Here is a 429,662-nt window from a genome sequence, read left to right on the forward strand (position 1 = left end):
GGTGGGATCATGGGGAGGATTGTGGGGAGGTGATTTGTTCAGAGGTGTGCAACTATCACAGTTGGACTTATGGCCATGAAAGAGAGGCCTGAGGGAGACTACCGACCTCTCCTCCCTACCCCCATGTAACGATGCTGTGAAATGGCACCATCTGTGAAATAGAAAGGAAGTCCTCATGAAAAAGACCCCATTGGTTGTTGTCTTCATTTGAAACTTCTTAGCCTGATAATAAGGAAAAATGAGAAATAAATATTCCATGTATTGGGGACCTGAATGGAGGAGTTAGAGAAAGGACTGAAGGAGCTGAAGAGGTTTGCAACCACATAGGAAGAACAATATCAAACAACCAGACCATCCCCCCAGAGCTCACAGGGACTAAACCACCAACCAGTGAGTACACATGGAGGGACCCATGGCTCCAACCCCATAGGTAGCAGAGGACGGCATTGTCCAGTATCAATAGGAAGAAAAGCTCTTGCTCCTGTGAAGGTGAATGTCAGGGTGTTGAGGTGGGAGTGGGTGGGTGGAAGCAGGAGCATTTTCATAGAAGCAGGGGGAGGGAAGGGGCCATGGGAGAAGGGGGAAAGGGGATAACATTTGAAATGTAAATACATAAAATATCCAATAAAACATAAAAATACAATAAAAAATAAATTTGTATTCGCAATGTTTTCTATTTTATAATAATGGTAGATAAGTAACTTACTAGTACATACTTGTGTACTTTCTCCTCAAAATATGTATTCCATTTATAAACCTCCCATTTATGGTACCTTTTTGGTTAGTTGAACAGGATGAGATAATTTATGTCCATCCCAGCCCTAAAATTAAAAACCTCAAAGACTACTTGTTCTGGATTAGTGCGTCATATGGATCTCCTACACCTGTAAAAATAGGATCTCTGCAAATTATGCTCTTGCAGTGTATTGGTATTTACTATACGACATTAAGAATTAACTAATGGAAATATGCCATGTTAAATAGCCAGGATGATACTTTCTCATTGTTTTGATTCACTTGTGATTTACAGACTGGTTGAATTAATTATGAGTTAATTAACAGGAAAAAGTACCAGTGGTACCAGTGGTTTTGCATGACTTATGGAAGAACTAAAATAACAACTAAAAAAAACCTTCTCTTCTATAAATTACAAACAAAACAATCATCCCTTCTAACTATTCCCTAGTCCCATCTTTGGGAGCTCTGATCTAAGATAATATCCACTGTCTCTTTTCTGAAGCAGTTACATATCATGATCATAAACTAATTAAACACAAACTTGTACATATAAAGAATTGAGCTATGATAGAGGCCCGTCAAGTAAGTGAAGTGAAAAGAGCTGACTAAATATAGCCACAGTGTCCAAACGAAGGAAAACTAACCCAAGACACACAGGAACATTTACATTCCACACAGTCACGTTCTGAAAAAGTTAAAAGAAACAGATAATATTCATTGAATCTAACATATATATATATATATACTTTTTTAAAAAAGATTTTATTTATTTTATTTATATGAGTATACTATAGGTATCTTCACACACATGAGAAGAGGGCATCAGATTCATTACAGATGGTTGTGAGCCACCATGTGGTTGCTGGGATTTGAACTCAGGACCTCTGGAAGAGCAGTCAGTGCTCTTAACCACTGAGCCATCTCTCCAGCCCATATATATACTTTTATATATTTATATTGTTTATAATATACATTTATAATGAGGTAAAATTTAATGTGGGGATCACGGGCATGGAGAAAATGATAGTATATACAGGAGAAGCAAACAGAACTAATGGTATTTGAAAAGGGCATAAAGAAAGTTGTTAGGCTGGACCCCCAGTGTATGGGATTGTTTGGGGGGCGGTAATGGGGGGTGGATGGGGAGGGGCACACCCATATAGAAGGGGAGGGGGAGGGACTAGGGGTCTGATGGCCTGGAAACTGGCAAAGGGAATAACATTTGAAATGTAAATAAGAAATACACAATTTAATAAAAATGGAAGAAAAAAACAGCAAGGATGAAAGGCCAGCGATTTGGGCTTGCAGGGTAAACATAAATCTTTGGAACAAAAAATAAAAATAAAAAGAAGGAAAGAAAGAAAGAAAGAAAGAAAGAAAGAAAGAAAGACAGAAAGAAAGAAAGAAAGTTATTCATAGGTGAGCTAATAGAAAGCAGGTACCCAGTAAGGATGGATCAAGCCAGTCCCAGAAGTCATAAGTTTTTTTAAACGAAAATCACTGTGTCAGGATTTTTATCTTACTAATCTTTGTTGGACAGGAAGGACTTTGAGGCTTCAAGTACAATACTGATTGCCAACTCTCTTGTGTTGGTATGGCCTTGTTGCTGAAGATATCTTATGTCTTAGTCATAGGATATAAAGAACGAAAGACAAAACTGGGCTAGAGGCCTACAGTCAAAAACTCTGACCCAGAATCATTCCTGTCTAAAAGAACTGCAGGAACAAAAATGGAGAAGAGATTGAGGGAAAGGAAGTTCATTGACCGGCCAGAATTGGGATCCAGCTCAAGAGGAGACTTCAAGGCCTGACACTATTACTGATGCTATGGTGTTCTTACACAGAAGAGCTTAGCATGGCTGCCTTCCAAGAGGCCTAACAAGCAGCTGAAAATCAGATACAGATACTTACACCCAACCAATGGACAGAAGCTGGGACCCCTCTGTGGTTGAATTAGAAAAAAAAAACTGGAAGAAGCTGAGGACGGTGACCCCATAGGAAGACCAGCAATCTCAACTAACCTGGACCCCTGAGATCTCTCAGACACTAGGTCACCAACCAGGCAGCATACACCTGCTGATATGAGTCCCCAAAACATATACAGCACGGGACTGCCTGGTCTGGCCTCAGTGAGAGAAGATGCACCTAACCCTTGAGAGACTTGAGGCCCCAGGGAGTGGGGAGGTCTGGTGGGGTGGGGGTGAGGCTCTGGGGACATCCTCTTTGAGACTGGGCAGGAGGAATGGGATGTGGAACAGAGGGCAGACCAGGAAGAAATAACGACTGGACTGTAAAAAAAAAAGATTAAAGAATAAGAATAATAAGTAAAAAGAAAAATAAGAAAAGAGAGCAGGATCCACAAGCTAGTTATGGAATTTGGCCATAACAGAACCAAGGATATTTCAAGTTCTGATATCCCTAAACTGTTCAACCAGTTTCTGTCTTCTGGCTTCCTCAGTGCAGTAGTGGCAAATCTAACATTGGTGCAAATACATACTTTCTGTTTGGATTTCATCTCTGACCCACAGGAGAAAAATGTCTGGTACTACAAATCCTCTCAAAGTCCTATAGCTAGGGAGGATGTAGAGCCTAGAAGAGGCTGCTGTTCTTCTTGACTAAATGTCTATTATGCGCCTATCGAGTTGTTTTATAAATAATTATAGGTCTGGAGAAGAATGCTATTATCAGTTTGGTTCAGAGAAGCTTCTTTTCATTGTGTTAAGTTGTCAATATATGCAGAATAAATGACTGTTGAGCGCACAACCAAGAAAGTGACAAAGCTCAGTGAGTATTATGGTAAAGGGAGCAGAAAGAACTTAAGAGTTACAAGAAGGGAAGAAGGGAAGAGGGAGCTGTGTGATCAGTTGCATCAAGTTCCTAACATAAAGTACTGTAGTATGAAATTGTGAGTTGAATAAACCCCTTTCCTGTATATTGCTTTTGTTGTGGGATTTTGTCACAGCAATAGAAAAGGAAACTAAAACTCAGCAAATTCCAAGCATACAGTACAATGTTCTTAACCAGACTTATCACACTTTAGCTCTCAATATGAAAAGTGCATGCAGCCCATGTATGAGAGCCCAAAGTCCAGATCATCAGAACAAAAGAAAAGCCAGACATTGCAGCATCCTTCTGCTTCTCCAGGATCCATATGGCTATGTGGTAGATAGATACTGGAGAATCCCCAAAGGAGAATGTCCAGGCAAGCTAGCCAGCTGCTTGCAATGGTAGACAAGAGAAACTGTCTCAAAGTAGAAACTGAAAACAAATACGTTGTGGATTAATTCTAATACTTTTTGGGTTGACTCAGCTTCCAGAAACAGGAGAATTCAAACATCGGCATGTGAAATGCTGATAGTCCCTGCCCCGATCTGGTTCTAATTGGTAAATAAAGTTGCTGGCAACTAATGACTAGGCAGGGAAACGGAGGCAAGGAAGTACAGGTAGGAGAAGGTTTTAGAATCACCATGCCAGAAAAGGAACAGGATGAAGGCATGAAACTGCAGAAGACAGAGAATCAGCCATGTAAGAATCAGGGAAGTGTGGTCCCATGGGCCACTCCCCTGACTGGGTCTGGGGTTATAGATGACCTATAAACTTTAGTAAGAGATAATTCAGGAATATTGGCAGGGAGGTTTAGAAATGCCCAGTTATTGAGCTGTTTAGGGCATATTAAAAATAAGGCTCTGCGTGTGTGTTTAATTCTTAAATCCAAAACACTTGGGTGGGTGTAGAGAAAGCACGCACACCTGCCCCAGAGTTGAAAACAGATTTACAATTTACTACTACACAACTATGCAAAGGTGTTATCTGACTTTCACACAGACACCATTGCAGAAACATGCATGCACACACAAATTTAAAAATGAAATTGAATTAAGAGAATAGGAATCCATGTAAAAGACAGCAGGGTCTTCAGTGAGAATTCAGTGGTCTATAAATGTGTCTTCTTGTTCAAGCAAAACCCACAGAAGGCGCAGATTTTTTTGTTACTCCATTTTAACACATACTACACATTCAAAGCAAAAAACCTGAATATACAATTAACAAGTTTTGGATTAACTAATTTATTTCAATGAGAAGGAAAATAAAAAGCATTGTTCACTTAACCAGGCAACTGGCTCTGAAGGCTGCTTGAGCTGAAGGCAGTTTATGCTGTTCCTGAAACAAATTGAATGAAAATATCCTAGAACTGTGTTGTGTTGGTTTCGATTATGACTGCAACATGCACTTTTATCCTGAAGTTCGAGAGGTCTGACCTGAATCTGATGAAGCTCCAATAAAGACGACTGTAAGACTATCTTTCTTTCTGGGAACTCCAAAAGGTTTATTCAGATTGTAAAATTTAAGTTTGGCATGATTGACACCATGAGGCCCCTCGCCTCTTACTAGCTTTAAGCTGATGTCCTTTGCCAAATCGTAGAAGCTATTTAACTCTCACTTTGCTTCTAATGACTCATGTATTGATGTTAGTTTCAAATATTAGTCTAGTGGTTTTCCCCTATAAAAGGTTATGTAACCCAAGGTTACATAACAGATAAAGGAAAGATATTTATTTTTCTCACAGTTTTGAGATGCTGCCCACGTGTTGGACACCCCATAAAGGGCAACTGTAGTTGTGTCATATTTTGAGGAATTATATCATGGCAGCAGCACACTGAAGACGAAGAAATCATACCAGCTTATGCCTTAAGCATGACAACTAGTCCCATGCTCTCCAGAAAGAATGAACAACTTTACATTTCAGAACCTAATCAAATAAGGGGGAGATATTAAAGAAAAAGCCAAAAAAGGAGTAACTACAGTAATTAAAGCTGATAAACTTAAATGCGGTGACCCCAAGTTCAGACAGGCTGCCAGGAAGGAAGTCGGGGATTCAATAATTGTCTTTGACTAGGCCCTGCTCATTGTCAATATTACTATGGTAGAGATCACACTTCTTACATTGGAAGTTGGTAGGAATTCATTATATCCAATGATAATAGAGTAGACTGCCCCTATAGTCTAGTATGTTTCCAATTTCAAAATCCTTAACCCTAAATGCATCTTCCAGTTCCTTTTCTTAGCTTTGAGCAAGATTGCCCTGTAGGTAAAAGTGCTTGAGGCTACTCCTGATAACCTGTATACAATCCCCAGGACTTAATGTAAAGAGAGAAACGATTCCACCTGTCTTAGGGTTTTCCTGCTGTGAACAGACACCATGACCAAGGCAAGTCTTATAAAAGTCAACATTTAATTGGGGCTGGCTTACAGGTTCAGAGGTTCAGTCCATTGTCATCAAGGCTGGAGCATGGCAGCATCCAGGCAGGCATGGTGCAGAGCTGAGAGTTCTACATCTTCATCTGAATACTGACTTCCAGGCAGCTAGAGTGAGGGTCTTAAGCCCACGCCTATGGTGACACACCTATTCAACAAGGTCACACCTCCTAGTAGAGCCACTCCTTGGGCCAACCACATACAAACCATCATACCACCCAAAGTCTTCTAATTTTTGCACTGTGGTATAAGTGCTCAGCGCATACCACAGTGAGTTACAAAATGCTATTATTTGCAGAGCTCTAACAAAAAAATTAATATATCACAAATAAGTACAACTCAATGGGGAACGCCCTCCAACGGAAGCATACAAAAATGTTATGAGTGTCATTACACTCCTGGGTAATGTGAAGGGCTGTAACGCGGTGCCATTTGACCTTGGACATGAATGGTAAGTAGGTATTTTCAGGATCAAAAGTATCTGAAGAGTTCAATTGCACAATGGAAGATGGCTACCTAGCCTTGAGCCTCTGTAAAAACACCACCAAACTTGTAGTGCATTAATGCATTGCTCCTCCAGAAGAAAGAAAAGCAGGGGAAGAGGCAGCAGCAATAACAGATTTGTCAAATTTGTATTAGAACATCGATGACTGCCCTAGAACTCAGGAATGAATCCTATAATTCATTGAGGCAGGCTGTGAGGGTTAATATTTATTTTCATCCTGACAGAATATATAATCACCATGAAAACATGTATTTGGAGTATCTAGAAGGGTATTCCTGAAGAGGTTTCCTGAATGATAGTGACATCATTCCCAAGCTGGGCTCATGATCTGAATAAAAAGGACAAAGTGAGTTGATCTCCAGCATTCACCTTTCTTTCCGCTTCTTCACTATGGATAAAATATGATCATATGACACACTCAGACTACCATATCCTTCCTGAGCCAAAATATCCTGTTCTTCGTTATGTTACTTTTATCATGTTTTTGTCAAAATTCATTGGGAGAAGTAACATTTTATACCCATGAAGACACAAAGTGGTCACTCTCCAGTAGGTTGAGAGCCAACAGCAGCAGATCATATAAAAAGACTAAGGCAAAAACTCTTGACAAAGTTGGCGATACAGAAATTTGATCTCCTTTTTGAATGACATGTAGGGGAATTCTCTGATGCTCTGGAAGAAGTCTAAAGGATTATTCTCTTCAAAATGTATACTAGAGGTTATGTGAGACTAGCTACAGTTGAGAGTGTGGAGGGGAATCTGAGACCACTGGTCCCCATGCCTTGTCTCCTTCTCTGACAACACCCAGGCCAGTTGCCCCCACATAAGAATCCCAGCAACCTTCATGTGAAAACTGATAAAAAAATAGTCAGGAACTAATGCCTTCCTATGCTTTCTGGGGTCCCAACCACTTTTGCTTTTCTTCATTGGTAACAAACCAGTAAGTGTGTGTTGTTCCTTGTTTGTCTCTGGCTGTGGTCCTGGGCCAGGAACATGCATCCATCACTCGCTGCCTCTCGTTTGTTAATGTAACATGTTGTAATCAGCTGGCTCAATTCTCTGCCACTTTAGCATTCAACAATAGCAGACTGTGTCCTTTAGACATGAAACAAAACAAACTCTTCCTTAAGTTTTCGGTGAGGATATTTTATCACAGCAAGATCAAAAGAAACCATGACAGTGTGCATCTCCAAGAGTCCCTGTTGGTATTTCCAAGAGTATTTTTGGAAGAAATGCTCTAAAATGTAGATTTTAGTTTATGGGATTTAGGTATGACAAACCAAGTTTAACTAAGACAAACAATAAATAACTTCAATATCCTTCTGTAATTCTTGAATAGTACATGGATATTTTGAAAACTCGATAAGAGAAGAATATTACCATCTTGACTAATGCTAGTCCTATTTTGAGAGAGAAAATAGAGTTGAAGAGTAGTGTTTATGCTCTGTGGATACATTAAAGGAAGTGAGACTGTGGTCTACTGTGGTGTGTGAGTGTGTGTATGAGTGCGTGTGTGCCTGTGTGTGTGCGTGCGTGTGTGTGTGTGTGTGTGTGTGTGGTGTAGATGTACAAAGATACTTCAATATTTATAATACCTATGCATCTACATATCTTTCTACCAATCTCCATCTGCCTATGCATCTATAAAATACTCTGTGTAAACATAATTAAATATATAGCCTAATATATATTTATTAGCCTAATATATATAATCATTACCAAAAGTGCGATATGATGTGGCTAAAGAAATATACAAAGGAAGTGTTGAAAATATTTCTCTTTACTTTAAGAAGGAAAAGGGTTTATTTCAGCTCATGTCTCTAGGTCAATGCTGAAGGAACTCAAGGCAGGAACCTGGAGGCAGAAACTGAAGCAGAGACCATGGAGGAGCACTGCTTACAGGCTTACTCTCCATCACTTGCTCAGCCTGCTTTCTTTCTTTTTTCCTTTTCTGTTCTTTTATTGGATATTTTCTCTATTTACATTTCAAATATTATCCCCTTTCCTGGTTTCCCCTCTGGAACCTTCCTATCCCATCCCCATCCTCCCGCTTCTATGAGGGTGCTCCTCCACCTACCCATTCTCTCCTCCCTGCCCTGGCATTCTCCTACACTGGGGCATCGAGCCTTCACAGGACCAAGGGCTTTTCCTCCTATTGTTGCCTGACAAGGCTATCCTCTGCCACATATGGGGCTAAAGCCATGGCTCGCTCCATGTGTACTCTTGTTGGTGGTTTAGTTCCTGAGAGCTCTGGGGTGAGTGGTTGGTTGATCTTGTTGTTCTTCCTGTGGGGCTGCAAACCCCTTCAGCTCCTTCAGTCCTTTCTCTAACTCCTCCATTGGGGATGCCGTGCTCAGATGGATGGTTAGCTGCAAGCATCCTTGTCAGTATCAGTAATGCTCTGGCAGAGCTCTCAGGAGACATCGATATCAGGTTCCAGTCAGCAAGCACTTCTTGGCACCAGCAAGAGTGATAGGTTAGATGGCTGCATCTGGGATGGATCTCCAGGTGGGGCACTCTCTGGATGACGTTTTCTTCAGTCTCTGATTCACTCTTTGTCCCTGTATTTTCTCCTGTGATTATTTTGTACCCCCTTCTAAGAAAGACTGAAGCATCCACACTTCGGTCTTCCTTCTTGAGCGTCATATGTATGCTCTGTGAATTGTTTTTGCATGTTCTGAGCGTTTGTGCTAATATCCACTTATCAGTGAGTGCATACCAAGTGTGTTTTTCTGTGACTAAGTTACCTCACTCAGGATGACATTTTCTAGTTCCATCTATATGCTTATGAATTTCTTGAAGTCGTTGTTTTTGATAGCTGATTTTGATCTCCATTGTGTAGATGCACCACATTTTCTGTATCCATTCCTCTGTTGAAGGGCATCTGGGTTCTTTCCAGTTTCTGGCTATTATCAATAAAGCTGCTATGAACATAGTGCAGCATGTGTCCTTGTTACACGTTGGAGCATCTATTGGGTATATGCCCAGGAGTGGTATAGCTGGGTCCTCAGGTAGGACTATGTCCAATTTTCTGAGGAACCACCAGACTGATTTCCACAGTGGTTGTACCAGCTTGCAATTCCACCAACAGTGGAATGGCACTTTCTCCACACCCTCTCCAGCATCTACTGTCACCTGAGTTTTTTATCTTAGCCATTGAAAATATTTCTAACTTGAGGAAGTCTATGTTATGAGTACACTAGAGTACATCATATGCAAAGAAATAGAATAAGTACTTGGAATCTTCTCAATTTAATTAAATGGGTTTTCGAAGATAGCTATTCTGGGAAAAATTAGTGAAACATATGACTCAAATTGCTTTATAGATACTAACCAATTATGTTAAAATAATACTTATCTTGGGAACTTTAACCTTTAGAGTTTGAAAATATTCTCCATATAATAAACCCATTACTTTAAGGCAGAGAAAAATGTGTCCCAGAAATTACTAAAGAACTTATTCATGATGAACAATGGAATTGATGTTAAAGATCAAAACAGCAAATCGGTGTGTGAGGGGAACTGTAATTAGAAAGAGGTATGTAATACCCAGAAGGTTTTGCTGAGAGGTACATGAATAAAACATCATGGAAACCAGTGGCATATGAAGTGCAGTATTGTCAACGACGGGTGCAGAGTACCTGGAAGAGAATGGGGGACAAGAGACACGAAGAAGGACACCAAGACAAGAGTCTGATCAAGGCGACAATTTTATTTTTTCCCGACTGAATTTATATCATAACATGGGTAACAGAGGGAGGGGGAAGTGTGAAACATTTACACAGGCCAAGGACACAGTATTCGTGTGGTCAGGGAATCGGCTGATGTTGACAGGATGTCAGAAAGGTCACAGGTTTGTCATATCTATTAGTCAGCAGGATGTTGGTTTTTCAGAAAGGTTACAGGTCATCACATTGGGTATCTTGACATATCATATCATTATTCATTTTGACCACCAGATTTGTACTAGTCTTCTGCAGGTGGCTGGGGATTTCCCATGAACCCAGTCATACTTAACTAACCATAATAATAATATCAACAATGGAGGGCTTCGAGAGCATCGCTCCCAACACAGTATAAACTGTATGATCTAAATAGTAGCAAAAAGACCGTGATATACTATTCATATATAAATATGAATAGCAGCCTGACAAAAAGTAACTAGTGGCATAACATGACAAAGACTGTTGGTCTCCAGAATTCTGTGACTCAGGATTTGGGTTGGGCTTAGTGGTGCTATTCTTGCCCACAGGACATCAGCTGAATGTTTTCACTTGGCTGCATTAAGTTCAAAGCTGCTTGCCTGGATCCTATTCCGTGTGTCACATCGCATGCAGGGCTTGGGACTCCTCACAGCATGGTGTTCTTGGGAAACTTAATCTTCTGACATGGTGACTGGCTTCCAAGAAAATAATTTCACAAAGGATATCCATCAATGTCTAACATCTCTTCACAAGCCCCTTGTTGTTTTTTTTTTCCTGTAATGGACAAAGTGAGTCATATCACAAGTTCAGAATCACAAATGTAAGACTATTAGATCATTGTCATTTGATGTAAGACATGGAACTATGAATCTTTATTTATGAAACAGAAGTTGTAAACTGTGAGTGTGTATGTGGTTTATGTTGACTACTAAGCAGCCAGGTATACTTACTTTCACTCGAGGAACAGGGAGAATCTGGTCTGAAGGTCACATCTGTCTATCTATAGCCCACAAACTAATTATAGTCCTGACCTATGTAGATGCTTCATAGGATATCGAGTTGAAAAATGTATGCAAAATTGCAAATTCAGATTTCAGTGCTCATTAAATTCTTCAAAACGTGATAATGCTGAACATATTATGCACATTTAAATACTGAGTAATAAAATTAATGTAGAAACCAATGTGGTCAAGTTTACATTTTGTGTAGCCCCCTCTGTTGGAAGTAATGTTCAATTGCCTAGACTACAAACCCCAATTCCAATTACTCAAATACTAACTCATGTTTCTATGAAGGTGTTTTGTTTGTTCGCTTTATAAATAAAAAAGAGTTTCTAAGAACACAGAGAAAAGATTTACTCTACTCCAATTTTTTACAATTATTGTAATTAGTATACTTTCAGATTTTCCTCAGAAATTATATTAGACTGTGGTCAGTCAGTTGTAAAGCCCTGGAAAATAAAAATTTCTCTCAAGAAGTTTTATCTCAAAACTGTAGTATCAAGTCTTGCCTCAGTTTCCAGCTACTCAGACTATACAGATTCCAGCCCCCTCAAACTACAATAATTGCAACCAGTTCCATGAAATCTCTCCTTTCCTTGGCCATTCCTTTCCTTCTTTCTTTTTTCAATCCCATGTCTCTGTCTCTCATCTCTGTCTCTATCTCTGTTTCTCTATCTCCGTCTCTCTGTCTGTCTGTCTCTGTCTCCTCTCTCTTTCTCTCTGTCTGTCCCTGTCTCCTCTCCCTCCCCCCCCCCCATTGAAGGCTTGTACAGATTTTTTTCAGTGACAAGAGTGGTAGAAATGATCTAGAAAAGAATTCTAAGGAAGACAGTTTTGGACTGATGGTTTGAATTGAGTCAAATCTAATTAAAGTCATTAATATTTGTCTTTTAGGTAAGAAAACCCTAGTGGGCTGATGTGGCAATAGAAATGTATACACTGCCTTAGTTGGTTGATCATAGTTAACACAGTTAGCTCACTATTCACAGATGTGTGCAAACACTGAATTGATCATTGTGAAACATGGGCTAATAGAGAAGATACACCTATTCCCACACAATATATATGTATCTTCATACAGATTGCACCTCACCTGACAAATCATTACTATGACTATGACTAGTACTGTGACTATTACAAATACTATTAAATTTTATAAATGAGCGTTAGTAGCTAGTCTCACTAATATCACAGGATATTTGATCACACTGTGAACCTGGAGATTGTGTGGAAAAACCTGTATCCATTTGTGGTGTGGTTCTGCCCTAGTACATACCTTTAATCCAAGGGCTTTCTGTTTATTGTACGCAGTATTAAATAAAGTCAACTGTAGGTCAAAAGTCAAAACAACCAACCAGTTAACAGAGTGAACATAGGAAAAAAAACATAGAAAGTAAGAGGGAAGTTGGACAGAGGGACACATTGGAAGTAGAAAGGAGAAACATTCAGTTCAAGAGTTTTCTAAGATTGTGTGGGAAAGAACTGCCTTTTGGGGCATTGCTGTGAAGGAGGTTCAGCTGGATACTTTCTCTACCTCTCTGAGCTAGCAAGTTTTCATCCCAGCATCCGGTTCCCCAGTCTTCATTGATAAAATTGAAAGATCGACATTTTGTTAAAAACAATACTACAGACTAGAATTGGGATTCAAATCCTACCCGATTGGCCCCAGAGATAACCTGTTTTGTTCTAAGCTGTGGTCTTCCTTCCCAGTGCTGTGGTCTGGTCCTGTCTCTGTGACACCCAAAACCAGGTGGCAGAATGTCACCTTGTTCGATCCAGCTGGGAATGGCTATGTCAAACAATTCAGAATTTCTGCTGGTCTATGCAAGTCAGTGAATGACTACAAAAGTGCTGTCACTGTTGCTTTTGAAAAGACAATTGAGTAAATAGATGAATCAGCAAGCACGGAATCTGTGAATAATGAATATTGACTTTATTATAAAAGGCAAAGTTCTGTGAACATGTACTTGATACCTTTAAATGCTGCAGTCAAGCTAATGAATCTAAGGAGATCAGCCAGTTGCTCCTGACTGCCCTAGAGAAAGTGAGAAAATAAGGAGTCAGCTCAATATTGAATTTACCAACTCAAGTTCCAACTAAATAACCTGCAATTGTCTGCCTTTTAAAAAAGATGTCCTTATTTTGCTTATCTTCAGAGATGGTATTTATAAAAACCCAAACAAATTCCAAAGAAAATTAAAATGCCAATCTCACAGGGTATCTGCCACTACCATGGCAGCACTGACTGAACAAATGGGAGCTGGTAATGATGGTAATGAATGCATCCCATTGCTAGGTAGGCTAACACAGAATAAACAACGGAGAGTTCAAAGCCAACCTGGGATACATGATGAGACTCCATCTTAAAACAAGACTGGCATCTTGATAAGTGGACAGAACTCATCCTTATAAAGCTTCAGATATCAAAACCCTAATATCTGTCAACTGAAACAGAATGTTCACTCCTACCTGAGAAGATGGACCATAATTTAGCTTAGTAAACATCTCTGAAAATGCTGCCTTTTAATTTAACACTGCTTAAAACTTACACTTCTCTGTTTCTAAGCCAAAGACTAGATGGAAATTCCAACTGGTATCCACAGATAAATATAAAATATGACCCAGAAGGAGCTATGTCACTCACCAAAGACATGCATGAGCTTTCAAATTTGCAGTCAGATGTATAGGTAATATGTTTGGGAACGAACAAATAGGGTGCAGAATATGGGATGAACATAATGTTGGATCATGCTAAATTCATTAGTGTGAATATTCTAGATGAATATCTGGACTTGTAGTATGAAGAGTTAGAAAAGTCCTCAGCTGGGTTTTTTAAGGTTGGTTAAAAGATGGGGCAGTGAGTACAGTAAATGAAGTTGAAATACCACATCTGCTTTGGTATGCTCTAAATGAAGTAGCCACATACGGATATATCAGAATTCTGTGACTAGCTTATTCTACATTATTTATAGTATAGCAGATTTATTTACCCCACAAGATCTGAGCACTCACCCTAGGTAAAGACACATTTCACAACCACAGCTTGGATAAATAGACTTGAAGCCAGAATCTCAGGGTCCTTGAAGACCTTTGTAGTCAATTGTTTTTGTAAGTGAGAAATGACAGTGAAGACTCCTATCACTGATTTTGAATTCATAGATACAATGAAAATAAATGAATCCCAGAATTCCAGGCCTAAGAGATAGGGCTTAATCACCAATGACAAGTTTCAAAGCTAGCAATGGATGGCTGAACTTGAACAGGGATGAGAGGAACAATATGATTCATTGATACCTATGACATTGGTTAGCTGTTCATGGTTCCACTAGTTAAGAAATAGATGGGAAATCAATTAATTTCTGTATGTATTAACAGAAAAGCTTATATTCCAAGTGAACAGAAAAGCCAATGTGAATCGCCCCAAATCAGGACAGTACCAGACTGTCCAATCAAGTTGTAAAGTCTGAACCAGTTCACAAAACCAGAGCTCCTTAAAGAGAAAGACTGAATCTCTCAGAGGATGGACCTTGATAGTTGGGTGGTATTTTTGTGTGTGTGTGTGTGTGTGTGTGTGTGTGTGTGTGTGTGTGTGTGTGTGAATCTCTCTTTCAACTCCGAGAGACAAATAGCCTTTTGAGGAGGTGATTACACCCTGGGAATAAGGAAATAATGACACTTTTCATAGGTTACTGGACACTGGATTTGTATAGAATGGGAATCTAATGAAGGTCACATGATCCATAGAGCCTCAGATCAGATCTGTCCCTCCGTGGCTCTACTGAATCTTAAATCCATGCCAGGGTTGTTGCCCCACTTCTTAGATGAGAGCTTGAAATAAACATCCTTAGGCTTTGGCAAAATTTTCTGCATTCCTTCCCTCAGCTGCAGAATAAAGGTTATTACAGTGGAAAGGTCTTAGCAGAAGCCACCAAAACAAGCTTTACCTAGGAGAGTGGTGATTCAAATTCAATTCTGCATCCCAGGAAAGATGTCAGAGATAAGTGTAAAAGAAGAACTTAAGTATTTGTCAATTTTTATTTAAGTTGCAGGTGCATGAGTCAGGAAAGGGCGGTAAATCCCATGACTTGACTCACCTGTTTAATGGAGAAAATAATCTTGGAGAATAATTGCAGATGTCATAAACATAATGAAGCAGTCACCCCAATAGCCACAGTCACCCCATGGTAGCCTCGGCCCCAGATCAGATTTGCTCCATGGCTTGAGAAAATTAACATCACTTCTACTCCCACATGTTATATGTGACTATTGGTTTGGAAAACTCTGTCCTCCTCCATCTTTGCTAACCAAGAGTACCAGTTTGCAGAGACACAATCTTTCCTTTGCACCATCCTACTGCACTGATGATATGCAGACTGGACCTAGTGATCAAGCAGTAGCAATGATTCTGGACCTAATGAGAAGACATCTTCACATCGGGATGTAGGGAATAGACTAGCCAAAATTTAAAATCTTGATCTTGGCAAAATATTGACAAACACAATGGTTCCCAGTATGTTAAAACGCCTATTTCGAGATAAAAATTAAGTCGTTGCAGTTTGCCTCACCTATTACTGAAAGCTGGTCATGCCTCCACTTGGGGATTTTTTTTTCAATTCGCATAGCAACATATTTGTGCTGGCTAGCTTTTTTGGTCAGCTCCATAGAAACTATAGTCCTCAGAAAGGAGGGAACCTTAACTGAGAAAATGCTTTCATAAGATTTTACTGTAGGCAAACCTTGTAGGGATTTTCTTAATAATTTCTTAATTAAGTGATTGGTGTTGGAAAGCCCTGTCCATTGTGGATGCCATCAGCTCTAGGCTGGCGGGCCTGGATACTCTAAGAAAGGGGGCTGAGTAAACCAATAAGAAGCACTTCTTCATGGTTCCTGCATCAGCTCTTGCTTCAAGGTCCCTAGCTTAAGTTCTGTGATGTAGAAGTACAAGCAAAAAAAACGCTTTCTGCCCCCCACATGGCTGTGGTCGTGATGCTTTATTACAGCCTTGGAAAACCTATGGCAATGCCGGTTTGATAGTTGGGATATGTGATTCTAGCTCCCTTGCCTAAGCACTGTTAACCTGCTTGGTTTTGCTGAGCCCCAGGGCATAAGCAGGCTCTGCTGTGTTGAGCTATATTGCTTCAACTGTACAATGCAGCCAATCCAAGGATGACTAACAGCTGTACATAAACGGACTTGTAGAACCCTGAAGAGGGCCATGATTTTATACAAGTGCATGGTGAGCAAGTTTCCAAACCTTTCTCTTTTTCCAAATCCTTCATATTTAACTCTGTGCACTTTTTGATGTGATGAACTCTTTAGCTCAATGCTACTGAACTTATTGAAACCAAATATTTAGTCAAACATTATTCTAGATGTTTCTATGAGGATGATTCAATGGAGTTTCCATGTGAATCAATAGGTTCAGGAAAGAAATGTGGCCTACTTACTGTTGGTGGACCTTAAGCTAGCAGGGCTTAAAGGAAGAGAGAAATGACTTTCCATAGAACAAAAGGAACGTCTGAGGCTGAATGCAGAAACACACTCTCTGTCTCTCTCTGCCTGTCTCTGCCTGTCTCTCTCTGTCTCTGTCTCTCTCTGCTTCTGTATCTGTCTCTTTGTCTCTCTCTGTCTCTGTCCCTCCCCTCTCCTCTCTCTCCTTCAACTCTCCCTCCCTATATCCATCCCTTTCCTTCTTCCCCTTTTATTATTTTCTGAAACAAAAGACTTAATTACATGCTTAGGTTAACCTCGATGACCTGGAATCAAGAGATCCTTATGCTTCAACTTTCCAAGCAGATGAGACACAAGTGTGAACCACACACATACACATGGTGGGGCTGTGGCAGGCAGAACCAATGTCCTATGAAACAGTTCTGTGATTCTATACTCCACTTTAATTAAAAAAATATGTTGTGTGCATTGGTAATTTGCCTGCATATGTGAGGGTGTAACTTTCCCTAAAACTATTAGAGTTGCAGGCAGTTGTGAGCTGCCACGTGTGTGCTTCGAATTGAACGTGGGTCCTCTGGAAGAGCAGCCAGTGCTCTTAACCATTGAACCATTTCCTGAGACCATACTCTATCTTATAATGCTAGAGAATATTATTCCTACTTGAGGCAGGAACAGGCCTTCTTTCTTTTTCTTCTCTTCTCTTCTCTTCTCTTCTCTTCTCTTCTCTTCTCTTCTCTTCTCTCTCTCTCTCTCTCTCTGTCTGTCTGTCTGTCTGTCTGTCTGTCTTTTTTAATAGACTTTAATCTTTGGCCCTTCCAAGAATATAAAGAGGACTGTGCTGGGAATAAGTAAAGCCATTTAAAGAAGACAGAATGAAAGTAAGTGATGAAGTTTACCCTATCCGTATTTATTTGTGATACCTACAATGAATAAAGTTAAATACAACCTTATCGTCTTCACTAAGTTGATAGCCCAGCGCTTGTCAATTCTTGCCTTTATCACTTTGTTCTATGTGGATAATTTCACTTGACATTATCGAAAGATGACTGATTAGTACACTAGAAATAAATTTAATTATAATTGATTTACTTACATATTATTATTTTCTTTGAGGTTTTCCAAGAATTAAGGCTTCAGTAATGGATAGTAAAAACACACAGAGACTTATATTTCCCCCATTGGTCAAACAGAAAAGGGATGATTCCTTGGTCAAATTTTCCAATTGCCACTAGGTGGCACTAAATAACTAGTTCTCACACTTCTGCCCTGCCTTAACTGGTTTCCATTGTCAGCTGGCAAATTGCAGAAAAGAAAAATATAAAAGCTATTTGCTGGAGATTTTGAACAAGATAAAGGTTTCATTAGCGGAGAACAGAACACATTTTGTAATTCAATTGCTAGCAAAATGATCGTCTTTATTGTTATATATTTGTACAGTTAAAAGCAGGAAATAGGATCTGCACAGAAACACATAGGAAAATGTGGTAAAGCTAAATGCAGTAGGAACTAGCTGGGAATGTTTATCTTGACCAAAGAACGAGGATAGGCAAATGAGTAGGAGATAAAATGTCTGCTGAGATGCTTTTAAAGATACTTTTAACCTCATATACTAGGCTGCTTGTTCTTATATCATGCCTGAGTTCAAGAATACCAGTAGGGCTTAGATTTCAGGAAAAGTGCTTTCTTCTTTAGATTTCTTTTTTTTAAAACTGAATCTAAAGAGAGTATTTTTTCACTAAGCACATTTGCTTGAAGGACCAGAACTTGAATTCGATTACTGGTAGGCACTGTGGGCTACATTAAATATTAGACTCATCTTGAAAACTCAGTTAATGGTTACCATAGTCTTTCAGTGATGGTCGACTTGCAAGCTAGAGCAACATGGGCAATCACTTGATCTGTGAATAGCAGCATGCTATTGTTTTAAAAGTTTAGAGGCAGAATTCTGACATCAAAATACATTAGGTAGAATCGTGGGTCAGTGAAAACGAATATAAAGTTGTCCAAAAAAAAAAAAAAAAAACAACAGTGTAGATCTTGTCTTCTAAAGCCCTACACAGAGAAGTGTTATAGCCTGCAAACATTGACCAAGGTATTCTTAAGGCATTGAAAACTTATTCAAATAAAATAGGTATTTATTAGTGTTTAATCAAGTGTTTCTCTAAAGAGAAAAGAGCTAAATAGTTATTCAAATTCAAGAGCATCAAAAAATAAAATGTATCTATGCTTTTGTAGATTAGTTACAAAAATTAACAGTCAAGGTGAGCATAATGACCCTGGACCAGTCAGCCCCTATTCGGTCACTTCATGCCTCCCTGAGCCCTGATAATCCAGGAGTTATTATCCTGATTATCCCTGATAATTCAGGCTTTAGGAGAAGTCAATGTTTCAAAGCATTTTGAGCAACAGAATTCTCAGTTCACAACTCTCTCCTATCCAGGGGATTAAACCCAGAGCCCCAAAGAGCTCAGCACAGGCTTCAGGAGCTACCCTGTTCTTTTTTAAGTAAATACTTCCCAGTCTTTTTTCCCTTTGGAATGATGGCCCGCTATCCCCCCTAGAGGTAACTCTAGAAGGAAATAAGTGTGAGTTTGATAGCTGCTGCTCTTCAGAACCACTCTCCCTCCAGGTAATAACAGGAAGGAGTTTTTATAGGAGGTTGAAAGGGTTAATTTCTCTCTTTGGACAAATCTTCTCAGAGCCACTTCTAGGAGGAAACCTGCTTAATTCCGATTGTGAAAAGATGAAGTTGGGGACTGTTGCCAGGAGGTGAGGGCAAAGGTGCATGGTTAAAAGCAGAAAAAAACAAGATTCCAAAGCCCTCAATAAATCAAAGATACAACCTTTTTAAAATGGTGATATGTGGCAGATGGCACATAGAAGAATCAATATTCTGAGTCCTTTAGGGAGAGAACTTAATTCATTCGATGCTCATGTAGCATCTGATACAGAGATTTGCACATAGTTAGCATCTCTATAATATTTGTTGAGCTGTAGTGAGTTGGACACCACACACATATTATATTCAATCAGTTGTTCATGCTCCCATTTAGTCAGACAACAGCTATCCTTAACTGCCAAGCCAGTTTTGTTCATTTCCCACCTCAAGGGTATAAACTTGAGTTTGGATTGAAGAAAGCAATAATGGTACTTGTTGATAAATATTTTTGACGGTGTAAGGAAAACAACAGGCTACTTCTGCCTCAAAGGGCCTTCCTGTATGGTGAACAATTCTCGCCAAGCAATCATTCTCAGAGCAACCTGACCAAGGGAGTCCCTGAAGTTGGGAGAAGTCGTGATGGGCAGCAGCTTTTATGTGCTTGTTTTAATACTCAGTTTCTCAGTTTGAAGTGTTCCTTCCCCTAAGTGCTTTGTGACATCTGTCCCCATGATGGTGTTTTTCATTGGTCCCCATACATCACTGGACCCGAAGCTCCATGAGAAAGACGTTTGTGCTGGCTTCCTCTCCAGATCTTCATCTCTTGAAGCACTCCATCACATCCTCATGAGTGAAAGGGTTAGTGGCTGCTTAAAATGAGCAAGTTCCTTAAGTAACTTTGAGTACTGGTATGATTTCTCTTCTCAACTAACCAAAGCCAGCCCTTTCCCTGAAACTCCTTATCCTCCATAGACTAGACTTAGCTTTGTTAGTTTATGTTAGTGGATCTTAACGCTCCTCTCCCCAAAGGAATTTGGCATTTCCTGAACCTGTGTGGGTATTGTATCTGAAAGTTACTTCTTGTGTTCACAGAACAAAGGACAGGGAAACTGCTAAGCACCCAGCAACTTGTGGAGTCTTCCCACTTGTCCGGTAAAGAATTTTGTGTTCTAACATCTTGTTGCTGTCACTCTTGAGACATCCTAGTTTAGATACTAACCTATTTAGAAACAAGCTATTCCCTGAGTAGTATATTAAAGTAGCATTTGGTCCGGTTATTTATGTCTTTATGTATACAAAGCCAAGTCTTCACAATGGCAAAAGAGACACCTTTGTTTGATCACAGCCAAAGACTCAGATGTTTCGTTAACCAAAACAAACAAAAAAAATTCTTCAGACACTATCTGGATGACTAGCTAACAATTTTACTCCATGGCTGGATGTTTGAGAGAGTTATTATTGAAGGAGCCTATGATTAAAAGTGGTGTGATGACTAGGTATCCTAGGGGGCAACCCGGGTGGTGGGAGGGTGGGCAATGGGCTGCACCCAAAGCTACAGAGGAAATGTTTCAAAGAACAGTGTCTTCTTTTTTATTGATCCAAATCCCATAATAATAGTTATAAGACCCAGCTGTTCTCCCTCCCGAATAACCCAGAGAATAGTCATTAACTGGAGATACAGAGTTTTAAAATGACATAAATCACTCGGCTATTTGAATTTTGAAGATCCTTTTGGATGAACCAGGTGGTTTCCTCCTGGACTTTAATTATCAAAATCCATTTCCTTAAAAAAATTTTTTTCAGCCACTTGGGTAATTGCTATTCTGATGAACTCCAACCCCTAGCTTCCTTTTCTACTCCCACACTTCCTTGAGCAAGTTCACTCTATCATCTTCACTACCAAAATATCCACAAGGTATATTTTTCTTCCCATTGTATGGCAGTAATCCCATCTAACATATCAAATAGAATACAAAGCGCCATGTGTGTGACTGTTATAAATTTTTCCGGCACAATTCCCAGAATCATTACTTAGTGTCATCCTCCTTCCAAAGGCTACTTAGTAACTTTTTAGTAAACCCATTTGAACCTTGGTTCTTATTCATCATCGTTTAAATTATAACTCCTCTAATTAAATACTTAAAGACGGTCATTAAAAGGACATTCAGTTGGTGTCACATACTTGCTGATGAAACTGCAGTTGTTTAGAGCCATTAAGTGTAGCATGTCCCAGAGGGTTCCTACGAAATTGGCTAGATAAAACAGAGACGTCAAGTGAAATATAAATATCACAGAAAAATAAGCACTTCTTTTTCCTCAGTGTAGATATTCTTCTGCAATATGTGAAACATACTTGTAGGTCGAGAACTTGCCGTTTCTCTAAAACACGTTTAACCAGGTATCCTGCATTTGGATTTGCAAAATTCCACAGTCCGACAAGCTTATTTATCAAGGTTCGTGACTTTATTAACTCCCTTAGTAATGAGGTCTTTCAAAAAGATTCTTCTCTTTTAATGAAGCAATGCTTGAGGAATAATTGAAACCCATTGGGATGGTGGCCTCAGTGAAAATAACAGACATTGAATTCTGGTTGGGAAATGTGAACCCCTGACATCCCGGAAGCTGGCTCTTCTGGTGAACCGTTTGCCAGATGCAGTTACTCTTTCGTTTACATTCCTACTGTGGCTACATCTCGGCTCTGGTCTTCTCACTCACAGTCCCCTCAGGAAGCCCACCCGTTCCCCGTGCTGAAGAAGTGTCTTCTTAGACATGTCATGGATGCTCACTGAAGCAGAATGGGGCTCAGTTGATCTAATTACCTGACTTTTCTCTTGATTAATTCTGAATGACGGAAAGAAATCAATCACAGGGGCAGCAAAAGAATCAGCAAGTCTATCGATGCAGCTACACAAACTTGACCTTTTCCTTCTCTCTCAAGATTTTTGCTAGGAGATTTTGATAGGGGAGAAACAAACATTGTGACCGTAAGTTCATCTGCAGAGTCTGCTTCCTGAAAGCAAGCTTTTAACCCATTGTACTCATTGCAATGCACTAACCTTAGGAATACTTTATTTTCTGTTCACTCCCTACCCACTCCCCACCCCTACCCTGTCTTACTTAGTCAAATAGGAATCAGATTTTTAAAAAAGGAACTTAACCAAATAAAATATCTACTTTGCACTGAAAATCAGTCACTAAACACTCCACTTATGGTATTTATAGCTAAAAATCTAGAAAACAGTCTAACAGATACTCCTGATTTGTTTAGTGAGCAATGTATTATTGAAAATAAAAGTAAATACTTTGCTTTTTTGTCCTCTGTCATAGAAGTTTCTCTACACCTGGGTAAAAATTATATGAGCTTGCACCAATGTAAACATCTTTCGGAAATCTTAAAGGATTCTTAATTAGACCTAATTTATTAGATCATGGCAGAGTGAGTGGAAACTGCAGTGTAATGGCTATTATTACTGGATGGGATCTGGTTGCAAAGACTAAAATGGAGAGCAATACAAGAATGAAGGGAAGATGGGGGAAGCAATAATAATATTGATAGAAATATTATGGGTGTTAAAGGAGGGAAAAAAATGAATGAATTTATTTTTTATCATTTTGTCTAAAAGATCTTCTGGGATTGCCATTGTAAGTTTGTCACCTGAGTCAACACAGGAAGGGCATTCTTACTACAGAAAACCACCAAGGAAAAGCATTGTAGGCGTGGAATGAAGCCAGGGTAGCTTCTTAAAGGCCAGGCATTGAAGAGAGGCTTGAACATCATTCGTGAAGCAGAGAAGAATGAGGACAGAGACTGAGGAAGACAGTGGTGCTTCACACTGGAGCACTGATAAATCATTTAAAATCACAGAGGAGCAGACCCTGAGCTCTCTGTGTGTACTGCTCAAGTAAGGCTCTGCTTTTTGCAAATGGAGAGAGAGTAAAACTAAGGTCTTTCAGGGGGATCCATGACAGTAAAAGAGAAAAGAGGTTGATTTGGGATGTGGAACACAAATCATTCACTCAAACATGTGTTATGTTTGGTGGTGGGTCCCCTGAAGGTGCCTTTTATTCCTTTCCAATTCCACCTTATAGAGGGGTACCTGCTTCCCTTGGCTTCTACATCTGTGTCAGATTCAAAGCTATAGGTGACAAGGTACATCAACCTCAGGCTACACGTAGTACAATATATTTGCAGATAGCAGGAATCATAGCATAGACATCTCTGAAGGGGCAAATAGTTCTGGGAGGTTATTTCTGTTATTGTTTGTGTTGTGTTGTGGTTTTGTTTGTCTCTTTTACCATGTCTGGAATGACTAATATCTTAAAAAGAAGAAGTGGACACAGGACCTCATCCCTAACCAATAAGCAATCTTCTCTTACCATCCTCTTGCAAAGAAAAAATAATTTTCTCCAATAGGGTCTCACTGAGAATATTACCCACATTTAAGGGCAGGCCCCATACCCAGCTGTAGATGGACAGCAGAAAATGCACTCAAAATATGGTATTTTTATAGACATTTTGTCTCCTATGACTTTCTTTGGGCATTTTGGCTTACTGGTCTTTTGCTCATATGTTAGGTTTTCCAATTTCATGTTTTTATGGGTGTGTGTATGTGTGTATGTGTGTGTGTGTGTGTGTGGTATGTATGTGTGGTGTGTATGTGTGTGTGTGTGTTTGTGTGTGTGGTGTGTGTGGTGTGTATGTGTGGTGTGTGTGTGTGTGGTGTGTATGTGTGGTGTGTGTGTGTGTTTGTGTGTGTGGTGTGTGTGGTGTGTGTGTGTGGTGTGTATGTGTGGTGTGTGTGTGTTTGTGTGTGTGGTGTGTGTGGTGTGTGTGTGTGGTGTGTGTGTGTTTGTGTGTGTGGTGTGTGTGGTGTGTATGTGTGGTGTGTGTGTGTTTGTGTGTGTGGTGTGTGTTTGTGTGTGTGGTGTGTGTTTGTGTGTGTGGTGTGTGTGGTGTGTGTGTGTGTGTGTGTGTGTGTGTGTCTTTCCTTTGCTTTATCTTTGTGGCATGTGAGCTTGTGGTTTTGTTGTTGTTGTTTTGTTTTCTAAAGAGAAATAAAGAAAGGGCCAGATTTGGGTGAGTGGGAAAGTACAAAGGGTCTGGAAGGAGTGTGGGGAAGGGAAACCATGAACATTATACCCTGTAGAAACACTATTTACAATTAAAAATATATATTGAAGTCACACACCAGTTCTGGTACTTAGCACCCGAATAGGACACATTGCCCTGAAAACCCACAGGACCTTTACAATACAAGGCTTAAGGAGACGTAGCTATGTATTCTCTCAACGGTCTGTACACAAGAATGAATTTGAAGCATGTGCCTTCAGACAGAAAAGACTTAAATCTGAGGACCTTTATTAACGGATTTATTAAAACAGAGACGCAGATCTTCTGCTGTACGTTTCTTATGCCTATTGGACAGAGAACAGTCTGGTGAAACTACATGAGGAAAGTCATTGTGAAAAGTCAGAATGAAGACAGAGTTAAAAAGTTAAAAGAAAGTTAAAAGTTCTTTTCCGTGTGGAATAAGCACTTAACTCTCAATGGACCATGTTTCCTGTTGCTAGGTTCAGTTGTCGTGCCGGAAGGTTCTTTATCTTTAAGAAAACTTATCTATATCTTTTTCCTTGACAGCTACAATATAATCTGTCTGGGAGTTGTTTATCATTTAAGAAAGGGTGAAAAAAAGTCCTCTCCCATAAAGTGTTCAAATCCGTGAGCAGAAATGATGATAACATCACGAGAGGCATCATAATTTATCTGGAGCATGTAAATCACCAAAGGCCCCCTCCGAGGATGCTTGCTAAAATGATGAATAGCTCTGCAGGTTGGAAGAGCAACCCTGAGGAATTCACCAGCCAGACTTTGACAGCAGAGCTGCCTCCCAGTCTCTCCAAGCTGGGAAGAAGTAATGACTTAACAGATTTGAAAATCCAGTTTTGAAGCCATGTGTTAAAACATTCCTCTCAAGACTCCCTCCGCATGCTATGATAAAGGTTGAAACAGATCAAACCAGACCAAAAGAACTACAGGTCTGAGGTAGCCTGGCTCACCAAGCTGTGCTTTTACCTGATTTTTTTCTTTTGATATTTTCTAACTTCCTCACTTTTCCAGTATAACTGCGCTTACAATCCTGTCTTTTCCACGACAAAATATTTCTAATGCATCCCTTGCTGGCTCTTGAGTGTGTACAGTAAAAGTGAAAATGCTGGAAAATAGGAAGGCTTGTATTATTTTTTTTTCATTTCAGAAAACCTAGTATTTAGAGTAAAATATAGATAGGTACCAGTTTACTAAGGTTTCCATGTATTTTTCTGTACAGGTTTTGATCAGAAAATTCTATGTAGTAGTTAAAGAAACTGTTGTGAACTAGATATTTGTGTCCTCTAAAATATGTATGCTGAGGACTTAGTCCCACACTATATAATGGGACAAGATGGAAATACCTTTTGGGGTAGTTAGGTACAGATTACGTCATGAGGGTAAGGGTTTGAGGGTGGGATTAGTGTGTATAGGGGAACACAACACATGCATAGTCTTTCCTGAGCACCCATCTTGAAGTGCTAGGCAGACCCCAGGGAGAACACGGCCATGTACACCCCCAAAACAGGGATCCTACCAGTAACTGTGCATACCAGTGCCATGGCATTGGACTTCCTCAGCTCTTCTCTAATGATTAAATGTCTGTAGTTTAGACTACCCAGTATATAGTATTTGGCTATAAACAATATGTAAAAACAATGGTTAATAGGAAATATTATATTGTTTTCAAAGTCTAGTACTTTAAATTTTAAGAGAAATTGGCATATCATAATTAAAATGAGTAATAGCAGTGACTGTAAGAATCATGTGTTGTATGCTTAGCTGTGTTACATGTTGTGCTAACCAAAAACCTTGTGTATTTTGTATTACTTAATTCTCACAGAAGTTGTTTATACTAGTAAACCTCATCACTTATCCACCTTTTGTAAAAGAACTAAAATTCTGTTTGTTTTTCTGGAACAGGTTCTCATTCTGTAACCAAGGATGGTCTGGAACCACTACACAGCCAGAATAACTTCCAACTCATGGTAATCATCCCGACTCCTGACCTGAGTGCTGGGTCAGGTTACAGGTATGGGCCACGTCAGCCAGATGGAAGGAGTGTTTTTTGGAAGTACATTGACCTGACATCTGTGATGTGACCCAGCTGTGTCTCCAGGAAGATAGTCTTGTTCTTCGCCAGCCTGTTTGTGTCTTAGGGCATACCTATCAAAGTTACCAAACTAAATGTCTTGAAATAAGATAAATTTCTTCTGTCACATTTCTAACAGCTAAAATCTTGGGTATGGGGTGAGAAACATGAACCTTCTGAGCATTCTTTGGGGAGGAATATTCGTCAGTATTGACCGTTTCTGGTGGCACCAAGCAATCATTGTGTCGAGTTGTGGACCATTGTTCCAATCTCTGTACCATCTTCATATGCCCTTCTTCCCTGCATCTGGTCTTCTTTCATGGGGACCCCTCCTTCTGCTTTGATCCCTAGTTGAGGCCCATATGAACGTAACTAACTGAGTGTGTAAGGATACCAGCTTCAAATAAGACCCCAGTCTTGGGAACACAGCTTTGCGTTTGGAGGAGACACAAACTCACTACACTAACCTTCTCACCTTCTGTCACTCCTGTTAGAACCAGAAGAGTTATTTTCACAGATTGATATGTTAAGGGAGAAGAGATTAGGAAGTACAGATTTTAGGATTTATTTATGTCATTGAGGGAAAAATACTCTCAAACTGGAAGTAATAAGAAAGAACTTATTTATTCTACCATGGAAGGACACAAGTTGAAATCTATGATCAGGAAAGTGGGATTCCACATTGAACTAGAATCTTGGACTTCATAACACCTCGAACCACTATATATATTTCATTTTTGAACCTCTATGTTTTTCAAATTTTGCTAAAGTCACTCGAACACCCTAGAACCACTGTACATATCAAGGTTTTCTTCTATTATGAAGTTTGTCCATATTTTTTAACAATGATGCAGATCTCTCTTTTTACTCCTCACATTCCCTATTATCTCTGCTCCCCATTCTTGTTTGCTCATCATTAACAGCTGCAAGAAACCTAACTCTGTTATGGAATACTTTGTTACTTGTCCATGTCCATGTTACTTGGTACAAAGCCATAAGAAGTGTTTATGAATTTATGCTTGTGTTCGCGCCTTACTATTTACACTTTCAAGTCCCCATAGACTTGTTTGCTATATGGAATCTGACTTTGTAAATATAACCTTTTATGTCTACCCTGTTTGTGTTAGTTAGGGTTTCTATTGCTGTGACAAAACACCATGACAAAAAGCAAGTCAGGAAGGAAAGGGTTTAGTTAGCTTCCATTTCTACAGCGCTGTTCATCCTTGAAGGAAGTCAGGACTGGAACTCAAACAGGGCAGGAACCTGGAGGCAGGAACTGATGCAGAAGCCACAAAGGGCTGCTGCTTACTGCTTTTCTTTCTATAACCTGCTCAGCCTGATTTCTTATAGAACTCAGGACCATGAGCCCAGGGAAAGGCACAACCCACAATGAATGAGGCTCTTGCCTATCAATCACTAAATAAGAAAAAGCTTTACAGCTGGATCTTACCAGGGCATTTTCTCAATTGAGTCCTCCCCCCCCACCTTCAGATAACTCTAATTTGCCTGTCAAGATTACACACAAATTTTGTTTTAGAACAAAACAAGTAAACACTAGCACACTAAAAGAGTGTCAAGAGACCCAGTAGAGAATATATGCAATGTTATGAGCTAGAAAGTGGGGACATTAGAAATGATCTCCTAGCCAATGGTGTCTCATCTTCACTATTATGAGATAAGATCCATGAAACCATGCATAGAATGTGTTATACACCCGCTAATGTCTAGCAACTAGCAGCTACGTGTAAAGGGGACCTCTTACACACTCATTCCTCTTTACTGTCCATTAAAGGGAGTGTAAGAAGCTTCCTTGCACTGCCGATCGTCTCTCTCCATTGTTTCTTCCTTCTTTGCTAGGTTTTGGGCAAGCTGGAACGTTTTTTAAAAATGTTTGCCTGGAAAATTTTTGTTTCCCTTATCAGATTTGTTCGAGAGGATGAGTTTCCCAGGCTCCCTTTTGTCTTAGATCCAAAGACTGGCCCTGAACTTTGTGAACCTTACTTACTGGAAAAAACAAAGACAGAGAAATCTGTGGTCTTTGCCTTCCAGTAACATAATGCAGCCTGTTCCCTTGGGGTTTGGCAGAAAGAAGCGCTGGTGGCAGCATGACATGGTCATGCCTGCCTGCTCATGCTTGCTGTTCCACTTGATGCTCCTCCTAAACACAGACAGAGGCCAGGGGGAGCCCACAATACAACCTGTCACCAGGCATCCCTGGGAAACACAAATCTTGTTTTAGAATAAAACAAACAAACACCAGTCTTTGAATGCTCTCACGCCCAAGGTCACTTGTGTCACCCACGTGGCCTGGGAGAGTCCAGAGAAACATAAAACCAGTGAGAGGCCCTTTGATCTTGCACCTTCTTTGGAACGTTTTAATCAATTAACCATGAAGTCCCTCCACTTCGCTTATGCAGGCCTATATATAAAATGACTTTGGTCTGGCTGACACTTCACTGCATCCAAGATCAAAGATTGAAACAAATGCCAAGTGCAGTCAGGATGCATCATGCATCTGAGGTTTCCCCCTGCACTTCCCAGCCTGCCCCCACCAGCTTTTAGAACCACTTCCTTCACAAGGCCAAAAAGGAGAGCACTTACATGTTGATGGAAATGGCACACACACACACACACACACACACACACACACACACACGAATGCATACACACACAAACATAAACACACACATATGAATATAATATACCAATATATAAACACACAGAGACACAAATACACACACATATACACATGCACACATAGATACAGGCACAACAATGAACACACCTACACCACTACACAGAGACAGAGACACACCCATAGAGACACACACAGACACAGACATGCACACACAGACACAGACATGCACACACATACACAGACATGCACATACACAGACATGCACACACACAGACATGCACACACACAGACATGCACATACACAGACATGCACACACACAGACATGCACACACACAGACATGCACACACAGACACAGACACAGACACAGACACACACACACACACACACACACACACACTTTTGAGTAGTTAAAGAGTTCTTTAGTTAGGCCAGGCAGAGATTAGTCGAGAAGGTCAGAGTGCTCACTGTGAACAAAGTCTGCTTTAAAAGTTAATAGTGTGTTTTGAAGAAAAATAAAACAATACATTTCCTTTCTGGAGTAATTGTAAGAACGGCCTTCCATTTGAGAAATCAGAGACATGCCATTAACAAGGCACGGAAGCAGGCATTGGATGCTCTTGATTCTGGATTGCAGTCTAACCTAAACATCACAATTGAGTTACACCATCCCCTTTAATAAGACTCCTTCCATGGCTGTGTGACCTCATTGCAGTGAGTAGAGTTAGGAAGACTGAAACTTTCCATCATTTTTCCATAAAAAGAGAATCACGATATTCATTTGTGCAGACCCTACAGAACACAGACTTTATCATCCCCATTTCCTAGATGCAGAGCCAGATCTTGGCACAGTTCAAAGGTTTATTCCAAGTGTGACAGTGTCTTCTAAACCACTACTCTCTAATGGTGTCCACTTGCCCTGGCTCCATTGTGTCACCTTTCCCCTATGAGCTTCATTGTGTGAAAGATTTGCTTTAGTGCAAATGTTGACTTAATTTCTTGATTTTTTTTTAAAGCACAGACAGCTATAATGGCTGCTCACAGCTCTTGGTCGTCAGCATGAGCTAACTGATGTCAGGACAGTAACTCATAAATCTCTAGTCAAAGGGAAGGGCAATGCAGACTCATAGCTGGAAAACGCACCCCTGTCTTACGGAAAGATGAAAAGGATCATAGTTCATTAGTTCCCGAACTGTATATGCCAGACATGGCTCTGGTCACCTTGCATATATCAATATTAATCTTTCATACAGTCTTGCAGTATAAATGCTATTTTGTTTTCAGACCTGTCTTTGTAGTTCACATTAGGTTTGGATTTTAAACCACCCTGTCTTAACCTTCCAAAGGCCAACACTTAAGAAGTGTATCATCAAACTCACCAGGATTTTTATCCAGCTTGTAAACCTGGAACTGAGGATGGGTAAAGAGGTGAGGAAGTCTCCAGGGTTGAGGAACACTCAGACAGCAGCTGGGGTTTGGTTTTATGTGCCTTTCATGCAGTATTTTGTTACGGTAACTAATCTTCTTGTTATAACAGTAGAGTTTAAGGATCTAGACTAGTGGGGCTTTGGTGTTTCTGCTCCTCCTACTACTGTAATGAAGAAATTGTGACCTCAAAAGATTCTTCTAGTGTCTCTGACAGTTTGGAAGTTTTCAGAATTCACTTTGTTCCAGCCCTTGCCCTTCCTGGGAATGTGCAGTGTGTCCAAAATGCAGTTGATGCGTCCTTGGAATTATTTCTTACTTCATATTGAAATGGTTTCCTGAATAAGGAACTCTTCAGAAGATTTTAAAAATAGCCAGCTTTAAATGCTGTCAAGGAAAACATTTTTTTAAGGAAGAAATTAATTGAATATGTTCAGTTCAATTCTAGGAAGAGGTGAGAACCTGGAAATCGATCCAAAGTTCAGATAGACGGAGCTGACCTAAAGTCACCCTCAGGCCCTACTGGGGAACTGGAGAGGGAGGTTTAGAAGGGAAGACATAGTGGCTCTGTGGCTTCGAGTTGTGGTTCAGAGATCTTGACATGAAGATGACCTCTGCGTCATGCCATTCTTATGATATAAGTGGTTGGGACTAGAATTAGAGGCACTGAGGAGACTAAGAGAAGCAGATGTTTCTGTGGTCACAGAGCAACCTAGTTGACCAGGAAGTCTGGAGTATAGGGTGGTTTAGGCTAATGACTCAGTAGAAAACTAGCAGAGGGAGATGTTTCCAATAAAAGAATTGTGTCTCCTCAAGGACAGCCAGTTGTTCTTGCATGCTCCTCTTGGGTTTCGGATTTTCTCTCAGCAGAAGCAGCAGCCTCAAGGAAACTTTTTTTTTTCAGCTTAAACAGGAAAATGGGAAGGTCCTTGGTAATATTATTTATTCAATACCTACCTGTGGTTCAACACTCATTTATTGTAAATGCTAAACACCATTTGATTGCTAAGAAAGTGGAGCACTGATGGGTAAATTGACCTAACCAGGATCACACAGTGAACGACGCGGAACATGCAGTTTCACAGTTTGACATTTATAAAGAAAGGTGTCTCACCACACTGCCTGATTGCCGTGGCTCCCGTGGCATGGGAAGAGGAACATTCAGAGAGTTTCCATTTTACACACAGTTCTTCCAGGAGCTTAGAGTTTATCACACCATGCGATGACAGGTATTAGCTATCCCAGGATCATAATACTTATGTTTTCCCTGGGAGAAACTCCTTTATCTAAAATATACATATTAAGGAACTGAGCACAGTTTCAATAGGGTGATGATTGCTTGCCTAGAAGTAAACCACCTTAATAAAATTTTAGAAAGCCAAAACTCTTTGGGGAAAAGCATCTTTTTCTTCCCAAAGGAATCAACTGAAATCTAGTATAAAATAAAATAAAATAAAATAATAAAATAAAAGGACAGTAAACTCATAAGGTGATGTCAGCATGCCAAACAGCTGCTATCTGGGAAAAAGCAGACGGACGATATCACCTTTTTATGGAACAGGAAGCTTCTCTCTATCATTGATGATATTAACCATGAGTTAATTTGAGTTTTGCTCTAATATGGGTGACTGGTACATCCTATTTCTTTCAAAAGACAAGAGAAAAAAAAAGAAAGAAAATTTAAGAAAAACAAAAAGGAAACGAAAATTTGAGGATTAGGTTTGGTGTTGTACATACATAACCCCGACCTCGCTCCTCTCTGTGAAGCAGAAACATCAAAGGGACTGACAAGACCAAGTGTGCTACCCAATGAGTTGCTGTTACTGAGCAACAAGAAATAGGAAAGAAAATCTTGCAAGCTTTTTGGCAGAGCACGTTGTCTACAGAGTGTGCCTCTTTGTGGTCCTACCAGAACTTCAATCTTGAAAACAGGTAAACTCAATGTTTATGGATCTCTTTGCATATAGGCTTACCGAAAGTAATATTTGTTTTAATAGTAGTAAGCTATATATAAATTTACCATTGTAACTATCTTTTACTATATAGTTCAGAAGTGTTCCGTGCATTCGTAGTGCAAGGTGACCATCAGTTTTATCTATTTTCAGGACCTAAATCATGTCCTCACAGAAACTAGGTTTAAGAGCCATTAAACGATTTCCTAATACCACCCTTCTCCTAGATCCTGGCAATATCAACTATTTGTTTGTTTGTTTTACTATATGAGTTTGATTATTCTAGATACCTCATGTATGTCCTGGTCTTCTGTCTGACTTATTTACTTTCCATTTTTGCTTCAACCCCATGGAAGTATGATTTAAAATTCAATTTTTCCATCTTTATTAACTTGGGTATTTCTTATTTACATTTCAATTGTTATTCCCTTTCCCGGTTTCCAGGCCAACATCCCCCTAACCCTTTCCCCTCCCCTTCTATATGGGTGCTCCCCTCCCAATCCTCCCCCCATTACCGCCCTCCCCACAAGAATCCCATTCACTGGGGGTCCAGCCTTGGCAGGACCAAGGGCTTCCCCTTCCACTGGTGCTCTTACTAGGCTATTCATTGCTACCTATGGGGTCAGAGTCCAGGGTCAGTCCATGTATAGTCTTTAGGTAGTGGCTTAGTCCCTGGAAGCTCTGGTTGCTTGGCATTGTTGTTCAGATGGGGTCTCAAGCCCCTTCAAACTCTTCCAGTCCTTTCTCTGATTCCTTCATCGGGGGTCCCATTCTCAGTTCAGTGGTTTGCTGCTGGCATTTGCCTATGTATTTGCTGTATTCTGGCTGTGTCTCTCAGGAGAGATCTACATCTGGTTCCTGGCAGCCTGTACTTTTTTGCTTCATCCATCTTATCTAGTTTGGTGGCTGAATATGTATGGGCCACATGTGGGGCAGGCTCTGAATGGGTGTTCCTTCAGTCTCTGTTTTAATCTTTGCCTCCCTATTCCCTCCCAAGAGTATTCTTGTTCCCCTTTTAAAGAAGGAGTGAAGCATTCCCATTTTGATCATCCGTCTTGAGTTTCATTTGTTCTAGGCATCTAGGGTAATTCGAGCATTTGGGCTAATAGCCACTTATCAATGAGTGCATACCATGTGTGTTTTTCTGTGATTGGGTTAGCTCACTCAGGATGATATTTTCCAGTTCCAACCATTTGCCTACGAATTTCATAAAGTCGTTGTTTTTGATAGCTGAGTAATATTCCATTCTTTTTGAAGCAGAATGATGTTCCATTATTCATAGAGACAAAGTGTTGTCCATTTAATTGTTATGGATCTTAAAATTGTACCTTACTTTGCCATCTTTTGCTCTATTGCTGTGACAAAACACTATGATCCAGAGCAACATGAGGACAGGGTTTATCTCATTTTACAGTTTATATGAAGGCAAGTCAGGGCAGGAACTCAAGGTAGGAAGCTAGTGACAGAACTAAAGCAGAAGTCATGGGTGGATGATGCTTACTGGCTTGTTCCTCTCATCTTGCTCTGTTTGCTTTCTTATCCACTCCAAGACCAGCCAGGGATGACCTTGCCTAAAGTGGGATAGGGCTCTCCACATCAATTACCAAACACAAAATGCCCTACAGACTAGCTTGTAGGCAATCTGGTGGGGAAATTTTCTTAGTTGAGATTCCATCCTACCTGGTTCTAGCTTTTGTCAGACAACAACAGCAATGAGGACGCTGACAACCACAACAACATTAACTGGGAAAACTGACCCTTTGTCAAGTTGACAAACCAATAATATTAACCTTGAACTATAACCTTCCCACTTTTGTTATCTCAAGTTAGTGTTGTAATATAAAACATAAATAACTTTAAACGTTCCAAAGATTAAAAATTCAAGCTCTTTAAAAATTTGGACTTTTAAAAATACCCATCTATTTAAGTATCCAAAACCTCTTTAAAAGTTCAAAGTCTTTGTAAAATATTCAAGGTCTGTGGGTTCTTGTAAAATCAGAAAAAGAAGTTAAAAACCTTCTTATTTCAAGGACAAAGAACCACGGGATAGTCACAACCAAATCAAAGCAAAACCCAAACTCAACGATGTAAAAATTCAGTGCTAGATGTCTGGAGCCCGCTTTTGCATCTCTGGGCTCCCAATGGCCCATGCAGCTCCACTCCTCTGACCCCACTGTCTGCAGCTCACAGAGCTTGACCTGTAGGCTCAAGATGGCTCCACTCCGCAGCCGCGAGTGTCTTTACTGCATATCCCACAATCCTGGCATCTCCGCAATGCTTATTTCACCTTTACAGTAGCCCCTCCCCCAGCCTTTCTTTGGGGACTCCAACCCTTTCACATTGTGCCAAGCTTTTCATAACCCTTTTACTTCTGGGGTTTCCATTTTAACTGAGGCTGCGTCCTCACCAATGCCATCTCACAGTGCCAAGCCTCAGCTGCTCTCAGCAGTATCTTTCCAGTTCCCACAATAGCTAATTAAAGTTCTGAATGCTCAATGGCTTTTCTGTCCCAAAATTGTAAGCTCCTTTCATAATCTCTCTAAAAATGAAATAGACAGGTCTGTCACCGCGATATCCCGATAAACCTGGTACTGTTGAATTTGTCTTAGTTTCCCTTCTATACCTGTAACAGAACACTGCGATTTTATGCACCCAGTAGAAGAAAAGGCTTATCTTCCCTTTCAGATTGCAGTCTATTTTGGGGAAGTCAAGACTGGAATTTGGAAGCATGAACAGAAACACACTGGCTTGGTCCTCCTTACTCGCTCAGTTTTCATTCGTATACACCTAAAGCCACCTGCCATTTAATTTGATGGAGGCGGTTTTCAATAGAGAACCTCTTCCTTGATAACTTCTACTCGTATCAAGTTGACAAAAAAGTTAAACAGGTTGACAAAAAAGTGGATAACAAAGCTAAACATCCTTTGGCTATTGTTATAAGGTATATTGACCTTATACTTCAAGTAAAACTTCACAGCATCTTGAACAATATCAATATATGTTCATATTTTTAGATACCCGCGCTGAGTGAAATGTATAGCGTGAGTTGTCAGAACTTAGTAGAATTACCTAGGAGATAGTATGCATATGGAGGATTTACTTCCTACTATGGGTAGCACCCTTCTCTTCCAGAGTTCCTGCACTGTTTAAAAGGAGAAAGGGAGTTGACTAGGAATATGCATTCATGTGGATTAGCTCTTTTAAGCTCTTGATTTATTAAAAACTTTCTTATCATTGTAGGCTGCACCCTTGAGCCCAGAACCAGAATACAGCTTCTTTCCCTTAGGATGCCTTGGTAAACATATTTTACAAGAGCAAAAGAGCACAGGAAAGAAACTTCAACACTGACTTGGAGCTTAAAGCCTGCTCAGTGCTAAGTCTACATGCCTAGACTACTGTTACAGTTTCTGCATCAGTTTCTAGCTTCAGGTTCCTGCCATGATTTCCTGCCCTAACTTCTTTCAATGACCAAAGAGCAGTAAGCTAAAGTAAACCCTTTCTTCCTCAAGTTGTTTTGTGGACATGGTGTTTCATTATAGCAATAGAAACACTGAGACAGACAACGTGCTTGGCTTTTATTTTTTAACTGAGAGATCCATGCATAAAAATAAGTAGGTTGTAAAATAAATGTAAATATAAACGTATGAGACAAGATTAAACATGGTTGAGAGTTGAATTTCTTTTTCCTTCATTCCTATGGATATTTGAATGTGGTCCCTGGGTCAAGTTAAAAGTCACAAAGCTGCTTGCTTTTACTTTGTTTTATTGACTTTTCCCCTTGGGTTTGGTTTTGGTAGTAGGCCTTTGTGGGACGTTTTGACAAGAGATGGTGGTAGAAAATGTGTTAATCATTTGAGGGTTGGTTTTGTATGTGACTTACTTCTTAAACCACCTTTCCCTTCCAAAACTTCCCTCAAGCATCAATGACTGTAAATTCTGGTTTCTCTGCACAACTGATCCACTTCCTTCTTTATTGTTACTGGATAGGCTCTATGATCAGTTTTTCCACTAGTCTTGTCATTAGACTGTTTAAAATGTAGTATTATTATGGGCCATTTTTAAGATTTTCAGACACTGAGTTATCAAGTATTCTGACTTTAGCTTTTGATTAGAACTCTCTTTCACTTTATCTTGTTAAGAAAATCATATCAAATAGCAACATTTTATTGAGGTTACAGCATGGATCTGCCATATTTCTGAGAGCTTTACACATCTTGCTTGTTTCTAGCAACTGCACAAGAAATTAGAGTAATGCCTTTCCACATACAGTAACCTGATATCCTCCACCTGACAGACTATGCTGGGTATCCTGGCTTATCATTACATCCCATATTGGAGCAGTCATTGTTCACTCTAAGGATCCTGTGGCTTACTGTGATCTGGTAGCAGGATTTCTATTTATTATTCTTAAAGAGTGCCACATTTTTATCATAGTCATAGAAAATGAAAGAAATTCAATCTTGGCTATATATTGAACCATAGTCAAGGGTCATTCATACTATTTCTACCTGTGTTTGACACTAAAATTATCATTATCATTCTGTTTTTTATTATTATAGAATATCATTTTAAAACTTACTTCCATCCCATAATCATTTAAAAAATAAATATTTAAATATGTTTAAAAAGTATTTTTAATAAATGTTGTGTGTTGTGTGTGTGTGTGTGTGTGTGTGTGTGTGTATTCACATGCAGGAATGCACATGCACTCCTATGTGCTTACTCATATATGTACATGAATGTTTGTATCTGTGGAGCCATAAACATAAAATACCTGTAGGACTGTAATCATAGGCGGCTGTGGGACCTAACTCGAGTTCTCTACAAGAGCAGTACATGCTCTAAACCCCTGAGACATCTCTCTAGCTCTTATAGATTATATGACTCCACAGAAAGATAAATCTAGCAATTCCAAAATTCTAAACCATATTTGCTCAAGCAGTTCACAGTAAACTATAGAAATAAGCACATCATTTTAAAGTCTCTTTTCTGACGTCCCTATATCAACCATCAGGATATTTGTCTGACAACTCGTTTTCCCACCTAATTTCCTCGTTACTCCATAAAATAGCCACTCTTCCTTTTGAAGGTTCCCTTTATAGATATTACGTTTGTTTGGCTGATCCTAGACAGTACATGACCTGTCAAAACTTGCCTGGACCATGCTTTTTCTTTTCCTCCTGCTTCTTGCACTACAGAGGTACAGTTCACTACCACAATCTCATTGAGGAGGACAAGTCCCAAGGTGAGAGAAACCTACTTTTCAATGCCCTGGTAAAGAAGTGTAATAGAAAGTGCCCCTTTATTTTTTTTAAAAAACAATTTAGAAAATGCTTAGTGTGCCACATTGTTATTAAGAAGGTTAAATGAACCAACACAAAGAAATGGATATGAATATTTAATCTGCATTAATATCATCAATATAATATACATAAGTCAATATAGGTAGCCCTGGAGATTTGACGCTCATCCCAATGATAGCATCCTCTTAGTCTGCCCTGAATATGCACCAGTGATAATGATAATCCTTCCAGTGTTGGAGGCAGATGACTGCTATTCATATATAAAGGAGAGGAGTATAGAGGGCCGCAAGTGAGTGAAGACCATATATGAATTTGGGATTAGACACTGTTTGGATCAATGAGCACCATTCTTTCTGATAAAATACATATGTAAGTCATATGCAAACTTGTCTCTATGTCATTTGTTTTATAGAAGACAACATGAGGCTGGCTATGTACTTCAGTATTGGGAAGTACAGAATGGCTGACCTTCCTGAGAAGTTACTCATTGTTCTTATAGTTCCCTTACAGGAATTTGAATTCTGGGAAGGCCTTCTAGGCTAAGAATGGAAGACAGATGCCAAGCCTGTCTGTGTCAGTTTCTGGGGTCTCTGGGTTTCTGTGCAACAGGCAAGTACTAGCCTCTTAATATAATCATAATAAATAGAGCATACTTAAGAGTATTTTCTCAGTTGCCAGGAGTCAGTGTAAGCACTTAAGGTGTCTGAATCAATAATCTTGCAGTGGCTTTGGAGTTGACTGACATATTTATTTTCAGTCTGTAAATGTGAAAGTGGCCTGTAGAAACTTTCTCCATTTCATCATCTTAAAAAGAAAAGACTTGGATCCAAACCTTGGCTGATCCATCATCCCATCTCTGTCAGAAGAACTGATGTTCTGATAGTCTATTTTATCATCAAATATATGGATTTTTAAAGAAAAAGTATTTAGGGGCAAGTTTACCAACCCTTTGGAATAGGTATATCAGTCACATTAACTGGGTCTTGCACTGAGGAAGAGAGCTTGAATGCATCATGGCAAAGTGGAAACTCATAGGAAGGACATCAAGATGTGGGTGATGGATGGAAATTGAATATGTGGAAACATACAGAGAAGGAGGAACCAGGCAAATTAACCTAAAAGAATCTTTGCTGAAGACAAGATGTGGAGTTCGGCATTGGTTAAACAAAGAAACCAGATACAGATGCCGATCAAATATGGAGGGCCCAGTATTCTTAGGAGGAATCTATACTATAACTGAATTTCATGAGAAAATATATAAAAGTACCAGGAGTGTCAAATGTCTGACCTATCTTCAACCAAGCAAAGACCACATTGACAAATACAAACGCTGTGAGCATCTACACTGTGGCAGGCATTAAACACATCAATTGAGAAGATGATACTTGACCCTCACACAGCTTGTGTTACAGGTCACAAAAAGAAAAAAATCAACATTCAGTTATAAATCAACTAATATTTTTTTAAAGATTTATTTATTTATTTTGTATATGAGTACACTGTAGCTGTCTTCAGACACACCAGAAGAGGGCATCGGATTCCATTACAGATGGTTGTGAGCCACCATGTGGTTGCTGGGATTTGAACTCAGGACCTTTGGAAGAGCAGTCAGTGCTCTAAACCACTGAGCCATCTCTCCAGCCCAATATAATATAATATAGCAGGTACTTAAAACAAATGAGTAAAAGAACAAGAAATTATTACTTTCACTGCTCTAGTAATTTGCATGAAGAATTCACATGCAATATTTCTTTTATTGATCACTAATAAAGTGGCAGTAAGGCAGAGTTGAATACATTAATGTCCATGTATGAGATGCAAAACTCTTTAGTTGGAAGAATGAATCTTTGAAAAGAAAGAAGACTACTTAGAAAATGAGAAACAGAACAGACCCAGATACAGAGGAAACCACTAGTCACCAGATGGAGGACAAATGGCTTTTTCTTCAGGGGAAGTTACAAAAGAGGGACAAAAGTGAACAGGTTGAAAGAAGAGAGAGAATGGAAGATTTTCTTCGAAGAAATGCAGAGACATCATTTAAAGTCAACTTCATAATGTAACCAGATTCTTTAGACACTAGTATTTGTACAAAATGCCCTCAAACATGTCTAAGTAGAGTTATCAGTTGATATTTCATTCATTTTTTATTTTTAATTATGTATAAGTGTACATACTTTAATGGTCAATGAACAAAATACAGGAAATGCAGGCATGATATTTACAAAGCCTCATTAGCCAAAAAGTTAGTGCTTATTATTTATTATTTTCCATCTTATCTTTTATTTGCATATTATTGTTGATACTTATGGTGACACTATTTATGCTAGCCTGTTATCTGATTTTTCACTCTGTATGCTGTGAGAAATTGACAAGATGTCTGAATATCACCTGAGTAGTCTTCTATAGTAGAAGCATAATTCATCTTTATAGATTTTTTTCCCTTCACGATGTTAACTTTGGGACAATCTGTATTGGCAGGGCAACTTACTTGTCAAACAGATAATGAAATCTAAGTTGATCTGAAGTAAGCAACCTGTCTAAAGAAAAATTCAACAAAAGAGAATAAACCAGCTCCAGTTATCTCTTTAAGCTTTCCAAAAACCTAGATATGAGAGTGTTCATCCAAGACTCACAATTGCATCATCTATATAAAACAATCCCCTAGAGTAGCGAAAACCACAAAAATATTTCCAACCCTATTGCTAGGACTGGAAAAGAGAACTTATGCAATTAGGACATTTCAAGAGCAGTAAGAAAGACTTCATTTAAGAATTACAATAACAGCCAAGACGTTTGCAATTAAGGAAAGAACTTGGACTCTAGATACAACAAGGGAAAAACAGAAATTTATAGCCATCAGGCACAGTTGGGAAGTTGTATGGAATTAATTAAGGAACTAAGAGAATCTTTGATCAGAGGTAAGAAGAAAAAGAGGTTGACAGTGTATGGAAGGTGGAATTATACGTGTAGGAGAATTCTGTATGAATATGGCCACACCAGAAGTATAACCCACTATAGTTGAAAAGATAGTTCAAAGCATGTGAACTAAAATTCAGTCAATTAAAGAAGGAATTGTTGTCATGGTCACTGGGGGGCGGGGAGAGGAGGTTGGTCTTGACTGGGCCCTGTGTGTTGTCAGGACAATCCTTTGCATTCTCCAAATGAGACCATAACTTCTGTAAAGACCATTGCTTTTGGTTACCATTCTATTTAGGGCTCAGTCAGAGAAAAGGGAGAAGAGTATTGGAGGACAGATTGAGGGATGGTGTGATTGATGGTGGTAAGGGCAGAGGGAAGGTAGCCTACCCATGGGGCCTAAATTATTGTTTTTCTCTGAGAAAATGCAAGATATTCCAGCATGTCAGGGAATTTATTCCTCAGAAATGAAAGCTGGCTTTCTACATTCTGAGTAAGTATTTAACAAAACACAGTGTGTAAAGTGATCTTGTTGGAGCTTTCTTTGAATAAAGTATTTATCCGGTTTGCATGCATACTTACAGAAAGCCGTTGCCCTAGAGAGAAACCTACTACTGTCCAGCAGACTAGAGATGTTGGCTGTGTGGGCAATGGTAAAATGTGTATCTTGGTCTCACACGGGGATCATTAGAACAGCTTTAACATTCAAGATATATCATGCTCCCGGAAAAGGCAGTCTAAGCACACACGCAAGGTCTTTGGGTGATTAATGATCAGAATCCCCTCAGAGTGAGCTGTGGAGGAGCCAGACAGAGTGGAATTAATATGTTTCATGTTACTTACCACTTCCTCAGATGACTCCCTGCACCTTTGTCATCCACTGTGTCCTGTGAAAAGTTGTCTACATCTCCAAGTATCTGGGAGTTTAATGAGAAACATGAAGGGGATTTCTTGGCTTTCATTCCTTCTAAATGATGATTGCCTTTAAGATTAATGCATCGACTTTACATAAATCTCCTTTAAAATAAAACACAGATTTCAATATTAATGCCATAATAATGCTGCAAGAATGAATAAAATAATGTAACTGCTTCTCCCAGTACAGGGGCTACTACAAAGTATGACCTAAGCCAAGGTCAACACTACTGTTACATTGCATGGTCACTTTGTCTTTTGTCTATTCAGGATAATGTTCTTGTAATTTTTATAGAGATAAGTCTAATTGTACTTGGGATTCTGTTCAGATCATATGGAGAAAATCAGATTTAATGGAGCCTGAATAACAACATGGGGAATTAATATGAAATTTTTATCAGATACTAAACATTGTTGTAAGTACTTTATATAAGTACACACTCTCACTATCTATAGTATATTTATGGAATATACTGAGTGTAAAAGGAAAGTAAAAACCATGTAAAATATCATGTCTTACTACCAAAACTTGCACATCTCTCCTGTGACAGCCTTGTTGCTAGAATATAGGCTGGCCATGTCAGCTCTACCTCACATAGACAATAGAAGAGAGATCCAGCTTGTGCCATGTTTGTTCTCCGCTCATCCTGATATAGTGGTTGTGTCATATTTGTGCATTAAACACCTATAATGATCTTTGTGACAGAGTGTCATAAAGAAATGAATTGCATCTTAATTCTTGAAGCCCACGACACGCCCAGTGTATCCCATTGGTAAGAACATACTAGTACATCCAACTCCAAGAAAGTTTGAAAATGTAGCAGTGAAACAGGACACTAGGTCTGGTTTATGAGTAAGAAAAGAATATCATTAGGTATTTAGGAGATGTAAGAGCAGGGGGTAATAAGTGATAGAAGTAAGTAATTATTCACTGAAGTTTGTAGGATGTGAAAATAGACTTAAAGAATTTATATTACCATAAGATGTATGCTAAGGTTCTACCTACAGACTTAACTTACTTGGCAGTTTCTCGGTCCACCTGTTTCTCAGTGTTTCTCTCTAAGTAGTTTCAGTCAGGAAGAATGGCATTAATGTCACCAGAGCTTATGTTATTAGTGACACCAGAGTTAGGTCACTGACTATTTTAGGTCAGGAAATGAATTAATATTCCTTAACTCACCTTGATACAGTTCTGAGAAGAGTTCCACAATATCAGATGGACCCAAAGGGGAAATGAACCTTGGTTTCCCACAGGAAGAGACTTATTATTGATAGATTTTTGTTCTGGTTAGTTTTTCTCTACTTGACTCAAACTAGCATTACCTGCAAAGAGGCTATCTCAACATGACCTCTATCAGAATGCCTTGTGTGAGTTCCTATGGGATATTTTCTTAATTTGCAGATAGTGTAGAAGGGCCTAGCTCACTGTGAGTGATGCTATCCCTGTGCAGTTGAGCCTGAGCTGTATAAGACATGTAGTTAAGCAAGCCATAGGAAGCAAACCATTAGGCAGGATCCTTCTATGGTTTCTGCTTCGGTTACTGATTGTAGGTTTCTACTTGAGTAGACTTGCCTTGACTTTCTTTGATGCTGGACTGTAAGAGTTAAGCTAAATAAACCCTTTGTTTGCCCAACTTGTTTTTGGTCAGTGTTTATGCCAACAAAAGAGAACCAAACTAATACAGTCCTTCCTTATGTTTTTTTCCATTCCCCCCTTTCTTTTTCCTCATCTCTCACATGCCTTTGAGGATCAGCCCCTAAATAACCCAAATATATCTGAATCGTTGTCACAAGCTTAGCATCTGGACTTGTTTCCTAGCAAAGCTATGCAGTCAGCAAATGGAACATTCAGTCTGAAGTTGGCTGGTACATCCTGAACAGTGTGCTTCACCACCCAGAAACTGTTTTCTTTAGTCACCAAAAGTGTGTGTAAGACCACTTGTCGGATGTGCTGATGAACAGGGGAAGCGAAGCAGGGGCAGGCCATAAGCCCTACATGTAGGCTTTCTATGGAGCAGACATGGGATATGAGCTAATTATACATGCCTTCCTTTGATCCTTCATCAACCTAGAGGCTAGTCATAGAGTTCCATTTATCCCATTTTAGGGTCTCCAGGATGCATCACAATAACTAGCAGAGCTCATGCTCAGCAAATAAGCATCGCATGTAATTAGTTAAAGGTGTTATGAGAGCCTCTGAAGCAAGAACTACTACTATTTAATTATTTTTTTCAGGTAGAGGAATTTAACTTTAGAGTAGAGTAACCAATAACATTTGATAATAGCAGATCATGTGGAGATATTAAATGTGTTGACGATTAAAGAAAGATATTAATTTTAACTTCATTATGTTTTCTACTGATATATACAATAGTAACTAATAATAACAGACATTAAAGAGTACTAATACTTGTTAAGTATTTGTCACATATAAGCCACTCTAGGCTTGTACTAAACTTCCCACATAGATATTATAATTATACCTGTATGTACTCTACTAAGATTATGTTTTGCATTATTAGCAAAAGTTTGTGAGAGTATATCAACAACTTATATGGGAAAGTGTTACTTCAGGCTCATTCTTCAAGGATGTCAGCTCATGGTTGCTTGGCTCCTATTATGGTTTGGATATAATCACATGACCTCCAAGGGCTCATGTATTTGAGCATTTGCTCCCCTGTTGGTGATACTGTTAGAAAGGTTAGATCTACCTGAAGGAAGTAGGCTACTGGGGGCAGGTCCTTGGGTGTATATAATTCTTGGGGCCCTGCTGTCATCTTCTCTTTGCTTCCTACACTGTGTAGATCGGAACAGATAGCTTACTGCTCTGGCCACCATGCACCCTTGAGCTTTTCCTTGTCTTCTAACGTGATGGATTTGTCCCATTAGTCAAAATAAACCATTGGTCAAGACAAACCATTTCTCTGCTAAGTTGTTGCTTATCAGGATTTTATCACAGGAATGAGAAAAGGGACAGACACAGATGGTTGGTAACAGAAGTGGAGCTGTTCTTACATAAACCTGGCTGTGTTGTTCCTGGGCTTTGGAACTGGCTTGTGGGAGAAATACGTAAACGTTTGCAGCTGGGAGATAGAGAAGCCCCCAATCTACTAACCAAAGCTTAAGAAGCCACTCTGGTGAGAGTTCAGAGAATGCTAGTTGAAATGCAGATGAGGAAGACTACACTCAAGAGGTTTGAGTTGTGGAATGAGACATGGGCTGGAGGCCATCTAGTTTACATTCTGCAAAGCATCTGGCTACATTTTGCTCATATCCTGGAAATGGGAGTGCGACTGAATTAAAGAGTAATGGGCTTGGTTGTCTGCTGGAGGAAGTCCTAGGCTGCATCTCATTCAGGCTGTCATGAGGAAACTGCTCATGACTTTAGTCAAGCTTGTAGTGAGCGGAAAGAGCATGAAGCAGAACAATATGAAAACTACAAAGTTTAGTGAGGAAAGTAAAGGGAATCCAACAGCTAAGGTGCAAACAGAGGAGACACGATTATCTTGTAAAGAAAAGCGATTATGAAATAATTACATAATTTCTTCCTTCCCTTTCCTCATTCCAAACTCTCACATACGCCCTTCTATGTACTTCAAATTACTGGCCTTATGTTAGTTGTTTGTTTGCTATAATAATTGTTATAATTATTATCTAATTGTTATTATATCCATGAATATGTGTACATACATGTGTGTGTGTTTATGTGTGTGTAGATACTGGTCTGGTGATTGTTTTTGCACGCATGTATATATGTGTATATCCATCTATCTATCTATCTATGAATCTATCTAGTTATATTCCTCAATATAACCTGCTCAGTCCATATAATGTTACTTATATGTGTGTTTGCCACTGGATAATCAATTGATGTGCTCTTCCCATGGTAAGATCACGTCTCCTGGGGCTGGAGAGATGGCTCAGTGGTTAAGAGCACCCAACTGCTCTTCCAGAGGTCATGAGTTCAATTCCCAACAACCACATGGTGGCTCACAACCATCTGTAAAGAGATCTGATGCCCTCTTCTGGTGTATCTGAAGACAGCTACGGTGTACTTAGATATATAATAAATAAAAATAAATCTTAAAAAAAAAAAAAAAACCTAAAAAAAAGATCACGTCTCCTGTTCTCAGGTTTCCTCAGTGGCCTATAATTCTTCGTGCATAATGTCTGAGGCATTGTGGGTTTTCCCCTGTCTAGTTTGTCATTTCCGCTGATGTCATTCTTGTTCACCTTACATTTGGCTGTTTTATCAGTCATGGTCATGAGACTTTACGGGTGCTGCTTCTGACGTTTCCAGAACGTACAGTCTTACAGAAAAGTGCTGCACCCAGAGCTGAGGCTGTCCCACAGCCCTCCAGACCCAAAACCCGGAGAGAGCTGATCTCCCAGGAGTACTCTTACTCCTAAGCCCTCAGATGAGACCCCACTCACTCCACTCCACTAACTGTTCAAAGAGGAACCTGCCAGGAACACACAGAGCACAGGAACCGAGGAGCAGCCTGGGATAGGATCCTTCCTATCTCCATCTGTGCCCCGAGCTAAAGTTGTGCCACAGCACTCCGGACCCAAATAGGGCCCGGAGAGAGCTGGTCTCCCAGGAGTGCTCTCACTCCTAAGATCACAAGCTCACCGGCCCACATGAGAAACAAGTTCCAGTCAGAGACAGCCAGACCAATTAACATCAGAGATAACCAGATGATGGGAGGCAAGCACAAGAACCTAAGCAACAGAAACTGAGACAACTTGGCATCATCAGAGCCCAGTTCTCCCTCCATGGCAAGTTCTGGATACCACAATGTCTCCCTCTCTTCTGCTATGTTCCCTGAACCTTAGGTTCAGGACTGTTTGGTAAATGTCCAATGAGACTGTTTCTACAACTCTGCTTTCTCATTGGTTGTGCTTTCTGGTGTGGTCGCACTGAGACAGGAGGAAAGGTTCCTTGAAGGCAAGGCATTACCCATCGACGACTTCTAGCTGTTAAAACAGAAAAAAGAAATCATTGGAAAACCTTGTATCTGAATGGAAGGGGTCTATCTTCACAGACAAGAGCCTATTACAGCAAGTAGCCCAGAACATCCATTTGTTTTTACTTAGTCCTTAATAAGGATCCTTGAGAAATTGATTTGTTAATACTAACTTAATTAACATTAATTCTTTTAGTTATTCTTTGTTGGGTACCAGTCTATACAGAGGCCTTGCTGTCCCGGTATAATGCAAGGTAGTGACTGAATGTGTAAGGCCACTCATTTAGTCAGAGTTCTTTTTCTGATCTCCCTGGCTCCTTGACAGTATTGCCATTGTAAGACTTTCCCATCATTGGATCCTATTTGTAGGTCTCTAACATGATTGTTAGTTCATTCAGAACAGAGGAACACAGTTGTTTTATTTTCTATATAATTGCTTCATCCACGAGTTCTTAGAGAATGTTCATCCAGGAGGTTAGAGAAGTGTTGGCTTTTCTGTAATAGATGAGCTTAAAAATGTTTTTTTTTTTACATTTTTAAATATTTGAGAAAAAAACCCCAAAGATTTCATGATACGATGAAGAGAAAATGACTTGAAATATAAATGTCAGTGTCTATAAATAACAGTTTGTTGAACTGTAACCCCTCACTCACTAATGTGTTATCTCTGTTTATTGGGAAATAATTGAGTGTCTCCAAAGGAAACCATATGGTCATAAGGCTGAACGTATTTCTTATCTCATCATTCAAAAATCTCCAGACTCCTGATCTAGCACATTAACCTTTCGAATGAATTATGTGGGGAGTGACTCCAGAATCGGATAAAGTGAGAAGAAAGAAGAGAGGCTTTCATTTTCGGAACATATAAACCATGTACGTGAGTCTCTACAGAGGACCAGGGTCACAGCATCCCCAGGTCTTCCTCTTTCCTTCTAAATATAAAGAGCAGCTTCATTCTGTCATCATCTTGAAATCATTGCAGAAGTAAAATCACAATGTGCAGTGTGATCACAGACTACAATAATTACTGCTCATAGCCTGAGGTGGAAGTCCTGTGGCTTGAGAGGGTAAAAAACCTGTGGGATGACTAATAAGAAGGGGAAAAATAAGAAAATGGTAAGAACTGGCCAGGAGAAGGGGTGGATGCCTAGTAAACCTGCTTTAGAATATGAACATCAGTAAAACAGAGTACGCTTTTAGTTAATAGTCTGGCTGTCTTTTAAAAAGAACTCAATAAATTCTTAGATTTTTGAATACAAATTCTTTCTCTGATTGAATCTTTATGATGTGACTCCTGCTTCCCTCCGTTATCCCAACTGTGTCGCAGCTTTACTACAGCCTTTATGTTACTCACACAGACTCTTTGCAACACAGGGCTCTTCAGGGTGAATCTTATTTCTGGAATGTTCTTTCTCCTTGATTGACCTAACTGTCATCTCAGCTCATCTCAGATCTTAACTCTGCAGTGAACCCCTTTCTCTAAACAGTTTCCTTACTGGTATTCTTCTATTTCCTAGCACAGTAGCTCTCAAAGAACTTATCACAGTTTACCTAATTATTTCTGGATTTAATTGACTGTTTGTTCAAATTTCCTGTCCTGTGGAAAGTTTCACAAGAACTGAGATCAGCACATTTTCTTGGTCAGTGTTTTATGTTCTGAACTGAAATTATTAATATATCAAGATTTACTAGGCTACTATACATTTTTCTAACAGTTTTTGTAACTTCGACAACGAAAACATTGGATATTATGTGGTACATAGTCTGTTGTGAAAGAAAATATTTGAATAGTATAGAATACAATGACTCAGGATAAATAGCTTGGAGCTTTGGCATACCAGGCACAAGTTAGCTTAGTGTTTGGTTCAGGGTTAGGCCTCTTCTATCCTTGTCGTTTTCTTTTTCTTTTCTTTTTCTTTTTTTTCGGGGCTGGGGACCGAACCCAGGACCTTGCGCTTCCTAGGTAAGAGCTCTACCACTGAGCCAAATCCCCAACCCCCTCCTTGTTGTTTTCTATGCAAACACTTGCTTTAAGCATTGTTTATTGGGCTCAGGTCTCTAGTTGGCTCCACCTTTGGCATCCATGCACTTGTGTAGTCTCCTCAGAAGTTGAATCAGAAGTGATTCTGAAACTTATGGGATATTTCAGGTATGGTGGCATATGGCTTTCAAGGCTACACATAATGTCCTTCATTGCTTGATTTTGAGAAAGCCAGGCTCTATGTACTTGGGACACCAAAGTAGCTTTGAAAGAGCTCCACATGAAGAAGCAGTGAAGCTTCAAGCCCTTACTTAGCCCTTGGATGACCACAGAAATAAGACTTCACTAAAATTCCCACCAAAGGAAACTGAAATATCACAAAGACCCTTGATCGTTAAGTGGTTTTGTCCAGGGGTACCCTGTTCTAGAGTGAGTCACCAGTACACCCATGTTTCCCATGGCCATCTGGTTGGTCATTGTACTAATCAGAGGGTATGACTGTCTCCTTATTTCTTGCTTTTCTCTGGGGCTAACACAAGCTATTGTAACCGTACCAGAGAGAACTTGACTTCATTCTTGGTTCTGATGGGAGATGTTAACTTATGGAACGAATGTTTATGCCTTCCTCGAATTCACATGATGAAACCCCAACCTTGCTATGAAGAAACAGAGAGAGTGGTAATGGGTACAGTCAAGCTTTTAAGATATTATTAGAATTGTATTAGATTATCACTATGGACCCTCATGTGAGGGACAAGTAGTCAGGCAGGAAAGGCAAAAAATATTGTATTATTCTCTAAGTGCAAGTACTGAGTTGATGATTCAGTTTGATTTACAATAACGAAGTATCATAACCAGAAGTTCATCTGTCAGTTTTTAGGATAGAAAAATCCAATATCACAGAGAACCATATTGGTCAGGTTCTGATGAAGGCTTCCTTCGGGATAGTTGACTCATGTTTTTGGAAACAATGAATCAAGAGAGCCCACTGGGCTTTTCTATATGATGGAAATAATCACATCCCAATAGTCTCACCCCCCGGCACTGTCATATTGTCATATTGGAGCCTGAGATTTCAACGTGAGAATAGAGGAGACTTGCAAACCTTTAGCTCACACTATATAATGATTTAGGAAGACAGTAGCTGTGACAGTTGTGACAGGAGGATCTCTGTGTTTAAGATCATCCTGGTCTACAGAGTGAGTATCAAGATACCCAGGTCTACACAGAAAAACCCTGTCTTGAAAATCAATCAGTCAATCAATCAATCAAACAAACAAACAAGCAAACAAACAAAAAACTATGACCAACCAACCAAACAACAACAAAAGTCAATTTTAGGAGGATCTAGAATGACAAAGGAGACAAATATCCAGTTCTATTTGTTTGAATTGGTAGACTGAGTTGATAGACGTTGAAAGAGTAACTCTGCACATGACCATTACCAATTTATAAACCAAAGTCTTAGCCTAAATAAAAAGAAAACTAAACTGAACATCAAAATTTGATTTTTCGCTTCTTCCTGACTCAGGTAATGATGTGACCAATGTCTTCCAGCTCTCTCAACCATTCCCATCCACCTCTGCTCCATATCCTCAAACTGTGAGTCAAAACCGTTCCTTTGTTAAGTGGCTTCTGTCAAACATGTTTTTTCATAGCATCAACTAATATGGTGACTTTCTGTAAGACAGGAGGACTCCCCTTATGAATCCCTTGTTCATGGATTTTACAGCATAAAAAACAGTGAGTAATATATTTCTATAACATTAAGTGAGGCATCCAACCTCTGAATTTTGTTCTTGTACTCTGGGATAAATCAGGCAAATCTTTTGTTATTATTAGAAGAATGAAAAAAAGTGAGTTACAAGAAACTATTGCTACTGTGGTAGCTGGGCTTCTTTATGTTGAAATAAACTTCAGGTCTCAGTGAGAAGCTGATCCTAATATTTCATAATGTTTGGGCATATGTGAGGACCCTCATCTCAGGTACAGTAAGGATGGCAATGTGGGAGGAAGCAAAGCATTATAATTATGCTCCCTGCTCTCCTAGAGGTTCTACATCTGTTCCCAGTCGCCTCATCAGGTGGCTCATAACCTACTATAGGTTTAGCTCTCAGGGGATTTGATGCCCTTGTCTGCCCTCTGAAGGCAGTTGCACATTTGTGGTATATATGAACACAAATGCTCAAATAAAAGTAAAATTACCTGTGTTTGGGGATGTTTATGAGGTATATGTCTAGGTTTCCTCCATAAATAAAAAGGACTTTCTGGAAATTTCTTGACAACAAGCCATATGGAGCATGGTTGTAATGAAGCCAGCAGCCACTTTGTATCATTTTTGATAGAAACACACATTCCCATGGTGGTTCCATTCCTCTGCCACTGCTTATCATAGAAAGAAGACACAGGGAAGTTCAATATCATGTTTCTCCTGTCCTCCTCACACTCCTGTTCCACACCTATGGGTGGAAGGGGCAGAAGAGGAAAAGTGGTATTCTGATGTTGTCTTTGAAATGCTGCAATTGATCTTGAAACAGAAACTGATAATGATGTTTCATGACCCTCACAGTTTGTGACATGCTGGTATATTCTGAGATTCGGAGGACTGGGCTGCACACACCCCCATTATATTCTAATGTGGAAGTGAGATACTGGAAAAGTTAACCTCTGGTGTTCGTAGATCCATGAGGTATTGCTATATGTGATACACCTTTATCATGGACCCAGTGGTTGGCTTCCACACTTAATTTCATACTAGTCAACTGAAATATGGAAATGGGATTAGCGAACACTCAGATTCTGCTTTGCAAAGGAATGAAATCCAACCAAACATGCCTGTTGCACACAAATGTTCAATTAGTAATGGAGTTATTATTTTTACCAAATTCTGTGGGTAATTTGTTTATACATTTCTGTCTGTCCATCTGTTTGACTCTCTCTGTCTCTGTTTCTGGTGTGTATGTGGGGGGAGCATACAGAAGTAGAAGGGCACCTCCAGGTCTAATCTATTGGTTCTAACTGAGTGAACCTCTTGCTTTGTTGGTACAATGTGCTTCTATTGTCCTAGTTGGTGAGGGGAATCATTGTTCTAAAAACTCTTGTTCTCGGTCTTTTCCATGATAGAGTCATGTGTTTATAGTCTAAACTATGAACCCATTTAAAATAAGGAGGAGAAAGGAGAACAAGACCAAGTGAAGAAAAACACAGAAGGATTTGCACTTCATTATCTGAGTATTTAAATCATCATGCTTTCTCTTTGCCAAATGATAAGAGACTTATTTCCTAACTAGACAGCATCGTGCATGCCATCCAGAAATGTTTTCCTGTTCGTTTCATGCTTCCCAAAGGAGTTGACAAGCAGAAAGGAAGAATTGTAGCTAATCTCAGAATAAAAAAAGATCAATGTGGTGATGTAATCAAAATTGGAGGGGAGTCAGGGGTAGAACTATGAGCCTACCACAACCAGGATCGAATAACTGCAAAGCTGGACACTCACTGTGTGCATCTGTCTCTTTCCTGTGATTAAACAAGCCTTGGACATTAGTGAGAAGACTCCGTGCTCATCCAAACAGAGCTTTGTCCATGTCTTTTGTTTCATATTGTTTTTCTTTACAAAGAAGAGCTTGTGGCCATGACTGAGCGCCGGGATCCTTTGGCCATCTTAAGCAGTAGCAGATTTCATCTGCCCCTAGGTAGCACATCTACCTAGGGTCACTTATCAAAGCTACTGACAGTCAGATAAAATAAAATCCTCTTGCTTTAGTTTCTCATATTGGAAGGAAATCTCATTTAAAAAAAACTGTTTTTTTTTTTCTTTTCAAATAAGCAATGATAAGAGTGTTTTAATGTATCATTACTGGGAAGGTGTTACTTCTTGGCATTATAAAAATGTCTTTTAAGAAATATTTTGTTATCTCCCAACACTTCACTTGACAATTCAGTCTGTCTATCAATTCTGCAAAATCAATATTTTATTATGGCCAGAGAATTAGGAGACCTGGACTGTGTGACCTTGGGCAAGTCACTTAATCTCTTAGTCACCGTCTATGTAGACAAAAAAGAAAATACTAGATATGTCTCTGAGGGAGAGTAAGATTAATGACAGCAAGTCTTATAGATAATTGTCTCTGTGGCTCTTTTGCTAGTACCTATTTTTGTGTGTGCTTTTCAATTTTTATTTTCACCCATTTCTGTAAAGACAAAGCTTATTTGGAATGTGAATGGGCATTGTTCTATCCTTGATTTCATATTTCTGAACAATGGTAGAACTTGTAAGTGCTCTCTTTTCTCTCTTGTGGTAGGAAGAGGAAGCCAACAGAGAAGGTCTTGCTTCACCGTCCCAGATTTCTCCTGTCTTGTTCACTACTCGGCACTTTAATGGTTAATCTAGAGAGTTTAATGGTTAATCAAGTTCTACCCTGTCCTTCTATTGTTGTCATCAAAATTCTTTTCAGAGTGTATGCACTTTCCTGGGCTGTGACTAAGGTGACCCAAAGTCAATACATACTGACCCCCCAAATGGCAAAGCTATGATCCCATCATATTTTCCGGTTGCTCCTCTCGCCATCTTTTATTGTTCCTAACAAATAGTTAACCGGCCATGCCTGCTTGTTAGAATTGCCCCATTTCTCTCTCCATTCTGCTGTGAAATTTTCCCTCTGGAAATGTAAGCATTATTTGAACTCAGATGCTACTCTTCTGGTCAAGTGCTTCCTGATATGTTTCTGAATTAGTGCACCCATTTTCTTGTCTTCAACTACGACCCGAATCGGGAAGACTTCTGCCTCTTCCTCTGTCTACATTCCACAGTCCACAATTTGCTTTGAAATATGATTTGTTGTCATTTGTCAACATAGGAATAGCTCTAGAGGGTTGACTATCTACTAGTACTTCTTTGTGAGGAATCTGGCATAGCAGTATAATACAGTTGGGTCTCATTCTCCATATAGGGGAAATTAAAGATACTGTCCCATGATCTAGATGAATATATAGATTTATTCAATAGACTGAACAGTAGAGCCTGAGGTTTCCCAAGTCATCATCTTTGATCTTTCAAGGTGTTTTCAGCTCAATGGAATCACCACTATTTAAGTAAAGTCTAGATTTTCATTAACATTTTTAATGTATTAATTTTTCTTCTAGGTTTCTATTTGACTTATTTCTTAAGCCTCTGACCTTGATACAAGGAGAAATGAGGAATGTGTTTCAGCTCAGATTTGTCAACAGTTGTTTCATCACTGGCCTTTCAGTTTATGAAATTGGGAGAATAATAATATTCTTAGATTTTGATGTTATTATCAGATACTATTTTCAGAGAAATTTCTTTTGGTATTGCAAGGAGATGCATTTCCATAGGTAATTAGCCATTATTTTAAATGTTAAATATCTTTCATTTGTCATTTGGAAAACTCACTTCTAATAGGCACTTAATAGCAGAAAGCATGTTGAACATTAAAACAAGGCCACTGTTACACTGTATACATGTAGGACCCACCGGATTCCTTAGCTTCCTTGACAACCCAAAGTTTCTTCCCCTATAGATTTATGGCCAGGATGCTTTCCTTCGATTACCTTCTTCAATCTATACGTAACTTTCATCAACTCTATTCTCCATTCTGCTTTATCCTCTGTGACAGTATAAAGCCATTTTCTCAGAGAATCATTCCACTTCTTGGTATACACTTATGTGACTGAAAACTCCTGTTGTATTTCTTTAATATAGTCAAAGATGACCTTGAATTTCCAGTGATCCTGCCTATAGCGATGGAGAGCTGTAATAACAAGTTTGTACCACCAAAAGTGTTTTTCATCACATGATGAAAATGCTCCTTTGTTTTTTGTCAATTTGACACGGGTCATCTGGCAAGAGAGAACTTCAGTTCAACAATACTTCCAGAAGATTGGCCTGTAGGAAATTCTGTAGGTCACTATTAATAGTCGATGTATGAAGGCCCATCCTACTGTGGGAAGTACTCCCACTGGGCAGGTGGCCCTACCTTGTACAAAAATAAGGGACCCATACAGAGCAAGCCAGTAACAGTGTTCTCCTTTGGTTCTGCTTCAGTTCCTGCCTTAGGGTTCTTGTTTACATTCCTGCTTGGCTTCCTCTGTGATGGACTAGCAGCTCTAAGATGAAGTAAACCTTTTCTTTATATCCCCTTTGTTTCCTTCATATAATTGGGAGCAGGGATCAAGCCCACTGGTTTTGTGCAAACTAAGTAAGTACTGTATCAAACATGCAACGCCCAGAGCTGAGCTGTATTTCTAGTTGCCATTGTTTCCTTAAAGGTGAGGTACGGTTTGATATTATATGTCAGTTTGATCATTTGTGTAGCATCTGTTGCTCTCTCGGTTAGCTTTCTATTGTTGTAATAAAAACACCATGACCAATAATAGCTGGAGTAGAAAGCATTTGCTTAGCTCCTTCTTCCATATCTTTCACAGACCAGGAAAGGAAGATAGTGGAGGAGTTTGCAGGCAGAGACTGAAGCAGAAGCTCTGGAGGATTTACTCTTACTAGCTCACTCCCTATAGTGGCTATTCCTAGTTGTCAACTTGACTATATCTAGAATGAACTACAACCCAGGATTGGAAGGTTCACCTTTCATCCTGATCTTGAGGCTGGGAGATACAAGTTTCTGACCTGGATCTTGGTATGGAGATCTTCAGGTAAAGTGGCTGTGAATCCCAGGAGCTTAAGGCAAGGAGAGCTCTGAGTTCAAGGTCACCTGGGACAAAGCAAGTCCCACTTCTAGGTGTGGTGGTACACACCTTTAATCTGGGACACACCTTCTGCTGGAGACTTACATAAGGACGCTGAAAGAAGGAAGAGTCTCTCTCTTTTTCATCTGCCTCCCTTGTGTGACTGAGCCACCACTAGATCGTTGGCCTTCCATTCACAGCTGCTGCTGAGTTGGACTACAGACTGTCACTCATCGACAAATTCTCTTACTCTATAGAGACTACCTATAAGTTCTGTGACTCTAGCGAACCTTGATTAAGACACTGCCCCTGGATTTCTCAGCCTGCTTTGTTATAGCACCCAGGACTACCAACCCAGAGGTACTACTGACCAGTGATCTGGGTCTTCCCATAGCAACCAAAAACTCAAGAAAATACACCATAGGCTTGCCTACAGGGCAATATCATGCAGGCATTTTCTCAACCACAAGTCTTTAGTTTTCTAAGTGACTTCAGCTTGTGTCAAGTTGACATAAGACTTGCCAGAGCAGTTACCCAGTCTAGCTTCAGTCCCATGTCCATGAAGCATAGGCTATAACATGGGAGAAATGGTCTGCTTTATCTGTACTCCATGCAATAGCTGCTCTCTTTGCTTGTAATTGATAGAAGACACAAACCAGAAATCATCTGTTAAATGACTTGTGAGTACACAAAGAGGATGAAGGAGGAAAATAGCTTCCATGTTTTTATAGCTTTCTCTACTTTATGTAATACCTTCCATAAAGCTTCATGTACTTTTTATAGCTTATATACTTTTACAGACATCCCTTTAGAAATAATGGTCAGTAGAGGAGGCAGATGGCACCGTGAAGTTCAAGATCTTTATGTCCTGAATTGATTTCAAGTCTTTTAATCATTTCTCCTGAAGGAAGGGTTGCTGACAAGGGTTATCATCCATAAAAGAAAAGGCTCTGGGTAGTTCCAAAGCTTGGTTACCACAGAGAAGCAATTTCAGTGGGCAGAGGAACTCTCAAGGATCGAGGTGGTTATTTAGTGATCACGTTCTCCGACCGATCGCATGCCCAGTCTCCCGAGGACGTTTCACTTCTGTGGGAATTAAAAGTAATCGGCCATGGATGCCTAAGCACTTCATCTTTCAGGTTTCAAACGTGCATTATTGTATGCAATGCCTTAATTGTGTAATTTAAAAAAATCAAAAACTGTCATAAAAGCTCTAGAATGTTATTTATTTATTTAAATGAGTGCCTTGTCAAGGGCATATAAGTGAGAAGCAGTTTTTAACAGGAATAATTGCCTTTAATTTATGTGACTTGCTAACAATTATCTGGCTGTGGGATTTTCTCCACTAAAAGCTCATGCCTGGAAGACAAATCAAGTGTGGCCCCTGCAAAAATTAACTCTGTTCAAATACCAGAGAAATAGAACTTTATTTTGTGACTTTATTTCAGGGAGAATAAAAATATGTCATGTAAAAACCATTGTGATGTCTTTTTTTTCCTTTAAAAGAGAAGCAAAAAGTCCAATCTGTAGTAAGGTTACCTAAACATTCACTATCGATAGCCCTGAAAATAAGGTTTCAAGGCTTAGTCATCGCCACGTAGAGTCAGTTTGTGACTATACGGCTGTCTATATCATCAGCAAACACAGTGCTATAAACTGCTTAGTACTAAGTCCAGCTCTTTTGATATCCAGCCTTGTATGCCTGACTAAACTAGGAGACACAGGAAGTCCAACCATTATAGAGCTTGGAGAGTTCATCTATAAAACTTCTAGCCTGCTCTTGCTGGGCAAAAAACAATGCACAGACACTAGCCATTAACATTAGTGTTTATCAGGGATATCAAGGAGAAATCTTGGTATATTTGCAGGTGAGTCTTTGCTTAAGGAAGGATTCACTACCTCTATTTAAGAAGCAACCCATAGGAACACAAAGACGTTTTATCAAGGTTATTTAATATTCATATCACACAACTGAAGCAATTTTAAACAAGAATGAATAAATGATTGGACGTTCCTACCTGGTAGGTAGTGTGTATATCGGTGTATGAGTATGTGTGTATGCACAATTGTCTTATTAAGAAAAGAACAATCACTCATATAGTGGAAGCCAAGTATTAATACTCTGTCCGATGGCACTTCCTTGATCTGAATGTTGCCAGTTCTGGATTGCAAGCAAGTTCCAGCTAAGGCAGTGAGACTCAAAGAAGATTCTCTGTGTTAGCTCTATTTCATCTTCTTCTTTTTTAGTGGGATAATTTTATGTAATATGGATTTATCCTAGCAAAGAATACGTTATTCTATCTATCTCTTTTGTGAGTCCTCTAGATGTGACAATATATTAATTTCAGTGCAGTTTCTGGTAACATAAAGGCATAAGTTGCCTTTGCTGCTCATTTCATATCAGTTTCAAGTTCATAAAGGGACACCTGCAGTTGCTAAGAAGGCGGCCATACTGTTAATGAAGTAGACATCGTTTAATTTACAAACAGCAGTGTAACTGATATTCGTCTGGAGAAAGACAAAGCAGACCGAATTATACACGTACATCTAATTTTCATTGTTAAAGGTGTTTTTCCTTTTTAAAGAAACATCTGCTTCTTCACAGGGGACCCTGGGATTTTAATGAAAGAAGAGCACAGTCCACTATGTCATTACCAACTCTACATTGGAATTTAGCAGCAAACAGGTTAACGTGGGAGCAGTAAGGTAATAAAGGAGTTTTATTGTTTGGAGAGAAATTACAATTTTTGACATAACAGTCTTTCTTCTCCCACCCTCCCCCAAGGCATGACAGGGAAATGTTGTATTAATTAATTTGTCAAACATCTACTTCTTACTGGGCACTGCTACAGATAAGTTCATTCTTCCTGTGAGGACGTGTGGCAGATGGATACACTTGCTGTTTCTACTCTGAGACTTTGCAAGCGTTCTGCAAGTGTCCTGAAGGAGGCCACAGTTCCGTGACATCGGTGGTCAGATGTCAAGGTCAGCCAACAGAACAACATATAGTTATCCCGAGATAACAAAATAGCATCCTATGTTAGTACTATTGCCAAAAAAAAAATCCTGATTTTTTTTAAAGTTTGAAAATGTACAAAAATATCAGGATAATTATAAATTAATATATATTAAAGCATCGAGAAATAGTCCAAAATGATGATCTAAACCGTTAAGTAAAATGCACTTTAATACAATAAATATTCCTCATTGAAAATGAATACTGTATAGGGCTATTTAGAACTCATAGAAACAAAAATTCATATTATTACTAATTTTTTATTTATCAATAATCTATTGGTTCTTTATCATCTCCTTTGTCATTTATATTACAAAAATTTAATACTGGAAACTGGTAGCTAAACACCTTGGTGTGCTGTTTCTGCTTATGTGCTGTCCTTGCCAAAGACAATAAAATACATCGCAGCACTCCACACCCATTTCTCTCGGAATGAAACCCAGATGTCAGGACTCTTTAGATCTTACACAAAATATATCTCATCCCTTGGATCTATCTACAGATTCTGGATTTCCATTCATCTACCTCACAGTCTCATTCACACACTTGTGCTCGATGTGTCCTTGTGAACTGATATGAAGGGGGTCATGGGTTTTACACTCTTGGCAATCGCATATGAGCATATAGTCCCATGCCAGGCTCTTGTATATGTGCTTCTGATAGTATTAGCATGTTTCAAAGATGGCTCCATGTTGCAATGGTCCCCACAGCTGCACTAATGCCTCCAAGTGTGGCTTTTCTTCACACATCTCCAGTGTAGGGGAAGCTTTAGTACAAGCGTGTCTTTTATTTTATTTTTTTTCCAAATGCAGACAAGTCTTTATTATCATAATAAAAATAAGTCTGTTCTGTATTTTACAATATATTTCAAATATTTCCATTATGAAGCATGAATTAGTCCAACATGGTCAAGAAGTGTACAACCTTCGCCAAAGACAGAAGCTTCTCGAGCTGCACTTAGGAGGCACATCTCGTGCAGCCGCACTTCACCACCTTCTCGACCTCGTCCACAAATGAAGATCCATCTGTGCATTCGAAAGAGTATTTCCGCCTCTTGCTTCTCAGAGGTCCACAGCACTGCCCCCCAGCACACCCGCCTCTGCACTCCAAGCGAGATACTTTCTTAGTCGTTTGACAGGCAGCGTAACCCTGCTGCTTTTGGTAATAATCCCTTATCCGTTCCCCTCGACAAGAAATTTCTAAAAAAAAGAACAAGGACATAAGAGCAGTTTTAAGGATAGACACTGCAAGTTGGGTAGAGTAACTGAAAGTCAAGAGCTCTATTTGGTGGTCGCTGTCCTTCCAGTTTGTAACTTGCTATTTTTCTTGTTATGCTTGTGGTCCATATTATGGGCCGATGGCATGACCCACTCTTCCTTGAAAAATGTATCTTTTAGGTCCCTATTTCCACCAGAGTGAGTGCTATATATGTAGACAATAAATACAACATGTTTGTTCTGACAAGAAAATTGGATTCCTAAATCTTCCCCTTTATTACAAAAAAGGAGGAATAATACACATCTTCTGGTTTTTACAGGACTAACAGCTGGTTTTGTTTACCATGGGGAGCAGTTTCAGAGAGAATGCAATTTAATTTATTAGACCTAGAATTTAATATTATCCAATATGTTACTTAATACAAGTAACATTCCACTAACTTCATAAATTATGCTAGCATGAAGTAGTTCAAAAAAGGAGACATCTGTTAAAAGCTTCCGCAGCCACGTTCATCTTATTTGTCTGATGCTCCAAAGTCAGTGCCAGCTGGAGGCCAGGCAAGTTCTCATCTTGGAAACAAAGCAAGGAGAGGTGGTCTGAAAACTCAGCCTGTTTCCATCCCTCTCACCTGCATCGTTTACTGTGATAAATCAGTCCATTCTAAGACCAAAGATGATTTTGTACTCAACCACGAGCAGATTTACCACCTCCATAGTCTCTCTATGCCCAACGTTAGATTAATAATACATGCGGGTCAAGGGACCAGATGGAGGCTTAAGGTGAGCTGGGTAGCTGTTCTCTGAAAAAAGGAAAAGGAGACGTTCCCACAGCAAATCAAGTTGTGATGAGATGTCTGATGGCCACGAAAAACCTTACCATGGGCCTTTAATGCCTTGCACCTCAGTTTTTGCACAAGACTGGAAAATCATCAGTAGTAGCTACAAGCCACACAAAGTCAAGTGTTTCATGGCTCTGCACTCTCTTTTTCACTAGGGATAAGCTGGCCCTCTCCTCTGTGCCTAGCTTACCTCTGTCACAGCTGTCCCCGGTGAATCCACTGCTGCATTCACAATAGGGCTGCCCGAGCCCAGAGAGCCTGCACTTCCCGTGCTTGCACTTGATCACCTGGCAGGGGTTAAACAGATCTTCTTCTTCATCACAGAGGACCCCGCCGTGGCCCTCCAGGCACTTGCAGCTGTAGGAGAAGGCGTTGATGGGCAAGCAGGTCCCATGTACACATCTTCAGGGAAGGAGAAACAGAGGAATGTAAACATCGTTGATAGAAGATGTCAGACAGTATGGAGGTTAGGCAAACGCACGTCTGCATACAGAGAACAATATGTAGTTTTGTTGATTTCTCCTCCACCTCCCATCCCGCCAAACGCCTGCCTGCCTTCTTCTCTGAGATGATACTTTGAGAATTTAGCATATGTACCCAGTACGGCGCAACTGGAACTCACTTGTTTCCGAGACAGGGATCATTGGTTCTCTGGTCACAGAGGGGCCCCATCCACCCTTCCTCACATTCACAGGTGAAGCCTGATTGGCTGCTGGGCTGGCATGTGCCATGGGCACACACTTTCTTGTGGCATGGTTCACAGCCAGGCAGAATTCCGGTTTGCATAGGCACTTTCCGGAAGTCCTGCAGTTCACTGTTAATGTAAAGGTTCCGGATACAGCCATGGAAGCTGGTGCCGTTCTGCCCAGGGGCCTGGCGCAGCGAAGCCACGTTATTTTTCCCAGGCATACCTAAGAAGAAACAGCATGTCAGTTCAGAGACTCTGTGTACTCCTCAGTCACTTGCTGCTGACAAATACTGAGATTCGTCAGCCCATCTCTCTTAAATTGGGCTGTATGTGCTCAGATGAGGTAGAGAAGACTTAGGCATCTTGTTTTGATGCAGTAGGTTATTGTAACTTTTAACTGGAAAAAAACCCTTGTTTATTGGTGGTCAGTTTTTAATGTATAAACTTGTTTCAAAGAAAACATTAATATATGTAATATATATGAATATATAATCTTCCAGAAGGTTTACTCAAAGTAAAAACTAGAGGTCAACATTATTGTTTCTTTCCCTATGGGTCTGTACCAGATACCATGAACACTGGGAAGCCACATTTTTCAATTAACATTGTTAAATTGAAGGACAGATCCTAAAGAACTTGAGTTATAGGTCCCATGTCACCCAAGTCAGCATTTTCCTGACTGTGTAACCTGCTTAGTGCTGGAGCCCAGGATCAGTCCAAAACTCTGAGAGTGAGAACGGAAGCTCAAGTAACCCACTGCCTCCTTGCCAAATTCTAACTTAGCAATCACCTTAAGTTCATTTTTTGTTTCTTATCAGGATAGCACTTCATTCCTACCATGGTTTTTTCTTGCTACTTATATTGAAGCTTTCATGTTAGAAAATTAGAAAAATACAGAATACATTTCATCACAAACAGTATTTGCAATCTTGGGGCATATGTATTCAGAAGTGACTATTATTATCTGGTAACTGCTATTTTGGCAAAGCTGAGGAATCTTTCCATGGCCTGATCCAGACCCTGAAATAGTTCCCTGACAGCACTTTACACAGAAGACCTTATAGGACATTGGGTGAGGAGAAGGCAAGGCGTTAGAAGCCTTTGAAACAACAACTTACACCCCCGCCAACCACCCAGTGCTCATGTTTCAATTATGTTAACTCTCAGAGCTTGGGCTTACAGGCTGGGCACTCTTCACTGGTTATAGGCTGGGCTTCATTTTCTAGAAGAACACTGCCTTCTATGGCCCTTGCTTAGTGCCACTATTTCCTTCCTAGGCAAAGAGCCCCAGTTGAGTCTTAACAGGCTCCACATCAGGCATGTAGGCATACAAGGTCACCAGTCTAGAGGTCAAGTCTCTAACACTAGTAGAGTGTTTCATGGTTAAACTTCCTTATCAAGTTGCAATGTTTTAGAATTACTGTGGATCTGATTTTCTTTTCCTGACACTGTTGTAAAATACCTTGACAAAAGGAAGTCAAGGGAGAAAGGGTTATTTCAGCCTCCGGTTCAAGAGTATTCATCACGGCACCAAAGTTAAGAGCACAGCAAGTTGAAGCAGTTGGTTACTTTACACACACAATCAGAAAGCTGAGAGGGAGAAAAGCTAGTGCTCTGCCCACCCACTTTATCCATGGTAGAGTCCTGGATCCCCATCCAGGGAATAGTGCCACTTTTACTACAATGGGTCTTCCCATGTCAATTGACTTAGTCAACATAATTCCACACACTCATGCCCAGAGGCTAAATAATCCTTCACAGGTGAACACACCTCAGTGTACATTCCAAATGGTTTAATACAACAAGAAACACATCATGAATGGAATGTGGGTGTTCTAGTACCCTGGGCTTGGATCTTAGGCTAAATGCATCCCTCTGCTTACTCACAGCTACAATATGAGCAGCTGACTAAGGCCTTTACCACTTCCCTGCTAAGACAGACTGTGCTCTCAAACCGTAAGATAGAACAGACCCTTTCTCCCTCAGGGCTGTTTATTTGTCTGTTTATTATTACTACAATGAGAAAAGTTACTAACAGAGTATATCCTGGCCAGTCATGTTCCTGCTCTGGGTCTTACTTGCCTTATCTCTTCCGAGAAAATAAGACCAGGTTAGTTGCTTATCAACTTCTCATACATAAGTCCTATCAAAAATGGACGATAAAAGAACAGTTTCCTGTCTCTCTCCCCATCCTGAAAACCTGATCCTATGTGGAAGTAGACAAGTGTAGAATTCTAAACACCAACATGTAACACAGGTGATTCTGATGCAGGAGACCCCTTGGTCACTCTAAGACATATCAGATTGTTTGCCTTTAATTTGAAAGTTTTATCAGCAAAGGCATTTCACTTGGCATATGTCTGGCCTCGGAGAACATGTTACTACACCAAGATCAAGGCACACAATTGACCATTTCCAGTGGACTACCAGAGACAGGAAAGAATTTCCTGTGGAGTAAGTCTAAGTCTCTCTAAATCATGTTCATTCATCATAAACATGTGGAATTTAAAGACCTTCATTTTGGGTCATCTCTTAAAACAGTTAAAAAGAACTTCTTCCAAAGCTATTTTAATAGCTCATTTTGGTGGAGGTACAATGTTTATATGAGCACACATTGAAACTAAATTGAGACTGGCAAAGTCCCTCAGCAGTGAGAAGCAAGGAGTAGATTTAATGTCATTGAGACCCAAAGCTTACAACTACAGAGGATGCAGTTTTGATGGTAAAAACCTGTATAAAATATCAGAGCTACATACCATGCACAGACTCAACTTTCAAGAGCACGTAAAATTAAGGCCTTTTCTTGATTAATTTTTGGACCTAGGGATTGATACAAACACTTCCTTACACATGTTCTAGCCTGAATTATCCCAATAACCAAGAACTATTCTGGGTCAGACCTTTATATATTTGGTTCAAGTGCTACTTCTTAGCTGATAAGCAGAAGCAGATCTGTATTTTTTTAAGACACTAATTTACTGCACACACAAGGATGTCCTGGAATCATAAATACCATTGCTTCAGTCTCCTGAGTGCTTAGAGTACAAATGAATATTGCCTTGCCATATATGGTAATCTATGCTTTCGTTTTTTATGATTTTCCTGGACTTTAGTTGGAAGTAAATTAATCTACCCCTCTCTCAGTAAAGAACTTAGTAAGTGATTTTTTTCTTTTAAAAAGCCTTTACTGTCTATGTTTTGAAATGAGTGTAATGGGTAGAGTATCACTAGAATTTTTGCTGAAAGGTGGCACATTTTGTAAAATGTGCCTAGACATCTATATCTGTGTCTTACTTCCCTCTGATGGTTAAGCCATAAGTGTTTTGGTTGAATTGTTATATGGAAAACCATGTCATTTTTTTTCTGGTTTATGTTACATAAAAACAATTTGATGACTAGTCAATAATCCAAGAGCACATGTAGCTGCACCACCAGTTTGTATTTTTCCAGACAATGTTTCTGTCATGAGCCAAGGTCCAGGATGTCTAGCTCAGCTCTCCTTGGAACAGCTCTGGTTTTAACTAGGCTTAACCTTGCTTCGCTTTTGTTGACTCAGTTCCCATTGTCTTTGCATGTGACAGTCAGGCTGTGGTCTTCCCGGCTCCTTGTATTTTAAAAAAATCTCAACCACCCCAGAGACCACAATCTGGGAAGGAAGGCAACTGGGTTCAGTGTATTAGGCTGGAGTTATGGCTGAGATGGGGATGGTTTCCTATAGGGTTGAATATTCAGAGATGCTTCTGGATTCTTCCAAAACCTCTAGCCTCAGAAGGATTAGTACTTTTGATCTGGGAGTTTAAATGTTTTTCCCTTTTAAACATAATGCTCCATCTTAAATGATTTCATCTGGCTATTTAAACTGAGTATCCTATTATAAAAGGGTCTTAAAAGATCGATTGAAATATTTTCAAATAAAAGCACCATAATGCAAGTCAAGGACAAATCCAGAAGTAAAGTAATGGCGCATTGCTTAAGCCATTTTGCTTTCTGATATTTGTTAAAAAGTGAAATGGCAATGTAGGTAGCTTTGGAGGGGAAAACTCTGGACTTAGACAACATACCTTCCATAATTTAGGTTTCCGTACTTGGAAAAGCTTTATAAACTTCTTGAGATTGTCCGTTTGGGACTTTGAAATAGAGAAAATAATGTTTACCTTCCTGTTTTACTTCAATTTTCTCTGAAGATAAAAGGTTAAGCTGCTAAAAGCAGTGCCTATATATATATATATATATATATATATATATATATATATATAAACATTATTGGAAAAAAGGAAGCACCATGTTAGCTATATAAAATGCTTAACCAATACAACTCATCCCTGTACACCACTGACACTCAGGACTGGCACTACAAGGCAACTCTGTTAACTGGAGAATAGATGAAAATAGAAGCTTAAACCAGAGCCAACCCCAGAGTGGAGAGGGAAGGTGGTACAAAGCCTCACCCAAAGCCTAGGCACTCTTGACAATTAGCAACTGGGAGAGGGAAGTTGAGCAGCTCTGGTAGAAGGCCACACATGAAGGCCACACATTTGTGTTGTAGGCAGCACAGCGGGTCTTGTTTTTGTTGCTGCTTTGGTTGTTTTCCTTTGTTTTTGTTTGTAAAGACACAGAAGGAAAAGAAAAGCAAGCAACAAAACAAAAAGGACCCAAGGGTGGGTAGGTGGGCATCTGGGAGGACTGGGAAGTGGGGGTGCAGGGAGTTCACGATGTGAACTTTGCCAATAAACGAAAAACATATTGAAAACAAAAGGACACAGATTTAGTTTGGAAATCCACACAGGTAGCTAGGAAAGGGTGAATTTGGGAGAGGCAGAAGGAGAGATGGATGAATACTCAGAACACACAGTGTAGAAGTTTTCAAAGATCTAATTACAAGAGTCTCATAATATTTATACTTGTGATTCCAGTGAAGCCACAAGGTGAACCTTTCTGCTGAGATAGTCAATCTGCAATAATTTAATTGTAAGGACACATCAGTGATTTAGATATGAGCCTGCATTCTTCATGTCTCTGGGGCCAGCAGGGACATTTATTTTTCAGCTTTGTGACATTACTCATCTTTGAAGTTGGTTCTCAGGCTATAGTAGATCATAAACATTGGTATATTTGAATCAGAAATACCAGTATGGCAACACTGGGCTGAGCTGATATGGTTTGCCTCCTTAAGAGAACTGGATTGCAGACTCCTCCCTACTTTGCACCATACTTGATTAATCATTGTGTATGTGTGTGCATGTATTCAGGTACATGAACACACATGTGCATGTGTGTGCATAGAGGCTAGAAAACAACTTCTGGTGCCCTTTTTGAGAATACCTGCAAGTTTTCTTTTGAAACAGGTTTTCTTATTTTCCTAGATATCACAGAGTAGGCTAGGTAGACAAACAGATCCCCAAGGGTCACTGGCTCTAGGGATGTGTTTGTGAATGTCCTCAGCGCTGAGACTGCAAGTGTACCACAGTGCCTGCCATTTACATGGGTTATGGGTATTTATCTCAGATTCTTAAGCATTTATACACGGAGGTGTTTCCTCAGTCTTATTTTATTATCTTCCAACCTGATCACTAACCAATTTTCTGGCTTCAGTAGGCAGACAGATATACAATTAATGACAGTATATAAAAATTACCTAGCTAGCATTTCATAGATCAAGAACTAATGTCCTTCATTGACCCAATGATACATTGAATTGGACCCAGAACCGGCTGATCAAATAGGCCCTTAACAGACAATTCATCTCTTTCTGTTTTATGCTTGTTGGCCAATTACAGTGACAGATCAGTGTTAACGAACATGGCATGAAACACAAGTAACTTTAGATCTGATCTATAATGAGAAGCACAGAGTTGGAAGGCAAGTTCACCTCCTACGTAAAGTGGAGAGTCGAAATTCAGAGTAGATTGTTTTGACAAATTGGTGATGATTTTAGGGCTTCCTCCATCCACAGAGAGGGAAAGACTCGAATCCAGGGTCAGTAGCTCTACAATGTGGAAGTTTCCATCATTGATTGTCTCCACACTGCATTGGAAGGGGAAGGAAAAAGAAACATCTTTACTTGAAACATCGTTAAAATACAAACTTCAATAAACCCAGCTTCAGAAAATATATTCATAGTTGAGATTAAGGAAATTGACTTTTAAAGGATATTCTGAAGGAAATACAATTAATTTTAATTTCTCAGTATCTAGATAAAAAATAAAACTGTTTTCCCATAGAAAACAAAGAGAACTGGAACTGAGCACACTCATTACCCAGCCACATTGGCTCCGTTTATTGAAATTACAAATGTTAACTTATGTGTTTTATTTTTATAGGACATAAAAGTTCTATTTACTAAGAGACAGTCTATAACTCCAGATGCTATTAAAAAGAAACCTTCACCCCCTCCAGAGACTCTACAGGATTGCTGGCTTCTGCAGTGTGATACAGTCGGTTAGTACCAAGCATGTGGACAAAACAACTTGATAGGATCTCTGTACTTTTTCAAATTTGATAAATTGAAAATATACTTTCACTTCTTGTATGTTTTCTGAGGGATGCCTCTTGAGTCAAATTATTGTGAAGAAATCTTTGTTCAATTGAGAGAGCTGGTGTTAATAGTTAAATAAAATGTTAATAAATAAATGAAATAAATAAAAATAAACAAAACATTGAAACATGACAGTGTTTTTCTCATTCTTTTAAAAATAATTTTTGTGGGGTTGGGGATTTAGCTCAGTGGTAGAGCGCTTGCCTAGCAAGCGCAAGGCCCTGGGTTCGGTCCCCAACTCCGAAAAAAAGAAAAAGAAAAAAAATAATTTTTGAGATTGTAATATAATTACAGCCATATCTTTCTTCCATTTCTACACTCCAATTTCTCATGTACACTGCTTTGCTCTTTGAGATTTGTGACTTTTTGTCCTTGTTAACACACACACACACACACACACACACACACACACACACACACAAGTTATCATGTTTTCCTTCTAAAGAAAGGAATGGATGTTAATAGGCAATGAAAATTGAGACATAAGATGACATTTGGTGCAATTTGTCAATAGTTTTTCATTGTGTTTACACTATACTTAGCTTGGGTGTTATCCTGGGCTAAAACGTTAGCAGGACACATGCTCACTGGTATGGTAGGAACACTCTCACATCTCAGTACGTAGACAAGAGATGTCATAATAGAAAGTGTGTTTTAAAAAAATGAACAGCGACCGTTAAAGACCCAACATACTGGAAACTCTCTAAAATGGTTGAGAAAAGGTTGAGACATGGACATATGTGGGAGTGCATAGAGACATCATTTGTCAACATGAATGGATAACAATGGCTAAAAAATGATTGTTCAATTTTCTGGTACTATTATTTAAATTTTGCAAGGAAGTCAAGCCTGGAAACTAACAGAAAATGCACTAGAATTTCTGCATGTTTTCACCACTGAATCTAATCATATTCTACTGTGGATAAAAAAAATTCCTCTTGATTTGAGGACAGCTTAAATGTTCTGCAGAAATATGAAAATGTTTTAAATTCTTGGTATAGTGGCTAAAAGTTCCCATGTCTGTGGCTGTGGGGACTGCTCCATGGGCCAAGTGCCTGTTGTTTGCCAGTGCAATGACATGAATTCAAATCCCCAGCACTTACATAAGAACGACATGCCCCTGTAACCTCAGTGCTGAAAGAATGATCACAGTGGGACCTTTAGGGTATGCTGGCTAAATGGCCTAGGTGAATCAGTGAGCTATGGACGGTTCACTGAGAGGTTCAAAGAGCAGTGCTGAAAGATAGTTGGCTTTAATCTTTAGCTTACATAAGCACAGAAGCACACACATGAGTACACAGTTGCAAAACCCACACATATCACACATAGATACAGACACACACACACACACACACACACACACACACACACACACCACATAAGATAGAATTCTCATATGCAAAGATCTTTGATAGTTTGTTTCATATATCATTTAAGAAATAAATATATGGGTTGAAAGATAAATAAATGGGTGAAAATACTTTTTCCCAAGCCTTATGACCTGAATTTGATCCCAAGAAGCTGAGAGCTAACTTATGAAAGTTTCTCTCTGACCTCCTGCTATGTGCACACAGAAACACGTTCACAGGAAATAAAATAAATATAAGTTAGACATGCCAAATAATATTGTCTTCTACACCTTTAATCATTTCAACATTTAGCAATATTAAAATCAGCAAAGGTAATGATCTACTGCCTAAATCAAGTCTCACAATATAATGTGCTTTAATGTGAACTTCCACCATGCCTTTTGGACACAGGACTCAGAGGTCCTAAGGCCTATGAATTGCTGCAACAGCTAGCATGCCACTGTTACCCTAAGGGTACAATAGGGAGTGATGCATTTTAGTGGTAACCAACAGTTCTGTAATTGTACTTCAGATCCTTTTAACAAGAGGGAAATAATACTTACTAGGAAACATATCAAAGTACCCAGGACTAATGACAGGTCTAAGAGGAGAATTTACGACTACTTTCCTACACTAGTATGATCCCTAAGTACATTCTAAATACTTATCCTTATACACTCAGGTGTATCATAAAAAAATTCTCTTTGCACAAGGTAGGCCGTTACAGAAAGCTACAACTCATTGGTAAAGGGACATACTCTTGTGCCTAGCAACAACTGATCCACCTATAACACTGTACCTCAGACCCAGAGAACACTGAAGAGGAGCGGGCAGAGAGATTACAAGCCAGGGAAACAGTTTGTATTTGTGTTTCCTAGATATAATAGAGAAGTTACACTCATGAAATCTAAACAACATGGTGCCTCTAAAGACCACGATCTAAACAAGGACTATACTAATAGCTATGCTAATATGAATGGAGGCAATTTTACAGGATCATAACTGTAGGCAACTGAAGAATGAGCAAGAGATAAAAACCTTCCTCAGGGAATAACTTCACAATTAGCTATACAGTACCAACAGTCAGCTGAAATCACACACACACACACACACACACACACACACACACACACACCACACACACACACCACACACACACCACACACACCACACACAGCCCCCCACACACTCAAGAAATATTTTCCACTCTGATTTTGATGTACTTCTATATTTATGAATGAAAAATATATCAGCAATTAAAGAAATAGTGGACATGAATTTGAAAGACAGCAAAGAACTACTCCTACATCGGAGGGATTGGAGTGAGGAAAGGGAAGGGAGGTAATGATGTAATATATTCTATTGAAGCTTTTTAGACATTTATGTACATGATTGCTTTTCCTACGTGTAAGTCTGTGCATGAATATTTGAGTTATGAATTCTAAAGGAGCTGAGGGGGATGGCAACCCCATAGTAAGAACAGCAGCTTCAACCAACCTGGACCACTCAGAGCTCCCAGAGGCTACGCCACCAACCAAAGAGCATACAGGCTGCTCCACTGTTCCTGCTACAGATGCAGCAGAGGGCTGCCCTGTCTGGCCTCAGTGGGAAAGGATGCCCTTTGAGACTGGATGCCCAGGGAAGGGGGATGCTAGCAGGGTGAGGCAGAAGTGGATGGGTGGGTGGGGAAACACCCTCTCAGAGGCGAACGGGAGAGAGGATGGGGTGAAGAACTTGTGGTGGTGGGGACCATGTAGGGGAGTCAACATTTGGAATCTAAATTAAATAAAATAATTAATAAAATGTTATTTTATTAAAGATTTTATAAGTTATTTTATGAAAGCACATTGTTTCTCTCTGGTGAATGCTATAAATATTCTCCCCTTCTCAGATAAAGGAATAATTTTACAAGCATGCACAGCACCTTTGAGTTAAGTGTCAGATATCAGTCTCATCGTCATACTCAACAAAAGCACCATCCAAGCAAACTAGCCTCAAATCCTAAGGAAAAAATAATTTAGCTCATTTTATAATGTTGATTGTAAGTTAATGCTAAAAGATCAACAAAAATGTAGCTTCTTTGAGATGTACCTTATTTAGGCTACCAAAGGTTAAAAATTGAAGTATGAAAGTGTAGACAAACACAACAAAATTAATAGATATACTTAACCAAGGTCAAAATCAACTGATGCTAACCCCGAGATCATATGCAACTTGAGGTGGTTTTTATGAATGTTCTATAAATATTGGCTTTAATTAGATAATAAATATTAATAGAGAAGCAGTTTTTTTTTCTCTTTAAAATTTCAAAGAAAAGGCCCATGCTGAGGATTGGGCACTTGGTCACATATTGATTTAAGACAATCAATTCAGGCATGTCATTACTAAAGATAGTGTTTGGTGCCATAAAATCGAGTGGCTTGAAACCTTTAACTTTTTATGCTGCTAGACGCAGTATGCCAGCTGGCAAGCCAGAGGTGGTTCGTTTCATCAGCAACTCAATTTGCTTACTTTCCAAACATTCTCTTTTGTCCCCTGTCTTATTTGTTTCTGAGTCTTACATTGTTAATGCAATCTAAATTGTAAGCTCCTTTTAAAAGCAGGGGTCATATATTATTTATTTCTGTATACTTTCAAAGATCCACATGAATATCTGATTGTGGATCTTCAATAAGCAGAAATTATATATCCATAAATGAGACATCTTTAAGGTAACCGGGACTGCTGTTAGTTAAAGCACTAGGTGATCGTTAGAGCTCACGGGTTTCTGGCATATTTAGAGACCATTTCTTCACTTGATCTTAGCCAAACGGCGGAGAAGCTATAGAGACAGTTTCTTAAAGATACATGTTATTTAGAAACCTGGAACATTCAGGGGCAGCATTCAGGAGAATGCTGAAAAGTCTATGTTGCTTAGCTTGTCCAACTTCGAATGAAGTGTGTAGCCTAGAAGGGTGTAGGTGTCATAATTTCTTCAGTAGAGAAATATAAATAATAAGGACAACAATTATCAGTGATACTATCAATGGAGTACCATTTACAAACATCACACACATTATAATAGTTCTCTTAAGACTCATAAGAGCTGAACACCTCATTTCCAAAGGTGACACAAGTAGCTGGTGGCTAAGCAGACCTGAAAACAGATGCTTGCCTTGAGTGTCTATGCTTCTGATTATCAAGCAACACTTTTTAAATGAAAATTACCTACAATATGCTTGTAATTAAGCATCCACGTTAACCTGCTATCCTCAGCTCTCCAAAGTGAATCAAGGACACTCACATTTTAAGTGACTTTATATGAAGATTTGACAACTTGATACATCTAATAAAGATTACTGAATTGCAAAAAAGAATGTAATTTGACAACGAAAGCCTGGAGGTTATACAAATGCATTTTAAGCATGTCTTTTGCAAATTGGATCTGGATCCTATTTTCAAATTACAAGTATGATTCATATTAAGATTTTTCTCTCACTAAATGATATAAATGTCTAATCTGACAAAAGCCCGATAAAAATTATCACCGAGGCAAATTCTATTTATATAATTTTACAGCAAAGAGAGAATAGATATGAACCGTTTAAAGGGTTTATACAATTAATGATCTCACTGTCTTTGTTTCTCAAGAGGGTATTGTATCTCAGGACCAAAAGAGACTGTGTCTGGATAGAAAATGGGCACCATTCACGTTGGTACGCCATGCTGTCTTTTGCAGTATGAGCTGCAGTGAGGCTGTTTAAGAATGTTGTAGCTATGTATTCTTTTAACATCAAAGCACGATGGATGCCCAACACTTCCACTGTCAGATGGGCCGAGCTGTGATCGATTTTGCAATCCATCACAGTCACCTCCCTCCAGGCCCAGGTGCAATGACCCTCGGGGTCATGATGAGTATTGATAAACCTCCTTCCACCACTCCCCAGGGCAAGTTATAATGGAGGACTCACAAAACTAGCCACTGGACCCCCAACTTTGCCCCGTTCAAGGGGGAACATAAATTTGATTTATTACCCTTAATCTGTACTTTAGGTTCACTCCCTTCATCAAATAATACTTAAGTATTATTTGAGTTTCTGCACTTAAAATGGTTATAAGAAAATCATGCAATTTTCCAATTGCGAGGTTTGCTATATAAAAGCAGTTCTAAACGTTGGAGCTTATAAGAAAACTGGAACACCTTTTCTTTCTTCCATTTTTTTTGTACTCTGCAGAACATATTCACAATGCCATTTTTATATTGCACAATCTACCAATTTGAATATATTCCAACAGCTTAATAAGGATGAAAATTCTTTTTCTGTTTCCTTTTTTTCTTTCCCACCCTTTCCCTCCCTCTCTTTTGGTGACAATTGAATTTATTGCTTTTCCTTAAGAAATTTAAATATTGGGTGACAAAATCCATGCCATGGCACAGCAATGTAGGAGCCAATAAGAAGAGCTTATCACCTCAGATTGAGACTGTCAGGCTGGGCACGACTCATCCATAGAGATGATGATAATAACATCTACTCTTAAAGAGTACCTCTGCCTGTTCTTTTTAAATAAAAGGGGTAGGAAGCCAAGGGAGATTAAAAGGTATTTGTGTCTACTCCATGTATTAGGGGTTTTAAGAATACATTTTTCTAGACTAGTTTTCTAAATAACATATTTTGATCAATGGTTTGAAGCAGATTTGTTTGAATAAAATACATTGAACTAGACATTAGGAAACTGTACTCAGTGAAGCAGGGGCTTTTCGGTAGCCTCTTATCCACTGCCTTCCAGAGATGAGGTCAATTCATAATCCACCAGCAGCACCAGGTACTGGGCCCTACCCTCTGTCCTGTCCAGCACTGTGGCATTTGCACATGTTCTTCTAAAGCTTCAAGACTGCATGGGAAATCAATAATGCTTCTAATCCGTGATGAAGATGAGAGATGAAATGGAGAAATGCAGAGAGATGTCACAATTTGTCCAACGTAATAGTGCCCATGCAAATTCCTTCCCAGATAACACGTGAGAATGGCTGAATGTTTATCTTAAAAAGGATGTAAATATTCTGTCTGCCCCCAAGGGAGACCATCTTTTCTGTTCCACTGTACTGAAGCTCTTCTTTCCCTCCATCTCTATTTCAGTTTATCCACCTTTCTCCCTCTTCCCGTTCCCCTTCTATCTCTTCTACTTCTTCTCCTCCTTCTTATGCAATTGGATAATGTAAACAGTCTAAAGCCAAGGAAACCTAGCAGCTTGCAGTAGAAAATGCCATGGAATCATAACAGTCTCCTATATGCATAGTTTTGTACACCACTATGGTACAGCATTCTGATTGACAAATCTTTCACAGTGCTTCTGGAGAAGCTATATAATTTTGTGTATGATATTAATATTTATTGAAAGAGTGGAGGATATGCTTTTCATTTAAAAATTTATAAAAAACTATAAATTTATGTTAATATCAGTTAAAAGAAAGTTGCTTTGATAAGCAGTAAATTAGTATTGTGTTTGAGAATTATAATGTACTTTTAGCCTCTGAATAGTGTTGAATATAGTATTATGGTTATGCATTCATTCATTCTCCCAACCCTTCATGACATTATTATTGGGTCATTTTATGTACCATTCTCTAAATTAAAAAGCCAAACATGTTTCCAGAACGTGCATTTGATCATTGGTTACACAGCTCACTTCATTTGTTGTTACAGATTGGAACCTATAGGCTAGGGATGTTAGCAAATGTTTAACAAGTCATTAGGGAGAATAAACCTATATTTGTAGCATTTGAAGATTGTGGTGATAGAAATATTGTGGACATGGTTGATAATAAAACAGCAACAAGCCTAATATGTGTCTTAGGCATGTTATGAGTTCACAAAACAGCTTAAATGATTCCACTAGCACAAGTTGTTCTTCAAGTCTACTCCATAGAACAGAGCAGTGACTGGGTTTGTAAGAACATGCAAAATTTCAGACCCTGGATTCCCCCAATCATAAAGGAGTGGAGGGCCCCAGCATAGCCTCTCCCACTACTGACTATATTTCAGATGCTGGGAGTCTATAAATATCTGTCTTAGTCAGGGTTTCTATTCCTGCACAAACATGACCATGAAGCAAGTTGGGGAGGAAAGGGTTTATTCAGCTTCCACTTCCGCATTGCTGTTCATCACCAAAGGAAGTCAGGACTGGAACTCAAGCAGGTCAGGAAGCGGGAGCTGATGCAGAGGCTATGAAGGGATGTGACTTACTGGCTTGCTTCCCCTGTCTTGCTCAGCTTGCTTTCTTTTCTTTTCTTTTCTTTTCTTTTTTTTTTTTTATTAACTTGAGTATTTCTTATATACATTTCGAGTGTTATTCCCTTTCCCGGTTTCCGGGCAAACATCCCCCTCCCCCCTCCCCTTCCTTATGGGTGTTCCCCTCCCAACCCTCCCCCCATTGCCGCCCTCCCCCCATAGACTAGTTCACTGGGGGTTCAGTCTTAGCAGGACCCAGGGCTTCCCCTTCCACTGGTGCTCTTACTAGGATATTCATTGCTACCTATGGGGTCAGAGTCCAGGGTCAGTCCATGTATAGTATTTAGGTAGTGGCTTAGTCCCTGGAAGCTCTGGTTGCTTGGCATTGTTGTACTTTTGGGGTCTCGAGCCCCTTCAAGCTCTTCCAGTTCTTTCTCTGATTCCTTCAATAGGGGACCTATTCTCAGTTCAGTGGTTTGCTGCTGGCATTCGCCTCTGTATTTGCTGTATTCTGGCTGTGTCTCTCAGGAGCGATCTACATCCGGCTCCTGTCGGTCTGCACTTCTTTGCTTCATCCATCTTGTCTAATTGGGTGGCTGTATATGTATGGGCCACATGTGGGGCAGGCTCTGAATGGGTGTTCCTTCAGTCTCTGTTTTAATCTTTGCCTCTCCCTTCCCTGCCAAGGGTATTCAGCTTGCTTTCTTAAAGAACCGAAGACCACCAGCCCAGGGACGGCACCACCTACAATGGGCTGGGTCCTCCCACCTTGACCACTACTTGAGAAAATGCCTTACAGCTGGGTCTCATGAAGGCATTTCCACAACTGAGGCTCCTTTTCTGTGATAACTCCAGGTTGTGTCAAGTTGACACACAAAACTAGACAGTACAATATCTTAAAGAAAAGTTACAGTCCTCTGTGATGATGTAAGAAATAAGTGGATAAAATGCGCTACTTTGTACTGAAAAAAAAAAACTCTATCTTTTTTCATCAATATTCATAAAGGTATATTAACTGTCCTATGTTTTTAAAGCTTTAGTTCTTATTTTTATATTTTATGCCTCTGTGCCTCTGTGTGCATATGTGGTCATGTATTAGATGGCTGTAGAGGCCACAGGCACTAAAGACCTGGAGCTGGGTGTACAATGGTTCTAAGTTTTCTTAGTGTGGATGCAGGCAAACTTCTAGAGGAACATCCGGGGTTCCTACTCACTGAGCTACATCTCGCCCTCATAATTTCTAATAGTAGTTGACGAAGTTTACAGAGCTGTTATTTTCCTAGCAAAATCACCTTTGTTTCATCTAAGAAAAATAGCATTTTTTCATTTAAAACAATATTCTATTTAGATTGGAAAACAAACTTCGAAGTAAAACTTGTCAATCAAGGTCTGACCTGTGATATCCTTCCGCTTCTGCTAATCCATTTGTCACAATAACTCATATATGATTTTTAAGTGAATTTTAAATGAATTTAAGTGAATAAGTGAATTTTTTAAACTAAAAAAAATAATCCTACAGGAACAAAACACACATATGTGATTGTTTTTATCCTAATATTAAAAAACATCCATTTTAATCCAAGTTGAGAAGAAATCAATCAAATGATAAAGTATACTTGAAGTAAAAAAATTAATTTCCAAATGCAATTTTCCCATAGAGCATTAAGCAATATATAATGTAGAAAATGTTACTCAGAAAATTAAAATTTATATATCATAAATTATAGCAAGGAAACCAAACCAAACAAAAACAGTTATCTAAAATAAGAATATTTAATTATGTCCTTTAAAGCAACAGTGTGTACTTTTCATAATGTTATATAAAGTTGAATGGAAATATTATTTGAAAATTCAATTTAATTGGATATTTTGTAAGTGCCTCCCAGGAGCCAATTGCAATGGTGCTACTGATAGATTATTTTACTAAAGTAATAGAGAAATAGCACCTTTCACTCATAACTTTTAGAAAGGGAGGAACAGCCACGAAGGCTATGCCATTTTCTGTCCTTTGAAGATAAGCTATAAAACTAGAGTAGTGTTAAACTGCAAAGGGAACTTGGAAGGAAACGGAGGATTAGAAATAAACCCGCCCTATGCTGGATGCCAAGAAACCAGCCCGTGGATGGAGAACAGAAGGAAAACATCTTTGTACTGAAGTAACCTTTTCCTTCTAAAATTCATTTTGGGAAATGATGAATCTATGATGCCAGTAGCTATTATTATTTACTGATTTATATTAATTGTCCAAATATTTTGTTTATTTGTTACTTCTCAGTGTAACCTCACAAGACAGCACTATATTTATTGTCTGCATGATTGGACCAGACAGGTGATGAAATGTGCCTAAAGGGACAATTTTAGGAGCACATTTTTCTACTACTTCAGCATTCTATGAGTGCTGATCACATCCAAATGGTTCAGAACTCAAAACAATGTGCTGTGGAATTGGGGCAGGAACCCTCTTCCACCCAACCTCTCTTTTCAGGTCCACCTATACTTTATGTAGATTCTTAGAACACAAATACCTATTTCTTAACTCTTTTCTGACATCATTCATGCATTTATTTATTTATTTATTTATTTATTTATTTATTTATTTATTTATTTATTCATTTATGTATTCTGCGACAGGGTCTCTCTGTTGTGCAGCACTGTCTGTCCTGGAATTCTCTATGTAGAGCAGGCTGGACTATTGAATGCCCATAGATCCGCCTGCCTCTGTTCCCCAAATGCTAGAATTAAAGATGTATGCCACCACACCTGGCCTCCACTCTTTTTAATGAGTATTATAACTTCATAATCCCTCAATTTCTTGCTAAGGTTTTCTCACTTTTTCGTCCCTGCCTTTCTACCTTTAGGTTTTTAGAATATTAATGATGTTCTTAATATTCAAGTACACTTTAATATAATATAATACCCGACCACTAGCTTAATTGTTGCCTGCCTTTTTAAACTATGAAATAATGTAATAACTTGTCCAAATTGCATGTTTTAATTTGAAATACAAGGATTAAATAGAACCTGTTGTCAAGACCAAGGAACATGTCTCTATTACATAATTTTCTAATAGAAACATGAGCTTTTGGCTTTAAGTGGAGAATGCGCAACATAATATTATTTTTATAACTGTCATAGGACATACGCTATTTTGCATTGGGTAAAAATGAGAATAAACATAGAATGAAACAAAAAAGGCCTTTCCAGTGAGTCTTCATTTGGGAAAATCACTTGAGTTCTTCCAACTTATCCAGAAATAATTTGGTATATTTTATGTGAATGTTAGCTTTAATATACCAACTCAAGGATCTTGATTATGGTTTGGAATGGTTCTGTAGTGCACCACTGTCATCAAAAAGCAAAAAAATAAAGTAAAACAAAATGGACTGCAAATTTATGAACTGAAACACTATATAGTTTAAAGGTTAATGATACAAAATGTTGGCTATAATTCATCAACATTTAGAGGTGAAATAACCATTGTATTCCACTTTAAAAAACCAATAGTTGTGGATCTGTTTTCCTGCTCTAAATAGTCCCACATGGCCTAGCTCACCACCGGAAGGACTGAGCAAATTCTACTCATGGCTGCAATTGGCATCTACATTCTCAGAACTGTTTGAAGGAGCCAATGAGCTAAGAAGGCTTCTGAAACACATTTCCATATTTATAGACAACACCCACAAGATTGAGATCACTTTCTATACTTTATGTCATAATCAACATCTAGTCATGTGTGGCCAAGTGTAGTTAGCCTACAGATGTGTTTTGTTCATAAACACAGTATTTTAAATGTGAATCAAGTTGGGCATGGTGGCCTCAGCACGCAGGAGGTAGAGGCTGGTGGATCCAGCCTGGTCTACAGAATGAGCTCCAGGATAGGCAGGACTAAACAGAGAAACCCTGTCTCGAACCAGTAACAACATCAATGTAAATATGAATCAGTATTTAAAGAAGAAAAAAATCACACTGAGTAAACAAAAGAAAAATAAACTCTGAATCATATTTTTACTTGGCAGCATCCAAGGAGAACTGAGTAGAAAGAGACTTGATTTTACTTCCCTGTACTGCAACATTTGTATCGCATTGCCTATCCCAAAGCTATTTGTCATGGAGGAAAATACACTTACAATGTGGGGCTTCTTAAAGAATAAGAGTGAGAACTTAGTCTTTCCCTACACTTTACTCACTTAATTCATTTAAGTTAACCTGCCTGGGAAAACTATGCATGTAAATGATGTCTGCTGCATGATCAGGGATTATTGGTACTAAGCGTAATATGACGCTGACTGCCATAGCTTGAGTATGCCATTAAATTCATTCATAAAATATATAACCTCCAATGCAGCAATGTTCAAGTGTAGGGTATAGGGAAGCTACAAGATAATCAGGCCATGAGGACTCCGTCCTCATCTGGGAATTGTCTGACTCTTCAGGGAGAGGGTTACTTAGCATGAGTGGGTCCCCAAGGGAGGGCGAGTAGCCCCCTTTCCTCCCATTTTCTCTAGCACATTCTCCTCCCCCCTTTCCTTCATCTATAGAATATGGCTGAAAGGAACTTCTTTGCAAGATGAGATCCTAGATCTCAGGTATCCTGCTTCAGCAGTTGATAAAAAACTAGGCCATCTGCTATCACCAATTATCCCCATCCCTTCCCATTATACAACTGTAGAAGAGAAGCAGTTCTTCATTGAATACGTTTTTTCACCTTTACCAGTAATTGAGAGATCTTCACCTGTAAATGGCAGAAGCCGGGTGAGAGCCGGTGTCATAGCTGGCTCGAACTCGCCCTCGATAGAGTTCCACAGCAATGTGGTCCTTGTCACCCTTGTACAAGAGGATGCCGCTGTCTTCATCTGTGGCAATCTAGTAGGAGGTAGCCCTGATGTTAGGATGCACAGTCAACCAAATGTGTTCATGCAAAGAAACAGGTTGATAAGTGAATGGGGAATTTTCATTATGGCTTGTCTTGTGGGTATGAAGAAAAAAATGTTTGTTGAAATTGCTGCTTAAAGACAATTTGGTAATTGTTCTGTTGTAAATAAATCTATAAATAATTAAGAAAACCAGTAATACATATCTAAGTAAATCTGTTAGAGGTAATGTCAGAATTGTCTTTTCTAGAAAATTTTGTGTATCTGTATTTTTTCTCCTACTCTAAGCTTTATTCTTGGCATATATATATATGCATGCAGGGAGAAATAGGAAATATCTGATTTAATATTACTTTCTTCTTTGGGGGGCTATTAAAGGACTTACGTGAAAGTTAGATTTTAAAAGTCCTAATACCAATGTACTTTACATAATTTTTCAATGTGGCAAGCATGAGAAGGTGTATGTTATAGAGAGAGATTCTTAAAGGGTATCTGGCTCCCTCCCAGGATCCTCCCTCCGTAATTTCAGAAGCCATGCCTGTATTGTCAGTGCCAGGGTAAAAAAAAAATACAAGGAGGAAAGGCTGGAAGAAGTGGGTCAAAAATATAAATTTTAAAATATATATTTTAAATTAAAACTATATTAAAGAATTTTGCTTACCAGATAAAACAAGTATGTAACCCCAATTTGTCCAAATACTCTACATTTATTATCCCTAGTCTGGTATAACTCACGCCTCAGGGGCATGAATGACTTCCTTAGTGGTAACTGTCTATGGCTCTTTCTCAAGGCTTTGGGTGAAGAGTTGCAGATGATAGAGAGCCAAGTTAAGGGGTGGTGTCTCAGCCGTGTGCATCTCAGCTGCAGGTTTTAAAGAAAAGCCTTTCCGGTGTGCAGAGGAAGGAATGGCACGGCCATAAAAATTAAAGGCAAAACACCTTCACTCAAACTGTCAAATGAGTGGCAACTTCGGTGCCCAGTCTCCACCCCCACCCCTTTAATGAATTAACATACAAATATTGAAAGGAAAACATCTGATGCTTTTCACTCAGGAAGCTTTTCTTTATTTCCTATCTCAAGCAGCTAAATGTATCTCCCAATCAGTCCAGCTCGGGGGTGGGGGGTTGGGGGAGGGTGGAGATCTCTCACCTGAAGTGTGATGTTTGTCTGAGGTCGAACCTTGGCTGAAGGAATCTGAAGATAGGACTCTTTGTTTACAAAATTCACACTGACCAATTTCTCACACTTCTCTCCCAAGTAGCCAGGCAAACACTGGCATATTGGTTCATTCACCCTGATGATACACTGGGCTCCATTCTGACAATCAAAATTATCACAGGGGCTGGTGCGAGGGAGGACCATGGGTGGAGAAAACTCACAGAACAAGCCACTAGCAAATACAAAGAAACATTAGGTTAGACTAGATGTGCTAGAGCCCTAGAGATGTCTCACCACACACACACGTCCTCATGTTCTCACCTGTAGCCTTCAGGACAGACACATGTGTATCCGTTCACTGCATCTGTGCAATGAGCACCGTTTTTGCACTTGTTATCTTGGCAGTCATCAAAGTCGATGTCACAGTGCTCACCAATGTATCCCGGAGTGCAGTCACACCTGATTCAACAAGGAGATAACGTTTCAAACTTGACTGAGCCAAAAGATCATGAAGAGCCATGGCATTTCATCTGGACAAAATAGCAACATCTCGATATGGAAACTTATTTACAACAGTCTAGTCCTTCCAATTGATGGATGTTTGTGCAATAGGATAGGCTGCACTGGGAGGCATGGCTGTCTTACTTGAAGTCAGAGGAAAGATTAACTCCTTAATGATCGGGAGCATCCTACACCCAGATACAAAGAACTCACTGTACCAAGGTTTCTTCCGCACTTCTTTACACTCTGCCTTTTCTTCTCTTTCACTCCTTATGTTGTCTACAGCGTCCTCATTTTCTGTTCTTTTTAATTCCATTGTCTAATTGGATGATGACAGTCTTATGTGTAAACTTAAACATGCTGCAGTCATTCTACCTGTCCTTCCCGAGTGCTAGGACTGCAGTCATATGCTACCATGGCTGGCAAATTTACAAAGACCATTAAGTATATTTTAAAAGTAGTAAGAGTTTTATTTTGTCATGGACTATATAACACTAGAAAAGAATATAATGTAAGGAAATAAAATTAACTACATCAGACACTGTGAGTTTTAATTAATGATTATGGAAGAGTTCCATTGATTTGATGGACTGTGACATTAGATCCAGTACAAAATTTCTGAGATTAATTCTATGGGCACTACTTTTTTTTTTTAGCTTCTTCACTCCAGTATCCATTCTATTGCTGATGGCAGACTGAGGAAATGGAGAGTATACTCTTTGAACATCTTTGCCATCCTTCTATGCCTTTTAAGAATGTGGATTCAGTAAACACATAGTACCATTCCACAGAGCTGTGATACAGTGATAACATTGTCCCCTTGCACAGGTATCAATATTGTAGGAGAGAAAGCTCAAGCCTTTATCCCATAACATACCCTTTTAAGTGCCTTCTGTGGGAAGTAGATCTTAGGAATCTGACTAGACCCTTGACCCCGAGCTGGTATACCACACTGTTGGATAACCAGTTGCTCAAGGTTCCCTTTAAAAAAAAAACTGGGCTCTGGTGCTGAGCAGTGCAAATCTAGTGGTTATTAAGGAAACCAGGACTTTCTGGTCCTCCAGGAAAATGTCTTACAGCACATGTAATGGTTTACAGAGCATTGTAGTATTCAATTAATCATGGTAACAGCTACTCATGATGTAAAATTTTCACAAAATTTCAGATACACAAAGCAGTAGCCTTCTCAGTGACATTAGATCCTGTTTATTCTGTCCAGCCCTGAATACTTATCATCCACTTATCCATGCTGGATATCCACACCTCTCCAACAGGAACTGAGCAAGGTGTTAATAATCATCCACTTTTACAGCACTGCCATAAACGTGTTTAGGAAACCCTTAGGTAGCAGCCATACTCAATATGACCAGGCCTATTGCCCACATCTTGTAGGCACAGCATCATCTCACATATCATACGAAAGCACAGAGTACAGTTGAGTCCTTAGAGACCAAGGGAATGCCTCTACGGAATTTTTATTATGGTGAAAACTTGTTAAAAGTTTTGTTTTTAACTACTGTTCATCTCTTATTGAAGTCCTTTGCTAGCTTCATTCTATAATATTTAATAAGTACAGGAGGAAAAGAGGGTATATGGGGATTAGCAGCATCCAGTGTTTTAGGCGTTTCATGGATGAGGGATATACTCTCATATGTGTTGTGAAGCTATGGGGACATTGGAAGTTGCACAGGTATGGCCACAGATGGGATAACACTTGTGATAGACCTCTTCATACTCTTGTCCCTCAGAGCACTCTTTTGTTGTGACTTCTTCGGTTTAAATAATAAGGCATCCATGAGTATGTTACCTTTGAGTCTAAAGAAGGGTTTGCTTCTATTTTATGTGTATGTATACACATATGTATATATACATGACAGAAAACCATGTTTTTATCTACTGAGTTTTGACTTTGCAGTTAAATAGAATTCATATTCCAGTCTGGCTTCATTGTTAAGCCTGCTTTTTTTTTTTTTTAATTAACTTGAGTATTTCTTATATACATTTCAAGTGTTATTCCCTTTCCCGGTTTCCGGGCAAACATCCCCCTAACCCCTCCCCTTCCTTATGGGTGTTCCCCTCCCAACCCTCCCCCCATTGCCGCCCTCCGCCCATAGTCTAGTTCACTGGGGGTTCAGTCTTAGCAGGACCCAGGGCTTCCCCTTCCACTGGTGCTCTTACTAGGATATTCATTGCTACCTATGGGGTCAGAGTCCAGGGTCAGTCCATGTATAGTATTTAGGTAGTGGCTTAGTCCCTGGAAGCTCTGGTTGCTTGGCATTGTTGTACTTTTGGGGTCTCGAGCCCCTTCAAGCTCTTCCAGTTCTTTCTCTGATTCCTTCAACGGGGGACCTATTCTCAGTTCAGTGGTTTGCTGCTGGCATTCGCCTCTGTATTTGCTGTATTCTGGCTGTGTCTCTCAGGAGCGATCTACATCCGGCACCTGTCGGTCTGCACTTCTTTGCTTCATCCATCTTGTCTAATTGGGTGGCTGTATATGTATGGGCCACATGTGGGGCAGGCTCTGAATGGGTGTTCCTTCAGTCTCTGTTTTAATCTTTGCCTCTCCCTTCCCTGCCAAGGGTATTCTTTTTCCTCATTTAAAGAAGGAGTGAAGCATTCACATTTTGATCATCCGTCTTGAGTTTCGTTTGTTCTAGGGATCTAGGGTAATTCAAGCATTTGGGCTAATAGCCACTTATCAATGAGTGCATACCATGTATGTCTTTCTGTGATTGGGTTAGCTCACTCAGGATGATATTTTCCAGTTCCAACCATTTGCCTACGAATTTCATAAACTCGTTGTTTTTGATAGCTGAGTAATATTCCATTGTGTAGATGTACCACATTTTCTGTATCCATTCCTCTGTTGAAGGGCATCTGGGTTCTTTCCATTTTCTGGCTATTATAAATAAGGCTGCGATGAACATAGTGGAGCACGTGTCTCTTTTATATGTTGAGGCATCTTTTGGGTATATGCCCAAGAGAGGTATAGCTGGATCCTCAGGCAGTTCAATGTCCAATTTTCTGAGGAACTCCAGACTGATTTCCAGAATGGTTTTACCAGTCTGCAATCCCACCAACAATGGAGGAGTGTTCCTCTTTCTCCACATCCTCGCCAGCATCTGCTGTCACCTGAGTTTTTGATCTTAGCCATTCTCACTGGTGTGAGGTGAAATCTCAGGGTTGTTTTGATTTGCATTTCCCTTATGACTAAAGATGTTGAACATTTCTTTAGGTGTTTCTCAGCCATTCGGCATTCCTCAGCTGTGAATTCTTTGTTTAGCTCTGAACCCCATTTTTTAATAGGGTTATTTGTTTCCCTGCGGTCTAACTTCTTGAGTTCTTTGTATATTTTGGATATAAGGCCTCTATCTGTTGTAGGATTGGTAAAGATCTTTTCCCAATCTGTTGGTTGCCGTTTTGTCCTAACCACAGTGTCCTTTGCCTTACAGAAGCTTTGCAGTTTTATGAGATCCCATTTGTCGATTCTTGATCTTAGAGCGTAAGCCATTGGTGTTTTGTTCAGGAAATTTTTTCCAGTGCCCATGTGTTCCAGATGCTTCCCTAGTTTTTCTTCTATTAGTTTGAGTGTGTCTGGTTTGATGTGGAGGTCCTTGATCCACTTGGACTTAAGCTTTGTACAGGGTGATAAGGATGGATCGATCTGCATTCTTCTACATGTTGCCCTCCAGTTGAACCAGCACCATTTGCTGAAAATGCTATCTTTTTTCCATTGGATGGTTTTGGCTCCTTTGTCAAAAATCAAGTGACCATAGGTGTGTGGGTTCATTTCTGGGTCTTCAATTCTATTCCATTGGTCTATCTGTCTGTCTCTGTACCAATACCATGCAGTTTTTATCACTATTGCTCTGTAATACTGCTTGAGTTCAGGGATAGTGATTCCCCCTGAAGTCCTTTTATTGTTGAGGATAGCTTTAGCTATCCTGGGTTTTTTGTTATTCCAGATGAATTTGCAAATTGTTCTGTCTAACTCTTTGAAGAATTGGATTGGTATTTTGATGGGGATTGCATTGAATCTGTAGATTGCTTTTGGTAAAATGGCCATTTTTACTATATTAATCCTGCCAATCCATGAGCATGGGAGATCTTTCCATCTTCTGAGGTCTTCTTCAATTTCTTTCCTCAGTGTCTTGAAGTTCTTATTGTACAGATCTTTTACTTGCTTGGTTAAAGTCACACCGAGGTACTTTATATTATTTGGGTCTATTATGAAGGGTGTCGTTTCCCTAATTTCTTTCTCGGCTTGTTTCTCTTTTGTATAGAGGAAGGTAACTGATTTATTTGAGTTAATTTTATACCCAGCCACTTTGCTGAAGTTGTTTATCAGCTTTAGTAGTTCTCTGGTGGAACTTTTGGGATCACTTAAATATACTATCATGTCATTTGCAAATAGTGATATTTTGACCTCTTCTTTTCCGATCTGTATCCCCTTGATCTCCTTTTGTTGTCTGATTGCTCTGGCTAGAACTTCAAGAACTATATTGAATAAGTAGGGAGAGAGTGGGCAGCCTTGTCTAGTCCCTGATTTTAGTGGGATTGCTTCAAGTTTCTCTCCATTTAGTTTAATGTTAGCAACTGGTTTGCTGTATATGGCTTTTACTATGTTTAGGTATGGGCCTTGAATTCCTATTCTTTCCAGGACTTTTATCATGAAGGGGTGTTGAATTTTGTCAAATGCTTTCTCAGCATCTAATGAAATGATCATGTGGTTCTGTTCTTTCAGTTTGTTTATATAATGGATCACGTTGATGGTTTTCCGTATATTAAACCATCCCTGCATGCCTGGGATGAAGCCTACTTGATCATGGTGGATGATTGTTTTGATGTGCTCTTGAATTTGGTTTGCCAGAATTTTATTGAGTATTTTTGCGTCGATATTCATAAGGGAAATTGGTCTGAAGTTCTCTTTCTTTGTTGTGTCTTTGTGTGGTTTAGGTATAAGAGTAATTGTGGCTTCGTAGAAGGAATTCGGTAGGGCTCCATCTGTTTCAATTTTGTGGAATAGTTTGGATAATATTGGTATGAGGTCTTCTATGAAGGTTTGATAGAATTCTGCACTAAACCCGTCTGGACCTGGGCTCTTTTTGGTTGGGAGACCTTTAATGACTGCTTCTATTTCCTTAGGAGTTATGGGGTTGTTTAACTGGTTTATCTGTTCCTGATTTAACTTCGATACCTGGTATCTGTCTAGGAAATTGTCCATTTCCTGAAGATTTTCAAGTTTTGTTGAATATAGGTTTTTATAGTAAGATCTGATGATTTTTTGAATTTCCTCTGAATCTGTAGTTATGTCTCCCTTTTCATTTCTGATTTTGTTAATTTGGACGCACTCTCTGTGTCCTCTCGTTAGTCTGGCTAAGGGTTTATCTATCTTGTTGATTTTCTCAAAGAACCAACTTTTGGTTCTGTTGATTCTTTGTATGGTCCTTTTTGTTTCTACTTGGTTGATTTCAGCTCTGAGTTTGATTATTTCCTGCCTTCTACTCCTCCTGGGTGTATTTGCTTCTTTTTGTTCTAGAGCTTTTAGGTGTGCTGTCAAGCTGCTGACATATGCTCTTTCCTGTTTCTTTCTGCAGGCACTCAGCGCTATGAGTTTTCCTCTTAGCACAGCTTTCATTGTGTCCCATAAGTTTGGGTATGTTGTACCTTCATTTTCATTAAATTCTAGAAAGTTTTTAATTTCTTTCTTTATTTCTTCCTTGACCAGGTTATCATTGAGGAGAGCATTGTTCAATTTCCACGTATATGTGGGCATTCTTCCCTTATTGTTATTGAAGACCAGTTTTAGGCCGTGGTGGTCCGATAGCATGCATGGGATTATTTCTATCTTTCTGTACCTGTTGAGGCCCGTTTTTTGACCAATTATATGGTCAATTTTGGAGAAGGAACCATGAGGAGCTGAGAAGAAGGTATATCCTTTTGCTTTAGGATAGAATGTTCTATAAATATCCGTTAAGTCCATTTGGCTCATGACTTCTCTTAGTTTGTCGAAATCACTGTTTAATTTCTGTTTCCATGATCTGTCCATTGATGAGAGTGGGGTGTTGAAATCTCCCACTATTATTGTGTGAGGTGCAATGTGTGTTTTGAGCTTTAGTAAGGTTTCTTTTACGTATGTAGGTGCCCTTGTATTTGGGCCATAGATATTTAGGATTGAGAGTTCATCTTGGTGGATTTTTTCCTTTGATGAATATGAAGTGTCCTTCCTTATCTTTCTTGATGACTTTTAGTTGGAAATTGATTTTATTTGATATTAGAATGGCTACTCCAGCTTGCTTCTTCTGACCATTTGCTTGGAAAGTTGTTTTCCAGCCTTTCACTCTGAGGTAGTGTCTGTCTTTCTCTCTGAGGTGTTTCCTGTAGGCAGCAGAATGCAGGGTCCTTGTTGCGTATCCAGTTTGTTAATCTATGTCTTTTTATTGGGGAGTTGAGGCCATTGATATTGAGAGATATTAAGGAATAGTGATTATTGCTTCCCGTTATATTCATATTTGGATGTGAGGTTATGTTTGTGTGCTTTCATTCTCTTTGTTTTGTTGCCAAGACGATTAGTTTCTTGCTTCTTCTAGGGTATAGCTTGCCTCCTTATGTTGGGCTTTACCATTTATTATCCTTTGTAGTGCTGGATTTGTAGAAAGATATTGTGTAAATTTGGTTTTGTCATGAAATATCTTGGTTTCTCCATCAATGTTAATTGAGAGTTTTGCTGGATATAGTAACCTGGGCTGGCATTTGTGTTCTCTTAGGGTCTGTATGACATCAGTCCAGGATCTTCTGGCCTTCATAGTTTCTGGCGAGAAGTCTGGTGTGATTCTGATAGGTCTGCCTTTATATGTTACTTGACCTTTTTCCCTTACTGCTTTTAATATTCTTTCTTTATTTTGTGAGTTTGGTGTTTTGACAATTATGTGATGGGAGGTGTTTCTTTTCTGGTCCAATCTATTTGGAGTTCTGTAGGCTTCTTGTATGTCTATGGGTATCTCTTTTTTTAGGTTAGGGAAGTTTTCTTCTATGATTTTGTTGAAGATATTTACTGGTCCTTTGAGCTGGGAGTCTTCACTCTCTTCTGTACCTATTATCCTTAGGTTTGATCTTCTCATTGAGTCCTGGATTTCCTGTATGTTTTGGACCAGTAGCTTTTTCTGCTTTACATTATCTTTGACAGTTGAGTCAATGATTTCTATGGAATCTTCTGCTCCTGAGATTCTCTCTTCCATCTCTTGTATTCTGTTGGTGAAGCTTGTATCTACAGCTCCTTGTCTCTTCTTTTGGTTTTCTATATCCAGGGTTGTTTCCATGTGTTCTTTCTTGATTGCTTCTATTTCCATTTTTAATTCCTTCAACTGTTTGATTGTGTTTTCCTGGAATTCTTTCAGGGATTTTTGTGTCTCCTCTCTATGGGCTTCTACTTGTTTATTTATGTTTTCCTGGAATTCTTTCAGGGATTTTTGTGTCTCCTCTCTATGGGCTTCTACTTGTTTATTTATGTTTTCCTGGAATTCTTTCAGGCATTTTTGCGATTCCTCTCTGTAGGCTTCTACTAATTCTCTAAGGGAGTTCTTCACGTCTTTCTTGAAGTCCTCCAGCATCATGATCAAAAATGATTTTGAAACTAGATCTTGCTTTTCTGGTGTGTTTGGATATTCCATGTTTGTTTTGGTGGGAGAATTGGGCTCCGATGATGCCATGTAGTCTTGGTTTCTGTTGCTTGGGTTCCTGCGCTTGCCTCTCACCATCAGATTATCTCTAGTGTTACTTTGTTCTGCTATTTCTGACAGTGGCTAGACTGTCCTATAAGCCTGTGCGTCAGGAGTGCTGTAGACCTGTTTTCCTCTCTTTCAGTCAGTTATGGGGACAGAGTGTTCTGCTTTCGGGCGTGTAGTTTTTCCTCTCTACAGGTCTTCAGCTGTTCCTGTGGGCCTGTGTCTTGAGTTCACCAGGCAGCTTTCTTGTAGCAGAAAATTTGGTCTTACCTGTGGTCCTGAGGCTCAAGTTCGCTCGTGGGGTGCTGCCCACGGGCTCTCTGCAGCGGCAGCAACCAGGAAGACATGTGCCGCCCCTTCCGGGAGCTTCAGTGCACCAGGGTTCCAGATGGTCTTTGGCTTTTTCCTCTGGCGTCCGAGATGTGTGTGCAGAGAGCAGTCTCTTCTGGTTTCCCAGGCTTGTCTGCCTCTCTGAAGGTTCAGCTCTCCCTCCCACGGGATTTGGGTGCAGAGAACTCTTTATCCGGTCTGTTTCCTTCAGGTTCTGGCGGTGTCTCAGGCAGGGGTCCTGCCGCTCCTGGGCCCTCCCCCACGGGAGCCCAGAGGCCTTATACAGTTTCCTCTTGGGCCAGGGATGTGGGCAGGGGTGAGCAGTGTTGGTGGTCTCTTCCGCTCTGCAGCCTCAGGAGTGCCCACCTGACCAGGCGGTTGGGTCTCTCTCTCACAGGGTCTGGGGGCAGAGAGCTGCTGCGGGCCGGGATCCGCGGGTGTGGGACTTCCAGTAAACACAGAACGTGCCCGGTCCTAGAGGAATTCTGCTTCCGTGTGTCCCAAGCTCACCAGGCAGCTTTCTCGCAGCAGAAAAGTTGGTCTTACCTGTGGTCCCGAGGTTCAAGTTCGCTCGTGGGGTGCTGCCCACGGGCTCTCTGCAGCTTAATGAAACTAAATATTTCAACACTCACCACATGATGTTTAATATATGTACATACTGTGTAATAATAGCCACAATACAATTAATTAAATATTCATCACTTCTCTGTGATGGCTAGTATTGTCTACTTGACATGGGTCACTTGGGAGATGGGCTTCTGGGCATGCATATGAGGGATCATCTGGACTGCATGGGTTAAGATAGGAAGGTCTCCTGCTAGTGGGTGGTGCCATTCCTTGCCTGGTATCCCCGACTGTATATATGAGGAGAGGAAAGTGAATGAAAGTGTGTCTTCACCTTGCTCTCTGCTTTCTGGTAGTTGATGTAATGTTGCTTCATGCCCCTGTCACCCTAACCACCTGGTCATGCATGCACCGTGTGCCAGAGTAAATGCTTGTGCCTCCATATTGTTTTGGTCAAGTGGTATTGTCACAGTATGAAGAAAAGAAACTAGTATCCCTTGTATAGTTAACACACACACACACACACACACACATTTACTTTTATAGTAAGAACAATTATGACCTCATCTCTTAGCAAATATATGGTGCTGTTAACAATAGGTCACAGAACACATGTCCCTATAAATTCTTAAGATTGGGGACTAATGTCCCTCCACTTCCATTACCCCTAAATCATGGCATTACCCTCTGCTCTGTTTCTATGAGCTCAACTTTTAAAATTCCAAATGCAATTAGCATCCCACATCATCTGTCTTCCTATGTTTGGATTATTTCACATGCTGTAAAACAACATTTCAATTAAGACACTTAACATCCAAGTGTCCCTCTCCAATCTACAACATGGTATAATGTCAGCTCTACAAGGTATGTTAAATATTAAGTAAAATGCTATGTGTAAAGTCCCTAACATTTATTTAGGTATCAGAATGATCAAAAAGTGGCTTCAAATTTCATAACTATGAGTCTTGAATTTCCAAGAAAGGTTTTTATATGTATTTTCTACTAATTATGTAGTATTCTATAAAAATATATTTAAATGAATAAAGATAGTTAAAACAAACACCTGATTGAATGTGGCATTGCTGATTGCCACGGGTGTTGTCTGAAGATGCAAAATAAGGTTATTTACTGGAGCGCTCATATATTAATACAAATGGGGGTACTGTTCTTCTGACAGAGCCGTGCATGTTGCATATATGGCTTAGAAAGTAAATGAGCGCATTCAGAGGCCTGCTTGCACTGAGGTTGCTTGGTTTTAACACTAAATCACAATAAAGAGAAGTACACAGCAAGCCTGAAGCTAAATGGACCCTAAGTGGCCGTACACATTCTCGAATAGATGGACGGGGCCCTGGAAGGGAGCTTCCATCAATGTTAATGTAGGCTGCGCCACTGAAGTGCTGAACATTAAAAAGAAGACGGGCTTTGAAACGCTCTGAATTATTTATCTGAGAAAAGAAATCAAAGTAAAAGATAAGAGAACCATACACTTAGCACAGTAGCTGTCTAGGAGATACTTTATGCCCTCTTTCCCCCAACTACTACTTTTTAAGTCCCTTAGAACTAGCAGCTATATCATGACCGATTACGCTGTCTTTCCCTTGGTTTAAGACAGGGAGGAACATTTAAATAAGAATTTCCCACCTCGTCTGTGACCAACAAAGCCTATTACATCTCCTCAATTCTACTGTCTCATGAGGAATGAGGGAAGAAATATAAAATGTATACATGTAATGTAAAATATGTACATATATACATATATATATACATGTTGTTTAGGACTCTAAATGCTAACTAAGATGTATTCTTGAAAATACTGCTTATGGCATATCACACTCTAAAAATATCTCACAGCAACTCAGGAGATTTATGAAGTGTAGATGAAGCATGAAAAGTCAGAGCAGCTCTGTCAACTTACTAATACGAAAAGGAAATTGAAGTAACATTATAACTTGTCCAAACAACATTTCTCAGTAAAGCTTTTCCCCACAAGCTCCCTCTTGTTTGGTTTTTAAGAGCATTTTCTTTCTGCAGCTATGCCTCCCACAGTGTGCAATTATTCATAAGATGGGAGCGATAGCACACTCTCTGACTTAACCTGTTTTCAGCTCAACTACACACAGCTATAACACAAGCTTGTGAGTTATCGGCCGGTGAAGACAGAGGGCCTTCAAATCAGCCTACCTAGCTTGTAGCAAGGCATACTCTCGAGAGTATGCAGCTTAATTGCTAGTAATAGAAAATACTTAATTAAGAATCAGTCCTTTGTTTAAAATGAGCTCTCCTCGTTTAACATTGTTTCCATTGAGTCTTACTAATAATGTGTCTTGGAATTATGCAAAGGCCCATGTAACCTGTTTATCAGATAGAGTGTCCCAGGAAACCGTTCTTGTAATTTCTCTGCAAAGTGGTAATGGTTGCTCCACATAAGTGATGTCGTTTTGAGGTGCCACCTTTGACTTTGGGCAGATCAAAGCCATTGGGAGGTAAAGCAGTTGTTGTACAGAGTTGGGTGGAATAAAATGCAGTGCAGCACTGTGTATAAAATAAAATAATTTATAAGACTTCTAGTCTTTTGGTAGAATTGGAAATTAAATATAACTAAAGATGGACTCAGAACTACAGACTTTTTTTTTTTTTTTTTTGGTTTCCCAGTATGGTAGTATAGTCAGGATGTGCTACAACTATATCCATGTATTCTGAAGACTTAAGTTTTAAAACAAATTGACTAGTAGTATTGTGAAAAGAAAATTCTGTAACTATTTACATCACTGTTACCACTGGAAGACAGTGGTCTCTGTTGGCACTGACCTCACTTTGCCACTCCACTCTGAATATGTGATAATCTATTTTGTAATGATCTAAATCCTTACAGGGCCTATGTTTGCTACCTATTACTTTAGCTACCCAGGAGGCTAAGTGAATAAATCACAGGTTTGAGGGTAGCCTAAGCAACTTGGTAAGAGCCTCTCAGCATGTAATTGAAAGTAAAAAGACTGAAGACACAGATGAGGGTGGGGGCCTTTGTCTAGCAAAGGCAAGGCTGAGTTGAATTCTTAGCAATAAAAAAAAATCAAAGTCTTTGATATACACTTCAAATTTCATTTGCTCATAAGATGTTTCCCAGACATGAGTGAATTTAACTTCTGAGTTAACTTGTATTTATAACAATTACAAGGCTCCATTTATTTCACTGAGGAAATTAAGTATGGAGAGTTACGTAGTGGTGAAGAACTACAGAAATGAAGCATAATATCATCTTATCACCCCATACTTGGGTGACTATAGATGCTGCTTATATAAACACTGGCTGATAGAGTCTTTGTTATTGTCTTATGTAACCATGGCTTCTCTCCTGAATATAACTGTGTCATCCCCTAGAATCCAATCTGAAGTTGATTCCAAGCCAACCATGGTAATAATAAGCTAGAAAGGTTGTTAATACGAATGTGGTTTCCATGAGCCACATAATTGCAAATGTTACATCTAAATTCAGTTCTACCAGTAAATTAATGGGGATCATTAGCACAGGTACCTGACCTTTCTTGACTAAAACTCCCTTGTGTTTTAAATGAAGAATTTAGGCGAGATGACGGTTAAGTTACTGCCAGCTCTAAAACTACTGAAAGCTCATTACTATTTTTCAAGGTTGAAACAAAGGTATCATCTGATTTAGTATCTAGCATATTTCAGAAATATTGTGAGTGGGAAAAGAAATTATTTTGATTTGTCTTTTAGCTCACTTGAGGGAGCTCTCTATGCAGTGTGAATGGGTAGTATTAGATCTCAAGAACAAGGTTAATAATGGTGCTTATCGATAATTACAGAAAGACAACACACACAAGCCAGGGTTGAGCAGAGTAGCCCGGTCACAGTATCACAGTGTTTTGCTCAGCCTCCATGGTCGACTGGCTGTTCTAGACCATAGAGTTTTCAGTTACATCAAAACCAGTTTCTATGTTTACCTGGTGGATGTTAGAGAATTAATTGAATTGACCTTTAAACACATGTAAGGAAGCTAATTCAAAGGCTGTTTTGTAGCATAAAGGGCTTCCTAGATATTGTGATGAACAAAAGCTTTCCTGCTTTATTTATTTATTCATTTTTACTGTGCTAATAAAGGTCCGTAGTTCACACTACTATTTGCAAAACTGTCACAAACACTAGGGTGGATGCGACCCATGCTATAATCTTTGGCAAAATTGTGAAACTCAGGATGGTGAAGGAGACACATTCCTCAGAGAAATCCCCCAACCCAATTCCCAACTCCACTGTGAGCGCCAACTGGCCTTGGACTTACTTGAATCCCTTTGGCGTCAGGATGCACTTGGAGTCATGCTGGCAGGGATTCAGGTCTTGTGCACAGAAGTCCAGTTTTTCCTCACACAGTTCGCCTGCAATAGGACAGGTAGTGTTAGTTCTTCAGTGAGGGTAGGCAGGCATAAACCAGGAGGCTGCATCACAGCTCATGCTTGAAAACAACGCAAAATAGAGCCCACCCCACAAGGTATGGGGGCAGAAGATCACATGCCCAAGTTCAATCCTGGCTCCGCTGCTAAACGGGCTCAAGGCTTTGGGTAAGGCCGATAAAGTGGTATGAGGTTAATGTGAGACCCTTTAGAATTTACTGGATTAGGAAAAGAACTTTGAATGTTTTTCATTCTTCCTTCCTTAAGTTTTACATTTACTCACATTATTTTAAAACTGAAGTATAACATAGCCACATAAAATGAAGAAAGACCACCCCCCCACACACAAAACTTTTCAAAAATAACTGATTCAGAGTGACCAGGATCTATCTATACCCTGAAACATGTTTATTCCTATCCTTGTAGCCTCCCTCACTACACTTCTATGTGCCCACTACTAACTTGACAATATAATGGGATTTGGGCCTATTTTGACCTTAACATAAACAAGGTAATTTGAAATGGAATATTTTTGTATTTTCTTTTTTTAATTAGGCTTATTTTTCTATAATCTTGTGTCTTATAAACATTGTTTCTATGTGTCACAAAAACGAACAAAGAATAACTACTAATCATCCCATTGTGATATGTATGTGTATATATATATATGTATATATATATATATAGAGAGAGAGAGAGACAGAGACAGAGACAGAGAGACAGAGAGACAGAGAGACAGAGAGACAGAGAGACAGAGAGAAAGAGAGAGAACAGTTCCTTAGGACTATCAGGTTAGGAATTGTAAATTTTACTAATGAATGAGAAATGAGACTATAACCATGTGGATTCTAAGCACTGTCTAATGAATTATAATTTTATCAATGAATGAACTACTAACATAACCAGACAGCTGGTAGATACTCTATACAGGACTGCATTTCTGAAAATTCATGAGGAAACGTCTAATGATTCATGTTATGACTATTTCAAATACATGCAGCCAGGTACTGTTCATTTTCTTTCCATGAGAATTTCTATGTCTGTAAACCTGTGGTAGAAAACTTTAACCCTGTATGTCCATGGTAAGGTAGCTTTAAAATTCTTTACTTGATGTTTATTATTTCAAGGACTCCTACCCTAAGCGACTTTGATGGTTATAGATTGATTTCATTGTGGAAATCATCTGGTGGGGTACAGGCTATATATAATAGTTACAACAAAGTCTGAATTGTGACCAATGAGAGCAGGCATTTGAGAGAAATAAAAGCATTAATTCTACAGACTTTTTAGCTTGTCCACAAATATGAATTCGCTTTATAAATATGGAGGAAGGGCAAGGGTTCCTCCTTTGTTCATTTTAATCCTGGCCAAACCAATGAATCCAGGGAAACCATAATTCATAAACACTGTGGGGCTGTTAGAGATGCTGGGGTTACTATGATAAAGTGAGCAGATCTGTCTTTACATGTTTTCCAGTGCACAAGCAGAGAAGAATGCTGAGCTTGGAAAAGAACACCCAGACTGGGTCTCATCTCCGAGTGAAAACACCCATAATGGAGGACTGACCTTTCCTTCTTACTGAGGACTTTCTCCCTAGATTCCATTCATTCCATAGAATGAAACAAGAGAAGTGTCTGAGGAAATGCTGTCGATCAGATAGCTAAATCTTTCATGAATGGTTTTAGAGTGAGCACCCAACTGACATGGGAAAAGTTACCTAATGTCATGTATGGATTTCTTATTGTTACACAAAGAGCATACAAATGTTAGTCATTGCAGAAGTTGTCCATAAAAATATTTTTATATGTGGCCACTGCATGGCTAACCACATGACTCTGATACATGATTGGCCAATTACTTCAAAGATAAAGAAGCTCTTTTAGTCGCTAAGAAACACCACCAAAGCACCGGGTGCATGTGATTACTGTTTAACTCACCATTCAAGATCCATCTACCTAGACTCTTGTCACTATAGTCCATTCATCAATGTATAAATTAACTCCATGCTTAAGCTAATGTTTCTTTTCTCTTATGCTTTAATAAGCTCCTTTTATATTCAAGTTGTCAATTTCCTATTCATGCCTGTAGCATGACTATATGGTAAGGCAGTGGCTGCACTGTTGTAGATATATTCTTCTTCTTCACCATCACCATACCCACCACCACCACCACCACCACCACCACCACCACCACCACCACCACCACCATCATCATCATCATCATCATCATCATCATCATCATCATCGCTATTTCACTCATTCCTTCACTACATGAGCACTCTGGGCACAAATCCTGGTGTGTTTGAGCTCACCTCATCCTGGGCTGTGATTTATAAGGTTCCAACTCAAATGCCATCTACTGAGCAAGCAATAGTCAAGGCAAGAGTTCCAGCTTGTCTCCTATTCACGTTGGGTTAGTTTTTAATCCTTCCATACTTCTTAATTTTGCAAGTTAATAACTAAATCATCTCTACTAATGTAGCTAGGCTTTTAAATTTGTACTTTAAAATTTCCCAGATGGAACATTAAAATAAATGCTCTCCTGGGCTCTTTCTTTAATTTCCTAATTGTGTTTAATTCTGCCACATTTGGGAGCAGAGAAACTTTGAAAGTGCAAATGGCATCCTGCAGTGAGTCTTGGGAGCTGAGTTTGCCGTGGGAAATAAGCGATGTTCCGGAGACAGGCACTGCACTAACGATGCACATAAAATCTGGAAACTGCAGGAGTAACAGCGCTGTGCTTCCAGGAAGAAGAGGAGCAGATATAACAGAGACCCCTGACTTATTATTGAAATAGTATGCAGCCCTTATGAAGTGAGAAGGGCATCTTACTTAGTTTTTAAGTGTATGTATCCAAATTATTCTCAGAAGGAAAACAACAGAAAATTTAAAAAAAATGTTGACTTTTGTTTTTCATTGCTCAGAAGATTGAGGTAACTTCGGTGACTGCCCCCATTTTGAGATGATCGTTTTCAAGATGACAGGAAAAACAAGGTGGGCATATTCTTAATTTTATCCTATATAGTTAGGTTAAAATCGACTGACCAATTAGCAGACCTTTATGTAATTAACTTGGCATGAGAAAATGTGTCAGTTCATTTGATTGGCTTAGAGAAATATGGTAGAGTGATGGGCCAGTGGCTGTGCCCATCTAACTCTCAACACACATGAATGCAGACAAACTTTGCCTCTGTGAAACTCAGGAAATCATAATTACTTTTTACTTTGATCCCTTAAAAGTCTCAATGATAACACAATACATGGGACATAGTGGTTTCATGGTATTTGTAACACCACTTTTGATTAGATGAGCAAATTCATTCTCCCAATGTATCAGCTTTTAACAGTTTTTGAAGGAAGGGGCTCCCAGATTGTATTACTTTCAGACACTGAAGAGGAATGAGTGAACCATGATGGCTGTTGCTTAGGGGAACAAAGAGTAATCAGTAATCCATTGTATGTAGACCTAAAATGGCTCAAGAACATTTGTCCATGCCAGACATTATATCACATATTACATGTTTTAAATGGATGTCTTATTATTTTTTTATTATGAAATCAGGCCTAGTTCTTTGATCATATCCTTGCTGTATATCTGGTTGGGAAAAAAATGGGTTAGAAATAAACAAATCCTCTATCATTGTGTATGAGGAAACACTGGATCAATGATACAAGAGAGTATGATGCTACAAAGTCCCACCCTTGAGAAATAACTACAAACTATTGGCTACTAAACCTCTGTGAAAATATTTTTCTGCATTTTTTGATGCAGTGGTCATATGACCACTCGTCTTCCTTGCCAAGGACAGTCCTAATTTATATCTGCTCTTTCAAGGTAATTACTGAGTAAACTCCAGTGTACTCTCATGGATACCCTAGTTTTGATGAAAAATGTGATGGTCACTTCCTAGGCAGAATGATAAAATTTGGATCATCAGAGTTTATAAGGTGTGATTTGGAGTGAAGAATGACCCCAACATGAAGAGATTCTGCGAGGAATCTATTCTCATTGGTGAAAATAATGTGTGTGTGTGTGTGTGTGTGTGTGTGTGTGTGTGTGTGTGTGTGTGTTTGGTGTGTTTCTCCTTGAAGAGTCTTTTGCAACTATATAGGATATCAAAGAATTGTCTGTTTGAAATGAACTAGTTTTATTGCTCTGGGCCTCTGTTCTTCATTTATAAAGGGGGTTTTTGAACTAAAGTTATAAAGTTTAACTGTGTCTCTAAAATAGCCTTTTTGTAAAAGAAAAATTCCTCTGAAGAGATGGATGGCATAGATAGGAAGGTAACAGAGCGCTACACTGAGTGACACAATACAACATTATGACATTCAGTGGGAAAAAGAAATGTCAGCATGAGCACAGAGCCCTCGGAGTACCAATAAACAGGGAAGACACAGAAGCCTCAATACACACTGAGGGCTCTTCTGGGAAACAGTACCTTGAGTGAGCCTTGACTTCATGTCAGATATATGTGTTTAACTGATATTACTATTGCGTCTTAAAACACAATGGGGGGAATTCTGGAAATTCTGTTTATTGTCCTTCTCTTGTGTCTTATCTTTGTACTCAAATTTCTGACTGCAGTCTACTAGTCTTTAATATTTATATCATGTTTTTCTAGCTGCTTTTCTGTAATAATGCTTAACTTTTAACTGTCACCTCATTTTTATTAAAGTCTTTTACTTAAATTAATATTTATCTTAATGACTTTGCTTTTCATAGAAATTCTAACTTTGCATCCAGACCAACAAGGATTTTCTATCAGTTTTGTTCTTTGCACAGAAACACTCTCTGCCTTTAGATTTCTCCAAGGACACATAGGTGTCAAAATGGAGGTGCTAAGACATTTAACTTGAACAACTTCCTCTCTCTCCTATTTTTGAAGGTTATGGTTTTTTCTCTTTTTGAGATTACAATACAATCAAATCATTTTTCTCTTCCCCCTTTTCCTTCCAAACTATCCCATTTACTTCTCTCTCCTCTTCTGCATTCATGGTCTCTTTCCCCATTGATTGTTTTTATAAGCATAAATTTATAAGCATGTAAATATATATTTCTAACTATATGTTCAGTCTGTATAATGTTATTTGTATGTTTTTTTTTAAGGCTAACCACCTGGTATTGGATAAGTGGTGTTCTCTTCCTTGGGGAAGACTATTTCTCAGGATCTCAGTTCTCATGTTTAGGTAGTCAAGTTGGTGGGACTTAATGAGATGAGCCTCTGAAATTAGTAGGATCACAGTCTCATCTCTGACTCCCTGGTCCTCTGCTCTTAGAAGCTTTCTGCCCCTCTTCTACAACATTCCCCGACTGTTAGGTATGGTTATGTTCTGTCAATGTATTAATTAAGACAGGGCTCCACAACTCTGCATTTAGATTGGTTGTGATTTTCTGTAATTATTTCCATCTGTTCCAAAGAGACCTTTTCTTGATGAGGGATGAGGACTGCACTTATCTGGGTCACACTGTAGTTTTAGTGTCAACTATGTATGGGGACTCATGACCATGGTTGGGGAATAATGATGATCATCTGAAAAGTTGCCCCATTCCTATGGAATTTGTCCACGAGGGAAAGAATTAAGGAAAACATATTAATGAATTATATCACAACCTCATTTAAAATGCCTCTTTGAATCTAAGCAAGAAAGGTTCCTGGTGCTCTCAAAGGATGATGCCGTGGGCAACAACAGACTGGGATTCTGAATGAGAGAGACTTAGAGATGTGAAGGTAGAAAAGATGTTGGGGGATCCTAGGTAGAAGGCTAGAGAGCGAAGCTGTGAGAGATCAAGAGTGAGACAAGGATACCAGGGCTCCACACGAGGCCATAAAGTCAGCAATGGGCACATTTGATTTAGTTATATTAGCAGAAGCAAAAGAAAGAAACATTTTTAAAAGCTATAACAAAGACAATAGACTATCTTCTATCCAGGAGATAAAATAATTTGGTCATTTTGTATCATGATCAGTATTTCTGGAAATTTCTAACCCAAATTCACCATTTAAACTATTAATTTATTTTACACAACATGGATCCATACACAAGGATACTATTAGTAATTGAATGAGAGACTACCCAGATTTTCAAATAGCTCAAACTTTGAATTCCAGTTAGGAATGTCTAGCACAAAGAGAAGGAAAGGCTATTACATGGTGTTGGTGGACACTCAACTGTTATGTCTTACCATAGCTAACATCTGCTAGTTCACCTCGATTCAGTTCTACTTTTGTTTACAGATATGTGATCTGGAAATACATTCTGAAAATTGTGAATGCGTGAATGCATGGGGAAGGATGAGGGGCTGACAATGCAGGCTATTCTTAAATACAATCAAAGTAGTTATTTTGATATCATTAATATTAATATGAGGGAGATGGAATACAGAGCAGCGATCTAAATAACTGAATTGGGATTCTAGTGTTAAACTTAATCAGTTATGACATTTGTGAGTACAGTTGTAACAAGGGAGGAAGTCTGGTTAAAATCCTGAGTGAATCCCCAGGATACATTCTTGTAAAGTAAAACACATCATTCTTTGAAAGTTTGTGCTTTTAATTTTGTGTAAGAAAAGCCTGGATAGATTGTGCTAATTTTATTAGATATGCATTAGATCAGCAAAAGAAAGTGTTGAAATATGCAACTGACCTGATAAACTGCACGGAATTTTATTTTTGAAATATAGCATGCAAGGGCAAGGGGTTCCTTCATGTACATTTTTGGAAATCTCCATTCCCATCAATCATGTACTCAGTGGTAAAAACAATGTGAAAGGTTAGCCCTGGCTCATCTGTTGCTTGTGGGACAATATATTTTAAATGTTAATTAAGGTATAGAAAGTACAGGTGACCTAAAGGAGCAAGAGAATAACAGCTGGGGATTGTGTTCTGAGTCCAACATGTCTTGAACATTATCCGAGGTCACTCATCTTTACGATTGATTTTGGGAAAATGATTAAGACTGTAGAAATCCAGATAAGTCCAGTAACAAAGGGACTGTGTACATTACCCCACAAATGGTATGTCTGAGAACACTTAAGATGAATGGATCTGGTTGTTTCTCTTTGCCAAATTTTAAAACTAAAAGTAGAACATCAGCTACGTTGTGGGGGTCCCATCTGTTCTCACTAGAGGAAAGCACAGTCAACCTTAGGACCCCCGAGTCATCGTTCTAGCGGCTACTGTTTATTCTCAGTATGTAAAATGCTTGCTTATAACCTAGGCATATTTCCTTGCAAACTGTAAAGTTTTGTTTTATTATTTTTTTTGGGGGGGGAAGAGAGAGAGAGAGAGAGAGAGAGAGAGAGAGAGAGAGAGAGAGAGAGAGAGAGAGAGGTTTGTGGATGTGTGTACAGCGCTCAGGAGTCCAGAAGAGAGCACTGAATTTCTTGGAGCTTGAGGTCAGGTGATTGTGAGTCAGATGATATGGGTGATGCCCCAGGTCCTGAGCAAGTGCAGTTGGGGCTTTTAATGACTGAAGCATGTATCCAGTTCCTTGTTGCATACACTTGAGACCAGCTCTTAATTATGCAATCTCCTTTACATTGTGTAAAAGCAAATGGTGGGTATGCTGTAGAGGAGATGAACAGAAAAAAGTGCATATGCATATTTAATCCAGAGATAAACTTCCTTATACATTCCCATCCATGGTTGATTGAGTGTTCCGATGAGCAGTCTGCTGATATGAAGGGCAGATTGTACTCATGTTTTCTCCTTATTTGTTGATCTCGGACAGGCCTGTGTTGATACTGCACTAAAAACTAGTTTTAGGTATCAGAGCTTATTAGCAAAGTCAAATAAATGTCGAGTCTCCCACGTAAATACTTAGCATGCTTCCTAGTGATAAGAGCAGTGAATAGTCTAACTTCTGTCAGTAAGTGAGGGGTGATTTATGAACAGCAAGTCCCTGAGGATTCCCTTTAACAATCTTCTGCTCTTTTGGACCAGCCATTCTGAAGCTTGTATTCTAAATTAGAAATAACTAATTGACTTTCAAGATAAGACTATGAACTATCCAGATGGCCCTCATTCTCTTAAGTTTTTGTTAATATCGGAGTATTGGGGACTGGTGGAAGGGCTGTGACATCTTGAAGAAACATGCGTTATTGACAGCTGTCCTCCCGGTGAAATGTGTGTCAAATGTGGTTTGTACATAATGTGGGTTGTGCTGTAGGCAAACCCTGTGAAATAAAGGAAATCACAGTTCAGCATAGAAAGGTTTCCGAAAATGTGTGAGGGGGCAGGTTCTTAGGTACTTTATAAGATTAAAACCAAAACAAAAATATCGTTACTGAACTTTTGTTTTCTAAATGAAAGTATCGAGAGCTGCTCAATCATACTTGATACCCACACAGTGTGATCAGTGTTCACAGTAACAAAATCTATCCCCCAAAACATCTCTGTGTTTATTTGGAAACGCTCTAGAGACATGTGCCGTGATGGCTTCGCACCAGCCATGTCTATGACCTGATCTGAACCTGCAGTTGAGGACACAGCTAGGCTGGGTGAACAAGGAAGTGCTTGGTGGGTTTTGTATCGCTTTCAATATTGAGCAGTGTCCCAACTTAGATATTTTCTGAGCAAACATCTTATGCACTTTTAGGTGGAAAAACTCACCTCTCCAAATAAACGAATCTAGAGAGGAGGTACTTCCTTCCAAGGTTTCTATGGCTAAAGAATTTAGTCAATTTTAATAGCTACTGCAAGTCCAAAAAGAAATTACTCTCCTTTCAAAGTAAACACATCCAAATGAGACGGAATAAGACGGGTTACGCCAAACTGCTGATTGGGACTCAGTGGTCACTGCGAACGAATGAGAGCAAATAGTTCCTCTAAAATGTTTTCTGGGATTCAAGTACATTGAAGAAAGCCCTGAAAGGTTGGAAGATGAATAGAAACCACATGGCCTTGCAAGATTGCCAAGGTACTTTCTTTCTCCAGTTAAAGTGGTTAAAGGGAATGGCAACATTAGCGTTTCTTACTGGAAGGCCTCAGCCATGTCCACAGCAGTACTGACTTCGAAACGCAGTACTTGTTCGTTTCAATACAAAAGTAACAGCAGGTCTCCATGTTGTTATGATGTGATCACAAATATTGAAAATGATGTAGGAATCCTAAACTCACTGGCGAGAGTTCCTCAGTTTTCAATATGTCCTTGTCCAACACATTTAATATGTCACTGTTCAGGTGTCATTATGCAAGCTAAGAGAAATGACCACTTATCCCTACATGCAGTCTCACTATTTACAATGAGCATAAAAAGTAAAAACTTAAAAATAAAATGAACTTAGTGAAAACACAGAAAGATCTATTTCACAGGCACATTTCTCGGGTAGACCTAGCTACCAATATCCCATTCTTCTGCCTGAAGAAACGGCATCAGATGACACGGATGATGTCAAACATGTCTCTACAGGCTGCTGCCTAGCATTCCAGATGTATGAAAATTTACTACCCCAATGTTTTCCTATAGACCCTTTTCATTGGTGTTAGTCTCAAACATCTACATAGAGGAGGATAGAAGTCATTATTCCCGTGTCAAAGAAGACTAAGTCACAGAGGCCCTATACTCTATACATGCTGGTTTCAGGACACAAAGACTATAGAGACTATGCATTTACAATCGCCCTGTACCAATATCAAGCATTCTAGGACAAAGTGTAATGTCATTCTAAGAATTATTAATTATTTAGGCACTGATTAGTTCCTTTCTATAATTTGCAACTAATACAATAAATTATCTTTATGCATTTGAGTTTTGGGGTCATAACTGTTTCAAAGGTCCACAAGAATGATTGTTTCTATCAATCAGATATCTCATTTTGCATAAATAATTAGGAATACTATGTGATATGAAAAGTAGCCAAGACTGGAGGTAGCTTTAAGTGGGACTGGTTCTAGCAAAAGGTATGTAGGCTACAGTGGAAGCTGCAGGTTCAGGTAGACACTATACTTACAACGTGTATATTCTTGAGTCAGCATTGAATCATAGATTATCATTGATTTATAATTCTATACTCCAGCAGCTACTGTCTGTATTCATAGACTTATAATATTACTGCCATTTCAACCAACCACAAAGTTTTGCTTGAAAAGAAAATCAGGTCAATAGCTAATTCTTTTTAGTAACAAATCTTTTGTAAATATAAGTGAAAAATATAGACAGCTTATAAAACCACATGACGATTTAAAGCACGAAGCTTGTTTCTAAGACTGTGAACACATCACTAAGTAAGTACACATTACTTAATGACAGAATAATTCCTGCTGTGATCTGGACATACAGATCTGGCCTTAGGCAGGTCACCAATTGCTGTTTTACTTATAAAATGGAAAGAGGGTAGTAAAGCAAGGAAGTCTTAGATACATTAATAGACAGCACAGGAAGCCATATTTTCAGTCTAAAAGATCAAAGCATTTTTCAACTTTTTCCAAATTCACTCTTCACACAATATGACTAGGTGAGCAAACACAATAAGACCTGAACACAGAAACAGAAAAGAAACTGCTCAATAACAGATAAGAAGGAGATACTCTATATGTCCCTCCATTATTCTTATAACACTGCAAGTGTTTCCTGAATACCAGGGCCCATTAAGACTAGCATACTTTTTTGGTTCCTGTACTCAGAACTTAAAGTCTTCTAAGAAACCCAAATGACTCAGGGTTAACTCTGAGACTTTAACAGACATGTTCATGAAGAAGCACACATTGAATCGTAGATTATCATTGATTTATAATGCTTTCAGCATGCCTACTGATCTAACAACTGTATGTCCCCTTCTTGGCTCTGGGTGTGTTTGGGAGTCCAGTGGATGATAGTGATGTTAGTGACTATGCACCAAACTTTCTAACGCCTTAAGAGAACAGCTCAGAACTCACTAGATTCAGTAATGTTGATTTGACAATTTTACTGTATATATAAATCTCTTGGACTTTTTAATATCTGTGCAGTAAGATATTTCACATATAATAAACTGTTCATGTATATACAAGTCAAAGAAAGGCATTAGCAGCACATTGTTTACATGTATATTAATATATATAATTTATTTTTATTCTATACTATTTTTGCAGTGCTGGAGTTGAAAAAAGGGTCTTATACATGCTAGGTAAGTCACTTATCATTGAGATGCAACCCCATTCATGTGGTATAAAATGTTTCAATTACTATAAACATTTTCAGATACTTTTTACAGGACAGAGTAGTAAAGCTATGGACTTAAACTTATGAAAAACTGTTCACTACTTTCAATGCTTTTACTAAACATAGTATATATGCTATATTGAGGGGCCCATATTTTTCATTATATAAATAATATATTCCATGATAGCTTCAAAAACGTCAAAGCATATGGACAAGTAGGAAAAAGAAAATATAAGTTTTTAATGTTAAACGTATATTCTTCCTCAGAGCTCTACCACAGCCTTCTGTACATTGATCAGGTGAATTTCAATAAACCATTCTCTAGTGTTTCATGCGGCTACACATATATCAGAAGATCTATAGGAATTATTTGACACGGCATTTGCTGAATTCATTCCTTGTCAACCCCTTTACCCAGTACACCTGGTAAAATCTAGTAGCTTTAAAAGACCGAGGAGAACTAAAGTGAAAACCATAATAGACTTAAAAAGAGCAACTAACCTTTTTCCACCTCATTCAGATTAGCAGCTGGCAGCGACAAAGACAGAAGAGACAAAAGACGTTTTACATTGCAGTGTAAGAGTAGCACACAGGAAGCCAAGGCGCAGCATTAACAACAGAAAAGCCAGTGTGAGAGAGCAAACTGAAGGCTTAGACTTCTTACCTACAGCTGGCTAAACACGCAAACACATAGAAGAATAGGGCAAAAGTAAAAGCCATCCCAGCGAGCTAAACCTGATGACTGACATTTGCTGCTTTCCTGTAATAGGTGAATGTTTGTGTAGGGGCCCAGAGACAAAATGGGAAAGTTAGAGTTCCCATATTTTTCATAAGATAGACACTGAAATTATACAAACCCAGTTACTATGGACTGCCATTGTGCTGAATAACTATTTTAATAGGAAAGCTTAAAAGCATTCATACTTCTGTGTGGCCCTGAGAGGGTATAGTTATTGAAGACACACATACCCCAACCCAATAATTACCATTGCAAAACTATTTCTCCCACATCAGCTCCAAATCGAACACTAAGAAAATATTTACATGGTTTCAATAGCACAGGCATATCATATTCTCAATTTTCAGTTTATACAGTTTCAAGGAATCCCTTGACAATTTTTAAGAACTGTTCTGTTTTTATGAAAATTATACATTAATAATTAAGGAAAAATCAAAACAAATCAAATCTCTGAAACTAACTTAAAAATATAGAATTTAAAAGAATTAATATCACTACATTTTTATTTCCCCATATTTCAAATACTGATTTTAGTGTACAGTCACAGGAAACTAAATTTTAAAACTTTAACCTTTCCTGAATAATATTAGCAAAGAAGTATCTTCCAGCTGGGAGAAAGGTAGACCTAATATGAAGAGAGTAATGTGTGTGACTATGTGTGTGTGTGTGTGGGTCCAGTCAAGTTTAGAGAACAGAAAAACACTGCGGTGCCCTACGGTTTATGTTATCAGTCCTTTTCTGACAGAGGGAGGGAACACATCATTCCATCATGCACCACGTGTGGTGATGTTTGGTTGCTCAGGGTTTCACTATGCCTCTATACCCTTCTGAATGCATTTCAAGCACTCATCCCATTTCAAGTATTTTGAGCTCAGATTTGTAGGCTGCTTGTTTTGTGTTCCTTTCCTTGTGAGATTCTCTTCCGGTCTCTGAATTTTCTCCAGTGACAACTGTACGTTCTGGTATAGATGTTAAAGGCGAGTATTGTGACCACGATGATTTACAGCTTTCCTAGTGAAGCTTTATTTGCTGCTATCAAATAGAATTCATGTTCTCATTGTACGCATTTGAGGTACAGGCTAAAAAAAAAAATCAAAGGAAATAAAGCAACTGACAGCTTTGCTGGTTTTAAAATAATGGCACCATAATTATATTCTGTGATTGGCTGAGTTTCTGTTCTCTGAACTCATGCTGATCAATCAGATTCTATGCTAAATTTGAAGCAACAACGTCACATTACAAGGAAATTCCTCTGTAACTACAGACATGGATTAAACAGGACATAGAATTCTAGATTCGGACTTATGCATCCCCGGTCACCTATATGCCTCCGATCTCAGAACCTGCAGACTGTTGTTTGACATTTTGTAACTGCACTCACTTCAGATGTGCGCAAAACTCTACGGTTAAGAGATGCTTTGTAAATTCATCCAATTTAGGTATCTTCTCCATTGCCGGTTGTCAAATCCTTTTTGACCCAGGGGGCGCAGTCTAACATAATAAAGGTAGCATCTCTCTCACAATGCCTTACACAGTCTCCAGTCCAAGATCTTTCTTAATCCTTTGCCCAAATTAAGGCAAAGCAATATTTGTAATAGTTACAAGTAAAAATAGAGTAGTGGTGTTTAGCTTCATTTTTAGAACCATATGGTTTATGACAGAGACATGGTAGGGTCCTTCAAGACAACTTTCATGAATGCCACATTATGGCCAAGAATACGTTTGGTTAACTTTTGGACTTCTATAATACAATGAAAAGAATGAAAGCTGACATAGTTGGAAAAGAGGGATTGTATCCTACTCTCAGAGGAGGGAGCGTGGATCTACACTCTGTGGGAGGGCACACAAGAGCTTGACTCTGTGGGAGGGCACACAAGAGCTTGACTCTGTGGGAGGGCACACAAGAGCTTGGGAACTGACGTGGAGCACGTAAGAGAAACGGTTAAATATTGTTATGACTCATCAGAATAAAAGGTAGAAAATTGAAAGCCAGTGCAGGACATGTTCCAAACTGAGTTGGATGCGTTGCAACCTTATGCAAATTATTATTAAAAGACATATAAGGACTTTAACACACATATGATCTCTTGCCTTGGTTATAACTGGAAAAGAGTACATAAACTCCTGGTTTCTGTACCCAGAACAACGTAGAACGCTTTAATAGTCTTACAATGCTTGGGATCCCAACTTCTCTGGTAGAATCAAATAAAGTGAGTTTACTAAAGTCTCAAAAATAAGTGGGTTCTTAAACTGTTTTTTATCTCCTGAACAATGATGGAGCTAGAAAGCATCTCTATCTTAGGGACGACTAAAAAACATTCCTATTTAAACACTAAGCTTCTTAAGGGCACATAAATGTTCGGTTCAATAGAGCTTAAATTCTCAGACTTTTTACAAAGAATTGAAATTTATGGCCAAAAGCTAGTGGAAGAAACCTGACTTGTGACAGAGATGACAGAGGTGGGTAGGCAAACCTGTGTAACAACAAAAATTTGGCAGGCAAAGATGTGTTCAAATACACTTGTTATACTTTGTTAATGCAAAACCAGTAAAAATCAAATTTTGACTCTTAGCATGATAGCTATGTATGTGTGAATCTGCACATCTAGTTTGCCATCTCTATGTGTCTATTAGTCTACCAACGATCTTTCTATGTAGCGATCATCTACACATTTATCTACTTACCCTCCTATTCATCAATGTGTTTATATCTTGGTCTTTACTCGAAAGACTCCATGGAAAAGGCAACTCTAGAAACAACTAACCATGTTTAGATTGTCAAAACAGAACCTCATCACTCTATGTTTTCCTTCTGCCATAGTAAAATATATTTTCCTATAAAGACAGACATTTAGTGTAATGCAAAGTTTTATATCTTACACAACAATCTTCAAAGATTATTCCTTCAGGACGCTTGGAAAGTAGATTCTATAGATAAGATTGCATTCTATGCTTAAAATATTAATCTTTGTTAGCTATGTAATTATTTCAGTGTCCTAAATTATTAAGTATGTTCTATTATTTGAAAATAAATATAAGAAATGAAAATGTCAAGTAAAATGCAAACCGAAGCTTCAGAAAGAATGACATAACCGAGTTGTGCGTTAACCTTTAGATGTACCCTAGTGCTATTCCCCTATTCCTGTCTCCTTCACATGCTTTGTTAAAGTGAACGCTGCCAATGGCATTTCTTATGCATAGCCACACAAACCAACAGAACAGCTATTCTTTCAAAACAGACAAGGCAGAAACTTGATGCTGACTTTACAGAAAATTGATTCTAAACTAAGAAAAAGGTTAGCATTTTGGGTAATCTGATCAGGCTTCTCAACCAGAGACAATACTTTGGTAAAAATGTAATAGTCTCATAAGATTTTCCACAAAGCTCTTCTTCCTGACAGAGCACTAACTGAAGGACAGAGCTTCCTTTAGGCAAACATTCACTATTAAAAAGAAAGGTATAGACATTACAAATCTCAGATGCTGAATTGTGTTTTGGTTATGTAAAGAAACACACAAATATACATGGACAAAATAGTCTGTAGAGGGAAAGTAGTTTGAATAAAAATGTAATTGAATAATGGGTTCAAAAGTTTCAGCATGCCAGCATCCTGTTTTATTCTTCTACAGATCATGACCTATAAGAAAGGTGTGCAACCAAGTGTGCTGCTACATGTTTTTATTTGCTGGGCTGAACCAATCTCTCTGTATTTCTGTTATTACAATCAAATCTCCCAATTATTAAGAAAGAATGGCTTGGTGAGTTAACATAGTAGTACGGTGATGCTTTCAAATGGATACACCGATTGATGACACATTTCTTCTCCTGCATACCTGTGTATTCCGGTGGGCAAAGACACGTGTAGTTGTTAATTCCATCAACGCATGTAGAATTATTTTCACAATCATTATCTTCGCAATCATCAATATTGATGTCACAGCTTTCTCCTTCAAACCCATCAGCACAAGTACACCTGAATGTCAAGGAAATAAAGGCAAGAAACTGTTCTGGGTGTATTTTAAAACGTTGTGGTCTAAATATTTTTGAAGAGAATAAATATACGCAGTAATTACAAAACGTTTAATATTACATGCAATTGATGTTTTCGATGCTTTGAAATTATGTACTGTAAGCAACAAACAAACCAGGGGATCTTAAGAAGAAAATTTTATGAGTGCTACAGGATGGTGAAAGGCTCCAGGGTCTTAAAAGTCAATTAATCCTAATAAATTTGAAGTTCAAAAGACAAGCGAAATTTCCCTACTTCCCCTAGATATGATATTCTTAAGTTGGGTATAATTCATATTTCCTTTTTAACAAATGAAGAAGGGATTCTGATTTTTTAATTGCTTATTGTCTGATAATTTCACACGTGGCTATAGCATGCTTTGACTGAACCCGTCCACTCTACGTTCCATTATCACCCATCACTTTTTCCTAATAGCTTCATGTCGTGACTCACTGCATGCACTGGTGTCGTTTACACGTGCATGGCAGAGGGATACCTACTGTACCTCTCAAGGGCTACAACCTGGAGGAAATTGACTCTTGCTCTACCAGCAGCCACTAATTGCCAATAGCACTTCAGCTACAGGTGGGCTTCATGAGCCTCTCTCCAACTCATGCTGGGATTGTATTTGATCCATTTGCTAACAGATCTTGTGCTCAGTGGTTCAGAGCACATACTGCTCTTCCAGATGACCCAGATTTTATTCCCAGTGCCCACATCAGGCAGTTCAGAAGTACCTATAACTCCAACTATGAGAAAATCTAACACTTATGCCCATGTGGGGCAGCTGCCCTCAGATGCACGTGCGTGCGCGCGCGCACACACACACACACACACACACACACACACACACACACTCACACAAACACACACAAATATAAAAGCGTGAATCTGACTTTTAAAATTGTATCATCTACAATTCTATGTGTGATGTACATGATGGTTTGCCACAATAAATAAATGTCAAATTTACTCTTTCCAGCTACACAATACAAACATTTTCTGTATCAGAAAGACAAGGATCTGGGTGAGGGATTTGTTGGGAGGAGTTGGGGTTGATAAGGAAGGGATAAAAACATGAGAAGTTGGTCTCAGAGAGCATTCTGGTGCTTTTTTGATTGTCTAAGGATAAGCTTTAAATAATAAAAGTGAACATTTTATTTGTCTCAATAAATACAATTTTACTGGAAATGCATTGTACATTTCATTTTAGATTCAATATCAAAATAATATTTAAGTGAAGCATACACAAATTAGAGACAATTTTATAAAGGAGAGAGTATATTTTTTTCAAATGTATATTTTCTAACAAGGTTCATTAGTAGATTGGTGTTCTTATGTAAAGTTATTTGTGTGATTAATAATTTGTTTTGAGAATATAATCTACAGAATCAACTGACGGTCTCATGGGAACTTGCAGAGGTAAGGGGGCCTGTAGGAGTCTGAACATGTCTTCTAAATATATATTATGGCCGAGTAGCTTGGTGTTCTTGTGGGAATCCTAATAGTGAGAGCAGGGGCTGGTCCTGACCCTTTGGCCTACTTGTGGGAACCTTTGCCTCCTATTGGGCTGTGCTGTCCAGTCTGGATGTGATGGTACGTGCTCACTCTTATTTTGGTTTGATACACCATGTTTGGTTGATGTCCCTGGGAGGACTCTCCTTTCTGAGCATAGGTCAGTGTTGGTGGGGGTGGATCTGGTGGAGGTTGGAAGGAGGGGAAACTGTGGTTGGGATTTAATATAGGAGAATAATAATAATAAAGAACTGACAAAATAGCTTATTTCATAATTCATGAACTATATCTGCAAACACTATACCATATAATTCAATAATTATAGCTTAAAAATACATAGCAAATTTATCTATTTATATCATGTCCTGGAAATAAATCATTAATTTTTTTCAGTGGGAACTGCATCTTTTTTAACACACACTTTCCATTTGGAAAGCAAATGCAAATCCAAAAATAAATGTATGATTTGTATAAATAGACTAGCTGGCTACTAATACACCTAATGAGTCAATATCTTGTGCTGCCGTAATCTGACTTGTTTTATTATAATATGTATCCTTCCAAGTTTTTAAAGCTTGGTACTTCTATGAACTGAGATCCCTGTTGTGTTTGATAATTTTTCATATTGTGCTGTCTCTTTCGTGGACCAATCAATACATGTAGTCTGTACATTAAAATTCTTGAAACAATAGCTTCTTCTTTGAAGAAAAGATTGTGCCCATTTGTTTAGTTAATCTTGTTATAGTACTTCAGACAAAGGACATCTCAACCAGGACACTTACCAGAATCCATCATTCTCTCCTTCTTTTAAGTGGCAAGTTCCTCCATGTTTACATGGATTACTGATACAGGCATGAATGGGGACATCACAGTCCTGGCCCTGGAGAGGAAATGTCCATGTTAATGTTAGTACAAATAAAACAAGCTATCTCTCAACCCACAGGGAAGGAATATATACCAGAAGAGGAAGAAATACCATAGGAAGTTATGTCTGCCCACTGTGGTACTACTTACCTTGAAACCATATGGGCAGGTGCATCGATAAAAATCCACCGGGTCATTGTTACAGGTGCCATCATTTTTACATGGATTTGACAAGCAGGGGTTACACTTGGCTTGAATAGTAACATCCACAGGACCTACAAATTAATAGTAAAATATAAGAAAATGGTACTTTCTCTTTGCACTTCACCTAATTCATTTATGTTCCCTAATGGAATAGTAAGATTTGTGGAAAATTATTTGTCATTCATCTTTACGTGATTCTCTTCTGATGGGAACAGTAGTCAGTATCATCCAATCATGCCCAGGAAAGCCAAAGAAAGGCTTCTAACTGGGAAGACTCTGAGACTTCTGAGTGACAGTAAGACTCTGAGTTGGTAGCTTAGGTAGCAAGAAGCTGAAATTAATAACACCAGTCTCACGATGTGAAACCCTTTACAAACTGACTAGCATTGCTGGATATTATCCATGACCATAACCCACACCCAGCCTCAGCTAGCTCAAGGGAAATGCATAATATAAAATTCCAGTGCTGTTTAATGAATGTGACAAAATCCAGAAAAATGTGGCCACTGTTCCTCTTTGTGCCATGTCCAGTCATTTACTTCATTAGAACAGGAAGTGCCAGGCAACCTTTCCAGCCTGTCATCTCTAGCAATAAGATGCCACTTCAGTGAGCCGGTCAGTTTCCTGTTTTGCAACAGCCTTTATAGAAACCTCATGACCAGTAAAATGCCAGATTAACATATGTCATCCTCAGAAATTTTTTACTATTCTCACTTACTACCTCAACTATGGCCCAAAATGTAGAAATCAAACTGTTCTCTGTAGTCATCATGTTCCATTGATGCTAACTTCTGTATGGTATTTGAAAGCCCCTCAGCTTCTCTGTTTGCAATTGCAATGGACTAGACCAATGGCAAATTGACATATAGAAAGTACAAACACATTGAAATATAAACATTTATCCATAGTAATCTCTGCATGGGTCTTTATACTCAAAGGAACATGAAGTGGCAACTTCATCCCACGTTTCATTGCAAACAATTCCTAGCATAATAAGTAGGGATTTGCCATTGGGATATTTGTGGAACACCCCCACACCACTATTAACCTATTAACCTGGAAAGCTTTCTTGGATAACTCCTATCAACATATTCCCCATCTTTTCCTATTTTGTGCTCCCTCTCTAGAAGAGTCTCTCACAGCAAATTTACTAGTCCCCCTGGTTCTCATAATGTCTTTACCCGTTCTTCTTCAATGTTCCTTGAGACTTAATGGGGAGGTTGTGTTGAAATGTATTGATTGGAAGTAGACAGCTGATCACTGTATTTTGCCTACTTGTGACTTTTTCTAATGCTCTTCAGCTGTCATAAAGAGAAGCTTCTGTGATGAGGGGTGAGAACTACACTTATATGTAGATATAAGAATAAATTCTTAGCATACAATTAGAGATTATACTGATTTTGGAAAGCAGCAATAATTTATTCTCTTCTAGGTTTCATGACTTCACCAACCATAGGAAGTTGGCTAAATTTACAGCATCAGGCATGAATTTCTCCCTGTAGCATGGGATTTAAGTTCAGTAGGATATCTATTGGTTACCTCCAGAATACAGGTATCACTATTTCACCTTTTGGAATATCTTGTTTTGCTGGGCATTGTCCGGTTCCTTAGCATTGCACTTAGAAAGGACTATTGATGGTTTTTCTCCATTAGCAACTTTCAAAGCTCCTTTACAGCCACCCAATCTCACAAACGTTGCTTCTGTCTACATTCCAATACTGCAGAACTACTTCTCTGGCACCTTAGTCATTTCTATTAATTTTCCTACCTACATTTAAGTATTTTAAGTCATATCATCTTTCTTTTATTTCACTCCAATTTAGAATTCATATTCTGGCCAGTGTCCTCCCTAAGTACCTTCTCCAGATATCCTCTAAATCACAGGGAATTATGGCTTGATCCTGTCTCAGGGTACCTACTATTACAGTCACCATGAAGAATAGAGGTGTAGATAAAAGGTTAATTACTCTTTAAATTAATAACAGTGAGCTAATGAGTTCATGTTTTTTAAAAAACACAAGTGTGCTTTGTGAATCTGCTGTAGATCATGAATAATAGAAACAATGGATCAATGGCAAGAAGCAGTGAGATTTGTTTTCTCTCTGTCTCTGTCAGTCTCTCTGTCTCTGTCTCTCTCTCTCCATCCTTGAAAGGCAACTATATCCTTCAATTTCTTGTATTTGAAGCTAACAGGTTTCAAACAAATTAGTCCCCATGAGATGTATACCACAAAGAAAGAAAGACCTTTTATCTCATGGAGACAGATATGAAATGAAGGAGTTCAGTGTATGCTACTGGGTTGATTTAAAATTAAAGTTGACTAAGAAAGCACTTATGCATTAGCTAAATGAGCAGAGATGTGTTTGTCTTATAATTCAAACTAAAAATGAGGAGAAACTCTTCTTAGCCCTGTATGTGTTACTGGTTTTAATAGACTGACTGCTGGATGGGGAATACTGTGAAGTCTAAAGGCTGACCTGCTTACTTGACTCCAACCACTAGCGCTGTGCTTAACCCTGAAGATTCCGCCTCACTGTGATTTATTGCCAAAAGCTGAAGACCCCCCCCCCCCAAAGTTCTAACTATATCCCAGAATCTGCCTTTATTCGCTAATCCTTTGGAAACATGAGCTCAATAACAAACTTGTGTCCAAAGCACACAAAAAACAACTCCAGAAGCTCATGTGTGATTTGTGATACCAGGCAACTGGACTGAAAAGAGATCTTGCTTAAAACCAAGCATTTGTGTTATACATGTTATTACAGAATTCCTTAAGCCATACTATCAAAGGCATATTTATCAATATCCCACATTCATCAAATATTTATTATCTACTTTGTGTGAGATGTGATGCTTCAGATCATTCAATCTAAATGAAATGCCTGAGCTTCTTAAATAGCTGTGCGTGTGTTAATTAGAGAAGAACACGCGGCCAATGAAAAGGTGGTATAAGCTGTTATGGGAGGGGATTTATAAAGCAAGTTGAAATAGGATCCTGAATTCCATGAGAAAATTCATGGCAAGTTATTTATGGTCATTGATGAAAATCTATTGAGAATTTAATAAGACTAAGAAATGAAGTGGGTGGACAGATAAAAAAGAAAGCAGTGCTAGAAAAAGATATGAAGAAAGAGAAAGAAAATGTCAAAGTAACAATGGCCACCTCTGATGTAGATGAGAACTAATAAGGATATATCAAGTCATTTTGCTGGATTTAGCAGGACAGAAGTCATTAGTCTTATATTTTTGACTCAGGAATGAAAATGGCAGCTAATGATAAATGATAAAAAATACCGTCATGTAAATTAAAAGAAAGCACATATATATATATATATATATATATATACATACATACATATAAATTCACATTTTTCTTTCAGTGGTGAAAAAATTAAAGCTTCTGTACACTAAGGTTATTTCAAAGCTAAAGCTATAAGTTAGTAATATGAGATCTGAAAATATAAAATGTTTGGATTGAGTTTGACTAATGCTTCAAAACTGATCTAACCAGAAAATTTTTCATTACTTCTTGTTTAGACTAAATTATTTAATCACCGTTACCTTTGTTCATGGATAAAGCTGATATTAAATAACAATTGTGCAGCACAAAGCCAGAGCCCTCACTCAAGCAGCCCAGCAGTCTCCCCAAATGAAAATGTGGGTCCCCTGAAAAAAACCACTACTATTTCAAAGTCACTGTGAAAACATGTTAGAGTCTCCCTAACAATTCTAGAATGGACAGGATTATTAATATATCAAATTAGGGGAAGGGATGTAACACACTAGGTTATCGTACAGTGTAGATATTTTAGGATTTAAAAAGTTCCTAGAATTACTTGGTGTTTGAGCTTTTAAAGTGGAGACATAAAGAAGTAACAAAGATAATTCCCCTTTTTCTCGTCTTCCTTGTCTCCCTCTTCCTCCTAGTCCTCCTCTTCCCCTTCTTCCTCTTCCTCCCTCCTCTTCCTCATATCCCTGATGGGTAGGGACTGAAACTAGGGCTCTGCACATCCAAGGCGTTTTTACATTTTTTTCTTTTGGACAAAGGGTATCACTTTTTGTGTAAATAGCTCCAGCATGGTTGAGATCTCCTTGCCTCAGCATCCTGAGTAATTGGGATTATTAGTCTGTACCGCTGGGTCCTGATAAAGTAATTGTGTTGTGTGCTGGTTTCCCTGTTTTTCTTGAACTTCTGGCTGTGAAAGAGCTTGTCCTTTTTTTTTTGTCATATCTGAGGTCCCATGGCCACCTGGAAACAAGTCCTGAGAGCCTTCTGGTATCATTGCAATCTCATCATTGATTGACCCAGTTAGATATTATTTATGTATTTCTATCTTATACATATCACTGTCATTAATATTCTGTATTACTAACTATGTAAGAACATAATACTCATGAAAGTAGGCGTTTGGTTATCATTTACTAGATCTTTAACATGCTCAAACTCTACTTTATCATTTCTATGAACTCCAAGTCCAATAATGTTTGTTAAATGGAGAAGATATATATTTCCAACTGAATGCTCACTGACTGGTAATCTGAGTGGCTATTGAATGTCTGTCAAATGAAAGAAATGGGATATTTGGATGTGTACATAACTACATTTTTTCTCTCTGTAAACCACGGGCTTTGCAGACGATGTTTAAAGGCAAAAATGTATGTTTATGATTAAAGAATGCTTGATTATGTCAGTGTTAGAGAGAAGAGGAGAAGCATGTGATTACAAGGACAGCTTATGATCCTGAATCACATTTTTCTTACTCAAGAATGCTCTCACGTGTTTTCTAGCTAAATGTTATGAGCATCTATTCCATCACCTTACAATGGAAAAAGAAAGTTCATATTTTAAGTAAAATCAGTTACACATAATAAAACAGAAATATTACAGTTACATATACAAATGCATGTGTCTTTAACAAAGACGATTTGTTTTCCTGTTGTAATTTGATTACATATTGATAAGTCTTAAAATGAGAAGTTGTCCTTAGCAGACTTTCATGAGTAAAATGAAGATATTTTACACTGGCATACAAAGCAGGGAAGTTAAGTTAAAATATGAAAATATCAAATTATAAAATATTTAAGGCCCCATCATTTTACTGCTTTCAAGCTCATATAGCATGAAGGCTCACAGGACAGGACTCAGGAGATTTCCCTGAGTGGATTGTTCCAATAATAGATTAGAACACATTGCCTTCAGCCAAACAAACAGCATTGGAGGGGTCTCTCAACTTTGATTCCCTCACGATACTTCTGTCAGAAGGCTTTATGCTTAATGTTACCAATGGTTCATGTAAATTTTTTCTATTGAGTCTTCTAAGTGAAACAGTAGTGAGTTCTGATGTTGGAGATTCATGGGTCAATGTTTGGCTCCTTTATTCCGAATCAGTCACTAAACTACAATATTTTAGTATCTCAAGTGGGAAGTGTACAGTTCTTATATAGGAATCCTGGGAAGATAACGTGCTCAGGATAGAGCAAATGTCCCCCAAACAATTAAAAGCCATTGTTATTGTACTATTAAAGAACAATGCACTGCACTAAGTAGAGTCTTGCTTTTGTTTTTGTTAAAATTAGCTTGTCTCTCTACATTTATTTATTTTAATATTACTCCAGCCTGGGGTGTTGTCTGATTGCATTTTGGAGGTGCCTTGGAATGTTAGAGTAACACAGCTAACTACATAGCTATAGTTTGTTTTCTGTGTAAGGCAATGTGACTTGTATATTCCCAGTCATTTCATCTTTGTAAAGTGTGTGTGTGTGTGTTGTGTGTGTGTGCGCGCGTGCTTGTGTGCAAGATTAAGAAGTGGAGACAAATGTTGTGTAGGAATGCAAGTGTGTGAAGGTAAGAATACAACTATAGCTGTCATCCCTCAGCCTTCCTTCTGTTTGTGTGTGTGTGTGTGTGTGTGTGTGTGTGTGTGTGTGTGTGATTGTGTATGTGATATATGGATGTGGTTAAGGTAATGTGTGTACATGTGCTTTTGGAGGCCAGTGTCCAATATTGGTTGTCCTTAATCCCTCTGTGTGTATCTTTTGAGAGCGGGTCTCTCACTGAACCCAAAGTTCTCTCATCTAGACTAGCTGACTGGTAAGTTCCAGGGATCTGTCTACTTCCAGAGAGAGAGAGAGAGAGAGAGAGAGAGAGAGAGAGAGAGAGAGAGAGAGAGAGAGAGTGCTGGAGGAATGCATATGTGCCACCACATATAGCTTTTAATCCAACACTAATCATCCAAACTGTGGCTCTCATGTTTACTGAAGCAAGCATTAATCATGGATGCAGTGACTAAATGTTCTCCAGTTCTCCACCTCTTTTCCTTTGAAAGGGTCCATCACTAGTCTGGAATTTGACAAGTATACTAGTTAGACAACCAGTGAGCTTTGGGAATCGAGTTACCAGATCTAGGGACTATCATCAAGTGCTACCACGCCCTGCTTTGTTTGTTATATGTGCTCTGGAGGTTAAACCTGAGTCTTTGTTCTTTCAAGCTGAACACTTGACCAACTATCTCCTCAGCCCTGTCAACCTGTTTAACCTTTAAAGTCTTTTATGGTAGTTCTCTCATGGTGATTTACTCATGAGAAAACTGAGGCAAAGTTGGTAAAGCCATGAAATTAGCTTTTCCTAAGAACCAGAAAATTATACTGTGAATTTAACCAGCCAAACAGGTTATGAAATAAGCAATCACATAGTATTGTTTAGTTAAACATGTTTTTTTCTGAATAAATGGTCAAATTTTAGAAGAGTTTGTTTTTTGGCAGTGTTTGCAAATGTAGGAGGGACTGGCCACACCACAAACTGCTCTGTACCTCATAATATCTTGGGTTTATATTTTCTGATTTTACATTTAAAAGTATCAATAAATTTTCTTCTCTAGTAATTCTGAGTTGGTGGTTTTATAAAAATATCTACAAGTTAAGAAAAATGACAAAAATTACCAACTATATCCACATACTTGTTTTCCCTGAACGAAATGATACACAAGCCGATAGGGAGGGTGTCTATGTATTGTGACTAATGGTTCATTTTATTTCTTATTGCAAAAATAAATTATGACTGTTTGGATTTCCCCAATTAGATTTTTCCTACTTATACTATGAATGTTTGCATCAACTATTCTTAGAATGAGAGAATAAAATTATATTTATTATGAAGATACTATTTAGAATCGACAAGCCCATCAACAAAGGGTCAAGTTAGGGAAGAAACGGGAGTAGAAGCAAGCAGGAGGGAGCATCCACACAGGAAATCTCAGCACAGGGGGTGATTGGGAATTTCTGGCCGGAACACTGGGAGGCTTGGTTTGGTTCTCCTTACCTGGGATTAGGAAGCCACAGGGCCCTGGGAGCCCTAAGAGCCAGGGCCATGTTTAGATAAAGCAAGAGTAAAACATTTTATTGGTTAGAGACTAAGAAAGTATTTTCAGTTTGTACACATCTACCTACATTTTCAAGAATGCCTATTCATTCCAACGGATCTAAGATGGATTTGAAAAGGCCAGTTGTTTAATTGGGAAACACAGAAAATAGCCTACCTTGTTCAAGCAGATTGACTGAGACTATAAACTCTTTCCCAACTAGACCTTTGAAGTGTAATCACAAGATACTGCCACTTCTGTGGTGATTAGTGAAGGGAGTTTTTCTGAAAGTAGTGCCAATAATTAAAAGCCATACCTTGACATGTAAATTTTTTGGAGGGAGTTGTGAGTAACAATTTATCTGCCATTTCTCCGGGACCGGCACAGCGGGCAATTCCAGGTTCCTTATATTCCGACTTCACCCAGTCGGATAACCACTGCATGTTACAATCACAGTAAAGAGGGTTGGCTCCAATTGCTCTGGAAAAAGAACACCACAAAAGCACACATACACACACACACAAGTATGGAAGCATTGTTATTTCCTAACGGAACAGATTCACAGTGATGCTCAGTAGAAAATCCCTATGAATTGGTCGATGCCAACAGTTTAGAAGGAAATGGAGAAACTGTAGATTCCCACCTTCCTTCTTTTTGTGAGGCTGGGATAAATAATGTTAACAGTTTCTTGGGCTTTACAGGGTTGCTTCACACTCAGACACTCTTATCTTAGATGTAAGTACATCCTAAGGACGGGTCAACACTGTTTTCCCCAGGTTGTTCACTGAGAACTTGGTAACTGTGCGACAGTCTCCGGACTCCACTATGAACAGGGAATCACTCTTAACTGCCCTCCCCTCAGTGAACTCCCATGTCTAAGCAGACTGGCATATGGACAAACACAAGCGATCCTCTGGAGAATTCACATAGCAGAAGCATTTACAAGATGTCTGTGAGTGAGCAGGCTGACTTCTCTGGAGCTTCTAGTGGGTATGTAACTCTACACTACTTGGGATAATTAAATAGGTGGGAAATATAAGGAATGTTGCTTCAGGAAAAAGACCACTGCAAAGACAAATGAAGCCCAGTGCTGATCTGCACTTTAGTGATCTGTCCTTTTCTGGTCTTTAGAAATCTGTGTTTAGTTACTTAAGCAACAATCATTATGGATGAGTCCTAAGAGAAGCAGCCAACATCATTTCATCATCTCAATCTGCTAGACCTGTGCTAACCTATTTCCATAAGATATCAATGTGTGAGACTAATATTAATAGTACATTATTATTATTAATTAATAGGTTCATAAACTTGTCATGCTTGGACAAAAGAGGTAGGTATGTGAGACAGGTTTTCAAAGGTAAATTACCTTCTGATTAGCAACAAGATGTACAACTGAATCATAATCTAGGGAGCCCTCTAAAATATACTTGCAAAATTACAACACTTTATCTTGTGCAAATCAATGTCCAAATTTGATCAAGCATCACAAGGCAGTGTTTCCTTTGTGTACATGCCAGTCTAAAACAGTTCAAATCAAAGCATGGAACCGAATGGTATTTTTGATTCCTTTGCTCTCGATTGGCATTTCCCAAGGCCCTTCTGGATCAGAGGAGAGAGAAGAAGTGAACAAGAAGAGCTACAGAGTGGAAAAAAAAATGTAGAACGGGGAGGCAAGACTGAGTCTTGACAACACAGAGAACCTTTGAAGTGGATCACTGTTGTGGGGAGAGCCACATAATGAACTGGTCCCTCAGGTCTGGCAGGACTCATACTGTGGGGCCTTCTCTGACCCATCACCCTAAATCCACCTCCTCCTTTCCGAAGCCTTCTCTCAGACAGCAGCAGCCACACCCCTGAAATTAACAGGCTTTTCTTTTTCTTACTGTATTTCATGAACATGAGTTTGCCAAGAGAGGTCTTGATATGGACCTTTTGTGAGGTAGATGCTGGGGCTCAAAAATTAAATGGTAGAAGTCTTTCCTCCTGTAGCCTCTGGCCTAATGGCATAAATGTGAATGGGAGGTATCCATGTGTTAAATGGATATATTCCAGAGTTCCCATAAAGCAAATTCAGATGAAACATGACTAACTAGATGACATTATTCTTCCACTGTCTTTCTTTCTGAATTTTTTAAATTTCTTCTTCTTTTTTTTCTTTTTTCTTTCAATCTTATGAATCTTCCTGAGGTCCTACTGGCTTTGACATCCAGGCAGAACCAGATAATTGCTATCGGGTAGCCCCAATTTATCATCCCATAAGGAGACTTTCTAACCTTAGACAGATGTCTTTTCTTCCTTCTAGCTTTGAGATATCTTGATATTTCATCTAGTAGTAGAGTAATGATAAGGTTCAACAGTGCTAACATATATATATATATTATTGTTATGTATTACTTTAAATTATATAGACATACATACAAATATATATATATATATATGTGCATAGAATCCATTTCTACCTCCATTTTTATTGCAGCTATAATTATGGAGATAGAAGTGAGAGTACATACAAAAGAACTTGTCACAAAGCACTGTCAGATTGTATAGTATTCAGTGGTGTCAATGTCAGTGTTTCACAGCACCATGGCCAATGCTAGGCAGTATCTGTGGTATAAATGAATCAAGTGTAAGCAACACGGTGTATAATTCAGAGAAGAAATGGTACATGGGACACAGCTTTCAGAAGGAGAATTGGGTAAGAATCAGAGAGCAGTCAGCAAAACGTGCAGAGTGGCTGTGGATCTGATTTGTATAAATGACACTTTCAGCTGAGTCAACACCACCCACCTGATGAATGCCAGCTCAAAGAATAAATTAAAATTTACTCGTAGGTGGCAAGGTATCCAATTTTAAACTCTGTACATTTTCTTTTAAGAATAAATCAAGCTTAGTTCATAGTTACAGAAAAAGAGGGGTAGGAGACTATTGAAAATATAATCAGAGAGCATCTGACCCCAACACTGCAACCTTGAGCCAGGTACTCACAAGTGTGACAAGGCTGAAAGGTCACCAAAGGCACCTTCAGGCACGACAGAAATGTCATTTCCATGTAGAGACCTAAAAGAGAGAAAGTTCAGAGGAATATTTCTACAAGAAGAAAGGTTTCATTTTTATTAACACTTAAGCCAGTAAAAGAAGGCGATCTCTTCTATAAGATATGTGTGAACAACAGATATCTATTTAGAAAAACAGAAGCCAGCCCATACCTCACATTGTCTGCACAAGGTAAACTGTATATAGAAAATGAAATTATCAATTACATAAAAATATGCTGTTCATATAATCGTAGGACGAGGAAAAGTGTATACAGTATAATATAAATCTCAGCAACCAGAAAGAAAAGAGCATAAAATACCCTACAAGGTAAAATTTACAAAATAAGGAATTGCTGAGGGCCTGTGGCCAACAAAGTGGATGGTAAAGATAATAACCACAAAGGATAAAACATTTAAATCCTTAATTAAAAGACTTAAAATCAATAGTAATTGTACAGATGTTTGTGCCATAATGAAAATAGTATCTAGTAGATCATGGCTAATGAAGCAATCAGGCTTCACTGCAAGAACACACTGCAAATGTTCAATAAATATATGAGGACTCAAATGCTACAGTCATTTGAAATACAGTTAAAACAGACAAAAATCACAATTTTCAGTCTGTCATAGCAAAGTGGAAAGATTAATAATACCCTAATGTGAAAAGGTTACAAAAGTGCTTTGAAAGGAAAGTTTTTTGGGGTTGATGATTTAGCTCAGTGGTAGAGCACCTGCCTAGCAAGCACAAGGCCCTGGGTTTGGTCCTCAGCTTTGGAAAAAAACAAAAAGAAAGATAATAAGCTTTCTTATTTTAAAATTAATTAATTGGAGTTATGTGACATGTGTGTGTTAGTATTATAGTATATATCAATATATACTATACTATATAATATAATATATTATAGTATTATAATATATAATATAGTATTTATTGATTTCAATATATTGATATATACTACAATATATATAGCAATAAATGACTACCACAGGAACATGTACTACAAAAGAGGAGGTTTTATTGTACTAATCAAAGTGGTTACAATGATAACATCTGAAACAATTGCCCCAATTTCTAATTTACAGTAAACTGTAATACATACATCATGAAATAGCCAAGAATCATAAAGTTATCACATCACCTCCAAAAATATAGCCCAAAACTCAGATCCCTAAGAAACACGATTGTTGAATACAGAATACTTACAGTAAACGAAGAGATTTCAATCCATCAAAGGTCCGTGGAGGGATACATCTCAGACGGTTGTAACTGAGAATTCTGTAAATAGACACACATCAGCTTTTCTAACTTGGGAGTCTAGTAATATACAAATGCCGTTTTAAAGCAAATCCGTTAAGAAAACAGTTATTTGAGCAATTTATGAATTGACTGTATTTATCTATCATTTATATTGCTCAACTATGTGCTTTAATTCTATTATGATACATTACATAAATATAACTTAAATTTTTTCCTACCATGTACACATTCCTCACTCATTCTCTGTCTGAGATATCATGCCCTGAGTGGTGGTTTAAATGTGAATGGCCCCCATAGGCGACTAGATTTGAGTACATGGTCACCAGCGGGTGGCACTATTTGAAATGAATGGACCGTGGCCTTGTTGGAGGAGGTATGTGACTGACTTTGAGGTTTTAATAAACCCATTCTAAGCACAAACTCTCTTACAACTGTCTGCAGATCCAGATGTAGAACTCCGCTTCTCCATCACCATTGTCTGCCTGTGAGCCTCCATGCTGTCCGCCATGATAAAAATGGACTAAACTCCCAAAACTTTAAGCAAGCACCGATGAAATGCTTCCTTTTGTAAATGTTTGCTGTTATCATGGTATCTCTTCACAGCAATATAACTGACCAACACACCCCGGAAAGCATAGTTTAAGGATTTCTAACAACTGTGTCATGATCTTTGAAAAATAGCGTGTGTGTGTGTGTATGTGTGTGTGTGTGTGAAGCTAAATCTAACATTTTGGGTAACTTTGTCTCTGTTGTTTCAATTTCTCTGGATGGTATTAACACTGCATAAGATGACAGTCTCTCTCTGTTCATCTGGAACCATCTAATAAACCCTTCTTGCCCCAGGAATACGTGAATATTCAGTACCACACTTACAAGGTGAGAAGTTGGGTCATGTTGCTGAAGCTTTGGTTGGAAAGGGTGCTTATTCTGTTGTTACTTAAGTCTCTGAAAGGGAAAAGTGAAGACATTGAGCATACTATTAACTAGAATAATAGAACATTCAGTATTAGAGTTTGGAATAAACCACCAGTCCTTATGGTTCCATTAGCTCTCCATTCTGTATCCACTTTGACATTTATGTCCACTAATACACAATTCAAATTTGCTAATTGCAACAATCCTTGAATTAATTACATTCACATTGTCATCATAAGAACACCTGTGATTTGGTCTGTGGCTCTACGTCAATGACACTCAGAAAGTCCTCAATATTTATTTAACGAATAAGTAAAGATGTTGAATGTTGCTAACATTTTACAATGTTATTTTGTATTTCTAACAATAAAATATGTGAATTTCAGCATTTTCTCATTATACGTAAAATCACATGTATTTATTCATAAATATATACTTTTATACTTAACATATATATATATATGTATATATGTAAACATTATAACTAGCCATTGTTTTTTCTGGAGCAAGATCTAAAACATGAATAAAGGAAGATAAGTAAAAAAATAAAGGTCAACTATTCTTGAATTTAAATTCCAAAATATGAGTAATATAGGCACTGATAATTATGAAAGTGTTAGGAACATTATAGGAGTCTGATGATCTATATTTTAGATGTTGAATTATCGGCATGTTTTTAAAGAGTTGTACATATTTATTAAAATATAATTATATAGTGGGTCAGTAGTAATAAACATTTCTAGATCTACAGATCTCATATTTAATTTGTTACAAGTAATTATGTAACAAATACTTTCATAAATGCCCAAAAGATGTTAAAAAGTCCCAAATAATATAAAATATATTGGTGTGACTTTAACCAAGAAAGTGAAAGATCTGTATGATAAGAACTTCAAGCCTCTGAAGAAAGAAATTGAAGAAGATCTCAGAAGATGGAAAGATCTCCCATGCTCATGGATTGGCAGGATTAATATTGTAAAAAACTGGCCATTTTACCAAAAGTGATCTACAGATTCAATGCAATCCCCATTAAAATTCCAATCCAATTCTTCATAGAGTTAGACAGAACAATTTGCAAATTCATCTGGAATAACAAAAAACCCAGGATAGCTAAAACTATCGTCAACAATAAAAGGACTTCAGGGGGAATCACGATCCCTGAACTCAAGCAGTATTACAGAGCAATAGTGATAAAACCTGTATGGTATTGGTACAGAGACAGGCAGATACCCAGTGGAATAGAATTGAAGACTCAGAAATGAACCCACACACCTATGGTCACTTTATTTTTGACACAGGAGCCAAAACCATCCAATGGAAAAAAGATAGCATTTTCAGCAAATGATGCTGGTTCAACTGGAGGTCAACATGTAGAAGAATGCAGATCGATCCATTCTTATCACTCTGTACAAAGCGTAAGTCCAAGTGGATCAAGGACCTCCACATCAAACCAGATACACTTAAACTAACAGAAGGAAAAGTGCAGAAGAATCTCGAACACATGGGCACTGGAGAAAATTTCCTAAACAAAACACCAATGACTTACAAGAATCAACAAATGGGATCTCATAAAGCTACAAAGCTTCTGTAAGGTAAAGGACATTGTTGTCAGGACAAAACGGCAACCAACAGATTGGGAAAAGATCTTTACCAATCCTACAACTGTTAGAGGGCTTTTATCCAAAATATACAAAGAACTCATGATGTTAGACTGCAGGGAGACAAATAACCCTATTAAAAATGGGGTTCAGAGCTAAACAAAATTCACAGCTGCAGAATGCCAAATGGCTGAGAAGCACCTAAAGAAATATTCAACATCTTTAGTCATAAGGGAAATGCAAATCAAAACAACCCTGAGATTCCACCTCACACTAGTCAGAATGGCTAAGATCAAAAACTCAGGGGACAACAGATGCTGGCGAGGATGTGGAGAAAGAGGAACACTCCTCCATTGTTGGTGGGATTGCAGACTGGTAAAACTATTCTGGAAATCAGTCTGGAGGTGCCTCAGAAAATTGGACATTGCACTACCTGAGGACCCAGCTATTCCTCTCTTGGGCATATACCCAAAAGATGCTCCAACATATAACAAAGACACATGCTCCACTATGTTCATAGCAGCCTTATTTATAATAGCCAGAACCTGGAAAGAACCCAGATGCCCTTCAACCGAGGAATGGATACAGAAAATGTGGTACATCTACACAATGGAATACTATTCAGCTATCAAAAACAATGACTTTATGAAATTCATAAGCAAATGGCTGGAACTGGAAAATATCATCCTGAGTAGGGTAACCCAATCTCAGAAAAATGCACATGGTATGCCCTCATTGATCAGTGTCTATTAGCCCAAATGCTCAAATTACCCTAGATGCACAGAACACATGAAACTGAAGAAGGATGACCAAAATGCGAATGCTTCACTCCTTCTTTAAAAGGGGAACAAGAATACCCTTGGGAAGGGGAAAGGGAGGCAAAGTTCAGAACAGAGGCTGAAGAGCCTGCCCCACATGTGGCCCATACATATTCAGCCACCAAACTAGATAAGATGGATGAAGCACAGAAGTGCAGGCTGACAGGAACCGGATGTAGATCTCTCCTGAGAGACACAGCCAGAATACCACAAATACATAGGTGAATGCCAGTGCTGAGCAAACCACTGAACTGAGAACGGGACCCCCGTTGAAGGAATCTTAGAAAAAACTGAAAGAGCTGAAGAGGCTTGAGACCCCATATGAACAACAATGCCAACCAAACAGAGCTTCCAGGGACTAAGCCACTACCTAAAGACTATACATGGACTGACCCTGGACTCTGACCTCATAGGTAGCAATGAATATCCTAGTAAGAGCACCAGTGGAAGGGGAAGCCCTTGGTCCTGCCAAGGCTGGACCCCCAGTGAGCGGGATTCTTGTCAGGAGGGCAGTAATGGGGGGAGAATTGGGAGGGGAACACCCATATAGAATGGGAGGGGGAGGGGCTAGGGGGATGTAGGCATGGAAACTGTGAAAGGGATAACATTTGAAATGTAAATAATACCCAATTTAATAAAGATGGGGGAAAAAAGTACCTTCTGAAAATCACAGCTAGTTCATAGCTCATTTAAAGAGATCTGTTCTCACTATCAATAGAACAAGATAAGCTCAAAGTAGTTTTTTCATTAGGTAAGCCTCCTCACTTACAAGGCCCTAAGACAGTTTCTATTTGTATTTCCCATATTTCATGGAAAATGGAGACAGTATCTTCACTTGCCTCAGTGCACCTAGATACAATATACATAGATTATGTAATAATTCCTTCTTTTGAACTTCTTGCAACTCCCTAATTACAACTAAAACCTGTTCTAGGAAACTTAACAATCTGGAAAATGAATAAATTAAAACTAGTGATACTGTATAGCCATTAAAAATCTCTTATATTTTCAGAATTTCTCTATGGGCTCTGAAGTGTTGTCAGTCCCCAGTAAGGTCATTGGGACATGGGAAATTATATGTAAATGGATTAGGTGTTTTAAAAGTAATGTCTGAAACTAGATCAGTTAGTTTATAGATTTATATGTCTCCTTGGTTTTATGTCTTACATTCAAATTGTCATCATAAAGTCATTTCATTCACTGAAAAGGAAACGAGTTATTTTCTTGAAGAAAGAAACAAAGAATTAGTATTTTGAACTATATACTCAGAATGTCGCGATTGTTGTCTAGCTTAATTAGAGAGGGTACAAATCCAGATGCTTACATAAAATGAACTTTAGTATTTATAGCCTCTGAATTACTTTAAAATTTTTTACATAAGAAAGTCAAGCACAAAATATATGTTTAGCAAAGTTTTGAACACACTCTGTTTGCCAGGTAAAATATTTCTACACTATCTTTAAGATTTCTAACAAGTAGCCTGTTTTTGTATCCATGAAGCCTCCTGTTTTGCTGTTTGAATGCCTTTTACGACTTAAGAGATTATTGTATCTTTGCTTCTTTGGCTAGAGGAGCCTTTCCTAAGACTCGGCATCACCTGATTGATATTCAGTACGGATGTGGCTAGTGAACCCAAACCACAGTGGTCTAGCAGAGAAGCAGGTCACTGTAAGTGACTTATGTTATGTGAAAGGCTCTCTACATCTTCTGCGTCTTGCCATTCCCAGTTTAATGAAATAAAATAACACAACGATGTGAAAATATTCTACTCACATAAGTGTTAAATGTTTGTAGTTGGAGAGTTCCTTCGGGACCAGTGTAAACTGGTTCCCATCCAGATACCTTAAAAACAAGGACAGAACAAGGTCATCTTAAAAAGTAACACTGGGAAAACACAAAACAAATGACCAATATTTACTTGGGGCAATGATGAAGAACAACTTGGCAGTTTTCTCCTTGAGATCATGTTCCAAGCTGCGATCATTATTCAAGAAAAGTAAAGGGCAAATTGCAAAGTAGCTCAATTTAGTAGAACTCTTTGTGGCACACTTAGGCTAATGCATAAAGCTAAGTACAGAGTTACAGAATGGTGAGTTCAGTTTTTTGTTGTTTACCCAAAAGCATGCCAAGCATCTAGCCATTTTTCTATCAGCAAGGTCTAACCAATGACTTACATATTTAAATGGCCACCAGTTTACTTGTATTTATATAGAGACAACACCATGAAATTGAAGAATTATTAACCAACCCTCATTATTAAGTTTAAGTATTATTTTCATTGAGAGAGAGAGAGAGAGAGAGAGAGAGAGAGAGAGAGAGAGAGAGAGATTTGCTAAACAACACAATGGACAGTTTTAAGGAGATTTTTGAGTACAACTAGCCATAACTTGAAGGTGGTATATTTAGTGTCATAGGGGCCTCAAGAGCTTTCATAAAATAACAGAATTTTTCAAGTATACAAAAATTAGCACGTGAATGCAAAAGAATTTTTCAAATAAAATTACATTTTTGACTATCATATTTGGGTCAGAATATAGGCAAATTATAAAAAAAGTAGTAACTCATGGGATATAAAAATAAATAAATGCTGGGAGTTTGATACATGATGCCACAAAAAGTAAAAAACCCCTCTCTTCAAAACTTTCCTTCCTAGCCAATACATAATCTAAGACACTCTGGCACTTGGGTCATTTGCCCAGAGATGCAGCTGAGACCAACTAAGAAACATTCAGGATGTGAGGCTTGTTTGTTTGTTTGTTTTACTTGTTTTTTTTTCTGTTCTAGTGAAGTAGTCACTCTTGAAACTTCAGATTGAAACCAGAATTTTAATATTTATAGGAAAAGTAAGGGGGCTGCCTGAAATAAAAATCTGTAATATTTCAAAATGTACACAACTCTGAAAAATACATGGACTATAAATATACATGATTGACAGGAGATTATATATTCATATTGCAATATGACTTCTGATGAGTCCTCAAATTTTCTGACAAGATTTACTTTTGCCCACTTCCTTTTTCTTGTAGCTAAGTTTTACTTGGTACCACTAGAGGGAAGCAGTGTACCATGAATGTCAACACTTTCCTTTTAGGCCAGAAATGTTGCAGAACAAGAAGATTCAGAACAGCACTTCAGCAAAGTGACTGGATATAAAATTAACTCAAATAAATCAATAGCGTTCCTTTATAGAAATGATAAAAACGCCAGGAAATAAATTAGGGAAACAACTCCCTTCATAATAGCCACAAATAATATAAAATATCTTGGGGTAACTCTAACCAAACATGTGAAAGATAGTATGACAATAACTTTAAGTCTCCCAAGAAAGAAATCAAAGAAGATCTTAGAAAATGGAGAGATCTACCATGCTCATGGATTGGCAGAATTAACATAGTAAAAATGGCCATCCTAAGGCAAGCTACAGATTCAATGCAATCCTCATCAAAATCCCAACACAATTCTTCAAAGACATGGAAAGAGAAATGATCCAATTCATTGGGAAAGGCAAAAAACCCAGAATAGTGCAAAACTATTCTTAACAATTAAAGAATGGCTGGGGAATCACCATCCCTGACCTCAAGCTCTACTTATAGAGCAATAGTCATAAAAACTGCATGCTATTGATATAGAGACAGACAGGTGGATCAATGGACTAGAATTGAACACCCAGAAATAAAACCACACACTTATGCACACTTGATCTTGAGAAAGCCAAAAATATATAATGGAAAAATTAAAGCATCTTCAATAAATGGTGCTGGTCTAACTGACTGACTGTATGTAGAAAAATGAAAATAGACCCATACTTGTCACCTTGCACAAAGCTCAAGTCTAAGTAGATCAAGGACCTCAACATAAAACCAGATACAATAAATCTAATAGAAGAGAAAGTGGGAGAGAACCGAGAACTCATTGGCACAGGCGGAAATTTCCTAAACAGAACTCCGATGGCTCATGGTTTTGGAGTTGATAAATGGGAGTTGATAGCTGGGAAGCTTCTGTAAGGCAAAGGACATAGACATTAAGACAAATTGGCAACCTCCAGTTTGGAAAAAATCTTTACTAACCCCATATGTAATAAAGGGCTAATATCCAAAATATATAAAGAACTCAAGAAGCTAACCACTAAAAAACCAAACAACCAAATAAAAAAATAAGGCATAGAACTAAACAGAGAATTCACAATAGAGGAATCTCAAAAGGCTGGGTAGCACCTAAAGAAAAGTTCAAAGTCCTTAGTAATCAGAGAAAGGCAAATCAAAATGACCTTCAAATTCCACCTTGCACAAATCAGAATAGCTTCAGGTGACAACACATGTTGGCAAGGATGTGGAGAAGGAAGAACACTCCTCCATTGCTGGTGGGATTGCAAACTGGTACAAGCACTCTGGAAATCAATTTGGAGGTTCCTCAGAAAATTTGGAAATAGATCTACTTGAAGATCCAGTAATACCACTCTTGGGAATATACCCAAAAGATGCCCCACCATGCCACAAGGGCATGTGTTTCACTATGTTCATAGCAGCCTTGTTTGTGATAGCCAGACGCTGGAAACAACCCAGATGTCCCATGACAGAAGAATGGACACAGAAATTGTGGTTCATTTACACAATGGAATACTATTCACCTATTAAGAACGAGGACATGCTGAGTTTTGCAGGCAAATGGATAGAACTAGAAAATACTATCCTGAGTGAGGTAATTCAGACCCAAAAGGACATGAATGGTATGTTCTCACTAGTAAGTGGACATTAGCCAAAAAGAGAAGTACAGAATAACCAAGATACAGTCCACAGAACTCAAAAAGTTCAACAAGCTGAAGGGCCCAAGTGAGGACACCTCAGTTCCACTTGGGAGGGAGAAGAAAGCATTCTCGAGGTGGGGAATGGAGAGAACTAGGAGGGAAGAGGGGAACATAATCTGGTACTGGGTGTGGGAAAAGGACTGAATCCCTGAAGGCCAGCAGAAAGAATGGAAACAGGCAACCTCAGGAACTAGGAGGTTGGGGGACCCTCCAGAACGTAATACAGACCTGGGAGGTAAGAAACTCTCAGGACTCCAAGGGAGGGACCTTAGATGAAATGCCCTACAGTGGAGAACCCACCTCCAGCAGAAAGACAGGGCAACATGTTAGGGATGGGGTTGCCATCGTATAGTCAAAACTCTGACCCATAATTGTCCCTGTTTGAAAGAGCTGCAGGGATGGAAATGGAGAGCCTGAGGAAAAGAAAGTCCAGAGAATGGCCCAAAGTGGAATCCAGCTCAAGGGGAGGCCCCAATGCCTGACACTATTACTGAGGCTATGGAACCCTCACAAAAAGAGACCTATCATGACTGCCCTCTGAAAGACCCAACAAGTAGCTATATTTTCACCGAACCAATGGTCAGAAGCTGCTGACTCCTGTGGCTGAATTAGGGAAAAACTGGAAGAAGCTGAGAAAGAGGGCAACCCTGAAGGGAGGATCAGTGGTCTCAATTAACCTGGACCCTGGAGATCTCTCAGACACTGGACCACCAACCAGCAGCATGCACCCACTGATGTGAGGCCCCCAACTCAAATAGAGCAAAGGATTGTCAGGGCTGGGTTTGGTCAGAGAAGATACACCTAACTCTCAAGAGACTGGAGGCCCCAGGGAGTATCGAGGTCTGGTGGGGTGGGGTGGGGGTTGGGAGTGGGGACATCCTCGTGGAGACAGGGGCCTGGGAGGAGGTATGGGTTGTGGAACAGTCTGAGGGTAGACCAGGAAGGGAATAAAAACTGTAAAAACTAAATGCTTAAATAAAAGGAAGGAATTAAAAAAAAAAACCCAAAAACCAAAAAACAACCATGAAACAAACCAACAACAAAAAAGAATACTCTGCATGTCTACTTGGAAAGCAGTGTGAGAGGGGAGGTATATGGAACTGATTAAAACTAATGGACACCATTTGTTCAACTTGTCCACCAATACATGGTTATATTGCCAAATTCTTTAATAATTTAATGTAATACATACATGCACATTTTCTAATATGAGTATATACGACTGCAGAGGAGGCTCTTGCTGACTTGGTAAGATTCTAAGAATAATCTCTGTGGGAGGTGAAACTTAAATTACAAAGATGAGTTAGTTTTCTCCTGATCTATATAGAACAAAATATTCTTCATAGAAAAGAAATTAAAATTATTTGAAAATGAGCTTTGATGTGATGTCAACTGAAGACTCAAGGGACGAAATGCATCTATGGCAGATATAGGGTGAGTCAAGAACTGAAGCTTAACACAGAAATTAAAGAATGTTTAACTTTTGTGGATGAGTAAACACAAAAGTCCAGTGAAAATTGAAAAGAAAACTATTTAGCATCGAAGACAATGTGGATGCTCTGGTCCTCATTGGGCTATTTATAAAATCTCACTGTGCATACAGAATACAAGTTATAATAGAGTGTGGGGAAGGGTTATAAACTCATACAATCAACTGAAGAACTATTAAAACAACAGTATATTAACAAAACAGACAAAACACAGTGCTTACAGACAATTATCTCTTGCTTGTTAGAAGAGGGAAAAAAACCTGACCAGTTAAAAGCATTTTGATTCTAAGGAACACATTCTTGTTTGCTAAGTTTGTATACTCTCTGACTGGTTTATCCAACCCCAAAATAGGATCCATGAACTGAACATTACTTGAAAAACGAGATCCTTGAAAACTTTAGAGACATGTTCTTCGCTTGATCTTAGCCAAAAGCCTAAGGGAAATAAGTAACATATTCTTCAAACTCATTGCTTATGCTGCGTACAGCCCAGATGGTGAAAGTGGATCATTTGGACTCCTTGCATGCATTTCCATGAATTATAGCCATGTACCTGTAGAGGCCACATGCAGATTTAAAGCATTATTGATCCCTGATTCCATATAAACAAAAATTAAATAAAGACTAAATGACTCACTCTGACTCTGATAAAATATTTTCCCATCAAATCCCAGTTTAGACTTAAAGGAATGGAATGAAAATGGTGTCTATGCATCCTGATGTTTGCATTTGATTTTCTTTCCATTCTGCAAACGTGGCAGGGATGCAGCCATAGGACTTTGAACTGAAGGTCCGACTTCTGAAGGTCTATTTACATGGATATTGGTCATAGAATTTGTATTTAAATATCAGTTATTCAAGTATCAAAACATAACTGTCCACATGCCCTTTTGGATCTAAAGGGTATGGAATCAAAAAAAAGACAATGTCCTCTTTGAAAGACAAGATTTCTGCCAGTTTCTTCTAAATCCAAGACAATTATTATCCTATATGGTTAACTATTGTCCCAGTAGTGATAGAAAAAGAGATTTAAGTATGTAGTGTTCACTAGACATTGAAAATAAATTAACTATGCAACATTTCCCAAGCTGTATCTGATGGAACATTAGTCTTGTAAAATGCTCCATGAAACAATAGGGCGTAAGAGAAGCAGTGAGTCCAGGATCTGTATAATGTTTGAATATCCTTATTAGAGCATATTAGGCAGAGCAAATACAACAAAGACACTGAGGAATCTTATTTTTATTAAAGGAAAATCATCCAACCAGCAATTCTCCAAGTTCTCTGAAGTGGCTTTTGCATTATTGTTTTATAAATTTACTTTATATCCATAAAGCAGGTATGGAAATGTGACCGGTAAAAAGGATCCTTAAAGTTTTTATTAGATCTTTATTCCCTTGCTGTATAAAACATTGGTTGTTTGAGAAAAAGGCAAAACAAATTAAGGCAGTTAGTTTTAAAATTCAAGTTGGCACAGTTTAGAATCACCTAGCATAGAATTTTAATGTAAGACTGTCTGGACCAGGCTTATCTCAATTACATGAACTGTTTTGGGAAAACAAAGCCTACTATGGGTGGTATCATCCCCTAGATTTGGTTCCCAGACCTTATGAAATATAGAGAGAGCACTGGGCACAAATGAACCTACATAAATTCATTCTCTCTCTACTGTTGACTCTTGATGTGACTAGCTGCTTCTAGTTACTGTCTTGATTTTCTTGTAATGATGGACTTGTAGGAAAAATAAATCTTTTCTCCCACAATGTTGATTTTTGTCACTGCTTTTAATAAGAGGTACAGAAAGGAAACAAGGAGAACAAACTGTACTTACAGTTCTGTGACATCTCTTGGAATGCCTTTAGGTAAGACCTTCAAGCCCTTGTTGCTACATCGTACTACTGTATCCAAGCAAGTACATTCCGAAGGACAACGGGAGAGTGGAGAGCAGCTATTATCATCGTTTCCTAGATCACCGCAGAAAGTACAGAAAACACAGGCAGATTCACAGTTTAGAGGGACTAGAATGGAGTTGAAATGTTTAGATAAGTTAAAAAAAAAACCAAGGGTCTTGGGCCATGTAAATAAAAATATCTCACTTATGTATAAAGCACTAAGTACTTGCAGATTGACACTGTGCATTAATTTCGGGCTCCCTAAGGCAGAGTTTCAGAAAAATAGCTCACAATTTTGTACTACTAACATAATTTTAATTTTAATAGGTGATTATTTGTTCAGATATTTATACAGTTACCAGTAGGGATATCAAAATATAAACCAGATTAAGAAGAAATTACAAAGAGAAAGGGGCAGATTACCTTCAAATATTTAATCACATCAATGCCTCATGTTTAAAATGTGGAATTCCAGTTAGCTTCCTGCTCACTGGCAAGAATAACAGATCTTGCTCTACCCACCTCACAGGACTACAGTTAGAATGAAAGCAATGGCCGAGACTAGTAGAGAGGGGAGACTGATTTTTGTTGATTTGAATAGAACTTCTAGGTTATAATGGATTTTGTGTGTGTGTGTTCTCATTTGGAAACAGTAGCTTCTAAAAGACACACTAAGAAAAATAAGGTTAAAGTTAAGCTCTATAAGTATCATTCACAAGTTGGGAGCTTGGAAGTCTTCTAGAACATTTACAAGTAGGCATGTGACAGGCTTGAATGTGAAGTGGCAACCTGAGAATGACAAGTGCCCTGCTTATCAGAACAAAGAACTGTGCTACAAAGATCACCGAACAGTCCTTAGATGTGAACTGGACCGTGACATGAGAGCTGTTTTGAAAAATATATCTGCCAGACCATAAGCCCTGTTTGCTACCTTGTCTTACTGGACTAAAGGAAGCATGCTCCCTGGATAACAGAGCATCTGATTGGTCCTGTGAATGAAGATGAAAGACCCATGATTTGTTGTGCATTTCTTACCGTCATCACAGGTGAAGTCCTGAATGGCTACATCCTGGATTGGTATTTCCTTCAAGAAGTAGGGTTTTTGGCATCGAGGATTTCCTGTTACAATTCTTTTCCTTCTGAGCCATTCTCCAAGCCATGCCAGGTGACAGTTACAGTTGAAAGGATTGGCCAAGAGGTTTCTAAGCACGATATGCAAGCAATGCCCAGTTCAGTTTAGGGTTAATCTTATTATTCTATAAGCTAGGTGATCATTTCTCCACACTATTTTGGTTACAATGATTTTCCCCCTAGTCTCTGTATGCCCATTTCCCTATATGCACACAATCATATACAAAATATACCATAAATATATTTCCCAAAATGTATATGCCTGGAACTAAAAGACAGTATATTTTAATAAGAGAATTCTTCAAATAATTTCATACAAAAAATATGAAGGCAGCAATTTGGCATTTAGGCAAGGGGCTCTGATAGATACCTCACTTAAAAATAATCTAAATATGTCAGAGATCTAACTTACTGTCAAACTCTCCTGTGCTGGTAAAGCAGTAATTTAATATAAAGATGACGGCTGATTACCTTATATTATTGAGTTTAACCTGACAACAGCCATTCCCTTCATTTGTCATCTCAAGATTTCCATCTCTTGTTTGCTCCAGAGAATAGCTTTCCTATCTAAACTGACAGATGATTTGATTAAATGCCAGTTATAAAAGTGAATTTACTTCTACAAATCTCAAGACTTTTGGCATCTCATACTTAAGCACAAACCTACCGACAGTCCTATTATTTATAAATATGCCATCTTTAATATGCACAAATTAGTCTCTCCATGTAAAATGTCACACTTCGTGGGGAACAGGAATTAAGTACTTTACTGATAGACAGATGCTTGCTTCTTTTTCTTTGTTTCAGAGACTTGAGCAGTCTCAGACCAGCTTATGGAGCAGTTTTAACTATTGTTTATCCCCCTTCTGTTGTAAGTTAGGGTTAGTCTTTAGAAACTGCTGTGACAGGGAAATTATCAGTTATTAGAGCTTTAATAGCAAACAGCTTGTTGAGAAACTGACATACAGAAGGCCTGAAATGCCTTGTTCAAAGTTTATTTTGAAGTGTTTTTAGAGTTCCGTTCGTAGAGAAAGAAGTATTCTCAAGGTTCAAGTTGTCTACATAAAATATTCTCTGAGATAGGCTCAACTCATTCCTTCCAAGTTTTGCAAAGTCATAGTAAATGGCTTCTGGCAAATAGCTTTTACTGTCAATCTGTTCATCTTTATATCTTTTGTCACCAAAAATGCTTTCTTTAGAGTGTAGTTGGTTGGTTGGTAATAACTCTATCAATTCTGTTTTTATGTTACTTATGTTAAAATGTTTATTGCTTAGGATATGAGAGAAAATCTGTGACATTTACTTGTTCAAGCTAGAATAATTTACAACTCTAAACAAACATCATTGGTCCCACTATTATACAAATAACTAGCTGAAAAATGCCACGTATATCAAATTTTATGTAATAAAGATGGTATTAATTTTTGAATAAATAAAGCAAGGCTAAGATAACTTTGTCCTTTCATAAGTGCCTAAATACAAGATCAAGTTTTTATAGAAAGTTTAGCAGTTAATTAAAAGTTACTAATAAAGGTAAGAGATATAATAAACCATTGCAAGACATAGATAAAAGCAGTAGTTCTCAACCTGTGGTTCATGGCCCCTTTGAGGGGTTCAAGGACCCTTTCACAAGGGTCACCTAAGACCATAAGACAACATGGAAATTTACATTGTGATTTACAACAGTAGCGAAGTTACATTATGAATTAGCATCGAAAGTAATTTTATAAAAAAGAAATATGACCCCTAATTATGGCACTGTGCCGATGCCATTCCAGCCTTTATGGATTCTCCCTCTGGAACAATAAGCCAAAATAAACGCTCTTTTTTATAAAAAAAAAAAAAAAAAAAAAAAAAGAAAGTAATTTTATGGTTGGGGGTCACTACAACACGAAGAAGAGCATAACCACGTCAGAGCAGTAGGAAGACTGAGAACCACCGCATGAAGGAAATGCTTTTCTACTTACAGTGTAGATAATGAATGGAGAGTACCAAATGCTCCTGGTGCAACTGTGGTAATTTGATTGTCATATAAAGAGAGCAGACGCACAGAACCGAGTCCTGTGAAACTGTCGTTTCCCACACAGCTTATTCGATTACTTCTCAGCATCCTGGGGGAAGGAAAAAGACAGTACTTCAGAGATAAAACATCAGGCACTCAATTTTGCCTCTTTTAAAATCAAAATCATCCCTTTATCCAATATGCAGCATTTGTTACTATTTTGAATGTTTTTTTCCCCTGGGGATGGCTATATTCTGGAAGCCATCCTAGAAGAATAGAACGCATAGAATCATCGGTGCCTAAATTAAGTCACAGAAAGCATGGTGAGCCCATGTGGATTTGCAGTCCCATGATGAGGGAAACATGTTTTCTTTTGATGATATAATTATGTTTGCCTGATCACATCATGTCCGAAGTCACCTACTCTGAGTCCTTGGAGCCCAGCGGTTTGTGTATTCAGAAGAGTATGACATTTGAAATGGAAGAGTAGGAGGGAGGGAAGAATCAATAGGCACTGTAGATCAGACGGAGAGCTGAGGGCATCTCAGGGACTTAGTGACTCACTGTCTGACTAGAACAGAGGGAGTCAAGCATGACTGAGCATCCCCCAAGCCTGCATCCCATTGTTTTATTTATGAAAAATCTGTTCATAGTTTCAAGTTCAGAACTCCCCAAAGGAATCGATGTAATATACAACATAGGTTAAATCGGTTGGCCTTGAATAAACTTTACTTTTGACATTGTCATTAACAGGATTAACAGCGTTGCCATTTCCTCTCTGCGGCTAAAGTACTGGCTTCATTCCCAATTCCTTCCTCTCTGAACTGTTTATTTAGAGGTTTTCTTTTCTTTTCTTTTTTTTTTTTTCGGAGCTGGGAACTGAACCCAGGGCCTTGCACTTGCTAGGCAAGTGCTCTACCACACTGAGCTAAATACCCAACCCCTATTTAGAGGTTTTCAAGAAGGAAGGCAACCTCATTTACACATTGGTAGTTGTATTACATATTATTCAGAACTCATGAAAAATTAATTTATTGATCTTTCTACACTCAGAGTGATCACTCCACCAGAAGAAGGCGATACATATAAAAAGAGAAACAATGTGCTGACTAGTTTTATGTCAACTTGACACAAGCAACAGCTATTAGGAAAAAGAAAACCTCAATTGAGAATATGTCCCTACAATATTGGTCTGTGAATAAGCAAACCTATGATATGTTTTGTGTTGATTGGTGACTGAAATGGGACGGCCATGACCACTGTGGGCATGTGTCACCCATGGGTTGGTAGACTGAACAATTCATTAAAAGCAACCCAAGCATCGGGATTCATTTAGGGCCTTTGCCTCAGTTCCTGACTCCAGACACCTGCCTTGAGTTCGTGCTGACACTTCTCTTTGATGAGGAACCATAATCTCAAAGTGTATGATGAGGTAACTCTTTTCCTTTCTGAGTTTTCGGTTTTTGGTCATGGAATGTCATCACGGCAAACAAATTCTAACTAAGACAGATGATAAAAACATTGTTGCTTTAAAAGTATATGTTCAGTAATAAACAAAAAATAAAAATGATTCTATTTCTGCTAAGTCACAGATAAGGAGAAAGATGATGCCCTCCTATCCAGATATCACTGGATAGTAAGAAACAAATGCACATATCCTTATCAGCAATTTCTTTTGTCACGAATAACAGAGATACATGGGTTCTTTCTTACTGAAGTTACGGAACCCTGGAGAGAGCTGAAGAGAACTCTCTCTTGCTTAAAAAAAAAATTGCACCAGCACATGCATAATGCAAGCTTTGCCTGATGTCTCAGGATATCTCATAACTTGCTGAAATATACACATGTATTACTAACTATCCTACTAGGGCTGAGGAATTCAAATGTTCAGAATACCAAACCTCCGAGGCCTTATAGAAGAATAGATCCAGAAACATCTACTCTAATAGTTGGACAACACAAATTTGACTGTCAACTGCCCCGTTCTTCTTGGAACAACTGCACGGATGAGACAGCATGAGGGTGGTTATTGTTTTGTTTTGTTTTGTTTTCAGGTGTTACAGCATAAATAGGAGAGATGCATCAGTAGAAAGAAAGTGGAGAAAGCTGATTTCAGAGCACTTTTCGGCAGTACGCTTTGTATCTACTCAAAATCAGTACTTTGATATGTTGTCTAGGGTGGTACTTTGGACTGAATTGTGTCTCCCCTAACTCACACCTTGAAGCTCTTATCTCCTCTTGGAGCACATCTTTATAGTTTTATAAACATATATAAAGAGTAAGACACCCTGGAGATCTCATACATCTCAGTTCCTCTGCTTTTATTTACATAAGAATGCAGAATGAAGGTTGAGTGCATTTACAGCAGTAAACTGGTCAAGAAAGAATTCTGTAGCTTAGAAGGCAGGCTAAAAAACAAATTGAATTTCATGGTGAATATCTATATCCGGAAGCATGACTGATGTGTGTGTAGTATTCAGTCTGTGGTGTTGTGCTGTGGCAGTGTCCTTACCTTCCCCATAGTACTTCTATCACCAATGAGTAATCCCTCAAGAACTATGGAAGAAGGGACGTGCTGTCCTTTGTTGAGTAATCTGAGATAGCCAAAGGAAGTGAAGACGCAGCCCCTGTAGTGTATTTTCTTAGTTATCCTTCAATACACTTTCATTATATCCCTCTTAGACACGCTCAGCAACTGTTTGTATAACAGGTTTCGAGTGATTTTAAAACCAGTTCCTGAGAGAGGTCTGTGATTAGCATGTGGCCTTGCTGGATTGTTAGGTCCCAGGCTGGCTGGGCAATATTAGAGCACACATCTATTCTAATGTACAGAGGATTTCTTTTTTTTTGTCAGACCTAACTCAATTAAGGGTGGTATTAACAAAACAAGCTAGCTAGAGAAAAACCTTTCTCTCTTCCTCTCCTACAGATCAGGGACTTCCCACATCTCCATTATACACAGATCTCATGGTTAGCTGAGCTCTGCTTACCACCATGTCAAGGGCTGCATCTTGGCTGCTAATAGATTCTTTCACAATTGCTTTAGAATTTGGTTTTGCTCTCATCCGGTCTCTGAGTCACTACTCTTGGCAAACATTATAGAGATTCACTGAGACAATTTAAATGATACAAAGTATTGCATTTACTATTTGATCCAAGTCTTGTCTTCTCTGCATAAACAACATTTGGAAGTCAGAGAGAAGTTATTCCTTCCAAACCCTCCTTACCACTAACCAAACAGACAAAGCCCTTAGCATGTATTTTAGTAGTAGATAATAAAGGGTTGATTGCCATCATGGCTTTTCTACTGAGAAATCATAGGGACAGTTAAATGTAGCCTCTGGATGAACATAGTCATTCTGTCCACACTGTTATGTCTGAACCATTGAGCCACAGAGCTAGGAGGGCAGTTGAAATCACCTGTCTCCCCAGATGATAATGAAGAGAGGAGCTAACCCACCTTAATGTGAGTCAGAAAGACTTACAATGTTTTGAGGCTCTCCAATCCTTTGAACATCTTATGCTGAACATTTTCCAAACGGTTACTGGTAAGCAGAATCTCATTCACACCAGACGCACCTTCGAATGCCCCCTCCTCGATATCAGTGATCTTATTGTTGCTAAGGTTGCTAGACAGAGAGTGTTGAAGCACAGGTCATAAACAGGCCACATAAGGCACTCCAAAAATGGAGCTGGTCATTTTTAATCTAATGAATGAATAGACAAGTCCTCCACAAATCCGGATTTTTCATTGCTAGTGTTGCTAGACTTGAACAAGACATTTCCCTAACCCATGAAGTCAGAAGGATAGTAACACTACGAGAGAAGAGGCACAAAAGAGAAATACCAGCCAAATTCTGGTCAAAATGAACTGCAATGATCGCCAGGAGTTTAACATTGTTGAGGTTGGTTATTTGGTTACATAAAGCTTTTATGTGGCCCTGTGGCATGCTCTCTCTGGCTTAGCCAGAGGCCCCAGTCATTAACTGTTTAGTATCTTCCCCAGCTGTTGGCTATCTGGGTACCATATTTGAATTTTCTTCTGTGAAAATCATGTCTTTCTGCTTATGACACAGACATTTTACCAATGGGGCAATCTCATTATTCTTTTTTGTGGTTAATTTTTATGCTTATAAAGCTCACAGAAAATGCTCAGTAAACATCCATTCCTTTGACCACCCTATCACTCAAGAGGCGTGTCATTAGTGGCATTTAGGATGACAAGAAATTAGAAGATGTTTTCAAGGTTGCCTAAGGAAGAGGTGAGGGACCCAGCCAATATGTTAGTGTCAGTGTTCTGTAGAGACTTGATGCCCCAGGGAAGTGGGATTCTGGGAAAGAGGGAGCATCCTCTCAGAGGTGAAGGGGGTGGGGGATGCAGTGAAAAACCTGGGGGGGGGCAGGAATTGGGTAGCATTTGGGCTATAAATAAATGAAATAATTAATCAAACATTAATAAATGAGTTTTCTACTTGAAAACACAGTGTCAGTGGCTATGAGAGGGCAACAGGTGCCGTGGGAAAATGTTCCTGCTTCCTCCTTATGTGAGCAGGGTGATATGGATCCTTGCACAGTTGACTTTTGTCCTGCCGCTCCCTCTACTCTCCTCAAGGACATGGAATGTTGTTGAAAATGCTGAGCTCATGGACTTACTCTGAAATATGAGCTGTGGACATGAAGTAACACAGATGAGCAGACCAGCCAGTTTACTAATCATTAATTTTGACTATCTCATAATGAAAGCTTAATGAAGCAAAAGTCAAGCAGTTGACATGAATGTGCTGAAAGAGAAATAGCACCACGGTTTGGGGAATAGTAAAGGAAGTTACAAAACATCAGTGAAGCCATTGTAATGTGTTTAGATTGCTGGATTCCTGCTGTGGACGCATTAGAGACCAGCTGTCTACTTTAGAGAAAGATGCTAAGGGCTGGCTTGGCATTGTATAAACACATGGAAAAGTACCTCTTAAACAGTACCCTGGATCCAGGCCCCATGGAGTCTTCACATGGAAATTTCCCTAGATTGATTATATACATATATTCCTATTTCAAAAGAAACTTGGATAAAATGGAAAGAAATATAAAATTCACAAGAAAGACACCGCAGAAAGTTAGCCTATAGCCAACAAATGACTTACATTTTACGCAATTGAGGAAGTTTCTTAAATATTCCCGTGGCTTCTAACACTGTGAATTCATTATTATTGAGACGCCTGGGGAAAAACAACAAGAAAGAAAGCAAGTTTCCTTACAGGTAGGAAGGAGTCAGCTTGTATTCATTACCTTGACTTACAACATTGTTTGATGAGAACTTAAAATACAGCTCAAAAAGAAGAGAATTCATTAACATGCTTCTGCTTTATCATTTCATGATGTTTTAAGAATCAGAAAATATTAAATATATTTAAATGTTAAGAAATGCAAAGACTATTCAAAGCCAGCTTATACAGAGGAATCTCTAGAACAAGGTTTCTAAGCCTTTTTCACTATTGTCAACCTAGCATGCATTCATTCATGCCTTAAATTCCTGATTCATACCTTCATCATTCACAGATCAATTTATACATAATTCAAATACTATAAAGTGCCCAATGTATAGAATTTCAGTATATTTGTAAATTCGAAAGGCAAGCAAAATGATTCATGCATGCAACTTCAGTATTCAGGAGGCAAAGGAGGAAGACCACAGCAAGTCTGAGGCCAGCGTGGTCTACCTGGTGCCAAGTTTTGAACGCAATATAAAAACCTCCATCTCAAACAAAGACATAAACAAATGTCTCAAACAAGACCCAGCACACCCATTCTTACTAAGTCAATATATTTTCAACACCCCCCAAAGTACTCCAAAATCAATACCAATCATTGGCAACAGCCTTGTTTGATCGTCACAGCCAACTCCTTCTCACCATCCCTCATTCATACCACACTGTCTTGGTGTTCTTATTTTGGATATTTCTCTTAAATGGAATTGTACACAATGTCTTTTGCTTCATGATGTATGATGTTCTGAAGATTTTACTTTAGTTTCAATTATGTCTAGGCATGTGCTTCTATTCGTTGGTCTACACACATAAGTGTAGTTGTCCACAGGGCCAGAAGAGAGGTATTAGATCCCCCGAGGCTGAGTTATTTGGAATTTTCACATAGGTTATAGTGTTATTGGTCGTTGGTTGCTTTTGATTGCTGAGGGACAGAATGGGCACCCCACATTCACTTAGCCAGGTATCGTTTAGTGGGATTATAAAGTGGGAAGCACAGAGAGAAACCAACACAGTAGCCACAAAGTAACTGATGTAGACTTTTGTACTGAGAGGCTGTACTATGAAGAATCTAGCAGTGTTTTTATTTTGTTTTCTTTTAGAGAGAGAAAGAGAGAGAGATTCATAGGATTTTGGAATTTTGGAGTAGAAAAATAGTTAACCGTGTTAAGCAGAACTTAACCATTCTAAGAAGAATCTGGAAGAGTGTATTCCTGGTGTTAGGATACATATACTATAAGTCCAAATCATTAGTTTTCAGAGGGTAACAAAACTCTATCAGTAACTGAGCTAGAGAACATTCATTTGGAAAATATTTTGGCAGAGAATCTGGCTTCATTCTCTATATGTCCTTAGAGCTTGCCCAAGGCTAAATCAAAAAGCAATTTATTTGCATTTTAAAAATTAATTTCTTTGATAGAATGATTTCGAGGCCACCTGACATTGAGTGTCTGGAGTAGTTATTCCTGACCTCTGTTCTGCAGATCTACTGTCATGTAGAGCAAGCGGTGCACACATAAATATAAACTGTGCAGCCTGGAGAAGAAAACAACACTAGAAGTCTTAAGAATGTCCCCAGAACTAGGGCTGCAAAGTAAGATGTAATTGTTAAGGAGCTTAATGTCATTAAAGAAAAGCTTCTTATTCTCCACTGGAGGAGGTGAGTTGTTCTGAGGGCAAGACCCCATCCAGCTAAATCTTCAACATGTGAAGTGAAAGAACTTAAGGAATCCTTAGGAATGCCCCTAGAAAAACAGCAGATAAAAGCTGCTGATCCCAAAGGTATGCAAATCCATACCAAGCTGTCAAGGAAGTTTAACGTTGTTATCAACAGGGTCGTGATTTTGGAGACATGAAAGATATAAGATGAGGGAATTGCGAGTGCTTCCTGTGGAATCCAGGAAGTGATTAGGCCTGTGATATCAAACAGGTGGTGAGGTCTGGCGTGTGTAACAAGAGTTGGCATCTTAGTCAGGAGGCCTGTGCAGTTACTGAATAAAGCGGATGTTTCACTTGAGACTCCCAAGGCGGCGGATGCCAGAACCTTGAGACTTCTGTTAAGAAGAGCTGTAGGCAGGAAGTAGAATGAGCTCCAAGAGAGGAAAGTATAACACATGCAGCAAATCTGCCATGTAAGGGAGGTGCCACCTCGGTACATTCAATCTGAAGCCCTAGATGCGAGAAATGGAAGTACAGCCTTTGGTGTCCACCCTGTTGGGTTTGAGTCTTGCTTTGGTCCAATCTTTCCTCAGTATTTCCCCATTCTTCCTTTTTGAATGGTAATATATAATATGTGCCATTGTTTGCTAGATGCAATTTCTCCTCCCTCCCTCCTTCCTTCCTTCCTTCCTTCCTTCCTTCCTTCCTTCCTTCCTTCTTTCCTTCCTAATTTTCTGGGGACAAGTATTACTTTGTGTCTCAGGAGAGACTTAGAACTTTTCAACACTGTTGAGGCTGTTAAAGACCACACATGCTTTTGAAATTGGATTATACATATTTTGAATCATGAAATGGCAAAGAGCCTATGGGGACCAGTGAGAGCAATGTGGTTGTTTGAATGACAAAGATTCTCTATAGGTTCATGCATGTGTTAGAACACTTACACCCCAGTGGTTGCCACTATCTTGGAAAGCTATCGAATTTCTAGGTGTCATGGCTTTGCTAGAGAAAGGGTGTCATGAGCTGTGAGAGTCTAAAGCCTTTCACTTTGCTTATATCTTTGCTTCCTGTTTGCTTATGAAATATGATCAGACAGTTCTCTTCTCTCCCTGATTTGTGGACTCCCCTTCTGTAACCACACACCAAAATATACCCTTCCTTCTAAAGTTTGCTTCTGGTCCTGATATTTTAGTCAAGGCAGCAGAAAAATAATAGTTTAGCATTTTCTAATGACTAATTAAACAGATAATATTTACATATGCTTAGTGACCAATCATATGCCTTCATTGAAAAAGTGTTCATATGGATATTTTGACAAGTTTGTTAGGCAATATAACCTTTAGATTGTTGAATATTATGACAGGTCATATATCTGACTGTAAGTCCACAGTTAGTACATGTCTAGTAAAAATTCTGAATCCAAATTGCTTACTGAATGCATGGTTTGCAAACATAATTTCTCTTAAGTGTTTTGTGCCTATTTTATGTGCATAATATAAAAATTTTGTCAAAAATATAAAACAGAATTTCTGCTGAATCTTACATTTGAAACTAAGTTCTAGTAAAATTCTTGAGACTTACTTAACTCATTTAAACTTTAAGCTTATTTTCCTCATTTTTCATGCTCAATATAAAATCGCTTGTGTGGAGCACTATCAGAAATAAATACAAGTACACATATAGACACACAACGTATAGTTTAGGGATCTTGCCATATGTTCCTGGAATTTTTAAATTCTTGATCTAGTACATATACCATGATCTAGTGGGTGTTAAAAAAAAAGTCTCCTGAATGGCAAAGAAATTGGTTTCTTCAACCCTGTGAAAGACATTATTTCTAATTATTCAAATTGCTTTAACTTCATTAAGTAACGGGCATGTGTAAAGACACAGTGGGACAGAACTGATAATACACAGTGCCTGCCACAGAGAGGCTGTAATCTCGTTGAAGACAGAAGGATTATGCATACACACAGAGACAAGCGACTTTGCAAAGCAATAAATGACAAATAGCAGATGGTACCATAAATAAACATCACTAAGATATTCATGAAGTGATTAGATTCCACTTGTGTTTTCATGGATCTTAAAAAACTAACATTATACATCTTCCTTTTATAGCCAGCAAAGGTGAACTGCGTGTGAGCACAGAATCTACAAATAATCCCAAAAGCACACCTTTTTTTTTTCATACTGTGGATCCTATTCTAAATCTTTAAGTATAAATTTGATCAGATCCAAATTTTCAGCTTTCTCTAATCTCTAACCTCTGTTTATAAACGCATAACCAGGCAAACAACTATTGTTTGTCCTTCCACAACTGGCAGTCATAGAGTCTTTTCACTTGAACTGGAGAAATAGTCAAATAACCACCAAATAGATTTGGGGACTCTTAAATTGTTTTGTTTGGCTATTTGAAGGATTATATGCCATCCTAAAATAATGAAATGATTATAAATCATTTTCCCATAATGAATATCCAATATTAATCAGATATGTCTGTTATTATTAACATTGCAATGTGATGACTGATCTTTGAAAGATAAGTTGATTGTTTAATTGATGCTTTAAAAGAAGGGCTCACCTTAAATACTTTGTTCACACACACAAAAAAGCAAACTGAGACAGCATTGGACATATTCTTTGCCAAAGAAGAGGTGGTCTCAATCCAATGTGTATCAGTTAGTTAATTCAATTATTTAGAAGTAAAATGCCATGACAAAAATTCCAATGCTTTCATGCTGTGTCTCTAGTCCCTTGGCCCCTCCCAGCCAGGATTTTGTGGTCAGATTAACTTACAGCTCTGCTGTGTACTGGGGAATATGGTCTGGGATTTTGTTGAGTTTTTGATTGGAGCAGTCTACTGTGGTCCCTTCACAGCGACATTTTTCAGGACAAGCCAAGTCTGCAAAGCAGTCTCCACTTAATTTTGATCGATAATCTTCTGTACCTATTGAGGATTCAAGCCAAACATAAGATTCTGAGTCTGCATGTTAGAAAAGTCATTAATAGAACGGGAAGAAAAGTAGTAGGGTAGCTTTATATTATGCAGCAGGAAGACTATTTAGGGAGCTTTGGTCAATGGATATCAGGTGAGGGTTAAAAGAAAGGCTTGGAATTTTCTGGAAAAGAAGAGTGACCAGATGCACACGACAGGAAAACATTCATAGAGGTGAGCTTTCACAGCTGTACTTTCTGCTGATCCGATTCTGAGCCCTGCTAGTCATCTATTTCACAGATAATCACACGATGGGTATGAATTGTTAAAAAAAAAGGTTTATTTTTCTCTGAGTCAAAAATTGAAAACATATCTGGTAATAAACATACTCCTGCATATTATTGTAAAGTGGGGCTTTCAAGGTTTTAAATTTTTTTCTACAGACTTTTGTTATTCTTCCCCTCTCACATATTCTTCAGAAACGCCCCCAAAGCCCTCTTTAATTTTTTTTTCATTTTGAGTCTATAAAAAAAAAAAAAAAGACAAGTAAGTCCTGCCTTGAGCCTCAGCAGCTTGTCATGCTGTAGAAAGCTGCGTGACGTTCCATGGTGCTTGACGGAACCATGTTTTACTCATACCTCGCAAGCACATGGTTAGATCAAGCACAACAGAAAATCTCGCTACGTTATCACTACACCAACCACTAGGCCAGAGGGAAGACCGAGAGGAAAGACAAAGGGAGGAGAAAAGCTACGGACGGTCCGGAAGCATAGTACGGTTACGTGACATGCATTCTTCCCGCAGATTGTGTATGATCATAGCGGAAGCATAACTACCAAAGGTGCCTGGAAACACAAAGAAGGGGCTATGTGGAAAAGGCGCCTCCCATGTTCCTCAGAACTGCAGCGTGGGCAACCACAGCTTTCGGGAAACATCCAGGAAGAAGTTGAAGGTGAGCTACAAGGACAACAGAGAAGCTCAAGAGATCTGTGGTTTCTTCATGGGAAATAGGTGCAAAACATCAAAACTAGAAGAAGGTACATCGGGGATTGAAAGAGGGTAGGTTACATTTCAGATGAGACACTTTTACTTACAGGCCAAATGGTGAATTCCTGCAAAAAATAAAGATCACCAAGGAGGAAAGAAAGACAGAATCATTCCAGTTAAGGTTTATAGACATATACAAACACAGACACACAGACACATGCACGCACACACGCACACACACATCCATCAAACAATGTTCTCTTCCTTGTTTCTTTACCATGACAGACATGAGATAGCATTATGTGATGCGTTTGTCATGCTTTTCAGTATTATGGCACTTTTGAAGTATAATGGCTTATAGGCAATGCAACGGCCTAAAAGATGTGCAATACAAATAGAATGTTTATGGCTTCCTTTAATGGATGAACTGTGTGTGAGACAGGTATTCTATTGTGCCATACAGAATAGCAATAGATGAGCACACATATAAAATGAACGAAAAGCCAATAATGGAAAGTTACAAGGACAGTAGATGGATAATAGTGAGGAGGTAGGTCATAAACTTCTAAATGACCCGCAAGTTTTAAAGCATATCACTTGGTGGGAGCATAATTAGAATTTCAACACAAACTGAATGACAAGTATAAAAGGGTCACATTGCAATACAACACTGAGAGTCACCCTACTAATTGAAGAATGTGTTTCCTTTCAGTCTTCAGAGAGTTAGCCACAAGAAAGCTAACATTATTCTGATAACAGTATCAATACTAGGTTCACTGAATGCATGTAAAAAGGTGTAATTACTATCACAGCAGACAGCAGAGCTTATTTTAACACCGTGGGTTACCTGGACACAAATTGTAATTAGCATTCGATGTGGAAAAAAGAGCAAGGTGAGCAACAAGCAGTCAATGTGCCATGGAGTCTACAAGTAAACTTGAAATGGGAATTTAACTATCAACGACTAAAATGTAAGATATTATCTTTGGTAGAGAAGTATTTTTTAAGCCTATCTGGACTTCTTTCTTCCAGCAAGAGCAGAAAACTTAACAACGAGCACGGCATTTGTATTGTGTTGAGTTTTACTGGGATCATTGCATTTAAATTATTAAGAAACTGAATTGAATAATTTGGCAGTGATTAGATGAATTGCCACAATTTAGGAGTTTAAATCATATTTGTATGCTAGTCTATGCACAGGCTGGTTTTCAGAGGGTTTCTTTTTCAGCTAATCCATATTTAGTAGGTAACTGCACATAATTGGCTAAAAATAACAAAAGCTATAAATGATCATGAAGACCAATTAATTGCTCTTTTCAACACATTATTGCTTATACCGTACAAACACGTAGACTATTATTTGAGCATTAAAATTCAAAATAAGCAATATACTATTATATATAATTAATTAAATGATAAGATAAATAATAAATACATCTTTAAATTGAGACCAATCAATACCATATGTATATATGTATAAATCAGGATGAATCCATACCATACATAGATATGGTGTGGATTGGTCCTGATTTATACAGTGAATTAAAGCAAACAAGTCAAGAGGCATTTACACAAGAACAAAGTAAGGGACACATTTTAAAGAGCTGGTTCCAGACTCATCAGTTTGAAGGTATTGGATGGAAGCAAAGGGGGAAACATTACAATTGCATCTTTAGAAACACGGACTCCTTCTGCTTAGATTACTCAAGGCATTTGTGCCCATTAACCGCTAATGACTTCAAGATACATGTGAATATCCTGTCTGCAACATAATAAGCAGACTCCAGACAGGCGAAAACGTACAATTAGGAATAAATTAACAAGAAACCCCACAAGTGCAGCTAAATCAGTATGAAGCAGCTGCCTTTTGTTAAAAAAATAAATTAAAAATAAGCAAAAAAGTATTCTTTTTAAGTCAGGTGTAAAATTTTTGTTGTTGTTAAAAATGCAGCTTTGCAAGCTTATACCTGATTTTATATAGAACTAGCTCTTTGACAATAGAGGGGCTGCTGTCTTTAAAATTAGCTTGGTAAGCTATATTTTAAAAACAGACTGAAGGATTAGATACTCAATGTAGAGAGAAAAAATATGATTTAAATAGAAAGCCATAGTTCAAATATTTTCGTTACCGTGAGAAATTTCAGATTATATGCAAAGGAGAGAGGGAGAAGAGAGAAGGTGTTTCTGGGTTTTATGTTTTAAAACAGAGAGGTTCGGCATCAGAAGCTGCATGCAGAGGTGGGCTTTCAGGATACAGCGATAAGTGATCTATGCGTGAGGCACTATCTATGAGGTGTTCACTGTACTCCCCCAAACATGCACATCAATGTTTAGAAGCTATGTAAGTCGAGGAAAAGGTGTCTGCAGTTAGTCCTACCACCGAGCAAAAACCTACCTGGAATGAAATACTGCTCTTTAGCTAAATAAAAAAAGAGAGAGAGAAAAATAGAAGATGTACCTGAATGTCAGCCAGCAGAGATATAAGTTATCTTAGATTAAGAATGGATTAAAGTTACTATGGGTAACCGAGTGACAATGTATATCCATCGAAATAACCAACATAAAGTGAGTGATAAGCTCATTATAAACATGGACAATAACATAGAGAGTTTTTATATTACATGTTTAGCATGTATCCACTGCACAGTGAGAAATGTGCCCAGAAGAGTTAGGTAGCACACTCCCCAAATGATAATTAATGTTTCCTCCCGTCAGAACACATATGACACTAGACCAATATGAAGGGTGGAGTAAGCTTCCCCGTTAACAGCCATACGATGCTTCTGTTGGATAAATGCATTATTCACCAAACGGAAACAGATAGTCTCAGAAATGTGTCCTCGTGCAAGGTTTCAGAAAGCAATGAGGCATCTTTGGCCTCTTACTCTGTACTTCTCAGGTTCAAAAAAATACATGTAATCAATCTTATTTCAGTTTGTGCATAAGTAAAAGCAAGTCCAACTATTTGCTGTTGGTCAATAGAGAACAGCATAGCACACAGAAGGAGTAACACCACTTGAAGGGTCTTATGTTGTCTAATCCTAGGAACACAGTACAAGGATCCAAGGTTCCCTTTCATTTGACTGATATTAATTTTAGTACACACACTATTTGCGTTGTGTGTCTATTTCTTCTGCTTTCCCCCTTCCCAGACAGAAGGAAAAAAAATAAGACTGTACAATAATGCTTGGTAATCAGACAAAGGCAGTGGCTGTTGCTAATTTTCATGTAACTGTAGCTTTCAGTCCTAAGGGAAATGTCTCATGAAGTGAGAAATTACCTGAACAACGGAATTTCTTGCTTTTGATCTGTCCAATTCTTTTGTTAGCCAGGCGGCGGGGACTGGTGCAACGGGCACCGCTGGTCTCAATTGGGTTGGTGTGGAGATAATCCGCTAGCCACTTGAGATGGCAGTCACAAATGAAAGGATTCTGGGCCAAATGCCTTTCAGAAACACAGCAGAAGAGTTTTATACACTACTTGCATGGGACTCGGCTCGCACATTCACAGTGAGAGTAACCGGCATTGTACTCTGTCCAAATTTTGCATACATACATAGTTTGGATGGCTCTGAGAGCTGAGAAGGTGCCCTTGGCAACAGTCTGAAGCTTATTGTCGTATAAGGAGAGAAGGTTCAAGTTGTGCAGGTCCTGAAAAGCATCTACCCGAAGGCAGTTTATCTTGTTGGCATTCAATAATCTGTTTGATCAAATAGTCATAAAATTAAAGTGTGGCATCTCATTAAGTCGCCTGTAGTATAGCCCTTCTGGAGGAAACCTGAGAAATGCATTTAATCCCAATATCAACTTTATAAATCTAATAATCATGTAGGCACTACAGGTTGGAGCTTGAGGGGCTACATGAAAAAGCAAGTCAGATGGTCAAATGGACAGAAATCTAGTTCTACCATAAATGGATTCAATAAATCAGATCAGAAGGCTACAAATAATGACAAAAACATAAAGCCATAGACAAAGAGAGAAGACACTCAGCTTCTGTTGTCAAAATCAGACTAATAACAATTAACATGATTAGTATCTCCAGCCACTTTGGAGAAGTTGAGTGTCTTTCTAAAACAGCTGCCAGGGTGGTTATTATAATACATATGGGATCACGATCTACCTCCCAAGACCATGTAATAGCTCTGGTCAGAGTAAAAGACTAGATAGCCAACATCCTTCCAAACGCCCAAAGGGGCCTGTAGCTTAATCTTGGAATTCTGCACTCTCACCCTGTGGCTGTCCCAGTTTACAACTTGCTATTTTTATTAGGTCTAGATTATCTTATCCTCTCTTTAGAATTTTCTCCAAGGTGTGTGGCTTGCTAGTCACATTGCTTCTCAGAATTCTACTAACCATAAACACGCTCCTTTCCCACCCTATACTGCTTTATATATTTTCAGGGTCATTCGGCCTTCTAATCCCCAGTTCTTTCAAGTGACTATATGTAGTCTATTTTTTAATATATATATATATGTATATATATATATGTATTATATATGTGTATATATATATGTGTGTGTATGCATATATATAGTTTAAATATTTTGTTATTAATGTTATCAAAGGCTGCCATTTGTACCCAGGATGTCATGGGTTTTTGTGTATTTTGTTCCCTACTATTTTATACACGTCTAGGACATACTATATGCTCAAATGTATCTGCTGACACATGACTACCTCACAACCCTCCCGGATAGGAAAGTTACAGTACTACATTCAAGGTTCCAGTTGCAGTACAAATACCCATCTAAGACGTTATCATACCATCTCACTGCATCAATGCATTGTGGCAGTGTGCTTTAAAGATCATATACTGTCAGGTATTATTCATGGAGGTTAAATATAGTTACAGATGTCTGTGTCTTACCACTGGTGCAATACATCTTTTCCAGAATACAATTTCTACCTAAGCAGACTCTCCTGCCTCTGTGACTTCCTAAGCACAGTGTGTGCTGCTACAGATTCCATTACCTGGTTCAAGCTGAGAGCACATACCTCTAAACCCAGCTTCGCCATTTTTGCAGTACCTTTTTAATATTCTTTGTCTCTACGTTGTTATTTTATTTGGGGCATTAAAACATCTAATAGCTTGAAATTATCTGCCATGCGGTTTGGGTAATTCTCATGTAATGTAATGAGTATGTGTTCTCAATTGACAATGACAACAAAAATATTTACAGCAAACACAGTTTTGAATTTCACTTGCTTGATATTTACATTCTTTATGAATATGTCAGGCTGTGGTGTTATGATCCTGTTTTCTGTGCTCTGTGCTCTCTCATGAGGAGCTGAAGTCTGGGGCTTCTTTACAGTGCACCAAAAAGTTGCCTAAAGGCCCTGGAGCAATGTTTTGGATCTGGGGTGGGAGGTTTGAATTGGGAGAAAGGTTCAAGACGTACACTTCCCCATCTTTGCAACAATACAAGCAATGCTGATAATGTTCTTTAATTCATAAATTGATGGAATAAAGGAGTTGGGAAATAAAAAAAATAAAGATGAGGAAATGGATGAAGACGTTGAAGACAGTTGTTTCTGTGTACTCATTTTAGAACAACAGGATTGAAGAGTACAGACACAACAGCAGTCAGTTCCTTAGGTTTTTAGTATTCATTAACTCCCGTCTGTTTTAACAAAGCTAAAAATTTTCACTTCATAATGTTCCTGGCTATGGGCAAAAAAATTAGGGTAGCTTTTTTCTTTCTTTCTTTTTTTTTTTTTTAAATTCTGGAAGACTGAAAAATGGGTAGTTCTTGAGAGTTGGGAGATGGGCTATTAAAAACAGTGGCTTTATCAAGAAGGTTCTCTTCAGATCTTTATGCTTTCCTCACACATTTGTCACTGTCCCTGTAGATAAGTGCGTTTTGAGTGTTGATGGGAAAGAGAGCAACGGTGGGGACAATAGTTGAGGATCCTGGGCATTGAGAGTATTGTTGGAAAATAAGGATGTGGTAACTACTTAGCAATATTTGAAGATCGCACCAGGCTCTATCTACAGTGTGGAAGCATGTATAGACTAAGTGGAATGGTTTTTCTAGAATGGAGGGGGTCACAGACAACTCAATAAAGAGCAATCAGGAGACTGCCCCCACCCCATGCTTCACTGTGCCTGTGCCTGTGTTTGAAGAACTAGCCCTGGAGTGTGTGCTCTTCAATCTTCTGTGGTAACGGACTGATGAATTCATCCCGTCTCTCTAGCTCTACCTCAGCTACTACTAACATCAGAACAGAGAGCCTTTATGGCGTGCATATAGCTACAGAACCTCTCCACAATGGGGCAGCCAAAACACAGTCATTATTTTATTAGGGAGAGAAATGTCTTAGATACCTCTCAATAGTTGTGCCTTCATAGAAATAGCTATTGTCAAGGTTACCAGTGCTACATTTGTCATTTTTATGTCATTACACTGTTTCATTTTGGATCGAAGACTCAAGACAATTAAGAGATTTAAAAAAGACATTAATATTAGGTTCCATAGATCCACAGTAATCAAATACTTACAGTAGCTGTAAGGAAAACAGTCCTTCAAATAAACTTTTTGGGAGTTCTGTGATTTTATTTCCATACAGGACACTAAAATAATTATATAAAAATGAGAATTAAACAAGCCTAATTAGTTCATGTAATATATATACACATATTTATTTATTTACTATAAATACATACATACATACATACTCACATACATGACACACATATGCTTAAGGAATTTATTAAGCACTTAATATATCATCGAAGCGAAAATGAATAAGCTAAAAAATGCCTGAGTATAGATAATATATAGGTTTACTTACATAATTTTGGATACATAGAAAATAGATTAATAGAACTATATAATTCACAATTTATTCAACCTTTTGTGAAAATAGTACTTGTCAATTTGAAATATTTTCTGCATACAACCCCCCACACACATATGCAGGCAGTCAGAGTACGGTATATGCAGTAAAGATCAGTTAGCATAGAACCTATTGCTCATAAAATGAGTGATTTCAGGCTCCTAACACTGATCGATAAATAGGAAACCAAATAAGGCCAGGAACTTAAAAAGGAAATGATATAATTTTATGTATGAGAAATATAAGATCTGGAAAAATAATCATTATAAATATGACTTGAAAACTTTTCCAGTGTGTACTTCTCCTCCGTCAAGTGTGAAGTGGAATGCACCAGCAGGACACTGACTTCTGAGTGCACATCAAGTGAGGATATTATGGGAAAGGACCTTGACTTAGTCAAGTCAGCGCATCTGCTGCCTAGCACAGGTGTTAGGTGTTCTGGTATTGGACTGACGCGTGAAATGATGATAAATTAGCTGAGAATAATGAAGGAACGTATTTTGAAGCTGGGGTGAAACAGTGGTGGAAAGAACAAAACGGATCTGAATGAAAATAAGGGAAAGACCTTTAAGTGTTAACGATGGGTTCCCAACAATGTTTATGATAGCATCTAAATTAGAGTATAAGAAAAATGTGTAGAAATTAAAAGATATTCTTAGGGGACATTTGACTATATATATATAAAAAAATCATAGGTGTATTCATTCAAGTTTCAAGCATATGGCTCAAGACACTCTTTCAATATCTGGTTAAGTAAATAACCCCGATAACATACATATGTATAAAATTGTAACCCTGCATAATTTGAAAGACAAGAAAATTATATTCAAATATCTATCCCAAATACCAGAATGATAATTTGTGAAATATACAGTTTATATGGCTAAAAATTAAAGATCGAAAGATATTTAGTAACATTGAAGCACTTACAATACAAGGCTAGGTATTTGAAATGTAGGCCATTTTATTAACAATACTATATAAATTTTCTTTGGAAGTATGTGCACATAAATTTACAACTGAAGCAGAAAGTGGGAAGTAGAGGTTATTTGAATGGAATATATGTATGTATATAAATGTGTGTATATATATGTATATATATATATTTGTACATTTCCTACAATAAATTTCCGGCAAAATTATGAGTAGAAACACATTATTTGGAAAAAGAATAGATGAGAGTATTGATACATAAATGAAAAGCTGAAAATTTGAGTTTAAATACATAATTTACTCTACATAGGACAAACATACAGTGGGAGAGATTACTAGAGTGAAGGAAAAACTGTTCCCCTTTTAAGATGTCAGAGGGAGTTGGGATGTATTACAAAGTAGGAAGAAAACACTTAAAGGAATAAAGCACGGTGCTACATAGCATAGGGGCGCAGCCCATTTATTCAAATTCCAGTGTTACAGCTTTAAAGCACACATGAAAGGTCGCTTATATAGACTATAGATATAGTTTCCTTTAGAGAAGCAAATCAATTAGAAAAGAAACGATTTTTTTTAAAAAAAAATCAAAGAACAAAAGAAAAAATGCTATACTGTTAGAGTTTGAAGAGGAGATTAAGAAAGGAAAAAGGGTAAATGTATGCTTCAAGGTCAAGAATAAAAGAAAGCAGTAGGGGACACAAGTAGGCAGATTAGGATGACATCAGCTCACCCTATTTAATTAAATTAAACCATCTAACAATAGCCACTGTGCCACTGCGTGTGCCAGCAACTTTGCTAGACTGTAAGCATGGTACCCACTTTAATTAAATTCAAGCGGTATGCTACAAATGTCTGTGGTCTGCCAACATACAGCTGATAGGGCCAGGTTTAGTGGGTTTTATAGCCAAAGAACAATCCAAGGTGTAATTTTGAAAACTGCATTTTATATTTTTAAATTCTCTGATGTTTAAAAATCAACAAATATATTCACCAATTGTGAGAGTTTCACTTTAAGAAGAAATCAAAAGGTGAGTCATTTATGAATGTGTTCAGTTGGGGCTTTTGCTTAAAGAAGGCAGAGATGTAACTAAGGTGCTCTGGTTAGAAGTAATGTCATGTTTGTATCATAGAACCATTCTCTTTCTCAAAAAAAAAAACATTTTGACTTTTAAAGGATCATGTTACAAAATCCGTAAATTAATATTGTTAGTAGCAGATAGAATAGGAGGAACTCAGCAATGACACAGGAAACATACCAGTGAGATGTTCCTGGTATATGGTTTATCAACTGTAAATGCTACTAGTTATCAAATATTAAATAACCTATGAATGAGATTTCTAGATTTCTCTACAAAAATGTATTATCATTCCAGGGCAAGGTCCAGTGGGGTCTCTCTCTCCCTCTCTCTCTGTGTGTGTGCGTGTGTGTGTGTGTGTGTGCGTGTGTGTGTGTGTGTGTGCGCGTGTGTGTGTGTGTGTGTGTGTGTGTGTGTGTGTGTGTGTGTGCGCGCTCAGCACAGAGTCCAACATCAAGTATCGTTGGATGCTTGGTAACTCCCACCTATGAGTGTTTAGAGACATGGTGACTCACACTACCAGGATGTCTCTCATAGAGCTGCGTGGCTGTTCTGCCAGCACCAGGGATCCTCCTGCCCCTACCTATAGAAAGTTGGGGTTACAGATAAAGTCACTTCTTGGACATAGCAACTGTGAAGATAGGAGCAGCCGAGACATCAGACAAAATTATCAAAAGCCAAGTCAAGAAAATCACACACACACAAAAAAATAGATAAAAACGATGGAAAGACAAGTCATAAAATATAAAGTGCAAGAAGGCCATTTAGAATTCTTTCCTATGCTTTACTTTTGCAATATTTTTGATTTGAGAATTTTGTACAGTATATTTTGATCACATTTGCTCCCTCCCCCAACTCCTCTCAAACCCACTTTTCTTTCCCAAACATTGGGTCTTCTTCTCTTTTTATTTCTTTTTTTTTTAAATTTTGTTTTGTTTTCTTAACTTTAAACCCCTCAAGTATACCTTTGGATGTGTGGACTCCATGGGGCCCGGGAAAACTACCGGGGACTGCACATTTAAAGTAAATGGATGGAGTGGCAAGGATGCTTTTTAAAAGGAAAAGAACTAAAAAGAGAAACTGGAAGAAAACACATAGAAACAGACAGACAGACAGACAGACAGACACACACACACACACACACACACACACACTGATACACACCATGAATGTGTGTGGATTTCCTCCCACAAGATTAAAGGGAGAAACAAACTACAGAGAGCAGTAGTATTCCATCTAGTACGCTTGCCCTCAAAGTAACTTTTATACATTATAGAAATTTTAGTGTTACAGTAAGAGAAACAAAATTTTATGTGATAGTGAGATGACTCAGTAAGTCAGAGTGCTGATGTCAGTTATCCCTGGGGGCCACAGGTGAAAGGAAAGAATGAACATCTACAATTTGTCCTCTCCTCTCCACTCAGGCACAAAAGCACACATACAAACATCAATAAATAAATGCAAAATGTAGTAGTTTTTTGTTCCCAAGGAAAAGAAATCATTCAATTAGTGTATGATTTTAAAAGATACTGTGCCAATAATACATTTCCTATTGTATTAATATGTAGGAGTGTAGTATATACTAAGTATTAATGTTAATAATAGTAAATACTATTGTACATATTAAGGGGCCTTAAAATAAATCTTTGCACAAATCAAGCCTAATTGTCTCTAAGACATGCAATATTTTGGTAATTAAATATCAAATTTAAGTTGTTTTTGTTTTAATGGAAGTTCTATAGAGGTGCCAACATATTGTTTAAACCATTTTTACATCTTCAGTAGATATACTAGTCAAATTAACATATCTATCTATCTACAAATAAAATTGCAGAAAGATATTAAAAGATGAGGTATAAAAAACTTGTATAAACATATTTTTCTTTACTTATTGAAAGTTTCTACAGGAAAGAAGGAGGAAGGGTCTGGCTTCTGAAACCTGAGAAGCTGGCAACAATTTATTATCAGTGGAACAAGTAAGAAAATTAGTAAGCTAGACTCTACAGTCATTTTATAAAAAAACCAAAAGGTTATTTTACTTGATACACTCTGAAAACTTTTCATAAGTAGAAATAATGGTAACCTTTAATAACTTATTTTAGCCCGTTTCTAATATGCATAGTTCTCTTCCTGAAACTCTTCTTGACCTTCACAGCTAATGCTTATTATGAGACTCCATCGGAGGGGAAATCCTCCTGTAATGAAAGAGGATGAAAGGCTGGCTCCCAGGCCTCACTTACTCTCAGCAAACTCGGACTTCAGCATTCTAAATGGGCCAATGTTGTGCTGAGATACATGAAGCTATAGACTGAGACATAAATCTAGAGTTGTCTGGAGGACTTCAAAATGCCTGTCCTGACACTCCAGCTGGATTAGAAGTAATCCCCCAAAGGAACTGCTCTCCTTCCTTTAAAAACAAGAGTTAAAACACATACACACGCACACACACACACACACACACACACACACACACACACACACACAATTTCTACCCTAAAAATTGGCTAGTGTTCACGATAGACAGTGGGTCTCTGAGATGATGAAATTCATCCTTGGTTATTTAGAAAATTTTGGATCCCCTCTGTAAAACCGTGTCTACTTACAGGGAATTCAGAGAACGCAGTCCTTGGAAGGCATCTGGAGCAAGTTCCGAGATCTGGTTATTACTCAGGTCTCTACAATCAGAAATAAGGCTGGGTTAAATGAAATAGGATGCCATAGCGATTGGCTAGACAAGAGCATTTACTTTCCATGTTGTCTATGACGACACAAAGACACACATACAACTTTCAAACTGAAACATCAGAGAATCGGGAAATTTAAGGATGGATCATACTCAGTGAGTCAACTACTGTCCATTTGCTTAAGTTATTAGTAAGGACGGCATCTTTAGACGATAGTATACCAACGATGTCATGACCATTTCTTGTGGGAATCAATAAACTAAATTACAGTGAACATTAAAAATTACAAGGTTTCACTAGTAAGATTAAAGTGCTGTCATACAGCGGGCAATCGGACTGTCATTAAGCTGCCAATCTCTTCAATGGCTGTGCTTAATCATTCCTGCAGTCTTGACCTACATAATTTAAAAAATGACATATCATTGCACGGCCCTGTTAACTCACAGTCGTCGAAGCTTTTTGTATGGTGAGAATGCTCCTGGAGGGATGACCCTTATGGAGTTCTGTTCCAAACGTCTGCGATGAAAAAAGAAACACACATTGTTTAGAAGGAAAAGTAAAATTCTAAGACACATTATACTCAAACATGAGATTCATATCAGGAAGGGAAGTTAGTATTTTTTATGAGGGATCTTTTCTTCTTTTCCTCTAAAAATCAGTGCTAAAATTAAACGTGCTGCCCTTAAATGCGAAACAAGATTGGAACAAAAATGGAGGTAGTAATTATAAAAGTACTGCCCAGCCACTAACCAGTCACGGGTGGGTCAGAGGATTCCTTACAGGGGGAAGCATGTGTAGAAAATAGGGCATGTATTTTAATAAACCATAAGTAAAGGGGATATACAAAGGCATTGGATTTAGATATAAAATATATTTTCACAATAACTATTGGTTCAAAAATGAAGTTAATGCCCTATATTGAATTTATAAACCTCTACCCTCTAAAGAAAGCACACACCACGAGTTGAAAAGCCTACAATGCTCACACAATGAACTGTGGAGCTATTTATGAGGCACAATCCTAAATTCTAACTCGATACATGATAGAGATCTCTTCAGTAAACAACGCATATCTGCTAATTTGATATGGGACTACTACAAGAAAAATCTTTCCAGAAATTGCAGCCAAACACAGGTGGAATGTTTTTACAATGTGATAAAAATCAAAGTAAATTTACCTCTCGGGCACTGTCTGCTCTAAGCTTCTGCTTTGTGAGAAATATGAGAAATGCATACCCAGCCACTAAACCCACAAAAGAGGAGGCCTAACCCAGTCACTTAGTAAATGCTTTTGTTCATCAAAATTATTTCTCATCTTTGTTCTCTCCATATCAGAACTTAAGAGCCTTACTTTGTAGTTACGTTCTGGATTCTTGAGAATGGACGCCAGTCCCAGTTGGGATAGGAGTAGTCACTGAGAGGAGCTGGTCAAAGACTGAAGCATCCAGAGGAAAATCCAAAGTGTATTTGTTCTCTGTTTTAGGGAATAGCCCCAGAAGCCACCTCCCTGGAACCCTACTTTCAGCTCCTGCCAGAGGTAGTACTTCCTTATTTTTAAATTATTTTAATTTCTTTAGCCTCTGCAGAATTGTAGCTAAGTAGAAATTTTACTCTGTGTTACTTTCCTACACATTTCAGGAAGTTCTTGCATGTTAAATTCTTATATTAAATGCCTGGAATACATATTTTCCTATCTCAGTTTAAAAATAAATACACATATATATTTACTCGCCGAAGATATATATGTGTCATATGTTCATATGCATATACACATGTGCAAACATGTTTTCTCATATGTAACTATGTATAGAGATATATGGAAGTATGCATATACATGCATATATATTTTTATATTTGCATATACATATTTTATTCTTGTATTCTAAGGAACAGATTTATCTCAGAAGACAGGAAACCATTCGTATTAATAAATATAGTTTAGGACCAGGAGAGAAGGCTCAGTGTGAAGTTTTCTACTCTACACACATGAAGACCTGACCTCTGGTCCCTAGCAGATGTGTATGCAGTGGCCTGTGGTGTCTTAGGTCTGCAACCCCAGTGCTGGAGAGATGGGAGAGAGGAGCATATACCCAGGTTCATGTTGGCCGGCCATTTTAGTTGAGTCTTGAATTTGAGACTGGTCCTGCTAAGACTGAACCCCCAGTGAACTAGATTGTTGGGGGGAGGGTGGCAATGGGGGGAGGATGGGGAGGGGAACATCGATAAGAAAGGGGAGGGGGGAGGGGGATGTTTGCCCGGAAACCGGGAAAGGGAATAACACTCGAAATGTATATAAGAAATACTCAAGTTAATAAAAAAATAAATAAAAAAAAAGTTATGTCTCAAAAGAGAAGAAGCTGGCCAGGGACTAGGGAGATGTCTCAGTGATGAACATTTCATACTTATCTGTCAGAAGACCTGTGTTGAGTTGCGTGCACACATGTGAGGTGACTCACAACTGTTTCTCACTCTAGCCCCAGGGCATCTAATGTCTTCATCTGGACTCTGTGCATGCATGCATTAATACCCATACATACCTCCTTCACATACACACAAATAAAATTAGGGTAAATATTAAACAAATAAGTGGGAGTTAACTCAGGACAGTATATGATGTCAACTTTCTGCTAACACACATACACACACACACATTTAGTATTTGAATTATTTGTCTAGGTATTAAAAAAAATACTTCTCGGGGTTGGGGATTTAGCTCAGTGGTAGAGCGCTTGCCTAGGAAGCGCAAGGCCCTGGGTTCGGTCCCCAGCTCCGAAAAAAAGAACCAAAAAAAAAAATACTTCTCAAAGGATCTAAATACAGCAAAGACTAAGTTATTTTACTGTAATAATGACCAGTGCATTTTTTAATGGTTGTTTAAAGGTCATTTTTGTTTCTGCTTTGATCTATTCTTAGAGTTAAATTACAAGAAATTTCAAATAGATAGTCAATTGCAAAAAACCTTTACAAATCCGTTAATCATAATAACATGACAATAATGAAAAAATTTGTTTATACAACTTTTCATAATACCTTGTGAAATTATTGAAACAAATGAAAATGGATCAATAACAGCACTCAGTGATTCATTTTCATAGGTAGATAGAAATCATGCTGCTTTCAAGTTGTATGGTGAGGGAAAGTATCCTGAACTTGTACATTTATCCCAACCTCTTCTATTCTTTAGTAGTATTTAAATTATCCCATGGGAAGTTTAATGCTCATTTATGATTTTTAAAGTCTAAGTACCTAGAATACTTCTAATAATTTCTAATTGCTCCAGTGGCAATTTAGCATGCTTTTTACATTTGATCTCAAAGATGATTTCATTGAAAAGTATGTATTTGTCTGCATAAATATATGCACATGGCTGTGTGCAGATGTAGATCCTTGTGCACATGGGGTGGAAGACAGTTCTGGATTCATTTGAGTTGGAGTTATGGGCAACACCCCACTTGCCACATGGCTTCTATATTTTGATATCAAGTATCCATGACTGTACTGCATGCAATCTTAACTGCTGAGCCATCTCTCTAGACCATAGGTATGTGTAGTTATGAAAAACTATCTCAATCTGTATTAAATCTCAACAAAATATTTATATTTAATCAATCACAAACAGAATAAATGATAACATAAGTTTTACAAGCCGAATATCCAATGTTATAAAAGTATAAAACAAAGAGAATACATGATGAAATTATAATAGATTTTATAAGGAAACGCAATTATACTGATGTACCAAGATGTAAATTTCCTATTGATTACAGTTTCACTTGAAACGCATGTAAGAGAACACTGAGCAGTGAATGCCAGAGACAGTGGTCTGGCTGGATTTTCCTTTCTGCTTGCTTCCTACATGGCTAAAAGGGTATTTGAGAAAGCGTGTTCTGCTCTTTACTCTCAGAAGCTAATTTTTTTTTATCACACTGTCTCAGCAGTCCATTAAGGATAAACTCCTTCTCTAAAAGGGGAACAAGAATACCCTTGGCAGGGAATAGAGAGGCAAAGATTAAAACAGAGACTGAAGGAGACCTTCAGAGCCTGCCCCACATGTGGCCCATACATATACAGCCACCCAATTAGACAAGATGGATGAAGCAAAGAAGTGCAGACCGACAGATCGCTCCTGAGAGACACAGCCAGAATACAGCAAATACAGAGGCGAATGCCAGCAGCAAACCACTGAACTGACAATAGGACCCCCGTTGAAGGAATCAGAGAAAGAACTGGAAGAGCTTGAAGGGGCTCGAGACCCCATATGTACAACAATGCCAAGCAACCAGAGCTTCCAGGGACTAAGCCACTACCTAAAGACTATACATGGACTGACCCTGGACTCTGACCTCATAGGTAGCAATGAATATCCTAGTAAGAGCACCAATGGAAGGGGAAGCCCTGGGTCCTGCTAAGACTGAACCTCCAGTGAACTAGACTGTTGGGGGGAGGGCGGCAATGGGGGGAGGGTTGGGAGGGGAACAACCATAAGGAAGGGGAGGGGGGAGGGGGATGTTTGCCCGGAAACCAAAGAATTATTATTAAGTATTAAATAAAAAAAAAGGATAAACATGATTGCATTCCTCGATCAAGAAGAGTAATTCTTAAACGAGATGACACACTGTCACTGTCACGGAGGCACAGACTCCACTAGAAAACATTTCATTTTTGTTTCATTCTTATATAATGGACAAACCACGAACTATTATGCCCTTACATATCAAACTCTCAGAGTCGTTAGACTTTGTAAAGTCAAGTGCGTTCTTTTTTACTTTATATAAAATGTAGAATACATTCACAAACCAAGCAATGTTTATATAATAGTGTGCCCCTAATAAGAAAGTGGAGAAAGCCTTTGGTCAAACCATAAATATAAGAAAGAAAAACACCAGCATTTCCAGGTTTAAAAAAATGGCAACTATATTTACATCTCTTAGTTCCGTTAGCTTCTGCTCTCTGCTTATTATATTAGAGTAGAATCTGCTGAGTTTCAAAGAGTGCACATTTGAGCCCATTGTTCCATGAAGAATCTAATTAAAACCATTTCAAGATTATGGAAACAGATAGTGTAATGGATAAGACGTATTTGCATGATTAGGATGAAGCACACCATAATTAAGAGTCTTCCAAATGTCAATCCTTGAGAAAATATGCTACATCTTCTTTTCAGGAAATAAAAACAGATTTAACGAAGTGAATAGGGGAAAATACTATGCCCTAATAATGCAAGGATGTGTCCTTTCATGTAAACTATGACTGGACCAATTTCATCCAGAGGATTTTTGTGACCAAATCCATAAAATTTTATAGTTATATACAAATATCCATATCATTTTTTATTTTATAGATTTATACATTATACTGTATTATTCCTCTTAATATATGTAATTGACGATATTGCTATTATCACTTCCTTAAAATCAGAAGGATAGTTTAGTTGTTTGCTCAGTGAGATGTGATAAGAGATTTAATTGTATTGAACAGAGAGGAGCCCCAAATCCTCACAAGGGGATTTAACCAATAAATACCTTTCTCTCCTCACTTGACCTAGCCCTGCATTTTTCACTCTTGCTGTTTTATGCTATAAATCTCAGCCCATCTGTGCTCCTTAACACCAACTGCTCATAGGAACTTCAGGCTATTAGAGATCTAAAAAGAACAAGAAGACTGCACTGCAAAGCACAGAGAAGTACCCTGTGTCACGTGATGATCTGTTGCTATGTGACATAAAACACTACACTGATTATGATGGGATAGATGTTACACATAAACTTTACAAAACACACTAGGATTGACTGTTTGAGAGATTGCTAAACTAGCTACACACACAATTATGAGATACTGAACATATTACTCTACTTCAACATTTACTTCTGATCCATTTCAATGTTTTCTCTAAGTCAATTTATCTAAAAAAAACACACACAAACTAACATTCACATGGAAATATTAAGAAGCCCTCTGTAACAGGCCCTTATATGGTTCGATGTACATAAGTACAAGGCTCTTAAAATATTCGACTTTTGTTGACTAAAAGCATGAATCGTGCACTTACACAGACTGGATTAAATCTGAATGCACCACTGTTAGGTTAGGGGCCTTACAGAAGCCAGCTTCCTTTTGCGGTTTAGCTTCAAGGTTTGAAAAGTAGTGAGAGAGAGCTTACCTCAGTGCCTTGGTAAGAACTATGGTATAAACAAAGAAACTATATTGTGTTTCCTTGTACAGACGTAGAAGAATAAAAATATGACATATACATAAATATCTGCAGGTATCCTGGTCATCGACATGCATTGTTTAGACAACAAATATGTCACCTGGTAGAATCCCTCATGTGAAATTAATATATGGGGTAAATAATGTTTCAAAATCAATGAGCAAAACAGCTATTCAAATAATTCTGTGACGATAATAAAAACAAGTATACAATTCACATCAAGATCCAAAAGCCAGCTCGTCGCACTATCTATAGTCACACTGAGTAATGTTTAGCTTTTGCTTCATTTTGGAAACTACAAAAAGTTTTGATGATACTCAGTAAGATATCAATTTGGATTGACTGTGCCTGTAATATACAGCCCAGACGCTGATTATACAAGCCGATAAAACTGACAGGTCTTCACATTTTCTCCATCTGCTTTTAACGTAAATGTCAAAAACAGCTGCCAGAGAATGGACCGTGGACTTAATGGGGAAGGGAGGGAAGGCGCAATGACTCTCTGTCTTCAGGAAGTTAAATTGCTCGGTGCAGACAAGGAGGTCTCCACACAGTAAACACTAGCATCTGAGGGCAGAGCGTAGGTTCTCTTTACACTGGGGAGTTTCTTGTCCATTACAAGGTAATTTTACAGTCAGTGCATAATATTTCTAGAATATTTAAATTTTAGCCCTGGGTTTACATTATTGACTTTCTCTATGTATACCTCCTAAAATTAACCAAGCATATTAAGACGAGAATATTATTTCTTCTCATAAGCTTTGTTGCTGGAATTTTACCAGTTTAATAAATGTTGTCTCTGCTGTTAATATAGGCCTCCTGGAGTTTGTATTTTGCATACAACTAACTCTTTTACCTTAGAACTGTGGTCATACTAATTGATTATCAGCCATTTCTGTCTTGAGATGGGTTGTTCCTGAGAATTATCTATTTTCTTAATCTCATTTTTTTCTGATAGCATTTTAATATACCTCTGCAACATAAACTCAATTGTTTCATAGTAGTGAAATTATCCTTATATTTGGTCTACTGACCTAAACCAGACAACAATATGCGTGAATGTGAACATGGACACCTGTGGCTATATGAGTATATCCCCCGAATGGATGTTAAATGTTGCTTGTTTGTATTCGCGTAGAGACATACCCCAATGCAAAATTACATTCAATGTGCAGTCAAGTAGCATAGAAATGTGAGGAAGATGGACTCTGTCACAATGTTAGCAAAATAAGGTTGTATTCAGACGGACAAATTGAGATTCATAATATCAAGTTTTCATTTATATCTCTATCAATCATCTAACATCTATCTATCATCTCTCTCTCTCTCTCCCTCTCTCTCTCTATCATCTATTTATCCATCAAACAGTTATCTCACCGCCTTCCTACCATCCATCCATTTATCAACCTGTCTACAATATTATCAATACAAAAAAGGAAAAAGTCTGTTTTGTTTTGAAATAACTGGAGTCTTGGGGATAATTGTCATAAGTCAAGACATGGATTATAACTCAGATTGACTAATATTTACATTTGTAAATAACAGTTTAAATGATTTCCCTCACGAGTTACTCCAGTGTTACTTAAAGAGCAGGCTGTGCCTTCTGCTATCCTCTACCCATGCAGTGAGATCTTGCTTCAAGTACTATTTGGCTTTTAGGAAGTTCAGTTATACTGTGATCACTATTAGCATTTTGACTGTCTAGGTTCTAAACATTTACCTCTGTGGTTGATGAACTACAAACCCATGATGTAATTGTTTTTTAAAGCAGCAGCTTTGCTCTATCGGGTCTCAGATATTCTCAATTTTTATGTCAGTTTCTATTACATATTTTACATTTTTGAGTTCTGTTTCATTTGTTGTTGTCATTGTTGTCTTTAGTTTTGTTTTTGTGACATTACCCAGTTAAGGGAATCAGTCACTTTAGTGCTAGAATGACCCATTGGGATAATTCCCATTGGTACCTGCATCCAGGCGTGTCTTTATCATCCTTTAGGGTCAGTAACAAAAGTGCCTTCAGCTCCTTTCTTTATCCGTTGAGCAGTTAAGATGATTTTTATAACAAGCAAATCTATTCTGTTACTCATGTACCCAAACAATTCTCCAGTCTGATACTATCATGATTCAGCTATTCTTTAAGATTTATCCTCTGTTGGATTTTTTGGCAACTGAAATCTTTTCGTTTCACTTTCCTGGTGTTTTTTTTTGTTTTTGTTTTTGTTTGGTTGGGTTTTTTTTTCACATGATTTTGTCTTTGTATAAAAGAATCCCAATTTTCTCTACAGAAAAGCAAAATTTCACACCTGAAAGGGACGTGATTCTCCCTGGCAGAATGAGGTGCTCCGCTCCAGTATTCTGAGGATGGACATCTGACTCTCATGGGATTTCCTGTTACTCTGCATAAGCTTCACTTACCTGCACTGTAAGCTCGCTGAAGGCAGTTAGCCTGTCCCTTCAACAAAAGGGCTATGCAGAGTGGTTATCTCCTATGCACACCACGTACACCATACATAGAAAGATACTAGTTCATGCACATCTTTCCTTTTTTATGGTTCTTCTCAGAGACTTTTGGGGCTTTTTAAAGCGAATCTGCTAAATTCCTGTTCTGTGTTATCACACCCATCTCTGTGCTTACTTATCTAAGGATTCTTCTGATTGTCTTACCATTTTAATATAATGCTTTTCACTTATAAAGAAACCTTCCTGCTTACAGAATTATGCCCCAGATTCTTTTGAAATTACTGTTATTGTTGTGTTAACTGTTATACAAAGTGGTTTTTTTTAAGTGTTGTGTTATATATATATATATATATATATATATATATATATATATATATATACATATACATATCATAGACATTAGTGCTGATTCTTTATTGGATCACCCAAAGAACATAAAAGGATAATATAAAATTCAGAGCCAAAACATGATATAGGCTACTTGTGTATAGATATAAAATAATAAATGTACTCAAAAGCCTACCAAGTCTCTAGCTGCTGAGGAGTGGTTCGTTAATATTATGAACTAAAGTAAAGTAACCTTAATCTTAGTAACTTTATAATATTTTCTTCAGCACAGGAGAATAACACCATAGTGAAAATAATTTCTCATTCAAATTATCAACTTATTTAAGATTGAGAGAAAGTGGCTTTGGGGATTGCTTGTCAGGCAAGTGTAGTTTCTCTTGCAGGGGACCAGAGCTTGGTTCCTGATACCCACTTCAGGCAGTTCACAACCACCTTAACTACGTAAGGTCTTGGCTACACTCCATGGTGGCCTATGCTCATGTAGTATACACTCAGAAAAATACAGAAAGAGACAAAAATAAACGTGAATTTTAAAAAAGTTAATAGCAAGTGAAATTGTATGCTATTCATTCACTTTATGACAAATGACATTAACTGCTGCATCATTTGTCTTCTAGTTATTTTCTCAATATTGTGAAGTATAAATATAAATTATTCTACATACTCTAAGAAATTTAACATTGCATATTTTATTCCTAAAATATATTTTAAATGTCATAATTAGAATAAAATAAATATAATGGTGATAAATAAGCAACTGAGATATTATTAAGTACATTTAATAAGCTTTATCCTGGATTTTTTTGAATATTTTTATTTGTTTTTTTACTTATTTATTTATTTTCAGAGAGTTTTATTCTAGCTAAATCTGTAGTTTAACTTACTATAGTTCGAGCTGAACTCAAATTCATGGGACTACCAAGTGCTAAGATTGTAGGCATAAGCTACAACACTCACACAATTTTTAAAAATCATTTAATGCAAAATTAACTACACGCAAGTTAAACAAATCTAAATCTTGCAATGCTTCATGTAAAATATTTAAAAGATTGTTAAATAACTTGACTCAACATTGAATGAGTACTATTAAATGTAGTTAAAGTAAGCAAAATATTAGACGATGCTAATATAGACAGCATGCAAAAGGACAAACCACCTGAGAGTAAGAGAAGTGTCTGAACAGATCGGAGAAGCAAGAAATTTCAAATGGTCAGCATGTAAATACAGACTATAGACACCTGGCTTCACATTCCACATTATGTCTCCTTTCATTTTTGTCCTGTGTACAAATAACCCAGGAGAAGTACAATGAACTGACATAATCTTCCAGCACAAGAGTTCTCTGGACTAAGGAGAGCAGCATACTGACTACAATGTGCAATCCCTTTAAATACCTATCTCAGAAGTATGTCCAGAAATGTATTTTAATCCCAGCTGCAGTTCATTATTGGAAACCTTGAAGCCACACTCAGAAGACCTGTCCCAGGCTGAAAGATCTAATTCATTACAAGACTCCTCACAAAGCGTCTTCTAAATTGTCTAGAGCATCTGTAGAATGGCTGGAAAACACTAGACAGGACACCAAAATATGTAACACAACTGAAGAGAGGGAACTTTTATCACACGGTAGCCTTTCACACTGCACTGAAAAGTAGAATACCTAAAAAGATATCTAAGAAGTTACTTCTTAGCTGGAATATACCAAGAATAAATTTGATATTAATAATTCTTCAAGGAACAGAATCCTGCATCAACTAGCCTGAGACTTTGACCATCTTTGAAAATTAAGTTTGCAACAGGATTGCCCAAAGCAGCTGAGTGTTGAGAAGACTCCACACCAGCGTCGGGCTTTCTTTTACAGTGGATTTCACCTTACTTCTCAAATAAGTTTTTATGCACTATATTGGCATGCCTTTTGCTATAAAAATTCTATCTAGGAAGCTTTTCACAATATGTGCTCAAACCCTGATTCCCCAGATAGGGTTGGAAGCTCCAATATGGTGCGTTTTCCCATTATTACTAGGCTAAATATTGAGACAGTTTTGTCAGGACAGAGAGAGGTGACTCTTACTGTCAGGCTTGCAGCCTAAAGGGATAACTTGCCATCAATTATAATATACTAAACAATTTAGTGCTAGTCCACACAAAGTTCAGGTGATAGAATATGTAACCGGGGAGACAAAGACAGAGACAATGGTTTGTGCCTATTGGAATGATAATAACACATTGCCGGTGAAGATGTGGAACAAAGGGTAAACTCCTCCATTGTTACTGGGAGTGGAAACTTGTACAGCCACTGTGAAAATCAATATGACGGTTCCTCAGAAATCTGCAAATTGACCCAGCTATACTAATCCTGGCACTCCATCCTGCAAGATCAATTGCTCAGCTATGTTCACTGACCTTTATTAATAATAGCCAGAAACTGGACACAATCTAGATGCCTCTCACCTGAAGAATGGATAAAGAAAATGTGATACATTTACACACTGGAGTTATTACTCAGTTAAAAAAAGGATGTCATGAAATTTGCAGATAAATGGATAGAACTAGAGAAAATCATCTTGAGTGAGATAACCCAAACCCCAAAATATACACATGGTATGTATTCACTTATAAGTGGACATTAGCTATTAAATAGATGAAAACCAAGGTACAGTTTGTAAGCCCAGAAAGATTAGTAAACATGTATGTTTGTGGGTGGGGGTGGCTCTCCCTGGGAAAGTAGAAATAAAATACATTCTTTGGGTGGACTGCAGCAGGAGAGGAACAAGTAAAATCAGGCAGAGATTGGGAGAATGGAGGGAGGGAGGGAGGGAGGGAGGGAGGGAGAGAGAGAGAGAGAGAGAGAGAGAGAGAGAGAGAGAGAGAGAGGAGATACTGCTAGAATTAAGAGGCATTTAGGGCTACCTTTGGGAGTGATATGGAAACCTGGTTCAGTAGAAACTTTCTGGCATCTGTGAACATGATCCCAGTGAAGATTCCTAGTAATGGAGATCAGAGAGCCTGAAGTGACTATCTTTTGTAGCCAGACACGGCTTCCAGAAGTGGGAATGGCATTATATTTGCCTGAGTTGTTGGCTGATGAACTCCCCTGGAGATCCCTAAACAAACCCTACTGATGCTAAGAGACAAAGTCACTCTTTGAAAATTGATGGCGGGGCCATATTGCTGAGGACAGAGTCTACTCAGCCCTTGAACACAGAAAAGTAGAACTGGTACCAGGCAGGAGCCTTTACCCTACCTTCTGGTCTTTTGGCATGAAGAGATGCTCTGAAGTCTATGGAAAGAGAAACTGAGATACTAACCCAGCCACAAAACTTCGACGATCTCTCCTGCCTGCACGATGTGCTGGTTAATGGTGGCATAGAACTGGTGGATATGGCCAACTCTTTAACTTGAGGCCCACTTAACAACAGTGAGCCCATCGCAGACACTGTTTAGATAACCAGAAACCAGAGATCTGGATACCCTAGAGACTTAGAGTAGAACCAAATATGACTGTCAAAACAGACTGACAAACATCAATGAAATGACTCCTAATGCTATTCTTCTATAACCATAGATTGCTGCTTTGTCCAGTTTTCATCAGGGAGCCTTCATCCAGCAGCAGATGCAAAGACCCACCTATAGACATTATATGGAGAGAGTCTAAGTTGAAGGTCTCTACTGGGTTCCTCCAGAGATCGGGAACCCCACCCAGAAGACAGGGATGAAAGACTGCAAGAATCAGGGGATGAAGGACAAAAGGAAACCATGGCCCACTGAACCAACTAAGCAGGAGTCACATAGGCTCATAGAGAATGAAGTGCCAAGCAGAGGGCCTGCATGTGTCCTCTGTGTATATGCTATGGTTGTTAGCTATTTTTGTGGGCCTACTAACAGTGGTAGTAGGTGGATCTCTGATTCTTTTGCCTGATCTTGAGACTTTTCCTCCTATTGGGTTGCCTTGTTCACTCTCAATAGGAGGGCTTTTGCCTCGCCTTATTCTATCTTGTTTTGTGCTGTTTGTCCTTCCTCTTTTGGAGGCTTCCTTTTTGTCTGAAAAGAAAATGGATGGCTACTGGGTCTGGGGCAGTGGCGAGCTTCTGGGGAATTACAAGAAGTGGAAGGAGAGGAAACTATGGTTCAGATGTATTGTATGAGACAAGAATTTATTTTAAATATATTTTAAAATTATAAAATAATATATATATATTACATAATAAAATAACATTTGCTTTAATAAATATATTAAATCCCAGTTACTCAGAAAGCTGAGGCAAGAGGAGTAAATGTTTGAGGACATCCTGAACGAGAGAGTGAGAATTCTCTAAAACAAGATATGGTACAAAGCAAACAAAATTGAACAGAAAAGATGACATTAGCAGAGGTTATGGACCCAAACCAACATGAAAGAGGTTTCATTTCTACACATTCCCAAACCTGAAAACTCCCGTCCCTGCTTCTATGAGCTCTTTATCTGGAAATTTCTACTACGTCTGTTATTTTTTTCTCAGTATTTGCCACTTCCTCTTCCTGAGTGCCTACTTTCCTTTGTGACACTATCTTAACTAGCCGAAGTGTGCCTATCTCTCTTCCAGAGCTTTGTAAGAAGTAACAGTGAGCTTTACATTTGTAAGTTTAAAATTAAATCTATGTGAGCTGTTTCACGGTTAAATTTTTCTGGTAAGATTCCTTACTTTTCTCATTTTTTTCAGCTCTTTTTAAAAATAAGTCTCCCAAAATTAAATTGACAGTGTAAGGGATTAAATGCCTATGCCCCGCATTAGAGAAGAAATATGACTTCAAAGGAATGTGTCCGTGCATCATCTTTAAGGTGGTGAATTCACCCATCTCTCAAGCAGAGTAATTACAACCTGTTGCGTTTGTCATCAGAGAATGCAAGAAAGGGAGCTATAACAGAGAGGACTTCAAAGCAGTGTATGTTAAAAAAAGGAAATTTCACTGGTGAATTCTTTCAGCTTGTGTTAGCTTGTGTTATTAAACTCTTTATTAAATTAAATTTATTTATCTAAGCTTTTATGGATTTTATGCCCAAAAGAAATGTTGTCAAAGAAAGAAGGGCTGACTCCACCTTAGAGTTCTATTTATTAGTCTTGGTAAAAAAAAAATTCTCTCATTGATAAATCAGTAATAAGTACTTCATTGATTTCTGAATTGTGTACAGATTCACTTCCTATAGCTATATATCAACTATTTATCAAGTGCCTTGGTGTCCATTGTTACAGGCTACTCTTTGGTGGTCTAAATAGAACTTGTTCTTGTCTTTGTATAACTCATACTCAGAGAAAGGTGTTCAAAACTAGAAACACATATAGATGGTAAAGATTTTTCCCATTCTTCCTCTTTACTTGAGGGACGATGGTCTCTACAGAATAAAAATATTTTAGTTTCATGAGGTTCTATTTGCTAATGGAACTCTTAATGCCATAGTGACTGGAAGCTCTTAGCTGCTGAGAGAGGGAAAGACTGTTTTCTCTAAGACTGTAGCATCATGATCCAGTAGAACAATGTATATCCCAGAACATTTGCATAGTGCAGATTGATCTTGAGGGTTTTAAAAAATAGACACGCAAAGTTGGTGGGTGGAAAGTAGTGGATGAATCTGAGAAAAGTTGTAGGTAGGAAGGCGAATGTGATTAAAACATGTTTCAAACTCAAAAGTTCCAACTATCTAATAAGATAAAGCAAAATGAAATAAACTTATGAATTAAAATGTGATCAGTAGGCATAGTTAAAACTTATCCCCAGCCCATAAATGGAAACACAGATCATATGCCATGATAAAATCATTGTGTTATCAGGTTTCCTGAAAAGAGTGCCCCCCAACCCCTGCCATCCCCAGAGGCTTATCTGTACATGACCCTAAAGTATTGTTCCTCTCTTATTTAATTTAATAAAAAACATCATAAGTCAATGAAAAAATCAAATTATATGTTGTGTGTGCAAGCATTCTGCATGGAAGAGTTCAAATAGATGTTAATCTATTCCTACTTTTTCTTCTCCAAATGATGTTATTTTGACTTACTACAAGTCTCTTCTTTTATATCTCCACAAATAAATGTTGTGCAAAACATCAAAGCATGAATTTTTATTTGCAAAAAAAAATGCAGAACAAAGAGAATACTTTGTAACCTAGATCACAGGGAGGTTTGTCGTTTTTACAGAGAGCATAGATACTCCCTGTTTATTACAGTTATGAGCCTATTATAATAAACATGTATTACATTATTGAAATATCTCTACCTGAAATAAAGATATTGCACAGATAACTCATAATAAACATGGATTTAAGATATTTGACCAATGAGGGTTTTTAAAATTTTCAGTATTCTCTAAAAAATTAAAAAACAATGTTTTTTGGCACTACTTCTATATTTTATCACTTACAGATATTTTTTATTTTTAAAAGATAAAAATGAGTCACTAAGCTATTACCTTGCACCTCTGAAAGCGTTCTGTTCCCACTGAATAACAATGCAATAATCAGAGAAATAAAATTTGCCTAGACCCTGACAAATGCCTTTATTCCTACTTATAAATTTAACTTATTGTACCATGATATGACAAACCATGTCTTCAGTATAGGCAAACCCAATGGGATGTATTATTTAGTATAACTTCCATGCTACTAAACTCCACCATTATGTGAAATCTATAGAGCATGCAAGGGAGCGACATAGTGCTAAAATGAAAAATAAAAAGGATTACCTAGAATAAACCACTTAAAGTGTCTCACACACTGTATTACTTTCGATATATTTTTGCTTCCTCCTCTAGGGCAGCTGTTTGTCCCTCTTTGCTACGAGTAGATATGACTGCATTCTTCCCATGTGCCATATTCCTTCTTTTTTTATTGGATATTTTGTTAATTAATTAATTTATGTATTTATTTTACAGTTTATTTTATGTATGTGAATACACTGTAGCTCTCTTCAGATACACCAGAAGAGGACGCTAGACCCCCATTACAAATGATGGTATGCCACCATGTAGTTGCTGGGAATTTAACTCAGGACCTCTGGAAGAGCAGTCAAGTGCTCTTAACAGCTGAGCCATCTCTCCAGCCCTATTTTATTTATTTACATTTCAAATGTTATCCTCTTTACTTGTTTCCCTTCTGCAATCCCCCTATGCCATCCTGCCTCCCCCTATCTCTATGAGGGTGTTTCCCCACCCACTCACTCACTCCCACCTCACCGCCTTGGCAGTCTCCTACACTTGGGCATCAAGCCTTCATAGGACCATAGGCCTCCCCTCCCATTGACACCAGATAATCCCATCCTCTGCTACATATGAAGTTGGAGCCATTGGTCCCTCCATGTGTACTCTTTGGTTGGTGGTTTAGTCCCCAGGACCTCTGGGGGTTCTGGTTGGTTGATATTGTGTTTTTCTTATGGGGTTGCAAACCCATTCAGCTCCTTCAGCCCTTTCCCTAACTTCTCTATTGGTGTCACCATGCCCAGTGAAATGGTTGGCTGCCAGCATCCACATCTGTATTTGTCAGGTTCTGGCATAGTCTCTCTGGAGACAACCATATAATTCTTGTTTTTTCACACACATGTTTTATTCAACTTTAATTTTTTCTCAAAACTATTGTTCTATTCTAATTTAATAATTATTGCATATTTCTTGTTTTTAAAATCAGTTTTTTTAAAAAATGATCACATATATATATATATATACATGTATCTATGTACATGTGTGTGTGTGTGTGTGTGTGTGTGTGTTCTCCCTTAGAAAAACTCATTGTTCCTTTCCATTTTGAGTATTCCCATCCTTAACACTGATAATTGTCTTTTGTAATCCTGACTGACAAAATTGGGTCCTTCTGTAGGAATGGTTAAAATCCTGAACTGTGTCTAGACTTCACCTGGCTGGCTCACAGGCAGCAAAACCTGCCTGAGGAGATGTTTTGCCTGCAGGCTCTTTTCTTGCTTTCACTTTCCTAGCCTTCTCCTCAGGTTCTCCCATCTCTTTCCCTCTCCTCATTGGTTAATTGATGAATTGTTGGGTCAGTTACTTCAAAATCTTTGACTCTGGTAAATTAGGTTACTGCTTAAAAGTTATTAAAATCTGCATTATGTTTTTGCCCAAATTACTTTGCTATTGTCACTTCTTATTTGTGGCGATAGAATAAGTTTCTCTCCAACCTATTCACGACAACGGCATAATTTTTGCTGCTTTCTCTAGTAAATCCTTACCAATGCAAATCCCTACTAATAAAGAATTTCTATTGACACTCATCTGTGTCCATGTCCCCTTCTTATGTTATTCAATATTTTCTGCTCTTCTAACATCCCCCAAAGACACATGTAATAGATTCTTGGGATCTTCTGCCTTTGAAAGCCCATTTTGGATACAGCCCTAAGACTGTAAGATTCAATTCAAAACACCAGTGTCCAGATACATTCCAATAAAGTGTAAGATTTTTATAATATTGAGACACAGTGTGAAGTCTTCGTGAACCATTTTCCAGTGATCTTTTCTTTCATCCTCTATGCTATGATATATCATCTAAGCACCACGCCTATATAATCTGCACATCTTTGTTTTCGATGTTCACCATATTTTATTAACTCTGATTTCACTTTCCATTTACCTCCTCCCCACCAGGCCTAGCTCCTGTGTTATTTTTATACTTTGGATTCCATGTTTGAGCAATCATTTATGAAATGATTGCATTATTCTATGTTAGAATGATTGCTCCATTCTAAACTGACAACACTCTCCAATTCCCAAAACGATGACATCATAGGAGGGAAAGAATTTGATGAGGAACTCAGAGTCTGTAAATGACCAGTAATCCTGAGGTGTTAATCAAAATACACAACTCTACCTACGCACTGACTTTATGTTTGCCTCCCTTTTCTGCCCTCTGTAACACCTTCAGCTGTATGTGTTCAACTCATAACAATGGGCATTTGATTCCTCGTCTTATAGTTATTACACACTATACTAAATCACTAGTATTTAATGAAAATAGAATCAAATCTCTGGAAATTTAAAGTATTTTTATGTACTTTATATAAGTTTGTGTCTGAATAGGTCAATATACTGGTTTCAGTTTAAAAAACATGAACTGATGTCAGTAAAAATGTATATTCAGTCCTATTTATTCTAGCACTAGTCTTAATAGCTGAGTTATGCAATCAGCCAAGGTGTCTGTCAGCAAATGAATGAACAAAGAAAATGTGGTCTGCATGTAAACATAATGGAATTTTATTCATCTCTAAATGAGAGAAACATAATGCAGTTTTCTACAAAATGAATGTAACTGGAGATAACACATCAAATCAGTAAGCCGGACATAGACAAGCAAATATTGCCAGTTTTATGTTTTCTCTCCTTTGTGGGTCTTAACCTCCTTATAGAAACATAAAACCATAAAACCACACACACACACACACACACACACACACACACACACACACACACACACACACACAGACACAGAAGGAAACTGAACTAGTGTGAATATGATCACAGTATATGATAAAATGTATATTTAAAAGAAATTGTCTTTATGAAACCCAATGCTATATATGAATATAAGTCAATAAAATGTTACCCTGGCACAGCCTTTTAAAGAGTAAGGATTACTGACTGTATGTCACTGTCTCTGCATTAAGTCTCTCCTCTTGTTATTTTAATACCAAATTCTAGAAGAGATTAAATAATTACTATGGCTTTCTTATCATAATCTACTTCAGACTATCTACTATGTTCTAATTAAGCTCAAAAGACTTCAATAATACCTAGCTTTATTGATAGATGGATAGTCCTTAATCACTATTTTTTAATGCCTCAAAATGAAAATATTATTCTGAAGTCCCACTCTCCTATCTCTAAAGCTTCCCACTCACTGCTACCTCTGCCATTTGCTCTTGATGTCCCTTCTTAAAAAATCTGACCTGACACTTCCAAAACCACGTCACATTGTTCTTGTAAGAGTCAGATTAGAAAAAGCTTCAAATACGTGGAAATGGGTAAGATAATATTACGCCAACTAAACAATTGAATAAGATACTATTCTGTGCATGCATTATGAATTGTTTTGCTTCTTCTGGTAAATCTCAATGGATTCTGGCGGTTCTGCAGAAGGTCCTGTCTCTTAGCCTAATATTTCAAAGACTCTATGAACCCATTCTATACCTGAAAGTTGTGAAGGCAGACTTTGTGAACATAGATTATCCTCATATAGGAAACTAAAGCACTTTATTATAGCAATTAGACAAATGTGTTGAATAAAGGCAGTTTTTGAAAATAATAGGTTTATTTTTTGCTTTTATGGAAAATTATTTCTACTTAGGCAAAAAAAATCTAAAGCTGATAACGGTGTTACTATCTAGAATTGGCTTATGAAATGGTAACACTGTGGTCTAGATAGAGATAACTGCTTCCTTAACGCCTCCTTAGTGCTTCCTGTGATGGTGACGTTCTGAATTGCATCTTACGTGAATTTCTTTGACATATGTGAATCTATGACTTAGATTTCCCAAGGACATTAACGTTCAATCCTATGAAATAAAGGAATGCGACGGCCTAGAGAATTTAGCTTTTGCTAGAGGTAGTAACTGAGACACATATCTAGCTAAATAATTGACACTTGCTACAGTCTGGCACATTCTGTACATGTGTGCTCCACCCATTAAAGCAGGGTCATGACACTTCAATTTAAGCCCTGGCGTTTGAAAAGGGAGCTCATGTGCTAGCAGTGTCTTTTACTACTGTTGGCCTCCTCTCTACTCCATTGCTGTAGTAGGACACCAACATCAGAAAACCCATAGAACCTATAGTCAGATGAGATGCATACACTGTCTCCAAAACAGCCTTTTAACCAACTGTCCTAAAATGTATTCCTTTTCATTCTACTTGTGATACCTCGGAACAATTTCAACTAAGTATTCAACTGAACAGAATAAAGGTCCCCTATGCTTCAGAAAAATCATTTGCCCAAGGCAACAGGGTTGCCTTTTCTCAACTCACATTTCCTAAGAGAATATCATGGGTTGATTAGTAAGGAGGTGGAAGGAGAATTAGAAGATGTAGGGCACATACATTTCTGTGATGGTCTCAGGCAGATTTGTGGGGATCTCAGTGAGACCTTTCCCTCGGCAGTCTACAATGTTGTTGCTACAGGTACAAGCAATCGGGCAGTGCAGCACACTGCAGGAGGGAGCCATGAATGACTGGTGACCTAAAGGAGAAAAAAGAGAGAGAAAGAAATCAATGGCAGTTAGAGTTCTCTCTGGAATTTCACAATCGAGAAACATGAGAAACATGCAAACTGCTCAGTTAGGGAAGCAGGAGACAAAGATCAAAAGCCTTGGACTTACTCATTAAGTAAGCGTCCAGAATATTTGTGGAATATATGTATTTATATGTTGAAATTCAATGCATTTTTCTCTTGATGTTTCATCAATTGCCATAAAAATTGTAAGACTTTCTTTTTTAACAATAATTATTTATTTTATATATAGCTATATACTGTAGCTGTCTTCAGACACACCAGAGGAGGGCATCAGATCTCATTACAGATAAAAGTAATCACCATGTGATTACTGGGAATTGAACTCAGGATCTCTGGATGGAGTTCCTAACCCTGAGCCATCTCTCCATCTCCAAATTGTAAGACTTTTTGAACTTGAAAAATATTAGTAAAACTAAATTCAGATTCAAGGCCTGAAGTCTAATTCCAAAAACAGTTGCTACTTCAGAATAATTTATATTATTTCTAATCAGATTAATGGAGCTTGTAGTATAATTTACTTTGTGTCTTAAAAAAATACAGAGGACTTCCATTTTGGTTGACATAGCCATTGACCAAATTAAGTTATCCTATGCCATCAAATGGAGGGGAAAACTATATAATAAAAGTTTGGTGTCTGGATAGACTCAAAATTGCTGCTTTCTTGGAAATTATTATAGTAATTTGTGGGATATCATTCTGTAATTGTTCATCCAAATGACTCTTTTCAGGGCCTACTCTGATAGATATTTCTGCTATAATCAGTCACCTGGACTTGTGTAATTTCCCTATTCAGTATATGAAAGCAAAAGAATCTGAAATCAGATTTCATGACCTCTCTAATGAAAACCAGACCATCATCAGCCAGGCTACATCAAACAGTCACCTGCTTATCCATGGTTTCTGGAGAAAATCACGAAAACCCTCTGGGATCTTCTGGAAAGGGTCCATCCCAATGGGAGACAAGTGCCAGGAAGAGACAACGGACTAGCCGCTAAACCCACCCCTCCACACAAGCTCTCAAATGACAACAATATTCTAAATCTATAAAAATGTGGGGAGGGACAAAACACACACACACAGAGTTAACTTGCCTTCTTCCTCATCTAGAAGGCAGCAAGGAAAAAGCAAAAAGAGAAAGACATTGGTTAGTAGAGAACTGTTAGCAATCAGACATACTGAGAACATTTGATAGTATTACAGGAAAATTCAAGCTAGATTTAAAAGCATGGGAAATGCAGATAAACACCCAAAGACAGCTCTAAATGTTGGAGTGTGAGCTAGTGATTTTCCTCAGTCATTTAAACATGTTAATTGCTTTGGATGCCGGGGATTCCTCCCTTGGTAAGCATGAGTGAGAACAGACCTCCATTTTAGACACCAGAATAAGGGGTTTATAAGTTACCTTATATAAAAGGGAATTTCATTTGGACATAACATACACAAATCAACCCTAAAATGCCAATTTTTTGATTACTTATAACAGAGAATATAAAAGATGTACAAATGTTTGATATATTATTGCATTACTTACAGACAAAAGACAAGAAGATGATGGTGAAGTTTGAGGACTGAACCTTTGTTTTACAAAAGTTTTGATCTGATCTGTGGTTGGTAGAGTGTGTGTGTGTGTGTGTGTGTGTGTGTGTGTGTGTGTGTGTGTAATCCATAAATATGAAAAGCCAATTATATAGTTATTTCAAACTTTGTGTGAGGCCTGGTGATGTAATAGAGTGGAAGAGATCTTGCCAAGACATATGAGGACTTGGGTTTGATCCCAACACCATGAAAAATGTATGTTTGATTATATTTTAAACAACTGTTCTGAAGGAGATCTAACCATATATTCATAAATATATAATCATATATGTGTATAAATTTGTGTATATATACACACATATATATGCATATACAGAGCATATATGGTGAGATCTTGAACTTGATGATTACCATTTTAGTCATATTTTAGTCTCCAAAATAGAGAGATTAATTGATATTTTTCATAGTTGTTTCAAGAGACTTGAAATGAGACAGCTATGTGAAATATTTAGATTAATACTATTTAGACATTCAAAACCAATTAAATATAAGTTACTGATAAATTTGGCTGGCAGATATTATGGTACTTAAGGTAGTTATATATTTAAATACAATTGAACCACTAGAAGTATATATCTAAAAAGGAGTTACCCCAACATTTTATAATTACAATTGAGTTATACTGAATTTTAGAGGAAATATCTGGGGATTATCTGTTCATTTTCATTAGCCAAAAAGTATATAATAATCATTGATAAAAGTGAAAATAACAATTCGCAAATATTGCTACAATCTAGGAATTTCTTATATGTCCATGGGTTAAAATGGAAATGTTTTCCGTACAAGGCATCAGTAATTGCCCAAGGTACACATATCGTAGAATCTATTGTTCTGAGTAGAGGGCGAAAAGAGGGTGTCCATGGGGATGAATAGTGATGTCTCACTGGAAAACAAATCTGAACCTTGGACATTTGAGTTCCTCACACCTGTTACCCAATAGTGTAAAAAAGAAATAAATGCTGTAACCTCACTGATCTTACCACTGCAGACAAACTCTCGTTTTTGAACCTCTGCTACATTATGGCCCCTCAGGTGGGATGGGCCCATACACTGAGTGTACAAGCCCACCCGTGGCCTTTGGCGAAGCCAGTCCGAGAGCCAGGCCAGGTGGCAGTCGCAGTATAGGTTGTTGGAGTGGAGTCGACTAAATGAGAAGAAGGAGTTCAAAGCAAGAAAATAGGAGACAGTTAATTCAAAATTTGTTATTAAACTATTTTTTTAATCAACTCAATACAGACACATCTCGGGGAATTGCTATGCAGTTTTTTTTCCTCTGATAACTAAATTGATTTACAAACAGGAGTCAAATCCTTTAATGATTTAAGCAAAACAACAGCAGTAGAACCACGAAATTTTATTTTGTCTGTGTTAATTCAAAAGGGTAACAACAACAATACTACAGAAACCAAAAACCAAGACCAAAACAAACAACAAAAAAACAACAAAAACCCCAAACAAACAAACAAGCACTCAAGCAACACAAGGCGAATTATTCTGCAGCCTCAACAGAATGAGAGGCAGCTCAGAGCTGTGGACATGAAGGCAAGGAGGAGAGCATTTATAACAAACTTGTGGCCTGCAGGCCAAATACTAACAAAGGCCTACTATTATTAGTTTCTATAGCAATGGTTTACAAAGTCTTTACCATAGCATTATTTTGTTAAATAAGATAGAACAATAATTCCACATAAGACAGTGTTTTTAACATATCTCTTCTAATTTCTCCCCTCCCTCCCTCCCTCTTTCACTGCCCCACCCCTCCTTCTATGTCTCTGAGTCTATATCTGTCTCTCCAGCTCCCCTTCTCGGCCTCTCTGTCTCCCTTGCCCGTTTCTGTCTTTTTTTCTCTCTAATTTTCTTCGTAAAAGAATAAGCTGAATTTGGCTCTTAGGATCTAGCTCCAAAGAGCAAGGAGTAAAATTCTCAGGCATCAGAGCCTGGGAGGGAAGGGATTAAATATGTCTCCTTTAGGTTGCAAGAATCTTTGCGAGATCATGGATTTTTTCCAAATTGCAAAGAGTATGTCTCCATTAATAAAGTATCATGCAAATGTATCCAATAAATTAGGTAAATGACTTTAAACTGGCTTTTATGTTTGCTCAAACTAAAGAATGGGACATCTAATGCTATAAATCAAAGCATCATTCTTAGAATTGTCTATGACACAGGGAAACCATTTTAGCCCCTTTTAGCTGATGTGTTCAATTCTAACCCAATAATGATAATGGATAGTAAAACATAGACCTCAGACTAGAAAGATAATCAGAGTATAAAATGGAATTTCTAAGTACCAATAATGCCATAGAAAAATGAGCTAACCAAAGGGGAGGGGATTTAAAGTTAAGTGATGGCTTTCTTCTCCTTGAGTCATGAATAAGAACCAGGCTGTTTTGTATCAAAGTTATAAGGAATACTCTAAGGTCATATACTAGGTTTTGGGAAAACTGAGTGAGCAGCTCCCCAGTTTACTGAGATCTTGAAACACTGACAGTGGTAGCCTCTGGTTTCTGCTCCATAAGCCTTTTCCAGATATATAAGCACAGTATGAACAGGTCCACACCAAATAAGGAGTGAGGAAAAGACTCAGAGCACTTTAAAGTTTATTTGGAAGACAAGCTAACATATGGCTACCAGCCGATAAGGACACTAAAATGCAATAACAGATCGCTGCAGACTTTTGGTAGATTTATTGTCTTTGGGGATTAAAAATCATGATTATTTCTTTTCACATGCATTACATAAAGTTAATATAAAAACCGATTTTATCAAATATGGTTTATATAAATAAGGCTGTAATTAGTCTCATTCTCAGGGAAGTAGAATTTAGTTATTAAATTGGTATTATCAAGATGTTAAAATACTTATAATTCAAGGTCCTATTCTTCTTTTTCCTAGGGCAAGGTCTCACTGTGCATCCCTGGTTAGCTTGGAACTCACTATGGACTTGACACTGGACTTCAACTTGTACTGTACCGGCTGCTGCTACCTGGGCATTGGATTAAAGGTCTGTGCCATCACACACAGCTCAGTGTGGACTTATTTAAGAAATAAGATGAGTGTTTTCAATTCAAAGCTATTTGGTTTCCCATTTATTCATGTATTTTATTTATTTTTATAGGGAGATCTCATGCAATCCACTGTGCTTTGATCTCACTACATAGCAGAGGTCAGCCCTGAACACCCAAACTTCCTAGCTCGTCGCTCAGATGATGGGACGTCATCTCAGCACACCCATGCCAGCCTTGGAAATGTGCTATTTAAAATGAGAAGTGTTTTGAAAAAAATAATCAGTTGGACTTAACTGATTAAAAAATTACATTTTCCCACACCAAGCCCAGGTCTTAGATTTTATTCCCTTGCTTTCAGTAATAACTTCTTAGGTTTCAGTGACTTTGAAACCTAGTTCATCAGAGATACATGTTTTAAAATACTAAATTTAGATATCTGCATATTAGGATTTAATGATCATTTTTTCCTAGAGAGAGAAAAATAGCTGTAGCTCAGACATTATTTCACCAAAATATCTTAATGACTGTGCATAACCCTGGAAAGATATTTTTAAATATAAATGCTGACACAGCTTAAATTATGCAAGCACCAGCGGGTGATGCCCTGACTTTACATTACGGAGAACACTGGAGCGCAATTTAGCTGTATTAGGTCTGGTTCTAATACAGTAATAAAATCATAAAGATTTCCCATTTATCATTTCTGACAGCCAATCAAGGAGTCTTCTACTTCTTAATGAAATGTGACCTCTGCAATAGCTCAAAGTAAATGTTTTATTTTACTCCAAACTTTCTGCAATGCGTATCATTTATGAGGAAGCTTTTGAGTTTTCAGAGTAATAGTGCATTTGCTAAAATCGCATCCTTTGACTTCTCAAGTTGCGCTTTCCTTGCCTATGCGGTAATAAACTAGTGATCCTATGTTCTACTCATTAGACATCGTACTGAGGAAACATCTGTAATTAATGAAACCCATCATGTGATCATTTTGACTACTTACAATGTCCTAAGTTTAGGCATATGGTTGAAACTTGCCACTGAAAGTCTAGTAATATTGTTATTGTTCAGAGTGCTGTAGAATAAAAAAAAAGTTGGAAAAGTTTTAGTTAGATACAGGAAGTAAGTGATCATTTCATATTAACAATAAAAACTTCTCATGACTACATTTAAGCAAACAACTAACTTCCGGGTAGAGATAATATAGAGAATTCGCTGTTTTAGAGAAGAGGTGTTGACTAACTTCCATAGTTCAGCACATCACTATGCATTCAGTTTTATTTAACACTTGTCATACGTGTACAACTATACGGTACTACAGCCTGCAAGCCTGCTTACCACAGCAGAGACAGTGAGAAAACTGCACGTTACACATCTTTGTTTAATTAGTGTTGATGGAATTTTATACTGATGGACACTTCAGGTCCATACTTGCAACACATAGTCGTTACTACAGAGGACAACTTAATCAGACTTTTTGGTGGACAATGGCTACTCCAGATGTTTGGCTGTAAGACCATGCACCTATATTTGGCTTTTTCATTATTTGAGGACGAAGGGGCTTGCTCTGGCATCATATAAAAACTTTGATGTCATCTGTTTTAGTTGCAGCACGCCATGCTGTACTTTGTGTATTTCTTTTGGGTCACAATCTTAGTCATCATATCTTGAGAAAGAGCCAGGAAAATAGGTAGTCAAAGGAGTTTTTGTACAAAAGTATAGTTTTGCCCGTTTCAGATTGCTCCTTCTTTCCCTTAATATAAGTAATGTCAATTCAATTATTTATTTTTTATTATTTTGAAGATGGAAAGAGTTAACTGAATGTGAATCCCGTTGAGGATCCCTTCAAACCTCGGGATATATTGTGGCATTTGACAAGTAGTTCATGCTGCTTGGGCATAGGAATGCTAAATTTTGTACAACACAAGGCAAGATTCAATGCTTTATAGATGCCCATAAATTTTGTATCCTTGTACATGACTTTAGTTCATGACGTTAGTTATTCTAGTTGTAAATACATTTCAAAATGTCAGTGGTTTAGGTCTTCAGATGATGTGACCAACTTTACTGAGAAGTCAATTCCTGATCCCCAGAAAAATACCCCCTGTCTGGAGTCAATCACAACCATTGACAGTTTGCATAGAGAGGGATTGCAAATGTACATCGTCTACTTCAAATACAGTTGAATCACAAAGTAAAATAGGTGAATTAATTACTAGTATTTTTATATATAGGAAGAAGATTGATATAAAAATTTCCACTTCAAGGTTCCCAAGAATGTCGGCTTGCTTGGCCATTTTCCATAGTACCAGGGCAACAAACAACTGACCATTAGGTGTGTCAACAGAGCATATACAATTTCTAGGTTATTAAAGAACTCGCTGTCCTCCATTGTCAGTCTCCATTTTTTCAAGAGCTAGAGGTTTTGTAAAACATGTTATATTAAAACATGGCTTGACCATGGCAGTAAGAGGAAACAATAGGCGTTTCAAAGAAAAAGAAGAACACACTCAAGTGTGCTTGCAGAGCACAACTGGGAATGTGTGGTATCTTTTGGTCTTTTTTTCTGGCCCATTCCATCTAGTCATTTCATTTATGCTACTTGTGTGATCTCCGCAGACTGCTCAGCTTAAAGGTCAGTGCAAACACCCCAAGAGGATCAAATGCCATCCACCTGGACCGCCTCTGTACCTCGTTTGCATGGGCAGAAACCTGAGTATTCTGACAATCCCCACTCAAAGGACTTTCTGCTTTCCTAGCTCACTCCTGCCCTCCCCAGCTAAACTAGACTAGTATCACTTTCACATGACCCCAGACTATTTCAAGAAAAAACTTCTCTTTCACCCTTACCCACACTAAGTATCTTTTGTCTAATTCGTCTCTGCAGTTGTTTCAGTTTCAAATGCGTCTTGATTTCAACTGACATCTCCTCCTACTCTCAAAGTTTAAGTTTACTCAACATAACTGAAATCTTTGAGGATACGAGGCATGATGGAATTTGATTTGGGGAGATGTTTTATGATTATGTTCTTCGTATACGTCAATTTATTTTTTCAACTTCAAAGTTTGCTCTTTGTTATGGAGATATATTTAATAGAAAAAGGTGTCTTGATGCCAATATTTGAAAGGTTACCTTTGAAATGATGAAGTATACGGTAGGGCTTTGATGATGATTTTGTTACTCGTGTTTCTTAGTGCCAAGCAAGAGCAGGACTTGGCAGAGAGTCTGGTACCTAATGGACATGACTCACTATGCTTCTATTTAATTACATTATGCCTATATTGAAGGCAGGAGAAAAATCTGTAAAACTAGCAATTTCATTGCATTTCTGTGTCCAATGTCCAAATAAGAAAAAGGAAGTTCTTATGGATACATTAGGTTTTCAATGGTTTGGAGACTTTCTCTTCATTGTAAGGAAATATGTAGCTAGTTTTAAATTCTATAACCAGAATTCCATAGGGACAGAGCTTACTATGGGGCGATGAACTGACTGCTCGCATCTGCTGTGAGTTTTCCCCTGGCATTCCAGACTTTATTAACTATCTAAAAATCCTCATGCAGACTTTTATCAGTGATCAGCATGATTACAACATATTCTCTTGTTTGGCCTCAATATTGTCAGACAATCAAATGTGCTCATGGAATAAAAATTAAACTCAAATTAAAATTCTGGGAATCTGGAGTCCCAGATGAAGGCCAAGTTGCTATTCTGCCATTTTTCGCACGAGGTCAGAAGGTAAGATCCTATAGGCTCAGAGCTCTGGAACCCTCTTCCAGGAAGATTGCCTAGTACAGGTCTACTTGGCACCTCCATCTTCTCAAAGTTTTATGCCATTTTCCTTTATCAGCCGTGTTTTGGAAAAATTGTTTGAATGGATTAAATATAATATCTTTAACATGTACATAACAAGATTATGTTCATGACATCGCTTTACAGTAAACCATTCGGATATTTTTAAAAGACACCACATTTTCTTGTACTGTAAAATTTTAATTGTTTTCATCTTCAAACAGGCTCTAATCATTATGTATCTCTTTAAGATGAAATTAGGAGTCTCATCCTAATGTTTTAGATTTTATTTAACATGTTGCACAGTAACGTTTCTTGCAAATGTCAATATTAGAAATTCTACTAAGAGGAAAATAACAACATGCAAAGTGACTGTCATTCTAAAATAATACACATTCTCTATATATGTCAAATGTTTTTATGTGTGGTGCTGACACTTGCTCTTACTGTGCACTCTCTCATTTCGCCCAACCCCGCCCCTATACACAACAGCACAGTTGCTTGTACACAGGTTAAAAAGTGACTTAAAACTATAGAGCGTGTAAGCACTTTGTCTGTCTTTCCAAAAGAAAAAGAAGTTTGTTTTCAATAGCAACAAAGAGGACTGTCATATACAGAACATTAGACACACTTGTGATTAATTTTTATCAACTCTCTAAAGTACCTCCGATCAGGGGGTAGGTAGAAACTCTACCTTACTTTGCAATACAAATAATGATCACATAAAATATTATTAAAAGAAATTATCTTCATTGAAAGATTGTTCACCTTCATAATACTTTTTTAAAGGTTCAAAAAAATCCCCAATTAACCATACCACCCGATTTTTTATGGGGGGTGGCCTTGATAATTTCTGTACAACTTTTCACAAATTGATTCCAAACCACTTCACAGTTAGCATGATACCAGATTTCTGACTATAGGTGAGACTAAAGCACCGAGAAATCTCTTTTCCTCAAGGAGAATAGAAGTGAGGGCTCTGAAATAGATCTCCTTGTGGTTCATTTAATTTAAAAACTCAATTTCAAAATAAACAAATGAAAATGAGTTGATTTACGTCATCATGAGAAATTTCATGATTAAATAAAAACGTATTTCCATATTAACCACAAACTGCATTAGTAAATAAGGGGGTGATTTTTTATGTATATCTTTATTTTAAATTGGATATTTGATTTATTTACATTTCAAATGCTAGCCCCTTTTAGAAATTTGGGAACTTCGGAAAGAACTGTCAATTAGGAAGATATTCTATTAAAACAAAACCAAAACAAAACAAAACACAGATCTTTCGATCGTTTTTAAATCCAAATATCCACACAGAAATATATACATGGCTTTGCCCACACACATCTTCACTCCTCTGCATATTCACAAGTTTTTATACTAAGTAGTTTCCTGTTAGGAGAACATTTTGACATGGAACTATTAGACAGTAGCTAAGTCATCCCATTGCTACTCTCTAGAAACAAGGCTCCCAGGAAGAGAGGGGCAGAAAGAAGCAATACTCACAGCACTTCCAGATCTCGCAGAGCTCGGAATGCCCCATCTTCAATGCAGCTGATCTGGTTGTAATCCAACTGCCTGTTAAACGGATTAAAAGACCCCATGTCACAGAAGGGAAAGGAAGCAGGGTGCAGGAGACCTGAGGACTTCTGAAGGGGCACTGATGTCCTGACCACACTTCCTGAAATGCTCCCTCACACACACTCCTCTGCTTAAGAATGTCACAAGCCATTCTGCCCTCTCTGTGCAGCTACCGAGATCTCTTTTTGTTCCGAACTGTCTGTGCAAGCAGCAGCTCTTGGAAAGCTCCAGTAAATAATAACTGCACCTTATATTAAATGCCATAGGAATGCAATTTCATTACATCAAGAAAAGCTATCCATTAAGAGCTCTCAGCGTCATCTTGCTGAAACAATTTCATTAAGGTAAAGGGCTGTAAATCACTTAATGTCACATGCACCCCCTCAGTGACCTAACTGAATCCATTTATCAGAGAAGCCCAGCTGCATGTTAATTTCACTATCCTTGGCAAGAGGAGTAAGCCTACTTTCAGGTTTTCATCTTCTAAAGGCAGTTTTCCCAACAGACTCCCAGCTGAAAGCAAGAAGTGCACCCCCACCCCCGCCCAACCAAGACCACACATTGCAAGCTGGAAGTCGTCATGTGTGCCTCATCACTACTTTCTAAATGTCCGTTTACTACTACACGCAAATTCCCTGCAGTGTCTGTCTATAAGTTTTGGAGTTAAGAAACTTTCAGAATGTGATTCTCGAAGAAAATAACTTATTCAATATTAGGAAACGAATTCATTAAAACTTAAATGAAAATTTGATGCCAATTTTGGCCCCAAATAACAATGAAAAAAAATCAAGTGTATTTTATTGCAACAGCATGTAGAGTGTGAATGTAATTTTACCTGTTATGTAAGGCCATTGAATTGAATTCATACAAATAATTTTTCATCAGTGCTTTCAATACTGAACACAAATGTTCAGTGGAAGAAGGAATACAACTGATGTTTCAAAGTTGGTTGTGGGCTTTTTTTCCCTGATGATTGTGTTTGAAATTAAAACTCTTACTGTTCATGGTAAAAAAAAATTACTTTTTATTTAGGGAAGAATGAGGTGTGGGACTAAGAGGAATGGACAAAGGAGAAACTGGTATTCATGTCTGAGAAAAGAGTCTACATTCAATAATTTATAAACTTAATTTACTATCTTGAAATAAAGAAATAAGTATTATACACACTCAACTCCTATTTCCAAAAAGCAGTTTGGACACTGGTACCTCGGTGCTTAGAGAAATTACTGTTCCAGTAGAGAAAACATATTTTAATGCTTCACTTGAGACGGAAGTGACATGCTAGCCCTCTGTGATGGATATGGGAATGTGCACATACATGTGTGAGATTATAATTGTCATAGAAATGTATCTGTCCTTGTTTCAAATCCGGAACTCACCATGAGGCCTAATTCACTTTGGGGACGGCTCTTACAAAACTGCGTGAAGATTTTGTGAAACAGCTGGTTCTCTGATGCGGCTGCTGAATGGGGGTACGGAGATTTCATCTGGCGACTTTCAGAGAGGTCCCTTTAGATTACTGATTTAGAAATTACATATGTAGGGAATACTTCCTGAATGCCACATCTCATTTTAAACAAGCCTCCAAGGGACATCAACGTATACAATACTACCTTGATGCTACATATATAATACAATATAGAACAATATAAAAGCATGCCCATCCTGGGAGTGATACACTTTTGCTGAATTTATAAATCTAGGCTTTCCCTCAATACCAGTCAGGACTCTCACTACTATAATACTTAAAAGCTTTTCCCGTTTATTAGGAAGTAATGCAAAAGTATAATTTCATTTTCCAGGAAGACGTTTAAATCCTCATGATATAATATGGCTGCGGTGGTTCCAAGAAAACACTTAGATTCTTGAGCACTTTTGATTTTTAAAGATTAAATTCATTTAACAATTAAGTTAATAGCCTTTTTATTTCAAAGTGCTAAATATATATCCACACTACCATTCTCTAACCTCTTGAACAATTTATCAAAGCCATTTAAATTAGTACAGTGGCATGAAGTGTTACCCTTGACATGCTACAAAAGAGAAATTGTTTCCAGACAAATTGGCAAAATCTTTTAATGCTATCAAATTTGCCTAATGCAGTCTCCAGGTTAATCTGTAAAAGGGTGAGCTGTATGTTTGCCCATATCTTTTTATCCTTAGCTGTCAATGTATAAATCAGCGCTGACACAGCTTCTTTTAAATCATGCATACAATGCGCCAAGGGGAATCTGGAGCATGCCAGAAAGCACTCAGGCGAATCCTGTTCTACAAGGACTGAAAGACCCATCACTTTCCTTATGCTAGAATCTGCACCATTGCTGGAAACTTTGAACTCCTTTTTCTTATCATGTGTGGTTACACGTTTCTCTTGACAGTATACACATATCTCCTACGGTTAAGACATTAGGAGTGCTTTAGATTCCTAGCATATATTTTTCTTAAACTTTTTATGAATGGTGCCAAGTCTCAGATCACATATTTGCCATGGATGAATACACTTCCTGGAGTTATGAGAAAGAAAAGATAAACAAAAGCAAATGAGGGAATAATTTGTCCAACAATTGTGAATTTTGTTACATTCAACAGAGGCTTCAGAAACCCTGGTTTCTGACTACTCATGAGGAAACCTTTGTGCAGAACTGCATTTGTCTAGAGGGCTCAAAACAATGAATCAAAACTGTGCAAAATCATAATTTATTTTAGGGTTCCCGGACTCCTTTCCTGCACCATGGTTCTCTCACTCCACTCATATGCCTTTCGGGTTCCCTTCAAGCCTTGGGTGCTTGTTCATTCGGTAAGCAAGAAGAGGGTCTGCTCTTGACCTTCGGAAAGCTTGACTTCCTCCAGATTTGATTTCAGATTGCAACACAGAATTGTTATTGGTTAAGAAATCCAGTTTCAATTAATAATTCAGCAAAAAAATTTAGTCTTTAAAGAGCTCAAATGAGAAAGAAGAACATTAGGGAGAGTAGGCAAGATTGTCTGATGCTCTCATTGTACATGAGCTACTTTCTCACACGGGGAGATGTTTATATTGATTTGAAGAAAGAACGCTTCTGTGCTTACGTTTTCTTTGACCTTCAGTCAACCTGAATTATCATGGGCTTTTGTGTTTTCTCTTTAGTTTCCATTTTAAGTCCTTCCCTTTGCATGTGTTCAATGTGAAATCTCCTGTCCTGTTCCCATGCCACTCTCCTAATGCGTGGGTTACTCTCCTAATGCGTAGGTTACTCTCCTAATGCGTGGGTTGTGTTTTTAAGCACTACATGACTGCATGCAAATAGAGTGGTTGTAGAGAATCATCTTCTTCATCTTCATCTTGTTAAGCATCAATTCTGATGATTCCCTTTTCAGTGGTGGACAAAGGTCCACTAATTCCCGGGAAACCCCAGGCTTCCCGTTTGATGGTTCCTAAATCTGGAGGTTGTGGTCGCAGACAACGCCATTTAACAGTAGGCTCGGACCCTGAGCAATGCATTCTGTGACTCGCACAGAATTAGGAAGCTGATTTGGTTTTATTTCACAGTAAACAGCTGGTGAGTATAATTAGTGGAAATAATATATCATCTTTGAAATATTAAGTCTAAAGTATCTATAATAAGTAAAAAAATTAAACATATATAATATAGTTAGAAATGCTGTATTATTATTAAAGTTTTCTTGAAGTATATCCAATTTCCTTCCTTTAAAATTTAGCTACCATACTGAATTTTAATATAATTTATACATTTTACTTCAGTGTTAAATTTAGATGATTGTATCTCTATGCATAGCCAATATGTACATTTGTATAGCATCCAAGTAATAATGTTCAATCAGTAATTAGCTTTCTTTCCTAACAATTAGAATATATAAAATAGTTACCTGTGAAATACTACAGAACATAAAATTTATAATAAAAATAATGTGTGGTCTAGGAAAGAACATCCAATTTCTCAATGAAGTAATTATGAAAATGCCCAAATTTTGTTGTATTTTTCGCATTTCAGGAGCTAGAAGTGGTGTGTCATTTATATTGCAATTATAACATAAAAGACTCTAAAATTTTAAAGATTTTACAACACATCAAAGTGGCTAGATGGTATGTAATCATGAAACATGTTTTTCTTTAAAAAAAAAAAAAAGAATCACCAAGGAAGAAAAGAGATTAAAGTCTCTTACTATGAGTATAGTATTTTTCTGTAAGTGTAAAATTCAAAATTCAAGTGCATATAAGTTCCTAAATATAAAAATTCATGACAATCATTATTTAAACCACATTTTATAATTTAAATAATAATATATAAAACATGGAAATAGCACAATTTGGACTATATTAATGCATATCCTGAATATTAATTTCAATAACCACGTGACTTCTCTCAGAACAGAAGCTCACCGTCAGGAACCTGGTACTGGGGCACTAGATGAAAGGTAAAAATCTGTTCTAAAAGACGTGGAATTTTGCACAATTTGATATTTAGTATTTTACAATCTTTTAGGCAATGCTTTGTGAATCTTAGTAACAGTAACCTCAAATTTATTAGTCTACAATATATATATAAACATATATGCATTTGCTATTTGAATGGAGAAAAAGAAACCATTAGCCAGATTAAAAGAAGAATTTTGTAACAGACAATGGGGAGGAGACAACTAGAATGACATTTGAGTCCTGGCATTCTTAGGAAAATTAACCAAGCTGTTTGAAACTAAGACTGATTATAATAAACGCATTTATTGACCACACAGTATATGCTATATGCTGACTGTATACAATCTCATTACACATCTTAGTAATGTGAGAAGGCCCAAATTGCTGGCACCTCAATCTCATAGATGGAATAATAAGACTCAAAAAGTCTGAGAACTTCTACGTCGCAAGCAGCAAATACTGTGTTTAGCTTTGATTGGAATTGAGATCCATATATTTCACAAAGCTTCCAAGAGGCTAAAGGAAGCAAATTCACAGTGCTTTTCTGCTTCAAGTGGGGTTTTAGAGAAATAGATGGCCAAGATTCAAGGAAGTAATGTATTTCAGAAAAGGCAGTAATTCCTCTAGGTAGAGGGACTTAAAGGAGTGTAGGGAAAAAATATATATATATATATATATATATATATATATATATATATATATATATACACATATGATGTTCTAAGATGTGGCTCAGGGTAGAATGTTTGCCTAGGATGCATTAAGCCCTGGATTCAACATTCAACTTCCAGCACTATATCATATCAAAGTGGTCATATCTTTTTCTCCCCTCAAATGGCTAGAGTTTTATAGATGAAAGAACAGCTCCATTGGAAAAAATTGTGAGAACAAGCACTATAAGGTTACAGGAATGTTTTCAGGACCAGAGATATTTGGGGTGGAGCAGAGCGCTTCTATAGATTAACAATTACTGAAAGCAGAAAGTTCGTGTCACAGTCAGAACTTCCTAACTAGTCAGAAGGAGCAGAAAACAGTCAATAAACTCTCTTAGTTAAAGTCTATATTCTTATAGGCCACACAGAACTAAGGCCATGTTGTGCTTCATTCATATGGTTTGGCTTTTATATATTTCACAAACACGTCATGAGAGTAAATAAGAGGAGTTTGAACATGGTCATCAGAATGTGAAATGCACCATGCGAAATATATATAGTATCTTTGTTAATATTGTCTATTGAGACTAAAGCCTGGAGGTCAATATCAATTAAGAGGCTGTTGGAATAGTTCAGAGGTAACAACGTGTTCTAACCCTCGTTGGAGAGAGAAGAACTCTGAAAGTCTGTTCTGCCTCACTGAACAAGAAGGCAACCACACTAGACATATTAGCTTTTGTGTAATAAATTGGTGCAGGGGAATTCAAAATCAATCATTTCCTGCATTTTGTTTGCTTTGTTCTGTTCTGTTTTGGAGGCATTTTTGAAGATACACTGCATACATTAAGAACCAGACTGCAGGACCATGGGCAGGGCCCAAGGTTCTAAGAGTGGGGCTTGCTCACACTGATCAGGCCCCACCCACTTCTTTTTCACCAAAATAACTTGTGTTTATATTTGTCATTTGGGGCAATAGGCACAGTGCTGTGATGGCTGACCCTCATGAAACTCATTGCTTCCTATCATTTGCTTGAAGAAGTATCTATGTAGGTGGCTCAGAAGAGTCTATGATCTATTCAATTCCTTTGTGTTTAATGTAAGCCAAGCATTAGGCCGAGCTTGTGGGTATCCTGTGGAACACTCGTGTGAGAAAGAGGGACACCACAAGAAAATCCACAGGATCAACTCATCTTGGTTCACAGGGGCTCAAAGACTCAATTGACAATCAGGGAACCTGCGTGAGTCTGACATTGGTCCTCTGCATTATATGTTATATATTATATGTCTTCTCCTAAGAGCGGAGATGGGACCTATCTCTGAATCTTTGTCTTGCTTTTGGGACCCTTTTTCTCCCACTGCGTTACCTTAATCTGAGGGGAGGTGCCTAGTCTTATTGCAACTTGATATACCGTGTTTGTTGATATCCCTGGGAGTAGATCTGGGGAAAATGCGATGTTGAGGGAGGGATGGGTAGGAGAGGAGGGAGGGGCAGCTGCTGTGGAAATGTAACATATGAGAGAATAAAAAGGGGGAAAAAAGACCATCCCCACCAAGGAAGAAAGTTTTTTTTTTCAAAGTATTTCTAGCTTCAGATCTAAATGAAAACCACTAGGAGAGAGCTGGATATGAACAGAACAGTTTGAATTGGTAGTTGAAGCATATTACCTTTTAAGGTAAGTTCAAAATGATGTAACCTTGGAAACTGACTACAGAGGTTGTTTGTAATTAGACTTTACGGCAGAAGTGAAGAAATCTCTTACACTTACGGGGAATTCATGCATTCTTCTCCTATATGGTTACATATTAGTTCTATTCTATCTGGCAAACTCTTGTTCAGGAACTATGTAAATAATGATGGGGAAACCTACCAGGAAAGATGTTCAAACTAAATGAAAGTACAATCTATACAATATGTTAGGCCTTCTGCATACCTAGATAAATTTGGCTGCAATTGCATTTTATGGGCTGGAGAAGATTCATTGAAAAGTGTAAAACTAAACTAAAACAAGAAGGGACTGACAAAAGAAAGGTGACAGCAATTCAGTGAGCAGTAAAGTTTCTAAGCCATGTAGGTGGATTTGCACCAACAGATTAATTCCCTCTCTTGCTCGTCAATATACAGCACGTCCAAATTGGAGGATTTTTCTCTAAAGTGTCATAGTTATGTTTATTTATTGTCCAAACGATGGCATGAATTGCCTAAAGGAAATGCCCTGAATCATTCTGTGAATTATACTTTTGCTTATAGATTGGTGCACATGAAATTATATTAAAATTTTCTTTTGTACCCATGAAAAACACAGCTCATTTTCCCTTTCAGAAAGCTGGTTTTTGTTTGTTTTGTTTTTCTTTCTGTTTCTTTTTGAAGCACTGGGGATGATTCTTTTTTTCATATGGAAAGAGAATAAAATTCATTGCGTTGGGGTAGCTGGAATTACAAAGGTGCAAGCCAACACAAAAGGAATGTCCATGGGGAGTGTGTCGGTGAAAACCGCACAGAGCCCATCTTGAAGATGTGTGCCAGAAGGAGGAAGGAAGGAGCAGGGACGTGCTCTCCTTTACACAGCAGCGAATGCAAGTCTCACAAGAGTGTGACCATTTCCTATATCCATTCCCAAATAAGAGAGCAAAAGTGGCTAACATGAGTTTTGTGATGACAAGTTACAACCAACTTATTTCCTTCCTAAGTGTACGTCTTTATCCCTCTTTTTACTAAATTCTAAGGGCAAATAGGAAGTTTTTTTCTTATTAAATAAAGGACTCTTAAGATATATGAAGTACATGCTACAAAAACAAGATCACAGCTCTCAAAAATAAGGAGAGACTAGCCAGGAATATTTTCTAAGAGGAAAAGACTGAATGGAAATATCTAATCAGGTGCTTGAAAAAAATTCCATGCGTGCCGTAAAGTTTTTCTTTTGACATTCGATTACGGGAAAGCAAAGCTTCGTGACTTCAGATTAAACCTATTAATTATATATACAAAGTCTCTAGGGACATGTTCTGCGAGCATTAGTTAACTTTTTTGAAGAATCGGCCATCGGTAATGACAGGTAGCAGTAGCTACTATTTTGCGAGTTTAAAAGCGCACATGGAAGTCCCTCGAATACTGCTGATGGAAACTGTTAGTAACTTCATTATTCTGTTGATATTGGAGTACGATTTTGTTTTCCTAATATCTGAGAGTCTAAAAGGTCAAGACAAAGAAAAGTGGTATAAGTTGTAATTTGGGGGGAAAAGAGGTAACAGAACAAAACACTAAAAACCACTTTAATCCAGCTATCAAATAAAGATATATAACCATAAGAGTTAGTTCATTCCTCCCTGAGATGCTTAGGACCAAGACGAATGCACATTTGTCTGGGGTAGTTCAAGCGAGGCTCGCCTGGAGACGGGAAAATAAAATGTACTAATTCACAACATTTACACAGTATCCGTTTCAAGATGTCAACTTGAGCATATTTAACTGGACCTCAAGAGCAAATCAAAAGTCATCATTAGGAACCCGTAGGAATGGGAACCGTTTTGCATCAGGTCTGAAAGTGACCAATTTGAACATTTAATCAGACTGGGGCAGGGTGGGACTGCAGAGAGCCAGTGCTCCAGGGTAGGACTGCGGAGAGGGAGCCATGCTCCAGGAGCCAGGGTCTTGGCACTGCTAAGGCACAAACGCATGCTGCTTGAGCTGATTTTTCTCTTTTAACCTCTGAATGATTGTGCAGCTGTCATTGGAACGCCATCAGGGCAATGTACTTAGAAGTGAACACAAGGGCCCAATAAAGATGACAAAACACTGCCTGTCCTGCTCAGTCCTAATATCATCATCAGTGGTATGCGACTTATTCACTGATGGCTGCGGCTAGTGGTTTAAGAATAGTGCAAATTAAATTTTATACTTAAAGAAAAAAGATGATATGTTGCCTCTGTTTGAATGAGAAAACAACTTTATACCCTGCCCCACAAAATGAGAATATTTTTGACAATGTAGTTTGAGATGTCTTTTTACCTATAATGTTTCTGTTAGTTATTTAGCCTGATTAAGAAGTGAAATTTTACAAAATTCCATTTCTGTCCTCCTTTCTTTTTGCATTAGTTCAGGGAAGATGACGAGGACAGGAGTTTTTCCCCCTGATTTTAGTGCCACCGTTCAGGTCGACACTGTCTCTTAAGCTTCCCTTCATCCACAGAAACATAAATTTCCAAAGCAGACTCTGTGAGGAAGCTGTCAGTCAGCATCTCCGACATGTGGATCCCTTGTGTCTCATCTCTGCTTTACTTAATAAAAAACAATCACATTCCATTTCTCATACTCACAAAATAGACACACTAAAACTCCATTACACTTTGCTTTTATAGGAAGTGCTGCCACAATTTACACCTAGCTACTGTTCACCAACACTCATACAAGACTTTTTCTTAGATTTCCCCTACACTCTTTCAGGGATTTTCTTCTAGAGCTCTCTGACCACTTATAAGAGTACTTTTAAGTTGTCCTACCTTAATCCCTAAAGTATTTGATCTCTTATTTATAAATCATTGTTTCGTATTATGTTCACTGAATATTTCCATGCGTAATTTCTGTTTCAACTCGAAGGTCCGTGTCTAATCAACTCATAATGGAATAATCATATACATATTTAAATAATATTTTCATCACATTCTAATGTTGAAATTTATCTTATATTCTACTAGCCTGTTTTCCTTGTAAGTCACGTGTCTGTGGATAACTTTAAGCAATCATGCACTGAATACTTTTATAATGAAATGTAATACTATAGTTTCCTAGCATTTTTACTGGTTTAAAAGGTCTTCACATATCATTTGCCTAATATCCAGAGCAAACCTGAGTAACTATTATTCATTTCGTGAAACTAAATACTCAGAAACAAAGGATTTACATGATTACTTACGTCTAAAAATCCAAAATATAGCAAAACTGTCTGAAGTTGTAATCCTATGCTCGTTCTGAGGCATATGTAACAATCTTTGAATTTGTAAAGAAAAAAAAAACAAAACTGAAACTCATGAATGTATGTGGGGGAGGTTTCAAATGTTCATTTCTCATGGCAGCTGGCCTACTCTCTCACTTTCCACTTAATCTCTGAACTTATGTTTCAGGTTAAATGAAGAAAACATATTTAAAAAAAATCCCCTGTAATAAGTCAGTGCTCCTAAATGTAGAATTAATTACAAAGAGTACCAGGCGACTCAGAGTATCTGAATGTTTGAAGAATACTTAAATACACTTTTATAGGCACTTAATGACAATAGTATTGTAAGGTTATAAGTGATATTCTGTAAGGGTGGTCAAATGTAGCCATTGCAATTTGAGTGGATACAACCCAGAAATTCTTAAGTAATACCAGACCCTCACATAATACACTGAGACAGATTGTGTCACCCTATGTCAGCCAATCCATCCTAAGCATTCTCAAAGTTCTGGCTGGCTAGTAAAGACAGAAAGAAAGCAGAAGAAATCCTTTTTGTCTAAGTGCCCGTAAAAATCACCACAGTCATACTGTTAATGGTTTTGTATATTTATAGTCACAAAACTGTGCTTTTCTGTCATTACTTATGTACTCAGAAAGCATAGATTCAGGGTCAAGGAAAACACTTTTTTGAGGAGATGTAAAGGCCCAAATCTGTGGCTTTATCAACACTTGTCCCTTTTGACAAGGGACAACATCTGTCTCACTTTCCCTACCAGAGAAAAATAATCCTGAATTCTCCTATGGAGAATTCTGAATATCAGTTAATTCTTGAAAAATTGCCTGCACTGTTTATGAGCAGCTAAAAAACATTGCATTAGAAGAGCTCCTCAGGATACACAGGAACTCTTCTTCCCTACATTCCAAGGTACTGTAATAGCTAAGGAAAGCATTTTAACCCCCAACATTTGAGGTAAACTGAAACATCATTTTAAAAGACTAACATTATTTTGGAAGTGATAAAGATATATATTGACAATATTAGGTTTGCCACTGAGAGCTTATATCTCCCAGGCAGCTTGAGAGCTGTAGGCACTTAAACACCTTGCAAGAAACCGGTTTAAAGATTTATCAAGGAAAATAAATACATTTTTTCTTCTTTCCCTTATTATGGAGGGTTTTTATTCATAAAGTCCTTCACAGATAGGAAGGAAAAGATGTGGGAAAAATACACAAGAATGCAAAGGTAAATTTATCATGTTTTATACTTTTAACATCTAAAAACTCCAGAAAAAGCTGGAGTTCTGAGCTATCTTTATCTTTAGCTGGAAAATATTATCTACACTTTCCAAAAGAAAATAAACACTTTATTTGCTGTGCTTTGAGCATACTCTGACAGAAGCTACAAAGAGAACAAGAAAGGACTTGGGAAGAAAGTGAGAAAAATCTTCCATTTTTCTGAAAAATTTAAAAACATTAATCGCAATATTGAAGAATAAATTGTATAATGACTTGAGTTGACAAAATTCCTTACAAGGGCAAAATTTTATGTTTCTGTTGAAATATCTTCAAAACAAGAAGAAAGCTACATCGATATTCCATTTTCTGATAATTTAAAATATGTAAAGCTGGCCCAAAAACAGATAATAATGTAAAAGCACTATAAATTAAACTGTACGTTTATACTCACAGATTTTTAATGTCAACTGCACCACGGAAAGCCTTCCTTGGAATTGCTTGAATCTGATTTTCACTGAGATCACTAGAAACAAAATAAAGGAGAGCTATAGTATATGAAATAATATTTTATGTTTTATATAACCAAAATATGGAATAGAAGAACAAAAATCACCCCACAATAAAAGCATCCTCCACCACACATAAAAAGGCAAGAGTTAACTGCAAGGCATGAACCTACACAAATAACTTATATAGGTAAGTTAAAGTTTGGATTAAATATTGCAATTTCTTGTTCTAGTATAAAATATGGTGTTTTAAATTAATGGTCGATCTAATTTTACAAAAGAAAATATTTCATTAAGACAAATAGTAGATTTTTCATAGTTTCAAGGGGACTCTTTAGAATTTAACATTTGTCTAAGATCGTTGTTTCAACCGAGCTTCCTAGAGAAGCATGACAATACTCAGACCACATAATTAAGCTTCCATCACAACTTAAGAGACTTGAGTAATATTAAAATGGAATATGGAAGCACCAATCCAACCACAAAATAAAGCTTCTGCATGAAATACTAACAATGAGCTGATTTAAAGCTTTCCCTAAATATTTCTATTATAACCATAAACATCGAGTCTATATTTACATGTTAATTAAATTAAGAAATACGTTTTAATCAAGGAAAAAAGCACTCTCTGGGTAGAAATAAGAAGTCTGAGGAGAAAAAAAAAAAGCTCATCATAAAATGGGTCATTATTTTTTCCTTCCAAGAGTTCAGAATCAATTCTAAGAGCTTAGAAAGTAATATTAGTCTTACCACATATAGTACAAACACACACCCAGAAAGATATGCCACTGAAAAGAGAAAATTGCCCTCTGGGTTTTATTAATATAAGCACCCAGCAAGAAGCCAAAATATCAGGCAAACTATTAAAATACCAATGAAGTTATTCAAATTCTAAGATAACCCATTCTCTCAAAGAAAGCTGAAGCTACTGACCACAGATGCCCACCAGATGCCAAACTGGGCCGCTTCCCACCGTGCGGAAGCACAGTGAGTAGGTCGCTCCACACTCCCTCCCTCAAAGCCGCTCCTGAGCAGAGCTCATAATTCAAGTGCTTGTAGTCACACAGGAGAGGAGAGGATATGACTGGCTGATGCAAAGATTTAGTGCCTGGTCTTGACCTCATTAACGCCGAGTTTTATACAAATGAGATTGGAGTTTATATCTCAATATGCTTAATGTTCAAATGGAAAAAAAGTGTTTGCTAAGCAATTTGTAAAGACGTAAGTATTAATGATACTTCGGCAAAAGATGAGGAGAAGGAAGAGAAGGAGGATGAGGAGGAGGAGAAAGAGAAGGGGAGGAGGTGGGGGTGAGAAGAGAGGAAAAACTCATATTTTACTTCAAAGAGTAATTATACCCATTTGCACTTACGCAGGAAGCACATTGTGAAGCAGTGTAGCTCATTATTGCTTTCAATAATTTCCCAACATCCTTAAGAGCAATAAAACCCCATTTCCTTAAAAAAGCGCTGATTTCCCCCACTTGTCATTGATTAGGACTGACTTCTTTCCTTCCTTTTAAAATTATGTCGAGTTAAGGATATATATATATATATATATATATATATATATATATCCTTAATATCCTAAAAATATATATATTAAAACCTTGATGGCAAAAACTGTTCAGAGGAGGTCAGAGGACAAAGCGATTTCTGAGGAAGAAAAAAAAATGTAGCAAGCAAGGAGGAAGGGAAAGAAAAAGATGGCATTCAAGTGAATACGAAGCTATCATGCTTGCTGAAAAATGATTGTGTTTAACAGAGACTGAAGGAAAGGCCATCCAGACACTGCTGCACCTGGAGATCCTTCCCATACACCGACACCAAACCCAGACACTATGCTGATGCCAAGAAGTGCTTGCTGACAGGAGCCTGATATAGTTGTCTCCTGAGAGGCTCTACCAGAGCATGACCAATACAGAGGCGGATGCTCGCAGCCAACTATCTGACTGAGCACACAGACCCCCATGGAGGAGGTAGGGGAAGGACTGAAGGACCTGAAGAGGTTTGCAACCCCATAGAAAGAACAACATCAACCAACCAGAAACCCAAAGCTCCCAGGGACTAAACCGCCAACCAAACAGTACACTTGGAGGAACCCATGGCTCCAGATACATATGTCGCAGAGGATGGCTTTATCTAGCATCAATGGGAGAAGAGACCTGTGGCCTGGTGAAGGCTCGATGCCCCAGTGTAGAGGAATGTCAGGGCGGGAAGGTGGGGATGGGTGGGTGGGGAAGCACCCTCATAGAAGCAGGGAGAGGGGAATGGGATAGGGGGGTTGCAGAGGAGAATCCGGAGAAGAGGATAATATTTCAAATGTAAATAAATTAAACATCCAATAAAAAAGAGAAATTGATTGTGTTTTACCCTCATGTCCCTTCCTTGGTTACACTGTCTAGTTATTAGCCCTTACCACGTCTCAGACAAGGAATACTTCGGAGGGCATATAGAGAAGGGACGGCAAAACATTTACTCCTGGTTTTGACTTTTCTCTCACGTCTGTAGGCTTCTAGTCTCTAGAACTTGAGTTCCCTTTCTTCGCACAAATGTTTTGCTGCGTTTCCATGTCCCGCGGTCAGACTCTTGACTGACTTCAGAGGGAGAGGAAAAGTAAGGCTTTGTGTGGCTCGAATAAACATAACCGTGACACCCTGCAGTTTAGGGGGGATATCACTCCTGGGTCTTGTATTATTTTTATTGATTTCCTATGACAAATTCCTAGAGCATGGACCAGTTTTCTTTGGCTAATAGTCACCAACCTTTCCCCCACCAAGCTCTGAAAGACTAAGAGGCTCAAAGGTCAATATTTTCCTAAGATTGATGGCTGTACCTAACTCTACCCCTGGATAGAGAGCTTCTGAGCATGGAACGGCGTCTCAGCATGCATGAGGGTCCAGTCCTCTGGGTTAAGCCGCTTTAACTCTCGATTCCTGGTTCCTTTTGAGGAGTGGACTATGGTCACCTGGAAAGAGCCTGACCCAAGCAATAGTTGATGCTTAAAAAGAATACACACCCCATGCTCCAATTCCCATGCCTATCCTATAAAGCTGATATTGTTTCAGTTTCGTAGGACAGGACCTAAGGTTTGAAAATGTTATCAGTGTTTAATGATAAGACTAATGATTAAACATACAGGAAATGCAGATAAACACTGAGCCAAAATTTGGGAACATCTAACAAGGATTATCAAACCAGCATCAATACGATTCTCCTGAGTTTATGAGATTAAGGGAGGGTTTTCTTAATTTCTTAACTCATCTTGGCTTTGCCATATGTCATTTGTGCAAGGTGGATATATATATATATATATATATATATATATATATATATACATATACATGTATATATATATATTTGATAGTTTGATATATTTGAGATATATATATATATACATATATATATATATATTGATAGTTTAAGCCAGTATATGAAAGGGTTTGGAATTGAATGAAGGTAGCTTTCTGTTTCTAGAAAATTCCAAGTCAAGATGCTAAGAATAATAACTAAATACGAAAATACCATAAAGGTGTTGGTTACATGTATACTGCCATTATTCTGCCTAGAAGACAACCATTTGACCTCCCTCTCTTTGCTCTACTCCTTGAAGCTCAACGAAGGCACAAGGAGACATCCTCGCTGTGGAACGCTGTTCCTTGCACTATGTGGGAAAAGCACAATGAGTCTCAACTACTAAGGGCATGGGCTGGAGCTGCCATGGAGGAAGTCTGTAATTATATCACTGGGCAATAGAGTGTAAAAAGCTGCTTGAACAGAGAAATGGCTTGATTGGCTTGCTGTTTTTAGGAAGATTAATCTGGAAATTGAATTTCAGAGCAGGCAGGGGTAATGGGGAGAGAAGAAGCGCCAGGCAGTATCTCCAAAAGCTGGCCTGAGTCCAGTGCATGAGGTATTTTTAAGGGAGAACATTAGGCAATAAAGTCTGAAGTTGGCTGCAGTTGGAAAGTACTTGATGTAAGCTAAGGTTAACTGTCATCTCAGCAGAGCTTCGAGTCACTCGAATTTTCTGAGCAACATGGTGACAAAGCTGTAAACCAAGAAAGACAATTGTCCTACTGCTACAGCAGGTACTGGGGTGTTGAAGCAAGATGGATGATCACTTTACAGGTTCCTGAAATCTACCATGTGACATTTCTGAAAAAAAAAAATACAGAAATTCTTGTTTAATTGTAAGTGTATTGTTGATGTTTTGCTCTTACAGAGGCATGTGCATTGTATGCGTTCCTACTGTCCATAGAGGCCAGAAGAGGCAAGTGGGTCTCCCGAACAGGAGTCAGAGGTGGTTGGGAGCTGCTGTGTAGGTCCTGGGAAGCAAATCTAGGTCCTATACAACAGCAGCCAGTGTTCTTATTTGCTGAGCCATCCCTTCAGCTCTGAAAATGGTGAAATTCTTGAAAGTCAAGTCTATTCATTTTCCTGAAAATAGCAGAAAAGTGTGAAAAGCGGCAAAGACTGCTCTTTCAGAAGCCAATCTCCATCATTAAGATAATGAGTGGACAGTAACATGATTCCAGCAGGACAAACTTTATGTGCTTTACATGTGCTCATTGAAAGCACATCCAAGAAGTACAGCTGAGATGGAGTCCATTTGGGTAATCACAAGATTCTGGGTCTCTCATTTAAACCCAATTTTTTCCCTCACTTCATTTAACTCACTCCCACACACGTATATAGTACCTGCAGTCAAGCCCTTTCCTCCTGCCCCTGCTCCTCCTCTTGTTTCTGTTTCTCCTCGTCTTCCTCCTCTTCCTCCTCCCACTCCTGACCACTGTTAGGATATTAGTGGATTGGCAGCCATCCCCATTTCTTAAAGGATACAGTCCAAATTCTTCTCCTTGAACTGATTTATGACCACTTATAAAGCACCCCCTCAACCTTATATAAACATTATATCCACAGTTATATGAAGCTACTAACACCAGAAGTCTTCCTCATCCGAATAAAGGAGGGTAGTATCCTTACAGAGGCTTAGGCCAGAGGCGCAGGGCATCTTATTCATCCAATGCTAATCGATTATCAAATTCACCCAGCTCAACATATTTCCAAAATTTTCTGTCTGCCCTTCTGTTACCTTGTTCTCTTCTGGTATGGACTAGCTTAATACCCTGCAATTACATCTATACTGCTCTATAGCCTTTCTGACTGCTACTTCTTAGATACAAATGCTAGCCTTTCTATGACTGCTACTTCTTAGATACAAATGCTAGCTTTTCTATGATTACTGCTTCTTAGATACAAATGCCAGAGTATTTGATACAATAAAAAGAAAGACTCAAATGACCACAATGATGTCAACTAGCACCAAAGAAATTACCTGGCACTTGCTTTTGAGATCTATCTATACTCTATCATGTTTCAGGTATACTGGACTCCTTGGGGTTTCTTGAAATTTCAGAGGATTCCTGCTATGCCTCTATGTGCACCTCAATCTTTGACAAACGAATCTGTGTTTCTAATTCCCCTTCTAGGCTTGACGTGGATTGTGACTCTCGAGGAACTCATTGTAGTACTGAGCGAATGAGACTGTAAGGAGCAGGTCCTCTTCAGAATACAGGTCTCTTCACTCTAACAGTGATTCTTAGTCCAAGCCACGTGTGAAAGAAAGGTTTTGTACTCCCTCAGTAATACTTGTGAGGGTCTACCAATATAACTAGTGTGAAAAGGTCTGTATCTTGGGATTCTTTGGTCAAGTAATGGTTACTACTAACACATACAGTAGGTCACTGCTCACAGCTGGCCGTCACTTTTTTTTGGTTTATTTAGTTCTTTCTGAAATCGCATCAGGTTGCAATTCCTTTTCTCATTTTGAAGAGGATAAGCTGAGGTTTAATGAAGGTTACACGGTTAAACTGTGGTCATGTTGCTAGCATGCAGGGAATAGAATTTTATTCGACTTTGCTGCTCTCCAAACATTATATTGCTGGCCATTGTCAATTGCCTTAGATAAGAGGTGTCTTCAGTAACCAGATAGCCATCTGGAATTATTTTTTCAGTCCCTTCAGCAATGGTTTCAATGTGTGGACCAAGGATCACTCATAAGAATAAACCATGGTGCTTCTCTTAAGAACAAAACCAAACTAGGAGCAATAATAAAAACGCTGACCCTGGGCTAGAGAGATGGCTCAGTGGTTAAGAGAACTGACTGCTCTTCTGAAGGTCCTGAGTTCAATTGGCTCACAACCATCTGTAATGGGATCAGATGCCCTTTTCTGGTCTGTTTGAAAACAGCTACAGTATATTCATATAAAATAAATAAATAAATCTTGAAGGAAGGGAGGAAGGAAGGAAGGGAGGAAGGAAGGAAGGAAGGAGGGAAGGAAGGAAGGAAGGACGGAAGCCTGACCCTGAGCTCCAAACCAGTTAGGAAGAACAAGTAGCTTAGAGATTCAGGATCCATGACTTCATAAATGCACCAGTTAAATATTATGACAAATGACCTTAGAACTGATGTTAGCATCCTATTGAAACATCTTTACCAAATGGTATCTTTAATGGTCTTGTTAACTTTGGACTATATGTATGGTGTTTGTGTACACGCATATAGTAAGAAGCCATAAATATCAACAGAAAAACAAAAGTAAGGAAAACCATTAAATCAATAGGAATATGCATACAATACTCTGAACATAGAAGCATAAGATAAGAAAGGCTACTTTGGGTCTATTAATATATACATAAATTAAATTTTGTCCTATTGAAGACTACAGTTACCTGGGGTTTAATACACTATCACTGTTGTGTAACATTACTACTACCAACATGCAAATCCTTTTAAGAGGCCATTCCATGTTTTAAGATTCATTTTTATTACATTTTAATTATGTGTATATGTTTGGGTACATGCATGTGAGTACTAGTTTATTCAGAGACTAGGGGTCCTAGATCCTCATGATAACATACATATGTAAAGAAAAGAATGGACTATTAGTTGACTAGGGTATCAAACACCAGGAAGTATTTCTTTGAGGATAGAATGGAAGTTAACTGAATAACAAGAAGTTATTTCTTAAAAAATATAGATACGTGGTATACATGCAGAGCTAAACACAGAATTCTCAAATGGCCGTGAAGCACCTAAAGAAATGTTCAACATCTTTGGTTATCAGGAAAATGCAAATCAAAACGACCATAAAATTCTACCTCACACCAGTCAGAATGGCTAAGATCAAAAACTCAGGTGACAGCAGATGCTGCTGAGGATGTGGAAAAAGAAGAACACTCCTCCATTGTTGGTGGGATTGCAAACTGGTACAACCACTGTGGAATCAATCTAGCTGTTCTTCAGAATATTGGTCATAGTACTTTTTGAGGACTCAGGTATATTACAAGGGCACGTGTTCCACTATATTCATACCAGCATTATTTAAAATAGCCAGAAGCTGGAAACAACCCAGATGTTCCTCAACAGAAGAATGGATACAGAAAATGTGGTACATCTACACAATAGAATACTACTCAGCTATTAAAAACACAATGACTTCATGAAATTCTTAGGCAAATGAATGGAACTAGAAAATATTATCCTGAGTGAGGTAACTCAATCACAAAAAACCGCACATGGTATGCACTCACTGATAAGTGGATATTAGCCCAAAAGCTCAGAATACCCAAGATACAAGTCACACATGAAGCTCAAGAAGAAGGAAGACCAAAGTGTAGATATTTCAGTCCTACTTAGAAAGGGAAACAAAATAATCACAGGAGTTAGAGGGAGGAAGGGATTTAGGAGGGAGAGAGGTTGAGAGAAGGAAAAAGGAGGCAGGATTGGGTATGGGAGGAGTTGGGGAGATGTACAGAGGGTCATGAAATTGGTCACAGGAGTGTAGCAGTGGGGGATGGGAACTGGGATAGCCACCAGCAAGTCCCAGATGCAAAGAAATCAAGAGGCTCCCAGAACGAAACAGGGATGACAGTTGCTGAAATATCCAACCAAGGGGAGAGAGAACCTGTACAGACCATATCGAGAGGTTAGGCACCGCCTCTGGTTGAGGGATGGGGCCACCAACCCATTTCAAAATTTTTTTTTCTTTTCTTTTCTTTTTTTTTTTTTTCGGAGCTGGGGACATTTCAAAATTTTTAACCCACAATTGCTCCTGTCTAAAGGAAGTACAGGGACAAAGAGTGGAGACTGAAGGAAAGGCCATCCAGAGACTGCCACACCTGCGGATCCATCCCATATGCAGCCAGCAAACACAGACACTCTTGCTGATATCAAGAAGTGCTTGCTGACAGGAGCCTGTTATAGCTGTCTCCCAAGAGGCTCTGCTAGAGCCTGACCAATACAGATGAGGATGCTTGCAGCCAACCATGGAACTGAGCACAGGGACCTCAATGAAGGAGTAAGTGGGAGGGTTGTAGGAGCCATTCCTAACCTCTGGATATGGGATAGGGGTTTGCAGAGGGAAATCTGGAAGGGTGATAACACTTGAAATGTAAATAAATAAAATGATCAATAAAAAAGAGACGAAAATAAAGATATCTTCCAACTATTTTCAAACTATATATATTGAAAACTTGGATAGATAAAATGCTTGTGTTTAAATTCTAGGTATTAAATTACTGGCTGATAAAGGAGATTGTAGTGAAACTCCCTGTTTAAACCATTTTTTTTCTCTAGTCTCTTTTTACAGTTCGGTTGTTATCCCTCTTCCTGTCTGCCCTCTGACAGTTCTTTATCCCATTCTTTCTTCCCACTTATCCAAGAGGATGTTCCCTACCACCGTCCCATCCCAACCCACCCTGCCAGGCCTCCCTACTCCCTGGAGCCTCACGTTTCTTGAGTGTTAGGTGCATCTTCTCTCACTGAGGCCTACCAGGCAGTCCTCTGCTGTGTATGTGTTGGGAGGCCTCATGCTAGCTAGTGTATGCGGCCTGGTTGGCGGCTAAGTGTCTGACAGATCTCACAGATCCGGTTTTGTTGAGACTGCTGATCTTTCTATGGGGAAACCCTCCTCTTCACCTTCATCCAACTTTCCCCTAATTCAACCACAGGGGTCCCCAACTTCAGACCATCGGTTGGGTGTAAGCATCTGCTTCTGTCTCAATCAGCTACTTGTTGGGTCTCTCAGGGGACAGCCTGTTAGGCTCCTGTCTGTGAGCACATCATAGCATCAGTAATAGTGACAAGCCTTGGAGCCTCCTGTTGAGATGAATCCCAATCTTAGAAGCAGTAAAGAAACAGTGCTTTTACTTAACATGTTTACATAAGAGGTTTGCTTTCTTTTGAGCTTAACAAGACTATAGCAAAGACTAACAATTTCTGTGTGAGGCTATGCAGCGTTTCTCACCCAAATAGGGGAAAAGGAAGCTTCCTTGTTTTTCAGCTCCCCTCACATTTTTCAAGACAACTTATGGTATGGACTCTGACTTTAGAAAAGGGTAGCATCTGGTTGGTTGGTATTGTTGTTCTTCCTATGGATTGCAAACCCCTTCAACTCCATCAATCCTTTCTCTAACTCTTCCACTGAGGACCCCATGCTCAGTCCAATGGTTGGCTGGGAGCATCTGCCTCTGTCTCTGTCAGGCTCTGGCAGAGCCTCTCAGGAGACAGCTATATCAGGCTCCTGCCAGCAAGCACTCTTGGCATCAGCCTTAGTGTGTGGGTTTAGTGTCTGTATATAGGATGGATCCCTAGGTGGGACAGTCTCTGGATGGCCTTTCCTTCAGTCTCTGCTCTAAACCTTGTCTCCGCATTTCTTCCTTGAGTATTTTGTTCCCCCATCTAAGAAGGACTGAAGCATCCACTCTTTGGTTTTCCTTTTTCTTGAGCTTCATGTGGTCTGTGAATTCTCGAGCTCTTCCAGTTCTTTCTCTGATTCCTTCAATGGGGTCCTATTCTCAGTTCAGTGGTTTGCTGCTGGCATTCGCCTCTGTGTTTGCTGTATTCTGGCTGTGTCTCTCAGGAGAGATTTACATCCGGCTCCTGTCGGCCTGCACTTCTTTGCTTCATCCATCTTGTCTAATTGGGTGGCTGTATATGTATGGGCCACATGTGGGGCAGGCTCTGAATGGGTGTTCCTTCTGTGTCTGTTTTAATCTTTGCCTCCCTACTCCCTGCCAAGGGTATTCTTGTTCCCCTTTTAGAGAAGGAGTGAAGCATTCACATTTTGATCATCCATCTTGAGTTTCATTTGTTCTAGGCATCTAGGGTAATTCAAGCATTTGTGCTAATAGCCACTTATCAATGAGTGCATACCATGTGTGTTTTTCTGTGATTGGGTTACCTCACTCAGGATGATATTTTCCAGTTCCGACCATTTGCCTACCAATTTCATAAAATCATTGTTTTTGATAGCTGAGTAATATTCCACTGTGTAGATGTACCACATTTTCTGTATCCATTCCTCTGTTGAAGGGCATCTGGGTTCTTTCCAGCTTCTGGCTATTATAAATAAGGCTGCTATGAACACAGTGGAGCACGTGTCTTCTTTATATGTTGGGGCATCTTTTGGGTATATGCCCAAGAGAGGTATAGCTGGATCCTCAGGCAGTTCAATGTCCAATTTTCTGAGGAATATCTTGAGCATTTCGAAATTTTGGGTTAATCACCCCTTATCAGTGAGTGTATATCATGTGTGTTCTTTTGTGACTGGGTTACCTGACTCAGGATATTTTCTAGTTCCATCCATCTGCCTAAGAATTTCATGAAGCCATTGCTTTTTTTTTTTTTTGATTTATTTATTTATTATATATAAGTACACTGTAGCTGTCTTCAGATACACCAGAAGAGGGCATCAGATCTCTTTACAGATGGTTGTGAACCACCATGTGGTTGCTGGGAATTGAACTCATGACCTCTGGAAGAGCAGTCGGGTGCTCTTAACCGCTGAGCCATCTCTCCAGCCCGAAGCCATTGCTTTTAATAGCTAAATAGACACCCCAGAGCTCCCAGGAACTAAACCACCAACCAAAGAGTAAACAAGGAGGGACCCATGGCTTCAGTCAAATATGTAGCAGAAGATGGCCTTGTTGGGTATCAATGGGAAAAGATGCCCTTGGTCCTGTAAAGGCTTGATGCCCCAGTGTAGGGGATTGCCAGGGCTGAAAGCTGGGAGGAAGTAGGTGGGTGGGAAAGCACCCTCATGGAAGCAGGGGGAGGGGAGGGGAATAAGGGGTTTCTGGAGGGGAAACTGGGAAGGGGGATAATATATTAAATGTAAATAAATAAAATATGCAATAACAAAAGGGTAGTATCACTGTATGCCTATTTTTCTGACATAAGTCTTTAGTCCATAAAGATATTACAGCACTCCAACTTCTAAAAATTATATTTCATCTAAAAGATGATTTTAAGTAGTTATCCTCATTCTTTTGTTATTACTTCTTTACTTTTTCAAATTTTAAATAATCATGCCATTTCGACCTCTCTTTTTCTTTGCTTCAAGTCGTCCAGATACCACTCTTGTTCTCTTTCAAGATCATGACCTCTTTTTCATTGTGTGTGTGTGTGCATGTGTGTTGCACACGTGTTCATGTATGCACATATTCCTAAATAAAATGTGATAACTATATATAAAGTTATTTGAATACATGTTTTTAAGTCCAAACATTTGGCATTTGGATAACCAATTGGAATGTTATTTGGAGGAGAAGACTTTTTCTCCCACGGTTAGATAGTTACAAAAATTCTTCTATGGAATAGTATTGTCTGTTCAAAATACACCTTGAAATTAAGGCTTCCTAAATAAAAATATTAAATCATGGCAAAAAAAATGGAACTCAGTTAAAAACAATTTATTAGACCTTAATAGCATTATTTGGATACCATTTACATATGAAACATTTTCACTCATTTAAAATATGTATATTATATGTATAAAGTTTTTATAGAGTGGGAAATAATAATAGAATTACAAAAACGTACTTTACATTTATTTTATTTGTATGTGTGTGTGCACATATGCATGCTCAAGCACATGTGTGTACGCACATGCGTATGCACACATGTGCGTGTTCCCATACACATGTGCCTGTAGAATAGGATCAACTAAAACTGGAACCTCAGTTGATTGGGAGCTCAAAAATGGGTCTGGGGCCCTATTCTAATCTTATGACCAAGTAGCAAATGCTCAATTAACAATTATGACCAAGTAACAATAGATTCTTCTTTCTAGACCCTACAAGTTTATTTTTTGTGTGGAAAGAAAAATTTATAGAACACTGCTCACCATTTATACACTCAATTATATTGCTTTCTTTATTTTTAAATGTATGCACTTATTACATGCATATAAAGATGTGTGGGTTGACAAGTGTCACCACATATCTGTGTAAGCCAGAAAACAATTTATGTGAGTTGCTTTCTTTTTTCCAATATCTGGGTCTTACGGGTCGAACTCAGATCAGCAGGCTTGCCCAGCAAGCACCACTGGGTTGTCTTGCCAGCCTTAATTTTGTTCTGTTAGACACAGTACCACGCCAAGGCCATAGTCTTGAAATTACCATATAGCAAAGGCAAGCCTCAAATTCATAAAACTCTTCCTCCAATATCCATGGGCTGAGATTTCAGGCAGGATACTTTTAGAAATCTCTCTTGAGTGTTGTATACTCCGGAATGGAGGGACATATGGATAGGTTGAAAGGAAAGTCCAAGTGTATTTATGTTAATCACTCCTCATAGATCACTTTAGTAATTTTTTAATTCCTAAAAATTGATGGCAACTTTTGGGAATATTCCTTCTTTGCTTTCAGTGTGTCTGCACATTTTTAAAGGGACCACGTGATGTAGTGGTGCAGAATTACTGCATCAGCTCTTCAGAGAAGAGCCAACCCTGCAGTGTTGCATTTTATTGCCCACGACGTATGGTTCTCAGTGGAGTATCCCATTAACCTCAGAGTCCAATGATATCATTTTAATTATATAAATTGAAATGGCAACGTATAATACCTATATCATGTAAAAATGGATTCACTTTATGTGAAAGTGCTCTAACTATATTTCACTATGAAGCAATAAATTTGCTGTAGATGGCAAAGCTGCCTGTAAATTTAATTACCAGTAATTTTATTTTCCTCCATAGTTTAACCTCTCTTAGAGACTGACTAGGAATATCATAAATCTGTTATTGCACGAACTACTTTGGAAAGTACTGAGTAATGATAGATGAATATTTATCCATATTTAAGCTTTAGTAAGTCAAAAAGTATAATTCTTGGTGGAAAATAAATATGCCAGTAGGATATAAATTCCTAATTTTTAAATGTATTGTTTACTTAAGGAAAATCTTCTTTTTCACATATCTATTCAATATATATATATATATATATATTTCATATATACATATATGGAGTTCCAAATAACCAACTATGGGTTAAAGAAGTGCAGGCTTCAGATAATATAGAGATGTTCACATTAGTCCAATAGAGATAGCTTACCTCAAATGTCACAGAAAAATGGATTCTCACAAGATTAGAGTTTCAGGATGAGTGGCTACCATCAATGTTTTCTTTGTGGGCTTAGAGTTCTCTACAGAGCAACTGTTTGTAAAGTGAATAGAAGGTAAGGCCACCTTTGAAGGGCAAAATACATTGCATTTTAATCTTAAGTCTACTTGCTTAGACATGCACAGGACCCGTTCCTTCCAGCAGGTTCAGGAGAGAGTGAATCATGTACATAAGTCATGCTACCAAACCCAGAGTATTGCTACTTACATATAGATTATTCTCATATGAATTCTTTTCTATATCTATTCACTTTGACAAACAATACAGCCTCTTTAAACCCCCACTCCCATCCACATGGGGAGGAACTTAGAAGGTCAAAGGCAAGGAATGAGAGGGTATGGCATATAGAGGAATACAGAGATGCACAATGTACACTAAGGAGGCCTCTTGAAAAGCCTGAGAAGCCTACTATTGTAGAAGCTTCCTAATATGCGTACACTTATGGAGCCTCCTTATAATGGGGGAGACCATGCCCAACCAGGCATCTTATACCAGCAAGAGTTGACTTATATCAGTTATAGTCCATTAAGTTTGTTTGCCAAAGGGTTTATATAATCATGCCCAGAAATAAACGAGACACCCTGAAAACATCACAGGCTATTGGCAAGGGCGTTGGTTACTCTCCATAAACTGATGACAAAACCGTATTGCAATGACATGACTTATGTGTCATGGAACATGGAGAAATTGAACTGTTACCCAACTAGAAGCTTCATCCCCACTGACTACTGTTCATGGTTCTATTAGGTACTTTAAAAGCTGCCAGAGAAGAAATGTTACCATCAGTTTCACCCAGTGACGACAAAGACTTTTCTAGAAGACATACTGGTGTAGTAGTGGCAGAAATGTTATGAGAGTATCCAACACCTTTTGATTAGAAGGTCCACTCCATGAGATGAAACCATATGTGAACCTGCTGAAGTAACCGAGCATTTGATGTTAGATACGTCATGGGCCTAGAGGAAAAAACATTGCTATTATTTTGCTAAAGGAACAAACAGAAATAAAGGGACTCCTAATAACATATTTGTATACACACATATCTGTCCATCATTCATCTCTTCTCCAGGAAGATTTTTCTCATACTAGATGGGAATTTACACATATATACACAACTGGGCAATGGGTAGAGAATGGGACTTTGAAGCACACAGTCTTAAGTGGAATGCCTCAAGGCTCAGGGAGAGGAAACAGAAAGATTGTTAAGAGCCATAGGTGAATTATGACTCAATAAAAAATGCCTTCCAGAGACAAGAGGACTGATACAAATATGAACTCACAAAAATTGGACATCATGCAAAAGCCCTGCACAGTTTCAAAACATTTAGTATTCTAGCACTGAGAAGGATAAATGGATACAAATCCTTACCTCTAAACAAGAAGCTATTTGTACAAGATATATTCTGGGAAAGGAAAGCCAGGTTTCTCCTAGGAAATCTCCAAGCCAGGTTATTCTAAAGCAGACCCCATACTCTGGAATTGTTGGATAACACGGAATGTACTCCATGTCTTTGTCCTCTCTCTCTCTCTCTCTCTCTCTCTCTCTCTCTCTCTCTCTCTCTCTCTCTCTCTCCTTCTCTGTGAGTGTGTTTGTTTGTGTGTGAACACTTTTTTTTAGTTTAGATATTCTTTTTGTCTTAGTGATTATCTTTTATTAGTTTGTTTTGAGATTTGTTTTCTATTTTTGATAGGTGTGATTATTGTCCTGAATTGTTTTTTTGACAAAGAATGAACATGAGTGAGATGGATGGGTAAGGATGTAAGAAGGAGGAGGGAGGAGGAATAGGTGAGGGCAAATACTAGTAAATTGTATTTCATAAAATTTTTGATAAAAATTGAAAAAATATGAACACTCTCATCTGTAAAAAGTCACGACAAATGTCGTATTTGAATAGATTGTGTGTGACATTGGGTATGGTGCTCAGCACCCAGAAAACCTGTTTCATTCAGGCTATGATTGCACATTAGGCCTGTGGATGACTCTACAGTGTTTCTGCTTGCACACAGTGGGACTTTCTGTTCACATACGAAGAGTTTTATCAGATGTACTGACACATCTATGACTTTAAGACAATTGTTTTAACTTTTAAACTCACTAAGGCTTTGGTTTTAAAAGTTATTCATTAAGACTAACATTTAAAACATTTCATAAAGCTGTTGGAAAATTACATCAGAAATTGAGCAGGAACCTTGCATACATTGATAATATTCAGCAGATGTGACGTTATCATCTTAAAGTGGAAATACATATCAAGGAACAGGATTTCATTTGGGAAGAAAATTAGGTATAATTTAGTTTAAAAACCACATCCCTCACAGAACAATTTAGAACCAAGAAGAAAATGTTTTTTTTTCAGGCCTAAATATAGTATTTCTGAATGATACCATTGCATTTGTCAATAAATACTAATTTTTGCAAGCTGGGTTATATTAATACACTTTAAGTTCAGGAAATTTAAATCCATCACACCCAGTTTCAGGATCACAAAGGAGCATTAAGAGTTGATAGGTCCTATCTCATATGCTATATATTCTGAATGTAAAAAGCCATCTTATAATAATTTTTGAAAGGCAATTTCAAGTGGATGTTTTAATTGGATGTACAAAGCCCTTGTCCATGTGCAGTCAGCAAACATTTCCAATAATCCAAAGTCATATTTTTCATGATATTGAGGTTTCTGAATTATATACAAGAGAGTAAAGCACAAAAGTTAAGTCGGAATAATAACTTCTGGCTCTGAATTTGCTTAGCAGCTATGGTGGCTTCTTAGATGGAGGTCATGGAGATGGGCAGTGGCATGACTACTGCCTGCTCTGTTCTGATGAAGGTCAATATTCAGGGGACGGAGGGAGCTCCTCACTTCAGAGTGCTTGCTTTCCCAGGCACACCACCCTTATGAGGAGGGGAGAAAACTGCATTGGACTCCACTCAGAAAATCAGAGAAGTGGCAGGGACTGGCGAGGAATTTGGAAGGAGAGAGAAAATATGGCAAAGTAAAAGGGAAGATAAAAGGGAAGAAGGCTTAAAATAGGGAATGGTAGGTGTAAGGTATATATCAACAACAATGCATGCTTGAGAAGGAAAGATCAGAGTTGGCGCTGTCACACTTTATTGCTTTCATTTAGGCAGTAAGGGCTGCCTCATCTCTGAGGCATTATACTAGTCATAGGAAATGTATTAACTATATCATAATATTCACCACCTACAAAAGTAAGCAAGATGTCACTAATGCAGAGATGAGTAAATGGAGGTGTACAATAAGGAAGGTTTGTGGAGGGAACAGCAAAATCCTGTAACTTCACAAAGCCTTTCCAAACGCCTCTAAACCTCAAGTGACGCTGGGCGCATTAAACACAACAGTGTGTAGTGATGCAAAAGTTCTTTCAGTGGATGAGAGGCCGAATGTCTCAAACGTGCACATTTAAAAGAGGTTCATACTGGTTCTCTGTGTGTAGCATTCTAATTGTGTCACACATTCAGAAGACCTCCTCAGTCCTATCAAAGCAATGTGAAAGTATTTCAGTGAGGTGAATTTTACTTTGCATTTAGAACGCCACTGAGCTGTTTGGCTCTCGTGCCAGCTGTCAACAGGCATTCTAACCCATCATACTTCACGGAAGCTCTTTTAATAATGGACGCCGGAGCACTTACCAGCTTAAGTTGATGGAAAACTGCACTGCAGCAGCAACAACCCTTCCATTTTGTTAAAACTCTTCCTGGATGCCAGAAGAAAGTCAAGCACGATTCTGCAGTGTAAGTCAATCTACCGGCCACTGAATCAATTCTGCCCAATAACTGCTCCAAAAAGGCACTTAAATCAATTTGCTTCAGAGATTGCATGTATAACATGATCTATGCACAACTACACTTCGCCGTGCTGCACAGATAATTAACCTCAGTGGACTGAAGCCTCACATTTGAGCCCAGCTCCAGCATCCGTACACCTTCGTGAGAGGTAACTCTTTTCTTTTTTTTTATTAACTTGAGTATTTCTTATATACATTTCGAGTGTTATTCCCTTTTCCAGTTTCTGGGCAAACTTCCCCCTCCCCCCTCCCCTTCCTTATGGGTGTTCCCCTCCCAACCCTCCCCCCATTGCCGCCCTCCCCCCAACAGTCTAGTTCACTGGGGGTTCAGTCTTAGCAGGACCCAGGGCTTCCCCTTCCACTGGTGCTCTTACTAGGATATTCATTGCTACCTATGAGGTCAGAGTCCAGGGTCAGTCCATGTATATAGTCTTTAGGTAGTGGCTTAGTCCCTGGAAGCTCTGGTTGCTTGGCATTGTTGTACATATGGGGTCTCAAGCCCCTTCAAGCTCTTCCAGTTCTTTCTCTGATTCCTTCAACGGGGGTCCTATTCTCAGTTCAGTGGTTTGCTGCTGGCATTCGCCTCTGTATTTGCTGTATTCTGGCTGTGTCTCTCAGGAGCGATCTACATCCGGCTCCTGTCGGCCTGCACTTCTTTGCTTCATCCATCTTGTCTAATTGGGTGGCTGTATATGTATGGGCCACATGTGGGGCAGGCTCTGAATGGGTGTTCCTTCAGTCTCTGTTTTAATCTTTGCCTCTCTCTTCCCTGCCAAGGGTATTCTTGTTCCCCTTTTAAAGAAGGAGTGAAGCATTCACATTTTGATCATCCGTCTTGAGTTTCATTTGTTCTAGGCATCTAGGGTAATTCAAGCATTTGGGCTAATAGCCACTTATCAATGAGTGCATACCATGTATGTCTTTCTGTGATTGGGTTAGCTCACTCAGGATGATATTTTCCAGTTCCAACCATTTGCCTACGAATTTCATAAAGTCATTGTTTTTGATAGCTGAGTAATATTCCATTGTGTAGATGTACCACATTTTCTGTATCCATTCCTCTGTTGAAGGGCATCTGGGTTCTTTCCAGCTTCTGTCTATTATAAGTAAGGCTGCGATGAACATAGTGGAGCATAGTGTCTTTTTTATATGTTGGGGCATCTTTTGGGTATATGCCCAAGAGAGGTATAGCTGGATCCTCAGGCAGTTCAATGTCCAATTTTCTGAGGAACCTCCAGACTGATTTCCAGAATGGTTGTACCAGTCTGCAACCCCACCAACAATGGAGGAGTGTTCCTCTTTCTCCACATCCTCGCCAGCATTTGCTGTCACCTGAGTTTTTGATCTTAGCCATTCTCACTGGTGTGAGGTGAAATCTCAGGGTTGTTTTGATTTGCGTTTCCCTTATGACTAAAGATGTTGAACATTTCTTTAGGTGTTTCTCAGCCATTCGGCATTCCTCAGCTGTGAATTCTTTGTTTACCTCTTAACCCCATTTTTTAATAGGGTTATTTGTCTCCCTGCGGTCTAACTTCTTGAGTTCTTTGTATATTTTGGATATAAGGCCTCTATCTGTTGTAGGATTGGTAAAGATCTTTTCCCAATCTGTTGGTTGCCGTTTTGTCCTAACCACAGTGTCCTTTGCCTTACAGAAGCTTTGCAGTTTTATGAGATCCCATTTGTCGATTCTTGATCTTAGAGCATAAGCCATTGGTGTTTTGTTCAGGAAATTTTTTCCAGTGCCCATGTGTTCCAGATGCTTCCCTAGTTTTTCTTCTATTAGTTTGAGTGTGTCTGGTTTGATGTGGAGGTCCTTGATCCACTTGGACTTAAGCTTTGTACAGGGTGATAAGCAGGGATCGATCTGCATTCTTCTACATGTTGCCCTCCAGTTGAACCAGCACCATTTGCTGAAAATGCTATCTTTTTTCCATTGGATGGTTTTGGCTCCTTTGTCAAAAATCAAGTGACCATAGGTGTGTGGGTTCATTTCTGGGTCTTCAATTCTATTCCATTGGTCTATCTGTCTGTCTCTGTACCAATATCATGCAGTTTTTATCACTATTGGAGAGGTACCTATTGATAAAGCACTCAAAGGCTCACATGTTCTTTATGTTCATAATGGTAGGGCACTCAATTCCAAGATATAAGAGTTTTCATTTCCTGTGACTTCTGCAAACTGTATACAGCTTAGGACGACTGCATATGCCCTTTCCTGACCATAGGGTTTCTTTTATTAGCGTGAACAGCACCAAGAAGCCATCTGTAAAAGAAGAGGGTCTGAGTTGCCTGGATTATTTTGTTAATGTCAGTGGGTTAATTCAAAGAAATGACAATTTTAAGTTTGGAAGAAACGTGTTTTATTTCTGCGCCACAGAGCAAAGTCATATTCATCCCATCAGTAAGTGGGACTGGATGACATCAGTTGACAATAAACAAACTTCAAGAGATTTACAAAGATACTAGAAGGCAACAGAGCAATGCGGGGAGATCAGATGTCACTTATGCCTCCGAGATTCTGAATGGCTTAAATATGAGAGAAAAAGATGAAAGACTTTAGGGAGGTGCTAAATACTATGTATACATATACACTCCCACACACACATATGCTTCAAGGTTTCTATTTTTAAATTTTGGAAGAACTTGAATATTGCTACCTTTCTCTAAAGACAGATTGTTTTCCAAAAATAGGGGATTTCCTTATTTAATGTCATAACTTGGGGTAACTCCACTACACTAAAGCATGGATGCAATGTGAGAACTGACTAGCACATAATGGGAAGTGGTCCACCATTGTTTTCATCATGTTTGGGAGAAGCAGTGTAACTCCGAAGGAATGCTACATTAACACTATGTTTTTACCAAGTACTACTAATGAACAGAGCATCTTAAGCACTGTGATTTGGAGAAGTCAGCTGACGTTGGAAGAAAGGTAAACCCTACTAGTTTATATGATCTATTTCAAATTAGATATGTTGATAGGACAAATGAATAGTAGAGACAATTTTTTAATGTAATTTAATTTTTTTTTACTTATTCTCCTTATCTCCTGCTCATTGCCCTCTCCCAGTTGCCCCTCCCACAATCCTTTCCCCATTTCCTCCTCTCTTTCACCTCTGAGTGGGAATAGTACACAGCCTCTACTGTGGAGTGATCCATGTGTGCTCTCTGGGGTAGGTGAGGGCAAAGAATGACAGACATTGTCACATCACTTTTGTGTTAATGCTTACTAAGGGCTTTTCTGATATTAACATGATCTTATACTTATGAAACATTAAAATGTTCAGTGTTTTCCCACTCATATGACTTTGGTATAAATATCTAGTATTTTTTTTCTCAGATTCAGTTTGAAAATCATCTTTTAAAAATATTCCAGTAGTTTTCATTTTACTTAGTTCTTTGAACAAGGCGCATGGTCCCCTATGTTCGTATCAGCCTATTTATAATGTCCGGAAGCTGGAAAGAACCCAGATGCCCTTCAGCAGAGGAATGGATACAGAAAATGTGGCACATTTATACACTGGAGTACTACTCAGCTATTAAAAATGACTTCATAAAATTCTTAGGCAAATGGACAGAACTAGAAAATATCATCTTGAGTGAGGTAACCCAGGCGCAAAAGAACACTCGTGGTATGCATGCATTGATAAGTGGATACCAGCACAGCACAAAAGCTCAGAATACACAAGATCTAATTCACAGACCACATGACGCTCAAGAAGAAGGAAGACAAACATGTAGATGCTTCAGTTCTTCGAAGGCAGAACAAAATATTCACGGGAGGAAATACGGGGACAAGGAGTGGAGCAGAGACTAAGGGAAAGACCATCCAGAGACTGCTACATCTGGGGATCCATCCCATGTGCAGCCACCAAACCCAGTCACTATTGCTGATGCCAAGAAGTACTTGCTAAGAGGAGCCTGACATGGTTGTCTTCTGAGAGGCTCTGTTAGAGCCTTACTGATCCGGATGAGAATGCTTGCGGCTAACCATCAGACTGAGCACGGGGATCCCAACGGAAGAGCTTGGGGAGGACTTGGGGAGCTGAAGGGGTTTGCAACCTCATAAGAAGAACAAAAATGTCAGCCAACCAGATCCCTCGGAGCTCACAGGGACTAAAACCACCAATCAAGAGTACACATGGAAGGACCCGTGGCTTCAGCATCATATGTAGCACAGGATGGCATTGTCTGGCATTTACGGGAGGAGAGGCGCTTGGTCCTGTGAATGCTCATTTCCCTGCTGTAGGGGAAATGCCAGAATGTTAAGGTGGGAGTGGGAGGGTGGGAGGGAGAACCTCCCTCATGGAAGCAGGGAGAAGGGGCATGGGAGAGGGAGGAACCAGGAAAGGAGATAACATTTGAAATGGAAACACATAAAGTATCCAATAGAAAATGACTAAAAAAGAAAATGACAATTAAAAAATAACATGTTCTCTGTTTTGACTATAGATTAAATCATCTTTTCTCTAATTATTAGATAATCCAATTAATTATTTGATAATTTCTGATTTACAAGTTGACAAGTTTCCCATGAATAAAAATAGTAAGTATAAATCTGGAGTACGTTTCCGTGTAGGTCTGCCTGGTTCTCTTGTGGATCCTGGACATATATATTAATAAATAACAGTGTATATTATTAATACATAACATAATATAAATTATATATTATATTTTATATTAATTGCTATTAGCAAAAAAGATTACCCCCTTTTTAAGAAAATATCCATAATTCAACACAATCAATTCACATATAAATATAAAAACCTCTAGAAACAGTTGGAGTAATCTTTTTCTACCACATCTTATGTGAAAATTATTTCTAAAACTTTTATTTTGGGGAACATTAAGCAATTATTAAGCATTAAAATTGGTGACTTAGAAAAATATAGTATATTTAGTGCTAATAAACTTAAGTCTTTTGAAAAGACATTAACGAGCTAAGAAGAGATATGGTGATTGACCACACACTTTCTCCACTCCTAAATATGGCTGTGTGAATAGATAGGGAAAAACTGTAGCCTAGCAAACAGTCATTCCCTGTGAGCAATTATTCCGGCTTCACATTCAATCATATTGTTCCTCTGAGGAAAATACATGGATTCCTCAAACACGGACTCCCATTCTTTCCTTTCTTCTCACTCCCACATGAGTGAAGCTATGAAAAAGTCCTAACAATTTGCAGTTTCTTCCTTTAAAAGTATTTACACATTCATTTATATTCCTGTATTTCTATGTGAATGACCTCTCTCTCTCTCTCTCTCTCTCTCTCTCTCTCTCTCTCTCTCTCTCTGTGTGTGTGTGTGTGTGTGTGTGTTTCTGTCTGCCTCTGTCTCTCTGTATCTATCCCTGCACATATATGTCTTTGTGTTTCTTGGTCTCTCTATTACTCTGGTTCTGTGTTTTTGTTGTGTCTGTCTGTTTCTATCTGTCTGTCACTGCACACAAATGCCCCCCTGCCCTGTATGTTTTGGTTTGTCTCTGTCTCTCTCTGTCTCTCTCTGTCTGTCTCTGTCTCTGTCTGTCTCTGTCTCTCTCTCTCCCTCCCTACCTCCCTTCTCTCTCTCTCTCTCTCTCTCTCTCTCTCTCTCTCTCCCCCCGTTTCTCTGTCTCTCTTTCCCTCTAGCCCTATCTCCCCCCTCTCTGTATGTGCGTGTGCACAGATGTAAACAATGAAGACTGCCCTGTGCCTGTGTTCTGTAGCCTTTCTCCTTCGAAACAGGTGCGTGCCAATTGACTTTTTCCAACAGATTGTATCCTTGCTTCTTCCAGGAAACGTGGGGCACTATAGGAGTACGTAGGAGACCTTCAAACCTGTGAACTTTATGTTTTGTCTCTTCAGATCAATAAATTGTGTTGTGACTTAAATGGGAATAAATTAGAAAAACCTGAGACAGGTTTCTGTTAGTGTGGTTTCCTCCACTATTGCAAATCACCAAACATATCCTGGATAAGAGTGATCACCTTTAGTTCATTTGTTACCCAGATACATCGTGTCCACGACACTGTCTGTCAAAAATATGTTCTTCCAAATAATATTAGACTCTTCTGCAAGGCTCCAGCAAAGTGTTATCCACGCGTTCCTGAGAGTGAGCGCTCTATTCAGTTTCTACCCTTTCAATCCTCTCTGGATTCTTGCGTTCTGTGGCTAACGTTTTGTGCTGTCTTTGTTCAGATAAAGCATTTACAAATTTTCTCTAAAACTACAGCTTATAATTCCTACATTATTTTATTTGATACAACAAAAAGAAATAAGGCATAGATTGTTTTTTTTTTGTTTTTTGATTATCATCTATTTCAGTAGAGATGCCAATTTGTTCTATGTTCATATGGTTAATAATTTGAATTGCTGGTCTTGGGTTTAGGCTTGTAATATTCTGCCATCAGAACTTTAATTAGCTATTTGAACAGATAAACAAGTAGAAAGGCCATTTTGATAGATCTATTTATTTCAAATGATGCATATTTTTCATTTATCTTAAATTTAAATCTTGGTATTGTGAAGCATTATAATTTTTTAAAAGCTTCCAGATTTTCTTTTCCAAGTAGGAAAACAGAGAACCTAATATTTGGTTCTAATTAATAAGTTTTGGCTTTCCTAGGCTTGCAGTCATTTTGCATGTCCTGGAGCCAATTTCAGATACATTACCAGACTCCTTCTACCTTTGCTGTTTCATTCTTTCTCTGTTATTTACTACTTAAAAGACAAACAAAATGGATGTCCTCAGGACTCATTGCCATTTCTGGGTAGAAATGAATTCAGGGCACAGGAGTCATCTAAGTACTATCTAACCTCACGACTTGATCCTTTCCTAAATTCTGGGTAGGAACAGTCAGTGTTACTATAGAACAATGAAGAAACAGGGTAATGGCTTCACCCTGTATTTAGCAATGCCTTGCTTCCAATTCCGCTGCTGTCCCGTGGAGAAAGGCTGCCTTAAGTGAGCAAACCACTGTGAACATTCCCATCTGACAACTGTCTCGGAAGAAGGGTCAAAGGAATTAACCCGAGGTTAAGCAGGCAAGGGTGTGCTTAAGGACTTTTGGTACAAGGACAGATTTGCACAGAAGTCTGAGCAGCTGGTTCTCATCGCTGATGGAAAATGAATGATGGGTGGGATGATGTTGCTGTGGGAATGAGGACTTCTGGATAAGAGGAAAGGAGGCTCCATGACGTTTCTGAAACCTCCACTGGACCCAGGTTTGACAGTCTCTGTGTCATGCAGCCTACTCAAGATCTTCGGGGACCTTTGGAGAAAATGAGGATAGAAAATGTCTTCACCTGTCTGATGTTGCAAAACTAATAAATAATGTGCTGTGTCTTTGACTTAAATTTTATAGAACTGAAAAGCCCTGTACATGACATAAGTGTCTTTATGCAACAAATGACAGCTTAAAACCTCTGGGAGCTCTGGAAATCTGTTGCCTTTTTTCTGGAAAAATATACACAGACACCTCCAAGATCAGACATCCACTGAATGAAGTGCAGGACCTAACAAATGCCTCAGTGGAAGCAATCTCTGCTGCAGTGAGTGATAGCACAAGCAGAGCCCGACCACAGCATGAGAGCAAGACCCTGGAGGAGAAACTATAGCTTCTAAAAGAATGATGGCCTAATTCTTTTCCTAGGTTTTCATTTTTTGTATATTCTTTTAATGTTAATCTCTAATGTACATCTCTATGGTTCTTACTTGTGGAAAGTACACTAAATTTTAAAATCTTAATTGTATCTTTTTGAATGAGTTCAAATTTCTAATAACAATAACGATTTCTTAAAAATATGCGGCTCAGGTAATAAATATCTCCCCATAAGGTAACACATTAACGGAAGAGCTACATTCAAGAAAGAGTAGACTTGAAGCACATTGAATTACTGAAGCAGAAACCAATTTATCATTTTAATAGCTAATAATTTTAAAACAGAGCTAGGTCTAGAGCACTTTGCATTAATGACCAGAAGGGAAGAAAGGGGACAGGCATAGATTGACATGATTGTTAACAGGACTAGAATGACCTGTGTACCCAGAGCTCCCCCAAATCATGCCACACTGCAGCTGCAGTCCACGAAGGACATACAGAGCACACACTTCTATGTCCAGAGAATCTGATGGAATGGAGATGCGAAGAAAGTATAGATTAGCACACCAAGCCAAAGAACTGCCCAGATGTGTAACCTAGACAACAACCCTGGGAAACATAATACACATCATTACTTGGCAATATTCCAAAAGCTAAGTGAGGTAAGTCTACCTGGAAAGCAGTAGAAGGCCCTGGCGATGTGAGAACTTTGATGACCTTTGCTCTGAAAATTAAATTAAGATACAAACTATTTGTCATTAAAAGTAGAGAGTAAAAATGAAGACGCCATGAGCAATCATTTATAATGTTGGTTAATGAGTGGTTCTATTCATGGCTACAATGTCAACATGACATCCCTTTACCAACCTTAACCTCTGACAGGGCTCTGCAATGGATCTGCCTCATTCCAGAGCCTGAGGTAAGGAATCTACTCACTACAAAAGGAGAGTCATCAAACTCTCTCTCTCTCTCTCTCTCTCTCTCTCTCTCTCTCTCTCTCTCTCTCTCTCTCTCCCCCTCTCCCTCCCTCTCCCTCTCCCTCTCCCTCCCTCTCCCTCTCCCTCTCCCTCTCCCTCTCCCTCTCTCTCTTTCTCTCTCTTCAACTTGAAGAGCAATTCAATGGATTATTTTTAAAACAAAACCAAAGAAGCAAGAGAGCAAAATAAAGCTGCATAGCATTCTCCCGTAAAGTTATTTTTTATTGATGTGTGTCTCCCTCCAGTCCTCTGATGAAAGCCTGTTCTGAACCGTATGTGCCATGATGGCTCACGTCATTCTTCTCTTCAAGCTTCTCCCTCAACCCTTCATCTGCTGAACGTAGAGAAAACATATTTCTTTTTTAATCTGCTCCATGAAGAAAGTCCTCAGGAAGAAGTTTCCTTCCCTTCCTCAACTGTGTCAATGGTTTCCTATCAGTGCTTGTTCCCACCTAACCCTTCTTAGTTTGTAGCACATTTCTCCCTGATAGCACAATAATCACAGACAACACAAAGAATTCTTATCCCAGCATCTCACTTTCTGATTGCTTTGTTTTCCCAGAAGCTCCACTTCTGTTTCCTTGTTCTCTTACCACAGAAAAATCTGATGCTGCATCCCTTACTTCCTCTTGTCCAGTTGCTAATGCAGCCCTTTGGGATACCTGCTTTTGGCATACCGATTACCCTTAATTATTCTGTCTAATACGCTGTTTACAGAAAATACCTCCAGCACATAAGACTCCCCGACACAAACTATTCAGCACATACCATAACAATTCAATTATAACGTCATAAACTACCTAGCTCTCCACACCACGTCTTTATATCATTAAATTCTTGCTTTCTACCCCCTTTTGTTTATTATATGATTTTCACTTTGGCCAAGAGGTCTTGTTACTGGACATGTCCCTTATGGTTTAATGAAACTCTTATGAATGAATGAATGACTGGCATGCAGTAGTGCCTTGGGCTAAATTTTAGCTACTTGGATAAAAATACAGTTCAAGTTTATGAGATGTATCATTTCCTCACCTTGTGCCCTGAAGCACTGATCTTTTGAACTTCCTTTCCATAGTTTTCTGCCCTGTAGAAGTACTTTGAGCCACTCAGAAAGCGGAGTGATCTCTTGATGGAAAGAAGTTGCCTGCGATCTCTTTGTGTCTGTACACAATGTAAATTGAAACCACATGATCCCCCTTTCAAGAGACTAAGATGGATCTTTTGTGCTCAAGAAAAGACATTCTAAGTAGCAAATGTGTGTGTGCAAGCAAACTAATGTGGATAGTATCCATTGACAATTTCTCTGCATTCCTTCCTGTATAACTATAAAGTATCTGAGCTTTTCTGAGTATGATTTGACCTGTAAGCAACAGAATTCTATTCAATTTATATGACTAATTTCAGTTACTTTCAAGCGCTCAGAGTGAGGTTAAATATCTGTTAGCCATTTCAATATATTATCAGCACGTTTTTATGTCTATTCCCTTCCCTCAGCCCTCTCTGTTGTGTGAAAATATTTTGATCTGTAATATCAAAACACTTCCTGTAGAAATACTATGTAGACATGGAACATCAACTATCACTTGATTGAAAGGAAAATCCCACGAGGCTATCTGGTAATACGGAAGCGTCCCAATCTCTCTTTTTCGTGCTTAGAGAAAACACACAGCAAAGGAGCAGTGCTGCTCCCTGCTCACATCCACTCTAGCTCACTGTCTCTGCCCCTAGGGCACAGATAAAGCCTTATCATTCTTAATAGAGTATACCACGCAAATCTGCAAAGACGAGGGGTGCTTGCTTTTCCTTCCCAACTCTGCCTCAGCATACCACTTCAGCAAGTACTTTGTCCTCAGTCTAACTGCTCCTCCTTCCCACAGATCCTGCAGTGAGGGAAACTCCCAAGTCCACAGAAACACCATCTAACCTACTTTGCTTTCCAACTATCTCCCTTTCTACCTGCAGTGATTAAGATTTGTATTTTCCTTCCCCTTAGTGATATTCCAATTAAACGGCTTGTTTTCATAGGGTAAAATCACAGTTATTTTAGTAAAATGTTTTAAAAGATGTGTTAAGTTCTTTAAAGGAAAAATTAAGTCAAGGATGTGTCAGTTCTGGCTATTCTCTATATAAAATGCTTCCCGGTTACTACTTAGCAGGCATAAAATGGATAAAGTATAGATTGCTGAGATGCTGCTTAGCCCAGGAAAGCCTTTGTAATCTACAAAGAAATTAGAGCATATAAATTACAGGCATTTGTTAACATACACACACACACGTGTGTGTGTGTGTGTGTGTGTGTGTCTGTCTGTCTGTCTGTCTGTCTGTCTGTGTCTCTGTAGTTATTCCCAAGTCACATAAGGGCAGAGAGTTGGAGGAGGGTATAGGAGAGGAAGATGGAGAGGGAGAAGGGATGGGAAAAGGTTCTGGAGAAATTAGATTGAATACCTGGTGAGGAACCAATTAAATACAACTATCGTTCTCTAGTCCTGGAAGCATACAAGTCCGTGTAGCAAAAGTTGATTGAAATAATAGTGTAGTTTAAACAGGCTTTACCAGAAGATAGAAACTTACTTGCCCATGGGATCAAGACTTGTTATAAGAAAATGGTCATTAGTGCACAACATGTAAAATGATGAACACTCACACCACAATGACACAAAAGCAAAAGTAATTAGCAGATCACAAAAAGTCCATGTCTTGGAAGCAGCTACCCTGGACCAGAATATGACAATAGCCTTGGCTTCACCAACTAGTGTTTCACACACTCCTGGTTGAGGTAGGCTATAATTCCCATTGCCTATTAGCAGTTTGCTGGTGTTGAAGAATTTCATTTTTTCTGTATGATGCTTATTTATAGAAAATCTTTGGTTACTTTAACGTCATTGTGGTTATAATGAATTGTCCTGGTAACACAAACATATTTCATTGGAGAGGAAAAAAGGTATAATTTTAATGTCACTGACAATCTTCTGCTTGGATGTAGAGAAGCCAAAATACTTAGTAAAGGTCCTGTTTTGTTGTGCCATGAGATCTGCTAAAATGTGTGTGCTCTCACATTCCCTCCAACCAGAATAGAACTAACTCTATTACAGTCAGGTGTATAAGAGATGAAGGCAATCACAATAGTCATACATTGTATTTTACAATCAAATTTAATCTACTTCAAATGATAATTGATATGGAAGAAATTGCTAGAACCTTACTGCTACCTAGGAGTCTGCAGTGGTATGAGAAAATGGCAAATTCAAATTTCTAGGTAACTTTATTCTAAGCAGGCCATTAAACAAAGGAAATCACTTCAGCAAATTTGGCACTGTCGCCCTCCGTCTTTGTGTTGTCTTCCACTGCCCCATATATCAGTGTTCTGTAGGCTGTAGGCATCAGCTGACGCTAACAATATACTATGCTATTTACAGACCTGCAGCAGTCAACATCTGTGGAAAGGTTTCTGAAATTGATTTAAAGTCTGCAACATAAGCATATCCAATCCTGAGAGTACACAAGGCCATATATCTTCCTGGGGAGACTGACACATGGTCCCTTCTCTGACTGGTGATAATGCATCCCTGCCAAACCCAGATGTAGTTTCTAATCCAGGGAGATGCAGCCCAGTGATGGATAGGTCTAACCCAATTGTGCACGCATTTGTATCTGGGAAAGCTACAGAGTAGCACTGACAAAACCTTCTTCTGCCTTTTACTTCCCCTACCATGTTTCTTCAAGTGTATCAAGATGTCAGGCTGTCCTGCCAGGTTGACAAGCATATGATCAGATTTAATGGCATATAAAGATGTCACACTGCTTTCTGGAACAAAATTTCAACATTGGAAATGTTAACAATTAATTGCACTTCCCTGGCAATCCCATGAAAACTGAAATTAAATGGTCAAACTCTTTTATTAGAAGGAGATGGTAAAATACATGTAATAGAGAGAGAGAGAGCTTTTTAAAATTAAAAATGGCAGGGGATTTGCTTTCTGTGTGGTTTTGCCTCATGGGCTTAGCTCTTATGATACTCTTCTCTCTTGATAGGTAGTGATTTCAAGAGTGGGCCTGTTCTCTATTTATCTACAGGTCCAAATAACTTCTCACCATGAAATAAAGTATCTGATATACATTGGCAAACCAAAGTGTGCTCAAATATGAGCATGATGTGAGCTTTGGAATCAAATACGAATCAAAACCATGCCATCAATTAAAAGAAATACTGTTATGAATTGAATAGCCTCCCACAATCCCCAATTCATATGTTGAAATGCTGACTTCCAGTAACTCTGAATGTGACCTTACTTGGAGATAATGTCTTTACAAGTTAAAACCATTAGGTTAAGTAGTAAGCTAAAATATAGTCATTAAAGCAGGCCTTCATTCGTTATGAATGGAGTCCTTATAAAATAGGGGACAGGGACACAGAGAACACTGTCATAAAGATGGAAACAGATATCAGAAGGAATCTCACAAGGCAGGGAATATTGAAGATTGGCAGGAACACAAGCAGCTAGAAGGAGCTGGGCAGAAACGTTCCGTCCTCTCAGAGGGAGTTATGAGCCCAGAGTGTTAGCCTCAGACTTCCAGCCTGGAGACTACAAGCAAATCAATGTCTGTAGCTTAAGCCACCTCATTTTTCATACTTTCGCTATTACCATCATGAAAAACTAATATAATAACTTAGATCAAGTCATTTCGCTGTACTGAGGCTGTCTTTAAGATAGAAATAATATGTCAACCTTGAGTCTGCAACACATGAGTGCTCAAAAAATGGTAGAGTTGAAAATGGCAAGAGGGAAAAAAAATGATGCTTGCAGCCTTTATTTATGTAGCACCTTGTATGTACGAGCCCTGCTCTATATTCTAGAGAGGTCGGTGTTCAAACTGGAGCTCACAAAAACGGACCCTAATGGGAGCAACAGAGCGGAGCAGTCGATAAACACTGAAGCATGCCAGATGATACGCATGCTATGGCGGGCAACAATAGAATGGAGAAGCAGGACAGGAAGGAGTAGCTGGAGGAAGCACTTTACCTAGCCTTTCTAGCATTGATAGCATCTAGCAGAAAAGACAAAGCGGTCTCAGGTTTAAGGTGCTATGGTGACACTGAGATTTATCATTCTTCATTGTAAGAGGTTTATTAGAAGACTTGTGAAGCCCAACAATTAATAATAGACAGATTGCTGTCTGGTGGCTGCTCTGAGGACTGCAAAGGCCCATAGAGCAGATTTGGGGGCGGGGAGTTCTTAAGGTTTCCTAAGAAGAGGGTTCTATGTTGTATGATTGATGAGTAGCTCATAGTACATGGTTGGAACCAGACTGTCACTGAATCAGCTGTGAGGGTGGGAGGGAGGAATCTAAAAAAATTAGTCACTTTAATTCTGGAAGTGAAACTACTGTATTTTTGAGAACTACCACAGGAAAATCAAAATGCAAAAGCCAAAACAGCATGACACTGATTAGACCAACTGCAAGAAAAAGACACCAGCCACAGAGTTATTCAAAGGAAATTACTTAGGAAAGGGAGAAGAGTGAATTCAAAGACCTCCCCCAAATGAACTATTGTAGCATATTATGCTGACCGGAAGGAGGCAAGTGTTGATGGGCAAAGAGGAGCAGGAAAAGATATCAGATATAAAGACAGAGACATCAGGAGCTAATGTAGGTGGAAGTGGACATACAGCCTGTAGACTCCAGCAAGGTGGGGGGGAAAGGGCTGTCACAGGCTCCCATATTCTTGGAATAGGATCTTACTGATTGCCTTCAGTCAGCCACAGAAGGGAAGAAGCATGAAGTCCAGGTACCAGCTGACTCCGGAGCCAGTGAGTGTGGTAGGTAGGCAGTTTGGAGCAGCTGCACAGATGATGAGATCTGGCCGGATTCTGAGAGCGAACGGTGTTTCAGGACTGAATGCAGGATGTGAAACAATGAGGAGTCAGGGTGACTCTTTCTGGGGTAAGTAGGAGATTCAATTAAAAAAAAAAAGAATCCAGGGAAGAAGGCAGTTTGGGAGAGGATAGGAACCTTTGAGTTTTGCATGGGTATATGCAGATTCTGCTGGACAAGAACCAAAGGAGATGCAGGTCAGGCAGTAGGATTTGAGCAAAGAGTTTAGAAACTAAGTGAAGGACCAGAGCAATCGGGGATTCTCTCAGATCTTAAAGATGAAAGAATGTGTGAGACCAGGATGGGAATGAAGCAAAAATGCTAACACTTCTTGAGTACTTGCCCCAATCCCAGCAAGTGTTTAAGTGCTTTATATACATGACCTCATTAATCCTCTTAACTAACTCTATGCGGAATCATTGTTCACATGTTCATTCCCCCTGAAGTTTAGTCTCTGCCCATTGCACGGAGGAGGCTGTTTCCCATCAGTGTTAAGTGTTAGCGGTCACAGCTAACATTTCTTATTTTCAGAATTCACCCCGTTGGTCCCTTGAGAGGTCCAGTTCCAGTGCACAGAAAATTCTGGGAAAACCAAAACCAAAACCAAAACCAAAACCAAAACCAAAACCAAAACCAAAACAACCAAAACCAAAACCAAAACCAAAACCAAAACCAAAACCAAAACCAAAACCAAAACCAAAACCAAAACCAAAACCAAAACCAAAACCAAACAACAGGATGGACCTTGCCTGGAAAGTCATTAGATTTTCTGTAAAGAAAGCAGATCTTGGAATGGGGATACGACTGGGAAACAGCAGGCATGACACCCAACTACAGCATGACTTGCCACATGTTTTCACAGAGAGAAAATTTACATTGAAAAAGGGCACCTGACCTGGAGAAGCCAATGCATCTTTTGAGGAGGATCACTGCATATATCAAAGTCTTTACCCACCACTCTGGAAATGATTACTCCTAACAGTATACTTTTTCTTATTGGGATCAAGAAGGTCCTTAACTGTAGAAGAACACAACCAACTTTGTGATCTAAATTCTGTCAGAAGCACTGCATGGTGGGTAAAAGGCAGGCAGTCAATACACGCTAGGTCTTTCATCCATATGCTTGAAGCAGACTCCCTTGTAGTTAGTTAGTACTGCACCCCATCATGCATCCTGGCCCTTGTGGCATCCTTGTGGAATTTGGCTATTCTGAGGGACGGTGTTTTAATATTTGTCATAGCCATCCTGCAGAGGTCCACCAAGTTACTCTGTAAAATATATCTTCACTGGATAGCCTTTAATGACTAAAGAACAGTGATATAAAATGGAGCAAATAAAATTGACAGGTACTCCGATCTAAGCCTGCCACAAACTGTACATGTACCTTTCTTTAAGCTTCATTTAGAATCCCTTTACCCAGTTACTCTTTACCATATGTCTTTAAATGAAAATGTCTAGGCTGATTTATACAATTCTATGCATGGTATTATCCATGGCATTTCGTTCCTCATGTTTTGTACTAAATAAAAAAGTGTCTTCCTTTTGAAAATAAATTCACCGTTGCTCGTTCTATACTGATCTAATTAATGGTGGCTAGTTTCTTCTCTAAAATCTGGCAATATTAATTGTTGAACCACATTCTTTGACGTACAATATTCAGCTTTAGACCCTCACGTCACTAAAGCATACCATCTTACTAAACTCTTGGAGTACAGGTCCAGGCGACGGTCATCCTTTCTAATAGGAGCCTCTAGGACGGAGCTTTCAGACAGGAGGCAATAGCCACCTGTGTTATACATGTATTCTTGGGAACATGAAAACTTCCACCTTCCAGGGAGCAAATATAACCTGTACCCTAGCAAAAATGTTGTATGCAGAATAGGTTTTTTAACAGTCCCCAAGTAAAAAAAAAATGAAGATTTGATCCCAGATGTCTGGCATAAAGCACATAAGAACAATAGTGTCAAGATATTCTCTTTGAGCTTCTGGTTTTCAAATCTTTCTAAGACCGGATATATATCTGCTAAGAGAGGAGAGGATGTATTGACTATCATGGAATACTCAATAACGGGTAACACCAAGAACAACTCATACTGTAGAAATGAGCTCAAGGAGCAGCAGTGAGTGACTTTGTGTGAACCAACCTTCCAGGTGACATATGTTAACACTGTCACCATTTGCCTGTGTCTACTTCTTACTCTGATTTATCCCTTTCCTGTTCAGCTTTTTTCTCCAGTTAAAGTATTTCGTTCCTTTTTTCCCCTTAGATCCTCCTAGTTTCTACGCATGTGTGACCTACTTCAACCGTTTCCTGAGTATACCTACCTTCTTATCACCATCTGTAAAAACGTTTCTAGGACCCTGCCCACTGATCTCACCTACTTATCCTGAAAAGACACTTCCTTCCACAACCATTTCCCCATGACTCTGTTCAACTTTCTCCCATTCTCTGTATGCACACCAAACAGGTATTTATTCTTATTTTTAAAAGTCAATATGGACCTTATTCAAATGAAGTAGAAACTGGAGGTTCAAACCCGCATGAGTCATCTGGGATTTCTCCAAATGAAAAACACGAGGTCCTGTTAATAAAACACTCAGGTGTTTCTTCATTCCACTAAACTTGGGATAAATGTTTGTGGCTCTGGGCTTTTGTTACGTGAATTTTAAGAAAATAGTCATTAGACACCATCTCTTAGTTTATTGATTTCGGCTACAGTCGATTATTTGAGAAACCTTATTCCCTAAGTATGCATATCATACTAATTAAGCATGACTATCAATCATTATCAACCCACCACCATGTGCAGAACATCTTTTTGTTAAGTAGAAAGGTTTGGCTATTCCTATTGGCAAAAGGAAGCCAGCGACAGAAGCACACTGACTTCTTGGTGCCCTGGTTTTTCAGAGCCCTTGTCAAATAGCAGAAAATGTGCTAAGTTGCAAACCCTTACGCAGTCCCGACAACGTGATGCTCTCTGGCTCTACCTGCTTCCTGACACGCCTCCTTAGGACAAGGATTTTTTTCATTTTTTGGTTTTTTGTTTTCACACTATGGTATAAAGCATGCCATTTTATGAATATGAAAAATATATCCAAAGTATGGTATATCTTGTATGGTCAAGTGGGGGAATGTAATATTAAAAAGACACATTCTAGGTAGGTAGCAACACATACATGAACTCTTTAACATATTATTTTGTTGTGTTTAACAGAGTGTTGTTAAGGAGTTTAATCTCATGGATCTGATAAGTTACACATTGATAAAGGAAGTTGCTCCCCTCTGGACTCGGAGTTACCTCATTAGTCAACGCCCCTGCTGCGCCCTTCAGTAGGCTGGAGCCGCACACAGAATAAAGGGCTTCCTGAGGCCCCGGATGGCATTGATCTGGTGAGGGGTTACCGGGGAATCATACAGTATTCACATACACAGAAATACCCTGGGGATGTTTCTCTCCCAGCATTCTTTTGAAATTATGTCTGCTAAATCTCAGATATTAATATCACAGCTGACAGGTATAAAATATATCCTTTCCTATTCACCAAAGTGGGAAGGAGGTGAAGAAACAAAACAGCACTGTAGGAAGAGAAGATTTTCCTTTGAGACTTTTTAAAATTCAAATGACTCTTAAGCCTAGGCCACCTAGTAAAGCTGTTTAAATCAGAATACAAATACTTCTTCACCGCTTCAAGTAAGCCGAGGGTGAACCTCACATTTTGCTTTGTGACATTTACTCCCTGCAATTAAAATAATAAATCTAGTCAACAAAGTTAGACTTAAAAAAAGTTCTCCTGATTGTGTATTTTTTCCCAGCTTGTAGAATGCCAGATGAGAGTTTTAGAGATATTCCAAAACACTTCCTTTATATCACATTGGGAGAGATACTTTGAAGGCAGTGCTTAGGCACTTAGAGTTGAATATTCCGGTCTAGGGCCAACACCCATTAACTCTAAAATTAAGTAAGTCATTTTCTTCACACCTCTGGTGTCCAAGTTAAAAGAAAAAAGGCAAACAGCAATGAATGGAGACTCTGATTTCCTTTCATTATATTCAAGTTGACTGGGTCCTCATGGAGAGGCCTTGCTCCATTCCCACACATTTTCTGACCTATTTTGTCTGCCTTTTCTCAGAAGGATTTTACTTGCTCTGCTGTGGACTAAGCAGTAAACTAATTATCTTGTTCAAATCCCTTTGTAACGCCTCTAATCCTATTAGTTAAAAGAATGTCTGAATGCTGATTGCAAACTTTTTCTTTTCTTTTTGAAGAAAAAGAAAGTCCAGTGGTTTGGTCCTGGGGCGACTGAGGCCAGTTCACTGGATTGGAAGCTAAGAAAGCAATCTAGCAGTGCAGACTCCCAGGCTTCCTAGGAAATTGAAGACACTCTCAGATTCATTTTTCCATTCACTAGGTTTTATTACACACACACACACACACACACACACACACACACACACACACACACACACACACACTCACATACACACTTGTATGCAGCTACCATTCATATCAGTCAGAACATCTTGTAAAAAGCCAGGTTCTGAAGACCGCCATTCACAGTACAGGCTGGTGAACCCTGGCCTCCTCTAGGAGTCCCACTTCACTTTCCCCTTTTTATCAGGACCATTTTAATGAGGAGGGTGACACCATCCCAAGAAGTCACAGAAATCTTATGAAGAAGAGGAAATGAACAAATGTTACAGCAGACCTCTCCTAACCCGTGGAGTCTTAACTTCTTTTCTTCAAAGAACTCTCACAAGTCTTCTGAAAGGACTCTCTCTCCCTCTGTGGAAGAAGCCAAGACCATTGCCCCCTGCTGTCGAGTACTGAGAACTTTAATCACTTTTCCTCTTTTGTTCCCACTGGGGAAGGAGCCAGACTGCAGGCGAGAGGTCTGCAGACCGATCTGATATTTAAAGAGCACAAGAGCACGGAATTCATGCGACTCCCATAAAAGACCTGCTCTGACTTCCATGCCTACTCTTTCCACACAGGCTGCTCCAGGTTTAGCTGCTTGGTATAGATGAAGCACATATACATTTGCTTTGAACATGGTCTTATGATGCTCCCTCCCAGTATCTGCTCCTCCTACCACCCTCCCACCTACCAAGAGTGTTTTTATTCTTGGTACATGAAGACAACTTCTTTGCATTAATACAAATATCTCCTATTGCCTCTTTATTTCCTTGAAAAATAAATACAATACATTTGGAGGAAAAAAGATTTCGCTTATTTCTAAGATCTGATCAAATGGGCATGGACGACAATCACGCTCAATCATTTTATAAGGATGTAAGACTTCTGGGTAAGTATATCCAGGAGGTGGGTAGTTCTTCTCTGACTAACTCTTATCTTTAGTAAACAATAATCTTCTGAAGACATAGAGGGCTGCCTCTGTTTCCTTGGATATAGAAGAGTCAGTAGATGTGTGTGTGTGTGTGTGTGTGTGTGTGTGTGTGTGTGTGTGTGTGTGTGTGCGTTTATAGTTTGAGTATATTCATAAATGGATTTGGGGAAAAAACAAATTCTTTACTTTCCACATACAGCCCTTGGGGAATTATAGGCAATGTATGACATATCTCTTAGTAATAATAAAGACATAATATGAGTCCATACACACTTGGCAGTGGTCGTCAAGCATAAGTACTGAGAAATCCTGTGGTATTTACATAGCTTTTCATTGGATGTGGGAAAGGACATGAGTCCACAGAACAGAATGCATTTAAAAAAAACAGTAAATTGCTTCTGTTTGAGGTTGATAGTTATAAACACACAGAGAACTCAGATGTAGCGTGAGCTGCCAACAGTTCTGTTTTACTGTCACAGAAGAAAGATGCCCTATGTTTGCTATTTAAAACATAGTATCTATGCAGGAGGCAAACATCTTATGCTTGATTCCACAACAGAAAGTCAGCCTGTGAGGTCACAGATGAATGAGAAGGATAGCATGTCCCCAGATAGAAGATAGTGACAACAGTGTGTCAGATCATCTCTCTGGAAAACCAAGGACATCATAAGAGCAGGTGATCCCCCCTGAAACAGAAATTTCACAATAGAGATGTGATCTTCCAATGTGCTACTTGTACACATACAAATCTCAACAGAAATGCAAGAAGTAAATGCAAGAAGGAGACAGACACACAGAACAGAAAGCACTATGTGGAAATGTACTAACATCATTGTCATAATGACAATAATTAGTACTTCGCCCTTCATATTCTAAAGAGTCTGAATGTTTCAATATGATACATAGATCATCACAGGCACAAGGTAATACTAGGGCCATATTTGAGACTCCATGGTGACATGCTAAGAACGAATTTTTGAAAGAAGGAAAATTATCCCACTGAAGATGACTTAAAGTGATATTTAATTACTTTCTTTCCAATCCTAAAAGCAAACATCTCCATATGCCACAAATCTTCCCACCAACAGCATGGGCTAAATTATTATTATATTATTACTGTCAAATAATGATGATGAGGAGGATGAGGATGAGGATGATGATGATGATGATGATGATGATGATGAGGAGGAGGAGGAGGAGGAGGACCTAAGCTTATGAAGGTGCTTCAGAAGAGAGTAAAGTCAGGTTGAAGCATTCATCTCTGTCCGCAAAGACCTGACAACCCATTACAAAATCACAGCAAATGACCATGTTTCCTTCAGGCACAAATCCCAGTGTCATGGATGAAAAGTGACTCTCAGTCACCAGAACCCCTGGACCCTAGCCCTGTCAATTCAACAGCCGATAACAACTGTGACCAAGAGGCTAAAGTGGAGTCTGAGTGGGGTACAGGATGGATACCACTTTAGCATAGCAGCAATTTCCCACTTGAAGTTAATACTTCACAAAAGCCTTTCTGTGAGTAGAGACGAATCAAGTTATTAAGAGCCCCTATTTGATGATGGGATGTAGTGAAGCCAGCAACCATATAAGTGAAATGGAAGCAGAAAAAGCCCAAGCTGCTTAATATTGTAATTTCTCTCTAGGCCGCTTGGGGGCGCACGAAGGCCAGAAATGGTCATCTAATTCGAAAATTCAAGAGTGTTTTTTTCCCCCCACTGTGAGAACATAGTAAGCATACACACAAACGGATAGCAAGTATATGCCTGCAGCATTAGCTTATGAGTATCGACTTTCTCATGTTAGAATAGTTAACTCTTCTTACGTAATAGTAACAGAAATAGCCAAACACATTTTAAGGAGAAGGAAAGAAACGCAAGGATTAACTGAAGCCTGGAGATCATTTTCCTTTAGACAGGCTAGATACAGGTGTCACAAGAGAAATTAGGATTGCATGATGTTGGGGTGACCGTCAAAAATGAATACAAGCCAAGTGTTTCTCACTGCAGAGATTAAAAAGGCACAGCCTTAAGGGACAAATGGGCTTAAATCTGTTTTCTGTCTTACTTTTTGGTTGGGAGTTTGTTGCTGTTATTGTCTTTATCTAGGCTTGTATGAGTTGGTTTTGCAATTATTTTGTTTTATTATTAATATTAATTACTATTACTACATACAGCTTTGGTTAGAAGAGGCAGAGAACACTGGCTTTCCCGGGCTATTGTGTGGGGTGGAAGTGGTCAGGCTGTTACAGCATGGATCCCAGAGTAGAGGGTGAAGGTGACTTTTCTTCATTTCTCAAATCTCGCCATTCATTCCTTCAAGTTAGCAATGCCAGTTAGAAGCTTTAGGCACGAATGGAAATATGTCTAAAAGGGTTAAAGAACATCTGTCGAGAAATGTGTTTATGCCTATATTTGGATATAATCTAGATAGCAAATTTTTAGGGACCGTGATGACAGTCCTTCATAGAATGCTTCACGTAAAACGAGGACAGGAAGATAGGTCAGAGAGTGAAAGGACTTGCCACTAAGCCTGAGGGTCTGATTTCACTTGGGAAAGACATGGTAGAAAAAAGGAATTGACTCCCATAAGATGTCCTCTGAACTAACCATACAAATTGTGTCAGACAGACAGACACAGACACAGACACAGACACACACACACACACACACACACACACACACACACACACACACACCTACTCACCACACCTACTCACCACAACCTACCCACCACCTCCCAAAAAAGTGTTTTAGACCCCTGAAGGTGCACATGTAATGTACAAGAAGGCACCATGCTGCACACTTTAAGCATGGTGGGATAAACATATGTATATGCTACAATGGACCCAAAATGCTTGTTGACACATTAGTGAGATCAGGGGGCGGGGGATACACAAAAGGTGAGGACAGCAGAGATTAAAAGTAGGGCATGGGGATGGGACAGCCAGGCTCTGAGAAAGAAACCATCAGGCAAAGGGATTGGTAGGAGACACATGGATTTAGTGTTTTATATTGGAAATTCTGACACGAATATTCATTGCCTTGTGGGCACTGTCTGTGGAGATGGCATAGTTCAGTGGACGCCAGGTCCTTAGAGACTTTGGCTTATGGCACAGGCTGTGTCACTTTATTCATAAGCTGGAGCTTCTCAGTAAATCTTTTCCCTGTGAGCATCCTTCTTATTTCAGCTGAGGATAGTAACACTTTTTCCTGCTTACCTCACAGATTTTGTCACAAGATAAAATAAACAGACTTCTTTGCCTAGTATGGCTCTAACACCACGTTGCAGGGTGTGTGTCTACAGCACAGATGGGAACGCCATTATGAACGTTCTCTCCCCAAATATAAAATGTCATGATTCTGGGGGCCCTCTATAAGTTTCCTACATATTGACTTTCCTAAGGAAAACAGTGAAATCTCTCCCCAGATAACTGTTTTGAGATTTTTAAAAAATAATTATAAACCAGAAAAGTATTACACACTCTTTATTATTCTATTTTCCACATTGTTACTAAACAAGTCGTCTGGGTTGGTGGTGGTGGTGGTTGTGGTGATTTTCAGTTTTATTTCCTGTCCTTTTGGCCCAGCCCCTGTTTCTCATTATGATGTAAGGTCTTCCCTCTTCTCTTTAACTCCTCAATAAATGCCTAAACCCAAAGCATCTCCATTTATCTGTCCCTTACAATTTTAGTTCATTGCCCATGTACAAACGATACTTACTTCTTGTCAAAACCCAGACGCTTCCTGTTCACACTAGATTATGCTGTAAAATTTTTCAGATCATTGCTCATCTGATAATGATCTGCCAAAGCAAATAAAATATGATTATTTTCTAACTAGTTTTCTCCTACCTGCTTCCCTACACTAAACTCTGTTTCCTAAAGAATTCAACTTCCCAGATTTAACCTCCTTTCCTCTACTAGCTCGAACTCTGCTTTTGTAGATTCTTCAAGCCTCCAACTCTAGCCTGTCTTCCTCACATTGAGGATGCAAACTTCTCCTTCTTGTGTCTGCAGCACAGGCTGGAGACTCTAACACTCATCTCTGATCAGGCCACAGTGGGCCACACAGGTTAGGAATCAGGCCTGTTCTTGAGTATCAACACCGAAGGCAGCAGTGTTGATGTCCTGGAAAAAATAATAATCTGGAAGAGAACACTTACCGAAAACACTCAGTGGCGCATTACTGGATAAACAAAAGTATCAAAGAAAACAGCAGGACAGAATGGGAGGACCTGGATTGAACAGGAAGACAGTAGGAAACATATGGCCAGGCAAAAGAATGGCTGAGAAACAGAGGAACTAGAGTTGGGTGCAAAAGAAGGCAAGCAGTTCCATCCGCCACGCTAAAAATAAAGCCAGCCTCCAGTTGTCCTCATTTGCTACACTAGGAATACAGCTTAATATTGCCATTGTCCTTGATATGAAGGTAAATCCGTATTGCAGGACACCAAGCACTTCTGACATACGGCCCAAAAATTCCTAAGCAAGAGTTGAACTGAATTCCTCCCTCCCCAAATACTAGTTTTGGTGGTGCCAAAAGGCACCATGCAGGCTTCCACAGGACCGGCAGTCCTACCCAGCCGTGACACCTCTGACCTGCAATAGCAAACATTAGAGCACGGTAACTCGAAGGGCCCGTAGGGACATGTAAGAATCACCTGACTGGGACGCCAAGGTCTTCAGAAGCCTGCCGGGTTCTCACGCTTTGATATTAGTTCTAAGTACGTCAGTAAATTAAGTGCATAGATATGACGTGATACATGAAACAGGGAACCTCTGTAAAGTAGTTAATTCTATTAGTAATTAAACTTCATGATATTTTAAGTATGAAAACCCACTAGTATTGATACCCATTAATGATTTTAAATATCAGTTCAGGGCATACTTCATAGGTCAATAGTCAATAATAAAACTTTTCAAGCAGAATTTGTGAAAATAATTTCTAAACATTAAGAGAAGTTCACAATTATGAGTTCTTATTATCTATCATGCTATAACATGGTTTGTATATTTGAATATATAAAAAGATCCATAACAGTCTCTTTTTCACTTCCTAATTGACTTTTTAAATTAACTTAATTTTCTAATCAGAAAATATTTAAATTTAATTCTAATTTTCTAATTAGAAATTACTTCCCAGTGTATTTTTAAAGCTTTTCTAGGATGGTATTTCAGAATTCCAGGTGTTGGGACCAGCAGCATCATTTGTCAGATAACAGTGACATCATCATGGTCATTACGTTATGGAGGCCTGCGATTGATAAGCAGGTAATAGTGTTTTATGACAGGTTGGTACTGACTTGATTCAATTTACCATCTCAGAAAAGTGGCAGAAGTCAGTGGAAAATAGTCCAATAAACCCATTAGATTCATGTGTCTGGCTTCTAGGCCAGCTCACGCTAACAACAATAGACAAATGGCTTCACTTACTCATTTAATCCAGTAATTCTAGGAAGCAATGCAAAATATTACCTGTACTTGAAAATCTATGCTTAGAGAATAAACGAATGAAGAATGATTCATACTGCCAGTAGACTTTTGAGATTATTAGCAGTATATTGTCAGCCGGAGGACTTGCCTTGCTGTCTATTGAGAAAGTATGTGCAATGCAGGAAACTCAAAACTCAAACACATGAGGGAACCCATAACCATTACTCAGTAGTTATAGAAACAAATACCACACGTAAAATGTTCCTTATTTGACAATTTAACACATAGAGCTAGCATTTATATTTTAAGGAACAATTTTACAATTTCATCTGTGTAATTATCTTTTCTTTCTTAAAAAAATGAAACCCTAAGAGTTGCCATGTCAGATAGACAGTAGTGTGTGTGTGTGTGGTGTGTGTGTGTGTGTGTGTGTGTGTGTATGGTGTGTGTATGTGTATGTGTGTGTGTGTGTATGGTGTGTGTGTATGTGTATGTGTGTGTGTTGTATGTGTGTGGTGTGTGTGTGTGTGTGTGTGTGTGTATGGTGTGTGTATGTGTATGTGTGTGTGTGTGTATGGTGTGTGTGTATGTGTATGTGTGTGTGTTGTATGTGTGTGGTGTGTGTGTGTGTGGTGTGTGTGTATGTGTGTGTGGTGTGTGTGTGTGTTGTGTGTGTGTGTGGTGTGTGTGTATGTGTGTGTGTGGTGTGTGTGTGTATGTGTATGTATGGTGTGTGTGTGTGTGTGTGGTATATGTGTATGTGTATGTGTGGTGTGTGTGTGTGTGTGTGTGTGTATGGTGTGTGTGTATGTGTATGTGTGTGTGTTGTGTGTGTGTGGTGTGTGTGTGTGTGTGGTGTGTGTGTATGTGTGTGTGTGGTGTGTGTGTGTGTGTTGTGTGTGTGTGTGGTGTGTGTGTATGTGTGTGTGTGGTGTGTGTGTGTATGTGTATGTATGGTGTATGTGTGTGTGTGTGGTATATGTGTATGTGTATGTGTGGTGTGTGTGTGTGTGTGTGTGTGTGTGTGTGTGTGTGTGGTGGGGTTCTCCTGAAGATCACTTCTGGTCATGGTAATTCTGCTACTTATCCCCCTATAATCCTAAAAGCATCCTTATCTTCTAACTTAAATTTTTAATACTAAATGAAAAATCAACGGATACATGCTAGATATTGTATTTCTAAAATTCTCACTTAGAATTAAATAATAGACATAGTGGACTTTTGTCACAGCTTCATTAATTTGGTTATCTAGTCAAAACCTTTTGGAACATTAGATGATGTATAGTTCTATAGTCACTAAAGTAGTTCTTACTTCCCTTGCTATGATGAATCTGTTTATTCTGATTATTACTTTCCTGACAGTCCAATTACTTTTTTCCCAAAATGTAAAACACAAGGCCCTGTCTTAAGATGATGTGGCATGTTGCCTTGTTTCTGTGGATTCGTTCAATGTGCACTCTAAAATCTAGTGGTAGAGTATTGTCAGTCAGGTATAGAAAAGGAAACACAGGGGGGCATGCTGCAAAGCAGGTAGAGGAATGACCTGTTAAAAAGCTTAAAGTTAGGAAAGAGGATTCAAAAGAATGAAGAGCAGGTTAAACTCAGGTCGTCAAAGACGTGCCGAGCCAGACATTTTCAAATGGTGGCTAGAATTCACAGCTTGAATACATTCTGCAATGTCTACCCACTCCACTCCGCTATCTTAATATTAGCCCCGCCTGACCTGCTAGACCGACAGCCAGCTTCTCTCTTTCTCTCTCTGCCGCTTTCCACATAACACTGAGAACATGCTATTTATGTTTTGGCAAATTTACATTAGAAGGTAAGTTTCTTTTGGGGCAAGAATCAAACTTGATCTGTCTACTTCAATAGCCCTGAGGGTAGAGGAGTATTGAGTATGCAAGGAGGGGAACAGAGAACTACATAAGACAAATGTTAACCCTTAGACACATTACCTGTAATCTGACAAAATAAACGCTTTCATATTTGTAGGGGACAGTATAAACTCTTGACTTGTCATATGAACACAGACCACACACAAGAATGGATAGTTAGGACTCATTATTTCTACTTCGAGATATAAAAATGTCATCAACGTTGGCATTGCTCAACATTCCTTTTCCACTGCATACGGCTTTCATTGCTTGCTATAAACAGCCATCTTCCCTACCAAATTCTTCCCATATGGTCTCTGAATCTACAATTATGAAGTCTCCTATAATTGGACTTTGTAAAGACAAAAAACCCAAAGCTGTGGAAAGCTTTGCATATCAAAATCCAAATAACGCCATGATAGCACAAACCACGGTGATAGCTGCAACAGTGTAATGAAATTGAAAAAATAATGCACGGTGCTACAATGCTCGCTTTGTTGAAATAATCATATATTGACAATCACCAAAGCTAATACCTTATGTCTGAACTAATGCAAAAGTGTACAACCAATCCCAGCTTCTCCAATTATCTTTCCTTCCAACACTTAAGCAGGCATTGTTTTTCCTACACTCTGTTAAATATGCAAGACATCCTAATCCACAAATTTAACTCCAGACCTCATTTTAATCACTGTGCTAAAATGCAAGCAAGGGAAACACTTTAAAGATTTTTAAAAAATAGTATAGCATCTGTAATTTATGCAGAAACACTTCCAAGTTACAATTTGTATGAGCTAGATATATATAAATTTCAGCCATCTCACTGAGACAGCAGATCAAAATGTATCATGGAGTGAGATCCAGGTCCAGAGAAAAATAAGAGTGTGTGGGCCACACCTCTGAGACGTAACTAGACCTCAGCCTAAGAAGGAATAGTGCGGTGTGATAGGTGGGATCCCAGGCATCCATGAACGGAACTGTGAGCCGGCTTTACACGGTAGAGTTTTCTGACAAACATCAACAAGAGACTAAACACACATGTGCCTAAATGATCTTGTATGAACTCCAAGAAGTACTGTCAGGAGGAAAAAAAGGAAGGACTAATCCTGGGAAACGTTTCTCAGGAATCATAAAATGTTTGGTCTTACAGTCCTGGAGTTGGTTATGGTAGGCTTCAGTATTGAATCACAAGACTTACCATTACCTTACAGCCTGTGTTGTAAACAAATTGATCTACTATATTTTTCTTGTCTACTGGTGAGACGAGAAGGGAATATGGAAACTCCCAACACTGATTGTACATACTTTGAAAGAAATGGCTGCAACTTATTTTAAATGGCTTTATGAGAAAATCTGATGCATGCTTTTAAGGAAGTTCAGCCCAGAATCTACAGCCGCCTTCAGCACTCCTTCCTTCGTATGTGTTGCTCCTTTTAATGCCAACAGGAAATCAACAACAGAGAAGAGACATATGGTGTGGGGAGGGGCAGCAAGCGCATCGTGAATCAGCTCTCTTCAGTGTAGGCGGAAAATAAAATGTTTATATTTTTAAATGTTACTACAAAATGTTCCACTGGCAAAAGGAAGAATTCTAAGCATTGTGTAAGGATCCCATTACTCTCGTTTCTTAATATTCTTTGGATCGGCCAGTGTAGCTGGCTCCTTTCAAAAGGCAAATCCTGATAAGTATTCCTAGTGACATCAGTCTCCAGTCAAGTCAAGTCAAGTCAATTTTAGAAAACTAACAGTTATTTCCGCTTTAATACCTGGAGTGAAATGCTGATTGATTAGCTTCTCCTTTTACTCTGTCTGCTGTTGTTCTAGGTGCAAGTTATAGGAAAGCAAGAATGGAGCTAAAGAAAGGTGAGGATGCCACAGCCAAAGAGTAGAAAGTTCCCAAGTGTTGTAATCTGGGAATCCACAGTGAGGAAAGGTTGTAGTCTATTTAAAGTGAGGGATCTCTACCCTGTGCCTGTGTCCACATGCAGTGAAGAGATGTGGCAAGAGGAAGCTCTTTGCTGTCTGTACTTATGACTCCCAAATTCCAGATCTCAGTGCAGAACCCATGAGCTTGTGTGGCTATCTACCTATTGCTTGTGAAAATAAGTGACTGCTCTTTTAAATGCTGACCTAACACTGTTTAACCTATTTAGCTCTATTGAATGACTTTATTTTTTTTTAAATTTTACTTTTCTTGGATATTTTATGTATTTACATTTCAAATGTTGTCCCCTTTCTCTCCTCTCCTATAGCCAGCCCCTCCTGCCTCCTCCTGCTTCTATGAGGATGCTTCCACTCCTACCCACCATTCCAACCTAAAGGCCCTGGCATTAACCTACATTGGGGAAACAAGCCTTCACAAGACCAAAGACTTTTCCTCATATTCATGCTGGACAATGCCTTCCTCTGCTACATATGTGGCTGGAGTCATGGGTCCCTCCATGTGTACCATTGGTGGGTGGTTTAGTCCCCGGAGGCTCTGGTGGGGTTTGGCTGGTTGATATTATTTTTCTTCCTACGGTGGTCTAAACCCCTTCAGGTCCTTCAGTCTTTTTCTCTAACTCCTCCATTGAGGTTCCCTTATTTAATCCGATGGTTAGCTACAACCATCCTCTTCTGTATCAGGAGGGCTCTGGCAGAGCCTCTCAGGAGACACCCACATCTGTCTTCTGTTAGCAAGCACTTGTTGGCATCAGCAATAGTGACTGGGTTTCGTGGCAGCATATGAGATAGATCCCCAGGTAGGGCAGTCTCTGGATGACCTTTTATGCCCCTGCTCTACTCTTTTCCTCCCATGAGTATTTTATTCTCCCTTTCAAGAAGGAATGAAACATCCACATACTGGTATTCCTTCTTGGGCTTCATATGATCTGTGAATTTTTTCTTAGGTATTCCAAGCTTTTGGGCTATTTTCAACCTTAAAAGAATCTGTTCTGTTCCACTTGTCTCTGTCCAGTATACTCAATCCTCCATTATTACTACAATTAAGGGACAGGAAAATCAGTGCTGCTGCTGATTATTGACCTTTACGTCAGGTATATTTTTAATTTTTCAGTTGTGGTGTAGGAGAGATGGCTCCATGGTTGAGAACTCATACCATTCTTCTAGAGTAACCCAATTTGATTCCTAACATCCACATGAAGCCGCTCACAAACCCCTGTAACACTAAGTCCAAGAGGACATGACACCCTCTTCTTGCCTCCATCAGCACCTGCACTCATGTGGAGAGATAAACATGTGCATATGGGCAACACAATTGTTTTAAGTAATAATAAAAGAAAAAGTTTAAATATTTTGTTTATGCATATATTGGCTTCTGTCATGGTATTAATATCAGAGCTACAGTGTATGAAAAATAATATTTAAATACCTTGAACAGATTTAGGGATACAAATTAAGAGATTTTTCTGTTTCTTACAAAAAGTGTGATGAAATAATACTTATAAAATGTAAAATAACAATTAAAATTTTATCATCCTTATAATACTGATCGTATGTGTTCAAAACCATATATTTTATTTTTTTACTTACCAACTTTAATGGAAATTTGTAAATATTTTCTTTTTCTTGTAGAAAATAAAATATGCACAGATGACATATATATAGAGACTTATTCAATATATAGTCCCTAAATGGCTGAACTTATTTTTGTGTGTGTGTGAAAGAAAATAAGAAAAAGGTTTTAAAACCATTTCATAAAGATGAGGTAGGATTTTCTTAAATTTGTGATTGCCCTTATCTTGAGATATAATGATTATTTACCCACACTTGCGAATTCATTTAAGGTTACCCAGATAGAAAGATCTCTTCATAAATGGAGACTCTGAGAATTCAGAAATACAGAAGAGCTTAGAGCACAGAGATAAAGTAACTTATAGCTTTCAGTACACAAGTAACATCAACAACACTGTTTTCAAGAGCAACAAAAGTTTCTGACATTTTCTGTGGTCTGATGAGTATGCCAAACACTTATCAGGTAGATTCCATTTAAACTTCAAAGGCATTCTGTGGAGTTAGTCTTTTACTAACTTCATCCAAAAGACCACAACCCCAAACTCAGCACTTTATGGAATATGTATTCAATAAATATATCCATATCCTCGGTGCATATTTACATTGTGAGAAAAGAGAAGTCCATGGTGTTTACATTTGTTTGAATAAAGTAAAGCATGGAGACTGGCACATCAGCCAACCAAGGATGAACATTAAACCTGCCTCGGTCACTTTGAGATTTTTACACAGTCAGAGGTTTCCAGTGAAGAGCATCAGCTTGCTTTGTTTTTTAATTTGCCATTTGGCATTTATCACCAACCCTTTCAATAAAATGGTTGCTCTTGTCATTTTATAGTTATGATTAGATAAAATCAGATAAAAATTGGACAATTCCTCTTATCCCCCTCATGCCCTCATAAATTTCTGGCCTTTAGGAATTACTGTTGATAAATATGTCAAGTGTATTTTATGACAATTTTCTTGATCAGTTTTTCACAAAAATTTCTTTGATAACAAGGAACAGCAAAACTATCTTAAGATGGGTTGCTTTGTCTTCTTATGCCAAATCCCTTACCTACCATTTTCTTGCAGGTAGCATTGGGGAGACATATCCCCTGATGCGTTGACACTTTCTACTTTGAGGACTCACTTAGACAGTTTACCCAGTAAACACAAATAAATAAATAACAACAAACGATTAAAAGTTTGAAAATTACTATTTCCTAGAAGTCAGGAAATTCTCTGATCCTTACTGAACACATTGCCTTTCAGCATTTACCCCATGTGCTCTCATGTCAAAAGGAGCTATTAGATCTCAGTTTAACACATCCCCATGGACTCCACAAACCATACTGGCAAAAATACTAGTCCTCAAGAAAAGTATGTCCGATTTTAAGTTTGTACTCACTTATAAATCTTTAATATAAAAATGTTAGCGTCGTTTTTATGTTACTTCCAGAGTTGACATGGATATTTTTATAATTATCTAATGCCTAGACAACAAGATACAATCTATTGTAAATTTTACTCAGAGGTGTGGGCCTAAAGTCATGTTTAATCTACTCAATTTATGCGTCATAATGCAGCATGAATCTATAGCAGTCAGAAAAAAGAGTGAATCTGTAGTTCCAGTATAAAAATGATGTATTTTCCAATTTGCTTATAGTGATTCAATTGATGTTTTAGTACTTTAATCATGAGGCGATTTTTTTAACATATCTTGAAAGATTTCTTAAATTTTCAAGAGGAAAATGTCTCTATATATTCATACATGCATTTAAATGTATAATTATAAAATTTATGAGTCATAAAATACACCATCACACACATTTACACTGAAGGGTTCTTGTGACAGTCTTTGACTTTCCAAGTGTTTCTCAAGTCTACAAATGGTATTATTTCTCATCATTTACACATATTTGAAGTATATTCATGACACTGCGAGTCACAATGCTGCCATCTACTGGCAGTGAAGCTAGTGAACTATGACTTATGACCCTGAAATTCTTTTTTTTTTTTCTTTTTTCCCTTTACTTGGATATTTTCTTTAATTACATTTCATATCTTATCTTCTTTCCAGGTTACACCTCGCACCCACTCCCTCCCTCCTCCCCACCGTGGCATTCACCTAACACTGGGGCACCCAGCCTTCACAGAACCAAGGGCCTCCCCTCCCATTGATGCCTGACAAGGCCATCCTCAGTTACATATGCAGCTGGAGCCATTGGTACCTCTTTTATTGGTGGTTTAGTCCCTGGGAGCTCTGGGGTATCTGGTTGGTTGATATTGTTAAATTCTGTTAATTTGGGAAGTGGGGTAAAGGTAAGGTGCTGAGCTAAAAGTGTAAGTGGGAATCCATAGTTTGCTGAAAAGCAAACAGGTCCTCCAAACATCTCTTCCATTGTTGTCTTCCTTTTAATTCAACACCTTCCAGTATGTGTCTGTATCTATCTGTTCCTTTTCCTCTATCTCTTGAGCTACCAATAAGACAAAATGGATGTTCAGGAAGCAAAGAACAATCTCAAGGTGAAATTACTTAGAAGAGTTGTGCTTAATCCTAATGTAGTTCTTTGTTTTTCTTTGTTTGTTCACCAAAAATCTATCCACATTTTAAGAAGTGTGTGATACCATTGTGTAACATGTACTTCCTGAGCTTAGAGATAACAGCTTCAAGGTTTACTGTTGCCAGATCATCACACTCTCTAACCAAAAGAAAATTTGTATATTCATTAGCATGGGGCATTCATTCGGAGGCTGCCCTCATTGAGAAGCTGGCATTTGGATGAGAACAGCAGCGATGCCACACAGAAGGAGCAAGTAAGCACAGAGATGATAGGAGGAACCCAACAGTGTCACAACAGTGTAGTGTGACTTTATTTAACTTCCACGATCATCATGTGAACTCTGTGTATCATCCTGATTTTACAGGCAAAGCAATGAAGTGCTAAGGTAGAGTACTTCCCTCAATGCCTCAAGGAAGGCTCAGATTATACTCTATGGTGCACTTTCTATATGCTCATGGAGTTACATTTAAGCTTTATCACAATCCTGTGAAAAAGGAAAGCATAGATATTTAAGTGCTGTCATGAAGTACCCTTGGCTGGAAGAACCAAGTATGTTCAATTAAGTAAAACTTCAGGCATGAGGCAGTTAACTAAGTGGAGACAGCCTTCCAAATAACTCTCAGGTGAATGGGAAGAAGGAGAGGAATAGAATGTGGGTGGTGTGGAATTCTATTTGCTTTAGTACAATTTTGTCCAGTCTTGCACATCTTAATCTTTAAAAGCTAAAACTTCATTAGTAGTGTATATAGCCTCTACAACAATGGTTCTCAACCTGGAGATTGCAACTCCCACAGGGCTTGGATGTCAGATAGCCTGCATTTTAGATACTTACATTATGATTTAAACGGTAGCAAAAGGACAGTTATGAAAAAGCAACAATATCAATGTCATGGCTGCGGATCACTTTACTTGTATTAAAGGCTCACAACATTAGGAAGATTGAGAACCACTGTTCTAGAAACTTCAACTTGATAAATATTGCTAGGATAAAGCACACTTTGATATCACTTGTAACCTTAAAAGTTAATGTAGTGTATGGGATCTTTTCGCCTGTAGACACTGTAAAAAGAACATGGTCCTGGGGCTTTAAAAGCATTCTGTAACAGTCTCCTGGCCTCTGCTGTCTCTTCAGAGTCAAGTCCTCACTTTCCACTCATTGACTTGAAGATAACAATCTAAGGAGAGTCAGTTAGGTTAACTAAACTAATAAGCCTAGGATTCATATTCTCACAGGATTAATGCTCTTAATAAAAGACAGACAGGCCCTGAAGGAGGGTTCCCAGAGAGAAATGACCAGGTAGTACTATGTACTATTTGTACCCAATAGTAAGGTGGCTATCTGTAGCTCAGAACCCTCAGTCTTCCTCTCACATGGACTGCTTGAGGCTTGCTCTTGAATTCTTAGGCTCCAGTGCTGGTGTCTAGTAAGTTCTGTTCTTTAAGACACCCGGCCTCCTGGGTTCGGTCCCCAGCTCCGAAAAAAAAGAACCAAAAAGACACCCGGCCTCTGGCATGCTGTTCTAACAGTGCAGACACATGAGTGCAGATGATTGGCAATAGCCAACACTAGACTTCCATTTTCAATACAAGTACCTCTTTTTCTCCTATGCCTGAAGACTTAGATATAAAAATAAGTGTAAAATCATGTCTCCAAAATAAGAACAGAACAAAATATACAAAGGATTGATTTTAATATTGTGTTTTCTATGTTTAATATATGCCTAAATTTAGGATATTAATAAGCTGAATTCTTATCAATAAGGGAATAATAATATATGATTCACAAATATAATTTCATGTTACTTTAATACATATGAAATATAACAAAAATCAAGTTGAAAAATATCGGGAATCTCTCAGAGCCTTGTATAAGATGAGAATGTATGATCACGTTATATATGAATTGCCAACTCTAAAGATTGCTTACTCAATAGGGACAGGACATTACGATTTTGTTTGTTACCAAAGACAATAACCATGGTAAGAAAACTTGGTACTCTCAGAAGGGTGGGCTTACTTGTGAAGGGGATTGTTGGCCTAAATCTACTCTTAGAGCATCAAAGACCTCTTCATAAGATTATTTCTCCAGAAAGAAATTAAGTGATGATGTTGGGAAGGTAAAAACCGAATGATCCATTCATTCACATAAATGTTGCCATTATAATAACTGAAGCATTCTCAACACTGAGGGTTCTCTTTTCTTCTTTAAGATGTTTATATGCATGTATGTATGTATATATGTATGTATGTATGTAGTATGTATGCATGTTTATAGCATGGCTTTATGTATATGATGTAAATGCATGTATCCGCATGCACTTGTGTTCCCAGAGGCCAGATGGGAATGATAGTGGCTTGCTCTATTACCCTCCCCTTACCTGATAGAAAGAGGTCTTTTATTGAACCTGAAGCTAGGCAGAAGGACAACAAGCAACAGAGATCCTCTAGGTTCTGTCTCTGACAATATTGGCGTTAAAAGTACTCATTTTTACACTCAATTTTTTATGTTGGTGCTGAAAATTCAATCCAAGTCCTCCTCGTTGCACAGTAAGCAATTACATTGCAAAGTAAGTAATTACATGCTAAGCCATGTGCCCAGCCCTCCATTTTCAAGCACTTAAATATTTACAATTGTGTTCATAAGTATTTTCCCCTTCCAACATGTACTAATAGATGTTAATTATCTGAAAATATGCAAATTATGTGTATATATGTATATCTCTGTACATGTGTATATGTATATATATATTTATACATATTCCAGCCTTGACTATATATATGTACACATATATAAAAACCATAATTACCATTAATATAATTAATTCAACAAGAAAAAAAATGTTAGCATTATTTTAAGTAATAAATAAGGGTTCCTTCAATTGTTAAAATACAATAGCATAGAATATTCAATCAAAATTTGTTAGTGTTTGAAACATATTAAACATCAATACTAGACCAAAATATGTCTAAAACCAGCTCAAGCTCAATAAACAGAAGAGGAAAAAATAAGCAAAAATAGCAGCAATATTTTTTAAACTATAGAATGTCACATGTGTAATTAGTTTCCCAAGTGCAATTAGAGTCTAGCTGTATTAACTTCTATTAACAAATAAAGCACAGCCAGGTGGTGGTGACTCACAGCTTTAATCTCAGCACCTGGGAGGCAGAAGCAGGCAGATCTCTGTGAGTTCAAGGTCAGAGTGGTCTACAGAGTGAGTTCCAGGACAACCAGGACTACATAGAGAAACCCTGTTTCAAACAACTGAAGGAAGGGAAGGAACAAGGGAGAGACGGGGTGAGGGAGGGAAGACAGGTAGACAGATGGGGGGGGGGGAGAGAAACTTAAGGAATTAACTCCACTAAAGTTATAGAAGCATTATGGAGGACTAGATGTAAACAAAGACCACCAATTCCAATTCCAGATCTACAATTTGCAATTTGTAGATGAATTACTTAACCACACTATCAAATGTTCTCTTCTCAATTTTCTAAAGATAATACCTCAAAATCTGACTTTCTCACATAAGTGAAGAATGATTATTAATTAAAATAAAGCAACATACTATGCATCTAAGGGTTACTCATTAACATTATAAGTTAGTGAGCTGTATAAATCTCAATGCAGAATATGAACAGATTATTTTAATAAAATCATTTAAATGAGAAAGCCGGCACCATGGTCCTCAGGTTTCCACGTGTCTTTGCAGACCCATAGTACTCAGAAACTATACGTAAGCAAATATGAGCTCAACATCATGTGGGAGGGAGAGTAAGAACCCAAAGAAGCACATACACAGGGTACGGCTGTAGTATTTTTCCTGTCTCTGTTTACAGAGAGTTTAGCATTGAAAAGAACATTCAAGAACATTGTGGGGGCTGGAGAGATGGCTCAGTGGTTAAGAACACCCGACTGTTCTTCCAGAGGTCATGAGTTCAATTCCCAGCAACCACATGGTGGCTCACAACCATCTGTAAAGAGATCCGATGCCCTCTTCTGGTGTGTCTGAAGACAGCTACAGTGTACTTATATATAATAAAATAAATCTTTAAAAAAAAAAAAGAACATTGTGACTTAAATAACTGCACAGCAATGCTAGCTGTGAGTACATCACACATTTTCTTCCTGTCCCCAGGCACTTGAATCATCTGATCTTCAGACTCCCTAGGCAGAGTCTCCTTTACCATTTACTTAATGGCTAGGGGAGAGTAGAAGAAATCCCTGAATTGGATAGGCATGATATTTGTCCCAAAACAATTTAGAAGAGTTTGGCCATGATGAAAATGAGTGAAGAGACATAAAACAAGACAGCTTAGTTTAAATTCCTAGTAGTGAGCATGCTGAAATGTGTGTTTTGAGAGGATGAAGACGTAGGAAAGCTTTTGGTGAAGCTAAGTTGCTTAGGTTACAGAACCAGAACATCACATGTTTTCATTCAGAATATGCAAAGTCCTAAGTTTTAACTGGAGAGCAGAATGAAAGTTCAGTTCTGGAAACAGGTTTCAAATAAGCTTATTAGCTTGAATTCCATTTCCAAGTGGAAAATCTTGGTCTCATATTACTCACAATAAAAGAAAAAGAAAAGAGCTTATTATACGGTATTCTATCCTCCTATTATTTGACCGTGGTTATGAACTAGATGCCACATCCTATGGAGAGTGTATCCCAGCTAATTACTAGGATAGAAAAGGTTGTTTAATTAATCCTGTTTTTGAAATGAGTCAAAGCAAAACTTGACATCACCAGTCATAAACCTAATCACTTGTCATACAGAACTTCGTAATTAATTTGCACCAATCGCACACAAGATTGACAACAGGTAGAGATAATGAGTTGCCGATCACCACTGTTCTCTTGCCTCTTGCCTTCCTCCCTCTGAAGGAGCAGCTCAGCCTCTAGCTGAAAAGACTTAGCTATCATAAGCACTGCCAATCAATGTGTTTTGTTGCATTTTTCTTTTGATCACAGAAAGGGCCTTTCAAAGTGCTGCAGATAAACTCTTCAGTCTTTGGCTTTCCTCCACTATGGATTCTTAGAGGCTTGAACTTTGCAAAGAAACTTTTTGTTTTCCCCAAATATTTCCAAGTCCAGAACTCAGTTAAAGGCCCCTGAGTACGGAACATTCATCTTTTTCTCAAGTTGCTACTGCTTAGTTTTACTCGAACACAAAAGATGGGCAGCCACAGATCTCACATCCTAGCACTTAGTGATCTAAAGGTGCTTTCATGTCCCTGCCAGTAGCATGTACTGGGGTTCCGCTGGATTGTTTGCAACTAAGCTGTTGTGATTACAAAGCCAAGTCCCCACCAATGCCTGCCAACCAGAGATTCTGAATAGGGCTAGTAAAAGCAGTGGCAGAGCCATTGAGAGAGATGGCAGGTTTGATTAAGTCACAGAAAATAACAAGAGAAAATTCTAGAATGTTTTCAGTATAATTTTGTTTCCCACTATAATTTTGTCTTCCAGAAGTTGAAAAATGAAACATTTTCCCCTATTAAAATGATTGTTGACACTATTTCTAGAGTAATCAACACAATACCCCCTTCGAATTTGCTTACAGATAATAATGAACTTGTGAATGTGAAAACTTTTGAGTTTGTTTCTTACTGAAGGCAAGCAGCAAAATGAATGCTCCTGGATCTCTACAACAGGGAAACAAAACATCATTACAACTTCCTCCACCTAAACATTTTCAGCCGCTTACCATTTTAAAGTAAAACACAATTTTGAGTCTCATTGCAGAATTGTGGACTTACAAGAACAAATTTTATATAAGAGAAGTCTTGCATGCTTTTGAGCTTGGCGTGTTTCCAACAAAAGACTTCATGTTGTGTTTCGGAATATTTACTTCTGTGTCTGATACAGTGTTTTCATTTGGGATAATTTAACCTTAGCCCTAAAGGCCCAAATGGAAACTACCTAACTATCAATAATAAATGGATGTTTAAAACGTTAATCTCCTGGAAGTCCACAGTAAAATGATGGTTGATACAATGACAAAGATTGAGAGAGAAAGAATGGAATAAGAACTCTAACTTTTCTAGGCAATAATTTCTTCTTAACCCATGCTCTTATGAAGCGTGTACTTGAACACACATCCTGCATCAAGTGCTGTGCGAGAAAGATTTCACAGTCCTGGTGAACTCTCGCGTGTGCAGCACCCTTTCCTCTCAGGGCTTCAGTTATATGAACAGTCATCATCAATAACCTCATGGCTTCCAGAGAAATGAACTATTGCCCAGAGTCACAAAGCTACTGAGGCTTTGACCAGAGACCTAACACCCAACTGTCTTATTCAAAACAGAACTTTCAATCAGATATTATTCGACACTTCTGCTTCTATTCTGAAGACAATAAGTACAGGTGAGGTTTTAATATAGATCGAATGTAAATCAGACTGCTTCACGTATTTAAGAATCCCCTGAGATAGAAGATGCCATACAGAATAAGTTACCAAACTTTACTCAATGCTGTACTTAACTATCTTGATCCCTATGACTGCCTGAAAGTACACACACCACTGTTAAAAGGTAATGTGATTAGTAAATTCCGAGGGTGTTAAAATTTGAGGATAAACTGCTCATAGCTGTATTGAAACATCATTATAAAAAATGTATCTTTGCTGAGGCAAAATTAAAACTTCAAATTAATGGGACCCAAGTAATAATCCTTCTAAACTTTATTTCGTTCTAAATACAGTCACCAGCCACTGATTGACTTCACTATCTGCATGGAATGTCTAATAAGAATGAAGACTGCAAGTTGCTCTACCACCGTAAATTAAAATATTATGAATGTCTTGTGCTTGGCAGAGACCTTCACTTTGACAGGTCTATATGACTTGGCTTACTATTTCAAGTGAGCCAGAAGCATATCACAGTCCTGCCTAATAAAGCTATTCCTTCTTTGCTAATTAAAACAGTATCAAATGACTGAAGAAAGAAATGAATGAAGTGGCTGACTCCATCCTGCGCTCTGAATGCTCCCAGTAGGTAGTCTCTTCACAATTCAATTTCCCCAATGGGATGAGAAGAGGAAATGAAACAACAAACTGTCCTCCTGATGAACTAAGCAGAAGCTGTTCTTCTGCTGGGAGTCCTGCTAGGTCAATTAGTTCATCGTGCTAACAGAACAGAGATCCAGAAACCAGGGTCCCAGCAACAGGGTCCCTCCCAATCAATAGCCTCTTGTTACCCTGTCTCAGTGAGACTTGATAAACATTGGTGCCTGGCTCATAAGCAGATGAAAACCATTCTCCTTGAAGTCAGTTACTCACTACAGCAGCTATATTCCTTCTTCTCAAACACAACTACTGTTTTTGGTGTAGGGGTCCTGAAATTCCTAACCCTACAGGAAACTCTGAGCCCATGCTTTATGTATATGCATTTGAGCTACTTAGTACTCTTGGTGAAATCCAGGAGCTAGTTCCTAACTAGATGAAGTGAACGCTGAGCAAGTGTAAGGAGGCAAACCGAATGTTTATATGAAATTATCAACACTTTATTTTTTCAATACCCATTTTTCAGCCTTCTTCATGCTGCGTATCCTACTTACCATAAAACTATGGTGGATTTCCTGAATGTGCAACATTTGGATCTATGCTCCAACCTGGCCTTGCACAGCTCTCTTTCCCAATGTGCAGTGTTCATGAAGGTGTCTGCCATGCTCTCTTTTCATTAACCTATAGCATATCTGCTGATATCAGGAAGTAAACCTAACTACCTAAGTCAAATAAATAAAAATACTTAAAAACAGATCCCCACTGATATTAGTTGTCTTGGTTTTTGTTGTTTGTTAGTGTTTTTTTAAGTCATAGATTAAGCTCTGTTAAGACCTGCTTTCAGATTTACTTTAAGGATCCGGAAAAGTGACTCATCAGTTTTGAGTTCTGCCTGCTCTTCCAAAGAATGAGAATTCAGTTCCCAGCACCCATTTCAGATAGATCACAACTACTTATATAGAACTCCAGCTCCAATGAATGCAATGCCTTTTCTGGACTCCCCAGGTATCCCCACACATGTCACATACATGTGTACATACAAACATAAATGAAAACAAATCTTTTTTTATTATTATTTTACTTTGAGATGCCTCTCTTTTACTGGTCACTAATTATCATTATATAAATGTAAATCATCTAACTAAAGTGATATCTAAAATCAAAATAAAATACTTAAGTTTTTGAAAAACAAATGACAATATAATTTCCTTTGTTTTTTTTGAGGCAGTCATATTTGTTCATGTTTTTCAATGATCAATATCATACCAAGGTTATTTAGTCTGACTCTATTTTCTCATCCTCTGCCACTGTTTCTTCTAAGTTCATGCACAGCATGTTTTTGATAGCTAATATGGCAGCCATATAAACATTAAAAATTTAAACATCAAATCCCTAGTCTGAATGTTACTTGGTTTAATACTAGTATTCCTCTCAGTGGACCCATTGCCTGTTTCCTCACAGCTTGCTTGCCCGGATGTCCAAGACACCTCATATTACTGTTTTCCTCTGTTGACTTTGCCCATCAGTTCCTCCACCTATCACTGATAATAAAGCATTGGCATCCTCTTGGCACAAGGTTTTCCCATATTTATCTCATTATTCTATATTCCTTGCTTCTTCAACCCCATCTCTTGCTTGATGTGTCTACCTGTTGACTGGCTTTCAAAGCTTTTGTCTACCCTCCAGTAACACATACATATTTCAGTGTTTCCTTGGCTTTAGATCCATAATAGTCTAGACTCTATTCAAAGTAATAGTTTATGCTAAACTTATAAATATTGTCACATCTGACTCCTTTTTATATAGTTTAAATTCCATGTTCCAAGACCAGATTACCTGGCAACCATGCTATACACATCTCATTGTTTTATCTATCAACAACCAGATAGCACATATTTTGTCTTCTGAGTCGCTCTTTTCTTCTTTAATTATGTTTCAAGATTTTGATGCTAATAAGTTCTCTCCAACTTCCCTTGATTGTCAGCAACTGCATTAGTATTAGTATTAGGAGGCAAATTATTCAAATCTTGAAGTTGGGATTACATGTGTTAAGCTATCTTTTATATGGATACAAGGTAATGCCAATCGATGTTTTATTTGAAATCTTGTCCCAATGTTATGATGATTATTTTTATCTCTCAAGAAAGAATAAAAAAAAACTGCAATAGTTTGCCCTTCTACTCTTTCTGCACTAGTTCAAACAAATGAACTGACACACAGTGCCTACCCTAGAATGCAGCCTTACAGTACTCACTAATGCCTATAAATAAAGTGCAAATCATTCTTTGTCAAGATCCTGTGTCAGGTTCCTACTCCTTCTTCTGCGTCCCTTGCTTTTGGAAGCCCTTTCCACTGCAGACAGCTGAGAAGGCAAGCAGCAGAAGCATAGTTTCCTATCTAAATCTCTGTGTACATTTCTCCTTTCAATGGGATGGGGTCATGCAGCTATGTTCTTCCCCCAAGGCTCAGAACAGGTATAACCTCCAACTTACATCGCAAAGTACCCATTTGTCAATGGCAACACATGGATAGCCATCATCTTGAGATAAACAGATCTCCGTGTTACCGTAGAGAAGAAATTGTTTGGGCCAAGTAACAGGTGTATATGCAAAGAGAAAGCAACATTTCCACAAGGGAGTCTGAGCCATTTCAGTTTATTGGCCAAATCAGCCAGCTGCCATCACCACGAACAAAGCCTTGAGATTATCTTCTCCATGAGTGACTGTCTAGTATCAAGATATATACAGGATGAAATTGCTCTGTCTGAAAATGAATGCCATCAGCTCCTGGAACACATGACCTTGGTGCTTTATTTACAGAACTCCCTATGGATACAGAAGAGAATTGCATAATGAGTATACAAATGCCTTCGAAAGAATAGATCTTGAAAGCTGTTTTTATCAAAATGCCTTCTGGCTGTATTATCTCTATGCACAGTGTGCTGACAGCCAGGAGGGATGGTAACACAGAAGGGCTCTGTGGGCTTTTAATGGATTCAGATCTGGGAAACATAGGGAAAAAAAGGTAGAAGCACAAATACTCTGAAGAAGGCTTGGGTCTCTCTCTGCATGTGGTCCTCCAGTTGGAAGGCTAGAAGGATATGCGTGCAGAAGTCTATTTACAAGGGAGTCTAGTGCTTTAAAAAATTTCCGATTTGAAAAGATAAGATTAGTACTTAGAGAAATGTAGCATTACAGAGCACACCCGTGGGCATGAAAGAGTAATCCAGCAAAGCCCTTAAATAAGGGTTTTATTCAATTTGACACCTCTTAAGGGAAAAATTTAAGAAAGGTGTATATACATTATTAGAAAAGAGTGAGAGACATAGCCTTTTAATAATAAATGCTATCTTGAAATAGGGCTTATGCAATAATTTTGTGAAACTATTTTCTTTAATGGTTATAAATTCATACACTGCTTTCTTTTCACTGAAACCTCTTTTCAGCCTGCCTGCTATTAATCCACAGATTGAATTCACTTTATAATGTCTCCCAACGGGGACAGTTCTCATCCTCCCTCCTGCAGCCCCTAAGAATTCACTGACTGTGGTGGAGGTCAATGCTACCGCGATGGGGAATTCATCATTATTATAATAAAACAATACCCATAAACACTGCACATGGAATAACATGGTGAAAAGGTCTTCTGCATACTGAGGCAAGGAGACAGGAGAAGACTGAGTGCCACAAGTCAGGAACAGCCTGAGTTTATGAACTTGAATGCAGTGGGAATGCATGTAGCTTGCAAGAGAGCACTCTAAGCCAGGTCCAACATGACGAGGCATGAATTGTCAGTAATGAGTCTAAACTAAGAAAATAGCAATGGCTTTATGTTCTTTGGTAGGAAGTTCTTGCAGAAAACTGGTATTAAAGGGCACCAGAGTGAAAACCTGCCAGCCTCCACGGAAAAGCCTGCAAGGTTCTTACCTCACAGATAAATTTGGTCTTCCCATCCTGAAGAACACGTGTCTAGTTAAATGCTGTGTGTCAAAAGGCCCCCAAGGCAAGCCTGTGTCTTTTCTAAAGTAATCAAGGGGAAAAAAGTTTAAATAGCTAATATATGAAAGATTTTTGAGCTGTAATAACAAAAACCTCCTGTCTTGCTCATAAATGACAAACAATGACGTCAGTATGTGTTAGAGGCTGCTAATAGCATACTTTAGGTCAGTGCCTCTCACTGATCCCAGCATTCCTTTCCAAGGACTGGGATGTAGAGAAACCTGGGAGAAAGTCACAAGCAAAGAAGCCTAGTCAAATGTCTGTTTTCCCTTAAGGATATTAACAATGAAGTGACACCAATGGGGAAGATAGACATCACTTAAGGATTACTTACAGTGGCACACCATCATTTCCACTTGAAGCATGCAGTGGCCTTCTATAAATTGAATTAATACTCTTATCACTTGCCATCTATGTAGTCCCATGCCCGCCATCCCTGTCTCAGTTCCTATTCCTTCCTCCAGGGGTCAGCATGTTAATGTGTTAGGTAAAGTCAAGACATTTTTGAATGCCAAGCAATCTGCCCTGAGTCAACTTTTTAAAATTATCCCTTTCAAAGACCTCCCTTGACAATCCGTGTCAGTTTAGGGATGAACAGAAGCTATAATTTAGAAAGAAAAGAAGGTCGGCAATTATTTACATTAATATTCTATCATCTGTTTACTCGATGAATCACAAAGCATGCTAAAACATGTTTTCAAATATACCCCTGAAGTGCTTGGATTTTCAACAATAGGGTTTCAGCAAATGAGTTATGTTATAAAATTCCAGCTTCACTCTGATACCTCACCCCTAAAAGTAATTATCTGCTGAATAATGCAGTCAGCTTCTGCAGAGAATGTGATTCCTAGGCCAAATGCGATCTTTGCACAGTTAAATAAACAGTCCGAGCAATGACAATGGCACTTTTAGAGGTGTCTCTGTTTCTGTGCCTTTCCTTACTACTTTATATTGATTAAACACATTCTGCTGCTTGTTGCTTGAAAGAATTTTTCAAGTCTCAGAAGTACCAGGATGCTTCTAAGGTGGACTTATGAACATCAAGGCTGATGCAATTTAAGATATCCTCAGGTTGTCAAAAACAAGAGAGATCTGTAGAATACGATGCCGGATTCAGCAACAAGTTGTATAAATCAAAACCAAAACCAAATCAAACAACATAAAACAATAAAAGAAGAAAATTGACTATTCAGATAGTGTAGTGTATTTTCCAACCTTAAGTGAATTACCTATGGAAACAGTAACATTTCAATTAAAGAAACAAAATTATGGAAGGATATGTTTTTAGGGATTCATGATTTGCTTTTTTTCTTTGCTCTTTTATAAACTAACCTGAAATTAATTTGAAAGAAAAAAGTGTTTTTGTAGGACCCACATGATGAATGAATTAATGAAGGGTCTAGAAATTTCTCTGCAAGATCAAAACTATTTTTAAAATAGTGTTTATATACATTTTTCTGTTTTATTTTATTTTCATGTAAACATAACTAACTCAGACTCAACAATAATAATTACAAAATTCTGTATTGATGATGGTGTTAGTAATTCATAATAATAATTACAATGACATTTTTAGGATAATGATACCTCTCATGATAACATACAGTTAAAAATTATACCCTCAAGAATGATCTCATTTGGTGATTGTGCTTTTGAAAGATAATAATTAATAACTATCTACTTCACAGGCACATAAACATACAACAAAACTGAGCAACACTGTAAGTACAAGCTACAGTGAATTTAGCATCACATATTAAACCCATTTTTGCTTATTTTTATAATATTCTTATTTTTATAATATTCTTAAAGCATGCCTTCTCCCTGAGACTCATGTCTTCCTTTCAGCTTCTTTTTCCCACCTATTATTTTTAAAATATATCTGGGAGGTCACTGCATTTCACTGGGTTGGTTGCTCCTACTGAGAGGTGTATAAATTATTTGTATATTCTAAGAACAAGTCTTTAGGAGATTTAATATTTGTGAATAATTTCTTCTAATTTGACTTCACACTTTTAACCCCCCCACCCCTGCCCCATTCAAAGAACAACTATTTCATACCATAAAGCCACAAAAAAAGTTTCCATTTGGTATTTTAGAATTGTGCTTCCGATATCAACATTATATGGAAGAATTATGATCGGGGCTAGAAAAATGGCCATGGAGTAGCAAGCACTGGATGGTTTGATCCCGAGCAGTTAAGAGAAATCTCTGAATCCAGATCTTCGCCAGTCAGAATGATCTATATATTTTTCCACAGAGGCTGCCTAGCATTCTAGTTGCATAAAGGTTTTCAGCTAAAATGTTGCCGAATTTTACCTAGTGCTTTTCCTGTATATACTGCCACAAGTAGAAAGCCTTTCCACTTGACTTGACAGTAGGTATATCACTGGTCTGCCCTGGGGATGGTGAAAAGAGGCAGGGGTCGAATGAAGGTGTCAGCAGAGCTCCACTTCTCTGGAGGAGGCACTAAGGGAGAGCTCCCTTTCAGGCTCACTGGAGGCAGGGAGAATTCAGTTATGTGTGGATAAAGGACAGAGGCCTCCCCTCCTTACTGCTACCAGCTGCCCTTCTTCAGCCATTGGTTACCAGAGATCTCTGTCAGCTTCACACTGGCAATTCCCTCTAAATCCAGTAACGGCTCATTAGGGCAACCACACCATATCCCTGGCTCTTGTTCTGCTCTATCTAGTAGAAGCCTGTGGGTTCATTCTTATGTTCATTATGTGCTGGGGAGCTATCCAGTCACTAATAAGAGGGATACTTAAAAAGATTGAATAGAAATATTCCCTTCAGAATCTACTTGGCATTTTTTAAGTGGTAAATAATGTTAGGGTTTCTACTGTTTATTTGACAAGGTACCTGTTTTTAAATAAATCATAACCACAATATGTAATGAGTTTATTATACAGTTTTATGTTATCTACTTTTTAAAATGCTCTAAATCAATGTGATAATTTGGATCTGGAAGTCTAGAGGTGGATCATTGAGGATGCAAATATTTCTGTGGGGTCTGGGTGGGCATTGTGGGACCCCAGACTCACTCTCTCTCTCTCTCTCTCTCTCTCTCTCTCTCTCTCTCTCTCCCCCCCCCCCGAGTTATGTGAGAAGGCTCTTCTTCTTCCTCTACTACTACCTTCCTCCTCCTCCTCCTCCTCCTCCTCCTCCTCCTCCTCCTCCTCCTCCTCCTCCTTTTTCTTTTTCTTTAGTTGTCTGCCACACAATCCCCATGGGGCTATTCTGTCATAGGTCTTAAGTGATAAAGCGGACCAAACACAGAATGAAAGTTCTGAAATTGTGTAGTGGAATGAAATTTTATCCTGTGTAAGATGTTTATCTTGGGTGTTGGATGACATAGTATACAAGTAATTGCAATAAAACATACTAATAAAACCAACAGGACTGCTCTTTTTTTCTAAAAGATATCTCTAATTTCTTTTTTGACTCCTCAAGATATTTATATGTGTAAAATATACTAATGTATTTTACACTCAAAACAGGATTCTTGAGCTCATGAAATCTTATATCTTATCTGGGGCCAGTTAAATAGTTCTTGCCCCTCTCTTGTACCATCTCCTTCTCTTCATCCTCCTCCTCTTCCTCCTTCTCATCCTCCTCCTCCCACTCCGCCCCCTTTTGTTAATCTTCTCTATCTCCTCCTCCTATCCTTCTCCTTTTCTGTGTGTATGTGGTGTCTGTGTTGTTAGTGTGAAGCTGGACACACATGTGAGTGCAGGTCCATACACAGGCATGTAGAGGACCAGTGTTGTGTTTGGGGATCTTCTTCTGTCGCTCTCCACTTTGTTGGTTGAGACAATGTCTCTCGTTGCACCTGGAGCTCATGGTCTCTACATGTCTATCCAGCTTCTCCTAGGATCACCTATTATTGCAAGCTTGCCAAATCTCCTCACGTTGAACTGGCCTTCACAACTAGACAGTAACTGCATTATCCACTGAGCATTTTCTCCAGCCCCAGTTAGATAGACGCATCCTGTACGATCAAGCTGAGAGCTAAGCATGCTAAGATAACCGAGTGTTAATGACAACCTTGGGAACTGCACTGCCTTCCATCAAGCTTTATGACGTCTCCTAAAGAAAATGTACGTGAGGCTGGGAAGATAAGTCCGTAACTCACAAGGCCCACCCTGATATCCCTAATTTAACAGGCCAAGCTCCCATGTTGAGAGCACAATATCTTCCAAACAGAACAAAGCACTTAAAGATGCCTACACAGAAGGGAAGGTTTAATACATCATTCCTGTAACAATTTTAATATTTTCAAATTACTTTCTTAAGCATTCATTTTTCATCTTCAGATTATGCACAGACTAAGGCTATCTCAATGCCTGTGTTAATTAAGAAAAGACAGAATTGCAGTATGTTAAACATTGAACAGTTATTTTATATATATGGATATAAAGTCAGGGACAGAATTATAGACTTGCCTTCAAAGATTAGGAAGGTGAGACAGGATGATCGGAATGTGTCAGGGCACAGAACAAACAAATAAACAGTAAAGCTTGAACACAGCAGTGCCACTAGGTACCATTGCAGAATCTTGGCTGTCCATTTCCAGTCTGTCTAGTTCCGTGCTGAGGCTACAGATGCTGCTTACTAATGGAGATTTTATGAGAATGTTTAAATTTTATCTTTCACGTATGTGCATGCCTGTGTAACTATGTGTGTGTCCTGTGTGTACAGGTGACTGTGGAGGTCAGGAGAGGGTGTCAAATCCCCTGAAGGTGTAGGTGCAGGCAATTGTGAGCCATCTAACGTGGGTGCTGGTACATAAATGTGCCTCTAAGGGAAGAACAGCAAATGGCCTTTTTTTATTATTTTTTTTTAGTATAGAATAGAGTTTATTCAGGGCATTGGGGGAGGGGAGTTAGGGTAGTAAGGGCAGAGAGAGACAGAGAGAAAAAGAGACAGAGAGAGAGAGACAGAGAGAGAGACAGAGACACAGAGAGAGACAGAGACAGAGACGGAGAGAGGAGTAGAAAAAGAGTAGAGGTGTAGAGGCTGGCTATAAGCACATGGAGAGAAGGGAGGAAAAGAATGGGGAGGGAAGGGATAAAGGGGGAAGAAGGGAAGAGGGGTTAGAGGTTAGAGCAAGAGATGAGCACAAGGAAGGTAAATGTTCTTAAACAGTCAGCAAACTCTCTAGCCACAATTTCTGATTTTTTTTAAATGCTTGACATGATTTCTAAAGATACAATGAGTTACCTTATTACAAAGGTAGCTATCAATGAAAGATATTTTAGCAAAATTAAAATTTGATTGCCCCTTTGAAGCCATAAACAATGCATTGCTAAGCTATTGAAAAGTACAATCTGTGAAAAACTGTTAATTATCACAGTTGTTCATTTTCTGCAGTCCTTTAATTAGCTTCCTTTAATCAGCTCTATGTGGGAAAATCAGATAATTCAGCATAATAGAATTATGCTCACGAACAGTCAACAGGCAGAAGTGGAAATTATTCTCCTACAAATAAAGTGTATACACATGACACAGAACACACACACACACACAAACACACACACACGCACACACCATTTGAAATATAGAATTTATGTATGTACAACTGAAATTATTTGATTTTTGTTTAGTTTTTTCCCTGTTTTTGATTTTCCTGTTATATTTTTGAGACAGAAGTTCACTGGAGCCCAGGTTGATCTAAAGTTCACTCTGCCACCCAGGCTGGAGTCAAGTTCCTGGTGATCCTGTTTTCCAAAATGTTTGAAGGAGGGGTATGAGTCTGAATTTACTTCCTAGATTCTGGTTCTATTACCAATGATCGGTTTCTAGATAACTTAGATTGAGGGTCATTTTAAAAGATATATTACTCAATTGTGGAGGAATCTGTAAGAGCACCTACAAGTAGATTGATGGGTATAAGCGAAACTTCAATAAAGACATGTAATTCAAAATAAATCTCTATAGTCTTATTTCTGGTAAGAACAGGCTGTTCATTTTCTTCAATCAAATGGAACAGTAATTTCAATGAGTATCCATTAATTTTGACTGAGTAACTTATAATGAACTGGAGATTTAATAAACACCAACAATTTTCTCACTATGTCTTAAATTCTTAAGGAGTCAATATCAGGAAGGTGTGGTGAAAACCAGTAATCTCAATACACAGGAGGGTAAGGCGTGGGAAAGAGCAGCTTGATTAACATTGTGTGAGCTTGAAGAGGAATAGCAGGCCAAAGAAGAAAAAGAGGAAGTGGAGGAGGATGATTAAGATTGTTACAGAAATTAGGTAGGAGCTTCAGTGTTGCCTTTAATCCATAAATTAAAAAAATGGAATCTTAGTGAATGAAAGTACATTGTGGCCACCAAGCCAGACCCAGCCCAGCTGACTGCACCCTGTGCTCCCCTTGACGACTATGAGTGCCAGACTCTCAACCCTGATTGACTCACAGAACTTCTGAAATTTCAGTTATTACAATCTCCATCCATCCAGTTATTAGTTTTATCATGAATTTATTCAACAATTATTTATTGAATGTCTACTACAAGTTACTTACTAACTGAATACATTCTCTGAGCGATATAGTTTAAAAATCTCTGTCAAAAGTATTTGATGCAAGAGAGAGGGGGAAGGAGGGAGGGAGAGAGAGAGAGAGAGAGAGAGAGAGAGAGAGAGAGAGAGAGAGAGAGAGAGAGAGAGGGAGAGAGAGAGAGAGAGAGAGAGAGAGAGAGAGAGAGAGAGAGATTACAGTGAAGTTTATACTCTAAAATGCCAGAGAGTGAGTTACAGAATTTGCAGCTCCCTCAAAGAGATCCCAGAAAAGGAAGGTAGACTTGCAGAGTAACTAAGGACTTTTTCGTTCTCCCACGTTCTGAATAGCATTCCTGCTTTTGATGACCTCGATATTACACATGTAATAACTTTGGTGTCTCTATTCTATGGCCAGATCATATCACAGGTACTTGGGTCCTTCAGGCTATAGAAAGTCATATTTTCATTTTATTTGAATCTATACAGCTAGGTATTCAATGTGTTACCTCCACTGTAATTACCAGACAACGCTGCCGCTTGCCCAATTTTATTAAATACCAGAAGCTTTATGCTTTTGACTATGATGTACTGTTCCCCTTATGTGCTTCTATTCCAGGATTATCCTTCAACAGTTTCTCTCTGAGACAATATTAAGTTCTTTTCTTAGTTAGATTTAATCCACCTCAGCAGCCTGCAATTTTTAACCAATTACTGAGAAATATCCTTAACTGACAGTCGACTTGTTAAAATCTGTCTGAATATAGATTCTTATATCTTAATTTAAGTCTGTTAGACTGCAGTAGAATTTGTGAACATTAGTTTAACTGAGTTTAAGTGCACAATTCTAAGAATTTTAATAAAATATGGCTAGTAAGGTAATTACCCAAACTGTCGTTCTATTACATTACCCCTGTCCCATAAACAACTGGTGACACATCCCCCAACCTTATTCAATCCCTGACAACCACTGATGTGTTTCTGACATGATACCTCTGTCCTTACATTACCACATATGACATCACTGAATGATTCTCTTAAATAATGTTATGAGTTTGTTGTAAAGAAATACCGTACTCTACATATACACATAATTTTAATCACAAGTAAAATTATTATGAATAATTGAATCCTTATCTGAAATGTTGGTCATTGTTGAAAAAGCTATTCTGGATGTCAATACATAAACCTTTTGGTAGACAATATTATTTTTTCTTTTGAGAATGCTCATTGATGTAATACTGAACCACGAAGGGGTAAAGATTCATTTTATGAGACATTAGCAAAATATAACATTTTTCAGTATGAATGATCCATTTTGTGTCCCCATCAAAATGTGTGTCAGAGGAGGCAATGCTCTTCCAGAAGCACACATACACCAGCTCTGAACAAACTTAGATTTTTGAACAAGTTGATGGCACAGCACTGGAAATGTTCTTTTCCCTGTGAGTAACTGTGGAAACACGATTGCAGGTGTTTACTGGCATGCTTATATCATGTTTGTAAAATATCTGTCCAGTTATTTTTGTCTGTTGTTTATTAGTTCTTATCACATCATTGACTGCTGGTTTTAACATCTCAGGAACACAAATATTTTGTTACAAGTAATTTTAAAATACTTTCTCTGAGTCTTCACATTTTCTCTTTGTTTAATAGCATCTTTTGCCAAGAGGAAATTGATGTTTCTCCTGTCTGTGTCTCAACAAGAAAGTTTTCTGCAAGGCTAAAATTGAGTTTTTTTTCTGTGATGATTGTTCTAGAAATTGTGTGATTCTTAGCCTTTAGACTTGTAGTGATTTATGAGTTAATGTTTGCATGTTATATGGAGTAGACCCAATATTACTTTTATATCTAGGAATCAATTGTTCAATAGATATCTGTTCAAAAGTTTATTCCCTCTTTTAGTTTTCCTTGTAACTTTTTTCAATCATGACTAATTACATTAGTCTTCCATTTTAGTGAATTATTGGATATATCTACACTTATTCAAAATTATACTATGTAGAATATTAAAACTTTACATTAAATCTAAAAATCATTTGGGTAAATTCTTCAACTTACTTTTTTCAAACTTTAAAAAAATTCTTTGTGTTTTTTATCTTTTCTACAACAATAACTACTTTGACTATGCCCATAGGAAAAACTATCAAGAATTTTCCATACAATTATATTCATTTTGCTGAATAATTGGTGGAATAGGATCATGGTAAAAAGTTAGGGTTTCTTCATTTATATCATGTTGTATTTGTATATTTGCCTAGGCACTTTATAATTTTCCTTGGCAATGATCAGTGATTTTTTGCTTTGAGATTTTATATATATTCTATATAAATGTTTGAGATATTTCACCTCATATTATTTCAGTTTAAAGGGTTCAATTACAAAGAGTTCACTGAAGTCATAACTGTTTCATTCATTCATTAGCATTTAACATCACAATCCTAGTAAACTCAATTTCCAATTAGCATAGAATTATGAAAACTCAAGATTTTCAAGGAGAACATAGAAATTGGAGAGTCATGCGGGGGGGTTTTGTTGTTTAGTGGTTGTTGTTTTTGTCTTCTTTTGTTTTTTGTTTCTTTCTGAGTTCCATGTTTCCATTTCTCTAAAACCCCTTGGGCTGACCAAGTTATGAAGCAAGTTGAATAGGAATAGCGCGACACCTTTACTATATTTCTGAGGTGCAAAGACTTGTACTTCCCTGTACAAGAAAAAATTGGAAAAGTGCTTTTATACAGCTGCACTTTTCTTACTGATTTTTCTTTTTAAGAAACAATGGCTTGCTCACAGCCAACCATTGGACTGAGAATAGGGTCTCTACTGGAGAAGGTAGAGACAGGACTGAGGTACCTGAGGGGGTTTGCAACCCTATAGGAAGACAACCTAGGAACCATAGAAACACTATCAACCAACCAGACACCCCAGAGCTCCCAGGGACTAAACCACCAACCAAAGAGTACACATGGGGGGACCCATGGCTCTAGTCCAACATGGATTGGAGGATGGCTTTTTTGGGCATCAGTGGGAGGAGAGACCCTTGTTCCTGTGAACTTTTGATGCACCAGTGAAGGGGAATGCCATGGCGGGGAGGAGGGACTTAGTGGGTGGGAGGGTGGGTGAGGAAGCACCCTCAGAGAAGTGGGGGGAGTCCGTTGAAGGAATCAGAGAAAGAACTGGAAGAGCTTGAAGGGGCTCGAGACCCCTTATGTACAACAATGCCAAGCAACCAGAGCTTCCAGGGACTAAGCCACTACCTAAAGACTATACATGGACTGACCCTGGACTCTGACCTCATAGGTAGCAATGAATATCCTAGTAAGAGCACCAGTGGAAGGGGAAGCCCTGGGTCCTGCTAAGACTGAACCCCCAGTGAACTAGACTGTTGGGGGGAGGGCGGCAATGGGGGGAGGGTTGGGAGGGGAACACCCATAAGGAAGGGGAGGGGGGAGGGGGATGTTTGCCCGGAAACCGGGAAAGGGAATAACACTCGAAATGTAAATAAGAAATACTCAAGTTAATAAAAAAATAAAATAAAATAATTAATTAATTAAAAAAATAATTAATTGATAACATCTGCTCACTGGAATTTGAGCATTTAATAAAATGTAGTGAAAAAAAAAGTGGGGGGGAGGGAGGATAGTATAGAGGCTTTCCTGTGGGGAAACCAGGAAAAGGGGTGACATTTGAAATGTAAATAAAGAAAATATTCAATAAAAAATAAAAAATTTTTAAAAGGTTCTTAGCATGATGAAAGGCATAAATATTTATTGCTAACCGTTGACTTGCTATGAGTGTTCACAGTTCCTCGCAGTTTGTTGGCAGTAATTTTATTTATATCTCTCCTAGCGCCTACCTGACATAATCTTGCACTCATGATGTTATCTGGTATGTACGCTTCCATCCAAATTAAACTGAATAGGCAAACCAGGAAAAATACAAAATCTGAGAGCTGGAGTCTTAATATGAGATTATGTGCTAAAACTGTAATTTGGCTGAAGAGCTGTATGTTCTGGTGTGTGTTCATATGTTTGATAATAACGTGTAAGAATTTAAAATGAAGGGAAAATGCTCAAAATTAAAAACAAAAATTATATCTAATAAAATTATAATATTGGGCTTTTTATCAAAGTTAATGACGTTTATAGGAAATAAATCTTTACATGGGAATCACAGAAGAATGCTTTGCTATGCTAGCAAACGCCATATGTAAGTTAATAGAAGTATTAAGGTGACTTTTTATAGCCTCTGAGAGTTCAGTGTTACCCCATTTACAAGACATGAAAGAGTGTGTACTGTGCATATCATTTCATTTGTCTGATATTATTTTTATTTGCCAGTGCTCTCTATAGGTTGCTGTCCAATCAGTACGGTCTTCTAAATATACAGCCTAACCACTTGAATGTAAATCCCATCTGATGTCAAGAACTTACTGATAGGCACGTGGGTAATACAAGTTCCAGTGTGTCCCAACTGCAGGGAAGAAGGTTAAGCTTCAGAGCAAAGGGGCTCATAGTGGTGCTGCTATAAACAATCAGTGCCAAAACTGAGGACTCGGAGCACAAGCAGGGGCGAGTCTTCACAATCTTGCTGACAGAGGAAAATAGGAAGCATGTTATGTGTTTATCACGTGACTTCCATCTAATATAAAAGAGAGTGAACATTTCCATAACTTCAGAGAAGCAGACTTACTTGTACTTATGTTACTATTTTAATTTTATTAATAAACATATTCACTGTTATTGGACTTCTTTAAATTACACCTGAGAGGCTATGAAGTATTTATGTACTGGGTGTAAAATTAAATTTTGATCACCTTCCTATTTGAGAAGGATTTGGATATTAAAAAACTAATTTCCCCAAGCACAGGGTTGGAATTTTATTCAAGGTTTAGAAACGTTTTCAATTACTCCATGTCATCGTTTTTTTTTTTGTTGTTGTTGTTTTGTTTTGTTTTTTTAACCAGTTATTTAATCCATCCTTTTGAGAAATTAAGAAGCAGGAGGTAGTGCTGAAAATTTTTCTTTTTAATTAAGCTTCTAGTTAAGGAAACAAGCAGATGCATAGGCAAGATCTCTCATGTTAGTCAGTTTAACAGTGTGAGGAGACTATATGAAAATACTGTTAAGCTATAAGGAGAAAAGGTCTATTTTGGCTCCTTATTCTAGAAGTTCAAATCCATGGCCACTGGTTTTGTTGTTTTGACTGTGGCAGTTCAACACATCATGGCAGGAGCTCTTTGCAAAGCTGATTTACCTCCTGGTAACTAGAACATAGAGAGACAACAGACGGGTCCACATCCTAAGACTTCATTCACTGGAACATCCAGGGGCTAATGTCCTTCCAGTAAGCTCCAACTCCTTAAGTTTCTAGGAACTCTCAGTTACTCCATTGTTAGTTCAGGGATGGGTGAAGAAGTCATGGACACATGAGTCATTATGGCACAAAGAAGATTCAAAAATAAAACAAACAGAGGAAGAAGGAAAGATCAGTCTTTGCAAGAAGCTTATTGTTGTTGTTGTTTCTTTTATAAAAATAGTAGGAAAATATTAGGAAGGTTGAAGCATCATTTTGACATTGCAAATCAACTTTAATTTGGAAATAAATAGATGATAAAACAGAATTCCAAATTTTAGGGGCTGGGGAAATGATTCAGGTGGTGTAAGTTTTGCCACTCAAATTCAAGGAACTGACATCAATCCCTAGTACCCATGGGAAAAAGCAGGCAAAGTGGTTCATGCTTATAATACTATGCTAGCAGAGGCAAAGAAAGACAGATTACAAAGGATTTGCTGGCCAGATATGCCAGCCTAGTCAGAAAGCTCATAAGCTCGTGTCCTAGTAAACCTTGTCCCTTCCTCCAAAATGAGATAGACAGTATACCTGGGAAATGATAGCACAGAGTAATCTGTATCTTACACACACACACACACACACACACACACACACACACACAATCTGAAAGCCATTGTTTTTATTATACCTTTCGTGTAGAAAGACCATTCTCACAGTGAGTTACACGGTTTCCAGGGAGTCACTGATACAGTTTCTAGGGAATCTCTGCTGGACAAATTGAATTTCATAACCATGCAACGATACGATTTGCATGTCTTTTTATTTGATGCTTCTCATGAATACATGCTGAAGTTTCTAGACTACACACTGTGTGATATCATGACAATGTGAAGATTGAAGCAGACAGATGCTTCTGAATGTTTACTAAGAAGCCAGATTCTAAAGAGATTTACAATGGTAAAAAAAAAAGTGTTTTTTTAAACAATTTTTTGCAGCGAGAAATATATTTTATAAGCATATGTTTTCAATGTGAGCATCCACATTATTTATTGTTATTAAAAATTACTAAGTGAATATTTTAATTTTTAGTGCACAAATAACATATACCATATGCATAATCCATACATGCACAAGCCCTATGTGGGCTTTTAGAAAACCAAAGCCCCTCCAAGAACCAACAATACTGTCTTTCCTCCAAATAGTACACAATTGGTAGACATGTGTTCCCTCATCAATCCACTTCAAATTGGAATGCAAAAGTGTGATAATCAATGCAAAGAAATAATTCAGCAAATCTAAATTTTTAAAAATCACCCTAATTTTGAATAAACTCTTTAACACATACACTCACAACCACACACACACACACACACACACACACACACACACACACACACACACAAATACCATTTGGCAATTAATATATCTATTGAACTGCTCTTATTAATTAGTTTCAATGTTAAAAGAACAAAAACAAAGGAAGCAACAAGCAAAACTAAAAAGTATCTCCTCAAATCATAAAATAAGGTTAAAATCCCAAACCTAATAATAGCAGGCAGGTCAAGGAGTCTATCAGCTTTTGACACTGGCTTAATGACACCTGTATTTTTATTCTAGGTGCCCCATATATATTCAGGCACCAAAACTAGGTAAAATTGATGAAGCTAAGAAGTGCATGCTGACAGGAACCGGATATAACTGTCTCCTGAGAGACATAGCCAGAGCATGCCAAGTACAGAGGTGAATGCTAGCAGCAAACCATTGAACTGAGAACTAGACCCCTATTGGAGGAATTAGAAAAAGGATTGAAAGAGCTAAAGGAGCTTGTAACCCCATAAGAAAAACAATGCCAACCAACCAGAGCTTCCAGAGACTAAACCACTATCCAAAGACTATGAATGGACTGACCCATGGCACCAACAGCATATGAAGCAGAGGATGGCCTTGTTGGGCACCAATGGAAGAAGTCCTTGGTCCTGCCAAGGCTGTACCCCCAGTGTAGGGGAATGTCAGGGGGAGGGGAGGGGAAGTGGGGGTGAATAGGGAGGGGAACACCCTTATAGAAGAAGGGGAGGGGGAGGGGATAGGGGGGTCTTATGTCTGGGAAAGCAGGAAAGGGGATAACATTTGAAATGTAAATTTAAAAAATATCCAATTTAAAAAAGAATGATTGGTGTCTTCTTCAGTGTTTTAGTAGAGCAAAGAGACCATCCAATGACTTCTTCAAAGTAGACATAGAATGGTGTGCCCACCCTAACTGAGTCTGTGTACAGTCTTACTGTCTGTGAAAGGAGCAGAAAGCCAATAAATGATGACGAGACAAAGTTGAGAGAACAAAAGAAGCACGGGAGAAGGAGAGAAGAGAAAGTCAGACAGAATCAAGGAGAAGATGGCAGGGAAATGGCCTAGTAGTTGAATCACTCTTCATGCAAGCATGACACCATGGAAAGGCCAAGCAGGCCTGCTGGCTCTCTTGTAATTTCCAGCTTTAGAAGGCAGAGGTGAGGGATCTCAGAGAAAGCTGGATGGTAAGACCAGCCTCCTCACAGTAGTGAGTGGGTTTTGATTGAGAGGTTTTGCCTCAATGAATAAGGTGGGAAAAAAGCAATAAGAGGATCCCAATATCCAACGAGGTTTACACGCATACATAAACACTAGTATACACATATGCAAACCAAACCCATGCACACAAACATATGCATACAATACATACATAAAGAAACAGATGAAGAAAGGGGAAATTTGTGGTCATACAGAAATGAAGCAACAGAAACAGGACTCCAGATAACCAAGTGTCAATTTATTGGACAGGTGACTAACAGAAAACAGTGACCAGCAACATGCCATTTCAGTCTCACAGAATGCAGAAATGAACATTTGGGCACAGGGATAAATCTCCCAGAGATGTGACACCGATAGCACAGTCCGCCATCCTTAAGTCATTAGAAAATCTTTGTCTTCATGAATAATTAGCAGAAAAGAATGCCCTGTGCTAAAGAGCATCTCTACTGGGTGCCTTGAGGACCCCTCTCCCCTGAGGAAGCTCAAGGTCCAGAAGCCATGCAGCTGCAACCAACACATGCCTTTATCTCTCACCTTGCATCTTTGATTTTAGTTTCTTTGAGTGGACAGCTATAACTAGTCATCTCTAGTTATAGAAATACATAACTATGATGTTTTTATGAAAAGGTATAAAAGTTAACATTCACTGTGACTTTTGAAATCCAATGATAGCTGTGAAAAATATTTGCAAGCAGACCATTACCATACACACACACACACACACCAAACCTACAGCAAACATACATACATACATACATACATACATACATACATACATACATACATACAGGCTGGAATGCTTCTACTCAGTATCTCTCTTTCTTCCTTTGTAACTCTTCCAGATAAGTTAGTTACTTTGGGTTCTACTGCAAGCACTTCTTTTTCTGTAAAGAACAATGTGTTGCCTTAAGCCTCAGGACCATCAACATTTATGACCCATATCCATGTATCTCAGAAAGTGTCCCTGCTTAAAAATATGACTGTTATAAAACCAATTAGTTAAGATTAGTGACCCTAGTCTAGTATAACTGCAGTCTTTAGAAAGTGGGAGGCTTGGGTAAAGATCAACATGAAGAGGAAAATACATAAGTGAAACAATGTTATACCATCTTAACTAGCTAAGAAGAAAGATAGTGATACACTTCTCCTCCTCTGCAAGTGTCAACATCTGCTGTTAAATCAGTTTGTGGGACCCTGGTACAACAACTCTGACAGACAAAGATAAGGTTTTTCTTTGTACAATTGTTTATCTTTTAGGAACAAAGCTCTCCTCATCCCCACACTAACTCTTACCTCCTCACACACTTCAGTGTACCTTCCTAACACACATATTATTCCAGTGCACTCTTTTAAGATGAGCCAACTAAGAAACAGTAAAAGGGTGCCATTGACATATCCCCAAAGTAGCAAACACAAGACTCCCATTTGGGCAGTTTAGAGCATGTGTGTTTACATTGAACCATTTTACTCTATCTCTCTAATGAGAACACTTCCTAGAAAACCATATTTTTTTTTAAAGCAGAGAAGATTTAATCAATGTTACTACATTAGGAAAAACAGGTATAGGAGTCCAAAACCCCAGTTCATATTCAAGATTTGTGAGATTTGGTTTAGAGAAAGAACTGGGCCAAGAAGCATGAATGATTAAACAGCCCTGGTCAAGCTTCTTGATATGTAGTCGAGGACTAGGATGACCTTGAACTTCTGATCCTTCTGCATGCATCTCTTGTTTGCTGGGATTACAGGGGTGTACCATCACTCTTGATTTTTTTAGGCAAGCACCCTGTCTTACTGCTGTGGACAGACACCATGACCAAGACAACTCCCATAAGGACAACATTTAATTGGGGCTGGTTTACAGGTTCTGAGGTTCTGTCCTTTATCAAGGGGGAAACAAGGCAGCATCCAGGTAGGCATGGTGCAGGAGGAGCTGAGAGTTCTACATCTTCATCTGAAGGCTGCTAGTGAAAGACTGGCTTACAGGGAGCTAGGATAAGGCTCTTCAAGCCCACACCCACAGTGACACACCTTCCCCAACAGGGACACACCTTCTAATAGTGCCACTCCTGGGGTCAAGCATATACAAACCGTCATACACTCTTTCAACTGAACTAGATCTTTAGGCTTTCTGAAAATTTTTTTCTTTCAAAACTGGGGAGTGGACTCTGATATGAAATGTCATTTCCCCAGGTCTGGACTTGAATAGATGATGTCTCTCCCCCAGTCACTGCCCTATAGAAAACCATTTTTAATCAACTTGCTAATCAGTCATTTTTTTTCTAGAATCTGTTCACTGCTGCCTACCCAATCTACCATTCCTAATATGGCACTATACTAACTCTCCTGTAGCCTTTCTTTTGTGGTTTCCATGTCTCCTGTGTGCTATGCTGGAGATCGTTTTAAATACTATTATGATGGATACTTAATTGTACCCTTCTTCCAAAAGATACCCAGTTTCTAGTGGAAGTACATTTGTGTCTTACTTGGTCATCTTTGTGCCTACAGTTTCTGGGAGAGAAACTAAAACATCACCTGCTCTGGCCAGGTGAGCAAAGGGATGTTGCAAGACACTTTATTGAACACATGTCCATATACATGTGCAAATTAAATTATATAGATTATGGCTTCTTTGCGTGAGTATTAGAAAAGTAAGAGATAAAATTCAGCAGGACTAAGATTAAGACCTTAAGTAGGGGGCATTATTAAGTTATATATAAATTAAGCATATTGAAACTAAACATATGTTTATGTTTTTAAAATCTTCCTTCAAAGGAGAGAGATTATTATGTATTAACTTGCAAATTAGTTGATTAAGCATTTCATGCTATATATAAGAGTAAGTTGAAGTATGGTGAAACTGATTTACTAGAAGTCAACACTGCAGTTATGAACACAGTGAAAAAATATTTTCCTGAGTAAGGCAATAGGAGCTGACACTTTTCTTCCAACAAGGAACATTGGGTTCTATCTTTCAGAAAGCTGCTGATTTAATTTCAGTAGTAAATTATCTAACAAACTGTAAAATGCCAAGGGAAAAATGAGAGTCAAAGACAGATGAGGAAAAAAAGAAGTGTGATCTGTGACGAGAAGTGCAATGTCACCTATAAATGTAATGACATTTAGTATCTATTATTTCACAAGGAACTAAGCAGGCACTATGAAAATCATGATTTTATATTTAAATACACTCTCATAGCTGCCAGATCCTTCCAAGTAAGCTACACATATTATTATGCCTATGGCATATGATCGTTACCTATTTATAAATACATTTAAAACAAAATTGCACTTAATAACTACAAGTCAATATAAATGTGCATGCCTTTAGTTTGAGTGTCATAATACTTAAAGTGCATGCAGGTTTAAACATTTGTTTGATTTTTGGTTTGTTTTATCTGATACATGTAGAACTCACTTGCAATACTGGAAGGAATCACATAGCAATGAGTCATAAAAATAGACAAAAATTGCATTTCTTAGTATGAGTATCTAAATATGTCAGCATATAGCAAAGATTGAAATTAGGACATATCAATTCCTGTGCAAAAATTATTAGTATTGGAAGTTAAAATAGTTGCTAAAATACAATATTGATATCAGGACATCTTTAAAGCCCCAGTGGAGTATTATAAAACAGTGTTATAAAACAGTGCTTTGTACTTTTTTTTGGATTATTGTTCCAGTTTAAATTTTATAAAATATAATGAGACAGAATGAATGTCTAATAATTATGGCCCAAGAGATGTCAACTCTAAAGGCAGGCAAACTGAGGTTTCAGCCTATAGGTACCATTTGATGTCAGGCTGATGCTCCGCAAAGTCATCTGTGGAAGGGCAATGAAATACATCCCAGATTCTAGAACCAGTTTGTAGCTAAACTTAGTCTGGCTGTGACACACACAGAAAGTGCCAGGTTAGCTCTTTTTACTATGAAAGTGGCCAAAGAAAAAAAGCCTCTTGTTCTCTTTACTCAGAGTGGTTCAAACAGTGACAGAACACAGACAGTCTCTGCTGAAACTGGAGTCTGCAGAATAGTCTGTGATTAATCCCTAAAAATAATTAGGCATGTTTTATAAAGCTTTTTCAAAACATGGCTGACAAGTAATTTTTAATTCATCATTACAACTAAAAATAACTTAATGTAGAATCACGAATTTAAAAGTCCTGGTAAGAGCAATACATAAACACGCACGCACGCATGCAAGCACGCACCCACGCACGCACAGTACCCATTTAGTAGATAAAAAACAATTTGTTACACCCTTCTTTGGATCCTATGCACTGATGTTTGCCAGGGTAATCCCATGGGGTTCTCAGACGCAGGTGACCAGCATGATATTCAGTAATTAAACTGTATGTGAATGATTTTGAAAGCAGTGTGTGGAAACTGTGACAGAGATGTGGACGCAGAAGCCATGTGTCTGCTGGATTCTCTAGAAATTTCTGAAAAAGATAGGAAGGGCAAGGTAGAACTGCCCCTGTGTCAACTCTGGGTGTTTCCAAGATTCACAGGGAGGTAACATTCCTGAACATGATTACCTAAGGTATTAAAGAAAAAAGTCATTTGCACTTTTGGCAAGATAGATAGATGATAAATAAATAGGTAGGTAGGTAGATAGATAGATAGATAGATAGATAGATAGATAGATAGATAGATAGATAGAAAGATAGATAGATAGATAGATAGATAGATAGATAGATAGATAGATACAGATGAATGGATGGATGGATAGATAGATGAAAGTACATAAACATTAAAATTTGACTATCAATGTTTGTGAATATGAATGAAATACAAGTTTGTGCAAGGGTATACATAAGATATAAGGGGAAAAGTGTGTGTGTGTGTGTGTTGTTGTTGTTGTTGTTGTTAGGGTGGGGGCTGGTCACACATTTTGAAAGCTCCTATCTACACATCAAGAGAGCTAGCTGGAGCTGAGAATTCAGATACTAGGCTAATGTATCTCTTTCTGGTACTGGATACGATTTAAAGAGTTTCTTGACTTCTGGTAGTCATCCTCATGATCAGGAAGTTGGATGATGGCTACCTTACCTGGCCCCCTCCCTAGACATTCTTGTTGAAGATGACCTACACTTTCAATCTCTAAGAAAATCTCATGATGGGTGCTGTCTTACCCACAGAGAAAAAAAAAACTCCAAGAAACATTTTTGTAAGAAAATTTCTTTCTAAATAGGCAAAAGCATTTCACAGAAGGAAGAAGGAAAGTTTTAACTAGAATGCATGACACATTCCCATTAAAAGGCATCATACTCATAAGGTCAACAGCCAGATGACTTGAAAGCATAGATTTCAGAAATGCTAAGTGAACAAAGGACGCTAAAGTAGAGCTACGTCCTTGCTTCCATTTCACATCAGCTATGATTTTAAACAACACAACAACAAAACAGTGAGATTGGAACAGCACAATATCCTACAGAGACCCCTGACACGCTTTCTTGATCTCCTCTGGCCTGATGTTCCATTAAGAAGAATCAATTGTCCCTGTGTACTTGGAACATGTTGAACATGTTGGGAGGAAAAGCAGAGAAAGAATAGAGAGCCCAAGCACTTTAGATATCAAGGGGGTCAGGAAAATGCCCTTAATTAGTCAAAGAATAAATATTGTAAGCTTCAAATACTATATACTTTTCCTTGTAACCACAGTAGAAATTAAATAGGTTTGAGCCATTCCTGAGCGAGTGGGCAGGGTTGGAACTGACTACCCACTTCACCTTTATTTTGAAGGCATGTCATCCTTTGCTTGATTTTAATATAAACCATGAGTACTCAAATAGGACAGGTAAGCTTCTTTACCTTTCAAAATGTGTTTGAGCAACAATCAACAATTGAGACTTTGATGAACAAAAACAGGAGAAATCAAGAAAGCCATAAAGATCCCACAGAACCAAAACATTTTCTCAATCTTTATGAGAAAGTAAAAATCTTGTTCTGCTCCCAGGTCATCATGGGATGGAAATATAAAGAAAAGAATGCAGACTCTTCACTCAGAGAAGAAACATTCCTTTCACGTAATCTGAACTCCAAGGTGATGGAGGAGTTCATGATCTGCAATTGGATAACCCCAAAGGAGGCCAATCCAAACCAGAGGAGGCTGAAACCCTTTACCTGGCAAAATTCCTTTCTCCAGTTTTCTTAAAAGATGTGTGCTAGATGTCAATAAACAAAACAAGAGTGTTTCTGAATGTCTGAGTGTGATGTAAAATGGTCACCTCATTTCAGGAGAGAATGTATATCATGACTGTGATGCTGTGCTGCCCTAGGACCCACCTATAGCTTTATTTAAAAACAAACAAAAAAACTAAACTATAGAATAAAATAACAATGATAATTTAGTAAAGAAACTTTAAAAAATTTATAAGCTTGTAGAGATTTAGGGCATAGATAGAGTAGGTGTTGAAATTTTATGTTGGAGTTGATTTTTGTTTGACTGGATTTTTTTTTTCTGTAAAACCCCTTCATTAACTTGTCCTAGTGGCATCTATTTTAGGCTCCAAAGTACAGAAAACCTGTTATGGTTCACTGCATGAGCAGATAATTATTTTCAATTACTTTTTTTTAAGGCATCAGCGTTGTGTTCACTAACTTCTTGCAGAGGGTTCTTGAGAAGTTTCATCGGAGTCGGTCTGAGGAACGATGCTTCTTAGAAGTTCTTTTAAGTCTCCCCATTTCATTGCTTCTGCTTTTTAATAATAATCATTTTCCTTCTACCTTCACACTATCTCAAAAACTAGAAAAATCAACAACTCAGAGCTGAATTACTTAAGTGATTCCACTTTAGCTGAGAGTTCCCATTAAAACTCCCTCAACTTCAAGGTCATTTTCAAAACAAACAAAACCAGATTCTGCAGATTCTAAATATGTCTGGTAAGAACTCTTCTTGTACACAGCTATCAATTAGTTTTAGATGGATAAAAAAGGATAGGGAGTAAGAGAGCAGTTTCTGTGCCTTTGCTAACTCTTCTTCAAGTGAAAGGGAAGGGGACCTCTTTTCTGAGGAAGGTGCATTGAAATTAGTCAGGGGCCCTCCTATCTCCATAATAATGGTTCAATCTAAGGAACTTTCCTTAGCCAGAGGATACTTGCTTCCTGAAATGGTAACAGCAGAACTATAAGGTGATAAAGTGGCAAGCAAGCTCAGAATCCATCCACACCTCGTCTCAAACCACTGATCTCTGAAATAGAGGAAAGGATGGCACACCTTTCAGAATCCATTAACACAGTACATTATCTGAGACAAATGGAAAAAGATGCTCAGAAAAAATAAAATGTTTCACCTCAGAACTGTTTTGAACATACAAGTCCATATGATAGGAGGCAAATATTGTGTACATGTTGTGATTAATTTCTTTTTTATATTTGTACTTCCAGACTTAGGATGTTTGCCAGGGAACCAAAATAAGAATCAAACATGTTCCTGTTTGGTTTAAACTGAGTGTTGTTAAATATCTGAATTCATTTTTTTAAACTTCTCACTTCTATATATTAGAGTTGAATACAGTCCGGTATCATTTTAAAAGATGCTTTAAATAAAGAAAAGTTTCCATGAATATTTTTACTTGTGAGCTCTGTATCAATCTATTAAATTTTCTAGTCTGTGTTGAGTGCAGAAATATTTCATGTTTTATATGAAAAAAATTAAGCATCATGCAATTCATGCCCCAGGATATATAAGACAAGCAGTAGAGATTTGCTAAAGGAACAATAATTTGTGTGTGTGTGTGTGTGTGTGTGTGTTACATGATAAAAACAGCTCGTGAAATATTAAAATTACTACTCAGTTTCTCTGTCTTGGCAGGTCAGCTCAGTTCCTCTCCTAACCAACTCTCCATTCACTTCTGCAGAGATCTACTACCTTTGATAGTTAATGATGACGTCATGGAGAGTATAGTGACAGGAAGCTCTTCTCTAAGCACTCATGTTGTTTCCTTCTTGAAGTTTTCTCACCATCATATCTGGCTGCAGTGAATCTAGGCAACCATAGGAGTCATGTGATCTAGAAATGGGCAATCATATGCTCCTGTCACCTATAGAGATTATTGGAAGAAGAAAATGTGCCCAACAAAATCTAACCGTATCCATAAAAGAAACATTTCATACATTCATTTGGAAGAAGTAGATGTGAACATCTATCATTTATACAATGTGTTCCAATCTGTGTCAGAACAAATCATAACAGAGGAAAGTAATGGACAGAGAAGCATAGGATGCATGGAGAGGATGGGGAGAAATGGACGAAAGTAAATAGTACATGCCTTAGAGGGACAATGGGAACAGGAGACAACACAAAGACTGTAACCGTAATGTTAGATTTACAGTCTCTGGTCCCAGGCAGACTTAAGCCAGCCAACCCATTGATTTCCAATAAATAGATAAATAGCCTTATAGAAAAGTAGTTAACATTAATTTTTACCCTAGTGTCTTGAAGAGTCCTGAATAACATCTCTTACCTCAAGATAAAGACACAACTGCTTGCAGCACAATACACTTGCCTTGCCCTATACTGTGAAGGCTAAAATGCTTGAAGAAAATACAGTCCTTTATCAGAAGATTTTTGAAAAGCAAACGAATATAGATGACCTCCACATAAAAAGTTGGCATAAGGGAAATAAAGGGGAAAACGTATAACGCAGAGAGATGCGTCAGAGTAAAAAGCCGTGTGATAGCACTGCTCCAGCACTGCTTCCTGCTCACAAACGCTCCTTTGCCTCATCACCTTCCAGGTCAGGGCAAACAATGCAATGCTCATCAGTGAAATATGAGCCAAGAATGACAGGAGGGGGCTCCCAAGGAGGCTCTCTTTTCATGATTGGGGAAGAGAGGTATAAAGAGGCAGCATTAGCTGCAGATCTTTCCCAGTTCCACACACCTAATTTCCCTTCCTAGAACACGGGTAAGTACATTCAAGTGTAGCAGCCATATTGTTAGCATGAAGTAACCATCCCGAAAACAAAACTCAATACAAAAAGGAAATGTTGCAAAATCAGACATTAAAGAGTCATGTTCCTGTGGCATCCCACAAAAGTTATAGCCTTTCTGAATGGCCCAACTACCTGTAGATTTTTTTCTTATACAAATACCAAGGGTGTTTACAAGTCAATACATTGTAGAATCTGTCGTGTGAATTACTCTCAAATCAAACAAGGATAATAGAAATTTCAGGACATTCATGAGAAGACATTAGAACTTACACACAGCAGTTGAGTGGCTATAAATCTATAAATGTGCTGAAAGCTTCACCCCTCAACTTAAATTTCTACTTAAGAATGAAGATACAAATGAATGAAGAGGCAGGCTAGTCAACGGAAGAGGACGAAATGGTCACAACTGACATTGAAAAGGTGATGGGACCACACTGAGAAGAGTCTAAACCATCAAGACTCACAAGAATATGGTATTATTTAGGAAATAACACAGAAACCTTTTATATATTCAGAAATGAAATACACCATCTTGATCTGACGACTATTAGCAATTGTATTCTGTTATCCTGTAAACCAAAAGGAACTTCAAAGTACAGATAATACTTCTTATACCTCTAATTCACTCTGAAAAGCGCATTTCAAAAGTTATGGGCATCTGGGTTTATCAAATGTGATTAGTTACTGGATCTCCAATGCTGCCCGATTTTTTACAGAAAGCAGGTGCTTGCACTGGGTCATGTACACACTCTGGTAAGAGAAAAATCAGGTTTTCCCTTGGAGCATCTCCCGAGCAGCAGAGCGTCTTACACAATGATATCACATATAATTATACAAGAATGGCAGTTAAGATACTAAGCAGAAACGTGTATTAAAAGTGGGAACTAGAAAACACGCTTTCTTTCTCTTTCTTTTTAAATTTATGTATTGTATGAATATGAGTACACTGTCGCTGTCCTCGGACACACCAGAAGAGGGCATCGGATCTCGTTACAGATGGAAAACAAACTTTCAAGATAAATACCTCCTGTGTTTTAGTTTGTACAACTCACTCAGAGTTCAGTATTTTTAGTTCGGTTTTTAAAATGGGAACATTGGCTTTCTTCTCTCATTACAATAAGGCTGGTAAGTACTCTTTACATTTCAATTATTTGAACTGGTATCGGATATTAAGACCTTTGCTTGAGCATGCACAGGCCTACCGAAGGCAGGATGCTGGTTTCCAGATGTAAGGTTCTCTTTGCAGACACTCCAAGGGGCACTGGTGCCCCAGCCCCGGATTTCTCTAAGTGTAAAGTCGGCTTTTCAAAATAAATCATTTGCACACAAGCTGACAGGCATAATACCCTGATGGACGAGAGCAAAGACCAACTCTCTTTCCCTTGTTCCTTTCAAGTAGAAAAATCAATTGTAGATGGCCCCTCTGATCTGATTTTTTTTGACATATACACAAGAAAATAACTTTCCCCTTTGCTAACTTAAAATAGAAATTGGAAAACACGACTTCAAAATACTTTTCCAATTTCCTGAGGACAAGCAGATTTTCTTCTGTTTCCCATGAATCTCAAGTCATCTTCTTTTTGAAGACCGAGACACTTCCAGTTCACTAACACTATGCTGTGGGAATATACTCTTTCATGATTTGTCGTTGGAAAATATATGCTACTTAGACTTTATATTTTGACTTTTACATGTAAATGTTCTCCTTTAGATTCTCACAGAATAGATTGATTTCCTTCTTCATGAACTAAGTTCCCAAGCTGTAACGTATACACAGGATGCTGAGCCCTTTACTAGATTGCTTCCTTTTGGAACACTGTGGAGGAATTCTTTCTGGGATTAATTCCATTGAGTACAAGATTTTTTTTTCTTTTTTTCTTTTTCTCTCTCTCTCTTTTTTTTTTTTTTTTTGGCGGGGGGAGGGTAGTTGGTTTGTTTTGTTATTGTTTGGTTTGGCTTGGATTTTTAATATTATTGTTGTCATTAACTTACTTCAGAGTGGCAGAAAATTCTGATTAAGGGGCACATTGCTATGTCATAAAAATTAACCCAAACCAAAATTACAATGAAAAACAGGTGGCCTGACTTTCACATATTACCGTGGGAGAGAAGCAAAACCTTAGGTCAGAAAGAAAATGAGGATGTAAATTCTCTCAAACATATTCTTCAGGTCTGCTGAAACAATCACAGGGAGACGACAATCTACAGCAATCTGAGTTATCTCCGCAGACTAATGGAATACACTTTTATTCTGCTTAACTGACAAGTTGGTATTCTGTCAGAAACATGTTTTTTTTTAAATATTTCAGTTGTGTATGATAAACACATTTCAAATTTTAAAAATGACAAACTTACAAATGTCTTTATTACATATATGTGATGATCATTCCCTCCATTCACGAATTATGCAGCCAACACTTCATTGGAGGCACTCTAAAAAAATATGTACGGTAAGCTAAACACTGAGTAGAATGTGGTCTTAGGATGTGTGGGGTGTGTGTGTGTTTGCCTTCATCATCCTGTTTAACAGGGTAACAAGTGATGCTTCTAGCTTTCAGGGCTAGACACACTCAAGGTCACTGAAGGATAAAACTTAATGGAAATCTTCACATCTTCTATTCTCAATCGTGATTCTAACTGTACAGGAGTTCATTGAGTCATATAAACCCTGGGTATGATTAATTCTGGCAAAGAATATATTTATTTATTTATTCTCTGGTAATAAATTTTATACATTTTTAGTTATTCTTTAAAATACCATTTTTCTAATTAGAAAAAAAATCCAAGCTACATAAAGGAAAATAGCTTAGTATTGTGAAGAATAACAGTAAGTTCTCAACCTGTGTAAAAAGGAGGTTCAGTTAAACTATATTAGTTCATAAAAATAATTCATAATTTATAAAAATTATTTTGGAAATAAGAGCAAGAAATTAAATATCAGGAGAAAATTTATTTCTGATTTTATTTTAGGTAGTCTTGACTATCCTATTTTTCTTTTAAGAGAACAGCTATACACTTTTTAAAGTATATATTTACAAAGTCAAAATTTTAAAACTTAAGACAATGCATGAAAACACCTTATCTTAATTCTGGGCACCCTCGCCTCCACTGAGGGAAAGACACCTGGCGAGGGAGAAGAAAGACAGAGTGGCAGACAAGGGGCATGTACAGGAATCCACCTCTCACTAGAAGCAATTTTCATAAGAAGAATCCAGTCACTTTTGTTCACCATTTCCTTATAACAGGACTGAAGAGGGAAAGATGTAAATGGGAAACACAAGAAAAATGTCACAGATGCTATAATTTTTGTCAAAGTTGAAATCCACTTCACCCTTTTTCTTTTTTAAAACTTTCTGGTTGAGCTGATTAAGAATATTGTGACAAGAAGTAACATTTCTTGCTAAAATATTTTTCTGACATAGTGTGTAAAACTATAAATTGTTTTACACATTAACACTGCATTCAATCCTCTGCACCTTCAGTCGTGAAGGGCCAGCACACTAGCACATTGAACCCCCACTAGCATTTTCCTGTGAGTGTATTATGTTGTCATTGGTATGCTTCTGTGTACAGTTGCAATGGACGTACTGAAACACGTTACTTTAAAGACGTTATTCTCCAGTTCGAGCTTTAATTTACTTATCTACTTTTTAATACTTAAACCTGACATGAAGGCAGGTAAGCCTAGATACTTTGACAGCATGCATGAAACTCTGGATTGGATCAGCCGCACTTCACAAAGCTAACATGGAGACACATGGAAGAGGCAAACTAGAGGATGGGAAGTTCAAGATCGTCCTTAGCTACTTAGCATCTTTGCAGGAAATAAAAGAGATAGTGACTGTGTCTCAAAAAGGAGGGCGGTCTGCAGCTATACAAGTTAAACTCATTGAATTAGCTTGGTTGTTTTTCTCTCTTCAGGAAACACTTTATTTTTCCTTTAAACACATTTTTAACTCCCACACATCAGTTTTCATTAGCTGTGGACACGGATCATGTCAATAAAACCATCAAGGTTTGATGTATTGAAAAATTTCACATAATGATTTATCTATTTTAAAAAGTTAACATTCCTTCAGGAGTGATCACATATATCATATGAGACCCACCTCCCCATTGTGGTTTTCATCTCTGAAGCGGAAAAAAAGCAGGTAAGGTTTGTGTTGTAAAGCAATCTCTGATTCTTAGTGCAAGTATACTTAATAATTAACATTAGTTCAATGCAATAAAAGAAAAATTAACAGATTTGAACTGGAGAAAACAAACAAACATAAGGAAAAGAGCCCAAGAAAAGGTACAAGAGTCGAAGAGCCACTTATTCACACACTAAAGATGCCATGACATACATGCAGAGGGCATGCTGCAGACCCACACGGAACCTGACCACTCTGTGTCATGTCATGGTCAACTTTGATTTAGATCACATTGATTTAAAGGACCTTGTTTCCTTGGTGTTATCCATGAGATTTGGCTCTTAAGAATCTTCCTGCCTCTTCTGCAGGTTTCCCTAATCCCTAAGGGGAAAGATTTGCAAGAGACATGCCATGTAGAGTGTTCCAAAGTTTCCCACTATATCCGTTCTTATCTATGACAAGAGGAAGCTTCTTTGATGATGGCTGAGCAAGGCATCGACTTATGAGGATATCAGAATGTCATTAGGAATAATTTTATTGCTATTCTTTAGTTTGTGTTGTGTTGTTTTGCTTTGTTTTTGTTTTATTTTGTTTGAGACAAGACTCATTACATAGACTAAGGCTGGCCTTGACTGCCTGCTTCTCCTTCCAAATGCTGGGATTAAAAGCTTGCACCACCACACTTTGCCTTGGCTCCTGGGCTATGTACTCTGAGGTACTTTGTCACCTAAGCACTGTCAGGACCAGGTTCCAACTAGTGCAGTAGGCCTTAAGTAACATCAGATCGTGGTTGGTTGCTCCTACAATCGTTGTGCCCCTGTGGACCTAGCTTATCTGCAGGCAGGACTCCATCATAGATCAAAGTGTTTGTGGCTCACTTGGTGTTTATGTCTGTCCTTTGGCATTTTGCAGAGTAGCTTCCTGTACGAAGAATGCTAGAGCAAAGAAGGGAAGAAAGACTCTGTAATCACTAGCCTGACTTTTTCCATGAGTTGTGTAGGTGTTGTCTTTAGCATTGGGCCTTGCCATCAGTTTGGGGAGAGCAACTTACATTCCCCGAAACATCGTGAGTTCTTTTATGGTTCCCATGAGACCCCTCTGACCAACAACTCAGTTATATGTAACCTATTCCTGGTACTAAACATTTCATTTGGTGGCAAGAGATCTTCTTTGAAGTTCCTTGTGAGTGGTATAATGAAAAGTGAGTACTGGTCATTTGTCCTGAAAGATTTACAAAACAAAGAGAGTGAGTCTGCTAAGGTCAAGGCAACTTGCAATACACCTTCACAGTGGTACATGAGAAGAGAAGAAAGGCCTATTCTACAAAATAGCTGAAATAATTAGTTCATACAAGATCAGCAGAAATAGTAAGAGTTAGAAAAGCTTCCCATGGTCACAACTTCTAGGATGTTAGAATTTACTTTTACTCACTGTGCATTAGTTCAGAATGTACTAAAGCATTTTGGGATATCTTTTTTTTTCATACTGCTTTTCCTTCCTTGTCCCTTCTCCCATGTTTTCTTTTTTTGTTCTTGTTTTTAAAAAAAGAAATCTAAATAAGAAAAGGCTTGTGTTCACATACCCGACCCTTGAAGACCTCCAGCAATCAGCAGAGATATGGGCTTCCAAGGAAAAGATGCTGCTGAAAGGTATCTCTATCAGACACTTCAAATTTCCCAGCCATGAGTAGTAAAGGAGAAACTGTATTTCATTTAATATTGATGAGGAAACAATTGAACAGGGATACATAATAGTCATTTAGTGAACATGTATTGACATATATTGAAACAGGAGGATAAAGGACAAACAACAAAACCTAGGAATCTGTCAGTAGAATGTGATATAAAGGAACAGAATTGAAGTGGTGCTGTCCTGTGATCACGGCTGTTGGAGAACATGAAGGATCCTCCGTGCCTTGTTTGCCTAAGTAAGTGCTATATGGGTTGTGAATAGCCTTTCCCCCACATGCTACCTCATGCTTGCATCTCCGAAATGCATTTTCACGTGGGTGAAGAGCTATTCCTTTCGGTCTCATTCTTCATAGCCACCGTACTGCCACATAGCTAACCTGACAGGTAATCTATTACCAGTTTGAACTGCTTGAGGACAGCTAAGCTAGGGCACAGCTAAGGTTTAGGAAATTTTAGAGCCAACTTTTTTGCTGCTGATTCACCCAAAGCATTCATCCTTTAGAAGAAGAAAAAAAAATGAGGGGACAAACACAAAAAAGGCAACTGCCCTGGGGAAGGACCACTTACTTTCTAACAGTTTTAAAATATAATAAATCACATTTTTTGAAGATTTCTTAATTCATATTCCTAGTCTTACTTACCAAGCTGGTTCTACCACTGAACTTTGATTTCCTGGAGCCTAAAACATATTGTGAGGAAAGTAATATTCTAATATTTTCATTCTAGCTTTTCTCTTTTTACCTGAACACCAAGGTTGCCTCAAATATTATCTTTTTAATATCCTAATATACTGTTTCTCCTCCATGATTGCCGTGTGCATCACGGAGTTCTGTTTATTCAAATGGAAAGGCAGCACATTTGCATGCAAACCAAGCTTCTCTGTGCTCCAGGACCAAACAAGAAATGTCCTATACATTCAACAGAACACACTCTGCCCTGAGTCTTGTAGATCCACTCGCCAACCCTCAGTGCTTTGCTCGCCCCTTCTTTTTACCCCCTGATAGAAATGTCTTTGACATCCCTCTAATCACTGACCTCTTTAATGGCCAGCTGGGCTCCCACATGAACAAGCCTCAGCCTTCACAATCACCACAGAGGGTTGTGATAGCTATGCTGTGTTGATTTTGATAGGTACCAGCCCTGAGGAGGTACACGGGATGTTTAACTGAATTAGAAACCATTTCCATCCCTGCAGAGGGCAGAATAATTCTCAAAGATCTGGTCATTCTGGCTTGCCTGTATCACTGTATCTACCAAATGTCTGTTTCAGTTAAGAACTCAACATATTTTGCCAAAGTTCTCAGAAAATTTAGAAGAACTTTAAGTATCCTCTAGCTCCTGCCACTTTGTTCACAGAGACACCATGGTGTAGCTCCACGTAGTGTTCATAAGATCAGTTGCACATCCTGGAAATCTGGGCATACCCATGTTTAAGGTAATTCCTTCAGGAAGCAGTAGCAATGTGATCTTTTTTAATAGTTAAGAAGTTAGAAATCCCAGGGAAATTTTATCTTCTGGAATTAAGAAATTACACAAGGAGAAATCTAAAATTAACTTATCTGTATAAACAGGAGTTCCTGAGTTGGTATGAGATAACAATGTTAAGCAAATCACAGGGATGTACTTGGACCTGAGAGAGATGAAACACATAAGCACCCGGGAGAAACTGCCTCACCAATGTGCTTAAAGGGGCCTCTCTTTTCTCATTCCCTCTGTGTCTTTATCAAAATCACCAGGATAAACTATTTTGACATTCCATTTGCCCTACCAATTTAATTTCAGGCAAATTCTGAATGAATTTGATCTCCTGGAGAACATCAGATTTATTTAATACAGAATGTACAGCATACATCTAATTTGTTTATATCAAAAATAAAATAGATATACACTGAAGTGTACAATAATAGCTTCAGGTCTGATATAAAACTAGCTCCCCATTTTTATATCAGACCTAGAAAATAGTGAAAAAGTTTTAGCAACAGTTAATGTACTAATCCTCTGATTTAAGATGCACGGGTACAGGAGAAAGAAGATTCTGCAGGGATAGTCCTTATTGTCTTGTACAGCTCCATTTCCACCCCAGAAACAATATTATAAATACAAGTCAAGAAGTAAACCATAGGTCTTACAGCTCTTGACAGTAAAACTAGCTTTATAGGCAGTCTTAAAGTGCGTCTCTACAGCAAGCAAAACCCAGACATTAGAGGGATCATGTCACTACATACTAAGTTAGGGGACCATGAATTCAAATTTGAATTACATTGATTTAGAGATAAGCTATAGTATCTTATAATAATATAATCTTCTATCAAAGACCTGGGGGAAAATGTGTCCTTAACAATGTTAATGGTTCATGATTAAATTTCTGAAGAATTTGAAAAAAACAACAATGAACAGACTCCAACTGCAGTGCCTGAAGTCTAAGTCCGTTTAAGTTAAGCCAGCCATATTTGGTGACAGTGGGACTTTGGAACATAAGATAACATATCTATTTTTTTCATAATTTATATCGTCACTCAGTGCTTAAAAAAGAAAATTAAGTTGCTTTCTAATAGTGTTAAAGAATCTTTATAACACTGGTAATTACATATAAGAATCAGGTAGTAGTATATAATTAACTTGCATGCAGTAATATAATATTCCAATCTTATATTTCAGCATTATAATAGTGGCCTCATAGAAGAAGAAAGCATATCTCAAATATTGCTCTGTCTAACTTGATCCTAAAGTGAGTTATAATTTGAAAAAAGAAAAATATCTCCAAAGCAAAATCAAGTACAACTTGTCCGTCAGTATCGTAAAACAACTGGTTTACTGTCCTAAGGGCACTCACAGTTCCCACTTTTAACCAAGAAAGAGGTTAATTAACGGACTATTCCCTTACATGATGATAGTCTTATTTCAAAGTTCCGAAAGAGCATGAAATTTCCAGGTCAAAGTAGCTAACTTCCTTTCCCTTCCCAATAATGTAGCAGTAGGAAGAGGAGAAAAACTTATCAATAGCATCTGACCTTCAGGATGAGAGGCTGTGGTAGATTTTAATTTAAGATAGTTTCAAGTAACAGAACCTATTACAATTTAACAAGATTATGTACCACGCTCATTAAGGAAGGAAGAGGCTTTTGAATTCTGTTTTTATTTTGAAGATGATTGTTAATTGGAAAGTTTTTTTAAATGTGTTTTTACATTTTTAAAAGCCATGCCCCATAGAATGGGTAACCTTCTATTTTCTGCACTTACTTCACCAGGAAGATTTCAAAAGGAACCGGCAGTGGTGGGATTCACTGAGTGTTTAAGCACTGGCCCTGGAGGGATGGAGAAGTGGCCGGAGGGCTTTGCACTGAAGAAGCGTTTCCAGGCAACCTAACACAGTTAAGCAGCCACCTGCCACTGAAACAATGGTTGACTCTGGCACAGATCTATTAAAGGGGAGACTGCAGAAGTACTCGGAGAGCGTGCCTCCATTTCTGAAAGTAATAACAGATAGCTTAAAACTGAGCTGGAGTACATAGAAACAGTTCAGAAACAGGTGCAGAACAACCTCAATCCTTCCCACCAAGGCTCTTTCAATGGTGTCAGCACAACAGACACGGTTTTAGAATTGAATTCACCACCTCCCTTGCTGCCACACCACAGTACAAACAGAACACATTAGGCTGAGTCTTACTGTGCATTGATTTATAACGAGGCACTCTGCTCTGCCACTGCTAACCTCAACGTCTGCTCCTGTCTCAGTTGGAAAATGGAAATACACCAAAATTAATATTGATTAGGCTGAATACCACAGACTATGAGTTTCAGCCTGGGTGAAAAGGCAGTGGTCAAAGCAACCCCATGTAGCTTTTCGGGGAATTATCTGTCCAGCACACACAAGTGACTAGACATTAGCTTCGAATCTATCCGCCCACACTGGCCTCCATTCTAATGCTGAGTATGCCTCATTTAATTACTTCAACTTGGGAGGGTCTTTCTTATTCAACAATAGGAAATTAAAATAAAATCTGTACAATTTTGTAATCTACTTGTAGTTAATAGTTTTATGAACAGCTTTTCTTCATCTATAAATTTCAATGATGTTTTTTACAGTATTTGCACAATTTTGTCAGTCCATAAAAATACAGATGTATAAATTAGATGGCCTTGCATTGCCTAGTCATCGCAGTACTAGTGGCAAACTGGGCTGGTGAGGTGACAAATCACATAGGTACACTTTGCCGTGAAAGCTTGGCGACCTGACTTCAACTACCCAGAAGCTACTCAGAGGTCACAGAAAAAAAAAATGACTCCATAAAGTTGTTCTATGACCTACACCTGCATGCCAACATTTCAACCCCTGCTGTACACAATAATATCCTTTTGAGTAACAGCAACCTGTTATCTCTTACATTTATATTTCTAGTAATCACTGAGTTTGATAGCCATCGGAGAAGGAACCCAGGTAAAATATTACCCACAATAACGTAAAGAATTAAAAGTTTGACATTTTACTTCTAAGCACAGTCCATTCTCTTTTAGGTTGAAATCTGACTACAAGTGTAGTTTCCATTCAAAACTTGTACATCAGAGCTGTTCCATGAAAGATAACCCTCACTGGTTAGGAACGGATATTTCTCTCTTCTTCTTTATTTGAGAAGAAAGTTGCAAAGTTTTTCATACATTATTCTTCATTATATTCTCCCCTTCCTTGATTCCTCCCACACCTTCCAACCAATGCAACTCTATGCTCTTTCTCTCTCAAAAGTAAAAAACGAACAACCAAAATCAAAACAAACAACACCACCAAAGCAGGGGGAAATGCACTTAAAGTCAATAGAGTTTAATTTGTGTTGGTTCACTACTCCTAGGTATGGGGACTATGCTAGGGTGTGGTTGATCTACCTAGTGGCAATTTATTAAAGAAAACTGATTTATTTCTCTAGCAACTATCAGTTGGAAATAGCTTCTTGGTAAGAGTTGGAACTTTGTGACTACCTTTTCCCCTTCTTCACGATGGAATTTTTTCTGGTTTGAAACTGGGCAGATCGTGTGTATGTTACGCTATCTTTACATACTATGGCCATATACACAAAGGGGGTAATCTTCCAATGCACAAATATTAAGGGATAATGTCCAAACCATAGTATAACCTCAATCTAAATAAGAAGATGAAATAGAAGAGGAGTGAATCAGGGACTCAGTACTCATTCCTGCCACGCACACTTTCTGCTATATGTATTATTATTATTAGAGGCGCAGGAACCAATAATACAGAAACAAACATTCCATGAACAATAAGTATATGCATAATAATAACCACATATTTCTTATTAAGTGACATTAAACTAGATTTTTAGTTGTACACTAATAAAGTCAGAAAATACCCAAAGACACCAACTGTCCCATTTAATGGTGTATATTGAAAGGAATCTCTGGAATTCGGATCAATTTACAGGCCAAGGGCAAAATGACATCTGTCCTTTAGGACAGGAGGTGTGAAGTAGTAAGATTTACAATTCAGTCACCCATAAGTAGTTCAGTTCACAAGGAAACTATGTATAATGTTGATGATGACACATCTGTTTCTATAGTAAGTTTAGAGGTTTCAGTGTTCAAATAAAAATTTGGGTCAATAAAATCCCTTTCTACAAACTTGGTAAATTTAATAAAATAAATATTTAGGTGAAAAGTTTTACATGTATTTTTATTTACAATAAACAAAACAAAGGGAGAACAATATATTATATTCTTTATTCCAAGTTATCTCCCTCTCACTTCATTTTATCATCCCCACCACACACACATGCATGCATGCATGCACATATGCAAGCACACACATGTGCACATGCACACATACCATATAGGTTTAGTTTACTTCAAAACATTGCTTACAAATACTGAACGTAATAGTTTTAATTCTGTGACCACATTTCAGCAGATGGAGATGCCATAGAATTAGATTTGGTCTGCTTTATGCACGGAGATGGTTTCTATGGCATCTTCCGTCATTAACCATTTAGATTGTTTGCAAACCCAACTTAATAAAGAGTAAAGACATTTATAGCATGCTGTGCTCATTCATGCATAAATATCGCCAGCTTTTTAAAAAGCCAAATAAAATGCTTCCACAAGTCTTTCCAAGGACATACCATGGGAAACACTGTTCCTATATTTTCTTTGAAAGACAGTCACAAAACTTTTGAATATTTTTAGTGGCCTTCAGAATGTGCACAGTGACTGCACAGTTGGATGAGAATGTTGTGCCTTTGGTCATCCAATCAGTTGAGGGCTCAGATTAGGACTGTCAAATTGTGTCAGGACTTTGCCTTGAGTGCTCACGAGAGTGCTTTAATCCTCCAAGGTTTTCTCAAATGTCACAACCATCTGGAGGGGAAGGGGCTTTCCTGCTGGGGTCCACGGACCACAAATTACCTTCTAAAGAAGCAGACAACAATACAAAGCAGTTAATAAATATTTGATATTTTTCCAGAAAGAAAAGATTTAAAAAACTCTATCTTTCCCTTGTGATTTAGCATTAAATATTTGATGCAGTACACAAATGTAACAAAATAATGTCTGTCTGGCATTTAATATAAAAAACATCAGTAAAAATTCATTATAAATTTCAGCTTGAGTGAGAGCGTGTTTAAGTCACTATACCTACAGCGATCATTTACTTTTGTAGTAGCTTTACTATGAAAATTCACATTCTTCTGTTCTCCTTCTCTTTCCCTTGTTGAACGTCCAGAGGGTTATGAAAGTCTTGCTAACTGAAGTTCATAACATACTAAAACTGAATGACGGTTCTTGAGAATATCAACCTCACAGTCTGAACTAAGTGATGCTGGTGTCCAATATCAGGTTATTACCATAATCCTTTACCTTACTATGAGAAATATCACTTCCCAATCTGGAAGAAGTCACATATATAGGCCCAGAGCCACCCCTCATTCTAGCCCTGATACACAACTGGAAATCCAGATACACTGCTTCTGAAAGGGGCACAATGTACAGCTAAACTCCAGATTCAAAGAAAGGATTCAAAAGCCTTGTTTGCAGTGTTCAAATACAAGAAGAAACAGTGGAGGCCTGGGAATGCTAGCATTGATGCTCTCAATGCATGTGGCTATTTGTTATAAAGTGTTCTTATTAAACTGAACATTTTGCATTGGATTTGCATTGGCTCGTGTGTTTGTGGTTAAACAATTCAGAAAGTTTGATTATGGATACAGTCGAAGGCAAAAAGCTGTCTACCATCACATCAGAATTAAGTCTCATGATTCTAACATATTTGCTTTGTGAAGGATGCCTTTTGGAAAGTCAGTTCTTTCATTCAGAAAAACAAATAATCAAGTTTGATTAAATTCTATAATTTTTATATACTACCAAATAGGAGTAATTTTCCTGCAATGCTAAACTATAAATTTCATATTAATTAAGCTTACCTGTTACATGGTTTAACCCACTGCCAGAAGAGCTTAAGCCACACTTGGCTACCCCTGCACCCCAAATTTGAATTGCAGAGAGATCTTTACCTCTCTATAGCCCTTCTAACTGGAACCCACACTCTAATCTGTAGCAAAAGCAAGATGGGACCTATTCCCAGCACGTATTTGATGTCTCCTACATCCAAAAATATCCACAGATCATACAAACATTGTTTAGTAAACACATTGAAGTTAGACAATTTTCCTGTTATCAGAAATGTGTCTTTTGAGTAAAGGTTTTTCTTAAAGGAGTCTAGGAAACAGAAGGCACTTTGACCACTAGTCCACTTGAAAGTCTCAAATTCGTATTTTCATATCGACAGTCAGAAGTTTCATGCAATTCTTCCCCAATGTGACCTATTTGTCTTGTTTTTGAAAGTCTCAAGCTTCAGTGATTGATATCTATTCTAACTTAAATGACTGTCCCAATTCTTAGACTGTGTTGAAAACATTTCAATTCTTTAAAAGCACAATAAAAAGATTTTACTTTTCAGCTGAGTATAAGAAATGCAGGAACTGTACCTGGTATTCTAAGAAAAAAGTAGCAGCTGAGAGCACCCAATCAGAAGGTGTAACAGCTCCAACAGTAATGAGCAGGGCTATGTGATAAGGGGTCCCGCATCGATGGCTTACGCGCAATAAGTGACATGCTAGGTACTGCTGTAGCACGGAGTTCAATCAATGATTAGAATGCTGAGATAAAAATGACTGCGCAGAAGACAAATCGTATCCATAGGAGTGCGCAGACTTGACATTCTGCTAGCATTAACTGATAGTCTGCTCAACACACAGCAGATGTGGTGTCAATCTCTTCCTAGGGGGAAGGAATTCAAAACTCTGTATGATCAAAAGGAATAAAATAACAGAACTCAGGCATATGACTGACATATACCAATCACAAACAAATGCGGACCAAAAAAAATAAAATAAAATAAAATAAAATCTATCACCAGCCCCCTCTCACAAAACTGTTCACATCAAAACAATTGACTTTTATTGTCTATGGAAGTTCCCTGGGACTGATGATCTTAAGTGAATTCTATTGCTCAAGCAGGAATGCTGCTCAGTACTACTGTTTATGGGACATGACTGGTATTCAGACACTCTCAGTATTAGCACTTTCTAAAATATTTTACTGTCAACACTGCATGTCGCAGACAAGCAATGTTGATCCCATTTCAGAGACAAACTGCCTCCGAACTCAAAAACAGAATGAGCATAATGAAGTTCTGTGTTCAAGATATACTATAAAAATTTGCTGGGATTCTGATGATTGCTTATGAATATTTTTGGCACTATAAAAAGTTACTAGAGAAGGACTCTATCAGGAACAATATTTTCATTGTATATTGAATGTAAGAATAAAAAATGAAAGTCATTTGGATATCCAAAGAGAATAATTTGCTCTGTAGTGCTATGGTAACAGTATAATTATTAACAGATTCTAGCTTTGGAATTAGGAACATAAGACATCTCCATGTATCATTACTATAGTTAATATTTTCATATCATTTTATATCTAGGTATTTAGGAAACACTGTAACTGAGGCCTCTCTGTGCCATCTGTAGGAATGACACTCTGTCAGACAATGAGGTTCTTAGTGAGAGGACCACAGGGACAAGATGATGATCCAGCAAGGACCCATCGCGTCTCATATCTGAACTGGAGAGACTGAAGCATCGCCTTAAGAAGAAAGTCATGAGGGGCGTTGGGGATTTAGCTCAGTGGTAGAGCGATTGCCTAGCAACCGCAAGGCCCTGGGTTCGGTCCCCAGCTCCAAAAAAAAAAAAAAAAGAAGAAGAAGAAGAAGAAGAAGAAGAAAGTCATGGATCTTGATCCTTCCTCAGAGGAAAACTACTGGTTTCAAATTTTATTTAAGGTATGTTAAAATTTCGGTAGAAATGTATTAGCACTCCATCACTAAAACATGTAATTAAGAGCCAAATGGATGAGAAAATACACCTACTTAAAGATGCAAAATGCTTTCGGATCAAAAGTGTACTCTGCTCAGTCCTTATGTTCTAAGCTGCACCACACAACTTTGAGCTTAATTGAGTATTATAGTCCAGAAGCCTCATAATCTGAATGACAATACATGTGAAAAACTTGGTCTTTTCTACCAAGAGCTGAAAGACCTCAAGCTTATAAAGGAAAATAAAAACTGGAAATGTCAATACTTTTACTGTGTATCATAAATGCAAATGCACAATAAAATGAAATGACTAAGGTGAGCACAGCCCAGACACAAGAATGAGAAGACCCAGATCACATAGACTCACTAAGCCATGTGGTAGAAAAATAGACAGATTCAATTGTCTGGAGGAGGAGGGAGAGGTACAGGGTGCCAACCTAGACAAATTCATGCAGGAAGTAGACACCTGTGCTCAGTTGCTCCCCCAGCCCAAACACCTGTGCTCAGATGCTCCCCCAGCCCAAACACCTGTGCTCAGATGCTCCCCCAGCCCAAACACCTGTGCTCAGATGCTCCCCCAGCCCAAACACCTGTGATCAGATGCTCCCCTGGCCCAAACACCTGTGATCAGATGCTCCCCCAGCCCAAACACCTGTGCTCAGATGCTCCCCTGGCCCAAACACCTGTGATCGGATGCTCCCCCAGCCCAAACACCTGTGCTCAGATGCTCCCCTGGCCCAAACACCTGTGATCAGATGCGCCCCCAGCCCAAACACCTGTGCTCAGATGCTCCCCCAGCCCAAACACCTGTGCTCAGATGCTCCCCCAGCCCAAACACCTGTGCTCAGATGCTCCCCTGGCCCAAACACCTGTGATCAGATGCTCCCCTAGCCCAAACACCTGTGCTCAGATGCTCCCCTGGCCCAAACACCTGTGATCAGATGCTCCCCCAGCCCAAACACCTGTGATCAGATGCGCCCCCAGCCCAAACACCTGTGCTCAGATGCTCCCCCAGCCCAAACACCTGTGATCAGATGCTCCCCCAGCCCAAACGCCTCTACTGACCTATATGCATGAAGGCAATATTTCCTTCTTCATCTCAGTCAGAAATCTAATAAGAAATTAAATATGAAATTTCTAGGACCATGGTGTCCTGATCTATGCACAAAGACAACTTGGGAAAGTCAGTGGTGAGCTCAGAATACACTAAGATTTCCAGGGAAACACAGTGACATTCAACAGCTGTTTAAGGAAGCACTAACATCCAACACGCACATTACATTCCTTTCGTTGGAATCATTAGATGTGCCTACTATTAGGCAAAGGAGGCTAGCTGTTCATAAATCAGTGTAACCGGAAATCTCAGTGGCAGTCTTCCTTCTTAATGTAAGGTCAAGAAGTGGTATAGGCCCCAACAGGTGCACACATCCCCCACAGGAAGTGTTGTGGCTAAAATGGAAGACGTCCATTATTTTTTTTTTTGGAATTTTCTTTTTTTATTGGTCATTTTATTTATTTACATTTCAGATGTTATCCCACTTCCCAGTTTCCCCTCCACAAGCCCTCTATCCTGTCCTTTCTTCCCCTGCCTCTATGAGGGTGCCCCCCAATCCGTCCACCCATTCCTGCCCAGCAGCATTCCCCTACCCTGGGTCATCCAGTCTCCACAGGACCAAGGGACTCCCCTCCCAGTGGTGGCAGATAAGGCCATCCTCTGCTACATATGCAGTTGGAGCCATGCATACCCCTGTGTACTCTTTGGTTGTTGGTTTAGTCCCTGGAAGCTCTGGGGACTCTGGTTGGTTCATATTGTTCTTCCTATGAGGTTGCAAACCCCTTCAGCTCCTACAGCCCTTGCCCTATTTTCCCCATTGGTGTCCCCATGCTCAGTTCAATGTTTGGCTGTGTACATCCTCATCTGTATTGGTCTGGCTATAGCAGGCTCTTGTCAGTAAGCACTTCTTGGTATCAGCAATAGTATCTCGGTTTGGTGTCAGCAGATGGGATGGATCCCTATGTGAAGCAGTCTCTGGATGGCCTTTCCTTCAGTCTCTGCTCCCCTCTTTGTGCCTGCATTTCCTCTGGACAGGAGGAATTCTGGATTAATATGTTGGAGGTGGGGGGTGGTCCCATCCTTTAACTGGGGGCTATGCCTAGCCACTGGATATGATCTCTACAGGTTCTATCTCCCCTTAATCATAAGCCTTCTTTTATAAAAATGTTACTTAATTATGGTGACATAAATCTACCACTTGGATATAACCAACAAAAAATTAACTGTATCTACTCAGGTTTGTGGCATTGCATAAACCTTTCAATGCAAGTTAGAATATTTGGTAATACCTGATCAGTATACAATCAATTATTGCATCTGGTAGAAATCCAGGCGCCTTTGTGGTTTAACCTCCTAATGCCCCCTGGCAATCACACACTGTTTCCCATTCCCAGCCTAAGCCCTTCCAGGATCGCCCACTCTACCACTCACTGCAGCTACAGGAAGACTGAAGCAGTCTGAATGCCAATTGCTAGCAGTATTTTTGCCACTGTGACTTCTTTGGAAGCACACTTATGACTCAATTGAATGTAGTGTGATGCAGGCAGACATTTATCTCGGCTGTTGGAAAGAGGGTAATGAACTCAGTTCTGGGAAACTTGAACATAAGAAATGAGCAGAAGGGCAGAAACCCTCCAGGTGGAGCCCAAGTGAAAGTCATATAAGGAGGTTAAGGTGGAGACAATAGTGAGAGTAGTCCTCAGGAAGATTCGGCAGTCTGTGTTCTAGTATGACAGAAAAACCTTTAAGCTACATTTTTCTATTTATTTACATTTCAAATGTTGCCCCCATTTCCCAGTTCCCCCTCCCAGAGTCCTTCATCCCCTAGCCCTCCCATCTGCCTGAGAGAGTGCTCCTTTACCCACCCACGCAGCCCCCTCACCTTCCTACCCTCATCCATCTTATCTCCCTCAGCATCCCCCTTCCCTGGGGCATCAGGTCTCTACAGGATTAGGCGCATCCTCTCCCCCGAGAGCCAGACAAGGGAGGGACCATGAACCATCCCATGTATGCTCTTCGGTTGGTGGCTTATTCTCTGGGAGCTCCCAGGGTCTGGGTTAGCTGATACTGATGTTCTTCCTTATGGGGTTTCTATCACCTTTAGCTACTTCAATCCTTCCCCTAACTATTTCATATAAGTCCCAGAACTCAGTCCAATGGTTGGCTGCGAGTATCTGTGTTTGTCTCAGTCAGCTGCTGGTGAGCCTCTTAGAGACAGCCATACTAGGCTCTTGCCTGCAACCATAACACGACATAGTGTCACAGTTTGGTGCCCACCCATGGAATGAATCCCAAGTTGGGCCAGTTACTGGATTGCCTTTCCTTCAGTCTGTGTTTTATTTTAGTCCTTGCATTTCTTTTAGACAGCATCAATTCTGGGTCAAAACTTTTGAAGGAAGGGGGTTGGCCCCATCCCTCCAATGTGGGCCATATCCATCTACTGGAGGTGGTATGATCAGGATCCATCTCACCACTGTTGGGCATTTAGGCAAGCTATATTGTGTCGGTCCTTCTTCCAGAGTCCAACACTGTGGCTGTCATTCAGAACACAGCTGGACACAACATATGCCATTAACTACAGCCATTAGTGTTAATGGACACTTGGTAGCAAACCAGACCCTTGGATCTCTTCCAAACAACTATATATGAATCCGTACCTTAACAGGCAATTTTAACACACTCTGAAAAGTTTTGAGTGAGATAAATATAAAAGAATTCATATAATTAATAATAATAATAATAATAACAATAATGATAGACACCTCTGTCAAGGTTGATTCCACACAGAACCAGTTTTCTTCATTGAACTACCTCAATAGCAACTTCCTACTTTTCTTTCAGTGACTTGTCCCAGCTCAAAACCTATGTTGAAATTATGGAAGTTTTTAGTGTTTCCTTTCATTTTTTTCAAAAACAAAGATAAGCACATAAAGCAATGTAATGTCTTAAGAGTATTTCAATGGTTCCCCAGTGAAAGAGAGTAACATCTAAGATCATAATATCTAATATTATTTATTTTATTTCTATATAGTATTAATTAATTATAATTAATTAAGGTATCATATTCTGCTTTGCCTTAATTTGGTATTCTTTTTTATCAGAGTTGGGGTTTTTTTTTGGGGGGGGTGTTTGCTTGTTTTGCAGCTACACTTTTCTGCACTCACTTTACTCACATTCAACATCAGTTGTTGTCCATGACAGGAAAGAATCCAAATCTAGAGACATAGCAAACAGCCCTCGTGGGCTTAGAACTGAGCCCATCATTTCTGCAAAGGTTGACTATAAAAGGCTTAGCCTGTAATATTTCTTTACATGTTTGCAATTTATAGGTAAAGGAGTTGATGGGTGTTTCACTTTCGTGCAATTAGCTCACTGTAAGTCACAGCATTCCAAATAAAAACAAAGAATGTAGTTTTAATAGTTTAGTGTGCATTGTAACAGTGTTCATAACCACTTTGACATTCTGTGTATACTTGGCAATGTCTAGAGAGCTCTGAGTTGTCATAATTCTCAAATACTCCTAGGGTCAATTTGCTACTGGCTAGGGCTATTTCTATGTATTGTGTTATAGACAGACAGAAATAGAGACACAGGTGGCAACGAAGGAATTATTGATTATTGAGAACACAGACATGGTTCCTGCTTCAACTCTTAAGTGCCAAATATGGTGCTAAGTGGTCTTTCATTAGCTTTCTGGACCACATGAGATATGGAGAAAATTTGTGATTAGACTGAGTAGATAATATCTGAGAAAATGAATATAAGAATCCTTCCCAGGAATTTCCCAAAGCAGAATGAATTTTGTTTCATAGCAGAACTGTGGGAATTTGTTATTTCTTGCCAAAATGATTCTATCTCCATGTGTCTATCTTTCCACATTAAACAAGGACATTAAGAACACCCTATCTTTGTATTTTCAAGTATACTAAAAGATACTGTGTTTGCATGGCATGCCAAGGAAACAAAAAGATAACAAAAGGAAACCAGTACAAAACAGTCGAGAAAATTTCACAGTTTGAAGGCCAAATTCACGAATACAAATGTGGTCTACTATGTGCTAATAACTGAGGGTAACATGCACTAGTCTACCCACAGCAATACTCCTGATTATATCTGTATTACCAGCAATGTGAAAGAGTCTAAAACATGACACATAAAAAGAAATTCTGAATGATACAACAGATAGATAGAAAAAAATTACAAACCCGGGTTAAAAGTTTAAAAGGGGGAAAATACACAAATACATAAATTATTTAAAATAGACAAAAAAAAAAAATAACTCATCTATAAAAACTGAAATTTAGTACAAGGAATACTGGACCAAGCATCAAGAGAATTTGGTAATTTAGTATTTTCATAAATAAAGTCATTTTTACCATAAAAAAAAAAAATAAATAAATAAAATAGACTAACTAAATCAATATGTTCCTTTTAAAGGGGGATGTTCACACTTAGATTCTGGTCTAAGCTCTTGGTAGTTTACTTTATGCCTTGTAGCCTCAATACAACTTTTAGAAGACATGTGGATGAACTGTACATGTAGCATGGGTCAAAGCCCATGACTACTTCTTTTCAGATCTATAAACATGTCGATTAATCTGTGTAAGGACAATAACTGGGTGGGAATTCTGCTTTGCATATGTGCTGGGTCTTATTTACCTCTGATATTAAGAACAAAATAAGACACTAAATTGTCCTTTTTATTTATTATAGTAACACGAAATGCTGGAGATTTACATTTATTCCTATTCTATTCTTATGCATCCACTAGTCAGAAACTATGGCGTTTTCTGCACCATTCATAGATTTTGGCATACAGTATTAAGCAGATGTGCACATAATTTAATGACCTAGTGGGATGAAAACTTAGGGGACATAAACTTCCTAGAAACAAGATTAATCATTAGTGATAATGAACTGTCCATGTTTATAAAAATCATGCCCCAATCTGTCCATTTATACTAAGAAATCTAACAAAAGATTTCAACCCTTTGAACTGAATGCAAGCTGTGTGTCATAGGGTCTTTCTAATCCCCAACTATAACTAATAAATCCATCTTAGATTTTGACACCTGGAAAGAAACAAATCTACATTACCACCCTGACCAAATATAATTTCATATCAAAATTATAATATTCCTATTTTCTAAATATTAATTAAAACAGAATCTAACATCAGTTCCTTTGTAAATTACTTAAGACTGTATATGGTAAAATTCAGACTATCTATCTTATAGCAAAAAAAGGCAAAAGAATTTTAATACTTTGCATAGCAAAGTATTATATGCAAAAAATAACCCTAATCATTTAAAAAACCATGTTTGTTAATAAGACTTAGTTGACCTTGTGGCAGGTGGTGTTACTTTTCAACCTCTCAGAACTTTAGAATGGCAGGATGTTTACCAAAAAGCTAAGCCCTAAAGACTTGCCCTTGATACAAGTGTTCTCCTGTCAAAAGCCTGCACTCTGGGGCAGTTCCAGTAGATTAACTTGCAGATGGAACTCTCCACTCAGCCCTCACTGCTCCAGGTTCCTGTGAAAATTAGGAAATAATAAATCCCTCAAAGGAATTTTTCTTCTCAAAAGCAAGACTCTAGTAAACATGTGAGGATCTGTTGACAAGATTCCAAAAGTTATCATGTACAAGGCAATAGGTGCAGCTGTGTAAGGCAGTGGCTCCTTGGGATCAGGAAAACCATCGTGCCAACCCCTGAGTCAGTGGAATATCACATCCATTTCTATCCCATGTAACAAAAGACACATTTTCCATGGGTACTGATGAGAAAAGTAATTATTCATCCTTAGCTCAGTTCCGACTATGAACACACAGTTAACAAAGAACAAGGCTTTTACTAAGTGATGTCCTGTAAACAGTCTTTGCTTAATTCCCTTGTGCTGGCTGCATCTTCCTTCCCTGAGTATTTGTATTCCTTACTGCCTTGGACAATGTATTTATATTTCATACTCTTAGTTATGTTTTTCTCTCCACTGTGTTCAAAGTTAACACCAACAAACCAATACCTACATATTCTCCACTTTTTCCTCCTAGAAAATAAATCATATAATAATATATGCCAATACTATATAAGTATCAATAAGAGTAAGCCTGCTCAATAACTTTGTTCATTAATGTTTCCTATGCACCCAAAAGAGAGTCAGCATCATAAGATATTTTTCAAAATAATATTTCATGAATAAGCAATATGCAAATACATCCTTGGTTTAAAAGAGACAATCACAGATAGAAGTAAAACACACAACTGAAAGTATCCACAGGTGCTGTGTTTGTGTGCTTGAAATTTCCCTCTAGACTAGTAGTATATAAAAGAGAGGGAGGAAAAGAAGGGCGAACTCTAATAAAGAGAAAGGAAGGGTAAGGGTTCCTGATACTCCGAAAACAATCTGTGCTACGGCTGTTATTTTGGTTGTTCACCAGAACTAGTTAAGTTTCTATTTCTCAAGACATAGCACACTTTTAATGTATTGTACAGCCTTACCAAGCCATAGTCACAACATGCTATATAATATCAACCTGTCAGGCAAGGTACTCTCAGATGTGACAGTGATGTGACTGTTCCTTGGTAAGGAATATATGCCTGGTCATGTAAGCTTGATGGATTCGAATGCTACAGAACTTAGGTAGGAATTGCCTGATGAATATTTGCAAAAGAAATATGTAAAACTTTCTTGTAGATATGTGTGTCTATATCAACAGACCTAGAATAGCATTCAAGTCTGGATCAGAAAAGTTTCCTTTGACAGTGGACAATGGTCAATGTGGAGTTTATTACTGGCCAAAGTGATGAAACCAAGAGACTGGTATGTCTTCACCATATAAGGGTCATGTCCAATATTCCTTTACAGCCCAGGGAACATCATAAAGTAAGGGCCTAGAAGATTACAAGAGTTGAGATTTGAAAGAGTGTTATGAAACACTGTCATCTGGATATGTTTTCGGGGCCATTTAAAATCATGAACACACAACATGGGGGCGGGATCAGGTTGGAAAGAAAGGGTTCAGTAGACATGGAGGGAGATGAAGAAGATGATGCAGATGTATAAGACAGCATGGCATTGCATTCTAAGTCTTTAACATTCTAATAAGATAGGGGAGGACAGAACGATCAAAGCTTTGGAGGCTATGTATTTATGGAAGGCTATGTTTTTGGAATACAGGATCAACAATAAACTATAATAATTTACTACTAAAGACTAGAGTGACTCTAGACAAATTTGTAGTCTTTGAATCATGCTAAAGTCAGATCTTTAGCAAGGCAGTAAGAGTGTCTCTGAACCTCAATTAGATATAACTGTTCATTGTTTTCCAATTATTACAACTTATTCCCTCACAATAGAAATTCAATTCACCCTGGCAGTAAATATGATTCAATTCGGGATCACAAGATAGTCTGTCTTCGCATGAGAATCTCGAATGCTGTTACTACCTTCAAATCAATGTGGATTCCAATCACACAAAATCCTGTTGGCACCCAGAACAGGCCTTATCATCTTGCATGCTTTAAGTTTATCTATGTTACTCTCTCTCAAAATGGAGTTTGTCCAAGAATCTTGAGGAAAAGTACTTGTGATTCAATTGCCAATACACTCTTCCACCATGGTGTGTGTGTGTGTGTGTGTGTGTGTGTGTGTGTGTGTGTGTGTGTGTGTCTGTGTCTGTGTCTGTGTCTGTGTCTGTGTCTATGTGTGAGAGAAGATTCTTCTATACAGCTATGAAGAAAAATAAAAATACTCTGCTCTAATGTCTATCATGATACTAAATTCTGGGTCTATTCAAAACACTCTTCAGTGTCCTGCTACTGAAATTCTTTCTGCCATACAATAGCATTTAACAAATATTTGCTGAAGACATGAGGAAGTAGACCCCCGAGTAACTTTAATTCCCTATTTGATTAAAAAAATAAAATAAATTTCTGCCCAATTGCCATGCCCAAGAGTTGGTCATTATTTGAATATTAGAAACATTTGCAATATATTAAGAACATACAGTATATATAGATTTTGTCAAAGTACTCAATTAGCCATAATGGATAGTCTATTTATTAGGCAAGAGAGAAATAAAGTATTGTTACTGGTTCTCATAAAAAAGTCATTGTATAAATAATAAAAGGACCTCTCCCTGCTGTCTCCAAACAATGCATTCATTTTTTTTCTGGAAAATGTTCTGAGAGTGGGCTCATGAGTCCAATTTTCCTGAACATATGTAGCCATTATCCCAAAATAAGCTTCACTGTGTGTGTCAGGAAATCGAGTAAATTTGCCCTGATGTGGGGATCCCTGCCCATTTCTATCATTTACATGAAACCCTACAGGAGTGTGATATGTAAATCACGGTAACGTAGACCTTTCATATTTCTGACTAAATGGGATGCTGAGAATATCCTGCCCTAAAGCTGACATCAAAGAATCATGTTCTGAATCTTTTAGGGGCACACTGCAGCTTAACACACTCTGATATTATCATGGAAATACTCTTTAGCATCAAAACCAGAGCCGCTGTGAACAGTATTGCTCTCAGTGGAGTAAGACTGACCATTGTGGGCTGAGTAGCAATAGATAGTTAAGAACATTTTTATCCTCTGTAATTCTAAGGCAGTGGAAGAAAAGTCTTTATGACATCCACAATGCCGTCAGGATATGACAATCTGCATGAGAGTAGTTCAAAATGTATGAGGAGTCAATGGTGAATCACTGAAGTACAAAATAAACAAACAAACAACAACAACAATAACCTGACTTCTTACAAGTGATATCCATAATAGCTACCCAGTAATACTTTATCCAACGGAAGCAATCCTTTTCAGATGAGTGACCTGTGACAGGTTCTCTTCAATTGTCTGCATGGATTTACAACTGATTTGTCAAATAGCACACAAATAATATTTTCCGAACTCAAGTTGTTGGTCTAATAAAATTTGACATAGTTAATAATATTTTTTCTCATAAATGTGAATCATCTCTGTGCTTCAAATATATTTGTTATTATTTTAAACAAACAAAAGAATCAGAAAGGGAAAAACAAAGATTTAGTAAGTACAGGAAATTGTCTGAAAACCACTTGTCTGACCAGATCAATCTCTTTCCTTTTTGTTTTTCATTTAATTGGAGTCAGAACAGGTCCAAACCTGGCTTAGTTCCTGAAGAAATGACAGAGTGTCCTTTGGCTCTAGAAAGGCAACTGGTTTAAATGTTGAGTTTCTAAGTTACTGTCCTCACTCCACTAACAATGCATACATTTTAATATCTGCTCAACTGTCTGTTGCTTAACTCACCCTGCATTCAAAGACAACACTAGCATCTACTTTCTATCATTCATACTGAAAGAATCCCAGGAAAACACTTTGAAAATTCTTATGAGAGAAATAGGAAGTCATTATTAAAGCTTGAAAACATCTGCAGTTCCTAACTGCTTTCTTAGGGGCCCATCCCAAGCAAGGATTGTTCTTAAGCACTACAATTAAAATTGCATTTATATGTATGTATGTGTGCATGCGTATGTATGAGAGAAGGGGAGGGAGAAAGCTGGAGAAAAGAGACGGCCACGTTAGTCCCACAGCTTATTAACTCCTTTTAATCACAGCTGCTGCAGATGCTGGTCAAGTGGACCCAGCAATAATAGGGGCAGGAAAGCAGTTGAAAGATTAATGGTTTGTAGGCAACCCTTTCAGAGGGGGAACATTCGAGAAGTACACATGAGTTGTGCTCAGGACTTAACTTTAGAATTTCATGTTTCTATCTTTTAGAGGAGAATCTGATTACAGCTGGCTGGAAGGAAAATTAGTGACATTTATAGTGGGAAAAGAAAGTATGGACTGCAGAAACAACTTAAAAATCGCATTAAGGGGAAGGAGATGGAGATCAGGAGTAAAAGGTATTTGCTGCTCTTGCAAAGGACCTGGATTCTGGCACAATAGTCACATGACTCAGGACCTCTGTAAATGCAATTTGGGGGATCTGATGCTGCCTTCTGACCTCTGCAGTAGCAGGTAGTCATGTGACACATATCAACATGGAGGCCAAATATTTATAAACATAAAATAAAGCTAAATAAATCCTTAAAAGTAACTGTAAAATACTGTTAAACATACTTGAGCTGTGTATAAGCTTCATAGTGTCTAAATGTTGCCACAGAATGGAAATTCATATATTTTCATTCATGTACTTGTCATATAATTGCCATACAATAGGTTCCATTGCTTACATGTTTCTTTGGACATCCCAGGTGGTAGAATATTGATCACTAAGGTCTTAAGCAAAGAAATCAATCAAGAATCATGTCCTACACTCAAAGCCTTTGCACTTTACCAAGACCTTTCTTGGGACATTATTTTCCCATGCTCACTCTGTCTCCACAAATGCCACTCTTTTGAGCTATCTTTGCCTGACTGTCCTATCCAAATTAGCATCTAACGATGACCTTTTCTCTACTCTTTTCTAATTTTCTTGGTGTCACTTATACGCTGACATTGCAGTTTGTTTTGTTCATTTTACTCTGATTCTTGTATCTCATGGCAGGAAGGTAGGTGTCTCAGTTATGGTTACCATTGCTATGATGAAACATGGTGACCAAAGCTATTTGGGAGGAAAGGGTTTACTCAGCGTTCACTTCCGTGTCACAGTGCATCATCGAAGGATGTCAGGACACCCACTCAAACAATGCAGGAACCTGGAGGCCTGCAGGAGCTGATGCAGAGGCTAAGGAGGAGTGCTGTTCAGTGGCTGACTCTTCATGGCTTGCTTAGCCAGCTTTCTAATAAAACCCAGAACCACCAGCCCAGGGATGACACCATCCTTAATGGGCTGGTCCCTCCTTAGTCAATCACTGAAGAATACAATACCCTATAGAGTTGCCTAAAACCCAAGTTTTTTTTTTATTTCCTCAATCAAGATTCCCTTCTCTCAGATGACTTGAGCTTGAGTCAAACTGACATAAAATTATCCAACAGAGTAGCCTATGTTCTACCTATAACAATGCCAATTATCACTGATCCTGGACACTTAATAGAAGGATCAGCCAATACTGAGACTAAAATGATAAAATTACAATCACAATGCACCATTGTATCTCAAAGTTATTAATGTAAGCAAGGACTCAAGAAATGGTCTGACAAACCCCACAGTAGATTATCAACTGTAGAAATGTTAAATTGACAGGACAGCTCTGACATGAAGAGCAAGATGGACCAACCAAGGGATTAAAAAAAGCTACAAGTTCACTATACTTCAGGAAGAAGGAAGGGATGCAGAAAATCAGGGAAACAATAACCAAGAACTATGGAGGCCGGAATTATCCAGCTTCTTGGTCAATTAACTAATCTGAGTTTCCAATGCCAGCCCTGAAGGGGGAAATACCTTGCAATTTATTTCAGAGTCTGAGTATAGCTAGAACTAGAAACAGATTTAAAGATTAGATCTATAACTATTAAACACATAATACTGCATATCCAGTCTTTCAAAATATTAATATCCAGTCTTTCAAAATATTACTATATAATTAATTCTACATTAATAATCACACTAATGTTACTATAAAGAAGCAATTTTAAAACAAATATTTTCCCTCATCTGTAAGTTAATTAGGTATAAAATTTCAAGTTAACTGCGCTTTCGAAGAATGGAAGTTGATGAATTTGACTGTCCTCCTCTAGTATAACTGAGCTGCCCTATAATTCTCTCCTAAACTTTGGTGACTGCATGATGACTCCTTGATTTTTATTTGTCTGGTGCTTTACCTAAGAATAATTGGAGAAAATGGGTGGTTGCAGAAAGCTAGATATTGAATAATCGTATTTCTTTCTTTACTTCATTTCTTAAGAATCACTCTAACAATTATGATACAGGAGCCCAAGTCCAAACGAGCAGGATTTTGAGACCCTACTTCAAAGCATATGTCCATAAAAGTGCCATGAAATATCTAGGTAAAAACAAAGGAAACATTGCTTCTAATCAATGCTTCTAATCTTACCATTGAGGAAGTACACAGCTACTATGTAACACCCTTTTATCTATCAATCCTAAAGACAGGGATAAATTTCAGTCCACAGGAGTGTAATGGTCTATGAAAAATTGGTTATATTTTTGTATTTGTCTTTGTGCTAAATTTCAATTTTGTTACTTTAAAGACAGCTGCAATTGGAGACTAGATTCTAATACAGACAATGGAATTAATCTCAGCCCTAACATTTGATCTCCATATGTATTAAGACTTGTTGTTAGATGGGCTTTTAAACCTAGCACTTGAAAGGCTGAGGCAGACAGGTCTCTGTCAGTTTGAGGCCAGCCTATTCTACATAGTCCATTTTATAACAGTCAGAGCTGTGGTGAGATCCTTTCCTTCAAAGGCAACACAAAATAAAAATCAGACAAACAAAAAAAGTAGCCTTCCTCCTTTTGCAATGTTGGATGTCATGATCAGAAAATTGTCACTTTATAGGACAATGATTTGGCAACTTGTAAATAGTTCACATTTTAGTAAAGCTATTGTTTAGTATGATGTTTTCTCATCATTTTGAGAAATGAAAATATGCTTGTTCAGTTGAAAAAAATCCATAAAGTATGAGAAATTATATTTAATGCTAATAAAGACTAATACGCTTCTACTAAAAAAATGTAATTATAGTGTGTGCAAACATTGTGCACTTCCTAAGTGCTTTAAAGTGATAAACGAGAAAGCTTAGAAAGCAATGTTTTCATTAAATGAGGGGACACAAGACTCTAGGAGAAAATAAAATAAAAGAAAAAGGGAAATTAAAAAAGGAAGATTGGCAAATTTAGGATAGCTTAGAAAAAGAAAAGAAAGCCCTGATCAAACAAACCAGCCAACCAACAAACAAACTGATAAAACCAAGACAGGAGCAAGCAAAGCCTCTGAGGAAGGCTGCCTCTGTTTACCAGGATAGTGAAGATTTGGGAAAAACAAGACCATCCACTAACGCAATTAGGAACTGATATTAATCAGAGGCAAACTATTAGTCCCTGTCAGATTATCTTCAGTGCACATGCAAATATCAATCATTGTCCTGTGCTTATCTGAGCCATCTCCTCAGCCCTTAGCTCTGCCCTGCAGTTATACCAGGCTTGGTTGGCACAGTGACAAAGACTCGTCTCCCACAGTTTTACTCGCATGCTAGCAGTTATTTCCAGCACTACCCACCAACCTTCAACAGAAACAGCCTCTGCTGTGATGTGTTCTGGACAGTGCAAGCTGCTGTTTCTCTTATTCAATAAACGCACTTCAAGAATGTCACCTTGAAAGAAAGTATCTAAACTAAAAATGCAGTGTGATTCTGTTATTTACAATTAAAGAAAGTTGTAATTATTCTAGAATGACTTTCGCATGTTTTAATTAAATTCTTAATTTGTAAATAGTTTAGTAGAAATCTAATTTTTTTTTTTTTTTTACAAATGTGTCACCTTGTTTGGATTATAAACTAAAAAAAGGTTTGGTTGTTTTTTGCCTTCCTTATATGCCCTTTGCTAATACGGCCTATTAAACCAGATGTACAGTTAACACCCCATAATATTTTCTGAATGAAGAAATGCATGGTTGAAGATTTCCAACCTTCACTACTTGCCTAATGACTAAGCTCCCTTTTGTCTCCAGGTCCCTGGAGATAATCAGGAATTCAACATGACTTACTCTCATCTTCTTCCAGAGCTTTAATGACATAACCATGAATCAGTCAATCCAACCGTACAGCAATCTTTTTTCTGTTTTCTCTTCCTCCCTGCAGAGGCACACACATGCACACACACACACACATACACACACACCATCCATTCTCTCTCTCTCTCTCCCTCTCTTTCTCTCTCTCTCTCTTTCTCCCTCCCTTTCTCCTTCTCTCTCTCTCTCCCCCTCTCCCTCTCTGTCTCTCTGTCCCCCTCTCTCTCTTTCCCTTCTGGTGCCTCTGATTTTCAGTTGAAGGCTCTGTTGAAATATTTTTTTCCAATTTAGAAGTGTCACCCTTGGCCACCACCATGCTTTTTCACACTCTTTTTAGATGAATTGTGAATATTTATTTGTAGAGCCCTTATGTACTCTGCTCTTGAGTCTACTCCATCTAATAGAGTGACTATATAAGAAATCTAAAAACAAATTCTGGGATTTTTTTTAAAGCTCTATAAATTAACAATGTATTTTCAAATATTTCTTGAAACCTACATTTGACCATAAGAAGACTTAGCAGTTAGTACTGGATACAAATAAAGTCTAGATAGGCCATAACACGTGCTATGGCATTTTCACTAACAATTTTGAAGCTTACAACTTATTTGGACTTCAGTATTTTCTATTGTTTAAAACCAACCTTTCCACTTAGTGTTAAAATCTTACATAAAATCTTACATTCGCCACTTTTTAATGTGAAAATATTTAGAATGTTTATACTAAGGAGCAGTCATCTATAAGTTCATGGCTCTGAATTCAAACCAAAGCATTAAAAAAACTATTTACAGGTTGCATTTATCCTATTACTTTAGCTACCTTGAAAATTTCTTACCTAGAGAAGAAGTCACTTTCTCGTTAGAGTCAACAATTGTACCCAGGATGAATTCGTATTTCCATTATAATTATTCAAGAAGCTCAAGTGGAAATTCTCACTTTACCATTTCCTCTCTTGTCTGGAAACCCCTAACATAGTTGAGAAAGAGTTACAAGAAACCCTCTTGGATGGCCACTGAAATCTAAGAAGTTTTGGCAAATTTCAAAAGTGCCATGCTCTACAAAATTATTGAGAAATTGAGAAAGATAATGTGTAGTAATAAGATCAAAACTAAAAGGTCCGAATTTAGAAACAGCTTTCAGTCATTGAAAAGCTTCAACATAGATTTAAGCAACATCAAAGGGTTTGGGAGTAAATCAGAGTACCAAAATGTGAATGAGTTGGGTAACAGAAATAGTGTGGTAGGAAGTGGTTAAAGCAATATGGTTTCGGGTTGTATCTGTACAGTTTTGATACATGGACCTCGAGACATCGATGGCTCAGAGGCTAAGAGACTCTACTAGTCTCTCAAGTTCAGTGATCATTATCCACAACTATCTGTAACTGCAGCCCTAGAGGATCTCATAATCTTCTGGACTTGGAGGGCACCTGCATTCACACGTGTACAAACCCACACATATAAACATATCTAAAATTGAATCCTGAAGCAAAGATTTTGGTAAATAACAAGTGCAAATCTTGGCATGTATTATTTTTAAATTATTTATCATTTTAAATTTCATCCTTTAAACATTACAAAACAGTTCTACTTATTTTCCAGTGAGGTGAAAGAAACCAATTTTAATATTAAAGCTTTTAAGCAAGTGCTTGTCTGTGAATAATTAACCTGGGAATTACAAATACTGTTTACTGATTCATTAAAAAGAAGCAAGGAAAACACACAGTCGATGTTAATTCGAGTCTCACAGGCAGGAAAGAAGAGCAACAAAGCCTCATTTAGTCATCTTGTGTAAATAATTTCTCTTAGTATTTTTGTTTATTTATTTATAGGATTTCCCCAGCCTAGCTATGAATATTATATGACCAAACTCATTTATAGTGGATTATGAGGTTTCATTTTCTAACCAAAGCAAATTAGCTTCCTAGAAAATAAACAAGCAGTTAGCAAGAGAAAGACATCCTTCCCAATTAGCCAGCCCTCTGCTGGTCCATGTTTAATGTCATAATGCAGTACAATAATCTGGCACACGTTGCTGCTAGCAGTGAGCTTCATTAGAGAAGTTGGGGAAGGCTGGAGCACTGCATGCTCTCAGCCTCTACTTGATAATTAAAGCCATATGCCTCAATCGATCTGGAATGAATATGAATAATGGTGGGAGAGACAAAGAGACTCGCTGAGAAACCTGTTGTTTGGGATGCTGTGATATCCAGCCCTCTCCCAAGTCAGGTTTCACTTATTTTTAAAATGAAGTTAGCATGGTACTGGAACAACTGCTGTGTTATCTCTTAATAAAACGCCTGCTTAGGCAAACATAACCGATGTTCTATGCTGTAGACATTGGGTCCAGAACTTAGAGCCCAATATTGTTTAACAAGAATTCCTTCACTGCACACAACATGGAATTCTATAAACTAGGGAGAATAATAAAAGGTAAAATAAACACCATTTCGGAAATCATTGTCGAAACTTCCAATTAAAGAAAGAACCGGATCTCTTTTCAATACTTAAAGGAAAAAAAAAGAAATCTTCCTTCAGAATACATTTGACATGGCACACAAATAAGGGGAAATTAATTACATTAAAAACTGAGTTCAGAACTCCAAGAGGACTTATGGTAAGACTCACTTAGAGTTCACTATGTACCACAATGGGGCTTAGACTTCAGTTAGGTTTTGAAACACAAGAATGAGTAAGAATGGTTGAGGGCAGAGCAAAACAAATAAAGGAACAAACAAAACCAAAACTACATGTGATGGAATCCTAAAGAATAGAGGATAAAATTCCAAATTAGAGTAGTAGGGCAGACAGTCTGCTGTCTGGAGCAAGAACATCCATTATAGATTGAGCACAATGTGTCAAATATTAGGACTTGAGACAGGATTTAGGGGGCATCAAGAGATCAACTTAATAAACTTAGCTTAAGTCAGACATATTTAGGCAGACAGAGAAATGATCTAATTAGAAAGAAAAACAACCAAACAAGAAATGCCAGTCAGAAGGCTGTGTGACAGTCAAAACTATCTAAGCATATTTTAGACATGCCGCTAATAACTTTTCTCGTAAATTGAATCCGCCCTAAAATGGAAATAGCCTTACAACGATAAATGTCAGAATAAGCAGTTTATTTTTAATGCTATTTATTCTGCAACCACTTGCTAAACAGATTTCTAAAGGGCACGGATACGGGGAAACTGGGAAAAGAGCATTTAGTAGTAAGTGAGAGTAAACCAGCATAAACCAGGAACACGTGAGCTCAAATGGAACACTGATTTCTAGACACCGAAGCAAGGTGAGTTAAGACAGTTTGTGGTCATCTCTTTCCTTATTTTTTTCAGGAAGCAAAAGTTGACAAGAAAAACTATAGGAAGGGAAGAGTATGGTCATGAGTTCAAGCTTGTAACCCAAAGGCATGTTTGTAGACATTTAAAGAGTTGATAATAGAACAAGAAGGAATGAATCCTTCAAAGTAAAATTCCAAAATTCAAATTTCAGTTGGGGCTGGTTTCTAAAAGGAAACCTTTGGTAAACTCAGTGATAAACATCTTAATGGGGAGACCAACAGCTTCAAACCTGCCTTGTCACTTTGCCCCACCTTTGTGGTGTGGTCTCAAGTACAAATGGGAAAGAATGAATGGGTTCATGGTACCTTGACGACATTTACTGAGGCACAAATACTGCACTTTTCTTCTTCTCTTTATTTTTTCTTTCTAGCTTCCTTCTCCATCCCCTTCTCTTCTCCCTTTCTGTCCCGTCTCTGTGGCTTTTGGCACTCTATCCCACCTTCTCCAGTTTCCCGTAGTAAGTTTGTGCTTCCTGGCTTCACCAGTTATAGACGATCTCATCAAAGATCAGCCTTCCTAAAAGTTACCTGTTTCTTAGAGCATCAGTGAGAGACACTTCTTTAGGTTAGGCTGATCCCTTAGAAAGTAAGATAAATTGGATAGCAGTGTGAAAGTCATATTTTACTACCTTCTCTGTTTTCAACATCCTCATTGGTAAGATCAGGGTAGGGAGACAGTAGTGAAAAAAGGGAGCCAAAAGGTGAGAAAATGAAGGGAAGGAGCTTAGAAGAGAGAAAAGTTAAAAACTGAGCATCTGCACTTTGGATGAGGGATGTCCCCAAAGGCATGCTGGGAGTAGCGGAACCTTTAAGAGCCAGGATTCACCTAAAAGGCCTTAGTCTGTTGAGTGTCTGACCCTAAAGCACTTCTTGGCCTCATTTTCCCTCTCTTCTGTGCCTAAAGGCCAGTAGTTTCCATCCATTAGAGGGTGGGGAAAGAGAAGCAAATAGGAGGAAGAGAAGTTGACAGAGATGCGAAGACTGCCTGGTGGAAATCCCTTTGGCTTTTATACTGCTGGTTCCATTCCATTTGCAGAAAGCATTAGGCCCTGCAACTTTTGCCCTTTAGTTGCGTGGTTCTGGGATTTTTAAGGACCTTTAAAATGAAGAGCCCATAATCACTTCTCCTATTTTAAGAGCCCATACAAGGCATCAAGGGATTGAACCTAAGTGAAAAATAACAGACTCACACTCAGTTCCAGCTCATCAACACAGACATAATACTCAGGCTACAGGGAAGCAGCCGAGGCTGGAAACATCCGGCCAAGATAGAGACCCTGGAAATTCTACTCCAGGGACCCTAAGTGTTTTGTGATAGGATGGCCAGTCTGCTCTCTTTGGGCTGTAATGAAGAAGTAACCTTGGAATAAAAGTTCCAGTTCTCTCCCCTTACGGTTTTCATCGGTGTCTCCTGTCTCTGCAACCGTTACCAATCTCATTAGGATTTCACCTCTATGAGTGTTTAATGCCTTTTCCTAGACACGTTTGAGTTGACATTAATCAGAGGTTCTCCACTATGCCTTCGGGATCATATCATACATTTCAGAGTCACAAATATTTGGGAAAAACATTCAATGACTCAATAGGAACAAATTGATCATATCATTGTAAGAACTATACAGTACAAGGCATGCGGGAAGAATTAAAGAGGAAGCGTCCACAGCAGATGGTCATATCACAGTTCTTCAAGTGGCACCCAGCCTAACTCAGCCAAAAAATGTCCTATTTCTCAAATGATGAGCTTAGACTCTTCCCCAGCAGATGACATCTGAAGCTAACAGAGCAATGTGACATATTCCTGCTTCTACATCCCATTAAGAGCAGGATTCATTTTGCTGAACTCTCGTATCAGGTCTGTTCTAACTTGGATCCTGAATCCCAGGAGAAAACAACGCAAAGATTGATACTAAGGTATATTTGCATTAATATTAATACCCTTAACTTTCCGGTCCAGGGGCTGGACTACCCTTCCCCCAAGAGGTGCTTCCCTATACAATGCGGACTTTTCATCTCCCCCACCCCACTTTTTCCTTCTTTCTGAGCTCGTGCTTTCTTCTCTTCTGCCTCGCCTCTCTCTCCCTTCCCATGGCAAATCCCCAGGCATCCTTTCTTGGGGCACCATAGAGCAGATTCCTAATAAACCTGCATTCAAATGTATTTTATTCTGTCTTGAACTGGCTTAATTTTACTGGTGGAGAAATAACTTATCAGTACATCTTTGGAGATGCACGGTTAGAGGACATTTCTGATTGCAATATCTCTTTGTGCGTGCGTGCGTGCGTGCGTGCGTGCGTGCGTGCGTGCGTGCGTGTGTGTGTGTGTGTGTGTGTATGTGTGTTCCATCTTGTTTATTGCTATCGTTCTTCAAACACTAATTGAAGGGCTGGTGAGGTAGATGGCTCATTGGGTACAGGCACCTGCCCACAAGCTTGGTAACCTGGTTTTGACCACTGAAATCTACACAGTAGAGGACGAGTACACACTCTCACAGTTGCCTTCTGACCTCCATATATGGACTGCCGTTAGTGCACACTCACACAGGAAATACAATGTAATAAAAGCAAAACCCCATTGAATTCGGGTAGATTGGCTTCCTGAGACACAACCTTTCTTTTTTTCTTTTACCTTTTCTTTTATTTGATTTTTTCTTTATTTGCATTTCTTTTTTATTTTATTTTTTAAAAGTTTATCTTCTATTGGACTTTTATTTACATTTTAAATGCTATCCCTTTCCTGGTTTCCCCTCTAGAAACCTGCTTATCTTCCCCCTGCTTCTGTGAGGGTGCTTCTCCACTGCCCCACCCACTCCCTCCCATCTCCCTGCCCTGATATTTCCCTACACTGAGATATCCAGCCTTGACAGGACCAAGGGCCTCTCCTCTCATTGATGCCCACAAGGCCATCCTGTGCTACACATGCTGCTGGAGACATGAATCTCTCCATGTGTACTCTTTGCTTGACGATTTATTCCCTGGGAGCTCTGGGGGTCGGGGGGGGGATGTCTGGTTGGTTGATATTGGTGATCTTCCTACGAGGTTACAAACCCCTTCAGCTCCTTCAGTCCTTTCTCTAACTCCTCCATTGGAGACCCTGTGCTCAGTCCAATAGTTGACATTCACTTCTGTATTTGTCATGCTCTGGCAGAGCCTCTCAGGAGACAGCTATATCAGGTTCCTCTCAGCATGCACTATCGTGCATTTGCAATATCATGTAGATTTGGTGACTGTATATGGGATGGATCCCCAGGTGGGGCAGTCTCTGGATGGCCTTTCCTTCAGTCTCTGCTACATACTTTGTCTCCATATTTCTTCCTGTGAGTATGTTATTCCCCCTTCTAAGAAGGACTGGAGCATCCACACTTTGGTCTTCCTTCCCTTGAGCTTCTTAAAGGAGAAGATGCATTTTGATATCCATGCATAATTACAAGATTCCCACTTTAATCTCCATGGTTTTCCCAGGCTCACAGGAAGAGCACCACTTCTAAACAGGACACTTTTGGCACAGCTCATCTCCAAAACAGAGATAGTAAGAGCACTCACATCACAAAGGCTTTATGAGACTCTGTCATGTTTTACTTTCATAAAGTACATTGCAAAGCGAAGCATCTTTGAAACAGTACTCAGTGAAGCAATACATAAGTGTACACAACCCCTTTCCAAACATAGTGCCCTGAGACCTGCTGGTTAAAGACAGAAGCTATGTTGAAAAGGAGTAATAAAGAGAACAGACTGGTTAGTACCCTTAGTCTTTTTAAATATGTCATCAAAAACTATAAAGATGTTCTGTGCTGCATACTGTGGAGAGATTGAACAGGACATAAGCATTAACTCTCTTTTTGTAGCACTTATTTGGGCCATAAGAAAGAACATATAGTAGAAAAAGAGAATAGTACATAACAACTTTTACAGCAACAATTTCTCTTATATAAAACTATATGATTTCATTTCACATGTGTTCAGGGAAAGGAGATTCTAATCTAGGTGATGTAGAAATAACTGAGTTTAAAAAATGGGAATGAGAAATGGGATAATATAGTAGGGAGGAGACCCTGTATTTACAAAGGGCTAATTTACCACAAAGAAGTTTGAGAATACAGTAAAGTAGGAAATTGTGATTAGCCCAGTTAATGCCCACTGGTATTGCCGCTGTAAAGCATCGGTTCTCGGTTCCTGTTAGTGCTTACACAATCTGCATTGCGGGGCCTATTCCTGGAGTCTTACTTACAGGTATCAGATGGCGCCTGAAGAGCACACATTTAAAAATCTCTGACAATACCCATGCTGCCAAACAAGGAGCCAAGCTTTAAGGTCGCCATACTTTCAAAAGCATTAAGCTTAATAAAAATTGAAGCAAGAGATTAAAGATTAAATTAGCTCTCAAAAGACTGATCTGGAAGATAATTTGAAGAGGAGAAAGTATACATGCACACAAAAATATACACATTTATATATTAGATAAATATACATATTTGTATGTATGTATATATATATATATATGCTTATATACACATACAGGTGTGTATGTATATTTGAAAAGTACAAGCATACCACAGGGGCTGATGTATACTTACATATATATGTACATACATGCATATACATATATATGTATGAACCCCCCAATATGAGGTAGTAGCATCTGAAATAAGGTAGCAACATATGTGAACCAAATGAAAGCCACTTTGAATTGTCTCTCTTGCTTCCTGTACAGTGAATAGAAGCACTGAGCACGTCTAAGGTCTTCTCAGACAGAATACCATAACCTATGTGGTCTTAAAAGTCAGGGAATAATCGGCTCATGTTTAGTTCTCATGCTTATGGGAACAGAATCTAGTCACTGGGATCCATGGCTCCAATTTGATTATGTTTTTTTTTTCATTTTTAATTGTTCGAAACTAGAAATGATGTGGTATTTTAAGTGCTTTTGTAGCGTCAGGATGGGGAGATGAGGTACAAACGTAGAGACACGGAGGGAAGTGACAGATAAAAGAGGGGGTGGCAAGAAAGCTGTAGCATCAGCAAGTGACTTCCGAGCGTCTCACCGCTTGGTGTCGGGGTCTCCTGGGTGAAGAGAAGATCATTAACAGCAACGAGAAATCCTAGAGAATTTACTGGTTTTTAGATGACTGAGTGGTGCTGCCCCTCACCCCTGCCCCTGTAAGGGGGGTGGACTTGTCAAGCTCAGCCTAGGAGCTAAAAAGACCTGATGCACAAGATGCCTCTTGACATGGGGGATGTAGAATTTTACATCATGTATGTAAGTTTTAACGCTTTTCAGTGAGCAAACAGAAGAGATGGGGATCAAGAGAACACCGAGCAAAAAGATGAAGAGTATAAATAGAAACTAGAAATTCTAGGCATGCACAAGATTGGAAAAAGTAACAGACAACACAGCAAGAAAGATGTTGAATGGTCTACAGTCTATGCTCTGACACGGGACCTGAAGGGCAGGGTTAGATTAATAATATATTGAAGAAAACAGGAGAAACATTTTATGAAATTAGGTCAGATGTTCTCCAAAGTAGGGAGTGAGACCATTTTAGAGAAGATAAATTGAGGCTTAAAATTGACAAGGATTGGAGGTTGGTTGTATTTGGAGGAATGTGAGACAAAAGGGGACGAGAAATACAGGTAGACTAAGAGTTAAGAATTAAATACCAGAATCAGGTATGTGGCGGGGGAGAGGTGAGACAGCAGAGAAGCTCAGAAGGCAGGAGAATGAATAGACATATGCAGGGACAAAAATGCATCAGAGAGCAAAGGAGAGGCTATCTAGGGACCGGCCCAACTTAGGATCCATCCCATGGATAGGCAGCAAACCCTGACACTATTACTGATGCTATGTTGTGCTTGCAGACAGGAGCTTAGCATGGCTGTCCTCTGAGAGGCTCTACCAGCTGCTGATGAAGACAGATCAGATACGTCTAGCCAACCTTTGGACTGAATTTTGGAATCCCTATGAAAGAATTAGGGGAAGGGCTGCTGAAGGTGCTGACGGTATTGGCAATCCCGTAGGACGACCATCAGTGTCAACTAACCCGGAACCCTGGAAGCTCCCAGAGGCTGAACCACCAACCAGGCAGCATGCATAGGCTCATCTGAGACCCCTCTCTCTATGCAGCAGGGGACTGCCTTGTCTGGCTCCAGTGGGAGAGGATGCACCTAACACTGTAGGGACTCGATGTGCCATTAAAGGGAGATGCCCCAGGGGTGGGCACCCTCTTAGAGAGGAAGGGGAGGGAGGATGGGTGAATAACTGGGACTGGGAGGGGGGCAACATTTGGGATGTAAGTAAATAAAATAACTTTGTAAAAATTAGTCGATCCTGGGTTGAGAAAGTAGCTTAGAACTTGTCCAACTTGTGAGTCTCCAGCTCTGAGGCCCTATTTGGAATAGCAAAACAGAAAAAAAATGGGGTTTAATATTTCTTTTGTAAACATTTTGTGTTATAATACTGACAAATCATAAAGATAACTACTTATCAAATTGATTTGTAATATCAGTACTTCATATTATAAATCAGAATGAAACTATATATTCAAGGGAACTTCTATTATCCACGCTTGGCTATATCATTATAAAACAATCATTTATAATAACAGGAAGAATATTCATTGTAAAGTGATACCCAGAATACTTGAAATAGATCAGATAAATGGTTTTGGAAATTCTAACAGCTGAGTCTACAGATAGTTTTTTATTTTATATCTAAGGAGCTTGAGAGTACTTTAAATCAATCAGATAAATGCACACACAAATTCTAACAATGGCATCTACAGATTTTTATTTTACATCTAAGGAGCTTTAACTCAAAGAAATAAAGTAAGTAGACTAGATAGCAGATGATAAATGGTTGTAAACATTCTAACTTAAGTCCTGGACACTATACTGTGACATCTAGGATCCTCCTGACTGCTTACTGAATGAGTGGCTACAGTCTTGCACTACAAGATGAGTGGCTACAGATGCGCACTGTGGGAGATCACACAATGGAGCCTAAGGAGCACAGCAGAGCCCTGAATATCTCAGAGAACAGAACATAGAAAATAGCCCCATACAGGGAACATGCATCCGTAGTCTAACTGATACATTTTCTATCTGTATCCATACATTTCCCCCTAACAGCACCCCACTTATAACAGAGTGGAGGGGGATTGTGTGTGTGTGTCTCTGTAACAGACCAATACACCAACTAGAGTGCCTAGTGACTGCATCCTTAGAAACCAAGCCTGCAGTGTGAAAATGTCCTTTGATCACTGGTGGGGATCTAGACAGCTCTAAGTTCTCTCACAGCCCCCCAGGATCCAGTGTGTCCTTCTGTCTGAGTCTTGCTGAGAGACAAGAAACATCTTCATTAGGAAAGAAAGATGTCTCCAGCCTGAGCTCTTCAAAAATATTCACGGGAAGTTTTTATGGCTTTGGGGTATTTAATTTTTATTATTGCTATTATTGTTATTATTTTGTTTTTATTTGGTGTGTGTGTGTGTGTATGTGTGTGTGTGTGTGTGTACTTACTGTACTAAAGTCAGCAGAACACTGCCCCCTCAGAGTGTAAAATCTGAATTGAGTTCTGAGAAAATAAAGGAATCCATTTATATGTCCATTAAGGAATGTGTCAAGAAAATATCCTCACCTTGGTGACATTCTACTGAGTACAGTTAACTTTAAAAACACAAATAAATATAATCTCAAGCTTAGTCAAATCGCATAATCATTTACTTTTTTCTCAAAACGATACATCAATCACATTCCAAATTTGATTTCCAATATTCTGCACTGACTCTACTTTCTCAAGCACAATCCTTGGAGAACATGAGCAGTGTATAGTTTAACAGGAACACGCCATCTTCACACTTGTCTCTGAAACCCCGTCCAGGGCTACATCACATCTGACGGCACCACAGTCCTACTACACCCGTGCGGTACATCATGGAACCAACTGGAAAACACAGGCGCTATTTAAGAAAAATATTTAGATTTTGTCTAATTTAGATAGATAGCCCACTGGGCAAGGACTATGTCTAATTCTATGTTAGGTACAGCACATTGCAAAATGTTGGCACTCAATAAATGTAAAATAATAACAACACTCTTCCTCCCTTTAAAGTATATAATTACATCTACCCCCTACTGTGAGCCAAGCTTGGTGACAGATCTTTTGTTTATTAAATGCACAGCCCTAAAGGCATATAGTACTGCAGCTTCAGCATGAATGGCAGTAAAGAGCTCTCTAGTTTAAGCAAAGCTTTCAATGTCTACAAATCCCCAGAGAATATCTTAACTGTCGACCAGGCACGCAACTTTACCAAATGCAGGAAACCTTTTGCTAAGTCCCCAAAGTAGAATCTAAACATGAAGTGGAAATGTGTTCTCAAAGTCAGTTTGGAAATATGTCATGGAATAAAAAACGACGCTAGGCTAATTTACCATTTCTCTCTCCTAAAGAGGAACTCCAAGCTGCCATGCAAACCCCTGAGGGCTTTCTGCAGGAAGCATTCAATAGGTTCCCTTGCTTGTGTTCAAAGTGAGCTATTATCCCAGTAGCCTGAGGAGGAAAAAAAAATGACTCACATACAGCTTTATTCGAGACATTTGCACTATAATGAACCGAGCAAAGCAACAGGTCAATTTAAAAATATCAGGAAAAAAGGGAAAAAAAACAAAACAAAACCGGCAACCAACATTCAAAGAGAATTTTGGACTGGAGGAACTTTTGATTGGTCACATCGTTATTTTCTTCTAGTTCGCGTGTTTGTGTTTGAACACTTGCACGTGAACATTGGTTTCACAATCACCTATTCTGCTTCGGGTATTGATGAAGTTCAACATATGCCCAGCAATTCACCGCCGCTAGAATAAGAAATGCAAATTCGGCTAAGTGTGCTCCAAGTTTAATGTGGAGCTCGGCCCCAGATCCTTTGTAGTTTTCAAGGAGTATTATCATTAGCAGAGAAGGGTTAATGGCCGAGGCCTATGATTGTTTAAAAATTCACATTACCAAAGTGGATTACATTGCATCTACTGAGAGGATCAACAATGTAAGCTTACCCTAAGCCGTTATTGCAGAAACAAAGCTTTCATTTTAAGCCCTTGGAAACAAGCAGAAAATGGACAAAAGGAAAACTTCTTCTGATGTAAGAACAAGGCAGGGACGACATGCTTGTCATTCAATCTCACAGCTTTAAAACTAGGATGTATATACAGAAAAGTGGACCATCTCCCCAAATGGTGCGTCATTAAATGAAAATACATCAGGATTTTGAAGAACATTTCGTCTTTATAGCTATAAATCTGCCAGAAATTCCTTATCTAAATATCTTTCTACTTCTGTGGAGAATACACCCCAACATGGGGATGCAGATTTTCTAAATCACTTTGCCATTTGTTCTTTTATTTTGCAACAAGACTGAAAGGATGATTTTTAGAAAATTCATCGGTGCAGCCAGAATCATAGTTTTACCCTTTACAGTAGTGACTCATTACCAACAATTCTGTTCTGTAACAGTGGAGTGCCAGCCTGGCAGCACAGGCACCATGCCTGGGCTGGAAACAGTTGATAAGTATTCATTCCCCATAACAAACTTAGAAGTGAATTATTGGTATCCCAATTTGCAGACATAGAAGTGGGTACTTACTGCATTTAGACAACTCTATTCACCCAGTATGTCAGGAAAGCAACGATTCAAATGCAGGGCTAATAAAATCTGTAGCTCTGGCACCAGTAAGCGCTAATCTCCACAGTGGCCTCACACATGCAGACATCCTTCCCTGTTCATCGCACTTCTTTTAAAGAATCACTTGCATAATTTGTTATGCAAGAGGATCTCACTGTAACTTTAGCTGAAGGCTCAGTCCTTTAATTCTTGCTCAGAAATACCTGAAAGTAAGACCCTTCCAATAACATTACTAGCAAACTGCTCTCAGAAATGAAACATCTTTTCCTCTTTTGCTCACTAGATCAAAATATACTATGTCGCAATTGATGGTGTGTGATGGATATGTGGGAGGTGGGGACAGTGTTGGGGGGGGTGGTTTCCTAGTGAACTCAAGGGGTCAATAAACACTGTTACTGGTCTAAAATGTCAAATTCTGACACTTTCAACACTTCAGAGAGTTTCTAGACATGGTGTATCACACACACACACACACACACACACACACACACACACCCATGTGTTTCATAGGTATCAAAATTCTGTATGCCCTCCTTTTGGCTCTATTTTTTGTATGTTTGTGGCAGGGTATCACTGTATAAACCAGGAGGAGATCTGCATTCTTACCTATTGTGTAATTGATGGTTCGTTCATTTATTACCTGAAGATCTAAAACCTACTCATAAGTAAAAGACCTCTGCGGAAGCCCTGATGTTCCCACAAAACTTAACAAGCAGTAAACCCTGGGAGAGCAGAGTGAATGGATGTATGCATTGCCCTCTTGCCACTCACCTTTTGGAAGCACGGGAAGAACCAACAGAAACAGCTTTGCGCTCGCTGTGACAAACTGTCCAACTTAGTTCTACTAAAAAGTTCAAAGTAAGTCGAAAATAATTCATAGTTAATAGGCATTTTGCATATAATATTCCTCAAAATATGACATATGCATATGTAGATAAGGATGCTGTGTATTAATGTATAGATACAGAGCTCATGATATACTTCAATTAAAGGAAGATTAAAATATCCACTAGACACATCTTATAATGCAAATCAGTGCTGCGGATGTCGGCCCTGGCTTGCTTGCAGGTGAGAGCTATACCAATGTGTGCTTAAGTAGGTAGTTTGCTATCTTGACATCTTTGTGGGCTTTGTTTTTTCCATTGCAAAGCTGCATGTAATAACTGTACTCACTCTGGGTCAGAACACAGAGTGGTGGCTGCCCATATTTCTTTAATGACTCTCTCACGGAAGTGACAGATGTTAACAATTAGATAGACGTTTTATCTGCTTTTCTGTATATCTAATATAAAAAAAATCTAGTCAACTTTTGAACAGCCTATGAATATGGACTTTGATGAGGAGACTACAGATGGGGCACGGTTGGTGGAATGTTTGCCTAGCATGAAAGATGTCTTGGGTTCAGTCACAGAATTATACAAACCAGGCATGATGATGCACACCTATAATTCCAGCCCTAGTCATGGAGCCTGGAGGATCAAGAGCTCAAGATGAATGTGAGCTACATAGTGAATTTGAAGCCAGCCCAGGAAACATGAGATTCTGCCTCATAGAAAATGAAACCTGTGTGGGCATAATAACTTGGTGGCAGGCAACCTTTCTTCCTGACATTATAAATGACCACAGACCTCCACCTTGGGCTTGAATTCATTGTCACATGATGTTGTATAATTTGTATTCACCAGATTTTGTTGCAACTCACTGGGATGAACATGCATAATTTTTCATGTTTTTTTTTCCTTTGCAATCGCATATTGAGCTGTTATGCCTTTAGACATCCTTGTATATGTGTTGGTTATTGTGTCTTCAAGTGACTCTCGGTGAAGAGAGTTAGGAAAGGTTAAGACCTTTTCTTTTACAAATCTTTGCTGTCTCCAAATACAGTGGTGGCAGCGCTGGAGATGGTTTCCCATATTGGTGTTTCATAGCCATAGGACAAACAACGGAAGAACTGCTAACCAAACCAAAAGGCTGGTCTTAGTTCACGCTTCACTGGGTGATGCAGTGAACGTTCCAAGAAAGTTCACTCCAGATCTCTCGCTCTCTAGAAACGTCTTTGTTTTCCTTGCATTTCTCGTAGTGCTGGGTAGTATCAACAGTCTTCCCTTTTTCCAATTTTATGAGAAAAGAAAAACGGATATCCTCACTTTTATTTGCATTTCCTTGATTGCTCGTGAGTTTGGGCAGCTTTCCATGAATTTATTAGCCACCTGTGTTTCTTCATTGGTGTTTTACCTGTTAATATCATTTACTCCACTTCCTTTATATGGTTTTGCCTTTTTTAATCAACTTATATGAACAGTTTTTTATGTAAGAAACTCTTGCCTAGCCCATTTTTTCTTTTATAAACTGGTTTTTAAGTACATGAATACACTATGAGCTCAGATCATAACCTAAAGGTTTTTTCTTTCTCTTTCTTTCTTCCTTTCTTTCTTTCTTCCTTTCTTCCTTTCTTTCTTTCTTTCTCTCTTTCTTTCTTTCTTCCTTCCTTCCTTCCTTCTTTCCTTCCTTCCTTCCTTTATTTATTTATTTTTACACTCCAGATTTTATTCCCCTCCTGGTCCACTGACTGTTCCACATCCCATACCTCCTCCCCATCTCATCCCTTCACATCATCCTCACCATCTCCACAAGGATGACCCCACCCTACCCACCTCAAGTCTCTTGAGGGTTAGGTACATCAGAATACCCAAGATACGGCCCACAGAACTCAAAAAGTTAAAGTAGGTGAAGGGCCCAAGTGAGGACACCTTTGTGAAAGCAACCACAAAGGGAGAGGAACAGAGCGACAGACAAGGAGGGAAAGGGCATGGGGGTGGGGAGAGAAGGGAACATGATCTGGGAAAGGACATGGGGAGGCAGGTTAGGAATAAAGCCCTGAGGGCCAGCAGTAAGAATGCAAACAGGCAACCTCAGGAGGAAGGAGGTTGGGAGGACCCTCCAGATTATACCAGAGACCTGGGGGGTGAGAGACTCTCAGGACTCAAAGGGTGGACCCTGGATGAAATGCCTTACAGTAGGGAGAGGGAACTTGTTGAGCCTACCCGAGCAGAAAGACAGGGATGAAAGTGTGGGATGGTGCTGCTATTCCACAGTCACAATTCTGACCCATAATTCTTCCTGTTTGAAAGAAATGCAGGAATGGAAATGGAGAAGACCTGAGGAAAAGGTGCAGCAACAGACCCAAGTTGGTATGCAGCTCAAGGGGAGGCCCCAAGACCTGATACCATTACTGAAGCTATGGGATGCTCACAAAAACAGGGACCCGTCAAGACTCCCCTCCAAAAGACCCAACAAGAGCTTAAACAGTCAGATGCAGATATGTGTATAGAATAGAAGCTGCTGAACCCTCTGGTTAAATTAGGGAAAAGCTGGAGGAAGCTGAAGAGGAGGGCAACCATGTAGGAGTACCAGCAGTCTCAGTTAACGTGGGCACCCAAGATCCTGAGATCTCTCAGACAGTGGATCACCAACCAGGCAGCATGCACCAACTGAGATGAGGCCCCCAACACATATGTAACCTAAAAGTTTTAAAGTTAAATAGAGGAAACAATGAAGAAAAGCCTACAAGGCTAACTCGGATTTTTTAAGTTTTAGAGAACAAAGTATTTGTTTTGATAAAAGACCTACTCAGTATCCGGGTACTAGAACCTGGCCAATACATGGGCTCTGTAAATAACAACATGTGCACTGATACAATATATAATATGTTGTATATCTTATAGTAACTATAAAATATGAAATCCAGGTGCTTAGGCAATGAACAAGATCGATGTCAAAGGAAGAAACTGGAGAAGGAAAGAAATCAGGATGCTGCATTTTACAAGACACTAAATGCTGAAAAAGGAGACTTCCAAAGAAAGCAGTTCATCAAACCCATGTTATATACAAACAAAATTGTATATCCAGTCTCGAAACATGATCCCAACTTGAACAGAAGAAACGAATCTTAATCATGACAAACTATAATCTCTAAAGAAATTATGCTGAAGATTTTCAAAGATTTGGATTGTGTATAATACAACTATTCAAATACATGAGGACATAAGCTAACTAAACAATATGAATGATGATAAATATATTAATATCATAAAGGAAACATAAAAAGTCCACAGTACTAAAAGATATATTTTAGCACATCTCTTGAACAAAAGAGAATTATAAGAGATTAGAATATTTTCCATAACTCTTAATCAATTGTACTTTGAATAAAAAATTCAGCTTTTATTTATTGAACTCTATTTCACATAAGGGTAATCAGTATACATTAGCAACTAGTTATTACATGGTCAGCGATGGGTTTATATTTAGCAGCAATGGCAGGCTATCCTTATAGACTACTTTTTATATGTTTCTTAAATTCAGACACAGGATGCCCTGCTTGCATTAATAGGTTTTTATCAAAATAAAAATTTCCCAGCTAAAAATCTGACAAAGGCAGGAAGAAACCGAAACAGTGACGTGTTGGAGAACACACCAGAGACCATTATGCCTGAAGCTTGACACGCAAGATCACCACCACAGCAAAAGCTATTGTGAAATCGGTTGACTCACACCATGAAATGAAAACCTGACTCCGAGTGTTCGCATGCCTCGCAGTGGCAATTCACAACTTGTGCTATTAATCTCTGGTATTTTACTTTCTTGTCAATCTTTTTAATGTGTGAGAAAACACTCTTTGGTAGTCAAAAAAAATGTATGAATGACTAAGGTTGAGCAGATACACTTAAAGAGATGTTAGCTACAATCCCATCTGTTGAAAATAGGACCACAAAATTGAAAATGAATTTCTGATAATAGGAACTCAAGAAAATCAGCACTAGCACATAAAATCGTTTTTATTTCCCATTTAAAGTGATGGATATATGCAAAGCAAATTTCGCTTTCATGTTTTATTTGATATGTAAATTGTATGTAAAGTACAAAGTGTAATTTCTGTACATGTACAAAAACTTCATCATAATGGTGACTATACACTAAAAATGAAAATGTTAACAGTCTATATCTGTGAAAACTATGGAGAATTATTTTCTCAAAGTGTACAATTTATTTAATGTGAATTTATAATGGATATGTGAGATACTCAAAATGCAAATTATCTTTCATTTGCTGAATTCATACTAAGATTCATCTCTCTGTCTCTGTCTCTCTCTGTCTCTGTCTCTCTCTGTCTCTGTCTGTCTGTCTCTCTCTCTCTCTCTCTCTCTCTCTCTCTCACACACACACACACACACACACACACACACACACAGACAATTACCTGGTGCTATTTTAGTATTTTATGATGCACTCATTATTTATGAACTGGTATCAATTTAGTAAACCAGCAGAATAAATGAAACAGACTTACCTATTACAGCCAATGTTTCTAGTGGTTTTAAAGGGTTTGTTGTGTTTGTGTGGGCTGTGTGTGCATCTGTGTGCATACATAGGTTTCAATCTGCTTAATAAACATAACTATTTCATGAATAAGATTAGCTAAGGAATTTAGTCCCATTTTATGAGCATGACAGTTTAGGTGTGCAGCGTGAGAATTTGCATTCTTTGAACAGTCTCACTGAGTGTTATTTTAGAGAAAATGAAACTCACTTTCATTTACAATGAAATAGTTTATCTGCTTAATATGTGTATGTATGTATGCACTCATGTGTGTACGGATGGGTATGTGTGTGTATTTTCTGTTCATGTTTTGATTCTTTCTCTAGGTTTTAAGGGTACTTTATGACAAAATGATTTATTTTAAGACTTCAAGAATTTCAACGAAACTAAATTTGCCACAGCTGAATTGCATTCCTGACAGTGAATAGTAAACTTTCATTCCGTGCTTACAGTGTCTGCCCTAAGAAGTTCCTACGTTGCTAACTCCTCTAACAAGGACAGGGGTGCCCCAATTGTGTTTCAGCATTGGCATCACACCTCTGTCCATTCCTCAGTCATGCTTCCTCAGCCTCTTGCCAGAGTTGAACAGAAGCCGGGAACAAGGCTGCGAGAAAGAGGACAGCAAGCAGCAAAGTCCTCAGGACAGTCTGCAGATGAGGAAATAATAAATCATTATACCACAATAAAGAGTAAAGTCACCATCACATCATGTGTGCCTAGCAGTTCGAGATAATTATAATCATTAAACCTTTCTTGGTTCACAATAAAATAGGTGAGTAACCCCAATTTTCCATGCTGTAATTTAAAACTAGGTATTTAACACAGTTAGTCGAAACCCAATATCAGATCCTGTTGGAAAGAGTTTCATTTTCTCTAAAATAACACTCAGGGAGAATGCAAGTTCTCAGGTTGCACACCTAAACTGTCATGCTCATAAAATGAGACTAAATTCCCTAGCTAATCTTATTCATGAAATAGTTTATGTGCTTTTAGAAACTACTGCATTGTGACTAAACACTGTTATTCCATTATGCCAAGAAAAACGGAGGGAAAACTCAGTGGTTTACAAAAGTAACAATACAAATCGCCTTCCTCGTATTAGAAAGCTAAACCCACAAAAAATAAAGCTAATTCTAAGGCACCAAAAACAAAGAAAGATCCCATCTAAACACTAATTCAAATGATTTACTAGATACACATTTAGAGTAGCTTAACAGAGTCTATTTTAAAGAATATTAAATTGATTCTGCAAGAAGTCAAACTTCAATAATAGCATGCACAATTTAGCTGGTTTTCTATAAATAACAGTCACTTTTCAACCAGAATACAGACTCAATGACTAGAATATTCTCTGTGACTATGAAATAATTGTATTCATCAGAACAGAACATTCAAGACAAACTAGTACTGTTCAACCAACAAAACTGATATGCAACATGACACTGAGGAGGAAAAATACAAAACATTTTCATAACATAATCTTGACAATTAGTTTCTACCTTAATTTTTTGGCAGCTCTTTTTAAATCCTAAAGAAAATAGGTTGCAATCTTCTTTGTTAGTATGTTTTTATTTTGAGATTATAATGTGCTCATATTACTTCTCCCATTCATTTCCTCCCTCCAAACCTGAACTTTTATTAGGAAAAATGCCAGAATGACCATAGATGCTGCTGCCAATCTTTTGCTAAGTGCTTCACATAGACTACCTCATTCTTCTTACAGAGCATTCCTTTTCTGACACTTAAAAAAATCATCATTTCATAGCATTTAAAAAGATTATTATACATATTTACCTGTTGTACATAAATATCTGTTGTGATACTTTGTTTCAACATTGTGACTTTGAGATGAGAAGGAGTTTAAATTCCTAAACCATTTGCTTTGGTTGGAGCTGTACCTCAGTGGTAAAATGTATGCCCTGCTCGTCTAGATTTAAACCTCAGCTCTGAAGAATAAAGCCAAAACACAGTTTGCTAACTCCTCCGCCCTCATCCCTTACCTTTAATCTCTTCATCAAAATCCCAAACGTGCATCCCATTGGTTACGAAAATGAGCAGACGTGGATGTGGATTTAGGTAAAGTCATACATGAGCAACAAAACAACTTCCTAGGCACATGGAAGAGAAGGTCAGCTTACAAAAGTGTTGTTTGGGCCTCCTAAACATGGGTTGTTAATGCTTTTCCTCATGTTCTTTAGACAGTCAATATTTCAAGTCATGGGTCTGATGCTCTTCAAAGGTAGAGATTTTAATATTCTATACTTGGAGTTGTAGCAGAAACCTTAAAATTGTATTATTATTCAGAAAGCGTTGCCTAGGATAAGAAGGGAAAGGCACACAAGGAAAAATATTGGGATGCTAATGATGTCACAGGAGAAAATACTGGCATTTTAGGCTTGAATAGTAGATACAGATCAAGCCCACCCATCTGTCAAATTTAGTTGGAGATTCAAAGGGTGAGCAATGATGTTAGTGGGTTCGTGATGAAGAGAGAGCGTGATCAAGATGGACTGAACCATTGCTTAATAAAATGAGGCACAGACAAATGATTACAAGCACCATAACTGTAGAGAGGAGACAGGTTGTTTACAGTACAAGGGAACATTGAAGGTACACGTTTGATTTGGTGGTGGCATATTGGGAGTAGTGAGAGTTTTGGAGGTGACACTAGATTAGTTTTGTTTATAGTTAGAGGCTGAAGAAAAGAGCTAATATAATTTTGTTAAAAACTGAAGAAATTGAAATTGGTGATTAGCGACCCCATGGAAGTCACCAGATGGGATTAGATAAATTAGTTATAAACAGGACATGTTTCCTGCACTTTTTACAGAAATTGAACATGAGTCTGCAGGAATGTAGAGTTCTTGGCACAGGAAATGCTAAGTTGAGGAGTTCTGTACTTTAATTGGTGTTTTGCTAAATAATAATAATAATAATAATAATAATAATAATTTAACTGTAAAAATATCTACAATGTCGTTCTGGGCTGTCAACCCTGCTAAGAAGTTCAAAGTTTGCCATTGTCCAGATAGCCTTCTGAGCTCAGTGCAAAATGGGGGACTCCCTTTATCAGCAGGGCTTCTCCTTCTCTGACTTTGTCTGAAACACCCAAACTCTACATCCATAGTGTAACATAGCCTAAGGGTTCAACTTCCGTTTTCCCCTTCCTCTTTTCCCTATAAGAACCCATCCAACAAGTATCTGGGGTTCCTGGAATGCCTCTCATTACAAAGGAGGCAGTTAAGTCTCTAGCCAATGATTTTCATTTACCCTAAAAACTATTGCCCACTTTCCAAAGTCCATATAACCCCAATTCACCCCAAATACGGTGCATGCACACAAACCCACCCCAAATAAACGTCTGTGCACAAATTAAGATCGTCTAAGAGGGCTGATTCATTAAAGATCATCAGGAAAGGCCTCCACCTAAAATAAGATTCCCATGAAGGCCTTCTCTGCCCATTCTCTCAGCCTCAGCACCCCCAGCATGACCAGGATCCTGTAAAACCCAACCCCTTTGGACTCCACTTTATCCTTCCATCCTGGTGTGCAGTGGCATCTGGACACACTGAGAGGAAAGAAACAGAAGATAAGCAACCACAGCCAAACCCCAAAATGAAGGCCACATTGGGCAAACATTTCCTCAGTAATGAAAACAATGACAAAATGACTGTGAATTTTCCATCCTTACATAACAAAGAAACTGCTTAGTGAACCATAAGCACCACATAATTTACAATTTGGGATTTGCAATGACATTTTGAGTCTTATGATGAAATACTAAAATTAGGCACAAAATTAGACTTAGTCTCAAAACATCAAAGTCAGAATCAATGCAGAATAAAAGTAGGTATGAATAAATGGCAGAGAACGTAAAGCATTGTTATGCTCTTGTAATAGACTTTCCCTAAATTACATAAAGACACGTTTAAAGATAGGCATCTCTCCAGATGCACCTTTATGTGTATGTATCTGTGTCTGTATGTATAACGAGAGCTGAATTCTTGTTTATACACCAATATATAGACTTGCAGTGACTTAAAAACACAACCTTGTTTTGGTAACACTTTTATTAATTGTATTGGAATACCAAACACATAAACACAGACCAAAGCCGTTGTTGACTAAACACCTCACTGTTGGGTGTTGGATTCCTAGGCGAATTCTCACCTGCTTATGAGGTAGTGACTTCCTCACTTTGCAGAGGCAGTGGCTGAAGATCTGACATTCAGGATCATGGGTCAAGCTCAGCAAGTGTCAGGTCTGGTGCTCGAAGCTTGTGACTTCAAAGCCTATGTTTTCTGTACTGGTTACAAACCCACCCCAGACTTGTCCTATTGACATTATGATGTCAGTATAAAGGACCCCTTTGATAGCAAGTCTGTAGTCTATAAACATCTTTACTCACTTGATTAAATACAGCACATCTTCTAATGGCCCCATGGAATACTCTTGAGACCCTATGATGAGGGGACAGTCTTGCTCACTTCATCCTACCTACATCATTGTTGAGTTCCATTCACAGCCCGTGATGGATAGACCTTTCCTACTGTGATGTCGAGGTTCTTGACCCCACTTCTCTTCATTGGCTTGAGAAGCCTTTCTGTACCTGCTCTTGGTGAACTGGTAATTGTCTATGATTTTCACATCCCAAATCTGGTCTGCATTTCAGTTTGACATGCATCTCTTCGCAGCTCTAACTAATGGTCCCTTGCTTTGGACCGATAACACATTTTTTTAAGTCCTATCACTGAGAGTTATAACAATTACCTTAATCTCTCCCTTGCTGAAATGTGAGTCTTTCGAAAACAGGTTAGTATTGCCTTCAATGTAGAATCAATAGTTCTAAAGCCATGTGTGGCCCAGAGTAGATAAATGACTGCTAGGTGATGTCAACATTGTGAGCTCTGGATGTGCTTAGGGAAGGGGTTGGTCTCATTTTCAATGCTTCCTTACACTGTCACTGGGAACCTGGGCAGGTTGCAGCCTGTGAGCTCCATGCCCTTTATGGCACTGACACAACATTGCCTAGTTTGAAGACTTGCAATGAGGATTGCACAAGACCTGACATGAAGAGTCGCTGAAACACATTTAAGCACTTGATGAATTTCGGCGTCCTGTCCTGTCTTTTCATCCCTGGGTTCCAAGCTATCTGCCTGGTGCATGTGGAAGTTTCAGTGAAAAGAATGGGAATTACAGTGCAGACAAATATTCAACATCATTCAGAAAAGAAGCCATACCCAGAGCCTGTGTACCCAGAGGCTGGTTTCTACAACCCTATAAGCAAAACATATATTCTATTTAAATGATCTTTGTTTTGTGTGAACAGGGACTCATGCATTAGAGGCTGGCACTGCGCTCCTAAATCTTTAGTCTTAAGTCTCCCATGGCTGGTTATCACTCTCCTGACTCTTTTACATGTACACAATTGAGAACAAGGATTCTGGAGATGGATAATTCTATGGAGCAATTAATGAAATATGTGAATATTTTTCACTGGGAAAATACCAGGAGTAGTCAGCAATAACCTGAACCAGAACTCAGTTCTCAGAAATGATTATAGCTTAGACTCATACAGGAAAGATTAAATATCTGCCTGGAAGTCCAGGAAAGAGCATTCTAGAGAAAGGTACAATTGGGAACAAAGAATAAAATGGAATTGGTCTGATACTAAAATGCACACAAAAAGCACTACTTGAATGATCTCAAACACAGAGAAAGTCTAAACACTCCATTCCTTATCAAATGTATAATTCACGTGTGTCTCACTCTATCCCACTTAGGATTCTCAGCCAAACTTACACAGAAGCAAAAAAACGGAAAGCAAACCTGAATAGGTAGTATATTTTGTGCAAGGAAACAGATTCAACCTCAGATTTAATTAAGAAAGAAATGAAACTTATTTCTCTGAATGAGTAGTTTGTGTTTACTATCGAGGTTGGGTATACGTTACTCTCCCCCATTGCAGAGTTCTGAGAAAGGAGACAGGAGTAGTAGCATTGAAGTATAGTCTTATGGGCAAGAACAGAAGAAAACATTTCCTGAGAGAAGTTCCGGTCTTTCTCAGCTGACCTGCTCCATCCTCTGTCCCAGAATCAAAATGTTTTACTGCCCCCTGCTGCTTTTAGCTGCAGAAGCTGACAGAAGCTTGCCTCTTGCCCACTCTTGGTCACTGGACCAGTGCCACACTTTACCTATGTAGCATCCTCTTTTCTAGGATGAACAAGGTTTTCTTTTGTGGCAAACCTGAACTTTTATATTCACAAAGGTATAATAATTATACAAAAATAAGCTGGAATATATCACAGCTTTAAACAGCCTGTGTACCCTTAAGAAATGCTATGTATACCACTTACTTAGAAAGTTTCAATTACACGTTTTTGTCAGGAAGAGATTGCTAATCCCCCACACACCATGTGTCTGTATTTGATGGTAACCCAAACTTTCTTAACTTAAGTGCACAAGCTGTGTATATAATTAGAGATTTCCCACATGTAATATGCCATAGTTTAGATTCAGTTGAATATGAAGTATGAGCCTGCCTTTTCCTATGCTACAAATATCTGTCTGTATATTAATTTTAGGTTGTTTCGACAGTTAGTATAGGCCTTAATTTTCCTAAGTTTTTATTTAACCAGGTCCAGTGTCATGATAATCACGTTTTCTTCCTTCTTGGTATGTATACCATGGCAGAGGGGTTTTATAAGTTACAAAAATCGATGATAGCCAAAATAAAACAAGACTAAAGAAAAAAAGAGAGAGAAGAAAATAAAGAGAAAAGTACAAAACAATAGACTCCCCCAAATTATTCAGTCTTGCAGTGAATACATAACTTCTAAGTCCATCCTAAATGTGGCCTTATTCCAATGCTGCACCTAGCAGATGTTTCACATGCGTGTTACTACTAAAATGAACTGAAAGAGATGTCTTCTCTTTTTCAGGAGTTCAGAGTCAAGTATAAGAGTGAGCAGAATGCTATTTTACAGTTTTCATCTTAAATGCATGAACGTGTCTTGATCTACCACTGACTTTCAGGTCAGTGTTCAAACTTTTATTACTTCCTTTTAGGGTTATACAATATCATGTAAGAAATGACCTGAACTTTAATACCTTATAATAAAACTCCAGGAAGACAATTCTCAGTTTATACATCCTAGCCAACCCACTGATCACGCATCACTTATTAGGGGTTCATTTGGCCCAGATTCAGGTTGAGAAAAGGCATCAAACAAGGGAATCAATTTGAGAGGTATCTTTCATCCGTACCAACGTTAACGGTCCATTAGAATGCCTTACTTTTCATTGTAATGGAAATGTAATGTCTTATACTAAATTCCTTTGAATTCTCCTTCAAAAACTCCATTAAATGCATTCTACCTTACCATTTTCAAAGGCCTACACTTAAGCTTTCGGTTCTATTTCATCTGATTTTGACTTCCCTTCTACCTATTCCTTAAAGTCTTCCATGTGGGCTCCTCTTCCTTCCCTGCTTCCTCTGCTGTGACCTCTTTCACAGTGCTACTTGCTCTTCTGGGTAGGTGAGTGTGTGGGCCCTTGTCTTCCGGTCCAGCTTATCCCACTTTAAAGGACTGGCAGTAAATCCTAGTGATAGCTTAGCACCTATGGAGTGAGATCCTCAGTTCCAAGGGCGTACAATTGTCTCACCAGATCCACACTCTAGTAACTTTTCTGTCAGACTCTGCAAAGACCATTCGGGGCACACAACTGCCTGTACAGAAGAAGAGCATGAGTCTTCCTGCTGCAGCCTTTTACCGGGCAGGTTGTCAGCTCCTTGAGGGCCTGTGCTCATGACTAGAGAACTCGCTTCTTTCTAACACAGACATGATGCAAAGGAGGCCTAGAACAAGCAGGAGGAACAGCAATGAGACTGTTCACTTCTGTGAAATGATCTGTATCATGTGCTGTCTTATGTGTGAACACATCGCTATCAGACTTGAGATCTCCAAGATGAGCCAAAGAGAAGAGTTGTCTAATGACGGTCGGAGGTTAATGACAAGTATTCTGTGAAAAGCATAAAAAATAAAACAAACAGGAAGATACCACACTTTGACCCAGCCCTTGCTTCAAAGCTTTGTTAAGCTAAATGGTTGGCTTGTTGTCACTTTGAGTCCAGTCAATGGAAATCCTGAGCCAAATCCTGCATTTTTATGAAGGGAATCTAAACAGTAAGTAGGTGTTAGAATAAGTCTTACAGAGTTAAAATCAAGCATATATCACTTTAAAATCTTAGTGATAGCTTATCACCTATGGAGTGAGATCTCAGGCACCACAAAGTGACAGGACAGACATAATTACTGAACAAATGGATGAGTGAAAGAATAATAATAAAAAGAAAAAAAGCATAACAACTGCATTAAATTCAAAACCACCATGTGGTTCTAGAATAATTTATGTGTTTAAATGTTTAAAAAGAGAATGAGTAATAAAGCAAAATCCAGTCTCATATTAACTACACTGGTATTATAATTGTAAGATTTCATTAAGCAAATGGGTTTCAATAAAATATGAGTGATGATAAAATGTGAACAAATACTATGAAAGTTCCACATTATGTGTAATCAGACACAAACAACTATGAATATTACCAGGCTGCTGAATTTCTGCTAGGAGACCTTAGAGGATGGTACATGTCTATTTAAAATTTCACCAAGTCCTATAACCTTGGGCTCTGTTTAACATTACATGGTCCTGTGAATCTCTCCCCCTCCTTCTTCCTCTCCCTCTTCCTCTCCCTCTCTCTCTTATTTGCCCACTGACTGCTCATGTCATTCCTCCATAGCCTCACCTTCACCTTTCTCCACAAACACACTCCCTTTTCCACAGCACTCCTCAAGTGTCACCTCCTCCTCTGCTCCCTAGAACACTCTATCCCCCTCCCTACATCACCTAGCAGTTTCCATACCAACCCTCTGAAGGCTCGCGCACCATTGCTCTGCATAAACACATCTGAATCGCTCCTGTAGGAAGCAGAACACCCCACCTTGGCTGCCACATAGTGGACACGTGATAAATGTCTGAGACCTGGGATAATAAATGAAGTCTGCATCTTATTTTTTAATTTGAACACCCATTTATTTAAATTATGAATGTTCAAAAAAGTTTCAAATCCATATGGAGTATTTCAAGTTTAGTTAATTCTTCATTCATAAGTAAAGTGAATAAATATTACGAGTTGAAAAATCACAAACCCCAGAATATGAAACAAAAGACATGAACAACATTAGTAGAAACACAACTCAGAAATTTCCTTAAGCTTCCTCATTCCCAAATATGAAAAATAAATCAACAAGAACAACAAAAAACAATCTTCACTACTCTAGTTCTATTTTTGCTACTTAATAAATATGTATGCTTTCTGTAGAATGGGAGGGGGAGTCTCCTCTTCCTATCTGACAAAATTCCACTTCTAAATATATATGAACTATTTCCTTTAAAGTATGAAGTCTGGTTACAATTTAACCCAAAAGTCCGTCAATGCACAGTATAGATCTGTAGTGGAAATGAGTAAGTCTGACAAACATCCCAATCACTGTCCATCATTTTTAGCCATAATTTTCCATTGAGAAATAAAATATTCATTATTTCTAATTATAAGTAGTACAGTTGTCAAGACAACTTTTCTCATGAGGGATATGATTATTCTAAGATGGCCTTCCATAACATTTTTTTAAACCTCAATTCATATTCACAAATGGAAACTCATCATCTCGTATGAATACCTCATTAATTAACATAATCAACAATTTTTTAAAAAACACAAATGATATTTTGAAGAGGTCTTGAGTTATATCTCTTGTTTCTTCTATGGAATAGAATTAATGACATGAAAGTTTAACTTGTGTTGAGGGCAGAGTATGAAATGATTAGTAAAACGTGCAGTAGCATTAGCTGACCCCATCCGTGTCCTGACATAAGGACAAAATGACATATGAAGAATAAGCAGGAGGCTGGGTATAACAGGGATACAGTTCTGACCATTAATGCACCATAGCTCAGGCCACATTGCCAAAACAAGGTACCATCAGACTGAAACTGGCAGATAGGCAGTGTCAGTTAATCATGTCTCTTTCAGCTTAAGATTATCCCAATATCATATTCTGAATCATAAAACTCCAGGACCATAAGTACTGATAAGTTCATAGTTATAAAGTATTTATAATTTTAAAACCCTCCCATACCTAATTTGAATTGCCAATCACTGCTCCAGGCAAAACTTGCACAAGTTTTCTGTCAGGTAAGGGTTCACCTTCTCATTCACTCTTTCAGACATGTTCCAGACTTCAGGGCTTCTGTGATTCATATGGACTTTCGCTAAAGTAATACCAAGACTAATAAGATGAGTATGAGTGTGTATGTGCATATGTGTGCATGTGTGCGTGCATGTGTGCATGCGTGTGTGCATGCATGTGGTATAAACATGGTATACACATGTAAGCAGCTGCATATCTACATGAATGCCTGAGCCAAGGGTAGATGAGGATATAAGATGTTTCCCTATTGCTCTCTGCTTGAGTCCCTCAGGAAAGGGTCTCTCACTATAACTGTCTTGCACAGTTTGTTCGTCTGGGGTTTGTGTTTGGTGTGTTTGTTTGCTTGTTTGCTTGTTTGTTGGATGTGGCCTGTGATCACAGAGCTCCACCGATTCTCACATCTCTACCTCCTTGTCCTGATGCTCGAGGTTCAAATGCACGGATATATTAACTTCCTGCTTTCTGATTAGGTGACGGGGATCCAACTCAAATCCTCGCTCAAGCAGAATGAGCATGGATTTCAATTGAGGTACCTACCCAGCCTGAGGTAAATCCTTTAATGAAATGATCCTACATGATAGAGTCAGTGCTTTAAAAATAAAGCTGCAAGTTCCCTCTGGTTTTGTATTCTAAACTCTCAGTGACATTATGCTATTCAAATAAAGTTCTTGCAACAGCTAAGCTAAAAATAAAAAAAATCAAGGAAAAAACTTATTAAAATTAAACAGAACACTACAAGTGTACTTCTGTTACAATTTTAAAATCAATAACCAGTCATTAATTAGATTAGCATAAAATAGAAATCTATTACAGTGTGAGTCACTAAATATACAGCATGTAATAAGCACAACTGGGTTACTCTAAAAACTATAGCAAACATGTGTGTGTATTTTTAGTGTGTGTCTACATATGTCATGTGTGAGAGAACACTCACATTAATTATATGTCATAAACTAGGCTATAATAATATGCATAAATTCAGGGAGATAAAGTTTGAAATATTATAAGAGATTATGAAATTTATGTACTCTAAACTGAAATAATGAAAGTCCCACATAATATATGTCCATATTCCTTGTCACGGAGAAGTAAATATCTATCTGAAATTTGTATATTCTACAGAAATATACTATATCAAAATACACACACAGTTTACCAAATAAAATCATCCCATTTCCTTACTGAAAATAAGACACAGAAGTAATGAATTATGGAAATTCAATGCCAGTCTAAATGATTCATGATGGCATATTTTGAACTTCCAAAAGGAAACTCTATTCCTTTTTCAGATAAAATAAATATGTGTGTTTAATCAATATTACAGACAATATGATTTCCATTGTTTTGTAAATGTAAGGAGAGAAAGAGGGTTTACAGCCATCTTTATTAATTTATCCACAACACACTACAGCTAAAGACTGTGTGAGAATGAAAATGGTCTCCAAATTTTCCATACTGACTTTTCCTGCAATTGTTATAAAATTATCTGAACCTCAAGTAAACATATACCACATTAAAAAAAAGACCCTTGTTTCAGAGTTTTGTTGTCATAACTGACAGATTAATACATTTAGCATTATGAACCAGAAGATAATTATTACAAATTTCCATATAATTTTTCATCATGTCTGTTACAGGGCCCTGAGGTCAGCCAATGCAAATCAGATAGTTTGGCTTTGACAAATGGCCAAATGCAATAATTTCAGGTAACCGCAACAGAACATGGGATTAGCTCCCCCTGTTGGGTCTGAAAATTCCACAGTTGTGAATATTGCATCACAGTACTTTTTTTATTTTTAATTTGCCTGTTTACTTTCTAAATAGAGAGAGCAAGAGAAAGAAGACATGGAGTTGGATGGATGAGGAGGTAGAGAGATCTGTGAGGAGATGAAGGAGGAGAAACCGCGATCAGAATATTTTGTATGGAAAATTACTTTCAATAAAAAAGAAAATAAAATCATTTCAAAACAGGGGAGGGGATATCTATATTACACACTAAAAGATCCCAGCTATGTGGGTATCTATATGATGCACTGTCGTATTTACTATATGAAAAGAATTCATAAAAATATGTATTATGAGGAAGAGGATCTGAGTTTCCTCCTTGGTGAAACACAAAATATTTCAATAAGGTGTGTGATCTCACACACTCTTTTCTTATGAACGCAGTGTGCATGAATACACAATAGTGCTGTTTCCACAAAACAAAGCTGCGGACCAAGTTCTGGTAAGAGGAAGAAGTCTTTTTCTATCCTGTTAATATACAGTCAAAATAACATTTTTTTAAATGCACATGCTTGCTGAGAAGTGATATGCACTAGTGAGGACAGACGCTAATGCTGGGCAGGTTTTCCTTGACCCATTTGCTTAGTGGCTCTAAAAAGAACTGATGTGTGCAAGAGAGCTAATCAAAGAGCAAAGTACATAATAAAAGCCCCCCTCACTTAGGAATATAGGAGAGTGAAGGGAACATGGGTCTTCACTGAGATAAACATGTGTTTGCAGTTATTCAGAAACCAGACAGTGTCTCTCAAATCAGACTTTGGACAGAGACCTCACCACTGACCACACAGATGTCGCCTCAGTACGGCAACTGCTCAGCAACCATTACAATGGTGTCTACCCATTTGACAAATTGTAGCCTGACTTGGAAAAAATAAAATTAATTTAAAATAATAACTAAACCCCCAAACATGTTTCCCTCATAGCTTGATACATGCACACTTTATAAATACGTTGACATGGTCTTGACAACTCTCTTATTCAAAATGTTAAGACTGAGATGTAATAGATTGTTAAGATTGAGGATTTCTTATTAATTAATAAAATTCCACTGTGCAACCAAGAATTCAGGGATTCGTTTGTTTCTCAATTAAAGAGATAGATGAGATAGATGGTAAATTTGTGCATCTGGCCTTCTCCACTGTCACAAAAGAGGCATAAAGGGACAGGCCAAAGAAAGAAAGTGTTGTTGGTAATGGTGTACTTGTTTGTTTGTTTGTGGGTTTGGTTGTTTCTTTTACTTGAAATTGACACAGCGCTATTTTTCGTCAAAGAAAAGGTATATAGAATGCATAGCCTGTGTACTTTTCTATTAATATACTTTTGGGACCCACTGCTCAAGCTGATGCTAAGGCTGCCTCGTTCTGTCTCTTTCATACATGTGGGTTAAATATGCTGTGCACTGGGCTGGGAACCGAACCAATGTTTACAACACTGCCTCTATGGGAAAACATGTTCCAAGTTCTAAATAGCTTACAAACATTTATAATAAACTGCTCTAAAATTTGTTTCTAATAGGATATATATATATATATATATATATATATATATATATATGAGAGAGAGGATATCAGTTATAATTAATGTAGTTAATTTACATTAAATGACTTCTTAACCCCTCCCCTCCTTTTGTATTTTATCCAGAAAACACAATTTTCATGACAAATACACAGGTATTTCATTTTTGTTCTGAAAAGGCCTATAAATGTTTCACATTAGCAACACGAGTGCGAAATAAATCTCTAACCACCAACACAATCTAATTCCATCACAAAGCCATCTATTCCGCTGAGCTATTTGCATAAATAGACAGACAACTCTGCCTTGGGAATCTCAAAAATGGGATTTTCTAAATTTTGCTGGTTGGCAAACATATTTTACTGACTAGGTTTCTCATTTGTGAGAAATGACTCGACATCAGCTGGCAAACAGCTTGTTGAAAACATCCAAGTCCTTAGCATTCAAGTTGAAGCAGAGGGGAAAAACAAACTAAGAACATTTTGCCTCCAGACTCAGGCAATCCTAGAGCATCTTAGAAATATGAAATGGATATTAATTTTTAAAAAGCAGCTTTTCAATGAACTCAAAGGCATTTTCAAGGGTTCTTTGTCTCATGATATTGTGTCTGGATTTTTTTATCTTTCCTTTCTTTTTAAATTTATAACCAATTTATTGATTATTTTCCCTCTCTTTTAGCTTATGTATAAATTCTGGCTTCCTTGTTGTGTTTTTATGGGATTACTGACTGTGCTAATGAATGAGTGGGTGTCAGCTTCTATATCTCTTTCTTGTGCCTTTTTTGGGGTGGGGCTCTTCTTTCTGTTTCTTTGTCCCACTCCTATGTTAGGTTTTGTCTATCTTATTATATTTACTATTATCCCCTAGAAGCCTGTTTGTTTTCTAATGAGAGACAATAAGGGAGTGAATCCAAATTGAAGGAGAAGTGGGGAGGAACTTGGAAGAAGGAGAGGAAACAGTAATCATAATATATTATGCTAGAGAAAGTTTCACCATCTATGAATGTGTGTGTTACAACAATTAATGTAAAAGAGATTATGAATTTGAAAAAGAATCAGTATATGGAAGGAAAGAAAGGAAGGGGGAAAATGATGTAATTCATTATAACCTCAAAAATTAAAAGTAATAATTAAAAATTAATTTCTTCAAAAAGAAAGTAAAAAGCACTTTCTACAAAATTTTAAAATTCAAGAAAACATAACATTTCACAACAGGTATTTTTTTAATTTTGTTTATTGCCCAACATATTTTCCTGTTTCAGGTCATTTATGATAGTTCCCATATATCTTACTACTTTAACATATTGTACTATACAACAATTTTTTAATGAAATAGCATGATTTGTTTTTCAAAAAAGGAGAAAGAAGACATACAAAAAGAAATCCATATGAATTTAATTTTTTTTTCTCCAGCCTGGTCCACAGAGCTAGTTCTAGGACAGACAGCCAGGGCTACTCAGGGAAAATGGACTTTTGGTGGGGACAGGGGGCTGTAAAGGAAGAAGGAGAAAGAAGAGGCGATGAGGGAGGGAGGGAGAAAGGAAATAAAAATTAAACATTGTAAAATGTGACAAAAGACAGCTAAGGCCTTAAAAACAGGGAAAAAAGAAAAGAATGACATTGAAAATCCAGACGCATTAGCAGCAAAGTACATTGAAAGTATTTCTCCAGTCTTCTGGCTTCATGTGCTCACAGGTCTATGCACTGAACAGTTAGCTTGCCTTCCCTTGAGGAGAGAAAAGGGTGGTGTGGGGGGGGAGGGGAGGGGGGTGTTCACACTCACCCTTCTCTGCCTACTCAGAACACTGTTCTTTAGAAATGCTATCCCTCCAACTACTTTCAGATGGACTCAACCTATTCGCTGAATTCTGTGCTTTCCTTGCCAAGGCTGAATTTCTGATGAAGAAGTGAAAGAAAATTTCCCATTTTTTTTCTTCTCGCAGAGACCTACCACAAGATGACAGGGTGGCCAGGCAGCTCCAAAGCCAATGGCACATTAGTCAGTTAAGGCGCAATATTGTTTCTAAATGCACAAAGCCAAGCAGTTAATAAATATTTGAAGGCCTTTACTTCCTGGGCCTTACTTGGTATCCATAGTTCAGCATCCCAGAGTGGAATATCAGGGCACAGTGGGGTTGTTTACCTGTCAATCACCTGTCAATCTAATAGGTTCTCTACAAACATCTGCTGTAGTTGAAGATTGCTTGTCCAGTCAGCTTAATTAGAATTTTTAAACACACATTTCACATTTTCTAAAACTACTAAATTAAATCACCAGCACACACAAAAGGAAAGGTAATGCCATGGTAACTTTTGTGCCCCAGGGGGTGTGGAGACTTTTTTAATTGCTTCCAGAAGAGATTATTGGCTTATTTTTTTTTTGTTCTGTTCTTTTCTTTTCACACAGTTTAACCCGGCAGTCAACTCTTCACAACTTTCTTCTTCAAACTGTGTCATTATTATATGTAGGTGAAACAAAATTTTAGCTACTATCACTGAATTCATACTGACAGATTATGAACTCATTTTTTCAGCTTACTTTCATAAGCAGAGCATGATGACTAATCAACAGAGACAAGTCAAGTTTGTTAGTGTGTCTAGGAAATCTATACTATGGAAAATCTCAATGAATGGCCATTAATGGAAAACATGAATGAACATTATTTCTGCCTCTTGGGCATTTCCTCGTGTTAAATAGACATCCTAAAGTGACAAACTCTGATTCAAATACAATGCAAGTCTCTCCTGTAGCAAAAACAGCAAGGGACCAGACAATCAAGTACCAATTCCAGTAACACTTTATTTGATACTGGATTTTTTTCTCCTTCTACTATTGTCTAAAAAGTAGTCTATTAAAGGGAGGAGGGGTAAAGTATTGCTATAACTTTAAAGATTTCTCTAGAATTCCGACTTCCTGATTGATCATACATTTTAAGACTTTCAGAAGCAAAGTATCACTGTGTACAAAAAGGATCTTTGAAAGTGCCTCCTTAGAATGCTGGAAGTCACACGCCATAAGATTTGCAATGTTTTATTTCATTTCGGATTCAGAAGATGTTTGGGCAGCGAGGGTAGCTTTGAATAAGGAGCAGGGCAGTGACTTGGTACACTGACAGCACATGAATATCATTGGGTGGACTAGCTGTTAGAATACTAGATGGTCTCTGCCTAAATATTGATCTCACTGTCGATTTATCCAAAGTCCAAACAGAACAAGAATCAATAGCAAAAACTGTCTTTGTTCAAACCAAAGTTAAAGAAATATCTTTTCATTGAAATGAAAATTGAAAATACATGACCCCTGTGTTTTTCAATTTAAGATTCACACACAGCTTCCAAGATGGACTTGGGGAGATTTCGAGAGGAGGACTACTTACCATCTTTGTTTCAAACTCAGAAATCCTGGGTAATACATTTTATATGTTGTTAATTTATTTTAATATAATTCGGTAAAAGAAAATTTAATAATTAAACACGTTTTAAACACATTTTTCCCAACATAACATTTTTATTGACTATTTGGGAATTTCATTTCACTCCACCACAACTCAGCATACCCTTCTGTTTAAGTCCTGACCCTTGTGACCTCCTTCTTTAAAAAAAGAAAGAAGGAAAGAGAAGAGAAGAGAGGAGAGAAGAGAGGAGAGAAGAGAGGAGAGGAGAAGAGAGAGGAGAGGAGAGGAGAGGAGAGGAGAGGAGAGGAGAGGAGAGGAGAGGAGAGAAGAGAAGAGAAGAGAAGAGAAGAGAGGAGGAGAGAAGAGAAGAGAGGAGGAGAGAAGAGAAGAGAAGAGAAGAGAAGAGAAGAGAAGAGAAGAGAAGAGAAGAGAAGAGAAGAGAAGAGAAGGGCCGAGCCCAATCTGTGTTGGCCATATACCCACTGGAGGACAGTCAAACTCCCGGTGGCCAGCCCCCTAATGAAAACTGATTCCTTTACCTGCACCCCTGCCAGAAGCCACCAGTTGTGGAGAGCTACACTTCAGTACCTTCATCACGATGAAAGCACTCTCCCATCAGTGAAGAGGGTAGCTGTAGGATCCAACGATCTTTACGGGGCCGTGCTAGACAGTCACTTTTTATGCTAAGTCACTTTAGAATTTTTACTGTGCTCTACTTTATAAAAAAGATATCTCAGATATTTGAACATTTCCAATTATTACACAGTTTGTCCTTTCTGAATACCCCAAGTTCCCTCAATCCATTCTAACAGGCTTGTTTAGCTAAAGAGCAGTTCTCAACCTGTAGGTAATGACCACTTGGGGTGGGCGTTAAATGACACTTTCACAGGGGCCACACATCAAATATTCTGCACATCAGACATTTACATTATGATTCATAACCATAGCAAACTTAAAGTTATGAAGTAGTCGTGAAATAATTTATGGTTGGGAGTCATCACAACAGGGGGAATTGTAATGGAGTCACAGTGTTAAGAAAGTTGAGAATCTCTGATCTAGGACTTTATTACCTGACCAGTTTTCTCTGATTATCTTTCACATTGTCAGAATTTCTATTAATTCATGAAAGATGGTCTCTTTTATGGTAAGCAACCAATGAGACACAAGTTCAAGTCATGAATCTGTCTTTCAATAGCCCTATTTCACTTTTCCTTTCCACAAACTAAATGTAAATTTCCTTTTTTCAGAGCCAAAACTATTGGTTAAAATTATAAATAAAATACTTCAATGCCACTGAACAGGGAAAAACTGGCATGTCAGCCTCTTCTACACTGACTTCAGCATATAAACTTCAATGTGTGGAGAAGAGACACAGTGGAGGCTCTGATCCTAGCACATTTTTCTGACTTCATACGGAACATGAGAAAATAGCCTTGATATTCTAGTAGTTACTAAGCACATGGTATCTCCAGAAAAATGTCCTCAATGACAATAAACAGAAGCAGCCTGTGTCCGTGGAGCAGGTAGAGAGCAGGCATCCTGGGATCTCAGAAGAGCTTTCACACAGAGGTCTGGACTGACCCACAGACAGAGTGACAGCTCCCTGTCCATGGTAAAGATTGGCTTGATCAAGTCACAAGTCTGGCTCCTGTTGCTCTGCGTGAGTTCCTCAAATCCTTTACACATGGAAATCCTTTGATTCTACTACAGAAAGCAAAGGCCACATCAATCCAGCCCTTGATTGCTCAAGGGAAAATTGCAGAATAAGGGAATGTGCTATTAGGCATAAAGCTAGAAGTGACTCCAAACTTGAATTGTGATTTCATCTTACGCTATTAGGGGTTTAAATTTTCATTCGACAATTATCTCTTGTCTCAAAGAATCAAAATGCTGAGGCCAGTGCTTTCCTTGCTCTTCATACAGGCTTTTAAAGATTTCTGAAGTCTTTCCCTCCATCTGAAATCATCATATTCTAAAATAGATATATAATTTCACTACAAAATATCTCCATAAATACTTCCTCCCCTTTCCTGGATTAGAACTTTTGTCTAGCAATTCATCTTGTCACTGACCTCTAGGTTTGCAGTCACTTTGACCATAATCATCGTAGACCCTGACTGTGTTCCTGAAGTCATTAGTCTAGTAGCCACATCCCTCAAAATGGCTCAACCTACATTTCTTAGACTAATTTCCTGAATTGACTAGTGTAACCTGCAAACTCTTCTACATACATAGACTGCATCGTCTTCCCACATCATCTAATGCTATATGAATGCCTTTCCTCCTCTTGTATTTTTAGAAACTACCGAAAAAAACTAAAAATGAAATCTGTATGTTGTCATCCCAAATACACCACAAAAATTCATCTTCAGTCTGCTGGAGCTCTGGGTCACTCAAGAGTCAGCAGTATGAAGAATATAGACAGAGGCACTGCCATAGTTTCATTAATCAATCACATAACAGGAGTGATTGGAGTACAAAGGCAAAAATAGAAGAGCTTCTCATCCTCCAAACCCAAGTAACTCCACAAGCCAGACATCTGAGCAAGTATGTAGTCACATTTGACCAGCTTAGTAGGCCAAAGGAATAAATTTTTCCTTTAATCATGTCAGACTCAAACAGCTGTGGTTTTATTACCACTCATAAACAAGAAAAGGGATGTCACAATTTAACTCTCAACTACACTACACTACATGGTTGGTACTATTCAAGACACGTTAAAAGGTTCCCGCTTACCTCTTATAACAAAGTTGTGAGTTATTAACATCGTTTTTTTTTTCATTTACTTCTTATAAAAACATTTGTGAGTTGATACAATTTTCATTTTACAGAAGGAAAAAAGGACCTACCAAGACCAAGTTATTTTACCTAAAGTGAGGCATTTAGAAGATGGCTGTGTGACTCTAGTTAAGGAACTTTGAGCCCTGATAACTATGTTTATTTGTGAATAGTACCCGACTCTCAACTCCTCATATCCCAACGCACAGAACAACTACAGAACTGTCCAGTACGTAAAGATTTAAAAATGCTAACACATGAGCGACCAGATGATTGCTCATAAACTGCTCTGCTGAGAGATTAATTGGTTAATGATTCTTGAAATTAGCTGGTAGATTTTTTTCAGAAAAGAACTGCCTTGTGATGGGTTTGAACTGAAATGCAGCCAGAAGTCATCCATTCTTGAGCACATACACTGGACCAAATGATAGACACATGATTCACATGTGCACAGATTTGCAGGGATACGAGTAGTACTTCCCGGATGTCTTTACTGAAAGCTCATCTATCTTCTTCTGAGAAGAACACCAAAAGAAACCTGCAAATTACTTGTGGAAAGTATTGCATTTAAAATTACTAATTAAATTAAAACTCTAAAATTTGTTATCAACTATCACAGCATCCATATTTCCTAGCCAAGCATTTCACCATTTGTAATTTGTTTACATATTCACAAGTTAGCATTAGTTTACCAATATTAGTTATGAATATTAAAGCAATAGAGTTTTTTAACATTGAGATAAAATTTAAGTAGAAATGGAAGTAGAAAATTTGACTATTTTCTTTCTCCCTTTCTTACATATAGACTATCTATGGGAAAAAAGACATGGAAAGCATCCTCTTGGAGAGCTGATAAAATACAAAGAGCCAAAAAGGCAGTCGTTCTGAGCCCCATGCTCTTCCTTCACCGTTGTTGAATCACCCCAACTGTAAGATCAATGAAAAGTAGACTTTTCTGAGCAACCATGAAGACACAGAATTAAGTTGAAAATATTTACTGAGTGATTTTCCAGAAATGTTTTGGACATGTGGGGAATATCACACAAAGGGAAGACACACATTCATTAACTCGCTCACTTCAAGTCTCTGTGCGGCTGACTGTGCGAGGCTCTGTGTTCAGCCACAGACAAACACCTCAGACTATACTGACTCGACTTTGGAGAGACAGATGCCCGAAACAGGTAAGTGATGACAGCATGAACAAGACTCAAAGCCCCGAAGATGAGCACACGACGCAGACTTGAAAGAAGAGAAGCTTGTGGAAGCAAACTAAACTGACTTACGCCATTTTCTAGTACTCCAAAGATACTGGAGACCAGATCATTTATAAAGAATACATTTGTGTTCAGAACACTCATTCAAGAGGCTTAGAAGTACAGGGCCTATTATCAGCACAGACTCGGGATGTGGTGATGATTATTTGCTGCTCATAGCATCTCATAGTAAGGCAGCATGAGCATCCTAGCTAGGATCTTGTCCTTGTGTCCGAAAGGGCACTGTACTATTATAGGAGTCACGTGTGTTTTCTCTGACCACTGGCATCTTGAATCATAAGATCTTTAATCGGAGATGCTCACCGTATGAGAGGGGGTCTGTGGACATGCACACTTGGAATGAGTAGAGATGCTCACAAGACAAAAAAACTAATGAGGTTTGTGAGACTCATGTGGTTCATGAAGATCCATGAGATTCTTTTTTTTTTTTTTTATTAACTTCAGTATTTCTTATATACATTTCGAGTGTTATTCCCTTTCCCGGTTTCCGGGCAAACATCCCCCTCCCCCCCCTTCCTTATGGGTGTTCCCCTCCCAACCCTCCCCCCATTGCCGCCCTCCCCCCAACAGTCTAGTTCACTGGGGATTCAGTCTTAGCAGGACCCAGGGCTTCCCCTTCCACTGGTGCTCTTACTAGGATATTCATTGCTACCTATGGGGTCAGAGTCCAGGGTCAGTCCATGTATAGTCCTTAGGTAGTGGCTTAGTCCCTGGAAGCTCTGGTTGCTTGACATTGTTGTACATAAGGGGTCTCGAGCCCCTTCAAGCTCTTCCAGTTCTTTCTCTGATTCCTTCAACGGGGGTCCTATTCTCAGTTCAGTGGTTTGCTGCTGGCATTCATGAGATTCTTATAAATATCATCCCCAAGATTATGTAAGTGGTAAATAATTGGCTGGGCTACTAAATGCCTTGGAATCACTGTGGGAAACGCCAATAAACTCATTGGCTCACCGTACTAGCTGACTTTATGTTAACTTGACTCCATCTGGAATCATTTTGGAAGAGAGAAGATCAATTGAGAAAATGCCCCCAATAGACTAGCCTGTGGGACATTTCCTTGATTGAGGATTAATATAGGAGAGTTCAGCTCACTGTGGGTGGTGCCAAACCAGGTCTGTTGGTCCTGCATGCCATAAGAAAACAGGTTGAGAAAGCCATGAGGAGCAAGCCAGTAAGCAGCAATCCTCCATGGTCTCTGCATAGCTCCTGCCTCCAGATCTTCTCTAACTTCTTTAGATGATGGACTATAAGCTGTAAAATGGAACAAACTCTTTCTTTCCTAAGTCATTTTTCTTATAGTTTAATCACAGCAATAGAAACCCTACCTCACCAAGTTTGACATGCAAAAGATTTTGTGCTTGGTCTGCTCTGGTCCTTTCTACCAGGATGTAGACCTTTCTTTGTGTCCCCATAGGAACAGTCATCATTATCTAACTTTAACAACCTCCCTAAGGCCCATCTTTAAAATATTATTACCACATAAACCTAGAGGTTACGCTTCCAATACATGGACTTTAGAGGATTGTGTTCAAATCACTGTATGAACTGAATCATAAAAAAGACAATGAAACAGAATAAGAATGAGCCAGGGATACAACACCTGTCCCCGATGACCACAGCTTTCTTTTATATAGATTATTATTAGAGTCATGTGAACAAACAATATGAAAACAAACCTTCCACACACAGTAAGTGCAATCTAATAAAAAAAAAAATCTGGAAGTGGTCTGACAAGACAATGTTTGCTGGCATTCATTCAATACATAATTACTGAACAACTAACATATGCCAGCCACTGGCAAACTGGTAGAGGAATGAGTAAGAAATGGGTAAACACTTGCTCTGTTTTCAAGTTGTAGTAAAGACAGAATATTCATACATGATCACATAAACAGATATATTTCGAGAACAGAGGTAGGGAGGAGGGGTGGAGGGAGAGAGAGGAGAGGGGGGGAAGGCAGGGAGGGGAAGAATGGAAAGAAAGAGGGAGGGAGAGGGGAAGGGGGAGGGGGAGGAAAAGAATGCACTTGCTAAAGCCTGTGCAAGCAAGGAGGGAGGCAAGCCTCAGAGGTACAGAAAGTTCCACAGCTTCTTCTAGTGGATCCCAGAGAGGAGCAGGAGGAGAGTGAAAGCTGTCCAGAGTATGGCAGGTGTACAGGCTTCTGAGGCCCACTAAGGCTGGTTTCATATCTGAAAAACTGAGAGTCCCTGAAACCCTGGATATTCCGTTTAAGGTTTCCCTTTCCTGTTTCTTTCTTCCCCTTTCTTCAGCAAATTTGATGGAGCATGTAGCCATCACCCCTTGAGGGGATCCCTACGTCTCTACCTTCATTCAGTAGGATGAAGCAGCATGAAATATAAAACTGCTGGTTTAGAATTGCCAAAGAAATGCATGTGCTGACTACCTTATACTAGTCAGCCTCCTGCTATGAGCCTTGAGTGGATGGGGAACTACATGCAACTGGGGTCTCCTGGGAAAGAGAAAGAGGATGAGGCTGGATTCAGAGAAATTTGTACTAGCTTTCTCTACAGTAAAGACTCCGGCAGTTCAGGAAGTAAAGGAAACATCCTCATGGGGAAGCGTGTGTGTATAGCACATGGTCTCCAAAGACTGCCAGTGCTCCTCATACCCCCATAGTGAAAATACATGGAGGACTGACTGAGTCTGCATACTTTATTGACACCATGGCATCATACAGGCTGTACAACAATCTAGAAAGATAAGTGCACATTATCAATATTTAGAGATGAGGGCAGGGCCTAAGGGTTACTTCCCATGCTAAAGCCAACATAAGCTCCTCCTACCAATGCACAAATGCTGGGTTCTCTTTGCCATTCCATATTAACCTACAAGCTATGTTTTTAAAAACAGAGTTCAAATAAATTTCTATAATATGTTCTCATGATAAAAATGTTTAACATAATAACAACAAGGAATCTTTACCATAAAATTAGTTGTGCTATCAGTTTGTACACAATAAATAAGCTGTTATCACTAAGTATTAACTTTAAAATTCAGGTGAAATATAATTGTATTGTATTCCAAAATTAATATATTTTTTAGTATTCATAGAACCTTGGGATGGAGGAAAAGAAGGAAAGGATTTTCAAAAATGTATGCATCAATATTTTTAAAACAAAGTTTAAGAAAAAGAAAATGTTTTGTTAGTTCTATTTAATGGAAGATCATTAAAAGCACTTGTTGCTGTTATAGAGAACAGGTTTGATTTTCTGCCCCCACTCTGGGTGGCTCACAACTCCCTCTAACTCCATTTCCAAGGGATCCGGGATCCTGGCCCTTGTGGGTAATCCATGCACAATGTACCCAGACAAGCATGCACACACGCGCACGTGCGCATCACAAATATATTTTTTGCAGTTACTTCTATGAGATCATCCTTATGATAATTGACAATTGCTCTGGGAATCAAAAAAATGAGTAACAATTAGAAACTACCATCAGCATCTTGAATAATAGGAAGGAGAGATGAGAGCCAAGCTTTCTATGATAAGACAACTGTTCTATTAAGCTATTAGAAGCACAGGAGAAAATTATAACCACCACTGTAAATATGTAGCCTTAGATTAGACCCCCCACATGAGCCTTGCTGAGGACAACACATTTGGATTTGTTATATACTATCCTGGAGTTGTTTACTCAACAAAATGTTCCAACAAAGGGAACAAACAAAAGATGATAGTGTAATAAATAAAACAAGACCTCATTCCTAAGACAAAAGGCAATATACAGAAGGATCAAGTGTCCCTTTATCTTTCTCTCACTCTCTTTCATGTGGTGTGTGTGTGTGTGTGTGTGTGTGTGTGTGTGTGTGTGCATGCACATGTGTCTAATAAACGGTGCTTTGATTTTAGCAGAGTAAAATCTTATTTTTAACTAGTGTCAAGAAAATTATGATGACGAACAGAGTACAACCCTCATCTGCTATCAAACTGCCTGCGAAACTGTCAATTAGACCCAATTCAGGGCAGGGCTACTAATACAAGCCACAGCGGATGCACTTACCATTTTTTTTAGGGCAACAAGTCCCATCATGCCTCACTCCCACCCTCTTGCACTCTGAGATGTGGTCCACAAACCCCTGCAAAGCTACCAAGAGTCACTGTTTCTGAGTGGCTGGATTTGCTAAGATAGAAAATTACTTTGTGTGTGCAAATACTGTGAATCTCTCCTCACCCCCTTGCACAGAGAATACGGTTTAAGAGGAGAAGAAAAATTTACTGGATTTAATAAAGTGACCAAACACAAAAGTCTGATAAAAGCATCACGGCAAGTGGAGCAGAATGAAAAGACTGTGGAAAACACAGTAGCGTGGAAACACACTAATGTGGAAACACACTACACTAAACACTACGGTGGTAGCCTCCGCAAACCAAGAGGATTGTGAAACAGTTGAGGCAAGCGCATCTGCCTCCAGTCCTCCTACCGTAGTAGTAATTTTTATCTTTCTGGTTATGTTGTAGTAAAAATGAAAGAAAAATAGTTTTATTTGTAAGTTAAATAAGTCAAGCAACCATACTCAAAATCAAAATCAAAAGAACTGATGGCTGAATGATATTAATGGTACAGTCCAGCACTCTTTTGACTTCTTCATCGATAAGATACTGTGCACATCAAGGAATAATGATTTCTTGATTGCTTTTCTTTATTTAAACACTTGTGTCTTCTATGAATGTCATAAGTTTCACCCATAATGTCTCACCAACATGACTGCCTAAATATGAGCTGAAAACAACAGATATGTTAAAGTGAACAGGGGAGATCCCATGAGTCCTCAACACTACACCTAGAACTACAGATAACTTAGTACTGAGAGTGGGAGAAATTGCCTTCCTTAGGAAAGAGCACATCAGCTGGTTATCCAATATCAAATGGTCAGTGTGTGTGTGTGTGTGTGTGTGTGTGTGTGTGTGTAACACAATACAAACTAAGCAGATTGTATTTAAGAATATATATGTCTACATGGATTTATATATATACATATAAAATGTAATAATTTAAAAGAGGGCATGAATATGAAAGAGAGCAAAGAGGGGTACATGGGACAATGTGCAAGAAGAAAAGAAAAAGACAAATTATCTAATTATATTAAAATTTCAAGATTAAGAAAAATAATAAAAAGCAAATGGCACTTAAAAAATGTAGGCCTCTGTGCTCTCCATGGTATGTTCATCATAAAAATGACTCTGTGGATGTGTTGCATTCTCGCTCTCTCCCCTTTACTCTCAGGTTATGAAGATTTCAGTGTCAACTCCCTTTGATTATTGCTGGTACAAGAGAAGACTATACCCAAGTCTTCAAAGACTGTTTAACCAATGGAAAGCATTTTGCTGGTTTACCAATATCCCTCATAGAAGAATGAAGCAATTTCTATAATATCCCAGAACTAGTCAAAGCAGCACAATTTTGATTCCCAGGGCTATGTTCATTTGTGGACTGACCGTATCAACTATGGCTATTGTTTGGAAGGATTTGTAGGGCAACAGAAAGGAAGAGGTCCAAAGTTTAGTGACTTGTACTGAGTAGCAGCAGTCATGCTGAAGGGAGATGAAACAGTAACTGGTGAGGAACAAAGTCAGGTGGGGTTTTCACATCCAAGGATCAGGGGTGAAACCACAAAAGCTCCAAGAATAAAGACTTGCCTGCAGACAGTACCTAGGAAGAGGGCTAGAGTGGTTTGTGTCTACATTGCTAGGCTTTTCACTCTAACACCAAGGAAGGACGGAGGAGAAGAGGAGAACTTAGCCAAAAGCAAAACAATAAGAAGTGATTTTAATACTATTGTTAACATCGGGGTATTTTCTTAAGCCAGAGCCATGTGATCTTAGATTATAGTTAACATTAATTGAACTGTGCAACAGACAGGACTATGAATCCTTCCATGATTGAAGATCAACACCTAAGATTCTCTTGTGATATCCATGCACCAGTATGGTTCACACACACACACACACACACACACACACACACACACACACACGCACACACGCACACACGCACACACGCACATCACATACACACAGAGACACACACCCACATACACATACACCGAATACATACCACACACACACACATACACACACAGAGACACATAACACACACACACACACACACATCACATACACACAGAGACACACATACACCAAATACACACCACACACACACACACACACACACACCTAATACAAATACTGTTCCTATATTAATGAAATTGTTACATAAGGATATACATTTCTCTATCATTCACCACAGACTTCAGAATGTAAACTTTGCCTCAGTAATAATTTAAGATAGATTTAGCAGGACAGAATAAAACTGTTCAAAGTCATCCACCTTGCCATGATACTCTGTTGGTGCCATAAAGGTAATTTTATGTATCAACTACCATGTCCAAAATAGTTTTTAATCTTTAAAAAAATACTATCAGAATTACTGAAGGGAAATTAATTTTTGGAAAAGTGAATGACAGTTTTTTGTTATTTGGAATAACTGGAATAAACAGGGCAAGCAAAGAAGGAGAGGGACCATCCAGTCAAATAATGCTTTGAAACAATTTTCTTAAAAGCTAAACATGTATCTCTAGTCATAGACCTCAGAGACTAGTACACAAATGCACACTATAGTCTGACAAGAGGTGTAATTCTATCATTTCCCAGTCTATTGGACCACAGAATAGACTTCCTTCTTGAATCTTCAAGAACACACTTAGGAATCACTTCTTTATCATATATGACATAAAATAGGTGTTAGAATATTGCATGTAGGAGAGCTAGGGAAGAGATACAGATAGGAAAGCTAAAGACAGTTTTCTCATGAAAGTACAACAGAAGTAACCAATAATAGATGTCCCAAGGATGACTGTGTGTATAATATTGATTTGTAAACAACGACTTTGAGCTCAAACTGTACCTGCTTATATTTTAATACTGTTCTTCAACCCAGTTTATTTAGAAAATCAAGCCATATCTGGACACTACCCTCTGATGATTCCCACTTATTTCAGTAAGACTTTTAAATGGAAGAAGTTGAACAGATTTGTCCATCTGAAAAACTCATCTATATTTATAGTTAACTTCTAATCCTTTGTAAAATGTCACAGGGAAAGCTTCATGGAAATTTGACTAAGTACCCTTTCCCTCACAGAACAACAATGCTTTCTGCTAATTCATGACAAGAATAAAACAGGGGCAACAGAGAGAAAGCCACTGTGTCAATGACAAGATGAAGGGAGACTTCTTTCCTGATCTCCTTAGATGAAACGTTTTAGTTCGACCTACAGACTTTGTGGTATCTTTTAACACAACCACGGCAGCTACCTATGTTTTTCTTGTTCATTCGGTTTTCCTATTCCAAGTGCATTTTTGCTGTAGCAATTCCTCACATCAACTAAATTACAAAGGATTACAGGGCTGGAGGGAATAGGTAAAGTCAATTACATTTCCCAAATGCAACTGTGTAGCCTTCTCCCTCCCCCATGTCCAGGGTGGTCACTTGGAGCACCTAATTAACGCGTTGGTTGTAAACTATCAATTAGGTGTGGAATTCAACCCTGAAAAGGGAGAAAATGAGGACCACACTGAGAGAGAGAGAGAGAGAGAGAGAGAGAGAGAGAGAGAGAGAGAGAGAGAGAGAGAACTCCTCCCCTCCAAGAACAGACCCCAGATGGAGAATTGCCGTCAGATATGCAGGTTCCATACATCTTGTGCTCCTCCAAAGGTCAGGAGAATTAATTGTCCAGGTGTGCAATGCATTCCCAGTAGAGAATGCCAAAGTACCAAGGCTCCTGTTCTTGAGCCTGAGACTAAAAAGATCATAACACAAATATGAATGTGTAAGCCTTCATCAAGTGTGTGTATTATTCGCTCTTGGTTTGCTTTGTCTGAATTGTATTCCATCTCTTCATGCTACCATCAGCAGTGTTTGGGAGGAAGGTAGTTAGTGACAGTTGCAACTCTAAGCACTCACTTCATAATAAGGATCAAGTATCAGGACAGAACGGTAATAGCACAAAGCCCACAAATCTCCGTTGTGTACCTTTCTTTATTAATCTACCTCCTTAAACGATTCCCATCCAACAGAATAAAAAATTGTGTGGAATGTAAACAGGCCATATTTGACAAGAGAAATCTGCCTTATATTTTAAAATACTAAAAGAAAAGAGAGCTGCGTCAAAATTATGCATAATCCCAGTTTATAGCCCAATAATGTAATTTCCAGCTTATTGTCATGAATAATTCCATTGGTATAATTCTTACAAGTGCTGTAAATAGTCTCCTTTAGACAAATGAGAAAAGGACTATCAAAAATCTTACATAAAATGCAATCTCTTCGCTCTCCTCAATTTTATGAACACCGACTAGAGACTTGAGATTTATTCCAGTGTGTCCAATCTGACATTGTACCACCATGCAGATAGCTACACTTCTCTCCAGAACCATACAATCCACTTACATATGTGTGTAGATAGATAGATAGATAGATAGATAGATAGATAGATAGATAGATAGATAGATAGATAGAAAGAAAGATAGATAGAAAGATAGATAGATAGATAGATAGATAGATAGATAGATAGATAGATAGATAGATAGATAGATAGACAGACAGACAGGCCGGCCGGCCTTACTAGACCTTACAAGCAAAGTAAGAGACCTTTCAGAAAGGTCAAGAGACTTTGCTCAGCATGTGCAGTTAATGAGAAGGAGTTCTGAGAATGAAGCTCGTAGAAGCAATTTGATTTCTCTTGAAACATTCTTGTCACACAGACTATTTCTTTCCAAATTCAATGTACTCTTGTGGTCTTTTCCTTCGATTCAACATCTGTTGGAAAGTATTTATCTATGTCCCTGTATTTGACTCCTTGTTGTACATGAAACAAAGAGAAAGGTCTGACCAGATTCTTTTCAAAGTTAACATGTAGTACACAAGTTGAGAGCATATTACATGAACCAGAAAGCCACACGGAATAACAGCATGGCATCTGCTATGTTCTAAGCACATTGCAGTGTGTCCTTAGTGAAGAATTTACTTCACACGACATAATAACAAACATTGTAAAAGATATTCATGTTTTCTACATGAACTTGAAACTTAGGGCAAGTAACTGAATAACATTCCCAAAGTTACACATTAAATTCATTAAGTTATCTGAAACCAGAAACCAGAGTAGACTGTGCACCCATAACTGTTAGGTTACAGGGCGGGGGAGGTAGCTTTCTATTGGAAAGGGCTTCATGGAGATGGAGGGGAGGAGGATAAATGCTCTTATGTGTTAGATGCAAGGTTAAGAGCTCAAAAATGTGCTGGGAATTTCTAGGCAGCATCAGCATATGTGTGCATCTGAACTGTGGCATGCAGCCATGGTAATGATAAGAAATAACAGAAAACTCAAAAGCAGTAACTGTTCAAAGTCTTTAGTTCCAAAAAACACTGATTGATACAGTATGGGAGTTAACTCTAAAATAACCACGGCCAGAGACAATACAGAGCCTGCTCCGATAGCTTATCTCCTAATTCCATATAATGCACAAGGGTCAAGGTCATCTGTTATACTACAGGTGAGTACATAAACACTTCTTTCTAGTTTTGAATGTACAAACAGATTACTAGAAAGGAAAAATGAAAGCCCTTTTGTAGATCTAAAAGAGCTTCAAAATAGCTAATATTTAGAATTCTAACCATGACTTTCTCAGTATAGTAGATTTATGTTAACTTTCTCAGTGGAAAAGCAACAGTTTTTTGTCTAGCAAAATTAAATTTCTTACAATTCCACCAAATAGTTGTTTGCCAAGCTTTTGAACACTCACCAACTATTTTTCTCTCTCAGGGTTTCTACTTCCTAATACGTGCCCCATTAATCCCCAGGCCGAGCACTTGGCCATTTTGGAATGACAGATGACAGAGGAAAACGCATGCCTTTACCTGGTAGTATTTCCTAGATGTCTGCCATGTGGATAATCAGGTTCTTCATTCTGCTTTCATGCTTTTGCTATTTGGGCTATGTCAACCAAAAGGTAGATTCTTGTACCAAGGAAGAAATTATTTAAACAGTTTCCTAAATGTTATATTTTTATGAATAAGATTTTAGAAAATAAATTATACTGGGGAATAAAGAGATCGGAGTGTTTAAAGAAATGCAGAAACACTGAATCTTGATTTTAAAAAAAAAAGAAAGAAAAACACCATAAAAACCTCAAACCTTGTTGGGGGGAGGGCGGCAATGGGGGGAGGGTTGGGAGGGGAACACCCATAAAGAAGGGGAGGGGGGAGGGGGATGTTTGCCCGGAAACCGGGAAAGGGAATAACACTCGAAATGTATATAAGAAATACTCAAATTAATAAAAAAAAAAAAACAAAAAAAAAACCTCAAACCAAATAATGCCCACAAGGTTTTTAAAATTGAGAATATACTCTGGGCAAAGTAAGGTTACTAAGAGATTTTAATAGCGCTCCATTCTTATGGTCTTCTACAGTGAATAATGTACAAAGTAGGTTACTTCTAGATATTTGATTTAAAGATAAAATTGGGCGAGCAACTGAGGATACACACCTCAGATGATAAAGTGCTTGCCCCTCGTACCGGATGCTCTGGCTTACTTCTCCGGCACTACATAACTAGATGGAGTATAGCAATAGAAGCCAGACATCAGAAGTTCAAATGCAGCCTTCCCTCTGCATCAAGCAGAGTTCCAAGCCAGCTTGGGATTTAGAAACAAACAAACAAACAAACAAACAAACAAACAAAAAGGTATGTAGACAGGGATGAGGTTTTTTTTTTCCCAGCAAGAATTAAAAGTATGTTTAGAAAAACCTCCTTAAGGTCAGTAAAATGGTTCATTAAGTAATAATGCTTTCCACGCAAGCCTAAGAACTTGAGTTCAATCCTCAGAATGTGAAGAAAGCCTGATGAAGTAGCTCACATCTTTAAACCCTGTACTCTCAAGGCACGGAAATGGGAGACAGAGAAGATGGGGTCCACAAAGCTCGAAGCCTGCAAGCTAGGAGTACTCAGAACAGCAGCCAATAGAGACGTGGCATCAAAAAGTAGAAGGAACAACCAAGTCTGAATGTTTTCCTATAAGCTTCACATGCAGGCTATATATAGCAAGTGAGAATATGTGCATGTATGCACAGACAGACACATACCCAGACAGGAAACAATTATAAATGAAGTAAAATTTTAACATGAAAAGAAAACCTACATTATGACAGTATGATAATTCCTAGGAAATGTAAGGAATGTTCTACTTTACCAGTATATAATCTAGTAGGTATCTTCAAAGTTCCACATGTACAAATCAAGTATTCATACCTAGATATATTGAGAGAAGGTGATATACATCTTTTAAGTGTCAGTAAGCTTGCAGAAGCTCTTGACAGTACGTTTTGTATTTTCCCCCTTGCCATAGTGCAGAAGACCATTCTTTTAGTCACTTGTCTCAGAAAAGAACAAGAGAGAATTAAGATATTTGAGAGCACTCGATATTTTAATGAAGTAATTTAGAACTTTCAGGCTAATGGCATTATCCTGCTCTATTGTCTATATATAACTTTCATCAAAGCAGTATCTGTCTCCAAAGTAACTGGAAAAAAAATATAATGTGCTCTTTCCCCCCCATACAATTCTCTAGTCTCTAAGTTCCTACTTAAAGTCATGCTTATAAAACAATGCAAATACAGTGGCTTAAAAGAAAAAAAAATATTTAAAAGTAGCACTCCAAATTTATCAATCTAAGAAGATGAATTAGTAAATTTGATTGCTTTGCAATAAATATTAAAAAGTATTTTAAATAAGTTTATATATTTATAAATATTGGTAATTTGTATTATTTTGTAACTAATCATTTAGAATATAGTTAAAATAATGTCAATATATTTACACATTTATGAATTTATAAATCTTTATACAAAGTGTTTAAGGTTTATTTTAAATGATTATTCTAGAAAGCTTTTTAAGTAGTATATCAGACTGAAAACCGAATTTCAGTTATTATTATGGAACAAAAAGGAGGGTCAAGGTTAAACTGTTTGTCTTCCTCAAAAAGTTTATCATCTCCATTGTGTCTGTATGTTGAGAAAGAAATCTCAATGGGACTCGGATATTAAAACCTCCCAGGGAACCAACAGTGAAAACTGCGAAGAATTTCACAAGGTTTTTCCCCCTTAGGTGTTAATTAAATGATCATTTAACACGGCAATGTACACACAACGTGTTCATCTCCTGACAGCACAGTTTGTTATAAATCCAGGGTAATAAAAGTCTTGGTGTAAAAGCTCTGAACTTCGTTCCCACAATACTCTCCGATGCCTTGTCGTGTCTAAGGTTAAGCATGTAGACACAAAACAAAGCTTGCGCCTACTCCACTCCCAGGGCAATTTTCCCATCGCCTAGTGACCTAGGTAACAGTGTGAGCAATAAAGAATAAATTTAATTTCTCCAGCATTTTGTGAGGATTAAGAACAATTGTGGGCTTGCAATGACTTTTTATCCTTGAATTCTTTTCCTCTGGAGCATTCCTCCAGTCCTAAACGAGAAGTCTGGTAGTTTAAGACGTAGAACAAACAGAACTTTAAATTAGGCTTCTCTTTTTTTCCCTCAATCAATTGGAACGGTTGGAGGGGCAGCTATCAAGCTTTCTCCTTGCTGCTTCAGGCTATTCACAGCAAGCTTTCATCTTTCATTGAAGGAGAAACACCGTGATTGGGCCAAGGCTATCTTTCCCCCATTTTTTACCAGACTTACTTATTTCTACTTTCTTTCAAACTTTTTGAACACTTAAATTGGTAAACCTGGCCATAAACATTAATTTGAAGTCATTTCAAGAAGCACAGATATTCTCCTAATAACATTTTACACCATAATGCAATGCCCGGGTGTGGATGTATGGATGACACTGGTAGCAAGCCCTTTCTTTCTTTCTTTCTTTCTTTCTTTCTTTCTTTCTTTCTTTCTTTCTTTCTTTCTTTCTTTCTTTCTTTCTTTTTTCTTTCTTCCTCTCCTCTCTCCCTCCCCCACCCCTCTCTCTCTCTCTTTCTCTCTCTCTCTCTCTCTCTCTCTCTCTCTCTCTCCCCCTCCCTCCCTCTCTCTCCTCCATGCCTTCTCCCTTTTTTCCTTTTCTTGTCTTATCATTTCCTTTTCTGAGCCTCCTCTTTGTATCTTCTGGCCAAAGATTTGCTAAAACTAGTGTGACTAGAGGCCACATATATCATCCCCCTGACTACAGCATGTGAGTTCTGAGTATACCAGCCTTGAGTCAGAAGCAGAGACAAGCAAAAATATCTTCTGATGCCAGTTCATTTAACTGTAAAATAGTGCCTAAATTCAAAGCACTAAATAGTTTGCACTTTTAACCAATTCTTTAAAAAAAAAAACAAGTATTTTTGAAAATGCTTTTAAAATCACACATATACTTTTAAACACATAGGGCAATACCACAGACTTTATTCTCATAACTTTATGAACAGAGACATGTGAGTGGAATAACATATTGCTTTAATTAAGATATACATTTTTACTAGTACTAAAAATGGGAACTAACCAGGGAACTGATATGAGCCTTAGCAGAGCCTCCCAATCTTTGCTAATATTCTTCAAAGACTTTTCTCAGCACCTACGTTCCCTTCTCTGTCTCCTTCAGGAAGACATGGCGTTCAAACAGTAACCTAAATGTACTTTGTTCCTACTCTTACCCATTTCATAGATGAAGTTTAAAACTACATTAGTCATTAACTTGAAGAGGAAGGTGAGAACTTCTTAGGGATACCCTAGCTATAATACACTTGTGCATCTGAAGAAACCCGATGGTACAGGTGTACCGTTTATCTCCATCGACTTTGCTAGAATGAGTCAGGTGGCTCTGCAGAATTACGTTATGGAACTGAAGGTGGGATACAAGGGGAAGCGATAGCATGGTGAACCCGGCTGATGGAGGGAAAACTGCAGGGCCCTCGGGGTGATGCTTATCGTCATTGTGCTCGCAATGAGACATTAATAACACTATAAACAGAATTTCTACCCTACTTGAAAGCTGACAATGTGCCTTTGAATACAGAATCTGAAAGAAACTTGTGATATCCCCGAGAAAGTAGATAACATAGTTCTTTCAATTTCACAGGGGGAAAACCTTGACTCCAGAGTTTTCCAGAGACAAAAATAAAACATCAAATATTCTATGTAATCTATACAGTACTTTAGATTACCGTCTTCCTAGGGTTGACTTGAATGATTTAAGTGCAGTGCGAACATGTGCAAACATTCACACTACTTTAGTGTAGCCTAGTTGCCATTGGTATGTATACCTAGGAGTAAAATTTGTGTTGAGTCTAGTTCCCCAATGACAATCTCGAGAATGCTGTGACACTGAATGATTACAGTCAAGACGTAAAAACTTACCCAAATATGTATACATGGTGATTTTTTTTAACTTGTTAACCGCATATTTGAATGCTTGCTTCAGAAACCCTCACAAGTATCAATGAACTCCCTAGGTTTTAACTTACATGTTAGTAAAAGTTGTATGCAATGATAGATGCCATGTCATGTCTGTTTCCCTTCATGTTATAATATTCTCCAAACATACTGCAGAATACCGTGGGGGCAGACAATGTGAGGCAGTGATTAGAGGAAAAGCAAATGTCTTTTAAGACAATTTCAAACAACCTCTTTGCTCTAGGCTTTCTGATGCAGAGCATGCCGTTGAAGATTTCACAGCCAGAGTTCACTTGGTCGGTGCCACAGAAGTTTGTTATCACCAAAAACAAAGCCATTAGCTTGAAGGGGAAAGTATCACCATGAAGCCAGGAGAAATCTTAATGGCAATCTTTAATTCCATTTTATTTTTGACATAACTCCTTGTATAATATGTTGATTTAAAAAAAAATCAGAAATGTCTCTGTTGAATAGTTTGTATAGCCTTGTTTTCCCGGCATATGACAATGGTTACTGGGAAGTATGTACAGGCATCCCCATGTCATTTCCTTTTTATACTTATTTAAGAATTAATCTCTGATACCTAGAATGGCGGCATGCTCCTATTAGTCACTGTAGCATTTGGGAGACCGAGGCAGGAAGAATGCCAGAGCTCCAGGCCAGCCAGCACGACATACTGAGATTACACCTCAATAATTCAGTAAGGAAACAGAGCAATTAATAAGGCAAGTATTATTTAGACAAATATTAAAACTAGACAATGAAAGTCTTTTAAACTTAAATTCTTATGTATATCTATTTTTAAGTGGCAAAACCAGAGTCTCACTCAGGTCATGTTAAAAACAACTAATGTGTTACTTGAGAAGAAATAAAGGGCTGGCATTTCAATCACTAGAAGTTCACACGTTTATACGTTCTGTCCTCCAGGGTCTCTGTTTTCAAAGGCCAGTAGTCAGTCGGATCCCTCACTAAAGTTTCAACCTGTAACAGGCATGCAATGTTTCCCCATGTGGATTACAGGACAGATAGGCCTCTTCCTGCACAACTTCTGCCCTCAACACCTGAGACCCTCAGTGAAGTCAGCAGTAGCCTTCACCGAGGCCCCCCTCCCGGAGTAATGATGCTAGTCTGGACAACGGTAACCGTAGCAACTGTAACCTGCAATTCCTGCACAGCTAAAGTGGGATTTATTGTGGCAGGGGGCAAACAGGCCAAGAGTAAAATGGAGCGGGGAACTAAGGATCCTGACACCTCCAGTGGCACACACTTTAATCAGAGCTGGCAGAAATTAATTCAAGAGGAATTTTTACATGGCTCCACTGTCGCTTTCTGCTTTTCTGCTTGACTACAAGAATCCTAATGAGACTCTCATGATATCCGGAAACAAGGGTAGTTGAGCTCGAGTATACCTTTGCCTCAAACTAAGGTATATTTTGCTTTAAAAGAAGTAAACAGGTACTGTTTTGATCATGTTGCCTCTACTGACACCATTCAATGCTCAGAAAACCCAAGGGAACCAAACATTTAATTAGTCAAGTTATCTCTTAAATTAAATTTGGTTCTACATAATTCATAATGCCTTCCCAGAATGATCCCTTGCCCATTCAGGTTGCAAACCCGGAACCCAACAGAGGCTTAATTCAACACATCAGTTATTGAGACCTTACAAGGGTCAAGTCTCACACTAGACCCTGGAGGATGTGAAATATTTCCATAATATATGCGTGGAGAGCATTGACAAGCACAATTATAAAATAAAACTTACATCATAATTCACAAAAATAAATATGGTTTTCGTTTTCTGAATTTAAAAGACCTATTTACAAGAGCATATCCCTTTCTCGAAACTATCAAAAGCAATGAAGACTTTGCATTAAAAGGGAGGAAATATGAAAATAAGACGGCATAGTTGTGTATTTGTTACAATAGAAAAACTAAATTGTTAATTTTATAAAACAACTAAAAATCCCTGAAGTTTCTTTTCCAAAAAGTTTCCCTTGACTATAGTTATCAGAAAGTATTTTGACAATCCGAGGACATTTAAGACAAGAATTGCTCAAGACCCATCAACTTAAACAGTCAAAAATCTATTCATCTCCAGTAAGAATTACTTAAGCCATAAAAGGGGTATTTGACCTTAATATTCATACAGTCAGGAACTTTGGTGGTTCTCAAACTCCTTGAGAAATAATTTCCATGTCAGAAGCACAAATAAAAATTTCTATTTAAAAATAATGTAATAAAGTGTGCCACAGGGACATAGGGAGATATATTTTAATTTCTTGTTTGTTTTCCTTGGATTTGGGAAGATACTAGATTAAGATGGGTTTCTGTAAAGTGCCTTGGGTATGCAAACGTAGGTTAGACGTCTGGGTAAATACAGCAATACTCAAAGACAGCAACTGGAAAACCACAAAACAAACATTTACAACCAGATGCTTATCCATGGCCCCATCAATGAAATTCCTCTCTAATGAGCCTGGATGAGCAGCTGCAAACTCAGATGGGAAATGGTGCACCACGCACTTGCAAACTGCCTGGAAGGACAGGCTTATCTGGGAGATTTGCGTATGCTGTTCATGGGGTTCAGCCCATGAGTGGCCAACCTCTTCAAAATTCACCACAGTCTGTTTCAGTTAACTAGCTCCAGATTGCCCTGAAAAAGATTTCCCTCCACTCTTAGGTGGATCATAAAAAATGCAAAACCCTCAGGATCAGAGGAGGAGCAAAGGCTAGGAAGGAATCTCCCTGTAGAAGTCAGGAAAACTGTGTGCTGTCTCCTTTAACCTGCACCCTATCATCCTGTGCTTTCTCTTTACTTACACTTTCCATCTGTCAACAAGTGCTTGTAATTTTATTACGCTGTCCTGTCGTTTACACAGAGTTGGGATTATTTTACAGAGTTCTGTTAATGGACTGGATAAACGGTAATGCTATTTAAACTAGTCTTCTGCTGCAGCCAACACAGCTGTGAGTGTACTACTATTTCTGAGCAAACATCTTGACCTGAGCATGTAGTGCTCTCTCAGCCCTTCCAAAGAGAAATTGGAGCAGGCAGCAAAGGGAAGGCATTTTTGGCCGCTAGCAGCAATCAACCGTGTCAAATCATAATTCATATACAGTGTACCCTCTTTTTCTTTTATATCGCATTTAGAGTCTGCAAAGTGCAAGCGTGCCTGGCATCTCGTTTTCAGTCAAAAGTCAGATGGTGATTTATTCATTACAAAAACTAAAAGTAATACGTATGATATCTAACGGATCAAGATAATTTTCATCTAGGTAAATGACGCTAAAACCAAATACCGCCTTATAAACTGGTTAACATTCTTAGCTGGTAAGATGTAGTGAAAATATATTAAAGTATGTAATAAGTTAAAAAATAGACACGTTACCTAGCATCACTTGTGATGGAAAAATGAATTCTAGAAGTGCTCTTTTCCTGTGCTGCATATGTGCCTAATTCTACCATGATATTCAGTCAGGCAAAAAGGATTTCTTTTAATATACACGTGAAACAACTGGTGAAATATTTTCTTTAGGCCAAGATCCCTTCCCTTTTGTCAAAATTCCTACATCTGCTTTCTCACTTAACCTCCTTGGACAATGATTCCTTTCTGAAGGGGCATTTCTAAGGATAATTTCGAATGTGGATTTTAACACATTTTCCAATCCATTACAATATTCATTTCAACCGGGCTACTAGACATAGGTATCACACGAGGAACAAAACCAATGAAACTATAGGCTTTCTAGGCATACTTGCCCTCATGCACTAGTCAGACTTACAAGCTTGTCCCTTACTGCTGTGTGTTTGATTTTAGTAGTTCAGTATCATTTAAAAAGTACTCATATATAGTTTATTGCCTTTCTTCTCAAGAGAATCAACAGTTTTAAAATTGTATGCACTTGTGCTAATCCGTGTGAAGCATAGGATCCTCCATTTCAAACAAAAAGATTTCTGATCTGAATGTGCAGACCATCATCACATTTCCAAGGTGGCGGCCCCAACAAGTAGGAGGCTGAGCCACGATGATTGCTGCAGTTCAAGGCTTAGCATGAGCTCCATAAGAAGTTCTAGGCCAGCCTCACCTACAGAATGAAAAAAAGAAAGCGAGAAATAAAAGCCAGGTGGAAGGAAAGAAGTGTGGGAGGGAGAAAAGAAGGAAATGAAGGGGAAAGAGATGGTGGGAAGGAAGGAGAGAAAAGTAAACCTCTGTATTTCTACTGAAAGGAAATGTGAACCATCAGAAAAAAAGTGATACTCTCTTAATGTTAACCATGAAGCCGTGAAGAACTAGGTTTAGGAATACAACATTTACATCTGTATTAGAACTACTGATACGAACAATTAAAACTGCCAGCTGGAGTGCTCACTGGGGAAAATTATTTGAGCCACACAGACCCAGAAGTATCTCAAGCATATTTTCCAACTGTCCTTCCCCCCTTTAAACATGCCTTCAATGAATGAGAAAACTTTGTCACAGTCCTCTGGGGTCTGATGCCTCTTCAGGCCACTGCTCATAGCTTTTATGTGTCCCGTCATATAATAGCTTCAGAAAAGTACAAAATCTTAAAATATAAGGGGAAATCTCTTTGTTCCACTGTGTAATATTGTCAAAGAGGTCTAAATGTCAAACTGTATAATTTGCTGGTGGGAACTTTTATAATGCATTAAGTCATTCAAAAACTCCTGGGGAAATCAATCTGAGTACTTCTAGAGAAAACATTGAAAAGTCTTGTTTGTGGGAGAGAGGATTGAGGTCGCTTTGTACATTTTTTCATAGTACAACTGATAACAGACAACAGCCATTCCATTTAAGTTCATTTCTGCAGTACATGAAAAACACTTCAAAGGTACTGTGTGTTGTTTTTGTATGTGCAGTGCTTTGCAAAGTCACAGGTTAGCAAGGTCATTGGACATTAGCTTCAAAATCAGTTATTACAAGCTTCTTCAGCCCTTAAGAACTAAAGCAGAAGAAATGGGATACTGTTTAAAAAAACAATCTGGCTATTACAGCACTGTGTGTGTGTGTGTGTGTGTGTGTGTGTGTGTGTGTGTGTGCGTATGCGCGCGCGCACGCGTATAATTTTATAGCAAGCTACATCCTACTTCCTCAAAAAAAAATTGCCCACAGAGATGATTTGTTGAGAGAAATTCCTTTGATTTCGAGAACATACACTTGAATAGGGCCCATTAAACAGCCACACTCACAAACATGAGCACTGCAGCCAGGGATTTTGACTTTCCTTAGGGAAACGGTGTCAGGAAGGAGAAGATGTGGGGTGTCAGCTGGGAAAGCTCTTTGTGTTGTGAAATGAAGTATCAGGAGGACTGACCGAGCAGACATCCTGTTTCCAGCAGGGGTGAGTATGAGAGAAGCCCACGCCCACCCCCACATACACACACGCTTCTGGAATTGATAACAATATTGAATGTGGAGGCTACAGACCTTTGGCTACAAAGTCGAATTCGGAAAAGAGCAATGTGTTCACTTTCTCTACAAACACTTCCATATGGGACTTCCCGACACCCAGGTGGGGCCACTCCAGACAACTTCCTACCTATCCCAGCCGTCCTTAAACAGCACGCATGGGCATCGATAACCGTTACCATTTATTCTTGCCAACACTTTGTAGCCTATCTGCCGTCTGCACACAGCAGAAAAAAATCTAATTTCCAAAGCTTTCATAAATGTGTTTTCCCTATTACACATTAGGTCAGGGAACAAGCATTCCTGGGAGGAAAAGCCGATTTCACCTAATACTTGCAATGTGCTTTTTTTAAAAAAAGAACAACTTCCTTAACAGTGTACGAGGTATTTTGATGTGAAAGTCTTGCCTTCCAGCAGTTCACATTTGCAGAATTTGTAATTCTGGCTTCAAAAGAAGTACTTATGAGAGAATACACAGCTTTAAATGCCTTAGGATAGATAATATGAGCAATCTAATAAACACTATTCCTCAAATTCAGAAACCACGCTAAAGCAGAGCTTACAGAAGGAACCCGGGCTTTACAGGACACACTATCAACTTCCTTTAAAACTGGAAGAACAGTAGCAATTTTAATCTTCCGAATTTGAGGTTTCCTTTGCACACTAGGCAAACCTCTGCATCAACCCAGAACCAACGCCAAGAATAGAACAAGGGCAGCAGCGCACACTGGAGCCACAGAACGCTACATAAGCAAAGCCACTGGAACCACGGAAGATCTTTTCTTTCTTTCAGAAAGCAAGAGGGCAACCTTCCAATCTAAGAATCCAGGCGCGCGTGGATTCCAGGAAAGCTCAAGAAAACAGCTACAACTCTATTAATAAAACACAAGGTCAATGCAAAGCAGCAGCAAGCACTTGTGTGTCTACTTACAGCCGGTAGAGCTTCGCAGTCCCAAGAAACAGCAGCTCAGGAAACAACTGAAGGTTATTTCTGTTTAAACGCCTTTGGAGAAAACAAAACAAAACAAAAGACAGAGCTTAAGTTACAGAGAAAATACTTAACAATGAGCCTTGCTTTAGTCCTGCATTTCTAGAAAGAATGAAACCACATTCAAGAAAATCCAAGCACTGAGACCCAAAAGTTGGTTACACCTTTTGTTACATGGTTTGCACCTTTTGTTACATGGTTGTTGAAGGCAATTTCCCATTGTCATTCAGATGGTGATTACAGGGACCTAGATTCTCAACGCAAAGCCCGTGCAACATCAGACAAACAGAACCACATGATGGAGTAGTAGGATTTCCTGACCCAGACACAACTTCAAAGAGGACAGATAGATTAATAAAATATTTAAAAACATTTATATATTAAAAACATATATCCAAAAATATTTATATATGTATATGAATATATTTGTATATTCATATACATTTAGTATATGACTAAAATTTTCAGCAAAGGCATAGTAGATAGAAATTTCAATTTTATTACCTACTTATTTAATTGGGGGCAGGACAAGAAGCAGTCTCTATAAAGACTTTTTCCCCATAGGTCCAATCAGAATGAAATACAAAAAAGCTCAAACTTCAAGCCACAGTACTTGACCTATCACTAAATTAAGTTACATTCTGTTTGATTGAGTAGCATTTCAAAGATTGCACTGCTTTTAGGGTTTTGGGGTTTTGTTTGTTTGTTTGTTTGGGGTTTTTTTTTTTTTTTTGATGTTTTAGATATTTTGGGTAAGGATCTAAATGCAATTCTTAAGCAAACCTGATCTATTCTTGAGCTCACTGGGAATGTGTAACCTATTAGAGAAAGTGAGCAAACACTATCCCTGATATACTTAACAATCCAACCCTTCCCATTCTATGTGAATCCTTTAATCAAGTGAGTGTCAACAGCCTGCTCTTCTGCTTCTCCCAAATCTAAATATATTGATGAGCAGCCCATGGGAAATAGCTACATATAAATGATGTACAAGTTGCTTGGGCTCTAAGACCAATATCACCCTGAAAAAGGCAGAAACATGGTTAAGTCTTCAGGATACATGTTAACAGTCTGATGTCCTCATTTGCTTAAAGGCTTATGATGTGGAATCAAGAAGACATAGTCTCCAGCAGGTAGCACTGAGACCAGTAATTGCATTTTCTAAAACAGCAGATAAGTGAATCCTTACTAAAAGTTATCTTAAAGCATGAAGACCTGCCTTTTGAAACTCTCTACTTGTAATCCCATGTATCTAAGCAAATGGCTATAAGGACAGTCCGAAAGCAGGGTCTGCATTTAAGTGAGCTGTAGATCACAGAAGTAGAAGGTAGCAATATGATCAGAGCTTAGCATCTAAACAGCTCAGGAAGCTGCCCATCTACAGAGCCACGCCAGCAGGTAGTAAAATTCATACCATGTGTTCCAAGGTACATAAAGGAGAAAGAGGAAAATTAGTGGTGTAAGGGTGGATTTGCTCCCACATAGGCACTAATTTTTATGAATGAACCACATAATGAAGTTAAAATAAAATCAAAACTTTTATTCCAGGTTTCTTTTTTTCCTTGGGTATGATTTTGAGGGTAAAGTATTTTCACCGTCCATCCTTGTCCACCTTAAACAAAATCACTTAATTGTGATTTCATTAGGATAGCAACTAAGAAAAAATTACAAGCATCGAAAAAATTAATTCTTGGCCATCCAAAAAAGGAAAAAAAAATCACATTCTGTAATAATGACAATGAGAATGTTTTTCTAGGCAACAGGAGTTCTTTGGAGAATGTATGCACAAAATGCCTACCCTGATATCTAGAATGACAGACATGGGGTTTCTTAATCATATTCCAAGCACTGGATTAAGAGAGCTGATCTGATTCTTCAGCCTGAGCAGGCAATGCTATGTCAAGCCTCAAACTGAGACTTTGCAAAAGGCAGCTGTCCAGAGAGTGCTTTCCCTTCCTATCACAAGGCGCTTTCTTATATCCTCTGAAACTCCAGCTATTCTCTGTGAACTCCATACCTCCCTTGGCTGTGTCCCCGGAGCATTTGATATGACCCCCCTTGAGCTGTATTATATTGACTCATGTGCTGGTCTCTTTCCCACTGGGCTGGGAGCTTCTCAGATGTGAAGACCCAATCTTTGTGTTCCTTCCCCTTTCTGTGGCACTTACTAGGTTTGAACTGTATTAGGAGACAAAACAATCTCCTGTTCTCATTCTGTACTCCCCAATCTTTTCTGGCATTTGGAAGGTTCTAAGTGTGTTGAATGAAAAATGAGTGCTCTCTCCGCATTTTGATATAGTTCAGTAAGGAGTCAGTATAATCACTTGATATCAGGACCACTTGGCGTTGGCATACTCGCTGAGCCACCAGTCACTACCCAGCTAACCAAATCCCTAACCCCCAATATGCTTCCTGTACCCTAAACCTCTCCTTTCTTGTTCCCCAGCAACCACCTACTGTCCACATCATATAAAGAGCAGAGGGAACTCAGCGTGTTTAAATAAACCCCAATATATCAGCGACCAAGAGTTCTTCCTAACCTTCTTGCTAATACATCAGCAAAACTTCACATGTGAATGTAGATATTTAAGCCACGGCACATGCAATGTCTTTCTCTTTATAGTTGCAATCCTTTTCACATGCCCCCCCAAATTGGTTCTTAACTCACCTCCCAATATCTGACATGAATTAATCTATATGGATTACTTCACTCGCTTGTCCCAACATCCTTACAAATGAATACCATTTCATATGGTTTGGCACAAAATCCACAACTCAAAAGTAGAGCTGGAAGTTTGGCCTTAGGCAGTGTGATTCCGTACATTGAGAATCACCATCACTGTGGTGCACCAATGCCTGAAAATAATGTAACGCTCAAAGTTTCCTTGAGAAAGCCCGTTTTATGTACTCTACTTCTTAAACATCTTTGAGCTGCGCAAATGAAAATGAGTTCAATTTGATGTATAAAAGACACTAGCTTACGGAGGCTGGCAAGAATCTCAGAGGTCCTTGCTCGCCCCCCCATAAAAAAGAAAATCATCCTGACAGTCTGAGTTTGATTCTGGAACACTTACGACAATAGGAGGGTCTGGAGAGATGCCTCAGTGGTTAAGCACAGGTCTTCCAAAGGACTGGGATTCAATTCTCATAACCCACACACAGAGCAGCTGTAACTAAAGTTCCAAGGGGGATCAGACATCCTTACACAGACACACATGTAGGCAGAACACCAATGTGCATGAAATAAAAATATGTCATTTTAAAAGGAAAATGTAGAAGGAAAGAAACCACTGTTGGTCTGTGACTTCCACTTACACACCTGAGCATGCAGACCTCGTTGGGTAGGCAGACACACACACAAATATATACACATACATGCATGCACATGCACACACAATAATGATAATAGTAATAATAATAATACAATATTAAGTAATCATTCTGAATTCCCTTAGTTTTTCATGGAAGTGAATTTGTCTAAACTAATCATGTTTTGAACATGAAGCAAGATAAAATCACCAAAAAAGAAAAAAAGGATACACTAAGGAAAATATAATTTATAGAGGCAAAAATTGAAAATGTAGTTTTTTTTAAAGTGCCTATATTTGTCTCTTGCTTTCTTCCATCAGTAATAAGGTTAAATGGTCAGAAATATTTTAATAAAAAGTCACTGGACTCCTTCATATCTAATCAAATATTTCAATGTAAACATTCTTGCAAATGCCAGAATTTAAATCCTTAAAAGACATTTCAAAAAAAATCTACAGTTTTCTAAAGGCTATTAAGATACCAAACAATCAAAAAAAGAAAAAAAGAAAAAAAAAAAGCTGGAGTAACCCGTCTCTAATACAACAAAGAAAGCATCATAGTGACTCAAAAAGGAGATGTCATGATGTGAACTCTAATATAAATGAGGTGACCTTTAAAAATGATGGTCACTAGACAGAAACAGTGAAGGATTACTGATGGGAGACCACATAAGGCACTCTGTTAAAAGACTCAGTTGTGTCCAAGGAGAGATGATGGACTATAGTCACACCAGTTCTGTGTCCTCACCCTGGGATACAGTCTACTCACAAAACTGAGGGCCGTTTGAGGATTCTCTGGGTGGTGACTCATGTTTTCAGAAAGATACATGTGGTAAATCTCTTTGCGATAGGTTTTTTTAGGCCAAAGATAATTAAAGACCCTTGATCTCAGTCACGTCCTGCTTCTGAGTATGACGTTCAGATGAGTACGTGATCTAAGAGCTACGAAAACACTGCGGAGCTCTGAAATGCTGGGTCTCCACTACTCAGCTCACAAGCCGGATACTTTCTAAATTATTATCTTCCATTTACTCCAGGGATTTATCCTTTGAAGGATGTTATAGCACCTTACTTTCCTCAACTTCCCTATCAGCTCAGCTAGTATTTTACCCCAAGATTACCTTCCTCATATTCAAAATTCCAACGTTAAACAGTTTTACTAAGTCCAGTGAAAAAGTGTGCTTTGCATCCACAAATCAATGCCAGCATTCGTCAGCATGGTGTCTAGTCTGAAATTCAGTAAACGTTACCTTCAAATGTATTGCTGCTCTCCTACTCAGTATACATGGGTAACTCTTCAGGTGAAATTTCTATCGCCCATTGTTCTTCTGACCCTTATAGAGCAAACGCTTTTATTTTTCATAAAACTAAAATTCAATTTTTTAACAGTTTTTTAACATCTGGTTGTTTTATATAGCTGAAGATTCTTTTTTATTATTATTATTTTCAGCAGCACACTCAATGATGTCTTCCTCCTCTATGTGATGATTTCCTTGCCCTATGTGAGGGAAGCCAACACTTTTTAATAAAAAAGGCCTTTTCCTGCTCTTTGCCTTCATTGAATGGTTCTCTATACATTAAGGGAGAGTAGGGGCTGGGGATTTAGCTCAGTGGTAGAGCGCTTACCTAGGAAGCACAAGGCCCTGGGTTTGGTCCCCAGCTCCGAAAAAAAGAACCAAAAAAAAAAAAAAAGGGAGAGTATATAATACTCTGAAAGAAAACATAAGAAAAAACATGAACTTTCTATCTTCCGATCCCATGAAAAAACTCAAAATGACAATAACAAATATGATGACTAATTATAGTATATTCGTATTTTAGGATACAAAATTTAGGGATCTAAATTCAACTTTTGAAAAAGAAGTTGTGTCAAAATCCCTAACTACAACCCTTAAGCACGCCGTGGTATGCATTCCGAGAAACTGTGTATACTGTCTCATTAATCCCTGCACTACTGGGATAACTATGCCTATGTGAAAAGTGGGAGAATTAAAGAAGTTAAAGATGGCATGCTGTGAGGGTTGGGGATTTAGCTCAGTGGTAGAGCGCTTGCCTAGCAAGTGCAAGGCCCTGGGTTCGGTCCCCAGCTCTGAAGGAAAAAAAAAAAGAAAAAGAAAAAGAAAAAGAAAAAGAAAAAGAAAAAAAAAGATGGCATGCTGTAATCAAGGGGTATGGAAATTAAGGGTTTCTGAAGTCTCTCTTATTGAATGTTTCAAGATTTAAGATGAGGGAGAGTTCATATGTGGCTAGACAACACAACCAGCAAAATACAACATGTGTCATTTGCATTAGTGATCTAACACATGATATCACAAGGCACCACACAGCAGAAATGGCTAGAGAGTCCACAGGAATATTATCACCACAGTCTGAGATACTATGGCATAGTTTCTGTTCTAGAGCAGAACCCTGAGTCCAGCATGGATGGATGCTATAGAGAGGAAAGACAAAGAATTGTATAAAAGCCTCTTACAATGACACTCCAACACCCATAGCTTCAAGTCAGTCTCCTTGTCCCCAAGATATCATTATTGTGAATGTCTTCTGTCAGTCCCGTAGATGTAAAGATAGGACAATATGTGTGAAGTCCATGAGAAAAGAGAAGCCCCCTTCCTGAGCAAGTAGGTGAAATGCACTCTGGAAAGTCTCATTCAAGAAGAGATATCCAAAAGCAATGCAAGCCAGAACTAAATGTAAAATATTTGACATTCACTGCTCCCACAAATACATTGAAACAGTGCAAACTAAACTCATTTCAGGAGAAGCATAAAGGAAACAGCATCCAGCAAACATTGTTACAAAGGATGAGCCCAAGCCAGATGTGGGAAAAATAAACACCCTTGGCTGCCTCAGAATTCATAAAATAGTCCACAGTGGTAGACGGCGATTCTCACCACGCAGAAGAACACACAGCAGTGAATGTCTCACTACACTTTTAGCAGCACCCTCCCAGAAAATCTTTCTAAGACCACAATCAGTGAACACAATTCAAAATTGCCCCTACTGCTTAGAAATGCATTGGAATGGAGGCATTTAACAATTGTTTGACACACTACATTTTTATTATATACAATGTCTGAGGTAAAATATATATGACACCAACAGGGGTTTTAAATCAAGGTGTACAATACCAGAGAAGAGTCCCTTGAGAAGAACTTAGAGTCTTTGCCACGGAGATTAGTGTTGTGAGATTCTCTTTACAGTAAGAACTATGTCTGTCAGGTTACATATAAGCTTGCAGGATTAGTGGGAAGAGGGGTCCTCTGCAGCCTTGACAAACAGAGAATAAATGGTGCTATCCTCCAGACCTGTTCTACAACATTTTCTACACTTGAACTCATGTGCTACAACCTACAATACAATCTCTATGCCACCACTCCCAACCCACAGTGCCACTTGTCTGTGAGACGCATTATACTCATGTCAAGAGGATGAATTCACAGCCACCTTAAAGGAAATTTATATCTTTTAAGTATTTGTTCGTGAAATACAGTTTGCTCAAATGGGATCTTTATCCTACAGGGATCTGAGTTTCTGAGTTTAAGGGTGATAAGTTTTATGATTATGAATTATGAACTCCAAAATATTTAAGTTATCAGATTTATAGCCCGGGATTCCTCACATCACGATATTTTTATGATGATTTTTTTTCAAGGAAATGTTGCAGCTGGGTAAGCCACTAGGACTAACAGTATCACTTTAAAATGAAGAGAATACACTGTGAGTGTTTGAAGTATATATCTGAGAAGCAGAGAGTCGGAGTGTTGAGGGAAGAGCTGGGCCCTAATAACTGTCCCTAGTTCGAAGTTGAGGTAACTGAAGATTTTAAAGAGGAAGCTGTATGACCAAGATATCACAGGGCAACTGAAAGTCAGGATCTGTAAGAGTCACACTTGTCTAATGTTCCTGGCTTTAGAATGCAGTTTAGATGTAGCTAGATGACCAACCAAGAGCCTAACAGGTGAGTAGCTTTCCCAGGTGATCCAGAAGGTATTAAAAGGTGCTGAAAACCAGTAGCACCTAGATAATTAAGTTAGCCCTGCTCCTCTATCTGCTCTTTTGTCTCTGTCCTGCCTCCATCAACTGAGCCTAAAATAACACTGCACAGCCAGCACTCTAAAACCATCCCCACATCCAAAGTGCCTTTCTACTTCTGGAATTAGTGTAACGATGAGCATTTGGTACTCGTGAGGTCCATTCAAAGCCACGGTTTTCTATTCCTGGCTGCTGCTCCCCCACAAACATAAGCCAGACAAATATGTGTTTCATTTTCAAGTGTCATTATATCAAAAATTCCAATAATATTCCACTCATGCTCCGAGGGAATTTTCAAAATGGGAGGAACTGAATTTACTAGTAGGATGCCAAAGTCGTCCCCCCTGCCCCCCGACGGCCATAAAACAGAACTTGGGGGTAGAGCCTGACCGAAGTCGTGCATTGATTATCACTGAGCAGCACAGCTTTGGCAGCCTATGGAAGATGCAACTTGAAGAAAACTGCATAGAACACTATGTACCGTAAATCAATAACATTTAATACAGACCGGCGGGGCTAGTCAGTGTTCTGTGAAGTAGAAAGAAAAGCATGCTTTGATTACCCTAAATGTTCTGTGTAACTTTCTTGCATGAACTTTGGTTTTGCTTAGTTGCTTTGGACAGAATCAGCTGACCCAATAATTTCAATTAGAATCCTCTATAACTTTCTTATTAAAGAATAGGAAGCTACTGTATTTCACTGTGCATAATGCGTATTCTCCCTGGGAAGCCCCAACACCTCCCTACAGGATAAACAGCACCTCCAACAAGACAAAGTATTCCAGACACCCTGGCATGGCATGTATCAGGCCTGGGAGTATGGCAGCAACTGTCCCAACAGGAAGTGACATATGCTCATGGGGTGCAAGCTCCATTAAAACCTATCCCATTCACAGTGACTCATAGCCACATGCCTATGAGACCTTCATCATCGGATGCTGTTTTCCCTCACAATAGCCAAAGGGAGTGACTTGAAGTGGAAGGAGGGAGGAGAGAGGGACAAATGGTTTGAGAAGAAAGGGAGAAAGTAAAGGAAGGAGGACAGGAGGAAGGAGAGACAGCTTAACATTTTGACTGACATTATTTAAACTACATTAATTAAGTGAAAATCTTTTTTGTACCTATAGGGTGTTGATATTCAAGTATTTCTTTCTAATCTCATAATGTTAAATTTAACTTAAAATGGCCTTGTTTTTGTACTAATTAAAAACTCACTGCATAAACTAGTATAAATACCATTTACTATTTTCAGATCTGCCTTTTCTTTATTAAGTTTAAAATTTCAACAACATTATAAAAAATACCTAACTCTTGATGTATTTACAAATACCTTCCCAGCATTGGCAAATGCTATTACCGTATCATCTTAAAATGAAAACAACTTAGAACCATACATTGGATGTGAATAAAGTTGATGTTTTTTATTTTATTTTGCTTTACATACAAAGGAAAAAAAAAAACCTGATGTCAAGCTTTTCTAGGTAAATGGCTATTACAACATAAGTAGTTTCTAATGCATTATGGCACAATTTGGAGTTCAATTTGCAGTTTTGCATCCAACTTATTAACAATCATGTAGATTATACAATCCAGAGTTTAACATTAATCCATTTCCTGTTTCTTACACTCCCCTTTGAAGTTTTGTAAGTAAGAAGTTGTTCATGGGACATTAATGACTCTATAGAAAATAGGGGTAGATGTTGTAAGCCACAATAATTTGAATATGAAACTCACAAAGTAAGGTAGGGGGTTTTTTGCTTTTGTATTTTTTATTGTTTAAAAAATAAACTCTACAAAATTTAAAATAGTTTTCTTCACAATAGTGTTGAATGCATTTCTTAGTAAATCTGCCTTGGCATTTAATATATTTAAAAATAAATATTTGAAAAGTGTATCCACAATGTTCCTAAGAAATGGCTTAGAATTCCAGAGTCCCAAGGAGATGAACTGGCTGTCAGATAACAATGCGCTTCCGTCAGACGGACTTGGCAGTTGTAAACAAATGGAATTTTCTCAGCTTTTCCTCACAAATATGAAATATTTGCTCTCAGCCAACAGCTGGGGTGATTTAAAGAAGTCTTGCATATATATTAGTTTTCATTCAAAATTACAAGCCCTCCTCCCACTCTGCCACATCTGACTCACTCTTTGTAGAAGAGAAAATTGTTCAGAGATGAGGTGACATTCTCAAGGGAAGCAAAAGTTAAAAAACAGTATCTACTTACAACTGTAATCAAATTTCAAGCTATATGGCATCTTTAGGATTTTTTAGGAAGAGCTAATTTATTTAAGATGAAAGTTCAAATGAAATTCTGAAGTGGCTTTTAAAAAATGTAAAAAAAAAAGAAAAAGAAAAAGAAAAAGTGTATCGTTCTAATGTTCCTAAAGACTGAAAATTACAATACAAGTAAATGTGAGCTACAGAAAATGCCATGGAGAACACAATAATGCAAATGTAGTTTTAGAACCAAGTTATCAGTATGTCCCCAGTCTGACCGGAAGACACTCTTGACAAAACTGCTACTGTTCCAATGAAAGTTTAGCTATCCATTCATTGATACATTTTATTTTATGAAATATAGTTTATCAAAACATATTAAACTTTATGGTGTAAAACATCTCTGTGAGTTACTCACTAGGTGTATCAGCTATGCCCAAATAGCTTCCAGAGTATTTTAATATATAGAAGACAGGTTATGGATAAGAGAACTTGGGTAAGAACTCAACTAAATATTTACCTTGTTTTTACTTCCTCAAAACATATCTCAGTGTAGCAAATTAGTTTATGTGTTATCCTACAGTCGCAGTCATTGTATTCTCATATTTGTAAGGGACAGAGTTTGAAAGTAGAATAAAGTAGACATTCCTGTGCTTTACTTGAGGACAGAAAAACACAGCCTGTATATTCCCAACCAGATCACAAAATTGCAAGCCAAGTTTTTACTTTTTAGACAATGACAGAAAATTAACCTTTGCTCTTGTGCTCAGTGAATCCAAATATATGTTGTGTCTCCCCCACCCCCAGTCACCTATTTAGATAAAAATATTTATTGTATCTTTACTAAAGTGACTATTAAGGCAGGTGTGGAAACTTATTAAAATAATTATTAGTGGTTTAAATTTCAATGCACTGAAAATGAAAACGTAATCAAGAGAAATGAGATCTGTTCATTGCATTTCATATTACAATGTCTATAATTTCTCTGATTTCAGATATAAATTTTCTTTTATATATATTTAAATGATATAAATTCTTTGAAGACAATAGTCAATTAATACTTACATCCATAAGAATTTTTATGTCTAAGACCAATATTTTTAAAGCACAAAATTTACCCTTAAGTTTCATGAAAAAAAAAAATGCCAGTAATGGATATCGACCCATCCCTACTTTAATAACCTTTAGTTCATTTTTCCAAGCGGTAATATTTTAGAAGCTATTACAAAACAATTAAATAAAATTGGGAATAGCCATTATTATCAATGTTCTCTGTAAGTGTTAAACATGGAAAAGTCACTTCTCCACAACTATCCCCTTTAAATTTCCTAAAGCATCAACAATGGTGCACTCAGTAATAGCATGGGTGTTTATAAGATTCTTAACTAAGTCTCTCTTTCCATAAAGTACAAAGTTACCAACCATTCTTGCTACATAAAGCACGGGTGTGGCAAACAAGAACAGGCAGCTAGTTTAGTCAAAGCAATGCTCATCAAGGAAGAATCTCTGGAAAGCCCTGAATCTTAGGCTTTAACACAAGCTCATGTCCTTTACCCAGGCCTCTGCCCTACCTTGGAAACCACTTGTTTGTGCCCCTTTGTGCTTCAACTTTAAAAGCTAAGCCAGGAAACTGAAGACATAATCCTCGACATCCAAGTGGCTTTAAACACACAGACATGTTGTCATGGGTTCGGAACTGAAAATACTTACAGTCTTTCTAGCTCCTTAAGATCCTGGAATGCTCCCCTCTCGATGGTGCTGATCTTGTTCTCCATGAGCTGACTGAAATGCAAAATATAACATGCTTCTGAATGTTGCCTTCTGAGGAGGCTGCAGCTCGGCAGGGGAAACATGCAACCCCTCTCTGACCCCCCCCCGCCCCCGTTTCTGTTTTGCTGTGAATTGAACGTCACTAGTAAATTCAGTAATGAAGTAAGAGAGAGAACTCAGAGAGGGGAAGCAGCTTCCATACAAGGCATTTATTATAAAAAAAAAAAAAAAGGACTGAACAAGTTTCATACAGCAGTTAGTCATGAAAAGTTAGATCTGAAACTCAAACTCCAACATAAGTCAGTAACGGAAAGGAAGAACAGGCAACAAATTTGAGAACTGTTTTCTTATACTGATTCCACTTGTGTCCTAACTAAGGCATTCTACTGAATGTTCAATGCATGCATAGTTTAATTTTGACTTACGGATGCACATCATCAATGGGATAGTGTCACAAAATTGGTCCTAAAAACCTAACATTGTAAGCACAGTAGTCGAAAATATTTGGTCACTTGGTGCAAATATTTACAAACCTGTGGGGAACACATTTTTGCATAATACTGACTCTCAAACTAATAGTTAACTCACACCTAATTTAACCCACTAATTAGTGCAGTAATCATGTTTAACAATTTATATCAGCTACAAAGCTATAAAATGTAAGGAAAGCAACTCAAAATGAGATCAATCTATTTGATACATAAACACCCCCCAGCCACAAACTGCAGAAAAGATGGTTGTAAGATTTTAATGCTTTTTTTTTTCTGTACTTTGGCTTTGTGTGTGTAGGGGGAAAGGTCTGGACACTTTTACTTCAGAAGTAAGAGAAAGCAATCTACTGCAAGCTTCCACGATAATTGTTAAGTCCTCACCATATCAGATTTCACCCATTATTCACTCATATTATTAAAAACAATATTTCACATTTTTATGTGTAAGACCATTAAAGCAGAATAAACCAAAGATCTGAGGTCCTTTCTCTCTATTACTGCCACCACACATCCACTACTTAAAGGCACAGATTTCAATAAAAGTTGTACAATGGCAAACAGATAGAAATGGAAGACCTTAAGTTTTTTAGGCTTCTGTCTTCAGAGAGGTTTTAAAGGTTACGAACACTTAGTGGTTGTGAAGAAGCATGCCATCTTAGAAACAAAACTGAGACGCAGAGGAAGGACACACTTACAGAACTCTGAGGTGTCTGAGACCCGCAAAATCTGTCTTCGTGATCCTTGTGATGTTATTTCCATTCAAATCCCTAAGAGACACCAAAAAAATAAAATAAAATAAAATAAAAGTTCCTTTTTTTAATTTCTCTCATATTTGGTCAAAGTAAAACTTAAAACAAGTTAGAGCTTTAGGGGGAAAAATTTAATTCAATAAGTGTGGCTTAAAAAGTGAGCTGGAGAGGAAAGGAAAGAAGCCTTTGAAATAATAGTTCATAAATGTCTCATGTTTAGAAAATTCTGCTGACATATAACAAGAAGAAAAAAATTGAAGCAATGACGCCATCACTAACCGTGGCTTTTGTTGTGTGTTTGTGGGCTGTGTGTGTGTGTGTGTGTGTGTGTGTGTGTGTGTGTGTGTGTGCGCGCGCGCGCGCACGCGCTTTCGATTTGGGATTCTACAAGAATGTGGGTATATATTTACTGAGGTATTCTGCAACTTTACTCTTATTTTTAGCACAGCCCCCCCAGAAGTTTCTTTCAGAAAGGTAATGAAAAAAAAAAACTCATATTATTCAGGGATTTTTTTTTTTCTTTTCGAAAATTAGAACCCCCAGGAGGTAGCATTGTGGCCAAAATTCCTGCGTGAGGGAGAGTGCGGTGCCTCAAAGACCTTCACCTCCCCACAATTCGAGGTCCCTGGGGAAGCTGAACTCTTTATGCAGCTCCTGTCTCCCCCCTCACTGCCCCCACCCTGCCTCCCCCAACTGTGACTGTAGTTTAAACACTGGTGTGGACAATAATGGAACCAGGATTTGGCCTTGACAAGTTTGTTTCATTTCAACAACACTTTTACTTCAGTCACATTCTTCTTTTCTGGTCAACAACTAAATTTTCAGGGCTTCGTTCATTCACAGTAAAACTAGCCTTTGGGATACACTGAGTTCCTTACTAGAAGTTCTCTTACTTTGAACTTTCAAACTTTTGTGCTCAAATCTGTATTTAAAGCGTTTGCTTTGCTAACGACAGAATTTTATAAACCAGCACTGAGTATGTGGTTTCCTAAAAACTCCACAGATCTCCCATAAAGGATTTTTTTCCCCAACCACTGGGCACTCCCCTGCCAGCTCTGGAAACCCAGCCCTTTGACAAGTTAGTGTTTACACTATTCTGAAGGACATGGGATGACGACAAAAACTAAATCAGAATTCCTCATTGTCCTCCCTGTCTCGGCAACCTACCTCTCTGAATTGTCTCTTAAAGTTGTGAGAATCATTTAAGGGCTTTGTTATCTGGTGCGATCCCGACCCCAACAGCAAATAAACGCTCTGGATCTCACTCTGATGAAACACCCGCCTTAAGGCCCAACTAGCTGGGAAACAATCAAGGGGAAAACCCTAGTAGAACTGGAGATTGGCAAACCCTTCCAAAAAGAGAAAGTCCTGCATTGGGGCCTTCAGACAGAGGGGGACGCAGTTTGCATAAAGAGGAGGACAAGTGTTGGCCTTGATGACTTTGTATGCAGAAGTGTTGTCCTAGGGTTTCCCTTTCCCTTGGCTAAACGCAGTCTTAGCAAAGAGTAGGAGTCTCTGCGCAATCGCCCACACTACACTAGCCCAAGCCATCCGCGCCTGCCCGGCCCATGCGCAACCGGGAGAGCCGGGCGCATCCCGGGGGCTGGGGCGGGCGCGTGTCGTAGGGCTCGGCTTCACAAAGAGAGTAGCCTCCGCGCTTCGCTTCCCTAACTCGGGAAGTGCCCCACCAGGAGCATGGGGGCCGTCATCCCCGGGTCTGCGTTTATTTCTTCATTAAAGACTCGCGCAGACAGGGAGGCGGGGATGTCTGCGGGCGACCAAGCGCGAAGAGGGGCAGGCAGAGCAGCTGCCACCACGTGAAGGAGCTCAGAGATTGCCAGAAAGGTGCCCCAGGGCATAGAGCCGCAGCAGGAAGAGCTGGAAGGGACAGCCCAGGCCACGGGGTCAACAAAGCAGTTGGACCCGGCCCAGTGGGTTCTAGATGAAGAAGCAATGCTAACTTTATTTAAACCCCGGGACGCAGTCTTGCCCGAAGTCTCCCGCTCGGTGGAGTCACTTAAGGACCGCTACTGTTGCTGCCGCCTCGCAGTAAATGAGAGGGTCTTTAGAAAGTTGAGGTAGGATAATGATGCAAATGATGCAAGTCCCACAAAGAGGACTGCGGCTGTCCTGGGGTACTCATCCTTCGTAGACAATGAAATATCTCTCAAGCTCCCCAAGGCTCCATCTCCCCTCCCTCAGTACTTAGAAAGCTACATAAAGCCCAGGAGAGGACAATTCCCGTTTTGGCCACCCTTCTCCAGTCTGAGGCAACAAGGTCCTGAAATGACCCGTGACTGTTTGCAAGCCCAAGGTGACTCCTGGTTTTTCAGTCTAGGAAAAAGGGTCACACCTCCCTTGCCCCAGGCATCCTTGGATTCTAGTTCCAGGCGCCTCTCTCCCCAGCCAGAAAGAACTGGTCCACAGTGCACAGGGCGAGAGGGGTTCAGAAAAAGGGGGACCACGCAAGCTGCCAGCGACCCGCCCCTCCTTGGCAAAGGCTCCTCCCAGTTTAGTGCCCTTTCCAGAGGGCCCAACCCTGGGATGCGCGTGCTGAAGAGCCTCAGAGGGCTGCACCAGGAACAGGTTTCTACCACACGTGGACTTTCCAGGCTGGACGCTTAGGGCTGTGCTACCTCAATAGGGAGAGAGGGAGAATCGGGGAGGGCGAAGTACCCATACTCACAGTCTCTCCGTGTTGCGGGGGATATTCCTGGGCACACTGCGCAGTGCCAGCCCATGACAGTCCACTGTGCTGCCTGAACAGGAGCACTGGGCCGGGCACGCCTGAGGCGCCACCTGGTTCAAGATCGACAACACTAACGCCAGAGATAGGGACAGTGTCTGCCAGCCAATGCCACTCATCTTCCCAACAGACCCCTTGCTTTGAGGGACTTTAGCTTTCGGTTGCGTGAAAAGTGGACGGTGTCCGAGGCCCAGTTCCTGGCGCTGGTCTTGCAGCCCACAGCACCCGGAGAGATGCTCACACAGTAATATGGAACAGTGATATGGGGCAGGAGAGCAGACAGAAGCACACGTCTTTCCTCCGCTCTCCAAGCCTTTCTAGCAGAGCACAAGATCCGTGGGCAACTTCAGGTCCTGAATATCAATAGGCCCGACTCAGGCTTGGGGTAGACCCCGAAGCAGCTGTGAGGACAGAGCGCGACTTCAACTTGGTGGTAAAAGAGCTCCTACTTGCAGTGTCCGCGAAGATGCAGAGGCTGGTTGCTTGAGGACAAGGGAGGACTTCCGATTCCACGCACCCTCTAGCAAATCCGATTCCAGTGGGAAGAGTACAAGGCTGAGGAGGGGGCTTTAACAGTAATGGTGGCCCTGATCAAAGTGGATTCCCCCCGAAGCTAGAAGGCGCAAGGGCCTGGCAGGTCCAAAGCAGAGCCCTCGGAGAGACTGGTCATGTCGCGCGCCGGGGCGCACCGGGTATTCAGGCAGCCTTGGGGGCGCCGAGCGGTGATGCGGGGCGCAGGGCTCAGCTCACGGGGTCTCTCCACTCCTGCGGCACAGCAGCAGCCCCAAGCCGTCTTCTCTGCTTCGCGACAGCCAAGGATGGTTTGCACACACACATGCACTTCACTGGAGGATATCTTGGCAATCCCGCCTCCCTCCCGGCGTCCTTGGCGACGCTCTGCACCAGGGCCTGCCCCTGAGGTCACACAGAGACAAAAGGGCAGTCGGACCGCTGCAGCCTTGCAGAAATATCCACTAGTCCTCACCCCTGCAGAAAAAATCCAGTAAGCCAAGTTGAGTAGGAGAGCTCCTAGGAAGATTGAGTGGGTACTAGCTGGGGCAAGATTTGCAGACAGGCGAGCTCAGAGAGCAAAGCAAAGACTAGGTGTCGGCGATGCCAGTGCTGCTACTAGGCCCTGATGGATGACTACTAGGTGGTAGGCAGGAAGAGAGAATCTGCTACCTGGGTAGACCCCAGGCGACAGCTGAATGGCAGTAGAGTGTGCGCGCTCTTGTCAGCCACTCTGGTCTCCGGGATACGCCGCAGCTCCGCAGCACACACCTGACGGCACAGGTAGAAGAAACAACAGCGACGTCCTGATGTGCGCAGTCTCTCAGCCACCCTTCAGGCAGCCCCTACAAGTGGGTCTTCAACCTCAAAGTGCAGGAAGTTTCCCCTGCTTGGATCTGGTCTCCCACTGTCACGGGAGGAGTCCAGCCGCAGACGTTGAGAAGCCGCTTGGCCCCGGACGTTGCACCTGACTCGGCGACCACAGTCTAGGCAGCGCTCGGCTTCCAGCCCCTTCCCCTCTCTGGGAGGCTTTCCGCAGTCGCGGCTCCCGGGAAGAAGGTGGAGGGAGAGGGAAGGCGGAGACTGAGCGGGGACTGGCGCTCCAGAGCCCCAGGCAAGTGTCTAAACAATAGGACGGACTCCGCAGCCCAAGTCTCGCCCGGCTGCTGGAAGGTGGGTTGTTGTTGTAACTGGAGTTGTCCGCTCTGGCTGCTGGGCGCTGAGCGCAGCCAAACAAAAAGACCCCAGTCCGCGCCTCTGGAGTCGCCGGTGGGCCCCCGGGACGTCCCCTTTTTCTCCTCAGTACTCCCGCAGCCCCAGGAAAGCTCGGCAGCTCCGGCCTGCGCCCTGAAGCCTGGGCGCTCCCATCCCTCGCCACCGCCGCCGCCGCCGCCGCCGCCTCCTTCTCCTTTTTTTAACCACCGTCTGCAGCAGCCACAGCCGCCGCCTCCTCCAGCCTCCGCCGTCCAGGCGCTCCGTAAATAAATAAGCCCAAGTCCGAAGTTAAAGCGGCCGCCGCGCTTTATATAGCAACCGGAGCCCCCGCCCTTGGCTCCGCCCCCGCAGGCCTCGCCCCGCCCCCTGGCCGCGCGCGGCAAGCCTGCACCTCGCCCGGGAGAGGTGAGGCCCAGGCTGCCAGCTCTGGCTGCAGGCGGCGGCGCGCGTTCCCGTACGCCCCTGCTCGCGCCCAGACTCCTAGAACAAGGCAAAGTTGGTCACCAGAAAGAGGTACCCCGGTCCCCGCCACGCAACTCCTTGACCCTAGAGGTGACCCGAGCCGGGAGACCGAGATTCCCAGTGGGAAAAGGAGGAGAGGGACAGCTTTGAGGGCAGCTCATAAATAAATGGAGATCGCAGCGCCTCTGCTGCAGCTTCTTGAGGCGCGAACCTAAAGGGGACCGCTCTAGGCTTGCAACACTGCAAGAGAGAGACAGCTAGATTATGATTTTAAAATTAAAACAAAAAACTCTACTGAAATAGATCTGCCAGCGCGCGCGCGCAGTCTCTCCCTCTCCTCCCCCTTCTCTCTCTCTCTCTCTCTCTCTCTCTCTCTCTCTCTCTCTCTCTCTCTCTCTCTCTCTCTCTCTCTCTCTCTCTCTCGTGCATTTTGGGAGACTTCAAACTTTAGAGTTGTAGCAAGTTGGGAATAGTGTTTTCAACCTTCTTGCTTGCCTTCACATCTCTAAGCCAACGTCTTCCGTTAACCCTTTCTTTATAGTCACTTAAACACCGTGCTGAGGGATTGGTTGTATGTGTACTATACAAACTCACACAACTCCCTGTGGTTTTACTCTCTTAGGAGGCAATGGGAAGGGGAAGTAAATCCTAGCAATGCCCATTATACTAGAAGGCTTTCCTTAATTCAGTGCCATCCCCACCCCTAACCCCACCCCCACCCCACCATCACCCCCACCCCCACCCCAGCACTATTTTGGAAAGGAATTTCCTCATTTCTTCTTGTCTGCTCAGCGTGAGGTCTGGCAATAGTCACCATCTCCCTTTCTCTCAGCAGAAACCAACACCACTGTAGGTTTGAAATAACATCTAAATGAGTCAGCTTCTTCACTTGATTTTAATTTCCTCATCATCTTTGCCTGTAGTCACATATCTACTGTGTGCCAGCTCCTACCATAAAGTCAGTTTTATAGTAAAGTCTCATTTGTATACAGTGTCTGCCAACTCTTGACCACCAAATCTGCCCAGTTCCCTTTAGCATGTTTGGCATTTAACAATTTACCTGTCACTTAGTAGGTTTCCTGATAAGTGTTTTCTTTCATGAATATGAAACTTGAAATCCCTCCACCATCTTTATTTTTGCCTATTTAAAATTTTCAGGATATCTTTTTCAGGTCATTTTGCCTGACACTGAGATCCAAAAGCCCTTCAGAAGTTTTTGGGTTTTTTTGTTTGTTTGTTTGTTTGTTTGTTTTTGTTTTCAAAGACAGGATGTCCCCTCATAAAGTAGACTGGAACCCTTGGTATTATTCATTTGAATGTCATTTAGTTGTATGGCACCAATCTTTTAAAGACTTCAGAACATTTGACATTCATGCATTCATTTGTCCTTCTACATTTTAGCTTAAAGGCCTGTTATATAACTAACTTCCTTGAAAAGAAAAGAGAAGCCAGAGTCACATTTCCTTATGGCTTGAAACACGGAACACATGTCAGTTGGGAAACAAATTGTCATTGATGAAGGATTCTCCCAACTAGTGAATTTCTTGATAATAATAAATTATGTGATCAAGGCATGTTTTCACATGCACTAATTCATTTACTGTCACAACTTTGACATTTCGTTGGTAACATGATAAATTTATCCACTGCCTGTGCTTCATAGTTCTATGTGCATTTTAATTACAGGAATCTACATTCAAAATATTCATAAATGATACCACTGGAATTAGATGCAACAACATTCAGGTTTGATTCTTCTCTCTCTCTGCCTCTCTCCCTCTCTCCCTCTCTTTCTCTCTTTCTCTCTCTGTACGTGTGTGTGTGTGTGTGTGTGTGTGTGTGTGTGTGTGTGTGTGTGCCTTGCTTTTCATTTTGCATGAAATCAAGAGGAGGTTGAACAACATTCACACAAAATGTGCCTAAGGAAACACTTTTAATTAAATGAAAATTTATAGAAGATACGACCAATGAATTTCTTTTTTTAAAAAATGATGGTTTTAAGTAAATCATGATGTTTTTAAGCTAGTAAGTTTTTTGTGTATCAACAACTTTCAATTAAGAAACGAACATGAATGACAAAGTTTCTGGGGGGGAGGGGAGGCAGCATTACTGCATTATTTTTACAGCGCTACTGAGTGATGTTTCTTAAGGGCCTTACACACATCCCAAACATTAACTTTCAAGGCTTACTTCTTCCCAGGTTTTGTTGCTCCCAAATGAGTTCTGAGTTTCTCTTTGATTGTTGTAGCCAGCCCTGTGAAAGACCTCTGTGGTGCCTGCAGTCACCACACGAGGTCTCCATAAATCCTGACCTGGATTAAGTAAGTGGGATCCACTCCAGTCAGCATTCAAGTCTCCTATTAGTTTAAGAGGAAAATCCCATTGGTGGAAGACTACACGAATAATTTAGATACTTAAAAAAAATTTTAAAAATCACAGTGTGTGATCAAAGCTTTATGGTGTTGGGGCCTACGGGAAAGGGCAGTAAGGAAAGAAAATTGTTTTAAAAGGGAGAGGTGAATATTAGTGAGACTTTAGTTATCTTTTAACAAAGATGAGCTATACTGATAGCACTGATCAACATTGTAAAACTCCATAGAACAATTCTTTGAGTTCAACCTGTTTGGTGATACTATTATCCATTACTCCACAATGTCTTTACTTTTCTAATTTTCTTATAGTATTGTTTTTGGAATTATGAATATGACACCCAAATACCATGTAGGTTATGACCAGACTAATGTTCATGTCAAACTTACTCACTGCCAGGGTACTTGGTGAAGCATGGCTACAAGCACTTGAGTTTTTTCCTCCCTTAATGGCAGATATGTTTGCTGTTCCTCAGTGAAGGCCAAGAGCATTAAATACAGAAAAGTAGCTACGAATGAATATCCTAGTAAGAGCACCAGTGGAAGGGGAAGCCCTGGGTCCTGCTAAGACTGAACCCCCAGTGAACTAGACTATGGGGGGAGGGCGGCAATGGGGAGAGGGTTGGGAGGGGAACACCCATAAGGAAGGGGAGGGGGGAAGGGGATGTTTGTCCGGAAACCGGGAAAGGGAATAACACTTGAAATGTATATAAGAAATACTCAAGTTAATAAAAAAAAAAAAAAAAAAAAAGAAGAGTAGCTACGACCTAAACTCTGTTTGCAGACCCAAGCTTCTCTTGTACCCTAATGGATATCTCCCCTGAAACCCTCAGGCTTTTTGTTGTTGTTATTTGTTGTTTTGTTTTGTTTTGTTTTAGAAAGAATACCTCCTAAATCAGGTATTCCTCTCTTTGTAAGCTCTGTGGCCCTCCCAGAATGTGATGGAGAACTCTGGTTCGAAGCATTACAGTTGTCTGGAAACGTAGGTTGTTTATACCAAGAGCCTTCTGCCCTGAGATGGGCCTAAGTAGCAGAGGTTCTTTGCCCATGATCCCCTCATGAGCAGCCTTAGAATCTCCAGGAACTGTAGTTGAAATTCCAGAGGAGAAAAGTCAGTACAAAGACTCAGATTGAAATGTGGAAGCTGAACATCAGGAGTCTGCACACTTGCAAGCCGTAAAACTGATTTCGATGCTTGCTAAAGTTCTAGAGTGACGGATCCAGAGTTATGCTACCAGAGTGACTGAAAAGGGAAGAAGCAAGGGTAATAGATAGATAGCTCCTCCTAAATCCTTCCACTTCCCTATTTCCCAGGGTTTGACAGGTGCACACCCCTGATCACCTCTAGAGGGCACCAAAATATTTTTCGTCTCCAGCCCCCACAGAAACCATAGATGAACTTCATTTCATTTTCTGGGTCATGGCCTTTATAATTGGAAAACGCTAGCTAGCAACCATCCTTAATTTTAATGATTCAACTACTTATAAAATAAGCATATTATATTTATATATTTACCCTGTTTATTGCCACTTATAATGAGAATGGTAGCTCCTAGTTTTCATGAATCTTTTGAAGATTAAGATAATACCTACCAAACAGCATAGGCTTCATGTAATTGGGTACATATTAAATACATGGTTATATACCAATTCTGTCATTCTTTTAATATCAATCCATAAAAATCTCTGAAATATTGTATTAGAAGAATAGATATCTAATCTTATCAACAAGTGTAGTTTACAGGCTGGGTGGTAAGAGTTGTTCTGTTTCCTTGAAACAAGGTGTCTCTATGTAGCCTTGGCTGGTATTGAACTCACAGAGATCCAGCTGCCTCTGCTTTCAAGTGTTACAAATGTGCCACCATGCCCAGCTCTTCTCCACCTCCTCCTCTTCTGCCTCCTCCTTATCTTCAACATCATCCTCCTTCTTTCCTCCTCCCCCTCCTCCTCCTCTTCTTCATCCTGGGAAGGGCTATATGTTCTCAGGAGTAAATAAATAAGTGACCTTAGAATGAGGAGGCCCTGCTCAGCCTTAGGCTTCTGTGAACCAACGAGTGAAAATGGAAGTAACTAGTTTCATAGTGTTTGTGTGTCACCATATTTTGATAGGGAAATTGTCTTCCCTCCATCATAATGAAATAGCTTACAGCCTGTGCAGCTGAATTAAAAGGAGAAGGGCTATACCTGAATGTGCCTACTCTGTGGGGACCCTTAGAGGTCTTCAGATATGCCACTTGGATTTTCTGATTTCAGCTCATTTGTGCTGTTGGGATTAGAGCAGTTGAATTATAAATCCTTCATAGTTATTATAATAATATACTTCTGTTGAGAAATGTTTATGTTCCAAACACTGGGCTGACACCTTGTACAATTAGCTCTTTTTAATTTCATAATACTGATGTGAAATAAAGATGCTTTTCTTAATTCTGACATAGAATGGAGAAAGCTGACTCTTGCAAGCATCCATTCAATTTTTCACATTGATACAGAAAGCAGGAAGAAATCAGAATTCTAGTTTGATGCTGAAATCTTTTCTATAAATGTGTACTACTGTTCAGCTTCTCAAATTGTAAGATGTGAGTTCATTATTTCTATATGTAAGTCATATATATATATATATACATATACATGTATACATATATATATGTGTATATGTGTATGTATGTATGTATGTATGTATGTATGTATGTATGTATGTATTTGACTGAGATATTTGATGGCAAGTGCATTTGCTGGGTAAACCTGAAACCTTGAGCTTGTTTTTTCCCTACACCCTGGATGGAGACAGCCAATACCACAAAGTTATTTTCTGTCTTCCACACTCAAGGTGTAACACATTCACACACACACACACACACACACACACACACACACACACACACACATACTCTCTCTCTCTCTCTCTCTCTCTAATATTGTATCAAGATTGACTAGAGAAAGGCATGGTGAAAATAATTGAGTAAGAAGAAAACAACATGTAGAGTAGAAAAATACGTAAAGAAAATAATAAATTCTAAAAGAAAAGATACTTGAAGTAAATCAGATATGGTGCTTACCCCACTTTTAACCCCAGAACCAAGAAAGTGAGACAGGTGGATTCCTGAGCTCAAAGATAGCCTAGTCTACAAAGTGAATTCCAGGATAGTCAGGGCAACAGAGAGAAGCCCCTGCTGAGAGACAGGAAGAGAGAGAGAGAGAGAGAGAGAGAGAGAGAGAGAGAGAGAGAGAGAGAGAGAGAGAGAGAGAGATTGATTTTTAATATTCTAAGATTTATGTTAAAAAACATATTGACATTTAAAGTCCCAAGGGAGAAAATACAGCAAAAAAATTTTAATACTTTCACAAGGTTAAAGTGAATTTTCAAGTTTCTTACTGTTGAGAAAAATGAGATACATCGCAGCAAATAGCTTTAAATTGCTTAATCTTTGACTCTGCTAGGTTAATTATGTTTCCTGCATGTTCAGGGAAGACACAGAAGTCTTTCTGTGTTAGAAAGGAAGAGACAGGAACCCTTCATACCTCCTATAGTGGTCATGGTCGTCGTCATCGTCTTCTCCTCCTCCTTCTTTTTTTCTGTTTCATGCACAAAATTCTTCAAAAGATTGTGTATTTTGTATACTATATTCAAAAACATGGAAAATTAATAAAAAATGACTGTAGGCTATGTGCATGGGGGCAAATCAAACAGAAATCAAATGTATGCAGACTTGAGAGTCACTACAATATCTCATTACATATTACAAAAATTTGTGTTCCCCATTCCCCAAGTCTGGAAAACTCTCCAAATCCAAATGGGTCCTAAACACTTGAGACAAGGTATGCATACCCCATCTCCCTCGGGTGTGAACACTGGTGGAAACGTGTCATCTGGACTGTGCGGTAGCTGGCTCAGCGGGTCAAGAAACTTGCAGCCAAGTCTCACAACCTGAGTTGGTTCTGATACCCGGTATCTACATGGTTGAAGGCTTCAATCCTGCAAGTTGTCCTCTACACATGTGCACGTGTACATGTGCACTCATGCAATGCACATTATATAATACACGCGCATGCGCGCGCGCGCACACACACACTCACACACACACACACACCATGAAAATACAAAAGCACTCAATTTTCCCCACACTGAACTGGTTTTGCACTCTGTGCTCTTCATTCTTCAGGGACACAGGAAGAATGGAAAGATGTTGCTATGTCACTGTGATGGACACCCTATACAGACCACATTTCCACTCCATGACTGGTGTTCACTTCACTTTATTCCACTCATGTCAGCTCCACCAGTGTGTCTCTCTTTCAGTATCTATGGCAACAGAAGCTGCATCTCTCAACAGTGTGTGCAGAAACTCTCCAAGTGGTCCACTCAGACCCTTAGATGGTGCGGCTCTGCAGCATCTACATCATGACACCATGCCTGCTGGCACTTCGCCCTGGCCACATCTGGTGTTTTGTGTCCTAAGACCAGAAAGGATCTGGAATATGGCCCCCTTGTTCTATTCATTATAACCAGCTTCCTCTTTTTCAACTCCTTCACTGCCTAACCTTGACTGTCCTGGATCTTGCTCTAAAGATTGACCTTAAACTCAGAGATCTGCATGCCTGTCTGCAGGGATTAAAGGTGTGTACCACGGGGCCTAGACTTAAGCTTTTCTTCTTCTAGAACTTGCTCTATCTCAGGCTACCCTTGAACTCAGAGATGGCTTGGCTTTATCTTCTGGGATTAAAGGTGTGTACCACCAGGCCTGGACCTAAATATAGCTGGGTGGAATCTTGCCCCAAGCTCACAACTCCCTTAATTCAACTTAATGTCCTCGAACACAGGATTCAGCTCCATTTCACTTCCTGATACCTCTTTAATACTTGTACTATATTTTTATATTTCTCCTTTGTAAGTGTGCTATGCTTTTTCAAAAATGCCCTTCACGAGACATAACCAGAAACAGAGTCTATGATGGGTGTTTCTGAGACTTCCTTTGTCAATGGAATTAATTTGAGTCCCTTTACCTTAGCCTCAGGCAGACTCTTCAGATAAGGGCAAAAACCAGCCAAGTTCTTCACCAAAATACCACAAAAACAGTCCTTAAACCACATACTGACACCTCTTGGGCCAAGTTTGCACAGTTGAAATCACTCACAGCAACAAAGTCTTTCACATTCCTACTAGTATGGCTCATTAAGCCCCACTTAAGACATCCCATGACTTTCCAAATCTAAAGTTCCCAAATCTACATTCTCCAAACAAAAGCATGGTCAGGCCTATCACAGCAATACCTACCCCAGTCCCTGGTACCAACTTCTGTCATAGTTAGGGTTTTACTGCTGTGAACAGACACCATGATCAAGTCAACACTTATGACAGACAACATTTAATTGAGGCTAGTTTATAGGTTCAGAAGTTCAGTCCATTATCATCCAGGCAGGCATGGTGCAGGAAGAGCTGCGAGTTCTACATTTTCATGTGAAGGCTGCAAGCAGAATACTGACTTCTAGGCGCTTAGGACGAGGGTCTCATACATGCACCCACAGTGACACACCTACTTCAACAAGGCCACACCCACTCCAACAGGGCCACACCTACTAATAGTGCTCCCTGGGCTGAGCATCACAATGACCTTAGACATAAGGAAGGTGAGAGATAGGAAGTGTAAAGAGAAATCGAGTAACACAGGAAAGAGCAGAGATTATAACCAAGGAAGTGTGGATAAGGACAGAGAAACTCTCTAATTCATGAATCATCATCAAAACTTTATGATAACAAAAGAAATTTACACACACAGTTATGCAAATTGTGAAATAAATCATTTCTGGTTTTTGGTTTTCTTGGTTTTGTTTTTGTTTTGTGTGTGTGTGTGTGTGTGTATGTGTGTGTGTGTGTGTGTGTGTGTGTGTGTGTGTGTGTGTGTGTGTGTCTGTCCTGTAACTTGCTGTGTAGACTACACTGGCTTTAACCTCATGGAGATCCTCCTGTCCCCACCTCCCAAGTGCTGGAATTAAAGGTGTGTTCCAGAAAGGTTCTGAAGCAATGATTTAAAAAAAAAGCGTGAAAGAATATGAGCTAAAGAAGGAGCCCGAAATATTAAGAATGACTAAGAGTAGTTCTTTTTTTTTTTTTAATTATTATTAACTTGAGTATTTCTTATTTACATTTCGAGTGTTATTCCCTTTCCCGGTTTCTGGGCAAACATCCAAACATCCCCCTAATCCCTCCCCTCCCCTTCTTTATGGGTGTTCCCCTTCCCATCCTCCCCCCATTGCCGCCCTCCCCCAAAAAATCTAGTTCACTGGGGGTTCAGTCTTAGCAGGACCCAGGGCTTCCCCTTCCACTGGTGCTCTTTACTAGGATATTCATTGCTACCTATGGGGTCAGAGTCCAGGGTCAGTCCATGTATAGTCTTTAGGTAGTGGCTTAATCCCTGGAAGCTCTGGTTGCTTGACATTGTTGTTCATATGGGGTCTCGAGCCCCTTCTAGCTCTTCCAGTTCTTTCTCTGATTCCTTCAACGGGGGTCCTATTCTCAGTTCAGTGGTTTGCTGCTGGCATTCGCCTCTGTGTTTGCTGTATTCTGGCTGTGTCTCTCAGGAGCGATCTACATCCGGCTCCTGTCAGCCTGCACTCCTTTGCTTCATCCATCTTGTCTAATTGGGTGGCTGTATATGAATGGGCCACATGTGGGGCAGGCTCTGAATGGGTGTTCCTTCAGTCTCTGTTTTAATCTTTGCCTCTCCCTTCCCTGCCAAGGGTATTCTTGTTCCCCTTTTAAAGAAGGAGTGAAGCATTCACATTTTGATCATCCATCTTGAGTTTCATGTGTTCTAGGCATCTAGGGTAATTCAAGCATTTGGGCTAATAGCCACTTATCAATGAGTGCATACCATGTGTGTTTTTCTGTGATTGGGTTAGCTCACTCAGGATGATATTTTCCAGTTCCAACCATTTGCCTACGAATTTCATAAAGTCATTGTTTTTGATAGCTGAGTAATATTCCATTGTGTAGATGTACCACATTTTCTGTATCCATTCCTCTGTTGAAGGGCATCTGGGTTCTTTCCAGCTTCTGGCTACTATAAATAAGGCTGCTATGAACATAGTGGAGCACGTGTCTTTTTTATATGTTGGGGCATCTTTTGGGTATATGCCCAAGAGAGGTATAGCTGGATCCTCAGGCAGTTCAATGTCCAATTTTCTGAGGAACCTCCAGACTGATTTCCAGAATGGTTTTACCAGTCTGCAACCCCACCAACAATGGAGGAGTGTTCCTCTTTCTCCGCATCCTCGCCAGCATCTGCTGTCACCTGAGTTTTTGATCTTAGCCATTCTCACTGGTGTGAGGTGAAATCTCAGGGTTGTTTTGATTTGCATTTCCCTTATGACTAAAGATGTTGAACATTTCTTTAGGTGTTTCTCAGCCATTCGGCATTCCTCAGCTGTGAATTCTTTGTTTAGCCTAAGAGTAGTTCTTGATATTACATAACGTTGAGAGAAGCCCGTTCGTAGACTTATAGTGGGATACTCAGTGCCTGATTTGAACCTGGGACATGCATTGGCAAAGTTCTAGTAGAAGTAGCAATGTCAGAGTCTCCAGAATCTGCCCCATTGTGTCAGGATTGTAAGGAGACCATTCTTCTGTCTCTTTTCCACTGTCAGACAACAGCCAAGGTATTATGTCATCTCACAGGTACAGCAACAGTGAAAACAACAGAACTATCTGCAGCAAGAGTACAAGGGGAGAGATGAGAATCTAAAGTCAGTACAATTCCAAGAGGAAAGACAGGAAGGAAGTAGAGAAAGAAGAAAGGGACGGAGAGGGAAGAGAGGGAGGAAGGAAGGATGGAAGGAAGGAGAGAGAGAGACAGAGACAGAGAGAGAGAGGAAGGAAGGAAAGAGAGAGAGAGGGAGGGAGGGAGACAGAGAGAGAGAGAGAGGAAGGAAGGAAAGAGAGAGAGGGAGGGAGAGAGAGAGAGAGAGAAAGAAAGGACGAGAGAAAAGACAGAAACAAAGAAACAAAGAAAAAAAGTAACACACACATAGCTGGGCTTGGTATAGATTTATAGGCACTAGAATCTCCTACTAAAATCAAAACCATCAATGTCTTGAGGACTAATAATTACTCATTAAAGGAGGGACCCAAGTAAATCACCATGAAAAAAGACAGTCAATGGGTGTCAAATGTTGCCAAGCATATGTTGGAAGAGAGTAGCAAGGATTCTTAGATGAAATAAAGAACAACAAAAAAAAATGACTAGTCTTGCCAGAGACCTACACTCAGGTCTGCACCGTCGCTAAAGGATGTTCTTTGATATAAAGGGAAATGAACAAAGGAATCTTGGAAGTTCAGGAATGTAAAAACAAGAACAAAAACAAAAACAAAAAAACAAAGAAACAAAAAAAACAAAAAAAATAGTAAACTACGGGTAAAGGTAACATACCTTTGTACTTCTCCTGCTTTGTAAATGATGTTTTATGGTTGAAGCAAAATTAAGTATTATATGATTATCAATGCCTGTGGAGGATAGATAGAAGACAACTGAAAATGCGTAAGGGAAAAAAGTTAAAAGCGGAGGTGAAACGTCAACACCAGCAGACTGTGAAAAATTATGACTCTCTAGCATAATACTTAAAACAACCACAGAGTAGTGTATGAAAAGATACACTCAAAACCACTAGAGAGAAACCAGAGTGGAGCTCTAAAAAGATATCCAAATAGCCTACAGGAAGCCAGAAGAACCAAAATAGAAATGAAAAGCCACAGGATTTCAAATGGCAGACCTATGCTACAGTGTATCTAATATTCCATTACATTCGAGGGATGTAAATATGCCAATAACGAGACTGGCAGTGTGGACTGAAAAACAAGAAGCTGATATGAAGTATGACAATGTAGGTAAGCAGAAAGCACACGGATTGAAAGCACGTGCTTTGCCCAGTTCTGTGTATAGTATACTTTAGACATTACTATCAAAGGAAACTAGTAGTGGCTATGAGAATATCAGGTATGCGGAATATTATAACACAGACATTCAAAAGATACGGACATGCCATTGTGGTTAAAGGGAAAAGAGAAAGAATGGGTCCATGAGGACCATCTGATATTATAAATGATATAAGCAAAATTATGGAGATGGCGGTAAACTAGCAACTTTGAAATGGACTAGGAACCAGCCCCGGAAGAGGAGTTGGTTGGCTGTAAAGAGAAGTATTATAAACTACACACCTGGAATCTCAGGACAAGGAAGGTAGGAAAAAAGAATAGCCAGGGGCCCAAAGGCAGATTGAGTGACACAGGAAATTAAATTTAAGTCAAGAATTTGAGTTGCATGGGAATCTTGCTCAGAAACACAAAAGACAATACAAATGAAAAGTCCTAAGAAACAAACATAAGGAAGACGGTATTGAAGAGGCTTGTGGAGAAGACATAACTATTTTGATTCGGATGGTAATTACATAAAATTGTGCACATATATACAGACACAAATGTATACACACACACACACACACACACACACACATACATGCAGATACACAAATGGGTATATAAGTGGAATTTGAATCAGCTGTTTGCATTGTACCAAAGTTAACATCCCAGCCTTGAGACTATGGTTATGCAAGATTCTAATACCAATGGTAATTTTCTTCTACCTTCTAAGTGGAATTAAAGCATCCTCCCTTGGGTCTTCCTTCTCGTTAAACTTCATACAGTCCATGGGTTGTATCCTGGGTATTCTGTACTATTTGCCTAATATCCACTTTTCAGTGAGTACATAACATTCATGTCCTTTTGGATCTGGGTTACCTTGCTCAGGATGATATTTTCTAGTTCCATTCGTTTACCTGCAAAATTCATGATGTCCTCCTTTTATTAGCTGAGTAGTATTCCTTTGTGGAAATGAATCACATTATCTGTATCCCTTCTTCAACTGAGGGGCATTTGGGTTGTTTTTGGCTTTTGCCTCTTACAAATAAGGCTGCTATGAACATAGTGGAGCATGTATCTTTGGGGTATGGTGAGCGTCTTTTGAGTATATGCCCAGGAGCAGTATAGCTGGGTTTTCAGGTAGAACTATTTCCAGTTTTCTGAGGAACCGCCAGAATGATTTCCAAGCAGTTGTCCCAGTTTGTAATCCCACCAGCAATGGGGGAGTGTTCCTCTTTCTCCACATCCTTGCCAGCACGTGCTTTCACTTGAGTTTTGGTGGTAGCCATTCTGACTGGTGTGAGGTGGAATCTCAGGGTTGTTTTGATTTGCCTTTCTCTGATGACTAAGGTTGTTAAACATTTCTTTAAGTGTCTCTCAGCCATTCAAGATTTCTCATTTGAAAATCCTGTTTAATTGTGTACCCCATTTTTAAATTGAATTATTTGGAGGTTTTTTTGGAATCTAACTTCTTGAGCTTTTTATATATTTTTGATATTAGTCCTCTATCGGATGAAAATTATCATGGGAGACAGAGATCTGGGTGGGAGAGGAGAGGGGAAGGAAAATCGGGGGAAGGATCAGGTATGAGAAGAGACAGGAGAGAAGCCAAGACAGTCAGAAGAATGAAGGGAAATAAGCAGCTGTGGGGGGTGGGGTGGGGTTCGAGGTTGGGGTTACAGTTGTGGGGGTGGGGAGGTTCTAGAAAGTCCCAGAGACTTGTGCTGTGAGAGGCTTCCAGGGCTCAAATGCCCACCCATGTGGAGACAGAAGGTGACGAAACCACCGCCCCAGTGGAGAGATGGGGCTACCTACCCTTCTTCAAACATTTTGACTCAGAATTGTGCCTGTCTAAAGGTGATACAAGGACAAAAGTGGAGCAGAGACTGGCGGAAAGCCTATCTAGTGACCCGCCAAACTTGGGATCCATCCCATGCATAGGCACCAAACCCTGACACCATTACTGATGTCATGCGGTACTCACAGACAGGAGCCTAGCATGGCTGCCCTTTAAGAGGCTTTACCAGCAGCTGACTGAGACAGATGCAGATACTTACAATCAACCATAGGGTGGAGGTTGGAAACTGGTATGGTAGGAGAACTGAAGGAACGGAAGGGGATAGCAACCCCACAGGAAGGCCAACAGTGTCAACTAACATGAAGCCCTCAGAGCCTCCAGAGACTAAGCCACCAACCAAAGAGCATACGCGGATGGAATGAAGAACCCTGGGAGGAGGAACTTGGAAGGAGGGCAGCATTTGGAATGTAAATAAAATAATTTAATAAAAAGAGAAATTTTTACCAAAAAGAAAAATTTTTATACTGAGTCTGAGGACCAAGTACAGGAGACTCCTCTGCACATTTATTTACAACTTCCCATGAATAGATATGGCTTCAAAGGGCAAAGATAAAAAGCCAAGCACCAAAAGTTATCCACTGTTATGATAGAATTGTTAACATCATTGTAAGTAAAAATAAAGTGCTTTCTTTTTTAACAGTATTTAGAGAAAAGATTGCATGAGGAGATTCTGAGGTCCAGGGAAAGGAAAGTCTTTGTAGCGCCTTAGGTGTGGGGGTCAGTTTATGAGCTGGGAAAGAAGGGAGCTGCTGCTGCTGCTCAGAAGAGACCTGTTAAAGGGAAGGGGCCAAACTTGATATTAAATGGCTAAAGCAAGAGAGGTAGAAAAGCAGTAAGCCTGACCACACACACACACACACACACACACACACACACACCATACACAAAACACAAGTACACACGCACATACATGCACGTACCCACGCATGTACCACACGTATGTCCACACACATGTATGTGAGCGTGCATTGGGAGGGGCAGGAAAGAGGGAGAGAGCATTTGTGGGAAGACAGGAGAGAGGATGAAGGAGGAATAGGGAGAGGAAGGGAGAGACTTGCACGGGCAGATTTAAACAGAAAGGACATAGGCCATTACAAATGGAAAACATGAGAACTGGATTCACCTGAGTAAAACATGAGGGAAATGTGCACCCCAGAGGGCAGCACTAAAAAGACCCATGACTATGTGGTAGGCAATGTTGGGGGGAGACTATGGTTATGCAAGATTCTATTTTTAAACCAACCCCACTCCACAAAGCTGTTCTTAATGAGCTGTGGGATGCCACCAGGCCATTTAAGTAGCCAGCTAAATTTTGGATCAAATCTGTAAAGATAACAGACTAGATGGTGTGTGATATCTTCCAAAGTTTTATTCTCTATGCCTCATGTTCACAATATAGAAAAAACAAGCCAAAGAACTTTATGGGCTTTCTTGATATTAATGTTGATAATAACATCAGCTAGAAGTAACACTATCTTTGATGGTTTAAAGAGGTGTTTTTATGCTTCAGAGAAAGTAAAAACAGTAGACAAGTGATTAGTAAAACCATTCCTGGTAATAGTAAAAGAGGAAAGGAATAGGAAGATTCCATAAAACTAAATATTTAAAAAAGCAAACTATAACTGCATGAAAACAGTTGTTTTGTATTACAAAAGCAACAAACACATTTTCTTATATTTTTCATTATTTTTTGGCCCTGTAGTCAGGATGCAAATGATGTTTATTACTGGTTGTATAATGGCTTCATGCAAATTGAAACTTCTTTCCAGGAAGAAGGGAAGCTCTCAAAACTCAGGTGGTTCAGAAAACTGGGTAAATGTTAGGAGATTCACAAAGTTTCTCCTGAAGGTTATCTAAGCAGCTTAATTTATGTAGGAGAGGAGGCTCGTCAAAGGAGCTGCCAACAAGCCATGCAGAGAATGCAGGTGACACAGCTTTAGTAAGTCATCACTGATACTGGGGTGGCTTTTACCGTAGTACAGCTACTCATGGCTCTCCTGTAATCCTGCAAGCAACCTTAGAGACATTCGCAAGCTACAGAAAAAAGTCTTAGGCTCAGCAATCTGGAATTGAATGAAATCATTTCTTTTATGTGCATTTGGTGTCCTAACTGGTATAGACAACGCTCAGTGTTTCCATGGGGAAAAACATACAAAAATATTACTTTTCAGTGAAGAACACCGGGAAATTCTTTTCCAAGTTGTGGGTCTGAGTTAGAGTTCCGAATCAGTTCCAAATGAAGTCGGAGTTGCTGTGCAGGTTTCTTGACTCACAGAACCACTTGAACAATTCCTAAGAAACGGAACTGCATAGACACAACGCCAGTTCACACTGAGGTATCACTGCTTACTGGAGCAGCCAAGACAAGGGTGATAGCAATAAAACTTTGATAAGTATGTGGAACCTGGACAAAATATACCTGGTTTGAAGAACTGTAGAAGGCTACAGTCACTCTGGAAGCTTGGTGTTTTTCTAGAGCAGCAGCAATAAGTATACACTGTCCATACATTTGGGTAACCACATTTTTGCACACTCATCCCATAAAAATGATAATTCATGTTCATGACAAAAGCCTGGACACCTACTGTAGCTTTCTTTGTAGTAGTCAAACTGTAAACAAATACAGTTCTCTATGGCAAGTGTCAATTTAAATAAACTAAGATACACAACACTTTGGATGATAGACAACAGTAAAGTAGGGCAACTAATTGATTGACAGGACAACTTTGAAGAATCTCAGAAATATGAAGCTGAGTAGTGGAGAAAAAAAAGGAAACACCATAAAAATGATATGGATTATTACTGTGCTTCAGCAACATTTACGAAATAACAAAATCATAGTGACCGTGAACACACTGGTGGTTGCGAAAGGTGTGGTCAAAGATGAGGACACAACTAAATGGTTATAAAGGCATATTGCATACAGTAGAGCTTTATAGACACGGGTAGGTCTGCGGTTGATTTTAAATGATGACTTTACAAAGCAATGGCAATGGCTATAAACTCGCAATGTGAGAAGTGCATCGGATATACTTCCTGACTATCTTAGTAACAGGATCTGCTAGTTTACATAGTCAATGTAAGGGGAAAATGGTCTTTCTTCTCTATCACTTTCCAGTCCGTGAGGAGTGAGGGAAGTAGGTAGGTCATCGGGGAAAACTGTTAAATAATAAAAAGGGTGTGTTCAATAAGACTCTACTTGATCATTATTTGCTTTCAGTTCAATACGTGACTTAACTCTCCCAGGACAGGTGGAAGCAAACAAGAAATCTTTCCTGCAGCGCTGGTTAAGTGAGTACATATTGCTCGCTTCCCCTGTACAGAGGAAAACAGAAATAGTGCAATAATTTCACTTAGCAAGATTGGCAATCAAAACAAATGGGGTTGGGGGATATTTCAAAAAAAAAAAAAAACAACCTTTGAACGTTACTTTGGTCTCCACATATAAACCACTGCCTTTAAAAACTGATGAATTTATGTTATGAGTATTGGCCTGTGTGTAGGTATGTATGAGTACCATTTACAATGCTCAATATGAAGAAGTCAGAGGAGTGTGTCATATCCTGCGAACCAGGAGTCAAACCCTGAGATCAAACTGGTTATCCCATTTCTAGCAGCTGTCACTCAGTAAACCTTCTTAACTAAGTATAGGACTTCACGTCCTCCCCATGCTGACTCTGTGTTTACTGTCATAATGTCTCCAAGCTTGCATTTGCAAACTGTCCCGCTCCGTAAGAAAGACACTGTCCATAAGAAGTCTACTATTTCTTTTTGTTTGTTTGTTTGTTTTGTTTTTTTTAATATTTTATTAGCTCTTTATTTATTTTTTTTTATTATTAACTTGAGTATTTCTTATATACATTTCGAGTGTTATTCCCTTTCCCGGTTTCCGGGCAAACATCCCCCTCCTCCCCTTCCTTATAGGTGTTCCCTTCCCCACCCTACCCCCATTGCCGCCCTCCCCCCAACAGTCTAGTACACTGGGGGTTCAGTCTTAGCCGGACCCAGGGCTTCCCCTTCCACTGGTGCTCTTACTAGGATATTCATTGCTACCTATGAGGTCAGAGTCCAGGGTCAGTCCATGTATAGTCTGTAGGTAGTGGCTTAGTCCCTGGAAGCTCTGGTTGCTTGACATTGTTGTACATATGGGGTCTCGAGCCCCTTCTAGCTCTTCCAGCTCTTTCTCTGATTCCTTCAACGGGGGTCCTATTCTCAGTTCAGTGGTTTGCTGCTGGCATTCGCCTCTGTATTTGCTGTATTCTGGCTGTGTCTCTCAGGAGAGATCTACATCTGGCTCCTGTCAGCCTGCACTCCTTTGCTTCATCCATCTTGTCTAATTGGGTGACTGTATATGTATGGGCCACATGTGGGGCAGGCTCTGAATGGGTGTTCCTTCAGTCTCTGTTTTAATCTTTGCCTCTCTCTTTCCTGCCAAGGGTATTCTTGTTCCCCTTTTAAAGAAGGAGTGAAGCATTCAAATTTTGATCATCCGTCTTGAGTTTCATTTGTTCTAGGCATCTAGGGTAATTCAAGCATTTGGGCTAATAGCCACTTATCAATGAGTGCATACCATGTATGTCTTTCTGTGATTGGGTTAGCTCACTCAGGATGATATTTTCCAGTTCCAACCATTTGCCTACGAATTTCATAAAGTCATTGTTTTTGATAGCTGAGTAATATTCCATTGTACAGATGTACCACATTTTCTGTATCCATTCCTCTGTTGAAGGGCATCTGGGTTCTTTCCAGCTTCTGGCTATTATAAATAAGGCTGCGATGAACATAGTGGAGCACGTGTCTCTTTTATATGTTGGGGCATCTTTTGGGTATATGCCCAAGAGAGGTATAGCTGGATCCTCAGGCAGTTCAATGTCCAATTTTCTGAGGAACCTCCAGACTGATTTCCAGAATGGTTTTACCAGTCTGCAATCCCACCAACAATGCAGGAGTGTTCCTCTTTCTCCACATCCTCGCCAGCATCTGCTGTCACCTGAGTTTTTGATCTTAGCCATTCTCACTGGTGTGAGGTGAAATCTCAGGGTTGTTTTGATTTGCATTTCCCTTATGACTAAAGATGTTGAACATTTCTTTAGGTGTTTCTCAGCCATTCGGCATTCCTCAGCTGTGAATTCTTTGTTTAGCTCTGAACCCCATTTTTTAATAGGGTTATTTGTCTCCCTGCGGTCTAACTTCTTGAGTTCTTTGTATATTTTGGATATAAGGCCTCTATCTGTTGTAGGATTGGTAAAGATCTTTTCCCAATCTGTTGGTTGCCGTTTTCTCCTAACCACAGTGTCCTTTGCCTTACAGAAGCTTTGCAGTTTTATGAGATCCCATTTGTCGATTCTTGATCTTAGAGCATAAGCCATTGGTGTTTTGTTCAGGAAATTTTTTCCAGTGCCCATGTGTTCCAAACGCTTCCCCAGTTTTTCTTCTATTAGTTTGAGTGTGTCTGGTTTGATGTGGAGGTCCTTGATCCACTTGGACTTAAGCTTTGCACAGGGTGATAAGCATGGATCGATCTGCATTCTTCTACATGTTGACCTCCAGTTGAACCAGCACCATTTGCTGAAAATGCTATCTTTTTTCCATTGGATGGTTTTGGCTCCTTTGTCAAAAATCAAATGACCATAGGTGTGTGGGTTCATTTCTGGGTCTTCAATTCTATTCCATTGGTCTATCTGTCTGTCTCTGTACCAATACCATGCAGTTTTTATCACTATTGCTCTGTAATACTGCTTGAGTTCAGGGATAGTGATTCCCCCTGAAGTATTTTATTGTTGAGGATAGCTTTAGCTATCCTGGTTTTTTTGTTATTCCAGATGAATTTGCAAATTGTTCTGTCTAACTCTTTGAAGAATTGGATTGGTATTTTGATGGGGATTGCATTGAATCTGTAGATTGCTTTTGGTAAAATGGCCATTTTTACTATATTAATCCTGCCAATCCATGAGCATGGGAGATCTTTCCATCTTCTGAGGTCTTCTTCAATTTCCTTCTTCAGTGTCTTGAAGTTCTTATTGTACAGATCTTTTACTTGCTTGGTTAAAATCACACCGAGGTAGTTTATATTATTTGGGTCTATTATGAAGGGTGTCATTTCCCTAATTTCTTTCTTGGCTTGTTTCTCTTTTGTGTAGAGGAAGGCTACTGATTTATTTGAGTTAATTTTATACCCAGCCACTTTGCTGAAGTTGTTTATCAGCTTTAGTAGTTCTCTGGTGGAACTTTTAGGATCACTTAAATATACTATCATATCATCTGCAAATAGTGATATTTTGACTTCTTCTTTTCCGATATGTATCCCCTTGACCTACTTTTGTTGTCTGATTGCTCTGGCTAGAACTTCAAGAACTATATTGAATAAGTAGGGAGAGAGTGAGCAGCCTTGCTAGTCCCTGATTTTAGTGGGATTGCTTCAAGTTTCTCTCCATTTAGTTTAATGTTAGCAACTGGTTTACTGTATGTGGCTTTTACTATGTTTAGGTATGGGCCTTGAATTCCTATTCTTTCCAGGACTTTTATCATGAAGGGGTGTTGAATTTTGTCAAATGCTTTCTCAGCATCTAATGAAATGAACATGTGGTTTTGTTCTTTCAGTTTGTTTATATAATGGATCAGGTTGATGGTTTTCCGTATATTAAACCATCCCTGCATGCCTGGGATGAAGCCTACTTGATCATGGTGGATGATTGTTTTGATGTGCTTTTGGATTTGGTTTGCCAGAATTTTACTGAGTATTTTTGTGTCGATATTCATAAGGGAAATTGGTCTGAAGTTCTCTCTCTTTGTTGGGTCTTTGTGTGGTTTAGGTATAAGAGTAATTGTGGCTTCATAGAAGGAATTCGGTAGTGATCCATCTGTTTCAATTTTGTGGAATAGTTTGGATAATATTGGTATGAGGTCTTCTATGAAGGTTTGATAGAATTCTTCACTAAACCCGTCTGGACCTGGGCTCTTTTTGGTTGGGAGACCTTTAATGACTGCTTCTATTTCCTTGGGAGTTATGGGGTTGTTTTAACTGGTTTATCAGTTCCTGATTTAACTTCGGTACCTGGTATCTGTCTAGGAAATTGTCCATTTCCTGCAGATTTTCAAGTTTTGTTGAATATAGGCTTTTATAGTAAGATCTGATGATTTTTTGAATTTCCTCTGAATCTGTAGTTATGTCTCCCTTTTCATTTCTGATTTTGTTAATTTGGACGCACTCTCTGTGTCCTCTCGTTAGTCTGGCTAAGGGTTTATCTATCTTGTTGATTTTCTCAAAGAACCAACTTTTGGTTCTGTTGATTCTTTCTATGGTCCTTTTTGTTTCTACTTGGTTGATTTCAGCTCTGAGTTTGATTATTTCCTGCCTTCTAATCCTCCTGGGTGTATTTGCTTCTTTTTGTTCTAGAGCTTTTAGGTGTGCTGTCAAGCTGCTGACATATGCTCTTTCCTGTTTCTTTCTGCAGGCACTCAGCGCTATGAGATTTCCTCTTAACACAGCTTTCATTGTGTCCCATAAGTTTGGGGTATGTTGTACGATCATTTTCATTAAATTCTAAAAAGTTTTTAATTTCTTTCTTTATTTCTTCCTTGACCAGGTTATCATTGAGTAGAGCATTGTTCAATTTCCACGTATATGTGGGCCTTCTTCCCTTATTGTTATTGAAGACCAGTTTTAGGCCGTGGTGGTCCGATAGCACGGATGGGAATATTTCTATCTTTTTGTACCTGTTGAGGCCCGTTTTTTGACCAATTATATGGTCAATTTTGGAGAAAGTACCTTGAGGAGCTGAGAAGAAGGTATATCCTTTTGCTTTAGGATAGAATGTTCTATAAATATCCGTTAAGTCCATTTGGCTCATGACTTCTCTTAGTCTGTCTACGTCTCTGTTTAATTTCTGTTTCCATGATCTGTCCATTGATGAGAGTGGGGTGTTGAAATCTCCTACTATTATTGTGTGAGGTGCAACGTGTGTTTTGAGGTTTAGTAAGGTTTCTTTTATGTATGTAGGTGCCCTTGTATTTGGGGCATAGATATTTAGGATTGAGAGTTCATCTTGGTGGATTTTTTCCTTTTATGAATATGAAGTGTCCTTCCTTATCTTTTTTGATGACTTTTAGTTGAAAATTAATTTTATTTGATATTAGAATGGCTACTCCAGCTTGCTTCTTCCGACCATTTGCTTGGAAAGTTGTTTTCCAGCCTTTCACTCTGAGGTAGTGTCTGTCTTTGTCTCTGAGGTGTGTTTCCTGTAGGCAGCAGAATGCCGGGTCCTCGTTGCGTATCCAGTTTGTTAATCTATGTCTTTTTATTGGGGAGTTGAGGCCATTGATGTTGAGAGATATTAAGGAATAGTGATTGTTGCTTCCTGTTATATTCATATTTGGATGTGAGGTTATGTTTTTGTGCTTTTCTTCTCTTTGTTTTGTTGCCAAGACGATTAGTTTCTTGCTTCTTCTAGGGTATAGCTTGCCTCCTTATGTTGGGCTTTACCATTTACTATCCTTTGTAGTGCTGGATTTGTAGAAAGATATTGTGTAAATTTGGTTTTGTCATGGAATATCTTGGTTTCTCCATCTATGTTAATTGAGAGTTTTGCAGGATACAGTAACCTGGGCTGGCATTTGTGTTCTCTTAGGGTCTGTATGACATCAGTCCAGGATCTTCTGGCCTTCATAGTTTCTGGCGAGAAGTCTGGTGTGATTCTGATAGGTCTGCCTTTATATGTTACTTGACCTTTTTCCCTTACTGATTTTAGTATTCTTTCTTTATTTTGTGCGTTTGGTGTTTTGACTATTATGTGACAGGAGGTGTTTCTTTTCTGGTCCAATCTATTTGGAGTTCTGTAGGTTTCTTGTATGCCTATGGGTATCTCTTTTTTTAGGTTAGGGAAGTTTTCTTCTATGATTTTGTTGAAGATATTCACTGGTTCTTTGAGCTGGGAGTCTTCACTCTCTTCTATACCTATTATCCTTAGGTTTGATCTTCTCATTGAGTCCTGGATTTCCTGTATGTTTTGGACCAGTAGCTTTTTCCGCTTTGCATTATCTGTGACAGTTGAGTCAATGATTTCTATGGAATCTTCTGCTCCTGAGAATCTCTCTTCCATCTCTTGTATTCTGTTGGTGAAGCTCGTATCTACAGCTCCTTGTCTCTTCTTTTGGTTTTCTATATCCAGGGTTGTTTACATGTGTTCTTTCTTGATTGCTTCTATTTCCATTTTTAATTCCTTCAACTGTTTGATTGTGTTTTCCTGGAATTCTTTCAGGGATTTTTGCGATTCCTCTCTGTAGGCTTATACTTTTTTATTAATGTTTTCCTGTGTTTCTTTAAGGGAGTTCTTCACGTCTTTCTTGAAGTCCTCCAGCATCATGATCAAATATGATTTTGAAACTAGATCTTGCTTTTCTGGTGTGTTTGGATATTCCATGTTTGTTTTGATGGGAGAATTGGGCTCCGATGATGCCGTGTAGTCTTGGTTTCTGTTGCTTGGGTTCCTGCGCTTGCCTCTTGCCATCAGATTATCTCTAGTGTTACTTTGTTCTGCTATTTCTGACAGTGGCTAGACTGTCCTATAAGCCTGTGTGTCAGGAGTGCTGTAGACCTGTTTTCCTGTTTTCTTTCAGCCTGTTATGGGGACAGAGTGTTCTGCTTTCGTGCATGTAGTTTTTCCTCTCTACAGGTCTTCAGCTGTTCCTGTGGGCCTGTGTCTTGAGTTCACCAGGCAGGTCACTTGCAGCAGACAAGTTGGTCTTACCTGTGGTCCGAGGCTCAAGTTCGCTTGCGGGGTGCTGCCCAAGAGCTCTCTGTGGCGGCAGCAACCAGGAAGATCTGCGCTGCCGTTTCCGGGAGCTTCAGTGCACCAGGGTTCCAGATGGCGTTTGGTGTTTTCCTCTGGAATCAGTAATGTGTGCAGAGTGTAGTCTCTTCTGGTTTCCCAGGCGTGTCTGCCTCTCTGAAGGTTTAGCTCTCCCTCCCACGGGATTTGGGTGCAGAGAACTGTTTATCTGGTCTGTTCCTTCAGGTTCCGGCGGTGTCTCCTTTTTTTTTTTTTTTTTAAGTAATTTTCAGTTTGAGAATTCCATGTGTTGTTTATGGATTCATATATTTGATATATACTTACATAGCATTTACATAGCTATGCATATGCAAATCTGGAGCAATGCTTATGATATGCACATAATATAGTGGCCCTTGTTTTATCAGTGGGACATCTGTGCAATACTCTTAGTCGATAATGGAAACCAGGAAATGTATTGACCTACAACGTAATGCTGTTCTTCATCTCAGTTAACCACTTCTCATGGTCCCACCATTTTACGTAGATCACAGTGAGGTTAATACAAATTGCTCTTCCCTTTTCCCCAATAATATGGACAGCAGTTTCTTTTTTTTTTTAACCACAGATCTTTGCAAATTTAGTTTACAATTTTGTTTCTTATAAAATCAAGAACTTACGGTTTTCCCCTGAAGGACAGTTTTCTCTGGTGAAGAGTTTTCAGGTGCTGGCATCATTATTCTGGGACTCTGAAGCCATGATTGAGTAAATTGTGAAAAGACATGGGCACAGACACTGAAATATCACAACACTGACCAGATGTCCAGGACAGAAACTCAGTCACTCATAGATGATTTGTGTGCCCAAATGCTGGTGTAAGGACAAAAGGGTGACTGAATCCTGGGGAGTACACAACAGCAAGAGGAGAGCTTCCCTCCTGATACTCAGACTGTGCATAACTGAAAGCTAAATGAATTATTTCTGTATCTTTTTCTTTAAAAAAATTTCACACTGTTTACTAAAGGTGAATGACATCATAAAAATTAAAGCAGGATCAGGTAAGACTGACAGATTTTTATATTTACGTCTTTTTTCTTAGGATCTGTTTATTAACTTACAGTGTTATTCTTTCAAGAAATTATCTGACAGATATCTCTATAAAGTTAATTTAGTACGTGACATAGTTACATAGTTTATTTCTTTGTAGCAGTTCCATGGAAACATTTTCATTTATAGTTGTAAATTACAACCTATTAACCCTAAAAACTTGAAGAAATGTGGAGTAGTATTCTCGTGTTTAAAAATTCTTTTTAAAAAACTTTAATTACAGATGAGGTGGCTTCATAAATAGAAACCTGGTTAATTGGCAATTGAAAGCTGTAGGACAATGTTGTCTCTCTGTATTTTCAGAATTAAGTTCCAGCTGTTTTGAGAAAGGCACTAGAAGATTGAGAGAAACTGCCAGGGATCCCAGGGAGAGATTGGGAGTAAAGAGGCACATTAGCTTCCATTATTCTAAAATCTTCTTGCCCCCTGCAGTAACTGCGAATACTGAAGGTGGAGTGAAAGATTGTGGGTTTAGGAGACTGGTTCCGCTGCGATTGGCAAACAATGCCAGGTTTTTTGTCAGGTGTGAACTTCATCATCACAGGGTCAACAAAATCAGTTCACAAATAAGTCTGAGATAAGATTTAAAAGTCTTAAAGTGTCTTTGCTATTTTTTGCAATTAAGCATTTCTTATATTCATTTTATTTGGAGAACTACTCTTTTTTTTTTTTTAAAGAAGGACAGTGTATCAATGACAGGGTCAATGACGTTAATGTAGTCAGGGAAGTCTTACCTATAGTTTCAACTCCTATCTCCATAGAGTTCATGAACATAAACATTTCTCACTAATCACGCTGTTCTAGGTGAGTTATTTGGTCAATTTCGGATATTATAGATTCATGCTTCTGGAATAGCCAATGTGGGAAGGGTTGTCCATCAACTGAGAACCGCCCACATTCCAAAACCAGTTTCTTTCCTTCCCCCACCCTGCCTTCAGTGACTCAGCACTAGAGGTGACTGAGCACTAGTGACTCATCATGAACAGCAAATGCAACAACATGTTGCCGCCATGATCATCATGGCTGCATTCCTCTCTTCTTTTCTTACTTCACTCAGAGGCAGCCTTTTGCAATCCCCTCCTTTGCATGAGGTTTGTTGTGATATGATTTTGTGTCATGTTTTGGCCCTCTAATCACCAGGGTATTCTTTTGCTGCAAAACTCTTTAAGATGTCCCATCTCATTTCCGGTCTGACCCCTGGCCAGAGCTTGATTCTAAGTCATTTGCATGACAAGAAGTGTAGACATAGCATAGGACCAGGAGGCTGAACAATGGAAGCATTCGATGAACTGCATTAAAGATTAATACTTTGTACCCTTGATGCAATCAAATACCTCCCCCCCTCCTTCAGGTAGGATGCACTAGATTCCACAAAAGATTTCAATGTAATTTCTCTTGCTAAAAACAGCAATGAACTTACAAGTTAATTTTACTTCCCTACCAAATACACTCTAGTAGAGCAAGCAAGGATGACTACATTCCGTCAACACTCTATCTGCAAAGAAGACAACTAGAAAATGCATAGACTATTTGAGTATGACCATGAGTGATTCAGAAATCTCACCAGGAAAGCATGGGGAGAACCATCTCCCTTGGGAGCAAGGAATGGCTATATGAAACCTGAGGTTGCTTCTCAGTGGGAGAGTTTCTAAACCTTTCTATCCATTCTAGTTTTGAAATTGGTTCTGCCTTGATTTTCCCATATGCGGTGAATGGTGAATAAGAAAACATCTTCCTCTGGGGCCCGAGTAGCTTTCTTTATTTGCTTCATGTCATGCATATAACAGAACAGAAAGTTATTTAAAATCTTTCATACTCTCAGCATTTATACTTCGAGTTTATATTGTATTTGGTTGTAGAGCTTTTATAGAGATGTTCTTTGATTTTAAGCTATTTTATTCAGTGAGCAACATCTGATGATGATGGATATCTACATTTCTAGATTCATATTTTGGATGGGATAAAGCCTTTTGCAAGCTTATACACTTCTCCCTCCTTTTTCACATAATTGTGGTTAACGTGAGCTTTCCAGGATTAGCATAGAGAAACTCATAATTTGCTCCTTACAACAGTTTATATTGTATAATCATAAGATACAGATACAGATTGCTATTATCCCCTCAGAAATTTTAACAAGAGACATGAAATGCTAGCCTAAGATAAAAGAAGACATAAGTATATTTAAATATTTTAATATCATAGTTAATAAATTGATTAATGACTACATTGCATTTTCATATTTTATACATGACAATAAAACAATAAAATAGAATATGTATGAAATAATGGTTTTGTTTTATTGGAAGAGAAACATATCAAGCATAACTACAATGCGAAAGATCACTAAAATATATTGAGTAGACCCAATCTAAGAATCTCCAAGGAATATAAAAAGTACATGAGATAAACACTAAAGACAAAAGAAGCCATGCAATGAAATCATAGCAGAAAACATACAAAATCAAGAGCTAGAAGTGGAAATTATATAAGAAGAGACATTGAAGAGAATGCAAGAAGAGATAACTGGAACTGGGGGAGCGTTCGTAGGGCGGGAGTGTTGTGGAAACCTAGTGCTATAGAAATTTCCTGAAATCTAGGAGGATGACCCTAGGAGGATCCCTGGTAATGGAGGACACTGGGCCTGAATGACTATCTTTTGTAGCTAGACAAGGCTTAATTTGTGAGACCAACTTACATACATTTGAATTCTTGTCCAAGGAGAGATCATTGAACAACTCGAGCTGAGGCTAGAACAGAAAATTCTCTGGAAACTGAGAGTGGGCCTCCATTGCAAAAGATAAACAGCTACAAAGCTCACCAAAAGTAGAGAGAAAGAAATGGTGCCTGCATGGAGCCTTTACCCCTATCTTCTAGTCTTTTTTGTACAAGAAGATCACTGGGGGATATGGAAAGAGAAACCTGGACACTAATGCAGCCACAGACTCCTCGGTTTTGTCTGCACCGTGGTGCAGAAAGTGTGGGAATGGCCACTAACATTTGCTTTAACTAGAAGCCTATGCCCTACACTGCCTGCATGGCCAGGAGCCAGAGACTGGATAACCTAGAGACCCAGGATTAGTCGTGATTACAGAGGCTTCCTTCGGCAGAAAATGGGAACAAGTTCAGAGACCCACAGCCAGACAACATGTAGAGACAGAATCTAAAATGGATTTCTTCATCAGGTCCCTCTCCCTCTGAGATCTAGGAATCTCACAAAAGGAGAGGAACAATTGTAGGAGTCAGAGGGGATGGAGGGCACCAGGAGAATATGGCCGACTAAGTCAATTAAACAGGCACACATGTGCAAACAGAAACTAAAGTAGCAAGCATGGAGCTTGCCTGGATCAGGGCCAGGTCCTCTGTGAATATGTTATGGTTATTAGCTTGGGGTTTTCAAGTGAATCCTATCGGTGGGTGCAGGCGTTTCTTTGACTCTCTGGACTGCTCTTGAACCTCTTTTCCTCCTGTTGGGTAGCCGTGTCCAAATCTGTGTTACAGTAACTTGTTTTCTTGATGCAATTGTAGTCTCAGCCTGCTAACTTAGGCCTAACTCTGGAAGTTTCTAGCCTCCTTACAATCTAGGCTAAGCCTAGAATATTTTCAGCCCCTGAGACTTACTGGCTTCTCTTTTGGCCTCTGACTGAATTGTTCTGCTTGGCCTCAAACTAACTCATTCTGCTCCAGTGTTCTGGCTGCTTCTCATTCTCTGCCTCATTCTGTCTTCACCTGTGTTGTTTTCTTTTCAACCTGTCTCTGTAAAACACTCCTGGTAAAAACTGTTTCTTTTTCTCCTAAGTAGCTTCCCTTTCCTCGCTCATCTCTTAAGAGTTGGCATATTCAATTCTGCCAAATATTTCTCTGGTTTATCACTTTGTCTGCCACTCAACTAGACATCACTTTTAAATATGGGTGCTTCCCTCTATAGACTCATTTTACCTTCATCGTTTGGGTTTAAAGGTGTGTGCTAAGGGTGTGTCTGTATTTTAGCCAGAGCAATCAAAGATATATGCTAAGGGTGAGATCCAGCACAATTAGAAACAGGTTTTTCCAGTAAATAACAAAATCTTGGGGGTTCAGAGTGTGAACAAATATCCTGCAAAATCTGTAGGAAGGCTTTTCCCTTGTCTTGCAGCATCTTGTTTGTCTTCTTGGCATGTCCTCTCCTAGAGACCTGCTCTTTTCTGAAGAGGAAAGAGGGGAAGTGGAGAAAGGCAATACTGTGGTCAGGCTGCATTGTATGAGAATTGAATATATTTTCAATGAAAAGAAAAACAAGCAGCATTTAAAATCCCAGTTAGACATGACCAGACAAGAATGTCTGCAGTACACATAATAGTGTAGATGTCAAAAAAAAAAAAAACAAAGATGATAATGATTTTGATGTTGATGATGATGATGATGATGATGATGATGATGACGACTACGATGACGATGACAGCAACGACAAGAAAACAATGACGATAACAATGAAAATCTGTAAGGGGAAAGAGACACTTTGTTCACTAAGGCAGAATCTACAGAACGATGCCAGTTCTCTTCTCTGCAGCCTGCAAATTGTTATGAGCATGGAATGGTCTAATAACTTCCAAGATTACTTTATCCAGAAAAGTTATATTTTAAAATAGCTATAGACAAAAACTAGCCAAAGTCTAAGATTGACTTTAGGTTTTTTTTCTTCTCTTTCTTTTTTTAAAATTATAAATGAAAACAGCAGCAGGAGCAGCAACAACAACACAAAAGTAATATAAAGAATAAATCTATTTCAAGACAAACTAAGACAGCTCATGACCAATATATTAGCAGTACAGATACTTAGAGGAATGCTATACCAAGGAGAGAGATTGTCACAAGCACCAGATCAGAGAAAGAGGAAAGAGTCCGTATTTTGGGAAAACCCAGCTGAGTGACAGAGACCTAGAAATCAGCCAAACCTGGTACCAAGGGAAAAAGCAGAGAACTAACAATAATGCAACCAATGAGGGATTTGACCAAGAAAACGATGGGAATTAGTAAACATCACTCAGTTATCACCTTTAATGGCATCAGCACTAATAACGCGAGATGTAGGCTGTTAACTAAGATGATCTGAACCAACTATCTGTTGTCTCAAAAATAAAAGGAATCTCATTTATCACTAGTAAAAATCTATAAATGAGTAAAAGTCAAAGGAAGCAAAACAATCGAACAACATAAATTGAATGTGCTGTGTAAAAATACATATCAGATATCTGATAAGGTGCAATTGAAAACATAATTGGTCAAAAGACATGAAGCAGAACACAGTTTGTTAAAAAGTAAACAATTCGCCAATAATAATCAAAAATAATTTGGTCATATGCATCAAATTTTAGTGCTCAAAATTGTATTAAACAAACACTAATGTACATACCTGAGAGAATAATAAAAATGGGTGATTTTCATTCTTTTATTTTAGTGCTAGACAGCTTACCCAAACTTACTAGTCAATAAATTCCCACTATACTATGGATCAAATAAAATAATCACACAAATGCAACACACACACAAACAGACACAGTATTCAACCCAAAAGATATATAGTACACTTTCTTCTCAGCTGCACATGGAACTTGTGCCAAAACAGACTATTTTCTAGACAACAACCATTCTTAACATATACAAGAGAATTGAAATAATTTGTTATATCTTATGAGGTTGTAATCATATTTGACATTAACCCCAAGTTTAATCTGAGGTCCTATTTACTTTACTTCCCAACCCTAGTTTGTCCAAGACTCTCATTCAGTTTCTTTGGTCTCTTAAAGCTGTCAAACCACTTAACTAATGCTTTTTCATTAAATATATTTATCTCTGTTTAATTTTTTTATATTTATGTCAGTATTTTATATGTATGGGCGTTTTGCCTGCAGGTACGTATGTGCACCAAGTGCATGCTTAATGAGTATAGGGGGCAAGAGAGGGTGACAGATGCACATGGGTAGGAATTAGAAGTGGTTGTGATATACCATGTGGGTGCTGGAAATTACGCAAGAGTCGTCTACAAGAGCAACAATATTCTTAACCATTGAGCCGGCTCTCCATCCTCCCATATTTACTTTTTTAATTGTTACTTTTGCTTCACTGTTTTATAATATTTCATATCCTGCCTAATATTAATTGTTTTAGTGGTGTTTAATTAGCTTTATAATCACATATCTAAGTGTGCTCAGTTGTTTAATATTTTAATTTGTTTTATCAATTTGAGTGTCCAATCTTCAAGCAGATGAGCAAAAAGGCAAAAACAAGCAAAAAGAATAAAATCTCCAATTTAACAGCTTGTATGCAATCATTTTTTTCTAGCCAGTATTATTTGCAATAGAAATGCTGGCATATCTTCAAGCAACAAGACTCACTAGTTTCTATACAAGTCTTTGGTAGGGGTCCATACTCTGGCTGTAGACATTTAAATATCAAGCATGAAAACAGCATGATCATAGCTGTGGAAAACCTTTTATATCAGGTTGAAAGTCTGATAGCTGTCTTTATTTTTAAGGCACAATGTGCATGTTTCCTAACAGATATAAAGCCAGCTTTATTTATTTTAAGAATCTGCTATTCTTATGATAAATATAATAAACTTCCCTACTCAACATAGCCTTTGTCCCCTAGCATAATAAAATTAAAATAAAATATTTTATGTGTAAGTTCTTATTTTATAGTATTACTCATTAAACTAACAACTTTATCTTTATTTCTTTGTCTCAAGTAGCAAACACTTAGCTTGTCAATTATTATCTATTCTTTATGACGATCTATGCTTGCAACAAATTATTAAATACTTTCAAATAAACTGATCTTTTGGCTTTTTTTCTTTATCTGTTATTCTCTAGCTATCAGAAACACATCATTATGATAATATTGAAGATATTTTCTACTTTGGTATTTATGTTGATGCTCTTTATTAATTCAGAAAATAAGAAATTTTTGGAGTATCAACAATTCCACTTGTGATTCATTGTCTGCCCCCCCCGTGTGGTGTGTGTGTGTGTGTGTGTGTGTGTGTGTGTGTGTGTGTGTGTGTGTGTATGGTGCTATAGGGACATGTAAACATAGATGTGTGTTGAGATCAAAAGTAAATGTTCCTTGTTTTTTTCAATCATTTTTCACTTTATTTTTGAGACAGTCTCTCATAGAATCTACAGCTTATTAACTTGACTAGGTTGTCTGACTAGGCTGTCTGGGCATGAACTATCAGAATGCTTGTCTTTATTTCCAGTGCTGGGAATACAGGAACATAATAACACCATGTTTTGCTTTATGCTGTAAAGTACATTGCATGTGTTTTATCAGTCAAACCAACTTCCTAGTCTCTATTGATACTTTATATTGGACTGTGTCATTGTGGTTTCTTTTTGCAAACATCTAGGTAATTCCAATCCTGATACTTTCATGAACCAAAGCTGGTTTTGAGGGTCAGTTGGGAAACATGCAAGTCTATTAACAACCTGTTTTTGCCTTTGCTTGAGAACATAAATGCTAATGTTTGCAACCTTTTAAACGGAAAATAATTTTAATTTATAATTGTTAACTTTTACACCATGTATATCTAGTAAAAAAAAACTCCTTGTCATTCAGTCGAGTCAGATTTTATTTTGCTGAAAACATCATCTTGCTGTCAGAGGATAAGACAGCCATTTTTTCAGGACTAGAATCTCTAAGACACAAAAGAACTTGTAAAACTCCAGAGACTTGATTTTTCTGTCTGAAGTTTGTAGCTGAGTTCCCATCTCTTGTGCAACAGGGAGGACAGAGATGCTTTTTTCTGGTCCTGGGGTTTGAGTGTGATGTAAATGATTCTCTTTTGCATGTTCATTGTTTTGGTCTATGACTCACATTTTTAGTATTTAAAGAACAGAGAAATGTTAAAATTAAGCTTTCTGCTTATGTGCCTATAGAAAGGGGTGACTGTCTACCAACTATAGATCTGACAGAGGGTGAGTATCTACTATATATAAAGAACTAAAAGAAAATGATTATTAAGGAAATAAATAACCCAATTTAAAAATGGGATATATAGCTAAGCAGAGCATTCTCAAGCAATGGCTAAGAAACACTTAGAAACATGTGCAACCTCCTTAGCCATCTGAGGAATGCAAATCAAAACTGTTTTGAGATGTCGTCTCACTCCCAGGCTCGATGTCCAAGATTAGTAAAATATTAGCAGGAGATGCTTGCAAAGATGATGGCCTGACAGCAGTGACAGGAGCATAACTGGTGCGGCCTTTATGGAAGTCAATGTGCAGGTGGCACAAAAATCAGAAAGCAAATTCACCACAAAAATCTGTTGGTACTACTCTTTAGAACAAATCGAAAGTTTGAAAATAAATGTACCCCCAAAACTTCTATCTATACCACTCTTCAGTATATAACTCAAAGGACTCTCTATCCTACTACAGAGGAAACCCATGCTTCATAGCTGCTATATTTATAATAGCTGGATATTAGAAACAACCTAGATGTTCACTAACTAATGACTGGATGCATCATGAAAATGTAGTACATTTACACAGCAAACATATTATCCAGCTGGTAAAAAACATCAAAATTTGGGCTGGAGAGATGGCTCAGCAGTTAAGAACGCTGGCTGCTCTTCCAGAGGTCCTGAGCTCAATTCCCAGCAACCACATGGTGACTCACAACCATCTGTAATGAGATCTGATGCCCTCTTCTGGTGTGTCTGAAGACAGCTACAGTGTACTCATATACATGTAATAAATAAATAAATGAATAAATAAATAAATAAATCTTTTTAAAAAATCAAAATTTCATGTAAGTGGGTAGTCCTATATACAACTGTTCTAAATAAAGTAATGGAGACTCAGAAAGACAAACATTTCAGACTTTCTTTCTCTCATATGTGGAGGTTTTATTTTAAGCTTTAGATATGTGTGTTACAATGAGAAGAACCACAGATGTTAGGTAGCTAGTAAGTGAAGAACCAGGGTGTAGGAGGGGATCTTTCAAGGCAGGGGAAATAGGATATAGAGTTATAAATGGACAGAGAAGAAACTAGGATAGAATTAAATAGCGTGGGAGAGGGCAAGGAAAAGAGGGAAAATGGGAAAGTTCAACTAACACTAAAGGCATTTTGAACACTAGAAGGAACACTACTAATGTAAAAGCTTGCTAAAGTATAAACATAAATACAAGTGATTTAAATGAAATCACCACAGAGTTGGAGAGACAATGCTCAAGATAGACACTTTATGCCACCAAATAAAAGTTCCCACTCCAGTAATGGGATACATTCGTTCAGCTGTTGGTAGAAGGAGTTCTATAGACTGCCCCTAAGTATCACAGACTATTGCTAAGGGTATTGGTTACTCTCAACAATATGACATTAATTAGGGCCCTATTGTTGAAGGGCAGCTTGTTT

The 429,662-nt window shown here is 38.6% G+C and overlaps 1 protein-coding gene and 2 non-coding genes across 7 annotated transcripts; 1 reads left to right on the forward strand and 2 right to left on the reverse strand.

The window, feature by feature from the left end:
• Positions 1-57,224: 57,224 nt before the first annotated feature.
• Slit2 (slit guidance ligand 2) lies at positions 57,225-396,081 on the reverse strand. Of its 5 annotated transcripts, XM_039092141.2 has the most exons (38): positions 394,013-396,081; positions 391,273-391,344; positions 390,027-390,098; positions 378,700-378,771; positions 203,792-203,863; positions 192,029-192,100; positions 187,729-187,800; positions 184,701-184,864; positions 181,932-182,070; positions 162,293-162,364; positions 161,768-161,839; positions 156,818-156,889; positions 153,872-154,015; positions 153,597-153,760; positions 152,712-152,735; positions 149,191-149,341; positions 144,613-144,687; positions 142,960-143,103; positions 139,440-139,583; positions 137,377-137,543; positions 136,281-136,413; positions 129,929-129,997; positions 125,698-125,769; positions 124,771-124,842; positions 123,517-123,588; positions 120,848-121,011; positions 113,120-113,244; positions 112,888-112,985; positions 110,415-110,554; positions 106,343-106,369; positions 94,592-94,685; positions 81,494-81,631; positions 81,164-81,404; positions 79,875-80,005; positions 66,919-67,073; positions 60,984-61,272; positions 60,552-60,763; positions 57,992-59,504 (listed from the first exon to the last, which is right to left on the reverse strand). In XM_039092141.2, exons 1-38 carry the CDS (start codon positions 394,189-394,191, stop codon positions 59,263-59,265), a joined length of 4,617 nt encoding a protein of 1,538 aa, XP_038948069.1. In that variant the 5' UTR covers positions 394,192-396,081; the 3' UTR covers positions 57,992-59,262. The 5 variants fall into 5 exon arrangements, with proteins under 5 accessions (NP_072154.2, XP_038948069.1, XP_017454766.1 ...); NM_022632.2 differs by lacking the exons at positions 106,343-106,369; positions 152,712-152,735 and adding an exon at positions 183,216-183,227 and having other exon boundaries at positions 57,225-59,504; positions 394,013-394,710; XM_017599277.3 differs by lacking the exon at positions 106,343-106,369.
• On the reverse strand, positions 149,912-150,021 carry Mir218-1 (microRNA 218-1). The gene has a single exon (NR_031931.1). It is a non-coding gene; the product is annotated as a microRNA 218-1 (primary transcript).
• Positions 149,912-150,025, forward strand: Mir3565 (microRNA 3565). Its single transcript, NR_037348.1, has one exon. It is a non-coding gene; the product is annotated as a microRNA 3565 (primary transcript).
• Positions 396,082-429,662: the final 33,581 nt, after the last annotated feature.

This window comes from Rattus norvegicus, chromosome 14, assembly GCF_036323735.1.
Source record: "Rattus norvegicus strain BN/NHsdMcwi chromosome 14, GRCr8, whole genome shotgun sequence".
Classification (NCBI taxonomy): Eukaryota; Metazoa; Chordata; class Mammalia; order Rodentia; family Muridae; genus Rattus; species Rattus norvegicus.

Bases quoted from the DNA above. Each gene is read 5' to 3' on its own strand.
- Slit2 (XM_039092141.2), bottom strand. From the start codon at position 394,191: ATGAGTGGCATTGGCTGGCAGACACTGTCCCTATCTCTGGCGTTAGTG. The intron at 153,761-153,871 runs GTATGTATGCAA...TGTTTCTGAAAG, and splicing joins CTCAGAGCCATCCAAACTAT to GCATTTGGCCCAGAATCCTT. The intron at 152,736-153,596 runs GTAATTTCTCAC...TTTTTTATTTAG, and splicing joins CAAGAAATTCCGTTGTTCAG to CTAAAGAGCAGTATTTCATT.